The 470,437-nt window shown below is 38.8% G+C and overlaps 6 protein-coding genes, 1 long non-coding RNA gene, 2 other non-coding genes and 2 pseudogenes across 28 annotated transcripts; 7 read left to right on the top strand and 4 right to left on the bottom strand.

Annotated features, from left to right (window-relative positions):
• Positions 1 to 76,036: 76,036 nt before the first annotated feature.
• ARFGEF1 (ADP ribosylation factor guanine nucleotide exchange factor 1) lies at positions 76,037 to 205,083 on the top strand. The gene is given in 40 exon segments (XM_027561117.1): positions 76,037 to 76,586; positions 122,075 to 122,105; positions 122,621 to 122,777; positions 123,974 to 124,120; positions 125,711 to 125,890; positions 130,537 to 130,813; positions 133,877 to 133,885; positions 133,888 to 133,986; positions 145,151 to 145,326; positions 146,234 to 146,367; positions 149,536 to 149,770; positions 155,566 to 155,665; positions 155,771 to 155,910; positions 156,020 to 156,128; positions 156,798 to 156,999; positions 161,812 to 161,923; positions 162,270 to 162,475; positions 162,743 to 162,827; positions 167,419 to 167,590; positions 169,574 to 169,725; positions 173,114 to 173,242; positions 174,155 to 174,313; positions 174,556 to 174,706; positions 179,629 to 179,719; positions 184,758 to 184,798; positions 184,886 to 185,055; positions 185,408 to 185,559; positions 185,701 to 185,873; positions 186,884 to 187,044; positions 187,843 to 187,973; positions 190,852 to 190,981; positions 193,281 to 193,416; positions 193,496 to 193,634; positions 194,208 to 194,280; positions 196,091 to 196,223; positions 199,478 to 199,617; positions 200,319 to 200,487; positions 201,348 to 201,486; positions 202,292 to 202,409; positions 203,619 to 205,083. Coding segments are annotated over 40 exon segments (5,547 nt in total). The 5' UTR covers positions 76,037 to 76,462; the 3' UTR covers positions 203,784 to 205,083.
• TRNAC-GCA lies at positions 86,184 to 86,254 on the bottom strand. The gene has a single exon. It is a non-coding gene; the product is annotated as a tRNA-Cys (tRNA).
• Positions 205,084 to 206,079: 996 nt separating the features above from the next.
• On the bottom strand, positions 206,080 to 316,453 carry CSPP1 (centrosome and spindle pole associated protein 1). Of its 11 annotated transcripts, none has more exons than XM_027561118.1 (31): positions 316,298 to 316,453; positions 302,591 to 302,699; positions 300,584 to 300,683; positions 290,643 to 290,746; positions 289,904 to 289,927; positions 286,655 to 286,735; positions 284,976 to 285,074; positions 283,827 to 284,269; positions 275,392 to 275,490; positions 274,187 to 274,257; positions 268,508 to 268,601; positions 267,424 to 267,481; positions 265,326 to 265,534; positions 262,858 to 262,979; positions 262,410 to 262,494; positions 254,633 to 254,762; positions 252,674 to 252,821; positions 248,067 to 248,219; positions 244,683 to 244,795; positions 238,327 to 238,476; positions 237,586 to 237,732; positions 232,277 to 232,381; positions 230,529 to 230,595; positions 229,786 to 229,903; positions 225,543 to 225,679; positions 221,757 to 221,888; positions 219,608 to 219,654; positions 213,910 to 213,973; positions 211,730 to 211,839; positions 210,212 to 210,350; positions 206,080 to 206,939 (listed from the first exon to the last, which is right to left on the bottom strand). In XM_027561118.1, exons 2-31 carry the CDS (start codon positions 302,687 to 302,689, stop codon positions 206,728 to 206,730), a joined length of 3,660 nt encoding a protein of 1,219 aa, XP_027416919.1. In that variant the 5' UTR covers positions 302,690 to 302,699; positions 316,298 to 316,453; the 3' UTR covers positions 206,080 to 206,727. The 11 variants fall into 11 exon arrangements, with proteins under 11 accessions (XP_027416919.1, XP_027416920.1, XP_027416927.1 ...); XM_027561119.1 differs by having other exon boundaries at positions 283,827 to 284,266; XM_027561126.1 differs by lacking the exon at positions 316,298 to 316,453 and adding an exon at positions 308,715 to 308,750.
• Positions 316,454 to 319,088: 2,635 nt separating this feature from the next.
• Positions 319,089 to 338,780, top strand: COPS5 (COP9 signalosome subunit 5). Of its 3 annotated transcripts, none has more exons than XM_027561115.1 (8): positions 319,089 to 319,210; positions 322,180 to 322,414; positions 323,324 to 323,452; positions 324,089 to 324,154; positions 324,943 to 325,028; positions 329,453 to 329,564; positions 336,445 to 336,593; positions 338,539 to 338,780. In XM_027561115.1, exons 1-8 carry the CDS (start codon positions 319,104 to 319,106, stop codon positions 338,621 to 338,623), a joined length of 969 nt encoding a protein of 322 aa, XP_027416916.1. In that variant the 5' UTR covers positions 319,089 to 319,103; the 3' UTR covers positions 338,624 to 338,780. The 3 variants fall into 3 exon arrangements, with proteins under 3 accessions (XP_027416916.1, XP_027416915.1, XP_027416917.1); XM_027561114.1 differs by lacking the exon at positions 319,089 to 319,210 and adding an exon at positions 319,372 to 319,670; XM_027561116.1 differs by lacking the exon at positions 319,089 to 319,210 and adding an exon at positions 319,407 to 319,678.
• Positions 338,781 to 338,968: 188 nt separating this feature from the next.
• LOC113904510 lies at positions 338,969 to 339,077 on the top strand (annotated as a pseudogene).
• A 12,755-nt stretch (positions 339,078 to 351,832) lies between these two features.
• PPP1R42 (protein phosphatase 1 regulatory subunit 42) lies at positions 351,833 to 396,778 on the top strand. Of its 6 annotated transcripts, XM_027561107.1 has the most exons (9): positions 351,877 to 352,004; positions 363,220 to 363,437; positions 364,573 to 364,739; positions 365,968 to 366,106; positions 367,598 to 367,729; positions 375,925 to 376,042; positions 378,400 to 378,531; positions 385,556 to 385,687; positions 396,292 to 396,778. In XM_027561107.1, exons 2-9 carry the CDS (start codon positions 363,309 to 363,311, stop codon positions 396,303 to 396,305), a joined length of 963 nt encoding a protein of 320 aa, XP_027416908.1. In that variant the 5' UTR covers positions 351,877 to 352,004; positions 363,220 to 363,308; the 3' UTR covers positions 396,306 to 396,778. The 6 variants fall into 6 exon arrangements, with proteins under 6 accessions (XP_027416911.1, XP_027416907.1, XP_027416908.1 ...); XM_027561110.1 differs by lacking the exon at positions 385,556 to 385,687 and having other exon boundaries at positions 351,833 to 352,004; positions 367,613 to 367,729; XM_027561106.1 differs by lacking the exon at positions 396,292 to 396,778 and having other exon boundaries at positions 351,868 to 352,004; positions 367,613 to 367,729; positions 385,556 to 385,734.
• Positions 396,779 to 396,889: 111 nt separating this feature from the next.
• Positions 396,890 to 409,118, top strand: TCF24 (transcription factor 24). The gene is made up of 3 exons (XM_027561113.1): positions 396,890 to 398,198; positions 398,992 to 399,391; positions 406,750 to 409,118. The coding sequence occupies exons 1-3, from the start codon at positions 397,927 to 397,929 to the stop codon at positions 406,861 to 406,863; spliced, it is 786 nt and encodes a 261-aa protein (XP_027416914.1). The 5' UTR covers positions 396,890 to 397,926; the 3' UTR covers positions 406,864 to 409,118.
• Positions 409,119 to 423,293: 14,175 nt separating this feature from the next.
• On the top strand, positions 423,294 to 427,539 carry LOC113904232. Of its 3 annotated transcripts, none has more exons than XR_003514450.1 (4): positions 423,294 to 423,693; positions 426,760 to 426,867; positions 427,118 to 427,183; positions 427,361 to 427,539. It is a non-coding gene; the product is annotated as an uncharacterized LOC113904232 (long non-coding RNA). The 3 variants fall into 3 exon arrangements; XR_003514452.1 differs by having other exon boundaries at positions 423,298 to 423,693; positions 427,115 to 427,183; XR_003514451.1 differs by having other exon boundaries at positions 423,300 to 423,710.
• Positions 426,958 to 427,044, top strand: LOC113904559. The gene has a single exon (XR_003514574.1). It is a non-coding gene; the product is annotated as a small nucleolar RNA SNORD87 (small nucleolar RNA).
• Positions 427,429 to 468,536, bottom strand: MCMDC2 (minichromosome maintenance domain containing 2). Its single transcript, XM_027561105.1, has 14 exons — positions 468,355 to 468,536; positions 468,132 to 468,262; positions 467,994 to 468,053; positions 465,596 to 465,791; positions 464,323 to 464,445; positions 464,100 to 464,204; positions 461,655 to 461,780; positions 458,925 to 459,162; positions 450,045 to 450,250; positions 446,671 to 446,837; positions 445,989 to 446,168; positions 441,985 to 442,127; positions 435,361 to 435,470; positions 427,429 to 429,879 (listed from the first exon to the last, which is right to left on the bottom strand). The coding sequence occupies exons 1-14, from the start codon at positions 468,446 to 468,448 to the stop codon at positions 429,713 to 429,715; spliced, it is 2,046 nt and encodes a 681-aa protein (XP_027416906.1). The 5' UTR covers positions 468,449 to 468,536; the 3' UTR covers positions 427,429 to 429,712.
• LOC113904230 lies at positions 454,678 to 455,459 on the bottom strand (annotated as a pseudogene).
• Positions 468,537 to 470,437: the final 1,901 nt, after the last annotated feature.

Below are 470,437 nucleotides of genomic sequence, written 5' to 3'. Positions count from 1 at the left end.
AACACACCTTCCCTGACTGTCCAGTGGTTAAGACTGTGCTTCCACTGTAGGGGGTTGCAGATTCGATCCCTGGTTGGAGAACTAAGATCCCACATGCCGAGCAGAAAAAAAAAATCTATACCCAGCAAAACAATCAATGAAATGTGAGGGTAAAATATAGACATTTTCATATAACTGAAGTCCTAGTTATCTTTCTCTGAAAACTCCTGAAGGATATGCTCTACCAAAGTAAGGGTCTAAATGAAGATAAAAATGTAAAATCCTAGAAAATAGGAAATTCAACATAGGAGGAAAGAATGAAAAAAAATCTCTACAGTTGTGTGATTTGAACGTCCATGCCTTGTGCTTGGTTGCTTAATAAATATTTATATTTGGCTTTAAAAAATAAAAAAGAATAAACAAATCTCAAGATAAAGAATCTGAAAAAGGGACTTTTCTGGTGGCACAGTGGGTAAGAATCCACCTGCCAATGCAAGGGACACCAGTTCCATCCCTGGTCCAGGAAGATCCTACCATGGAGCAACTAAGCCCGTGCACCACAACGATTGAGCCTGCACGCTAGAGCCCCTGAGCCACAACTACCGAAGCCCATGCACCTAGAACCCTGCTCCACAGCAAGAGAAACCGGCATACCCCACAGAGAACAGCCCCCACTCTGCACGACTAGAGAAAGCCCGTGCACAGCAACAGAGACCCAGCACAGCCAAAAACAAACAAACAAAATTATATAACACAACCTGAAAAATACATAAACGTATAACTGAATCACTTTGGTGTACATCTGAAACTAACATAACATTGTAAATAAATTATACCTCAGTTTAAAAATAAATAAAATTATGATTTGCCTCTCCATTTAAAAAAAAAAAATCAAGATAATGGTGAAGGGAAACTTTCCAGCAGCAGCATGTGCCAGGCTTAGAGAATGATTAACTTGGCATAAGGGAAGGAAAACTAAAGACTTCAGAGGAAGTTTTCCAAGATATATATGAAACAGAACACTTAAACATGCTCAGAGGCAATTTTCACTTATATCCAAAAATTCAGGGATGAGTTAGTAATAAAAGCACAGAAACCAAGCTAACCAAAAACAAGCAGCAATTGAGAAGAAATATAATCATATACAGTCAGCAAAAACAAGACCAGGAGCTGACTGTGGCTCAGATCATGAACTTCTTTTTGCCAAATTCTGACTTAAATTGAGGAAAGTACGGAAAACCACTTGACTGTTCAGGTATGACCTAAATCAAACCCCTTATGATTATACACTGGAAGTGAGAAATAGATTTAAGGGCCTAGATCTGATAGACAAGAGTGCCTGGTGAACTATGAACAGAGGTTCGTGACACTGTACAGGAGACAGGGATCAAGACCATCCCCATGGAAAAGAAATGCAAAAAAAGCAAAACGGCTGTCTGAGGAGGCCTTACAAATAGCTGTGAAAAGAAGAGAAGCCAAAAAAAAGGAGAAAAGGAAAAGTTATTCTTATCTGAATGCAGAGTTCCAAAGACTAGCAAGGAGAGATTAAAAAAAACAGCCTTCCTCAATGATCAATGCAAAGAAATAGAGGAAAACAACAGAATGGAAAAGACTAGAGATCTCTTCAGGAAAATTAGAGATTCCAAGGGAACATTTCATGCAAAGATGGGCTTGATAAAGGACAGAAATGGTATGGACCTAACAGAAGCAGAAGATATTAAAAAGAGGTGGCCAGAATACACACAACTGTGCAAAAAAGATCTTCATGACCCAGATAATCACGATGATGTGATCACTGACCTAGAGCCAGACATCCTGGAATGTGAAGTCAAGTGGGCCTTAGAAAGCATCACTACAAACAAAGCTAGTGGAGGTGATGGAATTCCAGTGGAGATATTCCAAATCCTGAAAGATGATGCTGTGAAAGTGTTGCACTCCATAGGCCAGCAAATTTGGAAAACTCAGCAGTGGCCACAGGACTAGAAAAGGGTTTTCATTCCAATCCCAAAGAAAGACAATGCCAAAGAATGTTTGAACTACTGCACAATTGCACTCATCTCACATGCTAGAAAAGTAATGCTCAAAATTCTCCAAGCCAGGCTTCAGCAATACATGAAACGTGAACTTCCAGATGTTCAAGCTGGTTTTAGAAAAGGCAGAGGAACCAGACATCAAATTGCCAACATCCGCTGGATCATCAAAAAAGCAAGAGAGTTCCAGAAAAACATCTATTTCTGCTTTACTGACTATGCCAAAGCCTTTGACTTTGTGGATCACAATAAACTGTGGAAAATTCTGAAAGAGGTGGGAATAGACCACCTGATCTGCCTCTTGAGAAATCTGTATGCAGGTCAGGAAGCAACAGTTAGAACTGGACATGGAACAACAGACTGGTTGCAAATAGGAAAAGGAGTACGTCAAGGCAGTATATTGTCACCCTGCTTATTTAACTTAAATGCAGAGTACATCATGAGAAATGCTGGGCTGGAAGAAGCACTAGCTGGAATCAAGATTGCCGGGAGAAATATCAATAACCTCAGATATGCAGATGATACCACCCTTATGGCAGAAAATGAAGAGGAACTAAAAAGCCTCTTGATAAAAGTGAAAGAGGAGAGTGAAAAAGTTGGCTTAAAGCTCAACATTCAGAAAACAAAGATCATGGCATCTGGTCCCATCAGTTCAGTTCAGTTCACTTCAGTTGCTCAGTCGTGTCCAACTCTTTGCGACCCCATGAATCATAGCACACCAGGCCTCCCTGTCCATCACCAACTCCCAGAGTTCACTCAGACTCACATCCATCAAGTCAGTGATGCCATCCAGCTATCTTATTCTCTGTCATCCCCTTCTCCTACTGCCCCCAATCACTCCCAGCATCAAAGTCTTTTCCAATGAGTCAACTCTTCACACGAGGTGGCCAAAGTACTGGAGTTTCAGCTTTAGCATCATTCCTTCCAAAGAAATCCCAGGGCTGATCTCCTTCAGGATGGACTGGTTGGATCTCCTTGCAGTCCAAGGGACTCTCAAGAGTCTTCTCCAACACCACAGTTCAAAAGCATCAATTCTTTGGCACTCAGCCTTCTTCACAGTCCAACTCTCACATCCATACATGACCACTGGGAAAACCATAGCCTTGACTAGACGAACCTTTGTTGGCAAATTAATGTCTCTGCTTTTGAATATGCTATCTAGGTTGGTCATAACTTTTCTTCCAAGGAGTAAGCGTCTTTTTAATTTCATGGCTACAATCACCATCTGCAGGGATTTTGGAGCCCCCCAAAAAATAAAGTCTGACACTGTTTCCACTGTTTCCCCATCTATTTCCCATGAAGTGATGGGACCAGATTGATTAGTTTTCTGTGATTATGGCAGACACACTGAAACCATAATCACAGAAAACTAGTCAATCTGGTCCCATCACTTCATGGCAAATAGATGGGGAAACAGTGGAAACAGTGTCAGACTTTATTTTTTTGGTCTCCAAAATCACTGCAGATGGTGACTGCAGCCATGAAATTAAAAGACATTTACTCCTTGGAAGGCAAATTATGACCAACTTAGATAGCATATTGAAAAGCAGAGACATTACTTTGCCAAAAAAGGTCTGTCTAGTCAAAGCTATGGTTTTTCCAGTGGTCATGTATGGATGTGAGAGTTGGACTGTGAAGAAAGCTGAATGCCAAATAATTGATGCTTTTGAACTGTGGTGTTGGAGAAGACTCATGAGAGTCCCCTGAACTTCAAGGAGATCCTACCAGTCCATCCTAAAGGAGATCAGTCCTGGGTGTTCATTGGAAGGACTGATGCTGAGGCTGAGATTCCAATACTTTGGCCACCTCATGCGAAGAGTTGACTCATTGGAAAAGGCCCTGATGCTGGGAGGGATTGGGGGCAGGAGGAGAAGGAGACGACAGAGGATGAGATGGCTGGATGGCATCACCGACTCAATGGACATGGGTTTGGGTAGACTCAGGGAGTTGGTGATAGAGAGGGAGGCCTGGCATGCTGCGATTCGTGGGGTCGCAAAGAGTCGGACATGACTGAGCAACTGAACTGAACTGTGTCACTTAGCTATAAATAATACCTATATCATTAAAATGTCAGCTCTAAATACTGATTTAACCAAAAACTGATATAAATATATGAGAAGGATAGAAAGAGGTGAATGTATATGAGAGGAGGGTGTACAGAGTTAAATCTTTGTCTGCTGTAATAGGTCAATAGACAAGATCTAAAACCAAACAAAAAAATTTTTAAAAATCAGTATTCATATATTATTTAGAAATAATAAAGTAAGTTCTAGAAGGCAATTTTAATGATTAAGAATTATTGGACTAATAACAGAGAACTGGAAATAAGGAGGATGGAGCAGGGGATTGCTGTTTTTGATATAAGCCTTGTTATGTTAGGGCTTCCCTGGTAGCTCAGACAGTAAAGAATCTGACTGCAATGCAAGAGACACGGTTTGAACCCTGGGTCAGGAAGAACTCCTGGAGAAGGGAATGGCTACCCACTCCAGTATTCTTGTGTAGGAAATCCCATGGATAAAGGACCCTGGAAGGCTACAGTCCACGGGGTCGCGAAGAGTCAGACATGACTGAGCAACTAACATTTTCACTTGTCATATTATTTGACTCTTTTTAATTATGAAAAATATCATGAAGTATATCCCTTTTAAAAGGAAGATTTAAAAAAAATTTTTTATATTATATTGGAGTATAACCAATTAACAATGCTGTGATAGTTAGGAAGAGTATTTTTTTTAAAAAACAAACTCTCAAACTACTCACCTTCCTGTCTGTTGATGTTTGTAAAATAGACATTATTTCAATAAAAAATAATCAAAATTAAATTTAATATTAAATAAGGTTATCCGTTGAATGCCTGGCATAGAACCTAGACTATAGTAGAAAAACAGGAAATAGTAGCTTTATCTATGTTTTACAAAACTGATTTATCTTTTTTATCTTATAGTCCCAGTTATATATTGTAGAAGTGAATCTCAGGCAGGTTTGGGGCTCAGTCCTGCTAAAGATGATTGCACCTGGGAATTTAAACTTCAACTCATTCCTTCTGGCAGTAAATGTTCAGAAATCATGTACGTTTGGGGGTTAGTTTATACTATTTACTTCTACCCAGAGAATAGGCAAAAGCCAAAGTGCAAAGAATCTGTCTGCAATGCAGAAGACCGGGGTTTGATCCCTGGGTCAGGAAGATCCTCTGGAGAAGGGAATGGCAACACACTCCAATATTCTTGCCTGGAGAATTCCATAGACATAGGAGCCTGGCGGTCTACAGTCCATGGGATTGCAGAGTTGGACACAACTGAGAGAATAACGCTTTCACACACACAAAGTGTCCAGACACAACCAGGAGACCCTAAGTCTTATAAAGACCCAAGAATGCAAAGGGGCTGCTTCTCAAAGGATCTGGCAAAGATGCACACCATCACCTGGAGGCCTCTGGCGGCCTTCATGGACCCCTTATCCTTTCAACTGGGAATCTGCTGTGTTGCCCTTGTTCTGCTGGCTGCCTGTGTCTAGATCCAGATGCTTTGCCTACTGATACCTTTCCAAACTTTATCACCCCTATGACAACCAACCACAGTCAACTCTTGAATATTCAGGGAGAAAAAAAGAATTTACAGATAATCCCCCAAATTCATTTTTCATTGTATTTTAAATTTCTAGGGACTTCCCTGGTGGTCCAGTGGCTAAGACTCCATGCTACCAAAGCAGAGGTCACAAGTTTGATCCCTCATCAGGGAATTAAATCCCACATGTGGCAACTAAAACCCAGCACAGCCAAATAAATAATTTTTTTTAATTCTACTTTTTCTATATCCTCTGAAATAAGATCTGTTAGCAAGTTAATACCTAGAACTTAAATTTTTAGTATTTATCCCTGCCCTTCATATAGCATAGGTGCTAAAGGTAATTTTTTCAAAGTCAAAACAAGGGTGACAGAAAATATAGAATCTGAATAATCCACAAACTAGCTGGGTACATAATTTGTTATCCACAAATAGATTCAAGATGAAATTTTGCCTTGATGAACCTCATGTAAATTCTTTTCAATGCTTATTCTCACATTTCAGGAGCACTATATATTTTACAGCTCAAGTTCTATAAGTGGGTATTTTAATATTTATAGGCTATTTTCATTTTTTAATCTTTTTAAACTGAGCTTTAAAATTCCGTACTGTTGGATAATTTACGTTCAAAGCATTTTGCTAGGTGCTGTGTGTGTGAGGAGGGTGTGCTGGAAACAAAAAGTGTTATAATTACATCTATACTTGCTTAGGAATGTAAATGGTTAACTTCAAATTAAAAAAATTTTTAATAGTTTAGCACCTGAATTTTAATAGTTTAGCAAGATACACACCCCCATCCTTCACTTTTGTTAATAATTTAACAAATCCTGGTTATGTTGGGTTGTTTTTACTCCCAAGAAATATAATAAAACACCACAAATTGGGTGGCTTAAAAAACACAGAAATCTGTTGTGTCAGGGTTCTAAAAGGCTAAAGTCCAAAATCAAGGTGTCAGCAGGACTGTGCTCCCTCTGAAACCTGAAGGAGAATCCTCTCTGGCTCTTCCTTGTTTCTGGTGGGTTGCTAGAATCTTTAGTGTTCCTTACTTGCAGTACTTAACTTCAAACTCAGCTTCTTTCACATGGCCTTCTCCCCATGTGTCTCTGTCGTCATATGGCGGTCCTCTTATAAGGCCACCAGCCACTGGGGACCCACCCTCCTTCAGTATGATCTCAACTAGTTCTATCTGCAATGACCCCATTTCCAAACAAGGTCACAGCCCCAGGTACTAGGGGAGTTACAACTTCAAAGTATCTTTTCTGGGAGGAAGAGAAAACTCAACCCAGGACAGTGAACAAACATCCTGAGATACTGTTCACACACCCCAGAAGTGATGGATCTTGGGAGTTCCCTGGTGGCCTCATGGCTAGGAGTCCAGGGTTTCAGTGCTGTGGCCCAGGTTCAAACCCAAGTCTAGAAACTGGGTGGCATTGCCAAAAAAAATTTTTTTAAAGGAAGTGGGTGAATCTTGCTTGAGCTTAATATTTTGTTCTCAAGGTTGCTGGGGAATAGATGCAAATAAGCATATTTTTAAGTCCTAACACTACCAATGAGGTTGTTTTTAGTAGACGATTAATGGAAATAGAACAATCCACTCTTCATAGTTTACTTTTTTAAAACACTAAAATTATAGTTCAAATGATGATTTACTTTTCCTAACATAGGAAGCTTGTTCATTTTAGGTAGGGTCACATATTACCTTAGCTCCCAATAATTATTAGGGGTTGCTGCATCATAAAAAGTATTTATAGCTAAGTTATACTAGATCAAATCTAATTGATTAAATCAGAATTCTGTGCAACATTAATTAAAGTATGCTGCAGATTAAGCAAAGTAATTACATGAGCGATTGCATTTAATGGAATATTTTTACGAATCAGAATATTGCATAATAAACCTGAAAACAGCTACACTGAATACCAAATATATTTCACAAAACAAATTGCACTGAGAACTGCAAAGACATCTGAACAAATGCGCATGAACCTAAAGGCGACTTGAAGTTCTTCTGAAGCAGGCTCCATTCTTTATTTCTACGCACTGCCAATCCCAACCGCCACCCCCCGCATATTTCCACAATGATCACTTTTAGGACCACTTCCTCTTTCCCCAGGAGAGGCACTACGGGAGTTTCTGCCATGGAGCATCAATGCCTATTCCACCAGCCCAGGCAAGGGGAGAGAACCATATCAGAAACACGAGATGTTATAGCATATAGACTCTGGAGTACTATTCACCTTATAATTTATGAGTTCAACTAACAGGAGAGCTTCCCACAAAACACTGAAACAGTGTGTTTGAATGTTTAAACTGTCTCACAAGTAAATGCTGCCCCAGTTGGCAAGATCTAAAAGATAACAAAGACACCCAGCCCCACCACCCCAAGAAAATGAGCCAACAGTTCAGGGCAAATGCTCTGGAAGAAATCATTTGCAACAACCAAAGGACTACTGTTAGGTTCAGTTATTGAATTTCTATTTCTGCAGTTATACTTCTGGCAGAAGCACAGATCTCTGCTACCCTAGGTAGAATTCTTCAGTAATGTAAAGCTGTATCCACTATTCTAAAGGAAGCTATCTGACATCTGCTCAGTAGAAATTGTGTTGCTGGATGTTTTCAGATCCAGCTGTCCTATCTCAAGCAACAGTGGTCTGAAATCTTGTGTAAGGTTTTCATTTGGTAGAGCAGCAGACATAAAGAGACACTTCAATGGCTTTGTGCCAGTGTCAAGGGAATTTCATAAAAGAATGAATATTTGAAGTAAGTGCCACTGCAGCACCTATCACCAACTATCAGGGGAGATCCTAAAGAGGTAGAACCGAGCTAAGCAGGAGTGTCCAAGAATCAATCAATCATTTAGAACAATAATAGTAACTCTGAGATACTATTAACTAAAGAATTCTATACTGGGAACTTGAAATCAATTTTTTTTTACTGTCATAAATATGAACACTGGGCTTCCCTGGTGGCTCAGACAGTAAAAAATATCTGCCTGCAATGCAGGATGCCAAGGTTTCAATCCTTGGGTTGGGAAGATTCCTTGGAAAAGGTAATGGCAACTCACTCCAGTATTCTTGCCTGGAGAATTCCATGGACAGAGGAGCCTAGTGAGCTACAATCCAGAGGGTCACTAAGAGTTGGACACAACTGAAAGACTTTCAAATATGAACACTAGCCTTTATGTTTCCTTTACAATAACTTCAGAGTCTGTTCTTTTTTATCATCTTTAAGCTGCTTTTATATAGAAGACTTTGAGTCACAAACAACATTTCAACCACAGATCTTATAGCAATCTGCATATTTTGTTAGCCAATTAATCATTCCAAGTATACTACTACAAGTGTTTCTCTTATACCTGGATACAAATTTTCAGCATACCACTGTCTTTCCCTATCTATTCCCCTTCTTTTAAAGGCTAAAGAGAATTCTAGCTTCATGTGTCTTAGTCTCTTTTCTCTGCCTCCCTCCAACGTGCATTCTTCCCCAGTAGACCCTTCTTAAGTTTTTGCGATAGGGAACTGGGGGAAGAAGTGAAGAAAGCAGAAGAGTGGGAGGCTCCTTTGACAGATGGGAACTTTCCCAGGGCCTTTGAGGGCAGGAGGCACAGGCAGCTGCAGTTCATAGGATAACGGATAGGAGAGTAAAGAAGGAATTCTAGAAATCATTTCTGGGGCTCCCCTGGTGGCTCAGTGGCTAAGAGTTCACTTTGCAATGCAAGGGACACTAGTTGGATCCCTGGTCCAGCAAGACCCCACATGCCGGGAGCAACTAAGCCTGTGGGCCACAATGACTGAGCCCACACACTTAGAGCCCATGCTCTGCAACGAGAAGCCACTACACTGAGAAGCTAGCGCACAGCTAGAAAGTAGCCCCCACCCACCACAACTAGAGAATGCACGTGCACAGCAACGAAGACCCAGTGCAGTCAAAAATAAAGAATTAAATACATACATTTATAAAAAAGAATCATTGCTGAAGATTATACATGGCTTTGTCTTGGTCAACAAGGACTTTGAAATTACTGGGCCTTATTCGTTTGAATATATAAATATACATTATTTGAAAACGAACCATTTGGATCCTAGTTAAAAACATTAAACTCTATACTGGATGTTTATTATAATTTCTGTTTGGTTAGCACCCTAGAATACCCTTGCCCATGTCTAGGGAAATATGAAGATGTAAAAATCCTGGGTTCCCAAGGTGGAACCCAGAAATAAGCTTAGTATCATTTGCCCAACACACAGAATACAAGCATGTGACTTAGGCTCCCCTGATAATAGGCCCAGAAGTGAGAGTTGCTATTCAATAGTCATTAAGTTTCAGTTATGTAAGATAAGCTCTAGAGATCTCTTTATAACATCATGCCTATAGTTAACAATACTGGATTACACACATAAAAATGCAGTAAGAGGGTAAGTCTCATATTATATGTTTGTAACAATTTTTTAATACAGGAAATTTTTTTTTTAAGTGAGCAACTTGAGGAAGAGTAAGTACCACTCAGCATCCATGAGGTGGCAAAAATAGCAGCCAACCAGACAAAACTCTAATTCAAAAAAGATACATGCACCCCAGTGTTCAGAGCAGCACTGTTCACAATAGCCAAGACATAGAAACAAACCAAATATCCACTGACAGATGAATGGCTAAAGAAGATGTGGTGTGTATACACATACACATACAATGGAATGTTACCCAGCTATAACAAAGAATGAAATAAAGTCTTTTGTAGCAACATGGAGTAACAGGCAAATTTGGCCCTGGAGTACAGAATGAAGCAGGGCAAAGGCTAATAGAGTTTTGCCAAGAGAATGCACTGGTCATAGCAAACACCTTCTTCCAACAACACAAGAGAAGACTCTACACATGGATATCACCAGATGGTCAACACCGAAATCAGATTGATTATATTCTTTGCAGCCAAAAATGGAGAAGTGCTATACAGTCAACAAAAACAAGACCAGCAGCTGACTGTGACTCAGATCATGAACTCCTTATTGTCAATTTCAGACTTAAATTGAAGAAAGTAGGGGAAACCACTAGACCATTCAGGTATGACCTAAATCAAATCCCTTATGATTATACAGTGGAAGTGAGAAATAGATTTAAGGGACTAGATCTGATAGAGTGCCTGATGAACTATGGACGGAGATTCATGACACTGTACAGGAGACAGGGATCAAGACCAACCCCAAGAAAAAGAAATGCAAAAAGGCAAACTGGTTGTCTGAGGAGGCCTTACAAATAGCTGTGAAAAGAAGAGAAGCGACAAGCAAAGGAGAAAAGGAAAGATATATCCTTTTGAATGCAGAGTTCCAAAGAACAGCAAGAAGAGATAAGAAAGCCTTCTTCAGTGATCAATGCAAAGAAATAGAGGAAAACAACAGAATGGGAAAGACTAGAGATCCCTTCAAGAAAATTAGAGATGCCAAAGGAACATTTCATGCAAAGATGGGCTCAATAAAGGACAGAAATGGTATGGACCCAACAGAAGCAGAAGATATTAAAAAGAGGTGGCAAGAATACACAGAAGAACTGTACAAAAAAGAGCTTCATAACCCAGATAACTGAGATGGTGTGATCACTCACCTAGAGCCAGACATACTGGAATATGAAGTCAAGTGGGCCTTAGGAAGCATCACTACGAACAAAGCTAGTGGAGGTGATAGAATTCCAGTTGAGCTATTTCAGATCCTAAAAGATGAAGCTGTGAAAGTGCTTCACTCCATATGCCAGCAAATTTGGAAAACTCAGCAGTGGCCACAGTACCGGAAAAGATCAGTTTTCATTCCAATCCCAAAGAAAGGCAATGCCAAAGAATGCTCAAACTACCGCACAATTGAACTCATCTCACAAGCTAGTAAAGTAATGCTCAAAATTCTCCAAGCCAGACTACAACAACACATGAACCATGAACTTCCAGATGTTCAAGCTGGTTTTAGAAAAGTCAGAGAAACCAGAGATCAAATTGCCAACATCCAATGGATCATCAAAAAAGCAAGAGAGTTCCAGAAAAACATCTATTTCTGCTTTATTGACTATGCTAAAGCCTTTGACTGTGTGGACCACCACAGACTCTGGAAAATTCTTAAAGAGATGGGAACACCAGACCACCTGACCTGCCTCCTGAGAATCTGTATGCAGGTCAGGAAGCAACAGTTAGAACTGGACATGGAACAACAGACTGATACCAAATAGGAAAAGGAGTTCATCGAGGCTGTATATTGTCACCGTGCTTATTTAACATATATGCAGAGTAGATAATGACAAACTCTGGGCACAAGGAAGGAAGCACAAGCTGGAATCAAGATTGTGGGGAGAAATATCAATAACCTCAGATATGCAGATGACACCACCCTTATGGCAGAAAGCTAAGAAGAACTAAAAAGCCTCTTGATGAAAGTGAAAGAGGAGAGTGAAAAAGTTGGCTGAAAACTCAACATTAGAAAACGAAGATCACAGCATCTGGTCCCATCACTTCATGGCAAATAGATGGGGAAACAGTGGAAACAGTGGCAGACTTTATTTTTGGGGGCTCCAAAATCACTACAGATGGTGACTGTAGCCATGAAATTAAAAGATGCTTGCTCCTTGGGAGAAAAGCTATGACCAATCTAGACAGCATATTAAAAAGCAGAGATATTACTTTGAAAACAAAGGTTGATCTAGTCAAGGCATTGGTTTTTCCAGTAGTCATGTATGGATGTGAGAGTTGGACTATAAAGAAAGCTGAGTGCCGAAGAATTGATGCTTTTGAGCTGTGGTGTTAGAGAGGACTCTTGAGAGTGCCTTGGACTGCAAGGATATCCAACCAGTCCATCCTAAAGGAAATCCATCCTAAATATTCATTGGAAGGACTGATGTTAAAGCTGAATGAAACTCCAATACTTTGGCCACCTGATGCTGGGAAAGATTTAAGGTGGAATGAGAAGGGGACGATAGAGAGTGAGATGGTTGAATGGCATCACCGACTCAGTGGAGAGGAGTTTGGGTAAACTCTGGAAATTGGTGATGGACATGGTAGCCTGGTGTGCTGTGGTCCATGGGGTCGCAAAGAGTCAGACATGACTGAGCAACTGAACTGAACTGTAGCAACATGGAAGGACCTAGAGATTATCGTACTAAGTGAAGTCAAAAAGAGAAAAACAAATACCATATATCATGAATTATATGTGGAATTTAAAATAGGACACAAATGAACTCATCTATAAAACTGAAACAGACTCACAGACATAGAGAACAGAACTGTGGTTGCCAAGGGGGAGGGGGTTGAGGGAGAGACTAAGTGAGAGGTTGAGGTTAGCAGATAAAAGTTTTATATACGGATGGATAAACAAGGCCCTACTGTATAAGCACAGAGAACTATATTCAATATCCTATAATAAACCATAATGGAAAAATTACATGTGTATAACTAAGTCACTTTGCTGCACAGCCAAAATTAAACACATTGTAAGTCAGGTATACTTCAGTAAAATAATTTTTTTAAAAATAGCAGCCAAACTCACGCTACAGAAACAGTGGTGGTGGGGTGGGGGCAGCTACAGTGAAGCTTATGGTTAAACTCAGCAGGCCTGTTCTGCAGCCTGTAGTTGGACATCATCCCCAGATTCTTAGCTGTGAGCCTGTTCTCCCATAAATATTTATACAATAAACTCCTTTCCTGTTTGATCAGCCAGCACCAATTTCTGGTGCCATACAAAACATTTTATTAAAACTCTTGTGGGGTTGCATATGAGAAGAATGGCCCAGTTTTCCATAGTTACTCTGCTTTTATATTTAACCCAGCCATTATTTGATGCATAATATTACTTGGAGATTTTAATCAGTGGCTTTTAGTTCAAAGTTAGATTGTATTTCCACAATGTTAATGAAAATGGCATGAGTATACCATGGAATAAAGTGTCTTCAAAATTCCAAATGTAACTACTCATAAAGAGAGGGCACAGTGAGACAAGAAGTATGTTTGGCTTTATATTTAGAAAGAGAAGATTCTGACTGGGTCTCTTAGTCATACTCCAGAGGAGTCTTCCTTTAATATTTTTCTGAGCAATAAGCACATATTACGCAGGACCTGAGCTTCATGTCATTCCTACCAAGCAACAGTCTCCAAATTTTACAAATATGTAAAAACACAGGGTAGGAGATGCAGGCAAATTTTACTGGACCAAGGGGTGGGTATGGTGATGGTGGAGGATATTAATCTAATCAAAGCTTGCAGAGGTCCTCATCGATTATGGGTAAATGATCATTAGGATTTCACCTTGATCTACTTTTAGCATAGTCAAGCTACTGGTTGCCTTGTTTAGCCAAAGGAAATGCTTTTTTTTTTTTTGTATAGCACACTGTTGACAATGCAAGTCAACTTAGAAGAAAAACATTTCAGTAACTATCTCATCTAAAAAAAGGAGGAAATGATTTAAGTACAGGCTTTGCTGAGAAGAAATCTCCCTGTTTGGTATTCCTGGGGATAATCAAGATTTTATTCTTAAAAGCCTAAACTAACAAGACTAAACCAGTTACTGGATACATTTACCATTCTGCATGTGTGACAAATAAGCAATCATGCCAGAGCAAATCCATGCCTCAAAGGAGTTAATGTAGTTACCCAAAGGTTTATTGAGCAACTGCTCTGTGCCTCCTGCCCAAATGATTCACGAGCAAAATCAAGAAGGTATAAAGTTATCAACAGTGCCTCCTCTCTTGGCGACCTCTATCTCCTCTAGATATCCAGCTCCCTCTGTTGCCTCCCACTGCTCAAGAAATCCCACCACCACCACCATGAGCCCCAGCTGAAGCACCCACCGATGGCCTGCCTTTCCAGATAGGTCTCTACCTCTAGATCTCTCTCCACTCCTCTTCCTGAAAAGACCAAATCTTCTGTCCCCGAAGGAAGTCCTCTTATCTGTCTTTTGAAAGGTTATTAGTCAGCTCTTGCAACCATAGCAAAATACTGCAGACTGGGTGACTTAAATAGCACCCATTTTTTCACAGATCCAGAGCCTGGATTCTAAGATTATAGTTCCTGGCCTTTCTTGATGCATGGTAGCTTGGCGGGTTATAGTCCACAGGGTCACAAAGAGTTGGACAAAACTGAAGGAACATAACATGCAAGCACACACGGGGTGGGGGGAAGAGACAAAGAGAGTGAACACTCTGGTATCTCTTTTCATAAGCACACAAATCCTATTCAATCAGGGCCACACCCCTGTGACCTCATTTAACCTTAATTGCTTCCTAAGAGGCTCCATCACCAAATACATCCACACTGGGAGTTAGGGCTTCAACATATGAATCTGTAGAGGCTGGAAACACACATATTCAGATAACAGAAGACATACAGTTAACTCAAATAAACCACATGATGAAAGGATTTTAGCCCTCTTTGCACAGAATGCACCTTCTGGCAGGGAATAATCCCTCAATTACCATGGGAAAGAATTTCTAGTGATTCAGTGGGTAACTTTGATGAGAGTCAAAGAAAAGTGTGAAAAAGGCTTGAAACTCAACATTCAAAATGGCAACTGGTCCCATCACTTCAAGGCAAATAGAAGGGGGAAAAGTGGATGCAGTCACAGATTTTATTTTCTTGAGCTCCAAAATCACTGAGGACAACAACTGCAGCCATGAAATTAAAATATGCTTGCTCCTTGGAAGAAAAGCTATGACTAGCCTAGACAGCACATTAAAAAGCAGAGACATCACTTTCCAACAAAGGTCCTTATGTTCAAAGCTATGGTTTTTCCAGCATTCATGTACAGATGTGAGAGTTGGACCATAAAGAAGGCTGAACACCAAAGAATTGATGCTTTTGATCTGTGGTGTTGGAGAAGACTCTTGAGAGTCCGTTGGACAGCAAGGAGAGAAAACCAGTCAATCTTAAAGGAAATCAATCCTGAATATTCATTGGAAGGACTGATGCTGAATCTCTTATACTTTGGCCACCTGATGTGAAGAGCTAACTCATTGGAAAAGACCCTGATGCTGGGAAAGATTGACAGCAGGAGGAAAAGAGAGTGGAATGGATGAGATAGTTAGTTAGATAGCATCACTGACTCAATGAACATGAGTCTGAGCAAACTCCAGAAGGTAGTGAAGAACAGGGAAGCCTGGCATGCGGCAGTCCATGGGGTCACAAACAGTCGCATATGACTTAGCAACTGAACAACAAAACAGGAGGGAAGGACAGCCTTCACTTCACATGGCCCCTGTGTCCTCCTGACTCCACTGGGTGCAAGGCTCACTCTCATCCTGGTTTGCAGCTGTCTCACTGTTCCCGCTTCTTCAGTGTGGGTCAAGAACATGCAATAAACCACTCCACTGATGGCGGGGCACGCAGGCACACACTCCATCCCCAGACCTTCAGGCCACAGGTCATCTCTGGTCCTGAACTTTGCCAAGGCTACAGGTCCACAAATAAGAAGGGGTACATCATGTCCCCTAGTCTGGCAGTACACCATACAGGCACGCCTGGCCCGTATTCCAAATTTTCTAAATCATTTATGCTTGTGCATATACAGCAACAGACAAACTTGCGTATTCTTAACTTGTAAGCTTTTCCTTCTACCTTTACCTGCCTTTGGGGGAGTTAAATTATATTACCTTGTAGTAGATACAGATGGTGTTTAGAAATCTTAAAGGTTGCATGGCCTGTACCTCAGAATAGAGAAAGAGCCAAGATGTGTGTGTGAGACATTACTTTTTTTCCCCCTGTCCTAGTCTCACATAGGAATCTGACCAAACGCTACATCAGCAGCTACTGCTGCTGCTGCTGCTAAGTCACTTCAGTCGTATCCGACTCTGTGTGACCCCATAGGCGGCAGCCCACCAGGCTCCCCCGTCCCTGGGATTCTCCAGGCAAGAACACTGGAGTGGGTTGCCATTTCTTTCTCCAATGCATGAAAGTGAAAAGTGAAAGTGAAGTCGCTGAGTCTTGTCCGACTCTTAGCGATCCCATGGACTGCGGCCCACCAGGCTCCTCCATCCATGGGATTTTCCAGGTAAGAGTACTGGAGTGGCTTGCCATTGCCTTCTCCGAACTTTTTTTCCCTCTATGTACTTCTCTCCCTCACAACAGGGAGACCAAATCAATTTTAATGGGTCAATAAACAGAAGAGTAAAAAATAAAATAAAATGCAATAATCTTGATGGTAGAAATTTAAAATGTCAGCTTTAAGGTTATTTTAAAACATTTTAATATGTTCCATTTCCATGAAAAGTGCAAGCAAATCCCACCATTTCCCTCCAAGAAATCAGGTCCCTGGAAAAAGTCATGTGTGGAAATGCCTATCTGGGTACTTCAAAACTCCTAAGGTTGTATCAAAGCTATATATATATATAATTGGGTATGGAAATTATGGAGGTATTTAATAAAATGTAAATAATTCTGGAGTGTGTCACCTTGTTAAATATTTGGTATATAATTTAACAAAGGTTCTCTGATATTACTGTCTTATGAGTTTATCAAATTTTCAATTTATTCTCATTTTAGTATGGAATTTTCATTTCACACTCATTAAAAGGCAATCCAGGGTGGAAGGGAGCTTCAAAAGGGAAGAGAAATATGTATACCTATGGCTAATTCATGAAGAAGGCAATGGCACCCCACTCTAGTACTCTTGCCTGGAAAATCCTGTGGACGGAGGAGTCTGGTAGGCTGCAGTCCATGGGGTCGCTAAGAGTCGGACACGACTGAGCAACTTCACTTTCACTTTTCACTTTCATGCATTGGAGAAGGAAATGGCAACCCACTCCAGTGTTCTTGCCTGGAGAATCCCAGGGATGGGGAAGCCTGGTGGGCTGCCGCTAGGGGTTGCACAGAGTCGGACACAACTGAAGCAACTTAGCAGCAGCAACAGCACGGCTAATTCATATTATTGTATGGCAGAAACCAAACCAATATTCTAAAGCAATCATCCTTCAACTAGAAATACATTTTATAATTTTTAAAAAGGAAATTCACTCACTACAGAGGCAAATAACTGACCTGTAGAGTAGCCATAATGCCTGGCAATGGAGGCAACCATATATAAGTGGTTTATTGAAATGACGTGACAATACATTATGTTTGAATGTTGTCCTTCATTAATGATGCATAGTTTAGTGTGTTAGGCAGACTGGCAATGGACAGGATACTAGGATACATTAACACCACATTTCTAGCAAGTCTTATACATACATCTGCAGTGCATTGACGCCAATCATTAGTTTTCAAACAATACCTGGAATCAACAGAATTAGCAATGCCTGGGAACATTAAAAATGCAAATTTTCAGGACCTCACCCAGACCTACTGAATCAGAAATTTGGACTCAATTGTTTTAACAAGCTCTGCCTGGAAAATCCCATGGACAGAGGAGCCCGGTAGGCTGCAGTCCATGGGGTCACTGAGTCAGACACGACTGAGCAACTTCACTTTCACTTTTCATTATCATGCACAGGAGAAGGAAATGGCAACCCACTCCAGTGTTCTTGCCTGGAGAATCCCAGGGACAGGGGAGCCTGGTGGGCTGCTGTCTATGGGGTCGCACAGAGTCGGACACGACTGAAGTGACTTAGAGCAGCAGCAGCAGGTGATTTTAATGCAAGCTATGGTTTGATAACCACAGGCTCATTATTTGTGCCTGATTTTCACTGAACACAAAAACAAACCCCAAACCCTGCCCTTTCTGCACACCCCAATCATAGTTGCCAGATTTAGCAAATAAAAATAAGAGGACACCAGTTACATTTCAAATAAAAACGTAAAATTTTAGTATAATTATGTTCTTGCAGTTATGTCCCATATACATATATATATATATACACACACACACACACCACTTATACAGGTGGATATATAGGTATCTCTGTGCATACTTATACTAAAAAATTATTTGTTGCTTATCTGATATTCAAATTGAACTTTTCATCCTGTGTCCTGAGGTTTTCTGGCCTCCACACCCAAGGATGTTCTGATCTGGCCAGCCCTCGGCATTCTCCACAGGGTTACATCATCCAATCCCGTTTTAGAGTTTATCACCTTACCAGCCTCTCACCACCCCAGGGGTCACATGATGGTTGCTCTCAGAGTGACCTTCCCTCGCCTGTCAGAGTATGCACACTAATTGGTACAGATAGTGAAGAGGAACTAAAAAGCCTCTTGATGAAAGTGAAAGTGGAGAGTGAAAAAGTTGGCTTAAAGCTCAACATTCAGAAAACGAAGATCATGGCATCCGGTCCCATCACTTCATGGGAAATAGATGGGGAAACAGTGGAAACAGTGTCAGACTTTATTTTTCTGGGCTCCAAAATCACTACAGATGGTGACTGCAGCCATGAAATTAAAAGACGCTTACTCCTTGGAAGAAAAGTTATGACCAACCTAGATAGCATATTGAAAAGCAAAGACATTACTTTGCCAACAAAGTCCGTCTAGTCAAAGCTATGGTTTTTCCAGTAGTCATGTATGGATGTGAGAGTTGGACTGTGAAGAAGGCTGAGTGCCGAAGAATTGATGCTTTTGAACTGTGGTGTTGGAGAAGACTCTTGAGAGTCCCTTGGACTGCAAGGAGATCCAACCAGTCCATTCCGAAGGAGATCAGCCCTGGGATTTCTTTGGAAGGAATGATGCTAAAGCTGAAACTCCAGTACTTTGGCCACCTCATGCGAAGAGTTGACTCATTGGAAAAGACTTTGATGCTGGGAGGGATTGAGGGCAAGAGGAGAAGGGGACGACAGAGGATGAGATGGCTGGATGGCATCACTGACTCGATGGACGTGAGTTTGAGTGAACTCCGGGAGTTGGTGATGGACAGGGAGGCCTGGCATGCTGCGATTCATGGGGTCACAAAGAGTCGGACAGGACTGAGCAACTGATCTTATCTGATCTGATCTAACATGGTCAAACAGAACAGAGTCACCTACGTTTATACTTGTGACCACTCTGGAGGGAGAAATATTGGGTGTCAGCTGAAGACAAGAGCTAAAGAAACATACACCAAATTTCACCTAGCTAACTTTAATTAATGAAAAACTTTTTTTCTGTTTAAAGAGCTTTGCATTTCACGCATGATTCTGGATTACTAATAAGGAATAATTAACTGTGGATAAAAAATGTTTGTGTATCTCTTAGCAGAGCTGTATGCTGACGGAGGGTTCTTTCCTACAACTGTTCTATTTAAGTCAGACAACCAAAACCCAGCAACTGTGAAACATAAATCCTTCCCAAATTGGTTTTATACTCATTTTTCATTTTTGAATTGTCACCCTGTTTCCTTTTTGAATTTACATAAAATAGATTTTAAATACACAGTTCAATATGTTTTGACAGACACGCATCTTCACCCCATTAACATACAGAACATTTTATTTTCTTCTCTCTAGAAAGGATCCTCAGGCCCCTTTCCAGTCAACCACCACACACCCCCCAGAGGCAACCACTGCTCGGATTTTTATCACCCTACATTAGTTTTGTGTGTTCTAGAACTTCATATAAACAGAACTGCTTTCCCTTTCACATATTCAAAACATTTGGCTCTGTGGCAGGGGACTTTTAATGTGTTTTTATTTCTCTCCTCTGAAATTCTCTGAAAAGATCTAAAGTTAGGATCTCAGGCCTCACTCTCAAGAGGCAGGATGGGTGCTGGATATTTTTCTGGTCTGAAAGGAACAGAAATAGGCCAGGGTTCCCTAATGGCCTCCTGAGACAGGTTCCCAAGGCAAGAAGCACTTGGGTCAGGGAACCCGGGAAGGGGGGCGGGGGAGGAATGGCAACCGGAGGAGCTTGGCGGGCTACAGTCCAGGGGGTCACAAAAGAATCTGACACGAGACCCGGCGACTAATCAACAAAGAGAACGTCTAGGGGCTGTGCTGGATGGGGAGCTCCTCCAGCGTCCCCGTGGGCTCCGTGAGGTACTGCACCATCGCCTTTAGGTCAGCTCCCATCACTAGGCTTCTAGGCCTACAGCGGTTGCCCGTGTACTCCATGGTATCTGCAATGAAAACCAGACTCTGCAGCATGGGAGTGTGTTCCTATGTCTGTACTTTGGGGACAGACTAGCCCAGACCAGACTCCCTACAGCAACAGCAGAGAAATGTAGCTGCCCCTGCTCCAGCTAATATAAGTTAAACATATGAGTTATTTAATATTTTAGTGCTTTTCAAAGTACCCACTGGAGTAGTCTCTAATTATTATTTTAAAAGTCTACTACCCAGACAGAACATAAAATTTTAAATACCAGAAGTATGTAATCTAATATTATCCTCTATTTCACTTTTGTTCACATCCCCAGGGGGAATCCAGGGATGAAAAAATATATAAATCCAAACAGACACATTGCTGGAATGGTTAATTTAAATTGGTGTATACACATGTTATATATGAGGCAAATTTAGAAAAATACAAAGAGTAAAATTATTTTAAAGACACCCCCCCACGACATTGACGCTCATCACAAATAATCAACAGCCCTTCTGCCCCCCAACCCGGAGTTGTTCTCAGACTTCTAGAATCTCCCAAAGGCAGACTTACCTGTGGCTCCTTCCATGAAGACTCCAAAGCTGTTCTTGCTCACTGGATGGTAGAATCTATCTCTGTCAGGTTCCCAAGACCATCACCTCCCCTAGGTCAGAGGAGAGGCCTTGTAGGACCATCACAGAAGACAAAAAGCCTTCCTCCTTCTTTGCAGTCAGAGGCTGAGTCCTCCTGGAGAGCGTTCTGGCCGAGTTTGTAGAGCAAGATGCTTGTCAAGGATCAACAGCTGTGAAAGGAAGGGGCACAAGCTGATTTAGAGGAAGTAGGAGAACAACCAGGCAAGCCCAGCAAACATGGCTGAAAACTCTGGGCTGAGAACTCCTTGACCCCTGACCCCTGCCTCTGACCCCTGCCCTGTCTCCAGATCCCTCTCTCTCCCATCACCCCATGCAGGCAGCTCCAGGAAGTGTGGAATCTCGGGCCAGTCAGCTCAGGAAATGAGGCACACCTGAGGAGCTGACTATAGAAACCCCATACCTGTAAGCAATTATGCCCAACCCTCCCCTCCCTGCTCCCCTGGCAACCACTCATCTACTTTCTGTCTCTATGAATTGGCCTATTTCGGACATTTCGGATAGATGGAATCATATAGTAAGTGGTCACTCATTTCTGGGTGTGTAATTTCAAGGCACATGTCCAGCACTGGTTCTCAGATTTCCCCAGGAGGATGAAGCTTGCTGCCCACAGTGGTGTGGTGATGGTGGTTTATTTGCTAAGTCATGTCTGACTCTTGTGACCCCTGCAGACTGTAGCCCACCAGGCTCCTCTCTCCATTAGATTCCCAGGCAAGGATACTGGAGCGGATTGCCATTTCCTCCTCTGTGGGAATCTTCCAGACCCAGGGATTGAACCTGATCCTGCGACTCCTGCATTATAGGCAGATTCTTTACTGCTGAGCCACCAGGGAGGCCCCACCCACAGTGGTGATGGGTAGTTAATTGGCTGCTTTACTTTTCTGATTTCATTCTCCTACTTCCCACCCCCACCCCGCCCCCATGTTTCCTAGAATCATGTCTCAAAGAAAGGTCTTGGCTCAAATCCTTGCTTTCGGATCTGCTTCTGGGAGAACCTAAACCGAACACTAGATATATCCAGTTAAGTAATCCATTTATCAGATATATACACTGAACATTTCCTCTATGCTTATTATATTGCTTGGTAACTTTATGTTTTGTCAGTTATATCTCAATAAAAACAAATTGCAATAAATAAATGAGGGAGCTGGGATATTTATATTTATATTAATACATTGCTGCTGTGTCCGACTCTGTGCGACCCCATAGACGGCAGCCCACCAGGCTCCCCTGTCCCTGGGATTCTCCAGGCAAGAACACTGGAGTGGGTTGCCATTTCCTTCTCCGATGCATGAAAGTGAAAAGTGAAAGTGAAGTCACTCAGTCGTGTCCGACTCTTAGCAACCCCATGGACTGCAGCCTACCAGGCTCCTCCGCCCATGGGATTAGCTCCATTCAATAATCAGGGCTACTGGGGAATGGGATGTTTATTTCCACAGCTCATTCAAGCTCAGGCAGAACAGACTCTGAGGTCAGGGCTGTGTGTGTGTGGTTAGTCATCAGTCGTGTCTGACTCCTACGACCCTATGGACTGTCGTCCACCAAGCTCCTCTTTCTCCTCTTTCTGAGATTCTCCAGGCAAGGATACTGAAGTGGATAACTATTCCCTTCTCCAGTGGTGCCCTCTGGCAAAGAGATGTAGGTACCAGCCAGCACTTGTAGTCTGGAGGCAGGATGTACTGAAATGGCAGGGATGAGGGGCTGCAGGTGGGGCACAGATAGGACCTGCTGCATTTGGTACCTGAGAGATGGACCTCACATACCTGCCCAGCATATTCACAGATGAGCCATTCTGTGAAGAAGGAGGGTTCACTTAGAAGCTTCCAAATCTAAGAACTTATCTTTATAAATGTATTCCTAAACAGATCAGTACATGGATGACGTGTTTGGGGAGCCCCTTTATCTCAGTTGTAACCCCAAATCAAGAAAAGCTGAGGAAGGAGACAAGCACAAAGCTTTCAGACCAAAGTGGGATTTTAGGTAGAATAAGGACCCCAACATCCCCAATTATGTCTGCATCCTAATCCTCAGAATCTGCAAATGTTCCATTTTAAGGTAAAAGGGACTTTACAGGTGTGGTTAGATTAAGGATCTTGAAATGGGGAAATTATCCTGAAGTACCCAAGTGGGCTCAATAGAGTCACACTTGTATTTAGGGTTAGCTTTTTATTTTTTAAATATTTATTTCTTTATTTGGCTGCACCAGGTGTTAGTTGTGGCATGCAGGATCTTTAGTTGTGGCATGAGAGTTCTTTAACAGGCTTTCCAGGTGGTGCAAGTGGTAAAGAACTTGCCTGCCAGTGAAAGAGACATAAGAGACGTGCATTCGATCCCTGCGTTGCAAAGATCCCCTGGAGGAGGAAATGGCAACCCACTCCAGTATTCTTGCCTGCGAAATCCCTTGGACAGAGAAGGCTGGTAGGCTACAGGCCATGGCATCCCAAAGAGTTGGACACAACTGGAGTGACTTAGCACACATACATGAGGGTTCTGGAGTTGTGAATCTGAGATCTTTAGTTGCTGCCTGTGGACTCTTAGTTGCAGTACGTGGGATCTAATTCCCCAACCAAGGATCTAACCCCAGGGCCCCTGCATTGGGAACACAGAGTCTTAGCCACTGGACTGCCAAGGAAGTCCCAATCTCACAATTTTTATGAGAGGGACAAAGGAAAATTAGAGCCAGAGAAGGAGATTATGACCACAGAGGCAGAGATCAGGGTGATGTACTTTGAAGATGGAGCGAGGGGCCATCAGTCAAGGAGTATGAACGCCACTAGAAGGAGAAAAAGGCAACAACACAATCCTTCCTCAGAGGTTCCAGAAGGAACCAGTCCTGCCAATATCTTGACTTTAGTCCATTAAAAATGACTGCAGACTGCTGACCTCCACAGCTGTAACAGGGTAAATGCACTTTGTTTTCAGCCACTAAATTTGTGGTAGTTTATGGCAGTGGTAGGGAGAAGGCAACAGCACCCCACTCTAGTACTCTTGCCTGGAAAATCCCTGGTAGGCTGCAGTCCATGGGGTCGCTAAGAGTCGGATACGACTGAACAGCTTTACTTTCACTTTTCACTTTCATGCATTGGAGAAGGAAATGGCAACCCACTCCAGTGTTCTTGCCTGGAGAATCCCAGGGACAGGGGAGTCTGGTGGGCTGCCGTCTATGGGGTCGCACAGAGTCGGACACAACTGAAGCGACTTAGCAGTAGCAGCAGCAGCATGGCACTGGTGCCATATACTCAGTCATGTCTGACTCTTTGCAACCTCGTGGATGGTAGCCTGCCAGGATCCTCTGTCCATGGGATTTCCCAGTCAAGAATACTAGAGAGGGTTGCCATTCCCTGGAAAAGAGAATCTTCCCAACCCAGGGAACAAACCCAAGTCTCTAGCATCTCCTGTACTGGCGGGCAGATTCTTTACCATGGCATCACCTGTGGCAGTAGTAATGGAAACTAATACAGGGACCATTGGAGAGTACTTTCCCAAAATGGGTTTGAAAAAAAATTGCCATCCTTTCTTTTCCAGAATACATTGCAATCTTTGGAAGAGTCTTTTTTTTTAATTAATTTATATTGAAGTTTCTTTGCAGAGTTGTCTTAGTTTCTATTGTACAGCAAAATGAATTGGCCACACTTATACACATTTCTGCTCTCTTCTGGACATCCTTCACATTCAGCTCACCACACTGCCCTAAGTAGAGTTCCCTGTGCTATACAGTATGTTTTTATTATCTATTTTATACAAACTATCAATAGCATATATATGTCAATCCTGATCTCCTAATATCTCCCAACCACCCTTTCACCCTGTTATCCATACATTTGTTCTCTAAGTCTGTGCCTCTATTTCTGCTTTGCAAATAGGATTACCTATACCATTTTTCCAGATTCCACATTTATGACTTAATATATGGTATTTGTTTTTCTGACTTATTTTACTCTGTATGACATTCTAGGTCCATCCACATCTCTATAAATGACCCAGTTTTGTTCCTTGTTATGGAGGAGCTCACCCTTATGACAGAAAGTGAAGAACTGAAGAGCCTCTTGATGAAAGTGAAAGAGGAGAGTGAAAAAGCTGGCTTAAAACTCAACATTCAAAACAAAGATCATGGCATCCGGTCCCATCACTTCATGGCAAATAGGTGGGGAAATAATGGAAACAGTGGCAGACTTTATTTTCTTGAGCTCGAACATCACTGCAGATGGTGACTGCAGCCATGAAATTAAAAGATGCTTGCTCCTTGGAAAAAAAGCTATGACCAACCTAGAGAGCATAATAAAAAGCAGAGACATTGCTTTGCTGACAAAGGTCTGTCTAATCAAAGCTATGGTTTTCCAGTAGTCATGTATGGATGTGAGAGTTGGACCATAAAGAAAGCTGAGCACCAAAGAATTGATGTTCTTGAACTGTGGTGTTGGAGAAGACTCTTGAGAGTCCCTTGGACAGCAAGGAGATTAAACCAGTCCATCCTAAAGGAAATCAGTCCTGAATATTCATTGGAAGGACTTATTCTGAAGCTGAAGCTCCGATACTTTGGCCACCCTTTGCAAACAGCCAACTCATTGGAAAAGACCTTGATACTGGGAAAGATTGAAGGGAGGAGGAGAAGGGAACAACAGAGGATGAGTATATATATATACTGAACTGAGTGTATATACATACATACATATATATATATAATGGAATATTCAGTTCAGTCACTCAGTTGTGTCCAACTCTTTGCGACCCCATGGACTGCAGCAAGCCAGGTTTCCCTGTCTATCACCAACTCTCAGAACTTACTCAAACTCATGTCCATCGAGTCAGTGATGCCATCCAACCATGTACTACATTTTCTTTATCCATTCTTCTGCTGATGGACATTTATGTTGCTTCATGTACTGGCTATTGTGCATAGTGCTTCTGTGAATACTGGGTTGCATGTATCTTTTTGAATTATGGTTTTCTTGGGGTATATGCTCAATGTCACTAGCTATTAGAGAAATACAAATCATAACTGAAATGAGGTATCACCTCACACCAGTCAGAATGGCCATCATCAAAAAATCTGTAAACAATAAATGCTAGGCAGGGTGTGGGGAAAAGGGAACCCTATGTGCTTCCCTGGTGGTTCAGTGGTAAAGAATCTGCCTGCCGATGCTGGAGACGTGGGTTCAATCCTTGGGTCGGGAAGGTCACCTGGAGAAGGAAATGGCAACCCACCTCAGTATTCTTGCCTACAAAATCCCATGGACAGAGGAGCTTGGTGGGCACTACAGTACATGGGGTCACAAAGAGTCAGACACAGTTTAATGACCAAACAACATCATGTACTATTGGTGGGAGTGGAATTGATACGGCCACTATGGAAAACTACTGAGGTTCCTTTAAAAACTAAAAATAGAACTACTGTATGATTCAGTAATCCCCTACTGAAAGGATCTTAAAAATTAAATATAAAGAAAATAAGATTTTTGTACCTGGGTGTACTTAATCTATTTTCTAATCTCCTCAAATACCATACTTTTACTTTCTTTGTATGATTCCTTTTTAAAATAAATATGACTTGAAAGTATTTGTGTGTGTGCTTTTTAAAAAATTTTATAAATTGAAGGTTGAAATTTAGGCTTTGGATTTACAAATCTTGTCATGCCAAGTAAATATTCTTCTTGTAATGTTAACATATGAAAAAACAATGGATGAATTCCATGAAAATAACATGTTTACAACTCTAAAAATAGTGTAAAATTCAGTAAATTAAACAGAAATATTCCTACTACATATAATCAAATATCTGAGCAAATTCAATGTGAGTTGAAGGAAGAGGGCTGCCAGGCATAAAGGGGAGAGTGTGAGGTTCCTAAAGATGAGAATGGGACACAGGGTGGGATAAGGTCTTAGAAAAATATAAGAAGAAAAAAAGGAAGGGGGTTTACAGACATAAAAGAAAGAAAATGTTCCAGGGACATCTGGTAAAATGCCCATGTAACTTATCTCTGACTCCAGTTCATTCCCCACCTTGTCACCAGGTAACATATGATAAAGTTCACTCCTGTCATTCCCCTGCTTAAAATGCTCTAATAAAAAGTGTTAGGTTAAAATAAAACAGAAGAGCCACACTCCGTAATCTCAATGGCCTGCAAAGCCCTGGAGGATTGAAAGCCTGATCACCAGCATCCCAATCAGACAAGACTCTGCATTGTTCCTAAGACATCCCATTGTCTCTCATGCCTCAGGGCCTTTGTGAATACTCTTCCCTTGTCCTGTTTGTCCTCATCAATTATCATTTCAATCTATCCTAAATACCATCTCAGTGAATTTTCTGCTAGAAGAGTTAATCCATCTTGGGTGCCGAGCATCCATCCGTTGCATTTTTGCCAGGGATGCCAAGAACACAAAATCTCTGACTGCTCTTTACCCTGGTTAAGTTCTCAGCTTTGTGCTTACAGAGAGCCGTCTTGAGGGCTGATGCAGCATCTTGCTTGCTGCTCACTATAAAAAAGATTAATTCCTTAAGCTCAGGGTTCCTCTCCTATAACACAACACTTGGCATGTGCAAACGTCCATACGTCTAGCCCCACCTGCATGCCCCATGGGATTTCAGAGGCAAGGGGTTCTGATGTCAATGTCATGCTAGTGCTGGTCACTGTGCTGTGATTAATAGTCATTTGCCTCTGTCCTAGAAATCGTGTATCTTCTCCCAGTAACTATGAAACATTACCAGTCTAGCCTGTTAACTTCCAAGTAGGGTTGTTGTTTAGTTGCTAGTCATGTCCAACTCTTTTGCAATCCCATGGACTGTACCCCACCAGGCTCCTCTGTCCATGGGATTCCTGGGCAAGAATACTGGAGTGGGTTGCCATTTCCTTTCCCAGGGGATTTTCCAGACCCTGGGATCAAACCCAAGTCTCCTGCATTGGCAGGCAGATTCTTTACTACTGAGCCACCAGGGAAGCCCCTCCAAGTAGGGCAAAATCCCATATTTTTCACAGACCTTGATAGTTTTCCTTCTCTCCAGACAAGGTCTGTGGCCTCTTCTATCTGTGATCCCACAATATTTGCACAAATAAAATATTATTACAGGAGGGCATTGTTTATGGCACATGGGAGATGTTAAAATAAAATGTGTCAAATAAATATTTTCCGTTTAGTAAAGGTCTGTGCTCTGAGAACTGCTTCACTGTCCCCTAGAACTGGGCCTATTTAAATAGAATAGACAAAGGGAGACTGTTCTTTCATTGTCTAAGGCCAAAGTGAAAGTCACTCAGTCGCGTCTGACTCTTTGTGACCCCCATGGACTATACAGACCATGGAATTCTCCAGGCCAGGATGCTGGAGTGGGTAGACATTCCTTTCTCCAGGGAATCTTCCCAACCCAGGGATCAAACCCAGGCCTCTCACATTGCAGGTGGATTCTTTACCAGCTGAGCCACAAGGCAAGTGTTCCTGAAATGACTGGTGCGCTGAAGACTGGGATAATCAGAGTGACAGTGTTAGGCTGTTTCCATCTTGCTTCAGGTTTCCCCAGTGGCTCAGATGGTAAAGAATCTGCCTGCAATGCAGGAGATGCAGGTTTGATCCCTGCATCGGGAAGATCTCCTGGAGAAGGAAATGGCAATCCACTCCAGTATTCTTGCCTGGGAAATTTCACGGACAAAGGAGCTGGCCGGCAGCAGTCCGTGGGTTGCAAAGAGTGGGACATGACTAAGTAACCAACACAAACATACAACCTTGCTCATGTCAATTACATCTGGCCAGCATGATCCTGTTAACAATTCTTAGGCTTAAAAAAATCCATTTGAAAGCATAGTTTTTCTAGTCCATAGTATATGTTTTCCGTCCTTAAGAATTGAAGGTTGAGTCTACATTTCAACATTTTGAATGATTTTTTTTTCTGAATGTTGTAAGCTGGGGGGAATAAAAACTCTCATTAATTATTGAATTTTTTCCCAGTGATTCTATCATGTCTTTGCAGCCAGAAGGCATGGCAGTATATTAATAAGCTGAAAAAAAAATGCATTAATAGACTCTTACTTGGTTATGAGATCATGAAGAGAAACTGAAAAAAATGCAAAGTAACAAACAGAAGCAGCTGTTAGAAAGCCCCAGTAGTGGGGATATCATGAAATAATAAGCATCTCTAGCCAAAGGCAACAGGTTGGTGTGCCAGGTGGAAGCCAGAGTCACCTCACTAATGGATGGTACAAGAAATACTTCCTCCTGCCCAAGAAGTAGGGAAAGAAGGAATAATGTATTCTATTCACTTCAAAACTAGTTGAACGCTTGTATTTAAATTAACTAAAGTCAAAGACTCTCATGTTTGAAATCAGATTTATGTTGATAAAATATGCAACTGATTTTTGAGATAGCATATGCACAAGGCTAGGGGCTTTCCTGGTGGCTCAGATGGTGAAGAATCTGCCTGCAATGCAGGAGACTTGGGTTTGATCCCTGGGTTGGGAAGATCCCCTGGAGAAGGAAATGGCTACCCATTCCAGTATTCTTGCGTGGAGAATTCCGGGGACAGAGGAGCCTGGCGGTCTATAGTCCATGGGGTCACAAAGAGTCGGACACGACTGAGTGACTAACACACACATGTACAGGGCTGAGTTCCTGCTGGAAATGAACCTTTTGTTAAATGCAGGAGGTAGATTCCATCCCTCGGTCCCTGATGGCATGGTGACCCATGAGGTCACCCTAAGGTTACAGCGCTATATGTCTGTGTTCCAAGCAGCACCCTTCACCTCACACCCTGGCTCCAGAGCTCAATTTAGGTGGAAAGTTGAATAAGAAAAGGATGTCTAGCCAAAACATTCCAAAATTTGGAATGGCTTGAGAGAACATTGCACATTTTATTCAATCTTAATCTGCCTTCCTTATTTTTTCCAACATTTGAAAGAAGGAAACAGGAACCATGAAAATACCATTAATCAAAGCAACATGAAAAGAGGAAAGATGAGTCTTCTAACAATTGGAGGAAAGGATATCTTCATAATTTTGGCACCTATGCTGTACTCCCCTTACTAAGGCTCAAACCAGAATCTGTATCTTGGGGCTCTGGGAGGCGGGTAGATAACTCCCATGAGCTTTATTCAGGCTTTCAGTGCTGCCTCCACTACTGACACAGTTCAGTTCAGTTCAGTCACTCAGTCGTGTCTGACTCTTTGCGACCCCATGGACTGCAGCACACCAGGCTGCCCTACCCATCAACAACTCCCAGAGCTTGTTCAAACTCATGACCATGAAGTCGGTGATGCTATCCAACCATCTCATCCCTTCTCCTCCTGCCTTCAATTTTTCCCAGCATCAGGGTCTTTTCCAATGAGTCAGTTCTTCGAATCAGGTGGCCAAAGTATTGGAGCTTCAGCTTCAGCATTAGTCCTTCCAGTGAATATTCAGGACTCATTTCCTTTAGGATGGACTGGTTGGATCTCCTTGCAGTCCAAGGGACTCTCAAGAGTCTTCTCCAACACCACAATTCAAAAACATCAATTCTTCGGAGCTCAGCTTTCTTTATGCTCCAGCTTTCACATCCATACATGACTATCGGAAAAACCACAGCTTTGACTAGACAGACCTTTGTCAGCAAAGTAATGTCTCTGCTTTTTAATATGCTGTCTAGGTTTATCATAGCTTTTCTTCCAAGGAGTAAGTGAAGAAAGAAGCAAAGAAGAAGAAAAGGCAAAGGTGAAAAGGAAAGATATACCCATCTGAATGCAGAGTTCCAAAGAATAGCAAGGAGATATGAGAGCCTTCCTCAGTGATCAATGCAAAAAAATAGAGGAAAATAGTAGAATGGGAAAGACTAGAGATCTCTACAAGAAAATCAGAGATACCAAGGGAACATTTCATGCAAAGATGGGCACAATAAATGACAGAAGCAGTATGGACCTAAGAGAAGCAGAAGATATTTAAGAAAAGGTGGCAAGAACACACAGAAGAACTACTGACAGAGGAGTGGGAAATGCAGAAATGACCTAGCATGTTCTCTATTTTGGCCATTGTCAATGGCACCCATCTATCCTTTTTATTTAATAATTTGTTTGTTTGTTTGTTTGTTTATTTAGGGCTATGCTGGGTCTTCACCACTGCTCTCAGGCTTTCTCTAGTTGTGGTGAGTGGGGGCTACTCTTCCTTGTGGTGTGTGGGCTTCTTATTGCAATGGCCTCTCTTATGGAGCACAGGCTCTAGGCTCAAGGGCTTCAGTAGTTGCAGCTCATGGGCTCTAGAGCCCAGGCCCAGGAGTTGTAGTGCATGGGCTTAGTTGCTCTGCGGTATGTGGAATCTTCCCGGACCAGGGATCGAACCCAAGTTCCCTGCATTGGCAGGCAGATTCTTATCCACTGCACCACCAGGGAAGCCCCACCTCCTCTTTTTACCACAAAGCTGGAATGGCAAGGTACCTTCTCCTTCAAAGCTTCATGTGCCAATTGTAACTCTCACTCCACCAATAACCTTCATGATAGCTCAGGGGCCAGGAAAAATGAAATTGTGTTAAACCATTAGCCTTGACTAATTAGATCGTTCATTTAGAGAACTCTAGATTCCGTGGTGGATGAGAAATGGGAAATGCTGTTGAAAACAAAAACAGTTCAGGAAAAAAGGAAAACTCACCAGTCTCAATACTTCCCTCCCCTATTCATCTTCCCTATTCTATAAGGCAGGGTCTTTTACCTCCCCTCCAAATTCCTATCCCCTTACAGGATCCCATTGACAGCTCCAACAGGGAAGATGGCTGTGATCCCATACTGTCAAGGATATACATCATGTTCTGTGCTGCAATCTGATCTAGTGGTGTGAAGACCAATGACATCATCCCCAGCACCATCTTGTGTGCTTGGGTAATAAGATGAGGACCACTGACAAAGCCATCACAGGTACCCCAAGGAAATCTCTGGTCTATGCATCCTAATAAAAGTCTCTCTTACCGGTCATTCAGGGTGGTGCTTATGTCCACTAGTGTGGGTTTGGGTTATTCTGGGCTAACCCAGATAAAGCCTTCTGGGGGTTTCGCTTCTATCCTTTCAAATTGGGGAAATAACTAACAAGGGAAAGCTGTTTTTAACTTCTTCATTTGTAGTAAGAAAAGTAATATAACAGGACTCAAAAATGAGGGTCACCTAGTTTCCACTTTGCTTAAAGTTTGCCTAGTAGGGCTGGTACTTTCCCGGGTTCTCTAGAGCAGTATCTGCACAAGCCCCACCCCAGGGTGGAAAGGTAGGGGTCACAGAAACAGGCTTACATACATGTTTCTCAGGAGAAGTCGACTTACTAGAATTCCTAATCTTGGCTAATTTGTGTGCTGTGCTCAATCGTGTCCATCTCTTTGTAACTCTATGGCCTGTAGCCTGCCAGACTCCTCTGTCCATAGGATTCTCCAGGCAAGAATACTAGAGTGGGCTGCCATTTCCTTATCCAGGGAATCTTTCTGACCCAGGGGTTGAAGCCTCGTCTCTTGCATCTCCTGCATGGACAGGCAGATTCTTTGCCATTGCACCACCTGGGAAGCCCCTTGACCAATTCATAAGTACCATTTAAAACTCAATTACCTGAGCCACATTTCTCATGTAATTCCAAATAGCTGTTATCCCTAATCATCGTATTTATGTTAATGGCACCAATATTCTTTTGTTCATCCAGGCATAAAGTATCAGATCATCTCTGACTCCTCTTCATGAGGCCCTTCCCCACCCAATCAGTTGTCAAATCCCCTGGTGGTGGTAATTGAGTCTTTCAGTCATGTTCAGCTCTTTGCGACCCCCCAGACTGTACCCTGCCAGGCTCCTCTGTCCGTGGAATTTCCCAGGCAAGAATACTGCAGTGGGTTGTCATTTCCTCCTCCAGGGGATCTTCCCAACCCAGGGTTCTAACCCATGTCTCCTGCATTGCATGCAGAATCTTTACCACAGACCCACAAGCAAAGCCCCATCAAGTCCCCTGATTCCTTAATAAAATAGTCTTCCCTTCTTCTAATACCCTAGTTCTGATCCTATCTGGCTTTAAATGGTCTCCCAGCTCCAGGCCTTTCCTACCTCCATTTGGCAAATGGCAGTTTGATTAATCTGCCCGTTTCATCATTTTGGTTTTAGGACCCATGTGTTTAAAAGTTCTTCAGGACTTTTTTTTTAAGATTTACTTATTTATTTTTGGCTGTTCTTATTTATTTTTTGCAGCTATGAAGATTGCTGCATGCCAGCTTTCTCTAGTTGCAGCAAGAGGGGGCTAGTTGCAGTGGGAGGGCTGCTCATTGCGCTGGCTTCTCTTGTTTCCTAGTGCACAGGCGCTAGGGCACTCAGGCTCAGTAGTTGTCTCACAGGCTTAGTTGCTCCTCTGCATGTGGGTTCTTCCCCGCACAAGGATTGAACCAGTGTCTCTTACACTGCAAAGCAGATTCTTAACCACTGGACCACCAGGAAAGCCCCGGGACTTTCTATTTTCTGCAGCAAGGTTTTTCATCTGATAACACACAACACTTTGTCCCTGTTCGTTGCATGCTTTGCAAACATCCTGCCACCTTTTGACCAATAAGGTAAATGTTGGTTTCCCCAGCATTCAAACTTTTAACAGCAGTTTCTGTCAAACAGAATGCTGATCTGAGCAACTTGGGGGCGGTGTTACCTAGAGGACCACTTGAGTGGGAGGCAAGAGGCTTAAAGTAACATCAAGAATATGCCAAGGGAATGATCTTGGGCTTACTGGAACTTGTGACATCAGCAGGTGTTTAAGATGCACCATGTGAGAGTAAACCAAAGAAACACGCTGAAGGCCAATCAAGTGAGCAGTGCAGTATCTATGGATGCTTTCATAAACACTGTTAGACCTTCATTGTACCACACCATGGCTTGTGCTAGAAGTGCTGCTGGCTTGTTTACTGTTTCTAGACTTTTAATCTTTTCCACTGTCCTGCAACAAAGTCTAGTTTTTAAAGTTATAGCACCAACTCAAAAGACAGAATCACTGGCCAGTAAGACTTAAGTCCAAATTCCTTACCACAATCCACAAAGCGCTTCTCACTTTGACCCCAACCTTCCTTTCCTGCCTCAGCTCCCAACACTTTCCCCTTGGGTCACATGGGACCACATGTTGCTCTTTGACTAAGCCGGCCATGGTCTTTGGGACTTTGTATGCAGGAGAAATGCTATGTCCTTATTTTTTCTGTACTCATTCATCAAGACCCAGTTACAATGGCATCTCCTCTCTGGTGTTTTCTCTGACTCTCCCCATGAGAGGTGATTGCTCCCAAATTCTTCAGATGGATCTTCATGCTGCTGCTAAGTCACTTCAGTCATGTCCGACTCTGTGTGACCCCATGGACTGCAGCACACCAGGCTTCCCTGTCCATCACCAACTCCCAAAGCTTGCTAAAACTCATGTCCATCAAGTCAGTGATGCCATCCAGCCATCTCATCCTCTATTGTCGCCTTATTCTCCTGCCTTCAATTTTTCCCAGCATCAGGGTCTTGACCTATGAGTCAGTTCTTCGAATCAGGTGGCCAAAGTATTGGCACTTCAGCTTCAGCAGCAGTCCTTGCCATAAATATTCAGGATTCATATCTTTTAGGATTGACTGGTTTGATCTCCTTGCAGTCCAAGGGACTCTCAAGAGCCTTCTCCAACACTACAGTTCAAAAGCATCAGTTCTTCGGTGCTCAGCTTTCTCTATGGTCCAACTCTCACATCCATACATGACCACTGGAAAAACCATAGCTTTGACTAGATGGACCTTTGTTGGCAAATTGCTATCTCTGCTTTTTATTATACTATCTAGATTGGTCATAACTTTTCTTCCAAGGAGCATGCGTCTTTTAATTTTGTGACTGCAGTCACCATCTGCAGTGATTTTGGAGTCCAAAAAAATAAAGTATGTCACTGTTTCTCTTGTTTCCTCATCTATTTGTCATGAAGTGATAGGACTGGATGCCATGATCTTTGTTTTTGAATGTTGAGTTTTAAGCCAGCTTTTTCACTCTCCTCTTTCATTTTCATCAAGAGGCTCTTTAGTTCCTCTTCACTTTCTGCCATAAGGGTGGTGTCATCTGCATATCTGAGGTTATTGATATTTCTCCCCGCACTCTTGGATTCCAGCTTGTGCCTCATCCAGGTTGGCATTTCTCATGATGTACTTTGCATAAGTTAAATAAGTAGGGTAACAGTATATAGCCTTGACATACTCCTTTCATCAACAGGTAATCAGTGCACTCTGCTATCTCCAAGGCATCAAAGGTTGTGTGTCTGAGATATTGAGAGGTTTGCTTCTTTGAGCTCTCAATTCTTGAGATATTACAAGCCCTCAATAAATGTTTGTAGGACTGTTTTTCCTGAGATTTCATAGGCCATCTATGACCTGTTGCTAACTGATTTTTTGAAAATCATTTCCCACCACTCTGCTTACATGTGCTTTGTACTCAAACCCAGTCAGACCTCTTGCTGTTCCTGAAACATGACTTCTCCTTTCCCACCTCTACAAATGTGCTCATGTGATTCAAAGGATTCTTACATTTGGGACATCCATCTTGTCTCCCTGAAAGTCTTCCACAATATTCTGCCCATCCCAAACAACCTCACTCAAATCCAAGTTCTCCCAAGATGCCATCCCACATGCCCAAACTGAGCATTTTCTCTGGCCTTCTCCATATTTTGATTACATGGTTTTTAGGACACTTAAAACAATCTGCTCTGGATCATGGTCACTTGAATATCTTTTTACCTTCCTTACTAGCTTACAATCTCATTGAAGTAGGAAAAATGCCTTATTAGTTTTTGTTTTCTCAACGATACAAATAAACTTACTTGTAAAACCGAAACAGACTCACAAATTTGCAGAACAAACTTACAGTTACCAGGGGGGAAGTGTGGGGGAAAATGATAGACTGGAAGTTTAAGATGGACAGATACACACTGCTATATTTAAAATAGATAGCCAACAAGGAAGTCTGTTGGAAGTCTATAGCATAAGGAAGTCTGCTCAATATTCTGTAATAACCTAAATGGGAAAAGAATTTGAAAAAGAATATACATATGTATATGTATGACTGAATAACTTTGCTGTACAACTGAAACAAATACAACATTGTTAATCAACTATGCTTCAATATAAAATAAAATTATTTTAAATTTTGTTTTCACATTAGCACCTATGCAACATTTTGCCAACAGAAGGTAGTTTTTCAAAGGCATGAATGAATGAAGTGATCATTTGTGCTGTGCCTCATATGATCCACTGTGTTCTATTTACATCTGCCATCATACAATTAAGCTGTGGTTTATGTGATAGGAGCCACTGCAACATTTCCTGGGCACATTATGCAATTGTTATCATGGGAAGCAAATTCTTGTATCATATTCTCAACGCTATTGCAGGCCTGTTTCCTTAATAAGATAAATTTTTTAAACACTACACAGGATGAAGATGTTAACAAACCTTATCGTGGTAATCATTTCACAATATGTATGCGCATCAACTCACCATGCTGTACACCTTAAACTTACATGTTCTATGTCAATAGTACCTCAATAAAGCTGAAAAAACCTACACAGATGTTCTCCTCTTACTCTGGAATGTGAAAAATCGTAATTTATAACACAGGTAAGAGAAATGACAAGTCCTAATACAAGTGAATTCCTTCTTTTCCACCTGCAGGCAAAGTTGATTTCTCTCTTTACTTCAGTCCACATATGTATTATAGCAATAATTTCTATTGTTTTGTAATTATATGTTTTTACATTATCTCATCTGCTAAATTTTGAGCTTCTCAAGCCCAAGAATCATGATTTATCTATCTAGATCTATTGATCAATCTATAATAATCAATTTGCATATATAAATATATGTATATATTTTATTTGCTTTATATATTTATTATAAACATATACATTTATATACTTAATATTTATATAAATTTATAAATAATATAAATTTACATAACTAATTTGACTGGCAATACTTTCCATTTGACAAATATCAACATTACTAAAATAATGAATGGACATTTTAAACAGTCAGTACTTTTTATCACTAACAATTTGTTTTCAGAACTACTAAAAGGAGAAAAAAATTAAAGCAAGGCTATTAAGACCCATTGCCCCTAAATAGTAATTGAAAATGAATACAAAACTCCTATGAAGTAATTTTTTAAAAAGCCAAAACTCAATCATGATTCAATTTTTTAAATTTATTTTGTAATTGGAGGGTAATTGCTTTACAATATTGTATTGGTTTCTGCCATACATCAACATGAATCAGCCACAGGTATACATACGTGTCCCCTCTCTGTTGAACCTCCCTTCCACCTCCCACCCTATCTGACCCCTCTTGGTTATTACAGAGCTTCAATTTCAGTTCCTTGAGTCATACAGCAAATTCCCATTGGCTATCTATTTTACATATGGTAGTGTATATGTTTCCATGCTATTTTATCATTATTCAAATTTGACAGAACTTTCTAGTTTAATAGTATTGGTCCATAATTTGATATTATTTAGCCACTGGGGTAATAACAATTTTCCACTGCAGTTTAGAGCAACATTTCCCAATTTTGGTTAATGAAAAGACCCCCTTTTTAACATCAGAATCCTCCAGACTCACACTTGCCCTAATTTGTGCTTGTTGCTGTTCAGTCACTCAGTCATGTCCTACTCTTTGTGACCCCATGGACTGCAGCACGCCAGGTTTCTTTGTCCTTCACCATGTCCAGGAGCTTGCTCAAACTCATGCTCATTGAGTCAGTGATGCCATCCAAACATCCTCTGTCATCCCCTTCTCCTGCTGCCTTCAATCTTTCCCAGCATCAAGGTCTTTTCTAGTGAGTCGGCTCTTCCCATCAGATGGCCAAAGTATTTGAGTTTCAGCTTCAGCAGCAGTCCCTCCAATGGATATTCAGGATTGTTTTCCTTTAGGATTGACTGGTTTGATCTCCTTGCAGTCCAAGGGACTTTCAAGAGTCTTCTCCAACACCACAGTTCAGAAGCATCAATTCTTCAGAGCTCAGCCTTCTTTATGGTCCAACTCTCACATACATACAGGACTACTGGAAAAACCATAGCTTTGATTACATGGACCTTTGTTGGCAAAATAATGTCTCTGCTTTTTAATACGCTTTCCAAGTTTCTCATAGCATTTCTTCCAAGGAGCAAGTGTCTTTTAACTTTATGGCTGCAGTCTCCATCTGCATGAGTTTGGAGTCCAAGAAAATAAAGGCTGTCACTGTTTCCATTGTTTCCCCATATATTTGTCATGAAGTGATTCATTTTCTGAATGTTGAATTTTAAGCCAACTTTTTCACTCTCCTCTTTCACCTTCATCAAGAGGCTCTTTAGTTCCTCTTCACTTTCTGCCGTAAGATGGGTGTCATCTGCATATCTGAAGTTATTGATATTTCTCCTGACAATCTTGATTCCAGCTTGTGCTTCATTCAGCCCAGCATTTCGCATGACGTCCTCTGCGTATAAGTTAAATAAGCAAGGTGACAATATACAGCGTTGATGTAGTCCATTCCCAATTTTGAACCAGTCCGTTGTTCCATGTCCAGTTATTACTGTTTCTTCTTGACCTGCATACAGATTTCTTTGGAGGCAGGTCAGGTGGTCTGGTATTCCCATCCCTTTAAGAATTTTCCACAGTTTGTTGTGATCCACACAATCAAAGGTTTTAGCGTAGTCAATGAAACAGAAATAGATGTCTTAACTGGACATTACATGAATTCAAAGTATATGTCCAAATCATTTCAGATGGCCCTTTATTATTTTTTTCCCTAATGTTTACTTATTATGTCTGTTCTGGGTCTTTATTGCTTGTGGACTTTTTCTGTAGTTGCAGCAAGAGGAGTGTATTCTCTAGTTGCGGTGCATGAGCTTCTTATTGCAGTGACTTCTCTTGTTGCAGAGCACAGGCTCTAGGGCATGTGGGGCTTCAGTAGCTGCTGCTCCTGGGTTCTTGAGCATAGGCTCAATGGTTGTGGCACACTGGCTTTGTTGCTCCAAGACATGTGGGATTTTCCTGGATCAGGGATCAAACTCATGTCGCCTGCCTTGGCGGGTGGATCCTTTACCACAGAGCCACCAGGGAAGCCCTGCCCTTTACCTTTGACTCATTTTGTATGGAATAGAAGTCACAAACAGGAAAAAAAGAAAAGAAAAGAAAACAATAGCTTTCTCATCCCTTGTGGCAGCATGGTGAGAAGTGCAGGATCTAACAATGTTGGGAAACTTATGCTCTGTCCACACTTTTCTGATTTCAACAAGTACTTCTCTGAGAGAAGACCAGCCTGTTTTAACTGTATACAAAGCAATAGCAGATCGTCTTTCTTCTGTCCTTCACCTGTGGCAAAGTTCAGTGGAAATGGCTGACAACCCTCAACCTTTTTTTATTTAGGGTGAACATTTTATTAATAAACACAATCTAGCAATCGCACTGCTGGGCATACACACTGAGGAAACCAGAAGGGAAAGAGACACGTGTACCCCAATGTTCATCACAGCACTGTTTATAATAGCCAGGACATGGAAGCAACCTAGATGTCCATCAGCAGATGAATGGATAAGAAAGCTGTGGTACATATACACAATGGAGTATTACTCAGCCATTAAAAAGAATACATTTGAATCAGTTCTAATGAGGTGGATGAAACTGGAGCCTATTATACAGAGTGAAGTAAGCCAGAAGGAAAAACACCAATACAGTATACTAACGCATATATATGGAATTTAGAAAGATGGTAACAATAACCCTGTGTACAAGACAGCAAAAGAGACACTGATGTATAGAACAGTCTTATGGACTCTGTGGGAGAGGGAGAGGGTGGGGAGATTTGGGAGAATGGCATTGAAACATGTAAAATATCATGTATGAAACGAGATGCCAGTCCAGGTTCGATGCACGATACTGGATGCTTGGGGCTAGTGCACCGGGACGACCCAGAGGGATGGTATGGGGAGGGAGGAGGGAGGAGGGTTCAGGATGGGGAACACATATATACCTGTGGCGGATTCATTTTGATATTTGGCAAAACTAATACAATTATGTAAAGTTTAAAAATAAAATAAAATTAAAAAAAAATAAAAATTAAAAAAAAAACCACAATGTAACTTTTAGAAAGGTGATACAGGATCAAAGAATGCATTGGTGATTTTGTTTCCACTATTATATATAAGATCTATCATCTTATAAAAATCTCTTAACTCTGTTCAAGTTTCTGTTTTCCCTTCCTCGAAAATCTCTTGTGAGTTCCACCATCTGTTTTTATTTATTTTTAAATTGGAGTATAACTGCTTTACAATGTTGTGTCACTTTCTGCTATAGGACAATGTGAATCAGCGAGAAGTATACATATATCCCTTCCCTCTGGAGCCTCCTTGATCCTTAACTTACGTTGAGTGCTCAGTCACTTCACTAGAGTCCGACTCTTTGCAACTCCATGGACTATAACCCACCAGGCTCCTCTGTCCAGGGAATTCTCCAGGCAAAAATACTGGAGTGAGTTGCCATGCCCTCCTCCAGGGGATCTTCCCTACCCAGGGATTGAACCCACAACTCCTACGTCTCCTGCATTGCACACAGATTCTTTACCCACTGAACCACCTGGGAAGCCCTAATTTATTTTGTCCAGGACAAAATAAATATGTCCTCTTCAGACAGGCTGGGCTCCTTCACACCAACAATTGTCTCTGAAATTCTACAGGTCATCCAGGTTCAATGACAGATAGAAAAAAAAAGCTTCACGATCTGCAGATTCTCAGAATCATCCCTTCTTGAGTAGAGGCCAGGAGTCCCTGGTTCCAGACAAGTCCCAACTCCTCCGAAGGGAGAAACCCTACCTGCTGGAGCTGACGGGAGGGCAGCATATTGAAAAACTAGAGAGTGACTACAGTGAAATGGGCTTGGTTATCTGGTAACACAGAAACAGGCTCTAGAGGTAATCTCTAAAATATTTTGATCACCAGTCCAGACATTGGAATGGAAATTTAGTCTCCTAAGCAGATCTTTGATGCACCACTCTGGTCATTGTTTTCTGTTTTTATTTTGTTTTAATATGACTTAGATCAAAGACCACCTCTCTATAAAGCTTTCTCTGATCCTTCTTGTCAAAATTCATTGTCCTCTCCACTTTATATCCATAAATGTACTTCTACTGAATATGTTTCGTTATATTTTCATGTTGTGATTAGTTGTTTAAAATGTTTCATATTGCTGGTCTCTTGAGGGCAGCCATTAATTTTAATCACATTTGTACCCCTTAAGTTATGTGCTGGTGCTTAGAAATAGCAAATATTCAATGCATGTTTGTTGATTGGAGTAAAAACCTGCTAAGTTGATGTTTAGGTTAATAACAACTATAAGAATAGTGAGTCTGTGTCACATGATCTTTAAAACTACGTGGCAGGGCTTCCCTGGTGGCTCAGCGGTAAAGAATCGTCCAGCCAATGCAGGAGACATGGTTTCCATCCCTGATCTGGGAAAACCCCACATGCCTTGGAGCAACTAAGCCCCTGCGTCACAACTATTGAGCCTGTGCCCTAGAACCCGGGAACCACAACTTTTGAGCCCTCGAACCACAACTACTGAAGGTGGAGCGCCCTAGAGCCCATTCTCTGCAACAAGAGAAGCCACAGCAATGAGAAGCCTGTGCACCACAGCTAAAAAGTAGCCCCCGCTCGCTACAGCTAGAGAAAGCCCTGGCAGCAACAAAGACCCAGCACAGGCAAACATTAAAAACTACATGGCAGCTAAGCAGTTCAGGCTTTCACAATAACGGACGTGGACATCTTTGAAAACATTTTATCCACGATGTATGCGAAGCACTTTGGAAACCTTAGACCATTAAAAAAATACTCACATGGAAAAACTAGAAAATATAGACAAGCAAAAAAGAAAAAAATTGTATATTGTTACCATCCAGAGATAAGCAATATAAACATTTTTATTTATGTCCTTTCAGAGTAACTAAAGCTCAATACATTCATCATATTGTACGTTGATTTTTCCCCAATTACTACAATATGAACATCTTTCCATATCAGCATATAGACACACCATCATTTTTTTCCTTCTTTTAAAATCGAAGTATAGTCGATTTACACTGTTAGTTTCAGGTGTACAACATAGTAATTCAACATTTTAAAAGATTATAATCCATTTAAATTTATTATAAAATAATGGATATATCCTTGTTGCTTATTTTACTAATACATGGTATTAATAATTATAATTGTTGCTTGTGTATTATTACTATGTACATGGTAGTTTGTATCTCTTAAGCACTGGTAACCACTAGTTTGTCCTCTATATCTGTGGATCTGTTTCTGTTTTGTTATATTTGTTCATTTATTTTATTTTTTAGATTCCACATGAGTGATAACATTCAGCATTCGTCACTCTCTATACATATAAGTGTTTGTATTTCACTAAGCATTAATACCTTCTAGGTCTGTCCATGTTGTTGCAAATGGCAAAATCTCATTCTTTTTTACTGCTAAATAGTATTCCATTGTGTGTATGTATGTACATATGTGTGTGTATTTATATATACACATATATATATGTAGTATTTTCTTTACCCATTTATCCATTGATGGACACTTAGGTTGATTCCATATCTTGCCTATTGTAAATAATGCTGCTATGAACATTGGAGTCCATGTATCTTTTCAGATTAGTGCCTTCATTTTCTTTGGAAATATATCTAAGAGTGGAATTGCTGGATCATATATTTACATTTTTAGTTTTCTGAGAAACCATCATACCATTGTTTTATTAACCAATTCTGCATCAGTAGATTTTTAGGTTGTTTATTATAAAACTGTGATAAGCAATCTATCAATCCTCTATTCTGTACCCAGAATGAATTTTTAAAACATAAACTAGGTAAGTTATTCCCCTACTGATCATTTCATTTTTCTCTTGGGAAAAAGACTAACTCCTCCCTTAGCCTATAAAACCCTACCTAAAATAGGACCCTGGCTCCTGGCCAAGAACCTCTTCCCCTTCTTCCTCTCACTTATTTACTCTGGCTTCACATTTCTCTGTGGTCAGACACGTCAACAGTATGGTTTCTGCATCAGGGCCTTTGAACACACTTTTTAACCAGACACTCTGTAGCAAGCTCCTCACCATCCAGGCCTCTGTGCCCTGTGGGTCCTTTCCTGACTACCCACCCAACCACCTTTTTCAGTTATTTACTTCATACTGCCTGATAATACCATATTTATTCATTTTAATTTTCTGAATATTTTCTGTCACTCTCCCTAGGTTACATATAAGATGCTATATGTACTCTTAGTGGAATATCAGACTTCCCTGGTGGCTCAGATGATAAAGAATCCACCTGAAATGCAGGAGACCCAGATTCAATCCCTACGTTGGGAAAATCCCCTGGAGAAGGACCTAGCAACCTACTCCAGTATTTTTGCCTGGGAAATCCCATAAACAGAGGAGCCTGAGCCTGGTGGGCTACAATCCATAGGGTTGCAAACAGCCAGACATGACTGAATGACTAAGCGCACGCGTGCGCGCGCGCGCGCACACACACACACACACACACACACACACACACGTGTTTGAATTAATCAGTTAATTCAGGACAGAAACTCAACAAATACTGTTGTTCTTATTTTAATTGTCTCCTCAGAGGCAGTAACTGCAAAGAAAAACACATTGGTTTAGGAGTAAACCAGCCTTTTCTAATCCTGGGCAGATTAAATGTGTCAGGAAAACCTTGCCTCACTCCTCACCCCTCTCTCCTTTCTGCCACTGCCACACCCTTCCAGATAATACTCAGAAATTTCCCTCTGTGGTAACCACTGTAGTGGTTACTAGATTATTCACATCATCATTTGTTTAAAACATTTCTCCTCCAGGAGACCAAAACTCTGTAATAAGACTATGTCGTATTCCCTGCTGAGTTCCCAGCTCCAGGAATAATGCCTGGCATGAAATAAGTACACAGAAATTTCTTTTACTTGTTGAATGAAAGAAAGATTAGTCTTCTTTTGACTGAAAACACTGGGGTTTAAAAATAAATTATAAAGCGTCGAAATTTTTATTTTCTTAAAGCTGCACCAGAACTCTTCTTAGGAAGGGAAACACCTTGATAAGGAGGAGGAGGTGAACACCTGCGGTCTGTGGGAAGGTGCTTAGACAACAGAAATGACTTACAGGTTCTGAATGACACAGCAAGAGGAATTTGTTTTGCTTCAGAGTGGCAGGAGGAGCCCAGGTGATAAGAATGTGAAACCAGGGCACCAGGTAAGATGGAGAGAGTGAGAGAGAGTAAAATTTCCCTTGGAATTCTCTACTTCCATCTCTCTCTTAGATTTTCAGTAAGGTCCACTTACTATGCAAACTGGGGCTTCCCACATGGTGCTAGTGGTAAAGCACTATTCTGTACATTTGTGTAATCTTAGAACACTGCCTGATGCAGGAGACTCAGGAGACGCAGTTTCAGTCCTTGGGTTGGGAAGTTCCCCTAGATGAGGAAATAGCAACCTACTCCAGTATTCTTGCCTGGGAAATCCTGTAGACAGAGGAGCCTGAGCCTCGTGGCTACAGTCCATGGGGTTGCAAAGAGTCGAACATGACTGAACACATATGAACACACCGTGAAAATCACCTTGTGGGAGCTGTGTGTGGGTAAGAAAACTGGGAAAGAGCCTGAATGTGACATCTGAGTCAATGCATTGCTGAACAGAACCAAACACATGAGACACCAGAACAATCCATAAACTGAGGAAATAAAAGTTTGGAGCCAGAGGACTTTAAGACAGTTAACTGCCTAGGTATTTAAGGAAACCAGCCACAAGCCTTGGAATTGGAGAACTGATTTCATTCCACACAGACCTCAAGGGACAGGGACACCCCTGGATTAAAACAACCAGGGACTCCTCTTACTTATTACCCCAGTTCTGGTTTAGGTTGCAGCTCATCCTTTCAGCAATGTGGAATTTGGGGTCTGAAAGATTGAGAAAAATGGGGAAAGGAAAAAAAGGAATGAGAGACCCTTTTCTTTTATCATCAGATAAACTCAGCCTCACTAACAAGTCCCTTCCTCCTTGTCTTAGAAGACAGAACATAGCAATTTCGTGGTTGAACGTCTTTTGGGGAAAGGTACTCTATAAATAAGCAGCGTATCCTTTGCAGTTATAATTGTTACTTAAAGTAAATGCCACATGGTTTTCTTGATTTTACTTGATTACTCAAACAGATTTTTGCCACTTGGAAATTTCTTTGGAGTATGAATTGCATTACTGTTTTCAGCTCCTTACCTAGGGAATCTGTAAGGACAGTCCTATGAAGATCTTTGATGATGACTCATGAGTGACCTGCCAGGAGAAAAATATCTGATATCAAGAGTACTATTCTGTACATTTGTGTAATCTTAGATCACTTCAGGAGGAAGGAAACAGTTGCCCAGTCAGACATAAATTGTTAGAATAAATATATAAGCTGGGTCTCTTCATTTTCACAGAGCTCGATAGGCTGAAGCATGCTTTATACAAGGTTATGTTACAAGTGTGGACACAGAAGGGTTTCACGGCTGCCAATGGCGGCTGTTTTCATTGGAACAACCCTGATTCTTCCCAGAAAGAGAGTTTGCAAACTTTCTTGCCAAAATTCGGTCAACTCATAACTCAACACACACTAACACATTCACTCTACTTCCACTGGCCTCGGAATTCAGAACATGCAGGGCCAACTGGACTGACCACTTACATCCAAAGTAGCTTTATTGATTATAACTAAAGTGTTGTTGTTTAACATTTTCTTTTTTTTCTTTTTGATGTGGACCATTTTAAAGTCTTTATTGAATTTGTTACAGTATTGCTTCTTCTTCTTTTTTTTAATGTTTCGGTGTTTTGATCCCGAGGCATGTGGGATCTTAGCTCCCTCACCTGGGATCAAACCACATCCCCTGAATTGTAAGGCAAAGTCTTAACCACTGGACCACCAGGGAAGTCCCAACTAAGGTGTTTCAAGGCAGGAAATTTGTGGTAATATGCTATGGCAGTAGGAAACTAGTACAATGGGTAATTCTGGTTATCTTTCCTGGGGGGGTTTGAAAGAAAGGGAGTTTGATATTTCTCAGATTTTATATACAGACATATCTCATTTTATTGTGCTTCAGTTTATTATGCTTTGCAGATACGGCATTTTTTAATCTATTGAAGGTTCGTGGCAACCCTGCATTGTCCAACAATAGTTTGCAATTTTTGGCCAGAAAGTATTTTTAAATTAAAGTATGTGAACTATGTTTTTTAGACAGAATTCTAATTTACATTAGAATAATGTAATTATTACATTATATATTAAATTACATATTATAATGTAAATTTAACTTTTATATGCACTGGGAAACAAACAAACAAATGTGTGACTTACTTTATTGCAATATTTGCTTTATTGTCTGGTCTAGAACTGAAACTGCAATATCTCCTAGGTATACCCATGATGTATATACATTACTTTTATTTATTTATTTATTTTTTACTGAAGTCCTTCTTTTTTAACTGGAGGATATTGCTTTACTATATTTTGTTGGTTTCTGCCATACATCAACAAGAATCAGCCACAGGTATACACATATATGTATGCATTACCTTCATAATCAGAAAAATATCAGGTTTATTATTTTCTCCCAAAATACTAACATGGTAATGGGAGCTGTGGTAGAAAGTTTTAAGCACTGAGACTCAAACTGACAACACTCCAGTCCTTAGAGTCTAGTGTCATTTACTGAGAAAATCAACTTATGAAGATTCACGAAACGACAAGTGGCAGAGTTTATTTTAATCAAGAGCTCATAAACAAATAAAACTCAATTTATTAGACATTTATCAAGGACCTGTTGGGTATCAGACACTATCTGGATCCATCAGGGGTATCTTTTTAACAGACTTCTTTAAAGGACAGAATGTAACATTCTCTCTGCACAGGCCAGTGTGCAGCCGCTTTCTGACATCTTTCCAGTGCCTAAGCTTTGTGCCCGGTGGCTGGTGGTGCTTCCAGCAGTCAGAGCTGCTGGGGAAAGAGGTTGCCAGTCATGGCCAGGGGTGGAGTCGATGCTCTTGGGACAGAGGAGGAGGTGATGGCACAGGGTGAAGGCACTGGCAGGAGAGGGGATAGCAGAGATGATGGACTGTTTCATAATTCCTTATTTAGGACACTGAAAAGGCACCTCCAAGATAGCCTTGTTTGTGGCAACATGTGGATGTCCTTACTTTCCTTTGGTAATTTCTGGCCAGGTCAGGAGGACCAGAGGGAAGCTAATGAGATGGCTGAAGGCAGAAGTAGGGTAACTAGCTTTTTCTTCATTGTCTCTCAGCCCCACAACTCTCCGTGTCCTGTCTTCTCTCTCCAGGCACCGTTTGGTGAAAGGACACCATCAACCCCTCAAGCCCTCACACCTGAGCCCCACACATTCAGTCCTCTGTCTCCAGGCTGTTCCTTCAGCTTGGGATATCCTTCTCCCTATTCATGAATTATTTTATCCTTCGGAGCTGCTCAACGCCAATGCCAATGGCTTCTTGCAACAGTAAGTTAAACCGTGTGCCAAGGACTTTGATATCCAGTGTATGACTGGATCCGTTCGATCTGAGTGTTGCTTTCTCATCCGACAGTGTGTTTATTCGAACCTGGGATCAGTCCCCTATTGCCTGTGGCTGCACAAAATCTCCCTTCAGTGGGTCTCTCTTTCCTCTTTGCTCCCATAGCTCAAGGCATAAGTATTATCACTGATTTTACACTGCTTCATAATTAGCTACCATTTTACATATTTGCATTCTCCCTTTGGACTCCACTGGTGATACATGCGTACAAAGAAAACACAAATATATTTATAGATCAGGGGTTTCTTCTCCAGTTTCTTCTCGTAACCATGAACTTTGACAGAGTCACAAGGTTTCAAAAAGGTTAGAATTTTCCCTCTGTGCTACCACTGCCAATTAATGTAGAAAGTTCATCGATGTGTCACACACTGGAGTCAGGAAATGGTACTAAAACGATTGCTTGCTGCTACTGTTTCGTGTAAAGCCTTGAGCCAGTAAGACCTGTTGCTTAATGAAGTGGAGAAATGAACCTTGGAGAAATGGCTCTAGGATTTCAAGGTGGAGTCAGAGATAACATCACTGGAGGAAGTATAGGGAATTCAGTCAGTTAAGTTCAGTCGCTCAGTCGTGTCTGATTCTTTGCGACCCCATGAATCACAGCACACCAGGCCTCCCTGCCCATCACCAACTCCCAGAGTTCACTCAAACTCATGTCCATCGAGTCGGTGATGCCATCCAGCCATCTCATCCTCTGTCGACCCCTTCTCCTTTTGCCCCCATACCTCCCAGCATCAGGGTCTTTTCAAACGAGTCAACTCTTCGCATGAGGTGGCCAAAGTATTGGAATTTCAGCTTTAGTATCAGTCCTTCCAATGAACACCCAGGACTGATCTCCTTTAGGATGGACTGGCTGGATCTCCTTGCAGTCCAAGGGACTCTCAACAGTCTTCTCCAACACCACAGTTCAAAAGCATCAATTCTTTGGCGCTCAGCTTTCTTCACAGTCCAACTCTCACATCCATACATGACCACAGGAAAAACCTTGACTAGATGGTCCTTTGTTAGCAAAGTAATATCTCTGCTTTTTAAAACACTATCTAGGTTGGTCATAACTTTCCTTCCAAGGAGTAAGCGTCTTTTAATTTCATGGCTGCAGTCACCATCTGTAGTGATTTTGGAGCCCAGAAAAATAAAGTCTGACACTGTTTCCACTGTTTCCCCATCTATTTCCCATGAAGTGATGGGACCAGATGCCATGATCTTCATTTTCTGAATGTTGAGCTTTAAGCCAACTTTTTCACTCTCCTCTTTCACTTTCATCAAGAGGCTTTTTAGTTCCCCTTCACTTTCTGCCATAAGGGTGGTGTCATCTGCATATCTGAGGTTATTGATATTTCTCCCAACAATCTTGATTCCAGCTTGTGCTTCCTCTAGTCCAGCGTTTCTCATGATGTACTCTGTGTAAAAGTTAAATAAGCAGGGTGACAATATACAGCCTTGACAAACTCCTTTTCCTATTTGGAACCAGTCTGTTGTTCCATGTCCAGTTCTAACTGTTGCTTCCTGATCTGAATACAGATTTCTCAAGAGGCAGATCAGGTAGTCTGGTATTCCCATCTCTTGAAGAATTTTCCACAGTTTATTGTGATCCACACAGTCAAGGCTTTGGCATAGGCAATAAAGCAGAAATAGATGTTTTTCTGGAACTCTCTTGCTTTTTCCATGATCCAGCAGATGTTGGCAATTTGATCTCTGGTTCCTCTGCCTTTTCTAAAATCAGCTTGAACATCAGGAAGTTCATGGTTCACATATTGCTGAAGCCTACTTGGAGAATTTTGAGCATTACTTTACTAGCATGTGAGATGAGTGCAATTGTACAGTAGTTTGAGCATTCTTTGGCATTGCATTTCTTTGGGATTGGAATGAAAACTGGCCTTTTCCAGTCCTGTGGCCACTGCTGAGTTTTCCAAATGTGCTGGCATATTGAGTGCAGCACTTTCACAGCATCACCTTTCAGGATTTGAAATATCTCCACTGGAATTCCATCACCTCCACTAGCTTTGTCCGTAGTGATGCTTCCTAAGGTCCACTTGACTTCACATTCCAGGATGTCTGGCTCTAGGTCAGTGATCACACCATTGTGATTAGCTGGGTTGTGAAGATCTTTTTTGTACAGTTCTTCTGTGCATTCTTGCCACCTCTTCTTAATATCTTCTGCTTCTGTTAGGTCCATACCATTTCTGTCCTTTATCGAGCCCATCTTTGCATAAAGTGTTCCCTTGGTATCTCTAATTTTCTTGAAGAGATCTCTAGTATTTCCTATTCTGTTGTTTTCCTCTATTTCTTTGCATTGATCACTGAGGAAGCCTTTCTTATCTTTCCTTGCCATTCTTTGGAACTCTGCATTCAGATGTTTATATCTTTCCTTTTTTCCTTTGCTTTTCGCTTCTCTTCTTTTCACAGCTATTTGTAAGGCCTCCTCAGACAGCCATTTTGCTTTTTTGCATCTCTTTTCCATGGGGATGGTCTTGATCCCTGTCTCCTGTACAATGTCACGAACCTCATTCCATAGTTCATCAGGCATTCTGTCTATCAGATCTAGTCCCTTAATTCTATTTCTCGCTTCCACTGTATAGTCATAAGGGATTTGATTTAGAGCAATCCTGAATGGTCTAGTGGTTTTCCCTACTTTCTTCAATTTAAGTCTGAATTTGGCAATAAGGAGTTCATGATCTGAGCCACAGTCAGCTGCCGGTCTCGTTTTTGCTGACTGTATAGCGCTTCTCCATCGTTGGCTGCAAAGAATATAATCAATCTGATTTCAGTGTTGACCATTTGGTGATGTCCATGTGTAAAGTCTTCTCTTGTGTTGTTGGAAGAGGGTGTTTGCTATGACCAGTGGCATTCTCTTGGCAAAACTCTATTAGCCTTTGCCCTGCTTCATTCCATACTCCAAGGCCAAATTTTCCTGTTACTCCAGCTGTTTCTTGACTTCCTACTTTTGCACTCCAGTCCCCTATAATGAAAAGGACATCTTTTTGGTGTGTTAGTTCTAAAAGGTCTTGTAGGTCTTCATAGAACCGTTCAAATTCAGCTTCTTCAGTGTTACTGGTTGGGGCATAGGCTTGGATTACCATGATATTGAATGGTTTGCCTTGGAAACGAACAGAGATCATTCTGTTGTTTTTGAGATTGCATCCAAGTACTGTATTTTGGACTCTTGTTGACCATGATGGCTACTCCATTTCTTCTAAGGAATTCCTGCCCAGAGTAGCAGATATAATGGTCATCTGAGTTAAATTCCCCCATTCCAGTCCATTTTAGTTCACTGATTCCTAGAATGTCGATGTTCACTCTTGCCATCTCCTGTTTGACCACTTCCAATTTGCCTTGATTCATGGACCTGACATTCCAGGTTCCTATGCAATATTGCTCTTTACAGCATTGGACCTTGCTTTTGTCACATCCACAACTGGGTATTGTTTTTGCTTTGGCTCCATCCCTTCATTCTTTCTGGAGTTATTTCTCCACTGATCTCCAGTAGCATATTGGGCACCTACCCACCTGGGGAGTTCCTTTTTCAGTATCCTATCATTTTGCCTTTTCATACTATTCATGAGGTTCTCAAGGCAAGAATACTGAAGTGGTTTGCCATTCCCTTCTCCAGGGGACCACATTGTGTCAGACCTCTCCACCATGACCCTCCCGACTTGGGTGGCCCCACACGGCATGGCTTAGTTTCACTGAGTTAGACAAGGCTGTGGTCCTAGTGTGATCAGATTGACTAGTTTTCTGTGAATATGGTTTCAGTGTGTCTGTCTTCTGATGCTCTCTCGCAACACCTACTGTCTTACTTGGGTTTCTCTTACCTTGGACGTGGGGTATCTCTTCACGGCTGCTCCAGCAAAGCGCAGCCGCTGCTCCTTACCTTGAATGAGGGGTATCTCCTCAGGGCCACCCCCCCTGACCTTGAACGTGGAGTAGCTCCTCCCGGCCCTCCTGCGCCCGCACGGCCACAGCTCCTTGGACATGGGGTAGCTCCTCTCGGCCACGCTTCTGCGCGGTCCGACGCAGCATAATTAACTTCAATAACCAAGCAGAGACCACTCCCACCCCTACCAGCTGAACTTACTTTTCTCTTATAAAACATGTTGGGGAAGAAGGGATTGGGGATGACAGATTCTGGGAGACTGGTTTAACCTGTTGGCTCTAATATTCAGACTAATAAAAACAATGGAAGTACAAACCAGATTTGAGACTCTGCACGCAGTTACTAAAGAGATTCTCTTTGTGACCCCATGGACTATAGCCCACCAGACTCCTCTGTCTATGGGATTTTCCAGGCAAGAATACCAGAGTGGGTTGTCATTTCCTTCTCCAGTAGATCTTCCTGACCCAGGGATTGAACCCACATCTCCTGTGTCTCCTGAATTGGCAGGCAGATTCTTTACCACTGTGCCACCTGGGAAATTAAAGAGATTCAAAGCCAATTAAAAGCAGCACTGATATAAATGAAAACTATTAACATGTCAATTTCACACAAACATTTTCCATCATTTGAAGAGCAAGGGGGTCTGATCATTCTTAGAAGAAATAATTTGTAGATGCCTTTCAGGAATGGCATCTCCCCAAATTATTTTGTTCATTTGCCACTAAGTGAGGCAAGATCCTAGAAACAAGTACATATTTACAAAATAAAAATTCTAACATAAGCAACACAAAGAGATAGCTCTTTTGTCAAAATCTGTTTGTTTCCAAAGTTCAGGGTTAAATTCTATGCTTTGAAAATTTTCTCTTCCTCTTTCTCTCTTTGTGTGTATGTGTGTAAAAGTAAATATTTTTTCATTTATTTTACCATATCATGTATTTTGCAAAACTACATAAATATTTAAATTAGAAATAAAAAAGAGAATATATTTCCCCAAAAATAAAGCTTCCTCATACCAGACTTTTTTTTTTTTTTCCTAAAACAAGTGTTTCCAGAAACAGAGACTTCTTTTTGTGGAATGTGTTTTTCCACTTGCGAGAAGGAATGAATTAAAAGAGCCATAACTGTCTGTTGCTGGCTAGAGCAGAAAGTAGGAAAAAACAGTCATATTTTTTCCCTCTACACTCTCTCAGTGACCTCCTCTTCTCCATCAGGAAGGCATGATTATCCTAGCATCCATGCCCCCTGATCTCTGTGGTCAGAAGGAGGAGGCTGACAAAGAACTGGTGCTAAATTCTCTGGAACAACACATACTTAATCTTCAACTATAAAAGCAGAAAGGAAAGGCAATCACATACGAATACCACCATCTTTCTTCCCCAGTCTTTCTCTCTGAAATATATAACCAGTTATACACATGTTAGCCCTGGGCACATTTTAGAATATGGAGGAATTTTTAAAGGAAAGGAAAATGAGAGTCCATTTTATGAACTCTAGATTCTACTCACCCTTGCCAATGGCCAATTTTGTCATTTAGCAATTGTGTTACAATTTCAAAAATGAATGGTTTCCAAGAGTGTTGGTGGACCAGGATCCTTCTAGCTTTCATTTTAGAAGGAAAAAGAAAAATGGAAAAAAGCAAGGGGAAGGAGTGGAGCAGGAGTAGGAAAGTTTGCAGCCGTATTCTTCAGGCTAACGTTTATTAACATAACTAGATTCCAAGTCACGGTTAACTAACCAAGTCCTAATTATATTTCGTGGAGCAAATTTAACCCCCTACAGCAGTAGTGCTCAAACCATCAGAATCACTACAGGATCTTGTTAACACACAGCTGGGCCCTACTCTCAGAATTAGACTTCCTTGTTGGCTCAATGGTAAAGAGCCTGTCTGCCAATGAAGAAAGCACAAGTTCCATCCCTGGGCCAGAAAGAACCCTGGAGAGGGAAATGGCAACCCACTCCAGCATTCTTGCCTGGGAAATCCCATAGACAGAGAAGCCTGGTGGGCTAGAGTCCATAGGGTCACAAAAGAGTCGGACACTACTTAGTGACTGAAACAATGGCAAACCTCGGAGTCTCGGATTCAGCAGATTTGGAGCAGGGCCAGAGAACCTGCCTCTCTAACAGGTTCCCAGGTGATGCTGCTGCTGTTGGTCCAGGGGCCCCACTTTGAGAGCTGCTGTCCTTTAGCAGCAGCTATTTGCAATCCTGTCTTGCATCAGAAGATTCTTCTTAGAGGGTTTATAAAATCCTGATTCCTAGGCCCCACCTTAGATCCACAGAAATAGAATCTCAGGGGTAACTCTTGTCAAAGACAAATCTATATACCAGTTAAAGCTGTAAGGATAGAGTTTATTCAGTAATAACAGCTGTAACAGGGAAGAGGGTCCAGCGTGAATGGAAATCAACTTTGTTGAAACTAAAGGCAAGAGACTTCTTCTTTTTTTTTTTTTTTGGTATGCATTTATTTGGTACTGGGGTGTAGCCGATTAACAATGTTGTGGTAGCTTTAGGTGAACAGTGAAGGGACTCAGCCATCCATATACATGTATTCAGATCAGATCAGATCAGATCAGTTGCTCAGTCCTGTCCGACTCTTTGTGACCCCATGAATCGCAGCACGCCAGGCCTCCCTGTCCCTCACCAACTCCAGAGTTCACTCAGACTCACGTCCATCGAGTCAGTGATGCCATCCAGCCATCTCATCCTCTGTCCTCCCCTTCTCCTCCTGCCCCCAATCCCTCCCAGCATCAGAGTCTTTTCCAATGAGTCAACTCTTGGCATGAGGTGGCCAAAGTACTGGAGTTTCAGCTTTAGCATCATTCCTTCCAAAGAAATCCCAGGGCTGATCTCCTTCAGAATGTACTGGTTGGATCTCCTTGCAGTCCAAGGGACTCTCAAGAGTCTTCTCCAACACCACAGTTCAAAAGCATCAATTCTTCGACAGTCAGCCTTCTTCACAGTCCAACTCTCACATCCATACATGACCACAGGAAAAACCATAGCCTTGACTAGACGGACTTTGTTGGCAAAGTAATGTCTTTGCTTTTGAATATGCTATCTAGGTTGGTCATAACTTTCCTTCCAAGGAGTAAGCGTCTTTTAATTTTATGGCTGCAGTCACCATCTGCAGTGATTTTGGAGCCCAGAAAAACAAAGTCTGACACTGTTTCCACTGTTTCCCCATCTATTTCCCATGAAGTGGTGGGACTGGATGCCATGATCTTCGTTTTCTGAATGTTGAGCTTTAAGCCAACTTCTTCACTCTCCACTTTCACTTTCATCAAGAGGCTTTTGAGTTCCTCTTCACTTTCTGCCATAAGGGTGGTGTCATCTGCATATCTGAGGTTATTGATATTTCTCCCAGCAATCTTGATTCTAGCTTGTGTTTCTTCCAGTCCAGCGTTTCTTATGATGTACTCTGCATATAAGTTAAATAAACAGGGTGACAATATACAGCCTTGACGAACTCCTTTTCCTATTTGGAACCAGTCTGTTGTTCCATGTCCAGTTCTAACTGTTGCTTCCTGACCTGCATACAGATTTCTTAAGATGCAGATCAGGTGGTCTGGCATTCCCATCTCTTTCAGAATTTTCCACAGTTTATTGTGATCCACACAGTCAAAGGCTTTGGCATAGGCAATAAAGCAGAAATAGATGTTTTTCTGGAACTCTCTTGCTTTTTCCATGATCGAGCGGATGTTGGCAATTTGATCTCTGGTTCCTCTGCCTTTTCTAAAACCAGCTTGAACATCAGGAATTTCATGGTTCACATATTGCTGAAGCCTGGCTTGGAGAATTTTGAGCATTACTTTACTAGCATGTGAGATGAGTGCAATTGTGTGGTAGTTTGAGCATTCTTTGGCATTGCCTTTCTTTGGGATTGGAATGAAAACTGGCCTTTTCCAGTCCTGTGGCCACTGCTGAGTTTTCCAAATGTGCTGGCATATTGAGTGCAGCACTTTCACAGCATCATCTTTCAGGATTTGGAATAGCTCCACTGGAATTCCATCACCTCCACTAGCTTTGTTTGTAGTGATGCTTTCTAAGGCCCACTTGACTTCACATTCCAGGATGTCTGGCTCTAGGTCAGTGATCACACCATCGTGATTATCTGGGTCGTGAAGATCTTTTTTATACAGTTCTTCTGTGTATTCTTGCCATCTCTTCTTAATGTCTTCTGCTTCTGTTAGGTCCATACCATTTCTGTCCTTTATCGAGCTCATCTTTGCATGAAATGTTCCTTTGGTATATCTGATTTTCTTGAAGAGATCCCTAGTCTTTCCCATTCTGTTGTTTTCCTCTATTTCTTTGCATTGATTGCTGAAGAAAGTTTTCTTATCTCTTCTTGCTATTCTTTGGAACTCTGCATTCAGATGTTTATATCTTTCCTTTTCTCCTTTGCTTTTCGCTTCTCTTCTTTTCACAGCTATTTGTAAGGCCTCCTCAGACAGCCATTTTGCTTTTTTGCATTTCTTTTCTATGGGGATGGTCTTGATCCCTGTCTCCTGTACAATGTCACGAACCTCATTCCATAGTTCATCAGGCACTCTATCTATCAGATCTAGTCCCTTAAATCTATTTCTCACTTCCACTGTATAATCATAAGGGATTTGATTTAGGTCATACCTGAATGGTCTAGTGGTTTTCCCTACTTTCTTCAATTTAAGTCTGAATTTGGCAATAAGGAGTTAATGGTCTGAGCCACAGTCAGCTCCTGGTCTTGTTTTTGCTGACTGTATAGAGCTTCTCCATCTTTGGCTGCAAAGAATATAATCAATCTGATTTCAGTGTTGACCATCTGCTGATGTCCATGTGTAGAGTCTTCTCTTGTGTTGTTGGAAGAGGGTGTTTGTTATGACCAGTGCATTTTCTTGGCAAAACTCTATTAGTCTTTTCCCTGCTTCATTCGGTATTCCAAGGCCAAATTTGCCTGTTACTCCAGGTGTTTCTTCACTTCCTACTTTTGCATTCCAGTCCCCTATAATGAAAAGGACATCTTTTTTGGGTGTTAGTTCTAAAAGGTCTTGTAGGTCTTCTTAGAACCATTCAGCTTCAGCTTCTTCAGCATTACTGGTTGGGGCATAGACTTGGATTACTGTGATATTGAATGGTTTGCCTTGGAAACGAACAGAGATCATTCTGTTGTTTTTGAGATTGCATCCAAGTACTGCATTTCGGACTCTTGTTGACCATGATGGCCACTCCATTTCTTCTGAGGGATTCCTGCCCGCAGTGGTAGATATAATGGTCATCTGAGTTAAATTCACCCGTTCCAGTCCATTTCAGTTCGCTGATTCCTAGAATGTCAACATTCACCCTTGCCATCTCCTGTTTGACCACTTCCAATTTGCCTTGATTTATGTATTCATTCTCTCCCAAACTCCCATCCAGGCTGGCACACTGAGCAGAGTTATGTGCTACACAATAGGTCTTTGTTGGTTACCCATTTTAAATATAGCAGTGTGTAGGTGACTTTCCCAGCTATCCCTTCCCCCTGACAACCATAAATTCATCTTCTAAGTCTGTGACTCTCTTTCTGTTTTGTAAGTTCATTTGTATCGTTTCTTCTTAGATTTCACACGTAAGGGGTGCCCTGTGATACCTCTCCTTCTCTGACTGACTGACCTCACTTAGTATCACACTCTCTAGGTCCAGCCATGTTGCTGCAAATGGCAGTAACATTCTTTCTTTCTTTTTAACGGCTGAGTGATATTCCACTGCATATATGTACCACATCTTCTTTATCCCAGTGTTCATTGCAGCACTGTTTACAATAGGCCAGACATGGAAACAACCTAAGAGACTTCTTAAAGATAGGGTATCATAGGGAGAGGAATCAAGTGGCATTAAGGGTCCACGTGACTAGGCCATTTGGGTTTGTTAAGTGGTGCTTACCCAGGGGAGAAGCAAACTTCTCCTAGCTTTACAACAGGAGGTTGGGACATCCCTGGTGGCCTAGTGGTTAAGACTTCGCTTTCCAATGCCAGAGGTACTGGTTCAATCCCTGGTCGGGGAGCTCAGATCCCATATGCCTGATGGCCAAAAAAACAAAATATATAGAGTGAAAAACCAGCAATATTGTAACAAATCCAATTGTTGTTGTTTAGTGGCTAAATCAAGTCTGACTCTGTGTGACCCCATGGACTGTAGCCCACCAGGCTTCTCTGTCCATGGAATTTTCCAGGCAAGAATACTGGAGTGGGTTGCCATTTCCTGCTGCAGGGGATCTTCCCAACCCAGGGATCAAACCCGAGTCTTCTGTGTCTCTTGCATTGGCAGGCAGGTTCTTTATCACTGCGACTCCAGGGAAGCCCAACACATTCAATAGAGACTTGAAAAATGGTCCACATTTAAAAAAAAAAAGTCTTAAAAAAAACAGGAGGCAGTGGTGCAAGTTGATGCCCTGAACCCACCAAAGTTCCGCCCTTACTCTCCCTGAAGGACTGGGAGCCAGATTGAAAGGTAGCTCCTTAAAAGTTTACATTTCAAAGAAAGATTCTTGAGATTCCTTTTTTTCCCCTCCTCATCCTTCCACCCACAACTTTTTTTTTTTTTCCTTGAGATTCTTGAGAAAATAATTCTGGGTGGTAGAGATTAATGGCTCAAAGTGGGAGTGAGAGGATTTATAATTGCAAGCTTCCTAAAGTTGGGGTTCCCTGGTGACTCAGATGATAAAGAATCTGCCTGCAATTCAGGAGACCTGGGTTCAATTCTTGGGTCAAGAAGATCTCATGGAAAAGGGGATGGCAACCAACCCACTCTAATATTCTTGACTGGAGAATTCCATGGACAGAGGAGCCTAGCAGGCTACAGTCCATGGGGTCACAAAGAGTCAGACACGATTGAGCAACTAACATTTTTCCTAAAGTAACTGCTCTAAGAAGGAGTTTAGGGAGTCTATCTGCCTATCACCAGTTTGAGTTGGAACAAACAGTAAATTGTCCTGGCAGCCCTGAGCTTGCTCAGGAAGGAATTTAAGGGGACACAGCCTTGAGTTTTTAGAAACTAGTATAGTGTTTCTTCAGTTCTCTAGAATATGAGGTTTAAGGGGTGGGAGACAGCAAATCATTTATGCTGAGAGTCTGGTTAAGAACAGGCATCAGAAGAGCCTGACTGGACTTTGGTCAAGGAAAGAATCTTTGTTAGTGCAGGCATCTGTACATTGAAACTGTGAAAACTGTCCATAGATTATTTTAATGACCAGGGTTGAAAGGCAATTCGTACAATAAGGAGATTTACAGTTCTAGATGAGAGGTAATGTTTGCTTTGATGTATTTCTTTTATAAGTTGTTCCTAATACTTACACAACTTCAGGAGTAATTGGCAAACAGGAAAGATTTCTGCACTTCTCTATGGTGTGGACACATAGCATTTCAGAGCAGCTACAGTCACCTTATATTTTATAAAATAACATTTCAAGAAGTTCCAAGTCAAGGAAGATAAGGGACTGAGAAGTAACTGCCAAAACCACCCTGAACCTTTTTCCCAATATTTAAAAATATTTACTTAAGGACATGTGATTGCTAACTGTGGAAGACCTAGGCCAAGCCCCTGTGTCTCCTAAGTCCAGAGCCACTGCTATACATTCCCAGGGAAAAGCAGACCAAGTGACACCCCCTGGCTGCAGCATTTTTGTTCAGGAAAATTATGTTTAAATAAAGAGTAAGCACGGGGCTTCCCAGGTGGTGCTAGGGGTAAAGGACCCACCTTCTAGTGCAGGAGACCTAAGAGACACAGGTTCAATCTCTGGGTCAGAAAGATCCTCTGGAGAAGGGAATGGCAGCCCACTCCAATATTCTTGCATGGAGAATCCCATGGACAGAGGAGCCTGGCGGGCTACAGTGTATGGAATCACGAAGAGTCAGACATAACTGAAGCAACTTTGCACACACGTGTGCAAAGAGCAAGCACAGTCTTGATTGGGATAAGAATTCCAAAGGACATGTAGGCTAAGAGGCAATTTCTTTGATGATCGTGGGAGTGGAATTCTTTGTGGGATCTGCTGAGGACTGAATTAATTGAGTCCTTCTGAAATTCATGTGTTGAAACCCTAACCTCCAATGTGACTATTTGGAGATATAGCTTTAAGAGGTAATTAAGGTTGAACGTTAAGGTTAAAAGCAGAGATGTTACTTTGCTGACAAAAGTCCATATAGTCAAAGCTACGGTTTTTCCAATAGTTGTGTATAGATATGAGAGCTGGACCATGAGGAAAGCTGAGGGCCAAAGAATTGATGCTTTTGAACTGTGGTGTTGGAGAAGACTGTTGAGAGTCCCTTGGACTGTAAGGAGATCAAACTAGTCAATCCTAAAGGAAATCAGTCCTGAATATTAATTGGAAGGACTGATGCTGAAATTGAAGCTCCAATACTTTGGTCACCTAATGCAAAGAGCTGATTCATTGGAAAAGACCCTGATGCTGGGAAAGATTGAAGGCAGGAGGAGAAGAGGACAACAGAGGATGAGATGTTTGGATGCCATCAGCAACTTGATGGACATGAGTTTGAGCAAGCTCTGGGAGTTGGTGATGGACAGGGAAGCCTGGCGTGCTGCAGTCGATGGGGATCACAAAAAGTCGAATGCACCTGAGCAACTGAAACGAAGGGTGAGTGAGGTCATTAGGGTAGAATCCTAATCCAACAGGATTAGTGGTTTTATAAGAAGAGAGAGAGGGAGAAAGAGAGAGAAAAGATAAAAAGAAAGGAAGGAAGCAAAAAGGAGAGAGGGGAAGATGTCTCCATGCTCACACACTGAGGAAAGGCTGTTCGAAGAGAAGACACAGCAAAAAGGTGGCCACCTATGAGCCAGAAAAAGGGTCATCAGTTCAGTTGAGTTGCTCAGTCGTGTCCGATTCTTTGCGACCCCATGAATCGCAGCACACCAGGCCTCCCTGTCCATCACCAACTCCCAGAGTTCACTCAAACTCACGTGCATTGAGTAGATGATGCCAGCCAGCCATCTCATCCTCTGTCGTCCCCTTCTCCTTCTGCCCCCAATCCCTCCCAGCATCAGGGTCTTTTCCAATGAGTCAACTCTTCGCATGAGGTGGCCAAAGTATTGGAGTTTCAGCCTCAGCATCAGTCCTTCCAATGAACATCCACGACTGATCTCCTTTAGGATGGACTGGCTGGATCTCCTTGCTGACCAAGGGACACTCAGGAGTCTTCTCCAACACCACTGTTCAAAATCATCAATTCTTCAGCCCTCAGCTTTCTTCATAGTCCAACTCTCACATCCATACATGACCACAGGAAAAACCATAGCCTTGACTAGATGGACCTTTGTTGGCAAAGTAATATCTCTGCTTTTTAATATGCTGTCGAGGTTGGTCATAACTTTTCTTCCAAGGAGTAAGCATCTTTTAATTTCATGGCTGCAGTCACCATCTGTAGTGATTTTGGAGCCCCCAAAAATAAAGTCTGACACTGTTTCCACTGTTTCCCCATCTATTTCCCATGAAGTGATGGGATCAGATGCCATGATCTTCGTTTCCTGAATGTTGAGCTTTAAGCCAACTTTTTAACTCTCCTCTTTCACTTTCATCAGGAGGCTTTTTAGTTCCTCTTCACTTTCTGCCATAAGGGTGGTGTCATCTGCATATCTGAGGTTATTGATATTTCTCCCAGCATTCTTGGTTCCAGCTTGTGCTTCTTCCAGCCCAACATTTCTCATGATGTACTCTGTGTATAAGTTAAATAAGCAGGGTGACAATATACAGCCTTGATGTACTCCTTTTCCTATTTGGAACCAGTCTGTTGTTCCATGTCCAGTTCTAACTGTTGCTTCCTGACCTGCATACAAATTTCTCAAGAGGCAGGTCAGGTGGTCTGGTATTCCCATCTCTTTCAGAATTTTCCACAGTTTATTGTGATCCACACAATCAAAGGCTTTGGCATAGTCAATAAAGCAGAAATAGATGTTTTTCTGGAACTCTCTTGCTTTTTCCATGATCCAGCGGATGTTGGCAATTTGATCTCTGGTTCCTCTGCCTTTTCTAAAACCAGCTTGAACATCTGGAAGTTCAGGGTTCACATACTGCTGAAGCCTGGCTTGGAGAATTTTGAGCATTACTTTACTAGTGTGTGAGATGAGTGCAATTGTGCAGTAGTTTGAGCATTCTTTGGCATTGCATTTCTTTGGGATTGGAATGAAAACTGACCTTTTCCAGTCCTGTGGCCACTGCTGAGTTTTCCAAATGTGCTGGCATATTGAGTGCAGCACTTTCATAGCATCATCTTTCAGGATTTGAAATAGCTCCACTGGAATTCCATCACCTCCACTAGCTTTGTTCGTAGTGATTCTTCCTAAGGCCCACTTGACTTCACATTCAGGATGTCTGGCTCTAGGTCAGTGATCACACCATTGTGATTATCTGGGTCATGAAGATCTTTTTTGTACAGTTCTTCTGTGTATTCTTGCCATCTCTTCTTAATGTCTTCTGCTTCTGTTAGGTCCGTACCATTTCTGTCCTTTATCAAGTCCATCTTTGCATGAAATGAGCGTCGTCACCAGAAACCAAATCAGCCAGCACCTTGATCTTGGATTTCCATTTTCCAGAACTGTGAGAAATGGTTTTCTGTGGTTTAAGCCACATGGTCTATGGTATTTTGTTACAGCGGCCTGAGCTAAGACAGGATCATTTGTTTGTTCATTCATTTATTCAACAACTATCTTTCTTTCAGGCACTCTGGAAATAAAGTTCCAGCCTTTGAGCAGCTTATATTCCAAAGACAGGCAAAAAAAACCAACAAAAATCAAAGCAATATGTAGTGTGAGAAATGGTAACTGCCATGAGGAAAATAAAGGAGAGTGAGAGGGACAGAGGAGTGGGAAGTGGGTGTCTCATGCAGTGTGGTCAGATAAAGCTCCAACAGACACCGGAAGTGAGCCTTGGATTCTCTGAAGGAAGAGGATCCTAAGCAGAGGAACAAGTGCAAAGATCTGGAAGCTGACAAGTTCAGGGAATAGCAAGGAGGCCAGGTGGCTGGAGCTAAGCCAGCCAAGAAGAGCGGTTAAGTGCTGGTTGGGGGAGGCAAGTTATGCACAGAGCCAACTAGGTCTGCCTTAGGACTCTGCTTCTTACTCTGAGAAATGGGTACCATTGAAGGCTGTGACTGCAGAAGTGATGAGATTGACTTCTATGTTAGGAGAATCGTTCTTACTGCTGGGGAAATGGTGGTGGATGGGGAAAAGGCCATATGCAGGGAGACTGGATGGAAGATAGGGAGATGGGCTTATTCTTAAACTAAGTGATTTTATTTATTTTGGCTTGACTTTTGAAACAGCTAATGGATACATGTCTTTAGGAGTCTTCAAAGGTGATTTTGTTTGAATCTTGGGTTATTCAAATGAAGGAGACTATATATTTACATCCAGGGTTTCCCAGGTGGTGCTAGTGGTAAAGAATCCCCCTGACAATGTAGGAGACATGGGTTCAATCCCTGGGTTAGGAAGATTCCCTGGAGTAAGAAATGGCAACCCAGCCCAGCATTCTTGCCTGGAAAATTCCATGAGCAGAAGAGCTTGATGGGCTCCAGTCCAGGGGCCTCAGAGAATCAGACATGACTGCGTGATCGAGCATATGCATGCTAGCACGCGCGTGCACACACACACACACTTACACCCAGGAGCTTGGATTTTCTTTTTTGACCTTTGGTTCTGGGTCTTTCTGGATTCCTTTTGGTTCTTCAGTAAATTTCACAAAGTCTGCTCACTGACCTTTCTCTATTTTGATATATTATCAACTTGCCTAATAATGTAGGGCTGTTGGCACCATCTTCCTCCAACTCCAGCTTTCCTTTGGCTGTATTTTTTCACGCTTGAAGGTGCACATAAATCCCCTAGGAGGGTCTTTAATTAAAATGCTGATTCTGATTTGGTAGATCTGGGGTAGGTCACAAGGAGTCTGCATTTCTAGCCAGCTCCCAGTACTATCTATCCTCAGCCAATATTTTGAAGAGCAAAATACGATTCAAAGGATTTTACACACTTTAGATATTCTTTTTGTGAAGAAAAAAAATCAGACAAATGTATGCAATTGAGGTAGTAGGTAGAGAGGCCCCAGGCTGAGCAGCTGTAGCTGGCCTCCTGCCGATGTTTCAAGATGGGGTACCAGGAGGAGCATCGGCCCCACTTGGGTGCAGTCTTGTGAATTTCCCCACCCAACACATGCACAGAGAAGGCCCTTAATCTAGGGGAAGGACAAAAGGAGGGAGAGGCCAGCAGGAATCCATCTTAGCTGAGAGATGTGTGCTCACACCAGGATCAAATGTGGAGACGACTGGCCAAAGATAACCCGGAAACCTGCCCCCGGGTAAGCAATCTAAGCCACCCCATTGGGTGCAACTCACTCTGAGCTCACCTGTGTGTTCTTTCATACGTATTTTGCTTTTTCCAAACGTACTTTGCTGCTGATAAAAATTTTTATCTTTTTCATAATCTTGGTCTCTTTGCTGAATTCCTTCTTCAAAGAAGATAAGAACCAAGGTCCTTATTCCAGCTTTTCAGTACTGGAATCACTATGAGAAATCTATTCTTCATCATTTTTCTATTGAGTGAGAATTTTTGGCCCCAATAAAGAAATCAAATTATTTTTTCTCCTTTTTCTAGGCAGTTTTTATAAAATGCACAGGTATTCTTTGCAAAGAAGAGGGAATAACATTTATTTTTGTAATAAGCAATGTATTTACAGGGTTTAAAATATAAAATACATAAAATGGTCATCAGTGGTATATTCCAACTCTCACTCCTGAACGCTTAATTCTCCACTTCTATATTCTTCCAGAAACAGTCTAAGCAAATACTATAAATACACATGCATGTGTGTGTATGTATATATACAAGCTTTTCCCCCGTTTTTGCACAATTCATAGTGTATTAAGTCTACTATTCTGGTTTGCTTTTTTTACATCTAATATGTATTAGGTGTAATTTCATATCAGTACATTAAAAGCATTCTCATTCCTTATTATGGTTTTGGAATATGCCATTAGATGCATGTGCCATAGTTTATTTAACTAGTCTCAAAAGGTAGCTTTAAATTAATATAATTGGAACTGACAACTCTAAAATCTGCAAATGAAAACAATTATAATTCAGTTTTCCAACCACAGAGGAAACATATTTATACACAAGATAAAGACTAAATTGTTCCTATAATAAATGCAAATTTGTCTTAAGTATTTAAAAAACTTAAGAGATTTTACTTAGCTGCACATCAGCGGTGATATTTTGAAAAGAAAACAATTTTGATATCTTCTAGTATTTAAGGAATTCCTTTGGGATTATGAATAGTGTGTTAGGAAATTGCAGAAACTCTTTCAGCTTGAAAACAGTGGTAAATCACCAAAATGAGCTTTGGAAGTAAGTGTTCCTGTAGTTGTTTAGTCATTAAGTCATGTCTGACTCTTTTGCCACCCCATGGACCATAGCCTGCCAGGCTCCTCTGTCTATGGAATTCTCCAGGCAAGAATACTGGCGTGGGTTGCCATTTCCTTCTCTAAGAACACTGGCGTAAGTTGCCATTTCTTTCTCCAGGATATCTTCCCAACCCAAGTATCAAACCTGCATTTCCTGCTTGGTAGGCAGACTCTTTACTACTGAGCCACCTGGTGTTTCAAAAAATATAATTGATTGCTGTGGAATGATTAATGCACTTCAAGAGTCTTTCTTACTTACAGGTGAGTGGGATCTTGTGTAATGATCCAAAAAATTCCATTCATGGCCTATCTGGATGATTGAGATGATGATTTTATTAACCAGACACCTGCCCTCACCAATCCTACTTACATTTTTTTTTTTTACTGCTTGAGACAGCAAATCTGTTTCTTTCAAGTACCTAAAATATCTTTAGAATGTCATTTATCTCTATCTTCTGTCCAATGGGTCCTGATTTAGTAGTTTCATTGAGGTAAAATTGATATTTGGTGTTAAAAATAGAGGGCTTTTCCAAGGGCTCAGCAGATAAAGAATCCCCCTGCAATGCGGGAGACACAGTAGACTCAGATTCAATCCCTGGGTTGGGAAGATCCCCTGGAGAAGGAAATGGCAACCTACTCCAGTATTTTTGCCTGGGAAATCCCATGGACAGAGGAGCCTGGCGGGTTACAGGCCAATAGGTTGCAAAGAGTTGGACACAGCTGAGCAAATAAGAGGGCTTCTTAAATTATCATATGGTAAAACTGACTTTTTCCAGTGAGCATTTCTATAAATGTGAACACATGTATGTACAGATTCATGTAATCACCACCATAATCAGAATACAGAACATTTTAAGTACTGACATCCTCTCTCCCTGTGCAAAAGGAAACAAAATAAAATTAAAAACCTCTTTTGTGCTGTCCATATGTCCATAAACACAGATTTTCACCCCAGTAGTTTTGTACTACTGTTCATCCATTTACGCAGTGAAAAAGATATGAGTTGTTTCCAATTTTAGGGAGTATGAATAGAATTTCTATAAATGTGTGTTAGATATATGAGTGAAAGTCACTCAGTCGTGTCTGACTCTGCCACCCCATGGACTATAGCCCACCAGGCTCCTCTGTCCATGGAATTCTCCAGGCAAGAATACTGGAGTGGGTAGCCATTCTCTTCTCCAGGGGATGGTCCCATCCCAGGGATCAAACCCAGGTCTCCCACATTACAGGCAGATTCTTTACTGTCTGAGCCATCAGGGAAGCAAAAATATATGTGTACATGCTTTTTTTGTGGCTATAACTGTTAATCTCCCTTGGATAAATAGAGAGGGATTGCTGGGTCACAGGGTAAGTGTTTAACTTTATAAGAAACTACCAAACTGTTTCTCCAGAGTTGCTGTGTACATTTTGCATTTCTGATAGCAATGTGGGTTCAAATTCTTCCACGTGCTCTCTGGCACCTGATATTGTCATTTTTTTTTTAGTCATTTTAATAGCTGTGTAGTAGTATCTCATTAGGAGAAGGCAATGGCAACCGACTCCAGTACTCTTGCCTGGAAAATCCCATGGACGGAGGAGCCTTGTAGGCTGCAGTCCATGGGGTCGCTAAGAGTAGGACACGACTGAGTGACTTCACTTTCACTTTTCACTTTCATGCATTGGAGAAGGAAATGGGAACCCACTCCAGTGTTCTTGCCTGGAAAATCTCAGGGACAGGGGAGCCTGGTGGGCTGCCATCTCTGGGGTCGCACAGAGTTGGACACGACTGAAGCGACTTAGCAGCAGCAGCAGCAGTATCTCATTGTGGTTTTAATTTGTATTAATGGTTAATTTGTGACCTGCCAGGTTAATTTGTAGCCTGCCAGGCTCCTCTGTTAATCGGGTTTTTAAGGCAAGAATACTGGAGTGAGTGCCATTTCCTTCTCCAGGGGGTCTTCCCGACCCAGGGATTGAACCTGAATTTCCTCTGTCTCCTGCATTGGAGGTGTATTCTTTATCCACTGAGTCATCAGGGAAGCCCTTTTAAAGCTTATTTGCCATTGTATATCCTCTTTAGTGAAATGTCCAAGTTTTTTACCCATTTTTGAAAATTGGGTTGTTGTTTTTTTAGTAAGTTTCAGGAATTTTAAAAATATATATTCTGAATACAAGTTACTTGTCAGATACTTGATTTTCAAGCATTTCCTTCCATTTTGTAACTTGTCCTTTAGCAATGTCTTTCACAGAGCAAACGTTTTAAATTTTATCAAGTCCAATTTGTTAATTATTTTCTTTTATAGATCATGCTTTTGGTGTCATGAAGAAGAAACTTTTGCCTAACCCTAGCTCATGAAGATTTTATCTTATGTTTATTTTTGAAAGTTTAATAGCTTTATATTTTACATTTAGGTCTATGACCTATTTTGAGTTCATTTATGTACAAAGTATGACCTTTAGGTTGAGGCTGTTTATTTCTCCCACATATGGATGTCTTAATTTTTTCAACACTATTGATTGAAAAGACTATCCTTTCTTCACTGAATTGTCTTTGAACCTTAGTCAAAAATCAACTGGCTATATTTCTATGAGTCTATACCTGGGCTTTCTATTCTGTTCTGTGACCTGAATGTCTATCCTCTAGCCAATGCTGTATGTCTTATTACAACTTTATATTAAGACTTCATATTGGGTATTATGATTCATCCATTTCTATTCTTTAAAAAAAATTTATTACTCTTCTAGTTACATTGCCTTTCCATATAAATCCTAGAATCAGCTTCTCTATAACTACAGATTTAGAATTATACTATACCTATAGATGACATCTTTACACCTGTCTTTCAATCCATGACTATGATGTCTCCCCATTTCTTTAGGTCCTCTCTGAGCTCTTTCATGAGCACTTCAAAATTTTCATCATAAGATCTTGTATATTTTGTTAGATTTACAATTAAACCTTTTATTTCTGCCTTTATTTTAAATGGTGTTTTTAAAATGTTGGTTTCCAATGCATATGAATAATATGTAAATATAAAATAGATTTTTGTACATTGACTTTGTATCCGACATTATTAAACTCAGTGATAAGTTCTAGATATATTTGGGTAGATTCCTTGGGATTTTCTGCATAGACAATTATGCTGACTGTCAACGAGGAAAGCCTGTTTCTTCCATTCTGTGTGCCGTTTGCTTCGTTTTACTGTACTGGCTAGGACCTTCAGTGTGATACTAAATAGGAGTAGTGAGAATGTATACCCTTGCCTTGTTTCCAATATTAGCATTCAGGTTTTCACTGTTGAATCTTTTCACATTTGAGTATGATGTTGACTATAGCTTTAAAAAAATTTTTTTCCAAGGATATATATTTTTTCAATTTTCTTCATTATTCAATATTCATTGAGCAGTGACCTTTTTTTTTTTTTAAATTGGAGGGTAATAGTTGGCTTTTTTCAAAGAAGTCCCTAATCGAGTTGAGGATGCCTGCTCAGAGTTTTTATAATGAATGAGTGTTGAATGTTACCACTTGCTTTCCCCTGACCTGTTGATAAGATCATGTAGTTTTTATCTTTTCATCTGTCTGTGATCAATTACATTGCTTGGTTTTCTAATATTGAACCTACCTGCATCCTCAGGATGAACCCCTCCTATTGGTTGTGGTGAACTTTCATATACTGCTGAATCTGATTTGCTAATATTTTGTTGAGGATTTTTACATCTATATTCATAGGGGATATGGTCTGTAATTGTCTTTTTGTATTATTTTTATATAGCTTTGGTTTCAGGTTTATGCTGGCCTTACGATTTGAGAAGTGTTCCCCCCTTCTATTTTTTGAAGGAGATAGAGTTGATGTTATTTCTTCTTTAAATGTTTGATAGTTTCACTAGTAAATTCTATCTGGGCCTAGAAATTTCTTTTTTCAGTAGGCTTCAGATTACAGTTTCTTTAAAAGACAGGCTTTAAATGAAAATCTCCATGTAAAAATTTTCTTAAAATACCTGACCTCCAGAAAATTAATTCTCACTTAGTAATTAATGTGTACTTGTAGTTGGCAGTTGTTCCAAGGAAATAAAAGATATGGGTCTGCTTCCCATGTGGCACAGTGGTAAAGACTCCACCTGCCAATGCAGGAGACATGGGTTCGATCCCTGGGTCAGGAAGATCCTCTGGAGAAGGAAATGGCAACCCACTCCAGTATTCTTGCCTGGAAAATCCCATGTACAGAGAAGCCTGGTGGCTACAGTCCATGGGGTCACAAAGAGTTAGACATGACTAAGCAACTGAGTAATTAATGTTTACTAGTTATTGAGAGTACTTTCAAAGGAAAGAAAGATATGGGCCTGCCTTAATATAATTATGGCACAGCATTAGCCAAAAAGCACTTTCAAATGGATTATTCAAATGTGTGACTAAGAAGAAAGTATAGAACAATGGATAAGAACATGCATGAACTTGGGCAAGGGACAAGTTTATGTTTGGTACTATTAACTTCTCTAACCATTTTTTCCTCGTTTGTAAAAGAAGAATAATAACATGTACATGGCTGAGTTGTAAGAATTAAATGAGTTAATGCTTGTCAAGGGCTTCATACAAAGTAAACACCTAATAAGTAGTATTTAACATTAGTGTGACTTTACAGGAAAAATTATAACAGTGTATACAGAAAAGAACTGTACCATGGATTGAAAGTAAGTGCTTTCCATCCCTCTAGAGAGAATTATACAACTTTAAAGTTTTTATGAAATCTAAGTGCTTATATTTTCAGTTTTATTATTCTGTAAATATTTAGCACTGAATGATTTAAAATTTATGGAAAATTATATTACTTCCAACTTCCAGCTCTAGATTTGTAATTTTTTTTTAACCACAACATTTAATTTTTTTGAAACTTCACTTTATCAAATACCACCTCTTGGTATTTAATATAGACACAAATTTAATTACAAATTTGTTTGCTCTTCTTATATTTTCTAGATGAATTTCTTCAGCCCTCCGTGCTCTTCTTTTATCTGTGCTGTTCAGTGTATTTTGACATTTTTTCTGCAGAATAGTGAGCAGGACCTCTGAGTTTAAAGACAAATTTTATTCATTTACTTCCTTAATAAACAAGATGAAAACAAGCAGACTGATAAATAAGGAATATCAAGTTTTCAGACTAAACTCTAAATGAAAAGTAAGAAAACAGACGAGTGACTTTGGAGATGGCCTGTCTCATTCATGTCATTATCGAGGTCTCAGTAAAACTGATCATGTTTCTGGATTTAATCCATGTTTCCCATCTTTTACTAAGCTGCCTTCTTTGTGTGTGTTAGTTTCTCAGTCCTGTCTGACTCTTTGCAACTCCATGGATTGGAGCCTGCCAGGCTCCTCTGTCCATGGAATTCTCCAGGCAAGAATACTGGAGTGGGTTGCCATTTCCTTCTCTGTTGCCTTCTTTATCTTTTCTTAAATCCCTGGTCTCAAAAATTTGCAGTCTGATTAAGTGCCACTATGGTTATATACTTAGGAATAAAGTATGAGGTAGACAAAGATATGCGTGTATGCTCAGTTGCTCAATTGTGTCCGATTCTTTGCAACCCCTCCCAGGCAAGAATACTGGAGTGGGTTGCCATTTCATCCTCTGGGGGATGTTGCTGACACAGGGATTGAATCCAGGTCTCCTTGCATTGGCTAGTGGATTCTTTAACACTGAGCCACCTGGGAAGCCCAGACAAAGTTATACAAGGCTAGAAAAGGGAGGGATTTGTGCTGTTGGAGGTAAAAGGAGAAAACTTAGAAGTGGATGAATTTCACTGAGGTTTGGAAGGTTGGGAAGACTTTGGGGAGAGCAAAAAAAGAGAGGTGGTGGTGGGTGCTCTGGATTGCTGAATGATGAACAAAGGCATACAGGGGCAGGAAAGCTTTGTGTTTGTATGGACGTGTGGTGTGGGGATGAGAGGAAGGAAGGAGGTGGGCATGAAGGAGGAATGGGTTGGAACTTGAAAATCTACATCTGTATTTCAGTGGAGGAGGGAGTGGACAAGGAAGGAGGTTACAAGACTGTTCAGAGGCAGTATAGCTTAGTTGTTCAGAGTATGGGCTCTGGAGCCAGACTTTCCAAACTGGAATCCTGGCTCTGCTGCCGCTGCTGCTAAGTCGCTTCAGTCATGTCCGACTCTGTGCAACCCCATAGATGGCAGCCCACCAGGCTCCCCCATCCCTGGGAGGAGCCAGACTTTCCAAACTGGAATCCTGGCTCTACCACATATAATCTACATGATGTGGACAAGTCATCTAAATTCTCCTATGTCTCAGTTTCTTCATGTATAAATCAGAAATAATAATGGAAACTTCATTTGAGTTATTGTGCTTGGCTTATAATGTGGTGGTGGTTTAGTCGCTAAGTTGTGTCTGACTCTTGTGAACCCATGGACTGTAGCCTGCCAGGCTCCTCTGTCCCTGGGATTCTCCAGGCAAGAATACTGGAGTGGGTAGCCATCTTCTTCCCCAGGGGATCTTCCTGACCCAGGAATCGAAGCTGGGTCTCCTGCATTGCAGGCAGATGATTTACTGACTGAGCTATGAGGGAAGCCTATACTATATTAAGTTCTATATAAATGTTAATAATTATTGCCATTGCCATTGAGACATTAGTTGGAAGGTCAGAGAAGGGTCAGATTACAGAATGTTTTGAGATCATGTGAGACTACTGGAGGCAACATAACTTCTTTTTAGTCAAGTGAATATGATGCTATTTTTGGATGTTAACCAGTCTTGGCTTTTAACATCAGATATACTCAGCATTAATTAAAATTTTATTGACATTTTAATTTTCATGCTACATCTATATTTAAAAGGATGATAAAGCAACCAAGACTCTAAGATCTGGGTCAAAGTCTTTCATTGTTTGATATTACTTAACGATCTGGAACCAAGGTGGGACTAATACCCAAAAAGTCAAGGCAACTAATATACAACAAAGTTATAGACGAAAGAGAAAATGATGAGTGGTAATTAATGATAGGAAGGTGAGATTGCAGACAGAGGCAAAAATAGACTCAGTAAAGCAATCATGTATAAAAAATATATATTTTAACATTTAAAGGATAGAAATTGGTAGAATTTAAGTGTGTGGAAAACAATGAGTCAAATATAAGTAAATACTGAAATTGAACTTATTTAAATAGATTAGATAAGCACCAAGCAGCGACATTAATTTTAAAAAAAGGAAACATATGTACAGGGAAATATACTCAAATTTAGTGTAAAATTTGCCTGAGCCTGACATCCCTTCCACTACAATTGAGAATAAAAGAGTAAAAATATTATCTTTCCCTTATGTTTAAAAGGCACCTGCTTTAGCGTCATACTTACTTTTTGCTCCAGACAGGTGAGAGTTAATATCTTGAGTTTCAAGTTGGGTAACAGGTCTCCAACTCCCAAGGCTGTGCACCAACCCCCCATAACCCACCCCATCCCACCCCTATCCCTACCACATTTTGGATGACATCCTAGACTCAGCAAAGGGGAAGATGGATGGTCCTCTGGGAGAAAGGAGGGTGGAGGCCATTACTTCTGATGGTCAGGTCATGTTTCACAGGTGTAGATTCTTCTAAAAATTGTACCCTCACCCTCAGACATGCTCTTATCCCAGTCTAGGCCCTCTCTATAAACAGCATTTCTACTCATCCATGGATTCCGGTCAGAAACATGGCATTCATTGTGATCTCTTCCTTTCTCTTATCTTCCCTCCAATTCATTACTAGATCCTGTCCATTCTGCTACCAAAGTACAACTCAGATCTGTCCACTCTGCTCCATCGCCACTGCCATCACTCACAGTACTGGTTGAGCTAACATTTATCCAAGTTAGAAAAAGGAGCCCCTTCCCCTTGGCAGATGCTGGGGCTCAAGTCCAGCCCCATTTTGCTCTGTGCAGGGTGTGGTCTCCCAAGCTTTGCATGATAGTCCAGGACCCCAGCCTAAACCATGAGGCACTGTCATAACCATCTCCTCACTGTTCTGTCCACATACAAACTCATCCCCTTCCAATTCATTCTACAGATAGAGGGGCTACTTTTATATTGCCAATTTGATAACTTAATTCAATAGATTTCCATTGCTAGTGGTATGAAATCCTAAACCCTTAACATGAAGTCCATAATCCTTAACATGCCTGTATGACCTGGTTCCCTCTTTATCTTTACTAGCACCATTTCCCCTTGATAACTTTCAGCCATGCTGCCTTATTTTGGTTCCTGAAACTTGCAAACTTCTCCCCAACCCCAAGAGACTGCCAGGAATGTTCTTTTCCGGCTTAGTTTGACTAATTTTTCCTCTTCCTTCAGGCCTCAGTTAAATGTTACTTCCTCAGGGAATCATCTCTGAACCCCAAATCTAAAGTAGATTTCCTCATAGCACCTTAATAATACATTTTTAATTATATATTCACTAATGATTTACTTGTTTAGTATCTTTTTCCCTACTATATACTGCAAGCTCCTAAGTCACATGTGATCTTGACTTAACCTGCTGCTACTGCTGCTAAGTCACTTCAGTCGTGTCCAACTCTGTGCGACCCCATAGATGGCAGCCCACTAGGCTCCCCCATCCCTGGGATTCTCCAGGCAAGAACACTGGAGTGGGTTGCCATTTCCTTCTCCAATGCATGAAAGTGAAAAGTGAAAGTGAAGTCTCTCAATGGTATCTGACCCTCAGCGACCCCATGGATTGCAGCCTTCCAGGCTCCTCCATGCATGGGATTTTCCAGGCAAGAGTACTGGAGTGGGGTGCCATTGCCTTCTCCTGACTTAACCTAGTGTCTTTCAAAGTTTCAAGTTTCTACCAAATGCATTTTCTGTGCCAATGGCTACACTAGATGCTAGGCTTATAGAAATGGATAGATGACGTTTTTGCTCTGTATTATTCATTAATGAGTGTCAAGTGCATTGATTAGGATAAGGCTAGCTGCTAAATATACCCTTTTGCCCATGTAAAGTCCAAAACAAATATTGGATGACTCTCCATCAAGTTGTAATTCCAGGGACCTTGGCTCCTTGTAACTTGTGGCTCTGCTGTCTTTAGCATGTGGCCACTGAAAGGAAAGAGCATGGAAGACTGCCTGTGGAAGATTTTTTTTTTTTTTTTTTAATGAGCTAAATCTGGATGCTAAGTCGCTTCAGTCCTGTCTGACTCGTTGCAACCCTAGGGACCGCAGCTGGTCAGGCTCCTGTCCATGGGATTCACCAGGCAAGAATACTGGAGTTGGTTGCCATTTCCTCCTCCAGGGGATCTTCCAGACCCAGGGATCAAATCCATATCTCTTATCGTCTCCTGAATTGGCAGGCAGGTTCTTTACCACTAGTGCCACCTGGGAAACCCAAATCTGGATGGCTACACTTAACTGCAAGGGAGAGAAGAAAATACAGTATATCTCTGTAAAGAAGAGTAAATAGATTCAGTGATCAGCTAGCACCTTCAACAATACCTGTTCCAACACTGGCATGACAAAGAAACAAAAATTAGAAATGGAACTTGTTCTCAAATCTTATTACCTATGAGAGTGAAGACAGAAATCAATATTATGTCTGATCTAGTATACCAAATCTCTAACTTCCAGGAATCTATATAGAAACAGCTATTTTAAAAAAAAAAAGAAAAGAAACAGCTATTGGAGTGAAATTAATCAATTTATGGATTTGTTTCTTAGGATAAGAAAGTTAAAAAAAACTAATCTATTAATACTAGCCCACTTTAATTCTGGATCACCTTCAAGGTTTCCATTTTTATTTCCCATGGTTTTTAGCCTGTCCCAAATTACAGCCTCTCCTTTTGAGTTTAGTTGGCTGCATTAGGACAAGTCCATAGTCAAGGGCCCTGGAGGAGGGCATGGCAACCTACTCCAGTATGGTCCCACCGAGTTGGACACGACTGAAGCGACTAAGCAGCAGCAGCACAGTCAAGGGAATCGAATGGATCAGAACAGGGAGAGACACATTCTAATACTTTGAGATCTAGTATTGATAGAGCCACACAGTAGCTTTGAACTTGGAAAGATGTGCACCTAGATCACCATGTAAACGAATTCTTCCCATTTAATGGTTTTCCTTGTTATTTTCTGTTCTGAATGAAAACACTGTGGAAATCCGAATAATTCTTTGGTAACAAAGTAGGCACACGGTCAGCTGTGTGTCTGCGGTAACGTCTGTACTTAAAGCTTTTCCATTCTGAAACTGGTTTTCATATCCTCGACTGAACCTTAGTATTAGAGGTACAGAAAACACAAAGCTCTAAAGGGCCTCGTCAATCAGAAGCATTCATTTGTTCCTTAACTTTAGTCTCAATTCAGAAGAAATCTCAGAGATTCCTGATTTACCCTACAGAGATGAAAAAGTGAAACATTCGTGCATCCTCGTCAGATCGGTTGTACTCTTCCCAAGAGAGAATCCTGAGGTAGTCGGGGGACACGGTCTTGGATCTAGCAGTCTCCTGCGGCTGGTAATTAAATTTAAGAGTCGAGAGCGGCAGGTGGAAACAGTGCCGCCGAGCACCGGCCACGCGGCAGGTGGAACGAGTGCTGTCGGGCTCGGGCCCTGAGGGTGTTTCCGTGAGTCCCAGGGCGGAAGGGGCTGCGCGCGCGCCCGCCCACCCACGGGGACTCTGGAAAGTCGGCGAAGCGCCCGCAGCGGAGCCCGGAGCCGCGTCCGCTCGGCGGCTTCGGCGGCGCCGGGGGTCATCGGAGCCCGAAGCACCCAGCGCGGCGCCGCAGGACGCCCGCCACGCCCCGCACCTCCCTGCAGGCGAACGCGGGAGGCAACGAGGCCCCGCCAGGCCGCCGTAGCGCTGCGGCTGGAGCCGCTCCTCCCGCGCCGCCCTCCGCCCCCTGCCTCCCGGCGCCGCGGCAGCTCTGGGCAGCCAACGCCGCCGCCGCCGCCGCTTCCTCCTCTGCAGCCGTTCGGCCGCTGCGTGACGCGTCGTTTCCTCCCAACATGGCGGCCGGGGCAGGTCGGCGGTGATGGAGGCCAGTCCGCGGCCGAGGCGGGTGCTCGTCCCCACAGGAGCCAGGGCAGCCCTGCTCTCGCCGGGCCTCTGATCCGCCGCCTCGTTCCTCGGTCCACCAGCCTGACGGCCGCCGGGCTGGGCTCCCTCGCCGTCTCCCGGGCGGAGGGGCGAGTGAGGGGGAAGGTGGTGGTGGTGGTGGTGGCCGGGAAGCGACCCCCGGGCCGGGAGAAGCGGAGGTCCCACGGGCGCGGCCCTTTGGGGGACGGCTACGACCTGCGCGCCCCTCGCCCGCCCCGCAGCCGGCCCAGCTCCCCCGCCCCTTCCTGATCCCGCCGCTGCCCTCCACGCCTCCTCCTCTCCCCCACCGCCACCCCCTCTCCTTTCTCTCGGCTCTTCCTCTCCCTCGTCGTCGTCCTCCTCCCCTCCAGCCGCTGGGATCCGCGGGTCGGACGAGCCGCCGCCTCCTTCTCTGCGTCCATGTATGAGGGGAAGAAGACGAAGAACATGTTCCTGACCCGGGCCCTGGAGAAGATTTTGGCCGACAAGGAAGTGAAGAAGGCGCATCACTCCCAGCTGCGCAAAGCGTGCGAGGTGGCGTTAGGTGAGCGGGGAGGAGGCCCGAGGGATGGGGGTAGGGAGGGTGCGGGGCGGGGGGAGGGAGGCCGGCGCGGAAGGTGGGGTCGCCGGGGGCTAGGGGCTCACCCCTGGGCCGGCGCCTCTGACCTCCGGGAGGCCGGGCGAAGCTCTGGGGCTGCGTGGCAGGAGTTGACAGTAACTCGGCTCGCTGCGGGGCAGGGGCAGGGTGGAGGAGGAATAGCAGTGAGACGGGCCCGGGGAAGGCGGCCGGGCTGGGGGGTGGCGGGGGTCGCCTGGGGAATCTGCGAAGGTTTGGTTGGTGGACCGTGCGGTGCGGCCGGGGCATCACCCTTTGTGAAGAGGCAGGAGTGGAGGTGCTGTTTATTCGCTGAGAAAATTGAGGTGGAGCTGACTTGTCAAGATGGGGCGTGGGAAGGGTTCCGTCTCGTAATTTCAAATAACTTTTCGTTTGGCGTGGTACTTTGGGAAGAGAGGCTGAAGTTGTTCCCTTGTTGACAGTGTCGAGAAGGGGTTTGCTAGAGGTGCAGCCTGTACTGACATCTTTCCGCCTCCGCCACGGGAAAAACAGAGAGTAATGTTGTATCCGACTGGGCTGACCTGGAAGAACAAGACCTGAGGTTAAGGGGTGGGGGTGGCGAGATAAAAGCGGGGAAGGAAAGGACCTTTAGATAAGCTGGCTTTAGTGACGGGAAGGGAGGCTTTGAACGGGGGAAATGAACAAGACAATGACACCCACCAGCCACATGTCTGGACCGTGACAGCTGCTCGCAAGCTTGAATTGTGATTTACAGTTCAGACGAAAGAGATCTAGTGTCTTGAAGCCCCTTAGCAGGGTAAATGCAAACAATACAGCGAAGACTGGCAGATGAGGAATTGTTAAGGGGGACCACTGATGGATCTTTTGCATTCATCAGGAGTGAAATCCTTTAAGGAAGGACCAGGACGTTAAACGCAAAGACGAATTCCTAATGCTTGGCTTTAGTTTATAGCGCTGGAAACAGACTAGATTAAGTTGACGGGAAAAGGAATCGTGTTAAGTGGGCTTGGAAAAAAGCATTCTTAAAAGGGGCAAAAATCCAGAATAACTTGGATGTATGCTAAAGGGTCAAGATAGGTCAAAAGCAACTTTGCCTTTTAATTATTAAAATAAAAAGACTTTTTAACTTATTGTAGTAAGCGGTTTTTATCTCCTTTTTGGATCCTTTAAAGTGATGAGATAAGTATTATTGAAATTTTCATTAATTTTTTTTGAATTTTATGTATAATGAATTAAAAAATTTTTTTAACCCTTCATGGATCAGAAGTACACCTTTTGTTATTCTTGTAGCTAGCGAAAGACTATTCCAGGTTTCTGAGAGGATGTTGTACAGTGGTAAAAATTGAATTTATAGCTGGGTCTTGAAAGAAATAATCACCTTGAGGGAAGGAATGATTTGGGGAATTTTTTTTAAAAATTGTTATGTGTAGGTTTTTTAATAACTTGTAGGTTAAAGAAGTTAAGAGTTCAAACTAAAGTTTTAGTTTTTAAGGTCAGATTTTATGTGTTAAAATATACCTTTCATATACTAAATTTTAAGTATTAGATTAAGGAAATGGAGTGTTATGTGTGTGTATACATATATATATACACACACACACACACGTATATATATATATATATATATTTTTTTTTTTTTTTTTTCCCCCTCTCCAAAATGCTAATATAAGTATCTGTTCTAAATGGAATGCTTACTGGAAGGAGAATCAGATCCTGGCTTTAAATCGCAGTTCTGTTACATTGCAGCAAAGTCAGGTCTGTGGGCCTCGGATTCCTTCTCTGTACAGTTAGGATATTGAGCATAATGGTTGTAATGTGCCACGAATGTGAACACAGTTGTTTTGTTAACTTGTACCTTGAGAGTATTCCTGTCACTCTTGATTGGCATCTTTAGAGGCTTTAATGGCTTGGTCCTTGCTGTTTTGAGAGGGAAGGATTACTTGCTCATGTCTGCCTCGGCTCTACAAAGATTATTTCAGATTTTGCCACTTATTACTTGTTTGTCCCTTCCACATAGTTAGCAGAAGCTTATGAGGAATGTCCCAGAGTACTTTTCTTTACTTTAGACATACAGGGCTTTTTCCTTTTATTTCATAGTTATATTTAGTCTCCTACAAAATCTCATTGAGCAATCTGATGATAATTAATCCCAGATGACCTTTGTTTCTTCCCTTTTAGTCATCCATGTACATTACCGCCCAAACATAATTTAATAGGGATGACACTTTTTATCTTTGCAGAAAGTATAATGTCCTGTAGTAGATAGTATCCCCAAATACATCTTTGGAAGCTGTCATAGGCCTCCTTCTTCCACTTCACTACTGAGACCTGGGTCAGGCCACCTTTGGTTTCTTGGTAATCTGTATGGCTAGCAAGCTGGATGGGAAAGTAAACTGGAATGGCCTGGTTTGGTCATTCCTTATCTCTGGGTTGTGAGTGGATAGGAGTTGGCTGGTAGTGGCAGAGAGGTGGGTGTTGCTCTAACTCTTCTAAATAGACTTTGTAAATAACCCACCTACATACACCTGCCTGCATTTATTCTGTGTGTCATCAGCCCCACCCCCCACCCCCCATTTTTACTGAGCACCTACCATATAGCTAAAGGGAACAAGAAAATACATCTAATCCTTTTGTGTTTTAAAATCATGTTAGTGGTGTATGAGTAGATTCAGAGCACTGGTATTCAAAATTCAGTTATCTTTTAACAAGATGACCTATAATAAATTGATTTTCTGTAAATTATACTCATGAAATTACAGTTCATCTCATGTTCTTAAGAATACTGTATTTTTTTCTTTTTTCTTTGGTCACAATATAGCTTTTTGGAAACCTTACCTAGATAAGGGGAGATTTTACTTTATTAAAACAAAACCCAATTTCAAAAAACACCACATAAAAGAGCTTTTATTTTCATGTAAAGAAAGATAATGAAACCTTTAAAGCAGATTATTGGAAACTTTTGTAAAATTATCTTACATTTCAGACTTTATTTTGAAGTAAAGTGGTTAAAAAAAAAAAGAAAAACAAAACCCTTCCCACCTTGACTTTATTTTGAAGTAAAGTGGTTAAAAAAGAAAAAGAAACAAAATCCCTCCCACCTACGTTGTTACCATCAGTGTGAAGCCCACAGGCCAGGAACAGCTCCAGGTTGCCCTCTCTTGGTACCTGCCCCACACCAGCTTTCTGCAGCAACCACTGAACTCTGCAGAGTCAGGGCCTCCAGGCTGCCCTAGCTTAGCTTGATCCATTCCTGCTCTCTAGAATCCTGAATTAAAAATAGTCTGGCCATCTGCTGGCAGATGAGACAACAGCAGAACTATTTTTAGTTTTAAAGAATTTAGGATTGTTGAGGGATTGGGCTTGAAGGTAGCATTGTTTGTCTTATAGGGAGGGGAGGGTACAGTTGGGCCGTATTCCAGCCAGGCCTCTTAAAGTTTCAAGAGTTTCTTTGATGTTAGGGCTATGACTAGTTCAGCTTTTGCCTCTAACATCAAATATCTGTGAAGATACCCTGCAAATGTTAGGGTGAGTGAGTTCAAGGTTGGAAGCTGGCACTGATAGAGAATAGAAGTGAAAGAGGTGACCAGAAGAAGGTTTTAGAGGCAAGGGAGGCCTGCAGAGGCAGCATTAAGGTTGGGTTCCCTGCAGAGATACTGGGGAATGATGGAGAAAAAGAGGGATTGCTAGGAAAGTAATTTTTGCATCATACAGGGTGTGAATTTGTGTTCATCATGTTCTAAAGTGATCCTGCTGATTTTCTTTTATGAGTTTGTTATCTAAGCTTATAGTCTTTTCCAGAAATGTAGATATCAATATCATATTTAGGCTAAAAACTTTAAAAACTTGCTCGTTGTGCACCTCCAGTCTCGCCCTTGTTTTGGTTAGTGACGTTCTAAAAAAGAAGTATGAGTCGGCAGGAGTGGGATTATTTGAGTGCATTTGACCTCAGTTTTATGCTACTTCTGGTAATTTTATTAATTTTTGTCACTCTTGACTATTTACCAGAAAATGACTTTGTCTCAAATAATACCCTGCAGACAGTGAATTATCTTAATTATAATTTAAATCCATTAGCAAGTCTCCTTTTAAACCTTCCGTGATACCTAAAATAAAAGGTGTTTTCAGTAAGTCAGGCTGCTAGAATTTTTGAGGTAGCTAGGAAAGAAGGGCCTGATGAATGATGTGACTGAAAGAGTATATTAGGGTTGAGTGGAAAAAAATAAGTTTGGGTTACAGTGTATATACTCGTTCCATTGTGGAGATTTATACTGCACATTAACATAGTTAAGATTCTGAAGAGTCCTCTATGAAAAAAAACCCGCTCAGTTTTGCTTAATGAAGTTTTCCCTAAATTTGACCCTTTTCAGTATCTGTTAACACCCCTCGGAAATGTTGTTCCTTGAAATTTACTTTGGGACACTGTTCAAGGGGAAAAGACAAATGCAGATAGAATGGCCCTAACTGCTGAGGGAACCATTCTTATGTTTTTGGAAAGCAGGAGTTTTGTTGATAGTATGTGAAGAAATGAGGTGTAGTTGGACAGAGTGGTATCAGGATCAGAGGGCCATTTGGTTTCTAGCTCTTTCTTTCCTATCCTGTCTAATGGCAAAGCAACTGCTTGTCTCGGGTGTTAGTGTTTAACTCGTAGAGAAACTTCTCTCGGTAATTATTGTTTCAAACCAGAGTAAAAATATATTGTGAATGGGAAATAATTTGGGGGAATATTTGTCATAATGTTCATCACAAATTGGATGAGGGAATTTCTGAAAAAGGGAAACACATGAACAAATTATTGTTGCCGTTCCAAGTTAAGTGTATTCTTCATTCATATCCTTGGTTGAACTAGTATGGGCCAGGTAGTGTTTCAGCGCTGGGCATAAAGCAGTGAGCCAAATATGCTTTCATGGAACGTATTTTCTAGTTGAGGCTGAGAGTAAAAAACTGATGTTTTGTATTGTCAAATTGATATTTGTTATTATCTGAGGAAATAGTTCAGAAAGGTAAAGGGAGAATGACCAGGAGGGCAAGTATGGGTAGGGCTGTCAGGAAAGGCCTTTTCAGGAGGTGACATTTCAGCAGAGAAGTGATAGATCCGGTTTTTCAAATACCTGGGTGACACAGGCAGAGGGAACAGCGAGGCGGGTGTTGTGCTTGGTACCTTCCAGGACGAAAGGAAGCTTGTGTGGCTAGAGAGTGAGAGGAGGGAGGAGGAGAGGAGAGCAGCTTTGGCTTTTATTACATCTGTGCTCTGAGTCCCTAGAGAGTTTTACAGGGGGTGGCAAAGCAGGTTTACACGTTGAAAGGCTCACTTTGGCCAGAGGTGATAGTGATTTAGGCTGATGGTGGTGGAGGGAATGAGAATTGGTTGCATTTGAAATATGTATTTTTTCCCGTGGGGCGCAGGGTGCCATGTTCAAAGCCTCAGTTCTTTTTGTTGTTGTTGTTGTTTTAATATATATTGATTTGACTGGCTCTGGTTTTAGTTGCAGCACATGGGATCTTCCTAGACCAGAGATCAAACCGTCTGCATTGGTAGGCGGATTCTTATCCACTGTCACCAGGGAAGTCCTGGAATATAGAGTTGACAGGATTTGCTGATGGGTTGGTTGCGTGACAACAAACAGCCAGAGCTTCCAGGCTATTGGAGAAGGCGTTCACTATGATGGGGAACACCAGGAGAGAAAACATATTAGTAAAACATTTTATTCAACTCTTTGTGTATTTTAGAATTTTTTAATGATAGAATTTCCTGCTGATGTAATAGGATATTTTCTACTGAGAAAAGGGCACACTTAAAATGATAGAATGGCTTCCCTGGTAGCTCAGAGGGTAAAACATCTTGCCCGCAGTGCAGGAGACCTGGGTTCGATCCCTGGGTCGGGAAGATCCCCTGGAGAAGGAAATGGCAACCCACTCCAGTATTCTTGCCTGGAGAGTTCCATGGACAGAGGAGCCTGGTAGGCTACAGTGCATGGGATTGCAAAGAGTCGGACACGACTGAGCAACTTCACTTCACTTCAAAATGATAGAACATAGTCGAGTGAGAAGGCACAAAACAATTTCAGATTTGAGTTGTCAGTTTTTTCTCTGAGGTTTTTTCCTAAGGGAGCATGCCTTTCACATTGTTTCAATTACAGTAAACAATTGATCTGGTCTTTTCAGGGACAGTTAAGGATCTTGAGATGAAATCAGCTTGGATTTAAGGGTAGGTCCTAAGTCCAGTGACTGGTGTCCTCTGTAGAGGGAAAAACACAGAGACACACAGAGGAAGAGAGGCATGTGGAAATGGAGGCAGGCAGAGATCGAGGTTATGTTGCTGGAAGCCAGGAGATGCCAGGTGTCACCAGGTTGAGACAGGGCAAGGAAGGATTCTTCCTGGAGCTTTCATTGGTGGAATGGCTCTGCTAACACCTTTAGTTCAGACTTCTAGCCTCCAGAACTGAGAGAAAACGAATTTCTAATGTTTTAAGCCAAGTTTGTGGTAGTTTGTTGAGTCAGCCCTAGGAAACTAACAACAGTTGTCTTTATCCTGACTTTAGACCCACTTCGATTTATTTGAGCTTCTCTTTTTAGAGTGCAGGTATACTTGAACAACATGGGGGTTAGGGGACCCACCCTCCAAGCAGTTGAAGATCTAAGTATAACTTTACAGTCAGCCCTCCCTATCCATGACTCCACATCCTTGGATTCAGCCAGCCTTGGATCATGTAGTGTTTATTAAAGAAAATCTGCATATAAGTTCAGAAGATCAAATGTGTTTAAATAATCAAATACTGTCTTTGGTCTCTTTCATAAATTTAGAAAGGAATTATTCTCAGGCTTTAATGTTCATGAGTCTTAAGAAACCTCTTTTAATAAAAGAGTCCTGGGCCCAAGTGTTTAATTAAAAGTTTTATGTTCTACTTTTGATAAGAATTCACTAATCAGCTGTTTAATAACACTCATCTGTCCACACCTTGCTAAGAAATTAATTAGTAAAACTGCAAGCAAGCAAAGTAGTATCAGGAAAACCAAGGACTGTTTTCATAGGAGAGTCCTTGTGCCTTTACTCAGTTTACTTTTAATTACATGTAAGTCCAATAAATTTAGCAGTTTACTTTTTAAAAAAAATAAATCCTTTTCTTCAAACCATTTTCAAAAGTAGAACTAGGGGTAAAAAATCACCCATCACAATGGAGGTAAGTGTTGTTACCTTTACAAAAAGTTTCATTGAAGTCACAATTTACAATCTGTAAAATATGCCCATTTAAAATATATTTTTTACTAAATTTCACTGAAGTGTGCACCCATCACCATAATCCAGTTTTAGAACATTTCCATCACCCTAGTAAGGGCCCTCGTGCCCATTTACAGTTAACCCCAGTTTGCAGACATCCACTAATCCAGGTCTTGGCCTTTTCTGAAAATCTGTGTGTTATACATATGTGGTCTTTCATGCCTGACTTCACTCAGCATAATGTTTTTGAAGTTCATTCTTGTTGTAGCATGTATCAGTATTTTTTTTAATTGCTGAATAGTATTCCATAATGTGGATGTGCCTTATTTTTTTGCTTGTCTTCGCACAGTTGTTAAGCATTTGGGTTGGACATAGAATGCTGCTATGAATATTCAAATGTAAATCTTTATGCAGGTCTAATATTTTATTTCTGATAAATACCTAGAAGTGGAATTGCTGGGTCATATGATAACGTTGTTTAACTTTTAAAGAAACTCAGTTGTTTTCCAAAGTAACTGCATCATTTGGGTTTCTCATACAGCCTTGCCAGTTAATATTTTTTATCTTCTGTGTTTTTTATTTTAGCCATCCTAGTTAATATGAAGTTATTTCATTTAAACAGTGTTAGCTTTTTGAGGCATTTTTTCCCCCAGACTTTGTATACATACACATGAACAGATAAATTCTTCCAAAAGTTGAGCTATTTAACTTGAGGTGATAATAGGAAAAGAAATAGCTGACATTTATTGAATGTTTACTATATTCCAAGTTCTTTGCCAATTAAGTACTTCATTAGCTGTATCTCAGTTAGTTGTCAGAACAATCCTATGCGCTCTGGTGCTATTATTCTCTGCGTTTTGCAGAGGAAGAAACTGAGGTTTAGAGCTGTGTTTAGTACAGTTGGAATGTACTTTTGGCTTAATGTGGCCGTCCTGAACTGTGCCCTAAGTCATGGAACTGTTTACAAGTAACAGATTAAAAAATGAGATAAGAGAGCAATCACAGAAAGAAAGGCATGCTAAGAAAAGAGAAAGAACAAAATACATAAAAGACAGAGAAACAGTCAGCCAACAGCAACAGAAGAAAATACTGCTCTGTACATTTCAGTGAGTCTTGAGGGTGTTTATGTACTGTGTGCTCATAATGGCGTCCCTGAGTCCATCATGCAAAAAATCATTTTATTGTATGTTCTACCTAGAAAATCAGGCAGATTCTTGTGCATTTCTGTGTCTTTTGAAGATTTTTACCAAAATTTTAAAGTAAGATTTTTATTTGAACTCTTTGAAAAATTCAGCTGTGCTCTGACTCCCAAGGACTCTGGCCAGGCTAGCTTTCATTGTACCTGTAGTCCTAACTTGTAAAAATACACTACTCTCATGTGCTTTCTTTCTTAATGTTCATAGCATTTCAGATCATTTTAAGAATTGAAAACAAGATCTTATTGAAATGTCATCTTATGGCAAATTACAAATAAGACAACCTAAAAATAACTGGTTGTATTTCTCAGTGTAAGTCTCAGTGGCTTCTTTTATAAGTACACAAATGTAATTATTGTGTAATTGTCATAATTTTTGGTTGTATAGTCTCATATTTCATATGCTGTATCTGTTTCTTCCTACCTAGCATTTTAATAAGGTGTCATTTATTTAAATGTTTTTGACTTTGGGAGTATTTACATATAAAATTTGCTTCACAGATTTTTCTTTTATTAATCCCTGCAAAATTCTTTGAGCATTTTGTTATGTATGCAGAATTACCTAAACATTAAGATGGAGCTCACTGGGTCATTAGAGTGTGGTCACTTATGGTTCTCGTTCTTTAGGCAAAGTTATCATAAATACAGTTGTGCTGGGTATAACTGTACATACAGCACAGTATGAGGAAAATAAGTCAGGGTATTCATCCTCTTTAGATTATTGGTTTTGATCCGTTTTTACTGTAAACATTCTTTTTCATTGTTTGCACTTTTTTTTGTTCTAAAAGTAGGAATTAAAGACATAAAAACTGCCTTTTTATAGTCAGAATAAGTATAATTTTGTTTTCTGTAAATTTTATTTTTTCATACTTTTTTCCTTGGTATTTATTAGGATATAATGAGTTTTATATTTAATAAGTTTACCTTGTCTCAGAATTGATAATCAGGTATTGAAAAGCAATTACTAAGTTAGAAAAGCATTTTATGACATCTTATTCAAGTATTTCTGTTTAGTGCTTAGTGAAAGTGAAGTCGCTCAGTCGTGTCCGACTCTTTGTGACCCCGTGGACTGTAGCCTATCAGGCTCCTCCGTCCATGGGATTTTCCAGGCAAGAGTGCTGGAATGGATTGCCATTTCCTTCTCCAGGGGATTTTCCCAACCCAGGAATCGAACCTGGGTCTCCTGCGTTGCAGGCAGATGCTTTACCGTTTAGCCACCAGGGAAGCTGTTTAAATTGTATCAAATATGATTGACTAGTCCTCATTGCCCCTTAACTTTTTTAATAACATTTGATTTTCTTCCCCAAATAATTTTAGGATTTTCTTTATTCTTTAATATTTTCTTTATATTCTCTTAGGCAATGGCATGCCACTCCAGTACTCTTGCCTGGAAAATCACATGGATGGAGGAGCCTGGTGGGCTGCAGTCCATGGGGTCACTAAGAGTTGGACACGACTGAGGGACTTCACTTTCACTTTTCACTTTCATGCATTGGAGAAGGAAATGGCAACCCACTCCAGTGTTCTTGCCTGGAGAATCCCAGGGGTGGGGGAGCCTGATGGGCTACCGTCTATGGGGTTGCACAGAGTCGGACACGACTGAAGCAACTTAGCAGCAGTAGCAGTGACTTACTAACATAATACTTAATCAGCATTTCTTACCTTATTCTTGTGTATCAGATAAAAAGTGTAATTACACTTGGTAATAAGTTGGTTATTTTGTTTCATCTATTTTATTGGGTCCTCATGCTTCTAGTCTCTAAGTGTTAATTCTTACATAATTGAGAATGTATTTAATGCAGTACTAAGCAAAAGCTTAATTGTGATTTCTAATGTGCTTGTTTGTATCTTTAGAAATGGAGATGGAACACATGCATCGTCTAGTATTAGGTTGGTGCAAACGTTATTACGTTTTTGCATTGTTGAAATTTGCCGTTTGATATTGGAATGCATTCTTAAATGTGGTTATGTTATACATCATTTTAATGTGCATTTCTCCCTTTGTTTTTTGCTAATGACTTATTACTTGATGTTTATCCTATATTTATTTTAAACTATGGAAATGATGCTAGACGAAAAGCAAATTCAAGCAATTTTCTTGAGTTCAAAATGGGTAGTAAAGCAGTGGTGCATTGGCCCAGTTACTGCTAACAAAGATACAGTGCAGTGGTGGTTCAAGATGTTTTGCAAAGGAGATGAGAGCCTTGAAGATGAGGAGCACAATGCCTGGCCATCAGAAGTTGACAACGACCAATTGAGAGCCATCATCAAAGCTGATCCTCTTAACGACCACATGAGAAGTTCCCGAAGAACTCAAGGTTGCCCATTCTACAGTTGTTTGGCATTTGAAGAAAACTGAAAAGGTGATAAAGCTCGATGAGTGGGTACCTCATTAGCTGACTGCAAATCAAAAAAATTATCACTTTGAAGTGTTGTCTTCTGTTATCCTATGCAACAACAATGAACCATTTTTCAATCCGATTGTGATGTTCACTGGAAAGTGGATTTTATATGACAACCGGCGACAACTGGTTGGTCTGAGAAGACACTCCAAAGCACTTCCCAAAGCCAAACTTGAACCAAAAAAAAAAGTCATGGTCACTTTGGTGGTCTGCTGCTTGTCTGATCCACTACAACTTGCTGAATCCCAGCGAAACCATTACATCTGAGAAGCATGCTCAGCAAATCGATGAGCTGCACCAAAAACTGCAGTGATTTAGCAGCCGGCATTGGTCAGCAGAATGGGCCCAATTCTCCACGACAGTGCCCTGCTGCACCTTGCACAACCAGTGCTTCAGAAGCTGAATGAGTTGGACTGTGAAGTTTTGCCTCATCTGCCATATTCACCTGACCTCTTGCCAACTGACTACCACTTCTTCAAGCATCTCAACAACTTTTTGCAGAGAAAATGCTTCCACAACCAGCAGGATGCAGGAAAGGTTTTCCAAGAGTTCGTCAAATCCTAAAGCACAGATTTTCATGCTACAGAAATAAACATTTCTCATTGGCAAAAATGTGTTGATTGTAATTGTTCCTATTTTGATTGATAAAGATGTGTTTGAGCCTAGTTATAATGAGGTATAATGATTTAAAATTCATGGTCCAAAACCACAATTACTTTTGCACCAACCTATTAATAGAACAGAAATAAGATGTAATATGTTTGATACCAGTTAATAATTAAGTTAGCACTTGTTAATAATTAAGCTTTTAAAGTGTATACCAGTTCCAGAATGGGTATTTTTAAATTTTCTTTTCCCACAATGGGTATTTTATAATGATTAGAGAACAGAAGTTTTATAGTAAATACTGTGTCTGCAGATTATTTTTCCAGGAGAGACATGGACAGAAGGTGAACTTACATTATCAGAATGTACTTTTTTCCTAAAAGCAGTGATGAATCTTTGTGTTTGGATATATGAAGTGAAAAAGTATTTTATTCTCTGTTTCCATCTCAACTCTCATTTTTATGGCTATTGGGAAAGTCTTGAATGGCAGATTAGAAAGAAAGGTACTTTTGTTAGTAATGTGTAGCAACACACACACACACATGTGCTTGCTTGGCAGGAATACTGGAGTGGGTTGCCAATTCCTACTCCAGGGATCTTCCCACCTCAGGGATCAGACCTGCGTCTCTTGCATCCCTTGCATTGGCAGGCAGATCTTTACCACTGTACCTGCCGCCTGGGAAGCCCCAGTGTGCAGCATATGCTTCCTTACAAAGTCAATGAACATGCCAGAGCCAAAGCTTTTTTATGTGGTCATATCTTCATTGAGTTGTTTTCCTTTTGAAATAGTCAAAGCAAAGATTTTTTTTGTTGTTTTTTAAACTTTCTTGTACATTTCAAAAAGCACGCTTGATTAGGTGATCAGTATGCTGCAATCTGGTTCCTTATAATAAAGTTTGGCATTCAAATCATAACGCTTATAATTCTGTTTGTTTTTACTTGTTTTGAATGAAAAATGTCTTTAGGAAAGATTAGTCTTTTTCTGTTTTATTACTAAGTTAAAATTATATCCATGAATATTTCCTGAACAGTTTAGGATTTTATGTCAAATTGAATATCTTTTTTAAATGCTTCTACACTTGGTTTCTATTAATTTGGTCTTACTGAAGTTTTTTATTTTTAACATTTCTTAAGGGTGTATAATTGTTCATTTATAACAAGCAGGAGCTTTGATTTTTGCCATTTATGTATGCCTCCTGCTGTTCTGTGTCATAAAGTTCTCTCTCACTAGTTTGCTTGACCAAAGCTTCTTAATGTATATTTTGTTGATTCAGTAAGTTAATGTCCCCAAATACATTGTCTAGGATATGCTATGCTATGCTAAGTCACTTCAGTCGTGTCCGACTCTGTGCGACCCCATAGACGGCAGCCCAACAGGCTTCCCCGTCCCTGGGATTCTCCAGGCAAGAACACTGAGTGGGTTGCCATTTCCTTCTCCAATGGATGAAAGTGAAAAGTGAAAGTGAAGTCGCTCAGTTGTGTCCGACTCCTAGCGACCCCATGGACTGCAGCCTACCAGGCTCCTCCGTCCATGGGATTTTTCAGGCAAGAGTACTGGAGTGGGGTGCCATTGCCTTCTCCGATTGTCTAGGGTAGTCACAGTTAATAATTTGGCTTTCCAGAAGATGGATTAAAAAAACAAAAATCTTTGAGTTTGGAAATTAAATGTCAAGAATGTTTGCTTTTCCTCAGTTTTTCCATTTTTTTTTAATTAGTTTTTATCCTAAACTTTTCATTAAAAAAAATCACAGTATTTCAGTTCGTTTTATGGGAACCATTCCTTTTATGTTTATTTCCTACCTGATTCTCTTTTCTCCTTCTCAAACCTTCAGAGTCTCTTATCAGCATTGATGTATGAAAACATTCTTAGATTCATAAAGACATATTTTAAAGCAGTTGAAACAATTTAAAGAGAATCAGTGAGTAATCTGACATCTGGTTAGCAACCTTTGATGTGACCTTCCAAATGACCACTAACTTGTAGAAATGGAGGAAAATTTACTATGTTGTGGAGAACCGTATTGATAGTAGTCTTACTAGACTCAGGAGGAATGAATGAAACTAAAAGAATGAGAGAAAAGAGCACAGGTATGGAGGACAAAAACCAAAACTATTCCACGTGAATAGTTTCCTAAACACAGAACAAGAAAATTAAAAATTGGAAATTACAAACAGAAGAATAATCAAAGACATAATAAAACTTCACCAAGAAACACCTATGTATGAAAACTGCCGTATCCCAGGAAGAAGAAAACTCAATATAAAGAGACTCTTACAAGTTTCAGTCTAGCAGTATTATTTAAAATTAAAGAGGAAAAAAAATATCCTGTGAATTTCTAGGCAGAGATAATAAGCTTTCAAAGAAGCAATTGTAAGTGTTTAGTTAAGATTACAAGTTTCACCCTAGGTAAACCTGAATAATAGAAATGTGCTGAAAATGATAGAATAGCAGCTCTGCTAATATATTCAGATACACTGTTTTACTTTTTTTTTTTTTAATCGGTCTTACTCCACCTCTTTATTTTCCCTGTTTCTTTTTTCCTCTCCTCCTATCTCCTTCATCTCCACTCGTCTCATTCCTTTTATCTTAAATTCTACTTCTAAAAAATGGTTAGAAAATAATGATGCATGTTGTGAAGATAGATGTACAGATTGATTCATCTTTGTGATTTAACATTTTTGTCTTGAACTGTCTTTTATTTGCAATCTTGTGTTGATTTCTTTAGAGCAAAGTGAATCAGTTATACATGTATCCACTTTTTAAGATTCCTTTCCTGTATAGGTCATTATAGAATACTGAGTAGAGTTCTCTATGCTCTACAGTAGATCCTTATTAGTTATATCTATGTTATATAATAGTGTGTATATGTCAATCCCAGTTTATCCCTCTCCTTTCCTCTGTGCACTGTAATCATAAATTTGTTTTCTATATATGTGACTCTATTTCTGTTTTGTAAATAGGTTCGTTTGTACCATTCTTTTAGATTCTGTGTGTTAAAGTGATATCATATGATATTTTTCTCTGACTGACTTCACTCAGTATGATGGTCTCTAGGTCCATCCATGTTGCTGAAAATGGCATTATTTCATTCTTTTTTAATGGCTAAGTAATATTCCACTGTGTATGTGTAGCACATCTTTTTTATCTGTTCCTCTCTTGATGGACATTTAAGTTGCTTCCATGTCTTGGCTATTGTAAATAGTGCTGCCATGAACACTGGGGTGCATATATCTTTTTGAATTATGGTTTTCTCTGGATATATACCCTGGAGTGGGATGGCTGTATCATATCGTAGCTCTTTTTAGTTTTTTAAGGAACCTCCATACTGTTCTTCATAGTGGCGGTACAAATTTACATTCCCACCAATGTAGGAGGGTTCCCTTTTTTCATGATGACCATTCTGACTGATGTGAAATGATACCTTGTTCTAGTTTTGATTTGCATTTCTCTGATAATTAGTGATGTTGAGCATCTTTTAATGTGCTTTTTGGCCGTCTCTCTGATGGCATCCTGTCCCATCACTTCATGGGAAATAGATGGGGAAACAGTGGAAACAGTGTCAGACTTTATTTTGGGGGGCTCCAAAATCACTGCAGATGGTGACTGCAGCCATGAAATTAAAAGACGCTTACTTCTTGGAAGGAAAGTTATGACCAATCTAGATAGCATATTCAAAAGCAGAGACATTACTTTGCCAACAAAGGTTCGTCTAGTCAAGGCTATGGTTTTTCCTGTGGTCATGTATGGATTTGAGAGTTGGACTGTGAAGAAGGCTGAGCCTCGAAGAATTGATGCTTTTGAACTGTGGTGTTGGAGAAGACTCTTGAGAGTCCCTTGGACTGCCCTGGGATTTCTTTGGAAGGAATGATGCTAAAGCTGAAACTCCAGAACTTTGGCCACCTCATGCGAAGAGTTGACTCATTGGAAAAGACTCTGATGCTGAGAGGGATTGGGGTCAGGAGGAGAAGGGGACAACAGAGGATGAGATGGCTGGATGGCATCACTGACTCGATGGACGTGAGTCTGGTTGAACTCCGGGAGTTGGTGATGGACAGGGAGGCCTGGTGTGCTGCGATTCATGGGGTCGAAAAGAGTCAGACACGACTGAGTGACTGAACTGAACTGAACTGATGTTATCTTTGTAGAAATGTCTGTTTAGATCTTAACGCCTGTGTTTTGATTGGGTTGCTTTTTTTTTTTTAATATTGAGCTGCATGAGTTGTTTATATACTTTGGAGATCAAACCCTTGTCCATCTCTTCGTTTGCAGTGTTGGTTGTCTTTTTGTTTATGATTTACTTTGCTGTGCAAAAGCTTTTCAATTTAATTAGGTCCTATTTGTTTTTATTTAAACATTATTCTAGGAGATGGATCAGAAAAGATCTTACTGCAATTTATGTCAAAGAGTATTCTGCCTATGTTTTCCTCTAAGAATTGTATAGTATCTAGCTTTACAGATAGGTTTTTAATCCATTTTGATTTTATTTTTGTATATGGTGTTAGGGAGTATTCTAATTTCATTCTTTTACATGTAGCTGTCCAGTTTTCCCAGCACCAGTTATTGAAGAGACGGTCTTTTCTCCATTGTATATTCTTGCCTACTTTGTCACTGATTAGGTGGCCACAGGTGCATGGGTTATCTCTGGAGTTTCAGTCTTTTTCCATTGATCTATATTTCTGTTTTTGTGCCAGTATCATATTGTTTTGATTACATTAGTAGTATAGTATGAAGGCAGGGAACCAGATTGCTCTAGCTCTGTTCTTCTTTTTCAAGATTGCTTTCACTATTGAGGGAGAAGGTAATGGCACCCCACTCCAGTACTCTTGCCCGAAAAATCCCATGGACGGAGGAGCCTGGTAGGCTGCAGTCCATGGGGTTGCAGAGAGTCGGACATGACTGAGCGACTTCACTTTCACTTTTCACCTTCATGCATTGGAGAAGGCAATGGCATCCCACTCCAGTGTTCTTGCCTGGAGAATCCCTTGGACGGAGGAGCCTGGTAGGCTGCAGTCCATGGGGTTGCAAAGAGTCAGACACGACTGAGCGACTTCACTTCACTTTACTATTGAGAGTCTTTTGTGTTTCCATGCAAAATGTAAAGTTTTTGGTTCTAATTCTGTTAAAATTCCATTGGTAATTTGATAGGAATTGCATTGAATCTATAGATAGCTTTGGGTTGTAAAGTCATTTTCACAATATTGATTCCTCCAATTCAAGAACATGGTCTCCCTTTCCATCTGTGTATGTCATCTTTGATTTCTTTCATCAGTGGTCTTATAGTTTTTCAAGTACGGGTCTTTTGCCTCCTTCAGTTCAGTCGCTCAGTCTTGTGTGACTCTTTGAGACCCCATAAATTGCAGCACGCCAGGCCTCCCTGTCCATCACCAACTCCCGGAGTTCATTCAAACTCATGTCCATCGAGTTGGTGATGCCATCCAGCCATCTCATCCTCTGTCGTCCCCTTCTCCTCCTGCCCTCAATCCCTCCCGGCATCAGGGTCTTTTCAAATGAGTCAGCTCTTCGCATCAGGTGGCCAAAGTATTGGAGTTTCAGCTTCAACATCAGTCCTTCCAATGAACACCCAGGACTGATCTCCTTTAGAATGGACTGGTTAGGTAGATTTATTTCTAGCTATTTTATTCCTTATGATGTGATGGTAAATGGAATTGTTTCCTTAATCTCTCTCTGATCTTTCATTGTTAGTGTATAGGGATGCATAGATTTCTGTGTATTAATTTTGTATCCTACAACTCTACCAGATTCATTGATGAACTCTAGTAGTTTTTTGGTAGCATCTTTAGGATTTTCAATGTATAGTATCATGTTATCTGCAAACAGTGGTTGGAGGTTTTACTTCTTTTTTTCCAATTTGGATTCCTTTTACTTCTGTTTCTTTTCTAATAGCCATGATTTAGGACCTCCAAAGCTGTGTTGAATGAAAGTGGTGAGGGTGGACATCCTTGTCTTGGTCCTTGTGTGTGTGTTTGTGTTTTAGTTCCTAAGTTGTGTCCAACTCTTGAGATCCCATGGACTGTGCCTGCCAGGCTCCTCTCTCCGTGGAATTCTCCAGGCAAGAATACTGGGGTGGGTTGCCATTTCTTTCTTCAGGGGATCTTCCCAACCCAGGGATTGAACCTGGGTCTCCTGCATTGCAAGTAGATTTTTTACTGTCTGAGCAACCAGGGAAGCCCCTAAGCCCGCTTTCAGGAGAGTTTTTAGTTTTTGTTGTTTTTTTTTTTAATCATAAATGGTGTCAAAAGCCTTTTCTGTGTCTATGGAGATGATGACCATATGATTTTTATTCTAAAAATTGTTAATGTGGTATATAACTGATTTTGCCTATATTGAAGAATCCTTGCATCCCTGGGACAGATCCCACTTGATCAGAATGTATGATCTTTTTTCTTTGGCTGTGCGATGTGACATGTGAAACTTCTCAGCTGGGGATCAAACCGTGCCCCCTGCATTGTAAGCATGGAGTTTTAATCACTGGACCGTCAGGAAGGTCCTGTACAGTCCTTTAAATGTGTTGTGAATTTGTGTTTGCTAGTATTTTGTTGAGAGTTTTGTTTTTTTTTTTTTTAACATTTTTTTGAGTATATGTTCATCAGTGATACTGGCTTGTAATTTTCTTTTTTTGTGATGTCTTTGTCTGAATTTGTTATCAGGGTGGTATTGTAGAATGAGCTTGGGAGTGTTCCTTCCTCTGCTATTTTTTGAAAGAGTTTAAAAGGCTAGGTGTTAACTCTTCTGTAAATGTTTGATAGAATTCACCTGTAAAGTCATCTGGTCCTGGACTTTCGTTTGTTGAAAAATTCTTAATCTGTTTCAATTTCGATATACTTGTGATTGGTCTGTTCATGTTTTCTGTTTCTTCCTGGTTCACTCTTGCTAAAGGTTATATCTTTTTAAGAATTCATCTGTTTCTTCTAGGTTGTCCATTTTATTTTCATGTTGTTACTTGTAGTCTTTTATGATTCTTTGTATTTCTGTGGTGTCCATTATAACTTTTTTCATTCTAATTTTATTGATTTGAATTCTCTCCCTTTTTTCTTGATGAGTCTGGCTAAAAGTCTGACCAATTTTATCTTCTCAAAGAATCAGCTTTTAGTTTCATTGATCTTTGCTAGTGTGTTCTTTGTTCCTGTTTCATTTATTTCTGCTCTTTATGGTTTCTTTCTTTTTGCTAACTTTGGGTTTTGTTTGTCTTTCTCTCATTGCTTTAGGTGTAGGGATAGGTTATTTGTTTGAGATTTTTCTTGTTTCTCGAGGTAGGATTGTATTCCTATGAACTTCACTCTTAGAACTGCTTTTGCTGTGTACCATAGGTTTTGGATTGTTGCGTTTTCATTGTCATTTTGTCTGTGGGTGTTTTTTTAATTTCCTCTTTGATTTCTTCAGTGATCCATTGGTTATTAAGTAACATTGTTTAACCTCCATGTGTTTGTGTTTTTTACAGGTTTTTTCCTAGCATTGATTTCTAATCAGATAGTATTGTGATTGAAAAAAGTACTTGATATGGTTTCATTTTTCTTAAATTTACTGAGGTTTGATTTGTATCCCAAGATGTGATTTGTCCTGGAGAATGTTCCATGTGTACTTGAGAAGAAACTATTCTGCTGCTTTTGGATGGAATGTCCTATAAATATCAGTTAAGTCTATCTGGCATAATCTGTCCTTTAAGGCTTGTGTTTGCTTATTGATTTTCTGTCTGGATGATCTGTCTATTGGTGTAAGTGGGATGTTAAATCCCCAACTGTTATTTGTGTTACTGTAAATCCCCATTTATGGTTATTAACATTTGCTCTATATATTGAGGGACTCCTGTGCTGGGTACATATATAGTTAGTTATAGATTCTTGGATTGATCCCTTGATCATTGGGTGTTGTCCTTGTCTCCTGTAACAGTCTTCATTTTAAAGTCTGTTTTGTCTGATATAAATATTTCTACTTGAATAGAAATATTCAATAAATATTTCTATTTCTGTTTCTTTCTTTTTCTTCTTTATGGAATATCTTTTTCCATCTCCTCACTTTCGATCTATATGTACCCCTAGGTCTGGGGTGAGTCTCTTGTAGACAGCATATATATAGGTCTTGTTTTTGTATCCATTCATCCTGTCTGTGTCTTTTGGTTGGAGAGTTTAATCTATTTTCAGTTAAGGTAGTTATTGATCTGTATGTTCCTTTTGTCATTTTCTTAATTGGTTTGAGTTTGTTTTTGTAGGTCTTTTTCCCCCCTTACTCTTTGTTTTAAATTTTATCTATTTTAATTGGAGGCTGATTACTTTATAATATTGTGGTGGTTTTTGCCATACATTGACATGAATCAGCCTTGGCTGTACATCTGTTCCCCACCCTGAACCCCCCTCCCTCCCCATCCTATCCGTCAGGGTCATCCCAGTGCACCAGCCCTGAGCACCCTGTCTCGTGTATTAAACTTGGACTGGTGATCTGTTTCACATATGATAATATACATGTTTCAATGCTATTCTCTCAAATCATCCCACCCTGTCTTCTCCCACAGAGTCCAAAAGACTGTTCTGTACATCTGTGTTTCTTTTGCTGTCTCACATATAGGATCATCGTTACCATCTTTCTAAATTCCATATATATGTGTTAGTATACTATATTGGTGTTTTTCTTTCTGACTTACTTCACTCTGTATAATAGGCTCCAGTTTCATCCACCTCATTAGAACTGATTCAAATGTATTCTTTTTAATGGCTAAGTAATATTCCATTGTGTATATGTACCACAGCTTTCTTATCCATTCATCTGCTGATGGACATCTAGGTTGCTTCCATGTCCTAGCTATTATAAACAGTGCTGCAATGAACATTGGGGTACATGTATCTTTCAGTTCTGGTTTCCTTGGTGTGTGTGCCCAGCAGTGGAATTGCTGGGTCATATGGCTGTTCTATTTCCAGTTTTTTAAGGAATCTCCACACTGTTCTCCATAGTGGCTGTACCAGTTTGCATTTCCACCAACAGTGTAAGAGGGTTCCCTTTTCTCCAGCATTTATTGTTTGTAGACTTTTTGATAGCAGCCATTCTGACCATCATGAGATGGTACCACATTGTGGTTTGATTTGCATTTCTCTGATAATGAGTGATGTTGAGCATGTTTTCATGTGTTTGTTAGCCATCTGGATGTCTTCTTTGGAGAAATGTCTATTTAGTTCTTTGGCCCATTTTTTGATTGGGTCGTTTATTTTTCTGGTATTGAGCTGCATGAGCAGCTTGTATATTTTTGAGATTAATTCTTTGTCAGTTGCTTCATTTGCTATTATTTTCTCCCATTTTGAAGGCTGTCTTTTCACCTTGCTTATAGTTTCCTTATATGTGGAAAAGCTTTTAAGTTTAATTAGGTCCCATTTATTTATTTTTGTTTTTATTTCCATTACTCTGGGAGGTGGGTCATAGAGGATCCTGCTGTGATTTATGTCAGAGAGTGTTTTGCCTATGTTTTTCCTCTAGGAGTTTTATAGTTTCTGGTCTTACATTTAGATCTTTAATCCATTTTGAGTTTATTTTTGGATATTTTGTTAGAAAGTGTTCTATTTTCATTCTTTTACAAGTGGTTGACCAGTTTTCCCAGCACCACTTGTTAAAGAGACTGTCTTTTCTCCATTGTATATTCTTGCCTCCTTTGTCAAAGATAAGGTGTCCATAGGTGCATGATTTATCTGGGCTTTCTATTTTGTTCCATTGATCTATGTTTCTGTCTTTGTGTTAGTACCATACTGTCTTGATGACTGTAGCTTTGTGGTATAGCCTGAAGTCAGGCAGGTTGATTCCTCCAGTTCCATTCTTCTTTCTCAAGATTGCTTTGGCTATTCGAGGTTTTTTTGTATTTCCATACAAATTGTGAAATTATTTGTTCTAGTTCTGTGAAAAATACCGTTGGTAGCTTGATAGGGATTGCACTGAATCTATAGATTGCTTTGGGTAGTATACTCATTTTCACTATATTGATTCTTCTGATCCATAAACATGGTCTGTTTCTCCATCTATTTGTGTCATCTTTGATTTCTTTCATCAGTGTTTTATAGTTTTCCATATATAGGTCTTTTTGTTTTTGTTAGGTAGATTTATTCCTCAGTACTTTATTGTTTTCATTGCGATGGTGAATGGAATTGTTTTCTTGATTTCTCTGTTTTCTCATTGTTCATGTATAGGAATGCAAGGTATTTCTGTGTGTTAATTTTATATCCTGCAATTTTACTATACTAATTGATTCAGTCAGTCAGTCAGTTCAGTCGCTCAGTCGTGTCCTACTCTTTGTGACCCCACGAATCGCAGCACGCCAGGCCTCCCTGTCCATCACCAACTCCCGGAGTTCACTCGGACTCACGTCCATCGAGTCAGTGATGCCATCCAGCCATCTCATCCTCTGTTGTCCCCTTCTCCTCCTGCCCCCATTTCCTCCCAGTATCAGAGTCTTTTCCAGTGAGTCAACTCTTTGCATGAGGTGGCCAAAGTTCTGGAGTTTCAGCTTTAGCATCATTCCTTCCAAAGAAATCCCAGGGCTGATCTCCTTCAGAATGGACTGGTTGGATCTCCTTGCAGTCCAAGGAACTCTCAAGAGTCTTCTCCAGCACCACAGTTCAAAAGCGTCAATCCTTCGGTGCTCAGCTTTCTTCACAGTCCAACTCTCACATCCATACATGACCTCTGGAAAAACCATAGCCTTGACTAGACGAACCTCTGTTGGCAAAGTAATGTCTCTGCTTTTCAATATGCTGTCGAGGTTGGTCATAACTTTTCTTCCAAGGAGTAAGCGTCTTTTAATTTCATGGCTGCAGTCACCATCTGCAGTGATTTTGGATCCCCAAAAAATAAAGTCTGACACTGTTTCCACTGTTTCCCCATCTATTTCCCATGAAGTGGTGGGATCAGATGCCATGATCTTCGTTTTCTGAATGTTGAGTTTTAAGCCGACTTTTTCACTCTCCTCTTTCACCTTCATCAAGAGGCTTTTTAGTTCCTCTTCACTTTCTGCCTTAAGGGTGGTGTCATCTGCATATCTGAGGTTATTGATATTTCTCCTGGCAATCTTGATTCCAGCTTGTGCTTCTTCCAGCCCAGCGTTTCTCATGATGTACTCTGCATAGAAGTTAAATAAGCAGGGTGACAATATACAGCCTTGATGGACTCCTTTTCCTATTTGGAACCAGTCTGTTGTTTCATGTCCAGTTCTAACTGTTGCTTCCTGACCTACATACAGATTTCTCAAGAGGCAGGTCAGGTGGTCTGGTATTCCCATCTCTTTCAGAATTTTCCACAGTTTATTGTGATCCACACAGTCAAAGGCTTTGGCATAGGCAATAAAGCAGAAATAGATATTTTTCTGGAACTCTCTTGCTTTTTCCATGATCAAGCGGATGTTGGCAATTTGATCTCTGGTTCCTCTGTCTTTTCTAAAACCAGCTTGAACATCAGGAAGTTCACGGTTCACGTATTGCTGAAGCCTGGCTTGGAGAATTTTGAGCATTACTTTACTAGTATGTGAGATGAGTGCAATTGTGCGGTAGTTTGAGCATTCTTTGGCATTGCATTTCTTTGGGATTGGAATGAAAACTGCCCTTTTCCAGTCCTGTGGCCACTGCTGAGTTTTCCAAATGTGCTGGCATATTGAGTGCAGCACTTTCATAGCATTCACTAAGTTTAAACATGGGCCTGAACGTCCTATTTAACATTTTAAATTTTATATTTTTCATTAACATAGAGTAAAATTGAATTTTTTTGTAATTTTTTACATGAATTGAATTTTAATCCCTGTAAAGATTTGTGTAATCTCTGTCAAAACTGAGATACAGAACAGTTCCAATACCCCAAAATTTTCTGTATTGATATCTCTTTATAATAATACCTTTCTCACCATCTCTGATCCCTGCCAAGTTCTGTATCATTATAGTTTTGTCTTTTTGAGGCTGTTGTGTACAGTGAAGGCAAGCTTTTGAGACTTACTTCTTTCACTTAGCATATCTTTGAGATTCATCTAGATTGTTGGATGTTTTAATAGTCTGTTCCTTTTTATTGCTCAGTAATATTTAACTGTATAGTTGTACTACAGTTTGTTTATCCATCACCCACTGAAGAACATCTTAGTTGTTCCCAGTTTTTGGCAGTATGACTAGAGCTGCTGTGAACATTTGTGTATAGATTTTTATTTGAACATAAGTTTTCATTTCTTTAGATTAGGCACCCAGGAGTTGGATTGCTGGGTCACATGGTAAGTATATGTTCAACTTTATAAGAAACTTTTAAAGTGTTTTCCGAAGTGGCCATGCCATTTTACGTTCCCACCATCAGTGTCTAGTAGGAGTTCAGTTGTTTCACAGTCTCACCAACTCCTGCTGATGTCCCTATAAACTATTTTAATAGGGGTGTAGCAGTATCTCATTGTGGTTTTCATTTGTGTTTCTTAAATGGCTAATGATGTTGAATATCTTTTTGTGTATTTATTTGGCATGCATATATCCCTTTGACATGTCTTAAGTCTTGCTCAGTTTTTTAAAAATTTGGTTATTTTCTTACTATTGAATTTTAAGTTTTAAAGTAAACTTATATACTGTATATCTAAATATATATATACAAACACAAATCCTATGTCAGATATGTGATTTGCAAATGTCTTCTGTAGCTACCTTTTCATTTTCTTAACAGTGCTTTTCATAGAACAAAAGATTTTAATCTTTATAAAGTCCAGTTTAACTTTTCTTGTGTCTTATTAGTCCAACACCATTTGTTGGAAAGATAGTCCTTTTTCCATTGAAACCTTTGCACTTTTGTTAAAAAACAATTCGTTATATTTCTGTGTTCTTTTTTTGGACTCTGTGTCTATCCGTTCTTCAGTACCACATTGTTTAATTGTGACTTTAAAGTCCTACAGTGAAATCTGTTTCCTCCTACTTTATTCTTTATTAGAATTATTTTATCTATTCTCTCAGTGTTACATTGCTTTTCCTTATTTCATAGGTAGTTACATAGGTCATTCCCTTATCTATGTATGGGAAATTCTGCTGGACTGTTATTATCCATGGGTTAAATCTGTGGACCAATTTGGAGAGAATTGACAGCCTTTACTGTTTTGAGTTCTCTAATCCATGACGATGATGCGTCTCCTATTTAGTTTTTCTTTGATTTCTTTCAGTATACATCCTGTACTTGTTAGGTTTATACTTAAGAATTTTATTTTGGGGAGCGCTATTATAAATAGTATAGTTTCTTCAGTTTTGGTTTCCAGTTGTTGGTATATAGAAATTTGATTTTTTTGTGTGTGTTTAAACTTTGCACAATAAATGCACTTATAAGTTCTAAGTGTTTTTCTTCCAGATTTCTTGGGATTTTTTTTTTTAAGATAATTATGTCATTTGTGAATAAGAACATTTTTATCTATTTCTATACAATTTGTGTGACTTTTCTTTCTTTTCCTTGTACTATTGACTTGACTGGGATGTTTGGTACAAAGTTGAATAGAAATGGTGACAGTAGCCATTCTTGCCTTGTTCCAGATCTTGGGGGAAAGCATTCAATTTTTCACCATTAAACTTGGTGTTAGCTGTAAGTTTTTTATAGTTACTTCTTGAAGTTTCTTTATTGCTAGGTTGCTAAGAGTTTCTTTTTAATCATGAATGGATGTTGAATTTTGTCATATGCTTTTTCTGCATCAATTGATTTGATCATGTGATTTTTCTTCTTTTGCCTGTTTATGTGGTAGATTACATTGGTTGACTTTGTCATTGGTCGATCATGATGTATAATTCTTCCTATAGGTTTCTGTAGGTTGCTGAGGCTTCCGAGGTGGTGCTTAGTGGCAAAGAACACTCCTGCCAGTGCAGGAGACATAAGAGGCACAGGTTTGATTCCTCGGTGGGGAGATCCCCAGTAGGAGGACATGGCAACGCACTCCATATTCTTGCCTGGAGAATCCCATGGACAGAGAAGCCTAGCAGGCTGTATAGTCCATGGGGTTGCAAAGACTCAAGAGATGACTGAAACGACTTAGCACATACAGGTTTCTAGAACAGGTTGTTTTATTTGCTAATATTTTGTTGAGGATTTTGATATTTTTACTCATGAGTGATACTGCTCTCTATTTTCTTTTTCTGTACTGTCCTTGCAGTGTAATTCTTACACTACCTACCTGGGATCAGGTCAGATTTAACAGGTTAGGGGCACTGTCCTCCACAAAATGCCTCATTTAAGAGTGTCCACAGTGTCCAGGCCATTTGTGCTTCTAACCAATTGGCTACAAATTGGGGGTTCCCACTGTTCCCTTAGATTTGCCAGAACAGCTCACAGAATTCAGAAAAGTGCTTTACTTAGGATTGTAAACGTGCACTTAGTTTTATTAGAAAGGATGCAAATCAGGACAGTCTAAGAGTCCCTTGGGGTGAGCTCTGGCAGAGCCCCAGTTGCAAAGCTTTCGTGGCTTTAGGATGCACCACCCTCTGCCACGTCAGTGTGTATCACCAACCAGGGAAACTCACCCCCAGCTTCGGGTGTCCAGGGTTTTTGTCGGGGCTTCATTTCATGGGCATGATTGATTGTGTAGCCACACGATTGAACCCGGTCTGCAGTCATGAGATCACATGACTGATCTTAGTTGATCTTTCCAGTGTGACTAGCAGCTATCCTGAAACTGCCCTTAGGCCAATCATGAATAAAATGGATACTCCTTTGAGACTTCCACTGCAGAGGTCATGGGTTCAATCCCTGGTTGGGAACCAAGATCCTGCATGTGGCACAGTGCAGGCCCCGCTTGCACCCCGCCCCCCTCCAAAAAAGATACTCCTTTAACTGGGAAATTCCAAGGGGTTAGAGACTTTCTTCCTTCCAGCACTAGGGACAAAACCTAGCCAAATTGTTAATTATACAGCAGTCCGGTTTTATCATCAGGTTAATACTGACTTCATAAAATGAATTGAAAAGTGTTCTCTCCTGTTCCATTTTCTGAAGGAGAGTGTAGAGAATTGGTGTCCGTTTTTCTGTATTTGGTAGAATTCTCCAGTGAAAACATCTGGTCCTGGAGATTTCATTTGTGGTTGTTTTTAAACTAGAAATTCAGTATCTTTAACAGTTGGAGAGCTATTCAAATTATTTCATATTGGGTGAGTTGTGGTAGTTTGTACCTTTTTGAGAAATTGGTCTGTTTGATCTCAGTTGTTGAATTTACACGTATAGAGTTGTTTGTGCTAATCCCTTTAATGTCTGGTGTTTGTAGTGATACTCTTATTTTTGGATTCTGGTGGTAATTTGCGTCTTTTTTTGTTTCAGTCTTGCTGGAGGTTTTAATGAAATCTTTTCAGAGAACCAGCTTTTTCATTCATTTTTTCTATTGTTTTTCTGTTTTCAATTTCATTGATTTCTTCATATCTTCATTTCTTTCAGCTGTGAAAGTGAAGTGACAGTTGGGTTTAGGTTTATTCTGCTTCTCCTTAAGGTGAGAGGTGAGATTTGAGAACTTTTCTCTATTACAAAAATGCTGAAGTTGATTGGCAAGAATACTTAAGTTCTACTCTTAGCAGATTTACACTATATAGTGTTATCAGCTGTATTTACCTCATTATATATTAGGTCTTGATACTTCATTCATCTTATGACTGCAAATTTGTACCCTTTTACCAAGCTTTCCCTCTTTGCCTCAGCCCTTGGCAGCCACCTGTAATTGTGGCTCCTCTCTGTGAGTTCAGTATTTTTTCCACATGTAAGTGATCCTGTGCAATATTGGTCTTTCTCTGTCTGGCTTATTTCACTTAGCATGTGCCTTCCAGCTTTATTCATGTTGTTGCAAAGCTGAATGATACTTTATTGTATTTATATGCCATGTCTTTTTCGTCTATTTATCTGTTGATGGACAGACACTTAGGTTGTTTCTATATCTTAGCTGTTACAAGTAATATGAACTTGGAGAACAGATACCTCTTTGAGATAATGATTTTGTTTCCTTTGGATGTATACCCAGAAGTAGAATTGCTGGATCATACGATAATTCCATTTTTAATTTCTTGAGGAACCTTCATACTGTTTGCCTAGTCACTGTACCAGTTTGCGTTCCCACCTACAGTATACGGGGTTTCCTTTTCTCTGCTTCCTTGCCAGCATTTGTTATCAGTTGTAGTTTTGATAATGGACACCATAACAGATATGAAGTAATATCTCATTGTGATTTTGATGATCACATTTGATTGACCAGTGATATTGAGCACCTTTTCTCTTACTTGTAGGCGGTATGTCTTCTTTGGAAAAATTTCTATTCAGGTCTTGTGCCCATTTTAATTGAATTGTCTGTTTTTTTGTTGTTGAGTTGTATGAGTTCCTTGTCTATTTTGGATATTAAATCCTTATCAGGTAAGTGATTTGTGACTATTTTCTCCCATTCCATAGGTTGCTTTCATTTTATTGATGGTTTCCTTTGCTCTGCAGAAGCTTCTTAGTTTCATATAGTCTCACTTTTTTATCTTGCTTTTGTTGCCTTTGCAACAAAATTCAGTGTCAAATTCAAAAAATCATTGATGAGGCCAATGTCGAGAAGCTTACTCTTTGTTTTCTTCTAGGAATTTGATAGTTTCATGTCTTCTGTTTGTCTTTAATCCATTTTGAGTTGATTTTTGTGTATGGTGTTAAGACAAGGGTCCAGCTTCATTCTTCTTGAATATGGTTCACCAGGTTTTCCCAATACCAGTTACTTGAAGAGACTATTCCTTTCCCCACTGTATATTCTTGGATCCTTGTAGAAGATTCATTAACCATAGTTTATGAATGGGTTTATTTCTGGAGCCTGAATTCTGTTTCTTTGATCTGTGTGTCTGTTTTTATGCCAATGCCATACTTCTTTGGATTACTATGGCTTTATAATATAGTTTGAGTTCAGGAAATATGATGATTCCAGCTTTGTTCTTCGTTCTCAAGATTGCTTTGGCTAGTCAGGGTCTTTTGTGAGTCCATACGTATTTCAGGATTGTCTTCTTCTTCTGTGAAAAACGCCATTAGAATTTTGATAGACATTGTATTGACTCTGTGGATTGCTTTGGGTAGTGTGGACATTTTAATGATATTTAATTTTTTCTGTTCATGAATGTGGAGTATCTTTTTGTTGGTTTGTGTTCAGTTTCTTTTATCAGTGTCTTACAGTTTTCAGTGTATGGATCTTTCACCTCCTTGATTATTGTATTTTTTGAGGTCATTGTAAATGGGGTTGATTTCTTAGAAAATTCTCTTTCAGATAATTCATTGTTGGTGTATAGAAATGCAGCTAACTTCTGAATATTGATTTTTGTACCCTGCAACTACTGATTTCTTTTATTAGTTCTGGCAGTTCTTGGGTGGAATCTTTGGGATTATCTATATATAAGAGCGTGTCATCTGGAAATGAACAATTTTACTTCTTCCTTTTCATTTTGGATGCCCTTTATTTATGTCGTTTTCTTGCCTGTTACCTCTAGCTTAGGGTTTCCAGTACTATGTTGAATGGAGTTGGCAAGAAAGGGTATCCTTATCTTATTTTTGAGCTTAGAGGAAAAGCTTTTCACCATTGATTATGATGTTAGTTGGGGGCTTATAATATATGGTCTTTATTATGTTGAGTACATTCCTTCTATATCCACTTTCTTGAGTTCTTACCATGAAAGAATGTTGAATTTTGTCCATTTTTTCCTGCATGTCTTGAAATGATATGGCTTTTATCTTTCATCTTGTTAATGTGATATGTCTTACAGATTTTGGTATGTTGAACTATCGTTGCATCCCATGAATAACTTCCACTTGATCTTCTTTTCTAATGTAAACATTTACAACTGTAAATCTCCCTCTCAGTACATTTTAGCTGTGTTCCACAAATGTATTTGTTGTAGTTTTGCTTTTATTTAGTTTCTGTATTTTTAAAATTTCACTCTGGACTTCTTGACCCTTAGATTGTTTAGAAGTGTATTACTTAATTTCCAGGTGTTTGGAAAATTTACTGTTATCCCCATTCATTTCTAGTTTTATTCCATTGTGGCCAGAGAATATATTCTGTATAATTTCTGTTCTAAATTTGTCAAAGTTTATTTTATGACCTAGAATATGGAGTGTCTTGGTGAATATTTATGGGCATTTGAAAAGAATGTATTCTTCTGTTTTTGAGGAGAGTGTTCTATAAGTTCAGATCCTGTTGATTAATGGTATTGTTTAGTTCTGTATCTTTGAAGTTTTTGTCTAGTAGTTCTGCTGTGAGTGGGGTGTTGAAGTCTTCAATTGATACTGTAGATTTTGTTGTTGCATGCGCATGTAGGATTGCTATGTGTTCTTGTATTGGACTCTCTTACCATTATGTAATGTATGTCCTTTGTTCCTGGTCGTTTTCTTTTTTGTTCTGTCAGTACTTTGTCTGGTATTGATATAATCATTCCTGCTGTCTTTCAGTTAGAGTTGATATGGTATATCTTTTGTGTTCATTTACTTTTAACCTACTTGTATCATCATATTTGAAGTAGTTTGATGTAGATAGCATATAGTTAGTTCATACTTTTTGAATCTAGTCTGCCAAACTGTCTTTAATTGTTATGTTTAGACCATTTACATTTAATGTAATACTGTTATGTTAGAACTTAATTCTGCCTTTTATTTTTGCTTTTTGTTATTCCTTCTTTTTTTTTTTTTTTTTTCCCCCTGTGTGTCACTTTTCCTGCCTTCATGTGGGTTGCTTGAACAGATTTTTAGAATTCCATTTCAGTTTTTCTTTCAGTTGAACTTATAGGGTAGATCTAGTGGTGACAGCTTTCTTTTCTCTTTTTCTGGGAAGATTTTGGTTTTACCTTCATTGATAGTTTCACTGAATATGGAACCCTGGGTGACAGTTCTTTGCTTTCAGCTCTTGAAAATGTGACACTGCCTTCAAATACTGGCCTCCCTAGTTTCTGATGAGAAATCCACTGTCATTTGAATCATGTTCCTCTGCAGATAATATGTCTTTTTTTTTTAGCCTGCTTTAAAGATTTTTTCTTTGTATTTAATTTTGTAAAGTTTGATTATGATACGTTTTGCCATGGGTTCCTTTTAATCCCTATCCTGTTTGGATTTGGTTAGCTTCTTGAATCTATGGTTTGCACATTTTGCCACATTTGGAAGATTTCATCCTTGGCTTCTTCATATACAGTTGAGCCTTGAACATTGTGGGGGCTGGGGCACCAGTCTCTTCACTGCTGTGTGCAGGCATCTTTATGTGTGGCTTTATAGTCAGTCCTTTGTATCCACAGTTCCCTGTTCATGGATTTAACAAAACATGGATAGTGTAGTACCGTAGCATTTATTGAAAAAAAAAAAAAATTTGCATATAAGTGAACCTGTGCAGTTCAAGCCCATGTTGTTCCGTGGTTATCTGTACTCTTTTGGCCCCCTCCTGTGTTTTTGTTTTAAATGATGGCCACTTTAAAATCCTGGTGGTGTGTGTTTGTGTGAGTCACTCAAGTTATGTCCAGCTCCTTTGCAACCCCATGGATTGTAGCCTGCCGGGCTCTTCTGTCCATGGAATTCTCCAGGCAAGAATACTGAAGTGGGTAGCCAATCCTTTCTTCAGGGGAGCTTCCTGACCCAGAGATTGAACTCCAGTCTCTCTGTTCAGGCAGATTCTCTTTGGAATCTGAGCCACCAGGGAAGCCCTAAATTCTGATAGATAAGTCAAATATCTGTGTCGCTTGGGATTGGCACCTGTCAATTCTATTTGCTCATTGAAGTTAATTTAAGATTTTCCTGGTATTCGGTATGATGGATGATTTTCAGTTGTATTCTGGGTGTTTCTGTGTTATGTTGTGAGATTCTGGATCCTGTGTAAGGCTCGCTTTGCAGTGCCCCAGTTTAGGTGTAGTGTACACAGGTTCAGGCAGCACCAGAGTAGATGAAAACAAAGGGCCTGCTTACACTGTCTAGTTGCTGCTGGGCTGGGAGTTGAAATTCAGCTCTCCCTCACTGGACCCTTCTGACACTATCCCTGTTGGGAAGGAGGATTGCCAAGCTAGCATCACCGTGCATCGCTTCATCCTGCCTTTTTGCTGTCTTGTGGGATTGGGAGTTTAACTGCCCCACTGACATCACCTTAGTGGGAAAAGCTCAGGGTCATTTGTCCTGCCTCACTGACACCAGATGGGACCATAAGTCCAACTTGGCTCACTGGCACTGCAGGTGTAGTTTTTTCCTTTAGTCTTTGGTTAAAATTGGGCACATACTAACAGAAAGTTTTCTGTTCTGTTGGCTGCTTTTCCCTGTCCTTTGGCTACAGAGACAGGGCTTTTCTTGAGGGTGTTTTTTGTTTGTTTTTGATATGTGCCTGTTGGCAGTTACAGGTTGGAGGCTTCTTCAGCATGCCATTAAGGATGTATGGGAGACTCAGAGAAACCCAGGGAGTTCACTGTGCTGCTCCGAAAGTCCCAGGGTCCCTGAGGCATTTTGCCTTCTTTGTACCATTCAGTCTTCCTTTGTGTGTTGTATTACGTACCCTAGGATTTTTTAGTTGTAAGTGGGAGGACTGGCAAGGAATAGGGCTTACTCTATCTTGGCCAAAACAAATGATCTGTGAGTCTTTTTTCTTAATAATTGTGAAAAATAGACATATCATAAAATTTTTCATCTTAACCTTTTTTTTTGTTTTGTTTTTGGTTGCACTACACAGCTTGCAGGACCTTAAGTTCGCTGACCTGGGATTGACTCCTGGGCCACAGCAGTGAAGCACCAAGTCCTAACCCTAGACCACCAGGGAACTCTCCATCTTAGCCATTTTTAAGTGTGGTACAGTTAGATAATCTTAAGTACATTCACACTGTTGTGCAGCTCATCTCCAGAATTTTCTTCATCTTGCAAAACTAATGCTTATTACTACTGAACAGATTTTCCACTCTGCCTCCTTTCCCCCAGTCCCCAGCAGCTATTGTTTATTCTGCTTTCTGTCTTTATGAATTTGATTACTCTAGGTTCTTCTTATGAATGAACTCATACAGTATTTGTCTTTTTATGAGTGGTTTATTTCACAAAGCGCAACATCTTCAAGGTTAATCCATGTTTGTAGCACATGTCAGAATTTCCTTCCTTTATCAGGCGTAATAATGGTCCACTGTATGTGCAGTTGACCCTTAAAACAACATAGGTTTGAACTACAAGAGTCCACATATACGTGGTTTTTTACCATTGGTAAATACTACAGACCTACATGAGCCACAGTTGGTTGAACCTACAGATTTGGAACCACGGATAGGGACGAATCGTAGGTCTGGAAGAATTACAGCTACGTCAGTCAACTTATCTGACTCTAAGTTGCTTGTAAATTTTCCACTGAGTGGAGAAAGTTGGTGCCCCAACCCCTCAATTGCTCATGGGTCAACCACATTCTGCTTATCCCTTCATCGGTTGATGAAACTTGGGTTGCTTCCACATTTTGGTTATTGTGAATAATGCTCCTGTGAACTTGGATGTACAAATATTTAAGACCCTGCTTTTAATTCTTTGGGGTATATACTCCGGAGTGAAATTACTCGGTCATATTATATTTTAAGTGTTTTGAGGGATTGTCATACTGTTTTCAGTAAGCAGCTATACCAGTTTATATTCCCCCAAACAGTGCACAAGGAGTTCAATTTCTCCACCTCCTCACCTCTTGCTCCCTTTTTTTTTTTTTTTTTTTTTTTTGACAGTAGCCATTCTGATGGCTGTGAAGTGGTATCTCATTGGGGTTTCTATTTGCGTTTCCCTGATGATTAGTGATGTCGAGCATCTTTTCATGTTCTGGTTGGCCATTTGTCTTTGGAGAAATGTCTGTTCAAGTCCTTTGCCCACTTTTAAGTCAGAGTTTTGGTTGTTGAAGTTCTTTATATATTCTGGGTATTAACTCTTAAATAAATGATTTGCAAATATTCTCTCCCATTCCTTAAACTACTTCTTCACTCTCTTGATTATACTATTTGATGCACAGTTTTTAGTTTTTATGTAGTCTAATTTATTTTTACTTTTGTTTCCTGTGCTTTTGGTATCATATCCAACAAATCATTGCCAAATCCAGTGTCATGAAGCTTTTCCTTTATATTTTTTTCTATGAGTTTTAGCTTTTACATTTAGATATTTGATCCATTTTGAGTTAATTTCTGCATATGGTATAAGGTAAGAGTTCATATATTTGTCTCTTTTAACATCAGTCTTAGTTTTAGAAAGATAATAAAAGCCTTTAATAGTAGAAGTTGTTAATAAGCACAAAATTCTAAACAAACTTGAGTTGCTTGGTTATTAGACGTCTCTCTTTTTAACTTTGGTGACCTCCTAAGGCTTTCTGCAGTAATGCACACAAATGTAGTTCTTTTACTTAAGCTACTCTTTTATAAAAATAATATTACTGTTTAAATTGTCTATGGTAGCCATGAGTATTGTATAAAAAAGCAGAAAAACAAGTATCATAGAATAAGAGAGAAGGACCAGCATTCTCTTTTTGTTTTTTTTTTGTTTTTTTTTTTTAATAGTGTTCAGCTAGATTTCATGGTATGCTGGAAAAAAACCCGGATAGGCAATTTTTAATCTGGATTTTGTTATTAGCTCTGAGACCAAGTTGTCAAGTTTCTTTGGATCTCTTTTGTTCATCTGTAGTGCCTCCTTCATAGTTACAGAATTAAATGAGATAGTATATATAGTCAATAAATGTGAAGTTCTTACCCCCTATATTGTGATTTTCGAAGAATGTATATACAATTTATTTACAAAACTAAGTATCTGCATAATATTAAAATAGTTGTTTAAGTCATTTGAGTTTAAGTCATTGAGTTTTCAAAGTAAAGTGACAGTTACCCTTTACTATTATAGAAGGAGAGTCTATTGAGCTTATTAACTCTTATAACACTTATAACTCGTATACCGTCCACCATATATATTATACTTTAATAAAAAGATTACTCTAAAAATATTCTACAGTATAGTGTTAACTAGATTTATATCTATATTGTGGGATCATGGTTGGTGTTTTTTTTCTTCTTTATACTTTCCTATATTTTCCAGATTTTTTGAACTGATCATGGTTACTTTTAAAATTATGATTTAAAAGACATTTTAAAGGTAACTTCATACTGAAGTGTTTATAGATTAAATGGTATGCCTGGAATTTGTGTACCATTGAACTGAACTCATTGGGGAGGGGAGCATGAAGTGGGTGGAGGGTATAAATGGAGTATGGTCATTGTTGAAGGTAGATAATGGGACATGGGGATTCAGTATATTATCCTCTACTGTCAAATGTGTTTGGAATTTTCAGTAATAATTTTTTTTTAATTGTTAAAATGAAAGAGTACACTGTGAAATGGGAGACTTAAAAAGGACTCAAGAATAAGATGATTTTCTTTTTTCCAAGAAGAGCAATTTGTTTTATCTCAAAGTTGCTCTGTGACATGTGGGATCTTCCCTGATCAGGGATCAAACCCATGTCTCCTGCACTAGCATGTGGATTTGTTACCGCTGAGTCACCAGGAAAGCCCCAATCCACTCTTTTTTACATTTTTTTCCCATTTAGGTCATTACAGAGAATTGAGTTACAGTTACCTGTGCTAGGTCCTGACTAGCTATTTTATATGTAATAAAGGACCATAACTTTCTTCAGTTCTCTAAAGGCTAAGAGAGGTGAGGAAACTGCAGAAGAAAAGGTTGACGCTGGCAAAGATTGGTTCATGAGGGTTAAGAAAAGAAGCTGTCCCTAGAACATGAAAGGGCAAGGAGAAGCAGGAAGTGCTGCTGTAGAAGCTGCAGAAGTTTCCAGAAGATCTAGCTAAGATCACTAATGAGGGTGGCTGCCCTAAAAAGCAACTTTTCAGTATCAGTGAAACAGCCTTGTATTTCAGTATCAATGAAACAGCGAAACCATAACCACTGGATCACCAGGGGATTCCCCCAAAGTATTTTTTAATTAGAGTATGGACATGTTTTTAAGGCATAACGCTATTATGGCACACTTAATAGATAAAGTGTATAAACATAACTTTTATAGGCCCTGGGATGCCATCTAGGACTTTCATAGCTAGAGAGGAGAAGTCAGTGCCTGGTTTCAAGGCATTGAAAGACAGGCTGACTCTCTAGTTAGGGGCTAATTAATGCAGCTGGTGACTTTAAGTTGAAGCCAGTGTTTATTTGCCATTATGAAAGCCCTAAGCACCCTTAAGAATCATGCTAAGACTCTTCTGCCTGTGCTCGGTCAATGCAGCAACAAAGCCTGGGTGATAGCATATCTGTTTACAGCAGGGTTACTGAATATTTTAAGCCCACTGTTGAGACCTACTGGTTAGACAAAAGATTCCTTTCAAAGTATTTCTATTCACTGACAGTATTCCTGGTCACCAAAGAGCTCTGTTGCAGATGTACAACGAGATTCATGTTTTCATGCCTGTTAATAACACATTATCCATTCTGCAGCCCACAGATCAAGAAGTAATTTCCACTTTCAAGTCTTATTAATGAAGAAATATATTTTGTAAGGCTATACCTGCCATAATAGTGATTCCTTTGATGTTTCTGGGCAGAGTAAATGAAAACCTCTGGAAATGGTCCACTATTCTAAATGCCATTAACATTTGATTCATGGGAGCAGATCAAATACCAACATTAACAGGAGATTGGAAGAAGTTGATTTCAACCCTCATGAGTGACTTTAAGGAGTTTGAGGGTTCATTGGAGGAAGTAACTGCAGATGTGGTAGAAATAGCAAGAGTAGTAGAATTAAAAATGGAGCATGAAGATGTGACTGAATTGCTGCAGTCTGTGATAAAGCTTTAACAGATGAGCTGCTTTTTATGGATGAGCAAAAGAAAGTAGTTTGTTTAGGTGTAATCTATTCCTGGTGAAGATGCTGTGAAGATTATTGGAATGACAACAAAGGATTTAGAATATAACATAAATTTCGTTGATTTTGAATCTGCAGCAGCAGATTTTGAGAGGATTGACTCCAATTTTGAAAGTTCTGCTGTGGGTAAAACACTGTAAAATAGCATTGCATGCTACAGAGAAACTGTTCCTGAAAGGAACAGTCAGTTGATGTGGCAGACTTCATTGATGTCTTATTTTAAGAAATTGCCATAGCAACCCCCACCCTCATCAGTCAGCAGCCATCAACTCCAAGGCAAGACCCTCCACAAGGTGAAGGTTTGAATGATTGATAGTATTTTTTAGCAATAAAATATTTTTTGTCTTGTTTTGGGAGGGGCGGCGCCACACCACCTGGCTTTCAGGATCTTAGTTCCCAGACCAGGGATGGAACCTGTGCCTGTGCATTGAAAGCACGAAACCATAACCACTGGATCACCAGGGGATTCCCTCAAAGTATTTTTTAATTAGAGTATGGGCATGTTTTTAAGGCATAATGCTATTATGGCACACTGAATAGATTGCAGTATAGTAAAAACATAACTTTTATAGGCCCTGGAAACCAAACATTTGTGTGCCTTTATTGTGATACTTGCTGTTTTGCAGTGGTCTGGGACTGAACCCTCCAGGATCTCTGAGATATGCTTGTATACATTTATGAAATGCTTTCATAAAATCAAGCTTGGGTGGTTGCCTGCTGCTGCTGCTAAGTCACTTCAGTCGTGTCCGACTCTATGTGACCCCGTAGACGGCAGCCCACCAGGCTCCCCCATCCCTGGGATTCTTCAAGCAAGAACACTGGAGTGGGTTGCCATGTCCTTCTCCAGTGCATGAAAGTGGAAAGTGAAAAGTGAAAGTGAAGTCTCTCAGTCGTGTCCGACTCTTAGCGACCCCATGGACTGCAGCCAACCAGGCTCCTCCGTCCATGGGATTTTCCCGGCAAGAGGACTGGAGTGGGCTGCCATTGCCTTCTCCGTCACACTTCCTAGATGCTCCTAGATGCTCATATTCTTATGAGTGGTTGTTTAGTTGCTAAGTCGTGTCCAACACTTTTGTGACCCCACGGACCGTAGCCCGTCAGGCTCCTCTGTCCATGGGATATCCAATGCAAGAATACTAGAGTGCATTTCCATTTCCACTAGAGTGCACTTCCCCAGGGTATCTTCCTAACCCAGGGATCAAACCCCTGTCTCCTGCATTGGCAGGCAGATTCTTTACTGCTGAGCCACTGGGGAAGCCCCATTCTTACGAGATAGAAATCTAAATATTATTTTGCCTGTTTGAAAAGTCTATAAACTCAAGTTTAGAAAGGTCATACAGTGGCAGACCTGGGGTTTGACTCTCAATCTTTTGGGGCTTCTAACCCATTTCTTGCTACTGTATTTTGCTTATGCAGCCAAGTTGAAATAGAACTCAAGGCCCTGACTTACACAAGTGCAGTATTCTTTCCATGATCCCATAGGTGTGGCTTCTGCATATCTTCCTTTGAGCAGAATCTATGAAATGTCGATTGTTTATTTACCAGTAGGGATGTTAACACTGAGAACAATAACTGTTCTTGTTGATTTTCACTGTAGCCACTGCAAGTTGTTGATCGAAGATGGCCGCTGCATTCCTTTCTGTCCAAATATTTAGTTCTGTTAAAGGACCATGTTCATAATTCATGATTTCGCTAAGAGTTTATTTTGTCTTAGTTTTCTTTAAATTTGGCTTACCTATATTTATGCCTTTAGTGTCATTAGACAGGCACTTGATCTGAATTCTATTGAGATTTTTTTATTTTGTATTTTATGCATGAAGCCTGGAAATGGAAAGAATTATTGAGTTGAAATATTTACTATTCAAATTACATTTCTAATTTTGATTTTCAAAATATGATTTTTTTTCTATTTCTGAATTAACAGGCGCACAGTGTTTTTTGTTTTGTTAGAACTTGTATGGGCACATTGAAAAATTATAAAAATAGTATTGTTCTAAAGTTAATATTCTTTTTAAATTAATATGTCATTGAAATTTAGTCCTTTGATTTAGGCTTATTCCATAGCAAAGTCATACTTAAATCATTCTAAATCCTTCTTGTCATCTTGGGTAAGTCACTTCAGGTTTTTTATTCAGGTTATTTAATCTGTAAAATGGACATGTTGGCAGTACTGTCTGCTGTTCTAAGAATTAATATGTATGTAGAACTTGGTAAATTGTAACATGCTACACAAATACAAGATATTTTTGTTGTTTATTAGACTTGTTTGTATTTGTGTGATTTTGGTGAGCTAATCAATTTTCATTATCTTAGAAGACATTTCTCATTAATCTCGGTTTTATTGATGTACCACACATTGAAGAAACAGTTTCAGTCTATTAGAATTTTTCATTCCTAGTTTTAGGTTATTTACCATGGAAAATTTACTTAAGTACATTAGAGAAGTTAAATTTCAGTAGTATGCCATGTCTGCAGGGAATGTTCCAAAATCCCCAGTGGATGCTTGGAACAGTGGGTAGCTATTAAACCATCTGTATACTGTGTTTTTACCTAAACATATATACCTATGATACAGTTTAAGTACAGTAAATTATGAACAATTAACGTAGAACAATTAAAGCAATACAGGTAATAAGATTAGTAAATATGGTCTCTTTCTCTAAATATATCTTGTGAAAATTTAATGCCTTTTCCATCTTAACTAAGCACTTAACACACTATGGCTGTAACTTTTGCAGTTTGAGGTGTGACAGCAAAATTAACACAAATTTCTTTTTCTTTCTTCACAATTTTGTGTGTAGAAGGTTCGTTTTTACCAAATATCGTAGCAACCTCAGCCTTCAGGTTTTTTCTTTCCTTATTACGTCAAGAATTTACACCTTTTCACTTAAAGAAAGCACGTTTAGTTATGTGCACGTGTGCTCAGCTGTGTCCTACTCTTTGTGACCCCATGGACTATAGCCCGCCCGGTTCTTCTGTCCATGGGATTTCTCGGGAGAGATTACTGGGTTGCCATTTCCTCCTCCAGGGGATCTTCCCAATGTAGGAACCGAACCCACATCTCTTGCTTCTAGGGATCAAACCTATGTCCCTTACATCTCCTGCGTTGGGAAGATGGGAAGCCCAAAAGAAAGCACTTTAAGTGAAGCTAAAACTATTCTTTACCAGCATCACTGCTCTTGCACTTTGCGGCCATTTTTCCGTCACATACGGGTTACTTGAACACAGCACTGTGATACCATCTGTGACTGTTGATCCTGATAACCAAGAGCGATAATAAGTCAGAGCAGGAAACTCTGAAGAGATGGATGGTTCATGCCCTTAATGGGACCAAACAGGACCAAATGGTGTGGGTTAGCACAGGATTTCATCACACCGCTCCGCATGTCATGCAGTTTAAAACTTCTGTTTATATCTGGAATTTTCCATTTAATATTTTCAGACTGCAATTGACTGTGGGTAATTGAAATTTCAGAAAGGGAACCATGAAAGGGGGTCTACTGTATATGCAATCTTTGGCTAGAAATCAGGGTCTAAATTTAAAAGTTGTATAGTGCCTTTCTGTTACAAGTAATGAACAATCTTTTCAAACGTTAACTTTGGGAATTGTAAGTTTGAGTGATCGTAGGCTGACTATCGGAGAAGGCAGTGGCAACCCACTCCAGTACTCTTGCCTGGAAAATCCCATGGACGGAGGAGCCTGGTGGGCTGCAGTCCATGGGGTCGCTAGAGTCGGACACGACTGAGAGACTTCACTTTCACTTTTCACTTTCATGCCTTGGAGAAGGAAATGGCAACCCACTCCAGTGTTCTTGCCTGGAGAATCCCAGGGACGGGGAAGTCTGGTGGGCTGCCCGTCTATGGGGTCGCAGAGTTGGACACGACTGAAGCGACTTAGCAGCAGCAGCAGGCTGACTGTGGCTCTTGTGTCCAGTTTTCATTTAAGTGGGAGCATCCCGTCTCTCCCCCTTAGGTGGCTTCTCCTGTTTTTTGGTGGCAATTTCACTTTACACCTTTATTCTGAAAATTCCACCAGTATTCAACCCATTGAGGACAGTTAGAATGTTTGCAGTCAGAATTTTGCCCTTCTTTTTGACACATCCTCCAGAACCATATTGGGCTTCCCAGGTAGCTCAGTGGGTCAAGAATCCTCCTGTCAATGCAGGAGACATGTGTTTGATCTCTGGGTCAGGAAGATCCCCTGGGGAAGGAAATGACAACCCACTCCAGTATTCTTGCCTGAAGAATTCCATGGACAGGGGAGCCTGGCAGGCTGTAATCACTGGGGTCACAGAAGAGCAGGACTCGACTTAGCGACTAAACACACATGCACACTGGAGCAATAGTATTAAATGGGGCTCTGCTGGCTTTCCGTGGAGAGGGCAGGATGAATGAAAATCTGTTCTTCTCCCTTCATATTTCAGAAAATAGCCACTCCTATCTAGTTCTGACTGTGATACAAAAACATATATTTGGGATTCAGCAGGAAATTTGGTAGTATAAAGGACTGCTCAGTTTGGTTTATGGTGCTTGTTTCCTTTTATAGAAGACTGCAAGGTAAATTTTAGCTTAGCTCAGGGCAAAATGATTACACATACATAATCAGTAAACTTTCTAAGCTGTGTAAGAGTACTTAAATTATTGCATTGATAGCTGTGTCAGTTTTTATTGTAAGCTATGGTGATTGATAAAATCTTACAGTATAAGATCTTTCTGCTGCTTTTAGATTGGAAGGAAGATGGTGGTGAGAGTAGTAGTGTAAGAAAAAGTTATCTTTCTGTTTTCTGGGTGCTAAAAAGAAACTTCAACTGGTCTTTTGTGTTAAATTACTTTGTACTTCATAGCTATCAATTATTTATATATGATTTAGTCATAATTTTGTAAATGAATTTTGCAGAGGACCTCCAAGTCCTGAGGAGGCTGCTAAATCTATTACAAGGGTAGAAGTCCAGGCTGCATTTTTATACCTGTTAACCACCTGGACTCCAGTTGCTCAGAATCCACTGGAACTTTCCACATTCCTGGCAGGTTTTCTTTTTGTGTGTGTGTGCTCCTCAGTTAGCTGTTTCTCCCATTTGCCAAAGTTATTTCAAATCCCAGTCTCCTCCCGCCTCCTTATCCCTTTCTAAGGAGGCCCAGTTACCTATTGCTGTATGATAAACCAGTCCAAGACTTAGTGGTGTGACTCAACAACCATTTGATTATGCTGAGAGTCTCTGTGTTCCAGGAATTCAGGTGAGCCATGTTGCTGCTCCACAGCATTGGGAGTCTCAGGTGAGAAGACACAAATGCTGGGGGAGACATGAATGACAGAGAACTGGAATCCTCGGGAGGCTTCTTCACTCAGCGTGTCTGGTGCCTGGGCTGTGATGACTTGAAAGCTGGGCTCAACTGGTGTTGTTGACTGAACAACTTACATACAGCTTCCCGGTGGCTTGGACTTCCCACATCAGGGCCTTTGTGTTCCATGAGTGGGTGTCTGGAGACCCAGCATTCCAGGAGAATTGGTCAGGAGCTGCTTGGCCTTTTCTGACCTGAATCTTGGTGGTGGTCCCTGTCACTTCCACTGTATGCTATTGGTTAGGAATGAATTTCCGAGGCCAGCCATATGTAAGAAGGATGAAATTAGACTGTCTTCTCTTGGTGAGGTGTGCAAGGTCACTTTGCAGAAGGGCATGTGGGGGTGGAAAATAAAATAGTGACTATTTTTGAAAATACAGTCTTTCACGTTGTCTCTTGATCTTCAAATTCATATACCTGAGTGCCCGCTGAATACTGCCACTTGAACATCCCCATTGCTTAAAACAAGATACGACCAAAATTTTCCTCCTCTTCTCCCGTGCACCTTCACCCCAACTACTGCACAGGGAGAAAACTGTTTGGTGTCTAAATTAGTGGTACCTTTATTATCCAGTTAGGCAAGCCCCATCTTCTCTTCTTGCTCCTTCTCCTCCTAGATAAATGAGATTGTTTCATTGTTTTTCCTCCCACGATGTCCATGGAATCACATTTACTCATCCCTGGTGTCACAGCTTTTGTTCAAGCCATTATCTCTCTCTTCCGTAAATACTGTAACATTCTATTTAATGCCTGTATTTTTGTTTAATCCTTAACTATTTGAAATGTGATGCTAAAGTCATAGGATTGGCTTTGAAGAAGTAAACCTAACAGAATATATATACTTTGTTATTTTTCAAAGTGATCCCTTATATTTACGTAGTATTTTAGAAATGTTTTGTTTAAAATTGCTTACATGTATAGTCGTCTTTAGTCATTGTTGATCCAAATTACTGCTTTTAATTAATCCTATATCATCTTTATAGTCTGGGTTACAGACTTCTTTCAGAATCTAATGAGAGTTACATACTTTTTCTAAAACACTGCTTGCAAACTGACAATTTGCCATGGTTTGCAGAAGCACTGAAGTTAAGAACTTTTGTTTTGAGGTCACATACCATTCTTCATGCTTGGCTCCAAACCACTTGTGGTTAATTGGTGGTTAGAATTTGATTCCTTTTCTAGAGATTTTTTCCTTCTATGAGATTATTCATTTAAAAGAAGGAAGCAGGCAGGAAAGAACTGCAGGCAATGAATTCCACAAATATTTTTGAATACTGGCAGTATTATGATAATCGAAGCATAACCTCCCACAGTTACTGCTCTGAAGGAGACAGTACATTGGACGTGTAAGTTTTAATATGTTTATTACAAACTCTTCATTTGGCTTTGTCTTTCCTTAGATTGGGAGCTTCCCTGGTGGCTCAGATCGTAAAAAGTGTCTGCTTGCAATGCGGGAGATCCGGGTTTGATCCCTGAGTCGGGAAGATCCCCTGGAGAAGGAAATGGCAACCCACTCCAGTACTCTTGCCTGGAAAATCCCATGTATGGAGGAGCCTTGTAGGCTACAGTCCATGGGGTTGCAAAGAGTTGGACAAGATTGAACAACTTCATTTTCACTTTTCCTTAGATTGGGGCTTCCCTTGTGGCTCAGCTGGTAAAAAATCCACCTGCAATGTGGGAGACCCGGGTTCAACCCCTGGTTTGCGAATAACAGCTGGAGAAGGGAAAAGCTACCCACTCCAGTATTCTGGCCTAGAGAACTTCATGGACTGTATAGTCCATGGGATCACAAAGAGTCAAACACAACTGAGCAACTTTCACTTCACTTCCTTAAATTATCAATTTGCTTTGAGTGAGTAAGTGCTGTTGCTCTGTAAGCAGTAAGACAGTGATGTCATGAGAAGTGAAGTGATGTCATGAGAGGTAGATGTAAATCACATGTATCATACATATGCATTTTAATAGAATTTCTTGAAATCTGTATAAATGTCATTTTGAAGTTTATATTGTACTGTCAGTGGGGGAAAAGAAAACTGCTCAGCAAGTTGATGAAAATCATATTATGAGACAGAATATTGAATATACTTGGGGAACCAGGTACATAACTTGCATGTGATCAGCTGTTTTTTTTTTTTTTTTTAATAAATCATTCTTTCCTGCTCATTAAACAAGTCCTGTGCCTTATTAACTGTTCTGGTAATTTAATGTACTTTGTTTGCAGTAACAATGTACCCGAAAGGAGTAAAACTTGTGTTTCTTTTAAAATACTTTAAAATCTATACTTTTTATGCTAATTTACACTGACCTATTTCCTCCAATTTTTAACCTTTTCCTTCTATATATAATATGGTGGTTGTTTCTAAGGTTTTAGAAACATTGTATAAAAATGGTTGTGAAAGGATAGGGCAAGTTAATGGCTAGAGAGACAATGATTCCTGAAAGAATTTCAGTAATAAAGTGTTATGACTACATATTTAAAACAAACAAATCCAGCGTCTGGTTTTTGTCTTATTTCAGCTCAAGAGTGAGGACTTTTATTATCACGTCTGGTATTGTCTAGTTGCATCGTCTAGTGTTTCCAGAGCAATGTCAGAACTATTTTGCTGTTTGTGATCATCCTTGTAATGAGTCTGACTTTAATGGGAAAATGTTTCACAGTTAATTACCAAGTGGTTTTGAATTTGAGTATACTATTTCTTAATTTGATACTTTAGAATTTTGTTTCTTCTGGGTTTTTTTCCTTTAATAATTGAGAATTAATTAGTTTACAGTTGAGACTTGAACAGTGCAGATTTGAACTGCGTGAGTTCACATGTACATGGATATTTTTCAGTAGTAAATACTACAGTAGCACACAGTCCTTGGTAGGTTGAATCATGGATACAGAGGAACAGCAGAAGTGGAGGGCTGACTATAATTTAGCCTTCACCTTGTTCAAGGGTCAACTATACTTCTCGATTCTACTGTTGAAGGCCAACCTGAAGCAAACTCTCTTCAAGCCCTGATTCGTCAGAGAAGCAGTTTCCTTGAATGAGGTGTTACTAGGCATTTATTACAAGTTAAGAAATATGTTAGTCCATGTGAAACGTAATAGTGCTTATCCCATAATAAATACTCAATAACTATAGTTATTATTAATGGTATATTTGAATGCTTTTCTTACAAATTTCCTACAGGTTTAATCAATTAACCAGATTCCTCAATTATTAAATTTAAGGTTATTCTGTGACAGGTACAATTCCTCAAATTTACCTCATCTCTTATGGATATAAACAGCAAAAGGGGAAATTTCCCATTAAATTGGGCATGTGTATGTTATAGTGCCTTGTATAGTCGTAAGTAGAAAAATTGGTTAAATATCAACACATCTGTACATGATCAAGAATTTATAGCCCTGGCCTGATAATCGCCTTGAGATAATCCCAAGGGGGTATCTTGAGTAATTTTCCTCACCCACATGTGCCTTATATTTTGTCATTTGAATACAGTATACATATTATTCTGTTCTTAATATTAATGCCTCTGGTTAATGCAAATACTAACTTGACCCTCCTCCCCCAAGAAAAAACTACTTTGAGAAAAGGAAATGCTTTGAAAATTAGTAATCTGTAATTTGTACCTATTCTTGTGGTTGTTAATGTATGTTCTTCATAAGTCTTATAGAATTACATTATTTGTGTAAATTAATACATTTGGCAGCAACGGAGTTTTAATACCTAATTTTTTTTGAAATTGTATTCTTCCTGACATCTTGTAGAAGTTATAAATTAAAGCCTGTAATCAAATTAGTTAATGATCTTTCTCTTGTCAAGTTTTCTAATGTACACTTCTTTTCTTCCCCTGCCCCCAACCAGAGGAAATAAAAGCGGAAACTGAAAAGCAGAGGTTTGTGGGTTTTTTTTTCCTTCAGTAAAAATAATTTGCAAACTTACTAGTCTTGGCAAAATAATAATGTAATCATCTCTGTTTGGATGTGGCAGATTTTCTGTATGTGATCTTTATAATAAAATCAATTTTTAAAAAATGATTTTGAGAAATACTATAAACATAAATACAAAAAGATTTTATAAATAAGGGTATTTCTGAAATACCGTAAGATATGCTTTGTCTTTCCTTAAAGACTGATTCATGTTTAGAAAGATTACTAAATATTTAGTAACCTATATAATTTAAAAATTAATTGTTTAATTAAATAATTTTCTTGAGTTTAGTTATAGCTTTGATGACTAGCTTATGACCTGTAGCAAATCACTTAACTTCTCTGGGCTTTGGTTTCCTCATGAAATACGAGAAAATGAAGATTGGTTTAGCACAGTGCCTTTTAGAACTGGAATTAGAGTGAGAATATCATCAAGATGATGAATATGATATTCTAATCAAACTCTTCATTTTTCCTTTAGTCCTCCTCACGGAGAAGCAAAAGCTGGATCAAGCACCCTTCCACCAGTGAAATCAAAGACAAATTTTATTGAAGCAGACAAGTACTTCCTCCCCTTTGAATTGGCATGCCAGTCCAAATGTCCCCGCATAGTCAGTACATCTCTAGATTGTTTACAGGTATGTATAAAATGGCACTATGTAAAAACCCTCCAATTTGAATGTATTCCTATATATTACAGTTGATGAATAGCTCAGGCATTTTATGTGAAAGCCTTGATTATTCTTTTTGTGGTAAGAAACTAAATGGTTTCTTACACTCAAAGAAACAGTAGTTGCAAAAAGATGTTTCTAGGTTAAAGGTAATACAAATCATTAGTTAGCTTAGTGAGAGGCAGTGTTTTCTAAGGTTATTAATAATGAAAGTTAACCTGCTGGTGATTTTGCATATTTCATTATTTGCAGTGATTTTACTAGATGCTTGCTGTTTTATGTAAAGCAGTAGGTTAATATTAACAGTTCAATATTTATACTTACTACAAAACTTTAGCACTGACCTTTATTTATATCAGAAAATTCTTTTCTGTCTTCCTATTTTACTTAACACACACAAACATGCGTGTGTGCACGTGTGTATGCAGATTCTCTTAGATATTTGTGAGACAAACCTCCAGAGAGAGAGTCCTTCTCTTTTCAGGTATTTTCACTGTTTGGGGATTATACCTTTTAAACTAACAGTTGAGTGGAAAAGATCATATCCATATGATTTGTTGTTAAGATAGGTTAAGGATAAGTTCATTTGATTTGTGGCCTTGTTTTCTCTGAAAAATTAAAATTATAATATCTAAGGCCTTTCTTCCAGGGTTGTAATGGTAATGATACATGAACAAATCTGTGATACATTGTGGCCAGTGTGTGGAAATTGGGTTTCAGCATATTCACAGATCCAATTTGGAAACAGATTTGGGTCGTTTGAGCGTGTTAAGATAGCTTTCACAAAAGCAGTATCAGTAATGTTTGGATAGAAGGCAGTGAGTTGTTACAACTCATCAGAGACAAGTTCTAAGGCCTGCCTTTGTCAAAGTATTGCCCGATGGTTTTGTTATCATTATTTTGCTGTTTTTGTGATTATTACAAGTGTAAATGATTTCACATGTTTATAGCTAATAAAGCTTTCTTCAGGAAAAGTTGGTATAGCCTTGACTTTTACTATATCTTAATATTTTTGTGTAAAAAGTTTAACATATAATCAATTTGTATATTATAATTTTAATGTGTATTTTATTAGTGTATATGTGTGTGTTTGTGTGTGTGTGTATATATATATATATACATATTAGCTTAATCAGGATCTTTATCTTCTTTCTTGGTTTCAGAAACTTATTGCTTATGGGCACTTGACTGGCAATGCTCCAGATAGTACAACACCAGGCAAAAAATTAATTGATAGAATTATTGAAACAATTTGTGGCTGTTTCCAAGGTCCTCAAACAGATGAAGGAGTTCAGTTACAAATAATAAAGGTAATTAATTATAAGAACTGAATTTGTTATTCATTATCTGTACTTTTTAAAATCAGAAGCCTTTTACCTTGACTTCCCTGGTGGCTCAGATGGTAAAGCATCTGCCTACAATGTGGGAGGCCCAAGTTTGATCCCTGGGTCGGGAAGATCCCCTGGAGAAGGGAATGGCAACCCACTCCAGTACTCTTACCTAGAAAATCCCGTGGACGGAGGAGCGCGGTAGGCTGCAGTCCATGGAGTCACAAAGAGTCGGACATGACTGAGCGACTTCGCATTCACTTTTACCTTGAGAGCATTGGGAAAAGTCATTTTTTGTGCTTTCCAGATAAGATAAAGTTCATTTGGGCTTTTTAGATTCTATTTCAGGGGACTTTATTATTAGATGCTGAGAGTTCACTAGGGGAAGACTCTTATTTTGAAGGTCCCAGTTTAGGCCCCCACAATCTTCCAGAGCTTTTCAGTTTCTGGCATGATCTATGTTTTGAGTTTTAGGGTCCCATGTGAAGGTCCCGTGACCCTTCTAGTTTCTTCTTCTCCTGTCATACCCCTTGTAGTCTGCTTTCTAGTCCCAGGCTTCACCATGTGAAACACTTGTGCACCAGTTTCCCTTTTTCCCTTGCACCTGTCAGTCTGCTGAACCTGCTCGGGTAATCCTGTCCTAGGTTTGTGCTCTGATACACCTGGATCATTAAACTCCTTTAAAGAAAAATCACTCATTTGTGTTTTCAGTCTGCTATGTAGATACTCAGTTTTTAATGTTACTGCTAATAGCAGTGGTGGTATGTTGATTTGTCAGCAAAATTCTCTTGTACTATTAGTACTTTAGTTTACATGTATAATGTGTTCCTTTACGTGTGGTTATCACCCCTCTGAGCTTTTCAGTCTCATAGCAGCATTCTCTTCATAAATCATAAAATATCTTGATTCTAAAAAGCCACCCAAAAAAAAAATAAATAAAATAAAAAAAATAAAAAAAAATAAAAAAGCCACCCAGTCTGGCCTCTCATTTGCAGCTTCATGTCAGCTGTGGTTTGTTTAGTATGTGCTCAGTGCTGACCTACATGGCACTGAACAGCACGTTAATGGAAGGACAAAGATACGAGTCCTTGCTTTTGAGAAGTTGAGTAACATGTGACAGTACACATAAATTAAAGCTGTTTGTTTTATTGGAGGATTATTTTAAATGTTTTATTTTAAAGCAATTAAAACATTTATCTTCAACAATAACAACAGCACACTGAGTTCAGTCTAAAAGTTAGATCTCAGAAAAGTTTGAAAGTGAATAGGACACTATATATTCTGTAAAGTTGATGTTTAGCTCAACAGATACATCATATGAAGCATATATCTGTGCTATACTATGACAGTATTAATGTTGTGCATTTTAGTAGACTAAAATATTTCTGTTAAAATGACACAGTTGATGATATATTTAAGGTAGGTAGAAACTCTTGTATACTTTACCTTAGAGTGGTAATGGTGTCTGAAAGTTAATTCTGATACAAAAATAGCCATGTATTTTTGTGCTGAAACTCTGGATATGAAAAATTGCTTTATCTTAGTTTTCTTTTTCTTTTTTTTTTTTTTAAGGCTTTACTAACTGCAGTAACATCTCAACACATAGAAATTCATGAAGGAACTGTACTGCAAGCTGTGAGAACATGTTACAATATATATCTAGCAAGCAAAAATCTCATCAATCAGACAACAGCCAAAGCTACTCTTACTCAGATGTTAAATGTTATCTTTGCACGCATGGAAAACCAAGCAGTAAGTATTAAAAAATGAGAGAGATGGTATAGAACACCACAGGCATCAACTATAGAAAAGATTTTGAAAAAATTATAATAAAATCTTTTGTGACTGTGCAGAAAATATCTTTGTTTACAGTTTTATGTACTGGAGATCTGTGGTATTTTGTTTTGACTGGCTTACTGACTTGTTTGGTTTTGGATTAAAATGTTTTGTGTTTTTTTCTCATCACAAATAGAATTTGAAAGATAGAGATTGATTGGCATCATCCTGATGGAAGTGTTTATGAATTGATATTTTTATTGCTCTCAAGCTTAGATCAGTGAATATAGTTAGAAGTTACCTAGTGTGATCTATTCTTATAGAAAATTATTCATTGAGCCTTTAAAAAGTGAAATAAATTTCTGTAGTAATGGAATATATTTGGGAAGGAAAGTAAGAGACCAGTAGCTAGAGAATCTTTTTTAATTGTTTAGGTCTTCATAATTGAAAACCAACTTCTGACTTTTTATTTTGAACTGATTTTAAACTTAAAAATTACAGAGGTATTTACAGAGATTCTCTTTATTCTGCTTTTCTTAATACCGATATCTTGCATAATCATATTACAATGTTGGGAAACAGGAATTCACACTGGTATAATACTATTAAGTACAGTAACCCTGATTACTTGCTTAAAGTGGTATCTTCCAGGTTCCTGTACTGAAAATTTATTCTTTTACATTTAATAAATATCTTGGAGATTCTTTCACACTCCCCCACACCCAGTTTGAGTATCCCTCAGTAGATCTTGTTGGCAACTGTTATTACTGCAGTGTTATCCTGGTACAGGTTTTTGTTTCTCTCTCCTTATATATTTATTAACCAGAGTTAATTCTCCTTTTGTATTTTTTCATTCAGTTTTTAATTTCTATCAGTCCGTATTCACGGGTGTTTATTCTGTGGTTTCTAATCTAATTCTGTTATTATTTTGTTGCCCCAAATATTCCAGCTTTGGCCTTCTGTCCTTTTTGACAAGCCCATGTCCTTTTTTGAGTACTTCTGGAATCTCAGGATATTCCAGGCTCATTTTGAATTTTTTCTGCTTTACGTCTGGAGTAGTAGACACATAAACAGGGAGCCCTGGCTCCTTTGAATGGTAATAGGAACCAAAGTCTGAGTGCTAGGTGTGTTCATTGCAGCTGGGTTGTTATTGCTTCCCTCTCAGTGGATTGAACTAGGAAATATATGTGTGCATACTAACTACCCGCCCTTCCCTACCTCCCCCACATCTGTATGTGACTACCCATCCGTATATATTAAAACTTATGTGTTCATACTGATACTTCTGATTCCAATACCACAGGGTTCATTGCAGCCTCCTCTCTTTATTTGTGACTTCTTCTCTCTATACAGTGAGATAAAAGGCTTTCATTTTCTGTGATACATTATTTGTTCAGGCCTATTACATACATACGATAGTTTTTGAATTGCTGACTCATTCCACTGTGAGAAGCAAATTTACTGGGTACATTATAACATTTATATTTGTTTTTTTTTTTTTTTTTTGTCTTCAGCCTTATAGTATCTATCCATTTAGAATGGTTCCCAGAGTTACTTAGGTTAGTTCTTCTCTTCTCCATACTCTTCAATGGGATAATGTTATTACTTTATAATACAGTTAAGTTCATTTATTACTGCCTGTTTTCCATTTCAATACCCCTCACGTTCTGGTTTAATTGCTTGCTTATTTTTTAAGTAAATTAAACCCTACCGTGCCTTAAGAGTTAGAGATCTACAAAAGGTATTCTCATTCTTATCATGCCAGTCCTCTCCCTCCTGCCTTTCCACCTCTTGTATGTAGCTCATCTCTATGGTTTTTGGTTTATCCTTCTGCATTTCTTGAGCACAAGAGAGCACATGTATGTATGGTTTCATATCACCTTTCTTACATGAAAGGTAGCATGCTGTATTAGTTATCTATCACTGCATAGCAGATCACCCCAAACTTCAGCTGCTTAAACCTCATAGTTTAGCTGCTCATCTCTTAAAGTTTCTGAGGGTCCAGAACCCGAGTGTCTTAGCTGGTGGCTGTGGCTTGGATTTCACAAGAGGTTGCAGTTAGTTGGCTGTGTGGATCACAGTATTAACTGGGGATGGGGTTATTTAAAGCCTTTACTGGGCTAGAGAATGAGAAGAAAGAGAAACAAGGCAGAAGCCATTATACATTGTCTGTCTCATGGTCTGAACTATCACCGAAACCACCCTGGCCTGGTGTGGGAGGAAACTCTACTGGGAAGAGAGGGTCGGAAATGGAGATGGTTGGTGGCCGTCCTAGGAAGACTGGCTTCCACACTGCTCTGGATACTCTTTCATACTTTACTTTTTTCAGGCAGCAGTATTTCCTGGAAAGCATTCCATGTCTGTCCTTAAAGAACTTCCTCATTCTTTTTGACAGATGGTATAGTACTCAAGGATGTACCATAGTCTATTCAGTCACTCTTCCTGTGTTTTAGATTATTAGCATTGGATTATTGCTCATATTTTACAACCACAAAAAATAGTTTTGCTGCTTTTTGAAGAACCACTACAATATTGTAAAGTAATTAGCCTCCAATTAAAATAAATAAATTTATATAAAAAAAAAGAATGAGACTAACTTTATCACTTTTTAATGACTCAATCAGCAGATTATGCTGTTTTCTCTTTATGTTCTTGGCACTGTTCTTGTTCTCAGTTATACAGTGCTGGACAAAACCAGCACTGAATGACCATTACTCTCAAAGATCTTAAAATCTGTGAAACATAGAGGGAAAAGTGAGTCTTAAATAATCACACAAATATATAACTGAATTATGATAAAGGCTATGAACATGTGTCAAGTCATGAAACATATTTACTTCTGTGCTATGGATAATTAGAGAAAAGTAGGAAAGGGAAGAGAGTGAAAATTAAAGGGGGGACAGAGTGATTTTCCACATATGCTAAAATATTCTAAGCTGGATATGTAATTCATTTATATATACTACTGATAACTTTTCCTCGCCTTTCCAAATAAAATCACTATAAAGTGTTCAGTTCTAAAATTTGAAAGGAGAAAATGCTAGTTTCTTTCTCTAGAGTGGTCGTCTTCAGCTGGAGGTGCCCAAAGCCACATTTGAGACACTTGCTGGGGTGAGTCATGACCTGTCATGGACTGGGATGTTGCTAAACTCAGTTCAGTACAGCAGCCAGTGTCCACCCCATCCCAACCCCACTCACATATAACAAAGGATTATCTGATCCAAATGTCAGTAGTACTGATAGTGAGAAATCCTGCTCTAGAAAGTGTGAGAGTATATAGAAAATGTTTAAAGGTTATTTTCAGGAACGTTTCTAGAGTTTATACAAGTCTAGGATAAGTAGAAAAAAGCTAGAATTCAATACTGTTCTTGTCTGTAGTTCCAAAACATGTGCTTGCCCTACTAAACCATGGTACAAATTAGCTGAGGTTAGGCTGAGGGTGAAATTGGACTGCAGGTCATAGGTTCCTCGCTGTTAATTTGGAAATTGACTTTCTCATAAATGGGCTAAAGCTTTGGTTTGAGAAGTCTCTTCTGATTGTGTGTGCAACTCGTCATGCCCATCAGTTTCCTTATCTGTAAAACAAGGGAGTTAGATGATGTAGATTATAAGTCTCTTACTACCTTTTGAGCATTAAAATATTTTAATTCAACTTTATAAATTCATATAACTAATTCTGATATTTCCACATAAACTAGAATTTTTAATTTTTTAAATTAATTTTTATTGGAATATAGTTGCTTCACATGTTATGTTAATTTCTGCTGTACAACAAAGTGAATCAAAAAGAAAAAAAGAATATATATATATACACACACATATTCTCTCTTTTTTAGTTTTATGATACACATAACCTGGAATGTTACTAGGAGTATGAAATGTTCATATTTGACACTGTAAAGTATTTATCTTTGTGGAAATTAATTCTGTGAGAATGTTTCTTATTAGGTCATGAAGACCAAAAGAGATGTGTCTAAAAGCAATAAAGTGCTAAAAAATGAAACCCTGTGATCTTGATAATTACTGTGTTTAGCATCCTGTAAGGGAGCCAATTTTACATGTGGTATTATATACATAAAAACGACAGGTCTCCTAAAATAAAACTGGAACATTTATAGATAGTTTTCATTCTTTAAATGACTGATTGGTCAGAGGCATTTAAGTACTTACTGCCATTTTATTTATTCATTGTAATTTTATTATTTTTAATACATTTGACAAGGTGACAGAAGAACATACTACATAAAGGTATTCACTGAAAAGTTCCCTCCACTTTTCCTAACTTCTGTCCCCTATAGATAACCATTATTACTAGCTTCTTATATATATGTCTAGGTTTTGTTTCTGTATATATAAGTAAAAATGAATGTGTGTGTATTTTATTTCCCTGTCTACTTTTTTCCTCCCTTAGTGAAACTTTTATTTGCTTTTAGGTAAGTCTGCTTTTCTGTTGGCAACAATCTAGTTATCATCCTAAGGTTATTTTTTTTTAAATTGTTTTTTCTTTTAAGTAATACATTTACATCATTTAAACACCAAAAATACTGACAAGAGGACACAGTGAAAGACGTCCATCTCTGTTCTTATTGCCAAATACAGGAAATTATTTTCTTTCTTTGTAGTTGCAGGAAGCCAAACAAATGGAAAAAGAAAGGCATCGACAGCACCACCATCTGTTGCAGTCTCCAGTAAGCCATCATGAGCCTGAATCACCTCAACTCAGATACTTGCCACCTCAGACTGTTGATCACATACCCCAAGAACATGAAGGGGACCTTGATCCCCAGACAAATGATGTGGATAAAAGCCTTCAGGATGATACAGAGCCCGAAAATGGATCTGATATTTCCAGTGCAGAAAATGAACAGACTGAAGCCGATCAGGCAACTGCAGCTGAAAGTAATCTTTTTGAGAAAGGGTTTGCGGGGGGGGTCGGGGTGGGTGGCATGGAGTGTGTATTAAGGGAAGAATGTAGGAAGGCAATTCTGGTAAAGAAATGTGAAAAGAGTAATATGACCTAATGCATATCGGACACATTGTGGTAACTGTGGACTTCTTCCAGCCTAGTCGGTAAAGTTAATTTTACTTCAGCCCATACAACATCTATTAGTGATATTATGCATTCATTAGTATCTCACAAGCAGGATGATTTACAGATGGGTTTGGAGGAGATATGTTGCTAAAGAGGGTCATAAATGTCTGTGAGCATGTTATGTAGGCACTTCAGGTTTCTTAAAATTAGTTTATAGCAAACAGGAGACCTATTTATTTGTAAGGTTTTCTGGAATGTGACTGAGAATTTTAGGACATCATTTTAAATTCACAAAATACTGTTGTCAAAAGAGTACTGAAATTAAATATGAAAAGAAATCTTTTGAGTAACCACCTGACATATAAAAATACTTATTTTTAAATCCTGACATGTAATAGTCAATGATATTTAGATATTCTCTGGCAGTGTTTTTTCTAAGTATACTTATTTATAAGAAAAAGGTTACAAGATTACAAAAATTAAACTATATTTATTTATATTACAAATTTTCTCTAAAAATAATCACATGCAATCAGTTTTCCTCTCAAACATTGTTCTCAGCTTTAGCTATTCTATAAAATTGCCAGGCAGTGAGTTTCTTCCCTTCATCCCTCCTTAGCTTGGTGTCAAAAAATGATGGAAATTGTTACCTTTCCAATAGAGTTAGGATGGTTAGGGTTTAGTTACAGTTCATCTGAATTCTGTTTTTACTTGCCTTTGAGGAAAATCTTCTATAGTATATTTTCAGCTCTTGACTTTTTTAAACCACATCTTTTCTGTAACTGTGGCATGAACATTGGCAGTGGCGTGAATAAGTGGCTTTTTACTCTCTCGTGCTTTATTTAGTGTTTATTTTAAAAGGGACACTTTGGTAAACCAAGCATTCTCAGTACTCATGCTAATAGTGAATCCACACTGCCTATAATATGATTTATGTTTTTCTAGTCTGCCCTTGATAAAATTTCCCCTTCTTTCACTGTAAGCTTATAAAGGGACTGATTCAAAGAGCTGATCTATAAGAAAGCTGCAACTTATTTATTCTTCTATTTCTTCATCCATGCATTCAGCACACATTGATTTCACATACTATGTCCCAGGCACTGTGCTAGGAACTGGAGTTAAAAAGCTGATAAAGGTGTAGCCATTGCTCTTAGGGTATCCATCATCTGCCTGGAAGGTCAGGCATGTATAAATGAGTTATACCCTGCAGGTGACATGCATGAGATAATTCTGTCGAGGAAAGTTAGGAGGTACTTTTGTAGAGAAAGTGATGTTTTAGCTGGATCTTGTTCAGGTAAAGGTAGGAGTTGACTGGCTAGAAAATTTAGGAAGTTTTCTAACGGAAAAAACAACATAGGCTGAGACCCAAGGAATGGAAGCACCTACTGTGTAGTAGACACCACTGTAGGTGCTTTCAGGATGCAGAGCTACAAATACAACATAATTCCTGCATCATATTGTGATTACTTTGAATTTAAAGGTGTTTTTCTCCCCATAGCTATATAAATGAAAATTTTGCCTGTGAGCCATTGGTTCAGAGTGCATGCTCTGGAGTGGGGTCACCTGCTTTGAATCACATCTCTGACACTTCCTGGCTATGTGACTTCGGCCATAACAGTTAACTTCTGCAATGGTTTCCCATGTGTAATAAATATTACTTTAATCTATTTCTGTCAAATGACTTAAAAGAGAATTGACTTCTGATTCACTAATCATTTTGTGCAAAATTTAGTGACTATATTTAGTTACATTGAAACTATTACTTTTTAGACTCTTGGTAATAATTTTAGCCAAGTAGAGTGCAGAAACACACACCTTAAGAGTGATGGAAAGATTATCTCTCAAGACATTTATGTTTTTACTCCACGGAAGAATCTAAATGCTGTTGTATTGAATTTTTTGTAAAGTTATTGACTTGACATGCTTATTTATCAAATTTCTTCTGTGACATTCAGTATTTTGCAGAATGCAGCAAACAGTAGATTAGGAGCAGTGAACAGTAGGAAGAACGGACTTCTGGAAGCCAGAGTTATAAGTAGTGGTTCTTTATCGTAGGGTGAGTGGAGATCAGGGAATGTAGACAGTAGCACTGTCGGCTCGCATGCGGTCTGAGGCCATTTGGTATAGGGCAGTGGCTCCCAGAACAGGATCCCAGTTCCCAAAGCATCATAAAGTGCTGGTTGAGCCTTCCGGAGATATTTTCAGCATTTCAGAAAACCCAGTGGAAATCCTATTTTTATCTGCAATAGTCTTTACAGGCTCACCAGTTATATCAAGTTTTATTAGTTTCTTGTGTGTTCAGAATTTCTGATTGGCAGTTATATCTGTTTTCAATTACTGTTAAATTGAGGGATGAATTCTTTTTTACTTATTAAATTTAGTATTAATAAAACTAAATTGGATATGTGGAGTCTGTTGGGGAAGAAATAGTAAGGAAGGGCCCAGATAGCCTTGTCTCTGTTTCTTCAGTGACCTTGTTACATTAGAGCACAGTAATAAGCTTGTTGTTATTGGTGGGCCTCATTAATCAAAACAAGATTTAATTACATTTAATATTATTTGATTAGCATGTGGGACATGTTAGAAATGTTTCCTTCAGAATACTTTAAAATTTTTTGATTTTTAAAGGATTATGTAATCTATAGGATTAATCTAAAGGATTAATCTTCTAGAAAACTTGAAGTTGAATAATTAATATTAATAGCTTGTCAAATGAATCATTTTTGAAGTTGACTTGAAATTATAAAACATTTAAAAATATGGTTTGGTTAAAATATTGAAGATTTAAAGAATAATTGCATCTACTTTCATATATCTATTTGATTTTTTCTTTTATTCTTAATTTCTTAGATTTTTTCCATTATAAATGTTTAGTAAAAATTTCCAAAAAGCTAAAATGATATTTTCTTAAATTTTTTTCTCTTTTAAAGCATTGTCTAAAATGATATATTATATGATGGAGAAAACCATGACTGTGAGGAAAAGCCACAGGACATTGTACAGAGCATTGTAGAAGAAATGGTGAACATCGTTGTTGGAGGTAGTGTATCTGACTTGAAATTAATTTATTCTGTCTTACGTTTTATCTAAGAGTGGAGACAGTTTTTATAATGTGTGGAACAAAAAAGGCTAAAATTGTATGTAGAAAAAATTTTTAAGTGTCTTTGCTTATAAAAGAGTAATTCCTTTTTCTCCAGTTTCAGTGATAATTTTTAAAAAAGTAAAAATCCACTATTTCCACTGCATTTAAAAAAGTTGATACCGTTTTATTATTATTTTTTGTTTGGTGGGATACAGGCAGGGTATATTCTTCATCCTCCTAAATATGCTAAACTTTATAAATTAGAAACTGTTTAAATTTATTTGGTTTTTAGTATTTTATATCTTTGAAAAAATTGTGATTTCTTATACCTTTATTATTATGACTAGGTCATAATATAGGGTATAGGGTCAAGTCCTACCATGTGGATTGTATTATAAAACTTTTTTAAAGTTTCTTAGGAATTTCACTCACTTTTTTTGTAAATAATATTATAGATTTATAGATAGCGTTAGATTCAAGAAATCCATTGAAGCTTATTTAATTCTTGTATCTTGCATAGGACTAAGTACAGTACCTTGCTACAGATGCTCTAGAAATATAATTAAATGTACAGTATGGCTCTTGAATGACAATAGTACTATTTCAGCCATACCTGATTTCAATTTGTAGCATCATTTCTAATAATATATTTCCTTCTTTAGTTTGAACATTTGAAGCACATATTCATCTGATTGCATTTTAATTTTTCATACATCTTTTCATTCAACAAATACTTAAGCAGCTCATAAAATTTCATGGTTCTGTTCAGTTCCGTTGCTCAGTTGAGTCTGACTCTTTGCGACCCCATGGACTGTAGCACGCCAGGCCTCCCTGTCCTTCACTAACTCCCGGAGTTTAACCAAACTCATGTCCATTGAGTCGGTGATGCCATCCAACCATCTCATCCTCTGTCATCCACTTCTCCTCCCACCTTCAGTCTTTCCCAGCATCAGGGTCTTTTCAAATGAGTCAGTTCTTCATGTCAGGTGGCCAAAGTACTGGAGTTTCATCTTCAGCATCAGTCCTTCCAATGAATATTCAGGACTGATTATTTAGGATGGACTGGTTGTGCAATCCAAGGGAATCTCAAGAGTCTTCTCCAACACCACAGTTTAAAAGCATCAATTCTTCACTGCTCAGCTTTCTTTACACTCCAACTCGCACATCCATACATGACTACTGGAAAAACCATAGTGTTGACTAGGTAGGCATTTGTTGGCAAAGTAATGTCTCTAGTTTTTAACATTCTATCTAGGTTGGTCATAACTTTTCTTCCAAGGAGCAAGCATCTTTTAATTTCATGGCTGCAGTCATCATCTGCAGTGATTTTGGAGCCCCCCAAAATAGAGTCTATCCCTGTTTCTTTTGTTTCCTCATCTATTTGCCATGAAGTGATGGGACCAGATGCCATGAACTTAGTTTTCTGAATGTTGAGCTTTAAGCCAACTTTTTCACTCTCCTCTTTCCGTTTCATCAAGAGGCTCTTTAGTTCTTCTTCACTTTCTGCCATAAGGGTGATGTCATCTGCATATCTGAGGTTATTGATATTTCTCCTAGCAATCTTGATTCCAGCTTCTGCTTCCTCCAGCCCAGCGTTTCTCATGATGTACTCTGCATATAAGCTAAATAAGCAGGCTGACAATATACAGCCTTGATGTACTCCTTTCCCAATTTGGAACCAGTCTGTTGTTCCATGTCCAGTACTAACTGTTGCTTCCTGACCTGCATACAGATTTCTCACGAGGCAGGTCAGATGGTCTGGTATTCCCATCTCTTTCAGAATTTTCCACAGTTTATTGTGATCCGCACAGTCAAAGGCTTTGGCACAGTCAGTGAAGCAGAAGTAGGTGTTTTTCTGGAACTCTCTTGCTTTTTCCATGATCCAGCAGATGCTGGCAATTTGATCTCTGGTTCCTCTGCCTTTTCTAAATCCAGCTTGAACATTGGGAAGTTCATAGTTCACGTATTGCTGAAGCCTGGCTTGGAGAATTTTGAGCATTATTTTGCTAGTGTGTGAGATGAGTGCAATTGTGCAGTAGTTTGAGCGTTGTTTGGCATCACCTTTCTTTGGGATTGGAATGAAAACTGCCCTTTTCCAGTCCTGTGGCCACTGCTGAGTTTTTCAAATTTGCTGGCATATTGAGTATAGCACTTTCACAGCATCATCTTTTAGGATTTGAAATAGCTCAACTGGAATTCCACCACCTCCACTAGCTTTGTTCATAGTGATGCTTCCTAAGGCCCATTTGACTTCGCATTCCAGGATGTCTGGCTCTAGGTTGGTGATCACACCTTCGTGATTATCTGGGTCTTGAAGCTCTTTTTTGTACAGTTCTTCTGTGTATTTTTGCCACCTTTTTTTTTAACATCTTCTGCTTCTGTTAGGTCCATACCATTTCTGTCCTTTACTGTGCCCATCTTTGCATGAAATGTTCCCTTGGTATCTCTAATTTTCTTGAAGAGATCTCTAGTCTTTCCCATTCTGTTATTTTCCTCTATTTCTTTGCACTGATCACTGAGGAAGGCTTTCTTATCTCTGCTTGCTATTCTTGGGAACTCTGCATTCAAATGGGTATATCTTTCCTTTTCTCCTTTGCCTTTCGCTTCTCTTCTTTTCGTAGCTGTTTGTAAGGCCTTCCTAGACAACCATTTTGACTTTCTTTTTCTTGGCGGTGGTCTTGATCACTGCCTCCTGTACAATGTCATGAACCTCTGTCCATAATTCTTCAGGCACTCTGTCTGTCAGATCTAATCCCTTGAGTCTATTTGTCACTTTTCACTGTATAGTCATAAGGGATTTGATTTAGGTCATACTTGAATGGTCTAGTCGTTTTCCCTACTTTCTTCAATTTAAGTCTGAATTTGGCAATAAAGAGTTCATGTTCTGAGCCACAGTCAGCTCCTGGTCATGTTTTTGCTGACTGTATAGAGGTTCTCCATTTTTGGCTGCAAAAAATATAATCAGTCTGATTCGGTATTGACCATCTGGTGATGTCCATGTGTAGAGTCTTCTCTTGTGTTGTTGGAAGAGGTTGTTTGCAATGACCAGTGAGTTCTCTTGGCAAAACTCTATTAGCCTTTGCCCTGCTTCATTCTGTACTTCAAGGCCAAATTTTGCCTGTTACTCCAGGTGTTTCTTGACTTGCTACTTTTGCATTCCAGTCCATTCATAAGCCCTTTTGGAGGAGGTCGTCATTACCCTACCATAAAACCACCAGAACTGACACAGGACTGGGGAAACAGACTCTGGGAGGGCACACACAGAACCTTGTGCACACCAGGACCCAGGAGAAAGGAGCAGTGACCCCACAAGGGACTGACCCAGACTTGCCCGTGAGTGTCCAGGAGTCTGTGGTGGAAGCGTGAGTCAGTGGTGGCATGGCTCTGTAGGGAGATACAAAAGTTTATCTGAAATAGACCATGCTCTGAAGGAAAAAGGTTCTGGAGTGTAGGAATGTAAGATAAGTGTCATTAGAAAGAAACAGCTAAAATCCTATTAAATTCAGAAAAAAGGAATGGTTATTTCTAGCTAGAATTATACAGGAAGGCTTCATATAGGAGGTGACTCGATGGATTTATGCAGGTGTAGGGAGTGGTGTTTGATGGTTGGACACTGTTCATGCTGGTGTGGGGAGTGGTGGTGATGGTTTTACACTGTTGGCTAAAGTCTGGAGAGAATGACTTGGGAATCAGCAGGCATTGGTTTGGGTAAAGTGGAGAGGATGTTGTGTCATATGGTAGAAAATAAGTTTGAAATAGTTAGGAGCCAACCAAAGGTTGGCGACTTCCCTGGTGGCTCAGACAGTAAAGCATCTGCCTACAATGCAGGAGACCTGGGTTTGATCCCTGGGTCAGAAAGATCCCCTGGAGAAGGAAATGGCAACCCACTCCAATATTCTTGACTGGAAAATCCCATGGACGGAGGAGCCTGGTTGGCTACTGTCCATGGGGTCGCAAAGAGTCGGACACGACTGAGTGGTTTCACTTAAGCGACTCCCTTAACCAATGATTGGTTATACATTCCAGGCTTAGGATTTTGGATTTTGTCCTAGGGCAAAATAAAATTACCACTGAAGATTTTAGAACTAAGAAATGAACTTATCAGAATAACATTCTAAGAAGCTAAGTGGAGAAATAGAAAGTTATAAAAGATCAGTGTGTAGTAATCTAAAATTAAATAGGACAGTAACAGTGGAAATGGAGAGGAAAAACTGAATGAGAAGTGAGATAATAGATGTTGAATCAAGAAGAGCTTGCAGATGATTGACATCTAGGTGAAAGAGAAAATGAAGTGTCAGGAATTCCCAGGATTACCTAAGGATGTGGTGATTCGCTAGCAGGACACATGGCGCTCATCATATAGTAACATTCAGCACTATGATTTATGACATATCACGGTATGAGGCAAAATCATCAAAGGGGAAAGGTGTGCAGAGCCAAGTCTGAGGAAGTCAGGTGCACATTTCCAGGAGTCCTCTCCCAGTGAAGCTGCCTGAGAAACTTAATTCCTCCAACACTGAACTGAGAAGTGTTGTCTACCTGGGTAAGTCCTTAGAGACTGGAGTGCCCAGAGTTTTTACTGGGGCCTGGTCCTGTAGGCACCCTCGAGCTGCCTATTCCTAGATTCCAGATTCCCAGAGAGAACACTGGTGTTACAGGATAAACAACATTATTTGCACAAACTGTTGGGGCACAGTGAGCCACTTCAGTAGTTCTGGGGATGGTAGAAACCCTTCTGAAGTACAAGTTCTGAGGTTCCAGCCATGGGTCAACCTTGCAAGCGGGGCTTTCTGAGCATAGGCAGTCTCAGGCCTGCTATATTAATATTAGCTCTTCCTGCTCAAGCAGTCGCCCAGTTTTGAGCCTAAATGGTTAAGTAGATGGTAGAATTATTGACAGAATTGTTGAAGTGGAGGTTGCCATGAGGAAAAAGGGACTAATTTTTATTTTGACATTGAACTTGACCTTCAGGCGTGCCATTCATGTGAAAATGTTCATGAAATATATAATGGAAATATAACACCTGCCTTGATATCTCTTAGAACTCTGGCCTGAGAGATATCAAGTGGGTGTTATAGGTGGGAGTCATTCTGTTAAAATTAGTACTTGAAGTAGATTACCAAACAGAAAGGTGTAGAAGCAAAGGAGACAGCATGGTCTTAGGGGGTATGAATTTTTCCCTGAAAAACCATGAACTTATAAAAGATGAAAGAAAGAGCATTAGGTACCCATGCATTGTTTTAAAGTCTCATCATGTATATTAGGAGTTGGAAGACTGATCTGTGGACCAAATTTGATCCATCACCTATTTTTGTAAATAAAGTGGCATTGGAATACAGTCATGCTCATTTGTCTATATATTGCCTATAGTGGCTGCCTTTGCACTACAAAAGTAAATTTGAGTAGTGGCAACAAAGATCATATGGCCAACAAAGCCTAAATGTTTATTGTCTGGCTCTTTACCTGAAACACTTGCTAGTTTCTAATACATATGAACACAGACTGTGAAGTGAAAAATTTTTCCCTTGTTTTGCTTTTTTTATTTAGAAAGTTTTCAAACTTTTTAGTTCAATGAACAGTACAGTGAAAGCTGTATGTGCTTTGATAGGGCACTAATTAACAATTTTGCTACATTTTTAAAATTGTCTTTAAATAGACCTGTGTGTGTGTGTGTGTGTGTGTGTGTGTCTTTGCTGAACTATTTGAGAATTGCCTGTATACAACATGCTACTTTCACCCTAAATAACTCAGCATATATCTTCTAAGAATAAGGGCATTCTCATACACGACCACAATTCCATTTTTACACCTAGCAAAAACAACACTCTTTTAAGAAAATCTAATATAAAATTTAAAAATGTTCCCAGTTGTCCCCAAATGTGTTTCTTAATGTCCTTTTTTTTTTTCCTAGTCCAGGACATATTCTAGGGACACTCGCTGCATTTGATTTTTCTCTTGGGTCTCGTTAGTTTAGAACAAGTCCTCTTGGCTTTTTCTCATCTTTCATAACATGTATTTTTAAGAGTATAATATTGTCTTGTAGACTGTTCCACGTTTTGAATTGATCTGATAGTTTCCTTATTTTGATTTAGAGTAAATATATTTGGCAGAATACTGCATTGGTAATATTGGTATATTACATCATATAAATTGGTACATAATGAAGTTACCAGCTGTTGATATGTTTAGATTACTTGGTAAAGATAGTGACCACCAGCTCTCTTCACCATAAGGGAACCTTTTTCCCTTTATCATTAATAAGTAATCTGAGAGTGACACTTTGAGATCATATGAAGATACATTCACTTAGTGGCTTTAAAATCAGTGTAGTGATTTCATAATTCTAATAAATTAACATTTTTCTGTGAGAGCATCTCCCTTTAAAAAAAATACCATGAGCTCATAAATTCTTCTATTGTTCAGTGTGTTGTAATTCTTTACCGTCAGGAATCCCTTCAGGGTAATTCTCATGTCCTTTTGATGTGATTGCATTGCTCTTTGAGCAGATTACTTAATTTGAAATCCCAGATTTATCCTAATGTATCTATTGGTGTTTCCTATACAGTTACATTGAGCTATTTATTCTTATCCAGTGTTGAATTGCTCTGACAGTCTTTCCTAATTTCCGTCATTTTGTCTTACGATTCTGTATTCAGAGAGAATGTTACAGGGGCTTTCCAGTACTTTATTCATCAACGTCCATTCTGCTGCTTTTCATATTTTTGTATTTCAGTAATTTTGTTTTTGTCTCAAAGAATCCTGTTTTTCTTGAGCTTCTTTTTTCATAGCACTTTGTTCCTGTTTGATACAGTATTCTTTTACATATATCTGGGAGTACTAATTAAAATTGTTCCAGCTATAAAATCTCTCTCACCAGGAAACCCATTTGCTCAGAGTGCTGACCTTTGTCCTTATTTTTGGTCTACAGACTTTGCATTTCTGTCTATTTGGAGACTAGAAAGACTAGGAACCCTCCTCCACTGTTGGTGGGAATTTTAATTTTTAAAAGCCACTATGTAGAACAGTATGGAGGTTCCTGAAAACACACACAAAAAAAAGACTAGAAAGGGTAGATTAAAGAGCTTTCTCAGTCATTTTGTGTGCTCTGTTTCCAGTTCTCATGAGGCTTTCCTCTCCAGAATTTGCGAGCTGACTGTGATCCAAAGGCAGACCTTGTTTCCCAGCTGAGAACTAATCATAAGAAGCACAGGCCTCCCCTAAGCAGAGTGTGGTGTAGTGGTCCTTGGGCTGTGCTGTAAGCACAAACTTAAGCCAGGTGAAGCTTAGGATAAATGCTCTTTGAACATTTCATAAATTCTAGACTTGGAGTCGGGGGTGTTCTTCCAACTTGTTGGTTTGTTCCCATCCTTTGCCAGGAAGTCTTAGGTTGCCTTCCTTCAGTTAGGGCTTTATTTAGCATTAGTTAAGCAGAAACAGTTAGAATGGAAGCACAGAACTTGTAGGAGATTTCACTGCTTTACCAGGTTGGTTTTCCCTCTGTTTATTGCAGCGCTCTGAGTGAGCTGGGATACTGCTCTCTCCCTACTACCTTCTTCTTAGGTTATAAGACCTACTATGCAATTCCTGCACTTCAGTTAACAGGCTGATTTCTAATACCTTCTCCATGATAATGGCTGCGGACAGCTCTTCTGGTAGACACTGGCATGGTTCCCCAGGATTCCCCTCCTCCCCTATAGCCCTTGGCCTTCTTTCTATCTAGGCTTCAGAGTTTATTGGAACCCACATGGCGCAATTCAGCAACCTCTCAGGTAGCTCTGTCCTTTGTACGTGTTCAGTCGCAGGCTTTTGACGTTGGCTTTTCCATTAATCTGAACCTATCTTTTTTTTGGAGGGGGTCATGTTATGTATGTGGCTTGTGGAATCTTAATTCCATGACCAAGGATTGAACCCAGGCCTCCAGTAGTGAAAGCACTGAGTCCTAACCACTGGACCACCAAGGAATTCCCAGAAACTCTTCTTAACCTTTAGGAATTCTTTCAAGATTTTGATCTCTTGATTGTATCTTCCTTAGTTTTCCAGTGCTACTAAAGACAATTTTTCCTATTTATATTTTTTCCTAGGAATTTCAGTGAGATTTATGAAAGGAGAAGATATATTAGTGGGCTTAGCTCACCACCTTGTAAACAGAAGTCTGCACTAATTGTTTAGGGAACAATTAGAGGGAGAATTAGAGGAAAAACAGAGAGAATAATAATATCTGTTAAGTGCTTTCCTTGTATCCTTAATGATTTTATGTGTTTTACTTGTGTTTATTTATGTAATCCTCCCAGACTTGGAGATGTTTAGATACTGTTATGATTCCCTTTTTTACACATGAGAAAATTGAAGCACTGGGAGATTGGTAACCTGTAAGAAGTGGTAAAGTGAAGACTCCAATCCAAGCATGTCTGGCTTCAAAGCCTGACAATAAAAGAATGTTTTCAGTTCTTTCAAGAAATTTCCTAAGAAGGAAGGTATTATCAGTGATTATTAATTCCTTTAGAAATTTGATTAAAAAAGAAAAATAGACAGTAGCTGGTATGTGGCAAGAGTTGAAGGAAGATCATGTTTTTACAGTGTAAAGACTTGAGTGTGTTGGTTGAGTATTGGGGAAGATCCAGTTATGTGCACAAATTGAAACCGTAATATTACAAGAAAACATTTGGGGAGAAACGTACTACTAAATTAGGCAAGAAGAGATGAATTTTTGAGGCTGAATGAATGGTGTGCCAGGTACAAATATGAAGGAATGTTTTTTTCCCTGAAATGAGAGGGAAGGAAAAGATGATTGTTGATGTTAAGGAACTTTCTGGTGGGGTGAGGAAGAGTGAATTAAGTTAAATTATCTACTTAGCTAGGTAGAAAGTCTAAGTTGTTTACTAAGGGAAGGGCAGAAAAAAAAAGTTTGGAGTAAGTGCTTTGGGAAACAATTACCAGTTTCTGATAATCATTATTAAATTTTTTGTGCCTTCTTCCAGGGAGCTCTTTATAAATTCCTCATCTGGTTTTCCATATATATATATATATATATATATATGTATATATAATTCTTTACATATATATAGAAAGCCATAATAGTATTTAGTGTAGCAGACATGAGCGTATTACCAGGTACACTCCTTTCATTACCCAGATCAGTTAAAAAAAAAAATTGGGCACATGTTATCAATTATCAACAAAATTAATAATAGCTACCACTAATTGAGAACCAGTTGTGTTCTTTTTGTATTGTGCATGTGTGTGTTTGTTGGTGTTCCTCACAGACATTGTTATAGACATTGTTATCTTCGTTACTTAAAAAACTGAGGCAAAAGAAGATGAAATGACAAGTAACTTATCCAGTTAAATGGTAGTGACATGGGTGAAACAAGGGTCTTTCATGTTCCGAAATCTGTGTTCCTTCTAGTCATTGTATTTCCCTTATGCTAGCCTATAGCTTCTTTTACTTGGTAGCATGAAAGGAGTGGTTCTTTGCCAGACAGCTACTGAGTTATGACCACAGACATGTATGTGTTCCTTTTTTTATTCGTATTCTTTGCCATTATGATTTATTACAAGATACTGAATATAGTTGCTGGGCTATACAGTAGGATCTTGTTGTTTATTCATTCTATATATTGATATAACATTAATAGTTTACATCTTCTAAACCCAGCTCCCAGTGCATCCCTCCCCTGTATCCCCTACTCCTGTAACCATAAGCCTGTTCTTTATGTCTGTGGGTCTTTTCCTGTTTGTGTCGTATTTTAGATCCCACATAAAAGTGATGCCATGTAGTATTTTTCTTTCTATTTCTAAAGACTTCATTTAAGTATGATAATCTCTAGGTCCTATGTTACATCAAAGGGCATTATTTCATTCTTTTTTTTAAGCTGAGTATTATTGCAGTGTGTGTGTGTGTGTGTGTGTGTGTGTGTGTGTGTGTGTGTGTAAGGTTGGCCAAAATATTTGGGTTTTCCCATAAGATGTTACCAGAAAACCTCAATGAATATTTTGGCCAGTCCTACACACCCACACACACACACACACACACACACGAATCAGAAAACCTGAAAGAACATTTGGGCCTTCGCATACACACACACCCATCTTTATTCGTTCATCTACTGATGAATTAGAAAACATGAAAGAACATTTTGGCCAGTCCTACACACCCACACACCCATCCCCAAACACACACACACACATACACACACACACACACACACACACATCTTTATTCCTTCATCTACTGATGAACATTTAGATTGTTTCTTTTCTTGGCCACCACTGCAGGGCTTGTGGAATTTTAGTTGCCTGACCAGACATTGCACAGGGGGTCCTTGGCAGTAAAAGTGTCAGGTTCTAATGGCTGGACCCAGGGAATTGCTTACATTGTTTCCATGCCTTGGCTAATGTAAATAATGCTGCTATGAAGTGTTCCTTTTTTAAATAACATACATTACACCTAGAGTAGTTCTAAAACTTGGTATTATTTCATTATCTATGTTTGTTCTACTAGAAGTCATTTATTTCTATTTATCTTACAAGTGTGATTACTCAGAGTGACATACTGGAGTATATTCAGGGCCATTATTTCCATAATTGTTCCAAAGAGTCTATGTTATTAGAGGTATTAATGGGTGTTCTAAAAAAGGGGGAGTCTTGTGATAAAATGAATTTTGGAAACACTGCATATTGTATATCCCCTTCGGAGAACTCAATGCGTATTAGAGAATTAAAATCTATAATAAAGATACATATTTTCCATCATTTTAGTAATTTACTTGAAAATGGAATTTTGTTTGGAAGAATTTTCTTTTCATTGTCTTAAGGCATTAGCATTCATTAGAACTCAGTTTAGTAAATGCTAATATATTAGTAGACTACAACTAAGCCTCTCTTTTGGCACATTCTGGTTAGCCTTTCATCAGCTGAGTGTGTTTCATTGCTAGAGCTACTTACAAATCATGTTTGGATGTATTCCAAATGAATACTTACTTGTTTATGCTAACCTTTAAATGGTGCCAATACATCTTGCTTCTCATTGCTTTTCTGCTACTGTTTCATTTTAAATAGTCTATGCCTTTTTAGCACACTTCAATTAGAAATGTTTGCATGTTTTTTATTCTTGCCATTTCAGATATGGGAGAAAGGACTACCATAAATGTAAGTGCAGATGGCAACAATGGAACCATAGAGGATGGTAGCGACAGTGAAAATATTCAAGCAAACGGAATTCCAGGAACACCAATTTCTGTTGCTTATACACCATCCTTACCTGATGACAGATTGTCTGTCTCTTCCAATGATACTCAGGTAGAAATAAAGGAAAAAGTCCTCTTCATCTTAAACATTGATAGGCTACCAGCACCTTGTGGTGAATATATCCAGTTGATAGTGCTGGCTGATTTCAGTTTGAGGAAATAAAAACTTTTTTAATTGATATAAATCTGAGCAGTTTATTTTCTTTAAAATATTGATAGCTAAATTTCCAACTTGGAATGTGTCTTATAGGTGTTCACATCTCCCTCCCATTGAAATTACATTAAAAAAAAATTATCACATATTCATAGGATAATTCTAGTATACTAGGAGAAGAAAGAACTTTTAGCTAGAGAACATTGTCTTTGTTTAGGGCTGCAGTGAAATCCATACTGTAGTAGTGATGGGCCTTCCTCATCCTTCCTCCCCTATATTTGGTATATTTTTTCCTTACCTTTTTAGATAAGGGAATCCTACTCTGAATCATTGCCCCATACATAGGGGTAAGTCTTCTTGGCCTTGCTGGCCTTCATCAGTTAATAACTTTTAAACATTGCCTGAATAGTCTCGACTGTCTTACGTCTTATCTGCACAAAGTAGACAAAATATAAAATAGGACAAAAAGATAAAATACCCAGGGACTGGTAGTAGAAAGCATAGCTTAGGCCATGGACGAGGTATCTTATCAAGGCACGATGTGCTATTAATAGTTTCTGTTAGTAGTAGTATAAACCAAGTAAACGTTAAGAGTTTGGTAGCTGGGGGAATGTTTTAAAAGAGATATTTATTGTTGGGGATGGGAGTGGCATGTCACCGTAAAGAAAAGCCATGTGGCCATTCCTCATCTGATTTTCCTTCCAATAGAACCCCACACCCTACTGATTGAGTAAAGAATATTGAAGACTGATATGATTTTATACTGGCAAATGCCTTTATTTACATGGTGTGTTCACTCATTTAGGAATCTGGAAATTCTTCAGGACCTTCACCTGGTGCTAAGTTTTCCCACATTTTACAAAAGGATGCCTTTCTAGTATTCAGGTCATTGTGTAAACTGTCAATGAAACCACTATCGGATGGACCACCGGATCCAAAGTAAGTCCTCGGCTGTTCTGCCTGACTGATGCAGGTTTTGAAGCTTGAACCTTCTTGTGTCTTTGGGGTTTCTTTTTTCCTCTTTGTCTTTTAGGACCTTCAAAATTATTTTTTAGGGTTATTTTACTTTAAAAAAAAAAAAGGAATTAAAAAACAGTGAGTGTCAAAATTTAGCTAGAGTAGATGTCTTGCACTATTTCTGAAAGCACACGAACAGCATTATAGAATTGTGTCTGGTTCATTGTAGGTGCTCATCAGGGATTGAATGACTGAGTGAATTATTTTTTCAGTATAGTACGTAACACTGGAAGTAATGTAGCCCTTTACATGTGTCCTTATGCTAGGCATCTGAAAGCTACCAGTTGAAAGGTAATAAAACCTAACAGAAATAAATCTTAAAAGTCAGAATGTAATATAATAACATAGTCATTAAGGTCTGAAAAAATGCTATAAGATAACTTCCTCCTGTGGGGAGCAGGAAATACTTTAAGATAGGAATCACTTGTCTGATTCTCTTCTTATATATTAGTTTAAACAGTAGAGAAGTGCCATTTTTCTAAGTCATAAATTGGCAAATGTCTTTCCATTTAGATGATTCCAATGCAGCTGATTCCTGCTGAAGATTGAGTTTGGGAATTTCTAGAGAGCTCTGCTCCTCTGATGTTGCAACATGATGTGTCATATACATCAGTTTTAGGAGAACTGGAATAAGAGCTTGGAGAAGGCCTGAATGATTTTTAGAAAGGAATATTGAAATAGGGGGAAATTCATTTTAAAGACTCCATTTCAGTTTCTAGATGTCAACTGGGAAGAAGACTGGAGACAGTTATATTAAAAACTTTATAAGTTTTGGGAAACCACATTTGTTACACTTTCTACAGTTTTGTTTTCTTTTGTCACAGATTACTGATTCAGTGAGAAACATCTTTTAGGCCCAAAAACCTGGAACTCTCAAATCTTTTTAGGCCCAAATCCTGAGAGGCAGAAAGAAGTACAGTTTATTGATTGTTACATACTTTGAAAATACAGATGCTACATAAAAAGGATTAAGGTTGTTCAGATTACAATGTAAAAGTTGATTATAACTATATATTTAAAATTTTTAGTATGAGGGGAGGCGGAAACTGACAGCTTTGACAGCTCATTCTGGATTGATGAAACCTTCTTTAAGGAGAAGATAAGAATTTGGTCCTAGTGTTGAAGGCCATTTTTGCCATTATTTAAAAGTATTAGTGACCTTAAAAGCCTTATATGTTTGTTTTTCCTAAATCAAACCTTTAATATTACAAAGGATAATTATGAGGATTAATATAAATTATCCTCCTACATGGTGGGTTTAAATCAAATACTAGGAAATTTTGTTGGACCATAAAAAAACCTTCTTGACCACCAGAGTCATTAAATACTGGAACTGAATTTTGAAAGAGATCAGATTTTCTACCCCTAAAACTGTTCTTTTTCCAGAATATATGATTTTCTATCTTGAATGGTATTTTTCCAAAATTAACGATCTCTTATATATAGTTACATAATTTTCTTTTTTGTGTTTGCTTCTCTTTATATTTTGTGACCTTTCTAAGATAATGATCCAGGAATTGTTCTTTAAGCTGGAATCATATTAATAATTTGAAACTACCCCATGAAAAACTGCAAACCTGTAATTTCAAGCTTGTTTTGCCTGTCAAAAGTATACTTGTGTTATAAGACAGTGATTTGCTCATTTCTTCATTGGTAGATATCTTATACTTAGTAGATACTTAATGTTTAAATAAGAACATAAATAAATCCATTGATTATTTTGATCCATGCTAACAAGGCATTCTGTTAGATGCTGGGAATACAACTGGGGAAACATTAAAACTGTGTTAGAGAATGGTAAGCTACAGGATTTAGCTACCGTTGGAATTGAGCAAAAAGGGTGATAAATGTGAGCTAGACTAGGAAGTAGCAGTAGTGGATAAGCCTGGGAAAGCTCGGCAGCAAGGGGGAATACCTGGTCCACTCTGTATTTTCCTGTAGCTATTCAGTCTTAGCTCTCATTGTTTCTAACTTGATTTATCTACTTTTTGGCAGGGTGGTTGGTTTTGGTTTTGGTAATACTATATCTGCTGTACATACGGATTCTTAGATTCAGAGGCATAGGCCATCTTGGAAACATGACTGTGTATTAATGAGCTGTGATATTATTGGTTCCAGTTTCATTTCAAAGATGGCAGTATTTTTTGTGGTTCCTATTTGCATAAAATTAAATATTCCCTGTTAGTTTTAGGTCCTTGAGTCGCTTGACACTTTAACCATAAAATTTTTAAGGTAGAAATCAAGAGCAATTAAGCTTACTATATGGTAGAAATGTGACTGAGTAAAATTTGGAATAAATAAACATAAGAACCATCTGCTAAGCATTTAAATGTGTCCTGTATTTGGAAAGTTGCCAAGGATAAATCACTCAATCTCCTTGGTCTATTGGACTTAAAAAACCTGTTTCAATGGGAGAAAAATTGTATTTGTGAAATCCTGATAATTAAAATTTTAGATATTGATCAGAAAAATAAAATTTTAAATTTAAGCTTAAATGTATTTTTCAGCTTTTCATTATAAAAATATTTATTAATAGAGTGAATGGGTAAGCTACTAAGAGGTACAAGTATTCTAAAAGCCTCTTTTTTTTTTTTTTTTTTAAGTTTAAATGGTTACTGAAAAAGTAAGCTTTAAATAATGCTTTGTTAATGCCCTAATAGTGTTTTTTATTACTGTTCAGGATTTTTGAGTAGCATAACTTAGAAAAAAAGTACTTTGGAACCTATTTATACTAAATTTGGCCCTTCGTCTGAGAAGTTCACAATGATTTATAAAGAGTGAAATATATTTGTGAAAGACAGGAACAAGGCATAAATCTTTTCTTGTTCAAAGGAGTAAGCTGATGTTAGATATGTGTGAATGATAAAAGTTCTTGAAGTTATGTGGTAGAAGAGAACACCAGTGGAACTACGTATTACTAGCGGCTAAACTTATTTGTGTACTTTTCTTTTTTTATGCTGTTGAGTTTTCTCTTTCTTTCCATGTAAAGGTTTATGGAATTATGTGGTATAGGAAATATCTTCGGAACAACCCATTGTCACCATGATGCTACACTTGTCCACATACTGTGCCTTCTTTTTTGTATTTTAGGTCTCATGAGTTACGATCCAAGATTCTTTCACTGCAGTTACTTCTATCCATTCTGCAGAATGCAGGACCTATTTTCAGGACAAATGAGATGTTTATTAATGCTATAAAGCAGTATCTGTGTGTTGCACTCTCAAAAAATGGAGTTTCATCTGTCCCAGAGGTTTTTGAGCTGTCTCTTTCCATATTTCTTACTTTGTTATCAAACTTCAAAACACATCTGAAGATGCAGATTGAGGTATGTTCTGCATTTAGGCATTGTTGGATATTTCATTTGTTTCATGTTAAATCATATTTTAACACACTGGAAAGTTCAGAACATGAAATAATACTTGTGTATTGTTGTGTTAACGTTTGCCTACAAAGTGCTAAGCACTCAGTAAGCACTAAGAATGCCAAATCAAATTAAGACATAGCTCCTGCCTTCACAGAATTTATAGTAGTTCCACGAATGATTTTAATTGTCTTGAATTAATTTGGTCCTCACAATAGCTTTCCTATTGTATGTATGGTACGTAATAGTGAATTTGGTTATCTTGAAAGGAAGCTCTAAATAAATACTTTGTCTATGTGGTTTTAAGCTATTTAAGTTTTTAGTACTTTAAAGAGGTGATCACGAAGAATTATATTTTAGGGATTATATTTAGGAGATTTGAAATTTTAACTTTTGTATTTTTTCCCCAATGTACTTATTATATTCCTCAAGTTTTCTCTTAACATCTTTGGAACTAGAATAACAGTTACGTCATTCTAAAATATTTCCAGAGACTTAGCAAAATGAAACTAGGGGATGTTTCTAACCATGACATGTATTATGCAAGTGTACCAATTCATGATCTTTTTTTCACACCTTCAAATAATTCAGTATATAAAAACAGCACTTTATGTTTTACCTATTTAATGGGTTTCTTTTCACAATTTGTCCTTTGTGGAAATACTTGTTTTGGTTGGGACATGATATAATTTAGAAACACTTCTGCTAGTCAACTTTTACCTTCATGTTTTGTTTGATATGGTATGCAGGTTACATTTTAATTTTTATTCCTGACTCTAATAATTCATTAGCTCACAGGAAGAATACATTATTACTTTGCCAGAGTTTTGATATCTCCTTTATTGTAAATGTTCTGTAGTATCAGATTCATGTAGAGCATTATTATGGGAATGAGACAGAATAAGGCTTTGGTATTTAAAGTAAAAATTTTTTAATTTGGGTTCTATTTTTGGACAGGAAGAAGTTTCAGGTGCATTTTTGTTGTAAAGTTTTTGAAGTTTGCCATATATATGTTAAAATAATACAAGGCAAAACTAGAAAGTTACTGTTTTTAGATAGTTTTTTCTCATTATCTTCAGGAACTACAAATAAGAGACTTTAAAATAAAAACTTGTGAAACTTTTGCTTCTGTAGCAAACCAAAAGTATTTCATTTGATGATGAGGCATTTAAATTGACATTAGAAAATTTTGGAAGACTTTTGTGCATTCAGTTACTACTACTCTGAGACGACTGCTTTAAGTACTATTTAAATGACTCTGTAAAGTATAAATTCTTATGGAACCAGATACCATAAAGCTCATTTAAGTTGTGATTACTGTTTCTGTAAAATAAATTTGATATAAAAAATTTTGTGTAGGCATGAATTTAAAGGGAAATACTTAAAGAAATTTCCTGTCTGTTCATAGATGGTAGATTCTCATTAAAACTATTGTAGTAATAGTCTGTTGTTGTGTTTATTTTTTTTTAAGCGATCAGGTTTATTTCACTCTCGATTGTCCCCTGTGGGGAGAATATGAAGATAAAACAAGATAAATATAGATATGCTTTTAAGAGTACCGAACATATTCAAATACAGGATGAACTGTGTTCCAGTTGGAGAGAAGCCAACATAAGACAACCTAAATTTGCAAAACAGAATTGAGATGGTTGTTACATGAAGATTTATTTTATGAGAATATTCACTTCAGAGTTTTTATAATATGATTTTTCCTTGGGTAGTAACTTACATATCTATTTTAGAAAATACAGTTTATACACACTTTTTCAAGACAATATCTATTATGTGAAGACAAAGTACTTCTGTTATTTTACATGTATTTCATGATAGGTGCTCTGTAAATCTTTAGAATTTTTTTTTAGAGCCCCTGTTGATCGGCATTGTGTCTTAAATTACTCTGATAGTCTTTTGCTTATTAGTGCAATTCAATAACCCATAGATAGTAGCTAAAGACGTTTTCCCCTGTTTTCTCCAAATTTGTGTTTTTTATTTATCCCATAAATGAGGGATATTCACACTGATTCACAGCACCATTAAGCTTCTCATCTTTCCATGGTGTACTTACTCCAGACGAAATATCCAACAGTTCCATTTATTAAACAATTAGGTCCAAACAACTAAACAATTATTTTTCTGAACAATGAAGTCTGCATTAAATTGAAGAAAGTAGGGAAAACCACTTAGCCCATTGAGGTATGACCTAAATCAAATCCCTTAGGATTATACAGTGGAAGTGACAAATAGATTCAAGTGATTAGATCTGACAGACTGCCTGAAGAACTATGGACTGAGGTTTGTGACATTGTACAGGAGGCAGTGATCAAAACCATCCCCAAGAAAAAGAAATGCAAAAAGGGAAGATGATTGTCTGAGGAGGCCTTACAAATAGCTGTGAAAAGAAGAGAAAGGCAAAGGAGAAAAGGAAAGATAAACCCATTTGAATGCAGAGTTCCAAAGAATAGCAAGGAGAGATAAGAAAGCCTTCCTTAGTGATCAGTGTAAAGAAATAGAGGAAAACAACAGAATGGGAAAGACTAGAGATCTCTTCAAGAAAATTAGAGCAAGGAAACATTTCATGCAAAGATGGGCTCAATAAAGGACAGAAATGGTATGGACCTAATAGAAGCAGAAGATATTAAGAAGAGCTGGCAAGAATACACAGGAGAACTATACAAAAAAGATCTTCACAACCAAGATAATCATGATGGTGTAATCACCAACCTAGAGCCAGACATCCTGGAATGCGAAGTCAAGTGGGCCTTAGGAAGCATCACTACGAACAAAGCTAGTGGAGGTGATGGAATTCCAGTGGAGCTATTTCAAATCCTGAAAGATGATGCTGTGAAAGTGCTGCACTCAATATGCCAGCAAATTTGGAAGACTCAGCAGTGGCCACAGGACTGGAAAAGGTCAGTTTTCATTCCAATCCCAAAGAAAGGCAATGCCAAAGAATGCTCAAACTACTGCACAGTTGCACTCATCTCCCACGCTAGTAAAGGAGTGCTCAAAATTCTGCAAGCCAGGCTTCAGCAATACGTGAACCATGAACTTCTAGATATTTAAACTGGATTTAGAAAAGGCAGAGGAACCAGAGATCAAATTGCCAGCATCCGTTGGGTCATCAAAAAAGCAAAAGGGTTCAAGAAAAACATCTGCTTTATTGACTGTGCCAAAGCCTTTGACTGTGTGGATCACAGTAAACTGTGGAAAATTCTGAAAGAGATGGGAATACCACACTACCTGACCTTCCTCCTGAGAAATCTGTATGCAGGTCAGGAAGCAACAGTTAGAACTGGAATGGAACACAGACTGGTTCCAAATAGGAAAAAGGAGTGTGTCAAGGCTGTATATTGTCACCCTGCTTATTTAACATATATGCAGAGTACATCATGAGAAACTCTGGGCTGGATGAAGCACAAGCTGGAATCAAGATTGCCATGAGAACTATCAATAACCTCAAATATGCAGATGACACCATCCTTATGGCAGAAAGCGAAGAAGAACTAAAGAGCCTCTTGATGAAAGGGAAGTACTTGCGTTTGAAAGAGGAGAGTGAAAAAGTTGGCTTAAAACTCAGCATTCAGAAAACTAAGATCATGTCATCTGGTCCCACCACTTCATGGCAAATAGATGGGGAAACAGTGGAAACAGTGTCAGACTTTATTTTGGGGGGCTCCAAAATCACTGCAGATGATGACTGCAGCCATGAAATTAAAGGATGCTTGTTCCTTGGAAGAAAAGCTGTGACCAACCTAGACAACATATTAAAAAGCAGAGAACATGTGTACACCCGTGGCAGATTCATGTTGATGTATGGCAAAACCAATACAATATTGTAAAGTAAAAAAATAAAAATAAAAATACTTCTGTTTAAAAATAAATAAAAAGCAGAGACATTACTTTGCCAACAGAGGTCTTTCTAGTCAAAGCTATGGTTTTTCCAGTAGTCATGTATGGATGTGAGAGTTGGACCATAAAGAAAGCTGAGCACCAAAGAATTGATGCTTTTGAACTGTGGTGTTGGAGAAGACTCTTGAGAGTCCTTTGGACAGCAAGAAGATCCAACCAGTCCATCCTAAAGGAGATCAGTCCTGGGTATTCATTGGAAGGACTGATGTTGAAGCTGAAACTCCGATACTTTGGCCACCCCATGCGAAGAGCTGACTCATTTGAAAAGACTCTGATGCTGCGAGTGATTGTGGGCAGGAGGAGAAGGGGATGACAGAGGATGAGATGATTGGGTGGCATCACCGACTCAATGGACATGAGTTTGAGTAGGCTCCGGGAGTTGGTGATGGACAAGTAGGCCTGGCGTGCTGCATTCCATGGGGTCGCAAAGAGTCGGAAACGACTGAGCCGCTGAATAACTGAAGTCTGCATTTGGGGGCAGGGTTGGAAGCACACATAAATTGAAATAAAAAAGGTTTTATGTCATTGTTAAATAGCAGTTACTGACTACTGGAATGTATGAGCCTGTTGGACACTACACAACTTCTCAGACCTTGAAATCAAACTGGACACTGCCCCCCTCATTTCTTCCTTTGATTTTCATGGACTACCTGCTACTTTTCATAGCAACCACTAATCCCCAGGTTTGCGAAAATGATGATGTCATTGAAAGGAATGTAGTGTGATCTAATTGATGATGAATCTGTGAACAGTCTTTTGAGGTTTCCACAGATACTCAGAGGGACTCTTGTATTTCCCTCTGAATTTTCCCTCAGAAATTCTCATGGCATCCATCTTGAGTTTGCTGCAGCATTCTCGGGCGCCTTGGTGCAGTATTTGGGAACTGTGGCTGCAAATATGCATTGAATGCCTACTGTATATGCCACGCAGTGTGGACACAATGCTTAGCAAGAATGACCTTGTATCTGCCCTCTAAGAGCTTACAGTCTTACAGGAAATACTGACATTGGGCAAGTCATAGAAATATATTAAATTTTGTGAAAGAAAAGCTCATTACAAGGGTACATCACCCATTTGGGGAGGCGAAGATGTTAGTAGTCCTAAATTATAAATATGAATTTTTGGATTCATAATAGCATGTGCCATAAAAGTTATTATGTTGTTCTAGGTTTTCTTTATCACTTATCCCCTCTTAAGTTACAGTTACTTTTCCAAAATAAATATGAGTCTGAAAATTCTTAGCTCTTAAATTGAAATTAATTAGGTTAACTAAACCCTTTGTGCTGGACATTATTTGATGTAAAGAATAGTTAGAAATAGTTTTATAGTTTTCAGACATAGATTTCTACTTGTGTGAATAATTATAAAAATATAACAATATATGAGAATTAGATCCTTTTTAATTGTGTAGATTATAACATTAGTTACTTTAAAATCTAGGAACCCTCAGGCTTGCCCAGTACTATAATGTCTGAAAAAATGTAACTGATGAATAGAATATAGTTTATGGTCTACGGGGGATTAAAAAATGAAATAGGAGTTTTATTAGTTTTGTAAATATATTTAAGAAATAATCTCCCAGAACTCCAGATTTTTGCAGATTTCATTTGTAGTGACTATGTGATAACAAAATACAGTGATGTGAAGTCAGTTCTTTTATTGCAAAGGCCAGTGGGAGTGACCAGCTCATGTTATTGAAGTCCTGTCATTTCAGAAACAGAACTCTAAAGGAGTTGAACCCCAGGACCCTGGGTCCTGATCTTTGCTTTACAACTAAGGGACATTTACAAAGCGATCACATGTATGAATTATAAACAATATTTTAAGTAGAGGTTTTTCCCTAATCACAGGTGTTCTTTAAAGAAATTTTCCTATATATTTTGGAGACCTCTACCAGCTCATTTGACCACAAATGGATGGTTATTCAGACATTAACAAGGATTTGTGCAGGTATTTGAAATTACCCTTCTTTATTATCTCTTTCTTACTGTGAGATATTTAAAAGGCCATATTCTAGATGCCTTTTGTTAAAATTAACATATTGGTCTGTTACAGATGCTCAGAGTGTAGTGGATATATATGTAAACTATGATTGTGACTTAAATGCAGCAAACATATTTGAACGACTAGTAAATGATCTGTCAAAAATTGCCCAAGGACGAGGCAGTCAGGAACTTGGTATGAGTAATGTTCAGGTAAGAACTTGAAAAACATTTTCAAATTGGAACTTTGCCAAGGAAGAGCTATTTGTTTTCCTTAAAAGATTTGTTGTTGTTTTAATTGCTTTTATGAATTCTTTTGTAGGAACTGAGCCTAAGGAAAAAAGGTTTAGAATGCTTAGTGTCAATTTTGAAGTGCATGGTTGAATGGAGCAAGGATCAGTATGTGAATCCCAACTCACAGACGACTCTTGGTAAGCTGATATTTGAACCTAATTTTTCGTCATTTAAGTAAGTGATACTGTGGAGGATGGTTGCAGATGCCACTGAACCAGTTTAATGACATCTTTCCCATTTAGCTGATGAAGCAGAGTTCTCTGTGAGTTAAATAACAAACTTAAAATTATGAATTTCTCAACTTAGTTATCCAAACTTTTTTCTTTCTAAATCTTCCAGAAGTATTTTGCATATCACATTAAAGTGAATCATGTTTATGCAGCTTTGTTAGAGGATAATTATAGAAGAAACATATAAAAACCAGAAATATTTTAAGAAGATTGACTTGTTCATTTATGTTTGACATTTACCCTTACTCAGAGAAAAACTCATAGCTGCAGGGTCATCTTGGTGTTATCTTAGTCACGAGTGCTATGAGGGAAAACTATTCCAAAACTGTTCCTTGAGCTGAGAGCAGAAACCCAGTGAATACTCAGCACTGTAGTTGTGAAAAGAACTGATGGTACAAATTGTACACGTACTAATTGCAGTGTGTTGTAGTATCAGTGTATATGATCTGTTACGGCAGTTAATACATTATTTGTATTAAATAATAGATATTAAGCAACATGAAATTATCTTGCCTTATTTGAGAAATCTTTTTCCTTTGACAGAATAATTTATTGAGGCAGTTTTTCAACTTACAGGTCAGGAAAAACCCTCAGAGCAAGAGACGAGTGAAATGAAACACCCAGAGACAATAAACAGATACGGAAGTTTAAATTCCCTGGAGTCAACGTCATCATCAGGAATAGGCAGCTACAGCACACAGATGTCTGGCACTGATAATCCGGAGCAGTTCGAAGTCCTCAAGCAGCAGAAAGAAATAATAGAACAAGGGATAGACTTGTGAGTGTACGATTCTAAGGAGAAATGTTACTGAACGTTCCTCTGCCAGTTCTGTGCCGCCTTGTCCTGGGTTTCTCTACATCTTTGGATTATATTCAGTCCCTTCTTATTCCCACCCTTCAGTGAATAAAATGAGGCACAGTTCAACCAGACCCAAGACTTCCGGTGACTCCTTAGTCCACGCCCCTTGTTCGTTGGAGTCTAGCCCAGACAGACCCTTGTGATGTGCGTTAATTTTGTACCTCGTTTTACGTGCTGTTGAACATCATCCGAGCAGTTTTGCTTTGTTCATTTAGCTCAGTTAAAGAATCCCCCATTGTATTCCCTAAGCAGGCAAGAACTCAGAAAATTTCAAGTATAGAACGTCTCCTGCCAGTGTTGCTCCTTTACAGGTTTCATATTTTCCTCACTTCAGTTACGGATGTGCTACTCTTATTAGTGATTGATTGTTACTGCTTGCATTTTTATATGTTGATAAGGTGATCACCTCATTTTCAGACTTGAATACTGTACCAGACTCTGCTCTTGTGAAGTCAGTTTTCCTGCTAAGCTGTGTGCTATCAGCTCCTGGGCTGTTTTGGGTCTAAATAGGCCCATACTGCTTTCCTTCCTCTTATCGCCGGTCTCTTCTTTCAAAGAGATTCTCTAAGGAAAACTGAACTTGCTGGCTTTTATCCATGAATCTCAATCCATGAATCTAAACTGTTAAAAAAAAATTCCCTTATATGTTTACTTGGCTTGCTACTTCCACTGTAAAGCATTTCTTCCTGAATCTTAAGCAGCAGCTTTTGCTAAATGTTCAGGGGTCCCTTTTCACTGTTAATGTTAAAAGAAAAAAAGTTGATAAAATGTACACATACTTATCATCATAAAACTATAAAATCTCAAAAGTAGCCTCAGAAACAGCCATCAATACTTCATTGATTCATTTATTCTAACTGTTCTGCTCCTGCTGCTGCTGCTAAGTCGCTTCAGTCGTGTCTGACTCTGTGCGACCCCATAGACGGCAGCCCACCAGGCTCCCCCGTCCCTGGGATTCTCCAGGCAAGAGTACTGGAGTGGGGTGCCATTGCCTTCTCCATCTAACTGTTCATTCAGTATTTATTGAAGTCCCATCTGTTGCAGACATTATGCAAAGTGCTGGGAAACCTGAGGAGTGAAACAGTCCTTGTTTCTGAGGTCACAGGGTCTAGTATGTGCAAACAGATGCTCATATTGAAATTTTGTAAGTCACTCAGCAAACACATGTTTGGTACTTGGGACTGTTTACCAAGAACTATGAAGGTTCAGTTCAGTTCAGTTCAGTGGCTCAGTCATATCCGGCTCTTTGCAACCCCATGGACTGCAGCATGCCAGGCCTTCCTGTCCATCACCAACTCCCGGAGCCTACTCAAACTCATGTCCATTGAGTCGGTGATGCCATCCAACCATCTCATCCTCTGTCGTCCCCTTCTCCTCCTGCCCTCAATCTTTCCCAGCATCAGGGTCTTTTCAAATGAGTCAGCTCTTTGCATGGGGTGGCCAAAATATTGGAGTTTCAGCTTCAACATCAGCCCTTCCAATGAACACCCAGGACTGATCTCCTTTAGGATGGACTGGTTGGATCTCCTTGCAGTCCAAGGGACTCTCAAGAGTCTTCTCCAACACCACAGTTCAAAAGCATCAGTTCTTTGGTGCTCAGCTTTCTTTATGGTCCAACTCTCACATCCATACATGACCACTGGAAAAACCATAGCCTTGACTAGATGGACCTTTGTTGTCAAAGTAATATCTCTGCTTTTTATTATGCTGTCTAGGTTGGTCATAACTTTCCTTCCAAGGAGTAAGCGTCTTTTAATTTTATGGCTGCAGTTACCATCTGCAGTGATTTTGGAGCCCCAAAAAATAAAATCAGCTACTGTTTCCCCATCTATTTGCCATGAAGTGATGGGACCAGATGCCATGATCTTAGTTTTCTGAATGTTGAGCTTTAAGCCAACTTTTTCACTCTCCTCTTTCACTTTCATCAAGAGGCTTTTTAGTTCTTCACTTTCTGCCATAAGGGTGGTGTCATCTGTATATCTGAGGTTATCCTTATATTTGATATTACAGTCCAAGTATGGGCAAAATATATTTTCTACTAGTACTGAGTGATGTCCATAGTGGAGTGTTATACAGAGTTATGCCAAGGTAGGAAAATTCAGTTTGAAGTATTAATACTGAGGAGTGAGGGAGCACTCACTGGGCCCCTGAGTGGACATGTCCCCTGCCTCCAGTTCTCCTCCCAGCCACTGCGTGTGCATTCTGCTTCACACTGCAGTGAGCACAGTGTGCTCGCAAGATACTCTTCCTCAGCTCTTCCTTTCATGACACCACTCTGTTCGGTCCCTCCTACCTTCTGACCATGCCACCTCAGTCTTGGTATGGGCTCTTCATCCAGACCACATGTCTTAACATTTCCAGTGTCTGTCCCTCATGACTTCAACTACTGTGTGCTAACATCTCACAACCCTCAAGTGTTATTTTTCACATAGAAACTCTACTGAACTCCAGACTCTTCTCTAATTGCCCATTGGACATCTCCCGTGGACACTGCATAACTTCTCACACTCGGCATGTCCATAAGCATATTTATCAGTCTCCATAATCAACTCCCCAATACAACCCAAAACAAACGACAAATAGAAAACCCTATTGTTTCCCATCCAGGGTAGTAACCCCAGCATGCTACTAAGTAATGAGCTAGAATCGCAGGAATTACCTTAGATTTCCTCAGTTGATCTGATGTGTCACTAAATCCAGTTGATTCCACTTCCAGAATATTTCTGCAGTTTATTGTCTTTATCTCCCACAGTTGTTTTCTCAAGTCACGCCATCACCATTTCATGCCTTGAGTATTAAACTCTTTTAGTTGGCTTGCTTTCTTTGGTCTCATTTATTCTTTCATCTTTTCTTACACTTAGCTGGAGTCCTCTTTCTTTGAATGAAATCTGCTTCTGTTTCCCTCCTCTCTCCCTGTTAGAGGATAAAGCCACAGCTTTTTCTCATAGCTCATAATACCCTCATGATTTAAATCTGCTGGTCTCTTAGGTACCTCTTCATCTCACCTGATTTTTCCAACAATGCAGAGCTATTTAATATCATGCTGTCTTATGCTTTATGCTTTTGTGTGTTTGTATGACCTCTTCCTCTCTGGGATATTTTTCTTACTGTTCATAAGAGTTGTCAGCATTCTTCAAAGCTCAGCTCCATAGTCACCTTCCCAGGAGCTCGATCACGGTCATCTCTGTTAACCAGTCAACTCCTTTGCTGCTCTGTCTTCTCAATAATACATTATTTGTTGCATTTTCACTGTTAAATGTTTTCTTAATTTACAAAAATTTAAAAATAATTTTTACTATTACAGTTAGAGTGAGAGCTTCTCAAGAGCAGAAGTTGTGTTTATCTCTGGGAAGAATGCTTGATTTTGATTTGTGTATGTGGCAGCAGTTTAATTAGGAGTTGATAGGGGAGTGTTGGGAGGACAGAGCAGGGGAGGACATTTCAGACAGAATGGCACTGGCAGAGGGACAGGAGGACGTTTGAGGACCATGGTTAAGCGCGGCAGGAGGTGACATGAGAGCACTGAGTTGGATCCAGATTACAGGGGCCTCTCTTCTCCATGTAAAGAAGGTTTTGTCTTGTTCTCGGCGTTGGTATTCTATTGAAGGATTTTAAGCCAGAGGTCCAACAGCGACAGATTTCTGTTTGCGACACATGACCTTGCCAGCAGCTTGAAGAAATTATGGGAATGTGAGCAAACACAAGATAGGGAGACCAGTTAGGAGTGCTTGCAGTACCCAGGTGATGGGGCCACAAACTAATTGTTGGACCAATGAAGGGAGAAAGAAATGATTTAGGAACAGAGAGGTGACACTTGACTCAGATATTAAACCATGAAGGAGAATTCTCCAGTGAATGGAGCACAAGGGCATGTGGAGAAAATAAGATGCTGCAAATACTTTTTGTTTAGGGAATGAGAAGGGGATGCGTGGAGGTGGATGAGAGGAACAAGCTGTATGGAAGAAGGTTTTGTATGTCTGTCTAATCAGTGTGAAGTTTATTTTGAAAACACTGGGTATATAAATTGTTTTTATAAGGGAAGTAACGCCATCTGGTTGTAGTTAAAACAGTCACCAAAATTCCAGTTGTGTGTTTTAAAAGCAGGAAACTTAGAATTAATCATTGAATAAAAGAATGAGCCAAGATTACTTGAGTACTTGTGCTGCTGAGTTGCTTCAGTCGTGTCCGACTCTGTGTGACCCCATAGACGGCAGCCCACCAGGCTCCTCCGTCCCTGGGATTCTCCAGGCAAGAACACTGGAGTGGGTTGCCATTTCCTTCTCCAAGGCGTGAAAGTGAAGTCGCTCAGTCGTGTCTGACTCTTAGCGACTCCATGGACTGCAGCCTACCACGCTCCTCCGTCCATGGGATTTTCCAGGCAGGAGTACTGGAGTGGGGTGCCATTGCCTTCTCCGTGAGCACTTAGGGAGACTCTATATTAAAAGCATGAGAAATTTAGTATTCATATCCTTTTACTCAGAGTTTATCTACTGAAGGGCCTTATCTCACATATGAAATGATCTGTATCAATGATAAAGATTGCCCTCCATTTGAGATTCTTGTCTAAGAAGAAAAAATAAAACTTTGCATAATGTATTATTTTTGTGCATTTGTTCATTGATTATTTTAAGTAAAGTGCTGGAAACCTAATTTACTGTAGTTTTAGATCTTTTCAGGGAATATGAATGGCTTTCTGTTTCTAATGTTCCTTTTAACTTTAACATCATCCAGATTTACTAAGAAACCAAAGAGAGGAATCCAGTACCTCCAAGAACAAGGGATGCTTGGCACCACCCCTGAAGACATTGCCCAGTTCTTACACCAAGAGGAAAGATTAGACTCAGTAAGAACACCATGTTACTTCATCCTAGCCTTTTCTATAGGATTTCTTTTTAAGTTAACAATAATATGTGTTGCTGCCCCTTTCAAATGCCCTAAGTATGTAAAAATAAACTACCTAGCTGTTCTTAATTTTGCTTTTTAATTTTCTATATTCAAAAAATATCTTGATTTTTATTTTTTAATGCATTTTGGTACATTTAACTTCACATTCAAAATAGTTAATTAACCCTGTGGTTAATGGACTAGTTAACTGTGGATCTTATGGACTTCTCTGCTTTTTAAAAAATTGGGTGTGTGGGAAGTGTAATGTTCCACTAGGGTATCAATTTCTGTCTTTTATTCTTCAGACTCAAGTGGGTGAATTCCTGGGAGATAATGATAAATTTAACAAAGAAGTCATGTATGCTTATGTGGACCAACATGACTTTTCAGGAAAAGATTTTGTTTCAGCCCTTCGTATGTTTCTGGAAGGATTCCGTCTTCCAGGGGAAGCTCAGAAAATTGATCGATTAATGGAAAAATTTGCTGCAAGATATCTAGAATGCAACCAAGGGTAAGCAGGATTCAGATTCAGATGTTTTTTGATTGCTGGCTGATTCCAGAACCTCTTCTGGGAGCCTCGGGTGATCCATAACCCCCTGCCCCAGGGAACTTAGATTGTCTACGACCTGGAAGTGATGAGACAATTCCATAAAATATTATGAGGTAGAACATAAATCTTGAGAGAGAAAATGAAAAGTGATGTGGGGTTAGAGGTAAGTTATTTAAATGGTGTATGTAAATAGTGTAAGTTTATAACATGACACATTTATTTTTCCAGGCAAACCCTTTTTGCCAGTGCAGATACTGCTTATGTTTTGGCTTATTCAATTATCATGCTGACCACAGATCTTCATAGTCCACAGGTATGGTATTAACCATAATTTTAAAATATCAGACATCCAAGAAGTGTTTAAATTTCATTTGCTTCATAAAATTGTAATTTCTTCTTAAATATTAAGGAACTGTCACTAGATTTCTGATAGCCATTAATAAAAACATTATTTTTAAGGTTTTAGGTTTAGTTTCCAAAAACTTGGGGAAAATTATCTTTATAAATAAACCTATTTGCAAGAATTTCTTATTGCTTCTTAGGGATGAGCTCCTAATGATACCTGTTAGAAGAAGTAAACTATATACTTATTATTAAGCTGAGATGAACTGGACAAATTGTAAAATTTGAGATTAAACTTTATAGGAATTTTTTGGAAATGTATTTTGAGATGTTTAAGACAGGATTGATACAGATAGTATTGACCACATGTAAGATTTTAATCATTTAAAATTTGTCTTTGGCCTGCTACTGGCAGTATTGTAGAAGCAACTCACTTCCAGGGCTTTCATTATCTAGCATGACACTTTTTTCTGTGGTTTTATAAAGCAGTATACAGATAAAGACTTATTTGAATATTTTCCTATCAAGAATTTTCTGTCAGGTTTTTCACTCTAAAACAAAAGTAACTTTACATTTTACACTGCCTTCCTTTGTTTTTAGAAGGTCATACTTTTAACAAATTTTGTTCTGCTAATGAACTATAACATTAAATGCATCTATGTCATATCTTCTCAATTTTCTTTTTTATTGTAGTTGATTTACAGTGTTGTGCCAGTCTGCTCTACAGCAAAGTGACTGAATTATACCCATGTGAAAGTGATAGTCGCTCAGTCGTGTCTGATTCTTTGCAACCCCATGGACTTTAGCCCTCCAGGCTTCTCTGTCCATGGGGTTCTCCGGACAAGAATACTGGTGTGGGTTGCCATTCCCATCTCCAAGGGATCTTCCCGACCCAGGGATAGAACCCACGTCTCCCACAGTGCAGGCAGATTCTTTACCATCTGAGCCACCAGGGAAGCCCCAGTTATACACATAGACATTCTTTTTTTAATATTCTTATCTATTACAGTTTATCCTAGGATATTGAATATAATCCCCTGTTCTGTTTCAGTCAGTTCAGTTCAGTCACTCAGTTGTGTCCAACTCTTTGCAACCCCATAAACTGCAGCACGCCAGGCCTCCCTGTCCATCACCAACTCCCGGAGTTCACTCAAACTCACGTCCATCGAGTCGGTGATGCCATCCAGCCATCTCATCCTCTGTCGTCCCCTTCTCCTTCTGCCCCCAATCCCTCCCAGCATCAGAGTCTTTTTCAGTGAGTCAGCTCTTCACATGAGGTGGCCAAAGTACTGGAGTTTCAGCTCTAGCATCATTCCTTCCAATGAACACCCAGGACTGATCTCCTTTAGGATGGACTGGTTGGATCTCCTTGCAGTCCAAGGGACTCTCAAGAGTATTCTCCAACACCACAGTTCAAAAGCATCAATTCTTTGGTGCTCAGCTTTCTTCACTGTCCAACTCTCACATCCATACATGACCACTGGAAAAACCATAGCCTTGACTAGATGGACCTTTGTTGGCAAAGTAATGTCTCTGCTTTTGAATATGCTATCTAGCTTGGTCATAACTTTCCTTCCAAGGAGTAAGCGTCTTTTAATTTCATGGCTACAATCACCATCTGCAGTGATTTTGGAGCCCAAAATAAAGTCTGGCACTGTTTCCACTATTTCCCTATCTATTTCCCATGAAGTGATAGGACCAGATGCCATGATCTTCGTTTTCTGAATGTTGAGCTTTAAGCCAACTTTTTCACTCTCCTCTTTCACTTTCATCAAGAGGCTTTTGAGTTCCTCTTCACTTTCTGCCATAAGGGTGGTGTCATCTGCATATCTAAGGTTATTGATATTTTTCCCACCAACTTGTGCTTCTTCCAGCCCAGCGTTTCTCATGATGTACTCCTCATAGAAGTTAAATAAGCAGGGTGACAATATACAGCCTTGATGGACTCCTTTTCCTATTTGGAACCAGTCTGTTGTTCCATGTCCAGTTCTAACTGTTCTGTATAGTACAACCTTGTTGTTTATCCATCCTCTATATAGTAGTTTACATCTGCTAATTGCATACTCCCAGTTCTTCCTTCTTTCCCTCCTTGCTTCCCCTTGGCAACCACAAGTCTCTTCTCTGTGTCTGTTGAGTTTGTTCTGTAGATCAGTTCTTTTGTGCCATATTTTAGATTCCTTATACATTCTTATATATGTACACTCTCGTGTAGGTTATTTTCTTTTTAAACTTCTTTGAATGTTCTTTCACAGTTTCCAGATTGTTAAAAATTTCTGGCCACATACCAGTTCGGGAGCGTTCTCTTGACATCAGTGTTGTATCTTTGTGGCCCTGTTGCTGTCACTGACCATGTGCCTGGAGTCCCACTCCAGCAGTGCTCACTGCCTCTGAGGTGCTGCTCCCTGTCAGGCTGGTGTCCTTGCTCCCATTCAGCCTGCCGGCTCTCAAACAGCTTAGGAGTCCCTGTGAGGATAGGTGGCCTATTAGAAAATTGAACCCCATAATCAGGACCCCATGTAATTTATGATGCAGGACCAGATGAACTGTCACAAATGGTTGCTTTTTTTTTTTAAGAACACAAGTAACTTTAAAGAATTTTCTTAAAACTAATTCTCCACTTTCTTAATTGTTTTCAGAGTTAAAATATAAGTGAATTTTACAAGTCATTTATGTTCCTTTGCTAACTAGAACATTTACCTTTTATATATAGTGTGAATCAGTTTTTAAATTTTTAGATACATTTAGAACATGTTAAATTTTTTTGTTTATTCATTTTCATCAGTGGTAACAATTGGCTTGAAGAGGTTTAAGCATTAAAACTTAATTAGTCACAGCTTAATTTAAGCACATGAGAATAAACGTCAAGAGTAAAGTGTTCCATAAAAGATGAGCCGGAGAAGAAAAGTAGGATTATATTTTACGCTGCTCCCAGAACCCCGCTGTGGCAGAAGTGTTCCGTTTGCGCGGTGTGCTTTTATTTTCTGTACCTGAGACTAATGTATTCTATTCTCTAACGTGCTGGGAGCTCCTTCCCCTCCCTTCCAACCTAGATCCACAAATGTACTTTATTGCTACTTCAGATTTTCTGCCAAGATTTGTTTTGTGTCCATCTCTGTCTCTCATTGGTATGATGTTAAAATATTGTACCATGTTCAGAATTTCCAGTGATGTTAATCTTCTTGTAGCCTCTTACTAGAAGCACTTGCTTGGTCATTTATTTTGATGTCCCTGCGTCATTGCTTTTTTAGTACTCATTAGAAATTTAGGTGAAATGGCTTTCTTTTAATGTTTTTTAAGTGCCTTAACTCAAGTTTTTAAAGTTTTAGTATATTAGAGCGTTTTTCCCTTGAATAATAATGATTACATTTGAAAACTTTTACCATAATATTTTTGCTTTTTTGTAGGAAAACTCCTCTCATCTTTTCTGACATTCTAGAAAGATCTGTTCGCAGAGTAGTCAGAACAGGTGGTGCAGTGGTAAAGAACCCATCTGCCAATGTAGGAGTCGTAAGAGACACGGGTTCGATCCCTGGGTCAGGAAGATCCCCTGGAGGAGGGCACAGCAACCCACTCCAATATTCTTGCCTGGAGAATTCCATGGACAGAGGAGCCTAGTGGGCTACAGTCCATGGGGTTGCAAAGAGTCGGACACGACTGAGCACGCAAAAACACAAAACTAGTTAAATGTTTGTATCCCACTTATTATGTCTTCTGGACCTTCTGGTTTCTCTATAGTTATTTTTGCAAACTTCTGATGATTTACTACTGATGTTGATTGTTATTCTGTGTACCTTCTTCAAAATTTACAAGAGCCTTATCTTTAGAGGTGCCTTAAATTCTTTGTGGAAAGTGGTAGGAATATATTTAACTAATAAGTAAATATAGAGATGTCATGACTTCTGGGTTTTATCCATGGGCAGAAAAGTTTTGGTTGTGCTGGTTACCAAGTTCAGTGGCAGGGCCACCATCTTACATACTACAGATTTATACTCCACAGACTTACCATGGTATGCAGCATGATGTTACTGTCGTGCGTACTCTTAAACAAGATGAAAAGTTCAAAGAATACTTTGCCCACATCACCTAGCATTCAGTTAACCACACTGAGTCAGTCAGCAAGGTTGTTATCTGATTTTAAATTTCAGCTCGTGTTACTCACATCAACTGTTCCATAAAATCAGTTCGCAAATCATTAGCAAACACACTTACGTTCTTTTGAATGAAGATCTGAATCTTTTTGGTAGCGTAAGTTTCTAATGATTGTCATGATCCTTTTTTAAAGACTGGCTAGAACTCTTAAACCTCAGGCAGAAACAGTTTCATTATTCCATCTGCCTGTTTTCTTACCACAGATCGCTCGGGGACATCACAGCAAGGTGAATTAGCGTATTGCCAACCTGGGTCTTTGCTACATTGGCCTCATTTTCTGTGACTTCCTTTTTTCACTTTAATGTCTGCCTTGTTTAGTATTTTCCACTTTCTGTCTCAAAGTATTTATGAATTCTCTTATATGAGTATTTTTCTGTTCATTTTTAAGAATTATAACAGTTGTTCATTTCTAGGTTAAAAATAAAATGACCAAGGAACAGTACATTAAGATGAATAGAGGCATCAATGACAGTAAAGATCTCCCTGAAGAGTATCTGTCAGCCATCTATAATGAAATAGCTGGAAAAAAGATATCAATGAAAGAAACGAAGGAGCTGACAATCCCTGCAAAGTCAAGTAAACAGAGTAAGTGTCCAGATCAACTGAATCCTGGTTGTTTAGGAGGGAAAAATACGGTTCTTAAAAAGATAAGTTAGAGTAGACCAAATATCACTTATTCTAATGAAAAGTATTATAATACATTGTTTGATGATCTGATTATGTCTTTCTCCATATCCTGAAGAAAGATAGCACTGACCAATGATAAATGGAAAATGCTACATACTATGCATGAATTAGCATGTGTTGAGTATACACTTGTCCACGAGGCAGTTAACCTCAGCATGGACTTGGAGAGCAGACAGATTGGTTAGGCAACCCCGGTAGTCAGACTTCAACTCTTCTTTCTTCTGCCTCCTTGTTGTCTACCAGCAACTTATTTCCATTGGTTTACCTATCATTACACGATAACAGAAGCTAGAAGTTAGGGGTGATTCAGGGAGATGGGGAAGGTTAGGATCATGGGGGAGCTCGGGGGGTTGGAAATCACTACTTGACATGCACCAGAAATTATATCACTCTGGCATTCCTCGATCTGACCGGCGTCAGGAGTTACCTGTGCCTGGCTCCATTCTCAACATTCTATATGTATAGACAGTGGTGATTAAAGTAGAGCTGAAATCGGACTACAGGCATGAGGTTAGGGTAGTGGCTCGGAGAGCTCCTGCCTTTCTGAACAGCTTCCACTTGGAAATGAAATCTCAAGCTTCATCAAAAAGAACAGATTGCAGCAGCAAAATGCTGTTGAAAGGTTATTGGTGTTCAGTTGCTAAGTCGTGTCCGACTCTTTGCGACCTCATAAACTGTGGCTGTTGACAGGAGCGAGAGTCCAGAAGGCCTGTGTGATATGTGTTTCTGGAAGTTTATGAAGAATTACAGGGTGGGAGTCAGAGGCTCCAGAGATAATGTTAGAAGGGATAGTGGAGTGTAAAATGGCCTTCTCTTCGGGGAGTAGAGGAGTGGGCCTGAGGAGTGTTAGTAAGTTCTCCCTCATTTTATAGACAAGGAATCAGAAGTGCAGAGAGATTAGGACACCTAGAATCAGAGAAGCTTTGAGCTGAGTGCAGTACGAAAGCCTTTGTTAAATCTCTGTGCCTAAACCCTGATGAGTGGCAAAGGCTGGCCCAGAAGCCGGCGTCCTTGGCCCTTACTGCAGTCCAGCACCAGTCGGTAGTTCACACGGTAACGTCATTCTCTTCTACTTGAAAAACCGTTCAGTGTATTGATCAGGATTTCATTTTTACACCTGAGTAGATGCCAGTTATCTGATTTCATTTTCGTTTTCGTACCCACATAATGACGTCTTCCTATCCCTCTTTGTGTGGCCTGCTCTGTGCACAGTGAGGAGGTCACTGAGAGAGCTGGGTGTGGGAAGCGGGTGGCAGTGTGCTGATATTCTGCAGTCATCTTGCATGTGAGGCCTCTGTTTTCTTGTTAACTCAGGAGACCCCGCAAGTCACACAGGTGAACCATGGCCCCTCGTCTGTTCTCCTAGCCCTTGTTTGGGCTGTTTCCCTGGCGCTTTCAGTGTGACAGATTTGTGCCTGGTCTTTTCCCTTGGCATAGATTTCCTGCATATCCCTGAAGCCTAGTTGAGGATTTTTTTCCCCCCATTTTTGAGGTAAAATTCATATAACACAAAATGAACTGTTTTGAAGTGAGAAGTTACTGATATTTAGTACCTTCAAAGTGTTGTGCAATCACCACCTTGATATAGTTCCAAAATATTTCATCACCCCCAATAAAGCCCCGTATCCATTAAGCAGTTCTTCCACGTCCCCTGCCTTTCCTCAGCCTCTGGCTGGCACCAGTCTGCTTTCTTTTTATGGATTTACTACTCTGGGTATTTCATCTAAATGGAATCATATGTTATATGGCCTTTGCATGTGGCTTCTTAGGACCATTTTGAATTAGTATTCATTGGTTGTGTTGATGATTTTATGCTGAAACATCAAAATAACATTCTTAAAGGCTTTATATATTAAATGCTAATAGCGTTTGCTGTTTCAGACGTAGCCAGTGAAAAACAAAGAAGACTCCTGTATAACTTAGAGATGGAACAGATGGCCAAGACCGCTAAAGCTCTCATGGAGGCTGTGAGCCACGTTCAGGCACCTTTCACGAGTGCAACACATTTGGAGCATGTGAGACCCATGTTTAAGGTAAGAGTTATTAACGACTTTTGGTTGCAGTATATATATATTTATATATACTGCTGTTCAGCATATTTTTAAGTTAAGGCAGTACGGTGATACAGCCCATTAGTATAGACCCAGAAGTGAAAGCCATGTTATTTAGGTATGCATGATTAGTAATTGATAGGTGTGTGACCTTAAGAATAGAAAGGTTTGGGGAGAATTAATCTCTGGCCTGGTTTCCTCTGAGTTCTCTTTAGATCTTAGGAGTTCCCTGACATCTCAAAGTGACCTTGAGCCTCTTGCTGTCTTCCAGTGCCTATGGCCCAAGGGCTAATGTGAGGGTTCTGAGTGCTCCTGGGGCCCAGAAAGTAGCATTGGGAACAAAAGGGAGCTTTCTTTTATGTTTATAGATCTAGTAAGGATGGTACTTACTGCTTCTCTATAATTTGATTTTCCATTTCCTCTTCATTTTCCTATGCTTTTTTTCTATCCTTTCTTCAAATTCCAGAATGAGTAAGCAGTGCATCATAAGGGTTATAGGGAAGTGGACGGGAGTCTAGTCAAGGAAAGTGGGAATTTTTCCTAGAGAAGGAACAATGGGTCACGCACATGTGCATTTGTGAGACAGTGCAGTTAGATGGTCTGTGGGGGTTATCACTTGAGTTCTTCAGACATTAACTGCATTTGTGTGGGTAGTAAAAGATGATGATATTTCAGCTCTAATATGTTATAGTTCTGCCCTTGCTTTAAGGTCTGTGTGATCGTGATATTTCTAAAAGTTGATGGAGAGTTACAGGCTCAGAGTGGGAATTTGGGGAGAGAATGTTAGAAGAAATAGTGGAGTATTGCCGGCCTCTCTTTTACCGTAATATAGGAAATGAGATTGAAATTAAGAGCACTTATTACGAAATAAATGACAAAGCAAGTTTTTGTTCTGTTTTGAATAATCTTATACCTTTGTTTTGTTTCCAAATGTTTTTGGTAGACAGGAGGTGGAGGTGAAAAAAACAAAAAGAATAAGGAACCAGTCATAGTTCTGCCACTCAGAACATTTCTCTTACTGTATTTACATACTACTTTTTCTCTTGTTAAACAGTTGTGACCCTACTGTGTATAGAATTTTGTAACTTGCTGTTTCTCACATGAGTGTTTTCCCATGTTATTGGGAATTCTTCCTAAGTAGCTTTTATGATCTCTTCTCTGGATTAGGTGTCATTTGTTCCATCCTCTGAGCTGGAATTGAGAACCTTTCCTCTCTCTGCCATTTCTACTGTCGTTACCTTTTCAGACAGTGTCCTTCCTTTCTCACTCTTAATGCTGGAGTGTTCCCCTGTCTGGTGTCCATGTCTGCTTTTGTGCTTCTCTTACCCATTTACAGAGCACAGAATGTTTAAAACACAAATGAACTGTCACCTTCTTCCTTAAAGCCATTCACTGATTTTGCAACTCTGGTGAAACCTAACACAACCCGAGGGTCTGAAGACCAGGTGTGATCTGGCTCCACCTGCCTCCAGCCTCATCATTAGATTTCCTCTTACCGTGCTGCAGTCACACTGGCATTCTTTGTATTTCCAGAATGCCTTAAATTATTTTCTCTTCAGAGCATTCACACAAGCTGTGTCCTTTGTCTAGAATGCTTTTTCCTTCTTTGTCCAAGTTGTTTCTACTTTCAATGTTACTTTCTTAGTGAGTTCTGCCCTGGCCTCTAAGTCAGGTCTCCTTTCATACGTGCTGTGTTCTTCCTTCACTGTATTTATGTGTATCTACACATTTATTTATTTTAAACCTTAACGTCTGTGCTAGACTTTAAACTCTGAGAGGTAAGGGAGTGCATCTGTTCTGGTGACTTTTCTGGAAGTCTGACAGTTCCTGGCTTGGAGTTAGTGCGTAGTAACTAAGCATTGGTTGAGTCAAGGAATAAAGGAGTCCTAGCAGTGATGTGATATTAAGGGATGTAGTTAAGAACCTTTTTACATATGGCCAGGTCATTTTCTACAGAGGTTTATACACTTAAGCGAAAATTTCACTGTCCCCTGGATGTTATTTAGGTATAATTTGATAATACAGATCATTCTTTAATTTGCAGTGGGGTTGTCACAGGCTTAAGAAGCTTATACTTCTCCTTGTATATATTACATAGGTTTCCAAATAGAGATGTGTTGTTTCTTCACTTAGCATAGGATGCATAATGCATTACTCTCCTGTGGTGCTTTGTATTTTAAAGTCCTGCCCGTCATATGCTTCCCTTAGCATCTCTTTGTAGTGGCAGTCCAGGTACTAAAGAGGAGGAAATGAAGTTCAGGAAAAAAAGAGGTGAAATAAGGGACAAGGCTAAGACTGAAAGTTAGGTACTGTGACTTACGTTCCTTTAAGAACTAAACTTCCAAACTTCCTGAGGTTACAAAGCTGTGGGTAATTCTGTCTTAATAATGCAGAAATTTTTTTTTAGATCTTTTAAAAATTCCAATTATTGTTTCTGTACCATGTTGTCATAAATACTCTTTATCTGTGTGACTATATATAGTTGTTTCATTTTGATTTATTAAAAGAAGCCAATACTCTTATATCAGACATTTCAAAGTTACACACACACACATATATACATGCCAGTATATACACACCAGTGTGTGTGTGTGTGTGTGTGTGTGTGTGTGTGTGTATGTGTGTGTGTGTGTGTATATATATATATATATATATGTTTTGATATGAGGACTTTCAGTAGTCAGGGATACCTCTCTTTTTTTAAATTTTACATTACAGTTTCAGAAGGTATTCAGTTTTGATAAAATTTAGTGCTTGTTGGCTTTCATAGTCTGTAAAGAGGATGCATTTTATTTAACTGTATTTTAAAATATTGTCCAACTAGGAGCCAGAGATATCTCTGCTGTCTCAATGTAAAATATTAATATTTTACTACAAAAAATAATAAGGCTAAATGACACCTACAGAATAGGCTTAAAGAAAAGAGAGTAACGTAAGTCTTACAAGTAGAAAATGGTTAAAAGGATTTTTGTGGAAATAAAATTAGTCCATGAAATATTGCAAGAGACACAGCTTGCAGAGAGAGATGAGTTCTGAAGTCAGGGGTAAAATTTATATAATTTATGAATATAGACTATCCCCATTTTTTATTGTGAGTAACTCATAGGTGCTATGCTTAAAATGTATCTACCATCTTCTCTTGAATTTACAATGTTTCTCTCCCACTTACTTAAGCCCAGACAGCATTATATAGTTTCTCCTCTTTTTCGAAGAAAGCTCTCCAAATAACTATGCCTAGAAACGTATTGCTCTTTTTCAGAACTTCCACAAATCATTTATTGTCTGAAAGCATTGAGAAATGTTAATGTGGTCTTAAAGTTTGATTATCATTTGATGTTCATGATATATTTAAAATTTTTACCTTTTCTAGCTGGCTTGGACCCCTTTTCTGGCTGCATTCAGTGTGGGTCTACAAGACTGTGATGATACTGAAGTAGCCTCTCTTTGCCTGGAAGGTATAAGATGTGCAATCAGAATTGCATGCATTTTCAGCATTCAGGTAACAGAATTTTGCGTTTGTAGCCAGTCTGGAAAACGTAAATTACTTATGTCATTACTATAGTTTAAATTATTTCTTGTGTTGACACTGTTAAAAAACTAATTTCAAGTTTATAGTGGAGTTTAAATGAATCTTAATGTTTTAAGTTTCCAAGAAGCTGTGACAAAACCGGGTAGTTCTCTGTTGATATGTCTACCATTCATCATCATAACTTCGTGTTGCAGTTTTTTTCTGTATAGAATATTAGCTGTGTGGGAAATTTCCAAGAGTTTGAATTCCTGTATTGTAATTTGAATATATTATTTATATTGCATGTTCTTATTTATTGAATCATATAATACTTTTTCATATTTTATATATTTATAGATACTATTTTATAACTTAAGCCTAAGAACAGGTTATCTTTAAGAGACTCAAGTATCAAGGACATAATTCTTATGAAGATAGTCCTTTCTAGTAAATTATATGCTTTGTCTGATAATAAATTTTATCCAATACTTGCCTACTTTCTTTTTGAAAACCCATTTCACATGTAATTATGAATGTTATAGCATAAAAAGCATAGTCTTAACTGTAGGGGAAACATGAGCAAATTTGTAAATCAAGTTTCTGCTACTTCATACAAGTCAGTTGAAGCATGTGTTCAATGAATGCTTTCTTACTATATGAATTATTGTTGCTGAAATTTCATCTTGATTTGACACCACCATTGCCTTTCAGTTTTAAAAATTCATCGTTTTTGGCTTCATTCATATTAAAATTTAAAGAACTTTAGTTTTGAGGTATCATATGTAATTCATGACATAGTTGAAAACTTACTAAATTAAGTAAACAGTTCATCAGTAGGGAACCGGAGCCTACTCTGTTGTGCTTACAACCCTGTGAGCTCTCTTTCTCTGTCTCTTTCAACAGCTGGAAAGAGATGCATACGTCCAGGCGCTGGCAAGATTCACCTTACTCACAGTGAGTTCTGGGATTACTGAAATGAAGCAGAAGAACATTGACACAATCAAAACGCTTATCACAGTGGCTCATACAGATGGAAATTACTTAGGAAATTCATGGCATGAGGTATAAGCACTTTCTTTTTTCTTTTGCAGTTTGGTTTATAAAATGAGCTAATGCTAAATATTATATCACTGACATGCTTAAGTGTTTGGGGAGAAGATTAATCTAGTACATTCAGGATTAAGTACGTTTAACTTGCTTATTTATAATGTAGCCTGTGTTTAAATTGTGACTTTGTACATTTAAACATTTTTATGAAGATTTTTAACACGGAATTTAAATTTGTTTTTCCTCTTGTAATTAAGATTCTGAAGTGCATCAGTCAGTTGGAGCTTGCTCAACTTATAGGAACTGGAGTGAAGCCTCGGTACATTTCTGGAACAGTACGAGGCAGAGAAGGATCACTTACTGGAGCAAAAGATCAGGCTCCTGATGAATTTGTGGGGCTAGGGCTAGGTGAGAATTTTTTGAATTATTTTTGTGAAGTATCACAGTTGTTTATAACTTGCTCAATATAAGTAACTTTATTGTATGAATGAAATATAATTAGAGGGCTAGGATTAAAATGCCCTTTGGCTAACCTTATAAGGGTGAAGCAAGATAACATTGTAAGTCTTTTTTGCCTGGTCCAGTTTGCAATATTAAGTGACCCTTAGTCTTAACCACATAGTTGAGGGTGGAAGAAAGGTGCAGTTTAAAATTACCTCCTTTTACATTAAAAAAAAAAGAATGAAATGCTGCCATTTACAGCAACCTGAATGGACTGAGAGAATATTATACTTGTGAACTAAATCAGGCAAAGAAAGACAAATATATGATATCACTTACATGTGGAATCTAAAAAATAATACAAGTGACTCTGTATACAAAACAGAAACAGACTCACAAGCATAGAAAGCAAATTTATGGTCACTGAAAGGAATAGGGAGAGAGGAAGGGATAAATTAGGAGTATGCAATTAACAGATACAAACTACTATACAGAAAAGAGATAAGTAACAAGGATTTACTGTATAATACAGGGAACTATATCCAATATTTATAATAATCTATAATGGAAAATAATCTGAAAAAATGTTTTAAAGAATTACCTGCTTTTAAGACTAAGCAGATAAGTTAAACGAGTGAAGGCTTGTTTAAGATGATAAATAGTTGGGGGCACCTGGAGAAAGCATTCACATGCACATGTTTTAACGGCACTATGCAGACATAACCCAAGTCTTAGGCCAGTGTGGAAACTGTACCAGGGCTCCCCTCGAGTTCAGTGCAGCCAGGAGCAGCCAGGTTTAACCCAGCAGGAAAAAAGGAAGGTACTGTCAAAAGCAGATAAAGAAGAACCAAAATCATACATTTCTAGTCATAAGTGGAAAACGTTCTACCAGGGAAGAAACAAAGTTTAGACTGTCTTTGACGTTAAATATGTACTTCTGGGTTTGAATTCTTCCATGTTTCTTCTTCACTTGTGCTTCTTCTGCACTTGTGCAAGATGTGTGTGCAAGTTACTTTAATTCTCTGAGCTTCAGGTTCCTCTTTTCCAAACTAACAGTAGTATCTACTTACAGAGTTGTCAGGATTACAATATATTAACATATAAGTGGACTTAGTGCTGCTATACTGTTTCTGGATTGTTGTTTTTGTTCAGTCACTAAGTCATGTCTCACTCTTTGCGACCCCATGGACTGCAACACGCCAGGCTTCCCTGTCCTCCACTGTCTCCTGGAGTTTGCTGAAACTCACGTCCATTGAGTCTGTGATGCCATCCAACCATCTCATCCTCTGTTGGTCCCTTCCCCTCCTGCCCCCAATTTTCCCAGCATCAGGGTGTTTTCCAGTGAGTCAGCTCTTTGCATCAGGTGGCCAAAGTATTGGAGCTTCAGCTTTAGCGTCAGTCCTTCCAATGAATATTCAGGGTTGATTTCCTTTAGGTTTGACTGGTTTGATCACCTTGCTGTCCAAGGGACTCTCAAGAGTTTTCTCCAATACCACAGTTCGAAAGCATCAGTTCTTCAGCACTCAGCCTTCTTTATGATCCAACTCTCACATGTTTCTGGATTATTCTTTATCTGGCCTCCCTACCTGACTTCCAACAGAGAAATCTAAAGATACAACCTAAAAAAAAAAAAACATGAAGGAATACACCTGAGGTCTAAGAATACTTATATTTACCTTTTAAGGCTTTGTGCTATATAGCATTGTACTTCTGGACTTTCTCCTTTTATCATTTAGTGATTTCTTCGTTGTTGCTGGCAATAAAAAGTCTTAGGAAATTCAGAAGAATTTCAGGTTTGAAAAACAACCCACAGGGAGGGGAGTAAAGACAAGGACCATGTTGTGGCTTCAGGTTGAGTGAGTTTGCAGTGGTAATTCAGCAGTGCAGTCTGCACCTCACTTGTAAAATACCAGTGTGTTCTGTGGCTCTGGGAGGTGCAGGTATAGACAGCTGCAGGATTTACAACTGCTTGAGCACCCGCATGGTTGGTGACTTATGTAACCTACAAGCCTGACTCAGACATTAGAACTCTATCAGTGTTAGTAAAACAAGAGAAATCATCCTTGCTGATCATGTTTACTGGAATACTTGAAAATGAGTTAAAATTAATTTGACCATTGTGCTGCTCTACTGCTTAGGTTGCAAAGAGGTGACCTGACCTGCTTTCTCCCTTCAGGAAAAGGGAATTTATATTAAATTAAACACATTTGGAATCTGGAACTGTGATTGAGATAAAAATTCCAGGCCTCCAAATCACACGAGCGACTGACCACACCCTTCATCTCTCATCTTTTTCTGTGTCATCCACTTCTCTCTGCTCCACGGCCTGCTCCCTTCTGCTCACACTGCTGAGGGATCAGGTCTCAGGTTCTAGTCTGCATCCTAGAGGGAGCCCCTATGCTGACTCAGCCCCTGTTGGGCAGTGCTCCCCCTAAGTTGAGCTCATCTCAGTAGTTGGTTCCTGGCTCACCCAGCGTGGCAGGTGTCCACCCTGTGCTGCAGTGTCCTGGCATCGACTCAGGATGCTTTAGTCCATACCAAAGCTGGAAGAGGTTGTGGTGCAGACGATTGAGCTGGTTTCATCTGTATGTAATTTGTTTTTTAAAAATAAACTATTAGCCTCCTTTGTTAACAGAATCTATACCTCAAATATTGATGTAACCAAGTTAATAGGGCTGAGTGCATATTTATCTCACGTCCTTACAGATGTGATACAAGACTATACTTTTAATTTTTGGAAATAGGAAACTTTTATTACTAAGAATAAATAGTTTATGAATTATTAGATTTGAATTATATGCGTACTATTATATGTATTAAAGTTTTAAAATTCAGTTGCTTGGTCATATAAATCTTGAGTGAATATTATGACATCTTACATCTTTGTTCTTAGTTAATCTAAATGTTTGTTCTTTTGAGTCATTTCTTTGGTAAAACCGAAACTATTGGCCTATTACTTGTACTGTCATACAAATGTTTGATAGATGTCATATGTTTATGAAATTGGTTCTTGGATTGTTAGGCATTTTAAATCTTCTTTAACTGGGTTTAATGATTACAAATTATTATATCTAAATAGAGAAGGTACAGAAATACCTTCTGTGGGTATTTGAAGAATACCCACAGAAATGTGGAAAGGACATTCAGTTGATACACAGACGAAGTTATGTAGTGACTGGCATTTTTTTCTCACAGATTTTTCTTCATTAAATTCCTGCAACATGCCACATACCTCATCTTGCTTGACACTATCCTCCTACCACCCCATTTCTCAGTCGCTTATTTCAGGCTTTCATCCTTGTTCACTTGTATTACAGAAATAGACCCTTAATTTGTCTGCATGGCTTCCGTGGCTCTTCATGTTTCACTGTGTTCTACAGATATTACCAGAATTATTTTTCAGAAAATAGACTGGATCATGTCGGTCTTTTAAAAGACCTAATGGTTCCCTGTTTTCAAAAGTAGAATGTTAAACACGATGGTCAAGGTTCTTCACATTCTGTTTCTGGTCTCTCTGTCCAGCTTCATCTCTTACTGTTTGTTTCTCTCTCTCCTTCCTTGTCCCCTGCCAGATCATCCTCCATAATGGCTACATCCGAGTGTGTTGGAACATGAACTTCACATGCCTCCTTCCATTACTTCATATATGCTGCTCCTTCTTCCTGAATTGCTTTTTATTCTTTCTTTCCCGCATGATGATCCTTTCAGATCTAACTTGAATTACTATTTCATCACATGTGAAAACTTTCCATGAGCTAACAACACCTGCATTCTCCCTTCCCCTATAAAAATTAGTTCTGTTTAGCCCCACTTGTGTTATATATAATTAGTTGAGTTCAGCCATGAAATAATCATCAGAGTATATGAAAGTAGGTAATGAGTCTGTCTCTCGTGGTAAATCATTAACTGCGTGAGGACAGGGGTCACATTCTTTTCCCTTTGTTCAGTTCCTGGAGGGAGCTGCCTTAAGTCCTAGGCTGAAAAGCTTATACTTCATCCTGAAACTAATAGTAAGCAAAATAAAGGTGGTTATTTAGGAAAATTAATCTCCAGGAGAAGAAAGGAGATTGGGGGGGTGGGGGAGGGCTGGGAATCAGCAAAAAGGAAGGCAGTAAACTGTTACAGTAATCCAGTCCTGAAATGATAATGGTCTAAACTAGGAATGAAAATGAACGAATCAATGAAAAACATGCCAGAAGAAAGATTTAGTGATAATGGAAGGGAGAGATATTAAGAGCTTGAGAACTGGGGGAATTGTTTTGCTGTCTACAAACACATGGAACCAGTGTTGGGGGGAAAAACCAAGTGATTCTTTTGAATAAGAGGATACTATAGCAGCATACCAGTTGAATTTTGAGTGAACATTTGTAAACAAGGGACTGAAGATTACATTACAGGAGAGATCTAATTGTATGGAATTGGGAATCCTAAGTTGATGCATTTGGAACTGGGGTTGGTTCTGTTTCTTACATGCTGAGAGAGGAGTTTCCCTGGTGGCCTAGTGATTAAGACTCCGCGCTTCCACTGCTGGGGCCACAGGTTCTCTCCCTGGTTGGGCAGGTTCTGTATGCTGTGCGGTGCAGGGGTGAGTGGTCGGGGGAGGGGGTTTCTCTGAAACATTGAAAGAAATTCTGCCTAATGTCATTGAGTGATTAAAAAGTTCAGTGTCCCCAATTTGTGTGATCTTTGAAACAAGTTTGTCTTTACCCACGTCTGTATACCACTTAGCGTAACTCCGTAAGTCACTGATGCCAAAAAGAATTGTTCGCCCAAAGCTTTCTTTCATTAGGAAAATAACTAATTTTATTAGAAATGTGTTTTGGAACTGTAGGTACATTCTTTCACTGAATTATTTTCACACTGAAATGACTCTCTTTTCTGTGTGGTAGTTGGAGGAAATGTGGACTGGAAGCAGATAGCAAGTATTCAGGAATCCATTGGAGAAACCAGTTCTCAAAGTGTTGTTGTTGCTGTAGATAGGTAAGGTATCTGTTTTATTCTTTTCAGATGAATGCTGTTTTAATTCTGTAGCATTTAGATGTGTGTTGCTCATTAGTAAAAATTAAAAAAAAAAGATTGCCAAAATGTCTTTCCTGAGGTAATATAAGACTATATTGTGATATGCTATGATTTAAATGATGAAGTACCTACAGTTTTGCTTTTAAGTCACAGAACATAGGAAGGAGATAAACAGTATGGAAACTTAAGTGGCAAGTAGACATTAGTGGGCATTAGGGAAACGTTAACCTTGATGAGAAAGAACAGTTTTTCTTTTCCTTTATTTTTAAAAAATTTCCTTTATAAAAAATGTACTCTCTTTATTATTCCTATTTGAAAATAGAGTATAATTTATCTTTCTGAGTGTATGATATGGGATTGCATTATGGGGAAAATGAAGGGGTTTGCTGGCAGTTCTCACTGGGGAGAATTATATTTTATAGTATATACATTAAGAGATATTCCTCATCTCTAGTCTGGTTTTCTAAAAGACTATTTCTAAATATTTCTAAAAGAATATATTATGGTTTGTTTTACTATAGAATATTCTAGAATATTTAGAATAGTCTAGATTTTAAAAATCCCCAGTATTCAAAATAATGTCTAGGTTTTTTTTTTTTTTTAAGAATATGAATATTTTCCATATGGATGCCCAAATAATTGAAACATTTTGTAACACTGGTGGTTACATTTTAACACTTCTGATGGGAACTGTCAAAAACACAGTGTGTATTGTAATCTTTCCTGATGCTGAGAGACTCCTGCTGATCTATTATTTTACTTTGCTGTAGATGAAAACTTTTTGCTCTTAGATGGAACTAGAGTGTTTAGTTGTTACTGACCCTGGCAGTACTCCCTGGAACTTCTTACTTGGAAAGAATTCTTAGTGTCCATGTGCCCACTTGCTTTTTGGGGGTGGAGGGGTGGAGGGAGGGGCTTAATTTGCCTTTCTCTTGTGATGGTTGAAAAAAGATTGTGTATCATTTTATATCTACTATATAACTCTGAGGCTTAACATGTGCTTTTCAGAGTGCTCTCTGGGAAGGGAATTTTTTTAAAAAGTGGATGTATGTATAACTGATTATATTAAACAGAAAAGGTGCTTTCCATGTGTTACTTCATTTAATCATCTTAGTAGCCTATAAGATACGTATTATCACTGTCCTCAATTTACAGATGAGGAAGCTGAGACGAGGGGAATCAGGTAACTTGCTCCTTCCCGCAGCCAGGCCAGTCTGGTCGTGATGATTACAGTGACACTCTCATCAGCAGAGAGCCTGAGGAATAGCGGCAGGGGTGCCCTCAGCCTCTCGGCCTGTCTGCCCGTGTGTGCAGCTCCAGAGCACTGTAGTGTCTGTCCTGCTGCTGCCAGGGTAGACCTCCTCCAGATGGTTTTCTAGCCACCCAAAAGCACATCATCACTGTTAGGAGAATCTGCCAGACAAGAGTCGAATTTTACTTACTAGTCTTGTTGCCATAGCATACTTCATGTGATCAGAGCCAGTTCTGATTTACCTAGCTGGCCACTTGGCTGCAGAGAAACATGTCACTCATTTGAACAGGTGATCTGCGTCTCCATTTTAAGAGTTTGTGCAATTTCAGAGGAGTCTTAGCACAAATTCTATTAGTACGTCACTGTCTCAAACTCATCGTCACCAGATACTTTTACAACATAAATTCAGGGTCCACACTTTTATGCACAACCTGAGTATTTACATTTTACCTTATAGTGAAAGCATCAAAAATTACATCTTTGATTTGTTGCAGGATTTATATTATTCTTATGTGGTACGTATCACAGTTCTCATTAAATCGCTTCTGAATTTCTTTCTGAGTATCTGAGTTAATTTTTTATTTGTGATATTCTGATTCCATAGGCTAACTCAGTGAGACAGCCCTGGTAGTCAAGATGGTGCTTGAGAGTATTGTCAGGCATCATCCTTGAAAGTCCCGCACTTGTTCAGCAAAAACGTTTTTCTGACCTTAGGCCTATTGTTCTGAATAATCTGTTGTGATAAGTATAAGAACTAAACATGCAAAATGAAAATGATAATTCTTTGCTTAATTATATATAGGTTCTGTTTTTTAATGGAAAAATGTTTGATTCCATCAAAAGCTTTAAAATGGTAAAATTTTCTGATTATCTTCACTTTTGTGTTTGGAATCCTGTATTATTAGAACTTAAGAGTATAAAGGCACTTTAACCTGGAGTCCCTGATCCTCTCGGATTTGCTAGGAAAACATTTTCTAGGCGTTGTTAAACCAGCTATTTCTTAAATGTTACTCAACTTCGCGGGGGTGGATTTTATCTAGGAACGATTTACCCCTGAAAGTCAAAAGTCATGTAGCACCATAGTTTTTTCTTTAATTATTGTTTTTTAAGCACACCAGATCTGGCTTTATATTGACCTGTCCCACACTTTGGAATATTCTGTCACCTATCAGAAAATATGCACTACTCCTCCCTGTTTTCTCATAAACGTCTTTCAATTGAGTCTAAGCCATAAGTGTTACCTCTGATATTTTCACTATGAAAACTTTAGATACGCAGTCATTTCATCTGCCTGTGTGTTGCGTACAGCTTAAAGTTGATTTGATCTAGAATCTGCAAGTTTCATCTTTTTTTTTTTTTGCATTGTTTCATCTCTATCATAATGTGTAAGAATTCAGTAAATCTGTCAATCTTTTTTTCCTACTTGTACTTTTCAGGGGCGTGTCTTTTAATATTAACACATAAGATTCTCATGCGTCTGTTCTCTGCTTTTCACACAGGCGTGTAGAATCCATTTTATAGTTGATGTTGTGAAGCATAGCTCTTTTCTGCCTTAGTATATTAAGGCTTTACTATGAATGCCTCCCCAGACCACTCTGCTCTCCCATATAACTTATCTTTAATGGAGCATTTCTAGAAATATAGTGACCCCTCAGAGGCTACCAGAGTGAGTGGGAATCAAAATGCTCTTTCCCAGGATGGATGCTCCCCTGCTCACACTGTCTGCAGAGCATGGCTGTTTGCTTGCGGTTCTCTCTGGCCGTCTTCACAGGGATCCTTGTGGCTTTCCTGGAGTCCTCTGCTGCTGTTCTTTCCTCCCCTGCTCTTTGTCACTTGCGTCCTCGTTTAAAAAAGGTTCTTTGTCTCTTTTGCTGTTTTTCCTATTGTTTCCCTTGTACTGTTTAGGTTGGACTCTGTTTGTGGTGTGGTTTTTATAGCCACTGCCTTCCAGGAGCACACCTCTAGTTTGAGAAGCAGCTAATGACATTCATAATGCAGAGTCTAGCACTTCTCATTTTTGTTCATGTGAGAGGTCTGTAGCCTTTATTTTAAATTTCTGGATCCAGTCTAACCACTAGGTTCACTGAGGCCCTGTTACTCTTCCTCCCCACCCCCCATAGTGTTTTCAGTCAGATTTTTGAACTTTTGTTTTGTTCAACTCACAAGAGCAATAGAGGAAATGTGAAGATATCTCTTTAGCAGGAGTTCAGATTCTGAGTTATTACCTTGTCAGTTTTTAAGCTGCTTTTCCTTCTTGTTTTCATTATTCACTGTTGCCAGGACGCATAGACCTTCAAGGGCATAGAGGTTGAAAAATCATGATATACTCAAAACATTTAGACTGTGGTAGTAGGAAAAAACTAGAATGTATTGTAAATGTTTAAATTCTGTTTTGCTCAGATAAGTGTGGGGTGGTTGAGAGGGTGGACTCTGGGGTCAGCCTGCCCTGGTTTGACTGGCTCTAGTACGTACTAGGAGAAGGCAGTGGCACCCCACTCCAGTACTCTTGCCTGGCAAATCCCATGGACGGCAGAGCCTGGTGGGCTGCAGTCCATGGGGTCGCTAAGAGTCAGACACGACTGAGTGACTTCACACTCTTCCCTTTCACGCATTGGAGAAGGAAATGGCGGCCCACTCCAGTGTTCTTGCCTAGAGAATCCCAGGGACGGGGGAGCCTGGTGGGCTTCAGTCTATGGGGTCGCACAGAGTCGGACACGACTGAAGCGACTTAGCAGCAGCAGCAGTACGTACTAGCCTTGTGATCTTCAGACAGTTGTTATATATTTTTGTGCCTCAGTTTCTGTGTTGATAAGATTGGGAGTCTAACGTACTTCATGGTATCTGTGCTTGTTATATGAGTGGATATATAGATAAATAGATAGATAGGTAGATACAGATATAAAGCACTTTGGGTAGTACCCACCCTGTGATTGCTGGTAGCTGTACTGTTACTATGATTCCCTTTGTTTCTGAGTTTAATGTTTGACCTGCTCCTGCTTTTGAGGTTTCCTTTTTATCGTCCAAATCCTATCATGTACAGTTTACATTGAGGAATATCAATTTATCCTTGATGTCACTACATCAGACCCTTAGTTATAAACTCGGAACATGGCTAAAAATGCAGACTTTAAAGTAAGAGGACTAATGTGTTTATGCTGAAATCTTTTATGAAACTTCGAAACACAGAAAAAGAGCTCAGTGAAGAAGGCAGGGCAAAGCTGGATAGCATAGCTTAACTCTAAACGTTTGAATGCTCTAAGAAAAGGGGTTAGTTACGTGTTAGTTAAACTGTTGGAAACTATTTGTAAGGTTTTATTCATCGCTTGTAATTCAACATGAGTTTTTTAAATCAGATGTACATTATTTATAAAAATAAAGTAGAAGTTTTCATTTTAAGAACATGTTTAAACTAGTAAAATACTCAGAAAAATTGAGAAGTGTGTTTTGTGTATGCCAGTTATTAGTTTTACAGATTAATAGTGTTTTATTTTGAGGCTCATGAAATACCCATCCTAGTGTTGATAAATTTACTAGTAAAATTGCAGCAATGTATTCATTCTCTAACATCATTCAGTGCAAGGGTGGGGGCTACATTCCAACTACACTTGTTACTAAACTGTCTGGTACAGAGTACACATTCAGTTACAAATAAAAGTAGTTAGTAAACTAGGCCACCTGTTTTTGAATTGATAGATCAGAAGTGAGACTTTATAAATTTTTGCATTGTGATTTTTGTTTTTTCTTTAGAATATTTACAGGGTCCACAAGGCTAGATGGAAATGCCATTGGTAAGTATGTACATTCAGTTAAAAAACTGACTTTTGGGCTAAAAGACTTTAAGCTTTAAAGTAAATGTTAATCTATTTCTATTACAGTGGATTTTGTCCGTTGGCTCTGTGCTGTGTCTATGGATGAATTACTTTCTACTACGCATCCAAGAATGTTTAGTCTGCAAAAAATAGTAGAAATATCATATTACAACATGGGAAGAATAAGATTGCAGTGGTCTCGAATTTGGGAAGTTATTGGAGATCATTTTAATAAGGTATTTGAGTAATTATACAATTTGCTTAATTTGTAATTTTTTTTGTTTAAAATTCCCTTACCATAATCTAGTTGAGAGGCCTTTTTCCTTTCTAATCAGTTTTTTATTACATTTTTTTGTAATTAGATTAGAAAACACTTTGTCTTATTTTTTCTTCTAGAAATAATTGTTCTAGGTTTTAAGAATTTAGTTAAAATATGTTCTTCTTGTTGAGAAATATTGTTAGCATACTTAGTGCCGCTATGCAGAATCTTTGGATTTACCTGTCTTTGCTATTAATGATATATTTTTCTGGAAAATTACCGATTTTTCTGCTGATAATTAGCATCCTGTATTTCTGTTGCTGTTGCAGGTTGGCTGTAATCCTAATGAAGATGTAGCTATTTTCGCAGTAGACTCCCTGAGGCAGCTGTCAATGAAGTTCTTAGAGAAAGGGGAGCTTGCTAATTTCAGATTCCAGAAGGATTTCTTAAGACCTTTTGAACATATAATGAAACGGAACAGGTATTATATTTGTTGAACTGCTTAACATCAGGAAAATAGTGTATTTTCCACAGTAGTGGGTGGGGTGATGGGGGTGGAACAGAAGAGAAGAGGGGAGGGGGAAACCTGAGATTTATCCAAGCAATTATATTACTATTTTAGGTCTCCAACAATTCGCGATATGGTTGTACGGTGTATAGCGCAGATGGTTAACTCTCAAGCTGCTAACATTCGGTCCGGATGGAAAAACATCTTCTCTGTATTTCATCTTGCTGCATCGGATCAAGATGAAAGCATAGTTGAGCTTGCATTCCAGACAACAGGACATATTGTCAGTGAGTATCCCCTAAGCTCTGTTGAAGTTAGAACACAGCACAACACAACTTCAGTGTGTTCAGAGGATAGCTCAAGTGTAAGATTATTGGCTTGTCATGGGCTTTACCAAGTTTTGCCTATAGAAGCAGAGTAAAAAGTGATAGTATTACCATTATTATAATATTATAGTTAACATTTATTGAATGTTTACTGCATGGCAAGCACTGTAAGCACTTTGCATGTATTTTCTTCAATTTTCACAATAACTGTATGAGAAAAATATCTTTATTATCTTTTTTTTTAATTAGATACAGAAATGCAGATCGAGTGAGGTTATGTAATTTGTCTAAAGACACAAAACTAATGAGTGATGGATTGAGGCACAAAACCAGAGTCTTAAGACATAGCCTTTGTTTCTGATACTGTACTACACAGCCTCCTTTGACTTGGAAACACCTAAGATGTTCATTAAGCCTCTCTTAGAAGATGATAATGACCATCGTTGTCATCAACATCAAGAGTGATGACATCACCATAGCTATCATTTGTTGTTTGCTTAAATTTAATAAATTCAATATTGTGCTAATGATAAGCACTTTGTTGTCGTTTAGTCGTTAAGTCATGTCTGACTCTTTGCAACCCCATAGACTTGCCTCCCAGGCTCCTCTGTCCATGGAATTTGCCAGGCAAGAATACTGGAGTGGGTTGCCATGCCCTTCTCCAGGGAACCTTCCTCACCCGGGTATTGAACTCAGGTCTCCTGCATTGCAGGTGGATTCTTTACCATTTGAGTGTTCCAGTCTCCGTTAGGTGCTGGGTTTATAGTAAAAACAAAACACAGGCTTATCTTGCTGTTCCCACTACCCATGGCAGTCAGGTGACTGGTCAAGACAGACTTTGGAACCCATATCTTTTGGAATCAAAACCCTTAACCTTCAAGAAGTATCCATTATATCTAGAGCTTGGTATATTTGGGTATAATTAGGAATAATTGAAAATCTTTATTTGGATATATTTTTCTCCCTTATAGCCCTTGTGTTTGAAAAACACTTTCCAGCGACCATTGATTCTTTCCAGGATGCAGTGAAATGTTTGTCTGAATTTGCGTGCAATGCAGCTTTCCCAGATACAAGTATGGAAGCAATTCGACTTATTCGCCATTGTGCAAAATACGTGTCTGATAGACCTCAGGTATAGCATCGTTTAGTAAACAAAATGTGATTTAGCATTTATTTCTAGTCTGAGATCTAAGTTTATTTGGGAATCTAGGGGATATGAAGCATTTTTCAAAATTATCTTGAGTTGTCACATTTATTGAAGACAGGGTATTTTTCTGAGTGTTTCACATGTAAAAACTTGTTTAATTTTCAGTAACAGCTTTATGGGATAGATTGTGTTATAGCCCCATTAAATAAGGAATCTGAGGCACAAAGAAGCTCAAAACGTGCCCCTGCTCATAGGGATAGTGAAGGAGACAGGATCTGAACCCAAGCCTGTGTGTTCAGCCATTACCTTGATACACTCTTTTGTGTGTGTCAAGCTCTGCAGCACTGAAGGTAACTGTGGGTGAGTGTGGTTGTAAGCACTGGAGTGAAAGCTTGAATTGGCAAGCTGGCAGCCAGCTTTGACTTGCATATCTTTGTAACTGTCATTAGGAGAAAAGATGGCTTCATAGATTTTGTGTCACATGCTGACATGGACCTGTGGTGTGTTCGATCCGCACACCTCCCCAGTGTGGTAGTGTGGCTGTGTGATGTTATAACCACTTAAATGCCTGCAATGGAAAGCTGATGATGGAGTTGGAGCTGAAAGCAGCTTTTGGACTCTATTCCATGCTCTGTAGGCAGTTATAATCTCCATCTTTTTATAAGTGTTTTTTAATCAAATTGCTCATTTTTGATTTGCAAAGTGTTTATTTAAGAACTGCTTTGGAGAAATGTATATAGGTGTTAATGCCTTGTCTTTAATAAACCCGCCTTTCTTTTTAAGGCTTTCAAGGAGTACACAAGTGATGACATGAATGTGGCACCTGAAGACAGAGTGTGGGTGAGAGGCTGGTTCCCAATTCTCTTCGAGTTATCATGTATCATCAATAGATGCAAATTAGATGTAAGAACCAGGTAACAATCAGTATTTGTAATTAAAACTTTGCAAGGGTTATTTTGACCTTAATCAAATTCACCTTTCTTATGTGAACATAAGTTTAACTTGATCAAATATAGTAATTACTACATAGGCAAATTTTAAAATATGTTAAATAGAGCAACAAAAAAGGGAAATAGATTACTTTTCCTTAAATTTTGATTGTTTCCAAGTTTGAATTTTAGAGTCCGTGTTAATTTACACATTCTGTCTTTTCATACTTTTGTTTCCAATCAGAAATTGAAGTTAGTCCCAAACTTTATTTTCTGATGAATGAGAAAAGAATTTCCAAATGCATGTCCCTGGTGGCTTTTAGGTAAAGAACCATTTCTCTTTGAAGACTGGCCAGTAACCTAGTTTTGAGTAACATAGGCCTGTTGAAAAAGAACTCTTTCAAAAGTATAATCTCAATGAAAGATCTGTATGACTGCCCAGTGCATTTGTAAAGAAACTGCTGTGGGTGTGGTATAAGCAGACAAGTGCTCGGTGCACACATTTTATACTCACAAGAACTTGTTAGGAATTTGTTAGCGTTCTTAGCAATCCCATAATGTAGTTTTTCTCACTCTGTATTTTTGACTGCCAAATTGAAATGACCAACTTGAGTATCCTAATATCTGTCAGCAGGACATCAGAAAGGTAGTATAGACTTGTAACAAATCAGTGATAGAATGTAATAAAAGGATGAATCTCTCCTTCCTCCCTCCTCTTATGCCAGAACCACACCCATCCCTGCTGCTGCTAAGTCGCTTCAGTCGTGTCCGACTCTGTGCAACCCCAGAGACGGCAGCCCACCAGGCTCCCCCGTCCCTGGGATTCTCCAGGCAAGAACACTGGAGTGGGTTGCCATTAAATTTGTTTTATAGCCTAAGAAGTTTTTTGTTTTTAGAGTGTTATTTGTTGCAACAGATTCTTACGAACTTTAAAATAATGCAAAATATTCTCAAATCTTGGAAACTTGTCACAGAATTTAGTCATCACAAGCACATTTGACATTCATTTCACATTTAGGCCCTGAGGAGTTTTTGTCAGTGGACCTGTTAGGAAGCTTGATAAAATTCAAGCTAGCCCCTAATTGATTATATATACCACTCTCAGATGTCCACCACTTCAGTAGAGCAACTTCATGTGGTAAGTGAAAGTCACAGAAACTCAGCACTCCCTCCCTGCCCGTATTTATTTGTAGAAATCTCTTTGGCGGGGGACAAACGGACCTGCTTTCTTAGTCTCTTACCTGTCCTTGTCTGGGACCATGCCACCTTGCTTTTCACTGTATCCTGTGTTCAGATTATGGATGGGTTTAGTTCTTAAGAAGAGAAAATAAGTGTTCTAGGTGGTAAAGAGAGAGAAAATGTGAGTAAGCTTTGTCCAGGGATGGCTTTGATTTTCTTACCTCACTCCAGGATTTGTAAAGGAGTTATTTCAATTACATCTAAAAATGCAGCACTGCGATTTGTATAACACACTAATTATAGAGTACTTTCACATGCATTCTCATTTGAGTCCCTCAAAATTCTGTAGATTTAGGGTTAAATAATTAACTTAGAGCCCTCCATATTCTTTTCCGTATACCAGCAACTTAAATATTCAGCAGAACTCCTTCGATAGGTGAAAAGCCTTGAGAACCTCTGTGGATCTGTGTTTGCTCTGGGGGCCTGCAAGAAGCAGGATGTTCACGCCTGCTCAGCCCAGCCACAGGGAGCTATTCAGCGTCCAGTTACTTGGAGTGGGAGGAAGAACCAGCCTGTCTCATTGTGTCTGTGTGGAGGGGGCGTGGGGGGCGGGCATGGAACTCAAACAGGGTTTTCTGGGAAACATACAGTGTGTTTCTTCCACAGAAATTCCTTTACTGTAGTTTTACACATTAGGTATCTTACAGAGCAAACAAACTTAACTTGCCTTAGGACCAAACTACTGTAATGTTATTTTACATCCGTTGAACAATCGCGTGTTACTGTGTACCACGCGTGTATTGGTACCAGGCCCAGGGGGTAGCATTGCAGCAAATGAGCTAGACCATCTCAGGGAGCCCTCAAGTCCTCAAGGAGTGTTTCACAGGAAATATTGTTCTGACTTATGACCAGACTTTGGGAAATACAAACCTTTTCTAAGTGGAAGGGTACCTATATTTTCTTAGAAGAAATTTAACGAGAGAGAAAAGATCAAGCTTTTTAATGGTTATATGAAGGCATTATTTCAAGAAGGATAATAAGGAATCAGAAGGCAATTTTGAGTTTCAGTTTTAACACTTATTCAGAAGAGAATGAATGGAATGCTAAAGCAGCTTATTCTCAGGGAACACTTCACTGTGCGCCCTGTGTGGCACATGCTGCCCTGGCCTGGCACGCGGCTGGGAGTAGACAGACACCCTGCCCCCATGAGTGGGGGTCTTAGTGAATTAGTTTGAGAAGTCCTTTAGTTTGAGGATACTACATGAACAAGTGGGGTATTAGCTAAAAATTCCTATAGTTCTTTGAAAAAGATTTTCCAAAATCTAATTTTATTTGTTCTTAAACATATCAGTATACTTTCTTCTGTGGTCATAGAGCCACCGAATTAGTATTCACCGAAATTATAATCTTTCTCACTGTGTAGTTCCCGTGTACATTTTTTAAATGCTGCAATGATGGAGTGGGAGTAGAAGAAAAATAAAAAACTGAAGGCCAGGGCCTTTGGAGTTTTTCCCTAAACAATCCAAAAAAAAACCTGTTTACAACCTAAATTTCTTAAAAGTTTAGTATCAATTGTTTTAAACTTAGCTTTCAGTAACTTTGTGAACTAACATAAAAATCTATTTTAGGAAGGAGATAACTGATGTAGTATGCTAGCGTTTCTAACTATAGTTTTTCATTTTAGGGGTTTAACAGTAATGTTTGAAATAATGAAAACTTACGGCTACACTTATGAAAAACACTGGTGGCAGGATTTATTTAGAATTGTTTTCAGAATCTTTGACAACATGAAATTACCAGAACAGCAGACAGAGGTAAGAGATTTTCAAGTCAAAAGGTTCTTTTTTCCTAATACATTTTAGTATTTCAGATTAAGCACAGTAAACAGAAAAAAAATCCTAGAGATTTCTTCTTTGAGGCATTATGATATAGTAGTATATCTTTGTAGCATGTTTTCTGTCATCAAAACAGTGCAGCTTTGACAATAGAAGTGAGTTAAGGTTTTCGGTATTTTTGTTGAACTTTCAGTATCTTTTCCTCATTTTAATACTGTCACAGCTAAAACATCAGTAGTTCTACTTAGTATTCATAGTGACTTATTATTCTAAATTGAATAAAGAATACATGGTAAGTTTTATTTATTTCAGTGTCTTTTAATTGTTTTAATTTTTGGAGTATGGTTGATTTACAATATTGTGTTGGTTTCTGCTTTACAGCAGTGATTCATTTATACATCTACTCACTCATGGTGATTCCTTTCCCATATAGACCATTACGGAGTATTAAGTAGAGTTCCTGTAATGTTCAGTAACTAATGTTCAGATTCTCATTGGTTATCTACTTATACGTAGTAGTATATATATGTCAATCCCAATCTCCCAGTTTATCCCTCTCCCCACCCGCCCCCAACTCCCTGGTAACCATAGTTTGTTTCCTGCATCTGTACCTCTGTATCTGTTTTTGTAGATAAGCTCACTTGTACCCTTTTTTTCCGATTCCACATGTAAGTGATACCATATGGTGTTTGTCTTTCTGTGACTTCTCTCAATACAACAGTCTCCAGGTCCTTCCATGTTCCTGCAGATGACAGTATTTCATTCCTTTTTAGGACTGATACACATATGCACCACATTGTCTTTATCCACTCTCCTGTTGATGGACATCTAGGTTGCTTCCTTGTCCTGGCTGTTGTAAACAGTGCTGCAGTGAATATCAGGGTACATGTATCCTTTCGGATCATGTTTTTTTCCAGATATATGCCCAGGAATGGGATTGCTGGGTCCTCTGGTAGCCGTAGCTCTATTTTTAGTTTTAAGGAACCTCCATACTCTTCTCCATAGTGGCTGCACCAATTTGCACTCCCACCAACTATGAAAGAGAATCTGCTTTTCTACGTGCCTTCTCCGCGTTTGTAATTTGTAGACTTTTTTGATGATGGCCATTCTGACCGGCCTGAAGTGATACTTCATGATAGTTTTGATTTGCATTTCTCTGATAACTAATGATGTTGAGAATTTTTTAATGTGCTTTTTGGCCATCTGTATGTCTTCTTTGGAGAAATGTTTCTTTAGATCTTCTGTCCATTTGTTTTTTGATATTGAGCTGTGTGAGCTGCTCGTATATTTTGGAGATTAATCCCTTGTCGGGCTACCCTCATAGCTCAATCGGTAAAGAATCTGCCTGCAATGCAGAAGACCTGGGTTCAATTCCTGGGTCGGGAAGATCCTCTGGAGAAGGAAATGGCAATCCACTCCAGTATTCTTGCCTGGAAAATCCCATGGACAGAGGAGCCTGGAGGGCTACAGTCCATGGGGTCACAAGAGTCGGACATGACTGAGCTACTGAACCACCACCAGTCCATTGTCAGTTGCTTCCTTTGCAGATATTTTCTCTCATTCTGAGGGTGTTTTTTTGTTTGTTTGTTTGATTCCTTTGCTGTGCAAAAGCTTTTAAGTTTAATTAGGTCTTTTACTACAAACCAGTTACAGAATGTGTTTCAGTGTTTGTGGGGAGAGAACATCAGGTCTTTGCATTTTGTTCCATATAGTGTGTTAAATGCAAATTTGGGGGCCTCTCTGACCTGCAGAAGATTTTACTTTAGATCTACCGGTAGGCTCTTACTTAAAACATGTTATTAAGTAGACATATGTTTATGCAGGGGCATTAAACCATGAATGAATGAATCAGATTAGTCCATTTGAGAAAAATAAATTACTTACACCAGTTTTATTTTAAATCTATGCTAACCCCACTTGGAAAATTCTTATCATTTCCTTCCTCTTATTTTTTTCCCATGTTCTGTCATATTCTGGAGCAAGACCAACTGTTGCAGTTAATGCTATGACTTTTCAGTAGCAGACACTAATAACAGGACAATGCAGTGATGGTTTTTTATAATCAAAACAGTGCAGAAAATAGTTATTCTATGCATAGATTTATGAGATAATGAGAAATAGGTATCAGATATGAAGTTGAGGTGAGTATATTCTAGAGGGAGTTAAGCACTCTGAAAGGAACATGGACAGTCTTTTTTAAATATGCAAACATTTTCTTTGTAACTTCTAGAAACTAATGAGTGGCCTGACCTCCGTGTGATTACTGTCTCCCTTGTAGAAAGCCGAATGGATGACGACAACATGCAATCATGCACTCTATGCGATCTGTGACGTGTTCACCCAGTACTTAGAAGTGCTCAGTGATGTGCTTTTGGATGACATTTTTGCCCAGCTCTACTGGTGTGTGCAGCAAGGTAGGTCTGTCCCAGTAAATAACACAGTGTTAAATGTGCCCCTGGTGATACACAAATGAATTGCTCTTTTCTTTTCCAGACAATGAGCAGTTGGCACGATCTGGTACAAACTGCTTAGAGAATGTTGTTATTCTGAATGGTGAAAAATTCACACTAGAAATCTGGGATAAAACGTGCAACTGCACACTGGACATCTTCAAAACCACAATCCCACATGCGTAAGATTTTACACCGCTTTGTATCGAATGAAGGGCATAGAAGACTTGGTAGTAACTAGTGATTCCTCATAGCGAATGCTTTGTCAGATAGCTCAGTGTTCTACGAATTTGTGTTTATTACAGACCAAACTCCTATAAACCATAACAAATACATCAGTTGTTTTATAAACCAGAACCTTTAGTCTCATCATCCAAATTTGGGTCACAATGAAGTACTTTTATGAGATTTTATTCATGCAGATTAAACCAAGCAGTGGTTCTGAATTTTTAAAAAATCTCAGCATTTATTTTAGTTACTGTAAATAGTCTAAGAAAACTTTATTTGTAAACACTTTAAACTACTGCATTTCGTAGTTATTTGTTATCCTATTCTGAGGGTTAAGTTTGGAATTGACTCATAGGTGAGTTTGTACTAGTGGGGAAAGTAAGACATAGTCCTGCTGCCTGACGGTTTATGGCACCTGAATCATTTGTAGGACAACTTGAACTTCCCCAGCTTATTTTATTCCAAAGTGTGTTGGCTGTGGCATGTCTCACGCTCTCAGTGATTGGTATGGTTTTGGTATTTCAAAGGCTCTTGACCTGGCGTCCCATTTCTGGAGAAACTGCTCCCCCAACCCCATCTCCTGTGAGTGAAAACCAGTTGGTAAGTTTAAATAAATCAATCCTAGTTTAAATCATTGGACTATTCATGATAAGAAATTTTACCATGGGGCAGATCCTTTAGAAAGATGGTGTAAAATATAGATGGTTCTGAGATGAAGATTCAAATGATTTCTCAAGTGCCTGCACGATACCAATTTACATAAGGGTGTACATGCCAAGTTGCAGACGTTATTGGATATTGTTTAAACATCAAATTTTGATAAAAATTTTACCGTAGAGAAAAGTTGGAAAAGCAGTATAAAGAATTCCAGCAGACCCTCACCCTGGATATTTGTTTCCTGGGCATGTGGTCACAAATTACTAATAAACTTAGCAGCTTAAAGCAGCAGCAGTTTATTCGCTCACGGTTCTGGGGGCCAGAGGTCCAAACTGAAGGCATCAGCAGGGCCACACTCCTCCCCCGGGTTTGCTGCCTCTAGCTTCTACTGGCTGCTGACAACCCCCGCTGTTCCTTGGCTTGTACACACATCACCCCATTCACAGCCTCCATCTTTACATAGCTGTGTAAAGTCAGATCTGTGTATCAGATCTCTCTTTTAAGGACACTAGTCATTAGATTTAGGGTCCACCCTAAATTCAGAATGACCTCACAGTTCCTTAATTCTGAAGACCCTATTTCCATGTAGCCTTCATAAGTACCAAAGGTTAGGACTTGGACTTAGCTTTTTGGGGCCACTATTTAGCCCACTGCAGTCTACCCTCTGGTGCCCCAAAATTCATGTCTGTCTTCTGGGCTAAGACATTTATCCCGTCACAACATCCCCAAAGTCTCAATTTATTGTAGCATCAGCACTAAGTCAAAATCTCATGTAAATATCATCGTATCAGAAGTTCCAGATCTTGGCCTCTAAGTCATCTAGATCAGGTACATAGTCTGTTCCGGAGTAAAATTTCTGTGTATCCGTGAACCTGTAAAATAAATGACCCCTTGCAAAATACAACGGTGGGCAAGCATGGGTAAAGATTCTCATTCCAAAAGCAAAAACTGAAAGAAATAAAAAGGGTCACTTGTGGAGGCCGGCAGTGATCTTCACAGTCTTTCCTTGGGTCTGTCTGAGACCTGCAGCTGCCCTGGCTCTGCTTCTGGTCTCATGCTGGAACCAGGTGGGGCTGGCAGAGTAGTCTTGTCAGCCACCACATACCGTCTGACACCGCAAGTGCCTTGCATTTACTACCAAATCCTCCACAACCTACAAAGAAAGTGTCGTCTTCATTTTCAGACCAGAAAACCTCAGCCTAAGAACTAGATTCCTGACTTTCCCAAGGCTACACGTAGCTGGAACTGGACTCTGGTGTGGTTCTGTGGACCTGTCAGCTTCTCTGCAGGGCCAGTCTCCTTGTTGGCCACCTTCTCACTGACGTTTCTGGATGCGGGTCTGGGGTGACAGAACACCCTTCCTTCACAGAGCTTTCCTGGGCTCAGCCTGCACTAAGTGTGCGCAGACCGCACCCACTGCACACGTTCTGTTTGGATTTCATGACAGTTCATGGATATCGCCGACAAGTTTTGCCACACAGTGAAGCTTAGAGTTTTTATCTGTTGCCCTTAAGTGCTGTCAGGCCTGATCTCAGTGAGGGTCAGAAAGTAAGCTTTTCTTTAAAAGATTACTGGCTCTTATATGTGTGTAGTGATATTAGATACTTTTCCCATTATGTCCATTATTGCAGTGTGTGCCCTGTCATTTTCATAGGCACACAATGTAAATTATGTTTTTAAAGACAATGTAATAGAAACTGTTTTCATCATTAAGCTTTATTTGTTGTACTTAAAATGAATTTTTTTTTATTAGGATACAATATCACAGAAATCTGTAGATATTCATGATTCTATTCAACCAAGATCTGCAGATAATAGACAGCAAGCTCCGTTGGCTTCTGTCTCTACTGTGAATGAAGAAATCAGCAAAATTAAACCCACAGCAAGTGAGTTATTTCTCTCAATCAATTGTGTATTTTGTTTTGTGTATGCAAGACTTTATAAATGAAAGTTTTGCTTTTACTCACACACACATACTGTAGTTGGTTATACGGTCACTTTATTACTGAGTTTGCCGCAGCTTGGACATCCCTGATAGAGGCTGTCTTGGAGGTGGTCAGGACTCTGCTGCCACCTGCAAGGCTCATTTTTTTCCTACAGTGCTCTCAGCTGGTGTTTGTTACAAGCATGTGGGGATTCTTCCTGCAGAAGAGGGGCCTAACAGGTCTTCCTCTGTCCTCATCAAGAGGGGAGATAGCGGCCAGGGCGTCCAAGGAGCACTCTGCTGCCCCCCAACCCTGCTGCCCCCCAACCCCGGTGCTCCTCTGCACCTCCCTCACCTTTAGTTCTTTTCACAAAGAAGGAGGACTCCCTTGTTTTTCACTAAATTGGTTCAGTTTCATTTACTGAACAAAAGTTAACAACACTGAGAAGACAGCCTCCTTCCTGGAGGAAAACGGGAAATGTGTTCCACAGTGGCTGCACAATTTTATATTCCCACCAGCAATTCCATTTTATCCACATGCTCACGAACATTTCAGGCTTCTTTTTCTCTTCTTAATAATAGCCATCCTAGTGGGTATAAAATGTTGTCTCATTGTGGTTTTACTCTACATTTCCTGATTGATTGATGTTGAGTATTTTTTCATGTGCTTTTTGGCCATTTGTAATCATTTTTGGAGAAATACTTATTCGTGTCCTTTGCTAATTTTTAATTGGGTTGGTTGGTGTTGAGTTGTAGGAGTTTCTTACATACTCTGGATACTATCCCCATATCACATAATGATTTGCGAGGGTTTATTTTCTCCCATTCTGTAGGTCATCTTTTCACTTCTGATGATATGCTCTGATTGCATGAAAGTTCTTCTTTAGCTGAAGTTCAGTTTGTCTTGCTGTTGCTCACGCTTCTGGTGTTATGGTTATGAACCAACCGCAGCCCACTAAGGTCAGGGAGGTTTTCCCTAGCGTTGCCTTCCAAGAATTTTATCCTTACAGCTCTTAGATTTAGGGAATTGATCCATTTTCAGTTTATTGTTTTCAGGGTATTTTTACTAACCCTCAGTATTTATACTTGTTGTTGAGGGAAGACAGATTTTGTACCTCCTGGAAAGGAGCCTCTGGCTTCAGTTACTGTGTCTCGCTTCTTAAAAGGGAGATAGGTGGTGGGGAGTTGTCCATTTTCGTTTTTCATTCCTGTTTTCTGGAGCACAGCTGTTAGAATCTGTACCAGCTTCTGTCTACCCTGGAAAATGCCACAGTACATGGTGGCTTTGCTCTCAGCCCCAGGACTTGACCTTGGAAGGGAAAGACATAGTTGCAAGTTTTCACTGAGCTGATCTGGGCACAGGCCTTGAACTGGAGTGGAGAGTGCTGCCCCCTGCCCCTCTGATCCCAGGGCTCACATTTCTTTCCTCCTCCCACTCCCTCGCAGTCCTTTAGGAAGAGCTCCCGTGTCACCCAGAGCCCTTTAGGAAAAGCTCCTGTGTCCCCCAAGAGCCCTCCGTGCAGGGGACGGCGGCAGTGCCCAAGGACGTGGCTCAGAGGAGCGCAGATTGCGGCTGCTTCGCTCCTCCTTCACTCTCAGAAGCTGGTGCTGCCCCAGTGAAATGGTCCCTAATGTGACCCTGTAGCCCTTGTGAAGTGGACTTGTTCAGATAGACATTGTCCCCCAGACACACTGCTGGTCCCTGCTGGTGCAGGCCAAGTGCAGCTCCTCACCCGCGACGGCTCTAAATGCCCACGCAGACGTGGCTGGTGAGAACACGTCTCCTCAGCCTCAGTCTCCCCGAGTCTGGGGTGTGGCCTGCGTGTCCTGCCCCAGAAACCTGGAGTGTAGTTATGACTTGGATGAGGGAGGGCTAGGAAGGGACAACTTGGACTTGGGGGATGTCTTTGGTTTTTTACATTTTTTGACTTGAGACCTAATACTAAGAACTGAATATTCAGTACAGCAACATTTCTGAAAACTATCTGGAAAGGAGCCGTCATGACCTAATAGAGAATAAATTTAAGCAAGTTGTTTGGCTGTCTTCCCCAAATTCCTAAAACCTGAATTTAACTTCCAGAAATTGGGGGATTCCCTGGCAGGTCCAAGTGCTGAGGACTCAGGGCTCTCACTGCATGGCTCAGATTCAGGGAACTAAGACCCTGCAGGCTGCAAGGTGTGGCCAAAAACAAAAAAACTAAATCCTAGAAATTGGTGCCAGAAAAGGAAGTTTGTGATAAAAGCAAAGTAGAGAAAATTTGAAGGGTTGTCAAGGCGTCCAGTGCTGGAGCTGATGTCCTGAGCCCAGTGTACGGGCCCCCCCAACCCCACCCAACCAGGGACGATCATCCAGCTCCTGGAAAGCTTCCTGGAGAACTGACCTTGGCTGGGTCAGTGCTGCTGGCTCTTGAGCATCTCAGTAGTTGAATTGTCTTTCCTAACCTTGTGTTTCTGCATCTTCTCACCTGACCCCATGTAGGTGGAAAGTCCTTCCTTCCATGAGTCTGTGTGTCCTTACAGAAACGGCCCTTCCGAGCAGTGGTTCAGGCCAGAGGAAGGCAGCCGTGTTCCACCCCAGGCCGTGTCTGAGCACCGGTCACCTCCAGGGCGGTTGCTCTTAGTCCTGCACTAGGCATGACTCTGCGTGGACTGCTGGGCTCGTTGTGCTTTAGAAATAGGAGGCCATTTTAGACGCAGCCACCAGCCTGGATCCAAATAAAGCAGGTGCTCTGGTTGACCCTCCGTGTCTTCCAGTTGGTCACAGTCCTGAGCCCCTTGCTCCCTGCCTCACAGATCTAGCTCCTGTTGTTTTCTTCTGGGTTTTTTATATTACCTGTAGTCAAAGGTCAAACTTGGGTTTGTAGCAAATGCTATTGAAACTGTAGCTTTTAATCCATTTGATACATTTTTATTAAGGAATAACCTAAATATTACTTTAAAATTTGTCCTGGCACCTCCTTGAATGTATTCACTGTTCCGTTATTTTTGTATATTTTTGTTTACTGAAGAAGTGAATTTTCTAAGGCTCTTCTAAATACTGATGAAATGCAGCTTTTACTGAGTGCTCATGCACAGAAGCAGGCTGTCCTTCAGTGTGATGTGTGCAAGTTACCTTCATACATGTTAATGTTTCCTTAGCATTGTAATGTCACAGAAATTATAAAGGATTCAAAATAATTTTTGTTTGCATGTGCATTGGGGTGGGTTTCCTCACAGAATTTCCAGAACAAAAATTGTTTGCCGCCCTGTTGATTAAATGTGTTGTGCAGCTGGAACTCATCCAGACTATCGACAACATCGTGTTCTTCCCCGCCACAAGTAGGAAGGAGGACGCGGAAAACTTAGCCGCGGCGCAGGTGAGCGGGTGCGGGGGTCAGCTCTGCCATCTGGGCTTCGGAGCAGAGGCCAAGCGAGAGGGGCCATTTGGGGGCCATTGCCCCACGGCTGTCAGCCCAGACCATGGGACTGAGGACATGGCCGCGGTTGAGTGTGGGCACAGCGGGGAGGGGGTTCAGGATTGAGCCACAGGTGAAGAGTTTGGGGGCAAGAACCAGGGAGGCAGGAGGAGCCGGGAGGCAGGAGGAGCCACGAGCCAGTGCTGCCTTGCAGCTCCGTGAGGAAGCTGTGCTGAGAAGGCTGCAGTCAGCTCTACTAGAGCAATTGATCCTTCATCCATTGAGGAGTAGGGGGTTTGCCAGCCAGTTACTAAAGGGGTGAGGGGTGGGTTATGCACAAGGATATTTATGATTACAGTCCACAGCCTCCTACTGGTTAGCAGAAGTGAGGACCTAAGCAGGGTGAGGAACGTGAAGGGGGCGGAAGCTGAGGGTCTCCTGGGGCAGAGCTTTGGGGTCAAGAGTTGTGGGCAGGGAGCCAGAGACACTGAGGGTAGTGCTCAGTGAGAAGGGTGCAAGGAATGAAGATTCTGGAGATTTAATAAGAGAAGGTGGTCTTTTACTGTTGAGACAGATTAAGTTCTATGGCTTGCTCATAGAAGTGGTCTTTGGTTCTAACTGTGACTGTGGGTGCCTGTGCTGTGGTGGTTTGTTTTCCAAAGAGAGACGCTGTGGACTTTGATGTTCGAGTGGACACTCAAGACCAAGGAATGTATCGCTTTTTAACATCACAACAACTCTTCAAGCTCCTGGACTGCTTGTTAGAGTCACACAGATTTGCAAAAGCTTTCAACTCCAACAACGAACAGAGGACGGCTCTGTGGAAGGCGGGTAAGCTGTGCTGGGCGGGCCGCGCCCTTAGCGGGCTAGCAGCGGGGTCACACGAGGGGACTCACAGCGCGAACGCTGAGTCTTCAACAGCCGTCAGCGAACACTCCACCAACGGGTCTTTCTCCGGCCTACAAAATGCCGAGGGACTGCCTGGGTGGATGAGCCTCCTACGTTTAATCACACTGTCAGCTGACTGGCTTTCACGTTGTTTTTCACTTTCTGTGCTCAGCCTGGGCCTTCCTATCTATACCATCTGCTTACTAGAGCTGAGAGGGTCCCAGGCATGAAGGCATCTGTATTGAGTGCCTGCTCCCCAGGGCATGGCCAGAACATAAGTCAGGGTTTTGAAGTGGGAGGGAGATTTGTTTTTGAACAAGTTGGAAGATTTAAGTAAGAAGCAAGCTTTTTAACAATTTTACTGACATTGTTATTTTTTAAAGAAATAGTTACTTGGGGCCAATTAGGTGCAGAACAGTGCTGAAAGGAGAGGCTGAAGAATATGCATAAAAAAGAAGGAAGCTGCTGTTCTTGAACATGACAGTGCTGGGTGCTGTACACTTAGGAATTTTATTTCATCCATGGTATCTCTTTACCACCTCATTAAAGCCACCCAGGCTCTGTTCATTCTCCCCCTTCTTGTACAGCCTCGCTTCTGTAAACAGACGGTACTTAACTTTTTCCCTTTTATTCAATCCAAGTTGTGGCCACTGTTCAGCTGAGACCGTTCCTGCCAAGGGCACTGGGCTCCTCACTTCCCTGGGCCTGCAGGCTGCTGACCTTGGACCATTCTGCGTTCCAGGCAGGCTGTGCTCCTTCACTAGATGTCTCCCCTCCTGTTAACTCCGACTTCCCCTCTGCAGGCTTCAAGGGCAAATCCAAGCCCAACCTTCTGAAGCAGGAGACGAGCAGCCTGGCCTGCGGGCTGCGCATTCTCTTCCGGATGTACACGGACGAGAGCCGGGCCAGCGCCTGGGAGGAGGTCCAGCAGAGGCTTTTAAAGTAAGACTTGGGGCTTCGGCCCATGCAGCTGCTCAGTACAGAGTGCGGAGGGCCGCGCCGTGCCCGGGGAGTCCACAGCTGGGCAGATGACTTGGGGCCTGCGGAAGAGATTGTAAAAGCTAACGCAGTCTTATAGACAAATGTGCTTCCGCAGAGTTGTTGAGATATAAGCAAATTGTCTTATTTTTGCTGTTACAGGACAAAAGAGGAAGTTCTGTGTCTTAATTTTTAGGCTCTTTTTCATGTCATAGATAGATTTGTTTTTAGAAACTGATCTATTTCTGAAAGTGGAAAACATTCCTGCTGACATTTAGTTTGAAAAAGTATGTGGAGTTTCTCTTTTAGTTTTGTTTGCATTCCATTTTTACTCCATGACAACTTAAGATTTTGTCCTTTCAGAAAGAATACAGTCTTTTACCTTGTATTTTTTTTGTCTTCTTGAGAGAATAGATGTTCTCAGAAACCAACTAATTTCATTTTAGAACTTCTAGCAGTCACCTGGGCCGTTTCCCCAGTTCTTGATGAGGCTGTTAAGGCCCCAAAGCATCGAGGGCTCGGTGCAGGAGGGGAACGGCCACCCGGGTTTCAGCCACAGTCTCGACACCAGCCCCGTGCTTGTGCTCCTCCACGGCGGTCTAGCATATAAGAGAACTTCCGAAAGGAAGAAAGTGCGGGTTTCCTGATAGGCTCCAGTTGACAGTAGTTACCGTTCACTGTCCTCCTGGTCTCAGTTGTTCCTGCGCCGTGATGTCAGGCCAGCAGGTGCACCACCAGGAAGCGTGATGCGGAACCTTTTCCATTTCAGTGTCTGCAGCGAAGCACTCAGTTACTTTCTTACTCTAACGTCGGAAAGTCATCGGGAAGCCTGGACTAACTTACTGCTCTTATTTCTGACTAAAGTCCTGAAGATCAGCGATAATAGGGTGAGTACCAGGCACCTTGTCTACCAGCATCCCCAGCCTGAGGGGTGCATGCCCGAGTGGGAGGTGGGGGTGCAGGCCCTCCCCACCCCACTCTAGGGCAGCACTACAGGAATCAGAATCCGTTAGGATACCAACAAGCTGCCTAGGTTCCCCCACCCACCCCCACTGCAGCTCCCATCCAGACCCCTGGAGTCTCTCCTGTCACATCCAAGACAGCTGCCAGGCGTGGCCGCGATCATGGTTGCATCTGGGCAGCAGGCCCCCGTTGTTCCTCTGGCAGAGGGACTGATTCTGTGGGAATGCACCATAAACTCATTTAAGAATTTTCACCAGTAGAAAACAAAGATCAGATGTATAATGTATAGCTGTATATACCATTTAGACTTTTCAGAAATACACATTTTACTCGTTAAAAAATGTAGCAACGTACAGCCCACATAAATGGAAACGGGTTCCTGTGATCTCTAAATAGGTTTAAAAATGCCTAATCTGGAGGCTGACACTGTGGGCCCCACAGATGCCATGTAATGCCACTCTGTGCCCATGTGTGTGCCCCTCTGACCTGGGCCAGGTAGAGCTTGGAGAAGTACCTTCCGGCAACCAGCAGCCAAGTGGACTCTGAGGACTTCCAGTCCGTCTGCCTTGCCCCACACTTGGCCTTCTTAGCACTGTGTCACACCGCTCCCTCATACCTTATGAGGTGGGAGAACAGCCAAGGAGAGAAACAGGCAGACAGCTAGTATTCAGAGATTAAACTACAACAAAAATATAATAGAATGTATGGAGCCCTCATATTTTATATTGCAACATTAGATAGAATTTGAAGTTTGAGAGACAACTCTATTTACCAGACAGCATAGTTTCAGTAACCCATAGCTTACAAAAACTGTGGTTCTTGCTTGGCTTCTTTCTTTTGCTTATTACCCAAGGGAAAACAATGATAAATACTAAATGTCTGTCATAAGTTTGTCAAGGAAACGCAATGAGAAATGTTTTCCAAAATAAGGATGGATAACTAAGTGAATCAAATGAAGTTCCGAATACATCTCAGTCTTTGAGGTGCATGATCAGTAATCTCTGCTTTATGCAGATGCGTCTCCTGTCTTCACTCTCAGGGCAGTGTCCCCAAGTGGGTTCCTTCTAAAGGCACTTTGAGGTTCTGTGGTTTGCAATGAGAACATTACTAACAGAGAATTCATTTCCCCCCAGTTTAAAGCTCATGCATCATTCTACTACCCTCTCTTATGTGAAATTATGCAATTTGACTTGATTCCTGAACTTCGTGCTGTTCTTAGAAGATTTTTTCTGAGAATTGGAGTAGTTTTTCAGATATCACAACCACCTGAACAGGAACTTGGAATAAACAAGCAATGATGGGAACTTCATATTTTTGTTGGCGTTTACATCCCTCCGTTCTTTAAAAGGACCCTGGAGCTGAGGTTTCCTACCTGAAAAATGGTTTCTCTGGATTGCTGTGTCTAAAGGTTACTTCTAAGAAGCTTAGAATTTCAGTTCGAACCTGCAGTGCTCCCGTCCATCCCTTTTGTAACCTGGTGGGTTCTGTTTGTCGTGTTGGGCTCACAAGCAAAAAACCTGTTCGCACAGTGTCAGCTTGTATGCTCACATGTCCTTCCTTGTCCTTGGTGGCAGGGAGAGCCCTACATATTTCTGGCAGGTATGGAAGTGAAACTTACCCAAAGAACTCTAGATGTAAAGATTTGAACTTCTGCAAGAAGTACAACTCAGGAGAGCTGTATTTTGAAGGATAAAATGTTTATAATTGGGGGTTGGGGGAAAAAGAAGAAATTATTGTTCATGGTAAAAGTTATTTAGCAACTATGGTATTCTTATTCTGAAGATTTTTGCACACTCAGGCTATCTGAGATACTGGTAATGATCCTTCTGTGAAAAATGTACAGAGATGCAGGTCTGTAATATAAAAATCTTAAGACATTATAGAGTTCTTCCTGCACTGTTTTATTTCTTTATTTTCTTATTCATTTGCTAAATACCTATAATATTTTGTCAAATGCACTAAACATTTGGGTTGAACTTCTTGTCTATTTTATTTTGTGGGGACTTGGTTTTGCCCTCTTTACGGGGTGGTTATTTTGAGGGTTTCACATGCCCAGAAGCTGTTGTGGCTGACATTTGTCATGATCAACACCAACAAAGGTGGAACATACCCCTGCTGACGTAACTACCTGTAATACACTTCTCGTAGGGCTTTGAAAGATGAGCCATTAAAATAGAATGATCCTTCATGGACCGAAACTTGAATCACTGCAGAATGAATCTCGGTTGCTGTCACTTCCTTTCCTTTTCTTTTGGGTGGCGGGGCTTGATGTAGATTTTACTCTATGTACAGAATTTAATGTTGAATATATTAAAATAACAAATCTGGCATGGTTTGGGGAGGTTAGATTTACTGGAAACGTATTCATACTGTGAATTGTGCTCTGATGGTTAAAAAAACAAGATTGTCAAGCATTCCGTATTAACAGTGGATGTAGAAAATTTTTTCAGATGGATAAAATGTATATGGTACAGATGTAAAGTTTTCTATGTAAAAATTCTGTACAACTTTCTGTACAATATTGATTCTCATCTGGCATATTCTAATCAGGTTATAGGTCAATAAAGTTTTTGGATTATTTCATCAGTGCAATCAAAACCTATGTCATCCGTGGCCCCATGTTTCATTGACTTTTTTTTTCTTAAAAGCCTAACGAGAGAAAGGATATTCTCATTCACAGCTCCATGTGAATTCAATGTCCATTAGTTGTGATATTTTCTCTCCAGCTCCTGGCATTTGATCCTCCCCCATATTCTGCTCTCTCAACTTTAGGCTATTCAGTTTAATATTTTGTGCATGTATGAACCCAGAATAGGGCAGTACTATGTGAACAAATGCTGAGAGGGCTAAAATTACCTTTGAGGCAGCTTGCAGGGTGGCGGCGTGTGTCCTCAGTCGAGTGGTACAACAACCTGAAAAGAAAAAATAACATGTAAAGACTATTTATTTTGATGGTTGTGTTAAACAGGAGAGCGTTCAGTCTTAGCCCTTGCATCTCTCAGGTCACCAGCAGTCACTGAACAGAGCATTTGTAAGTACACTACATTTGTTACCCTCAGGACCTGGCCCTGTGCAAGCCCAGCTGGATGCTGCAAGAGCCAGGAGCCCCCGTGACCATCTAGGCCTGTCTGAGGGTATTTTAGAGGACCTGGCTGTGTGTTATTAATATTTATGGTATAAAGTCAGGACTTTTCTCCAGCAGAGGCTTTCATCTTACTCAGGTGAAGACATAAGAAAAATCTTTCATAAATGATTTGATTACAAAAATTGGCATGGCATTTACATGCAACTAAAATTTCAAATATCTGAGAAGTTTCCCACTTAACAGTGTGCTTACCTGATCTTAGAAGCATACCATCAGTGCCTAGGCATGTTCTTGGCTCTCATTACTAGAATCTGAACAAGAAATACTTCCAAGGATTTGAGTTAGTCTTCCCTTTTTTAAAGGCACCTCTAGCATTTAGGAGGGTTGATCACTCACCACAGGGTCCTCAGCCATGCGGCAAGGAGTCTCCATCCTCGACCCCGGGTTCTCCTGCCTCTCCTCGACTTCTATATAGAAACCTCAATTCTAGTTAAAATAAGAAACTGACATTGGTAATAAAAATAATTTATTTTTATCAAGAAGTAATTACATCATATAAAGAGCAAACTTACTGCCTTCATTGGCACAAAAATAGAGGCAGAAAGATGTGACATGTAAGTGCATGGCTCACAGGAAATAGTCACTAACAACTCTCTCATATTTATACTGAGTCAGTAGTTCTAAATGAAATGGAAGTAGCACATCTGATTCTGATTACAGAGCAACAGCTATAACCAGTATATTTACTAAGTGAAAAAATGATTTTGAATAGTGATAATAGCAGATGTACACATAGCAAAGAGTATTCTTACAGTACTGTTAAGATACTTGTTTTATTCACCTTATCTTACAAGTAGAATTTAAAATAATGCACATACGGTAGTTGATTGCGAGAGTTCATTACCACCCTACTTTATGGCAAAAGTTGTGCAAAAATAATTCTATACAATTCTACATTATATAAATAGCCATGGCTTTTTATTTATGTACATAATATAAATACATCATATACATCATCATGGAAAAAATATACCTTCTATACAGATGGAATATGAGTAACTGCCATGTACAGGCCAAAAGCAGCACATATTATTCAGGTTCAGGTTTCACATGCCTTTCACCTTCAAAGGCACTACTGGGTCCAGTACAGACTGATTTTAACCGTGTGCAGTAGACAGTCCCTGCCAGGTGAAAGTGCCTGGTTTGCCAGGACCCTGCTGCTGCTCCTGCCTCAGCTGTTCCACCATGAATCGCTTCAGTGTTTCTGAGGTGCCTGGGCGGAGCCAGGGCTCAGTGGCTACAGAGTTTGATCCGTCGTCACCCCGGTGCCTCATGATGTCATCAGGGTCCACCAGTGAACTCTCATCATCTAAAGGAGGCGAGAGAGACTTGACTCAGTAACAGGAGCGGTAGGTAGGTGATGGGAACAGACCTCCTGTACTCTAACCCATTAAGCTCTGCGTTTCTCCACAGCATTGTGTTCTACACTGTCCTGTTGTCCACACCCCTCCTTAGAGAGAGAGGAAAGCAAACCCAGGAACAGGCCAGTCATAAGGAACAAAATGGGGTCAACTGAGCAATGGTCCCAGCACCCACAGGGATTCAAGGACAGCAGATGACTAGAAAAGTGTCCACAGTCTTACTTTGTGTCCCCTGAAGGATACCACACCAAACTTCTTTAGCAAGGTTTTGGAAATACTCCTAACACTGTTTTAAGGAAATAAGGTCATTCTAGGAAAACATTAGACAGGGATGAAATTAATTCCATTCTTCTACCTAATCTAAGAGGTTGTATTTATGCCATTAAGACGTAGCTCTCATTTTTCATTCTTTTAATTGGTTATGTGCAGAGCTTCTATAGCTATTTAACTTCTCATTAGATATAATAATAGGAAAATCTGTCTTCCCTACCCTGTGATGTCAATTATCTTTTTTAATTACATCTTCTGGTCTGTGAAGCATTAGTTCAGCAAACGGACATGTGCAATCAATGCAATGAGCAATCAATCTACATCACACTTAAAAGCTGTTTGAAAGGACCATGTTTTTAAAAGTTTAGAAGTTGAAAGTCTTCTGAAAAAGATAACTTCAAATGGTTTATTTTCTCTCAATTTAAGTATATCCCTGTTCAGTATTAATTCAACTTACTTGGTTCTAAAAGAAATTGAGGAACAGGTAATTCTCAGTACAGATTAAAATGTCTTTTAGCCAGAAAGCAAGCATTCTTTCCTACTGTCCACATTTTTCTAGCTATGGCATGAAAAGTACTTCTCTTATCAGTCTACCATGTTGTCTGGTATTTGGTAAGAAATTCCTGCAATCAGAACACATGATATCTTGATAGAGATGGTATGAGTACAGTTTTAAATTAGTATAACATTAAAAGTTGGATCTAAAATATATCTTTCAAAAATCTTAAAAAATATAGTTATTAGAAAATTATTGTAGTCTAACAGAATAAGGTGAATTGTTCAAATAGACCACTCTGCTATTTGCTAAAGCTAATAATAGGGCTTATTACTATAGTATCATCCTATTATCCTCAAGACTGATAGCAGTGCCATAAAGAAGGTGGCCAAGAGCTGGCAGAGGAGCTCATGAGTTGCCTAAGGAAGTGTCCTGCCTGCCTGTGCTCAGTGATCAAGCTTTTAACCTGCTGTTCACCTAAGATGTGAGATATGGCAATGCCTTGCATGATAAAAAAAGACTATATTTTGACATCTAAAAAGAAAACACTATCCAGAAGCTTTTTTGCTTTATCCACCTACAAAAAGCCAAGTAAAAATGTTAAAAAAAATTTCTTTGTTACCCCTACAAATTTATAAAAGATGTGTTATATAAAGAACAAGGTTTTAAAGTTGACTTCTGATAATCTGTCACTTCAGTCCAGACATCCTGGAATGCGAAGTCAAGTGGGCCTTAGGAAGCATCACTACAAACAAAGCTAGTGGAGGTGATGGAATTCCAGTGGAGCTATTTCAAATCCTAAAAGACAATGCTGTGAAAGTGCTGCACTCAATATGCCAGCAAATTTGGAAAACTCAGCAGTGGCCACAGGACTGGAAAACGTCAATTTTCATCCATCCCAAAGAAGGTCAATGCCAAAGAATGTTCAAACTACTGCACAACTGCACTCATCTCACACACTAGTAAAGTAATGCTGAAAATTCTCCGAGACAGGCTTCAACAGTACATGAACCGTGAACTTCCAGATGTTCAAGCTGGATTTAGAAAAGGCAGAGGAACCAAAGATCAAATTGCCAACATCCGCTGGATCACAGAAAAAGCAAGAGAATTCCAGAAAAACATCTGCTTTTTTTTATAAATAAAAACATTTTATTGTGTAGATCAAAATAACCCATGGAAAATTCTTCGAGAGACAGGAATACCAGACCACCTTTCCTGCCTCCTGAGAAATCTATATGCAGGTCAAGAAGCAACAGTTAGAACCGGACATGGAACAACAGACTGGTTTCAAATAGGGAAAGGAGTACATCAAGGCTGTATATTGTCACCCTGCTTATTTAACACATGCATAGTACATCATGCAAAATGTCAGACTGGATGAAGGACAAGCTGGAATCAAGATTGCCAGGAGAAACACCACCCTTATGGCAGAAAGCAAAGGGGAACTAAAGAGCCACTTGCTGAAAGTAAAAGAGGAGAGTGAAAAAGCTGGCTTAAAATACAACATACAAAAAACGAAGATCATGGCATCCAGTCCCATCATTTCATGGCAAATAGATGGCAAAACAATGGCAACAGTAACAGACTCTATTTTCTTGGGCTCCAAACTCACTGCAGATGGTGACTGCAGCCATGAAATTTAAACATGCTTGCTCCTTGGAAGGAAAGCTATGACCAACCGAGACAGCATATTAAAAAGCAGAGACATTATTTTGCCAACAAAAGACCGTCTAATCAAAGCTATGGTTTTTCCAGTAGTGATGTATGGATATGAAAGTTGGACTACAAAGAAAGTTGAGTGCCGAAGAATTGATGCTTTTGAACTGTGGTGTCAGAGAAGACTCTTGAGAGTCCCTTGGACAGCAAGGAGATCTAACCAGTCCATCCTAAAGGAAATCACTCCTGAATATTCATTGGAAGGACTGAAGCTGTACCTCCTGTACTTTGGCCACCTGATGCGAAGAAGCAACTCCTTGGAAAAGACCCTGATGCTGGGAAAGATCGAAGGCAGGAGAAAAATGGGACGACAGAGGATGAGATGGTTGGATGGCATCACTGACTCGATGGACATGAGTTTGAGCAAGCTCCGGGAGTTTGCGATGGACAGGGAAGCCTGGCATGCTGCAGTCCGTAGGGTCGCAAAGAGTAAGACACGACTGAGCAATGGAACAACTTCTTCAGTAGGGAAGCAAGACATCAGTACAAATCAACATTTTCCCTGCTGAAAGCAAAGTCTGGATATGTTTAACACACAAAAACCTTATCTGTTTAGATTCCACTTGAAAAGGGGTAGTCCCTCTGGTAGAAAGAATCCGCTGCAAAATTAATCCTTAGGCTCTACAACTCAAAGGATTTCAGAACTCATTTCCTCTCTCAGCCATCAGTGAAAACTTCTATGAAGCAGGTTTGAGTTTTCACCGAATCTGCTGTTGGCTATTATACTTGGCCTTTTACCTGTAGTAATAGGTTTATTCTGAAGTTCATTCAGTCTTCGCATTCGTTCTTCATTTCTCATTCTAAGCTGATCAATATTTATACTGGATACAGATTTTAAAGAGACACCATCTGGTGGCACATCAGGGTGACTGTTATCCTGTAATTAAGAAAACAGAACTTCAGAAATGATCATTAACATAAAATATGTTCACAATAAATCAGTGAATCAAAATATGTTCTTAAGCTTGATAAATGTATAGTGATGAACAAAATTAAATCTGTAGCATTTATATTCTAACTTGTGTTTATCCTTGCAGGCTCAGATGAAGGTAAAGCATTTGGTGATAACATATAAATGCTACCAGAGTGGATAAAGGTGGGGAATTACAAAACACAAAAGGAAAAACTGAAACATCAGGGGCTAAGAATCAGTCCAGCTATACTAATCAAGACAGGGTGGTCCTGGCCTAAGGGTAGACATAGATGAATGGAATAGAAAGAGAGTCCAGAAATAAGCCCTTATAGTTAGGGGCAGAAAAACCAAAAAAATTCACTAGGATTTTTTTCAACAAATGGTACCAAAATAACTATCTACATGTAAATAATGAATTTGGACCCTTACGTTTGCAAAAATTAGCTCAAAGTGGATTCACTGACCTAAATTTAAGAGCTAAAACTCTTAGAAGAAAACAAAGAAATAACATTCATGATCATGGGTTAGGCAATGGTTTCTTAGATACGACAGCAAAAGCACAAGCAAAAGTAAGATCTGTAAGCTCTACCTCTGTCAAGATCAAAAGCTTCTGTGCTTCAATGGACACCATCAAGAAAGTATCTGTTAAGTCATACATCTAATATGGGACTTGAATCCATAATCTATAAAGAGCTTAGAACTCAACAATGAAAAGATGACCCAATTAGAAAAAGGGCCAAGGATTTGAATATACCTATCTCCAGAGAAGATCTCCAAATAGCTAAGAAGCACAAGAAAGGATGCTCAGTATCATTTTGTCAGAAAAATACAAAATCAAATCCACAATGAGATAATACTTTGCACTCACTAACAAATGTTGGCCAGGGTGTAGAGAAACTGGAACCTTCACAGAATGTGGGTGGGAATGTAAAGTGGAGCAGGCACTTTGGAAAACAGTCTGGTAGTTCCTCAAGATGTTATAGGAAAAGAAAACATAACACCTATATGCTAATGTTAAAAGCTGCTGTATTGATAACAGAAAAAGTGGGAACAACCCAAACGTCTATCAAACAATTGGAAAAAAAAAACACGTGGAATATCCTTACAATGAAATATCACTTGGCAATAACGGAATCAATTATATGTTATGACTCAGGGGACCTTTGTGTCCCAGTAACCTGCTCACGGTCGTCCAGCATTTGGTGGCAGAGCCTCTGTTCAGACCCATGTCCAGCTTAATCGAGAGCATGTTCTCTTTCTTTACTGGACCACACCAGTTTAGCCAATCAGCCCAGACCTCTCCTTCCTAAACTTGAAAAAACAAAAGGACATTTCATACATACAAAGTCCAATCCTTTCAGTTTGTTCCTTCTGCGCTCTCTGGCGGAGGGCAGCGGAGATAGCAGCAGGAAGCCCCCATCCTCAATGGCTGGGTACGTCTCGCCATGCGCACCTAGAGAACACGGGGGGAAGCTGTGAACGTCCACCTTTCACATCTCCATTCAGAGCTAATCCAAGACTGTCTTTTAATAGTTTTATTAAGATTATTTACATGATAAAATCTGCCCACAATAAACATAGTGATTTTTAAAGAACTGCGCAATCACTATACTCTAGTTTTAGAACATTTTGGTCACAAAATCACTCTTCCCCACTTCCACCTGCCAAGCCCTTGTGAACACTGATCTGCCTTCAGTCTGGAGATGTACTGTTCCTAAGATTCCATATGGAATTGTACAATGTAGTATTTTGTGGGGGCTTATTTATTTTTTGCAGAATAAAAAATACTAAGCTGAAGACATCATGATACCTCGTCCCTAAATGCTTTAGCAGAGGCCATCTAAGAACAAGGGCCACAGACTGTACAGCCACAGTCTCAGTACCACATTCAGGAAATGTAACATTGATAAAATACTATCACTTAATATATAATTGATATTCAAATTCCTGAAATTTAATGTATAGTTTTTCTTTAAAGCAGCAATAACTGTATTCTATTGAATGAGATGTGCGATTTTCTAAAACTCCAAAAATAAAGTTTTCTGACTTCTTTATTATACCCCACCAATAACTCACTTGCTCTTTTTTTAAAAGCTTTATTTACAAGTTTTTAAGGTCAGTAAAACTGAGTGAAAGGCATGGAGAATTCCTACTAAACCCCCTGCCACCACATATTCAGAGCTTACCCATCTATCAGCAGCCCCCACAAAATGGCACATTTGTTAAAACCAATGAACCTACACTGACACATCATTTTTGCTGAAAGTCCATAATTAGGGTTCATTCCTGGGGTTGTACATCCTCTGGCTTTTAACATATCCACCATTCCAGTATCAGACAGGAGAGCTCCACCATTCATTCCTCCCCCTGCTGTAACCTTGTGGCAACCACTGATTTTTTAACTGCCTCCATAGTTTTACCTTTTCCAGAAAGTCATAGTTAGAACCATACAATATGTAGATTATTCAGATTGATTCCTTTCCCTTACAAACATTCAAGGTTCCTCCACTTCTCTTCCTGGCTTTGGAGTTCAATGCTTTTTAGCACCAAATAATACTGCATTGTCCGGATCTATCACTGTATATCCATTCATCTACTTAGAGACAACTTGGTTGCTTCCACATCTTAGCAATTATGGATAAACTGCTAAAAACATCTGTGTGCAGGTTTCTGTGTGAACATAGTCTCAACTCCTTTGGGTAAATACCAAGGAGTGTGAATGCTGGATCATATGGTAAGGGTATGTTTACTTTTGTAAGAAACCACCAAACTGTCTTCCAAAGTGATGGTACTGATTTCCATTCCCACCAGTGATGAGTTAGCGTTCCTATGGCTCCATATTCTGCCAGCCTTTGGCAGTGTCCGTGTTCCAAATCTGGGTCATTCTATAGCTATGTGGTGGTGTCTCGTGTTGACCTCGGTTTCCCTGATGACACATGACCTGTGTTTCCCTAATGACAATGACGGACATGGGGCACCTTTTCATACGCTTACCTGCCATCCTGTCTGTGGTGAAGTGTCTGGATCTTTTCCCATCTTTTAACAGGGCCATTGTCTTAACTGTTTTAAGAGTTCCTGGTGTACTTGGGATAGGAGTCCTTTATTAGACATGTCTTCTGCAAATACTTCCTCCCTGTCTCTGGCTTGTTTTATTTTCTTACCATTTGCAGAGCACTGAAGTTTAATTTTAATGAGGTCCAAACAAAGAGTGGGCTTCCCTCATAGCTCAGTTGTCAAGAGTCTGCCTGCAGTGCAGGAGACCCAGGTTCAATTCCTGGGTCAGGAACATCCTCTGGAGAAGGAAATGGCAACCCACTCCAGTATTCTTGCCTGGAGAATCTCACGGACAGAGGAGCCTGGTGGGCTACAATTCATGGGGTCCCAAGAGTCGGACATGATTGAGCGATTAAGCACAGCACAAACAAAGAGTAAAGTACTGATTTTTTAGGTATGGAGAAAAACACTTGAATATAAATAATGCTAAATATTTAAACAAATAGATTGGTAAAATAAACATACTCACCAATAAAAGCACTATCAGATTCTAATAATGAGTTTTTCAAGAAATCATCAGTGTCCTCTCTGGGCTAAAAGAAACATCATATATTAATGACTATTTTTATTAGTCCTGTGTAGAAAAACAACAAATCTGTACAGAGGCACAAGTCTCCACACTCCCCAAAGCTAGCAAAAGTGCATGGGGGGAGCAGGACTGGCTGGTTCCCTCTTTCACCACATTCCAATGCTAGAAACCACAGGAAAAGACCTTTTAAGAGTTACATTACTGCTGATAAAAATATAATAGAGTGTGAAGCAATGAACCAAATTAAACATCTAAAGTCTTTACATCATTGTCAAGATTTATTCATTCTCTGAATAAATCTGCTGAGTGCACTTAGTATTTCCTGCATGTGAGGAACTGGAAATAGAAAGAGGAGTAGGAGTTTATGCTATGGAGTGGGTCACGCTCCCATGGGGAGAGGCATGCCCTCAGATAACGACAGCCCCGTGGGATGGCATGTGCCACAAAGACAGCAGATAGACAGGGATATAAGAGTAGGGAAGGTAATGCTAGGGTCGGGCTTGTAATGAGCTCTCAAATTAGAGGTAAACTCTAGATGTCAATTTCCTACAACAGAGAATGTCCTCTTACACACTGGAAGAAATCTAAAGTCACCCCACACCCCTCCCTGCACTTCCCTACCAGATTTCTAGGATGTGCTAGAACACTCCAGTGAAAAGCTGTCCACTAACCTCTAAGGAAGTGCACGCAATGAGACATTGTATTGGTTACCAGAAAGTTATTATCTTTCACTGAGGTCTTCCATATACTGAACTGAATTCTTTTACCTTTAAACCTAAGGATTCTACTTCTGCCTTCAAGAACGACAGTAATGGTGATAATAGCTTCTCAAATTACCAAATGGTCTGAACCAGCAGCTCTCCTTAACACTGTGCATACTGTCCAGCCTCTCTTCTGTTTCACAGTCCCTCCCACACTGGAAAGAGTGACCACCTCAGCCCAACCTTCTCCACGACAATCTTCCCCAGTCTCACCTTGAGTTTCCATATAATCCAGTCTCTAGAAAGGTGAGCCCCAAATCTATTAGCTTTTCTTTTCTAATGGCCATGTTAAATTGTTGGTTCATGCTCAGTTTCTATGCAGCAAAACGTGTTATTAATCAGCATTTTAACTAAAATCCCAGTGGTTACATTTCAATGCCTTTTCACTGAGAAATGTGGTTGCCATATACAGAGAAACCTACAGCGTGTTCAGAAAAGATGTCCATACATCTCAGGTAACGTGGGACAGGGAAGGGCTCTGGAGTTCAGCCGGCGTCCAGACATGGACTTTACTGCTCACTGGCTGTGTGATCGTGGCCTGAGTCTCCTCTTAAGTAAAATGGGGGTAGGCAGACCTTGTTTTGAACTTCAGAGCAAATACACACCAAGTACCTCGCAGGTAGTATGGGTACAGACTTGCTGCTGTGAGGCTGTTACCACCACTATCAGTTCAAAACCAGCACCAACTGGTAACACTGAGCAAACAGCAGCCTCAGTTCAGTTCAGTCGCTCAGTCGTGTCCGACTCTTCGCGACCCCATGAATCGCAGCACGCCAGGCCTCCCTGTCCATCACCAACTCCCGGAGTTCACTCAGACTCACGTCCATCGAGTCAGCGATGCCATCCAGCCATCTCATCCTCTGTCGTCCCCTTCTCCTCCTGCCCCCAATCCCTCCCAGCATCAGAGTCTTTTCCAATGAGTCAACTCTTCGCATGAGGTGGCCAAAGTACTGGAGTTTCAGCTTTAGCATTATTCCTTCCAAAGAAATCCCAGGGCTGATCTCCTTCAGAATGGACTGGTTGGATCTCCCTGCAGTCCAAGGGACTCTCAAGAGTCTTCTCCAACACCACACTTCAAAAGCACCAATTCTTCGGCGCTCAGCCTTCTTCACAGTCCAACTCTCACATCCATACATGACCACAGGAAAAACCATAGCCTTGACTAGACGGACCTTTGTTGGCAAAGTAATGTCTGCTGTTGAATATGCTATCTAGGTTGGACATAACTTCCCTTCCAAGAAGTAAGCATCTTTTAATTTCGTGGCTGCAGTCACCGTTTACAGTGATTTTGGAGCCCCAAAAAATAAAGTCCGACACTGTTTCCACCGTTTCCCCATCTATTTCCCATGAGGTGATGGGACCAGATGCCATGATCTTCGTTTTCTGAATGTTGAGCTTTAAAGCCAACTTTTTCACTCTCCACTTTCACTTTCATCAAGAGGCTTTTTAGTTCCTCTTCACTTTCTGCCAGAAGGGTGGTGTCATCTGCATATCTGAGGTTATTGATATTTCTCCTGGAAATCTTGATTCCAGCTTGTGTTTCTTCCAGTCCAGATTTCTCATGATGTACTCTGCATAGAAGTTAAATAAGCAGGGTGACAATATACAGCCTTGATGTACTCCTTTTCCTATTCGGAACCAGTCTATTGTTCCATGTCCAGTTCTAACTTATTCCTGACCTGCATACAGGTTTCTCAAGAGGCAGGTCAGGTGGTCCCTGGTATTCCCATCTCTTTCAGAATTTTCCACAGTTTATCGTGATCCACACAGTCAAAGGCTTTGGCATAGTTAATAAAGCAGAAATAGATGTTTTTCTGGAACTCTCTTGCTTTTCCATGATCCAGCCAATGTTGGCAATTTGATCTCTGGTTCCTCTGCCTTTTCTAAAACCAGCTTGAACATCAGGAAGTTCATGGTTCACATATTGCTGAAGCCTGGCTTGGAGAATTTTAAGCATTACTTTACTAGCATGTGAGACGAGTGCAACTGTGCGGTAGTTTGAGCATTCTTTGGCATTGCCTTTCTTTGGGATTGGAATGAAAACTGACCTTTTCCAGTCCTGTGGCCACTGCTGAGTTTCCCAAATGTGCTGGCATATTGAGGGCAGCACTTTCATAGCATCATCTTCCAGGATTTGAAAGAGCTCAACTGGAATTCCAGCACCTCCACTAGCTTTGTTCGTATTGATGCTTTCTAAGGCCCACTTGACTTCACATTCCAGGATGTCTGGCTCTAGGTGAGTGATCACATCATCATGATTATCTGGGTCGTGAAGATCTTTTTTGTACAGTTCTTCTGTGTATTCTTGCCACCTCTTCTTAATATCTTCTGCTTCTGTTAGGTCCATACCATTTCTGTCCTTTATCGAGCCCATCTTTGCATGAACTGTTCCCTTGGTATCTCTAATTTTTTTGAAGAGATCTCTAGTCTTTCCCATTCTGTTGCTTTCCTCTATTTCTTTGCATTGATCGCTGAGGAAGGCTTTTTTATCTCTTGTTGCTATTCTTTGGAACTCTGCATTCAGATGTTTATATCTTTCCTTTTCTCCTTTGCTTTTCGCTTCTCTTCTTTTCACAGCTATTTGTAAGGCCTCTCCAGACAGCGATTTTGATTTTTTGCATTTCTTTTCCATGGGGATGGTCTTGATCCCTGTCTCCTGTACAATGTCACGAACCTCATTCCATAGTTCATCAGGTACTCTATCTATCAGATCTAGGCCCTTAAATCTATTTCTCACTTCCACTGTATAATCATAAGGGATTTGATTTAGGTCATACCTGAATGGTATAGGGGTTTCCCCTACTTTCTTCAATTTAAGTCTGAATTTGGTAATAAGGAGTTCATGATCTGAGCCACAGTCAGCTCCTGGTCTTGTTTTTGTTGACTGTATAGAGCTTCTCCATCTTTGGCCTCAAAGAATATAATCAATCTGATTTCGGTGTTGACCATCTGGTGATGTCCATGTGTCCAGTCTTCTCTTGTGTTGTTGGAAGAGGGTGTTTGTTATGACCAGTGCATTTTCTTGGCAAAACTCTATTAGTCTTTGCCCTGCTTCATTCCGTATCCAAGGCCAAATTTGCCTGTTACTTCAGGTGCTTCTTGACTTCCTACTTTTGCATTCCAGTCCCCTATAATGAAAAGGACATCTTTTTTGGGTGTTAGTTCTAAAAGGTCTTGTAGGTCTTCATAGAACCATTCAACTTCAGCTTCTTCAGCGTTACTGGTTGGGGCATAGACTTGGATTACTGTGATATTGAATGGTTTGCCTTGGAAACGAACAGAGATCATTCTGTCATTTTTGAGATTGCATCCAAGTACTGTATTTCAGACTCTTTTGTTGACCGTGATGGCTACTCCATTTCTTCTGAGGGATTCCTGCCCACAGTAGTAGATATAATGGTCATCTGAGTTAAATTCACCCATTCCAGTCCATTTTAGTTCACTGATTCCTAGAATGTCGACATTCACTCTTGCCATCTCTTGTTTGACCACTTCCAATTTGCCTTGATTCATGGACCTGACATTCCAGGTTCCTATGCAATATTGCTCTTTAAAGCATCAGACCTTGCTTCTATCACCAGTCACATCCACAGCTGGGTATTGTTTTTGCTTTGGCTCCATCCCTTCTTTCTTTCTGGAGCTTTTTCTCCACTGATATCCAGTAGCATACTGGGCACCTACTGACCTGGGGAGTTCCTCTTTCAGTATCCTATCATTTTGCCTTTTCATACTGTTCAGCCTGTTTCATACTCTAGCTGAGCCTTATTTTTAAAATCTGAAAATGGAGATAATATTACCTGTATTATTAGTGTGGGGAAGATTAAATTTATTTCCAACCTCAATCTTCCCCCAAACTTTTCCTCTTAGCCATCTATTTGCCACCTCCCAACTGTCTGTCTGGTGGGCATCTTAGACCTACCAACTAAATATTTTATAATTTCTCCTTGTTTCTTGGCTTCTCTTGTGGCTCATCTGGTAAAGAATCTGCCTGCAATGCAGGAGACCTGGGTTCAATCCCTAGCTTGGGAATATCCCCTGGAGAAAGAAAAAGCTACTCACTCCAGTATTCTGACCTGGAGAATTCCATGGACAGTACAGTCCACGGAGTCGCAAAGAGTTGGACACAACTGAGTGAAAGTAATCCCTCTGAGGGCAAAGATTTTTGTTCATTCCTGTGCCCGTGGGCACATACAATATTATCTGGTCTACAGTAAGTATTCCACAAATATCTGCTGAACTAAAATGGCTGGTCTCCTCCCTCTTTAGTCTTCACACAGATGTCCCTTTCTTAGGATAAGTTATGCCCTTTACAGGTCTCACCACTGCATGAATTACAGACTCTTACTCCCACCACTACTGACTGCACTAAAACTGATCGAATTCATTATGGGACAGGCCCATAGGGTTTTTAATGTTTTATCTCATTTAATCCTCACAATAGCCTTTGAGCCATTTTTTTATCCAGTTAATACTAAACATTTATAGGCCTATCCTTATGTGCTTGCAGATATTGGTTGATTTTAATCTTACAGCCACCCTCAGAGATAAGTACTATCATCCCATTTTACAGACTAGGAAACTGAGGCAAAAAAAGATTAAATAAAACATTAAGTACCTTGCCTAAAGTCACACAGCTAACAACATACTAACTTGAACAGCCTAGCCCTAGAGTCCTATTCTTGGTCAGTCCTATTCATTACACTATGCTTTCTCTACATATTAGACTTTGGCTACCCATAACACTGATGGGACAAGATTTAAATTCTTTCTTAACTCAGTATTTCTGAAGAATTCAAAATTGGAATACTCCCTTACCATGTTCCTAAAATCTTCTATCACTCAAAAACTAGCTTGAAAAATTATAACTGTTTTCTTACCATTCTGTGGTCCCGTACTTTAGTGCTTGGGACAGCATCCAAGTCAACTGTAGTCAATGAGGGGTAAAAACGAGATAAAAGGTTAGAAAATACTTTACAAGTAAATTTTAGAGCATCTTTTGTAATTAATTCCTTACTGGAAATTACTTTTCAATGATCACATTTCAGAATATTTTAAAGATACTACTTGTTTATCAATAAATATAACTCAGCATCCAATTCATTCCAGCTGCATAAAATTCTTCCATTCACATTTAATAAATAAATAAAAGTAAAATCACTGTGAATTTAAAACTGATGCCTATAGAAACATAACCATCTCTTCTCGTATTTCTGCAATCTGTGTAGAAAATTGTTGAGAAGAGTTAAACAACTCCCTTATGTGGAATTGAAGGAAATGAATTCAACTCCAAGCGCCTGGTTTCAGGGGTGAAGAATTTTGGATCAGCTATCCCAAAGGCCTCTCTGATATGACCAGGGTTCGATGTGTTCCTCTGAATAGCGCATTTTAGCCTTTTAGCTATTGCCTTTGGGAATAAATACACTACTATTGGTAGCCTGTATTCCTTTATAGCTATGTTTTTGATTGTTGTGAATTCAATCATATTCTTATGAATTCAGTCATCACAGTGTTTGGTAGAAACTGGGGTGGTTGCCACAGAGGGTGTATACCCTCCATGCCAAAATGGACCTATATCCACATAGGCTGAGATTAGCCCATAAGCAGTCCCCGAGTTGCCAATATCACACCAGATCAGATCATCAGCTAGGTCACCTAAGGGAAAGTTCCACCAAAATGGGTGTAACGATTGAAGACTGCAATTGCTTCTCTCCTGATGAAATGCCTACTATATATCTTTGGGTTACTCTTTTATCGGAGGGTGATCAATAAGACCACTGTTAAAAATTCTGTACAGATGGAGGGAGGACGTGCCCTATCCCCTCCACTGAAGTCTTGCCCTGTGATCTGGGCCTGACATGGTACACAACTTACTCCTGTGATCCTCTCATGTGGTCAAAACAGGCTCCTCAGATTCTGCTGGTCAGACAAGCCTGCTAAGTAGGGTTTTTAATTTTCCTAAAAATAACTGGTAGGACTGTCTCCTTCTATTCTTGTTGCTTAACTGTTGTATTTTATGACTCATTTTCCATGGCTGCACTCCATGGCCTGAAGGCAGGCAAAACTGGTGAGATATTGCGAGGGTCATGCAGGACCCATCGATGTTCTGAGGCCACTAGCTCCACTCCACCCCTGGCTGCCCACCCCACCTCCAGTTACACACTCCCAAGGGACCCTAGATTTCTCCTTTGCAACATTCATCACACTTACACTTACTTAGCATCTAACTCTTCCAATAGAGTATAAATTCCTTGAGAGCAGCAGCGTATTTCATTCATCCCCATATTCCCTGGATATGGGCAGTACCCACGCTCATAGTAGGCACTCAGTAAGTTATCTGCTGATTAGCTAATTACACAGAGATATACTTATAGCCCCAGAGAAGGCAATGGCACCCCACTCCAGTACTCTTGCCTGGAAAATCCCATGGACAGAGGAGCCTGGTAGGCTGCTGTCTATGGGGTTGCATAGAGTCGGACACGACTGAGCGACTTCACTTTCACTTTTCACTTTCATGCATTGGAGAAGGAAATGGCAACCCACTCCAGTGTTCTTGCCTGGAGAATCCCAGGGACGGGGGAGCCTGGTGGGCTGCACAGAGTCGGACACAACTGAAGTGACTTAGCAGCAGCATACTTATAGCCCAGTATGGAGCTTATTCATAAAGATTTTATGCTCTGTCAAAACCCACAGACGCACACGGTAGAAATGTCCCCCAGGACACTGGTGTGTATGCCAGGCATTCTTTCCCCTGGTTCAGATGTCTCCTGGCCTCATCAAGGAACTCAACCCTTCTGGCTACAGTGAATGGATGGACTCCTCTCATGCATGGACAGCCAATCAGAGCCCTCTCTGGAACTTACTCTTTTCTGGGACTACAGACCAAAGGGGCATGTGAGCATGGGGCTGCCAGTGGAGGCAGCTTGCCTTGGACTGAAATCAATATTAGAGATGGAGAAAGAAAGCCGACAGAAAAACAACCCACTGAAGTGATCTGAAATAGCAATGATTATTTTTTGCCTTTAGCACCTTCCTGCATTTTTAGTTTATTCAGTCTCTTCTGCTGCTCTCTTAGCAAGGCTTGTTGTTCTATCTCCAAGGTGTCATTATCTCTTGGATCATCTGGGTACATAGATTTCAGATCAGCTCGCGTTTCTGAATCTGGTACAAAAATAAGTTATATAACCAAGTTAAATCTTGTTTCCAAATGAGATTTTATAAAACTTCACTATAGATAACATATGAATAACCTAAATTCAAAATCAAGAAATATAAATAATGAGACATCAGCAAAGTCAAAGCACATCATCATACAACTAATGAACATGAAATTAATATTCTTTAAATAAATACGTTTTCACAAACTCAACATTATAAGGGAGCCCCAGAACAAGCAGCATCTTACTGCCACAGACTCCATCCCAACTCCCCACTTCCCCAAGACACTACCCAGAGCCTGCAACCATGTGCAGGAGCATCCAAGCCATCAGTCAGTCAGATGGCTGTGACTCTGGCAGCTACCAGACACTGAATCACAGCTGAGCCCTCAAATGTACTGGAAAAACGAAAACATAATGTTATTGGCCAATTAATATGTGTAAATATCATGCCAAAAAACAAAAACAATTTTACAGGCTGGCTGGAGCTTTAAGAGGGATGTCATTTCTGGAGGAAATGACAGTCTAAGAATTCACCTATGGCACAAGTTCAAGAACATCACTGATCAGAATGAACATGTTAAACCTTAATTTTTAAATCTTGAGAATAAAGATATAATTCACACATTTAAAAAGTCTTTTGACCCATAGTAGAATCAAGCAGAATCCTGTGCCCCAACCTCCATCCCCTTTTATAGAAAGGCTGAAATCTCCCAGGCCTCCATGAGTCACCAAAAAGCAGGTTCAAGCAGCTAATGATTAGGACAACAAAGTTCCAGATTTGTGTCTGCTGCAATTCCTGAGTTGTTCTACAGATACTTTTAATTCTCACCAGAGGGAAAGTGCATGATGACTGTTCTGCAACCACAACATAAACTGCTCCACTTTGAGCAGTACTGAATTTATGGCTAGGACAATTCCAAGAACTGGCCTCAAGAGAATGGGATTAACGCTTTTGCTCATACTAATCAATATCTTCGTGGGCATCAAAGTAGTTGTAGCTTGTTCTGCCCATATATGTAAATGGGCAACTACGACTGCCAGCAGAGAGATGCTACAGAGCATGTCAACATCTCTAATACAGCATCCTGTGTCAGCATGAAGTTACAGAAAAGGGACCTTCACATGTGATCCCACAGAAACGGAAAGATGTTCTGACAAGTGGGGGTTTGTAAGCAGCTTTTGGCAGGAAAGAATTCTCTGCAGGTGGTCCCTTTGTCTTGTCACTAACCTTAAACCAGGCACCCCAAGTTCTACTTACCTCAAGCCCTAGCACACCTTTCAAATCTTTTTTTTTTTTTTTTTGCTGTTAACAATTTTTGCTTTAATATATGAATTACATTAATACCTCACATTACATATATGAAGCCAAATTACACTAACTTAGTTGTTTACAACCTCAACTCTTACTCCCAGTACACATTCCAATAAATTTATTCTGTAAAAACAATACATTTTTTTGTTTTTGATTTTTTTTTTTACAGTAAACTTTTCAACTACTTCAAATCTTTTGATCACGCAATACCCTGCCTAATTTGTTGACTCTTTCCATATGTAGAAATAAGGAACAGGTGATTAACAGATGACCATATCTCTTCCCTAGCTTCCCCTTCAGTAATCTCCTAAACAAACCGTGTGAATCAGAGAGCACCTAAAGAAAGATCAGGAGGAGTCCACAAGCCTGCACAGACTGGGGGACGGCGAAGACTCTGACCCCCATCTCACTGATTAACTGAGATTACTTCCCTTTTCCACTTAAGAACTTTCATGGTCCATCAGAATCTTCGGAGATGGTTTTGAGGGGGACAATGAGTCTACCATCTCCCTAGATTGTCAGCATTCTGATCGAAAACAACTTTCCTTCCTACCAACTTTTACAAGCATTGACTTTTTTAAGCAACAAGCAGCCAGCCAGACCTTATTCCATAACAACAGTGGAAAATGGGAACATGCTGAATATCTAAGAGTAGAAAATGACTAAAAGCAAAGTTAACAGAAGAGGCTCTGGACACATGGACTTGGCTTCACCTGACTTCCCCACTTCCAGACTGTTTCCTCTCTGTAAAAACAAGAGACATTAACAACTAAGTCATATGACGAATGAGGACTAGTTGTGATAACAGGGAAATGAATTTCCCAATTTTATGGTTTAAACCTTTTTGTTTTGAAGACCTACCTTCTTAAAAGTTAAGGACCCCCAAAGAGCTTTTATTCACCACTGTCCCACACATCACATTAGAAATTAAAACTAAGAAACTTTGAAAACATGAAAATACAAAAACACATTCTATCAGCTTCAGAGCAATGAAGTTATCACATGCCATATAACTTCTCAAAGAATAAAAATTGAAAGGACAAATAATGTCTTAGTTTATAATAAAAATAGTTTTGACCTCAAAAAGTCCCCTGACGAAATTCTAAGACCTACTGGATTAATAGAACGCCTGGCATATAATAAGTAATCAATAAATCATAGCATAAAAACTATGATATATGTAATTGATGACATGTATATCTAAGTGGAAAATAAAACTGAATAACATAATTACATCTAGCTTTTATCTTTTTCATTTTAATTAAGCTCAGAAAGACTAGTAAATATACCAAATATCAACTATTTTTATATTTAGGTGATTTGAGTAAAGAGATGTTTCCTTCTCTTTCTAAATTTTCAAAACCTCTAAAATAGATACTACTTTTAAAATGAGAAACAGAAGTAAACTCATCTGGTATAGGTCATATGACCACCATCCAACAGCCTGCCTCCTCTGCTCCCAAGGCTGCTCTGAGAGTGCTTCTGAATAAAAATCACATATAACACATTCTGGTCCCCCTACACATTTTCAGTCTCCCAGGCCTTTGTTACCCTGGCAAGCCAACTTCCCTAATTAGCTTTCTCTCCTCCTCCTTACTCCCTTCAACAATCCTTCATTTCCTCCGCTGCTCAGGCACTCTGCTCTCTTCAGCGGTTATTCCCTCCCTGCTCTATACTATAAGCCTCTGAATTCTCTAACAGCTTTCACATCAGTATCCTAACAAGTTCCTCCAGTTCCAGACCCTGTGATCCCCCCTTCCAAGCCATGCTTCTTCCAAGGGTTCTTATGCTTATTGCCTCCAACACCATGCTTCCTAATTATTCAATCCTCATTCCAAAGGTAATTGACTTCTGATCCAATAATTCCACCAAAAAAGGTCTATTTGAGGTCACCGCTGACCTCTGATGCGACTGACACCTTCCAATATTCACTTTACACAACCCTCCTCCCTGGCAGACTCTGTTCCCTCAGTTTCAGAACTGACATTCTCCTGCTTTTCCTCCAATCACTGACTTTTTCTTCATCTCTTTCCCAAGCTCATCTTGCTGTCCATCCTCCACTAAATGCCAGGTGCCACTCTTCACACTATGTCACTGATCTAATCCACTCCTGTGGCTTTAAGAGCTGTATGCCCTGCAAAAGAAAATAACTACACCAAAGCTCTATCCCCACCAGACTGGTAAACTGAAGAACTAGAGTAATACAGAAGTTTTATTCATTATCACTTAAAATAGATACCATAAATGAAACTTTACTTGAGAAAAAGGATACAAATATCTTTAAAGACCCTTGAATATGGGTAGAACACTCTGGCTCTACCTTTAAAATAGCAGCATTCTTACCTCTATCTTTCAGCTCCTTAAAGTCATGAATATTCTGAGAAGAAGCAGAGTCTAAGCTCTTAGGTGACGGTCTTCTGACGGGAGCTTGTAATCGATGTCTGGCCATATCAAATACATCCATGGAACTTTCTCTTTTCCTATAGATAATAACACATTATGATAAAGGCGTTTTTATGAGAAGAAAATCTGAGTTGACATTTAACTCCCTATACAAGAAATCTGGCATCTTTCACTACAGTATATTATAAAAATTGATTCTAATAGCTGTTATTTCAATTCCCTGTATTAAAACAGGTAATTTACAAGGTCACTGTAATCTTTCAAAATGCTCAGAAGCAAAGTATCTTATTGGAAGAATAGAACGAATTAGCTTTACCTTAAAAATGTTCATGTAGTAGAAACAGTAGTCTTTGGTTAAAGAAATCAAGATTCAAAGACCAGCTCTGCTACTTACTATACATTTGACTGCATCATCTATGCCTAACATATATGAGGAACTCAATAATATAATGAATTAATTAATAAGAGATTCTTTTTGTGAAACTATTTATAAAACTGGAATAAAGAACCAACACTAAGATGTCTCTGATCACAATACACAGTGAAAACTACACCGAAGTAAAATATATTTAACCAATTCTTGCTAAATGATGGCAATTCTAACATATATTAACTTAAGTTAGCATACAGAATTTACAAGGTACTTTCCAATAAATATATCTATCTATTCTTCACTAGAATCTCATGGGGTAGAAATTATTATGCAAGATTTGCAAGTGAGAAAACTGAAAAGCTGTCTGGTTTCTCTTTCTTATAATGTTTTGCCAAAAAAGAGCACATATAGTCTTCAGTTTATGAATGAAAAGAAATAAAATGTCAATAATCCATTACATTTAATTGAATATGTATGTCTGGAATATGGAAAGTTGCAACAGTTAAGGCATTTATAACATCTTGAAAGTAAATATAGAAAACCAATACTGACCTATTACTTCAAAGTAGTTGACCGACTACAGAAGAATTCTTTGTTGAAAATTACCACCTTGGGTTAACATTCCATTACCTAGCCAGTCTATATCTTGACATTTCCTCACCTTGTTTACTTAGCCAGAACACGCCTAGAGAATGCTAACAAAAATCTAAGTGAAGCATAATTATGCAGGTTAACATGCTACATTAAAATCCTACCATATCCTGGACTACAGTCATAAATATCAGTATAATTGAATGCATATACAAATTGATAATATACAAATTGATAGACACAACAATAACAGATGTTTATGACTTAGTATATATACATGTGTATATTATCTAGCTATGTCCACCAAGAGCCTGGTTTATAGACACAGTTCTCCAAGAGGAACCAGGACTCCTTAGAGAAATGGCTGATTCCAAGGCAGAGGCAAGGAATACACAAGAGGATCCTGGAGCCTCCTGCAGCAACAGAGTAAAAAAGTGCTCAAAAAACACCAGGTTCCACCGTCCATGGAATTTTCCAGGCAAGAGTACTGGAGTGGGTTGCCATTTCCTTCTCCAGGAGATCTTCCCGACCCAGGGATTGAACCCGGGTCTCCCGCAGTGTAGACACTGTAGGCAGACGCTTTACCGTCTGAGCCACCAGGGAAGTAAGCAACACCACAAATAACACTGGATGATAACAAAAAAGTACAAAATAAATGTACATGAAACAACAGTGATATAAGTAAATGGTTGGATAACTAAACAAAGAGAGGAGAAGGAACATTCTTTCTTATAGAAGAATTCTAACAGAATTCTAAATATACATAGATGACACCCTCTCCAGGAGATAAAGCTTATTCCCAGAGTGTGCTAAACTTAGTGGTTCCATCATATGCACATCTTGTACCCCCTGATACAATGTGATGAGAAGGCTACCCTGTGTTATTCTTTCCAAAACCCCTTAACCCTGGCCTAATCATGAGAAAACATCAGACAAATGTAGACTGGGGGACATTTTATAGGACAGCCAGCTAATATCTCCCTAGGCTGTCACAGTCATAAAAATACGAGGAAAGATTGAAAAAGTGTCCTGGATCAGAGAAGACTAGGAGACATGACAACTAAATGCAGTGTGGTGCCCTGTACTGACTAAATCCTGGAACAGAAAGAAGATACTGATAGAAGAACTGGAGAAATCCATAAAGTCTGGGATTTAGATTGTGGTTAATATTCCAATGTCAGCTTCTTAGTTGTGACAAACATCCTGTGAATGTAAGATGTTAAAAACAGGGAGAACTGGGTGAGGGGTCTATAGAAACTATGTTTGCAACTTTCCTGTGATCTAAAATTATGCGAAAATAAACTTTTTTTTTTTTTTAAGATAAACACTCTTCAAAGAAAATGTGGTAGTTACCCACTTGCATTGATTTTACAAGCTACTAAAAGACTGCAACCTACAGTTTGAAGAATATTGCTTTAGAAAACTTATGAGGCCTTTTGGCAAAAACGATCGGAAGTGTTTGATAGTCTGTAAGCTATTTTGCTGGAACATAAATATTTCAGGAAACAATACACCGTTGAAGGAAAATATTTTAAAAACAGTTTTAAAAAGTAACTGTCTTTGGTTATTCCATCTCTGAAGTTTTCTCCTATTATTATTTTCCCTTCAAGGACCAAGCTTCTATGCCTGACGTTTTAAGACCAAAAAGGGGAGGTAAGGAGATTGTTGATTAATTGTCTAGTCTATGTCTATGTATGGATATGAGAATTGGACTATAAAGAAAGCTGAGCACCAAAGAGTTGATGCTTTTGAACTGTGATGTTGGAGAAGACTCTTGAGAGTCCCTTGGACTGCAAGGAGATCAACAGTCCATCCTAAAGGAGATCAGTCCTGGGTGTTCATTGGAAGGACTGATGTTGAAGCTGAAACTCCAATACTTTGGCCACCTGATGCAAAGAGCTAACTCATTGGAAAAGACCCTGATGCTGGGAAAGGTTGAGGGCAGGAGGAGAAGGGGACGACAGAGGATGAGATGGTTGGATGGCATCACCGACTCAATGGACATGGGTTTGGGTGGACTCCAGCAGTTGGTGATGGACAGGGAGGCCTGGTGTGCTGCAGTTCATGAGGTCGTAAAGAGTCGGACACGACTGAGCTAATGAACTGAACTGAACTGAGTCTATGTCTTCTTCAACTATCACTTTCCTATCTTGAAATTCCTTATCACCTAGATTAGCTTATGAAGCAACTTCTGACTCCATCTGAGTCCTAAACTAGTCAATTATTTTTCACGCAGTGATTTCTCTGTAGTAAGACAATCTGTCCTAAAGACAGAGCTTGAAGAACGGCCTGTTCCCACTACTGATTTGTCACTGTCTAATCCTATTAAAAATGTCATGGTTAGGGATAAGACTCTTGGTTTGCCGTAAGAAAGTCCTACTTCTTTCTTTTTTTCTTTCTTCCTCCTATCAATACGACCACTGTCATCACCACTGCCATAAATACATTACTGGCAGTACAGAGGGACAATTAAAACACTCAACTTAAATATTTTATATTTGGTTAAATCAATATTCATTAAATATCCCATATTTTCACAGTGAATAGATTTCACAACTGTAATGAAACATTTTATGAAGGCAACTTTATCTACATAAAATTCAAGAATGTGAATTAAATAGCATATTAGCTAAAAGAAAGAGCTCTTGTACCAAAAAAAGAAAAGAAAGAAAATATACCATATACTACAAACACAAATAGACTAAAGAAATCACACATTATTTTGTATTAGTTGTACTGAGTCCCTCCCTTGCTTGTTGCTTGTGAAATGTGCTTAGTCATGTCTGACTCTTTGTGACCCCACAGACCACAGCCTGCCAGGCTCCTCTGTGCATGGGTTTCCCAGGCAAGAATACTGGAATGGGTTGCCATTTCCTCCTCCAGGGGATCTTCCTGACCCAAGGATCGAACCCATGTCTCCTGCGTCTCCTGTATCAGCAGGCCAATTCTTTACCACTAGAGTAAGTGAGTCCCTCCACTAGACTATAATTATTTAGCTTATTTCTTCTGGGGGGATGGGGGTGGAGAGCTATTTTCAATCATTACAATTTCACCAATAATCCACTAAACACCTTTTTCAAGCTTGCAAAATTCTAATAGATGTGGGTTTATGATAATTAATCCTGTTCCAGAACTGTAAAATTGCTGGACAGATTCTGATTCCTGATTCTGACAGAAAAGAATACAAGAACAGACAAAACTATGGAATTCAGAACTTGCCTTATATGAACGTCGTCGTCACTATCAATGTGTAGTAACCGCCCCTGCAGACGTCGCTCTTCACTACGAAGCTGTTTTCTCATTTCTGATAATTCCATAATTACATTTTTTTTCTCCTCTGAAAATTCCCATCAATAAGTGAAAAATAAGAGAGGTACATGAATAAAAGGTTAAACACTAAACACAACCTGACTTATAAAGCTAAATGCTCAGTTATATTTTTATGGAAAGTTATTTTTAAGGCTTTATATATAGATGTATTGTATGGACATTATTAAGCATTAATAATAACATTAACCCATAAACACACTTCTGACAATACAAGAATTTCAAACATTTAGAAACATTCCTGAGGGGAGGGAGAGACTGCCTTCCCCTATTAAGGAGCAGCAAAATGGAGTTCCTTTGTGATGATACACAAAGGAAGGATGTGTATGATACACAAGGTTACAATTCTGTAACCTTGATTGTGTGGTAGTTACACAATTTACACATGATAAAAATGCACAGAACTACACACAAAAACACATAAATTAGTGTAAGTGAAACCAGACACAGGTCCGTAGAGCATGCCAATGTCAATTTCCTGGTTGTGATACTGCACCACTGAGGGAAGCTACGGGGAGGATGCACAGCACCTCTCTGTACTATTTTGCAATATTCTGTGATTCTTATTTTTCAGAACAATAAAAAGTTAGAAAAAAGGAAACAGTCTAGATTACAGGTTTAATAGTCAGCTCTACCTTCTGCACGAAGCTGGTTTTTCCTGGCAGGTACCGGAGGAGATTGTGCCATGGACATGGAACTGTCCTGTTTAACAATCAAGACAAAGATAAAGTTAGTATATGTCTTCCCTACTCAGAAGCTTTAAAAGAGGAACTAAAAAAAAAAAAAAACAGATGAGGAACCAGATTCCCAACCAATCTATCTATAAACTTACCTATATCTGTTTTTTCTTCCCACTACAATGGGAGCGGCCTTGCCCCAGCCAAAGACAGTACACTCACCTGTGCTCTGTATCTGACAGGGGACCCCCACCTCCTCCATTCCTGACTCTTCTTTCTCTACCACCTTTCTATCAGGCTGTGCTTAAAAAACTAACCTCACCCTTCATCACTCACTATCTATCATCCATTCTCTCCTTCCTTCACAGCCATTCTTTTAAAAAAAAAAAAAGTATGTGCAGTAGTATGGCACCTGCTTCCTTATTCCCATTCACTCCTCACCTCGCAGCCACTGCCTTTGCAGCTCCTACCAAGTGATCCCTCAGCAATGCATTCTATGGGCGTTTTAAGCCCTTGTTTTACTTGGCCAGTAGCAACTACTATCATTGACACTTTATTTCCTTGTTCTAAGTGGTGATAATTCTCTACTGTTAGATCCTCAGCCCTCTACTTCCCCTGAACACACATGAGACAATCATACTACTTAGACAGTAATGTTAGTAGTTTGCAAACTACAAATCCGGTGCAGAGCTCCTTCCTTGGCCACGACCTGTATTTTCAACTGCCTACCCTATAAAGTTGTCATTGACTCTGACCCACCACACAGAGTCAATATACCACTATCTGTGTTTCACAAACATCTTGAAGTTGTCACCCTTTCTCAGTTCTTAATGTCACTGCCACTGTTTAGGTCCTCAAAATCACATCTGGGCTTCTGCAAAAGCATCTTAACTTTACAGTTTTGCTCCACCTCCATGATGCATCTCCATACCACTGCCTGAGAGAACATTATGCAAGACAACCACAGCCGTGTCATTTTCCTACTTAAAACATTACATGAACACCATACATGACCACAGACCTACTAAATCAGAACCACAGAGGGTGGGGTTGAGGAAGACATTCTAATATATTCCTTTGTCTATTCTAGTAATTGGCCTCTCTGATATCCTATAGAATGAAGTCAAGCCCCCTAGCACTCCATACAACACCCTGCATATGTTCTAACCTTCACCTCCCCTACCTCATGGTCAGGCATTATCAGGCCAGACCAAACCATGTATTCTCCATGCTGCCACGTGGCTTACAGTTCCCTCCAAGATTCTGCATGTGCTGGAAGTTGCTCTTCCTCATCCTCTTTTTGGCAAATTCCTACTCACTCTTCAAGAGTCAACTCAAGGATCAACCCTTTCTGGAACATTTTCCTGGCTGTCTTTTAATTGTAATTCAGTCTAAAGTACAAGGGACTTTATTAGTGTAACTACAACTAGCTAGTAGATATATTATCAAAGAAAAAGCCTTCCTGAGGGACCTGAACAAGAGCCACATCCTAAATTATGAGCTGTCAAAAGAATTTAAACTTCGGGGCACCAAAGTTTAATCATTTATAAGTATTACCATTTACAACTGAAGAAACAGACAAATTAATGTAAACATTACCTATGTTTCAGATCTGAAAAAAAGTAATCTAGCTAATTAGGATGAATAAGAAAATCTCATTCAATCCCCTTAATCTTAGATGAACAATCAAAAGAAAAAACATATACCTGAGTAAAGGAAGTTATAATGCTGTCAACTGAAGGAGGTCTTTGGAGTCTGCTTGCAATCTTATTCTGAAGAGCAGGAACCACAGGAGAAGGCTGTCTCAAGTGCTGATGTGGGGAGAGGGGCGGGAAATATATATATATATATATGCATATACACACATACTCCCCAACATATGTCTATGTGTATATACACATACCCCAACATGTTTGTGTGTGCATACACACACATATACATGTATACATACACATATGCAAACACACACAACCCTAATAGTTAACAAGACCACCAAAGAGGTTCGGACTACTATTGCTTTAATTTAATAAAATATTTACCAAAAAATCTATAAAAATATTAGATCACTATGTTGTGCACTCAAAACCAATATATTAATATTGTAAATCAACTACCGTCCATTAAAAAACATATCTATCCAAGAAGTCAGAAAATAAACTAGGTAAGATCAAATATATTGGTTAGGATAAACAAATGGATTTACATATCCTTATTAAAGAATATGACTATCAGATTAGGATTAAAAAATTCAACAAACTGAAGTAAAGCAATAGCATACCAGATATCGGGAAAGTAGCAAAAACAAAAAAAATATAGCCAAAGTAAAAAACTGTCTTAATAATAAAAAGAAATAGGATAAAACAAAAAAGAAACAAAAATCCTTTCTGGGAAAATGATATAAAGCAGCTCAAATCAGTCTCTAAAATCTAGATTCCCTTGTCACCAGGAACATCAAGGGTCAGAGCAGAGCTCTGCATCTCCATGAGAGAAGAAAACAGGGTTTCAGATCATGGTGTAATAAAGCTAATAGCTCCCAACTTCATATTAAAATCAAAATGCTGGAAACACAAATACTCCCAAAAAAACGCAATAATGATTGGCTGGGTAAAAATATAAATGTGTATTTCTAAAGGTGGATGTTAAATTGTTCATTCTGCATAGTACAAAATCAAATATTACTTTCACTAATGACTAATACAATTAGAAATATATGAGAGACAATATTTAAAAAGAAACTCTAGGTGACCACAAGCAGAAGTATAGCAACAAATTAAACCTTCTAAAGGACTGCAAAGAATGAAGCAAAGAAAGCATAGTCCACATAACAAACAATTAACTGTCAAGGAAACAAAAACAAACAAAAAAGTCAGAAATTCAATTAATATGATCAAATACGTTGGCTATGATAAACATAAATGGATTCAATGTCTCATTAAGATTATAACTCAGATTAGGATAAAAAACAAATTTCAACTAATTAAAATATACAGACTAAAAATTAAAAATGCAGACAAAAAAGTAAAAACTAAAAGAGTAGACAAATATATTTTAGGCCTACATATATTAAAAAATAACAGCTAGCAATGATAATTTCAAAATTGAGGGTAAAATGCATTAAAAAGAACAAAGCTGCTCTAAAACTTTCTGATATATCACAATTAAACTATAAACAGTCATAAAATTACATATCCCTATATGCAGGTCAGGAAACAACAGTTAGAACTGGACATGGAACAACAGACTGGTTCCAAATAGGAAAAGGAGTATGTTAAGGCTGTATATTGTCACCCTGCTTATTTAACTTATATGCAGAGTACATCATGAGAAACGCTGGGCTGGAAGAAGCACAAGCTGGAATCAAGACTGCTAGGAGAAATATCAATAACCTCAGATATACAGATGACACCACCCTTATGGCAGAAAGTGAAGAGGAACTAAAAAGCCTCTTGATGAAAGTGAAAGAGGAGAGTGAAAAAGTTGGCTTAAAGCTCAACATTCAGAAAATGAAGATCATGGTATCTGGTCCCATCACTTCATGGGAAATAGATGGGGAAATGGTGGAAACAGTGTCAGACTTCATTTTTCTGGGCTCCAAAATCACTGCAGACGGTGACTGCAGCCATGAATTTAAAAGACGCTTACTCCTTGGAAGGAAAGTTATGACCAACCTAGACAGCATATTAAAAAGCAGAGACATTACTTTGCCAACAAAGGTCCATCTAGTCAAGGCTATGGTTTTTGCAGTAGTCATGTATGGCTGTGATAGTTGGACTGTGAAGAAAGCTGAGCGCCAAAGAATTGATGCTTTTGAACTGTGGTGTTGGAGAAGACTCTTGAGAGTCCCTTGGACTGCAGGGAGATCCAACCAGTCCATTCTGAAGGAGATCAGCCCTGGGATTTCTTTGGAAGGAATGATGGTAAAGCTGAAACTCCAGTACTTTGGCCACCTCATGCAAAGAGTTGACTCATTGGAAAAGACTCTGATGCCGGGAGAGATTGGGGGCAGGAGGAGAAGGGGACGACAGAAGATGAGATGGCTGGACGGCATCGCTGACTCGATGGACGTTGAGTCTGAGTGAACTCCGGGAGTTGGTGATGAACAGGGAGGCCTGGCGTTCTGCGATTCATGGGGTCGCAGAGAGTCGGACACGACTGAGCTACTGAACTGAACTGAAGCATTTTTTTAGGTGTAATAAGTGGCAGAACCAGAACTGTGAAAAACAACTTTGATTTTCAAATAATCAATTTTACAATAAAATATTCTCTGCTTTCCATTCAATTCTGCTATAAACCAAACACTGCTCTAAAAAACAAACTTTATCAATTAAAAATGTGAGTGATATGACACTTGACTGATATATTTTAAAAGGCTGAGAAAATATATATCCAATTATATATCCTAAGAATGAAGGATGTTAGCCTTATGTTCCTGGAACACTGAAAATAGAACAAAAATATAGATCTGACTCATAGATTCCCCTTTAAACAACATTTCAGCAAATTCAAATTGTGAATACTTATTTCTATAACCATAAAACCTGGGGGTGAGAAATTCAAAGAGTATATTTGCCCCAGTCAGAAATGGCTCACGTTATCTGCAGAAGATTATATATTGAACAGTGTACCAAAACACACCATCAATACACCAGAGCAGCACACTCAGTTAGGTTCAGTTCAGTCGCTCAGTCGTGTCCAACTCTTTGCAACCCCATGAATCACAGCACGCCAGGCCTCCCTGTCCATCACCAACTCCCAGAGTTCACTCAGACTCACGTCCATCGAGTCAGCTATGCCATCCAGCCATCTCATCCTCTATTGTCCCCTTCTCCTCCTGCCTCCAATCCCTCCCAGCATCAGAGTCTTTTCCAATGAGTCAACTCTTTGCATGAGGTGGCCAAAATACTGGAGTTTCAGCTTTACCATCATTCCTTCCAAAGAAATCCCGGGGCTGATCTCCTTTAGAATGGACTGGTTGGATCTCCTTGCAGTCCAAGGGACTCTCAAGAGTCTTCTCCAACACCACAGTTCAAAAGCATCAATTCTTCAGCACTCAGCCTTCTTCACAGTCCAACTCTCACATCCATACATGACCACAGGAAAAACCATAGCCTTGACTAGACGGACCTTTGTTGGCAAAGTAATGTCTCTGCTTTTCAATATGCTATCGAGGTTGGTCATAACTTTTCTTCCAAGGAGTAAGCGTCTTTTAAATTCATGGCTGCAGTCACCATCTGCAGTGATTTTGGAGCCCAAAAAAATAAAGTCTGACACTGTTTCCACTGTTTCCCCATCTATTTCCCATGAAGTGATGGGACCAGATGCCACGATCTTCATTTTCTGAATGTTGAGCTTTAAGCCAACTTTTTCACTCTCCACTTTCACTTTCATCAACAGGCTTTTTAGTTCCTCTTCACTTTCTGCAATAAGGATGGTGTCATCTGCATATCTGAGGTTATTGATATTTCTCCCGGCAATCTTGATTCCAGCTTGTGTTTCTTCCAGTCCAGCGTTTCTCATGATGTATTCTGCATATAAGTTAAATAAGCAGGGTGACAATATACAGCCTTGACGTACTCCTTTTCCTATTTGGAACCAGTCTGTTGTTCCAAGTAATCTTTTTGTCAACTCTACTTAGAAGAAATAATGTCTGCATAAATCTAAATTTCTGAAAACAATATTTTAAAAATTAAATTGGGCTAAACCTATAAGATATGGTGTTTTCCAACGTATGGTTCACAAGCCAACTGCATCCAAACCGCTATGGGTTAGTTAGATACTGCTGAGAAAGACTGAGGGCAGGAGAGAAGGGGCAGACAGAGGATGAGATGCTTGGATGGCATCACCGACTCAACAGACATAAGTTTGAGCAAACTCCAGGAGACAGTGAAGAAGAGAGAAACCTGGTGTGCTGCAGTCCATGGGGTCAAAGAGTTGGACATGACTTAGTGACCGAACAACAACAAATCAGCTACACTGTAGATGAGACCAGGAAGATGAATTTTTATTAAGTCCCTAGTGATAATGGGCTCAGTGGTTAAGAATCTGCCTGCCAACGCAGGAGATGTGGGCTCAATTCGTGCGCCAGGAAGATCCCCTGGAGAAGCAAATGGCAACCCACTCCAGTATTCTTGCCTGGGAAATCCCATGGACAGACGAGTCTGTGGGCTACAGTCCATGGGGTTGCAAAACAGATGGACATGACTAAATTTTAAATACAGCTCTGAAATATAAGCAAAGATATGAACTGGATTTTCATAAGGGCCAACTGATTTTCTAGAGAGAAAACACCTGTCTAATAACTTAGATTCACGCATCTAAGGGTGAATCAACCCCCATCTCAGAAACATGGACTTCAAATCAATCTGCAGTGAGCCACAAGTTTCTTTTTTAATTTCCAATCCATCATGGACAGATGCATAAAAGAGTAAGAATGAATTACAGTTGATCCTTGAACAATGCAGGTTTGAATCACACAGGTCCACTTCCACAGAGAGATTTTTCTGTATCAAATGCTGCAGTACTACAGGCAGTGGTGGGCTGATTACACAGACGTGTAGGAACTGTAAGTATGGAGGGCCAATTATCAATTACACACATGGATTAACCCCTGGGCTTGGTTCAAGGGTCAACTGTACTAGCTAATAAAAACTTTTAACAGATGTTACAAAATCCAAACCCAACTTTTTTTTTTTTAAAACAGATTCAACAGACATTAAATTACAATGACAAATTGCTATGAAAGTTTCCAAACACTTTCAATCTTATCAGGAACAGTTTGCAGGGTGCTGGTCTATGGACCATGGGAACAAGACTACTCTGTTCCCAGCAGGGAAAATACCACAAAGCACAGTGACATCATCTAATACAGGAAGTTCAGTGCACTGCACCCAGAAAAGCACCATGACAAAGTAGAGACAAAAGCACCTCCTCTGCTCTCTTTTTGCTGACCACTCTACTTTTACAGGGAAAATGGGTTAAACAATGGGTTCCACAGACATTTTTGTCTGAAACTTACCTTTGTATCTTCCCCAATCATGTTTTCTCTTTCATAGTAGTGCTGAAGTTGTAGATTATGTTTTTCTTCTTCTTCTTTCTTCTTTCTTTCTGCTTCTTTTCGTCTTTCTTCAGCTAACCGAATAAGCTCTTCGTTTTTCAGTCTTTGCTTTAAAATAAAGAAAAAATACACACTCCATACACACATTCAGTTCATTCGTATTTGTGTGAAATAAAGAGATAAAACGGAGGGTATAGATGATATGTCCTCATATCACTCAGTTGTGTCCAGTTCTTTGCAACCCTTTTGGACTATAGCCCACCAGGCTCCTCTGGCCATGGGATTTTCCAGGTGAGAATACTGGAGTGGGTTGCCATTTCCTCCTCCAGGGGATCTTCTGGACCCAGGGATCAAACCTGTGTCTCCTGCACTGCAGGCAGATTCTTTACTGCTGAGTTATCAAGGAAGCCCATAGATGACATACTGGTCTGCTTAATAATAAAATATTAGGCATCTAAAATATTACAACATGCTAGTCAGTCTAAACTATTTTTTGGCTATAAAAAAAGTCATCATTTATCTCTTTTCTTAATTTAGTTATTTCATTTTTATAAAATAACATCTAACAAATGCATAATGATCTGCTATTTTCTAAATGTACTCCAAGACTGTTCTCCTTTGTGAGTAATAGGTATCTTTTCAAGTCAAAGTAAGGAGTTCACTCTCAGACTAAGCAGAAAAAGAAAGTAGGAAAAAACACACCTCCTCCTCTTTCTCCCTTTTCTTTTCCTGCTCCTCTTCATACTCTTGCTGGATTCGAGCTCTCTGTTCTGCAAGCCGTTTTTCTTCTTTTTCTTCAGCAATTCTTAATCTCTCTCGCTCTGCTTCTTCTCTTTGCTTCTTTTCCTCAATCTAAAGAATTAAATCTAGTTACTACTTTGTGAAACTACTGAAAAGTTAGAATACCACTTAATTTACCCTTTTATCCTAAGAATTCAACCTTTATATCCTGCTTTTGTAAGTAAAAGTAAGTTCCTAAATTTTTCAGTTTCCTGTATTGTACTAGAGAGGCCCCATGATATAATGATAAGAGCTCCAAGTAAAATTCCAGCTCCCACAGACCTTATGAAACTTTCTGGTTCAGTTTTGTCATTTGGTAAAAAGAGTTACTAATGTCTATATCTCCAAGTACTGCTCAAAGATTGAAATGAAAATATGTATGTAAAAAACATAAAAGTTCCTATGTAGAAGGCCCAATACTTAGTAATTAATGATTATGTTATTCTATAATGACTACTACTACTATGTCTCAAAGTTCCTTGTGACTAGTATCCTGAAACAGCAGTGAAATGTTTTAGCAACCATTTTTAAGTAGAAATCTCTTCCCTAGAATAGCCTTTATTTCCTTTCTAATGACAAGATGTAAGGTATATGAAGATGTCAGCTACAAGGATTCATAATTAAGTTTTGTTTGAATGCCACCTGAAACCTGCAGTGCTGAGTATTCTAGGTGAATACTACAAGGCAAAGTCTAAGATGTGACAGGAAGAAGACTCTGAGAGATAGTCTACATCCTTCATGAATGAGACAGAGAAGAATGACAGCATGGGACCTGAGGATTCATGATGCTGGTTTAAGGATATCAATAAATTTTTATCCCTCTTAAGTATGGACTGATCATGACTATTCACAATATTTTAAGAGTTCTTGTCTGCATTTCCTCTAGTCTCAAGGTTACTATATTTAGTGCTGTCAAACTTTTGAGCTATAAGAACTGCAGTCTTCTTACCTATGCCACAACTTTACATGCTAGGGCTTTTTCCAACATTTATCACAAACCTTTTAAATATGTACAGTCCTAATATTTAGGACTAAGTGGTGTGTACATACACACCACTTAGTCCTAAATCACCTCCTCAATTACAATAGCCCTAAAGAAAACATCATTCATGAACCATACAATAAAACCACACACTGAACACTCAGTTCCCTTTCTCTCCTCCATGAAAAAAAATAATCACAATCACCAGGTCACTTCACCATTAATGGGTCACAATCATAAATGATCTCACACCTAATGAATCCACAGAAATATCAATCCAACAAAAGTGCCACACAGCTCTTCAACAGAAAGAGAAAAGTTATTGCTCAGGTCAATGGTTTGCAAACCATATAATACAAAAGTCGTTCAATGGTCCTGCAAATAGTTTATTAAACTTGCTAATTATTTTTAAAGTTGCAGTTTAAAATGACATCTAAACACTCACATGTATTAATCACCAAATTTGAAGCACATGAAGACTTCTGCTGCACTAAAACTAATAATGGTATAACTTTTTTAGGGTTAAAACCTATTTATGCAGACATGGAGCTAAGGCTTCCTTTGAATCTTTATGCACAGATCTGAACATTTTATAACATTTCTTTTAACACTTAAGTTTAGGGATTCTTTTTGTCTGACACTATATTGTTGATATTAATAAATACCATTTAGCTATTTTACATTTTCTTGGAGCTCTGGAATAGATTTTGTTTGGAGGGAAAGCAGGAGATTTTAACAGACTCCTAAAAGAAAAATACATAAACCACCATTTTATAGGCTAGGAGAACTGAAGATTGCACTTATTCTGAAACTAGTAAGTCAAAGTTTCCCACAATACTACTAGTTTTTTGCCAGAAGAAAGACACTGGAGAGTGTGGAATCTCTAGGTATGACACTTAAAGTTAGGACACTTGGGGTCAACGTGCTAGTTCTGCCACCACAGGTGAGCCTCAGCCTTTTATTGGTCTTAAAATAAAAACAGTAATACCTTCCTCAGAGAGTTGTGAGGTTTAATAAGAAAATATATTTAAACCTACCTTACAAACACTAAAAGACTACAAAATGACAAGATTTCTTTATTTTTCCCTAAATTCTACCCTCAGTTCAGTCAGACACATCCAACTCTTTGTGACCCCAAGGACTGCAGCAAGCCAGGCTTCCCTGTCCATCACCAATTCCTGGAGCTTGCTTAAATTCATGTCCATCGAGTTGGTGATGCCAGCCAACTATCTCACTCTCTGTCATCCCCTTCTCTTCCTGCCTTCAATCTTTCCCAGCATCAGGGTCTTTTCCAATGAATCAGTTCTTCCCATCAGGCGGCCAAAGTATTGGAGCTTCAATTTCAGCATCAGTCCTTCCAATGAATATACAGGATTGATCTCCTTTAGGATGGACTGGTTGAATCTGCTTGCAGTCTAAGGTACTCTCAAGAGTTGTCTCCAACACCAGAGTTTAAAAGCATCAATTCTTCAGTGCTGAGCTTTCTTTATGGTTCCACTCTCACATCTATACATGGCAACTGGGAAAACCATAGCTTTGACTAGATGGACTTCTGTTGGCAAAGTAATGTCTCTGCTTTTTAATATGCTGTCTAGGCTGGTCATAACTTTCCTTCCAAGGAGTAAGTGTCTTTTAATTTCATGGCTGCAATCACCATCTGCAGTGATTTTGGAGTCCAAAAAAATAAAGTCTGACACTGTTTCCACTGTTCACCCATCTATTTGCCATGAAGTGATGCCATGATCTTCATTTTCTGAATGTTGAGCTTTAAGCCAACTTTTCACTCTCCTCTTTCACTTTCATCAAGAGGCTCTTTAGTTCCTCTTCACTTTCTGCCATAAGGGTGGTGTCATCTGCATATCTGAGGTTACTGATATTTCTCCCGGCAATCTTGATTCCAGCTTGTGCTTCCTCCAGCCCAGCGTTTCTCATGATGTACTCTGTATATAAGTTAAATAAAGCAAGGTGACAATATATAGCCTTGATGGACTCCTTTTCCTATTTGGAACCAGTCTGTTGTTCCATGTCTAGTTCTAACTGTTGCTTCCTGACCTGCATATAGGTTTCTCAAGAGGCAGTTCAGGTGGTCTGATATTTCCTCCCATCTCTCTCAGAATTTTCCACAGTTTACTGTGATCCACACAGTCAAAGGCTTTGGTACAGTCAATAAGGGAGAAATAGATGTTTTTTTGGAACTCTCTTGCTTTTTCAATGATCCAGTGGGTGTTGGCAATTTGATCTCTGGTTCCTCTATCTTCTAAAACCAGCTTGAACATCAGCAAGTTCACAGTTCACATATTGCTGAAGCCTGGCTTGGAGAATTTTAAGCATTACTTTACTAGCATGTGAGATGAGTGCAATTGTGCAGCAGTTTCAGTATTCTTTGGCATTGCCTTTCTTTGGGATTGGAATGAAAACCGACCTTTTCCAGTCCTGTGGCCACTGCTGAGTTTTCCAAATTTGCTGGCATATTGAGTGCAGCACTTTCACAGCATCATCTTTTATGATTTGAAATAGCTCAACTGGAATTTCATCACCTCCACTAGCTTTGTTCCTAGTGACACTTCCTAAGGCCCACTTGACTTTACATTCCAGGATGTCTGGCTCTAGGTGAGTGATCACACCGTCGTGATTATCTGGGTCGTGAAGATCTTTTTTGTACTGTTCTGTGTATTCTTGCCACCTCTTCTTAATATCTTCTGCTTCTGTTTGGTCCATACCCTTTCTGTCCTTTATTGAGCCCATCTTTGCATAAAATGTTCCCTTGGTATCTCTAATTTTCTTGAAGAGATCTCTAGTCTTCCCATTCTATTGTTTTCCTCTATTTCTTTGCATTGATCTGAGGAAGGCTTTCTTATCTCCCCTTGCTATTCTTTGGAACTCTGCATTCAAATGGGTATGTCTTTCCTCTTCTCCTTTGCTTTTCGCTTCTTTTCACAGCTATTTGTAAGGTCTCCTCAGACAGCCATTCTCTTTTTTGCATTTCTTTTTCTTGGAGATGGTCTTGATCCTTGTCTCCTGTACAATGTCACGAACCTCTGTCCATAGTTCATCAGGTACTCTGTCTATCAGATCTAGTCCCTTAACTCTATTTCTCACTTCTACTGTATAGTCATAAGGGATTTGATTGGGTCATACCTGAATGGTCTAGTGGTTTTCTTCACTTTCTTCAACTTCAGTCTGAATTTGGCAATAAGGAGTTCGTGATCTGAGCCACAGTCAGCTCCTGGTCTTATTTTTGCTGAGTGTATAGAGCTTCTCCATCTTTGGCTGCAAAGAATATAATCAATCTGATTTTGTTGTTGACCATCTGGTGATGTCCATGTGTAGAGTCTTCTCTTGTGTTGCTGGAAGATGTGTAGAGTCTTCTCTTGTGTTGTTGGAAGAGGGTGTTTGCTATGACCAGTGTGTTCTCTTGGCAGAACTCTATTAGCCTTTGCCCTGCTTCATTCTGTACTCCAAGGCCAAATTTGCCTGTTACTCCAGCTGTTTCTTGACTTTCTACTTTTGCATTCCAATCCCCTATAATAAAAAGGACATCTTTTGGGGATGTTAGTTCTAGAAAGTCTTGTAGGTCTTCATAGAACTGTTCAACTTCAGCTTCTTCAGCATTACTGATCGGGGCATAGACTTGGATTACTGTGATATTGAATGGTTTGCCTTGGAAACAAACAGAGATCATTCTGTCATTTTTGAGATTGCATCTCAGTACTGCATTTTGGACTCTTTTGTTGACCATAATGGCTACTCCATTTCTTCTAAGAGATTCATGCCCACAGTAGTAGATATAATGGTCATCTGAGTTAAATTCATCCATTCCAGTCCACCTTAGTTCACTGATTCCTAGAATGTCGATGTTCACTCTTGTCATCTCCTTTTTGACCACTTCCAATTTGCCTTGATTAATGGACCTAACACTCCAGGTTCCTATGCAATATTGGTCTTTACAGAATCGAACCTTGCTTCTATCACCAGTCCCATCCACAACTGGGTGTTGTTTTTGCTTTGGCTCCATCCCTTCATTCTTTCTGGAGTTATTTCTCCACTGATCTCCAGTAGCATATTGGGCACCTACTGACCTGCGGACTTCATCTTTCAGTGTCTTATCATTTTGCCTTTTCATACTGTTCATGGGGTTCTCAAGGCAAGAATAATGAAGTGGTTTGCCATTCTCTTCTCCAGTGGACCACATTCTGTCAGACCTCTCCACCATGACCCTTCTGTCTTGGGTGGCCCCACACAGTATGGCTTAGTTTCACTGAGTTAGACAAGGCTGTGGTCCATGTGATCAGATTGGCTAGTTGTCTGTGACCCATGCTTCCAGTACTTTAAATCCACCCAAAATACTTCAACAGTATTGCCAGATCAATTATCCTTAAGACCACATCCATTATGTCACTGCCTTATTTAAGAGTCCATAATAATTAGGATCAGAAAGATGGCATATTTGAGTAGACTCTCTTTAAGAAGAATTTAAGAGGCTGGGATCAGACTGGATAGCCTTAAGTGTCAGACTAAGGAATATGGACATTTTATTTAGAAAAGCTATCGACAGATTTTAAATAAAGAGAAATTATATCAAAGGAGGATTAACCTGGCCAAAGGATTAATCTGACACTGGGTTGTAAGTGTGGGTATGGAAGGGAGGATGGTAAAAAGAGAAAATATTGTGAGCCCACTATGGGCAGGTACCTCATTCACCTCAGGCTCCATCCCAAGGGTGGACACAGTATGAGAGTTCAATAAACCCATTTGCTTAATAAACACCTGATGCTCAAGTGTCTTCCTCTGGGCATTTCTAGTGTTTTAAATGCAATTTGCTTACACACATAAATGAAGCAAATAAATACAAAATGTGAGAGTATTTTTAATATTTACTTACAAACTAAACAACTGAGTCAAGAATATAAAGTCATTTAGAAAAAAACTATTTCTATTAACACATAAACATCTAGAAAGATTCATTTTATGCCTGATAGGTGAACATTTTAAGAGTTTCAGTTTTAGAAATTCCAGCACTCTCTAACAATTAATGATTTAACAAAATTTTAAAAAGATTAAGTCAACTGGTATACCTGACATGTCTCCTTATTCCTTTTTCATATATAAGTAAAACATTATAATAATATAAATTAAATAATATAATTTCTATCTAATATGAATTAGATATTTTAGATAACTGCATGGCATTTTAGAATTTATTCTAAATTTAAGATGTTATCTTGTGGATAAAATCTTTGCAAGTTTATTAAAACTTTTATGAAACTTTGAAACCATGATCAAATAAGCATTTCACCTGAAAACGAAGAAAATTCTTGTATAATTCCTGCTGTTTAATTTGAAGTTCAGTTGGAGGCTCACTAAAAATATTTCCCCGAGCAAAAGGAGAGCTCTGTGATTGCATATGACCTTGAAAAGGAAATTTTGCAAAAACATACCATTAGCCAGTGCATAGAAAACATAAAGGTTAAAGAATAAAGACTTTGCTAAATAAATTCAAATTTTGAAAAAAGGCACTAAATATGGAAGCCCAGAGGCTAAACTCGGAAGACGACCAAGATTAGCATCTAAAGACCAGATGAAAAGAGAGGGAAAAAATGGTGAAACTAAAAAAATTAATACACAGTTGAAAAATCATAATATAGCTATATCTGAAAGTCATCAAGGAAACATAAAAGTTAGTAACCTAAGCAACTCTCACTGCAGCAAAGGCTTTAAAATAAAATTTATAAAGCACACATTTAAGTTCTTATGTATGATGTAAATATCCTTTTCTTAAGAATACTGCTTAAGTACACATTAAAATGTATTATGTATACACATATAAAAAATTTCTAAAATTGCTTTTAAAAAATCAGTGGATTCCTATCCATGGTTTAAAACACAAATTAGAAAATTAGCTCTAAAAACATTTTTAATTTTTACAAAATTAAAATGACTTTTAATCAATGCAATACTTTTTACTTAAAAATTGTATCAGATTAATGATATAAATTTGAAGATTAAAAATATGCTATATATATGTTATTTATAAATAGTATTAAACATTCTGGGAAAGGAAAAATATTATTTTATAAAAGCAGCCTGGAAAATAAGTATGCCCCAGCAGTCTTTTGAATGCAGAAAAAAACTGTATGCAAATTTAAGGCTCACGTAACTTTTTTATATCATTTTATATTTATATAAAAATATATCATTTTTTAGTTTCCTTATACCATCAATCTAAAGCATTTATTTCTCTCACTCATATAGTGGTTGTAAGCCAATTGCTTTGCAGTTGAGCTGTCATTTGGGTCTCTTTTCCTTTGTATTTAAATTTACTAATGCTTACTTGAATAGATCAGCAGAAAGGCAAATCAATACCTAAACATTAAAAGCTTAGGTTATCATGGAAAGGCTGATCAGAAAAACAAAACTGAGTAGTTTGTTTCACATTGAGATCTGTCAAATTCTAAACCTTTGAGGCAATTAGAGAAGAAATATTGTTAGAGACAGGCAAGATAAGTTCCTTTAAACATAAAAACATTATAAAAACAAAACCAAAGGGAAAGACATGCTCTAAACAAAAATGAAAATGCATTCAAGCATAATAAGCAAAAAAATAAATTTAATCCAAATTAGTATGAACTTTTTAAACATGATTTTTCACCCAAAAATCATGAAGTAAAAGAAAAACAACAAACATTAAGAAGAGCTTTTAAAACAGGCCTAATGAAGACAAAATATTAGAGGATAGTGAATCTCAAGTATATATTAAGATATTCAACTTCCAGGCATATTTGAGCTCCCTTAAGGCCTTTAAAATACTACGTGTCACATATGTATATTTTATGTGTGAACACATGTATATAAATACACACATACAAATACATAAACTCATATACATATATGATGGCATAGCAACAAATTAAGTGACTCTCAATAGTTTTTTTTGCATTCAGAAAGTCTATTTTAGGTTAATTCTTAGGAAATGAAAGTTAATTTAGGGAATTTCAATGCACAAAAAAGGGGAATTTAAACATTTTATGATTTCTTAAACTAGAGCATCCTGACCACATCCTGGCCACAAATTAGCACCAAAACCCTGGTGTTAGACACAATAAAAATAGATAACAAATTCTGCTGTGCATATTCAGTCATCAAGGTTGTGCTCTTTTTTGGGAAAGAATCATGGAAACTTTCTATTTTTCCTGTGTTTTTGCTTAGTAAGCAAAGCTAGATGCCTGACGTGTTATTACTATGACAGAGAAAATTCTAAGCTAAGAGGGAACTATGTACAAACAATACAGGGGGTGGAAGAGAGGAGTAGAGCAGGGGTCTGTACCACTGATCTCAATACAGACTGCTCCAGAAGCAGCAGCCAATGAAGAGAAAAATAATGGTAATCAGAAAGAAGCAAAAATTCTCTAAAATAAAATGAAAAGATGTTTTGATGTACGAAGAAATAAAATAAGTTTACTTTGACTTCTGGTCACATTCCCCATTTATTTACAGTAAACACTCTGTACTTTCTCAAAAATTTTAATTTTAGACAAGAACACTGTATTAAAAAGTCCTTTCAAAATATCCCTGACTGATCGTACACTCTTTTAAAAATTTTTTTTACATGTTTAATACATATGACTTATTGGCCAAACAGATAGACTAAATGGTAAGCTCTGATTTGAATTACTAGCCTTGCATCTCTCAAACCTTTGATAGTAGCACTAATTTCTGCAGCCTTTTGGAATACTTCAAGAGATGTACTGTAGGTTGTTTCCATGGACAGCCTGTATCACTATTTAAACTCTAATTATAAGAAAATATTTTCCTACTTTGATCCACAGTAGATTTTTACACAGTGAATCTAGTTTTGATTTTTGAACTACTAAAAAGTAGAATTTTTGATGAAATTATTAATTTGGCTCTCACTCTGAGTCCTAATAATTCAATTTGCTGTAAATAAATGGTTATTTTTATAGGCATCAAAATACAGTATAAGGTAGTATATTCTTTAAACTTCACTTGAATTCTAAATATGTAACATATTTTCACATATACTTGATAAAGAAAGATGATTACAAATTTTCCTGGCAAGTCATAAAGATACTGAATAATCTTTAATTTACAGAATCTTTAAAGGACCCTGTTTAATACCAAACCAAAGGTATATGCTTATGAAAGGGAGATGTGACCAGAAGTCAAAGTAAATTATTTACTTCTTTGTACACTGTGGCTTATAAGGGAGCGCAAATGTTTATAAAACAAAAAATGAATTTTACTGTATAATTTATCATATACAACATCTGGTATGTTCTCACTAATTTAAACTAATTCTTATGGGTGTAAGAACCAAACTCTGTATGGGTAAAAAAAAAAAAAAAAAGAAAACTATTTAAGAAATCTCCTTCCCACTAGCAAAATAAAGCTGTTAGCAGCACCTAAAGTATATATAAGAACTAATAAAGCTGAGAAGAAATACAGAGTATAATATTAAGGAGCAAAATGTATCTCTCTATTCATTTTTTCAAAATACCTATATAGAAAAGTTATTGTAAATAGCATAAATAATGTGTTACGCTTTCTGACTCAGAATAACCAAATTCTCAAAATCTTAATAAGAACTTTGTTGGAGAACAGAAGAGAAATGCTACTGAACAACTTTAGAAACGTAAAAAAATATATATATATGATTAAAAACCTGAGTTTTTATTTGCAGCATCTTCTTGGTTCTCAGCATTTGAAGTGGCTAAATTTTGGTCTAGAGATACAACAGCCCTTTTATCTTCATATGCTCTTGCATCTGGGTTATGGTAGGCATCTATATTTTGTCTGTGCATCCTATTCAAATCAGCTGAGAGGGAAAAAATAAGCCATTTATTTCAATAAACACATTCCTATAATTAATATGCTTAATAGAAATGAAGAGAACCAACAGGACCAGAGCTGGAATACTTAAATGGTTATCTTGGTACCCTGAAAACAGAAACCAGATTATCAAAACTTGTAAGAAATTTTTCAAAAATAATGTTAAAAAATAAAGTCAAAATTAGTAGAGAACTTAAAGAGTGTATACATTTTTGACAATCCATAAAAACCATATTTATATGTACCTTACCTCAGAACTTTTGACTATCTAAATATAGAACAAATAGTAGCAATTCAAAACAAGTCACAGTGACATTTACCCAACATCATTAGTATTCCTAGTGAAAAAATATCATGTGGAGTTTTAAAACATATTCATAAATTTTTTTTATATAAACATTCCTTAAAAGATGGAGCTCTAGTCCCTTCCTCTAGAGTGTGGATTACTTCTTATGACAAGGATTCTGCATAGTGAAGTCACTTGGTCGTCCCCGACTCTTTACGACCCCATGGACAGTAACCTACCAGGCTCCATGGTCCATGGGATTTTCCAGGCAAGAATACTGTAGTGGGCTGCCATTTCCTTCTCCAGGGGATCTTCCCAACCCAGGGATCAAACCCGGGTCTCCTGCATTGCAGACAGACGCTTTACCGTCTGAGCCATTAGGGAAGCCCAGGATTCTGCATAATGATGGTATAAAACTTTCAAGGCTACTTCATAAAAGACATTATGTTTCCATCTTGCTAGATCTATTGGTTCACTCACTTCGAAGAAAGCCAGCTACCATTCCATAATGAACACTCTAAGGAGCTCTAAGGGAAAGCCCACATGGCAAGGAACTGGGGCCTCCTGAGTCATGTGAGGGAGCCATAGAGAAAACAGATTCTCCAGTCCCAATCAAGCCTTTGAATTACTTATAGCCCTGACTGACACATTAAAAGGGTCAATTGTATCATATGCAAATTGTCTCTCAATAAATCACATAAAAACAAACATAAATCTAACTGGGGCATATATAATACATAAAAAATATATAAATACCTAATCAAATATACATGAAACAATCTTGCTATTAATCAATTAGAACTATGAGATACTTTTGTTATCTTTCAAACTGGTTAAGTATTTTTAATTTTTTTTTTTACTTTTTCTCTTAGTGTACAATTTTTAAAAATTTTAATACACAGTCAAGTAACATCACCATAATCAGGAATCAGAACAGTCCCATCACCCCCCAAAATTCCATCATAGTTATTCCCTGTCCTCAGCCATAATCTTGGTACCAGTGATTTGTTCTCCATTTCTGCTGCTGCTGCTGCTAAGTCGCTTCAGTCATGTCCGACTCTGTGCGACCCCATAGACGGCAGCCCACCAGGCTCCCCCGTCCCTGGGATTCTCCAGGCAAGAACACTGGAGTGGGTTGCCATTTCCTTCTCCAGTGCATGAAACTGAAAAGTGAAAGTGAAGTCGCTCAGTCGTGTCTGACTCTTAGCGACCCCATGGACTGCAGCCTATCAGGCTCCTCGTATTTTGAGAATATATGTGTATGTAAAAGGGCTTCTTTCCCTTAGGTCTTCTCTTTGAAGCCTCCCAAATTGTTCTGCTCATTCTTTTTTTTAACTGCTAAGTAGCATCCCATCATATGAATGTACCACAGTTTATCCATTCACTCACTGTAGAATATACTCGGTTTTTTCTTTATGGGAACTTTAAAAAAACTGAGAAAGGAAACAGATGTTAAATGTATTACAAATAATCAAAATGAGAGGTACTTACTCTCAAAGGGTTGATGCTATGTTAAAATTGTATGGGTAACAGATTTTGATATTTTATTAATAACTACCTTACAAAGAGATCTTTCTCAGAGAGCTAAGAATATGTTGAACATCCAATTTCTTTAATTTCTTTGTAATAAAAGATGAAAGATGAAACAGGAGTAATTAGAAAAGCCAGCAGCTGAATTAAAGTCATCCAACATAATCCCTGTTATATGGTCTTGGCCATCTAATGGAGTAAAAGAAAACACTGGTTTTTACTACATATTGGGAATATAATAGGAAAATTAGGTTCCCTCTCCTTCTCTCAAATGTAACAGCTAAATACAAAACAAACATATTCTTCAAGTTTACTTGCTTTGAAAATACCATTAATAAACAGTTCCACTGCATTTGATAAAATAGCACACCTTTTTTACTTCATGGCATAACTGAAGCATTAAATAAGCAAACTAAACATTACCATTAAAAATAAAAATCTCAGAAAGGTTTGCTCCATTCCTGTTAGGTCAAGCAATTCTAAAATAATATTTTATAATTCAATAACAAACACTTAACCTACTTACTTCCACCAATTAAACACATATAGGACATTATAATTATATTCTCTGAACTGGAAATAATCTTTGAGGCAAGCTGGAAACTTCTAGGAAATTATTCCAGTGTTTCCCAAAGTTTCTGTTACATAAGCACTTCCTTCATGGTAACTATTATGCTTCTATCAATTCATAATTTAAATTTACTATAGCAAAGACTGGGTAGATGCTTATCAATTTTATGTCCTCCGCCTGGGTATAAAGAAACCCTTCTAGCCTCCCAAGAAGTTACTTTAGAACCTTATAAATAGGTTTGAACAATTGAACAAAGACAAAAGTGATATTTCTCCACCTTTAGGTCAGGCCCCATCAAAATTCTCAACTTGTTCTCCCATCCTCTGGACCATGTCTATGCAGCTAGAAATTAAAGACTCCAAAATGGTACAAGTGACACAGTGGAAGAGGCAGATTCCTAAGTCAACTTTTGGAGAACAACTCAAATAGCATCAAATGCAGTTTAAGTGAGAAGTAATTTACACTGCCTTAAGCCTCTGAGAAACGGGAGTTCTTTGTTAGACCACTTTTCGTTTAAATACCTTTACTTTCAAAGGAATGTTGCAGTACCACCCATAAATGGAAAACCAGTAATATATATTTTATTCCAGTAATATATAATTTTAAATATATGTTTAATGGATCACCTAAAATCATCTTATTAAATATGATCACCTAAATCATATTTAATGGATCACCTAAATTAAATTTATATATTAAATTAAATATATATTTAATGGATTACCTAAAATCATCTTATTTATAAACAGAATAAGAGTTCTAATCTTCAAAATTGTGAAGAAAGTATGAGATGGATATAGGAAAGGAATAAATCTATCGGGAAAGAAAAGAGTTTCCTCATTAATCTAAGTGGGCCTCTAATACATCTTTTTTAAAAAGCCATCTTTAACAGAGAATCAAAGACATAGCCATTAAGAACTCTAGTAATTCAACCCCCAATATCTTCTGACTGCATCACTCAGTTATCCCTACAACAAAGCATAAACCTGAAGAACATCAAATTTACTTTGTATCACTCTAATGGGTTTTCTAATTATTCGTTTCCCATTTCTAATTAAATGATTTTTAAAAACCCATTATCTTTCTCTGCTTTTATTCTAAGCTAATTGAAGACCATCCCAACATATATAACAAGTTGCAAAAACTCTCTTTTCAAAGTGCCCGTTGTGTGATTTCTAGATGAAACATTTTTAAGAATACATGATTGAAAGATAAATCAATATAATTCTGCAATCTGCCAAACATTTCTGAGCCCAGGTTTTTGTCAAGAGCCCCTGCATTGTGCGGGTATATGGCATATAAGAATTAAACATAACATTCCACAACTGAGCTCAACTGGTGGCTCAGAGGTTAAAGTGTCTGCCTGCAATGCGGGAGACCTGGGTTCAATCCCTGGGTTGGGAAGATCCCCTGGAGAAGGAAATGGCAACCCACTCCAGTATTCTTGCCTGGAGAATCCCATGAACAGAGAAGCCTGGTGGGCTACAGTCCACGGGGTTGCAGAGAGTCGGACACGACTGAGTGACTTAACTTTCACTTTTTCCACAACTACATCAGATCACTTAAGACACCTTATTAGTTTAAAAATATTGCAGTAAGGATTTTATTATTTTTACTAGAAAACTTAAAAAAATTCAAACTACTAGTTTGGGTAAAAACTTGCTAACTAACATAAACTTTTCTCTGCAATCGAGTTATTATCATTAGAGGGTGAAAATTTTGTAATAATAATAAATGAAGAAAGGCTTTTTAACATGCTATCATGTTTACTATCAAAATACCTCTTCTGCATCAAGCTGTATAAAAAGAGACCTTTCCTTACAGACTATGATTCCCACTTCTTTCTACTCCCCATTTTTTTAAAAGTTAAACTTAGATTCTTTTAAAAACAACAAATCAGAGACTTCCCTAGTTGTTCAGTGGCTAGGACTCTGTGCTCCCACTGCAGGGGGCCAGGTTCAACCCCCGATCAGTGTACTGGATCCCACATGCTGCAACTAAGACCTGATGCAGCCAAATAAATATTTTTTAAAAATCAATAGAAACAACATACTTATCAGATTTCCTTTGTCATCTCTCAGAGGAGCACCACCTCCACCTTTCCCCCAGGGGTTGTAACTTCTCATTTCAGCTTCTAATTTGGCTTCATATACTTCTTTTTCTTCACGTTCTTTCTTTCTTCTTTCTTGTCTTTCTTGAATCTTAACAACATTAAGAAACATTTGTAATAAATGCTAACTGCTAACAAGTATTCTGATACAAAAAATTAGTTTTAAGATCATATTTTATTTTATTTTTCCTATTAGAAAATTAGACTTTTTCCCAGTATACTTTACTATAAATTTAATATCACAAATATATGCAAAAACAATTAAAAACACTTTGGTAGCTGGAATACATAGCTGCTACTCCCTCACATCCTGTCACTTGGGCCCTTTCCAGCCACTGGTGCCACTTGGACTAAGGCAACTTCATCTTCCCAACTCCCAGAGCTATTCCCTTCCTAACCTCACCATTTTCATGGGCTCCAACAGACTCTCCCTACCTTCATTTTCTTCATCTACCCTTTCATGGTACCTGGCCAGCCACAAACTACTCCCCACACCTCTGAGACGTGGGCCAACTACTCCCTACGCATCACCAGACCTACTCTACCTTGGGCAAACTCCATTCCCAAAGTTCAAAGGTACTGAAGGTTCAAAGCTCTCTAGAGAATGCCAGGCTATTTAAGTACACTTTATGAAAGCACACAAAACGGTCTTATCATCATCAAGTGTAAGCACAGGGTTGGTCTTTAAAGACATATAAATAGGCAATGAATAAAGACCTACATTTTGGAAAGTTATTTTTAAAATCATTACCAAATGCATAGCAAATTTAAGTAACTACTTCAGGAAGGTCAAGGAAGTCATCACATAAAAAATTCTAGGGTTAGGGATTCTGGTTCTGTCAGTGGTATTTTTAATATGCTCATTTGAAAACAGATAAATACAGTCTCTTGTTTATAGATTCCTAACACAAAAAAATAATGTTGGTAATTCTGTAATTTTTAAAAAGCCCACTTTTCAAGGAGGTTGCCTAGTGTAGAAAACAGAACAAAAATCTGAGCTTTAGAAGAAATCCCAGTGGAATTTTGTAGAAGGGTACCTCAGGTGAATATATAAACCTAGAATTCCAGGGACCTCTCTGGAGAAGATATAACTATTCCCTCCCAAAATCCACACATTTGATACAGTTATTCCTAAGTAAACTCTCTCCAAATATTACAAACCACAATAGAATGTCATCTTCCTCCCTAAGTGTTCTGCCTCTGTTTTCCCTATCCTTAAGAGTTCATAGCTTTATCATCCTCTTACAAGACTCAGAATCATCTTAAAGCCCTGTTCTTTCCTCAGTCCCTAAATTTAAGTCCTATTAATGAAATCCAAGAAATGTCTCTTCCGATGTCCTATCCATCTTCCCCACCTGGTGCAGGACCTTGTTACTTCCTGGCTGGACTACCTAATAGTTTTACTAAAAGGTTTCTCCGCCACATCTCTTTCCCAACCGTCCACATCACAACCAGATATCTTCCTAAAAGCCACATCTGCTCACATCAATTATATTTCTTTCACCCTTTGGCTTGAGATTTCCTCCCTTTGGCTGTCGATAGATAACAAGATGAAACTGAAAATCCCTTACTTGCTATCTTTCACAATCCAGTATAATCTAACACTCCAGCCCCTTCTACATCAATTCCATTCCCTGAATACACCAGGAATTTCATATTTATTCACTGTATAACATGAAACTCAAAAGCCATCAACCACGTGAAGCCCTCCTAATAGCCAAGGCAATTACTCTCCCTATCCCATGCATTCCAGCCTGTCTATATCAAACTTTATCACATTTAATGATAAATAAATGGAATTCTTTCTCCTCAGCCACACTCTGAGTTTTAAAGGGTCACTGTACTAACACATAAGATGTTTAACATTACATGAATGAACAAATGAAAAAAATGAATGGATACCTGCTGCTGCAAAGCTTCCTGGTAAGACTGAAATGACTGTTTTGAAGGCTTTGGTTTATCTTCAAAAAACAATCCTGAATTTATTGCTCGATTACTTGTAATTTTCAGCTCATTCTGTCCAACTGTACTCCTACATCAAATACACAATTAATAATTTAAATCCTTTTATGACAAAACAAGAAGAAGATGCAATACTCCTTTGAAATAGCATGGCATATAAATACATTTAAAATAGAGAAATGGCAACCCACTTCAGTAATCTTGCCTGGGAAATCCCATGACAGAGGAGCCTAGTGGGCTACAGTCCATGGGGTCGCAAAGAGTCAGACATGATCAAGAGACTAACACACACACACAAAATAGAGAAATTATTTCTTTATAATTCAAAGAGAAATTTTTAAGTAAATGCCCCTTATCTCTGCTTTCAAAATTAATGGAACTTTCAAATTTACTGAATCTATTTCCTAATTTAGGTGGCAGTTACACGCAAGTAAAACATTCACATACAAATAAAAACACTTGTGATAATTCATCAAGCAATATACACATGACTTATGCACTTCTCTGAATGCAGTGGAAGTCCCTCAAATAATATCATAACTAATGATTTACTTAATAAGTTTACTCCAAAATAAAGTAATAACTTCCTAGCCATTTTAAGAATAAAACAAATAATTGTAGTAAAAAGTCTGACTATCTCAAATAAAATTTTTTTCACTGAGTCATAGATTTTATTAATGGCATTGATGATATAAGACTAATAAAATCCCTAAAACCTTGCCCTGTTTATGGAGGCCTGGGATGGGAATTTTGTCAAAGGTGAGAGGTTCTAACTGTTGGGTAAAGTTACAGCAATGATTCCCTAGTAATTGAAGGCCCCTTCTACCCTTCCTTTTATTTTTTTTTTTTTCTTTTCCCCTGGTAATCCAGGGCTTGTACTTCTTAGAAATTATGCATACAGAACTCATCAAACTCAAAGCAAAAAGGCTCAGAGATCCATATCTATACACATCATGGTCAAAGAGAAGAACTGCAAAAGCAGCAAGAAAATAAAAACTCATCATATACAAGGGATCTTCAGTAAGATTAACAGCTCATCAGAAATGCTATAAAGGCCAGTAGGCAAGGAAACGACATATTCAGAGAGATGATGGGGACAGGGGGAAGTCAACCAAGAAGTCTATATCCAGGAAAACTATGCCTCACAAGTAAAAGTGAAATTAGAACATTATTAAATAAAATTCAGAGAAGACATCACTAACAGACCTGTCTTATAAGAAGTAGTAAATGATGCATTTCAGGTTGAAATAAAAAACACTTGACAGTAACCAGAGTAAACACAAAGGAATAAAGACCAGTTAACAGTAACTACATAGGTAAAGGTTAAAGATATTACTAATATACTTTTATTTGCAGCTATATTCTCTGATTTAAAAGACAACTACATAAAGGAAAGAAGGAACAGTTAAAAACTATTGATGAGCTTAAATATATAACAATATACTTTGTATGCAATAGGCGCATCAAGAAGGGAAGGAATGGCATTATACTGGAGAAAACATTTTACATATTATGGAAATTAAACCGGTGTTAATATGAACTCAGTTCTTTTAAATTAAAAACATAAATTTCAGTCTGCAAGGAAACCACAAAGAAAATGACAAATTATACTAAAAGAAGCAAGAGAATTAAAATGGAATGCTACATTTAACAGTAAAGAAAAAGCATTACTGGAACCAAAAAAGGAATCTTTTATATTGATAAGGGTCAACTTATCAGTAAGATATAACAATTATGAGCAGATGTACACATAGCTACAGAGATTCAAAACACAGTAAACAAAAACTGACACAACCGAAGAGAGAAATAAATCAAAAATAATAACTGGAGACTTCAATACACTACTTCTAATAACAAACAACTGCACAGGAGCTCAGTGCAGAAAATAAACAAAACTATAAACCAACTATATCTAAGTCACACTGATAGAACTATCCACCCAACAACAGGAAAATGCTAATTTTCTCAAGTGCATATGAAACATTCTACAGCACAGACCACATGTTATAAGCCTCAGTCTTAAAATAAACCTTAATAAATTTAAAAAAAAATACAAAATATGTTCTCTAACTGCAATGCTGCTAAGTCACTTCAGTCATGTTTGACTCTGTGGGACCCCACAGACGGCAGCCCACCAGGCTCTTTTGTCCCTGGGATTCTCCAGGCAAGAATATTGGAGTGAGTTGCCATTTCCTTCTCCACCAACTGCAATGGAATTATATTAAAGCTCTATTAAAAATTTCCACAATCATATGGAAATTAAACAACACACTCCAAACTAACAAATGGATCAATGAACAAATCAAATTAAAAACTGAAAAATAATGAGATGAATGAAAACAAAAAGATAATGTATAAAATTTAAGGAAGAAGCTAAAACAATAAGAGGAAAATTTAGTTGTAATATATACATATTACAAAAGAAGACACTATATCAATAAGCTAAGCTTCCACCTTCAAAAACTAGAAAATATACAAGCAAACTGAACCCAAAGGAAACAGAAAGAAGAAAATAAAAAGATGAAAGGAGAAATAATATGAAATGGAGACTAAAAGCACAACAGAGAAAATCAACTAGACCAAGAGCTGATTCACTAACAAGATCAACAAGATTGACAAATGTTTAGTCAAAATGTACAATAACAAGACTAAAATTATTGAAATAAAAAAATAAAATAAGAAACATTACTACTGACCTTATAAAAATAAAACAGATTGTAATACTATGAACAACATATGCCAACACATTAGATTATCTTGACGAAATGGGTAAATTTCTAGAAAGAAACAAACTACCAAAACTGGTGCAAGAAAAAAATTTTAAATATGAATTAACCAATGACAAGGGAAGAGATTAAATTAGTAATCAGGAAATTATCCATAAAGAAAAGATGAGGGCAAACTGGATTCCTGGTGAATTCTACCTAGCTGAAAAAATTAACAGTGCTTCACACAACGCACTCTCCAAAGTAACAGAAAATGGAAGAGCACATCCAACTAATTCTATTAGGCCAGTATCATCCTGATACCAAAATCAGACAGACTTCAAAAGAAAACAAAAACCAAAGACCAGTATCACTCATGAATACATAGACAAAAGTCCTCAACAAAAAATTAATAAACTGAAAAGTCTAGCAAGATATGAAAAGGACTGTACTCGCTGACCATGTGAGATTTACCACAGGAACGCAAGTTGATTTAATATATCTGAATCTAATAAATATATCCCCACCATACTAACAGAATGAAGAACAAAAACCACAGGATATCTCAATAAACGCAGAAAAAGCATTTCACAAAATTCAATTTCCAACTCAGTAATATGTTGAAAGAACATACCAAATACCCCTTCCTGAATCAACAAAGAATACAAGGGGACTTCCTCAAGCTAATAAAAGCGATATGAAACATCTGCAACAAACATCATACTTAATGGTTAAAGACTGAATGCCTTAGATGCCAAGATAGTAAGATTATCTTGACAAAATGGGTAAATTTCTGCCTAACAGCAGAATAAAATGAAAATGCCCATTCTCATAATATCTATTCAACATTGCACTGGATGTTCTAGTCAGGGCAATTTAACAAGAAAAAAAAAAAAAAAAAGCATTAGATGGAAAGGAAGTAACCTCTATTAACTGATGACATATTATATATACAGAAAAATGCTAAGAAACCCATCAAAAAAGGAGTCCATCAAGGCTGTATATTGTCACTGTGCTTATTTAACTTATATGCAGAGTACATCATGAGAAACGCTGGGCTGGATGAAGCACAGCTGGAATCAAGATTTCTGGGAGAAATATCAATAACCTCAGATATGCAGATGACACCATCCTTATGGCAGAAAGCAAAGAAGAACTAAAGAGCCGCTTGATGAAAGTGAAAGACGAGAGTGAAAAAGCTGGCTTAGACCTCAACATTCAGAAAATGAAGATCATGGCATCTGGTCCCATCACTTCATGGCAAATAGATGGGGAAATAATAGAAACTGTGAGAGACTTTATTTTCTTGGGTTCCAGTATCACTGGAGATGATGACTGCAGCCATGAAATTAAAAGACGTTTGCCCCTTGGAAGAAAAGTTATGACCAATCTAGACAGCATATTAAAAAGCACACACATTACTTTGCCAGCAAAGGTCCGTCTAGTCAAAGCTGTGGTTTTTCCAATAGTCCTGTATGGACGTGAGAGTTGGACTATAAAGAAAGCTGAGCACAGAAGAATTGATGCTTTTGAACTGTGGTGTTGAAGAAGACTCTTCAGAGTCCCCTGGACTGCAAGGAGATCCAACCAGTCCATCCTAAAGGAAATCAGTTCTGAATATTCATTGGAAGGACTTATGCTGAAGCTGAAACTCCAATACTTATTTGGCCACCAATGCGAAGAACTGATGCATTTGAAAAGACACTGATGCTGGGAAAGATAGAAGGTGGGAGGAGAAGGGGATGACAGAGGATGAGATGGTTGGATGGCATCACTGACTCAATGGACATGAGTTTGAGTAGGCTCCGGGAGTTGGTGATGGACAGGGAGGCCTGGCGTGCTGCAGTCCATAGGGTCGCAAAGATTGGACACGACTGAGTGACTGAACTGAACACTAAATAGATTTACAGATTTTATATCCTCTCCATCAAAATCTCAAACTGAGCAGCTCATTCCAAGTAAGATTCACATGGAAATACAAAGGATCTAGAATAGTCAAAAAAGAATCTTGGAAAAGAAAAACAACTTTGAAGAACTCATACTTCTCAATTTCCTAACTTCCACAGAGCTACAATTATCAAGTGACACCAACACAAGGACAGACACACAGAACAATGGAAGAGAATAATCCCAGAAAGAGACTCACAAAAACATGCCCAGCTTTTTTTGACAAAGGTATAAAACCCATTCCCAGGAAAAAGGATCTTGTCAACCAATGGTTCTGGGAGCTACTGCCACTCACATGGCAGGGAATGGGTACCCTGACCTAAATCTAACACCTTACCCAAAAAGAACTCAAAATGGATTATGAAGTTAAATGTAAAACTATAAAAACTTTCAGGAAAACAAAGAACTAAAGAGTTCTTTTGTTTTTTAAAAACAAAACGTAGAAAATCTTTTGGATCCAGGCTTAGGAAAACAAGTACCTAGATACTTGATACTGAAAACATGATCCACAGGAAAAAAGTTGATATATTGGACTTATTTAAAATTTACAAGTACCCTTCTAAAAGGATGAAAAGACAAACTTTAGACCGAGAGAAAATATTTGCAAACCACATATCTGACAAAGAACTAATATTTAGGATATACAAAGAACTCTTAAAAACTCAGTATTTAAAAAAAATGCTCCAACTGGAAAATGTGCAAAAGACATCAACAGAAAGTAAAAAAGTGAAAAGTGAAAGTCTGAGTTGCTCAGTCATGTCAAACTCTTTGCAACCCCATGGACTGTAGCCCACCAGGCTCCTCTGTCCATGGGATTCTCCAGGCAAGAATAGTAGAGTGCGTTGTCATTCCCTTCTCCAGGGGATCTTCCCAACCCAGGGATTGAACCTGGGTCTCCTACGTTGCAGGCAGATTCTTTACCATCTGAGCCATATCAACAGACGTTTCACCAAAGATTTACAGATGGTAAATAAACACATGAAAAGACGTTCAACATTATTAGGAAACTATATTAAAACCCCAATCACTATATATACACCTATCAGAATGGCCTAAACACAAGTCACATGCCAAATATTGGGGAAGATATGAAGAAACCAGGTTTTTGTTTGTTTTTTAAAAAAACAGGTTTTTAATACATTGCTGATACAAAAGGAAAATAGTACAGTCTCTCTGAAAAATGTCTGGTAGTTTCTTACAAAAGTAGGCTTGTAACTACCATACAACCCAACAAATACTCCTAGGCAATATCCTAAAGAAATAAAGACTGTGTTTACAAAAAAAAAAAAAAACCTGTACAAGAATGTGTACAGCAGCTCTATTCATAATAACTTCAGTTCAGCTCAGTTCAGTCGCTCAGTTGTGCCTGACTCTTTGCGACCCCATGAATTGCAGCACGCCAGGCCTCCCTGTCCATCACCAGCTCCCAGAGTTCACTCAAACTCACGTCCATTGAGTCGGTGATGCCATCCAGCCATCTCATCCTCTGTCGTCCCCTTCTCTTCCTGTCCCCAATCCCTCTCAGCATCAGAGTTTTTTCCAATGAGTCAACTCTTCGCATGAGGTGGCCAAAGTATTGGAGTTTCAGCCTTAGCATCAGTCCTTCCAAAGAACACCCAGGACTGATCTCCTTTAGAATGGACTGGTTGGATATCCTTGCAGTCCAAGGGCCTCTCAAGAGTCTTCTCCTTGAATTGATGTTCAAAAGCATCAATTCATAATAACTTATATGATCTTTAATAAGTGAATGGTTAAACTGTGGTACATCCCCACCAATGAATGCTACTAACAATTTAAAAAATGAACAATTTACACATGCAAAAACCTGGATGAATCTCCAGTTATGCTGACTCTAAAAAGTCAACCCCTAAAGGTTACATATTATAAAAATCCACTTATAAAACATGCTTGAAATATTACAGAAATAGAAAATAGATCAGTTATTGCCAGTGGCTAAGGAGAGAATTCGGGTAGGACAGAACTATGTCTGGCTATAAGAGGGCATCTTCAGGAATCCCTGCAATGATGGGAGTATATTTTGATTGTATTCAGTGTTATGTATCTGAGTGATACTGAACACAGTTTTGCAAAATATTAGCAACTGAAATATTGAAAATGCTGAAAGAAACAAAAGGGTACACAAGATGTCTCTATATTGCTTATAATTTCACCATAGGAATCTATGCTTATCTCTACATAAAAAGGTCATTTTTTTAAAATGATGCTATAGTGTGTTCTGTATATATTTTTGTGGTTTTATTTGTACATAAAATGGGTTCCTGAATACATATTTAGGTATATCTACCTCTGGATGAATGAGATTCTAGGTGATTTCAATTTTTTACACATTTGTACTCTTATCAATAAGACCCACAAATGACTTTTCTAATAAAAGAGAGGTTATTCTTAATTTTTTAAATGTGCTTTCTATGAAATATGAAACACTGACTTAAAAGCACTGCACATAACGTTGTTGTTATTCAGTCACTAAGTTGTGTCCGACTCTTTGCAACCCCATGAACTACAGCATGCCAGGCTTCCCTGTCCTTCACTACCTCTCACAGTTTCTTCAAATTCATGTCCATTGAGTGGGTGATGCCATTCAACCATTTCATCCTGTGTGGTCTCCTGCCCTCAATCTTTTCCAGCATTGTGCACTGGTTATGTAATAACTGGTAATTAAAATAAGTTATATCTGTTCTGATGGAGAAGGCAATGGCACCCCACTCCAGTACTCTTGCCTGGAAAATCCTATGGACGGAAGAGCCTGGTAGGCTGCAGTCCATGGGGTCGCTAAGAGTCAGACACGACTGAGCGACTTCACTTTGACTTTTCACTTTCATGCATTGGAAAAGGAAATGGCAACCCACTCCAGTGTTCTTGCCTGGAGAATCCCAGGGACGGGGGAGCCTGGTGGGCTGCCGTCTATGGGGTCGCACAGAGTCGGACACGACTGAAGTGACTTAGCGGCGTATCTGTTCTGAACAAAAAAGAGTGCACTGAATAATACAGGTTCAATGGAAGACAAATTAACCTTGAAACAAAGAATTATTTTAACTACTTACACAATAGGCTGTACTGGCTGGTGGGTGACAGGAGCTGTAACATAAGGAGCAGGAGCAGGCTGTACTCCCATCATCCCTGAACCATCTAAAAAGAAAACAAACACATTTATGTCTGAGTACTCACTTAATTACACTTTATCCCTAAAGGAAAAGTCACATACTGAAAATGCTACCTAAGGAAAAAAAAACATATTTCCTTCTGAGTTAAGAGTTAGCAAAGAATAATGCAAGAAAACATGAAATAGTTATTTCTTAAACCTAGATAAAAAAGAAATAACTATGAATTATAACTGAGTTTTAAAGTAGAGCATTTACTAAATCAATAAATATATAATATTGGAATTAAGTAAAGTTGTGCTTTTTCTCATTGACGTATTTTTGCTTGCACAGAAACCAATTTTCTTGACTGAACTGCTGTACAATAATGTTTACCCCACAGATAACTTACAATAAGCAAGACTAGGATCCAAAGTATTCCTGGCCCCATAGAAATAGTACGCGTCATCGTAAGGAGTTCGGTAGTTCGCAGCCAAAGGGGGCAGCATGGGAGGTGGAGGCAGAGGTGCAACTCTGTACCAACAGAAAATTGGGAAATTCTTCTCATATTTCATTGCAACTTTAAAAAAAAAAAATCAAGATAGTATTCTTTTACAAAAATCTTACTGAAAATCTAATTGCTACTTTAGGAAAAGTCATCATCTTGCTTCAGTATCTTATCAAAAATTATAATTCAAAAAACAAAAAATATAAAATTTCAGAATTTAAGGTACCACAGTTACTCAGTGAGTATCTAATTTGTCACCATCTGCCAGTATTGAACAAACATGGTCTCTGTCCCTCAGAAATAATACAGACATAAAACAACCATTAAAGCAGTGTATAGCAAATGAAGCAGTTTCACAGGTGGCACTAATGGTAAAAAAAAAAAAAAAAAAAAAACCTGCCTGCGAATGCAGGAGACATAATGAGACACAAGTCCAATCCCTGGGTTGGGAAGGTCCCCTGGAGGAAGGCCTGGGAACCAACTCCAGTATTCCTGCCTGGAGAATCTCATGGACAGAGAAGTCTGGTGGGCTACAGTCCAAGGGGTCGCAAAGATTTGGATACGATTGAAGCAATTTAGCACAGCACAGAGCAGATGAAGCAATACAAGGAGACATGGGGTGTTAAAAGAATAGGAACATTTAGATTTTATGGAGTAGGAACATTTAGATCACATAGAGAAGGAGAAGAAGTATCAGGATGTTTTCCAAGAAAGGCAATGCTTCAACCACGCTGCCAGAGTGAATCACAGAGGAGGAGGAAACAAGAAGAAGAAAAGGCAGAGGTACAGAATGGCATTACAAGTGGTTCCATGTAACTGAGAGAAAGGTGTATTTTTTTTTAAACTCTAAAAATGTATTGTTCTTTTAAAGGAATTAAACTATAATGTGAAAAAGAAACTACTTAAATATCAATTTTTGACTTAATTTTCAGCACTTCATAAAGTTAAAACTTCTGAAAATGTCTACATCAGCACTTCATTAATGATTAAGAAGTATCTCTGTATTTCCACCAAGGCAATATTTTCCATTTGTTAAAAGGTAAAAAGCAGATTCCTTTAGATGAACAGAAAGACAAAGGAGGCATCCTAGAATGTCTTCACATTTGAGTGTGTATCTTAGGTTCCCCTTTGTATACTTCAAAATAATTCTAAAGAGCTGAGAAGGCATTAAAGTTCTCTTCAGTCATGAATAATCTTCACATTTACTAAGCATTTATGTGTCTAATCTTACTATCCTTACTCTGTAGATACATCAACAAAACAGCTGAAAAATTACTATAAAAGAAAACTTTCAGTATCATTAAAGCTTAAATTTTTAGAGATTTATACAAGATTTAATCCTCATAACAATCCTCTAACTGTAGATTTAAAAACATATACACACACTCACACACACATATGTATGTTACTATTCTACTTTTACAAGTGAGAAAACTGAAGTTCAATAAGTCTGGTTTGCCCAAACTCCAGGCAGTGAAGCAACCATTTTAATCCCTAAGTCAACACTGATATCATCTAGCCTTTTGAGTTGGGAAGCCATCGGATGAAACGAACCAAACACCTGATAAGTACGGTAAACATGGTTAGACAATTTGTTAGCAGTAAATAAAAGATGATACCAAGTATTACTGAAGGAATGTATAGCCCAGAAAGTATCAATGTTAAAAAAGAAAACACCTGATTAAATGTAATCCGTCAATTAATACATTAGTAGTGAACAAAAAATAAGCAAAAATCCTGAGAGAAGAAAGTATAGACCAGAAAATACCAACATTAACAAGATTTTCTTTATGTTTAAATCCAATATAGTATGATGCCTTTTACCTGTGACATTAAATCTTTACCCTAATACCTAAATTACAGGTTTTATAATCTCAACACTTTATTTCAGATACTTGAGTTGCATAGCCTGTAAGTAATCACAGAGAAAGAGTTGAAGAAAACAAACTAAAGTAATATATATAAAACAGTCACATTAGAAACTTTTTCAGCATTAACTGAAGGAAGTATTCAATGTTTGCCAAGTGGAAATTACAAAATTGAAAATGTCCAGGTTTTATATGTTAAAAGATATTAAAATAGACATTCCAAAATATGACCTAAAACTAAATACTAAATGTATTTAGTTATACATTTTAAAAATACTGAAGCATCTTTAAACAATAAAAGAATGTTATAAGAATTTCTCTTGTTTTTTAACAGAGCAAAGATCAACAATGAAAACACATTTCAACAGAAATTATTTGACAAAATCCATTAATTGTACGAAAATCTCTGAAGGATACCATCATCTGCTTCAGCAACTACTTCTAAATATAAAATATAATGATACCTTACCTAATTTCCAAACACAAAACATTTTAAACAAGCACCTGGGAGGCACCATGTCACCAAGAGTGCTGCTGAGTCCACTGTGCACATCTTCACTCTGAGATGGGATGGAGTAAACTGATGGGATGGGTGGGACAGATGGGGCGGACAGAGGAGGGAGAGGTGTCTGGAAAGCTATTCTGGGTCTCTCAGGTGGTATCATCTCTTCAAAGTGTCTTGGTGCCACACTAAACTGCTTTAGTCTATCAGGCTAAAATAAAGAGAAAAATCTGTGTGTCACATGTAATCATAAATTTAAAGGTGGAAGAGATCTCAAAAGACCCTCTATCCCAGACTGCCAGCAGGCACTTAAGTTAGACACAGAGCAGAGACACAAACACTTGGGATTTCCCAGCTGGCTCAGTGGTAAACAATCTGCTTGCCAATGCAGGAGACCTGGGTTTGATCCTAGGGTTTGGAAGATCCCCTGGAGGAAATGACAACCCACTCCAGTATTTTTGCCTGGAGAATCCCATGGACAGAAGAGCCTGGAGGGCTACAGTCCATAGGGTCACAAAGAGTAAGACAAGATTGAGTACACACAACAGAATTTTACAGCTATAAGAGATTTTTAAGATCCAATTCTTATTTTATAAAATGAGTAACTGAGTCTCCATGAAAGTACATAAATCACCTAAGGTTTCACCATTAATAAATAAGCAAAGACTAGAGCCAGATATTAATTCTAAATATAAAACTCTATTATACTATAACACTATGCTGCTTCACTACTCTCAATTGTCATCAAAGTATTCTAACATTAAAGTTTCTCCAGAGCAGAGTGAGCAAACATTTTCTGTGAAGAGCCAGTTAGTAAATATATCAGACTTTGTAAGCCACATGATCTCTTCGTAACTTCTAAAGTAGACCAAAACAGTATGTAAGCAAATTAGCCAGGAGGGTGTGATGCAATAAAACGTGACAAAAACAGGCAGCAAATGGATTTGGCCACAGGTTATAGTTTGCTAACCTCTGCTCCAGAATATCATTTAAGTGCCCTTTTCTAAGATTTGCACATCAAAAATAAACCCAAAAGTGATGGTCTAAATAACTATTACATGTAAAATTTTTATTTATTCTCATAAAAAGCAACTTGACACTCTAAAAGTTGTTTAAATATAAATAAGAAGATCCATCAAACAAAAAGGTAACTATAAATGCGAGGTTTAACATGCCACCACATTATATTAAAAAGTTAAGATTCTAAAAGGAAATTCTTGACTGTCAAAACTATTTGGAAGGTATTTACTGACAGAGGAAAATATATTCCGTTTTGGAATTTATTCTTTTTTCCTAGCACTTTTAGTTTCTCAAGAATGATTTCTCAGATGAATCTTAAAGTTTTACTCTATGAGAAGTCAAAAAGTACACTAGGAGTGATACTGGCGCAGTATCAAAATTTTTAAAATGAAGAATCCACAGGTTATATGTAGCATAAGAAAATGTAAGACAAAAGTTGCCTACAACAGAGTTATTTTCAGTTGCTGTATTCTTTTTAAGAACAAACTTTTTAATGTAATTTTTAAAGAAATTAAAGTTTCTTAAGAGATGAAACAAAAACTTGCCCTAGCAAATAAATTCTACACATCCAACTAAAAAAAAAAAGTAGCTTTTGAGAAGAGTAATAAATTATTACCTTCTCCTTACTCAACTGCAATGATGTGTATAATTCATTCCAATTATGAAAATTAAAAAATTAAAGTAATATAAGGTTATTACCTCTAGATTTACATTAAGTAAAAATTATTAAAATGCTTAGACTAGAATTAAAGATTTCAATTTCTCTGGAAACCCCTCTAATACAACAAACATTATCAAAATACAATGAAGATTAACATTCATTATATATTAAACTAAAATAGTGCATGAAAATAAACTGAAAGGACTAATTTATAAGAAACTTTAAAAAAATATATATATGAAAAGGGAAAAATTATCTTAGAGAAGTAAAAAAGAGTTAGGACTCCTGAATTTAGTTTATTACTGTTCAAACTTGTCTACTCTTACATTTTCCCCAATATGCTCTGTCTCTACCTGCCACTACATCTGAGCCTTATTTGAATGAAAGAGTAAACATTAAAAGATGGCAAGAACTCTTACCGATTTCTCAGGGTCTTGTGCTCCAGAAGCTGCAACCCTGAGATCCAAATCTTTTTCTCTAAACAAAATTAAAGTTTTACATATTACAAGGTTATAATAAACAGTATCAAAATCATAATCATTATTGAAACAAACTTACAAAGTCCATGCAATGACATCTCCAAAAATAAATAGTAAATAATTTAATTAGCAATAAAACCTTAAATAATTCTGAAAACTAAGTTTTCTGATTTGGTGGAAAATAAACAAGCATTCACATGCAAACTGACTTGGAATAAATATCTCTAAACCAGTGCCTGGGATACTTCAAAGTTTAAGCAATTTACACAGAATAAAGAAGTAAAACAAAGTCTTAGTAAAACAAATAAAAACTTCTTTTAGGGTACATGTATATCTTCAGTTCACAAAAGGGAGGATTAAAAATTAAAAGTTAACATGATACTCTCCAATAAGAGTATTCCAGAAAAATGATCTTAAATATGGCTAATACTGGACAAGAGATACTGGCTTCCTCTAAGAAAAAGGCAAGACTAAAAGGTGATAAGTCTCGAATTCTCTAGAACCAAAATATCTATCCCTAATTTTAAACTGAAATTATTATTTCAGAGGTCTTTCTACATGAATGATTACAAATTCTGCGAGTTGTATACAATATAAATATCTGTGGATCTCTCATGATTATTTTTATATGGCATGTACATACACGTGTGCTTACCATTTCATTGTTAAAAGACAAAATGCTTTTTACTTGCTACTATATATGGGGATAACACAGTGGGCATGTAGATAACATTAAATGTTCCCCTAAAATTGAAGAATTAATGAGAATATGTATAAGGCCTATTACAGAATGAACACACAGTCTCTTTTGTTACCTGTGATGAAGAAAGTGATCACGCTCAAAGTATCTGTTTTATTACCCTGGCTGATTTACAACGTGGAGACTGAAACAGAATGATTTACAAACACAGAACCGTATTATGAAAAATATTCCCTTATTTTACCATGTAATAGTTACTACCATGTCATTTTAAACCAACATTTAAATTCAAAACATGGTTGTTAAATGCAAACCTTTCATTACCGTCTCTTGTTCCTCTGTTGTTCAGCCATTTGTTCCAATAGTTCTTGTCTATATTTCTCTTTCCTTCTCTGAATAAGTTCTCGATCTTCACCCCCTAGAAAATGGTAAAAAAAAAAAAAAAAAAAGGCAGTCTTAACTCTGAAGTAACACATGTAACTGCAAAGTTAATTTTTTATTTTTCATTGTAATTATATCAGAGTATAATTATTACATATGCAGCAAATATAGAAGGTAAAATCACATGTAACATTACCTATTCAATTTTAGTTTTATAATTTATGAATAACTACTATGTGTCAAACACAAGGCACATTAATCCTTCTCAAAATTCTACATTAGTCAAAAACCTTCTTAAATAAGAGAATAATTTCTATTCCCACTTTCCAAAAATCAGGATACTATCTCTACTAATATTTCTCACAAGCCCCTTAAATTTATCAAGTGTGTTCAAAAAGGACATCACAAAAGCAACTGTCCTTTTGTTTTCTGTTAGCGGCCTAATAATTGAGCCTCAAAACGTCACTATAACTTTGCTATCTCATTCTTTCTTATTTATTTCATGTGAGGCCCCTCTTCTCTACTGTTATGGCCATCAACCTTGGATAGGAACTCTATATTTTACCTGAATTGCAGCAATAACCTTTTAACTTGTCTCCACAACTTCTTCCCTCCCTATTCTAATACATCTAGCACACTTACATACGATTAACTGTCCTAAAGTACAACACTAATCATGACACTAATCATGACACCCTGCTCAAAAAATTTCAATGGTTATTTCAATTCTACAGAAAAAAAATATGTGAACCTTTTACTCTGGTATCACTTATATGAAAATCCAGTCATGCAAAATCTGGAAAACTACACAAATCACAGGATATCAAAAATGCAACTGAACCAGAAACTTCTCTACTACCTTAATTATTAGTTTCCTTTTGTCCATTAAGCACAGATATCAGCAACACTGAAGCTCCCATAAGGTAATATAAATCATGTTAAGGTTAATAATAATGGTTTACAATCAAAGTAGATATGTCCATTCTGCTTCTGATCATGATGGAATTAACAAGCACAAAACTCAGCCTTCCATTAAAAAAAAAAAAACATAATAAAACTAGGCAAAATATATGAAATAACTTTTTCAGACACTGGACAACAGGTAGCACACAAGTGTAATACCTGAGAGAAGGTAAATAAATGTGAGCACCTTTGAAGCACCCTCCGTTTCTGCCTGCGTGCAATCTTCACGGGTATAGGGAGGGAAAAAATTTAACATGGGAAACAGTTAAATTGAGCAAATAAAGGTCAAAATTAGGAAAGCTAAGTGGCTAGAAGTTTGGGCCAAAAATTTAAGAAGAAGCATAAAAGGGCTTTGGAAATCTGTAAAGGGGTTCCTCTGAACTTTACTGTGAACTAGTCAGTGTATGCAGAGTGAAATTCCATTAAGTTGGGCAAAAAATTACGAAGAACCCATAAACTGAATTCACAGACCTCCCCCAATGAAGTGGGGAGAAATTTAAGCTCCAGCCAGCTAGACTGGAGTTCTTGGTGATCCTTTAAGAGTATTCAGGGAAGAGGAGCAAGCATGAAGGCTGAGCAATCTTCCTCGAGGGAAGGTTGCTCTAGATGTTCCAGCTGAGTTTAAAATAAGGCCTCAGAGAGACTGGTCCTTAGGAAACAGAAAAACATGAACGTGGCAGACAAAGTTCTCAGACATATCTACATTCTGTCTCTGCCTTTTGGCACGAACTTCCTGTACAAACCTTTCCCTGAGTGTGGCAGGACTGATGACTTGCTTCCAGCCAATGAATGTGGCAAAGGTGAAAGGAATCTGCAGATGTATTTAATTGAGGCACCAAATCAATTTTGAACTAATTAAAAGGGATATGATCTTGGGTGGGTCTGACATAAGCAGATAAAAGTTCTCATTGAGTTCAGAAATTCTCCTTGGTGGCATGATAAAATGAGCAGTCTTGGAGGAAAAGACCAAGTGGCAAGAAATAGCATACGGCCTCCAGGAACTGAGGAGAGTGTCTAGCAGATACACAGTAAGAAGCCAGGGCCCTTAGTAATGCAGCCACAAAAAAATTAATTGAGCCAAAAATCTGAAAGCTCTTCTTTCCCTATAAGACCCCAGATGAAAAACAGCCTGGCTGACACCTTATGAGATCTTGAGCAGAGGACCCAACAAAATTAATGTCACACAGAAACTCAGATGTGTGACATTTTGAGCCACTAAATCTTACTAATCTGTAATGCAACAATAGAAAAGCAATACAGTGACCCATAACCATTAGAAAAGTTAATCCGTTGGAAAAAAAAAATCACAGAAACAGATGATAGAACAATGAACAAAGATGTTAAAACAGCTACCAAAACTATGCCCAAATATTTAAGTGAAAATAGTAATAAGGATAAAATAAAACTATTATGAAGAACCAAATAGGGACTCCTCCTTAGAAAGTAGAAAGCCACAAGAGAACATTGTTCATACCCTACAATAGGAAATGGAGAAGGCAATGGCACCCCACTCCAGTACTCTTGCCTGGAAAATCCCATGGACGGAGGAGCCTGGTAGGCTGCAGTCCATGGGGTTGCGAAGACTCTGACACGACTGAGCGACTTCACTTTCACTTTTCACTTTCATGTATTGGAGCAGGAAATGGCAACCCACTCCAGTGTTCTTGCCTGGAGATTCCCAGGGACAGGGGAGCCTGGTGGGCTTCCGTCTATGGGGTCGCACAGAGTCGGACACGACTGAAGTGACGCAGCAGCAGCACAATAGGAAAAAGCTCATCTACAAAATCGTAACTTTTAAAAAGCCCATCAGAGAGCTGAGGTTATAAGCAACCAGGTAAACTGAATTTCAAAGGGTATAAAAACCAATTCATAGAAAGATGGGACAAGACAAGTGTTTTACCTTTACCAGTGTATGGAGAAATGGGCAGCAGCCTTAACAGTAAGGAATCTGCCTACAATGCAGGACACCTGGGTTTGGTCCCTGGGTCAGGAAACTCCCCTGGAGAAGGAAATGGCAACCCATACCAGTATTCCTGCCTGGAGAATTCCATGGACAGAGAAGCCTGGCAGGCTACAGTCCACAGGGTAGCGAAGAGTCAGAAATGACAGAGTGACTAATACTTTCACTTTAGAAGTAGGTAAAAAGAAAATAACTGAAATGGTAATGAATTCTTAAAGGTCTGGGTGGGGTTGGAGTAGCAGTGTAGCTTCTCTGAAAGCCCCAGACACAAGGGGAATCTGCACTCATTTGCTGCCTTCACCTGACGCTCATGAGAGGCTGGAGATGGGGCAACACAAGACACCTGGAAGACAGCATTCCGAGGCAAAATCAACCAACCAACCATTGCCCACATTCCAGACTCTTCTCTCATATACAGAAATCTATTGGTTGAAGGACAGAAAACCTTGGACCCAGAGTTCTGCCCTCATACAAAGCAAAGGTCTGCTACTGCTAGGGGAGAAGCAGGAAATTCTTACATAGAAGACCCTCCACAAACACAAAGGAGAGTTTGGCCACCACCCTGGGAGAAGCAGAACACTAAGAAAGACTCATTGCTGAGAACCAAATACACAGGGCCAGCCTGGCATCGAGGAACAAGCTACAGCAAACCACTGCTGAGCAAGGAAAACTGGCGAGAGAGATCCTGTCTGTCGGGGGCATGGAGGAAACTGCGGAAGGTGCAGAAACACTGCGAAAATCCCTCCAGGCCCTACACTAAGAACAAGGTAGTCAGGAATTGAACTCTTCTCTCTAAACAAGTCATTAAAGATGTATAAGACATGAACATCACTATCAACCAAATGGCTTGACATTTATAAACTATTACATTCCACAACCACACAATGCACATTCTTTCAAGTACACATTAAACACTCAGCAAGACAGACCGAATTCTGAGCCACTGTTTAAAATTTTACTTAAAAAATTCAATTTTGAAATAACTGAAATTTAAAAATTATTTTCCCCACAAGGGAATTAAACAAGCAGTCAATGACAAAAAGACAGCATGAAAATCCCCAAATAATGGAATTTAAAAACATACTTTTGAATGATCCATGATTCCATTATAAACCCCACAATATATTATTTTTGCTCTCAGCAGTCAACTGTCCTAATTCTTCAAAGAAAGCAAAACGCTCTAAACAAGATCCCTGGGGAAAAATTAAAGGAAGACAAATTCCAGCTCAAGAGAAATGAGAATACTGCAACAATCAGAGTCACCGCAAGTTGGAATGTACTGCCTCAGGGGAGAGTAAGTTCCCTAAGGGGACACACAAATATAGCTGGGGAAAAAAGATCCAAGCATGCGGTAAATCACTGAATTAAATGAGCTTAATAGTCTATTCCAAGCAACAGAGTCTATTATCAAATATCAATCTATAATTCCTGGATTGAATTAATGATAAATTCATACCATTCATCTTTAAAATTTTAGGGTATAGTAATCCATTTACTGATAAAATTGTCAGTGGGTTTCCAACACAAAAAAGCATTTCTCCAATTTTTATCATGTTTAACAAAAAAAGAATCCTAAGAAGGAAGCCATTACTCTGACTTATTGATAGGTTAAATTGGTCAATTCTCATTTAAAGACATTAGAATAAAACTCTGGGTATTATGCCATTTTTCTCATAATAGCCATTTCAAGGAAACAAAAGTGAGAATATCACACAAATATATATCTCTAAGCCAAAATTTGCTGGGAATTTTTGAAGGCAGGATTGCTGGGAAAAATTTTTGAAGGCAGGATTGCTGGGAGGAGAAGGGGACGACAGAGGATGAGATGGTTGGATGGCATCACCGACTTGACGAACATGAGTATGAGCAGGCTCTGGGGGTTGGTGATGGACAGAGAAGCCTGGTGTGCTGCAGTCCATGGGGTCGCAGAGTTGGACACGACTGAGCGACTGAACTGAAGCTAAAATTTAAATTACTGATTGATTTTAGGTTGAATGAATATAAACTGCATTCTTATACTCCAATTTCTTCATATACTTCACTGAAATAGAATCTCAGGCAATTTTTCTAACATATTTACACAAAGAACAGACCACTTTTCTACTTAAAAGTTACACACAGGGAATACTTTCTCTTCACACCCTTTCTGAAATTAAATGTAACAAGTTAATAGAACAAATCAACATGCTTAAGCAATGACCTTCATTTCTGACAAAATGAACAGAATATCTGGATTATAATCATTATTTGACCAAAATACTTTCTCAGAAACTAAATGGAAAGAACATGGGAAAGGATTTTATCAAGAGATTTCATTCAGGGGAGCTAAACTAAAATGTACGGCACTTTTGTGGTAGCTAAAGAAAAAGAATCAAGAAAAAAATATTACGTATAAAAAAGAATATAAGAAACAGCAACACTACAATAAAGTGAAATTTTAAAGATTTTACTGAACTTAATACTTCATTTATCATCTACAGAAAGTTCATCACTAAATAAAAGCTATTTAGCTTTAAAATTATACACAGAGCTATATAATACATGCTAAATGTTTAGAATAGTGCCTATCACAGAGTAAGCACTAGAGAAATTTTTCTATTATTAGTAAGAGTGGTACTAATTACAACGGTGAGTTCTCACTAAAGACCTTTTATAAAACACTCCACAAAAATCTAATTAACTGGAGGGCATGTACACACCAAAGAGCATTCCCGCAAAAGGACTGCATGTCTCTCGATAAGTAGGTTTGGATGGTTCATTGTCTCGAGCACTAAAAACAAAAAAAAAAAACAAAAAGAATCAAGACTCAAACAATTTTCAGGAAAAAAATGTTAAAGTGAAATGTAGGTGTGAGTTATTGGCCTTTCAACATACTGTGGATATTACTAACATAACAGTTATTACATGTTTTTAAAACAAAGGTAAAATCACGGCATTTTATCTCTTTACACAGTGGGACTCCAAGGCATTCACATAAACATGTGACCTTTTTCTTCAGCCAGCTTCACTGACTCCAGATTCAGTCAGTGAAGGGTTTTATAAAATAAAACCCTTTTTCATAAGAACAGTTACCCCAGTAAGGAAAATGAACATCTAAGTACACATAAATAAATCCCCAAAAAAGAGGATGATATCTATACCACCCACACTCTGAAAAGATCATCTTTAAAAGAAACTCTTTCCTTGAAAGACAGAATCAAGGGGGGAGGGGGGAGGAGACAACTCTTTCAAAGTAAATTTAATTTGACTCAAATAGAAAATCCAAATACAGATAGACTCAAAATAGACAACTTTCCTGACACACAATATTATCTTCGTTATGCACTATAAATTCAAAACCACTTATGTACAACACAAGAAAGCCACCAAAAGATAAAAAACTATAGAAAAAGAACATGAATATAAAATGCATATAATTTCCTTTTTTACCCCAATATAACACAATTATGTATGAGCACTAACTTTACAAAGTAAGCAAAAATGTTATCTACTCAATGTTGAAAATGATAGTTTTGAAAAGGAAACTCATATTACAAGAACATTTTCAATTTATTTCAAGTTACGTCCCCTCCATAACTCCAAGATATTTTAAATTGATCTTTGGTCCATTAAATTATATGCTTATTTTTCCTTTCGTTAATTCAAATTTATAGATTTTATAATGATAGGACTCAGAACACCTTGGCACACTTTATAATCAAAACTTGCCCTTCAAGAGAATGCTGTAAAGTACCAAAAAGTTTCATATAACACAATTCTTCCCTCCCCCCTTTCCCCTAAATCCTCTCTAATAAGCAAGGCTGTTAACATACTATGCCTTTCTAGTTTTCCAGCAAACCAGTTTTAGCAGTTGCTGTTTTACAATGCAATGGCTGAAGGGCAGAATTTATATTACATACTATACCTTTGATTTCCAGCAGATGAAATTCGTATGTTTGACTGTTCTGTGACATCACCATCACACTCCATAGGAGGCTCATTGCCTCGTCTGTTCCCGTACATCCTTAAAAACATATTAGCTTATAGAGCTTGTTCCACATACAGTGGACTTCTCTTATCTTTCTTTGGTGATTTTACATTTGTTGTTGGAAATATTAAAGGGAACAAAGCGTTATAACGAAGTTTTACTGTAAATACATTTGAAAATTAACTCAAATGACATCTGACAATATGATCTGCTGGTTAATGAGACACTAAGAGTTTAGATTCAATAGTCTTTAAAACAAAGGGAGATCAGTTACAAATTATTTCAATATAACTTCTAGAAAATCTTAATATTAAAAATATGAAAATACTAATAAGACTTTTTCATTATTCAATTAGTCAGAGTATTTATTGAGCACCTACTACATGGCAAGTACTACTCCAGGCACTGAGTATGTGGACATGGTCCTTGCTCTCATGAAGATAAGTTAAATTTCAAAAATGAGATCTTTTTTTTACATCAGAATTCACAAATTCTGAGAATTATTTCACTGCATATACAAACCTTTTAACTTACAAATAAAGAAGCAGTCTTACTATGAAATTAAACCAAATGTAGCAAGCCACAACATTTGCTAACACTGTAAATCACATGAAATACTAAATAATACCCACAGGTGAATAGAGAACATTATAAGCAAATAGGCTGATACATGAGAAGAAAATGGTTAGGTCATTTTACTCACAATTTCATGAACAAGAAAAAGGAAGATTAGAATTTTTAAATTTATTTTCTTCTTAAGAATTCTTTCCAGAAAATAACTTTTAAGTGTTTTTTAATTTTTTATTTCCACTTGGCAAACAAGGATTCCTTGAGGTTAATTTCTCACATCAAGAAACCAACATGACTTTTCACACTAACCTTTATCAGCACCCATGAAAATCAGCATTTCATAAGTCATATTTTTTTGCATGGTTGTTAAACTATAATCTCTCATGAGGTCAACTGGTAAGAAATGTGATTATTAAAGTATTATTCAATATTTTAGGTGAATTTCATTACCATATTAAGAAAAAACAATTTTCAGAAGAAAAGGAACTTATCATTCTCCACAGAGCCAGCATGTAAATCTCCTCTTTGTTTCCATTATACTTTTCAATATCCCCTGTAGAGGAAAGACTACCCAGAACTGTAACCTTACTATTATATGAACTGTGGCAGAACAGATATATGGCTTCCATTTCTCATCCACATCTAAAATAGAATCCTCCCCAATCCCTTTCAAAACACAATTTCAAATTATTTCAATTTATCACAACACAGCTGATTTTATATCTAAAGCCAAAGAACTCAAATCTCTCTTTTAAACTGACACATCAGTTTACTGTTATTCCTTACTTCTATCACTTAAAGAACAGGGATATATAAACTTTAAGTCAGCTTTGTAGTTAATAGTGCCAGGCAACCAGATTTAGTTATACTGCATCTATACAAACACATATGTGCGGAAAAGGGTAAACAGCAGGCCTGAGACCACCACCCTTAACAAAGGCCTGTTTACAAGAATGGCCCTTAGGGGTACCTGGGAACACAGACTGTGGGAGGAGTCCACCATTCTCAGAACTGGCAAGTGTGACCCACTGTGCCTCAACTGTTTGTACAAGCAATAGAGTTTATGCTGAACTCCTTTCTCTCAGCAAGTGTATAATTTGGGCACATGCTAGGAAAAGGGTGCCTACATGACCAGCCCCCAATAATAACACTGGGCAGTGAGTTTCTAATGCACTTTCTGGTAGACAACACTTCACCCCTGTTTTCACACTTTGATACTGCAGGAATTAAGCATGTCCTCGGCAGGGAACTCTTGGAAGTCTGCTCCTGGTTTCCTTCAGACTTTGTCCCATGCAATTTTTTCATTTGCTGATTTTACTGTGTATTCTTCCACTGTTATTAAACCACAGTCATGAACATAACTACATACACAAAGTGCTGTGAGTCCTAGTGAATTGCCAAACCTGGGGATGGTCTTACAAATCCACAACACAACAGACAGAAGTGAAGTGATAAAGCAGAGCATACACCAGTGAAAGTATTCAAATATAGAGACATTTAAAGTTACACATTTTAAAAGACATAACTTGGGATTAAATCAGAATTAATCAGAATTAAAGACTAAGACATACAAAAATTCTCTCTAAAATTTATTGAAAAGTTTGTGGCTTCCTGTATTTTCAGTTGTCTAAAAACAACATTTGGACTTGTAATTGTGGCTTATCTTTATACAGTTGTCCCCAAAGTATGGGCTTCCCTGATGGCTCAGTGGGTAAAGAATCTCCCTGCAATGTAGGAGACACAGGAGACCTGAGGTAGATCCCCTGGAGGAGGAAATGTCAACCCACTCCAGTATTCTTGCCTGAAGAATCCCATGGTCAGAGGAGCCTGACTACAGTCCAGAGGGTTGCAAAGAGACACGACTGAGCAATTAAGCACACCCAAAGTATGTTATATTTAGCACATCTACAATGTTTTATCAGCTCTTCAGTATATAGAAATGTATCTTAATAAAGCAAGCACCAAAAATGCAAAAAGAAATTTCAATCATTCTAAATTAATTTAAGAAATGATTTTATGTATGCATAAGGTCAAGGTCTCTGCTAATTCTACAGTAAAACCATACAGATTTCCTAACAAAAAGACCATATGAAAGATACTTCAAAGTATACCCTTTCACTAAAGAAAAAAAATTAATTATATCATAAAAGTCCCCTTCTGTCACTTATAATCATAATAAATTCAAGACTGGAAAAATATTTAAGAAGCCAAAAAAGAATATATGCATTTCACTAAAATAATAAAAATCTTAAGACATCCTACTCAATTTTATGAAATGACTGATGACATGATTGTGCTTACTTTGTTAAATCAAGGAAAAAAATAGAGATTCATAAATATTTTTTAAAGTACTAATACAAGACTTTTTTAAAAAAAAGCAAAGAAGCAAAGAAAGCAACCTAACAAGCTGTGAAGTCAAATTATAGTTTGGAAAGTTAACCACCTTACTTATTACTAAAATGTCCCTATAATTATAATGGAATTTCCTTCATTTATTCAACTCTCCTTCATTTTTCCAATAAATTCAGCATTTAATCACTCTTAACTATCCCAGTGAGTTGGCTTTAACTGGTTTTCTGAGGCTCTCACAATTTATTTTTATTTTATTGAAGCAAATGAAGTCCCAAGACAGGGGAACTGGTGAGAGGCAGCAACACTTTCACCATTTGTATCTTCTTATCTCTTCAGCCCTCTTCACATTAAGGGGTAACTGACAGATGATAAAATCCACAAGTAATGAACTCATCAATCATCTAAGAACAGCCTAATTTTATTCAGATCCAGGGATTCCAGTTAGGGCCAGTAAGTTCCTTCTGTTTAGCTATAACTTGGGAGCCAGTTCCACATTAAAACCATCCCTGTGACCCAGAACTAATTTATCTAAATATTCTACCACGTTTGATCCACAGGTTCACTTACCACACCTCAAGCCACTGAGATTTTTTCAGAAAGGGACAGATCTCATAAAAGGAGAACTTTACTTCCTTTGACATATCAAATCAGATTTGATTGAGGAAATAAAATAATTACAAAATATTTCACCATCTTACTATCAAAAAAAGTTAAATCTATGCTAAATGGAAAAAGCTTTTTCTATTTCCTTGAAGACATGGGTCACTAATTCTAGGTAATTAGGTTCAAATTTCAAGGCCCAAAGAAAACAGGTATAGGCTAGAGGCCAAGTTTACTCTAAAAATTAACACATTTATCTTTTTAAAAATACTCTCTTACAGAAGAAAAAGCAAGTTGTTTAAAACCACAAGTATTTTCAGCTAAGTTAAATGTGAATGAATAATTTCTGATAATAAAAAACATTTTTCATTAATAAATCACAGAATCAAAAAACCCCTTCAGGAATAAATTTACAATTTTTACGCTATCAAGAATGACATAAAATATTTACCACCTGTTGGTCCTGACACAGCTTACAGGGAGAAAGAATCAAGTTCCTCCTTACTTAAATCATAAAATTCATAATGGTTACACCACCTGTTTGTTTTCATATAAAAAATTTCTCTAATGTGAATGAATTTTGCTAGGGGGACTCTCAACTATAGAAATTATAAGAAAGCTACTGAGCTGTTAAATGTTGATCACTATTTTTCTCCTTGTTTTCTGTTATTTTCCAATTTTCATATTCACTTTAATTCAATAATGGGTTTTTCTAATATTGATCCCATCTTTAAAGTGGTGAAAATGACATAAAAATGGTCTTTCCAAATAAAAATGAAAAGTAACTAAGAAAAAAAAGTAATACCAAGTTTAATAAACTCATGTTCTAATAAGCTATTTCTCATTTATATTCTACATATTAAGTATGCACACTTAAGAGTGTCCCACATTAAGCAAGCACTTAGTCTATTGAGTCAGATTCTATCTCAGGTTCTAATTTCACATGAAGCACAATTTCAGAATTTTCTTAAATGAAAATCACAATTACAAACTAACAAATTCAAGAGTTAAACTGCAAGTGCTAACTGCCTTAATCACATAAAAACTTTAAAAAAAAAACATTTTTAAGGCTAAAAATTTCCTTTACCCATTACATAAACATTGGTTGTAAAATAAAACATAATAAGGTAGTTAGTATATTAACTTCTACAGCTTAATAAATAATAAAGACTAGGACAACTATCTTTTTTAAACGCATGTAAAAGTTTCAAAGTATTATAAAACAGTATTATACTCAACTTCAGAAAGCTCCTAAAACATTATTAATTTACTTAAATTGGCAAATATGTATCAAACTACACACACACATACACACACACAGTGCAACTGTCAAGCTAATGCTATCTGTTACCTATTTTAAAACACTGTCAGTGATTGATTAATTAAAGTAAAATCATTCTTGGGCTTTATGTTCTCATATTTAAAGTGAGGGAAATATTAATAAATACATAATGGTATATGGAAAAGTTAATAGGGTAATTAGAAAAGAACTAAGATTAAAAACCTAAAAATCAAAATCAAAACTAGAATTCACTGCATGTTGACTATTCAAAGGAAAAAAAAAAAAGAACATGGGAAATTTAGAAGTATGAAGAATAACTTTGTACTTCTCACAATCAGCAGTGATTTCTTGTTTTCAAGAACTTATGGTTAAGTAGACAGTAAACCAACTATATACTCCAATAAAATTAATTAAAAAAGAAAAGAAAATGACCTGCAGAGCCAAAAAATGATTACAATATATAGTCAGCCCTCTGTATCTGTGGGGGTTTCCCTGCTGGCTCAAATGGTGAAGAATCTGCCTGCAGAGCAGGAGACCCAGGTTCTATCCCTGGGTCAGGAAGATCCCCTGGAAGAGGGAATGGCTTACTACTCAAGTATTCTTGTCTAGAGAATTCCATGGACAGAGGAGCCGGGCAGGCTCCAGTCCCTAGGGTCGCAAAGAGTCAGACACAACTGAGTAACTAACACTTTCACTTTCTCTATCTGTGGGTTCTGCAACCAATCTCAGATAGAAAGTATTTGAGGGAAAAAAAAATTCCAGAAAGTTTCAAAAGGCAAAACTTGAATTTCTTGCAAACAAGTAACTATTTCCATAGCAGTTACAACTATTTACATACCATTTACATTGTATTAGATATTATAAGTAAACTAGAGATGATTTAAAGCATAAGGGAAGATGTGCATAGATTATAAGGAAACACTACACCACTTTACCGAAGGGACTTGAGCATCCAAAGATTTTTATATCCCTGAAGGGTCCTGAAATGGATCCCCCTTGAATACCAAGGAACAACAGTTTTAAGAATAGTTAAAGCAAGAGACCAAATGATGGTACACATTTCTTTAGTCTCAAAAATTTCACTAACAAGCACAGTAATTTTTCCTAGCAACCACTCTGCCTGAAATCATTTCTTTTTTGCTGGAAATAAGAAATCTACAAATCTGAAATACAGAAATCCAATTTTAACCTCAACTGTCAGTACTCTTGCCTAGAAAATCCCATGGATGGAGGAGCCTGGTAGAGTCAGACATGACTGAGCGACTTCCCTTTCACTCTTCACTTTCATGCACTGGAGAAGGAAATGGCAACCCACTCCAGTGTTCTTGCCTGGAGAATCCCAGGGACGGGGGAGCCTGGTGGGCTGCCGTCTATGGGGTCGCACAGAGTCAGACACGACTGAAGTGACTTAGCAGCAGCAGCAGCCATTGAGACATTATATGAAAAACCTTACATTTAGAGACGTAAAAGTTTACACAGTAACAAAATGTATAATAATGATTCACATTTTTAAGAAATATTGTTAACAACGTTAAAATGTATAACAGGAATTAGTCTCACTGACCTATATATTTAATCTAAACTACTGCTTGAGGAAGATTTTATATAGAAATTTCATTTCATTCATGGGATACATAAGAAAAAAGATTGCTCTCAAATAATTGGGCTGAAATAGATTTGTTAGTTCATGTAAAAATTATCACAAGGTATAATTACAAAAATAATAGACTAAAATATGTTAAAAACAAAACAACCATCATAGTAAGTTTTTTGAAATTCCAATCTTAAAAGGTATACATTACATTACACTCTAAACATAAATTGACACCATAAGGAAAAAAAGTTTTCATGTTCAAGTTAAGGCAGTACCAAGAGTCCATAAATATCTGTATTTCCCCAACTGAGACTTCCTGTAGTTCAGGCAGCCTTTGACGACCTCCCGATATAAACATTTTCAAATATAACATGTTACAGAATTTGGAGCATTTTCTGAAGTACAACTAGATCCAAACAAGAAATAAACTATAATTGGCATTACAAAATTCTAATCCTTCAATCAGATTACCTAAATCAAAGTGAATATGTTGTACAGCAGAAACCAACACAACCTAGTAAAGCAATTATCCTCCAATTAAAAAACTAAAAAAAAAAAAAAAGACTGGATATTAGCAGAATGTAATAACTACAGAATAAAGAGCAGATGAGAAAGAACTGCAAAGGCTTTATATGATTATTAATAATTAGAATAATAATCATGCAGCATTATGTTTCAGAAATTTTTCTAAAATATTTAAAAAATAATCTATTTGGATGAATGAATGAAACAAGTCCCATAAACTGTTCAATATTTACATTTAATCCCTATAGGTTACCTAGTCAATGAAAATATCAGATCCTATCATATTTCTATCTCCAAATCAAAAGTTAGATTAAAGCAAGTTTTGAGTATTAAGACAAATGACTTAATAAGACCCCATTGTAGCAATTAATAAATTACAAATAGTATCACAGAAACAACATCCAAAGGAACTGAAAAGCACCTAAAAATCTGATCAAAAATATTAAGTGCCATTTCACTTAAATAAATGTTCAATAAGTAACTTAAAAGCAAAAATGTTGATAAAAGTACTTAAGAGCGTAGAAACATTAAAGGAATGAACTGTATTTCATCTATTATAAAGTACTCCTACCCCCCCCCCCCCCCCCCCCCCCCCCGCCTACATTTTAACTTCTGAAACTCAAACAGCCTTGAATCTGGCTGTAAGTCAATTATTGCAGGGAGAAGTTATTTTTCTCATGCCAGTCACCATGGCACCCTAGGAGAATGAGATAACTCATTCTCACCTCAGGGTGAGAATTTCCTTATCATTTCCTTATCATTCCTAATGAATTCTCACCTCAGGGCTGTTTTGGAATTGTCCTGTCCGACTCTCTGTGACCCCATAGACGGCAGCCCACTAGGCTCCTCTGTCCCTGGGATTCTCCAGGCAAGAACACTAACACTGGAGTGGGTTGCCATTTCCTTCTCCAATGCATGAAAGTGAAAAGTTAAAGTGAAGTCGCTCAGTCGTGTCTGACTCTTAGCGACCCCATGGACTGCAGCCCACCAGGCTCCTCCGTCCATGGGATTTTCCAGGCAAGAGTACTGGAGTGGGCTGCCATTGCCTTCTCCGGTTTTGGACAATACTGCAGCATGAATTCAGACTGAAAACCTGAATCAGTACTGGCTTACATTTCAAATTCTCAGGGAAGTTCTTTTTAACTCCCTCCACTCAGTGCCAAGTTTGAGAAGTGGAAGTTTCTTTTCTGTCCTTTTCTGTGGGAAAGTTTATTTCCCTTTTCTGAAGTTGTAGCCTTTCAGTGTCCTAGCTTTTTAATTGGGTCTCTTTTTCCTTATCATGAGTTGTTTCCTTTGTTCTTCAGTGACACATAAATTATGGTATAAAACTGATAGCATCCTAAAATTAATCAAATATGTACATCAAATGAAACAGCATCTAACATAATGATAAAAAGTAACAAGAGTAATATTAAGCAAATAAAGAAAATAAAATGAAGTTGTAAATACCTGTTTTTTGTATAAACTCTCAAAAGTCTTCTATCAAAATCACTTTCATATCTAAACCTCTCATCCATGTCTTCACTTACTTCTGGATCATAGCCTGGTCTGTAAGACTGTTTATCAAAAGCAAGATCCTCATTAAACCTGTGAAATCTTCTATCTGGAATGTCAGTCGTGCTGTCAAACCTTTGATGTTTTTTACTGGAAACGCCCACTTCTTCATCAGTCTTTTTAATGACTCTTCTATTGTTCCTTAATTCAATTTCATCATCTAATTTTCGGTACCTGTCCTCTTCTAGTCGTCTTTGGTTTAGAAGTTCTTCATATGCCTCTGAAGGAGTTAAGACATCTTTTCTAGGACCCTCTGAATTTTCGAAAGATGATTGTATTTGTGAAGGTAAATCAGGTTTAACCTGACTGATAGGTTTTTTACTTCTTTGATTCTTCTGCTGGTTAATTAAAAAAAGAAGAAAAAAATCTTAATGAGATGCTATCTTCTAAAAGGTAATTAAATTCTAAAATGATGTTTAAGCTATTTACCATCTCAACTCAAAGGCTTAATCACCCATAAAAAATATCTTTTCTTTAGGAAATAACCTTCAAGGAAGTGTTATCCTTTAATAAAACTTAATAAATACAAAATAAATAGACAACAATAATATGTATAGATTGTTACAAAAAGAGAAGATAAACTATCCCAAGGAGATTTTACACATATTTTGGCAGTTAAATATTTGTTCAGAGTATTTCAAATTAAATGCCTTCTCAACACAGAGAATATAGGATGCAGTAAATTTTTCAACCACTCTTAAATTTGGTTATATTTCTTTACATATATATGTATATACATACATACAGCTAGAAATTTTTCAGTATAAAAAATCACTTAAAAATAAAATATAAACAAACATTACTTAAAACCAATCTCTAAAATTAAATCCCCTCCATGAAGTTAAAGTTAAAAAGCAGAGTAAGTTCTTCAGTATGAGATAAAACCATTTACAAAATTAAATCTCTCTCCTGTGTTTGGTTCAGTTTGGCTTAACTTTTTAAATATTTATATAAAAACTAAGTGAAATGTTTAATAATATAAAAATATTTTCAAGTGAGTACAAATATTCAGCATGTAAAGATTTATTTAGAAGCAAAACCTACCTCAGTACTCTTTTCTACCTGTCTGAACTTTTCAGTGGATTCTTCCTTATCCCTGAGAAATTGATTGTATTCTTTGTTACGTTCAAGTTTCAACCTTTCCTTAAAATAGAAAACCAAAAGGCAATGTTAAAAAAAAAAAAAAAAGGCAATGCTAATTTCAACATTAGGAAAAAGTACCTAACAGTCAAATCAGACTCATACAATTCAGAGATCCTACTCAGCATCAAACTTTACTAATAATATCAAAGGCAGGAATAGTTGTAAGGCACAGGAGATGCAGGAAGAGATCAGAGACCACCAGTGCACTTCCCCTCGTCCATTCTGGCCACATTAAAATAAGGTTTACTACATGCTTAAGTTCCAATTAACACACGAGATCTCTAACATAAGGGCATGGCTTTGATTTTGAAACACTTACTTTTTTTTTTTTTGACTTAGATGATACCTTCTTAGGACCTGTGACCAGTAAGTCCCTGAATTCTAGCTTTGTTTTTACCAACAGCAATCCTAGAGAATCCTGGTGCACTCTGCCAAAAGCATTCATAAATAAATCTCTTCCACCAGGAAGTACATGAATGTGTTTGCCAGTAGGTCTGTCATTAGCATGTTTCCAAGACTTGACCAGGCTACCTTCCTACTTTCATTCTCAAGGGTATCTCTTGCCTCTAATTCCTCACACCTCACCCTTGAAAGACCTGCTTCTATCCATTTCCTTCCCAAGTTTAAGGAAAGATCTTCGTTCTATTTAAAACATACAAACATAAAATTATCATAGTAACTAAAGTGTTATAACATCAATGTTCTGTTGAAACATAAATATGTTGTATTAGGAAATGTTCTTAAGCCCCAATAATTTTAGCATCATTGAAATAGCACAATCTAAAAAAGTTTTGTAAGAAGTGAGGCTGTCTTTTGAAACTTACTGTCTATTTGCTTTATATATCATGATTCTGATCTAGCTTGGGAATCTGAATATCTGCAAGAGGAATACAGTGCTTAATCACTACCCACTGTTAAGATAATATACATTTATTTGTGATAGAACACATATTCAAATAGCCCAAAAGTCTCCTATATAAAAGCTCAGTATACTCTCATCCTGGAGAAGGCAATGGCACCCCACTCCAGTACTCTTGCCTGGAAAATCCCATGGACGGAGGAGCCTGGAAGGCTGCAGTCCATGGTGTCGCTGAGGGTCAGACATGACTGAGCAACTTCACTTTCACTTTTCACTGTCATACATTGGAGAAGGAAATGGCAATCCACTCCAGTGTTCTTGCCTGGAGAATCCCAGGGACGGGGGAGCCTGATGGGCTGCCGTCTATGGGGTCACGTAGAGTCGGACACGACTGAAGTGACTTAGCAGCATACTCTCATCCACTCATCTCACTGATAATTTTTTTCATATACCATGAACTTTATAGCTTAGAAATCAATGCTTTAAAAAATGAATTCTGAATATTCAATTAATATATTAAAGGAATATAGCAAATTACATGGTTACAAATGTAACATTCCAAAACATTTTTTAAACAGCACTAGAGACTCAACAGATTTTGAAAAAAATCAAGTATGGAAAATGACGTAAACTTGTTTGCATTTAAATCAAGAATATGCTCTTTCATGATTTTGATGCCTCAAGAAACTGCTATCCATAACAACTATTCCTATCCACCTACCTTAGCAGATAACCTCTCACCAATAGGAAGGGAAACTCCCAGAGTAGATGGATCTGTTTCACTCGTGGATAGAAAATTTTTCTGTATATAGACACACACATTAAAAAAATATATTACCTAATTGACTTTATAAAATGCTTCATAAATGTGCTTTACATTCTATTAATATAGTCTAAATTATTACATTATTCAGAGCAACAGAATGAAATGGAGATGAAGACAGAAACTACAAATGTGTGAAGACTATACCAAAATTAGAAAAGAGAATTTTCTAATTTCTCTGCAATTATGGATATCTATTTAAATGCCAGAAGATATAAACTATGAACATTATTTCTTTCTGAGCCTCTCCATTCCTGTCCATTAAGCATTTATGTAATGCAATGTGACAGACAGAGCATCAGACTAGGAATCCAAAGGCCTGGGCTCTTGGACCAGCTACAACAATTTTCAGCTGTGCTACACTGAGCAAGTCACTTAATCTCTCTGATCCAGACTTTCTTCTGTAAAATGAAACTGGAATCTGTTCTGCCTTAACAAAGCTGCTACACAATCAAGAAGGATTTAAAAAATGTAAAATCGCTTTGAACACCATAAAACAAACACAAGAGATTTATAAAAAATATATATAATCCCCAACTTTCTGGTACTGGTGCTGAGTAGTCATATAATCTGGAGAAGTTACTTAATTTATCTGCTTCTGTTTCTTTGTAAAACAATAATAATAACAACGTCTATATTATTAGGTAATGAGGATTAAATCAATCAATACTTATTAACCTAATTCTATGACTTTACTGTATTCATAAAACAAGCAATTTAATACTTTTCTGTTACTTTTACAGGTGACAGGGAGAAAAAGATAAGCATATGTTCCCTATATTTAAGAGATTTATAATTCAAATGATGAAACAAACATGGAAACAAATAACTACAATATAATGTACTGCAACAGAGTTATACTCAAAACATCATGGGAACAAAATAATTGATAAAAGACTAATCTGAATTTAGAAATAAGCTGTGCTACAAAAGCTAATTTGAAAGGTGGTTATATAAATTCTAAGCTTATTTAGTAAGAGAAACAATTTGACACACAACTAGATCCCTGAATCAGTCTGATCCCTATATACCAAAGTACAATGTAAACCTAGTCATTTTGTAGTTACACATGTATCAAAAAAACAGAGTTCCAATTTTGAGCATACAGAGATACTGCATCCTTATTCCTTCATTAAGCCATGCCCAACTTTAAAGCCGGCCCAGAATGATGTCTGTACTTTTCAATAAAATGAAAAAAACTAGTAATAAGAATGACACAGTGAGCTTTGCTGAACTTTAATCATTCACTCATTCATTTAGTAATTATTGAGTGCAACAATGTCTACACTGTTCGACACATCTGGGACTTAACAGTGAAGAAAACAAAAGATCTTTGCCTTCCCAAAGTTCACATTCCAGCAGGGGAAACTGACAAGAAATAATAAACACAATGAAGAGTAATTCTACAGTATGTTAGAAGGTGGTAAGTGCTGTGGCCAAAAAATAAATAAATAAAATGAAAAGAATAGTTTATAGGTAGCCTACAGGCTTCTAGGGGATGGGAGTCAAAAGACTGGAAATCTGGAGTTCCCTTTTTAGACATGCTCAACACAAGATTCCCACTAGATTTCTAAGTGAAAATGTCAAGAGTCTGAGGTTCAGGAGAGAGATCTGGGCTGGAAATAATTTACTGACTCAGTTTAAAAACTTCTTCTGAGAATATGTTCTTTTTGTGTTTAGATGGCCAAGTGTTTTTTATTCTAAAGACTAGAAAGATGGTAGTTAACTGTTTAAGTGGCTCTTCTTGGCAGAACTTTAAGATTTGATCATTTTTTAAAGTTAATACTCTTGCAAAAGTCTGGAAGCCACAAGAAATCCAGAGAGAATGGGACTTGGAAACTGTACATATTCCAGGGGTCAAGGAAGCCATGGCAGCCGCCTCCCCATATCCTACATAATTTTCTTTTTCCCTTGCTTTCCTCTCCACTCCCGCTTTCTCAGATGTCAACCAAAAATTGTCTTTGTCATATTAAGGAACTACTGTTCCTCTACCACAACTATATTCTTTATGATGTAAGACCAAAAATTCCTTCACAGCCCTTTACATTTAAAGATTTGTGCTCCTCAATTCTTCTCTTTCATAAAGGCAATTTCTTCTTATACCTTCCAGTGCCATTCTTTTTTAAAAACGTTGTGTCTATAAAATAATGTAAAATCCACAAGTGAAAGTGGTGGTGGTTTAGTCGCAGGTTTTGTCCAACTCTTGCGGCCCCACGGACTATAGCAGATACTAAAGGAAAACCTCAGCCAAGGAGCGGTAGGGAAGGGGAGAGGACAATGAGGCTCAAGGCCAGGGAGGCAGGCTAGATCGTGAAGAGACTACTCATGTCATGCTAAGGAATCTGGATTTTTATCCTGAAGGCAGAGAGGAGACACAGAAGGATTTCAACTGGTAAGGGACAAGATCATGCTGGAAAGTATTATGGAGAATGGGCTGAGAATCAGGGCAAGGAGATCAGTCAAAAATCTGGAGGCCTTTCCTGATCATTACAGTACCTGCCTTGTTAAGAGTTATCACTGTCTGAATTGTATAAATGTTATCTCTACAACTAGATTCTAAGCCCCTTGAAGACAAAATTCATACCAGATTCATCTCCATGACAAGTGTTTAAAAAGTGTTGGCTGAAAGATAAATGGATGTGTGAGATTCATTTTAAAAATAGTCATTTTCCAATATATGTTTGCAAATGTAATCCACAGGTTTGGGAACCAAAATATCGAGTAATCCAGACTGACAACAAACAGTTCAAAAATATCTTAGAGTATCTTAAATATTCTGTCGTTTTATTAATCTTAATGCAACTAGTACAATTATAATTAATTTGAAGAACAAAAACGTGCATGCTGAGAACAAATGAATTTACAATAGCTGCAGAATATTTCTAAAAGATGCATAAGAAAGCAACAAAAACAAATGCAAAGCAGGAATCAAAAAGAATGCTTGATTGCACTAATGGAAATGTACAATGTATAGAGTGTCATTTTGCTAAAAGCAAGGATCCAAAACGGTGCCATTAAAAAGTCTCTGAATCACAAATGAAGTTATTTTTATTAGTTTGCGAACAACAATATCATATATGCAAATAATCACAAGCTACTGGATCTAAAACAAAACAGTAAAGAAGAACATTTTGCAGGCAACCCTACCTTTCTTTTTGCTTGTGTAATACCCTAAAGTCAAGGGAAACAAACCATTGGTAAAATGTATTCAAAGTCCTTTCTCTTTATGTCAAATCAGAATGAATAAGAGACGATTCATACATGTGGAATAAACATTACAAAGCAGGAAGAAACTAAAGAATCTCTTGGGATGACTAGAAACATGATGACTGTTTTAGATACATTTATAACCTAGTAAACTACATTTTAAAACTTATAATAATTAGTTATCATATAATTTAACAAAAAATACTTAAAACAAGAGTTCCACTAAGTAAATAGATTAAACCATAAAGCAAAACCTGATAGTTAAGGAAATATGCTGAATGACGTTTTATAAGCTTAGTTCTTAAGAAAATAATTAGAAACTAGAACTCCACATGTCATTTTAATACATGGTTGAGGGGAAGAGAGTAGTAGGCTGGGCTATTTTACACCATGACTACTTTACAAAAAACATGAACAACAAGAACTTACAATCTCATTTAAAATTAGAACCCACTGTCCTCCTTAAAAGGTCAAGAGTCTGTTATTTCATGGCACCAATGCTCAGAATCATTTTTTTCTCTATCAGTGTCATATGTATCACTTAACTTTCGCTGCAGTACATTGCTAGATACCCCTAAAAATGTAAATATTAATGTATATGACTAAAAAATCTTATGAAAATAAATTCAGGAGGTAAATTCTAAAGCACAAAACCAAACAAGTTACTAGAACTCATTACCTGAGTAAGATAGCGTCTGTAATCTTGTCGCAATTCTTCTTTCAGTTTATGTTTCTTCTGTTCATAGTCTTCCCCAAGTGGTAAACTTAATCCATAATCAATTCCTAGAAAGAAAACAACTTCTTAAGCAATGTAGCTCATTGCAACCCAATCTCAATTTCAATGCAGTGTCTTATAACAAAGCACAGTAGGAAGGAACACAGTCATGTGGATTCTGAGACTTGGATCAGGATAATAAATTTTTTATTTGAAATGTTTCAATAGGTAACACATTCAAACAATGGAAAATATCCCTCCCACCCACTTCTCCCGCCCAGAACAACCAACACTGCTGTATCTGTGTCTTCTTCCAAAGGTTTTTAATACATCTATAAAAGGTGTCTTCATAGTACTATGTGGGTGTGTGTTATATTTAGTTCTTCCCCCTTTAGATAGATGGCTCTGCATTGTTTGCCATCTTGCTTTTCTTTTTTTTTTTTTTTTTTTGACATGGACCATTTTTAAAGTCTTTATTGAACTTGTTACAACATTGTCTCTGCTCTATCTCTGGTTTTTTGGCTGCAAGGCTTGCAGGATGCCAGCTCCCCAAACAGGGATCTGTTCCCACACCCCCTAGATTGGAAGGTGAGGTCTCAACCACTGGACTGCCAGGGAAGTCCCTCCCATCTCGCTTTTTGAAGGACAGCAAAATTAAAGCAAAGAAAAGCCAATTACCTTTACTTCTTCTTTTAATTCTGCTGAAATTTCTTTTAAAATACCTACAACAACTTTAATATGTGTCTTTCAGTCTGTGAAAATTAATAATGTGATATTCTAACATAAAAGAATATGTGTCATAACAATTTTTTAATTGAGGTATAGCTGATTTACAATGTTGTGCTAATTTCTGCTGTACAGCAAAGTTATTTAGTTACACATATACATGTAAAAATGAAAGTGAAGTCGCTCAGTCATGTCCGACTCTTTACGACCCCATGGACTGTATAGTCCATGGAATTCTCTAGGCCAGAATACTGGAGTGGGTAGCCTTTCCCTTCTCCAGGGGATCTTCCCAACCCAGGGAGTTTTTCGTATTCCTTTCCATTATGGTTTATCACAGGATATTGAATATAACATGTCTGAAAAAACCAGCCATGCATGGTTTAGGCTGAAATTTCCAAAAAATTTTAAAGTTGCCAATTCTGATTTCATATAAATGGATATTAATTTTTATTGTGGTAAAACAGACATTTTAACCATTTTCAGGCATACAGTTCACTGGTATTAAGTACATTGAAAATGTTGTGCAATCATTACCACTATCCATTTCTAGAGTTTTGTCATTCCAAATAGAAATTCTGTAGAAGAATCTTAGTTTTCTAAGAAAAACTTCCATTTTGAGTAGGGCCTTCTTATGCAAGAGTTCAAAAATCGAATTACATTTTGGGGTGATGACCATAGCGATGGCTGCACAACTTGTAAATACACTGAAGACCACTGAATTGTACAATTTAAATGGGTAAACTCTATGGTATGTAAATTGTATCTTAATAAAACAATTAAAATCAAATTATATACTTTAAAAATATTTTTAATACTAAAACACTATGTCAAGCACCGATATCACATAAGTGTTTCAATTTCTGAAGCCTCTTTCGCTTTTTTAGTCCTACTAGGCAATACTAACGGAGAAGGCAATGGCACCCCACTCCAATACTCTTGCCTGGAAAATCCCATGGACAGAGGAGGCTGGTAGGCGGCAGTCCATGGGGTCGCTAAGAGTCGGACACGACTTAGCAACTTCACTTTCACTTTTTTACTTTCATGCATTGGGGAAGGAAATGGCAACCCACTTCAGTGTTCTTGCCTGGAGAATCCCAGGGACGGGGAAGCCTGGTGGGCTGCCATCTATGGGGTCACACAGAGTCGGACACGACTGAAGCGACTTAGCAGCAGCAGCAACAAGCAATACTAAAGTATAAAATATTATTTCTGAACAAAATTAATTTTCCTCAAAGTCAGCTACAAGAAATACAGATGAAACAACTGACTGTAAGTAATACACCAACAAGGATATTACCATTTTTTCTGCCTTATTCCTCATAATGCATCTAAATGATGGAAACTTTTCATGACTGGTCGTATCACTGCTTTGTTACATCACTAAAATGTTTCAGGAGCAAAAATAAAACCAAAGTAGTATAAATATAAATGAATGTCAATTGATTTTTATGTAATACTAAATTCCCCTTCCTACCATAAAAACCCGAATTCTCTTCATAAACACTCCTGGCCTACTTAACTCCTAATGACGAGGGTATGACAGAGGACTCCTTAAAGACACCTCTTACTCATGCTCCCAATTCTCTTCCAGAAGAATCTAAAGCATTCCATATAAATTCATCTGAGAAAGACATTCTTTCCTCACAAAGAAAATTTAAAAACCTATTTTCAAAGAGACAGAATTTAAGCCTAAGAGAAAAATGGCTTGCTTCTCACATTCAGAAAGGAATTTCAGACATGAAATTAAACTATAAAATCCATGAATGCATGGTCCACGCTTTATTCAACTTTACAATAAATGTATATATGAATGAATGCCTGAGTAAGAGAAAGATTAAGAAGAAAAACACTATTCTTAGTATTTCATTTCTGCTTTTAGGAGTATAATTGCATAGAAAGAGTAAGCATAATGACTAGTAACCAGAGTTACATGTCTCTAGTTACACAGGGTCACAATGGATGCATTATTGTGTCAAGGAGGAAAAGAAAACAATGCTAGAAGGATGATGCCCCCCAATGTGCTCAGCTTTCCTACTCAGCAGAACAAGTAATTTACATCTTTTTAAGTCATGTATTTAAGGTGGCTTTTACTGCTGATTTTCAACTCTGCTTGGTGGGTTTATATGAAAGAAAATAAAGAAAAGTATGGTTCATTTTCATCTATAATTACTATTCATATGAAGTTTATCATGAGTATCTGCTTTTTACTATTGATTCAAATAGTATTTGTAATAACTGTCTTAAAAAATGAGTGAGAATACATAATACCTTCAGAATTATCTAAAATTTTATTAACTAAATGTTCAGTCAACAGAAAATACTTAGTTTTTAATTATTTTTGTTATCTGGTACCAATATTTTACAATATTAGAGGTAGGTCATAGACCTAAAATTAAGAACTGTATAGAACAATTTAAATATTCTGTGGACTTTAAGTATTAACAATGGGATCCTAACTGACTTAAGGAACTGAAAAATATGGTGAACTTACTTTTTCAGGGCAGTTGTCTTCTGATTGTTCCAGGGGCAAGTAAAGCATCAGTGTCACCTTAGGGTCAGTTGAAGTGATGTCACTTCACCAAATACAACATCAGTGACTCTAAGTTAACATTATGCTTCAGAGCTAGAGCAATTAAAAGTATCTGGTTTCCATAGTGGCTATGGGTTAAATATTTAAAACCACAGTGTGTAATCTTTTAAAAATTAGTTTTAATTTTCTAAATAGCACTCATAGTAAATACTTTACAGATTACCATGGAACACTTAGTTTCTTCTTTTCAGTATTATATTACCATCAAAAAGTATTACATCAAAATAATCAAAGGACAAATTATAGGAAATAATACTAAGCCTTTCCATAAGCAAATGACTTATCAAGAGATGCAAACACTTTGAGGAGAACTTCAGCTAAAAGACATCATTACAAAGGACCCATTTGACTTGTACAAACTACAACAAAGAGGCAGAATGTTTGGGATTTAGCTTTGAATAAGAGAAACCGGAGAAGGAAATGGCAACCCACTCCAGTATTCTTGCCTGGAGAATCTCATGGATGGAGGAGCCTGGGGGACTACAGTCCATGGGGTCGAAAAGAGTCGGACATGACTGAGCGACTTCACTCACTCAAGACCACATATGCTACAAGGAGTGACAATTAAAAGTACTACTAAAAATTAGTAAAAACAATTTTCTTATATTTTGTCTAATATCCAAAATCTTTTTTAGTTAAACCCTAGAATGACGCTGCAATATGAAACTCTGCTGTTGTTTCTTTGCTGATATTATTTTTAAATTGCAGCAATGTAATTTTCCTTCCTTATAATTCTTTTCCAAATTTCCATAAGCACAACTGTATTTAGAATAATTTTTAAAAATCATACTAATTTCTAGTAACAAGAATAAAATTTTTTCTTACTTCAATAATCTGCAAACTTTTTGCTTGCAGATTTACTTGACTTCTAAGAATGAAAACTAAAATAAATTTTGGAGGTTCTGGAGCCTGAAATCAATGGCACTTTGATATGAGTGAGAGATACTGCCTAGAAATGGCGGATGGATAAAAAACACCTAGGGCCTACAAACATTAAAGATGGATTCTGGAGTATCCAAAGTTTAGAGGTGAGGGAGAGAGAAAGGAACCAGAAAAAATAAAGACTGAAAAGGACTGTGTTGGGAGTCTTCAAAGCCACCCCCAGGTTTGTTGACTTGACAGGACTCATAGAATGCAGAAGCCATTATACTCACAATTATGGTTTATTACCCTGAAAGGATACAAAGCAAAACTAACAGGAATGTGGCACTGTCCAGGGTAAACTAGGTTCAAACTTCAAGAGTTCTTCCCCAGTGGAATCATACAGGACGTGCCTAATTCTTGCACAACAAGCCGTGACAGCACACGTGAAGTGTTGTCTCCCAGGGAAGCTCCCTACTCAGTGCCCAGGGTTTTTAATAGGAGCTGGTCACTCAGGCACCCTCTGCCTAGTACGTAACAAAATTCCAGACTCTACAGACAGAAAGCAGGTACTCTACATAAACCATATGGTTTATATAAAGTTTAGGCACAATGACCCATTCTTTTTATCAGTGTAAGAAACTATTTACAAGCTAAGTTTCAGACAGCAACCAACAGCCAGTCTGCAGTGGAAACCCTAGCAGCAGACAATAACTGTTCCAGGTCTGTCAATAAACAGCAAGGTTCTTTTTAATCTCAAGAGGTCATGGTCATGCCCCTATACTGTAAATGGTGGTATCTTCAAACGCACAACAGGATTTATGCTACCATATACAGAAAAAGAAGAGAGGGTTATACACATGTGTGCAGTCTAGTCATGAAACTGTATACAAGAAACTGCTAAATAACCAGAGGACAAGGTTAGGAGGATCATCAATTCTCATGCTATATACTTCTGTGTCAATTTTTTTTTTTTTTTTTACCATGTGCACGTTTTCCTTTATTTCTTTAATGAAAAACAAAGGGGGGAAAACCCTTAAATACAGCAATGCTCTCATCCCTATCATTGAGCCAGGAACTACACTTTAAAAGCGGTACAAAATCTATGGATGTAAAGTCAAAATACACACATACAAAAAAAACGTTGAAAGTATTTACTGTATTACTTATTAAAAATGTCTTCCAGGATATAAAACATCAAAATGAAAAGAATAATCCTCAACCAATCTAAAAGGAAATGTTCGACTTCTCTAAAGAAGAGACAGGATGAGGGGATGATCTTTGACTGAGGTATAACAGAACTAAATTTAAAAGATTAAAGGAAGCATTTCTCATCAATAATGCTTATGAAACATGAAAATGAGCTGGTCAGAAAGGTTTAGGACTTTTAAATAAAATAATAACAAGTATTATGCCTAGAAATGGTTTAGGGAAATGGAAAACAGCATTTGCTTTTACAGACTGTTTTCAGCCGATTTTCTCATAATTTCATTAAATCTAAATAATTCTAACCAACTCCTTATCAATGACACCATTTCATCAGCATATATTAACTAAGCCATGCACATGCTGTGTATAAGAAAGAATCTAGCTAGCCTCTGTCTCTGGGAGGTAACGTCTAAATTCTTGGAATCTTCTGAGTCATGAGATCATATGTTACTCATGACAGGTCCCCAGAACAAACCTCTAAGTTGATACTAATAAGGTGACTCACAATGAGTCCCTAGATGGTTTAAGCTAAAGAGATAATACAGATAGGGACTGTTCACACCAAAAAGATCAAACATGTAATTGGAGTGTTGGCCCATTGACCCATGTGACATCAGCCTGACCTCAGGAAAGCAGGAGGTCTGGAGAGAATGAGCCACATGGACAGTGACAAAATCATTCATGCTTATACAACGAAACCCCTGTAAAAATTCTAGACACCAAAGCTCAGGTGAGCTTCCTAGGTGGCAGTACTCTATACTGTCACCTATTAATGTGCTAGGAGGGTAACACATCCCTGAGGCTGATGGAACCTTCACGTTCGGACCCTCCCAGACCAGGCCCTGTTTTGTATGTTTCTTCCTTTGCCTGGCTGATCTGTATCCTTTTGCTGTAATAAACCGGTAATGATAAATACAGCACTCTCCTGAGCTCTGGGAGTCATCTAGAGAGTTATCAAACTTGAGGTGGTAGAAACAGTTCATCTGAAGGAAGGATGGCCCGTGAACCCCACACTTGCACCTGGTATTTGAAGTAAGCGAAGTCTTGTAGATTAAGACTTGCAGAAGTCTTAACACTCCTCAAATCCTTTGCTCAGAGGTATAAATGGTGGAAGAAGGAGCTACATGGATAAGCATTATCCATGAATATCATCGTCTAACAGAAATGAATTTACATAATCATAAAAATGTAGTGGTACATGGGGTCGCTAAGAGTCGGACATGACTGAGCGACTTCACTTTCACTTTTCACTTTCATGCATTGGAGAAGGAAATGGCAACCCACTCCAGTGTTCTTGCCTGGAGAATCCCAGGGATAGGGGAGCCTGGTGGGCTGCCGTCTATGGGGTCGCACAGGGTCGGACACGACTGAAGAGACTTAGCAGCAGCAGCAGTACGTGACAGCTGTACAATGAGCTATTAATAGACAGTCTTCGTTGGCTAAAACAAATATTGCCAGTTTACCTATCACTGATAGCTACTATGCTTAATTACTCAAAGTATGGTGTCACTGAGCTTAATTCAACGTATAAATTTTAGACCAGTTTGTTTTATAATTCCTCGAATCACTTACAGAAAACTGTTGCCAAGTTACTTTACATTTTTCCTAACATCAAAAATTAAATATTTGTCCTAATCTTAAGACCACAATTATCCAGGCAAGAAATCAGTAACTGAATGCTCGAAGATACAAAATCAAATTATTATTCTTTAGAAAGATTCAATGTGCATCAAAAATAATTATACTTCAGTTGGCAATTAAAAAAAATAATCCAGAAAATTAAATTCCATACACCTAAAAAATTGCTTATTTTTGCCATGGGAACTTCATTCATTCAAAATATCTTTTCTAAACACCAAAGTGCCAGACACTGTGTTAAGCAATGAACGTACAATGGCAGAAAAGCTGGGGTGCTATTGGGGTAAAATAGAGAGCTGAACGAGTTCAAAACTGTTCTTCAAGGGAAGAGCCAATGTCACAGGAGTATAAGGTAGGGATGGCCAACACAATCTGGTAAAGGTAATAAAAGAGTAAAATCACCGTAACGGAAACAAGAATCCATTGAAGGGTTTGAAATAGAGACTAACATGATCAGATTCGGTTTGGGGGAGGACATCAACTGGCAGTGCAGAGACTTAATAGAGAAGGCTAGATTGTACAACAAAAAGAACACTAGAAAGAAAAATCTAAGTGAAAGCCAATGGACGCCTACATAAAATGATCTCTATGGAATTAGAGAAAAGTCAACTTATTTGAGGTTTAGATGTTAGAATCTCTGAACTATGTAATTATTCGCTGTGGGATACAAAAAGGGGAAAAAGGTCAAAGATGACCACAAAACCAGCTCACTTAAGTTTGAAAGGAGTCAAGTTAATTTTGCACATGTTGATTCTGAGTCCAAGACATCCAAGTACAGATGTCATTAAAACATTAGACATATAGGTCTGGAGTTCACCAAAGAAACTGGAATTAGGATAGAGATTAAGGAGTAATGAGCACACTAATGGTAAATAAAGTCCTGTGAATGAATAAGGGATACCAGTTAGGGAAGAGGGAGAAGTCATTATCTGTTAAGTTGGACTTTAAACTCTACATGATTTGTGAATGTAATAAAGAATAAGTTTTAATATAGTTCTTAAAAATAAAAAACCTGAGCGCGCGGCCATGGCTGCCGCGGCCGGGCAGGGGGGCCGGGGGGGCGGCGGCGCGTGGGGGGCGGCGCGTGGGGGGGCGGCGCGTGGGGGGGCGGCGCGTGGGGGGGCGGCGCGTGGGGGGGCGGCGCGGGGCGGGCGAGCGCCCGCGATGTGCCACTCGGCGCCTCCCCCGCCGGGCCCGGGCTGCGCGGAGGCCGGGCGGCCCTAATTTAAAAAAAATAAATAAAAAACCTAGTTTAAAAATGTAAAAAGTCATGGAAATTAATATTTACTGTCCATCAATAATGCACCAATCATCTTTTCATACATATTCAACTATTGCCACAATAACCTTTTAAGATAGACACAATTCTTAAGATGAGGAAACAAAGAGCTTAAATAATTGATGCCAGGTTGCAAAGGCATGACAGCCACATTCCAAAGCAACTCATAACTCCAGAAAGTCAGTGATTCACCTTAGTGCTTGAGAGAACCTACTATCAAACTTTCAAAAAACTCTCTCAGAATAATTAAATTTTCAATTCATAAAATTTTAGGGCTAGAAGATAATCTAACCTCTTTATGTTATAAAGAAACTGAGTGCCTTAGAGATTAAGGCACTTAACCAAAATATAATACTTAGTTCACTAAAGCTGCAGGCATGTGTGCGTGCTCAGTCGTGTCTGACTCTCTGCAACCCCAATGAACTATATAACCCTCCAGGCTCCTCTGTCCATGGGATTTTTCCAGGCAAGAATACCGGAGTGGGTTGCTATTTCCTCCTTCAAAAGCTGTATGCTGCTGCTGCTAAGTCACTTCAGTCGTGTTCAACCCTGTGCGACCCCATAGACGGCAGCCCACCAGGCTCCCCCGTCCCTGGGATACTCCAAGCAAGAACACTGGAGTGGGCTGTCATTTCTTTCTCTAATGCATGAAAGTGAAAAGTGAAAGTGAAGTCGCTCAGTCGTGTCCAACTCTTAGTGACCCCATGGACTGCAGCCTACTGGTAGGCTGGCTCCTCTGTCCATGGGACTTTCCAGGCAAGACTACTGGAGTGGGGTGCCATTGCCTTCTCTGCAAAAGCTGTATATTAGCCAATAATTTGTAACAGACTCAGAATGGAAAAGGTTTTCTATATATATGATACTAAAAGTATGGCATTCTTCTAGTAGAGATAGAGAGCCCACTAAACTATTCAGCAGTCTTTTGGCCAACATCCCCATGTACTCCTAGCAGAATACAAATGCAAAGCAACTAACAACTTAGGAGTATACTCATGGCCATGAAAAGTCATCCACATGAGAAATGCTTTAACCAAATGGATTAATCATATTTGACTCCTTTAATGTGAAAAAGGTTCAGTTATCATCAGTAATTCACAAGGTAATTTTTAAATATTCATATATTTTCTTTAAAAAAAAAAAAAATACACCTACCAAAAAGCTAAAATGAGGTAGTATCCCAAATATTTTCACACCAAACCATAATCAAAGACTCAATATAGCTAAATATTAACTTATTTACAATTTCAAAATAGTCATCAGTAATATTTTCTATCTTTTAAGCATAGTTCTTTGATTTTTAAATAAAAGCAAGTCCACCATTATTCAACAGTTAACACTTTCTCACACAATTTCCATTCAAAATTTTCAATTATGATACCTACTTATGGCTATGATTTCCATAAATCATAACCAAGACAATAACAGTTACAATGAGAACAAGTTTCTCAGTATACATTATATTTCATATGTAGACCACAATGTCACATATAAGATTCCAGAAAGGAAGGAGTTACTAGAATTCAAAAATTGTCCTTTTTTCTGACAAGACAAAGCTCCTTCATGACAGCCTGCTAAGAATATCTTAAATTCAGTTTAGCATACCTAAAGAACGCCTTGTCTGTTGACTGTTAGGTGGTATGTTTTCCTTAGCCATGGAAATTAATATTTTACTGTTTTCAGAAAGCTTCTCTGATGCTTTTCCCTGAAAGAGACATAATATTTACAAAGCAGTGGGGGAAAAAAATTCCAAAAATGTACAATTAATTTCAGTATGTTTAAAACAAAATTTAAGTGTAAGGTTTGAGGAATTACTCAAAGGTATTTATTAGTGCTGCAATGTTCTATTATTTAGCTCACTGATTTATCAACAAATATTCACTGAGTTCCCACCAGATATTGTCCTAGGCATCAAAAACAGGTAAGTGAAGAAATACTAAAGGATCTCTGCCATCAGAGCTTATAAACTACTGTGATAACAAACAATAAATACAACACACAATTAGATTATGTTATATGTAGTGAGTGATACAGAGGAGAAACAGGAAAAAAAAAAGAACAACTGTAAGGAGGCCCAGAAATGATAACGGAGGAACTGCAAGGCCTGAATGAATAGGTGATACTTGACCTAAAGACTTGAAGATTATTATCTATCTGCTATAGTATTAGAAATCATAATGCTGCTGCTTAAGTTGCTTCAGTCGTGTCCAACTCTGTGCGACCCCATAGATGGCAGCCCACCAGGCTCACGCTGTCCCTAGGATTCTCCAGGCAATAACACTGGAGTGAGTAGAAATCATAATAAAGCTATATTTAAAGCTATCTAATAACTCCCTCCTAAACCTGTCAGTCCTAGTACTAAAGAATGGTTAAGGGCATAAAATGTGGAGCTGGACACATGAATCCAATCCTGTACATGCCTGGACGATTTACTTAACCCTGTAAGCCTCATTTTTGGAATCTGTAAAACAGACAAAAATTCTGCCTACTTCACTGGGATTTTATGATTAAATGCTATCATACATGTAAAGTCCTTGGCACAGCACCTTGTACATGGCAGGTACTATGGAAGGAAAGATAGTTAAGAGAATAAACACTGGATTCAGGTTGCCAGGGGTCAAAGCCTAGTTCTGCTATTCTGTCACCTAAGTCTCATACTTAACGTCACTATGTACCAGTTTACTCGTTTGGAAAATGACAACAGTACTTATCTCATAGATTCATGATGTGAAGTATCAGTGTAACCGCTAAAGACTTTATGCCTCACCCATAGTTAGCACACAATAAATGTTAGCTATATGAATACAATTATTTTATAATTATGGTGTCCGTGTTATTTATCATTTCCACCAGGATACCTTTGTCCAGGGCAAATGCTAAACCAGATGAGACACTGGAACAACAAGAAAATCAAGACTGTCTTGGGCAAGTCATTATATCCGATTCCTCTAATTAGGATGACCCATATGGCATAGATTAAGATACACACTGTTTCTCATTACACACACTGAGCCCACGGGAGAAAGCATCACATCTGTCTAGACCATGGCTATATTCTCTGAGCCCAGCACAGTACCCAGTAGTCTCAATAAATATCAAAGCTAGAAAAGTTTTAAGAAAGCTTTTTCAGACACTGCTTTCAGAAACATTTTAACAAATTTATATTCTGAAAAGTAAATACACAAAGAAACTATCCTTATAAATTCATTTTTGTAGATTTCAAAAATGTTTAAGATACTGATTCATTAAAAAAATGAACCTTTTCACAAAGAATATAAGAAATTGCTTTTACATCTATTCTATTTATATTCTGAAAATTCCTTGCATTAGAACTAGTCTCCTAATCATGTTAGAAAGCACATAAATTATTAATTAAAACTCCAATAAGAGAGAAGAGAAACTGTGAGGTACAAAACACCACAGAAGAAAAATTGCATTCAAAATTACTGAAATCTTATCCAGGTTCAGGGTCTCAGACTTAGAACAACAGCACAGTTAAACTAAAATATGAAACAAGCTTCTCACTCCCAGAAGAAGAAATTTTGCATTTAAAGAGGGTAATCTTCAGAGACAATTTAATGAAACACATTGGAAGAAAATGATTAACTTTACCTTCATTTCCATGTACGGTGGATCACTTTCCAATTCTGCTTTGTCTCTGGCCAATCTGACTTTTCGCTCTTCAATAAATTCATCCAAATTATCAGCCATTTTGAAGATACTAAAAATAAAAAAAAAATTTTTTTTAATAAATTTTTAGGGCTTCCCTGGTGGCCTAGTCATAAAGAATCCGATTGCCAGTGTAGGAGCCATGGGTTCAATCCCTGATATGGGAAGATCTCACATGCCCTGGAGTAACTAAGCCTGTGTACAACCACTGAGCCTGTGCTCTAGAGCCTGGGAGCCACAACTAACAAGGCCATACACCCTAGAGCCCATGCTCCACAACAAGAGGAGCCACCACAGTGAGAAGCCCAAGCACCTGAGCTAAAGAGCAGCCCCCACTCTCTGCAACTAGAGAAAAGCCTGCACAGCAACGAAGACCCAGCACAGCCAAAAATAAAATTATCTTTTAAAAAAGATCACAGTCTTAATATTTAAAAACCTTCAGTGAGCATAGCTATACCAGAATATCTTTAGGCTAATTATTAACATACAGGTTTAGTCTACGTTTAGTTCTCAGTGTCAGTTATCAAATTGATAACAAGCTTGAATGAAATTTGCCTACCAGCTTTCAATCTCAACTCCCCCCAAAACCTACAACATACTTTAAAATATCAGAAAAGAAATAAAAAGGAAAATGAACAACTACCACCACATCAGAAAAAAAAACCTTTGAGCCTTAAATCAAAACACTTTTATTAAAATTTATTTTAACCATTCGGAGATAATTCTGAACTTACAAAAAAGTTACAAAAGGAATAGTACAGAGAATACCGTATATTATTTATCCATTCTCTGTTGCTTAAGATTTTGTACCTCTTGCTTTACCTTTGTGCATACAAGTTTGTCCTCTTTACACATTTTTTTCTAAAGTTATTCACAGCATGAATTACATATATCAGCGCTCTTTACCCCTAAATGTTTCAGTGTGTATTAAGAATTATTTTCTTACATAACCTCAACATACTTGTCAACCTCAGTAACATTTTTTAATCTATTGTCCATGTTCCATCATTGTCACCTGACCTAATACTATCCTCTACACCATATTTTTCTCTCTCTTCCATCTAGGATCCAGTCTAGGTTAGGTATAGCATTTCACTGTTATGTCTCTTTACCCATCACTTTGGAACATTTCTACAACCTTACTGTTGTTTATGACACTAATATTTTGTAATACAGCCCACCCACCACCTACTCTTTTAACAGAACAGTCCTTATTTGGAGTTTGCCTAATGTTTCTTTGTGACTAAATTCAGGTTATGCATCATCAGAAAGAATAGTACATAGGTGATGTGTCCTAAAGGTGTCAACAATGATGGACACACATTCACCTGCTCTTTACTAGTGATGTTACTTTTTATCACATGGTGGTCAAGACTAATCTCTGCACTACTGTTTCCTTATAAGTAATAAGCAGTCTATAAAATAGTATTTTTACATCATGCAAATATTCTGCTCCTGAACAAAATTTCCAAGATTTAGCATCAACTGGTGATTCTTAATTGATCTAATCTTTGATTCCTGATGCCTACAAAATGCTAATTTCCAAATTTTATCACTCCCTGCATATATATTTATCAGTTGCCACTGATTCATTTTTCAGTTTATTGTTAAGACTTCATGAAATTTTTTTTTCTGTAAGTCCTGGATTTTTTAAATCCAAAGTTGTTGGTTTTCTTAAGGAATAACTTACATCCCACACAACTCACTCATTTAAGTGAACAGAAGTTTTAGTAAATCCACACAGTAGTACAATTATCACCACAGTCATACTTTATAATGCTTCCATCACCCCAAAAAAGTTCTCTCATGCCCCTTTGCAGTCAATCCTCACTCCCACCCCTGACTTGGGCAGCAAAGATCTGTTTTCTGTCTAATTTTCCCTAATCTGGAAATTTCATATAGATGTCTTTTCTATATGATTTCTTTCACTTAATGTAATGTTTCCAAGATTCATCCTTATAATTGCATCTATCAGTAAGTAGTTTTTTGGTTTTTTTTTTTTTTTTAAACTACTGTGTGTGTTCAGTCACTCAATTGTGTCCAACTCTCTGCAACCCTATGAACTGTGTGGCCCGCCAAGCTCCTCTGTCCGTGGGATTGCTCAGGCAAGAACACTGGAGTCAGTTGCCATTTCCTCCTCCAGGGGATCTTCCCAACCCAGGGATGGAACCCACGTCTCCTGTGTCTCTTGGATGGCAGGGCAGATAGCATCCAATTATATGGAAATGTTTTCTATCTATTCATACCTTGCTAGACATTTGAGTTGTTTCCATTTGAAAGCTTGCTTAAGAATAATGCTGCTATGAATATTTGTATAGAGGCTTTCATGTGTTTTCAACTTTGTTTTATAAATACCTAGGAGCGGAACTGCTGAGTCATCTGTAACTCTGTTTTAACATTTTGAGAAACTGTTCCCCTCATTCCAACCAGCAGTGTATGAGAGTTGCAATTGCTATATATCCTCGCTAATGCTTAGTACGTTCAGTCTTTTCAACAGTCATTCTAGTGGGTATGTTGGGCTCCCCTGGTGGCTCAGCTGGTAAACAATTTGAAATGCAGGAGACCCAGGTTCCATGCCTGGGTTGAGAAGATCCCCTAGAGAAGGGAACAGCTACCCACTCCAGTATTCTGGCCTGGATAATTCCATGAACTATATAGTCCATGGGATCACAAACAGTCGCACACGACTGAACGACTTTCACTTCACTAGTGGGTATGTTAAAGTTTCTCACTGTGGCTTTAATTTTCATTTCTCTAATGACTATGACGGAGAAGGCAATGGCACCCCACTCCAGTACTCTTGCCTGGAAAATCCCATGGATGGAGGAGTCTGGTAGGCTGCAGTCCATGGGGTCGCTAAGAGTCGGACACGACTGAAGTGACTTAGCAGCAGCAATGACTATGATGTTGAACATCTTTTCACGTCTTTATTCACATATCCATATATATAACCATTGGCCCAAAGTCTTCAAATCTTCAGGCCCATTTTTAAAATGAAATTGTTTTCTTATTGAGATGCAAGAAACAAACAGAAAAAACTTTTATATAAGCTAGACACAAGTCCTTCATCAAACACCTTTTGTAAATATTTCCTCCCAGTCCGAAGTTTGTTTTCAAATTTTCTTAATGTCTTCTTTTTTTTAATACTTTTTTACAGCAGTTTTAGGTTCACAGCAAAATGGAGCATAAGGTACAAGTTTCCCTTATATCCTCTGCCCTGACTCATGTAATCTCTCATCCATTATCAATATCTTCTACGAGAATGGCACATGTTACAACTGATGAATCTCTACTGACACATCATACCACCTTCAGTCCACAGTTTATATCAGGGTTCATTCTTGGCACTGTGCATTCTATGGGTCTGGACACATGTATAATGATATGGATCTACCTTTACTGTATCATACAGAGTAGTTTCACTGCCCGAAAAGTACTCTGTATTCCACCTTTTCATTTCTCCCTCCCCTCCAGCCACTGTCAATTGCTGATCTTTTTACTGTCTCCATAGTTCTGCCTTTTCCAGAATGTCATATGGTTGTAAACACACAGTATGTAGCCTATTCAAATTGGCTTCCTTCACTTACTATTACATACTACTAAGGTTTCTCATTGACTTTTCATGGCTTTTTAGCTCATTTCTTTATAGCACTGAAAAGTATTCCAGTGTCAGGATGTACCACAGTTTTATCCATTCCTTCACCCCACACTGAAGGCTAGCATGGTTGCTTTTAGATTTTGACAATTATAAATAAAGCAGCTATGAACACGTGCAGTTATGTGTTCCAACCAGCAAACGTTTTTAAATTTTATGAAGTCTAATTTATCTATTTATCATCAATTTTTAATCAAATGTTTGTGCCTTTGTATCATATGTAAGAAACTTTTGCCTAACCTGAGATCACAAATATTTTCTTCTATGTTTCCAAATCCTAAAAGATGATGCTGTTAAAGTGCTGCACTCAGTATGCCAGCGCTCATAATGCCAGCAAATTTGGAAAACTCAGAATGGCCACAGGACTGGAAAGGTCAGTCTTCACTCCAACCCCAAAGAAAAGCAATACCAAAGAATGTTCAAATTACTTTACAGCTGCACTCATTTCACATGTTAGAAAGATTATACTCAAAATCCTTCAAGCTAGGTTTCAACAGTACATGAATGGAGAACTTTTACAGATGTACAAGCCAGATTTAGGAAAGGCAGAGAAATGAGAAACCAAATTGCCAATATATGCTGAATCATAGAAATACCAAAGGAATTCCAAAAAACATCTACTCTGCTTCATTGACTATACTAAAGCCTTTGACTGTGTGGATCACAACAAAGTATGGAATATTCTTAAAGAGATGGGAATACCAGACAACCTTACTTGACACCTGAGAAATCTGTATGCAGGTCAAGAAGCAACAGGGAAGCCTGGCGTGCAGCAATTCATGGGGTCACAAAGAGTCGGACACGACTTAGCAACTGAACAATGATGTTTTCTTTTAGAAGTTTTATAACCACCTCTCTTACATGTATTATTTCTTACATCTTATACCCATGATCCATTTCAAATGTTTAAGGTCAGGGTCATCAATGTCCAATTGTCTGAATCTGGATATAAATTCCAGCACCAGTTTTTGAAAAAACTATCTTTTTCTCACTGAAACTAATTTATTTTAAAATAAATCCTTGAAAAATCCACAAAAATTAATAACTAATTCAATGTGTGGCAAGAAAGGAGCCAGTGCTAACTGAAGTTTTAAGTCCTGGAAACTAAACATTAATAGACTCCTGGACAGAAATAAGTCAGAAGAAGCTGGGTAGTTTGGCAAGGTTTGGTTTCACTGTGTTAAGTTACAGTTAGTCACCGATGATGACCAACTAGCTGATGGAAATTTCCAACAGATTCAAGAGGACCACATTAGAAACCTTTGTTTAAAAGTTAATAATTTTAAAGATAATAGTTGAAGATCTGAAAAATTAAGGCAGACAAGGACAAAAGATGATCCAGAACTAAATGATAGGAATGTTCATTTGAGGTGGTAACGGAAGAATTGAAGCTGGGGTATGTGGTGGGGGGGAGTACAAAGAAGGATTAAAAGAGGATACAAAGCAAAACCCAGTCAATGTAATTTACAGAAGAAAAAAAATGAGAAAAAAGTAGTAAACAATATTAAATCCAAGAGAGCCAAAGAAAAAGGCATCCACAAAATTTAATGTTTGGAAAGTGGAAGTCACTCAGTCATGTCCAACTCTTTGTGACCCCAAGCACTGTACAGTCCATGGAATTCTCCAGTCCATGGAATTCTGAGTGGGTAGCTTTTACCTTCTCCAGGGGATCTTCCCAACCCAGGGATCGAACCCAGGTCTCCCACATTGCAGACAGATTCTTTACCAGCTCAGCCACCAGGGAAGCCCTTAATGTTTGGAGGACAGTAATAATTTGAAGAAATGTAGAAAAGCAAGTTTTACCTAAAAGAAGTATGTTGAAACTTATATTACTACAGTTAAGTAGTACATAATGTGAACTTCATTTTATTATTTACTTCCAAAAAGAACACTGATTTTAAAATGTGGCCTTAGCAAAATATATTGCAAACCAAGAAGAGTTAAGTGCAGTTTTTCACAAAAGAGCTTTTCCTAATAAAAATTCAAAACAGTTCAACAGCAAAGAGTAGTTTCAAGTGAAAAAGTCACTTTTTAAAACCTCCTAGTTTTCCTAAGTATTTTATGTCTGAAAAAAATAAAAGATAATGATGGGATAATACATATATAATAATATAATTTGCTATAGGATTTTATAAAGAACTTAAGCAGAAATGTCTTTAAATCTAAAAACAAAAACCATTTTACAGGCCTCTTTCACTCTGTTAAAGAGTTAATTAAGGTCTGTTAATAATTATCAGTTTAACATGCTCATTTCTTAATTCTAACCAGACTTTGAATTTATAAATAAGTGGATTTCTCTTTATTACAATAACTTAACATCAATTATAAATTCTAGAACTGATTTTACTGAACAGCTATCATAGCAATAAACATTTTTTAAGCAGTGGTAGTGAGCATAAAATATATCAATACCTTAGCTGGGAATTTCTTGGTGGTCCAGTGGCTAAGACTCAGCCCTCCCAGTTCAGGAGGCTCAGGTTCAGTCTCTGATCAGGAAATTAGATTCCACTTGCTGCAACTAATTAAGAGTTCACATGCCCCAACTAAGACAAGGCGCAGCCTAAATAAATAAATAAATTTTTTTAAAAGATGCCATAGTTAAAATATAAAATTTAGCAGATATAAGTACATGTTTAATTATCTCTAATTTTGCCCTGCTGTCTAACCTGATTAGAGTATAACATTTCAAATACTAAATTGAAGAGTCAAAAATACTAATAAGCTTTCTTCTGGTAATACCCTCCATAGAACACCAGGCACATTACTATAGTTAAACTAGCTGGGTTTATTACTCATCAAATTGAGGGATGTCAACACCACCATGGGGAACTCTGGAGTATCTTATTAAGAAGGTGTTAACAATTATACAGTGGAAGTAAGAAATAGATTTAAGGGACTAGATCTGATAGAGTGCCTGATGAACTATGGACGGAGGTTCGTGACACTGTACAGGAGACAGGGAGCAAGACCATCCCCATGGAAAAGAAATGCAAAAAAGCAAAATGGCTGTCTGAGGAGGTCTTACAAACAGCTGTGAAAAGCAAAGGAGAAAAGGAAAGATATACCCATCTGAATGCAGAGTTCCAAGAACAGCAAGGAGAGGTACGAAAGCCTTCCTCAGTGATCAGTGCAAAGAAAGAGAGGAAAACAATAGAATGGGAAAGACTAGAGATCTCTTCAAGAAATCAGAGATACCAAGGGACTATTTCATGCAAAGATGGGCTCAATAAAGGACAGAAATGGTATGGACCTAACAGAAGCAGAAGACATTAAGGGGTGGCAAGAATACACAGAACTGTACAAAAAAGAGTTTCACGACCCAGATAATCATGACGGTGTGATCACTCACCTAGAGCCAGACATCCTGGAATGTGAAGTCAAGTGGGCCTTAGGAAACATCACTATGAACAAAGCTAGTGGAGGTGATGGAATTCCAGTTGAACTATTTCAAATCATAAAAGATGATGCTGTGAAAGTGCTGCACTCAATATGCCAGCAAATTTGGAGAACTCAGCAGTAGCCACAGGACTGGAAAAGGTCAGTTTTCATTCCAATCCCAAAGAAAGGCAATGCCAAAGAATGCTCAAACTACTGCACATTTGCACTCATCTCACACGCTAGTAAAGTAATGCTCAAAATTCTCCAAGCCAGAATTCAACAGTACGTGAACCATAACTTCCAGATGTTCCAGCTGGTTTTAGAAAAGGCAGAGGAATGAGAGATCAAATTGCCAACATCCACTGGATCATTGAAAAAGCAAGAGTTCCAGAAAAACATCTATTTCTGCTTTATTGATTATGCCAAAGCCTTTGACTGTGTAGATCACAATAAACTGTGGGGAATTCTGAAAGAGATGGGAATACCAGGGACCACCTGACCTGTCTCTTGAGAAATCTGTGTGCAGGTCAGGAAGCAACAGTTAGGACTGGACATGGAACAACAGACTGGTTCCAAATAGGAAAAGGAGTACATCAAGGGTGTATATTGCCACCCTGCTTATTTAACTTATATGCAGAGTACATCATGAGAAACGCTGGGCTGGATGAAACACTAGCTGGAATCAAGATTGCCAGGAGAAACATCAATAACCTCAGATACGCAGATGACACCATCCTTTTGGCAGAAAGTGAAGAGGAACTAAAGAGCCTCTTGATGAAAGTGAAAGACGAGAGTGAAAAAGTTGGCTTAAAGCTCAATATTCAGAAAACAAAGATCATGGCATCTGGTCCCATCACTTCATGGGAAATAGATGGGGAAACAGTGGAAACAGTGAGAGACTTTATCTTTTGGGGCTCCAAAATCACTGCAGATGGTGACTGCAGCCATGAAATTAAAAGACATTTACTCCTTGGAAGAAAAGTTATGACCAACCTAGACAGCATATTAAAAAGCAGAGACATTACTTTGCCAACAAAGGTCGGTCTAGTCAAAGTTATGGTTTTTCCAGTAGTCATGTATGGATGAGAGAGTTGGACTATAAAGAAAGCTGAGAGCCGAAGAATCGATGCTTTTGAACTGTGGTGTTGCCGAAGACTCTTGAAGAGTCCCTTGGACTGCAAGGAGATCCAACCAGTCCATCCTAAAGGAGATCAGTCCTGGGTGTTCATTGGAAGGACTGATGCTGAAGCTGAAACTCCAATACTTTGGCCACCTGATACGAAGAACTAACACATTTCAAAAGACCCTGCTGCTGGGAAAGATTGAAGGCAGGAGGAGAAGGGGATGACAGAGGATAAGACAGTTGGATGGTATCACTGACTTAACAGACATGAGTTCGGGTAAACTCCTGGAGTTGGTGATGGACAGGGAGGCCTGGTGTGCTGCAGTCCATGGGGTCGCAGAGAGTCGGACATGACTGAGGGACTAAACTAAAGAAAGACTCATAGGCTGGGCTTGTATTAGTTGATTTGGGGGAGGGCTTAAGGAAGGCATTAGTGGTCAAGAATCCACCCACCTCTTTCTTGTAGGAGATGCAAGAGATACAGGTTCGATCCCTGGGTCGGGAAGATCCCCTGGAGGAGGAAATGGCAACCCACTCCAATACTCTTGCCTGGGAAATTCCATGGGCAGAAGAACCTGGCAGGTTACAGTCCATGGAGGCACAAAGAGTCAGACATGACTGAGCACACACTAGCTAGCTAGCTTAAGGAAGCAGAGCTTTGCTCAGGACTAAATGCTGTCAGGCTGCTGCTGCTGCTGCTGCTAAGTTGCTTCAGTCGTGTCCGACTCTGTGCGACCCCGTGGACTGCAGCCCACCAGGCTTCTCCGTCCATGGGATTCTCCAGGCAAGAACACTGGAGTGGGTTGCCATTTCCTTCTCCAATGCATGAAAGTGGAAAGTGAAAGTGAAGTCGCTCAGTCGTGTCCGACTCCATCCATGGGATTTTCCAGGCAACAGTACTGGAGTGGGGTGCCATTGCCTTCTCCAGAGCAGCAGCAATCATTACCAACTGGGCGTTAGTTCTTTTGTGGCTGGGACAACACTCTTGTTTCATCTGTGTTTGGACATGATGGTGGAGTAGTACTGTTTTTCACTTGATTTACTATGGACACAGAGCAGCTCTGTCTGATATTGATGTTCTGTGCAACTGTGTATCTTCAACAGAAGAACACCAAGTCTAAGCAATATTGTCAGGCCAGTTTCTAGCAACACCAAGCCCTTGGTTACATGCCGGCCTCTAGCTGTCATGGCCATTTTTCTCCTTCTCACTCCTAAAAACATGTGACAACTTACATAAAATATATTTCAACTAAAAATTTATTCAAGAATTACTTAATGAATCACAGAAACTGAATTAATGGATACAGTCTAAGTACAAAATTGAGTAAAAAAGGTTTACAATTTCGAGATTAAGTTATAAGGAAGATCAACCTAAGGAAATCTAAATGGGATTCTTCATTCTTCCTTCACTCTACAATGTAAGATCGTTCATACTTTTCCCAAGATATTACCAGTTTTTCTCCCCACTAGCTGTATATATAGTATGTAGATGATAACCAGTTTTCAGAAAATCAGTTTAAGTGAAAGACATGGATTTGAAACCAATTCCATATGTGATTGACCTCAATGTTTTCCTTAATTTCTCTGTTCCTCTGTTTCCTCACCTGTAAAGTGGAACTACCTACGCCAGGGGTTGCTATGAAGAAAAAATGAAATGATTCAGTACAAACTGTACGGTACCTTTGTCACATAGACATCAATAACCAGGGACTTCCCTGGTGGTCCAGTGACTGAGAATCCGCCCTGCAATGCAGGGGGACGTGGGTTTCATCCCTGGTTGAGGAACTAAGATTCCACATGCTGTGAAGCAACTAAGCCGGCGTAGTGCAACTACTGAACCCGTGTGCTCCAGAGCCTGCATGCCACAACTAGAGAGTGTACAGGCACCCCAACAAAAGATTTCACATGACTCTAAAAGATTCTGCATGCCACAAGTAAGACCTGACACAGCCTAATTAAAATAAATCAATAAATCACAACTGTTTTATTAATTCTCATTGTATCTTCATAGTCTTTGTATACATGTATCAGTACTCATCCAAAGTATACTGGGATTTATATCACCAACAAAGGATACTTATTTATCATAATCCAAATCAATATCTTTAAATTTTAAACATAGACCCTTCATGCTTATTATATAGATAGTAATATAAGCTGACCAGAAACATATTCATTCTGAAAAACCTGAGTCAATCCAAAAAACAAAGAAACCAGAAAGAACTGAGTATGCCTGATGCCTTCTCCCAATCTCATAACCACAAAAGGAAGGGAAAATATTGTTCCCATCCTTTCTCTCTCTGGTGAAGTGCAAATTTCCACCCTTCTATGGAAGTATTACGAAGGGAAAGTAACTCCCACCCCAAAGGAGGACATTGCTCTAGATGCTAGGGGAATGAAAAGTGTAATATATGATCCTTGCCCTCAAATTTGGGGACATTATGTCCCCTGCCACACTGGCTCACAGTCTAGCCAGACTGGGGTTGATGTGAGGTGCCCATCCATAAAGGATCCAACAGTGGTATCAAGAAAACAATCTGAATATGTCTGGAATTCAGAGTAGAGTCCATGTTAGTAAAAAAAAAAAAAAAAAAAAGGGGGTTAGTAGTTTTTTAAATGATTTTTAAAGCTATAAAAGAAGAGGCTGTCAGGAAAAAAAGAGACCCTAGGCAATGGCACCCCACTCCATACTTTTGCCTGGAAAATCCCATGGACGGAGGAGCCTGGTGGGCTGCAGTCCATGGGGTCGCTAAGAGTCAGAAACAACTGAGTGACTTCACTTTCACTGTCATGCATTGGAGAAGGAAATGGCAACCCACTCCAGTGTTCTTGCCTGGAGAATCCCAGGGACGGGGGAGCCTGGTGGGCTGCCATCTATGGGGTTGCACAGAGTCGGACTGAAGTGACTTAGCAGCAGTGCAAGAGAACAGAACAGCAGGGAGTGATTATATATGGGTGTGGGGTGCAGTGGGGAGCCTGTGAAAAAGCCTTAGAAGATAAAAAGGGAGTTCTGAGCTGAACCAAGACAATGTTTTTCATTTCCCATCCACATGGAAATCTTTCCACCTAATGAAAGGTGCTAAATCTTTTTCTCCTTGCAGATGACATCCACATGAATGAAACTTCCAAGGGCGTATCTAAACTTTGACAAATCTCTCTAAATATTGCTAAGAAGTAAATACCATGTTATTGGAAGGAGAAAGGAAACTGAGGGTTAGGATAGAGAGAGCACACAAATTTATAAAAGCACAACTAAGTCTGTTAGTAACTGTTAATAATACATCATTAATGCTAAGAACAGTAACATAAATTAGATAAACTTTTGGTTATGCAAAACTTCCAAAACATTTATTCAAAGACTTTTGTCTCCCACTCAGGAAAGCAATCAGAAATTAAGTCAGAAAGACGTTAAAGGATAATCTGCAATCTGCTCAAAGTCTGTAATAGTTAATCAGGTTAAGTCTAAAATCTTCATTTGAGAAATGCTGTACTCAAACCACCCTTTTTCCCCCCCAATTTTTAAATTTATTTCAAAGTTAAACCCAAGACACACTGATTTCATAGGAAATCCACTGAGAAATATTTTTCTAGGCTGACCACCTGCTTCCCCTTAGTCTTCCCCAGCAGAGAATGTGCATGCTAATTACTTTCATTCTCAATCACTGCTGTCCCATCACTATACCAGCATCACCTGAACTGTGTGTGTGGTATTCTGAATGTTCTTAGTTATACCCTAATTTCACTAACTGCAAAAGATTTTCTGGGTTAACCTGTCACTTGAATTTTCTGGCTACTTTTGAAGATGAAGTCTAAAGAACTCTTAAATGACTTTCCAGTGGGGGGAGGGGGCAGATGTTATTTCATAGTATAGGTATTAGCAACGGAGCACCTGGAGCTGTGCTGATCCCATCTGCCATCACTAGTGGACAACCTGTAAAACCAAAGAATCATTTGATGCAACAGCCAACTAAGTGACTCAAAACTGGAGGTTTAATTTAAAGAAAAAACTAGAGGGAAAAAGCAATCCTAGAGGAACTCATTCTAAGCAATCCATCATCATGCCTCTGTATGTGTCTGTGTCTGTGGAAGGCACAACCAGATCCATTCAGTGAAAGCACCCTTTTTCAATTTATCCTATCTAAAACCACCTGCTCCCTTTCATTGGGTTATCTGTACTGCGTCCCTGGGTGCTAAGTCACTTCAGTCATGTCCGACTCTGTGCGACCCTATGGACTGCAGACCTCCAGGATCCTCTGTGCATGGGGTTCTCTAGGCAAGAATACTGAAGTGGGTTGCCAAGCCCTCCTTCAGGGGATCTTCCCAACACAGGAATCAAACCCTCGTCTCTTAGGCCTCCTGCACTGACAGGAGGGGTTCTTTACCACTTGCGCCATGTGCGAAGGAGACTCAAAATTTCATCCTTGGGGAGCACTTCAACATACAGAAAGTCAGTGCACTTCTAGCAAGAAGAAATATGCAGAAAAGAAAGCAACATTTTATGGGTTACCATAGGATTCATTTTTGCTTATGAACATGAAAAGCCATTCTTTCATGCAAAGTTGAACGCCGTCTGTGTAGGCTTTTTACAAACTCATATTGGTTACTATTAGACTCCTGCATTTCCCAAGGTGTTTGGAATCGAGGTAGTGGTTTACTATAGAAATTAGTCTTCCCAGAAACCCAAGCTAAACTTCATCCTATAATCTTGAGACCCAGCTTCTCTCAAAGGATGGATCCCAGTGCTAAGTTATTGCAAACGTGATTCCAATCGCAGGTAACTATCCTAAAATCAAGGCAAATAGAAACAACAGGTTCAAGCTCAAGGAGCCCGGGGGAAACTGGGTAATAGCAGCGCCGACCTCACAGGGCTGTGGGAATCCAATTTTACTTGCAAAGAAAGCCCTGAGAAACAGCGCTGGGACACAAGCACTCAATAAACGTTAACCATTAACCAGCCCCGAGTGAAAGGAATGGTGCTTCCACAGGCACTGGCGAGCAGCGGAGAGGCTGATGGGGAGGGGAGGCACGCGAACCGAGGCGCAGCTGGTCTCCGGGCGCCGGCGCCGTGGGTGGCAGTCTCCTCGGGAAGCGTCAACGCGTTGTCAGGCAACCGGGTCTCAACAGCACCCAGGGCGGCGGCGGTGGGAGCTGCGGCCCGGAGTCCAGACCACGTAACCAAGGCACCGCCCCGGGCCGGTCTGGCGACGGCGAGACCCTCACGCACAGGGCAACCCGGGCACCGAGCACCGCCCCCAGCCACGCTGCAGCGAAACCCCAGAGAGGTCCGGGACCCCGGGGCCCACAGCTGCTAGACACCAACCACAGCCCGGCGGCCACGAGACCCCAGTACCCAGGGAACCCCACCCCAACCCAGGTAACCCCAGGACCTTGGCCCCCAGTGAGGCCCTCAGCCGCGAACCCAGCCCCGGGACGCTCCTCAAGCCCGGCCACACCCTGACAGGCCCGCTCCCCACCGTGGCCGACGGACGCTTACTCAGCTAAGCGGTCTGGCGTCGGGGAACAGCACAGCGTTCTAGCGAGGCTCTTAGCCGCGGTCCGAAGAAGCGACGGCAGTCGCCCAGCGCGGGAACGGTGTGACAAGCCACCCGGGCTCCGCCTCTCGGGCCGAGCCCTCCGCCCGCCCTTCGCCAACGGCCGGGCGTGGCCCCGCCCCACTGCGGCCGCGGGGCAGAGGCTCGCGGCCGGGGGCGCCCCCTGCCGCCCCGGAGGCCGCATGGACGCCCGGCGGTTCGCAGGGCTCACCCGAATCTGGGCTCGGACTCCGCCTGAGACTGTTGAACTGCCGGAGCCACTTTCCGAGGCTAAACTGATTCTGCCCACTTCAAACCTTCCAAGCCCTAGCTGGCCTCTGTTCAGAGCCTGGGGGAGGTGGGTGGGGGGAGCCTGGAGGGGACAGACAGGGGAAAAGGTAGAGAAAAACTGTTGGCACACCTCTCCGGGCACTATTGCTCCCTCAGGAGTCTGTCAACGTTTTGTCCTAGACTTTATTACTAATTTCAAAATACTCAGTTCACCCGAATACTTAGTGGCCATATATCACCACTAGAAAAGAGATCTCTCTCTAGCTTCCCAGGCCAGTGCAGCTAAGGCTCCTTTATCTCAAGTCACCTTGTATGAGGGTTTGAAAGATAATGTCAAAACCGCAGGTGGGGCTGTGGATTCCGTAATTCCTATATGTTTGTCTTAACTAAATGTCACACACCTTTCTAGGAGTGGAGGATACAACCCAGAGCAGAGTGCACCCGCTTACAGTGAAAAGGAAAACTTCCAAGTAAACAAACACATTATTTCAATGTGTAACAGCTACAGAAGCACCTACAGACATTTAGATTCGTCGTGGAAGGAAGATGACTGGAGAGAGAAAGAAGTTGAGAATGATTGCATGGTAGAGATCTTTGAGCTCTCTTTTTAAATATTAATATGAGCTCCCAGTCAGAAAAGTAAGGGGAAAGCACTCCAGGCAACGCTGACCACTTATGCAAACTTTCAAGGTAACTAAAAGTTGAAGTTGCGGAGGTGAAACTACCCCCCGCCCTCCCTCTTTATTTTTCCCAGTAATATAAACACTGAGCATCTATGGTAGGTATTAGGGATAAAACAAGGAATAGAGACCCGGTCCCTGTGTTTTGGAACTTAGAATCTAGTGTGGAATGGGGAATAGGAGAAGAAAGAAGGATACCTAAAAACAAGCAAATAAATGAAATAATTAAACACTGTATTAACTCTTCAGATCAGATCAGATCAGTCGCTCAGTCGTGTCCGACTCTTCGAGACCCCCTGAATGCAGCACGCCAGGCCTCCCTATCCATCACCAACTCCCGGAGTTCACTCAGACTCACATCCATCGAGTCAGTGATGCCATCCAGCCATCTCATCTTCTGTCGTCCCCTTCTCTTCCTGTCCCCAATCCCTCCCAGCATCAGAGTCTTTTCCAATGAGTCAACTCTTGGCATGAGGTGGCCAAAATACTGGAGTTTCAGCTTTAGCATTATTCCTTCCAAAGAAATCCCAGGGCTGATCTCCTTGCAGTCCAAGGGACTCTCAAGTCTTCTCCAACACCACAGTTCAAAAGCATCAATTCTTCGGCGCTCAGCCTTCTTCACAGTCCAACTCTCACATCCATACATGACCACAGGAAAAACCATAGCCTTGACTAAACGGACCTTTGTTGGCAAAGTAATGTCTCTGCTTTTCAATATGCTATCTAGGTTGGTCATAACTTTCCTTCCAAGGAGTAAGCGTCTTTTAATTTCATGGCTGCAGTCACCATCTGTAGTGATTTTGGAGCCCAGAAAAATAAAGTCTGACACTGTTTCCACTGTTTCCCCATCTATTTCCCATGAAGTGGTGGGTGACAACATATTCCCCCTAGATTAATTCGGTTTAGGGGACAGAAGTGGTTCCACAGTGGAATGTATAAGATTAAACTGTAAACTGTTTCAAGAAGTGGGTACTGGACACTTGGCAAAACACTAATAGCTCGTATAGATGTTATTTTTACAAACGCGCCAAAAGGCACGATCATAGCCATCCACAAGTTTCCATGGCCACCTTGAGACGCTAGAGAACGCCCCTCTAGGAAAGTTTTGCGCGAAACCACAAGTCAAAGGGCTTTACGCATGTGCAATGATTCATCTGGAAGTAAACTAGGATGCCATGTTATCATTCTCTCAAAAGCGGCATTCGGAACTACTTCTATGTCTACTTTTCCATAGACATCTTTTTTTTTTTTTTTTTGGCTTTCAACAATCTTAAGAGTACCTGCTGCTGCTGCTGCCACCAAGTCGCTTCAGTCGTGTCCGACTCTGTGCGACCCCAGAGACGGCAGCCCACCGGGCTCCCCCGTCCCTGGGATTCTCCAGGCAAGAACACTGGAGTGGGTTGCCATTTCCTTCTCCAATGCATGAAGTGAAAGTGTAGTCGCTCAGTCGTGTCCGAGTCCTAACGACCCCATGGACTGCAGCCTACCAGGCTCCTCTGTACATGGGATTTGCCAGGCAAGAGTACTGGAGTGGGTTGCCATTGCTTACACCCACGTAAAAACAGTTCTTTGCCCCATTGCAGCTTCTTGGTGGCTCAGACGGTAAAGCGTCTGCCTACAATGAGGGAGACCCGGGTTCAATCCCTGGGTCGGGAAGATCCTCTGGAGAAGGAAATGGCAACCCACTCCAGTACTCTTGCCGGGAAAATCCCATGGACGGAGGAGCCTGATAGGCTAGTCTATGGGGTCGCAAAGAGTCGGACACGACTGAGCGACTTCTCTCACTCCCATTTTTAATATGGCGGAAGCCGAACCTGCGCAGAACGAACAAGGAGGGCCAATTCCAGTTTCTGGCATAACGTTACATGCCCTTCTTCCGGTACAGAAGGCTATACCATTCCCTAGGTAACTACTGTTTTCTTCCTATTTCACACATATAATTTTCCAAGATAGTAAGTTCTCTTTTCAGTAATGAGACGACTCCTCTGCCTCTTAACTATTGTGTAACTGCTGTGTATATAGCCGCGTCCCCCAAGGACCCCCGCCATCCCGCGGATGGTCCGTACCAACTTCACCTCCGGTGCTGGGTGTCATGGCTGCCCCGAGAGCCTAGTGTGAGTTTGCACCTGCGGTGGGGTGGGTCCGGAGCCCACGCCCGAAAACCTAGCGAGATAAAGTTGCGTCTCGATTGCGGAGGCGACAGCTTATCAGATTCCTCGGCGATGGCAGCTTCCGGGAGTGGCATGGCCCAGAAAACGTGGGAGCTAGCCAACAACATGCAGGAAGCCCAGAGTGTCGATGAAATCTACAAATACGACAAGAAACAGCAGCAAGAAATCCTGGCGGCGAAGCCCTGGACTAAGGAGTGAGGAGGTCCCTGGCGAAACGCAGGGGAGGGAGGGGTGGCGGGACTTTTAAGAGACCCAGGGGCAGTGAGAGTTGGGGATAGAGAGCTTGTCTTTCCCTCTGCAGCAAGGAGGAAAAGGAATCGTCTAAGAAATTTTATTTTACCTTTTTATCCCCGCAAATAAAGCGTAAGACCCTCCACTGGGGCTTGCTTGATTCCCCCTTTCTGTCTCGTTTGCCTTGGGAGAATGGAAGAGGAAAACGACAAGCGGTAGTTTGGGCTTTCACTTCTCAGCCCCCGTATTATTAGAGATACTCCACACTCTGCCTTGAACCTTGTGTCGATATACACTTTGTTGGGATCTTCAGCTGATTTCAGACTGGGACTACAGCTATCTTCAGATACTGAGTCAATCCAATGGTCTCTAAAATAATTATGCGCCAGCTTTTTTTAGTCTGTAATCTTTTATATCTATAATTGCTTCTTTTTTGCTGGTAATTATTTCAGAAACAACAAAGAGGCTCTCTACTCAGTCTCCCACAATGTTTACTCCACCATTTTTTTTACAGAAGCTGTAAATTTTATCAATACAACTTAAGGTTTTTTGCCCCTTAGCAAAACTCATGTGTCCCTCGGAGTGATGACAGGTCAAGATTTCTTTGCAGCGGTATTTATCCTTTCCTGACAGCAGATAGTGTATGGAAAGAGTAAAAAGGTCAGTCTCTCTAACGGATAGACAGGAAAGCGGTGGTCAACAACAAAAACCATTTCATCTGTCTCACAGGTTTTTCCAAGGCAAGCTTTACCTGTGGGAATTCAGATTCAGCAGTGTTTACTGAGTACTTAACTACAGGCTGAGTTTTGAGCTGGGAATTTGCATATGTCACTTAATCTTTATGACAACGAAGTATTTTTATTCCTTTTCTGCATATATGAAAACAAGCAAATATAGTAAATAACTTAGTTCATAATTACACAGAGGCAATGAATTCTTAAGTGAACAACAGTTAAGACCGAAAATCAAATCTCACAAGTATAACTAATTAGTTGAAATTTATTTATCTTTTTTATCTGTAAAAGAGAAAAAAGACCTATCTGTTGGTGATGTTATAAAGATTAGATCAGGGCATGTATAAAAAAGGGTCTAGAATGTATGTAATAGAACCACAATAATGGACTTTTTTTGCCAGTAGATAGAGGAGTGAAGATTTTAATTCATGTCTTGACTTCCAAGGTCAGGTCTCTATATTTTTCATCTGTGATTGAAATCTGTGGGCAGACATTTTAAAAAGACTTCTCAAAGACACTGACACTCTTTACAGACTGGTTATTTTGCCTGGTTGTCTGCTATTTCTATAGCAGGCTGCATACTTAGATTGATATAGCCTATTGAATATTTTAAATTATCAGCCTCACTGTGTCATTGTATCTCCAGTTACAGTCATCCTTGCTGTCTTTGGCTACATCAATGAGACTGAAGTGGAATTTTATTCAACAGTAGTTTAGTCACATACACAGATGACAAACTGAAACACTGATCACAGTAGGACTAAAGCTTTTAAGGCTACATTTTACATTTTTAGACTGATACCACAAAGAGAAGCTACAACCCTCAACACATTGTACTCTCAGAGTACTATAAAAGATAGGTTAATAATGCAGCTAGCACTTAAAAGGGAGAAGGCAATGGCACCCCACTCCAGTACTGTTGTCCGGAGGAGCCTGCAATCCATGGGGTCGCTAAGAGTCAGACATGACTGAGTGACTTCACTTTCACTTTGCACTTTCATGCATTGGAGAAAGAAATGGCAACCCACTCCAGTGTTCTTGCCAGGAGAATCCCATGGACGGAGGAGCCTGGTAGGCTGCAGTCCATGGGTTCGAACAGAGTCGGACACAACTGAAGCGACTTGGCAGGCAGCAGCACTTAAAAAGTTTTGTATGTGTCAGGCACTAAGCCATGCACTTTACGTACATTGTTTTATTCATTTCCTCCAAACAACAACTCTATGAACAGGCACAGACATTAAGTGGTTGTCTCAAGGTTACAGCCAGGATATGGCAGTAAAAGGCTTCAAACCTAGGTAGATGGATGTCAGAGCCTACATTCTTAACTGTTAGGCCTGGAAGGTTAAGTGGGAGAATAATGAGGCAAAACGGACCAACCAGGGTCAGAAACCTAGATTTGGTGATTCCAAAATTAATGGAGAAAAAGTCTATTGAAATGGTCGTGTAATTCCCTTCTGTCTACTCAAATAGCATATTTTAAAATTATTTCATACTTTTCCCTTCCCCCAATGGGAAGTAATTTGCAGGATTATGTTTATCATTTCCATCCCCCTTCAGGAACTCTGTCCTTTTCTACTTTTTCTTTCCCTCATTCTATATATATATACGCTTTCTCCCCATTTCTTCAGTGTAAATTGCTTCAATACTTATTTGTTAATCTCCACAAAAATTGTACAAAAACTGTCTTACAATTGTACTTATATAAGAAAGTTAATTACACCATGCCTTTGTTTTGTAGTCACCATTACTTTAAGTACTGCAAAATCTCAGCATTGGCTCTACTGAAAATGGTGATGCATGCCAGATCAGGAGGCAACCTGGAAGTGATGGGCTTGATGCTGGGCAAGGTGGACGGTGAGACCATGATCATTATGGACAGCTTTGCTTTGCCAGTAGAGGGCACTGAAACGCGAGTGAACGCTCAGGCTGCTGCATATGAGTACATGGCTGCATACATAGAAAATGCTAAACAGGTAAAAATGCTGTTCCCTAAAATTTGGTTACTGCAAGTTAAGAGTCTCATAGTTTTGAGTTTCTAAACTTAAAACTATCCTCCTACATTAGAGTTTATATTTTAAGTTATTCTTAACTATATGTAACATATATGAGATAAGCATGGATTTTTTTAAAATTCTCAAGAGAGTAGATCTTAAAAGTTCTCATCACAAGGAAAAAAAAATTGTAACTGCATGTGGTGTTGGATGTTAACTGTACTTACTGTGATCATTTCACAGTATATACATATATTGAATCATTATGTTGTACATCTGAACGAATGTCTATATATATTATACATATATAAACTATATCTGAGTTTTTAAAAGAAATTATAATTCTCATATTCATTATGTGTTTAAAACCAAAAAATTGTAAACAACCTAAATGTAACTGGATATCAAGCTGATTAAATAAATTATATCCCACACAATGAACTGCCAGCCAGCCTTTAAAAGGTAGCTATCTATATGTTTATTTATGTGAAACAAATCCAAGAATATTTTGTTGAGTGAAAAAGCAAAGTGTAGAATACTATTGGTGGTATGCCATTGTGTGTTTTTATTAATCTACATATATGCAAAGAATATATTCTATATGCAGAGAGTAACTCTGGAAGATAGGTGTGTAAACCTATGACAGTAACATCTGGGCTGAGAAACTAGTTGAGGGGAAGGAGGTGGAAGGAGACTGAATGACCTTATTGTACATGTATCTTATTAATTTTGTGCCTTGAGCATGTATTATCTAAAAAAAATTTTTTTAAGCACCATATGCTATAATTATTCTGCATACTGTTATTTAACTGTAGGGCTGTCTAGACAAATCACAAGCATCTCTAAGATTAAACAAGAACCTCAAGCTCCTTTGCTCTCTTCATTTGTTAGGTTGGCCGCCTTGAAAATGCAATTGGCTGGTATCATAGCCACCCTGGCTATGGCTGCTGGCTTTCTGGAATTGATGTTAGTACTCAGATGCTCAATCAGCAGTTCCAGGAACCATTTGTAGCAGTGGTAGTAAGTATTTTTACAACCAGTTATAATTAATTTTCATGAAGATTTACTAAAGCAGGTATACAGGGAAATAAAAACAGTATGGTAAAGAGCAAGGGTCTGGTGCCAGCCTAGGTTTGAGTCTAAATTCCACTTCTTTGTAGCTGGGACTCTGAACAAGTTATGTAACTTCTATGCATCTTTCCCCACCCTCTGTTAGATGAGAATGTACACAGCACCTGTGTCTCAGTTCCCTGCACACAGTGGGCATTTGGTCGATGTTGAGTGAACTGATTGAATCAGGAAATTGCTAGAACAGCTCTTGCTATGCTTAAAGTATTTTAGATGTAATTCAGGTTACTCTAAGGAAGGTAGAAATTGTTCATCTGTTTAAAAAGACTTCTGGAAGAGATGAGCAAATCTGTAATTAATACTCTTAAATAGTATAATAACTAGATCTAATCTCTAAATAAATGATGAGATTTCCATATTTAACCATTCTGTTGAACTTCTGTGATTTTCCAATTTGGTTATTTTTTTCCCTATTGGTTATTTTTAATTATGTGTGTGTGCCTATAATGTTATATGTACATATGTATTTCTAGGCTTATAATGTTTAAACAAATAAGTCAGCAGATATTAAATATATCTTTCTTGTAGATTGACCCAACAAGAACAATATCTGCAGGGAAAGTGAATCTTGGAGCCTTCAGGACATATCCAAAGGTAATTTGAAAAATTCCTAGTTCTTATAGTTTTTCAATTTTTAAATATTTGGTTTATTTTTAAAGATGTGTTATAGTTAGTATCTCATTTTGTCCTAAAACAATTTAATGGTATTTACAAAATAGAAGCCCAACTACCACAAATTGTCTTTAGCAAAAAAGTAATACATTTGTGCTGCATGTTGTTAATTCTACTAGAAAAGCAGTTCTTTTGTTAATAAGGATTTGTGCGTCATGGCCACCTTCTATCTACTGCAAATCTGAAATAGATATGAGCACAAGTGAATATCACCTAAGGACAAGAAAAATTAATCTATAAGCCAAATCTAGCCTTCAGCCACCGAATGGGGTTGAGGAAGAGTATAAGCAATAACGGAGAAGGCAATGGCACCCCACTCCAGTACTCTTGCCTGGAAATCCCATGGATGCAGGAGCCTGGTGGGCTGCAGTCCATGGGGTCGCTAAGAGTCGGACACGACTGAGCGACTTCACTTTCACTTTTCACTTTCATGCACTGGAGAAGGAAATGGCAACCCAATCTTGTGTTCTTGCCTGGAGAATCCCAGGGATGGGGGAGCCTGGTGGGCTGCCGTCTGTGGGGTCACACACAGTCGGACACGACTGAAGTGACTTAGCAGCAGCATAAGCAATATACTTTTTTTTTAATTAGGTGTTTATGTTCAGTAATTGGCTCCCCCAAATGAATGTTTCTGTAAACAGAAAGTCACATAGAAAACATGTTTTTCCTCTGTTGTGTTTAAGTCTTCTATTTTCTTCATTTTTGTTTAGGGCTACAAGCCTCCGGATGAAGGACCTTCTGAGTACCAGACCATCCCACTTAATAAAATAGAAGACTTTGGTGTACACTGCAAACAGTAAGTCATTTAAAAATGTATCTGATGCCAGAATCATCATAAGAAACCTCAAAGATCATCCAGACCAAGCCCCTAATTTTATAGATGAGAAAAAAATTCAGGTGAAATGCATTTCATAATACCTTTTAAAATAATAGTAAGAATATATAAATTTAGGATAATGTTTGAATCTTTATTAACAATTGTTTTAATCTAACATGTTATTTGCCTTTCACCCATCTATATACGTTTTATCAATGTATAAGATACTTGGCCTGTTGATGAAAGTAAAAGTTGAAGGAAGCTGTATGCAGAGCCAGCCTGACGCTAGCAATTTCTACAGCCCTCAATGTACCCAGTTTCCACATAGCAAAAGTTATCCCTAAACATTTTTACTCCAAGAGTTAAAGAAGTCATACTAAAAACTACTTAATTGTATACTCCTTTAAAACAGTGACTTTCATGCTATGTGAATTACATCTCAATTTTTTAAATCGGTAAACCAGTGAAGACAATTTTCTCCACCTTCTAAATACATCACCTCTCTTACTATCACCTTGACCCAGGCCACAGCCATCTGGAACTTAAATCAGAGCACTAGCCTTCTAGCTAGTCTTCTTGCTTCTGCACTTCACCCCACCCCTTAAAGGGCTTTTGTCAGCCAAACAGATTCTGTTAAAATATAAGTCTGATCATGTTTGTCCTTCTCAGAGTGATTTCCTGTCTCATTAAGAATAAGATGTATAGTGCTTACCATGGACCACACAACCCTATGTAGACTGGCCCCTACAATCGTTCTGAGCCCATCTCAGGGACTCTACTTCTTGTCACTAAGCCTTTGCTCTGTCTGTTCTAGCCATAGTGGCCTCATGGTTTATCAGATGTACTAGGCTGGCTCCTGCCTTAGGGCCTTTGCACTTGCTAATCCTTCTGCCTGGAACATTCTTCATTATTTCCATGTGATTCACTATTTCAGTCAACGAGTGTCTGTTTAAGGGTCACCTTAACAGAGAATGTTCCTTGATCACCCTATTTCAATTAGCACTTTCTAGTCACTGTTACCTTTCCCTGCTTCATTTTTCTTCTTAGCACTTGTGACCATCTGATATGTTTTTGCTTCCTTTATTGACCTCATTAGAATGTGAACTTCATGAGAGAGAAATCAATTCACTGCTATATCCTAACAATTAAAATAGGGCATGGCACATAGAAGTGTGGGCACCCCCCTAAAAAAAAAAAGTTTTGCCTGATTACTACTGTCCCTTTCTCCACATCTCCTATCCTAACTTCAAGGAATACTTTACTACTCATGTGCTACTACTGCTCTTATTTTTCTGTTTAGAATTCCTAGAAAATACCAGAATTTCTAGAATTTAATTTTTAAATATGTCTGATCCTTGGCATACTTCTGGAAAAAAAGATTTTTATTTTATTTTCATTTATAAACCAATGAGAGGTTTGTAATTAAATCTCTTAATTTGCTCTACTGAAAAGAATTTAAGCCATTCCTATTTGAGAGAATTGCTCCTAAGCATGAAAACACCTTTGCTGTAATACTTTCACTTTCAGAGTTAACAATTTTTTTCATTTATATTGAGTTGCAGTTTCTTTAATACCTACTCGGCTTCTCTCATCACCAGCAGCAGCTTTTGAAACAAAGACTATGAGGCATACTGTGCTTCCTATACCCAAACAAACCTGCATTTCCTGTTTTTTTCTGAGAAATGAGCCTCTCTAAGAGGAGTTGCTGCTTTCTAACTACCTGCATTGCTAGAGCCTAGAATTTTGAACCTGGAATAAGTAGGATGTTCAAAGATACTCTCTTACTTAGGACCAGTTCCTAAATAAAGAGTAAACTTTTTTTAATAGGGCAAATAAGTTGCTTATTTTTATTTCAAATCAATGAATCATAGTGCCAAGTTAAGAGCAGACTCATCATTTCCTAAATCATTTGACAATGAGCTGTAATTTGTAGTTTACACTGATCTTTTTTCTTTCATATTTTAAATTCTAGATCATAATCCAAAATTTGTTTTCAACATAGAATCTAATACAGATATTAAATATATTTAACTTTTAAGAGCCTTAGTAAAAATAGGACACAACAGATTTTTAAAATTAGCTTGTATGTTATCAATGTTATACAAGGTCATAGTTTAAAGAGTCACTGGTTCTATGAAAATACCATTCCCTTTCCCCCACCCCCAGAGGGAATCACTTCAACTATTATAGCTATACTCCGTTTAAGTATTTACCCCATTAACTTCAAACAGCATGCTGATAGTGCTACTTCTTGATTTTCAGTTCTAGGCAGTATCTATTATTGACTTCCTGTACAGAAGATGAGGATTTAGCTCCACGAGTAATTTTGAATATTCTTCTTGCTTTCAACTCTGCTACTGAGATTTGCAGCTAATATTAGACCAAAAAATTTCATTGCATCAGCCTACGGAATTAAGACAGTAATAACATTAAGGTGATCCACAAATTTTAAAACATAAAAGTCTATTCTAGACCCTCCAGTTTGAGCTCCCTTATTTCCATCCTTTATAATCTACATCTTTTGCTCTACTCATCCTCTCTTTCCCCTAAAGTATCAGAGGTACAACCTGTCATTTCTAAAACTGACCTTTCCACCTGAGCCCCTGCCTCCTCTCCCCATACCTAACTGCCTCAACTCCCAGGGCTTCACTTCTTAAACAAGGTCTTAAATGTCTACACTCTGGATATAACAATAAATTAGACCATGAGGTTTTGATAACAGACATAATATCATATACTTTTGCTGCCACTTTCTGTGGTGTTGAACAAGTCTCTACTCTAGAGTTGTTTCTTCTGCCTAGAATAGGAATAATAAATCTTTCCTTTTGTGGTTGTAGGGAAGATTAAATGAGTATATATAAAGCGCCAGGACATAATAAGTGGCTCAAGAAATACACTGTTTCCACGTCCCACTTCCACATTTCACTATAGCTTTTCATCTACACATATGCAGGGATATCTTATTTATAAAGCCCTTACTTAGAATTGTCTTTAAATTCTTACTCTTTTTAATCTTTTCATCTACACATATGCAGGGATATCTTATTTATAAAGCCCTTACTTAGAATTGTCTTTAAATTCTTACTCTTTTTAAATTTCTTCACTCCTGAATTGAAAGAACACACATTTCTGTTCGTCCCTGTGCCTTTATCTTCGACAGCACTAACCTAAGAGTGAGGCCTTTTTCTCCTGACATCTGCTTCACTGCAGTGGCATCCTTTGCGGTCTCCCTGCTTCCCATTTCTCCTCTGACACATCTTACCACAGCCGGCCTTCTCAAACACTGATATAAACGGCTGTATCACTGATCTGCTCAGACACCTTCCATGAGTCCCAAGTACCTAGAAGATAATTTCTTAGCCTTATATGTAATGTCTTCTGCTAGCTAGACCCCAACATAGCTTCCTAGATTTCCCTTACAAAATCCTTCTGCTCCCTCTAAACTTACCAGGCAGACTGATTAACTTCTTGTTCCTTTCATGACTTTCCTTTTTGTGAGTTAGGGCTCTCTGCCTAATGCTTCCTCCTTGCTCTTAACATAGCCACACTATAGACTCATGTTAGGGTTACTCGAAATCCTGCCTTTTCCCTGGAGCTTCTCAGGCTGTTCTGTCTATACTAAGAATACTCATTATTGTTAACATTTAATTGGCAGATGATTCATTTTAAATATGCACTATAGCATCACTTACTATTATTCAATATATATCATTGTATTTGTAACTTTCCATGGATTCATCCCACGTGTCCCATGAAAATGGTAAGCTCCTTAAGGTGAAGAAGTCCCTTCTGTTTCTTTGTAACATAGTGACATAGTTAAATATTTCTTTCTTTAAAAAAAAAAGTTTTTCAGACATTTAACCAAATTTCCCTTGATTATAAATTAGGCACCTTTAGAAGCAGCAGCAATTCTTTTAAAATATGCTTTAATGACCAACCTTAAAGTTTTGCTTTTCCAAAAAGCAGTTGTTCCTAATTAGGGGATTAGAAAGGAGGAATCGAGAATCCACATGTCATTTTTAGTATTTTTAAAAGCCTAACAAAAGTAATAGCTAACCTTGGAGAGGGGAAGTTCATTACCGTTGGCTGAAATTTATGAAGTCAGTGGCATGGGTAAATACATGTCATTCAGAAATTTTGATTAGTTATTAATAATTTTTTGAGAATTTCCGGGCTTTACAGAGGGGAGAAATATAACTAGAGAATATTTGCTTAACTGAATTGCAACCACCCCTCTGAAGAGTAAGAAAACCAGTTACTGTTATTTACCTGTTATTCTGTTGGAAAAAATTAAAGCATGACTATTTGGATATAAAATGTAATTAACTTAAATTTGGCCATAACCTTTATGTGATGTGGTTGAATGTGTTTTACTTACTAGATTTGTGGTTTTGTTTCATTAGATACTATGCCTTAGAAGTCTCATATTTCAAATCCTCTTTGGATCGGAAATTGCTTGAGCTTTTGTGGAATAAATACTGGGTGAATACGCTGAGTTCCTCTAGCTTGCTTACGGTAAGTACTATGCTTGCGAGGAGTGTGTCTGAATTTTATCAGTCTATATAAGTTGTTTAATGTCTGAAAGTCTTTTTTATGGAAAGACTGACTTTGCCAAGATGGTGGGCTTGGGAGCAGATTCTGTATGACCAGAGGCCAAGCTAGGATCTGTATTGTGTACTATTGAGACCAGATGAGGGTGAGATCTACCTCTGACTGAGTTAGAGAAAAATGCCAATAGTGTTCTTTGTTGTGTGTCTCAGGTAGCACTCTAGTTACAAGTGACAGGAGACCCAACCAACCTGGCTAAAACAAAAAAGAGAATCATGTAAGCTGCAAAGTCCAGGAATACCAGGAGGAGGGCTGACTTCAGGCACAGCCTGAGTTTGCATTCAGACAATATTATGAGGTCTTGGTCTTCCTTTCTCAGCTTTGATTTCAGGTCAGTTGGTTTCAGTTTCAGACTTCATGTGAAATCAAGATGGCAGTATTAGCTTAGACCTCCCAATTCCACATTCAAAAGAAAAGATCAAGATACACAACACACACATACACAGACACATACACACCACTCAACATGTTCCCCGGCAAAGCCTCACTGTGTGTCTGAGTTTGTAGGTCACATGCCTAACCTTAAACCTGCTCTGGGCCAAAGGAATGAACACCATGAGTAGTTGAGCCAAGGCAGTCCGTCACTGCTTCACTTCTGGGCTGGAGTAGAAGAAACTCTCCAGAGCACTTGGACTAAGAATGTCCCCCAAAGAAATCAGAATATCACTACCTTATAGCAAGCAGATGCTGCTACCACCAAAAAAAAATGAAAAAGTCAATATTTTCCAATATATCATTAAAATCTAATACCTAGAAGAGGACAGAAACTTCTGTCTAGATCTTAGTTAAGGAACAGTTTTGTTTATCTTTTTTTTTTTTTAAAGTAAGCCACTTCATATAGTACAGTATAGCATAGTGGTTAGAACCACTAAATTTGGACTAAGATAAACTCAGTTCACAAAGAAGTCTGCCATTTTACTAGCTGTGTGTGACCTTCACAGCATTATTTAATGTGTCTGAGGCTTTCTTGGGCCCGAAGATGATAATACCCACATTGTTAAGTACACTGAGAATTATATGAAATATATATAGTAATTAGGAAAGTACTAGGCATATAATAAGGCAATGGCACCCTACTCCAGTACTCTTGCCTGGAAAATCCCATGGGCAGAGGAGCCTGGTAGGCTGCAGTCCATGGGGTCGTGAAGAGTCGGACACGACTGAGCGACTTCACTATCACTTTTCACTTTCATGCATTGGAGAAGGAAATGGCAACCCACTCCAGTGTTCTTGCCTGGAGAATCCCGGGGACAGGGGAGCCTGGTGGGCTGCCATCTATGGGGTCGCACAGAGTCAGACACGACTGAAGCGACTTGGCAGAAGCAGCAGCAGCAGGCTGCAGTTATTTTTTGCTCATTTGATTCATTGCACTCATGGATAAAAACCTCACTTGAGCATATTTACTATGATTTTTTTTCTTATTTCTTATCCTCAACAGTCAGAAATAGTAAATTAGAAAGAGGGAGAGTGATCATAATAACAAACATTTATTAAATGTTTTCTGTCTATCTAGCACTGCTAAATGCCTCATGTGTCATGTTTCCTTAGAGGCAAGTATGCTGATAGCAGCCAGAAGTGACACATGATGGCATGGGCAGGAAGCAGTAAGACTGGAGCTATCTGAACCTTTGTACAAAAGCAGCCAGCTCTGCTTACTCAGCCTGTGGCTGTCCCTGTATTCCAGCACTGTATATACTGAGGACATTAATAATCAAGAAAAGGTTAAATTATATTTCCTCCTTTTTTGTGTGTAGTTTAATACCTAGTACATTACAGCATTCTAAGAAAAAAATATATAAATAAATGTATGTCATCTCTTTCCCTTTACAGCTAAAGCATGTAATCTAAAAGCTACCAGAAAAAAGTTTTTTTTATTTATATTAGTTTTCTCTGTTTGAAATGTAATTGGTTTCTTTTTTCATTTTCATAGTATAACTGTTTCTGCCATCCCACATTTTTATATCTGCAGCTAAATCTTCTAGATGTGAAGTGATCTACAAACATTAGAGTTTTCTCCAAATCTGTTGGGGAAGGATGTATTGGTGACCTAAACCATTTAGAAAAAGTGAATATAATTGCATGTTTAAAAAATTATGTTTGTAAAATCACTGGAAAGCTGGTAGCATTTTAAAGGGCTTTTTATAGTAACTATGATGACAGCAAATGTTTTTAAAATGTCTTGTGACTGAACTGTACTGCCTTTACAGTATCTTACAGACTGAATAAATAGAATAACATAAAGATATTCCAGTAGAAACTTTTAAAAAATATTACACTTAAGTACACTTAAGTGTACATATGTGATTATTAAACTTTTGGTTTTAAAAATATATGAAATATCAGCAGTATATAGAATATTTCAGTTTACCAAATGTGGGTGTGAATGTGCTGACTGTTTGTGACCCTGTGGACTGCATATAGCCCACCAGGCTCCTCTGTCCATGGGATTCTCCAGGCAAGAATACTGGAGTGGGTTGCCATGCCCTCCTCCAGGGGATCTTCCCAACCCAGGGATCAAACCCGTGTTTCTTCAGATCAGATCACATCAGTCGCTCAGTCGTGTCCGGCTCTTTGCGACCCCATGAATCGCAGCACGCCAGGCCTCCCTGTCCATCACCAACTCCCGGAGTTCATTCAGACTCACGTCCATCGAGTCTGTGATGCCATCCAGCCATCTCTTCCTCTGTCGTCCCCTTCTCCTCCTGCCCCCAATCCCTCCCAGCACCAGAGTCTTTTCCAATGAGTCAACTCTTCGCATGAGGTGGCCGAAGGACTGGAGTTTCAGCTTTAGCATCACTCCTTCCAAAGAAATCCCAGGGCTGATCTCCTTCAGAATGGACTGGTTGGATCTCCTTGCAGTCCAAGGGACTCTCAAGAGTCTTCTCCAACACCACAGTTCAAAAGCATCAATTCTTCGGCACTCAGCCTTCTTCACAGTCCAACTCTCACATCCATACCTGACCACAGGAAAAACCACAGCCTTGACTAGACGAACTTTTGTTGGCAAAGTAATGTCTCTGCTTTTCAATATGCTATCAAGGTTGGTCATAACTTTTCTTCCAAGGAGTAAGCGTCTTTTAAATTCATGGCTGCAATCACCATCTGCAGTGATTTTGGAGCCCAAAAAATAAAGTATGACACTGTTTCTACTGTTTCCCCATCTATTTCCCATGAAGTGGTGGGACGGGATGCCATGATCTTCGTTTTCTGAATGTTGAGCTTTAAGCCAACTTCTTCACTCTCCACTTTCACTTTCATCAAGAGGCTTTTGAGTTCCTCTTCACTTTCTGCCATAAGGGTGGTGTCATCTGCATATCTGAGGTTATTGATATTTCTCCCAGCAATCTTGATTCCAGCTTGTGTTTCTTCCAGCCCAGCGTTTCTCATGATGTACTCTGCATATAAGTTAAATAAACAGGGTGACAATATACAGCCTTGATGAACTCCTTTTCCTATTTGGAACCAGTCTGTTGTTCCATGTCCAGTTCTAACTGTTGCTTCCTGACCTGCATACAGATTTCTCAGGAGGCAGATCAGGTGGTCTGGTATTTCCATCTCTTTCAGAATTTTCCACAGTTTATTGTGATCCACACAGTCAAAGGCTTTGGCATAGTCAATAAAGCAGAAATAGATGTTTTTCTGGAACTCCCTTGCTTTTTCTATGATCCAGCAGATGTTGGCAATTTGATCTCTGGTTCCTCTGCTTTTTCTAAAACCAGCTTGAACATCAGGAAGTTCACGGTTCACATATTGCTGAAGCCTGGCTTGGAGAATTTTGAGCATTACTTTACTAGAGTGAAATTGTGCGGTAGTTTGAGCATTCTTTGGCATTGCCTTTCTTTGGGATTGGAATGAAAACTGACCTTTTCCAGTCCTGTGGCCACTGCTGAGTTTCCCAAACTTGCTGGCATATTGAGTGCAGCACTTTCACAGCATCATCTTTCAGGATTTGGAATAGCTCAACTGGAATTCCATCACCTCCACTAGCTTTGTTCGTAGTGATGCTTTCTAAGGCCCACTTGACTTCACATTCCAGGATGTCTGGCTCTAGGTCAGTGATCACACCATAGTGATTATCTGGGTCATGAAGATCTTTTTTGTACAGTTCTTCTGTGTATTGTTGCCATCTCTTCTTAATATCTTCTGCTTCTGTTAGGTCCATACCATTTCTGTCCTTTATCGAGGCTGTCTTTGCATGAAATGTTCCCTTGGTATCTCTGATTTTCTTGAAGAGATCCCTAGTCTTTCCCATTCTGTTGTTTTCCTCTATTTCTTTGCATTGATTGCTGAAGAAGGCTTTCTTATCTCTTCTTGCTATTCTTTGGAACTCTGCATTCAGATGTTTATATCTTTCCTTTTCTCCTTTGCTTTTCGCTTCTCTTCTTTTCACAGCTATTTGTAAGGCCTCCCCAGACAGCCATTTTGCTTTTTTTGCATTTCTTTTCCATGGGAATGGTCTTGATCCCTGTCTCCTGTACAATGTCATGAACCTCATTCCATAGTTCATCAGGCACTCTATCTATCAGATCTAGGCCCTTAAATCTATTTCTCACTTCCACTGTATAATCATAAGGGATTTGATTTAGGTCATATCTGAATGGTCTAGTGGTTTTCCCTACTTTCTTCAATTTAAGTCTGACTTTGGCAATAAGGAGTTCATGGTCTGAGCCACAGTCAGCTCCTGGTCTTGTTTTTGCTGACTGTATAGAGCTTCTCCATCTTTGGCCGCAAAGAATGTAATCAATCTGATTTCGGTGTTGACCATCTGGTGATGTCCATGTGTAGAGTCTTCTCTTGTGTTGTTGGAAGAGGGTGTTTGTTATGACCAGTGCATTTTCTTGGCAAAACTCTCTTAGTCTTTGCCCTGCTTCATTTCGTATTCCAAGGCCAAATTGCCTGTTAGTCCAGGTGTTTCTTGACTTCCTACTTTTGCATTCCAGTCCCCTATAATGAAAAGGACATCTTTTTTGGGTGTTAGTTCTAAAAGGTCTTGTAGGTCTTCATAGATCTGTTCAACTTCAGCTTCTTCAGCGTTACTGGTTGAGGCATAGACTTGGATTACTGTGATATTGAATGGTTTGCCTTGAAAACAAACAGAGATCATTCTGTCGTTTTTGAGATTGCATCCAAATACTGCATTTCGGACTCTTTTGTTGACCATGATGGCCACTCCATTTCTTCTGCGGGATTCTTGCCCGCAGTAGTAGATATAATGGTCATCTGAATTAAATTCATCCATTCCAGTCCATTTCAGTTCGCTGATTCCTAGAATGTTGACATTCACTCTTGCCATCTCTTGTTTAACCACTTCCAATTTGCCTTGATTCATGGACCCAACATTCCAGGTTCCTATGCAATATTGCTCTTTACAGCATCGGACCTTGCTTCTATCACCAGTCACATCCACAGCTGGGTATTGTTTTTGCTTTGGCTCCATCCCTTCATTCTTTCTGGAGTTATTTCTCCACTGATCTCCAGTAGCATATTGGGCACCTACTGACCTGGGGAGTTCCTCTTTCAGTATCCTATCATTTTGCCTTTTCATACCGTTCATGGGGTTCTCAAGGCAAGAATACTGAAGTGGTTTGCCATTCCCTTCTCCAGTGGACCACATTCTGTCAAATCTCTCCACCATGACCCACCCGTCTTGGGTTGCCCCACAGGCATGGCTTAGTTTCATTGAGTTTAGACAAGGCTGTGGTCCTAGTGTGATTAGATTGACTAGTTTTCTGTGAGTATGGTTTCAGTGTGTCTGCCCTCGGATGCCCTCTTGCAACACCTACCATCTTACTTGGGTTTCTCTTACCTTGGGCGTGGGATATCTCTTCACGGCTGCTCCAGCAAAGTGCAGCCATTGCTCCTTACCTTGGACGAGGGGTATCTCCTCACCACCGCCCTTCCTGACCTTCAATGTGGGATAGCTCCTCTAGGCCCTCCTGCGCCCACGCAGCCACGGCTCCTTGGACGTGTTTCTTAAGTCTCCTATATTGGCAGGCGGGTTCTTTACCAGTAGCACCTCCTGGGAAGCTCATGTGAGTATATAGCAATACTCTTTAAAAAAAATTGTGTTTATAGCTAGGTGGAGGGGATGGTAGGTATTTTCTTTTATATGTATTTATTTATTTATATATATATATACACACACACACACACACACTGCTCTACATTTTCCAGATTTTCTGTATAACTATTAATTTTGTAATTAGAAAAGCTAAAACACAAATGTAATTTTTTAAATGTGTTACAAGTACTAATTCTGGAAGTTCAACATGAAAAAGTAACAAAATTAGCTAACAACTGTTAAGCTTTTGCTAGGTGTCATCAACAGTCCTACAAGCTTTGTATACATCACTCACAATAGCTTTAAGGTAGAAATTATCACCCTCCTCCCCCATTTTCACAGGAAGTCTGAAAGGCATAGAAAAGTAAAGGACCTCTCCCAAGGCCTCCCAGCTAATCTGCAGGAGGACCACAATCTGGACTCAAATCTGTGTACTTCAAAGCCTCTCATAATAACAAATTATTAGATTTAAGCAGTCGAAAAAGACAATTCCAAATTTAATCTTTAAACTATAAAAGGGTAAAATTTCTATATTCAACTGCTTGAGCTTTGGAATCAGTTTTTGCAAGTATAATTTGACTTCTTATTTCACTGACTATCCACTTAGATTTCATAGTAGAATTATTTGTAAATGAAATACTATATATGGAAGAAAATTTACATATGTATATTTTTTTATGTGATAGACTAGTATTGTATACTGATACAATATCATTTTCCCCATAGAATGCAGACTATACCACCGGGCAGGTCTTCGATTTGTCTGAAAAATTAGAACAGTCAGAAGCCCAGCTGGGACGAGGAAGTTTCATGTTGGGTTTAGAAACACATGATCGAAAGTCAGAAGACAAACTTGCCAAAGCTACACGAGACAGGTGAGAGCAAATCTATTCCTACCCCCAACTTTTTTTTTTCTCAAGATTTGTAAATAACAGGATTCAAATTCCTTACAGTTCAACCTATAACTTACAGTGGTACCTAAATGTTAACCTTTAAGGTTGTCAGATGCAGGTTTTAACTTTGAAAATTTAGGCGACAGGTAAGATAGGTAAGAATATTTGGAGAAGGAAATGGCAACCCACTCCAGTACTCTTGCCTGGAAAATCCCATGGATGGAGAAACCTGGTGGGCTGCAGTCCATGGGGTCGCTAAGAGTTGGACACGACTGAGCGACTTCACTTTCACTTCTCACTTTCATGCATTGGAGAAGGAAATGGCAACCCACTCCAGTGTTCTTGCCTGGAGAATCCCAGGGACGGGGGAGCCTGGTGGGCTACCATCTGTGGGGTCGCACAGAGTCAGACACGACTAAAGTGACTTAGCAGCAGCAGCAGGTAAGAATATTAAAGGCTTCTGGGTCTAGGTGATGTTGTGAAAAACTCCCTTTCACCTTTTCTAGCTTCAGCCATAAAGTATAAGAAAGAAAACCAGTCCATTGCTGGGTCTTTAAACAAAAACCAAAACAAAACTTTGCAAAAAGATGTCCTAATCTATTCTAATATAATCCTTTTGTGAAGGATTAAATTAGGATTTCTTAAGTTTATCAAATTTCAAATTTTTATAAAGTTTTAAGCCCTAAATATCAGAGAAATGATTGTTATCTCTCAATTTATTTTTCTGAAATAATCCTTTATATAGTAATTTAGTATCTCAAATCTCAGTAAAGAATTTATTAAGAACAAACTTGATATAACATATGAAATAATTACATGATCCTTCAGATACATACAGAATTGGGAAGTAATATAATATTCACTTTCACAAAAATTTGAATTTTAATATGACAGGGATAGAGAGGAAAGGAAGACTGTGTTGACATCTATATAAATCACTATCTTGGTATCCATTTTGAGAAGAACTAAATTAGTTGATAGGAAAGAAAAGAGAGAGAGAAGGCCGAAATGTGTTGGAATAGAAGCTATCTTGGGTTAGAATGACCTCATTTATTTCTTCTCTGTGAGTAATAAAAGGTATAAAGATAGCAGCCTGGATAAAAATCACATTTTTCTTTGACATTAGGGCTTACTTTTGATACTTGCTCTGAATATGTCATTTTGCTCATCTATCTTTATATGTGTCTGATTTATAGTTTTATCTGCATTTACATCTCAATTTCTTAAGAAGCAAAAATGTGACTGTGGGAATGTAACTGTATAGGAAGAAAAGTAGGAAGGAGAAGAGTAATGGTACAATAGTAGAGAATTTTCCTTTGGGCGTAATTTTACAAGAATTGCATCTTTTCTGAATATTGGTGGGTTTTTTTTTTTTTTTATCAGTTCTAAAATCTAAGTCCTTCATCCACTAATCTGACTTTACCTTTGCATTGTTTGAAGGATGTCTCTGATTTTTCAGGAGAAAAAAGCATAAGGTTCATTAAAATCATTTTTAAAAACAATTCCAACTAATGAACAACAAGGAAAAGCAGATTTTAGTGTAATATTGGAATCAATCTATATTTCTGAATTATAAATAACTTTAGTAACTTTCTAAAATAGAACTTTTCCAAAACCTTTTCACAAATAATAAAATAACTTTTGAATTTTATCAGATATTTACATTGTCATTCTTTTGGGAAAATTTAGTAAGTAGGAAATAATCAAAATACATGCAGAAGGCTAAAAATCACTATGGTATACTATAGAGAGTAAACTGTAGATTGGTATGGTATACAGTATGTTTTGCAGAGTATGAATAGAACCAGAATCATTACTAGGGGTGCAAGGATGGAATTGGGGGGGGTGGGGGAGGGGGCATGGAAGTTGCACGTTTGAAACAGTTCTCAGTTCTTGTGACATTATGTGATCTGTTTTTTCTTTCTAGCTGTAAAACTACCATAGAAGCTATCCATGGATTGATGTCTCAGGTTATTAAGGATAAACTGTTTAATCAAATTAACATCTCTTAAACAAGCACCAAGTAGTACTTTTGCCTGAAAGCCAGTATGAGGAAAAATACTCAAGTAACACTTTAAAACCAGTTACCAAAAATCTGATTAGATGAATAAGGTGCTCTGAAGGTGTCCTGGATATTAACATCCTATAATAAAATTCTTTAAAATGAAATTGTTCTTTTGTTGTTTTGTGGGAGGGGTTACATTCTTTTTCTAGTATCAATGTTTTAAAATATGAGGGAAAGAAATATTAGAACTTTTCTGTTTTAAAAGAGTCTTGCCTGTTTAAATTAGTCAAAGGATTTCAGCATTTCACTTGCTGTACTATCAGAGCCAGTTCAGTTTGCCTAAGCCTTCTTTATCTACGGCCATACCACCCAGAACGCACCTGATCTCCGAAGCTAAGCAGGGTTGGGCCTGGTTAGTACGTGGATGGGAGTCTGCCTGGGAATACGGGGTGCTGTAGGCTATTTGGGGGGCTTCCCAGGTGGTGCTAGTGGTAAAGAACCAGCCTCCCAGTGCAGGAGATGTAAGAGACACAGGTTTAGTCCCCAGGTCAGGAAGGTCCCCTGTAGGAGGGCATGGCAACCCACTCCAGTATTCTTGCTAGAGAATCCTATGGACTGAGGAGCCTGATGGGCTACGCTTCATGGGGTAGCAGAGAGTCAGACCCGACTGAAATGACTTAGCACGCATGCATGCAAACCTTCTTTTGATCTATTAGTAAAAGTACAATTTAATATAACATTTTTATGTTCCAATAAAACATTAACCAAGTCACACCATAAATTATTTTCCTGAAAGTCAAATAAGTCATTTGAGACAGAGTCTAGCACAGGTACCTAAGTCGTTAAAACACTCACCAAGTGCCTTTACTGAATGAGGCCCAGTTTTACTCTCTGGAGATACTCTGAACAAGGTAGACCTTGTAAATTCTCTAAACAATGGAGTCTAAAGCTAAGTTAACAAGAACCTAAGTATACTGCTGTGAAGGGAGAATTAAAGTGGCTGGGAACTACGCCAAAGCCTTTGACTGTGTAGATCACAACAAACTGTGGAAAATTCTGAAAGAGATGGGAATATCAGACCACCTGATCTGTATGCAGGTCAGGAAGCAACAGTTAGAACCGGACATGGAACAATAGACTGGGTCCAAATAGGAAAAGGAGTCTGTCAAGGCTGTATATTGTCACCCTGTTTATTTAACTTAATATGCAGAGTACATCATGAGAAACACTGGGCTAGAGGAAGCACAAGCTGGAATCAAGATTTCTGTGAGAAATATCAATAACCTCAGATATGCAGATGACACCACCCTTATGGCAGAAAGTGAAGAAGAACTAAAGAGCCTCTTAATGAAAGTGAAAAAGGAGAGTGAAAAAGTTGGCTTAAAGTTCAACATTCAGAAAACTAAGATCATAGCATCCGGTTCCATCACTTTATGGCAAATAGATGGGGAAACAATGGCTGACTTTATTTTTCTGGGCTCCAAAATCACTGCAGATGGTGATTGCAGCCATGAAATTAAAAGACGCTTACTCCTTGGAAGGAAAGTTATGACCAACCTGGACAGCATATTCAAAAGCAGAGACATTACTTTGTCAACAAAGATCCATCTAGTCAAGGCTATGGTTTTTCCAGTGGTCATGTATGGATGTGAGAGTTGGACTATAAAGAAAGCTAAGCGCCAAAGAATTGATGCTTTTGAACTGTGGTGTTGGAGAAGACTCTTGAAGAGTCCCTTGGACTGCAAGGAGATCCAACCACTCCATCCTAAAGGAGATCAGTCCTGAGTGTTCATTGGAAGGACTGATGTTGAAGCTGAAAAACTCCAATACTTTAGCCACCTGATGCAAAGAGCTGACTCATTTGAAAAGACCTTGATGCTGGGAAAAATTGAGGGCAGGAAGAGAAGGGGACAATGGAGGATGAGATGGTTGGATGGCATCACCAACACAATGGACATGGGTTTGGATGGAGTTGGTGATGGATAGGGAGGCCTGGCATGCTGTGGTTCATGGGGTCACAAAGTGTTGGACACAACTAAGCGACTGAACTGAACTGAACTGAACTGCTCCTTGGAAGAAAAGCTATGACCAACCTAGACAGCATATTAAAAAGCAGACACATTGATAACAAAGGTCCATCTAGTCAAAGCTATGGTTTTTCCAATAGTCATGTATGGATGTGAGAAAAGGCAATAAAGTGATAGCTTTTATATACATATAATTGGGCTTCCCTTGTGGCTCAGTTGGTAAAGAATCTGCCTACCATACAGGAGACCTGGGTTCAATTCCTGGGTCAGGAAGATCCCCTGGAGAAGGAAAGGCCAACCCACTCCAGTATTCTTGCCTGGAGAATCCTATGGACAGAGGAGCCTGGCAGGCTATATAGTCCATGGGGTTGTAAGAGTCAGACATGACTTAGCGACTAAACCACCACTAAAGAAAGCTAAGCGCTGAAGAACAGATGCTTTTAAACTGTGGTGTTAGAGAAGACTCTTGAGAGTCACTTGGACTGCAAGGAGATCAAACCAGTCAATCCTAAAGGAAATCAGTCCTCAATATTCATTGGAAGGACTGATGCTGAAGCTGAAACTCCAGTACTTTGGCCACCTGATGCGAAGAACTGACTCACTGGAAAAGACCATGATGCTGAGAAAGATTGAAGGCAGGAGGAGAAGGGGATGACAGAGGATAAGATAGTTGGATGGCGTCACCAACTCAATGGACATGAGTTTGAGCAAGCTCCGGGAGTTATTGATAGACAGGGAAGCCTGGCGTGCTGCAATCCATGGGGTCGCAAAGAATCAGACATAACTAAGTGACTGAACTGAACAGAAGAATTCTCAGGAGGAAAATCCCCCAAAGAGGAGCTACCCCAGTAAACTTCCTGAAGGAAGTAACCTGACATTAAGCTGAAATTTGAAAGATAGAACTAGCCAGGAAAAAAAAAAAAAACAGGTGATTACTTTTCCAAGCAAAGAGTATAGTGATATGTGGAAGGCCTGAGGCAGAGAGCAAGAATCTAGAACCATTAAGAACTGAGATTCAGTTAGACCTGAGAGTGGAGTAGTACATGGGGAGTAACAATCGATGACTTTAGTCAATAAGGTAAGTACAGATCCTGCAGGGGCCTTTTGGACTTTATCCTAATCGCACTAGGGAGTTACGAGAGTTTTAAGCAACAGAAATGTATTACACTGATGTTTCTAAGAGCACTAGGTTAAGTTTTGACGAGGGCTAGATGAGATCAGATGAGATGATTTGTGGAAATAAAAAATGAAAAGAGGGCCCAAGACATGACAAACATCAGGTGTAAAATGGTTAGTGGAAGAGGAAACCACAGAGCAGAGAAGAAATCTTTAAGAAGTAATTTATGAGTGACTTCACGTGTGGCCCAGAGGTCAAGGAAAACAAAGTCTTAAAGTTTTTCATTAGATTTACCAATGAAGTGGTCTTTAGTAAAATGAGGAAGCCAATTAACATTAGTATCCAAATACTTTCTCAGATAGTTGATGATACAGCAGCATTTTTGGTCTCATTTTATACTCCTTTAAATAAAAGCAGGCATCCCAGTTTCAGATGGCTCAACCTGACCTTCATTTTTAGGCCCTTTTAAAATAAAGGATGACTGCCCCCGATGAATGGGGTTTTCCAGGTGGCGCTGATGGTAAAAAACCTGACTGCCAGTGCAAGAGACATAGGAGACGCAGATTCAGTCCCTGGGTCAGGAAGATCCCTCAGAGGAGCCCACTCCAGTGTTCTTGCCTAGCGAATCCCATGGACAGGGGAGCCGGGTGGATGACAGTCCATGGGGTCGCAAAGAGTCAGACACAACTGAAGCAACCAAACACACATGCACGCCCCCAATAAGCAGCTAAAATCTGTTTACTGCCACAGCCTTCAGTGATACCAACTCATACTGAGCCATTCAATTAGAAACAATAACAAAGTCATTGAGGTTTCTCTGACAGATAAGATTGAAGGCTTAAAGTTTTGACATGAAAGAGTATGGAGTCAATGAAGTCACCATGCAAACAAACTCACAGTTTTCATTCTAAGATGTGAATACTATTATCCATATTTAATTTGACATTGGTGATCTAATCAATTGAGTCATCTTGGTGTGATGGGAAATGTCTAGCTAACAACAAAGAGAACTGCCAGAAAAAAAAACTTGTCAGTCCTAACTTCACTGGACTCAGTATTTCAGCTATTATGCCTTGGTTGCAAGTAGCAACAAAAGCAAACAAAAACAGTTGCTTGAACAGAGATTGCTGGTTCACCTAACTTCAGAGTCTAAAATCATACTTGGCTTAGGCATAGTTGTATTAGGCTTCTGGTAATGGTTCCCAAGCTCTGCCCTCCACATGCTGACCTAAGTCTCAAGCTGGATACCTCCCAAATGGCTGCACACCACACCATCTAGTCACTGGAAAGAGCTGCTCACGGCTGTCACAATAAGGTTCTGTCTTCACTCTGGCTAACTAGGGTCATGAAGAGCTACCCTTGGGATTATATATAGTGACTGGTTTAGACCAATTAAGTTTATTTATATATGATTATTTATATACATATAATTTATATGATTATTTATAGTGACTGGTTTAGACTAATTAAGGGCAACCCCTGCAGCTGGAAGTGGGGTCAATAATATACCAAATTCATGACTACTACGCACGGAGGCTAAACTGATACCACAGAGACAACAAACGATGTCCCCTCTGCTTTATAGTCCAGTCCATGTGAAAATAGCCCCAGAAAAGAGTAGTTGCATTTTATTGTAAATGCAGTTACTTTATTAAGAAGCAAGAACCTTTATTAATATTTCTGAAGTATATTTTTAAAATTTTAATGTATTGTCATGAACATTTTTGGTATAAGTGATCCAATTCATAATACTGAGATTTTAGGAAATCAAGGCTCAATTTGCAGCCATCGTTATTCAGAAACTAAGTCATGAATTGGCATTGCCTTTTCCTACAGATTATTATCTTATAGCCTTGAGCTATTCAGGAGTTAAAAAGGCCATTTTCTAAGAAGTCTGGTTTTTGTTCGGCTTCAAGTTTTTTCAGAGATAATTTCTCAAGCTCTTTGGTGATTACAGGGAATGTCAATCATCATCAAAAATTTAACCCCAACATCCAAGTAATAAAGCCAGAGCCTGAAGCACAGGCTGGAGCAGAGATGGAAAGAGAAGTCAATGGTTATGCACTGGGGATTGGGACCCATGAAGGGACAGCGAGATCCCAGAACTAAAGCTGCTCCAAATTTTCCAGATTGTTTTAATATCTCAAGGTCCTAGTTCCAAACAATTCATCTCAAGGTACCAGCTCCAAACAGTTTGACAACATTAACTTCTATATATATTGTTGAGACTTTATGCATTTAGTATCATTTTAGGTTACACTGTCCAGTTATAGAAGGACTTCAATCTACACATTTTATTTATCAATTAACAATAAGATACCACACGAGTTATTCTGAAATCAACTGTACTGCCAAGAACAAACAGCCAAAAGGGGCAGAGAAACCATTTGTGCTCTGCTGTTTCTGAATTTGGAAAATCAGCTCTGAAACCAAACATCACGTGCTTCATCTGAGGGATCAAGTCTGAAGACTGTTGTTACAAATTAGTATGACTACCTGGTATTCAGGGTTTTGAAAAATCACTGCATCACACAACAGAATAATAAACTGCCCTATAGTGCAGCCACTTGAAAATAAACACTGAAGAGCAGGAGCGTAAGTAACTTTACAGTGAGTCAGAGGGACTGTTTGGGTGTTGGAGAGCTGCATATTGCAGAGGTTTCAGAGTTTCCAAAAACCGTTCTGTGAGTGATGAGGTACAGATGCATAAGTCATGCATGCAGAGAAGAGTTCATTTATATTACTAAGTCTGCACTGTATCCACATGCAGCTGACTAAAATGAACGGAACACAGACTGTTGAGTTTCCAAAGTTTCTTTCTAAATTTCTGGATTGTTTTAACTATAAACTCCAAAGAGATGCACATGGGTGAGCAATGTGGTTTTTTGTTTTTTGAAGATATAAAAATATACTACACCGAATGATGGCTCTTGGTTTTGCTCCTCTGTTTGATATAAAGGTTGATTATATTAAATTATGATAGGGTAATTATTTCACTCATTGTTTAATAATTGATGTGTCTATGTCACTACATTTGAAAATTAAATATCAAGTTGTATGTTCTCTCATTCTAGTCTATCTTCAATACAAGTTTTAGCCGCAGATAAATTTATCTCCTTAGAGTCAAATGCTAGTTTAAGGACTTCAAGTAATCAGTCTGTTCTGAAGTAATCAGTTTGTAAGTTTCTAAAAATTTCTAACCCGTCTATCCAAATATTACTGGAAGAAATGCCATTTATCTTTATAAAGTTATGATCTACTTATTTTAGAAAACTAGTAACACAAAAATCAGGTCAACTGTAACCAGACTGGTGTATTTAAACTTTTGATCTCAGAAATCAGAATATTACAAAAATAAAATAAGGAACTCTGTCATTTCAGGTCAAATTTGGGAGGAAACAGCTAAAATCATAGCTTGATAACTAACACCAATGATTAATTGCTTTTTCAACATGTGGATTATCCTGGTGCCAAAAATTATGGAACAATTGCCTAACAAATTGGAGAGTCCCTGATGTCAGTACTCGTATTTTCTTTGGATTATACTAAGCAATTATGCTAAACTTTCTAATGACTGAGTAAAATGGTATTGTGCCTTGGGGCACATTTTGATGAACTGCAGTTGTACTTTTCATAACGAAAGAGGAATATGCATAAAGCAATATATTTTTAAGAATAGAGCTTTGTGACCTTTATGTTAGGTTATAAGGGGGTTATAAATATCTATTACATAACTATGAATATGTTTACCATTACAAAACATAACTTTAAACTACTTTCCTTCCTTCCTGAAAATTTAAGTTTGTATAAGTACATCTCTAAATAAATGTTTTATTTAAATGTTCATTTTTGTTCCTAGAATTTTCACTTTATACTCCATGCTCAATGTATTATTTAAATAAACTTCAATTTATTATTTATATTATTGATGATACTAAATAAGTCCTTTAAAACATGTATGTGTTTAGCTTTAAATCTTCAACTCCTATGTAATCCTATCATTTCTTGCATGTGTTTCTAGTATACTTGAGGATATTAAGATTCTGGGCTTAAATAAAATAACACAAATTAGACTAAATAAAAAATTAATTTATGGTCTTATATGAGAGGGCATACCATGTTGAATAATTACAATCATCGGAAAAGTTCTACACCTTCAGAGAAGTTAACTTGATATGCCACCAATGTAAAAGCTATATACAAACATCACTTTCCAAGGGAGATTATTTTTTAAGTTTCTTTTTTTTTTTTTAATTTTTTATTTTTTAAGTTTCTAACTAGTCTTAATATTCAAGGTAAAACAACACATTACCTAAAACTAAGGAAATGTGGACTGTTGAAATAGTAATTCATTTAGACAGACATCAATACTATGGATTTCTAGTTATCTCAAAATAGTTCTAAAAATAGTTTATTAACAAGTGCTTTAAGCTATTATGGGAAATAGTATGGAGATTTCTCAAAAAACCTAAAAACAGAACTACCATATGACCCAGCAATCCCCTCCTGGGTATATACCTGAAAAAAACAAAAACACTAATTGCACCCCAATGTTTATCATAGCATTATTTACATTGTCTAGATATAGAAGCATTTATGTCCATCAATAGATGAATGGATAAAGAAGTGGTGTATATGTGTATGTGTGTATATATATATTATATATATATATATACATAATATATATTTTCAACAACATGGATGCACATGAAGGGTATTAGGCTAAATGAAATGTCAGAGAAAGACAAATACTGTATGATACCAGGATGATACTATATGATATCACTTGTATGTGAAATCTAAAAAATATAACAAACTAGTTACTAAAACAAAAAGCAGACTCACAGATATAGAAAAGCAGTGGGGAGTGGAAAGGGTTAGGACTACTATGATTAAATAAGCTACAGGATATATTGTACAGCACAGGGAATATAGCCAATATTTTGATAACTATAAATGGAGTACAACCATTAAAAATTGTTATATTATATACCTATAACTATTATAATATTGTATATTGGGACTTCCCTAGTGGTCCAGTGGCTAAGACTCCACGCACCAAATGTAAGAGGGCTGGGTTTACCCCTAGTCAAGGAACCAGACTCCACATGCTGCAATTAAAGATTCCACCTGCCACAATGAAGACAGAAGATCCCACATGCAGCAACTAAGACCCACACAGCCAAATAAATAAAAATACTATATAGCAACTATAACTCAGCTTAAAAAATGCTTTATTTCAGTAAAGAACAGACTGAAACAAAAGCTCTATTAAATTTGGGATTTGGGAGCACAAGTTGAAATTACACTTTCTAATTCTCAGGCTCCTGCTAAAACATCTTTGATAATACTATATTCATTACATTAATATCACACTATAAGAACATTACATGTAGTTGGTAAGTATCTGTTCAATCAAGAAATAAATGCAATGGACATTTCAGTTTACTCTTAAGAAACATTAACAATATATGTTTTTAGGATGACAAAATTAAATATGTATGCCTTTTTATGGGAAGCTGACTTCTTTCACTGTTAAGATTATGATAAAATGAAAATCTTTTCCCAAACTTCTTAGCAGATTTAAAACAAGAGTGAAAAAACGCTTTTTAAAATTTTTCAATAAAGGATCACTACTGCAGAAATATGCAAATGGAAATGCACACTAGTAAAAAAAAAAAAAAAATTGACAACAAAAAAAGCACCAGTCATTTTCAAAACAAACAAGAAGGATGAAACCCTTTTCAAACACATAAACAATCTGCCTGCCAATGCAGGAGACATAAGAGATGCGTGTTCAATCTCTGGGTCAGGACCAGCCCCTGGAAAAGGGAATGGCTACATATTCCAGTACTCTTGCCTGGAAAATTTCATGGACAGAGGAGCCTTGTGAGCTATAGTCCATGGGGCCGCAAAGAGTCAAACACGACTGAGCACACACACAGACACACACAACCAAAAAAGCAGACAGGAGCCAAAAAACAAAACAACTAAATACAAATATACAAGACATTTTCAATGATTTTCACAAACTGTTTTGAAAGACACAGGACTACAGTGTATTACATTGCTTAGTTTTGCTCTTAGCCTCAATCCATCATCAACTAATTAAACTTTTGCTGAACTTATTATTGGCCTGATAAACTTAAGCAGTGTCTTGGAACTCTATTAGAAGACAGAGGTTCCCCACCCGTGGTTCAAGAGACAAAATTTTTTTTTAATTCCTAAAACATAAGCAATGAACTGTTCCTGAAACCTAAACTTTTTCCAAAATTATAAGTCCTTTTCTTGCAAATGCTTCCTGAAAGACTCAAACTAAAGTGTTAGGCTCTACTGACACTAGATGTTTCAGGAATCTTCATTCCTGAATAAAACATAATAAAACATTGCTTCAATTAGAACATCTGTGGCAATATTAACAAAAATACTTTCCAGAAAACATTTTTACTCTAAAATACATTACTAAAATATAATTAGATATAAATGTGACTTTAAGATAATGAAACTGATTTGCAGCTTAGAGCGCTTAATTTACAGTCACATCTAATATAACTTTAAAAATATAACTTGAGAAACTTTAGTGTACTAACATTAAAAGAACTTTTAAAAAATTAATAGAACTTGTTAAAGTCCTTTCCAGTTCATTCTTAGGTACTGATGAAAGCATGGTTAGACTGCTGGATTTAAAGTCATTTCTGAGCTTAAGTGGACTTGATGTGCTGACTCTACATGGTGATACTAATAATATATGAGAGTCCTGGAGATGGCTCTCAGGCTCTTCTTTGGGTAGCAGGGTCGACTGTGGGCAAGACAGAAACTAGAGAAGGCAGAGCAGATGTGTGAAGGATACAAATGAGTTCAATTCTTGACAGGTTCAGGGGGTTTTTTGGCCTCTGGGACATTCATATTCATGTGGAATGAGTGTCAGGCAGCTGGCTGGATGCATAGGTCTGGAACTCAAGAGAAATACCTTGGTTCGTTTTATTTAGAATTTATATAATCATCAACCAGCCACCTGGGAACTTGTTGGATTAAAAAATTAGTGATTCAACCATTTTAAACTATTTTAATATTAGCTGTCTCAAAGAGATTTTCTCTTCTACAAAGAGCAGAATCCAATATGAACATTCAGAATATAATAATTCTTAAAAACCTTGATAACTAAAAAAAAAAGAAGAAAAATTAAACAGCCATAATCCCACCACCAAAAAATAACCACAATTAAATATTTTGGGATATAGATATAAGAATATATGTATCTAATTCTATACATGTACAGACACAGATGGGCTTCCCCGGTGGCTCACTGGTAAAACTTGCCAATGCAGGAGACACGAATTTGATTCCTGGGTTGGGAAGATCCCCTGGAGCATGGAACAGCAGCCCACTCCAGTGTTCTTGCCTGGAGAATCCCATGGACAGAGGAGCCTGGTGGGCTACAGTCCATAAGGTCGAAAAGAGTCGGACACAACTTAGCAACTAAAGAATATAGACACAGACATAGATATATTTCCTTTCAGACATGTAAATATATATATATAATATTTCCACAATTGAGCTCATACTCCTTTTACAATGACATATGAAACTGATATAATACAAAGATTAACAGAGCAACTGGTTTTCAATGAGGCGTTGCTAAACATGTTTCTCATAAAATAATGTTAGCAAATTCAATGAGGGCTACACAGAAGAATAGGATGGCCCTGCATATACTGCCGGATCTATTGTTCCCAAATAACCTTTAAAATAGATAAGAACAACCTTGGTTTGTGCTGTAGTGTTTTAGCCATATTGTTCTGATCATTCTTTTACATCATCATATCCTTCTGTAGCTGTTCATTCACTTAGATACCCTCCTTCTACAATTCTTTCCCTAGCATCTGAATCTAATTTACTGGTTTTTGAATCGCTAATTATTTGTTCTTCTCAGAACAGATCTTAACCTCTGACACATCTTTCTCTGATAACTAGCTTTGCTTCCCTTTTCCATTCAAACTAGCTGGCTTAGTTATTAACTTGTTTGTCCCTTCTGTCCTCCCTCACCACCAGTTATGACTCCATGGTTTAAATGATTAGCTCTATTCTGGAAACTACTGAACCTTTTACCTCACATTTAACATGTGTAAATGAAATTCATCCACTTCCACCCAAATTACTTGTCACCCTCTCCAGTACTGTTCCTTTATCTTAACTAACATCCAGGAATTATCTCCAATTTCTCCCTCCCCTTATCCTATCCTTTCTCTCTTTATTAAATCATGCTTCAAGATGCCTCCTAAATTTGTTCGTTCCATGTCACTTTCTTTGCCTTAACCCTAATCCAGACCAACACTACTTCACAACTGGACAATAGCAACAATGTCCTGAATGGGGTTAGGACATCTGTCCCTATCCCCCTGTCCCTCTTTCTAGGCTACTCTTACTGAAACAGTCAGTGAAACATAAGGAGGGGAAACCTTTGCTTGAAATTAGGAGCTCAAGGCTAAATTCTCTCTCTGCCACCTCAGATAACACCTTCAGCATATTTCTTTCCTCTCTCTAGGTTCTGAGAATTTCCTTATCTGCAAAATGGTAAGTTGGACTGTTCACATGGGCTCCAAGCCACCTGGTAATTCTAACAATCTTCTACTCTGACACTTCTTTGTTCAGAACAGCAATGACTTTTTCACTGTACTCCCACCCTAAAGATCAGAGCTATTACAGTTTTCCAGCTCGTAGAGTCCTTAATGCAGATTGCTCACTTTACCAAATCCCTAATGAGCCCCCTTTCCAAGAAACTGCCCGCGAAGTGGAGACGCGTGAGCAAAGCAGATACATTACTTTGCCAACAAAGGTCCGTCTAGTCAAAGCTATGGTTTTCCCAGTAGTCATGTATGGATGTGAGAGTTGGACTATAAAGAAAGCTAAGCACCGAAGAATTGATGCTTTTGAACTGTGGTGTTGGAGAAGACTCTTTAGAGTCCCATGGACTGAAAGGAGATCAAACAAGTCAATCCTCAAGGAAATCAGATATTCATTGGAAGGACTGATGCAGAAGCCAAAACTCCAATGCTCTGGTCACCTGATGAGAAGAACTGACTCACTGGAAAAGACCGTGATGCTGGGAAAGATCGAAGGCAGGATGAGAAGGGGACGATAGAGTGAGATGGTTGGATGGCATCACCAACCTGATGGACATGAGTTTGAGCAAGCTCCAGGAGTTGGTGATGGACAGGAAAGCCTGGCTTGCTGCAGTCCATGTGGCTGCAAAGAGTCGGACACTACTGAGCAACTGAACTGAATGAGCTCCAGTCTTTCCATTGTCAATGTCAGTTTCTTGTTCTATTGTTCTTCTTCTCCTTCATTTGCACATTATGTATTTTCTAAATACTTGGGGGTGACTGTTAAGGTACAAGGCATTTTGCCAGGTCCTGGGAATGGCAAGGTAAAAGGTAAATAATCTTTACCCCCAAAGAATTTACTGTCTTATTGGAGATATGGGTAACAAACATATTGTAGTGTGTTTGTGCTATACTAAAGAAGTTACCACATCCCAGTGGTCGGGGGTGGGGGACGGATAAAAGTATCACTTAACGAGACTGAGAACCTATGAAGGCTTCAGGAAAAAAAGAAATGTGCTAATTCCAAGCTGATTCCTTGAATCTCAAAAGGCAAAGTAAGAATTGAGAAAGGGATAAATTTTTTTTACAACAGGGCATACAGGGCCAAATGCCAAACTGTAAATACTGAAGAGAGCAAGAGGCAAGCAGTGAAACTGGTCATTATAAACGGACTGGACAGTCACCCTGAAGAGTTTGGATTTTATCAGAGGAAAAGTGTGGGCTACACTTTCAGACAATTCTTTTCCTGCCCTATTATTGGGGAAACGTAGTAACAGCACTGAAACATTCAAAGCTGATGGCAAGGAGAATCCAGTAGGGGGAAATGGTGACCTGCCAAAAACTGTTCTGGTCCACGAAAACAGTAATGTGACCGATGCTTTACGGCCTCATTCCGCTAACCGACATCCACTCGGACTCTGCCTCGTGGATACCCATCAACCCCCGGCTGCTATGTCACAGAGGAGGGAGGTCGGCGCATGGCCACAGAGGAGCGCGCTTCCGGAGACCGAGCGACATTTCCCGTGAGCCGCGTCCGACCAGGAGCGTCTGTCTGGTTGCTCAGCAACCGCACCAGGAAGGAGGCTGGCACCCGCGATATTTACCAAACCTGAGTTACCGACCTGGCGCGTCCCACGAACGGTGAGATGCCTTCTGAGGCGAAGTGTGGGAACCGAGGAGGCCCTAGAGCCATGTTTCTCAAACTTGCCTGCCTGTGAGACTTTCCTGGAGCACTTGTTAAAATGCGGGTTCTTAACCCTTTTCTCCAGATATCTAGAATTTCCAGAAAAAAGTCTTAAAGTCCGTATTTCAAACCGAGGGCTAGAATCAGGCAAGGCTGGGAAACACCTCTAGGATAGGGAGACAAGGGTGGAGGGGTAGCCGCGAAGCTGAGGGAGAGGGATCTGTGGGTTTGAAAAAGGGAAAGCCTCATAGCTGGCAGTATACCGCTTCTGAGTTTGGAGCTACCTAAGGGAAATATACAAACCGAATTCAGAAAGGTCCCCTGCATCTGGCCTAGCCTGCTGGAGCCCAAAACGATCAAAGTCAAGGGGTCTACTAAAGTGGATTCCCCAAGCACTTGTAATAGAGCTGCTGATGCTGCTGCTAAGTCGCTTCAGTCCTGTCCGACTCTGTGCGACCCCATAGGCGGCAGCCCACCAGTCTCCGCAGTCCTTGGGATTCTCCAGGCAAGAACACTGGAGTGGGTTGCCATTTCCTTCTCCAATGCAGGAAAGTGAAAAGTGAAAGTCAAGTCGCTCAGTCGTGTCCGACTCTTAGCGACCCCATGGACTGCAGCCTACCAGACTCCTCTATCCATGGGATTTTCCAGGCAAGAGTAGTGGAGTGGGTTGCCATTGCCTTCTCCATGTAGCAGAGCAGGTCTAAGCTAACGTCCCTGGTGGCTCAGATGGTAAAAGCATTTACCTACAATGCAAGAGACCAGGGTTCCATCCCTGGGTTGGGAAGATCCCCTGGAGAAGGAAATAGCAACCCACTCCAGTACTCTTGCCTGGAAAATTCCATGGATGGAGGAGCCTGATAGGCTACAGTCCATGGGGTCACAAAGAGTAGGACACGACTGAGCAACTTCACTTTTACTTTAAGCTGTCCCCACTAGTGATCTGGAGAGATAGAGACATCCTATCAAGTGGATGCCTGAGATAACAGAGACATAGAGCAGGGATAAATTATGAAAAAGCAGTTTACAAAACTTTAGAAAATAATGAAACTCTTTTAAAAGAAAATCAGGGAAATCTCACAAATGTTGACATAACTATTTTTATTATATTGTTCTAAAGTGTATTCAAATCCAAACTAGGTTCAGTTTAAACTCCTGAAGCTTATAATTTCTCTAAAACAAACTATAGAACCAGTAACGGTGGATATTCTATTCAGGAGATCAATGGTGGTGTTTTGATGAAACCAAATCCTCTCTTGCGGATCTGACTGCTACAATGCACATTGTTTTGAGTCAACAGTCTCTATTATTGTGTTACTGGTTGATTCAATTCTCTCCCTTTCCATATTCAAACCCTTGGGAAGCTTGCCTATGACTTGTTGATGAGGTCCATTGGCCTTCCTCTGGTTTAATATATACTTCACTTATATACGACGTTAACCTCTTTCCTTTTCTAGTTCTCTGAGGAAATTAATTTCTGTACAAACACCAACTTGTGCACTGGAATGTAGAGACAGAGTCCATTTATAGCATGGTCTTCCGTGAAGATTCAGATGATCCAAAATTTATGTTTTAGCCCAGGTTAGAAAACAGAGCCTGAAGGAAAAACTCATGTGATAACACTTTTTCAGGGGCTGTAATCTCAGGGAAGCAGGAGAGAGGCAGGAAAGGACTAAGAGATAGAAGGAGAGCAAATTAAGAGAGTGTATAACCCAGAAGAACACCACATATTTTCAAAGGGACCTTTTGAAACCAATGTGTCTCCTAAAAGTCCATGGGGGGAAGAAGGGAGAAGTCATTCACGGCACCTGTCTCCCATTAGTCAAAGTCACTCTCAAAGGACATCACTTTCTTCATAGTATAGGGCTGCTCCTGCATGGCCACCTGTATAGCCGTCTCCTGCCTCAGCTATAAGGGAAAAACCTTGGGTTGTATAACTTCTTTATGATATGCATTTTTACCATAGTTATCAGTGTAAAAAATGTATTTGAAGTTTCTAGAAAAGTTTCTAGAATTTTAAGATATGGGCCAAAGAAATCATATTTTTAAAGTATTTTAAATATTTTTAAAACAGTGCATTTCAACACATTAGGTACAGAGAATATAATTCCTAAAAGAATGACATTTACAGTATAAACAAAAATATTTGATCCCTAAAAATTTCTCAAAAAAAACACCTGTGTGGCCTTAATTAGAAAATTATAAAACAATTGAAAGTCATTTAAAGAAACATTCTAAAATGGAGACACATACCATAGTAATGGAAAAGATAATTCAGAGAGATGATGTGTGCATGCGTGCCTGCTCAGTTGTGTCTGACTCTTTGAGACCCTGTGGACTGTAGCCCACCAGGCTCCTCTGTACATGGGATTCTCCAAGCAAGAACACTGGCGGGGGTTGCCATTTCGTCCTCCAGGGGATCTTCCTAATCCAGGAATCAAACCTGCATCTCCTGTGTGTCCTTACATTGGCAAGTAGATTCTTTACCACTGATCCACCTAAGAAGCCCAGGTGTTAGTGCTTCACTAATTATTTCTAAATTCAATGCAATTCCTAATAAAATTCTGAGAAGATTTTTTATGGAACATGATAAGTTGATTTTTTTTTACATGTATATGAAAGAGTTAAGGAGGTGAGGATTCCAGAACTGCAGCAGAATAGGGAGCCTAAACAGCAGCTACATGGGTAGAACATGTCCACTATAACTATTTTAGAATGCTGGAGTCTGCTGAAGGCTTACAACTTCCAAGGAAGAATTAGATGATAAACTGCATAAAATGTGGTTCATTTCGGTCAATTTCAGATCTTACCTCTACAATAGCTACCCATCCCCCAGACCCAATCCTGTGCAGGAAGCTGGGCAGGGGTTTCTGTAGCATCTTGCACACAGCTTACAGGCACCAGGTGGGCAGAAAGCACACTATCCACCAAATATTGAGGATCTGCCCTCCTATCACTGACTGCTGCTTCTGGTTACAGAGATGCAGACAAAGAGGTGGCACCTCTCCCCACTCTTACAAACCCCATTCCCTCTGGCTGAGATGACTTTCAGGGGGATTTACAGGGCTACTGCCTCCCTTTCCCAGAGAAGGCAATGGCACCCCACTCCAGTACTCTTGCCTGGAAAATCCCATGGATGGAGGAGCCTGGTAGGCTGTAGTTCATGGGGTCACTAAGAGTCGAACACAACTGAGCGACTTGACTTTCACTTTTCACTTTCCTGCATTGGAGAAGGAAATGGCAACCCACTCCAGTGTCCTTGCCTGGAGAATCCCAGGGACGGGGGAGCCTGGTGGGCTGCCATTTATGGGATCGCACAGAGTCGGACACGACTGAAGTGACTTAGCAGCCTCCCTTTCTACTAACTTCCATTTATTTTTCTCTTTTTTCCTTTTTTGGAACAAGACATTAAAACACTAGGGCATTCAAAAGCAGCTGCACATAAAGGGAAAACCAGAAACTGCCCTGTACATGCCAAGAGAAAGGTTTCAGACTCAGGAAACACCTGAGAAGACCTAAGTTTACACCTCAGGCTGGTCCCCAGCACAGAAATAGTCTGTAACAATCAAATAACCAAAACAATAACAACAAACCATAAATTCTAGAGAAGGAGGAGAATCTGATTTTAAGAGCTACAATATTATTAGATTAAAATGTCCAGTTTTCAACAACAAACAAAAGGTATACAAGGAAACAGGAAAGTATGATCTATTCAAAAATAATCAGAGATTGTCCCTGAAAGAGACCTGATGGCAGATATACTAGACAAAGACTTTAAAACGACTGTATTAAAGATGCTCAAAAAAACTAAAGAGGTAGAGAAAAGTCAAGAAAATGATACATGAACAAAATGGAGATATCAATGAAAGGTAGAAAGCCTAAAAATGAATCCTGGAGCTGAAAAGTACAATAACTGAAATGAAAAATTCACGTGTGGGTTTCAAAGGCTGATTTTAACAGGCATAAGAATCATCCAATGATCTTGAAAAGAGGACCATGAAAATTATTAAGTCTAGGAATAGAAAAAGAAAAATACTGAGAAAAGTGAACAGAGTCTAAGGGACTTGTGATACAGCATCATGCAGACCAATATATGCTTTGTGGGAGTCCCAGAAAGGAGAGCAGGAAGAAAGAAAGAAGGAAGAGGAGAGAGGGAGGATTGAGCAGAGAGAATGTTTGAAGAAATAATGGCTGAAACCTTTCCTAACTTGATGAAAAACATGAATCAAAACATGCAAGCAGCTCACTGAACTCCAAGTAAGATGTACTCAAGAGACCCACACTGAGACACATTATAATCAAACTTTCAACAGACAAATCTTAAATGCAGCAAGAAATAACTCATTACATACAAGGAACCCCTAATAAGATTATCCACAAATTATTCATCAGAAATGTTCAGAAGACAGTGGGCGTATATATTCAAAGTGCTAAAGAAAAAAAGAATCCAGTATTGGCAAAACTGTTCTTCAAAAGTCAGGCAAAAATACATTTCCAGGTAAATGAAAGCTGAGGGAGCTCACTGCACTAGACCTGCCCTGCAACAGGGAGTCCAGCAAGGTAAAATGAAAGAACACTAGTGATTTGAAGATAGTAATTCGAAGCCATATAGAGAAACTAAGATCTCAACAAAGGTAAATACATGGACAATTATAAAAGCTGGAATTTTTGTAACTGTGGTTAGTAATTGCACTTTTTATTTTTCCATGTGACTCAAGAGACTTATATATTTTAAAACATGATTCTAAAATCTAGTATTATTGTAACTTTAGTTTTTAACTCTCCATATTTTATTATATAATTTAAGTAACTAATGTATTCAAAAGAATTGTTTTAGGTACACAGTGTATAAAGAGGTAACTTTGTGACATCAACAATCAAAAAAGGTAGGGCGAGAGCTATAAAGGAACTGAGCTTTATATATTATTTAAGTTGTGCTTAGCTGCTCAGTCATGTCTCACTCTTTGTGACTCCATGGACAGTAGCCCATCAGGCTCCTCTGTTAATGGGATTTTTCAGGCAAGAATACTGGGACGGGTTGCCATTTCCTCCTCAAGGGGATTTTCCCGACCTAGGGATTGAACCCATGTCTCCAGTGTCTCCTGCATTGCAGGCAGACTCTTTACCTCTGAGCCACTGGGGGAGCCCCTTTATTTAAGTTAAGCTGGCACATATTCAAATTAGAGTGATATAACTTTAGGATGGTAAATGTAATCCCCATGGTAATCATAAAGAAAACAGCTCTGGAATATACACAAAATAAAATGAGAAAGGAATTTAGTTTTACTACAAAAAATCAACTCAACAAAAAATAAGACAGGAAAGCAGAAAACAAGGGGCAAAAAGCTATAAGGCATATAGAAAATAGATAATAAGATGACAGAGACAAACAGTTATGCACCTCATGAGAAGCCATCAAAATATATGAAGTAAAAACTGACAACTGAAGAGATAAACAGATAATCCTACAGTTCTAATTGTAGACGTCAATATTCTGCTTTCAGTAATGTCTAAAACAACCAGACAGAAGTAAGGAAATAGAGGTTTTAAATAACATCACAAAATAACTGGGTCTAACAGACACATACAGAATGCTCCACCCAACACCACCACCACACACATTTTTCTGAAATGCACATGGGACATTTTCCAGGATAAACCACATTAGTCTACAAATTAAATTCTGATAGATTCTAAAAGATAGATGTCATACAAAGTATCTTCTCTAACCATAATAGTATGAAGTCAAAAATCAGTAACAAAAAGAAAATTGGAAAATTAACAATAAGCAACACACATATGAATCAAAAAGGAAATCACAAGAGAAACTAGAAAATACTTAGAGATGAATGAAAATGAAAAACACAACATACCAAAACTCATGGGACACAATAAAATTGATACTAAGGGAAATTTATAGCTATAAATGCTGAGAGAAAAAACAAGAAAGATCTCAAATCAACACGCTAACTTTACAACTAAAGGAACTAGAAAAATAACTAAGGCTAGTAGAAAGAAGAAAATGATGAAGATTAGAGCACAGATAAATGAAATAGAGAATATAATATAGCGAAAACCAATGAAACCAAAAGCTACGTCTTTGAAAAGATCAACAAAATTGACAAACTTTTAGCTAGATAGACTAAGAAGAAAAAAAAGACACAAAGAACTAAAATGAGAAATGAAAGTGGGGACATTACTATCAATCTACAGAAATGAAAAGTATTGTGAGAATACTATAAACAACTGTATGTCAAAAACTGGATAACCTAGATTAAATAGGAAAAAATACTAGAAACATAAAACCTACCAACACTAAATCACAAAGAAATAGAAAATCTGAATATACATGTAACTAGGGAGGAAATTGAATCAGTAATCAAAAATCTCCCAACAAAGAAAAGCCCTGGCTCTGATGGCTCCACTGGTGAATTCAACCAACCATTTTAAGAAAAACACCAAACCTTCTCCAAGTTTTCCAAAGCTCTGAGGAAAAGGGAACACATTCTTACTCATTCTGTGAGGCCAGCATTACTGTGATACCAAAGTCAAAGACACTGCAACAAAAGAAAACTACACATGTATATGTATGACTGGATGCCTTTGCTATTCACCTAAAACTATCACAACGTTGTTAGTTAAATCAGTTATACCCTAAACCAAATAAAAAGTTAAAGAAAAGAAAAAATTAAGAAGATGCAAAAGCCTGAAAAAAAAGAAAATTACAGACCAATATCCCTTACAAGCACTGATGCAAAAACGCTCAGCAAAACACTACCAAACCAAACTTAGCAGCATATTAAAAAGATTATACAGCATGAATAAGTGGGATATATCCCTAGAATACAAGGATGGTCAACATATAAAAACTGATTTACATAATATTTTATATTAACAGAACGAAAGAAAAAACAGATAATACAGAAAAAAATTTGACAAAATTCAACCACCTAAATTTTCACAATAGAAATACTCAACTAACTAGTAATAGAAGGAAACTACCCAGACATAATCAAAGCCACATATGAAAAACTCAAAGTGAACATCAGACTTAATAATGAAAAATTGAAAGCATTTCCTCTAAGGCAAGAATGCTCACTTTCAACACTTGTATTCAACAGCACACTGTAAGTTCTAGCCAGAAACATTTGGCAGGAAAAAGAAATAAAAGGCATCCAAAATGGAAAAGATGAAGTAAAATTATCTCTGTTTGCAGGTAATAGGATCTAAACCATAGAAACGCTAAAGATTATACATATACATACACACAAATGTTAGAACTAATAAATGAATTCAGCAAAGTAGCAGGATAAAAAGTCAACAAATATCAGTTGCATGTCTATACACAAACAACAACCTGAAAAGGAAATTTTTTTTAAAAATTCCATTTACAGAAGCATCAGAAAGAATAAAACACTTAGGAATTAACCAAAAAGGTGAAAGATTTATACACTGCAAACTATACAACACTGCTGGAAAATAATTTAAGAGACAGAAATAAGTGAAAACATATCCCTTCTTCATGGCCTGGAAGACTTAACATTGTTAAGATATCAATAATACCCAAAGCAATCTATAGACTTATTGCAAGCCTTATCGCAAGCCTTATCTAAACCCCAGTGATGGGTTTGTGTGTGTGTTTTTTTTAAGAAACAGAAAAATGCATCCTAAAATTCATAAGGAACTCAAGAAATCCAAATATCCAAAACAATTTTGAAAAAGAACAAAGCTAGAGGACTTGTACTTCCTGATTACTGCAAAGTTATAGCAATCAAAACAGCATGGTACTGGAATAAAGACAGATATAAACCAATGGAATAAAATAGAAAGAAGTCCTTACATATACAGTCAAATGATTTTTGACATGGGTGTCAAGATCATTCAATTGGGAAAGGACAGTCTTTTCAACAAATGAAGCTGGGAAAGTTGTATATCCACATACAAAGAATGATGTTAGACCCTTATTTAACATCAAATCAAAGATTAACTCAAAATAGATCAAAGACCTTAATGCAAGACCTGAAACTATAAAACTCTTAGAAGAAAACAAAGAGAAAAAGCTCCACAATACTGGATTTGGCAATGATCTCTTAGAAATGACATCAACAAAACAGGCAACAGGATAAAAAGTAGGCAAATTATTATATTTCATGAAAATATTTAAAATTTGTGCTATCAACAGAGTAAAAAGACAATACAGAGAATGGGAGAAAATACTTGCTAGTAATATATCTGATAAGGAATTGATATCCAGAATATGTAGAGAACTCTTAAATCTCAAACGGGCAAAGAACATGAAACTGTTTGTAAATCATACATCTGATAGGGGTCTACAACTCAATAAGAAAACAATCTGATTAAAAATGGGCAAAGGACTTGAATACATTCCTCCAAAGAAGATAGGCAAATGGCCAATAAGCACATAAAAAGCTCAACATCACTAATTAGGGAAATGAGTATTGAAACTACAATGAGATACTACCTCATGCCCATTAGGATGGATACTATAAAAAAATACAGATAATAACAAGTGTTAGCAAGAATATGAATTACTGGAACTCTTGTGCAGTTGGTTGTAATGTAAAATGGTAAAACTACTGTGGAAAACAATAGCAGTTACTAAAAAAGTCAAAAGTAGAATTACCATATGATCCAGCAATTCTGCTTACATACATATACCAAAAAGAATTAAAAACAGAATCTCAAAGAGATTTTTGTACATCCATGTTCACAGCAGCATTATTCACAATAGTTAAAACACAGAATCAGCTCAAATGTCCATAGATGGGTGAATGGTAAACAAGATCTACTACACACATATTAGATCGATCAGTCGCTCAGTCGTGTCCAGCTCTTTGCGACCCCATGAATCACAGCACGCCAGGCCTCCCTGTCCATCACCAACTCCCAGAGTTCACTGAAACTCACATCCATCGAGTCAGTGATGCCATCCAGCCATCTCATCCTCTGTCGTCCCCTTCTTCTCCTGCCCCCAATCCCTCCCAGCATCAGAGTCTTTTCCAATGAGTCAACTCTTTGCATGAGGTAGCCAAAGTACTGGAGTTTCAGCTTTAGCATCATTCCTTCCAAAGAAATCCCAGGGCTGATCTCCTTCAGAATGGACTGGTTGGATCTCCTTGCAGTCCAAGGGACTCTCAAGAGTCTTCTCCAATACCATAGTTCAAAAGCATCGATTCTTCGGCACTCAGCCTTCTTCACAGTCCAACTCTCACATCCATACACGACCACAGGAAAAACCATAGCCTTGACTAGACGGACCTTTGTTGGCAAAGTAATGTCTCTGCTTTTGAATATGGAATCTAGGTTGGTCATAACTTTCCTTCCAAGGAGTAAGCGTCTTTTAATTTCATGGCTGCAGTCACCATCTGTAGTGATTTTGGAGCCCAGAAAAATAAAGTCTGACACTGTTTCCACTGTTTCCCCATCTACTTCCCATGAAGTGATGGGACCGGATGCCATGATCTTCATTTTCTGAATGTTGAGCTTTAAGCCAACTTTTTCACTCTCCACTTTCACTTTCATCAAGAGGCTTTTGAGTTCCTCTTCACTTTCTGCCATAAGGGTGGTGTCATCTGCATATCTGAGGTTACTGATATTTCCCCCAGCAATCTTGATTCCAGCTTGTGTTTCTTCCAGTCCAGCGTTTCTCATGATGTACTCTGCATATAAGTTAAATAAACAGGGTGACAATATACAGCCTTGATGTACTCCTTTTCCTATTTGGAAACAGTCTGTTGTTCCATGTCCAGTTCTAACTGTTGCTTCCTGACCTGCATACAAATTTCTCAAGAGGCAGATCAGGTGGTCTGGTAGTCCCATCTCTTTCAGAATTTTCCACAGTTTATTGTGATCCACACAGTCAAAGGCTTTGGCATAGTCAATAAAACAGAAATAGATGCTTTTCATATACTGGAATATTATTCAATAGTAAAAAAGGAAGGAGGTTCTGACTTACATTACAACAAGGATGAACCTTGAGGACATTCAGTTCAGTTTAATTCAGTTGCTCAGTCACGTCTGACTCTTTGAGATCCCATGAACTGTAGCACGCCAGGCCTCCCTGTCCATCACCAACTCCCGGAGTTTACCCAAACTCATGTGCATTGAGTTGGTGATGTTGAGGACATTATGCTAAGTGAAATAAGCCAGTCACAAAAATAAAATATTATTCCACTTATATGAGGTTCTTAGAATCATCAAAATCATAGAGACAAAGTAGCATGGTGGTTGCCTGGGCCATGGAAAACAGGTAAGTATAGGGAGTTATCGTTTAACAGGAATAGAATTTCAGTTTTACAAACTGAAAAGAATACTAGAGATAGACTATGGCAATGGCTGTACATTATAAATATATTTAGTAAAACTGAACTGTACACTTATAAAATGGTAAAGATGATCAACTTTGTATTTTATCATAATAAAAAAATTGGAAAATAAAAGAAAAGAGTTAGGAATCAAGAGTAATCAAGGTGGAGAGATACTATTAAGCAGAAGCTATATTTTTTTAATGTAGTAAAAGGTATCAAGAAATTTTTTGTTCGTGTTTTATGCTTTTTGTAGCATATAAGTTAACTCCTTCCGTATCCTAATTTTAAGAGAAAGACCTGTATTTCCTTCTAAATATATTAAAGTTTTGCTTTGCACATTTTGGTCTCATCTAGAAGTATTTTCACCACTGTCTGATGAATACACTAAAGGTTTTCACACCGTGTGTTCTTGATTTTGGACACTAAGGTACTATGGTACTAAGGTACTATGAAAAAAAGAGCCAGGAGGCCTGGTCTCATTTTCAACTGTCACTAACTTGATTGGTTTGAGACAAATCTCTGGCCTTTAATTTCTTCATGGGAGAACACTAAATGATACTGAGGTCTTTTTCAACTCAAAGAGAGAAAAATGATCCATCCACAATAACAAGTCAACACTAGGGAGAGTAAAAGATTTAAAAGTAAAACTGAATTTGCACTGTAATTTAATTTAATTTTGGTGTTTTATATCTTTTTATGAAAAGAATTGAAACTATAAACTTAGAAAAAACATAACCCTAAAACTGCTTGTGAACTACTTTATCAATAGTTTTATATATTAAAAAGTCAAAGTAATTTTTCCTAAATTGCTGTGTACATAATACTCCTTTTTTTCTTTGCTTTTTAGCAAGTTGGGCATAAAACAATACTTAAACCGCTTCTTAACATGGTTATCAGAAGAGAGCTATTGCCAAGAGTTTGATTTATAGAGAAGTCATGGTTCGACTGACTTTGGATCTAATTGCCAAGAACAGCAATCTTAAACCCCGAAAAGAAGAAAACGTTCTACAATATCTGAAGAAAATAACTCATATAAATTTTTCAGATAAAAATATAGATGCAATTGTAAGAACTCTGAAATTATTTCTTATTTTTATATAATTAGCAATGTAAAGTATAGAAATTGGTATATCCAACTAGTTCCCAAGATGTGGCTGTATTTTAAAAGATCTTAACTTAATGAAAGCTGGGATATTTTTTAGCAGAATTTCACTCCTACCTCTTGCCTACTTACTCTAACTCTACCACAACACAAAAAATGATAGATTCTTTAAAAATATCTTTAAGTATTTTCTTACCTTCAAAAGTAAGTAGTGTTCATTTATATAAAGACATATAAAAAGAAAGAAATTGACTTTAATTCTTTCACATAGAAAAACCAAGGGTGATGTCCTTTCTCCCTTTTTTTCCTAGACATAAGTGTTAGTCAGTCAGTCCTGTCCAACTCTCTGTGACTCCCTGGACTATAGTCCACCAGGCTCCTCTGTCCATGGGATTCTCCAGACAAGAATACTGGCGTGGGTAGCCATTCCCTTCTTCAGGGGATTTTTCCCGACCCAGGGATTGAACCCAGGTCTCTCATATTACTCCGGCAAATTCTCTACCACCTGAGCCACCAGGGAAGCCCCCTATACATACTATACCTATAGTCATATAGTTTTACAATAATGGGTCATATTGAATGTACTGTTTTCATTTTTTTAATGAGATCTACAAGATATTACTAAAGAAATTAAAGGATATTTAATGGTGTTCCCTTCAATCGCATTATTATAGCTTATTAATCCATTGTTCTTGAATATCTAGATGATTTCCAGTGGTTTTTCAATATTCCAAACCACACAGTTTATTTCCAGTCCTACAGAAAGATTAAGCCCTGATTCATAATGTTGAAGCAATAATTGGTTAGATGCTTTAACTTCCAGAGGAGTCTAACTGTTTCCAAGGAAAACTGCTTGCACTGGGAAAACCTTTCTTAGCAAAAACAATTTTATTGATAAGGTTACAGAATACTAAAGCCTAGAACTAATATTGTAAGCATTCTGGTCTTATTTTGACTGTGCTAAGAATGGGGGAATTCTGTTCTTTTATATTAACCTTAATGAAATGTATCGAATGATAGAGTGAAAAGCTTTCTTGAAAACGACCCTCTAAGTTTTCATAAGAAATTAAGTATGATCTGTTTTTGTTTTCCTTTTAGGAAGATCTCTCTCTTTGTAAAAATCTTAGTGTTTTATATTTGTATGATAACCGCATTAGTCAAATCACTAACCTGAATTATGCCACCAATCTGACCCACTTATACCTACAAAACAATTGTATTTCATGTATAGAGAACCTCAGGTCATTAAAGAAACTGGAAAAACTGTAAGTGCTTTTATTTCTCAGTAATGTAATTGTCATCATTACAGTAATATTTTTGCATGCAAGCATTTCCTTTATCTGTCCCATTTTTATTCCTCTGCAGTATTACTGTTATATATGTAATACTTGATAATTTGTATTCTGTAAGCCCTGGTATGCTTCTTTTGCAGGAGGGTGAGTTGTCTCAAGGGCTTATAGGGATATCTAAAACATGCTTATTTAGGCTCAAATGGTGAAAAAAGTGTCCATGGAACCCAAATGAGTTCTGTGCCTTTCAGAATCACACATCTCAAAAGGGCAGGGTCATAGAACTGATAATGTTGATGTAGATTTGACTGTAAAAGGCATTACTGCCTATGATTTTAATTAAACAATGGGGCCCAGTGGATCCAATTTCCCCATATTGGAAGAACTATCACTGCTTTCCAAAAAGCAGGCCAAGGTCTCAGAATAGGGGGAAGAAGTAAGGTGGGAGACGCTTATTAAAACTTCATATTGCTGTATAAAACAGACATGCAAAAAGGATTTACTATGTAACACAGGGAACTATGTTCAATATCTTCTAATAACCAATAATGGAAAAACAATCTGGAAAAAAAATATATATATATAATTGGGTCACTTTGCTATACACCACAAACTAACACAATACTGTAAATCAACTATATATCAATTTTTAAAATGCAGATTTCTGGGTTCCAACCTAGGTAACCAAATCAGAATCTCTGGCAGTTAGGCTCAGAAATCTTTACTTTTAAACCTGTAACTCAGATGATTCTTATGCACTCTAACACAAGAGGAGCACAGATAGAGAGGACTAGTCCAGTTCTCTTATTTTAAAAATGAACATTTCTCAGAATTAATTAATTATAAGAAACAAATAAACAAACCTTTCACTGATTTAATACAAAAGAACATTCTGCACGTACAGATGACCTTTGACTACCGAGGCTTTTCAATAGAAAACACTATAGAGCTGCATGGTCCATGGTCCAGTTGGTAGATCTGCAAATATGAAGTAATCAGGGATAAAGAGTGCCCACTCTAAGTGATATGCAAATTTCACTACATGAAGGTCAGCGTCCCTAACCAGACCCCATACATACACCCAATATTCATTGGTAAACTGTATAATTTTCAAATAGTTCAATGATTTTGTTATGTTTTCATCATACACATAGACCGTGATGTCTCAGAATGCCTCCTTAAAATTTTGTTTTATATTTTGCAGATATCTGGGAGGCAATTACATTGCTGTCATAGAAGGCTTAGAAGGACTAGAAGGACTAAGAGAGCTTCATGTTGAGAGTCAGAGGCTCCCCCTTGGAGAAAAGCTCGTGTTTGATCCAAGAACCCTTCATTCTCTGGCAGTAAGGCTGCATTTGAGTATTCTGACAAAGACTATAGTGACCAATGGTTATAATGAAAAAAAAAGAAAGGTGGTGAAGGTTTATCTGGACATTGTACATACTGTGCATGTTTATATGGTCAGTTGAGAATTTAAGGGCTAAAACTAATTTTTCCTACATAATTTATTTGGCTGCTCTGGGTCTTAGTTGCAGCACAGGGGATCTTAGTTGCGGCATGGGAAATCTAGTTCCCTGTCCAGGGATTGAACCCCGGGCCCCCTACATTGGGGCTTCCTTGGTGGCTCAGACAGTAAAGAATCTGCCTGCAATGCAGGAGACCTGGATTCAATCCCTGGGTGATGAAGATCCGCTGGAGAAGGAAATGGCTACCAACTCCAGTATTCTTGCCTGGAAAATTCCATGGAAGGAGGAGCCTACCAGGCTACAGTCCATGGGGTCACAAAGAGTCGGATACAACTGAGCGACTAACCCTTTCACTTTCCCCTACTATGGGAGCATGGAGTCTTAACCACTGGACCACCAGGGAAGTCCTGGGTAGTGCTTTAAACTGGAAAAGAAAGGAGTGACCTGATTTCTATCCTATCCTCCCTACTCTCCTATAGAAACAACTATGTTTCAGCTCAACCTCAGCTGAACCAAGCAGACTTACCCCACTGTGGGGATGGCTAGTTCTATTACAAATTGCCACTGAAAATACTTTTGCTTGCTCATTTTGGCATAGATTCAGGCAGATTCTGAAATCCTATTTGAAAGGAATACTTTTAAAGCTATACTTCAAGTCCTGAAAAGTATCAGGAAGTATCTTCTCTAAAGGTGGGATACCTGAGTGAGTTGTCTCCATCTTGGTAGAGAATCCTGGGCCTTAAGAGTTTAGATGCCTCTGACTTAGTGTTGCTCTATTATATACTTATGTCCTCATTAACAGCTGATTTTGAAGTTCTTGTTGATTGGTAATTATTATTTTACCTGGCTCCTGAACATACAAATTACCAAGAGAAAACTATATGGAGAGATACAGATAAAAATACAAACAAGATATTCTTTCAATTCTTGATCATGTTTCCTATTTAGAAAAACAAAGATGAAAACTGTTTCTCCCTAATCTTAGTGATATTTAACACAGAAGGATAATTTGCTTAAACTAAAATAAGCATTTTTTCTACAATGTGTTATTTGCTTATTGGGACATCTTTTTTCTCTCTTTCCTTCTTTCTTGGCTTCTATCTATAAATTTCTCTCATATCTTGGAAGAGAAAAATCAGATTTATGAAGGAACTTTAGACAAAAATAGTAAGTTACATTACAATTACCATAGTCCTAAAAGTTTCATCAGAAAAAGAAATGGCATAAAAACAAAACTTCCAAGGATTTTTATTTTCTTGTCTAAAGAGGAAAACAGCCTGAACTGATCAATTAAAAATTTTTCACAGATTAGGATTTCTGGTTTCTACATATAGCATTTAAGTAGATTATTTATTAATCCTAAATTAGTTCCTTTTCTTACAGAAATCCCTCTCTATACTGAATATCAGCAATAATAATATTGATGATATAAGAGACTTAGAAATACTGGAGAATCTTAATCAGCTCATAGCAGCTGACAACCAACTTCTGCATGTGAAGGTAAGGTAAAGAAAAAAGTTTTCAATATTTACATGAAATTGTGGTTGAAAATACTTATTTTACTATAGCTATAAACTTACTTTTAAAACTATTCTAAATTTGTTCTAAAAGTAGTTCATTAGTCTTTACTTTGTAATGTATGTATTTGCATAATTCTGCTCTTACCTGATTTTCTCTTCCATACCCCAAGATCTCCATCCCTCACCGACAGACAGATGTTTCTCTGAGAAGGAAGTATATGCTTTTTCCACTCAATGTTATTTTTCTATCAAATGTTTCCCTCTAGATACTTTGCTGTCAAAGGTCCATATAGTCAAAGCTATGGTTTCCCCAGTAGTCATGTACAGATGTGAAAGTTGGACCATAAAAAAGGCTGAGTGCCGAAGAAATGCTGCTTTTCAAACTGTTGGAGAAGACTCTTGAGAGCCCCTTGGACTACAGGGAGATCAAACCAATCAATCCTAAGGGAAATCAACCCTGAATATTCATTAGAAGGACTGATGCTGAAGCAGAAGTTCCAACACTTTGGTCACCTGATGTGAAGAGCTGACTCATTAGAAAAGACCCTGATGCTAGGGAAGATTGAAGGCAGGAGGATAAAAGGATGACAGAGGATGAGATGGTTGGATGGCATGATCAACTCAATGGACATGAGTTTGAGCAAACTCTGGGAAATGGTGAAGGACACAGAACCCTAGGGTGCTGCAGTCAATGGGGTCACAAGGAGCAGACACAACTGAGTGACTGAACAAGACACTAGGTTTCTTGCCTCTTAACTCTGATCTCCCAATGAACGAGTTTCTAGTAACTGTAACTAGACGTGAACGCTCTCCTTGCTGCTCCTCCAAGGGAAACACCTGTATCTTTAATTTATTCTAATTTGCACCAGCTATATTCTGGTCATATTATGCCATATCATACCACATTCATTCAATTACTCATTCATTCAAACATGTATTGAGCATCTACATGTTTGCCAGGCATTATACTACTCTATGTAGATCAGAAGAAGAAAGAGTACAGGCCCAGGGAATAAAAAAAAAGTCAACAAGTGATCAGACTACAATGTGGTTCTGTTTTCATAAGTATTATAGTATCACTAACTTAGCCTAGGGCTAGGGAAGACTTCCTGGAACCAGTCATTTGTGAGCTGAACCACTGCCAAGACCTCATAGTTTCTGGTTTGGCAATGAGGTGGCTGTGATATAATTCCTTTACATTAGACCACAGGAAGAAGAATAGGCTTCTTTCCCCCCATAAATAGAACTCTTGTTTCAAAAGCACTTACAGAAAGAAAAAAAAAAAGCACTTTCAGACAGCTATCCACTGACTCTAAAACAGTTATTTCTGGTCTTGTTTCCAAATTTAGCACTATTACCTTGCTCATCTCATAGCCACTGTAGTTGTTCACTTGCTAGGTTCTGTCCAACTCTTTGCAACCCCATATACTGCAGCACACCAGGATACCCTGTCCTTCACTATCTCCCAGAGTCTGCTCAGACTCATGTCCATTGCATTAGTGATGCCATCCAACCATCTCATCCTCTGTTGCCCCCTTCTCCTCCTACCCTCAATCTTTCCCAGCATCAGGGTCTTTTCTAATGAGTCAGTTCTTCACATCAGGTGGCCAAAGTGTTGGAGCTTCAGCTTCAGCATCAGTCCTTCCAATGAATATTCAGGGTTGATTTCCTTTAGGATTGACTGGTTTGATCTCTTTGCTGTCAAAGGGACTCTCAAGAGTCTTCTCTGGCACCACAATTCAAAAATCAGTTCTTCAGTGCTTAGGCTTCTTTATAGTCCAACTCTCACATCCGTACATGACTACTGAAAAAACCATAGCTTTGACTATATGGACCTTTGTTGGTAAAGTGATATCTCTGCTTTTTAATACGATGTCTACGTTTGTGATAACTACTGTAAGCAGTAGATAATTAATAAAATAAATATTATTCTACTACAAATGAATTCCCCCAAATATCAAAATGCCTTTAAGAGCAAGGACTTTTTGTCGATTTCAGGATGCCCTAGAGCTCAGGCCAGTGCCTGGCACACAGTAGACACCTACTACGTGTTTATAAAATGAATGAATACAATAACAATTTAAAATATTCAACCATCTGGGGAAGGAATGCAAATCATTTAGTAAGTTCCGAAGGCTGAGATACACCAGAAGTTGCTTTTCCTTCCCATAGAGAAAAGATATTCACATTGTGAGGATGAAATCTCAAGTTCTTTTGCTTCCAGCAAGAAGATACACACAATTAAAAACACTGAGACACAGCTTCTTGGATGTCTGAATACAGACTTGCCTAGGAGTCATTTGGAATGTGCTTTTATGGTCATTTTAAATCATCCTCCGAAGGCTTAGTCAAAGGGCAGGAAGGTTAGCATCAGAATATTAACTTGGTTCTCTTTATATATTCCTGGGATCAGCGTCTCCATTTTTTGGCTTTAATTTTTCCATTCTTTATACTCATTGATCGAAGTTGCCCCAAAGCTGCTGACATCAAGCCCTGTGCCATGGGAGAGAAAGCTCAATGTGCCATACATAAAGTCACTGACATCCATCCTAAGAGTCTTCAACAACAGACAGCTTTGTGCCATGGGGAAAAAGAAATGTACATCATTAGAGAATTCTAACCAAACCACTATAATTACCGATGGCTTTTAGCACTCAAACCAGCTGCCCTTTATTTGGACACTGTAGGTTCCTCAAATGCATCTACAGAAAATACATGAAATAAAAAAATGAAAAAAATAATGGTCCCTTAGGATGATTGCATAAGGACCTGGAGGAATCTGGGCAAATAGCTTCTGTCCTCCCTGCTATTTGGGATTTCATTTCCTTCCCTCTCACCCACAGCTGCCACGGACTCCTCCCCCAAGATCTTCTAGCCCTGCCAGCATCTCTCCTATTCCCTAGTCCAAAGTCCAGGCAGAGACTCCGGGTGAGGGAGACGAGGTGCGGGTAGAGGAGGAGTAGAGGAACAAACAAAATAGAAGATAAATCCTGTCTCTCCATTCTATGTCTGCAGCACTTCTAATCAGCAGAATTTTCAAAACAGTTCCATATAATCTCTTGCTTAAAACTCTTGTTCTGCTTCTCACCTCAGATCCATTCATTCATTCAGGCATTCACTATTTCTTCTTTTTCATTCATTCAGAACACCTACCATGTGGCAGCACTTGCTAGACAAAGGGGAAGACAATAGTGAGCAAAAAAAAAAAAAAAAAACAGATCCAGTCCCTGAACTCAAAGATCTCTCAGCATTGAGAGGAAGAGAAACATTAAGCACATAACTATCCAAAACATAAGTAAAATTGTACCCCAGGCAAGTGCTATAAAGGAGCAGTATGTCGCTCTGAAAGCCTATAACTAGGGGAACTACCTTAGGGAGCTGAATGAAGGCTTCCCTTAGGAAGGCAGTGCTGAGCTGAGCTCTGAAAGAACAGAATGGCTTACCAAGTAAAGAGAATAATGTGCAAAGGCCGAGGGGCAGGTAAGAGTAGGACTCAGGGAGCCTGCAAGAAAAGCCATAAAGGATGCAGTCAAGTAGGGTAAGTTGCTTCCAAGAACTGAGACAAAGAAAGTACAAAATTGTCAATGTATTGCTCAGTGGTAATGTTAGTGGTTCCTGATCAAACGCACCAGGTTGTAAGAGTGCCCAGTGATTGAGGAAGCAGAGGCAGTGACCAAGACCCTTATAATTCCAAGTGTGGTCCTAGAACCAGCAGCATCAGAAGTGCAGAATCTCAACTTCTGCCCCCATACCTACTAAACCAGGACCTGCATTTAAACAAGAACCCTACATGATTCATAAGGACATAAAAGTTAGAAAAGAATTGGTCTGGACTACTATTTAAGGAAGTGTAGTGATGGTGGGTAAGAGATAGGATAAAGCCCAGAGGAGGTGGAGAGACTGGAAATCGAAGAGAAGGATGATCCCAAGAGTAGGAGGCCTGTGGAGAGAGGAAGGGATGAGAGAACTAATTCATTTGGGAAAAGAGGTAGGACTTTTCCTTTGCTGATAAAAATTGGAAAAAGGAATGGAAGAGGAAGTGTGAGACCAAAGGCAGAAAACTGAGAGAACTCTATGCTAGATGACCCAGTTCTCTTTAATAAAAATGGTGGCAGAATCAATCACTGAGGAGAAAGAAACATTTTAAGCCAAATAATAAGCCATACTTTAGAAACTCCCTTTTTTAACTCATAGAGCTCTAGTTTAAATATTTTCTTTTGACTAGTATTTATTTGCATTTTTTTCCTGGTAACTCTTTTAAATAAGAATGAGATAATGGAGACTTCCTGGCAGTCCAGTGGCTAGGACTCCATGCTCCAAATGCAGAGGGTCTGGGTTCAATCCCTGATCAGGGAAATAGATGCCACATATAGTGCAACTAAGAGTCTGCATGCCACAACTAAAGATCTCGCATGACTCAACCAAGACCTAGCACACCCAACTAAATAAATATTTTTAAAAGAATGCAACAATGTATTAACCATTTATAATAAAACCTGGATTTCTGCAAGTAACTTGATGAGCCATGAACTAGTAAAAGGCCAACATTATATATCTTGCTGATACTATTAAATCAAATAAATATCATGGCTGCAAAAATGTATAACAACTTGAAAAAAAGTTTAATCTTTACCTTCAGTTTTTATGTCTGCAAAGTTTGCTAAGTCAATAAAATGATCTGAAAAGTTCATCTCCCAGTCAGATATATCAGTCAGTGATTTACTTCATTAGTTTTCTGATGCCCATTTATCATGAGGTAAAGCATTTTAGAATGAACAGTGGAAATCAAAAATTTGACGTGCTTGCCTTTTATAAAATATTTGACTTATAAGATACAAACAAATAAACCACTATAGCCTGTCATGTATTTCCAGTTTCTAATTTATTCAACCTCTGCTCAATATTGATCCTGACAAGCAAAGTAACTCAAAAGATAAATTTATTCACTCCACAGTTTAGTCAGGAACAAGCCCAAAATTATAGATTTTCCCAGGCAGATGATGACAGGCAGTCACAGGGATGACAAATGGCTGTCTTTAGATTTAGTTAGGACAGTTGGGCTAGACGTTTCCAATAAAGATTGGCGCATGCTGGTCAAATACAGGTTCATCAGTGGCCATCATTAATTGCAGCAAGAGCACTGCCAGTGCAGCACGCTCCTATCCTAGAGCTTAGACACCAGCCCTGCATGGGAAATAAAATCAGCTCCTTAGTATTTTGCAGCACTCCTCTAAGTGATAGCATGACATGATCATTTATCATACCGAGACTGTCCAGAGAAGTGTCTGCTCCCTTTAGCAACTTACTGAAGGGCACAAAAGTGAAAGCATTTTATGAAAGACAGGAAGGCAATGCACAACCAGAGCGTATCCAAAGGGTAATCATATTTCAACACAGGATTAGTTTAGTCTTAAATAAACATACACTGGGAGGAGGAGTATGCTGAGGGCCATTTATCAAGTGATGAACAATTAATAAAAACATACAGGACTCTTTATCCATATAAATTTTAAAGTTTTCTTATTGCTACTATAATGGGCATCATATTCAACACAGTACAAAGATGCAATGCATAGTTCCATCCTTCCAGAGGTTTTTAAACTAAGAGAAATATAATTAAATTCTCACAGAAAATTATGGTTGCATCAAAAGCTGTGGAACAAATGCTGAGAAGAGGGCATAACCCATGACCCAGGACTGAAGGATGAAATTAGAACTTTCGAAGAGAACTTTCTTTTAAGGCATCAGTTACTTGTCAGTGGATCAGAACCTGACTCTCTCTTAACGTCACTTTTTCTCTGTGTTGACCAAAATTAAGAGAGAAGTAGCTCAGGGGTAGCAGGGCAGACAAAGAGGCAGAGAAATAACACATGTATTCCCTATCTGCTCTGCCTCACACACTTTACATGCCACAGCAACGAATACTCTAATTACCCTCACTTTATAAATGAGGTCACAGACTTGCCTAAGGTCAAATAGTAAGAAGTGATGTCAGAAAGTTTAGGATTGCTTGTACAATTGCTTATACAATTCCTTGTATTTTTCACATAACTTATTTATTTGAATCCATCGGAGTCTAGCACAAAAATTAACCCGTAACTCAATACATACCTGATGAATAATGAAGTAAGCAGAACTAGAAATACTACTTTATATGGGAAGACACTGGTCTCTGAAAGATTAAAGTGCTCTGCAGTGGGTTCTGAAAACCCAGCTGTGCTTCTAATTATTCCCCAAAAGACAGCATTTCTTCATGTAGACACAGGCACCTATCTGGATGTTCCATTTTTGTTACCTCCTTTTACAGTTTTGGGAGGATATTTAATATGTAGAAGGGACCTGCTACCAAAGCTTCATGGTAAATATATATTCTAAAGTCTAAAGAATAAATATAGTCTTATTATATGAGTTTTTTTCCAAAAATGGAAAAATGAAATATCTAAGCAACAGTAAACATGGATCAAGCAAGAATAAGGTGGAAGATACAAATAGTTAAATAGATATACAATGCTAAATAGTATCCAGCTTTGAAGGTGAGGAAATGCTATGGGGAATAAAAATACCAGCCAATGCATTAACAATTACTTTCAGCTTAGAAATTAAGAATATGTATGTATAATTTGTATTTCCTAATTTTTCCCTTATAACCTATGATAAGTTTGGTCTTAGCCTGAAGAAAACAAAAGAATCATAGGTGTTTGCCTGCTGCTATCCTCTGGAACTTTTATTAACTTTGTAATTCTCATACTCATATTCTAATGAAAAGCAGTCCTCTTGGATATGCACAGTATCATATGTATACAGCAGTGCTCAGAAAACCAAAAGCTCTCCACAGAATTAGTTATTATCAGTATTTATTATTACTGTCAGCAAAACATTTGCTTTAAAATAATGGTTTTGCCCTATTGAAGGTAGTTTTCCCTTTTTTTGCCTATGGCCACTGAATTATTAAAAATCAATCATGGGCAACAGAGTAGAAAGAGGGAAGAAAGCAAGGAAAGGAATGACAGAAAGACAAGACATTGGAGAAAGACAGTAACACTGGATTGAAAAAAAACAGGGAGAGAGAGGAGGTGATGAGGGCAAACAGAAAGCTTGTTCTTAAAGGTGACTAATCTGTTTTTCTCACATTTAGTTGGGTTTTCAACCATAGAACAATTTAATCATCCCTTTAAATATCAATAAGCTGATTTTCTTAAAAGCTATTAAAACATGAAAATGTTTATGATGCACATAAAACAAAACTGTACACACAGTATGATTGACAATTAAAAAAGAAATCCCTATGCTCAAAAAAGAAGACTAGAAGGATACATAACACATTAAAAGTGATCTTTGGGACTTCCCTGGTGGTTCAGCAGTTGGGAATCTGGCTGCCAGTGCAGGGGACGCCAGTTTGATCCCTGGTCTTGGAATATTCCACATGCCACAAGGCAACTAAGCCTGTGTGCCACGACTACTGACACCATGCTCTAGAGCTGGTGATGCGCAACTCCTGAGCCCATACGTCACCACTACTGAAGCCTGTGTGCCCCAGAGCTGGTGCTCCACAAGAGACGCCACCACAGTGAGAAACCTGCCACCGGAACTAGAGAGTAGCCCCTGCTCACAGCAGCCAGCGAAAGCCTGCACTCAGCAACAAAGACCCAGCGCAGCCAAAAAGAAATATTTCTTAAGTGATCTTTGGGTAATAAACACACATGGGATTTTTTTCTTCATTTTCTCCCTTTGATACATTTTTTATAGGTTTTAAAAGGAAAAGCAACTATACTGCTTGCAATGTCAATGGACTGCTTACTTACTACTCCATAATGGCCTTAATCTGTAAACTTCCATAAACTCTGCTAAGAACAAGGCATCTTCTGTAGCATGGATAGCCAGAAAGGCAAAGTGTTTCCTGAGATACAGGTTGGGTCCATTTAAGCTAGTGTGACAGAGTACAATTCTGTGGTCCTCAACTCAGGACCTTACTTTTTGTCTCATCTTTAGCCCCTTCTATTAATACTACAGACCATTTCATCAAAAAAAGATGTATTGTACATCATCTAAGTACCTGGCACTGAGCTAGAACTCCATGGAAAATAGTAATTACCTTTAAAAACAGTTAACTGACATGAAAAAAATATTGATAAGTATGAAATACCTATGTCTTGCTTTTTTCTCCTCTAATTATAGGATTTGGAGTTTTTACTGAACAAGTTGATGAAGCTGTGGAAAATGGATCTAAATAGAAATCCTGTTTGTCTCAAACCAAAATACAGAGATAGACTGATACTGGTGTCCAAATCACTGGGTACATGTTTCTATTATATTAATATAATTTTCCTAGAGAAAGAGACTTGGTTAACTCTTTAGTTAATGTATCAGCAAGCCTTCAGAAATATGAATATAACATCTGGACCTACAAAAATGGTCAACTTTAAATTTGATATTTTAATAAGAACAAAAGTTAAAATTGAGAAATAAAACATGAAAAAATATATTCTGTTCAGAAATAATTAAGATATCAAACACTTTCTTTAAAAAAGAAAATGTGGCTGTTACCAACAAAAAATATTTAGTCATAAATGTGTACAACTTGTTGACCTTTTGCCAAGTTTTCATTGGCACAAATCCTCTGAAGATGCCACGAGACTCTTGGTTCTGTAGGTAAAACTGATCAAAGTTTTCATTGCTTGACATTTGCCAAATGGCGCCTTAAGAACTTTCCTTTCATTTAAAATGGGAGCAAAGTACGGAATCACTTTATGAGACCCTTACAAATAATAACACTCCTGAATATGCACTATATAAGGGAAAATGGACGAGTGCTCTTCAGTAGGGACCAGCTTACACAGTATCAGAAGGATAAGCACTGCCCTCTCACAGAGGAGATTGTGGGAGAGTTTCTATGACATGCTGTGTGTGCATGCATGCATGCTAAGTCACTTTAGTCATGTCCGACTCTTTGCAACCCCATGGACTGTAGCCCACCAGGCTCCTCTGACAATAGGATTCTCCAGGCAAGAATACTGGAGTGGGTTTCCATGCCCTCCTCCAGAGTATCTTCCTGACCCAGGGATCAAACCCATGTGTCTTACATCTCCTGTATTTGCAGGCGGGTTCTTTACAGTATTCTCAGGCTTCCCTTGTGGCTCAGCTGGTAAAGAATCCACCTGCAATGCGGGAGACCTGGGTTGGATCCTTCGGTTAGGAAGATCCCCTGGAGAAGGGAAAGGCTACCCACTCCAATATTCTGGCCTGGAGAATTCCAGGGACTACACAGTCCATGGGGTCGCACTGGACTCAACTGAGCAACTTTCACTTTCACTTTCTTTACCACTAGCGCCACCTGACATGCTGTACTTGGGCATCAGTTCAGTCAGTTCAGTTCAGTCGCTCAGTCGTGTCTGACTCTTTGTGACCCCATAAAAACTAACCAACCATTTCAAAACTCATGGCTGTAGTAAACCTTGGTTAATCACAACGCTAGTACAGTGGTTCTCTTGAGGGAAGGAGGGGTTGACAGGAGGCGTATCAAAAGTATCCAAAACGATTTTTCAAAAAACACATATGGGAGGATCACACCCTGCCTACCCTTTACCCCATCAGCCAAGAGTAGGAAACAGAGAACACACAGGAAGAACGATCATGTATATTAGGTATATTTTTAAAGTAAATTACTTGTATATTTATATTTAGAATACTATCATTCATTAAAAATTGTCTTTAAAGAAAGACATGATAAAATGTTCACAATATAATATTTAAAAAGTAGGATGTTAATACTATATAGAGTTCCATTTCTATATAATATACACATATATACATGGTACATACCTAGAAAACAAACCAATGCTAAGAAATATACTCAAGTATTATCAGTGATTTCAGTGATTATTTCGGGTTGTGAAATACAGGCGATGTTTTGCTTTTCTCCATTTCTTTGAATTTTCCAAATATCATACATACAACATACAAAAATTATTTGTGTAACTGAACATGCTCAATTTTCAAAACTTTTAAAAGGAACAAAACGTTAAAATAGCTGAAATTTCAATTCGTAGAATAAAGAAGCCAGCTATGTGTATTATTCCTATTATTTCCTATATCTTAATGTATGTACTTTTAAAATACCATGTTACATATATAAAACTTATTGACATTAACATAAAATATACTTTTCTTTTTCTATGAATAACCGTAAAATTATTAAATATTTAATTTTTGTTAAGTATGACATTTTTGTTTTGTAAAATAACTATGTAACTTATGCTTCAAGAAGGGCAACCAGACATCTAATTGTTTATAGTGATTCTGTTAGTCATGGAAAGGAGAGATATGGATAGTAATTACAGAGTCATTTTATGTTTTTGCCATCACGTTTTAGTTGTTTATAAAAAGCACATATTCTTTTTGAAATCAGAAAAAATAAAAATAAAAGCTCAACATAAATTGTACAAATACAAGAAGTTGTATAAATAAGGTATTTTAAAAATAAATTTATTTCAGTCTAGAGTGTAACTTAAGTTCATGTGCCCTAAACCAGTGGTATATATATTGTATATGTATTATAATATTTATGTATTATATAGTAATATTTATGTTGTACTGATAGCATTTATAACATGTATATATTACATTTTAAACATATATATTCTTTTTCTCTAGAATTCCTTGATGGAAAAGAAATTAAAAACATGGAAAGACAATTCCTAATGAATTGGAAAGCATCCAAAGATGCCAAGAAAACCAGCAAGAAAAAGAACAGTAAGAATGAGGATACACATAACTCATGCAACAGTAAGTAGGCCATCATTCATAGTCAGTCACTCCTACCAGCAAAAGGAGTATTATACTCAAGAACAACAACAAAATGCCAAAAATTAGGAGGGTTTGTTTCATTTTTTTAATGGGCTTTTTTTCTTAACTTGATTACAATTTCTAGAAAAAATTTCCTATAATGTTTATATATAAAAATGGTAGCTACTATCAAAAAAAGCTATGTTTAGTTCATACTGAGTTATAATTATGTTGGCTATATAAACAGAGAGCCATGAGGGTGGGGGAAATGTATAATTTTATATCTGGCAAAAGTGCATGGGGACTTCCCTGGTGGTCCAGTGGATAAGACTCCACGCTGCCAATGCAGGGGGCCCAGATTCCACCCCTGGGCCCTAAGGGAACTAAGATCTCATGTACTGCAACTAAGCCCACACATGGCAACTAGAGAAGCCTGCATGCCACAACTACTGAGCCCATGCCGCAAGGAACAGTCCATGTGGTTGGTGCAACGAAGACCCCGTGCAGTCAAAATTTTTTAAAAAGTGAATGATACTAGTTATCTAAATGGTGAAACAACAATCAGCTATATAACTTGTGAAACTGAAGTCACAAGTATATTCATTTAGTAACAGCACAAAAATCACATTTTCATCAGGATAAAAAATAAAGATGTATCACAATCATATATGTGGCCTATACTTGGTGGCCTGTCCCCTTTCTTAAGTACATACCCTATCATTTGAATATTTTGATTATAATATGCCTAAGGTGGTGTTACAAGGATATGGCAACCTCCCGAGTATAGCCTAACTAATGAAACTAACTGTAGCTAAGTGTAACGTGTAATAATCATCTTTACCATATTGGGGAGTATCCTAGAATTCACTCTTCACCAATTCTGTAGTCAACAATATTGGAATGAGCCACTTCCTCTGTTCCATGTTCGTTTTCTAGTTCCACAGCTAACAGGATGGAGACATGGGAAGAAGTGAGACCAGGCGAACAGGGAAAGAGGAACTAAAACAGTGTAGTGTGGCTTTATGCATAGACAGCATATCCTAGGAGCTCTATCACTCTAGGACAAGGAGGTTGAGGTGAAGAGAAGGAGGTGGAAAGCTCTGATGATTTTGCCATATTGTATCCACTGAACATGAACTGTTACTTTTATCTCACGAGTGATGATACTGTATTGGCAATATGAATTTCTCAAGATTTGAAACTTATAAAATGGACAAGAGGCATTTCCCCCTCTGCTTATATGTGGTTGGCTGTGAAGGGCAAAACTAGACTCAGGGTAAGGATTTACCTGTTTTCAGTATTACCTCAAAGATGCCAAAGTACAACCAAAGCAATGTTGAGAAAGATCAATAAAACTGAAGGGATAATGCTCCCTGTTTTCAAGCTACAGTTGAACCCTGAGCAATGAGGAGGTTAGGGGCACTGACCCTCCCCAATCTCGAAAATCTGCATGTGATTTTACAGTCAGCCCTCCACATCTTTGGTTCCACATCTGAGGATTCAACCAACCTCAGATCATGTAATACTGTAGTATATACTATAGAAAAAAAAATTCATGTAAAAGTGGACCTGAGGAATTCACACTTGTGTCATTCAAGGGTCAGCTGTATACTGCAAAGCTACAGTAATCAGGGAGATCAAACCAGTCAATCCTAAAGGAAATCAGTCCTGAATATTCACTGACTCATTGGGAAAGACCCTGATGCTGGGAAAGATTGAAGGCAAGAGGAGAAGAGGACAGCAGAGGATAAGATGGTTGGATGGCATCACTGACTCAGTGGACATGAGTTTGAGCACACTCTGGGAGATTGTGAAGGACAGGGAAGCCTGGTATGCTGCAGTCCATGGAGTCACAAAGAGTTGAACATGACTTGGTGACTCACCAACAACAGTAATCAAAACAGCATGGTACTGGCACAAAAATAAGACACATAGATCAATGGAACAGAATAGAGAGACCAGAAATAAACTCACAACTATACAGCCAATTAATTTACAACAAAGAAGGCAAGAATATGCAGTGGGGAAAAGACAGCCTCTTCAGTAAATGGTGTGAGGAAAACTAGACAGCTACATGTGAAAGAATCAAACTGGACCAGCTTTTCACACCATGCACAAAAATACACTCAAAATGGGTTAAGGTTTACTCCATGTAAGAGCTGACACCACAAAACTCCTAGAAGAAAATATAGGCAATGAATATTTTTTTGAATCTGTCTTCTCAGGCAAGGGAAACAAAAACAAACAAATGGGACTACTCCAAACTCAAAAGCTTTTACAAAGTGAAGGAGACTACCAACCTGGTGAGAAGACAGTCTAGTGATTTTACAAAGTGAAGGAGACTACCAACCTGGTGAAAAGACAGCCTAATGATTTTACACAGTGAAGGAGACTTACCAACCTGGTGAAAAGACAGCCTAGTGAATGAGAGAAGAAATCTACAAATGACAGGACGTATAAGGGGTTAATATCCAAAATACATAAAGAACTCACACAACTTAGTATCAGAAAAACAAATAACCCAATGAAACAATGAGCAAGGACCTGAATAGACATTTTTCCCAAAGAAGACATACAGACAGTCAACAGACAAATAAAAAGATGCTCAGCATCACTAATCATCAGAGAAATGCAAATCAAAACCACAATGAGATATCACCTTACACCTGTCAGAATGGCAATTATCAAAAAGGCAAATTACAAGTGTTGGCAAGGATGTGGAGAAAAGGGAACCCTGGTGCACTGTTTGTAGGACTGTAAATTGGTGCAACCACCATGGTAAACAGTATGGAGGTGCCTCAAAAATTAAAAACAGAATGGACCATGTGATCATGTGATCCAGTAACTTCACTACTGGGTATGGAAGAATCGATGAAGAAGATGCAATATATACAATGGAATATTACTCAGCCATTAACAATATGAATAGTATCTTACCACTTGTGACAACATAGGTGGATATAGAGGGTATCATGCCAAGTAAAATAAGTCAAAAAGAGAAAGGCCAACACTGAATGATCTCATATGTGGAATCTAAAAAACAAGGCAATGAAAACAGACTCATACAGAAGAGTGGTTGCCAGGAGGAGTGCGATGAACAGGTGAAGGGGATTAAAAGGTAAACCTCCAGTTATAAAATGAATAAGCCACAGGGACAAAACATATAGCACAAAGAATATGCTCAACAATATTACAATAACTTTGGATGAGGACATATGGTTACTAGGCTTATTTGTTGTTGCTGTTCAGTCACTAAGTTGTATCCAACTCTTTGTGACCCCATGGACTGAAGCACACCAGGCTTCCCTGCCCTTCACTATCTCCCAGAGTTTGCGCAAACTCATATCCATTGAGTCGGTGATGCCATCCAACCATCGCATCCTCTGTTGCCCCCTGCTCCTCCTGCCCTCTATTTCTCAGCAACAGGGTCTTTTCCAATGAGTTGGCTCTTCCCATCAGGCAGCCAAAGTACTGCAGCTTCTAGGCATATGGTGGTCATCATTTTACAATGATACAAATGTCAAATAACTATGTAACACTCCTGAAGCTAACAAGATATTATGCATCAATTACATTTCAATAAATAAATAAATAATTTCAGGCACACATTTTTTGATTGCACTTTACTGCACTTCCCTGATACTACATTTTATACAAATAGAAGGTCTGTGGCAACCCTTTGTTGAGCAAGTTAATTGATTCCATTTTCCCAACAGCATTTCCAACAGACATATTTCCAAAGAAAACCTACAAATGGCCAATGGGTATATTTTTAAAATGTTCAATGTCACTAATTAACCAGGAAAGGCAAATCAAAATCACAATGAGATATTTCCTCATACCTGTCATAAAAACTCTTATCATATGACAAAACAACAACAAATGTAGGTGAGGATGTGGATAAAAGTGGAACCCTTGCATGCTGTCAGTGGGAATGCAAAATGGTGCGACCAACATGAAAAAAAGTATGGCAATGCCTCAAGATTTAGAAATAGAACAACCATATGATCCAGCAATCCCACTTCTGAGTATATCCAAAAGAACTGAAATCAGGATCTTGAAGAGATGTTAACACTCCTATGTTCATTGCAGTTGGCTATTACTATTCATAATAGCCAAGATGTAGAGACCTAAATGTCCACTGACGAATGAATGGATAAAGAAAATTAGGTATATACAAACAACTGAATACTATTCAGCCTTAAAAAAAAAAAAGAGAGAAATTCTGTAATATGAAACAATGTGGATGAACCCTGAGGATATTATGCTAAATGAAATATGCCAGTTCCAGAAAGACAAATACTCCATAATTCCACATATATGAGGTATCTAAAATAGTCTATTTCATAAAATCAAAGAACAGAATGGTGGCTGCCCAGGGCTGTGGGTGGGAGGGTAATGGGGAGTTACTAATCAGTGGATATAAAGTTTCAGTCAAGCAAAATGAATAAGCTCTAGAGATATGCTGTACAAAGCTGCACATGCATGCTAAGTCACTTCAGTCATGTGTGACTCTTTGCAACCCTATGAACCATAGCCCACCAGGCTCCTCTGTCCAAGGGATTCTCCAGACAAAAACAGTGGAGTGGGTTGCCATCCCCTTCTCCAGGGGATTTTCCCAACCCAGAGATCAAACCCATGTCTCTTATGTATACTGCACTGGCAAGCAGTTCTTTACCACTAGCACCACCTGGGAAGCCCACAAAGCTGGGCTAGAGTCAACAATAATGTATTTATTGGACATTTAAAACAGTAACAGGGTAGATTCCATGTTAAGTGTTCTTACCACAATTTTTTTTTGAAAAGCCATATGGAATGCTACAAAGTACAGAAGCGTCATTTCATACCTTATTGTAGTTGCTATCATGATAACCATTAATAATTTAAATGGAAAGCACTCCAGTCTAGGAAGCCAAAAAGAGGGGCAAAGGAAGAAAAAAGAACCAATATTATCGTGCCAATCATTTTAGATCTTTATATGCATTACTGCTTTAATCATTTTACCTTGTGGGAAAAATTATATCCATTTTTCAGCTGAGAAAGCTGAGTTTTAGAAAGATGAGATAACTTGTCTAAGGTCACAAAGATAGCAGAAAGTGAAAGTAAAAATGTTAGTTGGTCAGTCATGTCCAACTCTTTGCAATCCCATGGACTGTAGCCTGCTAGGCTCTTCTACAGGCAAGAATACTGGAGTGGGTTGCCATGCCCTTCTCCAAGGGAATCTTCCCAACCCAGGGACTGAACCTGGGTCTCCCCCATTGCAGGCAGATTCTTTACCATCTGAGACACCAGGGAAGCCCAGTAATTAATCAAAGTTATCTGACTTTATCAAAGAGCTTTGGTTTCTAGTGATTACTGTATTGATGACCGGTGGACAACGCATGCTTGGACATAAGGACAATAATGTCTGCCCTACTTAGAAATTCACTTCGGTTTGGCAGGAATTTAGAAAAATCTGCAACTGTATAAATGCATGATATGTAAACATATAATTTTTGCAAATACAAAGAAACTAGGGAGAAAAATGAGACTATATTATGAAAGAACTTTGAAATTGTATAAGTATTCAAATAAATTATATTATTTACTCTATTGAAAAATAGACTTTAAGATCAACTAAATTAAATTGAAATTGAAAGCTGACTACCTGCAATAGAAATTATCAGAGTTTGCCTCAGGCGTGTGCTAAGTCCGACTCTTTGTTACCACGTGGACTATAGCCTGCCAGGTTCCTCAGTCCGTAGGGTTCTCCAGGCAAGAATACTAGAGTGGGTTGCCATGCGCTCCTACCAGGGGATCTTCCTGACCCAGAGATTATACATTTAACATCTTGTGGCTCCTGCACTGCAGGTGAATTCTTTACTGCTGAGCCACCAGGGAAGCCCTTTTCTCAGGAGTACTTAGGTATTTTCTCTTGGCCATTTATAGATATCCTTCTTTCTTGTCACCTACATGCTTCTGTGAACCCTTTGCAAACAAATGGTACAGTTCCTGAGCCTCCCAGGCTTACAACTGGTGACCTCCCTAGACACACGCATGTAACACACAGTAACTATGCACCTGGCCGATAGCTTGAACTATGGTCTTCATGTAAAGTCTCTCTGTTATTGCTGCTCAGGAGAAATGGAAAGCGTGAATTAAAGTCTAGAAGATACATTGTGCTTTTGAAAATCTACAGTATACCTTCAGGACTTTAGAAGAGTTAATATGAACCATTTAAAGATACCTCTGCACAACCAAATACATTGTAAGTGAAGAGGAATTCTTAGGAAGATGGTCATTTTTAAATTTCCTGACCTTTGACATATTTTTGGTAGCCCTGTAAATTTGGAGCTCTATAATAATAAAATTACAGGGATTATGTCTTTAAACTTCAAGGATCTTACAATAAAAAATCTTGTCCTTAATACAGTCTCAAAATCAGAAGTAGTCAAATACTTTAACGAAGTTCAAAATATCTTAATAACTTTCAGCATTTACTTTTGTAGTGTTTTGATGGAAACATTCATTTATTCACTTAATAAACACTTGTTGAGCACTGCGGATATGCCCAAGATTATGCTAAGCTCTGAGAATTAGAGTTGATTAAGGCAGTTTCTACTTAAAAGAAAAATCATTGCTAGAAAGTTATGAGGATCTATAAACAGGGAAATGATGTTAAGTGTGGAAATAAGGTATGAACAGATTACAAAAACTGTAATTGACTAATCTACTCCCTAAAGGTTAAACACACTGAAAAAATAAACACATAACAGCAAAACACAAGGGTAGTTAATATTAATTAATGTTGGTATACCCATTTTATCTATGAGAGTTGACCATGAACTTTCCTGTGTGGGTTCTCATGTATGAAAATCTGTCATATTTTATCTTGGACATTAACTTTTTATTGGTTTTGCTATGAAACTATTTAGTCATATTTAATTCCATTTCTCAAAATATAGTCTAATGCTGTTCTATGTCATGTTTACAATTTAGTTATTAGTTTCAAAGCAGAATGCTTTTAATTCTTTGTACGCTACAGGTAACTTTGAAACAATGCATCACATAGTTCCTGTTTATTACCCAAAGGTGGGTAAGCCAAAATTAGTTTTTTTCTCTGACATACAGAGATTTCTTGCAAATGGAAATGCAGCTCCAGAAAGCTCCCAAGAAGGTAACTCTAAAATTATTGATGACATGGGGTAGGTTCTTTCAAATACTTCTGTGTGATTTATGTTTTGGCGGGAAGGATGGGACACCCTCACTGTCAACAACACAGAGAAAGAAAGGTCCTCCATCCATCTTCTAGTTCTCTGTTCTCGATTCTTCTTGACCAAGCACCAAAAAAAAAAAAAAAGTTCACTGTTCACCTGCCAAAACAGTCATTAAGTTGCAGTGGTTCAGGAAGAGCTGGGACTCACAGACGAGATATGTCAACTGGAATAAAGCAGGTGACTCAGGCAAGTCCCAAAAGCAGCAGGTAAAGATGTCTAAATGAGCAGGGATAACAGCAAAGGAGCCTGAGGCTGAGATGGTAATGATGGCCCATTGGTGAGTAGAGGGCATCTGGTGGTGGAAAGGAAGGAGAAGCCACAGCACGACAGGGAAAGGCTAGTTTCACCACTTCTCCAACCCAAACGTTCCTAATTTGGGGTCCCAGAAGGATGCATTAAAAGTTTCATTAGGTTCTCAAAGAGATATATGATCTGAAAAGTAGTTTAAGAATCACTATTCTAACCTCACGTGCGTGCTAAGGCCCTTCAGTCATGTCCCGACACTTTTCGACAACATGGACTTCAGCCCTCCAGGCTCCTCTGTCCATGAGATTCTCCAGGCAAGAATACTGGAGTGGGTTGCCAAGCCCTCCAGGGGATCTTCCTGACCCAGGGATCAAATCTGCATTTCTTAGGTCTCCTGCATTGGCAGGCGGGTTCTTTACCACTAATTCTAAACTTTGATTATACACAAGGGCTTCCCAGGTGGCATATACGTAATTTCAGTTCAGTTCAGTTGCTCAGTCATTTTCGACTCCTTGCGACCCCATGAATCACAGCACGCCAGGCTTCCCTGTCCATCACCAACTCCCGGAGTTCACTCAGACTCACGTCCATCGAGTCTGTGATGCCATCCAGCCATCTCATCCTCTGTCGTCCCCTTCTCCTCCTGTCCCCAATCCCTCCCAGCACCAGAGTCTTTTCCAATGAGTCAACTCTTCGCATGAGGTGGCCAAAGTACTGGAGTTTCAGCTTTAGCATCATTCCTTCCAAAGAAATCCCAGGGCTGATCTCCTTCAGAATGGACTGGTTGGATCTCCTTGCAGTCCAAGGGACTCTCAAGAATCTTCTCCAACACCACAGTTCAAAAGCATCAATTCTTCGGCGCTCAGCCTTCTTCACAGTCCAACTCTCACATCCATACATGATCACAGGAAAAACCATAGCCTTGACTAGATGGACCTTTGTTGGCAAAGTAATATCTCTGCTTTTCAATATGCTATCTGGGTTGGTCATAACTTTTCTTCCAAGGAGTAAGCGTCTTTTAATTTCATGGCTGCAGTCACCATCTGCAGTGATTTTGGAGCCCAAAAAAATAAAGTCTGACACTGTTTCCACTGTTTCCCCATCTATTTCCCATGAAGTGATGGGACCAGATGCCATGATCTTCGTTTTCTGAATGTTGAGTTTTAAGCCAACTTTTTCACTCTCCACTTTCACTTTTATCAAGAGGCTTTTGAGTTCCTCTTCACTTTCTGCCATAAGGGTGGTGTCATCTGCGTATCTGAGGTAATTGATATTTCTCCCGGCAATCTTGATTCCAGCTTGTGCTTCTTCCAGTCCAGCGTTTCTCATGATGTACTCTGCATATAAGTTAAATAAGCAGGGTGACAATATACAGCCTTGACGTACTCCTTTTCCTATTTGGAATCAGTCTGTTGTTCCATGTCCAGTTCTAACTGTTGCTTCCTGACCTGCATACAGACTTCTCAAGAGGCAGGTCAGGTGGTCTGGTATTCCCATCTCTTTCAGAATTTCCCACAGTTTATTGTGATCCACACAGTCAAAGGCTCTGGCATAATCAATAAAGCAGAAATAGATGTTTTTCTGGAACTCTCTTGCTTTTTTGACGATCCAGCGGATGTTGGCAATTTGACCTCTGGTTCCTCTGCCTTTTCTAAAACCAGCTTGAACATCTGGAAGTTCATGGTTCACGTATTGCTGAAGCCTAGCTTGAAGAATTTTGAGCATTACTTTACTAGCGTGTAAGATGAGTGCAATTGTGCAACTGAGCATTCTTTGGCATTGCCTTTCTTTGGGATTGGAATGAAAACTGACCTTTTCCAGTCCTGTGGCCACTGCTGAGTTTTCCAAATTTTCTGGTGTATTGAGTGCAGCACTTTCACAGCATCATCTTTCAGGATTTGAAATAGCTCAACTGGAATTCCATCACCTCCACTAGCTTTGTTCGTAGTGATGCTTTCTAAGACCCACTTGACTTCACATTCCAAAATGTCTGGCTCTAGGTCAGTGATCACACCATCGTGATTATCTGGGTCATGAAGATCTTTTTTGTACAGTTCTTCTGTGTATTCTTGCCATCTCTTCTTAATATCTTCTGCTTCTGTTAGGTCCATACCATTTCTGTCTTTTATCAAGCCCATCTTCGCATGAAATGTTCCCTTGGTATCTCTAATTTTCTTGAAGAGATCTCTAGTCTTTCCCATTCTGTTGTTTTCCTCTATTTCTTTGCATTGATCGCTGAGGAAGGCTTTCTTATCTCACCTTGCTATTCTTTGGAACTCTGCATTCAGATGCTTATATCTTTCCTTTTCTCCTTTGCTTTTCACTTCTCTTCTTTTCTCAGCTATTTATAAGGCCTCCCCAGACAGCCATTTTGCTTTTCTGCATTTCTTTTCCATGGGGATGGTCTTGATCCCTGTCTCCTGTACAAGGTCACAAACCTCCGTCCATAGTTCATCAGGCACTCTATCAGATCTAGTTCCTTAAATCTATTTCTCACTTCCATTGTATAATCATAATGGATTTGATTTAGGTCATACTGAATGGTCTAGTGGTTTTCCCTACTTTCTTCAATTTAAGTCTGACTTTGGCAATAAGGAGTTCATGGTCTGAGCCACAGTCAGCTCCTGGTCTTGTTTTTGCTGACTGTATAGAGCTTCTCCATTTTTGGCTGCAAAGAATATAATCAGTCTGATTTCAGTGTTGACCATCTGGTGATGTCCATGTGTAGAGTCTTCTCTTGTGTTGTTGGAAGAGAGTGTTTGCTATGACCAGTGCATTCTCTTTCCAAAAGTCTATTAGCCTTTGCCCTGCTTCACTCCGTATTCCAAGGCCAAATTTGCCTGTTACCCAGGTGTTTCTTGACTTCCTACTTTTGCATTCCAGTCCCCTATAATGAAAAGGACATCTTTTTTGGGTGTTAGTTCTAAAAGGTCTTGTAGGTCTTCATAGAACCGTTCAACTTCAGCTTCTTCAGCATTACTGGTTGGGGCATAGGCTTGGATCACCGTGATATTGAATGGTTTGCCTTGGAAATAAACAGAGATAATTCTGTTGTTTTTGAGATTACATCCAAGTACTGCATTTCGGACTCTTTTGTTGACCATGATGCTACTCCATTTCTTCTAAGGGATTCCTGCCCACAATAGTAGATATAATGGTCATCTGAGTTAAATTTACCCATTCCAGTCCATTTTAGTTCGCTGATTCCTAGAATGTCGACGTTCACTCTTGCCATCTCCTGTTTGACCACTTCCAATTTGCCTTGATTCATGGACCCAACATTCCAGGTTCCTATGCAATATTGCTCTTTACAGCATCGGACCTTGCTTCTATCACCAGTCACATCCACAATGGGGTATTGTTTTTACTTTAGCTCCATCTCTTCATTCTTTCTGGAGTTATTTCTCCACTGATCTCCAGTAGCATATTGGGCACCTACCGACCTGGGGAGTTCCTCTTTCAGTATCCTATCATTTTGCCTTTTCATACTGTTCATGGGATTCTCAAGCCAAGAATATTCAAGTGGTTTGCCATTCCCTTCTCCAGGGGACCATATTCTGTCAGACCTCTCCACCATGAGCCTCCCGTCTTGGGTGGCCCCACACGGCATGGCTTAGTTTCATTTAGTTGGACAAGGCTGTGGTCCATGTGATCAGATTGACTAGTTTTCTGTGATTATGATTTCAGTGTGTCTGCCCTCATGTTAACAGTGGAGTGAAGCAAGCTCTGGCTTTGCTTTGTATTTGTTTTTTATTTTTAGTCCATCGTTGAAAGGTTTTTATAGTGCATAGAATGTATACTTGTTGTTGTTTAGTCATTAAGTTGTGTCCCACTCTTTGGGACCCTATGGACTCTAGCCTGCCAGGCTCCTCTGTGTATGGGATTTCCCAGGCAAGAATACTGGAGTAGTTTGCCATTTCCTTCTCAAGGGGATCTTCCCAACCTAAGGATCGAACCCGTGTCTCCAGTATTGGCAGGCTGATTCTCTACCACTAAGCCACCAGGGAAGCCCCATATCATGGTAGTCACTATGTTATAATAAAGGGCAATAGCAAATTTCATTAAGAAAGTAATCAGAGCCAGTAGATGTACTTTGGAATGGATTTCCTTTTTCCAGAACTGCTTGATGAGGGTCACATGGGCTTGTCATGAGACACTCTCTGAAGGGTCCAATCAAGGGATGGTGACTCAGCATTCCTTAATGGAGCCCACCTGAAGAAGACCCATGACCAACAGTGCTGCTACCCCCATTCCCTGAAGAGTGGCTTAGGCTTGTTGAGAGAGGCCTAAGGGGGACAGAGTCCTATAAGTCTGGAAAATGCTTCATCTGGGGACAGGAGATAGGATACGTAAGGAGTCCTAGTTTGGATCTTGCTTCCTCTCCATTCACACACACACAAAACAGAAGTTATGTGTGAATTTGCCATACCTGATTATGTCCATTGCCATCAAAACCGTAGCAAGTTTGTTCATAGCACCCCAAGAGTTTCTTAAAGATTTACATAACTCAACGTCAGTTCCACAACAGTGTTCTTGCATTTTGTTTCTTCGCCAAGCATTTTGAAAGGTCTTGCTAGTGTATCATCAAGGTGGAAAAGAAAACAATAAAAACGGACACAGCCTCAGAAAACAATATTGGTAAATCTGTACATTGTCACACATACTGTTAGATCAGTTGTGAGCTGTGGCACGTACTACATATTCTGCAGCCCCAAACAAAGCTCTGGTCACTAGGACTGCACTGACAAATCCTACTTCCTAACTAGGAATGCTAAACACAAGCTAAATGCATTTTCAACTACCAATACTAAGTACTGTTGAGATAGGCTACCCTAAATAAACCACCAGCATAGAGGGGTTCCTGTGAGAAGAATATATTGTCCTGCTTTTGCCACTGTCAGTGAAACTGATTATGTTCAATCCTGATTCTTAAGTTTTATTTTGTGAAAAAGTATTACATAAACATTTTCATTTTTAATTTTCATTTATTTATGTTTGGCTGTGCTGGGTCTTCCGGAGAAGGCAACGGCACCCCACTCCAGTACTCTTGCCTGGAAAATCCCATGGATGGAGGAGCCTGGTAGGCTGTAGTCCATGGGGTCGCGAAGAGTCGGACACGACTGAGCGACTTCATTTTCACTTTTCACTTTCTAGCACTGGAGAAGGAAATGGCAACCCACTCCAGCGTTCTTGCCTGGAGAATCCCAGGGACGGGGGAGCCTGGTGGGCTGCCGTCTATAGGGTCGCACAGAGTCGGACACGACTGAAGCGACTTAGCAGGAGTGCTGTGTCTTCATCACTATGTGGACTTTTCTCTAGTTAAGGAGAATGGAGGCTACTCTCTAGTCGCAACATGCAGGCTTCTCAATGTGGTGGCTTCTCTTGTTGTGGAGCACAGGCTCTAGGGTGCACAAGCTTCAGTAGGTGTGGCTCCCAGTCTCTCCAGCACAGGCTCAATAGTTGTGGCACACGGGCTTAGTTGCTCCACGGCAGGTGGGATCCTCCAGGATCAGGAATCAAAGCCATGTCTCCTACATTGGCAGGTGGATTCTTTGCCCCTGAGCCACCAGGGAAGCCCCAACATTTTCTTTTAAATATCTTTTATCTCCCCAGGGCACATTTTCACTGAGGGCATACCAAAACATTGATTTGGTTATCACAAATGATTTAAGTCTTATTAAATGGAAATATCACCAGTTAATATCACCTTCAATCAAAGGTGACCAAACCTATTATGGAATTTCATTAAGCTCTTGATAATAGACTATTAGGGTGTGCCTCTTGCTAACATTTTACTAATTTAGTGTAAGGCTACAAGACAGTCCATGGAGTCCCAAGAGTAGGATACGATTTAGCAATTATACCACCACCATGAGACAATGAGAATAAAGTTAGAAGGTTAGTAAAGTATTAAAATACACAGCTCTTAAGAACAGATTTTTAGTTTCTAAAAAGTTGATTAAACCAACTCCCTCCCTTAATTACTTGAAGGAGGGTTAATGAGCTGGTATCAGCAGGAGAGTCCCCTACAGTCTACATTTAAGATTCAAGGTGGGGAGCCTGATCAGAGGTGGAAAGGAGCTTTAGAGGCTTCTTCCAAAACTCTAGAAGTATAAGCCCCACACTCCTTTAAGGTTTACACACTGAGAGCTGTGCCTGTGTCCTGTGTAGAACACAGTGAAGCAACATCTGTCCAATGACAGGGGAATGTTTTCCACCTCCTTTATAAATGCATGCCGTCTGTGCTCATGTATATTTACACAAGCCTGCCTTCCCTACAGGGAGGAAAAAGTCAGACTCATTGACGTTGCTGCTGACCCCCAAACTGAACTTGATACTATCAATGTACACTTTAATTAAAGATTAGTTCAACACTATTTTTTTATTTAAAGGCTGATGCTGAACAAATGCCTTCACTGTTCAATTAAAAATAGTATGTGGTATGGAACAAAAAATGTGCAAATTATTGCCTCTTTTTCTGTTTGTCACAGTAAATACTTTCTGACAGATGTTTCCTCTCTTTTCAAGCTGGCTAGGAGGTATTTGAGCCTTAGTAATTTAAAAATAGGCATTAAATACATTTATACATTGTAAATAAGATCCACTGAGAATACAGTACCCACAGCACGGTACAATGAAAAGAGCAAACTGTTACTTGATTAACTATCTTTCAAGCCCAAGCAATGTCAATAGAGTCAATCCATCCCTTCTGTTAATGTAAAAATAATAACTTCCTAGCTGGGTTAGAATGCCCTTAGGTTCAGACACCTTTAAGGAATGTGAATCCCTGGGACCTATAATTCATAGGAAATGTTCACTGTATGTTATTTAACTATTTATAAAATACCTACTAACTTTAGTTAGAAATGAATGCTTTGGGTTTCTTTGAGTTAAAAAGTGATCTTTAAAAAGAGTAAATTTACCACTGTTAAGGCTATGCTATGTTTGAACAGTTGTAACAACAGATCTCCTATGTGCTTCAAGAAGAATTTTTTAAAACTTAGATAATACTTTTAGTCATGAAACTCTGGGATGATCTTATATAAACTCATTTGTAAAGCTCTAACTACGTTTAATTTTGCCGTATTAAATCCAACCTCAGTCTAACTAACTTTTATATGCAAAATAACTGTATACATCAATAATATAGGTATAATGCTAAGATTTTGGTTTGCAGTTCTCAAAGAACTCTTTTGAAATTAGGAGAACTCCCATCTCCCTAAAAAAAAAAAAAGAAAAAAGAAATTAATAGTAATGAGCAACAAAACTTTTTTTAGAATACTCTAAGCTAGCTTTTCGGAGAAGGCAATGGCACCCCACTCCAGCACTCTTGCCTGGAAAATCCCATGGACGGAGGAGCCTGGTGGGCTGTAGTCCATGGGGTCACTAAGAGTCAGACACGACTGAGCAACTTCCCTTTCACTTTTCACTTTCATGCATTGGAGAAGGAAATGGCAACCTACTCTGATGTTCTTGCCTGGAGAATCCCAGGGACAGGGGAGCCTGGTAGGCTGCCGTCTATGGGGTTGCACCGAGTCGGACACGACTGAAGTGACTTAGCAGCAGCAGCAGCAACAAGCTAGCTTTTGTGATGTCTAGTCTCAACTCTGTCAATGGCTTACTCTATGAACAAGAATTATGTAAGTTACAAGAACTGTACTAGTTATTTTCCATTTTAAAATATCTATTCTGAAAGCTTAGTCTTCATTACCCCCAACAAATTATAAAACACAGTAGGACCCTTTGAGATAAGAGTACTATCAGCCCCAACTTATACATAGGGAAAATGAGTGTTGGAGAAACCCAGTCAGAGGAGCCCAACGTCACAGGATTGCCAGGAGGCAGAACTGGGACATGAATCTAGGTCATTGACTCCAAAAATCAAGTTCTTAATTACACTGCCAGGGGGTCTCAAAAACATTACACTGCCAGGGGGTCTCAAAAACACCCTAAAGAAAAGGCAGATAAAATAAGTAAGGGAAGCATGTGAGAATGTGACTGAGGTAAACTGGAGAGCATGCTGTCCAACTAAAGGCAACCGTAGCTACTTGGCTCCAAAACACTACAGCCAGGCAGACAAGTTGAACTTGGGAAATCAGATTATCTGACAAGAAAGATATCTAGGTTGTGGCATCATCTGATTTTTAAAATGTTGTAAATATTGGATCAGTATTTTTTCTTTAAAAATGTCCATTACAGTAGGTAAAAAGAAAAAAAAAAATCAAGTAATGCTAACGAGGATATGGAGCCACCAGAACTGTCATGCACTACTGGTGGGGATGCAAAAAGAATAGTTCAGCCAATTTGGAAAAAAGTTTGACATATTCTTACAAAGTTAAACACACACTCAACACACTCAGCAGTCCCACTCCTAAGTATTTCCCCAGGTGAAATGAAAACATATACTCACACAAAAATCTGAACCCTAATGTTTTCCATGGCTTACGAAGAATCACCAAAAATTGAGAACAACCCAAAAGCCCCTCAGCAGGGAATGGATAAACAAACTGTGGTACACCCATACAATGGACTACTACTCGGCATTAAAAAGAAATGAACTAGCAATATATGAAATGACACAGACTTCAGAAGCACTATGCTGAATGAAAGACACCAGACTTAAAAGGCTACACAATGTATGATTTCATGACCTACTGGCAAAGGCAAAACTGCAGAGACAGAAAACATGAGTAGTTGCTGAGGACCTGGGGTTGACTACAAAGGGTCAATACAAGGGAATCTTGAGGGGGTGATGAAATGTTGCATATCTTTATTGTGGTAGTAGTTACATGACTGTAAATGTTTTATCAAAACTGTTGAACTATATACTCAAAGGACTGTTTAAGTCTGTAAATTATACCTTAATTAACAATGAAGGAAATAGTTGAAAGGTGAAAAAAGCACCAACTGTATACAGATAACAAAACAATATATTTTCTTCACTGGTATATGTGATCATTTTACATTATAAAGATAACAAACTATGTGACACATTTTTTAAAAAGATAAGTATGATTTTGAGACCTACATCACACTGGGACTTCCCTGATGGTCCCGTGGGTAAGACTCCAAACTCCCAATGCAGTCTTGGATCCCTGGCAAGGAACTAGATCTCACACACTACAACTTAAAGAGTCCACATGCTGCAAATAAGGATTCTGCATGCCACATCTAAGACCTGATGCAGCCAAATAAATATCTTTTTAAAAGGCCTAATCACACTCAGTGAAATAAAATCTATAGCACTCTAAAACCAGATTAGGCAAGAATTTCAAAGAAAGATGTATAATGAAAATAGTATTTGGATTGTTAATAGGGATTCAAGTTAATGCTCTTTACTGAGATAAGAGATACAAAAAAAAATGTTTTGCAAATAATGAAGATCCCTACAAATAGTAAATAAAATAGTATGGTAAAAAACACAACTGTTAAGGTCAATCTGCCTGGCTTGAATCCTGTCTCTGCCACTTAGTAACTGTGTGACCTTGGACAACTTATTTCAACTCTCTTAGCTTTATTTTCTCAACTATAAGGTCCTCAAAGGGTTTTTGTAAAGACTAAATGAGAAAATAAAAGTGCTTTCTGTAAAACACTTAGCACTTAAAAAGATACCTGTTACTAATTTATATAATGTTGAAAATTTGAAGATGTTTATTCTCCATTTCAACTGTAATTGCAAATACTGGAGTCTTGCAGGAATTAGGACTAGAGTCATCAGAGCATTCAGAGGCTGCTTAGAGTGGCAGCAGACAAGACAAGGGGGTGGCCTGAGGTGGCGGGTCCTGTTACATCAGTCCTTTCGAACCTGTTGGGCAACTCAGCAGGCAACTGGCCAGTCATTATTAGCAGTGAAGTGCCTGCACTGTGCTGCACATGCACATTCGTCCCAACTCCTAGAGTAGCAGAAGACTCTAGCAGTCTAGGCTAGGGGGAAGCTTGTGAGATGCCAGGGTGCAAAATATAAGGAGCCCTGAGCACCTAATTTGCCTACCCTAGTCCTGGCCCCTACCTTCACTCCAATGTTGTTATTTCCACACCTCTCTCAACTCACAGATTTCCCATAATCTTCCCTACCTCAGGGGCACAATCTTTGTTTCTGCTTTCTTTAAAGCCTGAGAAGATTCACAGTTTAGTAACTAATCATTAGCCTTCACTGTTGTTAATGTGTCCTAGATTATATACGTTTCCTACCTGTTTTGGATAACTTTGTTTTGAAATAATTTAAATGCTGTTTTTTTTTTTTCCTCTGTCAATACAGAACTCTCTCTTTGAAGACATCTGAAAGCTTGCTGACAAAAAATGATGTACGTGAACCTCACCTTCTTCATAATTTGCAAGTAAATTTGTAAAACAGTAAATTCAACCTCAGTGATCTGAAACGTTTCATTCTTTACCTTTACAGCACTAGGCAACATCATCATTTGTGGTTTGTAGCTTTACAGTCTCTCATTAAGAAAAACCTTTGCAATTCCTGTTTAATTTGCTTCTTTATAGAATCTGAAACAGTCCTTTACAATTGCTTTACTTCTCATTACATACAATTTTCTGGGAAGATAAAGATGTGCTTTCTCATTCATCAAAAGTAATTGTTTTCTGAACTCACGGTATTTTGGTGTGCTTCTTTATCTTAAAGTGTAAATCTGACTATATTTATCAAATGGGAATTGAGATGAAAACCTGAGGATTACTCTGAGTTACTAATAAAGTGTGTGGAACTTTATACTCAAATGAAGTAAGTGCCACCATTACTATGTACTAGGTTTGTTATTTAGACGCTAAGTCGTGTTTGACTCTTTTGCGACCCCAAGGACTGTAGCCCACCAGGCTCTTCTGGCCATGGGGATTCTCCAGGCAAATATACTAGAATGGGTTGCCATTTCCTCCAAGGTATCTTCCTGACCCAGGGATCAAACAGGTGGATTCTTTATCAGGAAAGCCCTGTACTTGTTGGCAGCTCCAATTTTTAAATATATGGTAAAGGATGAAATTATGTCACATGTAAAAGAACGGTTTCATTAAGGATACTTTAAATTCGACATTCTGTCTCGACCCTCAAAGAAGATTGACGCAAGAATTGTTTTCAACGATGCATTAATCACATTGCTGGGAAATATTGGGCGTCTGCTCAAACTTCACCTGTGAAGACACCAGGTCGGGGGCATCCAGGGCCCGGGCTTCCCCGGGCAGCGCCCCCTTTCCTCAAGGAGCCTGTACGGAGCCCCTCCCCACACGGCCGCCATCCCCGCTCCCCGGGAGCCACGAGGGTACAACACCTCGGGCGAGCTCCCCGCAGGGAAACTCCCAAATCCGTTCCAACTACGGAAACAAAGGGGGGCCCCGGGGTGGGGGATGGGACGATGGAGGCGCCGGCCTCGGGAAGAAGCAATTGCGACTAGGGGAACTAAAAGTACCACAGACCGTGGGCACGCTCGAACTCAGTGCAGTTTACCTCCAGGCGGCTCAATACACTGGTCGCGGAGTCCCGAGGCGGCGGGACTACGCTTCAAGCAGTCAAGACGGCAGGAGACGTTGACATTGTGGTGGAGCAAACTGTGAGCGCGTCGAGGAGGCACACGCCACACTTCCTCACCGAAAGTTAAGGCGCGTTCCACAGAACGGCCACCTTCGCGCCTCGGCCCGGCGCGGATCTGGAAGACGCCCGGGGCTCAGCCTGGGCCCGAGGCGGAAGGCTCACGGCGAGACAAGGTAACTCGCGATGCCGCGCTGGGGTCCTTAGAGCCCAGGCCGTGACTGCGGCCCCGTCGGCCGCCAACCCAGCGGGCGATTGACGTACCACGCTCGGGGCCCGACCTGGGGGAGAACCTGAACGCGGGGGCGTGGTCAGGAAGACGCCCCGCCCCCTATGGCCCCGCCCCGCCGGACGGTTTGATTAATGAGTCTCCCGATGCAGAGAGGCTCCCGGAGCACGCAGCCCCACAGCACAGCACCACAGGTGCCAGAGGACGTCGGCGGGTCCTGCCGTGGTGATCCGGCGCCTAGCTTGGCCCACAAGCAGTCTTCGCCTCGCACGAGCCCGCATAAAAGGCGCACCCGATCCGCTGGACGAAGATGGAGTGACCGGCGCGGTCCAGGCCACGCAGACCCGGCTAGACGCTTCAATTCCCGAGCAGCGGAGCCGAACCCCGCACAGCCCCTACAGGAAAGGTGAGGACCCGAGTCCGACCCCTGCCTCGCAGTTCCCGGACTTGGACGGGTGGTGGGTGCCTTAGTCTGAGATGAGGTCACAGGTCCCTCTGGCAGAAACCACCCCGGGCTCCTGCCGTCGCCCCTGGGGACCCCGAGCCTCCGGAACGCATAATGCGAGGGCGGCCGGCGCGGGCACCGCGGGCCACGGCGTGCTCTACGAGTTGACCCGCTCCATCTTTCCCGCGGGATGGGCAGGCTAATAATCCAGACGCGCGAACAAGTTCTGAACCTGAAATCTTCCTTCTCCCAGTATCGTAGCCCTCTTGACTAAATTGTTGGTGGAAAGTAAGGCTGGTTGGGCTTTCCTGGTGGCTCAGACGGTAAAGAATACGCCTGCAATGCGGAGACTTGGGTTCGATTCCTGGGTCAAGATTTCCCTGGAGAAGGAAATGGCAACCCACTCCAGTATTCTTGCCTGGAGAATCCCATGGACAGAGGAACCTGGTTGTCTACAGTCCACGGGGTCGCAAAGAATCGGACACGACTGAGCGACTAAGCACAGCACACAAGGCTGGTTGGTACCGGGGCCCTCCTGAGCCTTCTAACCAGTCTAGGAATCCTCGGGCCCCGCCACTCTCCCCAGACCCCGGAAGGCAAAAGTGCCCCAATCAAAAGGTGCTCAACTCTGAGATGGCCCGGAGCCACATCGGATGCTGGGGCGGGGTGCGCAGGGGGAGCGAGAGGGCTGCGCTCCCATCCGGGCTAAGCTCGACCAGCGCCGCGGCCTCACCGCGCCTTCGGTCCTTTGCAGGGAAGCCGCTATGGACCGCGGCGGCCCCGCAGGCAGCCCCCTGATCTCCAGCAGCGAGCCCGCGCCCCCGGTAGTCGCAGTCCGAGACTTGAGCCCCGGACGGACCGGGCCGGGACCCTCGGGCCCAGGCGGCGGCGCGCGGTCGGGAGGCGGGCGGCCGGCGGCCGCGAACGCGGCGCGGGAGCGCAGCCGCGTGCAGACTCTGCGGAACGCCTTCCTGGAGCTGCAGCGCACGCTGCCGTCGGTGCCGCCGGACACAAAGCTGTCCAAGCTGGACGTGCTGCTGCTGGCCACCACCTATATTGCGCACCTCACCCGCAGCCTGCAGGACGACGCCGAGGCGCCGGCGGACCCAGGACTGGGCGCCCTTCGCGGGGATGGTTACCTACACCCGGTCAAGGTAGGCGGGCAAGGCACTGAGGAGCCGGGCCCGGGAGCAAGGCACCATGACCTGCCGAGTCTGACACTGCTTGGGCAGATACCAGCGAGCTCTCACCGCTCCTTCCGGGTGAGACAGGGGACAGACCCGGAGAGCGATCTTCGCCTGCCAAGTCACCGGCAGGGAGGTCCCCACTGCACTAGGTTACTCCTTAACGGTTTGCAGGTAGTGGCTTAAACCTGGGGTGGCTTGGGTAGGGGGAGTCTCATGCCCCCTATAGGATGATGGAATCTACAGGATACCTTTCCTAGATGAGACGTTTTTCGGGGGTGCCTGGTGGGGTGCTTGGTTGCACATCCTGATAATTTTTAGTTATCAGAGCCTTTGAGGGTTTTAAATTTACATAATTATGTTTCCCCTTGTGATTTTTGTCAATTTTTTTAAAGTTTCACGAATTAAATAGGGTGATGGAATTATCTGTTGCTAACTCACCCTAGGAAACCAATGTTGAAATTTTTTTGTAAAATGAGACCGTTCTGCATCCCCATATGGTAAATTTTCAGTACATTTTAATGTTAACTATCATAGACTAGGAACTACCAAGAATGTTAGAAAAATTACAATGAGTTTATGTAATTTTCATAATAAATTGGCATGTATTTGTGTTCGGATTAAATACTATATTCAAATTCTTTAATGTACAAAATTAGCCAAGAGGGTTCCTCTTGTATAATATTTTTTACATTACATGTAGGTAGTAATGTACAAAATTGGTCAGGGTTTTGTTTAATACAGTTTTTATGATTATGATTTATTACCTATATTGCAATATTTAGACTCTCATCATCCTTTTCTCCTAGATCTAATTGTTTTTTAAATATTACATCGATCAGGCTTTCTGTTCAAAATGAATCTCCTTCCCTATATTTTCTAAAACTAAATACTCAAAATTTTTATTCTACTATTCACATTTTCACACACACAAATATAAAATTAAGACTTTGCCTTAAGTATATCAATGTTCAGTAAATTATTGAATAATCATTATTGAAATGAAAGTAAAATACATCCTCTAATATTAATTGAACTTAAAATTCTGTGGTAAGCTTTAACAAAATTTACTTTGCAAATGCAATCAACATGATGATATTCAAACTAGTTCAAATATTAAGTGTAAATATTTTAAGTATTATTTATTCATAATTATGATAGGCTATTCCATTCCATTCATGTGTTATATAACCTCAGCTGGAAATTTATTCATTACTAATTGAGGGGTTTTGTATATAACCATTAGATGTTATTAATCTATCAATATTAGATTAATATTAGGTACGTCAGATTGCTATTCAAATGTATCATTTATATTAGATTTCTTTTGACTTGACATTATACTCTAACAAAGTTTATTTCAACATTAAGTAGGCTTAATACAAAAGGCATCTGTTAAATGCCTCTTTGTGGGAGAGAGAAATCATATGAGAAATCCCGTTGTTTTTCACTTTTGTTTCTTGCAGTGCTTTTTTGAATGAGTAACGTTAAAACCATAATTTTCATGAATGCTAAAACCATAAATTTCATGTAACAATAAGCTTAACAAGAGTTTCTTTTTGCCCTAATTCCCATACCAAATGTTTTTGTAGTCTTATAACTCTTTAAAGAAAAATTATATCTCATTTGTCCTCTGAATCAATTGTTTTGATTTTAAAAGACAATTATAGGGATAATGAAAGACGGCCAAAGATTACCTCTTAAAATGAAATTGAGGGACTTCCCTGGTAGTCCAGTGGCTAAGCCTCTGTACTCTCAATGCATGGATGCCAGGATTCTATTCCTGGTTAGGGAACTAGACCCACAGCCATAGCTAAAGATCCTGCATGCTGGCAAGGAAGATCAGAGATCCCAGATGCCACAACTAAGACCTGGGCATATAAATAAATAAAAATAAATATTAAAAAATGAAATTGATGGTGGTTGAACAAATGACTAGCCTATTTTAAAATTATTTACTGGGTTTCTGCTATGTGCAAAGCACTGTTAAGAGAGTGAATACAATTAAGGGTAAGACTCAATCCTTGCCCTAAATGAACATAGAATGGAGAAAAAGACATAAATACAATAACAGTATTTTAAGACACAGGCTTCCCCAGTGCTGCTGCTGCTGCTGCTAAGTCGCTTCAGTCGTGTCTGACTCTGTGTGACCCCATAGACGGCAGCCCACCAGACTCCCCTGTCCTTGGGATTCTCCAGGCAAGAACACTAACACTGGAGTGGGTTGCCGTTTCCTTCTCCAATACATGAAAGTGAAAAGTGAAAGTAAAGTCGCTCAGTTGTGTCTGACTCTTAGTGACCCCATGGACTGCAGCCCACCAGGCTCCACCATCCATGGGACTTTCCAGGCAAGAGTACTGGACTGGGTTGCCATTGCCTTCTCCGCTTCCCCAGTGGCTAAGCGGTAAGAATCTGCCTGCCAATGCAGGAGATGTGCGGGTTCATTCCCCGCATTGGGAAGATCCCCTTGCGGAGGAAACGGCAACCCACTCCAGTATTCTTGCCTGGAGAATCCCATGGACAGAGAAGCCTGACGGGCTATAGTCCATGGAGACGCAGAAGAGTCAGACTGGACTTAGCGACTGAACAACAACAATTTTAAGAGAGAATGCTGTACATGCCATAAGAGACTATAACCTTGTGCTGTGGCGATGCAGAGGAAAGAGATTCTGTGTACATAACTGAAACTGTTTGTGACACTTTATTTTACAGATACTACCAAAATGCTTAAATATTAAGTCTGTTGTTGATTAATCTAATGCCAAAGACATATTCTAATTATTTGTACTTTTTAATCTACAAAAGGTACTATAACCTTTAGTTAAAGAGTGTTCCAAAATGACTATTTTTCTTACAACATAGTATTACTGGGCCTTACTTTGATGATCAAAGATCCATTAACAAATATTTCAAGGCCATAATTTTGAATCATCAAAATAATCATCTTATCATCAGTATTGGAGATTTGGCATTGTTAGCATTGTTGGGAATTTACAGTAAGAGTACCTCAAGAGACTTGCCCATTGGTCCCGTGGTTAAGATTCTGTGCCTTCCAATGCAGGGGGCCAGGGTTACATCCCTGGTCAGGGAACCAGATCCTGAATACCGTAAGAACCTGCATGCTGAAGCTAAGACCCGGCACAGCCAAATAAATTTTAAAAAAAGAAGCTCTCCTGAGAATCTTAAAAAAAAAAAAGAATACCTCAAATGAAACTGGAAGGTTTAAGAGACTGGGATCCCAGAGGATAGGCTAAAACAACACTTTATATGCATTTGGGATGTGAACAGTTCTGATCAGCACCAGCATCCGAAAGAGCAGAACTCCAAGAGAACAGGGCTGTATTTCAGCTACTTACATTGTAAGAAAAGCACTGTTGGCTTTATTAATTGCATTAGCCCTGGAGAATCATTGTTGATAACACAGATAAACAGTAATTTTTAAAAATAAATTTTATTACTTTGTTTTGTTATTTTGGAATCATTTAACTCCAAAAATTAAGAATATATATTTTTAAAGTCTTTTATTTCCGGTTTAGTTCTGGTTAATTGTATGAGTGCATTAGATTGTTCTAAGCTAATGAAACTACATAATTTTAAATATGCCTTCTTAGGTAAAGTAGAAAGTCAAGATTGTGTTAATCTACACAATGCTAAAACAGACCATTGAGAAGTGAAATGTAAATCAGTCACCTGTTTTTTTTGGCGTGATGCTGCCATGCAACCTAACCAATATTTTATTTATATGTTTATTTCTGACTCCTAAAACTATTTGTGTGTCTACTTAAATTCATTAAAAAAAATTTTTAGTAGCCTTTTTGAAAATCCAGGGACACAAAGTTATTAAAAAGGAAACTTTACGAAGTTCATGAAATATCAGGCAAAACTCCACATAAACATTTTTAGGTTTTTTTCATAAATTACATATAAATTACTTATGTAGTGTGTGCACTCAGTCACTCAGTGGTGTCTGACTCTTGGCAGCCCCACTGACTGTAGCTCGCCAGGCTCCTCTGTCCATGAAATTTTCCAGGCAAGAATACTCGAGTGGGGTGCCATTTCCTGCTCTAGGGGATCTTCCCTACCCAGGGATCAAACCCTCATGTCTTGCATTGGCAAGACAGTTCTTTACCCAGATACTTTACCTCTGGGCCACCTGGGAAGGCCACTTACCTACTAGCAAGGCTGTAGAGCAGATCCCTTCATTGGTCTCCACTCTTGGTTGCATGCTTTAGAGTGATTCTCAATACAGTGAAACCCAGGTAACACATAGAATTAACAGGGAGCATTCAGTAATACTTTTATTTTATTTATTTTTTGATGTGTTTTAATTCACATTCTCAAATTATTATTATCTACATTCTCAAGTGTAGAATTCTCAAATTACATTTGAGGTTTGAGCATGAGATTTTTATACTCATGAAAATGTGGCAGTAGTGTAAAAGATTGAAAAGTGCAGATTTAGAGACTTCCCTGGTGGTCCAGTGGCCAAGACTGCATGCTCCCAGTGCAAGGGGCCAGGGATTGATCCCTGGTCAAGGAACCAGATCCCCACATATGGCAACTAAGAGTTCACCTTCCACAACTAAAAGACCCTGTATGCTGCAAGTAAAGATCTTGCATGCCTCAACAAAGTTCGAGGATCCCACATGCTGCAACTAACATCTGACACATCCAAATTAATTAATTAAGTCTTTTAAAAATAAAAGCACTTGTTTATGATATGCCTGAAAATCTGCACTTCAAATTGATGATCTATGCCCTATACTACTTGCTGGACGTGGTGATCAGCTCAGACTGTGATAACAAAATACCACAGACGGGTAGATGAAACAACAGAAATTTATTTTCTCACAGTTGGAAGCTGGAAAATTCAAGATCATGGTGTTGGCCAACTCACTTCCTAGCGAGAGCTCTCTTCTGTCTTGCATTTGGCCAACTTCACTCTTTCTCAAAGAAGGGGAGCTCTACCTCTTCTTAAAAGGCCACTAATCCTATCATGAGGGACCCACCCTCATGACCTCATCTAACCATAATTACCTCTCCAAATTATCATCACACTGGGGGTTAGAGCATTAACAAGTAAGTTTTTGGGGAACACAAATGTTCACTCCATAATACCATGACACTGGATTCTTCAGTATAATGCAGGCCTTAACTCTGGTCTAACAATGCCAAATTCAGACATATCAAAAAATCCCAGGCAAATTTCTAAAACGCTTCTCATTCCCAACTGGTCAAGGGAATCCCAGGAATAGGACCAATATGATACATCCAGAGCATACACGAATGCACTTCTATGATTTAAAACAAAACCTGAAATGGATTTGCAAAAATAAATAATAGTCAGTCTTATTACTGTATTGAATATAAAATACAAGTTTGTTTATAGGAAGATTATATAGGAGTGGAACATTTTAAATTCCAAGTAACACAGATGTTGTATTTAATCTGTGTTGAAGTTCTGCTAGATTCTGAGCAGAATAATCTGACTTTAGGACTCTGAAATGATCTAAACCACATTGGAGCAAGTTCAGTTATCACATCTGGAGGCATAAAACTCACATGCTTACTTATTATTCCTTATGCTACATTTTACATCTGGAATCCCAGTTGAGGTGACAGTCCCTGTATTTGGAAGGCTTATAAGGCAGGCTTATATTATTCCAGATAAGAATTGGCTCTACCTGATACTTTTATGAAGAGGTCCAGTCTGATTTAATTGTTCTGGAGTGTGATTTGGCCATTAGTTTTTGTTTTTTTTTAAAGCTCCCATGTGATCCTAATGTGCAACTTGTGTTGAAAAGCCAGAGCTCTTATGAACTTTTAAAAAATTTATTTATTTATTCATTTATTTACTGGATGTATTGGGTCTTCATTGCTGTGCACGGGCTTTCTCTGGTTGTGGCAGATGGGGATTACTCTCCGGTCGGGCTTCTCATTGCAGTGGTTCCTCTTGTGGAACACGGGCTCTCAAGCATGGGCTCAGTTGCCCTACAGCATGTGGAATCTTCCTGGACCAGGGAACCTATGTTCCCTGCATTAGCAGGCAGATTCTTAACCACTGTACCACCAGGGAAGTCCTCTTATGGACTTTGAATTGTTAATAACATTACCTCTGTTTGAGCACCACGGATTATCTTCCAGGCATTTAAGAACATTTCAAGGACCACCCTTTCCCCTGGTGGTCCAGTGGCTAAGACTCTGTGCTCCCAGTGCAGGAGGCCCAGGTTTGACCCTTGGTCAGGGAACTAGATCCCACATATCACAACTAAAGATTCTGCATGCCACAACTCCTGTATGCTGCAATAAAAATTGAAGATCCTGTGTGCCACAACTGAAGCCTGGCAGAGCCAAATAAATATATTAATTTTAATTTTAAGTTTTTTTTTTTTAAAGAACATTTCATGGTGCTGTGTAACCAGCAGTCTGCCCATGTACATTCACTGGTGAAAGTAGCCTGCTGCTCACAGCAGTGTTTACTCTCTGGAGAGTGTGGGACCCCACTGCCGACCTCAGAGAATTGCACTTTAGTCTAAAGACTTATCTTTGTATTTAAAAAAAAAAAAACCACAGTATTTCTCTGATTAGTATTCCAAAGACCTTAAACCAAAATTATATGACCCTCCCCTCTAAGAAAAAAAAGTCCATCCTGAAAGTATTACTTGTGTAGTATATTTTTTCATCATCATCCTGTTTGGAAATTAATTATATTATTTGAGAGGCTGGCCATTTTAAAGGTGAATTTAGAAAAGTCACAATCAGAATAGAAATGTGATAATGACTGAAGGTTAGAGCGTGTGATGCCAGTACAAGCAGACATTTAATCTAGGTGTTGTAGCTGTGTAACCCCGAACATTCTAATATTTGCAACTTCCGGATATTGCTTTTAGCAGAATAAAATGTTTAGGTAGGTGAATTAGTCACTTTTCATTGTAATCCTTTGACAAATGTAGATGCATAATACCACATATAACTTTTTAAAACATTTTTAAAGCCAGGGATTTTGTTTAAGGTTGAGTTTACAGTTAAAACATTGTAGATAGATAAATTTTCCTACATCTAAATATATTTATTCTTCATAATTTTTTGCAGTTCTGGTCCACATGCACACATATTATTTCATACAGTTATAATCAGAGTCTGGGTATATTTTAAATTTTGCTGTTAGCATTAATAAACATTTTTTTGTCATCACTTAAACTTTGTAATCACAGTTGTTACTAGCTACATAGTATTGCATTTGCATTGAAGCATTAGGAATTTTTAATATTATAATTGCACACTGTAGATACTAACTTTTGGATTATTGTTTAAATATTCTTTTTCAGAAATGGCCCATGCGATCAAGATTGTACATTGGTGCTACTGGTCAGTTTCTGAAGCATCCTGTCTCTGGAGAAAAAACAAATCATGACAATATTCCAACAGACTCTCAGCCTTAGGCTCTCCCCTGATGGGAGCTGGTAGAAAGTGATGTTGTTGTTTTTAACTGATATGAAATAACTATATTTATTACATCAGACATAACAAGCATTATTTCTGAAAGTTTTCACGTGAATCCATAGTTGGATATTCTAATTTATGTAATCTAAGTAAATGTGGAATGAAATCCTCAGTCAAGTGTAAAAATACACAGCTTGTCCATTCAGTATGAGAGAGTCACTACTATAAATTGCAGAAGAAACTAATGGGAAAAAAAAAAACCCCACACAACAACAAAGAATTGTGTATATAGCCAAAAATACATATGTTTTCTATAGTGTATCTATCACAAGCTCATCTGTACAATCTTCCTGGTTTAAAAAAATTAAAACTGGGTTTGTAAAACACCAGTATTTCATTTTTGAGAAAACCGGCCTGTGCTTAAAATTGGTCTAAGAAGCCATTCCAGCTGGAAGGTGCTAGATCATTTACTCAGTTTTAGCTGAATATATGTGAGGACTATTGAACTATATGGCGACACAGTAACTTCTATAACTGTTTTTCCCTCTTAGAAAACTTATTTGGAATATTAGAAATGGTTTGCTTCCTAGGACAAGTCTTGGCCGCCTTCCTAGAGGATTATTAAATATCTTACTGTGTTTCCAAATTACGGAAGGCACTGGGCCTCCCTGCAACCCTGTGCGAACAGCAGATGGTTGTCACTGGGCAGCAGGGTTTGCCACCCTCCCTGCCCCCCAGTCACACCATATTCACCCTACTCTCTGGTCCTGCACTAGGTAAGCAGGTTTAGCTGTAGCCCCTAGAGACAGTGGCATGTTCAGGCCTGTCGGGGGCCTCCAGTGAACCCCTTGACTTCACAGTCACAACCTTGGCCAGGTTCCTTCTCCCCTTGTCAGCTGCTGTTCATAGTGAACCTACCTGACCCTTATGAAACAGGAGAAGTCCTTTCTGACTTGGGACTTCTGGGGCTGATCTGTACCTTGAAGAGGTCTAAGGACACAGAGTGACCATCCTGAGATACAGGATGCTCCAATTTGGACCCACAAGCAGGAAAAGCCCTCTGCTCTGGGTCTCTCCCACTGTCCCGCACATGAAGTACCCAGGGAGCAGCTCTTTTGCCTGACTGAACCAGTGGTTTCAGTTCTGGCAGGCACTTGATGGTCCTAGCTGAGAAGTGGGGATATTTATCAGGGAACACATCAAATCTCAAAACAACAGAGTGTAGTAGAGACACTTGTTTAAATTATTAGTCTCTTTTGTCATCTTTGCTGATTTAGATTCCCTTTTATCTCCCTTTCTTATTTTTCTCCTCACTCTTTACTATTTCACTGTCCAGGTGTGTGAAGGTCATTCATTTCTTGATAACCTGCAGTTTTAAAGTTGTGGGTTTGTCCAAGATTATAAAATAGAAATGTGTATGAATGGCTTTGGTTGAATTAAGATAGCAGCTGAACCACCATTTCATTTCCTCCTCCATTTAACTCTAGCTTTTGGCAGTGAAATGAAATAAAAGACTATTTGAAGGCAAAGTTGATTTGAGGATAATCATGTCTTGGCTCATGTCTGATAGTTTGTAACTTTTATTTTAATGTGAATATACTCATTGTAATGTGACCAAAGCATGTCTTTAAAAAGAAAAGGCATATAATAAAAAATGTCTGCATATTAATATGTAGCAAAAATGTTTGTATATTTAAATATTTGTGAGTATACTTACCCATTCATATGCCATTGAAAGGAATACAAAATAAAATGAGATGGATTCAGCCATTCATTATTATAAATTATTAGAATAAAAAAGTGCTAAAAATAATCTTTTAAGGAATGAAATCAGAACTTCTTTAAAGTTACCTGGAACTGAACTGAAAACACTAAATGTGATAGCAAGAATTTCAGGGGGAAAATGCCGTTTTTAAAGCATTTAGTTGGGGAATAATTACAATTGTTGTTGAATTATCAGACTTTTCTAAATCCTCCTTCTAAATTATTAGTCACTGTCTTAACAGTATTACTTTTTATTTCTTCTTGTCCAGTTACAAATGTTTTAATGCCAAAGAACTATAGTTCTCTCATAAGCTTTATAACATTTTATTAAATTCCTAAATATGGTAACAGCGTTTGGTAGGTTGGAAAACTTGAGGTGAAATTGCATATTTTCACTCAAAGTTTAAAAGAAGCATGCTGTTTAATTAATGGTGCATGGTCAAGATAAAGGATATTACTAAAATAAAATAAAGTACCAATTTGAAAATTAGTTTAGTCTGTTATATCTATCTCTGAAGTTATTTAACAAATACCTATTGCAACACTTGAAAATCTTTCTAGAAGATAGACACCTACTTGGTATTAGCTTCTTCACCATGCTATCTTTAGTGGAGTATGTAATATGGAGGGGAAGAGGGTATACTGGATCACCATATTATCCCATAATATGCAAGGGAAATCCTCCTTTAAGTGTCTTCAGTTCACTCACCTCTCTCAGTAATAGTCATATATTTACGATTCCTCGGTAGTGATAATTTGGGTGGATGAGGAAATACCTTTTCAGAAGCATAACCAGTTCTAATAGACCTTTAAAATATTTGTTGCTTCTTTTTCTGATTATAAAAATGCTTACAATGCAGTTTGTGTGTCAATTATACATCAGTAAAGCTACATTAAAAAGTATATACATACCTGTTTTAAAAAATAATAATGAAAAGGAATGAAGTGGAAAAGTAAAAGTCTCACAGTGGAAATGGTTGTTTAGAACAGAGTGAAGGTGAAAGTATCTGTTTCACACATTATTTGGTGATAGAAAATACTGGTTTTAGGGACTTCCTTGGTGGCCCAGTGTCCAGGACTCCATGCTCCCAAAGCAGAGGACCTGGGTTTGACCCCTGGTTGGGGGAACTAGATCCCACATGCCATAACTAAGATACAGTGTAGTCAAGTAAATAAATAAAAATAAATATTTTAAAAAACTTTTTATATTTTGATAAGGCTTTTTTGATCCAACTACTTCAATCTGCAGTTATTGATAATCCTAAACAGTAATTTTCTTATCTACTCATGGAGAATTTATTTAAAGTAAGAAAAAGCTATAAGAAAAGTAAATAAATGCTAGTTGTCCTCACTGAAATGCACAGTATTTTAGTTGAAATTGCTTTTTAGGTTAAATTATTCAATAATTTTTCCTTTTTCCAAAGGGTCTCATTTTATATTCATGAAGGCAGCTAGCCAGTTATTATCAGAAAGAAAGCTTTCAAGCTCTAATAAGATCTCTTTTTTTGGTTTAGGTTTTTGTGTTTGTTTGGGGGGAGGGGGGTGGGTTATAGAATAATTCTATATATATTTTCCAGCAGTATTTAATCTTTTTATTTAGTCTTCAGTGTGTCAATAGTGCCATTCTGAGGAAATAATCCAATCCAGACCAAACATCTCCACCATGGCCGACATAATTCCGTTAGAAATCAACACATGAATTGTATTTGGCATCTTTTAAGACACTTTGCATGCTGGCTGTATATAAAACTGTATTCTTAGCTGGCAGGGAGAAGAAATGATAAGTCAAACAGATTGCTTCTGATCCAAATTCATATATTAGATACCTTGAGAGGGCAGTTTAACCTAAATGCTCTTTCCTAGCTCTGTGTGCTGCTGCTGCTGCTTCTAAGTCACTTCAGTCGTATTCGACTCTGTGCGACCCCATAGACGGCAGCCGACCAGGCTCCCCCATCCCTGGGATTCTCCAGGCAAGAACACTGGAGTGGGTTGCCATTTCTTTCTCCAATGCATGAAAGTGAAAAGTGAAAGTGAAGTCGCTCAGTCGTGTCCGACTCTTAGTGACCCCATGGACTGCAGCCCACCAGGCTCCTCCGTCCATGGGATTTTCTAGGCAAGAGTACTGGAATGGGTTGCCATTGCCTTCTCCAAAGGGAGTACTACAAAATTGTATATCTCAAAAAACTACTTTTATTTTGCTGCACACTGGTAGCTGGTGTCTTATATGTGGTTATTTTATTGAAAAAAATAAACGCCCCTTAAATCCTATAGATTTGCTTTCTATAAACTTTGAGTACAGCACAGATGGTACTGCAGCACAGTTGGGAATGAGGGACATTAAATATTCTTGCCCAACTACATAAGCCCGGGAAAGGCTTCCCTTCCTATGTTTACACAAGCCTTAGTTTCAACTCATAAGAGAAACCAGTTCAGTGAAATATACCTCAATCAGTCAGACTTTCATTATAAATTATACCACAGCACAGAGCTGTCAGAAGCTTTTAAATTATAAACTGAAGAATAGTCTTAACTATTAGGCTTAAAGATTATGTCAATAGTCATTTCCTGTACACATGAATGTTACTGAAGAAATGCATGCATTCCTGCCCTCTCAGGACCAAGAAGTATGTCCATGGGGAGGTCTGGGGATGAACTTAAATCACTTGTCTCTGTTTTTATGGCCATTAAAAACTGGGGGCCTTTTAAAACAATGTGAGGTCTAAATAAGAACTGGTTTTAGATGTTCTTATTTTCAAATAAGTTCTGAAGTCACTTAATTTACAACCTTTAAATGTGTGCTATTATAAGGCACCTAAATGCTTTACATACTTATCTATATAAGTATGTCTTGCATGTCAAAATTTTTAAATTAAGTTTATATTTTTCAAAGGCCCATACAAAACTGTCCTTACTGTGTGTAGCACACCTGTACCTCTTGCTGACAGTAAGCCCCTAGACCAGAGCCCTCTTGAAACTGCAATAATAGCACTTGGAATAATAATAATTTCACTTGCAATAATAGCAAGTGAAAAAAGTGGGGTTCAACAGCAGAGATGTGCTACAGTCCATGAAGTCACAAAGACACAATTTTGCAACTGAATAACAACAGCAATGGCAGAGACAGGAGAGTCGAGAGGAGAGAGAGGTGAGAAGCAGGAAGCTATTTCCAGATCCTCCTCTCAGAAGGAGGAGGCCTGGTCCACCCATGTTCAGTCAGGCTACAGGTGTGATGTTCTGGGACACACAGGAGAGACTGCCTTGAAATGAACCTGACTTCCAGCTAAGATCAATCCGTCACTGCAATAAGCACCAGGCTTAGTGTTTGCTCTCAACAAACTGCCCCTTGCCTTTTCTCCTCTTGCCCTCAGCTCACAGTTGATGTGAAATAATTCCCTGGTAGCTCAGCTGGTAAAGAATCTGCCTGCAATGCAGGAGAGCCCGGTTCAATTCGTGGGTTGGGAAAATCCCGTGAAGAAGGGATAGGCTACTCATTCCAGTACTCTTGAGCTTCCCTGGTGGCTCAGACAGTAAAGAATCTGCCTCTAATGCAAGAGACCTGGGTTCAATCCCTGAGTTGGGAAGATCCCCTGGAGGAGGGCATGGCAATCCACTCCAGTATTCTTGCCTGGAGAATCCCAAGGACAGAGGTGCCTGGCCAGCTACAGTCCATGGGATCACAAACAGTCGGACATGACGGAGTGACTAATCACAGCACAGCAATAGCTAAGAAAGTACACGCAGGCAGCTCAAAGCAAGTCAGGATTGTCGTTTCTGGCTGGTTAGATGTTAGAAAAAGGGTTAAAGATGATAAGGTGAAGCGTAACACAAAAACCCAAGAAGCTGGACTTCCCTAGTGGTCCAGTGCAGGAGACGCGGGCTCAGTCCCGGATCTGGGAAGATCCTACATCCTGTGCAGCAACTAAGCCCGCGTGCCACAGCTACTGAAGCCCAAGTGCTGTAGAGCCTGTGACCCACAGTGAAACCACTGCAGTGAGAAGCCCTCGAACCACAACTAGAGCGTAACTCCCGCTTTCTGCAACTAGAGAAAGCCAAAGTGCAGCAACAGAGACGCAGCACAGCCAAAAATAAATTTTTAAATAAATGAATAAATAAAAACCAAGAAGCCACGAAAGAAAAGCTCGGTAATTTTGACTATGTAAAATTCATAAAACGAAAGAAAAAACATAAGGTAAAGATACCGAAAAAAAAAAAAAAAAAAAACCTTGGGAAAAAAGCCACAACACATGATATCCACACTAGTAATCTCCTTTGTATAATGCAGCTCTCAGATTTAAAAAGACCAGCTACTCAGAAAAATGCCGCAAATGATGTGAGTACGAAGTTCATAAAAAGAAACCAAACACCCAGTATCTTTATGAAAAGACACACGAACTCACCTAAGATACGAAATGTAAATTTTAAAAAGCAATGAAATAAAATATTTCACCTATCTGAATGCTATAAACTATACAATTATAAAATAAGTCCTGGGGATGTAATATACAGTATGGTAAATATAGTAATATCTGTATTGTATATTTGAAAGTTGCTAAGAGAGTAGATCTTAAAAATTCTTAACACAAGAAAAAAAATTATAATTATGTGAGGTGATGTTAACTAAACTTGTGGGAATCATTTTGATATATATCATTATGTAATACCTCTTAAACTTATACAGTGTTATATGTCAATTATATCTCAATAAAACTGGGAGGGAGAATGTGTAAGTGATGTTGACTAATTTTTCTGGTATACTAGAGTTAACTTGTTTTAACCATAATGCTTGAGTATTTATGTTTTTGATGAAAATTAACCTTTGTCATTTTTATCCTCCTGCCTTTTCTCTCCCAGGTTAAATTAAATGGAGAAATGTGACCAAAAAAGAATGACATAAAGTAAAATACCCATTTTTAGTGAGGGTGGGGAAATGATGATTATAGCACTGTTGGAGTATCAGTTCAGATCAGTTCAGTCGCTCAGTCGTGTCCGACTCTGTGCGACCCCATGAATTGCAGCACACCAGGCCTCCCTGTCCATCACCAACTCCCGGAGTTCACTCAAACTCACGTCCATCGAGTCGGTGATGCCATCCAGCCATCTCATCCTCTGTCATCCCTTTCTCCTCCTGCCCTCAATCCCTCCCAGCATCAGAGTCTTTTCCAGTGAGTCAACTCTTCGCATGAGGTGGCCAAAGTACTGGAGTTTCAGCTTTAGCATCATTCCTTCCAAAGAAATACCAGGGCTGATCTTAAGAATGGACTGGTTGGATCTCCTTGCAGTCCAAGTGCCTCTCAAAAGTCTTCTCCAGCACCACAGTTCAAAAGCATCAATTCTTCAGTGCTCAGCTTTCTTCACAGTCCAACTCTCACATCCATACATGACCAGTGGAAAAATCATAGCCTTGACTAGATGGACCTTTGTTGGCAAAGTAATGTTTCTGCTTTTGAATATGCTATCTAGGTTGGTCATAACTTTTCTTCCAAGGAGTAAGTGTCTTTTAATTTCATGGCTGCAAGCTTTTTAAACACAGTTTCACCATCTCTCTCTCAATATGTTAAGTGTACATACCCTGACTTAGCAATTCTACATTAAAGAATTTGCCTAATGATACACAGTTTTAAAAATATATAACAATAATTATTGTGGGTATTCATCTTTTGTCTCATCATCTGTATACTTAAAAGTTTCCCCTGCCTTCTGTACTGGCTGCACTCAAGTAACCTACCAAAAATGCAAACCTGAGGATGTGATGTACGTGATCAAATCCATTCAATGGTTCCTCATTGTGTAAAAGCAGGTCTAACCCCTTAACTTGGCTTTTGAAACCTCTGTCTATATCACTGCCCACAGTCCTCTACGACTGCCTATTTTACACTTTGTGTGTGTGTGTGTGCCTGTGTGCTCAGTCATGTCTGACTCTTCGTGACCCCATAGACTGTAGCCTGCCAGGCTCCCCTCTGTCCATGGGATTCTCCAGGCAAGAATATTGCAGTGAGTTGCCATTTCCTACTCCAGGTGATCTTCCCGACTTAAGGATCAATCATCATCTCTGTGTCTCCTGCATTGGCAGGCGGGTCCTTTACCACTGAGCCACCTGGGAAGCCCACCCATTTTATACTTCAGGTTATAGTACACACACACACACACACACACACAGAGCTGTTTCATGCTTCAGTGCTTTTGTTCATCAATCATCAGTTGGTCCACAAATATTTTCTTAATACTATGGCATGCATTGTTCACTGCTTGTCATATCAGTTAGGAATTGCATTCAGCTGCTAATTAGAAAGTCTGAACCATACTGGCTTCAATAAATTAGGGCTTTATTCTCTCCTGTAAAAGAAATCTACAAGTAGGAGGTCCAGGGCTGGTAAGATGACTTTGTAAATTGATAAATTTACAGGGGCCAAAGCTTCTACATATTTCTCCTTTGCCAGAAGTGAGTTACAAGGTCGCCCCTAGGTGTAAGGGAGGTGTATCTATCAGTCTGGGTTTGGAATGGTATCTGCTCTTGCTCAGTTAAAAACAGTCAGACTTCTTACAAGGAATTACTGACTTTCATCACTGGGATGAAACCAACTTGAGCTGGATTTCTAGGAACAGTTTCCTAAGTCATTCCATGGAACTTGGCTGCCAAAGCAGCTGAACCTTCTGCTGCAACCTGGACTCTGCCTGCCCAGTGGAAGCTGACTAACTCCAGAAGCGCACAGCCTTTGCTGTGTAAAGGCCAGCACAATGGATGTCTCACAGCTTGCTTTTCTCCTCGTGTAGCTCAATTTAGAATCTGGGTTTTACACAAGTGTGTTTCATTGGTGGGACCTAATTCACATCCAGAATCTAAGCTGCTGAAGAGTTTTGGAATGCTATATAATACTTAGCCTTTCATCCTCTGACGTATAGAAACAGATAAAAGGAGGCTGGGGAAGCAAGCAAACAGATAGAAACAAGAGGCTTAGCCCTAGAACCAGGCATATAACACAAACAAAATCAGGGTTTCACTATCAGGGAAGAAGGCTGGGGATGGATACAGGATGGTAACAAAGAACCTGACCCAGTCTTAAGAAATCAAGGAAGCCTTCCTGAGAAGGCAAAGAGGGACAAGAAGAGCATTCTAGTTAAAGGAAAAACCAAGTGAAAAGAATGTGCTGCTTTGAAAGAAAGTGCCTGGGGAAGAAGGGTGGGTGTTTCACATATATTATCACATTTATTCCTCACAAAAATCTTAGGAATAAGTTACATTATTCCCAATTTTTAAATGAAGGAAGGCTTTGAAATGTACATTAAAGGATTTGGATTTAAGGGTAGCCATAAATCTTGCATAGAAATGCAGCGGTATTGGGTATCAAGGAGCTATTCATAAGCAGAAAGAAAAGTACAAATTTCCAAACAACATAAAACCCCATAACTACAACTAAAAAATAAAACAGAGAAAAGTTATTGGCAGTGCATGTGACTATTAACTGACAAAAGATTAGTATCCAGAATATAGAATGAAATCCCATAAATCAAATTTTTTAAATTACAGATACTTTAGTAAAAAAAACTGGGCAAAGCTGTGAAGGCTATGATTTATAGAAAAGAAAACCCAAATGATTAAAAATGTGAAAAAAAGGGAAAAACAAAACATTTATAAAATTATCTTTTCAACCTCATAGCAAGTGCAAATTAAAATAACAGTTAACACCATTTCATATTTATCATATTGACAGAATTGTTTAAATTCTGAAAACAGCAAGTTTTGACAAGGGTATAGAGTAACTATTTGGAAAGCAATTGACTGTTAAGTATGAAGATGAATTTATCCTTGGATCCTTAAACCCGGAAGTTCAGCCTCTAGAGACAATGGTATGTCAGGAAAGCTAGTTGTTAATTATTCAAGTATTCAGGTATCTTGTGAGCCAGTTGTTAGTAGCTTGAAATCACCGTGATATATTAACAGCATTGTTATTTTCGTCATTTAGTTGCTAAGTCGTGTCTGACTCCTTCATGACCCCATGGGCTGTAGCCCGCCACGCTCCTCTGTCCATGGGATTTTTCAGGCAAGAATATTGGAGTGGGTTGCCACTTCCTTCTCCAGGGGATCTTCCCCACCCAGGGATCAAACTCACGTCTTCTGCGTTGCAGGCGGATTCTTTACTGCTGCGGCAGCAGGGAGGCCCAGTTAACAGCATGGATATCTGAAAATGCTACAGATAAGGGTTTTGTTTGGGGGAGTTGGGTTTTACTCTTTTGTTGTTGTTTTGAGCTCTTATTTACCAAAACACCAGCAGACATAGAGAAACTCATGCCTAAGTACAAGGAGACATCATAGGAAAAAACATTCAGAATCTCCACTGTATTTACATTTAATGGGGTGTTAATTTCAGGACATAATTCATATTAGATCATCACAGAGGTACAATAACATCATACTTTAACCTTAGTTTGAATTTTTCAATTACTTCCACATTCTCTACTCTCTATGTAGTCATTCTCAAATAATTTTTGTTTAAACAGTAAGGAAAGTATATTATTTCACATAAGAAGAAGCTGGAGAGTCTTCCTGGCTGCTTAACTTGCTGACTATTTTTAAGTTGCTTGGTTCCTTCTCTTCCCATTTTGCCATCAACGGAAACTCCCCTCATTTAACAAGAGCTGTGGCGATGCCAGGAATTCTTTCACCAATGATCGATGGTGATCATATGTAGGGGATAAAAGCTGCTTCTTCCCACATGTTCCTTTTCATCAAAGAACAAAACTTTCCCTGAATTCCCCTAGCAGACTTCCCCTTAGGTCCCATTGGTCAGCTTGAATAATTTAAATTTTAACTCCATTACATTCAAAATTTGTCATAGGATTGAAGTAGTTGTTTGCAAGCCTTACATAAAAGTTAAATTTTTAAACAGAAAAGGAAAACCCTAGAGTCTCACACTGACAATTAAAGCCACTCATTATTTTAGATCCGGGCAAAAATCATAAGTAATTTAGGTAATTTTCACTGAAATTATCTCAGTAAAGTTCATGTACTTCAAGTGTTTAAGAATCAACTTTCATTCAGATCAGTGCCCTATTTTCTGACAATTTAATGTATTTTTCACAGATTTAGAACTTTAACCTTGACGAGAGGTATAAATGCTATGATTATCTTAATGTCAATATTATGTTTAAAAATAATCTTGCCGGAGGTAAAAGGATCATATATATGAAAGTCATGCAGTTATGACTAGGGTCATTTACATTTCTCTTGCTTAACTCTATTTTGACATGCTTACCATTGAGCCAGGGAAAGCACAAGCATATGGTTATTATAGCCACTTCCTCCCAGTTCCAACCTCATTTTCTGCTGCAAACATCGAGGGGAACCAGGTTCTCCGAGTCATTCACTAATATGAAAAAGGACTGAAGGCCAAATGTATTAATTTACTAATGAGATTTACATGTGGAAGTGCAGACGATAGATTCTGACAGCTTCTAAGGAAATAATACCCTGTATGCCCTGAATCCACATATATGTCTACCAAATGTAAACTTTCTAAGATAATCCAAGTTATACTGTCAAAAAATAGCTATTTTTTAAAAAGTTACATTTGGATAAACCGTTATATTTAGGGCTTCCCAGGTGGCACAGTGGTAAAGAATCCACCTGCCAATGCAGGAGACTCAAGAGATGTGGATTCAATTCCTAGATCAAGAAGACCCCTGGAGGAGGAAATGGCAACTCATTCCAGTATTCTTGCCTGGAAAATTCCATGGACAGAGGAGTTTGGCGGGCTACAGTCCACGGGGTTGCAAAGATTCGGACACAACTGAACACACGTGCACACACATGTCATATAAACCATGAAACTTTCCCTTGGAAGTGGTTTTAGTTGTATTTGCAACTGGCAGCGTTAACTCACTTCAGCAACCTAGAGACTGGCAACCCCTAAGATGGTGCTCCTTGCTGGAGAATACTGAACACTTGTCATGATGTTAATAAGGGAATGATGGCTGAAGGGGGCAAATCTTCAAACAGAAAGGGGGCAGATCTTCAAATAGAAAGGAGGCAAATAGAAATGGTATATTTTTGCAGTCAGAAGAGAAAATGTACTATTTAAAAAAATTTTCAACTTACTTTAATTATAAAATTGCATACACACAATAAATATCCAAACAGTAGTGAACGGCATACAAAAAAAAAAAAAATTCACTTTCCCTCCAAAACCAACTAGAGACATACATTGCCAACATTCCTTCTGAACCTCTTAAAAAATCTATAGTTAAATAAATGCATGTTCTTTTTATTTAGGAAAAAATAGGATTTTACTGAACACCTTCTGCATCTAGCTTTTAAAATTTAACATATCTTGAAATAATTTCCAAATCAGCAAATACAGATCCATTTATTTATTCAATCAATAGCTAGAGCATTTAATTCAATTAAATAGCATTTAATTCAATTAAATGCTAGAGACTATATTAGGTACTAAGAATAAAATGGTCAGCAAAACAGACTAGATGTTTCCTCTCACAGAATGTATATTTCAGTGAGGGCAGCAAAAGTATAGAATTTCTTTTTTTTTTTTTTATGTAACTACAGATTATGAAGGAAACAGAAAAGGATATGTTTTACAGTGGACCCACTTTAAATAAGTGGCTCAGTCAGTAAAGAATCCACTTGCAATGAAGGACATCTCTTGCACTGTAGAAGTGAGTGAGTGAAAGCTGCTCAGTTGCTTCTGACTCTTTTCGACCCCATGGACTATATAGCCCATGAAATTCTCCAGGCCAGAATCCTGGAGTGGATAGCCATTCCCTTCTCCAGGACAGGGGATCTTCCCAATCCGGGGACTGAACCCAGGTCTCCCGCATTGCAGGTGGATTCTTTACTAGCTGAGCCACCAGGGAAGCCCAAGAATACTGGAGTGGGTAGTCTATCCCTTCTCCAGTGCATCTTCCCAACCGAGGAATCAAAACGGGGTCTTTTGCATTGCATGTGGATTCTCTACCAGCACTGCAGAAGACCTGGGTTCAATCCCTGGGTTGGGAAGATCCCTGAAGAAGGAAATGGCAACTTACTCCAGTATTCTTGCCTGGGAAATCCCATGGACAGAGCATGGCAGGCTGCAGTCCATGGGGCTGCCAGAGTTAGACACAACTTAGTGACTAAACCACCACCACCACCACCACCACCACACTTTAGATAGTAAGGGCAAGTATGGCCTCACTGAAAAATTGACCTAGAAGCTAAGATGAAAAAAAGCAGTTAGTCACTCAAAAAACTGGGATAAGAGAATTCCAGGCAAGAGCAAACGCCTTGAGATGTGAAAGTTGTTTGCCACGTTCTAAAAACTAAGAGTCGGGCAGGGTGATTTGTGTGCAGCAAGAGAGGGGCAACAAAAGGTGAGGTGAGTCATGTGAAGTGCAGAAATTTTTTCCTCTAAAATATTTTTTAAATTTTAGTTGTATTGTTATAAAATATACATAACATAAACTTACCATTTTAACAATTTTTAAGTGTATAGTTCAATAAGATTAAGAATATTCACAGGGCTTCCCAAGTGGCACTAAAGAACCTGCCTGCCAATGCTGGAGACTTAAGAGACACAGGTTCGATCCCTGGGTCAGGAAGATCCCCTGGAGGAGGGCATGGCAACCCACTCCAATATTCTTGCCTGGAGAATCCCATGAACAGAGGAGTCTGATGGGCTACTGTCCATAAGGTCACAAAGAGTCAGACATGACTGAAGCCACGTCACACAATCACAATTTGTTTTGCTAGGTTTAGATTCTCACACCATGCTTCTTTGAGGCAAACATATCCTGCTCTGGATTTTGTATCAGTTTTTTAGGATTTGTTACCCAAGAATTCCAAGAACAGAGATCTGGCAGCAATAAAGAGGTGTTCATTTTGGGTGTGTTGGGACTGCAGCCTGGGGAGATAAGAGCTCCAAGAAGCACCTGAATTATGTTCTGCCACACTGAAACGTGGGGGAAGCTCATAAAGGCAGAAAACCACATAAATTATAAATTACATAAACCACATAGATTACATAAATTGTATGTCAATAATTAGGACTGGAGTTGGCAAGAAGTAAGGGTGCTTGCCAACATCCGATGGATCATCAAAAAAGCAAGAGAGTTTCAGAAAAACATCTATTTCTGCTTTATTGGGACTATGCCAAAGCCTTTGACTGTGTGGATCACAATAAACTGTGGAAAATTCTGAAAGAGATGGGAATACCAAACCACCTGACCTGCCTCTTGAGAAATCTGTATGCAGGTCAGGAAGCAACAGTTAGAACTGGACATGGAGCAACAGACTGATTCCAAATAGGAAAAGGAGTGCATCAGGGCTGTATATTGTCACCCTGCTTCTTTAACTTCTATGCAGAGTACATCATGAGAAACGCTGGGCTGGAGGAAGCACAAACTGGAATCAAGATTCCCAGGAGAAATATCAATAACCTCAGATATGCAGATGACACCACTCTTATGGCAGAAAGTGAAGAGGAACTAAAGAGCCTGTTGATGAAAGTGAAAGAGGAGAGTGAAAAAGTTGGCCTAAAGCTCAACATTCAGAAAACTAAGATCATGGCATCTGGTCCCATCGCTTCATGGGAAATAGATGGGGAAACAGTGTAAACAGTGTCAGACTTTATTTTTTTGGGCTCCAAAATCATTGCAGATGGTGACTGCAGCCATGAAATTGAAAGACGCTTACTCCTTAGAAGGAAAGTTATGACCAACCTAGTTCAGTTCAGTTCAGTCACTCAGTCGTGTCCGATTCTTTGCAACCCCATGAATTGCAGCATGCCAGGCCTCCCTGTCCATCACCAACTCCCAGAGTTCACTCAAACTCACATCCATCAAGTCGGTGATGCCATCCAGCCATCTCATCCTCTGTTGTCCCCTTCTCCTCCTGCCCCCAATCCCTCCCAGCATCAGAGTCTTTTCCAATGAGTCAACTCTTCACATGAGGTGGCCAAAGTACTGGAGTTTCAGCTTTAGCATCATTCCTTCCAAAGAACACCCAGGACTGATCTCCTTTAGAATGGACTGGTTGGATCTCTTTGCAGTCCAAGGGACTCTCAAGAGTCTTCTCCAACATCACAGTTCAAAAGCATCAATTCTTCAGTGCTCAGCTTTCTTCACAGTCCAACTCTCACATCCATACATGACTACGGGAAAAACCATAGCCTTGACTAGACGGACCTTTGTTGGCAACCTAGATAGCATATTAAAAAGCAGAGACATTACTTTGCCAACAAAGGTCCATCAAGTCAAGGCTATGGTATTTCCAGTGATCATGTACGGCTGTGAGAGTTGGACTGTGAAGAAAGCTGAGTGCTGAAGAATTGATGCTTTTGAACTGTGGTGTTGGAGAAGACTCTTGAGAGTCCCTTGGACTGCAAGGAGATCCAACCAGTCCATTCTTAAGATCAGTCCTGGGATTTCTTTGGAAGGAATGATGCTAAAGCTGAAACTCCAGTACTTTGGCCACCTTATGCAAAGAGTTGACTCATTGGAAAAGACCCTGATGCTGGGAGGGATTGGGGGCAGGAGGAGAATGGGACGACAGAGGATGAGATGGCTGGATGGCATCACCGACTCCATGGACGTTAGAGTGAACTCTGGGAGTTGGTGATGGACTGGGAGGCCTGGCATGCTGCAATTCATGGGGTTGCAAAGAGTCTGACACGACTGAGCGACTGAACTGAACTGAACTGAAGAGTGCTTGATAAACAAAGATTGCTTTGGGACTGAAATGATACATAGCTGAGAAAGATAGGGGGTAACCTTTGAAACTATAAAGTTGTAGCTAGCTGCTGCTAATACATTATTATTTTGAAACCGGCTGGTGGTGTCCTGAGTTTGACACAGTTCAGAAAATTCAATTTCTCCCTGATGCAGAAATATGTCTGAAACCACACCCAACTATGTCCACCTGGCTCAATTCTGAATGCCTGACACCATAGTTACTCCATCTTGATATCTTAAACGATGTAAAATATGTAATCAACTTCCAGTTTTCAAAGGAGAGATGATGTGTCTTTTACTGATTATTGTTTAATTATATGTTTTCATGTGCATTCTTTCTGACAAGATCATCAGCCTGTCTCTACCAAAGCCTAGTGCTATAAAGTCAAGATTCAAGATATAATAGACTTGAGAAAAACAAGCGTAATAAAACGCAAATCACGAAAACTAACGAATGGTAAGTTTATAAACAAGGCAAGTGTTTTATAAATGCTTTTTCTTCACCCTCTACTATTATTATCAATAAAATTAGCAACAGTAACTATTGTCATAATATAAAGGACTATACAGCTTTTTTTCTGGTAACAAGTTCTTCTGTGAGTGTTAACGGGTCGATTCTGGGTACTCTTACTCTATATCGGGGTTTCCAATACCACTTTTCTAAGTACTGAACTACCTGAGGAAGTAAAAGACCAAGCAAATGAAAACCAGGAATGGGAGGAACTTTCTTTTCTTTAGCATTTTCTGGTTGCTTGGATCCATTACAAACTGGTAGACTAATCACATTGTCTACAGACCAGCTCAGAATGAGGTCCTCAGCAGCCCTAAAGGCCAATGCGGAAATCCCAAAAGCACTACTCAGCTCTCGGTGTAAACTGCCTTACCGCAAACACGCGCCGGCTGAGGGGCGGGGCCCAGGCCCGGAAGGGGCGGGGCCAGGCCTGGAGCGTCGGAGCGCCAAGCTGGGCCGTGGCGCTTTCTTTTCCGCTTGGCCGCGGGAGAAGGAAGGGCTTTGAGGCTCCGTCTGCCTTACGGGAGTGGCGGCAACGCCCGCGGACACGTCTCCCGGCTCTTCGAAGGGGGAAGTCCCCGCGGAGTTAGATCATTTTCTATTTCTCCCGGGAACCCGACTCCGTGCCAGAGTCTATAAGTCGGCCTCGGGCCACTCCGCCTTGTGCGTTCCGCCCCGGGGCCCCCCATCCCGATGGCCTCCGTCCATTGCCCGGCACAGCCCAGCGGTCGGCGCGGCCTAGGCCTCCAAGTCATGCCAGGAGGCCACCTTCCCCTCCCCCACCCGGTTGACGCCGCCTCGAGCTCTCCTCCGTGCTTCTGCTCAATCGCATTTTGTGAGTAACCGTGACCTGTGAGTTTTAGCCGACCCTTGTTACTAAAAGCCGATTTCGACTGTTATCAGCTCATACTAACGAAGGGCCTTTTGCCATTCTCTGGGTTCCGAGGCGGTGGCCTCGCGCCCAGCCCAGGCCTCGACCGGAGCCCTTTTGTATCCCAAGTAAACCTTTGTGTGCGGCCTTTCGGCTTCGGGGCCCCTTAAATGTGCGCTCGTTTACCCTTTCTAAGGAAACGTTTTGTAAAGGGGGAAGGGATTACCTCTTAAATCTTAAGGCAGTCTTGACTTGGCTGGACTTCTTGGTTGTTTTTAAAACTTTTTAACGCGCACGGTTAACCTGCTAACAGTGAGTTCTGGGCACTGCGCAGTGGCGCGCTGTAGGCATTTGTTCCTGGATCTTCCTTTGTAAATAGGCTCTAGAGACGTGGCACTGAAGTTGCAGAACAATCCGTAGGGGTTAGAAGACCCTTGGGCTATAAATGCCGGCTGTAGCCTTAGATGCTTGGATTTACGTAGAGATGTGTATTCTGAACTTGATACAGAAGAAACTGGTCAAGAGCTGGAAGACCTTTTGTCTGTTTAAAAGCACAGTTGTAAGTACTCGTCGATGAGACTTACTATAGTCAGGTGTTTTGTTTTTTTCTCTCCCCCCGACTTGAAATACACGTTTTTTCATCTCAAACAATTCCAACAGTTAACTTTGACCAGGGCAAATGTGATGGCTTGAAGTAACTTATATTTGGCATTTCAGCCATTCTTTTTGAGGCATGGTGACTGGAACCCTATTTTCATTGCTAAGTGTTGGAATTTTTTAAAACTTTACAAAATAACCGTTTGATTAAAATTTTGATAATTTATGTAAGTCCTTAAGAATAATTAAGGCTTCCCAGGTGGCGCAGTGGTAACGAATCCCCGGGTCGGGAATATCCCATGGAGTAAAATACGGCAACCCACTCCAGTATTCTTCTCTGGAAAATTCTATGGACAGAGGAGCCAGGCGGCTTACAGTACATGGGGTCGTAAACAGTTGAATACGACCGAGCAACTAACACACACAAGCATAAGAAACACACAAGAGTCCAGTGATCCATTTAAGAACTGGAATATTATTGATACCATAACATCCATTTGCTTCCCTTTCACATTCCTTCTCTCCTGAGGTGCCCATCATCTGGGATTTTGTGTCTAAACTTGGTTTTTTTTGAGGGGAGTAGAGTGGATAACAGTATTATACATACATATCCCTAAGTGTTGGTTGTTTCAGGCCTTAAATAGAACTTGTATGTAGTTGTCAGAAGTGTTACGAATCATATATTAAACTGAAGTTTTCCAAGTTGAAAATATTCATAACCAGTAGTTTGTGTTCCTAATATTACGTGAAATATCTCAGCATTTCAAGACTTGAAAGTGATAAATTGTTTTGCAAGGCCCAGCATTTGTTATGTCCTCATAAATCATTTCCAGTAGCTGTCTGTTCAATGATTTATCCTCTTGGGGTTCTAGGGGATATGATCTGTGGCCCTGACCGTGCCCTTTGCAGTATGTAAATATGCTTTCAGGCAACTTGGGACTTAATTCTACAGGACTGTGTCCAGTAATGATGTCAACATCATGTATCTCTGGTCTGAAATTATATTAGAGCTGCCATAATAATGTTTTTCGTTAGACGTCTGCACACGTGTTTTTCTATATCTAACCTTTAACCTGGCTCACCTCATCCATGTCAAGCTCTGAGACAGAAAAGCAGTGGTTAGGTACTCATTAGGACCATCATGTCTTAAAATCTGTGCTGCCACAGTAAAAGAACATCATAAATACATCCATCATTTTTACCTATGCTAATGAATCCATTTCCAGCTTGGAAAAATCATTTATGGAATTATTAGGGCCTAACCAATTAAAGGTATCAAGACATGCCCAAGTCATTATAGGTATTAAACTGGGAGCCTTATCAGTTTTGATTACCAAAAAAAGTATAATTAAGCAGCAAGCACATTCTTTTGTTCCTTTCAGTTCAGTCGCTCAGTCGTGTCCGACTCTTTGCGACCCCATGAATTGCAGCACGCCAGGCCTCCCTGTCCATCACCAACTCCCAGAGTTCACCCAGACCCACGTCCATCAAGTCGGTGATGCCATCCAGCCATCTCATCCTCTGTCGTCCCCTTCTCCTCCTGCCCCCAATCCCTCCCAGCATCAGAGCCTTTTCCAATGAGTCAACTCTTTGCATGAGGTGGCCAAAGTACTGGAGTTTCAGCTTTAGCATCATTCCTTCCAAAGAAATCCCAGGACTGATCTTTAGAATGGACTGGTTGGATCTCCTTGCAGTCCAAGGGACTCTCAAGAGTCTTCTCCAACACCACAGCTCAAAAGCATCAATTCTTCGGCGCTCAGCTTTCTTCACAGTCCAACTCTCACATGCATACATGACTACTGGAAAAACCATGGCCTTGACTAGACAGACTTTTGTTGACAAAGTAATGTCTCTGCTTTTCAATATGCTATCTAGGTTGGTCATAACTTTACTTCCAAGGAATAAGCATCTTTTAATTTCATGGCTGCAGTCACCATCTGCAGTGATTTTGGAGCCCCTCAAAATAAAGTCTGTCACTGTTTCCACTGTTGCCCCATCTGTTTGCCATGAAGTGATGGGACCAGATGCCATGATCTTAGTTTTCTGAATGTTGAGCTTTAAGCCAACTTTTTCACTCTCCTCTTTCACTTTCATCAAGAGGCTTTTTAGTTCTCTTCACTTTCTGCCATAAGGATGGTGTCATCTGCATATCTGAAGTTATTGATATTTCTCCTGGCAATCTTGATGTTTCTTCCAGCTTGTGCTTCTTCCAGCCCTTCAGAGATGTGTTAAACAGCAGAAAATTACTCCACTTGTTAGTGGTTTTTATTAAAAGTTGATTGGGAGTCAGAAAGATTGTAAGTTTTTCTTTTTTTTCTTAAATGGTTCTTGATGAGTATGGGGAAAAGAGCCTACTTGTCCATACTAGATATAAGATGCCAAACAGATACAAGTGCAAATGAGAATTCACGATGAAATATATTTAATTTTTAGGTGTAGCAGTGCCTATGAGTTGAAGATCATTGTGATAAATGTTTTCCAAAAACCTGTCACAGAAGATGGCTGTGAAAACACAAGGAGGACCGCTGCACATGTAACAAGGTACGAAAAGTTATAATGTTAAGTTGTGTGCTTTTTTTTTTTATGTGTTTGTGGTATTGTTCCTGAGGCACAATACCAAAATGTTTAATAACTGGCACAGTGATGACAAGTTACTTTTTGCCGTTTACCCAGCTGAGGGTATCTTTGAAGAAATAACTTTAAGACTGAGATGCCAGTAATATATATTATGTGAATTACTCAAATCTAATGCAGTTTTTTATTAAAATGGGTGAACTCTTCTTTTCAGCAGATAAGTACCTGCAAATGAATGTTCAAGTGCTTAGCAGTGGTGCTTAAAAACTCTTCATTACCTCAAGTAAGTGGTTACGATTTGTCCCGCAGCCACATGTTGACAGTTTGAAAGTATCTGATAAACTCCAGAAAGCTGAGGACATTTCCTTTCCTGTTGAAGGTGCCTTTGTGTGTCAGGTGTATGACTTTCAAGTTTTGAGTATGGAATGATTTTCACTGTTGGTTTCTGATTTTTCCCCAGAGGTGTGGCAAACGACGTTTTCGAAGGAAAAATGAAGAGTTGTTCAAGAAGACGTGCATTAAAGCAAGTGACAAAAATTAAAATTGTATTTAATGTTCATCTCACAATAAATTATGGAGAAAAGTACATCTTCCAATAATTTTAATTGCTGGGCAATAAAGTCTGTTCTCTTTAAAATATATCAGGTCTTTAAATAGCTTTATTTTCATAGTTACTGGTCAGACTTGTTTTTAAAGTACTTTAGGGATAGTATATTCTTGTCAGTAACCAGCTCCTCTGGATAGTGATTCTTTTTGAAGTGGCAGGTGGCTGGCAGCTGGGGAGACATTTTTAGTACCTCCAGTTTTCACTCACCCTTTTTGCCTTAGGGGGTTTCTGCAGAGGTTAATCACTATGTACTAGATAACTACGAGGGCCTCCCCCTTGAGAATCTCTGTGTATCTGAAAAACAAGCACAGCTGACCCTTGGAACAACAAAGGGGTTTAGGGGCGCCAACTAAACATCTCAGCATCAAACATCCAAGTATAGCCTTATAGTCCAGCCTTTGTATCCAAGCTTCCACATCCTCTGGTTCAGTAAGCTGTAGATTGTATAGCGTAGTATGTATTTATTGGAAAAAAAAAACCCACCCTGTATGTGGTGGACTCATGTAGTTCAAACCTGTGTTCAAGGGTACACTAGTTGAAATTTTCTCAACTCCTTAAATGATACCTTACAAGTAAAGGTTTCACCTGTGACCTACAGATTTTTTTAAATTTTAATTTTATTCTTGGTTTGCTTTTACATTTATGAATTAAAAAGGGATCTGGGAGTTAATCTAAGGAAAATTGCAATTTTTCCTAATTCTAGTATACATAATAATATGCTCAATTATTAAGCAAGTAGTGACAGTCCAGTCTGTCCAGGGCATGCGAATTTGAAAACAACTGAAATCCTACCAAGATGGTTTAAATTTAGCTGAATCTTGCTTTTCCCCTGTTGTGTCCCACAGTACATAAAATCCTTGCTTTTATCAGGGTTATAATTTCAGTTTGGTAAATCAGTATAAAGTGTACAGCAATATCTTTATAATGCCTTCCCATCAGGGGTGACATTTGAAAACCATTTTCACCTGTATTTGATACTAGTCCTTTTCATAAACAGAATCTGAACACTTCACAATTAATTGTAAAGAGGATGCCATTTTATAGATCCTAGTTTTATAAAGAAATGTGTTTTGCCTTCATCTCATAGGGAACAAAAAACAAACCTAAATACATAAACCACAAAGTAAAGGCTTTAACTTGTGATAATACATTTTTTTAAAAGACGAGGCTTGCCTTCTGAAAACACTGTATAGTCTCTGGCACTAGTGGATATTCAATAAATACAGCTGAATGAATGGCTAGGAAGTAGAATAATAAATGATGAGTCTAGAGAGTCTAGAGTCTCAGAGACTACCTTCATGGTTAAACTCCATGAAGTACCCATTTCTATAGAACTGATGTGTGATAGTGTCTTGGTTGATAAGGTGGCAATTTTGTGATGACATTTTCTTTTTAGTGAGTAGTCTTTTACTAAAACTTTGGAAAATGAAAAGGTTTGGGGGATTTTATAAGTATATTTTCTCATCATGTCCCTACCTTTTCAGAGTAGATACCGTCCCTCTAAAAATGAAGACAGGGTTTGAAAATTGGTTTGTTTGCATTTTGGTATCTTGCAACTGGGTTTAAGGAGCCAATTACTGCTCTTCAATTCAGTGTAACTTTTTTTTTTCATTGAACCTGGTTTAAAAATGGAAAATTTCCAAAGCTTTTTCTTATCCTAAAATTAGGGTTTCTAAAACAATGTAATAGACATGACAATATCTAGTAAAGCATGGAAAGTTCTTAAATTGAAGGCTTTTGGTTATATAAATGCTGTTGTTTACCCATCAATTTGTCAAGTTCACAAATTTTTAAAAAATGGTTTTAACTTTGTAAATATTTAAAGTGTTACTGCCATCTTGAGACAAATAGGGGGAACTACACAAAAACACAAAACTTACCTTTTTTTTTTTCCATTTCTTAGTTTGTAACATTCTTTATATTTTAATATGTGGGTCACTGGTATACTAGGCTAACCAGAAGTTCTTTCTTTTAATAAAATTCTCCTAACATAAATTGCTGCTGCTGGCTTTGAGATTTGGATTAGTGTTTATTCCATTAGCAATTTGAAGAAATATATTTTAAGATGACATTCTAATGTGTCCTACACAATGTAGGTACATTCTAATGTATGTACACACAAGATTGCCTGAAGCATCACTTAAATCATTCACACTTTTTTCCATTGCTTAAAAAGGAATGAAGAAAAAAAAGTTTCCTCACTGCCTATTCATCACTAGCAAAAATAGCTGTCCCAGGTCCATATGTAGTAATAAACTGCTGGAGCTGTTGTTGGCACTCAGTCAGATAGACATCCCTTTGCTCTAAATAGTCTTCATTATACTGTTCAAATGGAAACACTGCATTTGGAGCAACACAAAATACAGCGGCCCCTAAGTGAAGAAGGAAAAAGTAAAAATGAGAAATACTTCAAATGCTAAATGTGAAGGCATACTTTCAACAAAAAAGTTTATGCCTGCATTAGGTTGCTAGGCAGAAAAACAATAATTGGTATTGATTTCACTTTAAATAAAGAAGCCTCAAATGGGCAGTTGCACTGCCTGAAAAACCTGTTTCTCTTCTAGCACACTTTATCTCCCCCCCTACCCCACAGTGACTATTATATTCCATTCTGTTCCCCTCAGACCGAGGCCTTTACCTTCACACATGCTCCAGATCCCATCCTCTCTCACCTTTTTAAAGACTTCACACTTCTTTCTATAGTGTCATTAGTTTACTTTCTACTGCACATCATATGAACTACTAGCTTCCATCTTAAAAAAATCCCTTCCTGGACCACACAACCTTCTGTAGCTAATACTCTTTATTTCTCTCTTCATCTTCATAGTCAAACGTCTCAAAGTTTGTGTGTGCTATCTCCATAGCCTCACTTTGTACCCCACCTAAATCCCAACTCCATTGAAACAGCTCGAATCATGACCGTCCACAACCTCTAGATGCCAAATCTGATCTTCAAATTCTCAACACATGATACAGTTGACCACTCCTTTATTGAAAGACTTTTTTCTTGACTTCTCTAATACAACTGCTTCTCAGTCTCATGAGTTAGCTCCTCCCCCTCAACTCCTTTTCTAAACACTGGAATTCTTCAAAGGCGTCCTGTGGTTCTCTGTATAGTCTCTCTCTCAGTGATTTCATCCACTCCATGGCTTTGAGTACCATCTCTGTACTGATGATACGTAAATTATATTTCTAGTTTAAAACTCTCTTCTAAACCCCAGATTATTGTATCTGTCTATTGATATCTCTCTAGGATGTCTTAAACATGTACCTATAATTTGATTCTCCACCCTTGACCCAACAAGCTGGGTTTTGAAGAGGTAGAGGAACCAGAGATCAAATTGCCAACATCTGCTGGATCATCAAAAAAGCAAGAGAGTTCCAGAAAAAACATCTATTTCTGCTTCACTGACTATGCTAAAGCCTTTGTGTGGATCACAAAAACTGTGAAAAATTCTTAAAAAGATGGGAATACCAGACCACTTGACCTGCCTCCTGAGAAACCTGTATGCAGGTTGAGAAGCAACAGTTAGAACTGAACATGAAACAACAGACTGGTGCAAAATTGGGAAAGGAGTATAACAAGGCTGTATATTGTCATTCTGCTTATTTAACTTCTATGCAGAGTACATTATGTGAAATGCTGGGCTGGAAGATTCACAAGCTGGAATCGAAATTTCTGGGATAAATATCAATAACCTCAGATATGCAGATGATACCATTAATGGCAGAAAGCAAAGAGGAACTAAAGAGCCTCTTGATGAGGAGAATCAAAAAGCTGGCTTGAAAGTCAACATTCAAAAAACTAAGTACATGGCGTCCAGTCCCATCACTTCCTGACAAATAGAAGGGGGAAAAGTGGAAGCAGTGACTGATTTTATTTTCTTGGGCTCCAAAATCACTGCAGATGGTAACTGTAGCCATGAAATTAAAAGACGCTTGCTTTTTGGGGAAAAAAGCTGTGACAAACCTAGACAGCATATTAAACAACAGAGACACCACTTTGCCAACAAAGGTCCATATAGTTGAAGCTATGGTTTTTCCAGTAGTCAGGTACAGATGTGAGAGCTGGATCATAAAGAAGGCTGAGTGCCAAATAATTGATGCTTTCAAATTGTGGTGTTGGAGAAGACTCTGGAGAGTCCCTTGGACTGCAAGGAAATCAAACCAGTCAGTCCTAAAGGAAATCAACCCTGAATATTTACTGGAAGGACTGTTGCTGAAGCTCTAATACTTTGGCCACCTGATGAGGAGCCAGCTCATTGGAAAAGACCCTGATGCTGGGAAAGACTAAAGACAAAAGGAGAAGGGGGTAGCAAAGGATGAGATGGTTAGATAGCATCACCAACTCAATGGACATGAATCTGAGCAAACTTCAAGAGAGAATGGAGGACAGAGGAACCTGGCATCCTACAGTCCCTGGGGTTGCAAGAGTCAGACTTGACTTAGGGATGGAACAGCAACAACAACAACTGGACCCAAGCCTTTCTTTCTAGTCTTGGTAAATGGCAACATGATCCACTCAATTGCTCAAGGCAGAAACCTGAGAGTTTTCTTTAATTCTTCCTTCTCCCCACTGCCCCAACTCCTAAATCCAGTTCACAAGCACAGGTATTGGTTTTTTCATCCAAGAAAAACATCGCTGAGTAGGGCTTATTTTCCTATCTTTAACACTTACGGACTTCTTAACATCATTTTGCTTAAGACTTAAAAAAGAATATACCTAACTGACACTCATTATGGAAACAAAAAGTAACTAGAGGAAAAACTTCACATAGCTTTATTTCCCTCAACAAAAGCTTTCTTAAATGCTTCAATAAAGTCTTGTTATCAAGTTATCAAGTGAAAATAGCCATATTCAGTGACAGGAGTCCTGAACATTGTAGTACCGTATTTCCTAAATTCAAAAACATACATTTTTATCTTCTTACTGAAATCTAGTTTTGTCTTAACATTTTGATGGTGATAGTTTGTCTTAGTAAAATTGGCAGCATTTTTTCTTAATAGTACATAATGTCTTAAATTTTATCAAGTATATTTTAAAATATAGAATAAGAGTGTAAAGATAAAGCAAATTACAAATAAAAATACATATTCTTATTTATTGCTAGTTGGGAACAAATGATTTTCAGTGAGTGAATGTGTTAGTTGCTTGATCATGTCTGACTCTTTGCAACCTCATGGACCGTAGCCCGCCAGGCTCCTTTGTCCATGGGATTTCCCAGGCAAGAATACTGGAGTGGGTTGCCATTTCTTTCTCCAGGGAATCTTCCTGACCCAAGGATTGAACCCAGGTCTCCTGCATTGCTGGCAGACTCTTAACTGTCTGAGCCACCAGGGAAGTTCTTAATTCAGGATGATAATTAACATTTTCTGAGGGTCATGAAACTCTAAGACATACTCCATAAAACTTAATGATTCCTCTTCCTAAGCAAGAAGGTAGAAAGCAAATACATATACAAATTCACATGTAGCTTAGGGATTCACAAGCCCCTAAGGACTCTCTCAGTATCCATGGATCCTAGGTTAAGAATTCTTGATTTAGATAAGAACAAAGTTCTAATGGATGTCTGTGAAAAATTATTATAAATTGAATCTGAAGCAAATTAAAACACTAAATATATACACACAGAAAAGTCGGTGTTAATACTTCATTGCCCAGGGCTGGAACTGAAAATAGAGTAAAAATCTCACTAAATTGGAGTCGTGAGACCAGAAGGGGGAGCTCTCATACAGGTACCTCTCAACATCAATATAGATCCCAACCGGAAGAAACAAACCTTGCATCTCCAGCAAGAAGTGACACTACTCTAGTACCACCAGCAGGAGGAAGAAGATTTGAAAGATTTTTCTCCTTGCCTGGCAACAGCTTCTGCCAAAGAGAGACTGTCACAATGTAGCTAATGAAAAGACACTAAACTTGGAACTCCCAGTTTTCTCCAATGGACTTTCTATTACAACCCTCCCAACTGTTTTTCTCCTCTATAGAAGAGTTTCTTTTTCTTTGCTTTACCAGATTTGCGATGTCCTGAATTGCAATTCTTTCCTGCTCCTGAATAAAAACCATTTTCCTGGTAAAATAACTGGCTGTTTTATTGTTATGTTAGCAGAACCAATGTTTGAAGGATGGTGTATCTCATCAAAATTAATGTCTCATAATAATTCAAATTGCCAATATCCACTGGATCATCAAAAAAGCCAGAGAGTTCCAGAGAAACATCTATTTCTGCTTTATTGACTAGGCCAAAGCTTTTGACTGTGCGGATCACAATAAACTGGAAAATTCTTCAAGAGATGGGAATACCAGACCACCTGACCTGCCTCTTGAGAAACCTGTATGCAGGTCAGGAAGCAACAGTTAGAACTGGACATGGAGCAACAGACTGGTTCCAAATAGGAAAAGGAGTGCATCAGGGCTGTATATTGTCACCCTGCTTATTTAACTTCTATGCAGAGTACATCATGAGAAATACTGGGCTGAGTGAAGCACAAGCTGGAATCAAGATTGCCAGGAGAAATATCAATAACCTCAGATATGCAGATGACACCACCCTTATGGTAGGAAGTGAAGAGGAACTAAAGAGCCTGTTGATGAAAGTGAAAGAGGAGAGTGAAAAAGTTGGCTTAAAGCTCAACATTCAGAAAACTAAGATCATGGCATCTGGTCCCATCACTTCATGGCAAATAGATGGGGAAACAGTGGAAACAGTGGCTGACTTTTTTGGGGGGGCTCCAAAATCACTGCAGGTGGTGATTGCAGCCACGAAATTAAAAGATGCTTACTCCTTGGAAGGAAAGTTATGACCAACCTAGATAGCATATTAAAAAGCAGAGACATTCGTTTGTCAACAAGTCTGTCTAGTCAAGGCTATGGTTTTTCCAGTGGTCATGTATGGATATGAGAGTTGGACTATAAAGAAAGCTGAGCGCCGAAGAATTGATGCTTTTGAGCTGTGGTGTTGGAGAAGACTCTTGAGAGTCCCTTGGACTGCAAGGAGATCCAACCAGTCCATTCAAAAGGAGATTAGTCCTGGATATTCATTGGAAGGACTGATGGTGAAGCTGAAACTCCCATACTTTGGCCACCTGATGCAAAGAGCTGACTCATTTGAAAAGACTCTGATGCTGGGAAAGATTGAAGGCAGGAAGAGAAGGGGACGACAGGATGAGATGGTTGGATGGCATCACTGACTCAATGGACATGAGTTTGGGTAAATTCCAGGAGTTGGTGATGGACAGGGAGACCTGGAGTGCTGCCATCCATGGGGTCGCAAAGAGTCAGACACAACTGAGCGACTGAACTGAGCTGAATAATTCAAAAAGAACTTTGTAAGGATAATTCTCTTTACTCTCACCTTTAACAGCTCTTTTTATATTTTTATTAGCAAAACCATAATAAGCTTCTTTGATTTCAGATAATTAAATGCTATAGTCACAGTATTATAACTAGTAATTCAGAAAAGGTGGTGATACAAGTTGATCATATTTTTTTTGGCTTAGTGTCTAATTCCACTGTAGGGTATTTGCTTGACAATTATATGTTGCATGATAATTTAAAAGGAAGATAAATTTAAAATCATTTCATGCATCATACTAAGTACTTTTTTTTCAGAATTTTCTAAGCAATGCAAAAGTTAAAGTATAGGAATAACCATGGACAATTAGGAAATTAATATCAAATAATGATACGACCTGTAAACAATAATTAAATGTTTAAATTCAAACTGGACTTATCTTGTAGAAATTTATTATTCTTTAAAATAATATTTAATATATATGGAACATCTTAACAGATTAAGAATATTTAAGTTTAAATATAATTTGTAGTGATCATTAATAACTTAATAGATTACCATATTTCAGTGTTAGAGATGTTTCAAATAATAAGGCTGCAATTAGTACATCTTCTTTAAGCACTTTATTCCTTAAGTTCAGTCGAGCATGGGCTTCAGATAGGGAAACTCTAAAAGAAAATTGAGGCCAATCAAAATATGCTGATATTATAAAGAATATATATTTTGGCAGGAAAAAAACAAGATATGTGTGAATATAAGCCACCCTTAAAGATCAGCATATTCTTATTTTTAAAACAGTTTTAGTTTCTTTACAAAGCATTTTTTTCCTACCAAGTTGAATAGACTGTTTCAGAATGAGGAAGTCTCCTGATTTGTTATCAGAGAATTGTCTTTTATCCTGGTTTTTCTTTATTATTCTACACATTACCCTCCCTAAGTTCTGTTCAGTTAAATACACAGCTAGAAAATTAACTAAGTATCTCTTATAGACACGTGCTTGGTCTTTTCTCCCAGTTCTTAACCCACTGGAAGTCCTCATAGAATCTTGAAATTTCTGTGTTGGAAGAGATTTTAGAGAGCAAATTACAACATCCCATCAGATAACTGAATTTTCTATACAGCATCCCAGGATACTTATTATTTGACCTCTTTTGAACTTACCCTAGGATTCACTCAGAATCGGGAAGCAATCCATTCCTTTATTATTTTTAAGCTAGCCTTAAGGCACTTGACGGAGAAGGCAATGGCACCCCACTCCAGTACTTTTGCCTGGAAAATCCCATGGACGGAGGAGCCTGGGCTCCAGTCCATGGTGTTGCTAGAGTCGGACGCAACTGAGCGACTTCACTTTCACTTTTCACTTTCATGCATTGGAGAAGGAAATGGCAACCCAGTTCAGAACACTGAACATTCTCCAGTGTTCTTGCCTGGAGAATCCCAGGGATGGGGAAGCCTGGTGGGCTGCCGTCTATGGGGTTGCACAGAGTGGGACATGACTGAAGCGATTTAGCAGCAGCAGCAGCAGCAGCAGCAGCAGCAAGGCACTTGAATGATTGTTGGATGTAGGAATCAGAAAATCTGAACTATGTCTCTAGAAATTTACTAGCTGTGTGAGTTTGTATGAATCATTTAATTTCTGAGATTTTTTTGAAGCTCTGCTATAAAATGGGGATAATAAAAATTAATAGGGTTATTGTGATTTCAAATAACGCATTTGAAAATTTGGGGACTCACCCACAAAGCTTATATAAATGTAAACTGAAATTGGTTTCACTGCAATTTACACCCACTGGTCCCTGTTTTGTCCTCTGGGATTTCAAAACAAATCTAACACTTCTTAAATGAGACAGCTCTTCAGATATTCAAAGACAACTTTTCTAGTTGCTCCTTAGTTTATTTTTTCCAAGATAAATATTCCTAGTTCTATTTTTCTTTGGCCACATTCCACAGCATACAGGATCTTAGTTCCCTGACCAAGAAACCTGCACCCCCTGCTTTGGAAGTGTACGGTTTTAACCACTGGACCACCAGGGAAGTCCCTCTTAGTTCTTTTAATATGTCATGTGACATGATTTTCATGCCCTTTATCATCCTGGCTGTTCTTCTTGTGACCAAATTTGGTTAATATTCCATTTCAGTACAGTACTAAGGTGTGATTTGATCAGTAGAGAAGACTTGGGGCAGAATTAGCATTTTCTCACTCTTGATACTATGTTCTATTAATACAACCCCAAATCACAGTATTATTTACGGCCCTATTACATTACTTATTCATATTAGACATAAAAATATGAAATCTCAAATCTTTTTCATATTAAGGCAGATCACCCCTTTCCCATGCATTCACACATGTATCAGGGAGGTTGGGACCTAATTAAAGACCTTCAGTTCAGTTCAGTCGCTCAGTCGTGTCTGACTCTTTGCAACCCCATGAATCACAGCAAGCCAGGCCTCCCTGTCCATCACCAACTCCCAGAGTTCACTCAAACTCATGTCCATCGAGTCAGTGATGCCATCCAGCCATCTCATCCTCTGTCGTCCCCTTCTCCTCCTGCCCCCAATCCCTCCCAGCATCAGGGTCTTTTCCAATGAGTCAACTCTTCTCATGAGGTGGCCAAAGTATTGGAGTTTCAACTTCAGCATCAGTCCTTCCAATGAACACCCAGGACTGATCTCCTTTAGGATGGACTGGTTGGATCACCTTGCAGTCCAAGGGCCTCTCAAGAGTCTTCTCCAATACCACAGTTCAAAAGCATCAATTCTTTGGCGCTCAGCCTTCTTCACAGTTCAACTCTCACAGCCATACATGACCACTGGAAAAACCATAGCCTTGACTAGATGGACCTTTGTTGGCAAAGTAATGTCTCTGCTTTTCAATATGCTATCTAGGTTGGTCATAACTTTCCTTCCAAGGAGTAAGCGTCTTTTAATTTCATGGCTGCAGTCACCATCTGCAGTGATTTTGGAGCCCCCAAAAATAAAGTCTGACACCGCTTACACTGTTTCCCCATCTATCTGCCATGAAGTGATGGGGCCAGATGCCATGATCTTCATTTTCTGAATGTTGAGCTTTAAGCCAACTTTTTCACTCTCCTCTTTGACTTTCATCAACAGGCTTTTTGGTTCTTCTTCACTTTCTGCCATAAGGGTGGTGTCATCTGCTTATCTGAGGTTATTGATATTTCTCCCGGCAATCTTGATTCCAGCTTGTGCTTCACCCAGCCCAATATTTCTCATGATGTATTCTGCATATAAGTTAAATAAGTAGGGTGACAATATACAGCCTTGATGTACCCCTTTTCCTATTTGGAACCAGTCTGTTGTTCCATGTTCTAACTGTTGCTTCCTGACCTACATATAGGTTTCTCAAGAGGCAGGTCAAGTGGTCTGGTATTCCTATCTCTTTCAGAATTTTCCACAATTTATTGTGGTCCGCACAGTCAAAGGCTTTGGCATAGTCAATAAAGCAGAAATAGATGGGGTTTTTTTGGAACTCTCTGGCTTTTTCAATGATCCAGCGGATGTTGGCAATTTAATCTCTGGTTCCTCCGCCTTTTCTAAAACCAGCTTGAACATCTGGAAGTTCATGATTCACATATTGCTGAAGCCTGGCTTGGAGAATTTTGAGCATTACTTTACTAGCGTATGCTGCTGCTGCTGCTGCTAAGTCGCTTCAGTCGTGTCCGACTCTGTGCAACCCCATAGACAGCAGCCCACTAGGCTCCTCTGTCCCCGGGATTCTCCAGGCAAGAATACTGGAGTGGGTTGCCATTTCCTTCTCCAATACATGAAAGTGAAAATTGAAAGTGAAGTCGCTCAGTCGTGCCCGACTCTTAGAGACCCCATGGACTGGAGCCTACCAGGCTCCTCTGTCCATGGGATTTTCCAGGCAAGAGTACTGGAGTGGGGTGAGATGAGTGCGATTGTGCGATAGTTTGAGCATTCTTTGGTATTGCCTTTCTTTGGGATTGGAATGAAAACTGAACTTTTCCAGTCCTGTGGCCACTGCCGAGTTTTCCAAATCTTTCAGGATTTGAAATAGCTCAACTGGAATTCCATCACCTCCACTAGCTTTGTTTGTAGTGATGCTTTCAAAGGCCCACTTGACTTCACATTCCAAGATGTCTGGCTCTAGGTCAGTGATCACACCATCGTGATTATCTGGGTCATGAAGATCTTTTTTGTACGGTTCTTCTGTGTATTCTTGCCATCTCTTAATATCTTCTGCTTCTGTTAGGTCCATACCATTTCTGTCCTTTATCGAGCCCATCTTTGCATGAAATGTTCCCTTGGTATCTCTAATTTTCTTGAAGAGATCTCTAGTCTTTCCCATTCTGTTGTTTTCCTCTATTTCTTTGCATTGATCGCTGAGGAAGGCTTTCTATCTCTCCTTGCTATTCTTTGGAACTCTGCATTCAGATGCTTATATCTTTCCTTTTCTCCTTTGCTTTTCACTTCTCTTCTTTTCACAGCTATTTGTAAGGCCTCCTCAGACAGCCATTTTGCTTTTTTGCATTTCTTTTCCATGAGGATGGTATTGATCCCTGTCTCCTGTACAATGTCACGAACCTCTGTCCATACATTACATTTGTCCTATTAATTTTCTTGTTGCTAGACTAAAATAATAATTTGAGTCTGTGAAGATCTCTCCAGAGTTGCTTATTTACAAATTTGATTATCATGTTCCTGATGTCCTCACCCAAGCTTCTTCTAAAAATTTTGACCAGGACAGAACATATATATATATATATATAGTTTTTCAGGGAAAGCAAAGAGCACTGTTCAGCTCCACTTCTCTAGAAAAGCATGAAAGTGAAAGTCACTCAGTCATGTCCAAACCTTTGGAACCCCATGGATTATATAGTCCATGGAATTCTCCAGGCCAGAATACTGGAAAGGGTAGCTTTTCCCTTCTCCAGGGGATCTTCTCAACCCTGGGATCAAACCCAGGTCTCCCGCATTGCAGGTGGATTTTTACTAGCTGAGCCACAAGGGAAGCCCAAGAATACTGGAGTGAGTAGACTTTCCCTTCTCCAGGGGATCTTCCCAACCCAGGGCTCAAACTGGGATCTCCTGCATTGCAGGTGGATTCTTTACCAGCTGAGCCACAAGGGAAGCCCAAGAATACTGGAGTGGGTAGCCTATCCCTTCTCCAGGAGATCTCCCGATCCAGGAATCGAACTGGGGTATGCTGCATTGCAGGCAGATTAAGCATGGCTGGTGTTAATAGGCACCTGTCTATAGAAGCGGGAGAAAAAGTCAAGGTTTATGACTCTTCTGAGAAGTGCTTCATTTACTTGACTATTTCATAAGACCCATTTCCATCTCTAGTATTTATTTCTACAAGAGGAAAAGGTAGAGTTGTCATATTAAACTTAATTCTGTCTTATTCTTGGATTAGTAGAGTCAAATGTAAACTGAGGCTATGTGAGTTTAAAAATATCTTTTCAAGACAGAGGAAAAAGCAAATAAGATAATAGGGCTTTCAAACCTTTAAGCTCTGAGTATTTGAAATATTACTTCAGAAAACAGCATTATATAATTCTGTTTGCCATTTTAAAACATCACAGTTAATTTCTACCTTCCCTTTCTGTCGCAATTTTTTAGTTCTATGAAGACAGAGTTGGGGAAATTAACTAAACATATTTATCTCTTTTAGTCCTACACTTGACATTTCCTATCAGTCCTCCACTTGTCTTATTTTATACTGCAGTCATAACAAGATATTTATTTATATAATAGATTGTTTTTACCCCTGGTCCTACTTCATAATTTGGGTTGAGATTACATATTAATCTATATCAAATGAAATAATGGTCTATCAACAGAGGACTGTTTAAATTATGGAATAGCCACATCATAACACAGTAAATCTGTAAGGGAGCTATTAAAACAGAATGAGGTAATTCTTTATGTGTTGATAGTAAGATATCATGATATGTATGCATGATTCCATTTGGGCAAAAAGAGAATATCAACATGGCTACATATGTATTTATGTATTATAAAAATATTTTTATATAATATGTTAAATAACATATTAATCTAAAATATATAACATTTAAATAAAATATGTACTTAATATACATCACATATTTAAACTATATATTTGTATATGCTAGTATCTGAATGGGTAATTTATGAAAGGACAGACAAAACCTCTTAGCAGGGATCATCTCCAGGGAGTGAGATAATCACAGGTAGGGTTAGCAAGGGACTTAACTCATTATTTTAGACTTTTCTTTCACTATGTCCATACTTTACTTTTATAATAAAAATTAGTTTTAAAAAACTTCTCAAGGAACAATAGTACTTGAGTGTACTAAAGTGTTTAAAAGTACAAAGAATAACATAATTTTTTTTTCTAAGCTCAACTATAAAATATCTAGAAAGTCAACTGACTCAATGGACATGAGTTTGAGTAAGCTCTGGGAGTTGGTGATGGGTAGGGAGGCCTGGGGTGCTGCCTCCATGGGGTCTCAAAGAGTCGGACATGACTGAGTGACAACTGAACTGAAGTGAACTGAACTGAACTGAACCACATTTACAAAAAATAATCATTTGCATTAAAAAATTCAGTCAGTGCATTTTTTTCAGATGTACCTGATACCAGGTATCCAATAAAAAGTAATTTAGTGAAAACAAATTGTTGGAGGTTCAAATGATGTAAGGCTATAACAGAAGAAATAATTAAGTTACCTTAAATTCTTTTGGAACAAAGTATATTGTAAATCAACCACCCAGCAATCAAAAAACAAGTGAGACAGTTAATTATACACATCATTTAAAAGTAAATAAAGGGGGCTTCCCTGGTGGCTCAGTGGTAAAGAATTTGGCTGCCAATGCAGAAGATACAGGTTCGATCCCTGGTCCAGGATGATCCCACATGCGGCACAGCAAGTAAGCCTCTGGATCACAACTACTGAGCCTGTGCTCTAGAGCCAGGGAGCCACAACTACTGAGCCTTCACGTCGCAGCTATTGAAGCCCATAAGCTCTTGAGTGCATGCTCCACAAGAAGAGAAGCCACTGGATTGAGAAGCTTGTGTACCTCAACTAAAGAGTAGCCCCCACTCTCTGCAACTAGAGTAAACCCCACACAAGGAGAACCCAGCACAGCCAAAAAAAAAAGGTAAATAAAGATTTTTTAAAGTCAATAATGATTTTAAAATTGCATACTTACAAATATTTTAATGCAGATGCTGACAGTTTTGATCCACATATAGAATCTGTTCTGATTCTGCGACTTGCTAGGTAATAGCCATGAATCATTCTTTCTGCCTCCAAGCTGAATTCGACATTCAAATTTTTTGCAAAAGCAAGCAGCTAAATTGAAAGTGTGAAAATTCAAGAGATTCAAACTTTATTAAGAGAACCTATATTACAAAAATCCAAAGTATATGGTCATTTTATTTTTTAAAGTTTGCATACTTTATTTATATCAAAACTGATTTAAATATATGAGCCATCCAAAGCCACTGAGCACTTTAAATCATTTTATACTTACAAAGAATATTACAGTCTACCTAGAATAACCTCTTCTTCCCTCTTAGTACAGAAATGTTCTGTGCAATGTATTTGAATGACTATCAACTCTTTGCTTCCAGTGGAATAAAGGCTTACTCAGAGCCTTCTAGTGGGAGACAGCTCCCCTCAGAATCTCATTTCCCTTTGAATAGTCTTAATTCTCTGACAGTTTATTTCTAGAAAACTTTCTCTCATTGGCCTTCTTCCTTCCTTTTAAAAAACACATCTAAAGACCAGCGATGTGGGAAGTACTGTGTTAACTACTATGAAAACAGGCCTTGAAGACTCAGAAAGATTTTGGGTAGAAAATAAGCCTTCAACTTAATGATTATCACTGTTTTCTCTGAGTTTTGTGCTTTCTTTCTTTTTTTTTTTTTTTATTTTATTTTTAAACTTTACATAATTGTATTAGTTTTGCCAAATATCAAAATGAATCCACCACAGTTAATTCCCAGTTCCTCAAGTCCTTATTCTATGACACCATTTCCAGACTTTTCACCATTCACCATTTCTTTTGTTTCTGTGAGTTGTAAAACCAGAAAAACAAGAGGAGGAAACAAAAGAGAAAAACCACCCATAATAAAGTTGCTATTAACTATTATATCTGTATTTTAAATATAACTTTTTAAAAAGATCTAGATATGGCAGTTCTATTTCCAGTTTTTTAAGGAATCTCCACACTGTTCTCCATAGTGGCTGTACTAGTTTGCATTCCCACCAACAGTGTAAGAGAGTTCCCTTTTCTCCACACCCTCTCCAGCATTTATTGCTTGTAGACTTATGGATTGCAGCCATTCTGACTGGCATGAAATGGTACCTCATAGTGGTTTTGATTTGCATTTCTCTGATAATGAGTGATGTTGAGCATCTTTTCATGTGTTTGTTAGCCATCTGTATGTCTTTTTTGGAGAAATGTCTATTTAGTTCTTTGGCCCATTTTTTGATTGGGTCATTTATTTTTCTGGAGTTGAGCTGTAGGAGTTGCTTGTATATTTTTGAGATTAGTTGTTTGTCCATTGCTTCATTTGCTATTATTTTCTCCCATTCTGAAGGCTGCCTTTTCACCTTGCTAATAGTTTCCTTTGTTGTGCAGCAGCCCAGCAATCCCACTGCTGGGCATACACACTGAGGAAACCAGAAGGGAAAGAGACACGTGTACCCCAATGTTCATCGCAGCACTGTGTATAATAGCCAGGACATGGAAGCAACCTAGATGCCCATCAGCAGATGAATGGATAAGAAAGCTGTGGTACATATACACAATGGAGTATTACTCAGCCATTAAAAAGAATACATTTGAATCAGTTCTAATGAGGTGGATGAAACTGGAGCCTATTATATAGAGTGAAGTAAGCCAGAAAGAAAAACACCAATACAGTATTCTAACGCATATATATGGAATTTAGAAAGATGGTAACAATGACCCTGTGTACGAGACAGCAAAAGAGACACTGATGTATAGATCAGTCTTATGGACTCTGTGGGAGAGGGAGAGGGTGGGGAGATTTGGGAAAATAGCATTGAAACATGTATAATATCATGTATGAGACGAGTCGCCAGTCCAGGTTCGATGCACGATACTGGATGCTTGGGGCTAGTGCACTGGGACGACCCAGAGGGAGGGTATGGGGAGGGAGGAGGGAGGAGGGTTCAGGATGGGGAACACGGGTATACCTGTGGCGGATTCATTTTGATATTTGGCAAAACTAATACAATATTGTAAAGTTTAAAAATAAAATAAAATTTAAATTAAAAAAAAAAAAAGATCTAGATATGTCCTGGGTTGGATATGCCCTGTCTTTATTTTTCTTACATTCCACAATTCCCTCCAGGCCTTCAGAACAGAACAATACTATCAATAACGTTGATAGCTCTCTCTAGGCTTTATGCTATGGGGTCACAGTGATAAGACAACCACATCCCCCTTCATAAAAGACCTGTTGTCTCTGCTATTGGGAATGTAGCACTGGGAGCCAGCACTGGCCTCCAGTTATCAACTTCTTCAACAGTTGCCTAATCTTGATGACTATATAATATAATTTTTGCTCCAGTTGACAGGTCTTCTCATAGTTTTCTATGTGTACTCATCTCTACTTTTATGTCTTTGCTCTTATTTTTAGCTGTTTTTTTTTTTTTAATGTCCATCCTTCCTGTCATTTAAATCTTACCTTTTGTTTTCTTTTTTTCCTTTTTGTAAAATTTAGCTTTAATTGGAGGGTAATTTAAATCTTACCTTTTCTTAAGGCCCAACTAAAGTCTCACCACCTTTTGGGTTATTCCTAACTCTTGCATTCTACTTGATACCTTCCTTTCTGAAGTCATGCAATACTTATAGTCAGCACCACCTAACACAGCTTTAAATTGTCCCTTGTTTCATATATCTCAATTAAATGATAAACTAAGGAAGAAAAATGAACATTTCTAGGAGAATATAAAAGAACAGAAAGAGGCTCATCAATATTAAATACTCAGTAAATGCCTGACTAATAAATCCATAGACTTTTTTTTTGTTGTTTTTCAGGGAAAGACTGGGCAAAAATTTTTCCAGGTTATTAGCATGTCTATATCATTTAGTACTCCAGTTCCTAAAGACTAATTGCTTTTTTTTATACACACTAAAACAAATGAAAAGACCTTATTTTATAGTAAATATTGTTCTTTTTCTGTTTTAATCTATGTGAATAAACTCCACCTTTCAACCTTTTATCCATGCAATTTGGGCTACAAAAAAAAGGCAGGTATGAACAAAAAATTTACTGACCTGTGGATTCCCGCTTCCCAATGTTACAGGCCATTTAGCTATCCTACACAGACACTTTAACTCTATTGTGGACAGATTTCTCAACAGTTAATATTAAAAGGGCTTCACTTGTAAATACTTGAGTACCTTTAATAGCTATGAGAGTCATTACTAAATTTGCATCATCCAACTTTCAGGTTCTCTGAACATGCCACACATGTTTTCAGGTCAAGACATTAAAATAAATGGGTTTGTGAGTCATGATAGATACTCCCTATAGTCAGAACTATTCCCTTTGAATAGTCTGTAAAATGTAAAAAACTGTGTATCTAGAAAGCCTCTCATCATAATGTTTTATAAAAATATTCTATTTTGAATGTTTTAATGGAAAGATAAACCATGGTGATCTGATTAGTGATTCAAAGAATAAACTCAACATTTTAATATCTATGTCCTTATAGCTTTTAATTTAACTAATCTAAAATATTTTCTATACAATGTCCTTAAAATTCTTAAAAGCTGAAAGCAAACTGAAATAAAAGAAAATTCTAAATAAGGAAAACTGAATGTTCAAAGGGAGTTTTATTTAAATTGAGAAACATTAGCACAAATATTGGAGAAGGCAATGGCACCCCACTCCAGTACTTTTGCCTAGAAAATCCCATGGACGGAGGAGCCTGGTAGGCTGCAGTCCATGGGGTCGCTAGAGTCAGACATGACTGAGCGACTTCACTTTCACTTTTCACTTTCATGCATTGGAGAAGGAAATGGCAACCCACCCCAGTGTTCTTGCCTGGAGAATCCCAGGGACGGAAAGCCTGGTGGGCTGCCGTCTATGGGTCGCACAGAGTCAGACACGACTGAAGCGACTTAGCAGCAGCAGCACAAATATTCATGGCACTCATTTTTTCCACCTTTACCTTTTCAAAATCTTCAGTTGTGAACTGTTTAGAAGCTAAATAAAGCAGCCCTTCAGGATCAATGGCTTTCTTTAAAGTATGTTGCACAGTTGGAAGAAGTGGGTGGCAAGGAGATGATTCACTGCAGTTAATCAATAATGCAAATGCCTCTACAAGATTAGCTGGAATTAAACTGCAATCCTACATCAAACAAAAATGTAGAAGGTAAATATTAAACACTGGCATTTTCACAAACACTTTAAATAATAACAAAATAAAATAATTATTAATTTATTATTTCATAATTTAATGTAATTAACACTATAGTGATATAATTATATTAATAATTTAAATAATAATTATAAATAATACTTCATTTAAAGTGATTCCCAAATAGCATGGGATCTTTTCGGTAACAAATTTTTTAAAATGCTCTTTATTGAGTATTTTCTTACACATTATTCATGAAAACCTCCCCCACTACCTACTCAAATAATAATTTCTAGTGAGCTGATACCTGCTTTCTATGACTAAAAAATGAAAAATTGCAAACAACTGTGTCATTATTTAGTTCCAGGATCTGAGTAAGACAGAAAGTAAGCACAGAAATAAAACATTAAATTGTTATTAAAAAATTGAGACTAAAATCCATGACTAAATTCCTTGAACAATATTCTAACAATAAAATACACATATACTTTACCATCTGACCAATTAGCATATTGGTTTTCTGTATATTTCTCCTTGAAGGTGAATCCATATCAAGAAAAGACCAAAAACTGCACTGAACTGGAAAAGTCATTTGTTGATCCACATCATCCCCAAACTTCTTTCCCGAGATGTAGACTGTGATGCTTCTACTTTCCACAGCTAAGTCAAGAGACATTATCCATTTGTTACTTAAGTTCACTTTGGTCAATATAGCTACAAATTAATAAATATTATTATAATGAATTTTATGACTTAAATTTTGGATAGCAAAGATACAGGAAAACTTCATGGTTTTGCAGGATATGGCTAAATTAGAGGATTTGCCATAAAAAGAATAAGGCAAGAAAAATATTTGAATGTTTCTGTATCCCCTGATGATGAGAACCATTAGTCCAAAGCATGAAGCTAGAATTGTGGACTGGAATGAATAGGCAGAGGGTAAGGAGACTGGTCGTATCATGCAGGTTACAAAGGAGGCTGAAATTAAGCAATGTTCTTTTTTTTTTTAATTTTATTTTTAAACTTTACAATATTGTATTAGTTTTGCCAAATATCGAAATGAATCCGCCACAGGTATACCCGTGCTCCCCATCCTGAACCCTCCTCCCTCCTCTCTCCCCATGCCCTCTCTCTGGGTCGTCCCAGTGCACCAGCCCCAAGCATCCAGTATCGTGCATCGAACCTGGACTGGCGACTCGTTTCATACATATTCTACATGTTTCAATGCCATTCTCCCAAATCTCCCCACCCTCTCCCTCTCCCACAGAGTCCATAATACAGTATACTAACGCATATATATGGAATTTAGAAAGATGGTAACAATAACCCTCTGTACGAGACAGCAAAAGAGACACTGATGTATAGATCAGTCTTATGGACTCTGTGGGAGCAATGTTCTTTTCTGTGGGGAAAAAAAGAAAGCAGATCATCTAAGTCAAGAATGAAAGAGGATAAGATTGTGAGACAATACACACAATCTGGTATTTTGCATCTGGTTCTTTAGGGTTTTTTTTTGTGGGGTGGAGGGTGGGAGGTTCCTGGTGGCTCAGTGGGTAAAAAAATCTGCCTGCAGTGTGGAAGACTCAGGTTTGATTCCTGGGTTGTTAAGATCCCCTGGAGAAGGGAATGGCAACCCACTCCAGTATTTTTGCATGGATAATTCCATGGACAGAGGAACCTGGTGGGCTATATATAGTCCACGTGGTCACAAAGAGTTGGACATGACTGAGTGACTAACATAACACATACATTTTGTTTTTTAAATTACTGACCTGTAGGAATTGTTTCTATGTTCTAGGTATATGTCCTATGTCAAATATATGTATTGCAATTATTTTCTTTTCCTTTATTTGCCTACTCACTTTTTAAATGGCCTTTTGATGTGTATAACTTTTTAGTTTTGATGAAGTCCAATTCATCAATTATTTTCTGTTAATTGCTTTCTGGGTTTTGTCCAAAAAATCTTTGCCTACTCTGGTGGCACAAATGGTAAAGAATCTGCCTGCGGTGCAGGAGATCACGGTTCAATCCCTGGATAGGGAAGATCCTCTGGAGAAGGAAATGGAAACCCACTCCAGTGTTCTTGCCTAGAGAATCCCATGGACAGAGGAGCCTGGTGGGCTGCTGTCCGTGGGGTTGCACAGAGTCAGACACAACTGAAGCAACTTAGCATGCATGCATGCGTTGGAGAAGGAAATGGCAACCCATTCCAGTATTTTTGCCTGGAGAATCCCAGGGACAGAGGAGCCTGATGGGCTGCCGTCTGTGGGGTTGCACAGAGTTGGACACAACTGAAGCGACTTAGCAGCAGCAGCAGCCAGTGTTCTTGCCTGCAAAATCCCATGGACAGAGGAGCTTGGCGAGCTACAGTCCATGGGGTCACAGAGTCAGATATGACTGAGCATGCACACAACATACTCTTAAGTCATAAAGATTTCTCATGTTTTCTTCTAGTAGCCTTATAATTTAAGTTTTTACATCTAGGTTTATGATTCATCTGTAATTATTGTGTATAGTTGTGAGGTATGAACAAATATTAATTCTTTTCCAGATGTTCCATCATCATTTGTTGAAAAAACTTTCCCCATTTTCCCCATTGTTTTGATGTTGTGATCAAAAATCAGTTGAACATATGAGTGTGAGTCTATTTTTGCAGGCAGAGGCAATATGTATGTCTCCTGTGTATTGCTGCACGTGCTTGCTGGCATGCCAGGAATTCAAGGTCCTAACTTTTCTTTGCCCAATACTTATTTTTCCATATCCTTGTTAGTTACAAATCTGGCTCAAATAGCATTATCCTAATACCAAAATCAGATAAAAGATATAACAAGAAAACTACAGACCAATAGCTCTTATGAATACACAGGCAAAAATTCTCAACAAAATATTGCAGATTAATTCAATGATGTATAAAAATAAGTATATATCACAGCCAGTAAAATTTATGTTAGGTATGCAAAGCTAGTTCAACATTTGAAAGTCAATTAATGTAATCCCTATAATATTAACAGGCTACAGAAGAAAAATCACATTATCATGTCAATAGATGCAGAAAAAGCATTTGGTAAAATTCAACACCCTTTATTTAAAAACTCCTGGTAGATTAAGAATAGAAGGGAACTCCTTCAACTTGAAAAAGAACTTCATCAAAAAACCTACAACTGACATCATACATGATGGTGAGAAACTTGAAACTTTCCTATTAAGATCAGGAACAAGACAAGATCATGATGTTCCTTTTCACCACTGTTTTTCAACATCATCTTGAATGTCCTAACTAGTGCAATAACACAAGAAGAGGAAATAAATCTGGAAGGCAAGGCAACCCACTCCAGTATTCTTGCCTGGTGAATTCCATGAACAAAGCCTGGTGGGCTACAGTCCATGGGGTCACAAAGAGTTGTATACAACTGAGCAACTAACTCTAACTAATACAAATTCATGTATTACAACTGAGAGCAAAGGCTTAAACAGTACATTTACACATTAAATTCCTGTTTTTATTTATCAAGGTAAAATGAGAAGTGTCATTTAATATAATTTCTCTATTTCTAAAATCTGTACAATATAATCTCTATTGTTAGGTAAGTCCTAGGCTTCCCTGGTGGTTCAGATAGGTAAAGAATCGCCTGCAATACAGGAAACCTGGGTTCGATCACTGGGTCGGGAAGATCCCCTGAAGGAGGGCACAGTAACCCACTCTAGTATTCTTGCCTGGAGAATCCCGTGGACAGAGAAGCCTGGAGGGCTACAGTCCATAGGGTCTCATAGAGTCAAACATGACTGAAGTGATTTAGCACACTCAACTCCATGACACTGATGGAAAAGTTAAATAGGTAAAAATTAATTTGAAGAAATATTGTTTACCTGACTGGAGCTGTTCAAGTTTATCTTTTTTGTGTGAAGCCAAGTCTCCTATAAAGCAGATACCACCTTTAGCTAGCAAAGCACTGCCAGCTTGAATGCTAACTGCTCCAGTTCCATACTTATTCCTGGATACAGTAGGGAAAATTTCAGTAGAGACTGAATGACGTATACCACGGGGCACAAGGCTTATACTAAAATTCAAAAGCCTAAGGGGAAAAATAAATCATTAATTACTACTATTTAATATTTGATTTTCAGAAGTCATAATGTATAATAGCTATACAATTAGATTTAATTTGATTTAATGTTTATTGAGCACTAGTGCTAGGGATAAAAACATATATGAGATTTGGTCCTCAACTTGGAAAGCTCACACCTTAGAGAGATGAAAACAAAAAAGTAAAATACGATATGATGAGTACTAAAATAATGCTGTGAGGACATCCATAAAAGATTTATTTCTTCCTGGAAAAAAATCAGAGAAAGCTATAGAGAGATGACATTTGAACCAAGGCTTTCTCTTTTGATGCCCTGCTTTCTTTCATTTTTCAAAACTTCTGCATTTAGGTTTTGCAAATAGTCCATCATGACTACCCCTGCTACCTATGTATCAACATAACTCTTGATACATCCTGTTGCTTTCTAATATCTTTGCCAATTGCCTCAAGCCTCTTCATTTCTCAAGTTTAAATTATAAGAAAAGAATATGATTAACTTAGCTTAGCTTTTAAATCCTTGCTGCAGAAATCATAGCTTGCTGGTGCGATCTACTATGATGACCAGACACACACATACAATGCAAAAGAGGGTGAAGCAGATCTCTTAAGAATGGACAGGTAAGACACTATAAAATGTCTAGAATATGTGTCATTCCAGGGAATTCAGATGTTAATTTGAAGATATGTAAAATGGGTAAGATGTAGAAGGAAAATTTGCAAGTCTAAATTTGCAAGGGCAGCAGTTCTCAACCCTAGTTCACTTTAAAATCACCTGGGGAGTCAACAGTCATGTGAAAAGATGGTCAACGTAAAAAATCATCAGGGGAATGCAAATCAAAAACACAATGAGATATCACAACACACCTATCAGAATGACAGTTATCAAACACACACAAACCCAAAAACCAATTGTTGGCAAGAATGTGAATAAAGGGACCCCTTATGCACTGTTGGTAGGAATATATATTGATATAGCTTTTTATGGAGAACAGTGTGGAAATTCCTCAACAGAGTTATCATATGATCCAGCAATTCCACTTCTGGGCATTAATCCAAAGAAAACAAAAACATTAATTGGAAAAGATATATGCACCTCCATGTTCATTTCAGCATTATTTACAATAGCCAAGATATAGAAACAATCTAAGTGTCCATCAATAGATGAGTGGATAGATGTGGTGTGTATATATACATATATATAATGGAATATTACTCAGCCATAAAAACAATGAAATCTTGACATTTGTGAAAACATAGATGGGCCTAAAGGTTATTATTCTAAGATACTTTAACAAAAAAATTGCTTGGGGTCTTTAAAAAATTCCAATGCTAAGCCATACTCCACACAATATAAATTATAATCTTTGGGGGTGAGCCACAGGCATAAATATTTTAAAAAATATTTTTCTAGATGATTCTAACAGGCAGGCAGGCTGAGAACCTAACCATATGGAACAATGGGACTCAAAATTGGCAAATCATCAAAATTAACTGAGGAAGTTTTTGAACTACTGATATAAGGTCACAGAGAATAAGACACAAATACAAAAATCAACGCTATCTCTAATATATTCAAAGCAAATACTTAAAAATAAAATTAACAAAGCACTACCACTTTAACAGCATCAGTAGAGTTCAGTTCAGTTCAGTTCAGTTGCTCAGTCGTGACTGACTCTCTGCAACCCCACAGACTGCACCACACCAGGCCTCCCTGTCCATCACCAATGCCTGGAGTTTACTCAAAAGCATGCCCATTGAGTTGGTGATGCCATCCAGCCATCTCAGACTCTGTCTTCCCCTTCTCGTCCTGCCTTCAATCTTCCCCAGCATCAGGGTCTTTTCCAATAAGTCAGTTCTTTGCATCAGGTGGCCAAAGTATTGGACTTTCAGCTTCAGCATCAGTCCCTCCAATGAATATTCAGGACTGATTTCCTTTAGGATGGACTGGTTGGATCTCCTTGCAGTCCAAGGGATTCTCAAGAGTCTTCTCCAACACCACAGTTCAGAAGCATCAATTCTTCAGCACTCAGCCTTCTTCACAGTCCAACTCTCACATCCATACATGACCACTGGAAAAACCATAGCCTTGACAAGATGGACCTTTGTTGGCAAAGTAATGTCTCTGCTTTTCAATATGCTATCTAGGTTGGTCATAACTTTCCTTCCAAGGAGTAAGCGTCTTTTAATTTCATGGCTGCAATCACCATCTGCAGTGATTTTGGAGCCCCAAAATAAAGTCTGACACTGTTTCCACTGTTTCTCCATCTATTTGCCATGAAGTGACGGGACCGGATGCCATGATCTTCGTTTTCTGAATGTTGAGCTTTAAGCCAACTTTTTCACTCTCCTCTTTCACTTTCATCAACAGGCTCTTTAGTTTTTCTTCACTTTCTGCCATTAAGGGTGGTGTCATCTGCATATCTGAGGTTACTGATATTTCTCCTGGCAATCTTGATTCCAGCTTGTGCTTCATCCAGCCCAGTATTTCTCATGATGTACTCTGCATATAAGTTAAAGAAGCAGGGTGACAATATACAGCCTTGATGCACTCCTTTTGCTATTTGGAAGCAGTCTGTTATTCCGTGTCCAGTTCTAACTGTTGCTTCCTGACCTGCATACAGGTTTCTCAAGAGGCAGGTCAGGTGGTCTGGTATTCCAATCTCTTTCAGAATTTTCCACAGTTTATTGTGATCCACACAATCAAAGGCTTTGCCATAGTCAATAAAGCAGAAATAGATGTTTTTCTGGAACTCTCTTGCTTTTTCCATGATCCATTGGATGTTCTCCAAGCCAGGCTTCAGCAATACATGAAGCGTGAACTTCCAGATGTTCAAGCTGGTTTTAGAAAAGGCAGAGGAACCAGAGATCAAATTGCCAACATCCGATGGATCATCGAAAAAGCAAGAGAGTTCCTCTGCCTTTTCTAAAACCAGCTTGAACATCTGGAAGTTCACGCTTCACGTATTGCTGAAGCCTGGCTTGGAGAATTTTGAGCATTACTTTACTAGCATGAGATGAGTGCAATTGTGCGGTAGTTTGAGCATTCTTTGGCATTGCCTTTCTTTGGGATTGGAATGAAAATTGACTTTTTCCAGTCCTGTGGCCACTGCTGAGTTCTCCAAATTTGCTGGCATATAGAGTGCAGCACTTTCACAGCATCATCTTTCAGGATTTGAAATAGCTCAACTGGAATTCCATCACCTCCACTAGCTTTGTTCATAGTGATGCTTCCTAAGGCCCATTTGACTTCACATTCCAGGATGTCTGGCTCTAGGTGAGTGTTCACACCATCGTGATTATCTGGGTCATGAAGATCTTTTATATACAATTCTTCTGTGTATTCTTGCCACCTCTTCTTAATATCTTCTGCTTCTGTTAGGTCCATACCATTTCTGTCCTTTATTGAGCCCATCTTTGCAAGAATTGTTCCCTTGGTATCTCTGATTTTCTTGAAGAGATCTCAGTCTTTCACGTTCTATTGTTTTCCTCTATTTCTTTGCAATGATCACTGAGGAAGACTTTCTTATCTCTCTTTGCTCTTCTTTGGAACTCTGCATTCAAATGGGTATATCTTTCCTTTTCTCCTTTGCTTTTTGCTTCTCTTTTCACAGCTATTTGTAAGGCCTCCTCAGAGAGCCATTTTGCTTTTTTGCATTTCTTTTTCTTGGGTTGGTCTTCCTCCCTGTCTCCTGTACAATGTCACAAACTTCCATCCATAGTTCATCAGGCACTCTATTAGATCTAGTCCCTTAAATCTATTTCTCACTTCCACTGTATAATAGTTTGGGATTTGATTTAGGTCATACCTGAATGGTCTAGTGGTTTTCCCTACTTTCATCAATTTAAGTCTGAATTTGGCAATAAGGACTCATAATCTGAGCCACAGTCAGCTCCTGGTCTTGTTTTTGCTGTCTTCTCCATCTTTGGCTGCAAAGAATATAATCAATCTAATTTCAGTGTTGACCATCAAGTGATGTCCATGTGTAGAGTCTTCTCTTGTATTGTTGGAAGAGGGTGTTTGCTATGACCAGTGAGTTCCCTTGGCAAAACTCTATTAGCCTTTGCCCTGCTTCATTCTGTACTCCAAGGCCAAATTTGCATGTTATTCCAGGTGTTTCTTTCTTTTTTTTTTTTTTTAATTTAACATGGCTTTCATTGGGAAAGGGGGAGGAGGGGGAAGAGGAGGTCTTGACGAAGAGACCAATAGACAAAAAAGGTAAATTAAACATACAATGCTTTTCTTTAAAAAAAAAAAAAAAAGAAGAAAAAGAAGAAGAAAAGAAGAAAATGTTGTTTTCAACAAAAGGGAAAAAAAGTATTGAAAGCCCATGAGTCAAGCCATAGCCAAAACCATATTCTATCTTAAGTAGCTTTTCTTTTTTTCCCCTCTTTTTCTTTTTTTCTCTCTCTTTTTCTTTAAATAAAATCTCTCCCCAGACCATCATCACTTTTAATCTTCCCCAGACTGGGCTTCATCTTCAGAACCTTCATCCCCAGATTTCTCAAGTGGAGGGCTTGAAGACATTTTCTTTTCCAGAGGGCTTTCTGGTTCCTTATCTTCTTCTTTGGGAGAAGGAGTCTTTTCCTTTGATGCCTTTGAAGCTGTGGGGCGACCCACTTTCCCCTTGCCTTTCACAGGACTTGGCGTCACTGTGGCCTTTAGCCTGGACTTCGGCATTTTCTTTTCTTTTCTCTCAGGCTTCGACTTCTTAACCATCTTTTTGTTTTTCTTTTTTGAACTGCCAGAGTCACTATCATCATCATCTTCTACTAGGAAATCCTCATCACTGCCGGAATCTTTCTCCTGGAATGGCGCCTCGTCCTCCTCTTCTTGCTCCTCCTCACTGCCCACATCTTCCATGAGCATCTCCCTCTGCTTAGAGGCTGCTTTAGAGGCTGCCTGCCCTTGCTGGCACACATTTTTATGATCTTCTTTTTCATCTTCACTGTCCTCTGCTGAATGAGAATCATCCTTCTTAGTCTTCACATCTTTTTCTTCCGAGTCCTCACTATCTTCCTGTGAATTCTTTCCAGATCGCCTCTTATTTTTAGCTTCTCGGGGAGATGATCGAATTTTCTTAGCTGGAGGGCCTGAATCTCTTCCATAATCTTCATCAGCATCATCGGATTCCTAAAATTGTGAATAATCAACGACCTTCCTATTTCTGACAGGCCAAGACATATTCGCTGTCGAAACAGGACCGAGTCGAGGAGCCAAAGACCAGGACCCTCCCCACCCCACACGCTTGGCGCCCCTCCCCCCAACTTTAGCCCACGAGCCCGGAGCTGCTGGCTTCTCAAACTCCGCCGCTCCCTGGTTCAGGGGCCCTTAACCAGACGAGCCCCCCACTCCCCAGTCTCTTCAAAATGTCCAGGTGTTTCTTGACTTCCTACTTTTGTATTCCAGTCCCCTATAACGAAAAGGACATCTATTTTGGGTGTTAGTTCTAAAAGGTCTTGAAAGTCTTCATAGGACCGTTCAACTTCAGCTTCTTCAGCATTACTGGTTGAGGCATAGACTTGGATTACTGTGATATTGAATGGTTTGCCTCTGAAACAAACAGAGATCATTCTGTCGTTTTTGAGATTGCATCCAAGTACGGCATTTTGGACTCTTTTGTTGACTATGATGGCTACTCCATTTCTTCTAAGGGATTCTTGCTCACATTAGTAGATATAATGGTCATCTGAGTTAAATTCACCCATTCCAGTCCATTTTAGTTTGCCAATTCCTAAAATGTCGATGTTCACTCTTGCCATCTCCTGTTTGACCACTTCCAATTTGCCTTGACTCATGGACCTAACATTCCAGGTTCCTATGCAATATTGCTCTTTATAGCAACGGACCTTGGTTCCATTACCAGTCACATCCACAAATGGATGTTGTTTTTCCTTTCTCTGTCTCTTCATTCTTTCTGGAGTTATTTATCCACTTATCTCCAGTAGCATACTGGGCACCTACCAACCTGGGGAGTTGATGTTTCAGTGTCCTATCTTTTTGCCTTTTTGTACTATTCATGGGGTTCTCAAGGCAAGAATACTGAAGTGGCTTGCCATTCCCTTCTCCATTGGACCACATTTTGTCAGAACTCTCCACCATGACCCGTCTGTCTTGGGTGGCCCTACACGGCATGGCTTATAGTTTCATTGAGTTAGACAAGGCTGTGGTCCATGTGATTAGATTGGTTAGTTTTCTGTGATTGTGGTTTTCAGTCTGTCTGCCTCTGATAGAGAAGGAAAAGAGGCTTATGGAAGCTTCCTGATGGGATAGACTGAGGGGGAAACTGGGTCTCCAGCTTAACAGCATCAAAAATACCAAATACTTATTAATCAACAAATTATGTACATGACCTTTGCAATTTACTGAAAGAAATTAAGATTTAAATAAAAGGAGATATATACCATATTCATGGATTGGAAGAATGAACATTGTTAAGATGTAAATTCTCCCCAAAATTGATTTATAAGTTAAAAGCAGTTCCAATCAAAATTCTTAAAGGCTTTTTTGGTGTGATGGAGGTTGGTAATAACATATGGATTCTAAACATTTTAAGAAAATGCAAAGCACCTAAAATAGTGAAAACAAATCTTAAAAATGAAGAATAAAGTTGCACTACCTGATTCAGACCTTAATATAGAGCTTCAACAATCAAGAATGTGAGGCAACATCATAGACAAACAAGTCAAAATAGCACAAAAGAAAGTTCAAATAGATGTATACCCAGTTAATCTGTGTACCTAAATTTATAACCATATAACCAGTTTAACAGATTTTCAATACTGGTACCACAGCAATTCAATGGGGAAAGGAAAGTCTTTTCAACAAATAGTATGGAAAAGTTTGATAAATGCATAGGAAAAACATTAATCTTGACTCCTACCTCGCATATATACAAGGTATATACAGAAACTGACTTGGAATAGATAACAGACCTATTGTAAAAGTTAAACCTATATGCTCCTAGAAGAAAACACAGAAGAATATCTTCATGACCTTGGTAGGCAGAGACTTATTAAACAGAAACCAGAAAACACTAAACATAAAAGAAAATAATAATCAAAACTAAAAGGTCTGCTCATCAAATATATCATTAAGAAAAAAAATACAAACTATTTTTGTACCTGGAAGAAAAATTTCGTGATACATGTGACAATCGATGTGCGTTCAGAACTCCATTTAAAAGTCAGCAAACAACTTGACACTTCATAACATGAGTAGCAAATAAGTACATGAAGAAGATTTCAGATCAGTAGTCATCAGGGAAATGCAACTTAGAAATGTAATGAGATACCATTTCACACACACTAGTATGGCTAAATTGAGAAAGACTGACAATACAGGATGTTGGTGAGGAGAGAAACATCTGGAACCTTACCTCATTGGCTGGAATGTAAAATTGCACAACCACTTTGAAAAACTGTTTGGCAGTTTCTTATAAAGTTACATACACCTATCTTATGACACAGCAATTCCACTCCTAGATATTTATTCAAGATAATGAAAACACAAATCTACAAAAAGACTTGTACAAGAGATGTTTATTGCAGCTTTATTTATATAGTCAAAACATGCAAAACCCAAATGTCCATCACTAGGGAAATGGAGAAACAAATTCTGGGACATTTATATAATGGAACACGACTCATCAATAAAAACAAGTGAACTCTGACACACACACAACAGGACCAATCTCAAAAACATGCTGAGCAAAAGAGATTAGATCCTAAAGAGGATGCATTGTGTGATTCTATTTATACAAAATTCAAGAACAGGAAAATTAACTTATGGTGACAGAAATCACCTGTGGAAATAGGAATTAACTAAGAGAATAAAGGAACTTTCCAAAGTGATGGAAAATGGAAATGTTTCATGTCTTATTGAGGTGATGGCTATAGGAATGCACGTTATCTGTCAAGATTCATCAAATTGCATACTTAAGATCTTATTACTTCACTTTATGTAACTCTTACCTAAATAACAAAACACCAAATCTCTCATACAGCCCCAAATACTACAGGAAAAGGTTAATGACAAACAGAAAGAGAGACAAGGGCTTTAATTTGCAGAGGTATCACAAATCAACAAGAAATAAGCAGATTAATTTAAAAATGGACAATGGTCACAGTGTCCATAGAAAAATAATAAAAAGTGTTTAATAAATTCTAAATGATGCTAAAGCTTACTTCTAGTTAAAGAAATGAAAATTAAAATAAAATACCAGTTTCCACCCATCAGAGGGCCAAATTTAAAAGTCTAATAATACCCAGTATTGGTGAAACTGTTAAACAAATATTCTCATGCTCATTAGTGGAAGATTAAATTGGTGCAATCCGTGGCAGTTAGCACTATATTTATGTTATGATTTAATTTTAATGTTAGCAAAACATCACCTGTCCAATTAAGTTAGAGCTAATTGGACTTTTATTTTTCTAATTTAAATTTCATTCTATAAATTTGTTTTTGCCTTATAATTGCACATACTATATTAATATATGAAATTCATCCCTAGCTTTTTGAACATTTAAGTAAACTTTTTAAAAAGAGTACTTGCTAGTAGGGAACAATTTATATCAGATAAATTCTAAATATCTGTCTTATAATAATCTTTATGGAAAAGATTTATGCAAAGCTGTGATCAATTTGTAATGGCATATATTTTACCTGTCTATGAGTAGAGTATCACTTGTTACAATTAAAATATCCAAGAAATTTTCCAGTTCCTTGTTACGGTCACTTGTCTGTACTAGACTCATTAGCAAACAGAGCTTGAGCAAATTGTAAGTCCCAGGAGGAACAATCTGTGATGCAAAGATGTTGGCAAGTATGGCTGTAAACTTCCAGCATGAGCTGGAGGTCAGAGAGAGGAGACACCTGAAATTGTCACTAATTCCTGAAGGAACTGAAAGTAAATATTAATACACATATTAAAAAGGGCTTTAAAACAAGCAAATGACATACAGACTAGATGTGCCACATTAAAATTATTACAATGATAATAAATTATGATTGGAGGTCACTCTGGTCTATCATTTCTACCCAAGGAACATAATAAAAGGACGCACACCCTGTGTGCCCACATAGATTGCCTGTGGGTTGCAAGTAAATTTCTAATTTTTTCTTTTAAGACCTATGTGAGCAAAGTCAGATCATGAGGCTCCTGTATCACAGTGTTTCCTTTATATTTCTGTGTTTGAAACAGTATCACATTTAGTGAGGGCTAAAAAGCAGAACTGAATATTCTGCTTTAGCGAGGGCTAAAATCAGTCCTGAATATTCTTTGGAAGGACTGATGCTGAAGCTGAAACTCCAACACTTTGGCCACCTGATGCGAAGAACTGACTCATTTGAAAAGACCCTCATGCTAGAAAAGATTGAAGGCAGAAGGAGAAAGGGATGACACAGGATGAGATGGTTGGATGGCATCACCGACTCGATGGACATGAGTCTGAGTAAGCTCCAGGAGTTGGTGGTGGACAAGGAACCCTGGTGTACTGCAGTCCATGGGGTCGCAAAGAGCCAGACACAACTGAGTGACTGAACTGAACTGAACTGAAAAAGCAGAACGGGATATATTTGAATGCTTCTGTTAAAAGGGAAGATTTATACCCTACTACTTTAACATAGACTATAACATTCTAGATCTTCTCCACTCCCTTATTTTGTCCAACTCCTGAAAGGGATGAGCAATTTAATCCAATGGGTCAGTTTGGGAAGAGCTGTGCACATATTACTCAGTCCCTTTCTCTTTCCTCTTGGGCTGTCTTCACGGAGCAATGATTTCTTCTATTCAGCCATGTCCATGGACTAAGGGAGGCCTACCTAGGGTAGGTCTTGTCACATTTAGGTGGTTAAATCTGCCTAATTCTAGAGTTTAGCAGGAGAAAGCACACTTCACCTACATATAAGTCATGTTCTGCTACCAAATCAGTAAATTTTAAAACATTTCATAGCAGAAAATACTGAAAGGATCTTTAAAATGTCTATTGTTCATTAATGCTTTCTTTCTTCAATATTTTTATTCTTTTAATAAGTTTTTCTCTTCAAAATAAGCAGAGGTGTCTTGAATTCATTGTATTTAAATTCAACTTGAAAGAAAGTGAAAGTGCTAGTTGCTCAGTAGTGATCAACTCTTTGTGACCCCATAGACTACATAGCCCTCCAGGCTCCTCTGTCCATGGAATTCTCCAGGCAAGAATACTGGAGTGAGTAGCCATTCCTTTTTCCAGGGGATCTTCCTCACCAAGGGATCGAACCCAGGGCTCCCACATTGCAGGCAGATTCTTTACCATTTAAGCCATCAGGGAAGCCCTAAATTCAATATGGGCCTCTGTTATTCTAGATAGCTATCTCAGTTCAGTTCAGTTCAGTCACTCAGTTGTGTCCAACTCTTTGTGACCTCATGGACTGCAGCATGCCAGGCCTCTCTGTCTATCGCTAACTCCCAGAGTTTACTCAAACTCATGTCCATTGAGTCGGTGATGCCATCCAGCCATCTCATCCTGTCTTCCCCTTCTCCTCCTGCCCTCAATCCCTCCCAGCATCAGGGTCTTTTCAAATGAGTCAACTCTTCGCATCAGGTGGCCAAAGTATTGGAGTTTCAGCTTCACCATTGGTCCTTCCAATGAATATTCAGGAATGATTTCCTTTAGTATAGACTGGTTGGATCTCCTTGCAGTCCAAGGGACTCTCAAGAGTCTTCTCCAATACCACAGTTCAAAAGCTATCTAGTGATTCAAAAAAAAAAAAATCTATTATTCAAGATTTAACTAGCCTGTCTTACATTTAGATATTTGTTTGCCAAATTAAGAGTAGATCTGCTCTTCACTTTTGTTTACTTAGTGCTTAATTAAATTGGAAGAAAATTATCAGTAATAAAGCAGATATTTTGGCCCCCAGCTACCTTTGCCTCTTGTCTTATTTCTTGATTGGCTAAAAACTCAGATGAGGAAGAGGATGCTATTTCATCCAGCTCTTTTTCTCAACCACAAGTTACTTAGCATTGCCTTAGCTAGAAAACAAAGGTAAGAAAAACTTTTAGACTACTCTTTAACTCCTGGCATCTTAAAACATTCTTCTCATTGGTAATTACTTTTTAAAAAATCTAAATAGAGTTTAGCCAAAAGAAAAGAATCATTCCTAGGGGCAAGTTTCCACATTATCCTGCTTTATTTCCTTCATAGCATTTATTATCTGAAATTGTCTTATTAATTAGTTTAGATTTATTCACTATCTACCATATGATTTAAGGGTGGGAATCTTGACTGTCCTGATCACAACTCTATCCCTAGTGTTTTGAAGAGTGTCCAGCACACAGGCAGCCAATACTTGTCTCCTGAACGAATGGATTTAAACTTGCAAGTATTGTTAAAATGATATTAACATTTTCCTTACCTTTTGGAATGCAAAAAGTGATACTATTTGCTTCTACACAGACAGCAGTTTGTGATGTTTTTACACAGGTTGGAATTCCAATAACCTTATACTCATTTCCTATATTCATTTTATTCACTGATTCATCTAAAATTATTAAAGACAAAAGAAAATATGTGTTTACTGAATGAAACTTTTACTGATGATATGGTTCAAAGATCTAAAACCAGTAACAATTTAATAGTTCAGTTAGCTGTTAAATATTTACTTTTGTTTAGTATAACATGCATACTGAGTGACATGAATAATATAAATTGAGGTACTTTTACTGCTGATAAATTTTGATACATCATTTTGAGCCAGTGATGAATTAACTTCAAGAAGTATGTAGCATAGCAGCTAAACAGTCTCCTAAACTCTGTTTAAATGAAACATGTTTCCATTAAATAACAAAAATGTTAATAAAAGACTTTATAAGTAATAATTTTATTTGGGAAGAAAATTATTTTTAAAAGTATTATGTACTGTCTATAATATAGGCAAGGTACTTTTAAACACACTATGTAATTATAAACTTTAAGACAAATATTGTTATCCCCATTTTATATAGAAAGAAACCAAGAGGTTAAGTGGCTTATACAAGGCTAAAGTAGTTAAGTGCTTAGTCATTCAGTCATGTCGGACTCTTTGTGACCCCATGGACTGTAGCCTGCCAGGCTCCTTTGTCCACGGGGATTCCAAGCTAGAATACTGGAGTGGGTTGCCATGCCCTCCTCCAGGGGATCTTCCCAACCCAAGGATTGAACCCAGGTCTCCCGCATTGCACATGGATTCTTACCGTCTGAGCTACCAGGGAAGCCCAAGTAGTTAAGTAGCCGAGTTGAAATTCCTGTCTGGGTCTGCTCCTGTCTAAAGTCTACCCACAAGACACTTTACTAGGTTCCTCTCACCTTTACGGATTGAGCAAAGCCTTTGCACAAGTTCAAAATTTATTCTGAAAAACTAAAAAGTCTTGATCCTCCATTACACAGTTAGAATTTGGATGGTTGTAAAGCTGTGAAAGAAAGGCTTACAAGCAGGAGCAAGGATTAACCTCCCTCTGTGAGTAAACAGTGATCCCTGTTTCTCCCTCTCTGTTCTTTCTCTCTCTCTCTCTAGCTCCACAGAGTATATTGGTAAACCCTGGGAAGAATCAGGCCCAAGACTTCAGAAAATAAAAACCCCAAACCAAATAAACAAACCAACACTCCCTCTTCCCCTACCCCCCCAAACCCCTGAGGAAAATTAAATAAATCATTTTTCAGCTGTTCCCTGGACTCTTAGAGTTTGGTGAATGTATCCTGAGGTCAAAAAAGGATCAAGAGAAAGGCTATGAGACTGGGAAGTCTGGGTATCTCTTCTGATAATCCCCAAAGGCCTCCTTTTATTAATTTAATTTAAAAAAATTCATTTGGGTTCTATTAAAAGTTTATTTGAAGAAAGGGTTTTCTACTAAAATATATGTTGGATAGTCACTTATATTTCTATATTGTAATGTATGGTTTGTATTCAGTAGAATTAAGTAGTTAAAATAATAGACTTTGCAGCTAGAATGCCTGAGTTTGAATCATGGTTATGTCATGTGCTAGCTGTGTAACCTTGGAAAAGTTATTTAACTTCTCTGTGCATCCATTTCCACACTGTAAATGGAGACAACAATTGAAAGAGTTGAGAGTTGCTTTGATTAAATGAGTTAATATATGTAAAAGTGTCTGGCACACAATACTTGGTATTAAAAATTATAGTCATCTGGGCTTACATGCCTGCCTTGTCCTTGTCAAGCCATGGTGAAAAGAATTCTTGTTTGAGTCTCTACTTTCCAAACTCTTGAGTTCCTTACACATGTTTGCATCCAAAATCTCTCTTTAAAAACAGTTTAATTCTTCCAATTTTAGCCCAAGAAAAGTGGCTGAACCCATCCTCATTTTCACAATTCTGGCTTCTTAATGAAGACTCACTCTTCCCTGGGTGATTGATACTGATAATGATTTCCTCCTTTATTGTAGAATCTGTCTACTCACAGGTCTTAACCCATGGAGTTCATTCATTTATTGAATGAATTTACTTACTAAATTTTTACTACGTGCAGTAAAAATTCACGTCCTACCCTCATGAACATTATATTTTAAAACATTAACTCCAATACTTACATAAGACATACACACACAATAATGGGAGATTATTACTGTAAATAACTGTCACCCTGAGATTTAACATAGTGGTTCATAGCATGTGCTAATATCTTTTTAAGTGAATGTTGTGTGACTGAATAAATAATTGGTACATTAGCTGTTTATGATTCTAAAATATTTAAGAAAGAGAAGACCTATGATTATCAAGCTATACAAGTACCATGTATAAATACCATGTTTATACCATGTATAGCAAGCATAAAGTCAAGTACATTTTAGTGCAAACAGGTCTTACCTCTGAGGAAGACTGTAAGAGATTGAAACCTAAATGGCTGGTTGTTACAATATCCTTGAAAAGCATGAAGTGACTCTGCAGTAATTATTTCAACTATCTGTTTATCTGAATGCAAAAAGCAAAAAAGAATTAGTTATTAGGATATATATTCAATTTAATTTCTACATTAAAATATCAGACATTATTTTAAAAATTATAATTATAAAACAGAAATGCATTTTACCACCAAGTACTCTAAATTTTCTGTCTTCTTGAAGTGAGGATGAACATAGATTACACAAAAAGTCATTTCTTACTGTTGCAGATTCTGTAGCACCAGGTACATGCACTCTTATATACTGAAATCCTGAAAGAAAACAGTTAAGCTAAATTTGCCTTCAGATTCAGCTTTCTATTTTCAATCCTTTCGTCCAGTCGTGAAGTCGCTCAGTCGTGTCCGACTCTTTGCAACCCCATGGACTGTAGCCTACCAGGCTCCTCCCTCCACGGGATTCTCCAGGCCAGAGTACTGGAGTGGATTGCCATTTTCAATCCTTTAAAATGAATCTAATTCAACATATAATTAAATTGGGTTTGGATGTGAGTTCACAGCAGTTCAATGGCTATTTTTTGCCAGGCACTGTGCTAAGGCACTGGTTTTATGGATATTTAAATACACAATTTCAATAGGTGGTGACCAAAAACAGACAATTTCAATACAAAGTGTTCAGAGAGAAGACAGGAGGGGCAACCAACCCAATGAGAGGTGGGGATGAACGGAAAAGTTGTCCTGGAGAAAGACTGAATGGAGTTAAGTCAAAGGGTTGAGAGAAGACATTACGTGGAGAGGGAACACCATGAACAGTCATGAAATTGTGTGAGAGAACAAGTACATCAGCAACACAAGTACACCTATTAAATTATAGGGGAGAGGTGGGGAAGAAAGAATGAATTTCAAGGTTATACAAAGTAGAATTGTAAACATTGTGAAAGTCACTCAGTCAGGGTGCAACTCTTTGCAACCCCATGGACTGTGTATTCCATGGAATTCTTCAAGCCAGAATACTGGAGTGGGTAGCCTTTCCCTTCTCCAGGGGATCATCCCAACCCAGGGATCGAACTCAGGTCTCCTGCATTGCAGGCAGATTCTTTACCAGTTGAGTTATGAGGGAAGCCCTTGTAAGCATTGAAAGTGAAAGTCAAGTTGCTCAGTGGAGTCCGACTCTTTGCTACCCTATGGACTGTAGCCTGTCAAGCTCCTCCATCCATGGGATTTTCCAAGCAAGAATACTAGAGTGAGTTGCCATTTCCTTCTCCAGGGGAACTTCCCAACCCAGGGATTGAACCCTGGTCTCCCACACTGCAGACAGACTCTTTACCATCTGAGCCACCAGGGAAGCCTAGGAGACACCAAATTTTATCCCATCCTTTTTATGCTATGAATGTTTCATAACTAATTATAAACATGATTTAAGATTAAACAATAAATTATTTTGATTTTACATTTTAATATTTACCTTTTGAAAGAGGGCATGCTTCATCTGAACAAAGAAATCTTGCACCTTGTGTATACTTGGTTACAGTTGTCATTGCAATCACAATTCCTTGCATTGTATAAAATCTTTGAGATGTATAATCACGTGGAAACTCACAAAGATCAAGATAATAACTTGGCAGAGGAGGTAAATGTGTTAACTTCAGCACTATATTAATCTAATAAGAACATAAAAAATAGTATTAATAAAAAGCGCAGATCCAATTGGACTTGCATTACAATATAGTAAATATATTTGTAGAATAAGTCAAATAAATGATTTGTTAGTATTAGGAACCAATCTTTTGAGCATTAAGAGAAAAGATATTTAAATGTAAAATTAAAATGCAAAATCCTTATAATCTGATATTTTAATTAAAAGTATTATGAACTATTATCTTTCTTTAAAAACATATATTTCCATAGAAAATAACAAAATTCTGTAAAGAAATTATCTTGCAATTAAAATTTTAAAAATAAAATAAAATCAGGGAAAAGTTTAAAAATATATATATATATATACACATTTCCTCACCATTCCCTGAAAAACAATGACAACCTCATAGCAATAAATACTTCTCATGCCCAGATATCTAAATATAATTTCTCACTGAAAGGAACCAGAGCTCTTAGGAAAAATGGCTAGTTTCAGGTCGGGGGCAGAAAAGACACTAATGAAATGTATCAAAAGGAAATAAGAACAAACTTTAAGAAGCCCCCAGTGAAAAAAAAAAAAAGAAGCCCCCAGTGACCAAAGTTAGAGAATATAAACATCAAAAAAAATGACAAAGATTCACTGAAACATATCAGATATATTTAAAAATGCATGTATTAATAGCTCCTCATAATTTAAAAATGGAAAAACAAACAAAAAATATTGTTCATCATTGGAAGCTGCTATATTTCAACTTATCACTCCAAGAATTTATAAATGGAAAGAATCAAACATTTCTTATGCTTTTCCTGTACAAATTGTATTGCAAGGTAATTAAACAGTTGATGAGAGAAAAACTTCTCTTGCAGGATAATTTTAGCTAATAAACATTGAAAGTTTTCTAAAATCTGGAAAATCACAATTTTGCAACTCCTAATGAAATAACGGAATCTAGGCAATGATTCAGGAGATCTGGGTTCGATCCCTCAGTCAGGAAGATCCCCTCGAGAAGGAAATGGCAACTGGCTCCAGTCTTCTTGCCTAGAGAATCCCATGGACAGAGGAGCCTGGCAGGCATGGGGTCACAAAGAGTCGGACACGGCTAACACACATACAGGCAATGATTATCAATGACTGCAAAAACTGAGGTGAAAGCTGATGGTAGACTGTGATTTGGAGGGGTCTGACTGACATCATCTGCACCCACCGATCAATTGTGGCATTGCTAAAAGTGGGACCACAGAGAGGGCACGTCTAATGTAAGGCAGTATGAAACATGTGACACTATAATATATTCTTGTCGAAATGAGTTGAATTTGAATCTAAGCAAGTATAATATTTAGAAGCAACTGCTATTTTTCAGAAATATGGGGTCTAGGGAATAAGGTAAATACCACATTAACATAATCAGACAAGCCCAGATTATAAGACATTTTACAGGACAACTAACTGCTGCTGCTGCTGCTAAGTCGCTTCAGTCCTGTCCGACTCTGTGCGACCCCATAGACGGCAGCCCACCAGGCTCCACCGTCCCTAGGATTCTCCAGGCAAGAACACTGGAGTGGGTTGCCATTTCTTCTTCAAAAATTCAATGGCATAAAAAGGGAAGGGAAGGAAATGCCTCTAGATCAAAAAAGACATAATGAGATATAAGCACCAGTTATAATGTGTACATCTTGTTTTGATCTTGACTTGAACAAATCAGCTGTGAGAGATTCTTGAGAATCCCAATTGGGCAAATTTAAATTTGGGCTGGACAGGATATTAGACGATACTAAGAAATTACTGTTTTTTGTAAGGGGTAATAGTGTCATTGTGGTTATAAAAGAAAAATGTTCACAATTTTTAGAGGTTGATACATACCAAAGTATGTAGGGGTGAAATATCAAATGTATTTTAAAGATTTGCCTTAAAATATTTCAGAAAAAAACTGATGATGCAGGTATGGCAAAATATTGCAAACTATTAAATCTGAGCAATAGATAATATGGAGGTTCATTGTATTATTCTCTTTATTTTAGGGTATGTTTGAAATGTTTTATTATTAAAATGTTTAATATAAGTGATGTTATAAATGAATGCAGGAAGTAAAGATGTGTATGTAGTCCACTGAACTTTGAAAAAATGTTTTAATAAAAAATATATTTTAATATAAAAATATTTATTTACAAGTTATCCTGAAAGTACTATACCTTAATTTTTTTTGTTAAATTTAACTAAAACTTACTTGAGTTTCAGTCTGCAACTGTCCAATTAGTGAGAGAGTCTTAACAGCAATATAACAGACCTGTGATTTCAAACAAGAAAACCAAAGAAGTTATGGAAGATTCCATGTGGCATAAAATTATTTCTTTCTTTAACTTACTGATTGAAAAACTTGAGCAGCTTTTAAAGGCTGGTGTAAAATGTGATTTCCAAGTTCAGCATCCAATTCAACAATATCAGAGGGATTTATTAAAACATTGAATCGATAGACAGCATAACTTTGTTTTGAATCTGTAAAAATACACAAATTTTAAAATGAAGTTAGTTATATGTAGGACTTTATTTTAAAGTTTCTAAAATAAAGTCACCTTTGCTAAACATACCATTGTAGTATTTGCAATCATCTATGAACTTCTGGAGGCCTCCACTTCTGTCAAGATAGATAAGGGCTGCCTCTTTCATTTTTAGATTTGACATTTTCTTCTAGTTAATGATTCTTCTCTTTTACTAACTGCTTAAATCACAAGTGCTAGTGAAGACTACAGAGACTGATACTCATAGAAAATATAACACCTAGAAATAAAATAAAATTTACATTTAAGGATATAAAATAAAACTGTTTACACTATTAAAGGTAAAACTGAGAGTGAAATAAAATGAGGTAAAATTTTCCACTTAAAAAAATTCCTAGGAGTTCCGTAGCAGCCTAGTGGTTCGGATTCTGAGCTTTCACTGCCTTGACGCAGGTTTAATCCCTGGTCAGGGAACTGAGATCCCACAAGCTGAGCAGTGCAGAAAAATCCTACCCAAAGGGAAACCACACTTCGGCTTCTTTTGCCAAATGATATTTTATTCAAGACTAGGTTATGAAATTCTTCACAAGATTGCAAATTTAAGAACAGGATCCTCAAATGTCTCTTTACAGAGTAAGTATACCAAAATACATTTGTTGAAAAAAATATTAGATAATGAGGTCCTAGCCTAAGGGATCTGAAAACCTGGTTCTAAATCCAGAGTTTTCTAGTTGCTGTAGGGAAATCACTTGACCTCTCTTGGCTAAGTATCTTCACCTGTAGGAAATTAAGGGGTTGTATTAGATGATAAGGCCTCTTCTGGCTTTACATTTTTTTTCAGTGACCAACATAAAACATTAAACCATAGCATTGAGAGTGGAATACATAAAATTAATTTAAAGATAGATAGCAAACAAAAATTGGAAACAATATATGCCAAATATTCGTTTAGGTGCTAGGGATAAGATGATTAAGATTGAATTCTGCCTTCAATGAGGTGCCAATTTAGAGAAGTAAAAAATAATGACTATCACATTTATTCATTATCAAATATTTATTGGGCATTTACTATTTAATGGATATCATCCTGTCCTAGCCACTGGGGATACAAAGATCAGTAAAATAAGTTCCCTATTTTTCCAAGAGTACAGTGAGGGAAAGCAGACATGTAAAAAAGTTAAAATTCTGTACAATTTATGTGCTATAAGAGAAATATTAATGTACTAGAGAGCACAGAAGGAACTGTATATGAAAGAGTTCACTAAACTTGGGGTCTTCCTCGTGTAGGGGTAATAATATTTTCTATTGTTTTAGGACATTTTGATTTAATATCGTTGAGTCATAGACATTTAAAGGTGACATTTCAGTAACTGGCGGAGAGTTAAGTGAGATTTCAGTAACTGGAGGAGAGGTGAAGAGAAGAAAAAGTTTTTCAAGGATAGAGGTAATCTCCCTTCTCCCAATTTTCACGCCTACACTATTGAATCCACACCCCTGCTACTTGTTCAGCTCATTTTCCAAAGCGAGACTGTCCTTTTGGGTAGTACATGGAGGGCGTGGGGGGGGCGCCGGCAGGGAGGCGGGGAACTTCAGAGTTTCTCAGTGCCCCTAATCTAAATAAAACGATCTCAAAGCGTGTGTTGTGTTCAGAACGTTCCATGTGTTTCATCAGACCATAATTTGGAGGCCGAATGATGGGAGACTGCTAATAATGAAATGTTTCAGTGAAGTTCAACAGGGTTGAAAAATTTGGAAGTCCATAATGATTATATAGACAAAGGGAAATCATCAAAGTTTTTAACAGGGGAGTAATATGGTCAGATTTTTATTTTGGACATCAGTGCCTGCTGCCAGAGTGGAAAGAGGGGTTGGAATAGAGGAATTCTATGATCAGTTTCTAGTCTTTGGAGATACGTAGCCCAACCTAGGGCATTAGGAATGAAAGAGAATGGAGGGGATGGATTCTAGACTTTTAAAAATTTCACGCCGGTCTACTGGTGTGGGTGGATGCTGCTGCTCTAAAAAAAATACCAAAGTCTGGGGAAGGGTAGGGAAATGACAAGGTGAAATTCATTTCAGATATGCTGACTTTGATCGGTTCTGAGGACGTCCAGAGACAGAAGAATTAAGGCGACGTAAACTAGGGCTTGGCCTTCAGTAATTTTAAAAAGAC

Source organism: Bos indicus x Bos taurus, chromosome 14, assembly GCF_003369695.1.
Source record: "Bos indicus x Bos taurus breed Angus x Brahman F1 hybrid chromosome 14, Bos_hybrid_MaternalHap_v2.0, whole genome shotgun sequence".
Classification (NCBI taxonomy): domain Eukaryota; kingdom Metazoa; phylum Chordata; class Mammalia; order Artiodactyla; family Bovidae; genus Bos; species Bos indicus x Bos taurus.
This window is presented reverse-complemented; position numbering and strand designations above follow the sequence as displayed.

What these genes read in the sequence shown, in the direction of transcription:
- CSPP1 (XM_027561118.1), bottom strand. Translation starts at nt 302,689, where the DNA reads ATGGCTGATAATTTGGATGAATTTATTGAAGAGCGAAAAGTCAGATTG. An exon ending in CAGCCAGTACAGCCTATTGT is followed by an intron (nt 254,763 to 262,409) that starts GTAAGTAGTTAA and finishes TATTTGATGTAG; the next exon opens with GAGTACAGTTGGACAGAATG. An exon ending in AAACCAGCTTCGTGCAGAAG is followed by an intron (nt 229,904 to 230,528) that starts GTAGAGCTGACT and finishes GGGAATTTTCAG; the next exon opens with AGGAGAAAAAAAATGTAATT.
- COPS5 (XM_027561114.1), top strand. Translation starts at nt 319,528, where the DNA reads ATGGCAGCTTCCGGGAGTGGCATGGCCCAGAAAACGTGGGAGCTAGCC. An exon ending in CCTTCAGGACATATCCAAAG is followed by an intron (nt 324,155 to 324,942) that starts GTAATTTGAAAA and finishes ATTTTTGTTTAG; the next exon opens with GGCTACAAGCCTCCGGATGA. An exon ending in GTTCCTCTAGCTTGCTTACG is followed by an intron (nt 329,565 to 336,444) that starts GTAAGTACTATG and finishes TTTTCCCCATAG; the next exon opens with AATGCAGACTATACCACCGG.
- PPP1R42 (XM_027561106.1), top strand. Translation starts at nt 363,309, where the DNA reads ATGGTTCGACTGACTTTGGATCTAATTGCCAAGAACAGCAATCTTAAA. An exon ending in ATAAAAATATAGATGCAATT is followed by an intron (nt 363,438 to 364,572) that starts GTAAGAACTCTG and finishes TTTTCCTTTTAG; the next exon opens with GAAGATCTCTCTCTTTGTAA. An exon ending in TACACATAACTCATGCAACA is followed by an intron (nt 378,532 to 385,555) that starts GTAAGTAGGCCA and finishes TGTACGCTACAG; the next exon opens with GTAACTTTGAAACAATGCAT.
- TCF24 (XM_027561113.1), top strand. Translation starts at nt 397,927, where the DNA reads ATGAGTCTCCCGATGCAGAGAGGCTCCCGGAGCACGCAGCCCCACAGC. An exon ending in GCACAGCCCCTACAGGAAAG is followed by an intron (nt 398,199 to 398,991) that starts GTGAGGACCCGA and finishes GGTCCTTTGCAG; the next exon opens with GGAAGCCGCTATGGACCGCG. An exon ending in GTTACCTACACCCGGTCAAG is followed by an intron (nt 399,392 to 406,749) that starts GTAGGCGGGCAA and finishes ATTCTTTTTCAG; the next exon opens with AAATGGCCCATGCGATCAAG.
- MCMDC2 (XM_027561105.1), bottom strand. Translation starts at nt 468,448, where the DNA reads ATGTCAAATCTAAAAATGAAAGAGGCAGCCCTTATCTATCTTGACAGA. An exon ending in AGTTGCAGACTGAAACTCAA is followed by an intron (nt 465,792 to 467,993) that starts GTAAGTTTTAGT and finishes TGTTCTTATTAG; the next exon opens with ATTAATATAGTGCTGAAGTT. An exon ending in ATATGCTAATTGGTCAGATG is followed by an intron (nt 446,169 to 446,670) that starts GTAAAGTATATG and finishes TGTTTGATGTAG; the next exon opens with GATTGCAGTTTAATTCCAGC.